Raw genomic sequence first — 576,716 nt, 5'->3', positions numbered from 1 at the left:
GCTGTCGACGACGTTTCGATCCCTACTTAATGCGGGACCATCGTCAGGCCATATCAATACATGCCTTTACTAAATATAAAAAAGTTGCCATACATGATAAATAACACCAAGACATACATTAAATAGAAGCAACACAGTGCAAACAAAATGGACAAAAGAAAAAGAAAAAATTGCACATATTAATACATTTTAGAATTACTATTAATGACAATTCTGAAAAATGGAAAAACAATCACTGTCAACTAAAGACTATTCATCTCAGAGTTTAAGACTAAGCGAGAACTCATCAACAAAAGTGAACTAAGATCTAAGCATCTCAGAATTTAACGGCTGTGCAGGAATCCATAAGCAAAGGGTTTTATTATCAGGGCCATTGCAGTAAGTTTAGGTGATCTAGTATGAATGTGACTAGGCGCAAGGTGTGACAATGCATTACTGTATCTCCATTAGGGATTTAGCACTAGACTGGAGCACAAGAATATTTTAAGGCCACGCCTTATAACGTAAAATAATTTAGGCGAGTCGTACCTCTTATTGTATTTGGTTCTCCTAATGGTATTTTGGCGAGGGAGGCCAATTTATATCTACAAAACATAACGGCAAAGATGTGGGGCCATGAAGGTTAAATAATTATGCGCAACGTACCTCCTATTGTATTAGGCTCTCCTAATGGTATTTTGATAGGCCAGTTTAGATCTACAAAACAGAAAGGCAATAGTTGTCATGCCATCAATGTACAATTGCATAACCATTAAATAATTAGAAATACAGACAACCAAAGTTTGCTTACCAATTGTGGGCTCCGCAAAATAATAATGAGTTGGCCAAGCAATATCATCGATAAAGATTACATGTAATCTTGTGTTGCACTCCTGCAGAATAAATAATGAAGGACGTGCCTTAGATTATACAGCGTCACAGGTAAAAACGGCTAAAACAATTTATAACTTAAAGCCCGTCTTACCAGTTGATTACCATGAGGACTCCAAAATAGGGAGTCTTGTACGATTTTCAAAACAAAAATGAAGCAACCACCCGGGGAATTTGTTCAGATGATTTCGGGTCAAAAACCTACAAACCAGAACAGGCCGAAGGGACGATAAGTATCGACGAAATACCATCTCGTCAAGCACTAGCATACCAGCATACCAGCATACCAGTTACTCTGACAGAGTATCTCTGTTTCTTTAATGATATGGTAAACTATGACTAAGAATTCTTGTAACGTAAAAATACTGTCCTAGATGTATGGGATGGTAAGTTCAGTGACAAACTATCACTATGAATCCTTTATTCATTACCCTTCACCTGGTTTCACAATGTATTTTAATAGTAATCTGCTTTATTTTAATGGGTTTTGTCCTTCTAATAACTGCATTTGCTTTTCTACTGTAAATTTCTTTAAGTAACAACAGAACTGTACTGTGAATGGGCCACTCATGATGGATACTCATGTTGTACTCACCATTACAAAATGGCCGCTGTATTTGGATGTATTATCTCGAATGTGTGTTCTCTACTCTTTACTGCAAAATACGGCTGCTCGCACATTCCATCTGTGCGACAGGGGGTACGGGGTGATCTCCGATTGCTTTATATTGAAGGGGTGTCAGTCTTTATGTGGTATTGCACTTCGGCAAATAATCCCTTTTTCAGTTGATATCGCGATTTTTATTTTCGCGAGTAGCATTATATTGTTAAAATGCAGAGAGATGGCATAAAGTACAATTTCTAGTACTATAAGGCCCCAGTTGCCTTTTATATGAAGTGACCGCACACTGTATTCACCCTAGGTACTGTCTCTTTCAAGATGGCACCTATTCTGGCTAGTGAATTCTTTTCCTTTGCGCCTCACGTGACATTGACCATGTGACATTAGGTGTTTTTAAACAAAACAATCTGCCGCCGTGCACGGATTGAGTATTATCTCGTTCATATACCTCATCTCGGTATTGGATGCGCCAGACCCCCTATTACGGGAGCTCCTCTTTATCCTACCGGTAAGACGACCACTGGGTTTCCACCTTAGTTCACGTAATAACTGGTATGCTAGTGTTTGATGAGATGGTATTTCGTCGATACTTATCGTCCCTTCGGCCTGTTCTGGTTTATAGGTTTATGACCCAAAATCATCTGAACAAATTCCCCGGGTGGTTGCTTCATTTTCGTTTTGAAAAACGTACAAGACTCCCTATTTTGGAGCCCTCATGGTAATCAACTGGTAAGACGGGCTTTAAGTTATAAATTAGTTTAGCCTTTTTTACCTGTGACGCTGTATAATCTAAGGCAAGTCCTTCATTATTTATTCTGCAGGAGTGCAACACAAGATTACATGTAATCTTTATCGATGATATTGCTTGGCCAACTCATTATTATTTTGCGGAGCCCACAATTGGTAAGCAACCTTTGGTTGTCTGTATTTCTAATTATTTAATGGTTATGCAATTGTACATTGATGGCATGACAACTATTGGCTTTCTGTTTTGTAGATCTAAACTGGCCTATCAAAATACCATTAGGAGAGCCTAATACAATAGGAGGTACGTTGCGCCTAATTATTTAACGTTCATGGCCCCACATCTTTGCCGTTATGTTTTGTAGATATAAATTGGCCTCCCTCGCCCAAATACCATTAGGAGAACCAAATACAATAAGAGGTACGGCTCGCCTAAATTATTTTACGTTATAAGGCGTGGCCTTATAATATTCTTGTACTCCAGTCTAGTGCCAAATCCCTAATGGAGATACAGTAATGCATTGTCTCACCTTGCGCCTAGTCACATTCATACTAAGGGCCCGATGTAGGTAAAACGCATTTACCGATTTTAAAATACCGATCCGTACCGAATCGGTATTTCAAAATCGGAAAATGATATGTAGGAAATAATCATCGGAAAAATACCGAATCGGTAGCATTCGGTATCGAGAGTCGATATGTACCGATTCGCCAACTACCGATTCGGTATAGGCCGGGTCGGACAAGTCCGAATCGGGAAAAAAAAAATGCGGAACCAACCGAATCGGTAAACGCCAAATCGGAATTATAAATACGCCCCATGGGCCGAAAGGCCAATAGGAAGGCATCATACATTCCGAATCGGTATTTACCGAACACATTCGGAAAATACCGAATCGGAAAATACCGATTCGGAGAATGCCGTTTTGCCGAGCAGGTTGAGTGACACTGAAGACATCAGCCAATGAGCTGTAAGCACCCTCCCCCACAGGGTGTGGCAACCCAGGCAGGTGCAACTCATCAGAACTTTCTGGAAAGCTGCCTGAGCTGAGCAAACACAGAGAGAGCAGCATTGTGAGCAGGATCCCTGTGAGACATGGACACCAGCACAGAGAGCCAGAAGGCAGCGCGTAAGCGCAATCCAAAATTCAGCACCATGGAGCTGCAAACTTTGGTGGAGGAGGTGGTGAGGGTGCACACCCAGCTATATGGCAGGCAGTCCCTCACTGTTCCGGAGAGCACCAAGAGGAGGCTGTGGATCGACATCGGGGAGAAAGTGAATGCAGTTGGTGTCACCCACAGGAGCCTAGACGACCTCAAGTAGAGGTTTTATGACATCCGTGGCGTGACCAAGCGCAAACTGGCCGACCTGCACAAGCAGGCTGGACTCACTGGAGGAGGAACAAACCGTGCGCCACCCCTCACTCAGCTGGAGGAACTAGTGGCGACCACCATCGAGAGGGCCAGTGTCGTGGGAATTGGGGACCTGGATAGCTCATCCCGAGCTACAGCTACAGGTAAGAAGCATGCGCAACTTGACACACCATACCAGACACCTCCCCTACAGACCCAATGCACAGCCAAACCCCAGGCCAGTACTGCTAGCAACAGACATGAGCAATGCATCTTGCTAAATGTACTCTGCAAAAGTTACCAAAAATGCCACAGCAGAAGCATGAGATAAATAACTGTAATACAGCAGCAACGTGTTTGTAATGAGATGTGCAATGCTTTAATAGTTGTGACTGGAACACATTAGCACCCACTTGACAAATGCTTCTTTGTACCTAGGGGCACCATCAGGCGGGGGAGCAGCATCAGCTCCAGCACCAGCTCCAGCACCAACAGCCAGTGCGGCGGTGGCAAGCACCAGTGCAGCAGCACAGGAGGAGGAGGACAACAGCTGTGCCCTGGCAAATGAGGAGGACACTGGACATTCCCTCACAACTCCACACTCCCCCCGACTGTCTCAGTCTCAGTCGCCCTCATTGGTATTCTCCCCGGAGAACACACCACCACAGAGCCACCCTGCACCTGCCAGTTCCCCGGCCCGGAGGAGAATAGTAGCTCCATTAGTCATCATGGAGGGGGCAGCGGGTCAGGCTCCTGCACAAGACCCCGTGACACCAGCGTCACCAGAGCACACACAGCAGGGCAGCAGAATCCCACGTAGGCCACGTGCTACCAGCAGCCCAATACCAGCACCGGGTGGCAGCGTCTTCGCAGGGCTGGAGACCAGCATGGTCACGATACAGAGGATGCAGGCGAAATCCATCCTGGCCTGCCATCGCCAGTTGCGCCTGCACAACCTGCAGATGGGTGAGATGACACAGGGCTTCAAGACCTTCGTTGACAGCAACAAGGAAATAGCGACATCAATTGGCCGAATGACCACTGCCATCACCCAGCTCTGCAACAGGTTGGATGACCATGAGCTGAGTCGTCGCAGGGATGCACGAGTCACGAACAGGTCACTCAACCGCCTTGCGGCTGCGACTGCCCAGCTATGCCAACGTGGGGCCAACATGGAGGCCAGCCTCACACAGAACATGTCCGAGGTCACTAGGGGCATGGGCCGTATTACAACCGCCATGGAGACACTACTCATCTCCAACACCGTAGTGAATCCCGTCCTGGGCGAGGCTGGGGACAGCAGCAGCCGCAGCAGCCCGGCCAGCGCTGCGTCAGAGCCGCGCCAGAGCAGCAGGCGCTCAGCTGAGGCTGCAGGGCATTCAGAAGGGGGTGAGGCTCATCCCAGTGGGCCTGCTAAGCGCAGCAAAAAATAGGACTGCCACTGCGGGTGCGGCAACCCGGACATTGGACATTCCTACCCCTTGTTGTTTAACTTTTCTTTTGTTGCACATCAGTGCAGTAACGTTGATGCAACATTATTAAATTTAATTTCTGAAAACATACATTGACCTGTTTGTGCATCTGTACTCACTCAGAAATAGTTGTCTGTGATCTCCTGACGCCTGTATCTGCCGTCAGATGGTGCAGAGACTCCAGCAGGTAGTGGTAGTGGCACAGCATTGTCATCGTCAGGGTCCTCGTAGTCGGATAACTCTACCTCAGTGCCTTTCCTGACTGCAAGGTTGTGCAACATTGCACAGACAGCAATAATCTTGCAGCAGGTGATGGGGGTATATTGCCTTGCACCTCCGCTCTTGTGCAGACATCTGAACCTGCTCTTCCAGATGCCAAAGGTCCTTTCCACTACGTTCCTCGTGCTTTTGTGGGCACGGTTGTACCTCCTTTGGCTGGGTGTTGAGGGGTTGAGGTAAGGTGTGAGAATGAACGAGCGTAGGGCATATGCACTGTCGCCTAGAAGGAGAAGGGGTAACATTACTCACATGCATACATGTATTTCACACTGCAATTTTGGTTATGGGGGTCTGACACTGTGTCTTACCTAGGAGGTATCCTTCGCCAAATTCCCCTGCCATCAGCCGTGCATAAATTCCGCTACTCTGGAAGATATAGGAGTCATCGGTACTCCCCGGAAACTTTGCAACCAGGTCAGTGATCACACACTTGGCATTGCATATCACTTGCACATTTATGGTGTGCCGTGACTTCCGATTGCGGTATACGTATTCGGTGTCAGCAGGGGGGCAAATCGGTATGTGTGTGCCATCTATGCAGCCAATGATGTGGGGGAATCTTGCCATCTGATAGAATTCAGCTTTTGTCTGTGCCAGTTCTGCATGGGTGGAAGGGAAGGATATGTAGTGGTCCATCCTCTGGATCATGGCATCAAGGAACTTGTGGAAGAACCTTGACAGGCTGCTCTGGGTCACCCCTCCTGCCACAGCAACTACACTTTGATAGCTGCCAGACGCCAGCAGGTGTAGGCAGCATAGCACATGCACCTGCACAGGGATTGCGTGTGCCCTTGGGGTGGGGTGCTGCAACAGGGGTTGGAGGTCCCTGATGAGGTCTCTGATGGTGTCTGCCTCCAGCCTGTACCTCTGTAGGATCTCTGGATCTGTCAGCATGCACAGGGTCACCCTCTGCCTGTACACCTGCTCCTCTCTCTGCCATTCCCTCTCTCCTTCCTGCTGTAGCCGTAGCCGTCTTGCTATGACATAGAAAGCTGCCATGTTGCAAGTAGAACTGCATTTTGGGTCCTTTTTTATAGGTTGCACCTGGTTACCACCTGATTCCAATCCATGGTAATTTCCGACTCTGAAATACCGAATTTGGAGCAAAATCGGTATTTCAGTGCTTACCTACATCTCAATCTTAGGGTTTTTGCATGGAATCGGATTTTCACCGATTCGGAATATATACCAATTCGGCGATTTTACCGAATCGGAAAGTCACCGAGTCGGTCGGATTCCGAATCGGAAAAAAGTAAGAATCGGAAAAATCTCCGATTAGGTAATCTACCGAATCGGAGAATTTTTCCGATTCCTACTTTTTTCCGAATCGGAATCCGACCGACTCGGTGACTTTCCGAATCGGTGAAATCGCCGATTTCGCAGGATTTCGGCCTCCTACATCCCGTTGTCTCTATTCCGATCGGTAACGGCCGAAAATACCGATTTTCGGCCGTTACCGACCGACCTACATCGGGCCCTAGATCACCTAAACTTACTGCAATGGCCCTGATAATAAAACCCTTTGCTTATGGATTCCTGCACAGCCGTTAAATTCTGAGATGCTTAGACCTTAGTTCACTTTTGTTGATGAGTTCTCGCTTAGTCTTAAACTCTGAGATGAATAGTCTTTAGTTGACAGTGATTGTTTTTCCATTTTTTCAGAATTGTCATTAATAGTAATTCTAAAATGTATTAATATGTGCAATTTTTCTTTTTCTTTTGTCCATTTTGTTTGCACTGTGTTGTTTCTATTTAATGTATGTCTTGGTGTTATTTATCATGTATGGCAACTTTTTTATATTTAGTAAAGGCATGTATTGATATGTCCTCATGATGGTCCCGCATTAAGTAGGGATCGAAACGTCGTCGACAGCATAAACTTGATGATTTGAATACTTCTCTATTGTGAAATCACAGAAAGTGTAATTAACTAATAATTGTCTGTTTTAATTTTTGATCAATTTACAGACTTTTTCTTGCCTTCTAACTGTTAGTTTTTCTATGGTTGTATATATGTGGTAGTTGGACACAGGCTTGTGTCCCACTTGGAAATTGTTAGATATTTTGCCACATCTGATTGTATTGATTATTAAAATATGTCCGGCTGGACATTGAACATAGATTCCAATTTTGGTCTATATGTATCTTTGTTTTTAAATTGAAATTGATGTTTGGGACCATTGTCTCGTGAAATATTACATATTCCCAAGGTCCCAGACCTATTGCTACTTTGGGTTCCCCTTGTTATATATAGCAGTATGTTGAGCAATCGCATGGTTGCAAGGGTTTAGCACCCCTACCACTTTTCTCCGAGTGGTTTCACTTCCTATTCCTCTACCTTCACTGTTTTGTATGTTCCTTTCTCACTTTGATTTATTTTAGGAATGTCTGATTACACACCTCTGTATTCTGAAGACTATATCCAGAAACTTATAGCAGGTCCCTCGCTCCTTTCTGACACTACTGGTACTGTAGCTCCACCGAATAGCACACTAGGCGAACAACTAGAAAAATGCAAAAAGAAACTGGTGAGATTAGAACTAATGATTAAACTGCTGACTGAATATTTGCGGGCAAAAATTATACCACAAGGCTTATTGGTACGTAACATACCTGGGGTCTTCACTGATAACCCCAAGTATACTACTGGGTTCAGTTACATCAGCACTACCTGTTCCAGGCACTGGCTGGCGCTTGTAATAGATATTGCCACCGAGGAACTCAATAAAGTTGTTGCAGAGATTCAAGATTTAGAAAAACAAATAAAAGAACAAGTCCCCCCTACTGACATAAAAAAACTTCTAGAGGAGGTCCAGAAGACTGTTGATGAATTCAACAGAATTGAACAAAATAAAAAAAACATAAAAGTGAAAAAAGATATACAACAATTCTTACTTGAACGAGCTTATCCATACCTGGCTAAAGTTTTCTACTCCAATAGATCCTATACGGGCCCTCAGAACCAGCGTCCTTGGGGACGCTTAAACAAAAAAAGAAACATTGTGGGTTTTTCTGATAGTTCAGCGGAATCCTCTGACAACTCGGATAACAGTGAAGGGCCAAATACCCCACACAGAATTCCTTTTTTAGAACGTGGCCAGACAGAACAGCCCAAAAGGGGAAGAGGCAAACAACCTCAACGTTGGCCAAATCCTCCCGGGGAACGGTTTACCCGCAGGCAGCATTACCAATGGTGAATGAGATCTCCCATTCCAATATGACAAATATCGAAATTGACACTTCTGATACTACCCTGTTACCTATTTTTAATTTGACTCAACATTGTCAAACTCCTTCTGAATTCTCTATCCTTAATAAAGGACTTTCATTTGTCCCCACGGTTCGTCCCAACTTTCTAGAGGTACAGACTGAACTTTTACGGTTCTTTAGAAAGATCAGGTTTCATAGCTTCTCCTTATTGAATCCCCCTACTTCCCCATTTTCCAACACCCCATTCAGGCCACCCTCGATATTTTCGCCCACGGGAAGTATGATACCAGGCGAAATTATCACCTTTGAGAAACTGGTTCTAAAGGACCTGGCCAAAATTGAGAACAGTAAAATATTTGTGCCCTACAACATCTCATTGGCAGAAAAACAGGCATTGGCAGACCTTAAAAATAACAATCTTTTGATTGTTAAGCCAGCCGATAAAGGAGGCGGTATTGTTTTGCAAGATAAAGATAAATACCGTGAGGAGATTCTACGACAACTGGGTAATCAGGCGCATTACTGCAGGCTTCCTAATAACCCTACAAAGGAGATCCAAGAAATGATAACTAAGGTGACGACGGAGGCTCTTGACTGCGGATACCTTACTAACAAAGAATTCCAGTTCTTGAATATTAAATCGCCAAGGACACCGGTAATATATACATTGCCAAAAGTCCATAAAAATACCGAAACCCCCCCGGAAGACCCATAGTCTCCGGCTGTGGTTCGGTTCTCGAGCCCTTAGGTCATTATGTGGACTACTTTATAAAGGAATTCGTTCCAAATACTCAGTGTTACATACGGGACAGTATGGGTATGATCAACTTGATCGAAGATCATCCCTATGATCCCACGTCTGAGGTACTTTGTACCTTAGATGTGGAATCTTTATACACTAATATTCCTCAAAGAGATTCCCTTTTGGTTATAGAGAAAGTTTTGGACTCGAGACCCCGTCCACATGCAGTACCCACGCTGTTTGTTTTGCAATTATTAGAGATATGCCTCACAAAGAACTTTTTTATGTTTGAGACCAATTTTATGGTCAAGTTAGAGGGACATCAATGGGAGCAATTTTTGCCCCTAGCCTAGCGATCCTTTATATGGATCATCTGGAATGCAATCGGATCCTGTCCTCTGTGAATCCCTTCCACAGTGCTATTGCACTTTGGAAGAGATACATAGATGATATCTTCTTGATTTAGAACGAATCTATGGATCTCCTGGCTCCGTTCCTTCACTGGCTAAATAATAACTCTAATGGCTTACAGTTCACCCTATCCACTAACACACAAAAAATATCTTTCTTGGATCTAAATATTTTTCATCATGAAGGAAGACTGATTACAAGTCTCTACAGAAAGCCCACTGAGCGTAACACGCTGCTCAGTTATCAGAGCAATCACCCAAGGGCTCTACGTGACTCTTTACCTTTTTCTCAATTTCTTCGGTTGAGAAGAAATTGTTTCTAGAAAGAGGATTACTTCAGAGAAGCAAACACTCTGTCTACCAAATTGCTAGTGAGAGGTTATCCCAGAAAACTTATCCGACAATCTCTTAAGAGGGCTTGGTATTGCCCACAAGAAACATTGCTTGAGCCAAAGGAGAAGGCTACACAGAGCCGCATTGTATGCGTCACAACCTTTTCACCAATTTCAAATGCTGTGAAAAAAAGTGTGAGTAAACACTGGCACACACTCAATGTGGGGGCCCTAAATTTATAACGCCCATTATTTGCTTTTAAGAAATCAAAAAATATCAAGGAGCATTTAGTGAGGGCAGCTTTGCCAACAGAAAAAACTGGGAACACACTGGAAGACATATGGGGCCTCCCACGACTAACAGGTCATGCTAAGTGTGGTTCATGTATTGTTTGTGAAAGTACAATAGAAGGAAAAGACTTTGTGTTTCAACAGTTAGTTTGCCATAGACAACATTTTACAAATTGTAACAGCTCTAATGTTATCTATGCGTTTTTTTGTCCATGTGATCTAATTTATATAGGACAAACTACACAAAAAGTCCGCCTCCGTATTGGACAACATAAGAGCCGGATTCGGTGCAGAACACCTAATGCACCGCTAGTGGACCATTTTTCTGAGAAAAACCACAGTGAATCCGAATTAAAATGGACAATCATTGATGCAGTAAAAAGCCCCCCAAGAGGAGGTGATAAGGGCTGCCTACTCAATAAGGAGGAATTAAAGTGGATCCTGAGGACCAAAAGTATCCATTCTGGCTTGAATCGTTTGGAGGACTGGACCTCATTGCTCTAATGCCTGATGAACTTTGAACTCCAATATTTGATACAGATCTCTGGTTTAGTGTCCCTTTTTAACTCTGACAGAGTATCTCTGTTTCTTTAATGATATGGTAAACTATGACTAAGAATTCTTGTAACGTAAAAATACTGTCCTAGATGTATGGGATGGTAAGTTCAGTGACAAACTGTCACTATGAATCCTTTATTCATTACCCTTCACCTGGTTTCACACTGTATTTTTATAGTAATCTGCTTTATTTTAATGGGTTTTGTCCTTCTAATAACTGCATTTGCTTTTCTAGTGTAAATTTCTTTAAGTAACAATAGAACTGTACTGTGAATGGGCCACTCATGATGGATACTCATGTTGTACTCACCATTACAAAATGGCCGCTGTATTTGGATGTATTATCTCTAATGTGTGTTCTCTACTCTATATTGCAAAATACGGCTGCTCGCACATTCCATCTGTGCGACAGGGGGTACGCGGTGATCTCCGGTAGCTTTATATTGAAGGGGTGTCAGTCTTTATGCGGTATTGCAATTCGGCAAATAATCCCTTTTTCAGTTGATATCGCGATTTTTATTTTCGCGAGTAGCATTATATTGTTAAAATGCAGAGAGATGGCATAAAGTACAATTTCTAGTACTATAATGCCCCAGTTGCCTTTTATATGAAGTGACCGCACACTGTATTCACCCTAGGTACTGTCTCTTTCAAGATGGCACCTATTCTGGCTAGTGAATTATTTTCCTTTGCGCCTCACGTGACATTGACCATGTGACATTAGGCGTTTTTAAACAAAACAATCTGTTGCCGTGCACGGATTGAGTATTATCTCGTTCATATACCTCATCTCGGTATTGGATGCGCCAGACCCCCTATTACGGGAGCTCCTCTTTATCCTACCGGTAAGACGATCTCTGGGTTTCCACCTTAGTTCACGTAATAACTGGTATGCTAGTGCTTGACGAGATGGTATTTCGTCGATAATTATCGTCCCTTCGGCCTGTTCTGGTTTGTAGGTTTATGACCCGAAATCATCTGAACAAATTCCCCGGGTGGTTGCTTCATTTTCGTTTTGAAAAACCTACAAGACTCCCTACTTTGGAGCCCTCATGGTAATCAACTGGTAAGACGGGCTTTAAGTTATAAATTGTTTTAGCCTTTTCTACCTGTGATGCTGTATAATCTAAGGCACGTCCTTCATTATTTATTCTGCATGAGTGCAACACAAGATTACATGTAATCTTTATCGATGATATTGCTTGGCCAACTCATTATTATTTTGCGGAGCCCACAATTGGTAAGCAACCTTTGGTTGTCTGTATTTCTAATTATTTAATGGTTATGCAATTGTACATTGATGGCATGACAACTATTGCCTTTCTGTTTTGTAGATCTAAACTGGCCTATCAAAATACCATTAGGAGAGCCTAATACAATAGGAGGTACGTTTCGCCTAATTATTTAACGTTCATGGCCCCACATCGTTGCCGTTATGTTTTGTAGATATAAATTGGCCTCCCTCGCCCAAATACCATTAGGAGAACCAAATACAATAAGAGGTACGACTCGCCTAAATTATTTTACGTTATAAGGCGTGGCCTTAAAATATTCTTGTGCTCCAGTCTAGTGCTAAATCCCTAATGGAGATACAGTAATACATTGTCACACCTTGCGCCTAGTCACATTCATACTAGATCACCTAAACTTACTGCACTGGCCCTGATAATAAAATCCTTTGCTTATGGATTCCTGCACAGCCGTTAAATTCTGAGATGCTTAGACCTTAGTTCACTTTTGTTGATGAGTTCTCGCTTAGTCTTAAACTCTGAGATGAATAGTCTTTAGTTGACAGTGATTGTTTTCCCATTTTTTCAGAATTGTCATTAATAGTAATTCTAAAATGTATTAATATGTGCAATTTTTTTTTCTTTTGTCCATTTTGTTTGCACTGTGTTGTTTCTATGTAATGTATGTCTTGGTGTTATTTATCATGTATGGCAACTTTTTTATATTTAGTAAAGGCATGTATTGATATGTCCTGATGATGGTCCCGCATTAAGTAGGGATCGAAACGTCGTCGACAGCATACACTTGATGATTTGAATACTTCTCTATTGTGAAATCACAGAAAGTGTAATTAACTAATAATTGTCTGTTTTAATTTTTGATCAATTTACAGACTTTTTCTTGCCTTCTAACTGTTAGTTTTTCTATGGTTGTATATATGTGGTAGTTGGACACAGGCTTGTGTCCCACTTGGAAATTGTTAGATATTTTGTCACATCTGATTGTATTGATTATTAAAATATGTCCGGCTGGACATTGAACATAGATTCCAATTTTGGTCTATATGTATCTTTGTTTTTAAATTGAAATTGATGTTTGGGACCATTGTCTCGTGAAATAAACAATATTTCCTGAGCACATTTCTATCCACACTGGAGGGGTTCGCCATGGGCAACATAGTGCTACTGGGAGATTTTAATTCAATATGGGACCCGTCACTAGACACAATCCACCCACATAGGGCAACAGGGGGGGTGTTCAGCAAGACACTTAAAGCTATACTAGAGGGTTGCGTCTCCTTGATGTGTGGAGGGAACTTCACCCCTCGACACAAGTCTTTTCCTTTTTCTCTCACTCTCACAGGACCTACTCCAGAATTGACCACTTCATTAGCCAGTCTCTATTTCATACACTCTCAGGATGCCAGTTCCACCCGATTTGCCTCTCAGACCATGCCCCTATGGAGCTGGCCCACGTTCTAAGCATGCTACGTGGTATTTCCCCAACTTTCTCAGTAGGGATCGACTTCTCAGGGACGAATTGAGAAAGGCAATCGCTGAGCTTTTTTACATTAACGATTCCGCACTGACTTCTCTTGCCAATAAGAGGGAAAGTCCATTGAATTAGCCACCATGCTTAAAAACCAACGCAAGGAAGAGAGATTGCTTTTAGAAGGAGAATTACAAAAAGCAGAAAATGCTCACAAGGCCAATCACTCGGTTCAGTCCCTACGTAAAGCCGCACAGCTAAAGGGGAAGTTGCAAGCCATCTACACTAATGGGGCGGAGAAAACGATCCTGTGTCTGCAAGCCCGTAGTTAAAAGGGGGAAAATAAAGTCGGTGCCCTACTGGCACAACAACTCAGAGCTAGGCAGGAAAAAGAATATATTGCACATATAGTAGATAATGCCGGTGTATATCAGCGAAATGAAGAGGGGAAGGCCAGAGCCTTTGGGGAATTCTTCCACTCCCTATATACCGCTGAACCATTTGAAAACTGAGGATCAGGAGAAATACCTAGAGGCACTTGATCTGCCGCAGGTATCAGCCTCCACGAATGAGGACCTCAGCAGATCTATTTCTTGTGAGAAGGTGCAGAGGGCAATAACAACACTTAATTGCAGAAGCTACCTGGCCCAGATGGGCTAAATGCTCACTTACATCGTACAGTCACGCCCGAGCTGGTTCCCCGCTTAGTGACCCTGTTTAATGATATAGCAACCACACAACGGGTGACCCCTTCCATGGGGGAAGCGCTGATCTCAGTCATCTCAGAACCGGGAAAAGACCCTACAAGTTGCGCCTCCTACAGGTCTATTGCGCTCTTGAACCTAGACACCAAATTATACTCTAAAATACTAGCCACTCGCCTGGAGAATGTCATGCCGTCCCTCATTAAGGCAGATCAAGGGTAGGGAAACCCATAATAAAATGAGGAGGTGGGTACACATTATCAAAAAAGTGCAGAAAAAAGACATCCCAGCAGCACTTCTTTCGCTAGTTGCAGAGAAGACCTTTGATTGGGTCCATTGGGCCTTTATGACTAGAACAATGAGGCAGTTTGGGTTCAATAAGACCTTTATAGGTATGGTGCAGACCAACTATTTCACTCCTAGATCCCGAGTACTGGTGAATGGAGTGGCTTCGGAACCCTTCGGACTCTCGAGGGGAACTAGGCAGGGATGCCCGATGTCTCCCCTGCTTTTTGCCTTCAGCATTGAGCCCCTAGTGTAGCAAATCAGGGCCAATCCAGACATAGGAGGGGTGCCTTTCAGGACAGATGAGCACAAGATCTCTTCTTTGCACATGATGTTCTGATCCCAGTCACATAGCCGCTGATCTCTCTTCTGGCCATCCAAACAGAGCTCACCTCTTTTGAAAAAGCCTCTGGGTTTAAGGTAAATATATTGAAGTCCTATCTCCTAAATCTGACACTGCCCAAGGACACTATGAGGATCATAGAAGAGATGTTCCCTTTTCAATGCACTCACAAAGACATCACATATATGGGCACTAAACTTACCCCTTAGTTATCAAATCTTTATGGGGCTAACTATCCTCCCTTGTTGTGGCAGCTTAAAGCAGACTTGGCCAGATGGAGAACCTCCTACACTTCCTGGATAGGGTGTATCAACGCCATCAAAATGAATTTTCTTCCTAGGCTGCTTTATCTCTTTCAAGGGCTACTGATACAGATTGAAAGGGATCTCTTTGCCAACCTGGAAAAGATGATCACTAAGTTCATATGGCAGGGTCAGAGGGCGCGTTTGTCCCACCGTTTGTTAACCAAGGTTCGCATGGAGGGGGGGTTGGCCTTTCCGGACTTCCTGGGGTACTACAAGGAGGCCCAACTCCGGGTGTTCACAGACTAGTCCCTTTGTGAATCTGAAAAACTTTGGCTCCATATGGACCGACAAATAGTGGGCGGGACGATTAGGGATTTCCTATGGAAGCAGAAACAAAACGGGACATTAAATGCTTATATTAGCACCCCCACAGCTACCACCCTGCAGGTATGGGATGACCTTACCAGGTCAGTGCCCCTCCCTACTTTCCCTTTTCCCTATACTCCCATTCACTTTAATCCTGAGTTGCCACCAGCTCACAAAGAGGGGGCTCACAAAGAGGGGCCGTTCGAAGGATGGCGAGAGGGAGGTTGCCTTATGGTCTCTGATCTTTATTAAAAAAGGGAAGTTAATGACATTTGAGGACTGCGCTAAAACATTCAAGCTTCAGCCTACTGAAAAATTCCACTATATACAATTTTAGCACTGGGTACAGCAACGTCAGGTGCGGCTGTCCGCAACTAGAGACTTCCCATTGAGAAGTTTGCACAATTGGGGGCATCCACAAAGGGGACCATCTCCTTCCTTTACTCACTCATACGCGCTCTGAGCCACACTCAACCCCGAGACACCAAGGGATTTGGGATTCCCTTCTTGCTACTCTGCTTGGGGAAAAACAATGGGGCTTCTAATACAAGTTAAACAACAATGGACGAACCAATTATGTGTGTGGTTCAATCACTAGTTGGGCAGTGTTTGGACCCACTGGGTTTATTTAAAAGACCCCTCAAAATGTTAAAAAAATGATTTGTGGTGCAATTAAAAAAGAATTTATTATCTATTAGTTGTCTATGTGATAGGTCTACATGTTTCAGCCCGCAAGGAAATGTTAGAGGGGCTTTCTTCAGGACCGTGAAAGTGGTGAGTGGCAAAGTGTGTAATGTCACGTGGAAAGTTAAATCAACCGGGATGACGGGAGATCGCACCAGGTTTGAAGGCGGGTTACGCTCTGAGATCAAAGTCTGACATAGGAGCGAACCCCTCCCGAGCCCCGATCAACTGCCTAAACTCGACCAAAGTGTCTTTTTTTCAAGTGTCCGTAAGTACGTAGACACTTAGTCCACACACCTTAGCGCGTGTGTAGGTACTTTTTTTCACTTTCCACGTGGCAGTGAGCCTGTGTGAATCTAGCCACACCTAGGGTCTAGCAGGACTACTCAAAAAGCCAGGTCTTCAGCTTCTTGTAGAATTCAAGAAGTGAGTCTTATGTGCAGTATCAGGTTTAGGAGCAATGTTGGAGAAGGCTAGGCTGCTAGATCTGGTATTTTGTATGCGTGGGATGTGTGCAAGGAGGAGTACGGATGAGCAGATGTGTCTGGAAGGTTTGTGGAAGCAGATGTTACTGTTGAGGTATATTGGGTAAGTGTTATGTAGTGCTTTGAATGTGTGAGTGTGGATTAGGAATTATGCTTGTTTGCAAACTGGAAGCAAGCGGAGCCCCTTCAGGTGTGGTGTGATGTGATGTGGCATGGAGAGTTGAACAGTCTGTGGCTTTTAGGTGAGGTTTTTTGTTGCTCTTGGGAAGAGGGTGTTCCCGTAGTCCAGCTTGCTTGTGACCAGGGTGCGCATGATGGTTTTCATGGTGGGGTTTGGGAGCCATTTGAAAATCCTCCTCAGCATCTCCAGGCTATGGAATCATGAGGCAGTGACAGCATTGACTTTGGCAGTCATGTTGAGTTTGCTGTTGATGATGATCCTGATGTTTTGGTGTTGGTGGTAGGGATGGATGCCAGTCCTAGCTCTTTTAGAAACTAGGTGCAGTCCGTCCCACAGTTATGTGTTCTTTCTGAAGATCGTTATTTTGGTCTTGCTGTTGTTCAGCTTTAGACAGTGATGGGTGATTTCAGTCATGCAGGCATTGAAGTTGATCCAGGTACTGGGCATCTTGTCCGTGACAGAGAGAATGAGTTGCGTGTTGTCAGTGTAGGAGATAACATTGATGTCATGAGTGTGGATAATACTGGTTAGAGGGCTCATGTATGTGTTGAAGATGATTGGGCCTAGGGAGGATCCTTGTGGAACTCTGCAGTTGAGGTGCAGGCATCCGCGGTGTTTGGTGCTAGGCTGACAGACCGGGTCCTTCCAGTGAGTAAGAAGCAGATCTATCAGAGTTCGTGTCCTTTGATTCCAATATCATTTAGGCATTGGATGAAGATAAAGTGGGAGACTGTGTTACATGATGTGGAGAGGTCCAGAGGATGAGGGCCGCTGTGCTTCCTCCATCCAGAGTCATGCAGACATTATCTGTGATAGCGATAAGGACAGTTTCCGTGCTGTGATTGGGTCTGAAACCAGACTGAGTGGTGTTGAGGAGTTGGTGGTCGTTGAGGTATTCAGTGAGGTGTCTGTTGATGATTTGCTCTAACACCTTGGCTGAGAATTGTAGCAGGGAAATTGATCTGTAGTAGGCGAGCTTTGGAGGGTCTGCAGTGGGTTTCCTCAGCAAAGGGAGGACAGTTGTGTGTTTGTACTATCTTGACACATTTGCGGGTACTGTTAATCTCTGTTACTCTTCCAATTAATTATTATTTAGGGGGTATTTTATTGAGTGGTTTGAGATAGCTGGTACTTTTGACCTTGAGAGTGGTTGTAAATATAGGCCCTGAATTTAATCGCATTGCTCTTCAAAACTGTTGCATTGTCTCTTTTGTGAACTTACTGAGGCACTGTGCCAGGGGTTGATGTGAGCTCTGTCATTTTCCATCTGACAACAGCTCTTGAAGGAGTAGTGGTGATTGCTTTAAGAAGATGCTGCGATTGGGTGGCAAGATCTTTGATGCTAGCATTGTTTTGAATGCAGATAATGCTATTTTATTGATGTATCAGAAATGAAAGATTTCTTTTCTCTCTCTTCTTGGTAGGACTGAAGCCATGGCACTCCATACTAAAAAGTAAGATTGTGTGTGAGGTCAGATTACTGCCATAGGGGCTTATGTTGCTGATATACGTTTCCTGTTGGGGGGTCAGTACCCAGACAATGGTTTTCAGTGTGTGGCTCTTACACATTAATGGAGTTTAAGGTTATTGCACAGGTCTACAAATTATTTGAAGAAGGAGAATAAAGGCATGATTTAGATCTAGGTGGATGGGTTACTCCATCACAATGGTGACGGATATACGGTCCGCTGAAATGTAAATTCAATGACATCCTATGGGATTTATATTTCACGGACAGGATATCCATCACCATTGTGACCGAGTAACCTGCCCACCAAGATCTTAATCAGGCCCTTAGTCATCTTCTAGGCAGACGCAGAAATTGAAAGTGAAATTGAAGCTAGATTTGAATTTGATAAAATTGTGAAACATAATGAATTCCTGGTGGTTTTCTTATGAGGTTCAAATCATGAAAAAGTAAGCTAACGGTTTTAGAGTTTGCTCTTATGAGGAGGTCCTGCTTGAAGACCACTATAATGAGGTCCAGATCTTCCAGTGTCATACATGTGCCCATGTCAATAGTTATCTTTTGTAGGAAATGTATTTTACTGAAAGAGAAGGTGTTGTGTCTGAGCATAAATCTCATAAAGTCCTTGACCACCTTGATCAGGATTTCCACTCTTGTTTTTGCATTGTAGGAGTCTATGGTAGGCTCCTATCCCATAAGCATATGGTAGATTGGATTCTGCAGCAGGGCAATAGGTGCACCCTACCTACTGCTTAGATGTTCCTGAAGAAGTGTGTATTTTCTGGTACAAACTATTTTGGTTCCTTACCAGAGCACTGACATAGATTAAATGCACTCAGCTCTGCCTTCCATATATTTTGTGACACCAGTGATGAACCATTGGACTTTGTTTTCAGATCTGGGTATCGCTAGAGAACTTGTAGAAAGACTCAGTTGTTGCATTTTCTATGCTATTACTGAGATCCAGGAATAACATGTGGCACAGACTTGTCTATTTGCTTAAGTTATATATTTGTCTGTACTCATGACCCCAAATGTGTCACATTTATCCTGTTTGCATACTTTCCTTATGATTTTTCTAAGTTTAAATTGCTCTTTTGTCTCTTTAACAGTAAAGTTCCTTTAGTTTATCTGTTGTTTTAGAGTAAGTTCATTTTTTCTGTTTTGCGGACTGGAAATGTAGGCTTCAAGTATGCTGTGTGGTCATGAAATTGGGTTTAGATTTTCTTGTCCCTCCATTTCCCCACTAATTTGTATTTTGTCCAGGTCCCAGTCAACATGCCTAGACACCAAGTTCAATTCTGTACAACTGTTCTCTTTCTTAGTGTGTTATGTAGGTCAAATTACAAAGAAAGGAAAACTCATGGTTCATCAAAGTTTCTAGAAGGACCATGTCCGCTACTACTCTGAGTTATTGTGGTTTCTTCAAACCTCTAAAGAAAACAGAAAGAAAATCTGAAATTAAATTCTAATGAGAATCAATAAACTGAACACATTTCCTTTTTCTCCCAGACCCAGACACAGGCTCCTTGCCTATAACCACGGTCTATTTCAGGACAATGGCAAGAGAGGACATATCCCCCTTCTCCACAACACAGCTTCATTGAAGCTTTGTTTTCGCTTTTAATCTTGTTTGTCCTCTGCAACACTGTCTTTGGTCCAGTCTCTGCTTGTCTTTACCAAGCTTCCTGCTCTCCAAACCTCCACCCTAATTTCCACACAACTAAAACTCTCGTCGATCTCCCTACGGATCCAGATCCTATCCTCCTCTTAGCTCTGCGCTTGCTCCTCACAGTACTCCAGAATTTCCTCTGCCTCATGTTGCCTGCTGTCTCCCTCTTTCCTCCTTTTTCACTGTGCCACTTCCACTTTCTATGCTTCTTTTTGTATCACTTTGCCTGGAAACCCTCTCCTTATTACTTACGACACAAAATACCCACTTACCCACTACACAAAATAGCAGGACATTTGCCTCTATATCTTTTCTCTGTTTATCCCCCTCCTGTAGTTCATTGACTTTATCTTGGTACAGATATTAAGGAGCTGCCATCAAGTGAGTGCTTTCCTGGGCCATGTTTCTGTCATTATCCAATTTTGGCATGGTACAGTACATCAGTCCCTTGGACAGTAGAAAGTGTTCAGTAAAAAGTAGTTCATGACCAGAAAGATTGATCACTGAATCATGATCTGCGATGTTCTCCATCAGGAGATACTGTTACGTTATGTTGATTTGTATAGTGCTCTAATCACCCGATAGGGTTTCCAAGCGCTTGGGCAAGGTCTGTAAGTGTGGGGTCCCAAGGGGCTTATAAGAAAAGCAAGGCCTTCAGCTTCTTGCGGTAATCAAGAAGTAAGTGGGAGGCTCTGATGTATTGAAGGAGGTCATTCCATGCCTTGGGTGTGATATAGGAGAATGAACCACCTCCATTTTCGCTTTTGGGGATGCATGGCATGTGTGCGAGTGAAAGTGAGAATGAGTGAGAGTGAGGCAGAGCGTAAATGTCTACTTGGCTGGGGAAAGTGAATGTAGTTTTTCTGGTCCTGTGTTGTGTAGGGCTTTGTGTGTGTGTGTGTGTGTGTGTGTGTGAGAGGAGTTTGAATAGGCTGTGCTTGCGAATGGGGAGACAGTTAAGTCTCCTGAGGTTCAGTGTGATGTGGATGCAGCAGGGGAGGTTGAATACGAGTCTTGCGGCTGCATTCTGGATGGTCTGGAATCTGTGTAGGAGTTCTTTGGAAATTCTGGCATAGAGAACATTGCTGTTTTCCAGCTTGCTGGTGATGAGTGTGTGTGTGTGTGTGTGTGTGTGTGTGTGTGACGGTCCATCTGGTATTCTGAGGCAACCATTTAAAGATCTTTTGCAGCATTCATAGGATGTTGTAGCATGAGGTGCACACTGCATTGACTTGAGCCGTCATGTTAAGCTTGTCATCAAGGATGATCCCTAGATTTCTTGCGTGGTCTGTGGGTGTGGGTGTGTGTGTTGGTCCTAGTCTGATGGCCACCAGGAGGAATCCCATGCGGAGGTCTTGTTGCAGAACAGCAGTGAATTGCAATTTGTCTTCTATATTTCTATGAGCTACTATAAGTCATTCCAAATAAGTAACAGAATTTGTTCTTCCAGAGCTGTCAACTATACAAAGGTTTTAATAGTTCTTTTTTAACCCATTCATCAGTTGTGGTACTAAGCCAGGGATCTGCTTTCTTAAAGTTAATGTGATGGCTACTATTTCCTTCCTTTATGTGGTTCTCTTTGAGTAGAGACAGTGTATGTGATTGATACAGTTTGAATTAGTTTCCACTTTGTGCATGGTGTGAAGACATATGTATAAATAAAAAATATGCACAGTAGAATGACTGAATGGCCTCTGCAAACAAGCAAACATGTGGCTGCAATGGGCAATGCACATGCACACAGCAGTATGTTAGTATATGTTTGACAATATTGATCTGCACCAATATCCCATCTGCTATATCATCCATTACTACATCACAGGATAAGTATATATTTACTATTCCTAACTCCATATTTTCTTACTATAAAGTTTTCATAAAACGTAGTCCTAGTTCCATTACATTACTGTGAGCTAGTTGGAAAGGGTCGTTAATCTATCGTCCCTCAGGACCCCTAGCTGATTTCTCTCTACAATTGGTTGAACTATTAGCCCCTTATGTGAGCGCATGCAATACGTTTTTACTCTTAGGAGATTTCAATATCCATAGTGAATGTCTCTCCAATCCAGATGCACAGACTCTTTTGGCAGACTTGTCCCTTTTAGGCCTATCCCACCTTAATGAAGGCCCGAACCACATAGCCGGTCAAACCCTAGATATTATATTTTCAAACTCTTCCAGGATTCAGTGTGAACCCCCTCCCCCAACAACTCACTTGGTTTGATCATTCAGTTATCTAATCTTTTATTCAGGACCCCACAGATCCTAAAATACCTCAATCAGCTACATTTAATACTCGCAGGCAGCAGCAGAAACTCCCCGCGGAAAACTTTCAAACCTCTTTCTTAAGGCATCACAATTCTGCATCGGACAATATTGAGGAAGCACTGGCCAAATATAACTCGGCCGTCTTAATAGCCATTGATCATATTGCACCTCTGAAATCTTTCCAGAGCCATCCCAAACGCCCACAGGCAGTTTGGTTCTCAACTCAATTGCGAGTTCAAACACAACTTTGCAGGAAATTGGCGAGAATCTGGTGTGCTTCCCATAATGAGAAGGACAGAGATCATTTCCATCCCACTCTGTCCAGCTATCATACAAATATCAAAATAGCACGGAAAACCCATAACATCACAATTAGCCCAGGCCGGCAATTCTTCAAAAACCCTGCATCAAATCCTCCAGTCCTTCATCAGCCCCAAGGCATGTGAAAGCTTAGAGGCCCCTTCCCAATTGCTGTGCAATGATATTGCTCTCTATTTTTTCACGAAAAATAGAGCTCATCTATGAAAAAATCACCTCAGCAGGAAGCCTGCAGCAGATCCCAATGGCCTTAGACCAATTGAATCCAATAGACCCTCAGTTGTTAGAGCACTTTCCCACAATTACATTAGCAGAGGTTGAATTACTGATCCACAAGATACAATCTGGGTCCCCTTCTGACCCTATTCCAGCTAAAGTTATTCTGTCTTTAGTTAAACATCTGTCCCCCTCTATGCAATCTCTTATTAATCTCTCCCTAACAGAAGGCCATGTACTGCTGGAGTGGAAAGTTGCTCAGGTTAGACCAATCCGCAAGAACACTAAAATCTAGTGGACGGCCTTTATCCAACCTCCGTCCTATTTCACTCCTCTCGTTCCTGAGCAAACTAGTGGAGAAACATGTCAATACTCACCTCTCCAACCATGTCAAACTGACAGGATGTTTAGCTCCCTCCCAGTCCAGTTTTAGGCCCAATTGCAGCACAGAATCTGCATTACTAGCGGTCACAGATAACATCAGGATGACCCTAGGTAAGGGCCACCCCATGATTACGGTGCTGTTGGACCTATCTGCGGCGTTCGACACAGTTTCTCGCAGTATTTTGATCAAAAGACTGGAAGCGGTCAGGTGAGGAGCTTTCTACCAGATCGCTCCCAGGTTGTCAACATAGGTCGTTTCGTTCGGCCCCCAAGGAACTGTCCAAGGGAGTACCCCAGGGCTCATGTCTGAGCCCTACATTATTCAACATCTATATTGCTCCCTTGGCCAATTTCCTGAGGACACATGAGTTCATCCCCATATCATATGCCGATGACACTCAGTTACTCTTTCCAGTCAATAAATTCACCTCGTCGGTACAGCAGGCCTTCTCTAATGGGATGAGAGCCATATCCCACTGGATGAAGAATAATTTCCTCCAGTGTGATGTGGGAAAAACAGAGATTATGCTCTTCGGAGAGGCCCCCCGCCTATGATCGCCAGATTGGTGGCTGACCAATCTAGGTACCCATCCCGCCCACAAATTTACAGTCAAAAACCTGGGTATCCATCTAGATCAAGCCCTTATTCTGAAGGAGGATGCCGCTCAGACAGCTGGTTCCTGTTTCCATGTAATAGGCCTGCTCTGTCGAGTCTTCCCTCTGCTTCCTGACTCTACCCGGAAAACTTTAATCCAGGCGCTGGTATTAAGTCATCTGGACTACTTTAACGGCTTGCTGATTTCTGCTAACGATGCCTCACTTAGCAGACTGCAGGTAGTCCAAAACATGGCGACACGCCTGTTCCTTAATGCTCCCTCCAGGACGCCCTCTTCTTATGAAGCTGCACTGGCTCCCCATCCGCCAACGGATCAGATTTAAAATCTGCAGCACTATTCATAAGTCACTGCTTAATTTGGGTCCTTCTATCTCTCTGAGAAATGTTTGCCTTATGTACCATCGAGATCCCTCTATTCGAGTGCAAAACACCTTCTTGTGGTGCCTCGAGTAAGAAAGGCGAGATTAGGAGGAAGTGCTCTTTCCCATCTTGGATCTTGATACTGGAACGAGCTCCCTATGTCCTAGAGACAGTGCTTGGATCACCTACAATTCAGGAAGCTGCTTAAGACCACTTTTCAGGGCCTGATAACCTTGCTGGAGCTGTATCACACCCTCACGGTCCGTCCTAAGCATAAAGATACCCATTTGGGGGTCGATTCTAGCGCTATACAAGAAATAAAATTAAAATAAAATTTGGTGTTCATGTTAATGCATTGGAGACTGGTTAAGAGATCACAATCTCGCATTATGACTCAACAAGCAGGGTCTTCCTCAGGGCATATTAAATTATTGATAAATGCTGCCACCTTTGAGAGACAGTTTGTCTTATTTGTGATTGTTGGCTTGGGGCTTTTGCTGCCTTCAGCCCCCACGTACCGTTTGCTTTCGTTCTTACAGTGATGCCTCATGGGTTCTGGATATAGGTATCAATAAAGTATATTGCCACTAGATGTGAACCCACTATGGGGACAATGCGGCTGGGACTGATAACTGGTCCAACAAGAAGTAGTGTAAAATAAGAAGAACTGTGGCTTATTTGTATTCCAACTGGTGTACTGTACCGAACACTCTGATGACCATTGTTCTTTGTTTGTTGTTTCCTGCTGGTTCTATCTGTCTAAATCCTACAAATGCTGTACAGAGCAGGATAAATGTTGTTGCATTATTTGTACTAAGTAAACGTATTTTAAAAAAGACTGTTGAGATGAAAGTGTCCCTTGCAAAGTGATGGACGTACACCCATGCCCTGAGTGCCCCAACTGTAATGATGTCTGATGCCTGTTGCTTATGTTGGTTGTCATGAGCCAACACTGACCCTGCATGTGCGCCATGATATAGGCATGTGTGAGAGCCAACCCCCAATTGTTTACTGCACCCCAATATTTTGATCACCTCAAATTTTACCTCTGGCGGCCCAGCTCTGGCACCCTTGATTGTGAGATAGCAGTCACCACACTCCTTTACATCAGATCGAACAAAAAAGCAGAGTAGGTAAACATAGAGACTGGGACCACTTGATAACTGAGTTCTAGAACAATAAAAAGTTAAAGGGTTTTGTAAGCAATCCAAGTAATGCAAAATAAATACCATAAAGGCTCAGATACAGAATAAATTGTCAGAAAACAGAATTTTTTATAAGTTCCACAGGGCAGCAAAAATCATAAATGGTACGGACAGTATCCCTAGAGGAAAGAAAAGAAAGGCTCTTAATATAATTGTCAGAATTATTAAGAAAGCAACAGCACCTCGGGTAGAAAAGGAAAAGTCTCTTCAAATGGACAGAGTCCTGGGAGGAAAACATAAAGTTTCATAGCTCACCCCCAAAGCAAAGTTTTTTTTTATACACATTCGACACATATGTAATCAGCAAAACTGCAAATTCAGCATGGCATGACTACCGATAACACCTATTAGACACATTAGAATCATAACACTAACCCATTTCTAAGATAGAGAAAATCTTCCATTAGCTTCCACAGCAATAGCGTTGCCCGGAGATGTACAAGACAATATGAAACATTCTTTAATAAAGACTCATACTACAAAGCCTGTATCGGAACTTCCAGTGAAAGTGCCCTTCAGAAAGTTACTTTAGGAACATGAAGAAAAAGTTTAATTCACAATACATGCTCTTGAAGGAAAATAAACAATTTTTTCACAGTAACCTGTGCTCCGTGAAAGCTGTGAGGAGAGAAGACTCACAGGGGGACACTGTTTGGGAGGAGTGATGAGCAGGAGCAAGATGAACAAAACACCAGAAACAGCAACAATTTTAATAAAATTATGTCTCTATGAAAATGTGACATAACTAAACTATGTTAATAAACACTATTCTAAACTTCAAAATAAAATTATTTTAAGTAGAACATTATTAATTCACCTGTTACAACTATATTCATCAGAAAAATCGTTAGCAATTACACACAAAATTGCCCATTCAGGAAAAGCTTCAACAACTTTCCCACTCTGATTATTTTTAAATAATCAATTTAAACCCAAACTTTATTAATCAGCTGCCACTGATTAGATGCCATCATGTTTGCTTGTGTTTGGGAAATTTCCTCCACCATGTTAACTGGTTGTTGACATGGTCGTTAAAGCTTTTCAATTCCATTTCCATCGATCTTTTTCTCTTCTTCAATCTATTTTCACCTTTAGCTCTATTTCTATATCTATATCTACTACTCATGCACTCTGAGAATTTTTGCAAAAGAACCAGAACAATTGCAAAAATTCCCATGATTATTACGGGAGTTATTATAGCCTGGAAAACACCACCGCCTAATTTACCTAGCCACTCTCCAACCGTACTAAAACTCTTCTCTAACTCTCTAAACCATGACCCTACAATTTCCCAAAAATCGGGTTTTTAATCCCATACAACAGATTAGTCAAATTAGTAATTAAAGGATCAATAACTCTACTATTGTTAAGAATAAGTGTACACCTCTTAGCTTTATTCACCATACAGTCTCAGCCCACTTTCACGAAAAGAATGTCTAAAGTACGTGGTTTTTGCAGTGCCTTGGCCCAAATAGCTGCCATTTCTACATTCACTAACTTAAAAGATCCTGCTGTATCTACAGCAAGCCTGTTTACCACAGTAGACAAACACTTATGCTTCACATCATTCATTACCACTCCCACAGAAGGAATGCACATAATATATCTAAAACTTCTTGTTCAAAGCTAGGTTTCACTCTTTTCAAACTATGTTCATCATCTAATTCATCCATATGATAAACTCTAGGAAACACTACAGCTAAATGGCATGAACCCATCCAATTTCCTGGTAAATTAAAGTAAGCAATTTTCCCATGCATATAATGCATGCATATAATAAATTCCTCTTAAAATGGGTTCTCCACCAAGCAAATATAGTGTCCACTAATTTCATAGGCTCTATCACACACACTCTTTCCTAAATATTCTACCTTTCTTCCCTTTGGGGAGCAACATCTTACCATATACAACACGCCTCACCTCTCTTGTTCTGTTCTCCATCCAGGATGTGCACGTGGCAATCTTATTCCTCCTTTATTTCCTAATGTGCAATTTCCTGTTTTTCCCAATTTCTCACCCCTTTACTCCTCTTTCATTATTCTCTAATGAAATTATGCTCCTCACGACTCAAAAGACACACATGCTAAAGACCAATACAGCTACGTCACAGGTCATGGTGGTGTGGGGACAGTACATTGGAAACTAAGATCTTGTCTTATTAATAAGGATAAGCTACTCCAGGTATCAAACTTTTCTTACCTGGGTGTCCCTTTGACCATAAAGGCTCTTGGCTACATCTTATTGAGGTTAAGAAGAGGAGCTTCGATAAAACACTGGAGGCTCTGTTCAGGTTCACAAGTAAATTGAGCTCCAAACCCATTGATTCAATAGTTAAAATCCATATTCCAAGGCGTTGTGCTGTCATCTTGTATGGGGACGGGGTCTGGGGATTCTGTAACGTTTCTACCTTGCAAGCAACAGATAATATTGTCCTTAAAAGACTAATATCAGTTCCTTCCAGCCTCCTGTGCAACTTATGTTACATGGAACTTGGCCTGGCTTCCTTAACACATCATATTTAAACTGTCCCTATTATGTTATGGTGCTCGATCTGGACAAATATAGAACCAGCCCTTAATCGAGCAATATTACAGGATTTTGGCTCATGCTCACAAAATACCCTGCTTAGTTACATTAAGAGGCATTTGGAACTTATAGGAAGGTGAGATTGCTTTACCAACCCACACCTAATAACTACTGTCACGAAATCTTAGCTAAAGCAGGAATTTTTAACAGAGCGTTGGGAACGTATGGAACTTAGCAAGAAGTGTGTAGCTGATTATCTTCCTCTGTTCAGCACCGGAAGAACAGAGCCATATCTTTTGTTCCCGTTTGGTCACTCTAAAATATATTATCTTATTAGATTTAGAGTTACTATCACCCACTTACTGGTTTCTTACCCCAACAAAGTATATCGCGAATTTCACCTGGGCCCCTGCTCATGTGACTCCAACTTAACCCAGAATATGCTGCACTTCCTTTTTTCTGCCAACTAGACTCTAAACCACAAAGAGAATTTATTATCCCATTATTGAAGGTGCTGAATATTAGTAAATGTAGGCCAGCATTATTTTACCTTCTGCTACTTCAAACAGAATACATATATCAAATGATTTATAAATTCATCTCAGCTGCAGTGCAATTAAGGAGTTTAGTAGGGAAATGATTCATTTTAATACCTAGCATTGCACTTTTAGGTGGTACTTTGCACTTTAAATGTCTTTTATGGATATATATGCCAGTTGATCCGTAAATCACTTGTAGCTGTGTAAGTAAAACTGTAATGTTAATTGTATGATTGTAAATTTTTTAATGATTGCAGTTTTTTAAATAATTGAACAACAAAGCTCACAAATCTGGAAATTTTAACACCTATTTTTAATGCATCCGATTGAGGACTTCGAGTTTTAGATGATTTGACATGGTTAGTGCATAACTTGTGTAATGATTAATTATTCTGTTGATGCATTTTTAGGTACTCTACGTATTTTTTATGTTACTTTTATAGGTTGTGAAACTGAATAAAGTTTGTTGACTGACTGACTCATATCAGGTTTCAATTCTCAATTGTAAATCTCAAAAAAATGATTTCAAAGTCTCTTTATTCACTTCAAGATGGCTCTTCTCTTAACTAAAAAACATTTAATGAAACTGATACACCAATGAATACAATTTCATCATCTTCTGATTCTTCAGAGAATATGGCTACATATGCTGATTCAGACTAGGATTATATTTTCAATTTGGAATTCTCTTTCTTGTTGACTTCTTGGCAACTGGTAATTCACTTCCACTTGTTTCAGAATCTTTTATTCGCCTAGGTTTTTCTTCTGGTTCACTGTACTTTCTTTTGCAAGTAATCTTTACTGGAACATCCTCCTCAACTCTTCCTCGCTGAGAAACAGACTTTGACTTTGTTTCTTTACTCTCCTAGGAACTATGACTTCAGATCAGACTCAAACTCAAGCTTGAACTTGAGCTGTGATCAACTTTGTCTCCGTCTGCTCTATTCACATTGAACTTCTTCTTTTCTTTGGAGGTCTTCAACTTTTTACTGCTTCGATCAGAGACTACTTCTTCTTGCTGCCACTTATGGTTTTGCCGTTTGTACTGCAACAGCTCTTCAGTCTGATCATTATTTTAAAAGTGGACTTCAGGAATGTCAGAGCTGTATCCAAACTCAAACCTCACCCTTTCCTTCTGCTCTTTGTCTTCACAAGTTTCAAAATCAAAATCTTCCCCAATCTTTGGATTCACACTGCGAACTTGGGCTTGGCTTTGAGCTTGACCTTGCACTACAGTCTATGTGCTCTCTTCTGGATAACTCGACTCATCCACTGCTTGAGCTTCTCTCACTCTCTGTGTGTGAGCAGCATGAATCCATTGGGGCACATCTGTACACTTAACGGCACGGCTCCGTGTCAGCCTAAGCTGAGGAGAGAGTCTCTGTCCAAGCCTTGGTTCACGCCTGAGCTTAAGACCTTGAAACATGCGTGTAAAGTGTTGGAGAGAGTCTGGCGTTCCGGGGGCTATGGTCCTATGGATAAACATGCCCTGCGAGCCAAACAAAAACTCTATTATTTGGCCAATGGATTGGCTAAAGGCCAGTTGTTGAGGAAAAGTCCACAAATCCAGGTAAAAATATGTTATTTATTGTAAAGTAGATTTGAAACAGCACAGCACGTCTGACAGTAAGAAGAAGATCCCAATTACTGTCAAACGTGGAATCTGGAACATGACATGCAAAATGCAGGCATCATTACATTCCATGTTCCAGTAAGTACAAACACTAACATGTGACAGAGAAATAAAAACAATTAGGAGAATGCAACACATCTTACCCCTAAACAAATAAAACAATCAATATACATATCTGCCAGGTAGTCTTCTAGGTCTAATGTTATTTTTGACTCTGGAAGCTATAGATTGATCAGACTGGAAAATATTGTCACGAGTATTCTCTGACTTGTGCATATAATTAGGAACATTACATTTTGCAACCCTTCGTACATTCCATATCCTTCCATCTTGAGTGACAACACTGTTTTAAAGACTTTCACAACCTTGATAGGAGGATAACATTTTGAAAGTCCTTTCACTAGAAAACTAGGTTTTTAATCCTGACCCACTCTCCCACCACAAAATCAGGAAACTTAACATTCATTTTGGAATCAAAAAACATTTTCATCTTATCCTGTTTAAGTTCAACCTGTTTAGCAATGGTTTCAACATCAACCGTATCTTTAGTTTTAATCAATTTTTTGATCCACCAAGGACAAATGTCTGAAGAAGGTTCCCTATCTTTGAGGAGCTTAAAATGGCTCACCCCAGTGACTGAATGAGGGGTGATACGGTATGTCCATAACCTTTTCCTCACAACATCCAACCAAAGTTCACCAGATGAGACAGCATATTGAATACTATCTTTAAGAACACGATTAAAACGTTCAACCTGGCCATTTTCTCTAGGTTCATACAGAGATGTGGTGACATGTTTAACATTACAACTTTAAAAAAATTGTTCTATTTCACTGGAAATAAGTTGTACACCATTGTCAGTGACAAAAGTTTCAGGAGGTCCCTCCTGGGCAAAAATCTCCTTTAAAAAAACAATAATCACTTGAGATGAAGCATTACCTACAAACTTAACTTCAGGACACTTGGAATGATAGTCTACCATGACTAGTGCATAACGAGCATTAAGTGGAAGATGTTTAAAAGGGCCTGAAATATCAAAGGCTACCTACTGCCAAGGAAAACTTAGTTTGAGAGGAGCTGAAGACATGTGAAGCATTTTATCTCTGTTTATGCATTGTGGGCATTCTCTCACCATTCTCTCCACCATTTTATCAATGCCAGGCCACCAAACATTTGCCCTAATGAGGCGCTTCATAGAAGACATTCCTAAATGTCCTTGGTGAGACAATGACAACAATTTTTTTTGCAAAGAAAAAGGTGGAATAATCTTACCTCCTTTAAACAGCAAACCACCTGACTCTTCAATTTCAGAATGTACATGACAAAAAGGAGACATGTCCGCAGAAGCGCATCTTTCCTAAGGCCATCCTTCCTTTACATATTCAAAAATCTGCTGGCACAAAACATCATTGCTCAATTCCTCAAACCATTTTTTTTCATCTAAAGTCATAAACTCCTGAGAATCACAATCATTTATAGTAGCAATGACATCATCTACTTGCTCAACAGCTGAAATATTATCTTCTTGGCAAGGTAATCTCGAAAGAAAATCTGCAGTGACATTACTTCTTCCAGGCACATAGACAATTTCAAAATCATATTCTTGGAGCTGAGATGTCAACTGGGCTATACGAGCAGTGGAATTCCATCCACCTCCAGGAGATATAATCCCAACAAGTGGCTTATGATCCGTCCCAAGTGTGAACCTATTTCCCCAAACATAATTACGAAAATGCTCAACTGCCCAGATATAGGCTAATAATTCCCTTTCAATTACTGAATACCTTCTTTCTGTGAATGACAAAGTTCTTGAAGCAAAAGCAAAAGCACCACTCTTCTTTACCGGAACATTGGCTGAGAACACCTCCAAGCCAATGAAGGCTGGCATCCACTGTAATGATGCATTTTTTGTTAATGCAAAATGATTTAAGAGTGGGAGCACTAACAATCTCATTTTTTATCTGCTTAAAGGCAAGTTCTTGTCTCTCATTCCAAACAAATTTGCTGAATTCTTAGTCAATTCTCTAAGGGGTTCCATTTTAGTGGCGAAATTTTGTATAAACTTACTATAATATTCACATAAGCCTGCAAAAGAAAGTAACTTTTCCTTGTCATCAGGAGCAGGAGCATTGATAATAGCGTCAACTAGAGTCTTCTTAGGTACAATGCCCTCACCTGAAAGGGTATGGCCCAAGTACTCCACTGATTTACCAAAAGACTTGCATTTACTACTCTTGAGTGTTAAACCAAATTGTTCTAATCTAGAGCAAACTTCTTTAAGATGAATAAGATGTTCACTGTCACTTTTTGAAAAAACAAGGATGTCATCCTGAAAGCACTTGGCATACATTCCCACATCTTTAAAAATGTGATACATAGCCCTCTGAAATACTGAAGCTGCCGAAGCGAAACCAAAAGGCATCCTCTTGAATTGGAATAAGCCATGGGGAGTAATAAAAGCTGTAAAATGCTTAGAGTCCTCAGTAAGCTCGATCTGATGGTATGCAGACCTAAGATCCAGAGTGGAAAACACACACGCACCATTCAACATACATATCATTTTGTTAATATTGGGAAGTGGGTGACAATCTGTGACTAGATTAGTGTTCAATGCTCTTAAACCCACACATAATCTGATACTTTTATCCTGTTTAAGGGCCAAAACAATGGGAGATACCCATTCTGAAGACTCTACCTCCTCAATTATATCATCCTTAATCATAGTATCTAACATGTCTTTAAGTTCATTTCTAATGCTTATAGGAACTCCACTTAATTTCTGTCTGACTGCAATAGAACTAGGCTTCACTTTAATTCTGTGGCTAAAACCTTTGAGTTTTCCTAACTTGTCAGAAAATACATTTGGAAAACATTGTGGAAGATCAGTGGATGCTGGTAATGCATTGAACTCAACCTTAGACATAGATAACGTAAGAACAGAAACAGGATCTTTCATCCTAGGATTCAAAATAATCCCAAATTTGGCTTGGTCCCGCCAACCCAGCACATTCACACCCTTGCATGCCACATATAACTTGATGATACCTGAACTGCTTTTGAAAGAAATAAGTACTTCTTTAAAATCAATTAAATCAATTTTTGAACCATCAAAATTGTAAGCAACAATATCCGGTTCACACAAAGCATTAATATCCACAAGGACTCCAAATGATTCTGTACAATATTCTTGTGTAATGATAGTCCACGGAGATCCGAGTCTGCCATGAGTTCCAAAACTTTGCCCAAAATACTTATTAAACATTTGGGAGAAGGTATTTTGTCGGTCTGTGATATATCAAATGAATCTTGGACTGATACAACTATGCCAGACTCAATAGTGTTTGAAACACTTTTCACTTCATCAGAAACATAAGATACTTTACCATTGGTCATTTTTGGGAAAGAGAATGATGGCTTCCTAGTATCATGAAAAGATTTGACAGTATTGTTACACATTTTAGAAAAATGTCCAGAACGGCCACATTTGTTGCATTGCTTACCTATAGCAGGACATTGCGGAAAGGAAGCAATATGGTCAGGATTGCCACACCTGTAACAATAGTATTGCTTGCTTTTACCATCATTTTTGTAAACATAAGAATTCTTAGACTCTTGAGACTTAATGGTACTAACCTCACTACAAGAAGGAGAAGCAGTAGAGGTAGTAGCTTTGTCAAGAGACTTAATCCATTTATCAGATTACTCAAGAGCTTTAGCTGTACTAATCGCTGTTTCCAAACTGGGATCACCCAAGATCCACAGTTGTTCTTGAACCTTCTTGCTCCTTACATGTACTATGATCTGATCCCTGATCATTTCATCAGTCATCAAACCAAAGTTACAATGCAAAGACAACACACGGAGAGCAGTTATGAACTCATCAAAGCTTTCCTTTTCACCCTGAACTCTAGTATAGAACTTGAACCTATTAAGCGCAACACTAGTAGTAGGTTTGAATCTACCCTCAATCCTCAAAATAGCTTCATCGTACACATCAGCATCACTACCAGATCTAACAGGTGGTAAAGTTCTGAAAACTAACTGTCCTTCTGATCCAAGACAATGTAAAAATATGTTATTTTTCCTCTCAGCAGACATGCGTTCTCCATCCATTGCTTTGAGGTAAGTAAAAAACTCCTCCTTCCATCTTGTCCAAGGAATGGGTGGTTCACCTTTTGTTGGCAAAAACTTGGATGGAGGGTCAAATTACATTGTAAAATAATAGCAATAGTAATAGTAATAAAAGAAAAGTGAACAAATCCCAAAACAAAAACACAACAAATTACCTAAATTATAACAACCTAACTCCAGTGCATAAACATGCTAGCCAAAAGTAAAATGAGTACAAAATGAGTGCTGTCCATGAAAATAATATGAGTACACCTAAAATCCCTATAATTACTCAAAAAGAAAATGCAGGAATGTTGTTCACAAACAAAAATATGAAGAATAAAAGTTGCTTCCTTACAGAGCTTGTGGAAGATAAATATTGAATAATTCCTGAAGCAACTTGCAGCAAAGTCATTCATCAAAAGTATGTATCATCCAAAGTTTTATCAGAAAAGATGTGTAAACTAAAGCAGTCGGTTCCTGAAAATACTAGTTGAATATAACTGGAAAAAAAAATCCCACAGTCATTTAACCAAAAATATCAGTAGCTGTAAGAAATATAAGTTACCAGATGAAATCAAGTGAAATCCTGAAGTTCGGCTGCTACCTAATCCTTGCCATGATAGTTTCTAGTTGCCAATAAATAATGTATTTAAGCACCGATAAATATTGTATTCCACAAAACATAAAAACGGGGCTCACTGTTAACGATTTAATCACAAAGATTATCGGAGTATACAAAATGTCCGCTTGCGTGATGACATACACACGCTCCGCGTGGCCAATGGAAAGCAGTTTTAGTAGTATAACATGAGCCAATGGCAACCGCTGTACCAACACGTCATAGGAGACACGTGTCACAGCCGGTAGCCAATAAGAGACGAGTGCAATACTTTACCGGGCATCTTAAGGCAAAAGCTGAAGAAACCGAAGAAAATCAATAAAAATGACGTGGAGTATCCTGCAGATTTCTGATTTGCAGCAACACGATGGAAAACAAAAGCGGCAGCTAGAATATGCAGAAATGAACGAAGAAACTTGAGTCTGTGAGTTCGAGAAGATATTTTTTCCGACCTGTGCTGAAAAATAACGTGGCTGGAAAAATCTTCAGTCCCTCGTCGCCATTGTTGAGGAAGAGTCCACAAATCCAGGTACAAATATGTTATTTATTGTAAAGTAGATTTGAAACAGCACAGCACGTCTGACAGTAAGAAGAAGATCCCAATAACTGTCAAACGTGGAATCTGGAACTTGCAGGCATCATTACATCCCATGTTCCAGTAAGTACAGACACTAACATGCGACAGAGGAATAAAAACAATTAGGAGAATACAACACCAGTATTACTCGGCTCGCATTGATTGGGCTAATAACAATGCAAAAGAAATCTTTGCTATTGTACAGAATTTCCTAGCACCTAGCGCCCAGGTGACCGGGGCTCCAACGTCGGAGACTTGGTGTAATACTTTGGCAAAATTCTTTAAGGATAAAATCACTAGTATCCAAGAGAAGTTTTCAACTTCGTCTAGGAAGCCTATAAGTAGGCTGAGGGCCGGACCGCAGCCTAGTTCAGCCCCCATGTTTCCGACATTCAGTGTGGTGGATTTTCCCAGCTCCCTCCGGATCCTGAAGGCACTTAAGTTGGGTTTGCCTAATAACCCGTGTGCTGCTAGGCTTCTATCGGATGTGGCTGATACCATTAATGCAGAAGTGAACTTAATGGTTAACCAGTCGCACCGAGAGATGTATGTTCCAACGTTATGGAAGCAGGCGCTTATTCTGCCTCTCCTTAAAAAGCTGTCTCTCGATCCTTTGCTTCCTGAGAACTACCGCCCTATTTCGCTCTTACCTAGTTTGGCTAAGGTTTGCGAAAAAGTTGTTACCTCCCAACTTACTAACTATGTTGAGACATCTGGCTGGCTCCATCCAGCACAGTCTGGCTTCCGTGCTTTTTACAGCATGGAGTCAGCTCTCCTTGAGGTGACTGAGGTGATCCGAGAGTGTTTGGATGCCGGCGGGAGAGTCGCATTGGTTATGCTGGATCTCTCGGTGGCAATCGACATGGTGCCCCACTCTCTGCTCCTAGATCGCCTGTCAGCGATAGGCATCTCGGGCTCAGCCCTGCGGTGGATTAGGTCCTTCTTGGAAGGCCACACCTAGCGGGTCTGGCTCCCTCCCTGTGCCTCTGAGCCGATGCAGGTAACCACTGGGGTGCCGCAGGGATCATCACTGAGCCCCCTACTTTTTAACATCTTGAAGTACCGAAAATTATATGATCCCCTCCCAACAATAATCATTACATTACCAAATCCCCTTACCATTACCAATAAGCAGTCGGTCGGCAGTGTAGAAGGTTCAAGCGTTTATTTAGACAAACACAAAACTCTGCCAGAGGAGCTCCTTGCGACCTAACCCAAAAGGTCCGCCAAGAAGACTGCTGGCACATTGTCAGCACATCACATATATACAATTGCGTTGGCACCGGCATGGCCTAACATGGAAAAATACAAATTGGTACAAGCTAGTACAGTAATAGGAAAACCCATATAAGGCACACAAAGAGCTCCTGATTTCGCTCAGGCAGCAAGGTCAGACGGGTGACTCCCTTCTGTCTTCTCAGAGACAAACCACCCTGCACCCCTCCCGGAATGTGCTTATCGGCCCTTCCTCGGCTAACTACGACCTTGCCGAGCCTACCGAGCTGAAACAGCAGTTTCTGCAACAGTTGGTTTCTTTCCCATCAGCAGGGCTTTTAGAGCTAAGGGAGAATAAGGCCTGTGCATGTACGATATTAAAGAAGGCCATAGTATGGTATTCATATAGCGTAACGTGGCATGAAGCTAAGTGAAAGTAAATACCGTAAATACTAATTATGCATGTCTACAGTGTGAGTTTAGTGACACCATGCTAAACCTAACATATCGATTATCAATACTACGTGATCAGGAATCGATTCTGGTACCTCAAACCCTCCTTTTAGCGTGGTGGCGCTAAATGACAACAGACATCTACTCCTCGAATATTTCTTCATCGATGACCATCATATCATGTACCTCTTTCTGCAGCATTTGGGCTTTAACAGCGATAGGGGATGGGACACACAGAGTGGTGATACGAGAAGCACAGTAAGAACAGCAGGCTGGACCACAGTGCATCAAGACACAGCACGTAAAAATGATGGCAGCAGCTCCTCCTAAAATTAACATTATCTTCCATCCCCATGTGGCCAGAAGTCCCCAAAACCAACCTGACAATGACCAAGACCCATTGTCAACATGCATTTCGGAGGCAATGCGATGCAGTTTCTGGATGGCTAGATGGACGGAGGGGGCGGAGTCAGGAATATATACACAACAAGAACTGCCGATGACGCGGCATGCCCCACCCCGATCAGCTAAGATAACGTCTAGAACCATTCGATTTTGAAGCGCTACAAGGCGAGTAGCCTGAATTTCCACCGTTAGGTTTGTTAAAATATCAGTAGTGATATTAATGACATTCTCCACTATTCTAGACAGTCTCCTAATTTCCCTACTATTGAAAATAGGCCCCCAAAAGGGTACTAGACCCTTGCTGAAATCCGTAAATTGCTGCAATGAAGTATCTGTCTGATCAACTTCAGTCATATCGAGCTGTCTACGTGCTCTGTGTAAGAGTGTACTACGGGAATGGCTCGAGGTCACCTCGGTGAAGCTTGCTATCGGTGTGCTTGTGATTGGAGCGGCTGTTTTCCCATGATACGACCGCATCGGGTATAACTGATGCGTTTTATGATAGTTGGAGGGAGCCACATAAACAGGGGTAAACAGAAAGGACAGATAACAGCGTCCCCCCCAGTTTCGTGGTAGCCAAGTGTATGCATGTTCCCCACACACGAAGTACACATTGTGGGGAGTAATCAAAGGAGGGCTAATACGTTTTCGCAGTCGATAGGTATAATTGCAGATGCTATTCCCCATTTGTACCTTACCTATCCCTTGCACACAAAATCCTGCAGAAACATTCAAAATAGGGATGGGGACAGTGCGGTCTCTGGTAACATTTCGTTCGATGAAAATCTGAAAGTATTGAGTGGCATTAAAGTCTTTAAAATCATACAGTTCATCTTGTAACCAAGTTTTGTTCATTGCCGCTAAGTACAGCTGTATACAACCTTGTGGGTCAATTATCACCTTATCCCCATGTCCTGTTCTATTATAAGCATAGTGTGTTCGAACATAATCAAGAATAATATTATGCTCATTGACATCTAGATCCCTGAAATGCTCACTCCCATGCCGGTATATCGCCAGAAACAGTTTGTACCATGCTTCACAACTACCTAGATAAGACAGAGGGCGGGAGAGAAATAGATCATGATTGCGTACTACAGTAGGCAGGAGTCCACAAACCCAACAATCCGTGGCATTAGTAACATTGTGCGTCTGATGCAACATTTCTATGAATACATTTTTAGCATATTTTTGGCGATGCCTTTCTTTGTGGGGCGCTAGGGTAAACAGGAAATGTTCGGGAGGTGCGGCAGTAGTGGGCAAAAACTTTTGTAATGGGTATTTATGTTCTAGGTATACAAACAGACTCATGAACACAGCTACTATAACAGTTATAGTTACAACAAAAGCTATTTTGACCTTTGTGGTCCATGTGGAAAACATTGGCTCATAAAAAGGTATGCGTCTAGGCGCGATAGGAAACTCTTCTTCTAAGATTACACGACCAAAAGGGTACATTGCTAGCTAAAAGTCCAGAAATAGGCCTAGCAGTCCGACCTGCCAGAGGGTTTCTTCGTTCCTGCGTCCGTCAGAGTCTCACAGGCAGACTCGTATCCTTATTCCAAGGTAGAAGCCATATCCGTTTGAACAGAATCTTCTTTCTGAACAGAGCACAATGATTGAAAAGTTCCAGCTCTCAACGAGTTCAGTCCAGTGTCTTGCTCAGCGCTCAGACCGGTAGTCTAGCAAACCCTATCTTATGCAATGAAGTCCTTCCCTATCTCCTGACAATGTGGTCTGAGGCGCCGTGTGTCGGCCTTCTGGGCCGAAGATTGTATCGCTCACGACCCAACACTTCAGGGTCAGAAAAGAGCACACCCGGGGCTTTCCGTACTGGTGATGTTTGGTCGTCTGGGGTACTTGAAACAGAATTCAACGCTATTGCACGCTCACTTGCAACTTCAGTGGAGACCAAGTCATCTGATCTCGCCGATCCTTCCTGTAGCCTCCGCTCAATCTCGCAGGCGTCAGAAAAGGGCACAAATGCATCAGCTCTTTCAGTTTCCTGTGTTAGAATTTCCCCTGGACGTGACCGCTCACCAGGGAGTGGAAGTGGTAGCCGTTTCAGATGCGAAACATGTATCCAATGTTTGCGGCCATCCACTTTAACCGCCGTCCGGGTGGCCAACAAAATCTGCCGTGGCTCAGACCATCTAGGAGCCAAGCTGGTGTCCCGCTCGAACTTTTTGACCAGGACCCACTGGCCGGGCTGTAAACGATGACCGGGGCCCTCTGGCAGTGGCTGCAGTACAGAAGCTACCTGCTGATGAACAGAACGAAGGTCTTTAGTCAAAGCATACAGGTAATCAATCAACATAGGATATTCAATATCTGCAAAAGAACGAGGTCGAGGTACCCCCCACACGTTAGCAGGTCTCCCAAACAGTATCTCATATGGAGAGAGACCCGAACGTGAGTGCGGGGTGACACGTAAAGACATAAGGGCTAGAGGTAAAGTGTCAGGCCAGTTCAACCCCGTACTCTCCTTTATTTTTGCCATTTTCAATTTTAGAATGCCATTGTACTTCTCCACGAGCCCTGATGATTGGGGGTGTCGGGCAGCATGGAATTTTTGTTGTATGTGTAAGCCCTCGCAGATATGCCGCACAAGGGCCCCATGGAAATGTTGCCCGTTGTCCGACCAGATCAAGCGAGGCAATCCGAAGCGAGGCACAAACTCTTTCAGGAGAGCTTTTGCAGTTGCCAATGCTGTGTTCTCCTTAGTAGGGTATGCCTCAACCCATTTGCTAAATGCACAGACTACAACCAGTACATATTTGAGATTATTGACGCGGTCCATATGAATATAATCCATTTGGAGCACTTCAAAAGGCAATGCAGGTGGTGCGAAATTCCCGGCCAAAACAGTTTCTCCTTTTCCTGGATTATGCTGCAAGCAGACCATGCAATATTGGACCAAACGGACAGCCATCCGTTGGATATTCGGATTATTCCAAACTGGATCTAAGATCCCACAGATACCTTTTGCTCCTATATGTGCTGGTCCGTGTGCCATTGTTACCACAGCCTGTACTAATGCATTGGGCAGTAGCCATCTTTGCTTTTCAGTCAAGTCGATCCAACAATTATTTTCATCCAATCTCCCTATCTCTTGTTCCCATTTCTCTAGTTCCGCTGAGGTGGCTTCCTTCTGTAGTATTCTCACACTTTCCATAGTATTATCAAATAATCCACAGTCTCCCCCCACCCATCTAGTAGAGGAATGGACGTACATGGGTGACATCAGCGACTGTGCTGTCTGCTTGGCCACCTGGTCTGCAAAAGCATTGCCTTCTCCTACCTCATCCACAATCACTTTGTGAGCACTGCATTTGATAATAGCCACTTTCTTGGGGAGAGTGAGAGCATCCAACAACCTCAAAACCAGCTGCCCATTCTGTATTCTCTGACCGTGTGAAGTAAGGAAGCCCCTTTCTTTCCACAGCCGCCCAAAACTATGGGCTACGCCAAAGGCGTATTGGCTGTCCGTGTAAATGTTGACCTCTAGTCCCTCACTCAGCTCACAGGCTCGTAACAAGGCCATAAGTTCAGCGGCTTGGGCTGATCGGTGGGGTAGTCTAAGTGTTTCAACAACTGTTTTCAGGGTCGTGATCGCATATGCAGCTGTCGTTGTGCCATCTGTTAGTTTGAAACAGGAACCATCCACATATAGCTCTCCCTGGGGTTGATCTAAGGGTGTGTCTGTGAGGTCAATTCTACCCTTGGTCTCTTCCTCTGTGCGATATATGCAATCATGTAAATTAGTGTCCTGTTCACTCGTATGGAGTGGTAACAATGTGGCTGGGTTCAGTGTTGCACATCGAGTAATCGTAATATGTGGTGCAAATAAGGTCAGCTCATACCCAGTAAGGCGTGCACTCGTAAGATGCTGCGTTTTTGTTTTATTTAGCAAGGTGTCTACTGCATGCGGCACCATTACAGTCAAATTGGAATTTAAAACGAGTCCTTCTGATTGTCGGATGGCCACTGCTACTGCAGCCGTAGCCCTCAGACAGCTAGGAAGTGCTCTTGCAACATTATCCAATGTTGCTGATAAATAGGCGCACGGTCTTTGCTTACCTCCAAAGGCCTGCGTTAAAACAGATAATGAACAACCGTCGACCTCGTGTACATATAGTACAAAAGGTTTACGATAATCTGGAGTACCCAGAACAGGGGCAGAGCATAAAGCAGTTTTTAGAGAGTCAAAAGAGAGCTGACATTCATCCGTCCAGGGTAGGGGTTCATGCACATCTTTGGTAGTCAAATGCAACAAAGGTTTAGCCAGAAGTGAAAAATTAGGTATCCATTGGCGACAGTAAGATGTGATGCCAAGAAAAGCGCGGACTTCACGCTGCGTGCAAGGTACAGACATGTTAGAAATGGTAGCAATACGTTCAGGTGTTAGTCGTCTACCCTCCTTCGATAAGAGATGACCTAAGTAGGTCACCTCCTTTCGACAATACTGAAATTTAGATAAGGATACCTTGTTCCCCTTGACAGCCAAATGGTGCAACAATTTAACCGTAGCTTTTTTACATCCATCCTCTGTGTCAGATGCAATGAGTAAGTCATCTACATATTGCAAGAGGACATTGCCATCCGGCAATTCTAAGTCATCCAACAGAGCCTTCAGAGCCTGGCTATATATACTCGGACTTTCAGTGTAGCCTTGAGGAGCGCGACAGAAGCGGAAACTGCGTCCGGATATTGAAAATCCGAAGATCTGTCTGCTATCAGGGTGGATAGGAATGCTGAAGAAAGCATTTTTCAGGTCAATGACCGAAAAGTACTGTGCAGTCGGAGGGATCATGGTGAGAATGGTAGTGATATCGGTCACCACAGGATACTGTGGCACCACAATTTTGTTAACGGCTCGCAAATCAATCACAAAACGATAGGCAGCACCCATCTCCCCTTGGTCATGGTTCCTCTTCAAAATCGGGAGGATCGGGCTATTGCAAATATTGGCGTTTGTTTCTTCTACAACCCCTTTGTCAATCAGTTCCTGGATGATGTGCAATAAAGCCCGTTCCCCCGCCGGTGCTATTTTGTACTGTGGGATGCGTGGTAGTTTAGCGCCTTGCTTCAACGTGATGTGAACTGGGGGTATGTCCAGTTCACCCACATCTGCGTCCCCTATCGCCCAAAGGGAGGTTGGGACGCCATCGAACTCCGGTGGGAGTCGTTCATTTTTCGTAAAACATTGTTTAACAGGTGTTACAGAGGGACGTATAGTTAAATAGACCCCATCCGCAGAACAATGTATAGTAGCATTCAATCTTTTCAGCATATCCAATCCCAACAGATTCTCTCCACAATTCGATGTTAATAAGAAAGGAGTGTCCATAGTGGCTGGACCAATCGTAAAGGGGATAGGTTTAGAGATGGGGCTTACAACGGGGACTCCGGAAAAACCCACCGAAACATTGTTTTGCCCGGACAGAGCTGCCCCTGGAACCAATGATCGAGCAACGGAACTGTTCATTGCTCCTGTGTCAATTAGAAAATTTTCAGATGTCCCCAACACTTCCCTTCTGATGTAGGGTCCCCTCTGATTGACCGGAATTGACACATGGCCCCCCCTCTGTCCCTGGCTATCCTATGCTGGGGCATATTCATCATCATTCCCTTCGGCATAGTCACCATGGTAGTATTGTCTGCGTTGGGGGTTATCAAAATGATTCCTTTCTGACCTGTCTTGTTGAACGTCTCTGTGCTCGTCTCTATGCATATCACCTCGGTCGGGGCCCCCTCGTCCTCTACCTCGTCCGCGAATCGCTGCGTTCTGGGCGGCCAAGTATGGACACTGAGCCTTCCAGTGTCCCTCCTCTTTACAATAGGAACACTGGTTGATACCGATTGACGGGGCTCCTCCTGAACCCCTTCCTGTCCCCGCCCCTCTCGTCATTGGGCCCCGACCACCTCTACCTCCTCCTTGCCCTCGAACCACTTGCTGTAACAGTACTCGAGTCTTCAGATCCTTAACCTTTTTATCCACCTTATCCTTATTTTCATTTTCTCTATGCTCGTAGTACTGGGCCATGCTGAGGATTACAGACGGGGAAGAGGTAGTCCAGGTACTCTCTGCCGCCTCCAGTCGTGCTGAAATTTCCGGAGCCAGGTTCGTAACGAACCTGTTAACGAACAACCTTGTGCCCCCTTCTGTGGCCAAATCTTGCCCACTAAAATCAATAAAAACCTCTTCGAACCTGGTAAAGAAGTCGGACACACTTTCGTCCTTCTTTTGTCTACAGGCGGACAGTTTATCCCAATCGACTTTTCGGGGTGGGATCAGAGTATGCATAAAAGTTATTATTTTCGCTGGAAGAGAAGTTATTTCCACTCTTGGTTTGTCCCCTGGTTTGCGATCCTGGTCCCAGCCCCTTAACTCCTCCCACGTGCCACCAAATTCAGCATGATTAGAATCGTGCACCTGTCGCCATATATCAACCGGTACTAGTAGTCCGAAGAACAATTCAACATCGGCTAAAGTCATTACAGCGGACGCAGCTGCTTCGGTCAATTCTTTGTAGTACGCGGTAGGATTCTTTCGGGGATCTGGCAGCTGAGATTTCAACGCCAGTACTTCACTTCTTTTCCATGGGGTATAAACCCACTGTTCCTGGAACCGAGCCGCCACCCCTTGTCGTATGATCGCCTGATTACCATCTCGTTGTTCGGGGATTTCGGGATGATAGATTGGGTGTACTTCTCGCATAGGGTGTTGCGTAGTCCACTGTGGACTTTTCAAGAATAATCTGTCGCGATATTGTACCAAAGTGTCTACATTCTTAAATACTTCTTCCGGTGTTAGGCTAAATTTATGGGCCCAATCTCTGATAGTATACGGGATCTGGGGGGCTGTCCCGTCCCTAAAGTTTATTTCCCAAGACCCAATGAGCGAATTGGACATCTCGTATAGCACATGTTGTTGCATGACCGGCTCTAAATCCTTCACAGTACTCCATATGTCAATCAGGGTATATACTTCATTCCGTACCCACTTGATAGCCTGGTCTCCTAATGCTTCTTTTTCGCCATATTCTACAGATGCTCTAGTGAACAAACGCTTGCTATCTAGGCCCCCTACAGCTCCCCTCGGGGTCGGGTCAAACCCCCTGGGTGTAATACAAACTCGGGGGGAGGATATCTCCGGCATAGGGAGACTCAAGTGCGTCTGAGGGGATGTGATCAGTTGTGTAGACTCGGGGACAAGCGTAACCAAGGCCCCACCTTGAGGAGAGGAAACACCGTTATCTTGTTCATGGGTAACGGAGCCCCGTTCCTCGGGCGCAGATGCCCGTGGTCTAACTTCTGGCTGGACAGGTATTGCAGGGTATATACGCTCCGGGGCATATGGTGGGGGAGGCCTTGCATTTAACAATTCCTCAATCTCATCTTCCGCCCCTTCTCTGGCTACATAACATTGGTCTACCTGAAGTTTAAACCGCCTGTCTGCAATTTCAATATTTTGTTCTACCTTATTTTTATCATATGCGATAGCCTTCTGGGTAATAGTCTGTCCCTGCTCTATCTTCATTAATTTTTCAGATCGAATGCGTCGTCTCTTTGCTTCTTTCTGCCATTTGTTAAGGGTGTCGAACATCGACTGCCGGCTGCGTTTAATAAAAAGACGTTCTTGTAAATATGCCAGTTTTTGTTCATCGAAAGACCCGGTTTTTGGCCATTGCAATTCTATATTGTCCTTAGTGTATTTATGCCACAAAGAGTTAAAGATGAGGGGGCCAATACCATGCTTACAATACATAAAGTGGCTAGGTGTCCCTTCTGGTGGGTTCGGCTGACTCTCGTCTAACCTCCCCTCGTCGCTACGGACACAACCAAAACACAATTTGCTAAGGCACGGCATATCGTATTATCTCGTTTCTGGCTGAAAAGGAATTTCTCCGTTAGTACAAATTCAACGAACTTAAATATCACGTTATCCTTGTACTTTCATTCTCATGGCCATGACACCCATCATCCTCACATCCGTATTTTCCTTATACATCAGACAAACGTAAAACGTAACATATAAATTCCAGCAATTGCAATCAAAAAGTGGAGCCCGTCGGCTCCCACTTGTGGAGAACTCTTCTGCTAATTTATTCAAAAGGCTGCAAAAACACGTCCAACAACAGTCTCGTCCTCAGACTGCCTAAAGATAGTTACACAGGTTTTAAACCACAGACCGGTCTACAGGCCATCCGACAGCATTCATGGTTCACCTCCCGAACTGTTCTGGCTAAGCCCGCGTTTCAGCGCCGCTCCAGATTTGTCCGGGTGCTACCCAATCTCAACCATCGGCTTTCCCGAGAACAGTCCGGCCGAGCAGGAACCGCAGTTCCCCTAGGCGTATAATCCTTATCTTTAGTGTACCCAGAGCGTCCGCACGTGCAGTTCCACACTGCCCCCGTCGAACCTCCGACCAGATCCTCTCTGTGACAACTAATGCAAAGTCAGAGTTCCTCCGTGACCATGGGCCACCAAATGCTTAAATCCCGCTATTTAAATCTGCATATGCAATTCAACATATAACGAGACACAACACTCACCTGGTGCACGCAGGTTTGCCGGAACGTTCTTCACTGCCGACGTTTGCCCAGTATCAGCGCTGCAGGTTCTCGGGTTGCACCCGAAGGACTCCGGCGTGGGGTTACTAGCAGCTGAAGCCCTCCGGACCGGGAGGGCAGAGCAAAACCCCAATTTCTTATGCGTCTGGTCTGCAACTCTCCCGATCAAGAGGACCCCTTTCGATGTCGCCTGTGGCTACACAGGGACGACCCCAACGCGGAGTCCCGGCGGAGTCACCAACTGAAGTACCGAAAATTATATGATCCCCTCCCAACAATAATCATTACATTACCAAATCCCCTTACCATTACCAATAAGCAGTCGGTCGGCAGTGTAGAAGGTTCAAGCGTTTATTTAGACAAACACAAAACTCTGCCAGAGGAGCTCCTTGCGACCTAACCCAAAAGGTCCGCCAAGAAGACTGCTGGCACATTGTCAGCACATCACATATATACAATTGCGTTGGCACCGGCATGGCCTAACATGGAAAAATACAAATTGGTACAAGCTAGTACAGTAATAGGAAAACCCATATAAGGCACACAAAGAGCTCCTGATTTCGCTCAGGCAGCAAGGTCAGACGGGTGACTCCCTTCTGTCTTCTCAGAGACAAACCACCCTGCACCCCTCCCGGAATGTGCTTATCGGCCCTTCCTCGGCTAACTACGACCTTGCCGAGCCTACCGAGCTGAAACAGCAGTTTCTGCAACAGTTGGTTTCTTTCCCATCAGCAGGGCTTTTAGAGCTAAGGGAGAATAAGGCCTGTGCATGTACGATATTAAAGAAGGCCATAGTATGGTATTAATATAGCGTAACGTGGCATGAAGCTAAGTGAAAGTAAATACCGTAAATACTAATTATGCATGTCTACAGTGTGAGTTTAGTGACACCATGCTAAACCTAACATATCGATTATCAATACTACGTGATCAGGAATCGATTCTGGTACCTCAATCTATGTGACTCCGCTGGTTTATCTTGCAGAGTCACTAGGGGTTAAAGTGATGGCATACGCTGACGACACCCAGCTCTTATTCTCATGGAGCATGGAGCATGACTCGGTAGTGGCGGCCCAACATTGTTTGTCTTCGGTTTTCCAGTGGCTGGCCAATGCTCAGCTGAAATGTAACGAAGGGAAATCAGAAGTGCTCCTTTATGGTTCGGTCACTTTGGATTTTAAAGAAAGTCTTTGGCCTCCAGGCTTTCCCCATCCTATGGCAGACAAAAGTGCCACAAAAAATCTAGGCGTCTGGTTTGATGACAATCTGAATTTCTCAACACAAATAAAGAAGCTGGCGGGCACATGCTTTGGCACCTTGAGAATCTTGAGGAAGTTTCTTCCCTTTTTGACAGGCAGTGCCAGAGAAACTGTGGTCTGGGCTCTCATCTTGTCCTGTTTGGACTATGCTAATGTCCTATTGGTCGGCAGCCCAGGTTTCCTTATTAAGAAACTGCAGATTGTTCAAAGCTCGGCGGCCAGACTGCTCTTTGGACTGACATCAAGGCACAGTGTGCGCCTTCATTTGCGTTCTTTGCACTGCTTCCAGTTGATTCACGTTTGACATTTAAGATGCTGACTATGGCTCATAGCGCCCTTCATGGGCTTGGTCCCATCTATCTGCAGAGGAGGTTTGCTTTTTACACACCAGGAAGACAGCTGCGCTTGTCTGCCCAGCGGCTGTTACAGGCTCCTAGGTTCAACCGCCAAAGACTGGGTGGTAACTCGTTTGTGCGAAAACCCAGCTTGGCTTGGAACATGTTGACCTTGGCTCTTCGGTGTATCCAGGACCCATTGCTCTTTAAGAAAAAACTGAAAACGTTGCTTTTCTAGTCACGGTTTTGTGCTCATTTTGGTCCTTTCCTTTAGTTAGCGTCAGGGCACTTTCAAGTAGCTGCGCGCAGTATAAATTAACATAACATAACTGTTTGTTGTCAGTATCACCTGGTATGACTCCTTCTAGCATTCATCCAAACACCCCTGCAGATGTGTTTTTGGATTACAATCCAAAATCCAGCACTTAATCCATGAAACTGAAGATCCTTGTTATCTTCTGTTGCCACATTCACCTGATAAAAGACAGGTTTCACCATAGAACCTTGCAGTAGTCTAGCACAAGTCATCAGTTATCAAAACTAGTGTAGCTGAAGGTACACTGGAAGCCTGTTAGGAGTACTTCTCATGCTCATCAAAACAAGAGGAAGGGCATCAGGCCGCTTTAAACCAGTCAAAGCACAGCCCTTTGCCAGCTTGTTCTTAAGAGTACTATTTGCTTTCTCCACAGCACCACAAGATTGTGACTGATAACTACAATTAAATCTTTGAATTATATTGAATGCTGCACAGGCTATTTGCAGAACTTAATTTTTAAAATGGGTCTTGCGATCAGTGTCAATAGAACTCCCTGAACAACAATTTGAATACTGTAAGGGTGTCCGCTCTGCTTGTGGGAAATGGTTCCCCCAATTTAGAAAACAAGCAGAAAAAGACTAAGTCCTGCTTCAGACCATTGCAGTTTTGCATTTCAATAAAATCTGCTCGGAGACTTGCAAATGGGCCTTCTGATTTGCCAGTATCATTCATGACAGTAACTGTTCCCTTGCCTTGAATATTTAAAGGACGCACTAAGCATCGGCTACAAACATCTTCAGCCAGATTGTGAAATCCTGTATCTTCCTAATCCTTTTTTAAAATCAAGTCAAGTCAAGTCAAAGTAACTTTATTACGGCCAACATGGCCTAGAAAGTGCATAGTTCAAAATACATCTAAAAAAGAGCTTTAAATATAATCTCATAATATTTACAATAATTAAAAAAAGGTTAAAAAACATTATATCAAATACATAAAATCTTTTTCCCTCCCCTTTTTTTTAGGAGAAGAGGAAAGGAGAGAAAGGGTGGCTTTTAAACACAGCAATTTATCACAAAGCCATCAAGAGAATTACATGTAAAGTGCATAGTGCTGTTATCGTTATTTTCCCTATAAAACCAAATTGATCAGACTAAAACACTGCTATAAAAAGGGAGTAGGAGTGCTTCAATTTGAGGGTATATTACATTGTAAAATTTGGTGTCTTTCATTAGCTAGTTCTTGTCTGCTGACGCATTCGGGGTTTTAAGAAAGACCCTTCCTGTACACCACATGGAGAACAGGAACCATGCCACAGAGTAGACAATTGGGATGTTGAGATCGTATTTCAATATCCTGAATGCTTCAATATAACGTCTACTACCTAGATTTCTACAAATCTGTGCAAGCCATCTTTTTCTTATTTTACTATATCCTGGGCATCTGAAAAAAACATAGAGCTCGGATTCTTCAAGATGGTTACAAGCAGGGCACCTATCCTAATTTTGGGGTTTCCACTTGGAGGTCAGGCAACGCAGGGGCAAGACCCCAAATCTAAATTGCAGCTAGAGTTTTCTAGCAGTTGGAGGTTTAATAAGCTCGAACACCTTCTCAAAAACAGAATTGTCCTTAATTTCCAGAAAGGTTAGGGTTGATTTTCCTATGTTGGAATTAGATTGTAGCAAGACCATTCTATGGTTCTCATATATGATCTTTATTTGTTTTTTTGAGAATTGGGGAAATGCTACCTCCGGGTCAAACCAGCATTCCCTCAGACTCATGCCAATTAGTAAATGTTTGACGTGGGAAAACCAGGGAATCCTAACAGCACCTCTAATCTTTAGAACTTTGGACAATTCCTCTCTGTAAGGAAGAAGTTTGGGTGTCGACCATAAACGTCGCCAGTATAGAAGGGGCCTAAGGCATAGGACTGCCTCCAGTTCCATCAAACCCAGATCTAGGCGGAGGGGAACTAGAGGAGTGCTACGTGGCAATCTAAAAAGATTCCTAATATACTGGTTCTCAATCTGCAATAGGGATTTTAAAATCCTAATCCTGATACTTCTGCATCGCTATAGGAGAGGGTGCATTTGTTCCAGCCATTCTCTGAGGTTCAGCATTTGGCAACTGTATGAACAAATTACACTCTGCCCACAAATCACTGGGAACCATTACGTTGAAAAGGGTATTCAAATCAATCAACAAGTTGGAACTCTCCCTCAATTCAATTTCAGAAACTGATTTATAAATGTAGCAAGATCACCTTGACTCCAAAAACATGCATAAATCCTCGTCCATGTACTTCCCTGAAACAGTAAGTCTTTGCAGTAATTCCATCTGGGGGTGCTGGTGACATTCTTATAATTCGCCCAGCATCTTCCTTTCTTCCTTTTTCTGTCTTTTCCTGACTCATCTGTCTCTTAATTTGTATAGGATACTCCAATTCTGTATGCAACCAACTAATTCTTAACATGTAGCTTCATCCCAGAGGTATTCATGGTCACAATTGCTTCATCATCTAATAAAACTTAAAAGGTCCTCTGCAATGGTGTACTTTAAGAAAGGTCTACGTCATACCTATTTGCCAATTTTGTTAAATGTTCATGCGCATGAGCCACACATCAGGTAATATCTTTGCTAAAAAAAATAAGTCAATTCAATAAGCTTTATTCGGTTAAAACAAAGCAACCATAAAAGCACAATACATGATCAACATACACGAGTAGAAATTGATAAAAGATAAACATCAATAAAAACATCTAATTTCATTTTTTTTTAAATAATTCAATTCTCAGTAAAATAAAATTAGCACCACATAATTTCTCTTAATGTAAACATTAAACACCTAGCAACTTTTCAGTGAAATAAAAATGGCACAACATCAGTTCTCTTACTGTAAACAATAAACTCATAGCAGCATTACGTGGGCAAATGTTTGGCATAGGCGGTTTTTAGGGCAAGATCCAAAACACGTAGGGGCTCATTAGGATTGGGGGCGGACTTTGTCCGCCCGCCACCCTAACGGAGAACGGGACCGCCCGCCATAAGGGCGGGGGTCCCGTAGGAGGAATTAGGATGTGCCCGCAACAGTGGCGGGCACATCCTACATGTTTTGCATTGTGGCGGGCGGTGCTCTCTGCACCACCCGCCACAATGCAAAACATAAGAGAACGCATTTGCATATGCAAAGCGGAAGGCACCGCACGGTGCCTGCTGCTTTGCATATGCAAATGTGGGGGGGTACCATAGGAACCCCCCTGTCCTCCCCCTAAGCTGGCGTCACCTGGGGGCCCTGCAGGGGGCCCCCGCAGCAAACACCGCCTGCCTTTCCGTGGCGGAATTGCCGCCGCGGAAAGGCCCCTTAATGTGGACATTGTAATATGGCTGGCGGTGTCCATAGGACACCGCCACCATATTACAATAGAACAGCGGCGGTCTTTCCATCTGCCGCTGTCCCCACCGCCATCCTAATCTGGCGGGGGGAATGCAGGCATGGATGTCGGGCGGAGGCAATCTGCCCGACATCAATCAATCAAAGCATTTGTATAGCGTGCTACTCACCCAGAGGGTCTCAAGGCGCTTGGGGGAGGAGGGTCCGCTACTGCTCGAAGAGCCAGGTCTTGAGTTGCTTCCTGAAGGAGAGGTGGTCTTGGGTCAGACGGAGGTGGATGGGGATGGAGTTCCAAGTCTTGGCAGCCGCGTAGGAGAAGGATCTTCCTCCCGTGGTGGCTCTTCTGATGCGTGGAAGGGCGTGGCTGGTCGATCGAAGCTGGCGGGTGGGGGTGTAGAAGGTCAGGCGGTTGTTGAGGTATCTGGGGCCCTGGTTGTGGAGAGCTTTGTGTGCGTGGGTGAGGAGTCGGAACGTGATTCTCTTGCTGACGGGGAGCCAGTGCAGGTCTCTCAGGTGACTTGAGATGTGGTTGTGTTGGGGGATGTCCAGGATGAGTCGAGTGGAGGCGTTCTGGATGCGTTGGAGTCTTTTCTGCAGTTTGGCTGTGGTTCCGGCGTAGAGGGTGTTTCCGTAGTCCAGTCGGCTGGTGACGAGTGCCTGGGTGACCGGCTTTCTGGTTTCGGTGGGGATCCATCGGAAGATCTTACGTAGCATGCGTAGGATGTTGAAGCATGACGAGGAGATGGCGTTGACTTGTCTGGTCATCGAGAGGGAGGAGTCCAGGATGAAGCCCAGGTTGCGTGCGTGGTCCGTTGGTTTGGGTGCGCTGCCCAGGGCAGGGGGCCACCAGGAGTCGTCCCAGGCGGAGGGTGATGATCCCAGGATGAGGACTTCCGTCTTGTCTGAGTTCAGTTTCAGGCGGCTGTTCTTCATGCACTCGGCTACTTCTTTCATTCCTTCGTGTAGGTTGGTTCTGGCGGTGGCGGGGTCGCTGGTGAGGGAGAGGATCAGCTGGGTGTCGTCAGCGTAGGAGATGATGTTGAGGTTGTGTTGGCGTGTGATGGCTGCGACGAGGCTCATGTAGACGTTGAAGAGGGTGGGGCTGAGAGATGACCCTTGTGGTACGCCGCAAATGACTTCGGTGGCCTCGGATCTGAACGGGGGGAGGCGGACTCTTTGTGTTCTTCCGGCGAGGAATGAGATGATCCACTCCAGTGCCTTCTCCTGGATTCCGATGTTGTTGAGGCGCTGCACTAGGGTGCTGTGGTTGGCTCGGAACCCGGACTGCGAGTGGTCGAGGGATCCATTTGTCTCGAGGCGAGCTGTCTGTTGACCGTCTTCTCGATGACTTTGGCAGGAAAAGGGAGGAGCAAGATGGGGCGGTAGTTTTTGAGGTCGGTGGGGTCTGCTGATGGTTTCTTCAGTAGGGCGCTGAGTTCGGCGTGCTTCCAGCTCTCCGGGAAGGTGGAGGTGTTGAAGGAGGTGTTGATGATGTCCCGGAGATGGGGTGCGATGACGGAGTCGGCCTTGTTGAAAACGTGGTGGGGGCAGGGGTCGGTTAGTGATCCGGAGTGGATGGTGTTCATCGTGCGGATGGTGTCTTCGGTGCTGACCGGGGTCCAGGCACGGAGGGTGGTGGTGGGGGGCGTTGGTTCGGTGGTAGGGTGCGTGGGCTGTGTGCTGAAACTGTTGTGTATGTTTGCGATCTTGCTGTGAAAGAACGAGGCGAGCGAGTTGCAGAGGTCTTGTGAGGGGGTGATGTCGTTGTTTCCGGCGCTGGGGTTGGAGAGCTCTTTGACGATGTTGAAGAATTCCTTGCTGTTGTGGGCGTTGTTGTCTAGTCGTTCCTTGAATGCGGTTTTCTTGGTGGTGTGGATCAGCTGGTGGTGTTTTTGGGTGGCGTGCTTGAGGGTGGTCATGTTGTCTGTAGTCGGGTCTTTGCGCCAGGCTTTCTCGAGTGTGCGGCAGTTCTTCTTGGAGCTCTTGAGTTTGTCAGTGAACCAGGGGGCTTTCTTGCTCCGGGTCTGCTGGGAGGGGTCTTCAGTGGAGCGAGGTCATCTGCGCAGTTGGAGATCCACTGTGTGAGGTTGTTGGCAGCTTGGCTGGGGTCCGTTAAGCTGGCGGGAGGGTTCTGGCTCAGAGATGTGGTGAGCTGGTTGGTGGTGATCTTGTTCCAGCTCCTGCGGGGAACCTGCTGCGGGTGGTGGTGGGTTGTGGTTCTTTGGAAGCTGAAGTGGACGCAGCTGTGGTCTGTCCAGTGAAGTCCGGTGGCGTGGCTGAAGGAGATGTCCTTGCTGGAGGAGAAGACGGGGTCAAGCGTGTGTCTGGCATAGTGGGTGGGGGTGTTCACCAGTTGCTTGAGTCCGAGGTTGGCGAGGTTGTCCAGCAGGGTGGTGGTCTTGCTGTCGTTGTTGTTCTCCAGGTGGAAGTTGAGGTCCCCTAGGAGGATGTAGTTGGCGGAGGGGAGGGCGTGCGGGCTGATGAAGTCTGCGATGTCTTCGCTGAATTGTGTGCGTGATCCCGGGGGTCTGTAGATGAGGGTGCCTCTGAGGGTGGTCTTGGGGTCGGTGTGTATCTGGAAGTGCAGGTGTTCGGCGGTGGTGAGGGTGTCGTCGGAGTTGGTTGTGATGCGGATGGTGTTCTTGTGGACGATGGCATTGCCTCCTCCGGTCTGGTTGACGCGGTCCCTCCGGGTGATCTTGTATCCGTCCGGGATGGCGATGGCGATGTCGGGCGCTGAGGAGGCGTCTGGCGATGCGGTGTCGAGGAGGTTCCAGAGCTCCACGGCATGTCTGTGGACGGAGCGGGTGTTGAGCAGGATGCATTTCAGGTGGTTGCTGCTGGGGCTCGGTTTGGTGGGTGTAGAGCAGGTCCGGAGGGAGGTGAACTTGCAGGCTAGGCAGGTGAAGGGTCCGTGGGTGCGTCTCGGGGTGGCCCGGTAGCAACCGGGGATCCGGCCGGTGTTGAGTGCGTTGAGGGTGGCGGCATCATAGGTCCGGCGGGTGGGCTGGCAGCTGCGGGGGCCAGGGGTTCTGGCGCTGGGCGCGGTCCAGGTGTGGACGGGCGCAGACGGGCTTGCCTTTGGCGTGCCTTCGGCGCACAATCGGCGCACCCGCTGCGCACGTCCGCTGCGCTCCCGTGCGGCGACCTCCATAAATGGCGAAGTGGGAGGGAGGAGCAGCTGGGAGGCGGGGTGGCCAATGGGCGGGTAACAGAAGAGAAAAGGGGTGGGGCCGCAGGGGAGCAGCGGCAGGGAGGGGGAGAAGCGGCGGGAAAGGACACAAGGACGGCAAAAATACAAGGCACAGGAAGGCACAATAAAATACAAAAACAGGGGCACAAGGACGGCGAAAATACACGGGCACAGGAAGGCACAACAAAATTTAAAGTCAGGGGCACAGGCAAGGAAAAAAAACACAGATGGGCAAAGAGCCGGCAGAACAGCAATCCAGGCACACGGCTGTGCGAGGCAGCTGCGGAGGGTTCAGGGGTCCCGGCACTCACGGAGGGAGCTGCGCGGTGTGTGGAGCGACCGGCCCTGCAGGCAGGGGCAAAGGTTACAGCTCACCACCGCGCGGCAACCTCCACAAATGGCCAAGTGGGAGGGAGGAGCAGCCGGGAGGCGGGAGCGGGGTGGCCAATGGGCGGGTAACAGAAGAGAAAAGGGGCGGGTCGCAGGGAAGCAGCGGCGGGAAACGGGGAGGGAGAGAAGCGACGGAAAGGACACAAGGACGGCGAAAATACAAGGCACAGGAAGGCACAATAAAATACAAAAACAGGGGCACAAGGACGGGGAAAATACACGGGCACAGGAAGGCACAACAAAATTCAAAGTCAGGGGCACAGGCAAGGGACAAAAACACAGATGGGCAAAGAGCCGGCAGAACAGCAATCCAGGCACACGGCTGTGCGAGGCAGCGGCGGAGGGGTCAAGGGTCCCGGCACTCACGGAGGGAGCTGCGCGGTGTGTGGAGCGACCGGCCCTGCAGGCAGGGGCAAAGGTCACAGCTCAACACCGCGCGGCGACCTCCATAAATGGCCAAGTGGGAGGGAGGAGCAGCTGGAAGGCGGGAGCGGGGTGGCCAATGGGCAGATATCAGAAGAGAAAAGGGGCGGGCCGCAGGGGAGCAGCGGCGGGGAGCGGGGAGGGGGAGAAGCGGCGGGAAAGGACACAAGGACGGCGAAAATACAAGGCACAGGAAGGCACAATAAAATACAAAAACAGGGGCACAAGGACGGCGAAAATACAGGGGCACAGGAAGGCACAACAAAATTCAAAGTCAGGGGCAGAGGCCAGGGAAAAAACACAGATGGGCAAAGAGCCGGCAGAAGAGCAATCCAGGCACACGGCTGTGCGAGGCACCGGCGGAGGGGTCAGGGGTCCTGGCACTCACCGAGGGAGCTGCGCGGTGTGTGGAGCGACCGGCCCTGCAGGCTGGGGCAAAGGTCACTAATGGGCACCGTAGACTTTGAAAGTGCAAAGTGCAAAGTGCTCAGTTAGTATAACCATCCCCAGAATTAAGGGGACTGGTTAATTACATTAGAAGATCATACTCTTCCTAGCGTTAATTGAGCTTAAAATAAATGTTGCAGCATAAAGACAAATCTCAGGTTCTCTTAGCGTGAATAGTAGGGTCTTAGCAGCATTAGTGTTTTTAGCATCATATTTTTTAAACAATGGTTTAAGATAAGCAATTCTAAAAGGGAGATACAAATCACATAAAAGTTAAAAGTGCAAGGTGCTCTTCTTAGTATTCCCGTCACAAGGGCATGGGGATACAGGGCGCTGTTTCATTGTAGGGAACGCTACTAAATGGTGCACAAGGCCTAACCTCATTCTAGTTAGGACATAACGATGGGAGGGTCTCGTGACAAGTGATAGATAGGTTTGGAAGCCATCCGTATCTATATGCAGATGGCAAAGCTGATGCGTGGCTTGCTTCCCTACTATTTTCAGCCTGCATTCATTCTTATGACATAGGAAGGTGTTCTTTAACTCCTGTTTGGACAATCCTGATATTTCATTTCGGTTTTCCAGGATTCTTCGATTGAATATGACCCCAAAAGTATTAGCTAAATAATTAAGCCAAGTCAATTCTCCTGATTCTAGTACACATGACTAAGGTCATGACTCCCCCTAATAAGCTCCTCTAACTCTAGCCTCAACCTGTGTTAGAAATGGGGGTCTCTAGTTGGCAATGGTTTGCACCTTTGTCCAAATAGGGACCTTTCCTTCTAGTCAGGCTAAGGGGGATACACTACTGAAAAAAAACCTGCTCACCCCCTTGGTAGCTTGGCACGAGCAGTCAGGCTTATCTCAGAGGCAGTGTGCAAAGCATTTGCACATAGCATACAGTCATACAGTAAAAACACTACAAAAGGACACCACACCTGTTTTAGAAAAATAAACAACACATATCTGTGCAAACAAGACCAACATACAGTGATCCATAATCTGCACTTCGCAAGAATGACTTTAAAATGTAGTTAATTGAGGTCGGAAGCTCCATCAGGAGCTAATGCAGTGCTGAAAACAACTGAATCCAACAGTTGTGGCCAACGCATCAGTGCGGGCTGGCGTTAGTGCCAAGAGACTCGTAAATAGTACCTTTGGTTCCAGCCGACCACGTTTGTGCGGGACGTACCTTGCAACCGTCGCGGTTGCAATGTGAAGCATAGCGGTGTGGCGTGCGATGCCCTCAAGCCGAGGTGCAGGCACCGTCTCGGTGATGGTCATCCAGCGGTGTCGGTGAAACCAGGGCTGCGGAGGGTGCAGAGTGAGGGGATGCTCGTGCCGTGGCTGACGGGTCACGGTGCAACGGTTGTGTCGGTTAATGGGAGCTGGCATTGGTTGGCTCAGACTGTGGTGTTGGATGGGGCAGTGTGTCGTGGGACTTATGAGCTGTGCCCTCAAACCACGATGCAGTTATGGGTGTCAATGTCAGCATGGAGCGACATCGACAGTGAGACCAGGGTGGCAGAGTGAAGCGGGGCGGTGCGGAGTACGTCACCCACGGGTCGAGGTACAAGCAGCGGCTCGGTGGCGGTGGCTTTCGTTGTCGTCGGTAAGACCAGGGTTTCAGTGTGAAATGTGGAGATGCCTTCAGCTGTGCTTTCAGGACACAGAGTCAGCCGTGGTGTCGGTGACAGTGTTGGCTGCTTTCCCCTTCTGTGGCAACTGAAACCCCCGGTCCCAGAGGCGGTACCCAGACGTAGGTGAAACCTTTGCTGTCCTTGAGACTTTGTGAACAGGAGGCAAGCTCTATTTCAAGCGACGAAAATTCAGTCCAGTCACTACCCAAGGCAGAAGCAGCAACTGCAGGCCAACCCAACAAAAGCAACAACACAGCAAAGGGGCAGTACTCCTCCTGGCAGTTCTTCCAGCTCTTCTTCTTTGCGGGTTCCTTGATCCAAGCGAGTTCCAATATTTGTACTCGGTTTCTCTTTGTTCTCTTGGGCAGAGAGAGTCTGTGCTCAGTCCAAACCAGTTTGGTCCTATCTGGCCCAGCTTCCTGGCAGGAGGTGGAGACAGCATTGTCCAAGGAAGACCAGGCCCATTTAGGTGCCTGGAAACCTCCTTACACTACTCGAAATGCAGCCCAGGTCTATTCAGCCTTGCCGTGACTCATCTAGTAAAGGCAGGACACACCTCGACCCTCTCCAGTGGCTGTCTGAAGAGAATGCTCAGTCAATCCACAACCCAGCAGAGGCACGCAGGATGGCTAAGCAACAAAATGCCTACTTTCTAAAAGTGGTATTTTCAAACACAGAACACAGGATGAATAAGCAACAAAATGCCTACTTTCTAAAAGTGGTATTTTTAAACACAGAACATAAAAATCAGCTTTACTAAAAGATGCATTTCTTCATTCTGAGTTTAGGCATACTAAACTCTATTTCTCTATCTTGTCCCAATGGGAAGATATAGACTTGTAAAGTTCCAAATAAACTCCCATTCTATCCAATGGGACAGATAGCCTTTCAATAGTAAAAAACGAAATACACAGTATTTCACTATAAGGACATGTCACACACACCAGGACATACATTGGCTAGAAAGGGTTTTTACGAGAGGGGCGCACTGCTAAGAATTAGCACAAAACAATTGGTTTACTTGCTGTTAGATATGAGGTGCAACACAAAGGGGCTGAGGGGAAGGCCCTAAACCCTCCAAGTAGTGTCAACCTAGGTTGGCACCGTGTACAGAGAAACTGGCATACCCCCGCGCACCTTAAAAATTATACAGTCATATTAGTGCTGACTCTAGAACGTATGAACAAAGCCTATTGGTTGAACAGTAATAATTGAATGTCTTTTCAAATTTCTTGTGAGTACCTTTGTAGGTATTCTGAAATGATACTGCCATTTCCACTGTATATTTCACAGTGCATGATATCTATTTCTCCAGTTTCTTATACTCTTTATGGACCTTCTGTGATGCCCTCAATACATACTTCATTGATAAAATTGTAGACATCAAAGCGAGCATCCCCAGTTCCTCTAGTGTTATCCCCTCTGCTCACCATTTCCCCACCTTCAAGGTTACACTAGACAGGTTTCCTATCATGACTTCTGAACAATTCCTAGCGTTATTGACAAGAGTTAAGTCCGGGGCACCCTCGGATAAATGCCCCCCTTACATTCTCAAACACAGTCTGTCCTCCGTCCCTACGCTGGCCCGTACCTTACTGAACACCTCTCTCACTTCCGGCCTAGTACCCCGTGCATTTAAGGAGGCAACAGTCATCCAACTTCTGAAGAAATCTGGGGCGGACCCTTCTTGCATGGCTAACTACCGGCCAATTTCTTTGCTTCCTTTTTTGGCTAAAGTTTTAGAAGCCCATGTTGCGAAACATCTGTCCAACTTTTTAGAGGGCTCTAATTGTCTAGATTCCCATCAGGCAGGCTTTCGCCCTGCCCACTCAACAGAGGCAGTGGTAGTCGCGGTCCTTGACTCGCTCCGTGACTGCGCTGATAGACACTCTCCTCAGGCCCTGGTGCTCCTCGATCTATCGGCCGCTTTTGACACGTTCGACCATGACATACTGATCGACCGTGTCAACCAGGTTGGCATCAGGGGCCTAGCGGCAGACTGGTTGAAGTCCTTTTTGGAGAATCGTTCCCAGTCGGTCCGCCTTGTTACCCAGATTGGCCCTAAACGGTCCATCACCTGTGGAGTTCCTCAGGGCTCTTCACTGTCACCCCATCTATTTAACATCTACATTCTTCCGCTAATCCAGGCCTTAAGAGACATGCAGGTGTCTGTATTTAACTACTCAGACGACCTGCAACTGCTCTTTACGATCGACAACTCCACAACCTCCATTTCTCACTTCCGGTCCACCTTGCGGTTCATCCAAACTTGGATGAACCAAAATCACTTAAAATTAAACCCTGGAAAAACCGAGTTGGTGCTTACAGGGGACAGTGACAAATTCTGGGGCCTTCACTACTGGACATCCAACATGGGCAAACCCCCTACCCCTACCCCTGCCGCAAAGACACTTGGAGTGACCCTGAACAGTGACCTCTCCTTAAAAACTCAAGTGGGCCAAGTGGTCTCCAAGTGCTTCTTCCAGCTCAGGAAAATCCGGAAGGTTCGACGTTTCTTCACTCCTGCAGCCATGACCCAGGTGGTGATTACCACGGTTTTGTCCCACCTGGATTATGCAAACTCCATATACCTAGGCCTACCCCTCTATCTTTTAAAGCGCCTCCAGATGGTCCAGAATTATGCAGCCAGGTTAATCACTGCACAACCGAGATGGCACTCAGCCTCTCCGCTGCTATGGGACCTCCACTGGCTCCCCCTGGCCCAACGTTGCTCTTTTAAAACTGGTTGCATGATCTCTAAACCGCTCCATTGCAAAAGCCCTAAATTTATAGACAATCTCCTCACCAGGCACACCCCCTCCCGCAATCTGCGCTCTGCGCACCAAGTTCTCCTCCAGACACCTGCCTTCAAACGCAAACGCTCTGGTGGCTGCAGATTTGCGGTTCTTGCATCTCGCCTTTGGAACACCTTCCCCTTTGAGATCAGATCATGCCCAGACCTCTTGTCTTTTAGGAAAGCCTTAAAAACATGGCTTTTTAAGCAAGCGTATCACTGATCGTCTCCCCCCTCCCGCTTTCCTCAGGATCTGTTCTCTGTCTATTCTAGCGCCAGGAAACCAACCGGTGGCAGCGCGCTCAACAAATACCTTTTAACATTAACATTATGGAACTTTGATTACTAACATTTGTTTCCTTTGCTGAATTTATTCAAAATGCTTGGAATCAATTTTTCAACTGTATCATTCTCCTCCACCACATACTTAATTTTGGTGGGTGGTCAAGTTGGAACGTCCATGCTTTGTGAAAAAAACTACATTTTGCTGAGAAATGAGTGCAAGATGGAGGTCTCTCAAGGAAGAGTAAGGGATAAACTGAATACAAAGTAGGGTGTACGTGTTTATTGGCAAGGAAAAACGAACAAATTGTGCAACAGATGGATTTTTGTGCAGCCTGACTATTTTATGCTTTCTGCCTGATGTACCACACTAGCATGGCACAAAGGGTAAATTCCCAAAGATTCACAGATATCTTTTCTTATCAGTATTCATAAGGAAGAATTGTACCTGTGAATTATTTTTACGGACCTAAATGCAACAATGGAGGCCTGCAAGGGACACAGAATCTGGCTGAGCCTTCCCTCTTGCAATGTGCTGGCATTGCAGACCCCGGAAAATTCACTGTCAACAAAAAGCTGAAGACTGCCTATCATAGATATTAAGGATTCACATGCCTGTAATGAGATATGATAACCCCCTCGCAAATAACACAACAAGGAGCCTCCTAGAGCAAATCTACCCCAGAGTTTGTCACGGGCTAGCCTATATCAAAGGCCTGGTTGCTATGGTAATTTCCAAGATTATTTGAAACAAAATATCTGTCTATAGTCATTAACTTAGTCTAATGACAACTCACTCTTAAAGCAGTGACACGAGCGGGCCCCCCTGCAAGATATGCTGAAGTAGCCCCCCACACTCACATCAGTAGGGGCTGAGAGGGCTCCCTTCATTATGGGTAAGCCTGGGGGCCACCCGCACCGCAGGGGCTGCGGGGCTTTTTGTTACCCCCCTGTCTTAAAGGCATATTAGCGTTAACATATGCTTTTCACAAAAAATAAGTCAGGGCTGATGTTTTTGTCATAACGTTCATAATAAACAGATCAGTCTTATGGCACTGAACATAACTTTGCAAAATCAATTTATCAGGCATATAATCTTTATCATTGACTTGACACCATCACTACTTCAGGCTGACTATATCAAGCATACTTTTTCTCACAGTCGCGATCAGGAATCAACCATCAAAAGTACAAATATATGGTAACTAGCAAGGAATATCACAGTGTGTATTTTATATCCCAAGGGATTCTTCAAGGAGGTACCGAGCACCCAAAAAATCACTGCTTACTAATCTATTCAGTTAGACTATATGTAAGCGAGTACCAGTGTACAGCTTTCAACAAAATGAAATTACATTCCACCCTTGAATGCTTATTGCCTTTAATAAACATATTTCTTTATAAGTAAGTTGGGCCTACTCCATTTTTCACTTTTTCATAATAAACAGATCATACTTACGGCATCTTACATCATTTTTCCCCAATAACCAATCCAGCCTTTATCAATGACTTGTTGAAATAAATGACTGAGGTTTCCTGTATTGCACATACACTAACAACCATGAGATACACAGTCAAAAAATTTGAAATGTGTACAATTTACTTCTGCACGACGGCGTACAACCTGTGTAAAAAGGGCCTAACAATGATAACCCTTGTGTAACAGAATACCAGTGTGCCACATTTAGCAAAGTATCATTACAATCCACCTTTAAAGGACTATTGGCTTTAACAAACACTTTTCTCAATACATTGGTCAGGCTTACTGTCTGTTGTAACTTTTCATTATAAACATATCAGACCTATGGCATCTGACCTACATTTTTCTAAAGAATCAATCAAGCCTATAACCATTATTGCTGGTTTGTTGCCACAACCAACTCAGGCTTACTGAATTTTACATAAGTGTTCTTATAAAGTACACATTAATTAAATAAAAAAAACTGTGCATATTTACAGTTGGCAAAATAATATACAAGACTTCCTAAAATGATTCTGAAAGGGTAAATCTTCTACTCCAAGGGTTCATTGGCTGGGGTAACCTACACCAAAGCTATTTCTTATTCTGTGAATCAGAGAGATCCCCTGCAACAAAAAACTGTCTACAAACTTAGAAAAGATATAATGACATTCTGCCATTAAAGGCCTATTGGCTTTAGTATGTGTTAATCACAATAAATAAGTCAGGTCATCAGATTTTGAAGGAGGAGATGCAGCCTAATGGCCAGAGCTGCAGACTTTGAAACTGGGGAACCCGCTTCAAGTCCTGATGTTAACTCAACATACTGTGATTCTGGGTAAATCACTTAATCTCCCTGCCCTTAAAAAAAACAAAATATATCTGACCTTGTGTATTATAATCTGGAGCTCATGTACAGTGCTCCCACACCCTTGGACCGAATTTGAGCTATATAAAACTGCCCTCAAAAAAATAGATTGTACTTTAACCTTGATCATTTTCTTGTCCCCATAATAAATTTAGCATTTCTGTTATGGGCATAAACCTTCCCACAAGGCAAAAAGTGCTGTACAAGCACTATTTTTTAGCGGAAGCACACAACTTCTTCCTAATCATAATTTGTACTCAAGCACCTAAACATTTTGTCAGAGCAAAAGCCACTCTCTTAGTAGTGCTTCTGCTCTTTTTCTACTGTTCACAAAAGGGCTGACGACAGCTACACTGTCAAGCTAGCCAATAAGAAAAATAAACACAATCAGAAATACCATATAAAGTCCAATAGAGCATAGAAAAATCAAATGATGAACAGCTTTCTGCAACAACTCCATAAAAACTGTTTCCATATACACGTATATAATTGATTGTGAACTAGACAAGGGCATTACGTTTATGTGTTTTTGAATTCTGTGGTTGACAGCACTTATGCCTTGAAGTCGTGGTTAATAAAAGACACCAGTTACAAAGCCACAAAGCAGTTATAATACCTGTTTTAATGCGAGCCATAGCCACAACGATATTAAGCTTGGACTTGGGAATATCAATGTGTCTTCCAACATAAATGTGGTCTGTTAAATCAATCTATTCAACGTTTCACAACTATCGTGGTTTACATAAAACAATATTGCGCTGGTTACTAAACAACATTGCTTTCTCGGATATCACCACTCTCATATTTCAGTCATTTACACCTCGTGTACCAATTTTTAAGTTTGGCAGTCGTGATTAACAAGGACCCCCTGGGTAATACTCTATTAGACTCCTAGGGCAGGGTAAACAACCTGTGTGCAGAATTTCCTAGGCAGTCAAGGAATTACAATTAAACTAAACAAGTGGGAAACCAAATCAGGGACAATTGAAAAAGTATATGGGTGATAAAAACTCGCTATGTTTTAATAGAAACACAATTACAGTTCATTGGTCAACACATACAATGTGCAATAAAAATTAAAATTAAACAGCTGAATGCTAAAAAAATCAAAGTGAAAAAGTTACATTAAAAACAATGACCATATCAATTTATAACAAGAACACCAAACAAGGGTGTCCAAATTTCAGTAATACAGTACTGTATTACTGAAATTTGATTTGGTTTCCCACTTGTTTAGTTTAATTGTAATTCCTTGACTGCCTAGGAAATTCTGCACACCAATTTTTAAGTTTAACAGAGAAGAAGCATCAACAGAGCTTTCAGACAATTTTACTATTTTGTGCCTTTGATCACGTTGGAAATAAATTATTAAAAAAACAATATATGATCAAAACAATACATGCAAATTAATCGACAAGGTGCATTTAAAGCATCAAATTAGATGCACAAATAAATAGAACAAAAAGAGTAATGCAAAGCAACATTAAATATTATTCACATATTAATAATGATAAATATAAAATAATACTAAATATTACAATATAACGATGTAAAATGATTTAATAATATTAAATATTTTATGGGCGGGTAAAAGAAATGACGATCTAAGGAGAGAAGAAAAAGAGATGAAGAAACAAGTTGGAAATACCGGGAGAATAAAGAGAGGAAGGAATAAAAAAAGAGTATTAGAATTGTTAAGGATTCAGCTTTAATATAATAATATTTAATAGAGTCCTACATAGGATTTGCACCCTACAAGTAAAAGGGATATATGACTATGGAGGATCGTATAGTGAAGTTTGTATCTCATTGTCATTATTTGGACTATTTTAAAATAGAAATGTAGAGACAAGTACCCAAACAATATTTCTTTTGATCTTACTTTTAACAGACTATTCGGGTTTTAACATGTTTTACCATAACTTAAACCATCAACTTGGCATTTACCAAGTACACATGCACACAGACTCACACATGCACACGCTAACTACAGGCATCCATTTTTTACAATATACAACAGATATTAAAGCCCCCTGACACAGATACAAACATAGCAAATACAGAGAAGGTTGAAATTCACGGGAGCATAGTATAATGTGTAGAAAGGGGGCACGGAGTGATGTCCATTAAGAGGTCATGAGTGATGGGCTGCAGAGGAGCAAAGAGTGGTGTGTAGAAGTGGGCCACTGGAAGATTAGTCTCGGGGGAGTACTCGTTGATGTGACTCACGGGAGCACTGAATGATGCACACTTCAGGGAAACATGGCTTTATGAATTATAGATGTAAGGGAATTTTTGCATCAGGTATCATGGGAGCACATGGTGATGTACAAGAGGCAGGACATGTTGTCTGTTTCATGTCATATGTGAGACTTGCAGACAGTCATTGGTCTCAGGCCGGCTACATTTGTCTCCATTAGATGTTTAAGTCCATGCTATAATGTGAACAACTCTGTGGTCAAACGACCAGAACAGGCTAAAGATATCAGATATGAAATATGTCACTTTGTAGCAATGACTATATATGGATTCAAAATTTAAAAATACCTATTTCTTCTTTAAATCCTGCCCTGCTGAGTCTTTTACACCCCAGTGTTGAGCCCTATTTTGTCTATTTGTGATATGTCATGCTTAGGCCTTCGCTGATTTCTTTCAAATACATATCAAAGCCAAATTTGAGTCCTTTTTCCCACCATCATAGGTATTCCAAGGGTACTCAGGTTTTGTAGATTTCCCTGGAGGGGACTGAGAAAATAGTCAAAATATAGCAAAATTTGCTTTTCGGGGCTAAATGAAAAAAAGTGGTCCGCAATAAAAAGTCTGCTTTTTTCCTAAAATGAAAACTGCACCAGAAAGGTACATTGTGGTAATCACCATCTCCAGAGCTTTCAGAAACATGCAAAGCTGTAGAAAAAGCAACATTTTACTACCGTTTTGGCATTTTTCTAAGCGAAGCTCATTTTCCCTAATGTTTTTGCTTTCAACCTACTTTTACTTTCTGATGGAAACAGATGTGAAACCCATGGGTGATGCTGAAAAAGCTATACATTTTTTATAAGTAGACAAACATTTGAATTTAGCAAGGGGTCATTTGTGGAGATCCTTTAAGATTTTCTCTAAGAACTTGGGGCCAGATGTATGAAGCTCAAATGGGTTCGCAAACGCCGAAATTCGCAAATTTCGGCGTTTGTGAACTCATTTGAGCAAAATGGTATGTATGTAGCACATTTCAGTGCAAAATAAGGAATCGCAAATTTGCGATTCCTTATTTTGCGATTGCATTTAAGGAATCGCAAAATTTGCGATTTCTTAAATGCAATGTATGAAGCAAAAACAAATTGCTTATTGTCCCTAAGGAATCGCAAATTACCACCAACTTCAAGTTGGTGGTAATTTGCGAATTTCTTCAAAAATGGCAATTTTTGCATTTTTCAAAGTGCCATGTGATGCACATACATGCCCTTAGGGCGCACCACATGTGTGCATGGGTGCTCCACATGTGCACCCATGCTTATTTCAGGGGTGCAACAGGGTGTCCTTTGGACACCCCTGCACCCTTGAAATTATTCTCAATTTGTGATTAGCAAATGGCAAATCGCAAATTGAGAATCAATCAATCAATCAATCATAACATTTGTATTGCGCACTACTCACCCGGAAGGGTCTCAAGGCGCTTGGGGGAAGGGGGCCACTACTGCTCGAACAGCCATGTCTTGAGTTGTCTCCTGAAGGCGAGGTGGTCCTGGGTCAGCCGAAGGTGGATGGGGAGGGAGTTCCATGTCTTGGCCGCCAGGTAGGAGAAGGATCTGCCTCCGGCGGTGGCTCTTCGGATGCGTGGTACGGCGGAGAGGGCGAGGCTAGCGGACCGTAGCTGGCGGGTGGGCGTGTGGAAGGTCAGGCGGTCGTTGAGGTACTTGGGGCCCAGGTTGTGGAGAGATTTGTGTGCGTGGGTGAGGAGCCTGAACGTGATCCTCTTGTTGATAGGGAGCCAGTGCAGGTTCCTCAGGTGGCCGGAGATGTGGCTGCGTCGAGGGATGTCCAGGATGAGTCGGGCAGAGGCGTTCTGGATGCGTTGTAGTCTTTTTTGTAGCTTGGCTGTGGTTCCGGCGTAGAGGGTGTTTCCGTAGTCCAGCCGGCTGGTGACGAGGGCCTGGGTGACCGTCTTTCTGGTTTCGATCGGGATCCATCGGAAGATCTTGCGGAGCTTGCGGAGGGTGTGAAGGCATGAAAAGGAGACGGCGTTGACTTGTCTGGTCATCGAGAGGGAGGAGTCCAGGATGAAGCCCAGGTTGCGTGCGTGGTCTGTTGGCTTGGGGGCGGTGCCCAGGGCAGGGGGCCACCAGGAGTCGTCCCATGCGGAGGGTGATGGTCCAAGGATGAGGACTTCCGTCTTGTCCGAGTTCAGTTTCAAGCCGCTGTTCTTCATCCACTCGGCGACGTCTTTCATCCCTTCGTGCAGGCTGGTTCTGGCGGTGTCGGGGTCTCTGGTGAGGGAGAGGATCAGCTGGGTGTCATCGGCGTAGGAGAGGATGTTGAGGTTGTGTTGGCGTGCGATGGCTGCGAGAGGTCTCATGTAGACGTTGAAGAGGGTGGGGCTGAGTGATGATCCTTGCGGGACGCCGCAGATGACTTCGGTGGCCTTGGAGCAAAACGGGGGAGGCGGACTCTCTGTGTTCTTCCAGCGAGGAACGAGATGATCCACTTCAATGCCTTCCCTTGGATGCCAGTGTTGCTGAGGCGTTGGACTAGGGTGCGGTGGCAGACAGTGTCGAACGCGGCGGAGAGGTCCAGGAGGATGAGTGCCGCTGTTTCCCCGTTGTCGAGAAGGGCTCGGATGTCGTTGGTTGCTGCGATGAGGGCGGTCTCGGTGCTGTGGTTGGCTCTGAAGCCGGAGTGCGAGGGGTCGAGGGATCCATTCGTCTTGAGGAAGGCGGCAAGCTGATTGTTGGTGATCTTTTCAATGACTTTGGCAGGAAAAGGGAGGAGCGAGATGGGGCGGAAGTTTTTGAGGTCGGTGGGGTCCGCTGTTGGTTTCTTCAGTAGGGCGCTGAGCTCGGCATGCTTCCAGCTCTCCGGGAAGGTGGCGGTGTCGAAGGAGGTGTTGATGATGTCTCGGAGTTGGGGTGCGATGGTGGAGTCGGCCTTGTTGAAGACGTGGTGGGGGCAGGGGTCCGTCGGAGATCCGGAGTGGATGGTGTTCATCGTGCGGGCTGTGTCTTCGGTGGTCACTGCAGTCCAGGTGCGGAGGGTGGCGGTGGGGTGCTTGGTTCGGCGGTTGGGTGCGAGGAAGGTGCGCCGAAGCTGTTGTGGATGTCGGCAATCTTGCGGTGGAAGAATGAGGCGAGGGAGTCGCAGAGGTCTTGTGACGGAGTGATGTCGTTGTTGCCGGTGCTGGGGTTGGAGAACTCCTTGACGATGCTGAAGAGTTCCTTGCTGTCGTGGGCGTTGGTGTCCAGTCGATCCTTCAGTGATTTCTTCTTGGTTGTGCGGATGAGCTGGTGGTGCTTGCGGGTCGCGTGTTTGAGGGCGGTCATGTTGTCAGTGGTCCGGTCGAGGAGCCAGGCTTTCTCGAGGGTGCGGCAGATCTTCTTGGAGTCCTTGAGTTCGTCGGTGAACCAGGGGGCCTTCTTGCTTCTGGGTTTGCTGGGGGGGGTTCTTCAGTGGTGCGAGGTCGTCGGCGCAGGCGGTCAGCCATTGCATGAAGTAGCGGGCTGCTTTGTTGGGGTCCATTGTGCTGGCAGGTGGGCTCTGGCTGAGGGAGGTGGTGAGCTGGTCGGCGGTGATCTTGCTCCAGCTTCTGTGAGGAACCTGTTGCGGGTAGTGGTGGGTGGTGGTTTTTCTGAAGCTGAAGTGGACGCAGCTGTGGTCGGTCCAGTGAAGTCTGGTGGAGTGGCTGAAGACGATGTGCTTGCTGGCTGAGAAGACGGGGTCAAGCGTGTGGCCGACGTGGTGGGTGGGGGTGTTGACCAGTTGCTTGAGTCCGAGGTTGGCAAGGTTGTCCAGCAGGGTGATGGTGTTGCGGTCCTTGTTGTTCTCCAGGTGGAAGTTGAGGTCCCCTAGGAGGATGTAGTCGGCGGAGGGGAGGGCGTGTGGGCTGATGAAGTCCGTGATGTCTTCGCTGAATTGTGTGCATGGTCCCGGGGGTCTGTAGATGAGGGTGCCTCTGAGGGTCGTCTTTGGGTTGGTGTGAATCTGGAAGTGGAGGTGTTCGGCGGCGGTGAAGGTGTCGTCGGCGTCGGTCGTGATGCGGATGGTGTTCTTGTGGACGATGGCGATGCCTCCCCCAGTCTGGTTGACGCGGTCCCTCCTGATGATCTTGTATCCATCCGGGATGGCGATGTCGGGGGCTGAGGAGGCATTCATCCAAGTTTCCGTGAGGAAGGCGACGTCTGGTGATGTTGTGTCGAGCAGGTTCCAGAGTTCGACGGCGTGTCTGTGGACGGAGCGGGTGTTGAGCAGGATGCACTTGAGGTCGCTGCTGGAGTTTGGCTTGGCGGGCGCGGTGCATGTTCGGAGGCAGGTGAAGTTGCAGGTTGTGCAGGTGAAGGGTCCGTGGAAGCGTTTCGGGGCGGCCCGGCAGCAGGCGGGGTTCCGGACGGAATTGAGTGCGTTGAGGGTGGCGGCGTCGTAGGTCTGTCGAGTCGTCCTGCGTCGGTGGGGGCCAGGGGTCCTGGCGCTGGGCGCGGTCCAGGCACGGACGGGCGCAGACGGGCTAACCTTTGGCGCACCTTCGGCGCACAATCGGCGCGCCCACTGCGCGTCCTATGGTCGCCATTTATGGCGAAGTGGGAGGGAGGGAAGAGCAGCTGGGAGGCGGGGAGGGCACAGAAGGAAAAGGGGGCGTGGCCGCTGGCACGGCGGCGGGAAGCGGGGAGCGGGGCGGGCAGTCACAGGGGGCAGGGAGACAAGAATACAGCACAGGCAAAATCAAAATACAGGCAAAGGCAAAATACAATTATAATGTACACAAGATGCGGGGAGACAAAAGGAATGAAGAAAAACGATCAGTTCACGCAAATACGGCGGGGGGCGGGGTCGGTAAGGCAGGCTCAGCGAGGCTGCGGGCAGCAGCGGGGCGAGTCACGCACACAACAGCTGGTGGCCGTGCGGCGCGGGGGTGTCCTGGGAATTATTTCACATTCATTACTATGGGCCTCCTGGCCCATAGAAATGAATGGGAAATTATTCCTTAATTGCGATTAGCAATTTGCTAATCGCTATTAAGGAATTTTAAGAAATCGCTGAAAAATAGCAAATTTCTACATACATACCATTTTGCAATTCTCAAATAGCGATTCTCAAAAAATCGCTATTTGAGAATCGCAAAAGTGTATCTTGATACATCTGGCCCTTGGTGGCATATTTGCAAGCCCCTTTGAGTCACTCTTGCACCAGACAATGTGTTGCAAGAGCAGCACAAATTAAAAATTAGATTTATGAAGCCACGCAAGGCCACCTTGCATGGCCTAGTGGTTTCATAAGTCTCGAGTAATGCCATGCTGCACAAATTGCAGTGTTTTTAAAAATCTTTTAACTATTTTATATGCCTGTCTGCTCTCTTGCTTTTATGACATAAGCTGTCGAAATAAAGCTGATATAAAGGATAAATCGCTGTGTTGCATTACTCTGAGCCAGGGAGGCATTTCAATGGGTGTTACGTGGGTGTTTCCACGTAATATCCATGGATTTTGACGTATTTCCAGATTTACCTGTAGTGGCAGACCTGGGAATGTGCCCAAAACGTACAAATCCACAGGTGAGGCATAACAAGTAGACATATGCTTATTTCTCCTCATCTTTTCCTCTGTCTATGTGTGCTTGTATATTTTGTTGTCATTCTTGACCACTCCGGAGCAGTTTGATACTTAGGACCCAAACTATGTGCGTACAGGGACACTGATACGGAAACATTGATTGAGTAGAGACATTATAACTGATGCAGGGTCCTACTAGACCTGTATTGCTCCACAAAGGGCTACATAGAGCTTACAAGGCTGACCACATGAAAAATGTGAATAAAGTAAAAATATACGTAATATAACAATATCATTTACTTATATCTTTATTTTTAATGCTCATTTTTTTTAAACTTTTTGTTGTTGCACGTTTCGATTGAATTGTACACTTTGCATGATGTGAACATTATCAATTGTAATACACAATACAGTGCATACGTTTTTCCAGTGTACAATGCTCATGCAGGAAATAATTGTCATCAAATAAAAGACACATGATATATTCTGACAAAGGCCTTTAGACTAGAAAATGAAGAAAGACAAACATTTTGACAGAAAAAGCTTTTAAAAAAACATACCTCACTAATATGCTGATTTCATAACCCAAACACATTTTAGCACTCTCTCCTTTCACACAAAAACATTAATTCACTCACTTATACCATTCATAACCATCCCAACCACTGATAACATACACTGACAATGACAATGGGAAAGTGACTTCTATTTTAGCCGTTGTTATGTTGTGGGTTGAGATCTTGCAAGAACCAGTCTATGTACGTTTCGGTGGAATTCATATTTTAAATCCACCTTCGTCAGGACCACCTATGGTTGCAATTCAATACTGGTGGATCAGAAGTAGGGTATCTCATGAGTCTAGCGAGTGGGACTTTCATTCTTTGTAAGTAAAACACATCCCATATGCCTGGGAATGTCCGGGACATTCAAATTGGCGTTCTGTAGCGATAACTTTCTTTTTGTAACAATTTAATGTATCCAGTATGTTCACGCATTCCTATAAGGGGTACATGATTCTGCTTATATGGTAGTCCAAAGTGCCCTGCATCACACTATCATGGATTACTCATATTACGGTTCTGTGGCTTGCATGCAAACGTGTTTTGTGGGTGGCTCCAAATGAGTGTAACATGTGTGGTCAAGGGTATCAAAAGCAGCTGTGATGTTGAGAAGACCAAGGAGGCATGTGTCAACACCATTAAAAATACAATGGATGTTGTCAAGAATTTTCAGCAAGGACGTTTCTATAGTGTGGCCTGCTCTGAATTCACATTGATGTATTGTGAGCAGTTTAGCTCTGCTAATGTGGTCTTGAAGTTGAAGAGAGACACATAAAGTGATTTTCATAACTAAGGAAGGTTGTACGTAGGTCGATAGTTGGATGGAAGATTAGGGACAAGGCTGTGTTTCTTCAGCAATAAAGAGATTTTACCCAGTTTTAATGTGTTAGGGAAACCCCCTTATCATGACTAGAATTAATATAATTGGACCAGGCTTCAGAGAAGAAATGGCAGCAGTTTTAAAGGATGCTCAACAAATGAGGTTAGTGAAGTGTGGAGTCAGTTTGAGGTTTGACCACTGTTAGATCTTTAGACAGGGCTAGCTTGAACTCATTCCAGATCAATTGTGTTTAACAATGAGCTACTTTGGTGAAACTAGCATAGAGCATGAAGGGGCAGATTAAGAGGACTTTATTATTGAATACTCCACGAAAGTGTCTGGATTGATTGAAGTTAATTCTGGAACAATTCTGGAGCATGCAGCTGTGTAAACATATTGAAATATTGTGCTGGAGGTGTTTTGTGATTGTGACAGCTGGGAGATTAAGTGATTGGACTTTGAGAGTAGAATACTTCATTTGTAGTCTTGCCTCAGAGCCTTTAGTTTGGTATGTAGATTGGAGGATAGTGGGCCTTCCACTGATTTTCTTTCTTGTGTATGGTGCTCCTCTTATCAATATATTTATGAGTGAACTAAGGTTGCGAAGGACGTTGAGTCTGCTGTGACTGTTTTAGGGAAGCCATACTGTTGGTAGTTTGAGCAATAATTTGTCCTAGGACAACATCATTTGGTTGGTCCCATTATGTGCTGAAAGAACATGGGATGTGTATGGTTGAGAGGGTTTATGTCCTGTCTGAGACAAAGTTAATAAAGCACTTCCAGACTTCACAAGGGAGTTTGGCTGGAACTTGTTTAGGATAAGGAAAAGTTAACACAAACGGGGGAGCAGAGTGGTTGGACCAATCCACCTAATGGGGTTGGATACTGTGGGCATGGTGCTAGTTGGCGATTATTACGATATCCAAGATGCTTCCATTTTTATTTGGCGGGGAAAGCATCACAGAGTTGATGGAGATCATGAAGGTCGATGAAAGACATTATGAATTTGAAATGTTTGCACTTTTAACTTTCATGCTGCCTTCTACTTATGTGTTTCCCCAAATCACTAATTAGAACTCAGAAAAAAGGAGGGGGAAGTTTGAGATATTCTGAGCTTCCTCTAACCAGCAAGAGATGTAAGGTGTGCAGATATTAATAGATGCATACTATCCATCACTTTTTTGTACACGTTAGTGTGTCGCCTTAAGTAGGATCGGCATGGCCACACATGGGTCCCCTGCACACTGTGTCACTGGAACCAAGCTATACCTGGGTGATGGGTCTAACTAGGGTGAAACACATCCTGCGTTTGTTGTGCTCTGGTTCAGTGAGGACCTGGCCTGGGAGTTAGGGGTGGCCTGTTCTCATTGGGGCAGGGTCAAGGCTGATTTCCAAATGGCTGGGTCCAAACTGGGGTGGAATAGTTTGCAAAATAACAATAGAGTGGAATGTGGCCTTAAGTAATCACCAGAGGCAGAGATTAATTCAAACATTCTATCCATTACTTTTTTTTATATTTTAGTGTGTGCACTGCAAGGCACAGCTGGGGATGGAGCAGCACATATCAATGGGTTGACAGGAGAGACACAGGCAATTCCAGTGCAAGGGAATGCAGTGAGTGCAGTGAATACAGTGACTGTGGCAAGTGACAGCCTGCTTTGTGCAAGGACAACACAAGAAGCTGACATGAGAACACCTCAGTTTCCACCCAAAGTGGTTTCACTCAATAACCCATTGTTCCAAGACAACATATTTTAGAAATCAGGCTTGCAGCCTACTACCAGCCAAGAGAGCCTAAGACGCACTGACTAGAACGCTGTCCTCCTTCAGATAGCAAGGATGGCAGTGATGACTCCAGTAATATTACTCATGTCCAACATGATGCCCTTCTACCCCTGACATGGTTTCCAGGCCCTGTGGCAGGTGGCAGAATAACTATCCATGTCATGAGCCCCTAGATGACCTGCGTCCTTATTTAGAGTCTAGCAGAAGGCAGATGTCCGGTTCCACATATTGCAAGTGCATTATAGCCTTTAGCACTTGTTATATGCTGGATGGGATATCTTTCATGTTTTGGCAGAGTATCCCATCCACAAAACTCCAAATAGGGCTCCTAGTAAATATCACACATGAACTCCCTATATTGATAGCTCTCAACAGTTCAGTGAAGGTTTATGGACTGCTTTTTAAATTGCTTATTAGAAAGGGATAATTGGCCACACCAGGCACCCTTTGATATAGCTGCTCTTATGGCTGCTAGAGATGCATTATTGTTGCTACTAACGCATGCACTTTGAAAACCAATTGAAACAATGATTAATAATTACAAATAGAGCAAAGGTGCAACACCTGCTGATTATCTTGACGGATTGTTATTCTGGTATTGCTAATGCTACAAAAACTGCTCTAGACGCTGTCGGAGCAGCATTTGTTCAAGATGTATTGTCCAATTTGCAGGAGCAGTTGGTATTTTCATAGAATGGCAAGCTAAAGGTCTTTATGAGTTGGTTTAGTTGCAAAACATGATATTGCTGTACATGAGAGAAAATAAAACTCTACTGAATCTAAGCGTATGTATTTGAAATCACAATCTTTCCACCAAATGGTCAGAGGGAGGGATTGGGGAGGAATGGGAAGACAAAATTACTGTAGTGGGCTCGGTGGAGGGAGGATGGGAAGGAGTCATGGATGGGAAATGGGAGAATCAGACTGGCCTGGTAGGTCCTAATGTCAACTGTGGTCAGTTAGGACATTGTAAATTAGATTGCCCTAATTTAGTCCAGAATGCTTCATTTCCGACCATCAGCATTCAAATTTCTTCTGCCGAATTGATACTCTACCTATATGGACAGCTCAAGGGGATTCAACTGCTCTGTGAAAGCTTTAATACCTGTGGATCAGAAGGGGCCATATGTATGATATGTTATTAATGGAAAGCCTACCCGTGCCTTATTGGTACTGGTGCTATCAGGTCTGCATTGAAAACCTCTGATTGTTCCTGCAGAGAACAAGAACGCCATTCTGGCAGTCCTGCGTGAGAGTATGATCCAGGTCAAACCAATTGTACAGTGACATTTTCACCCCATTCAACCTCTGGTGCTTGATCAGGATCCTTCTGCTTTACAATCCAAACATGCTAATGAGGTAGGTTATGTTTTAACTACCTAACCTGTCAGGAGTAGGCTAAACCCTATGACAATACTGCCCTGTTTCCCACAATACCCTTTACACCCCCTGGCAAAGGTGGGGATTAGTACAGTCACTGTATTTCTACTGAGAAAAAAGGCATTAGTGGCCAAAGTAAGCATTTGGTATACTCTGGTAAAGAAAATGATCATGTATAAAATATCATTGTGTCACAGATGCTGTTTTATTTCCACCTTTTCCTGGTGTACAGAACCCTGTCCTGCTACCATTCTGTCATGTTTCCCAGCAATTGCTGTATGGCTCACGCTTGCCTATTCGTGCCCTGGTTTCTTCTTCTTTCCAATACACTGCGATAGTCAGTATCTTTTTGCTTTCTCATATTCCAGGTCGAGGGAATAGGTGGAAACTCACGTGGTCTTGTCTTTCACATGAGTTTTTAGAGTCACCTTCTAAAGAAAGATCTGGACACCCTGAACCAACCAGAAGGATATACACTGGTTCAATCTGTTGATTACATATAACAGCTTCTGGCTAGTTGGACCAATTCAAGATTTATTACCTGTATCTGCTCATTGAATTGTCTAGAAATGGGCACAATTCTGCTTAGCCTTCTTCAATATTTAGGTCATTAAATCTCAGCAAGGGAGTTACACCAGTCTGCAGGCCACATTAAAGACATCCATAAGCTACCCAAACCCATTTCTATTGCACAGGTGCACACTCTTTTGAGAGATAGTAGGATATTGTCGCCAAAGGATTTTAAGACGTGTTGATATCGTCGTTATTGCAATATCTTGGTAACATACACACAACCCAGGAGTTGAAGTGGGCCAGGTCCACTCAGCACCGACAGTTCTAAAAACCAGTTGGTGAGACGGGTCCCTTTCAGGCTCCATTTTTGCCCTCTCCCTCAGAGTTATATCAAATTATCTTAACTCTGCAGCAGTACCACCCTTCACTGCTATTGACTTCAAAGAGACTGGTTATAGTTCTTTCAGTCTCATCATTTCAGAATTGAAGCATTTTCAATAATATATACAACAAAGCCATAGTTGTTGCTTATTTATCTAATGCAACTAACACCTATTGACAAATATTTTCAAATACTTGGGTTGTATAGAACATGTGATCTGCGTGAAACTTGGGACCTAAACATTGATCCTCTTAATCAGCGTAACCCTGAAAGATTTAGGGTCGTTGGTCCAATTGCCGCTATCTATAATGGGAAGGGAGGCGTTCTGTAAGATGGTTGCCCTCTCCAGAGACATATCTGTGTTTCAAAAATATCTTTTTGTCTTCCCGCCTGCTTTCTTCACTAAAATACAATCCATGCTTACAAGATACTTATCGGCTGGAAAGATCCCTCAGGTTTCATATAAGAAATGCAATTGACCAATGTACCAGGGTGGCCTTGGCTTCCCCGTACTCAGATCATACTACTAGACAGCCCAACTAATTCCAATTGGGGATTGGCTGTTTGCAGATGACCATGACTTGACCATGACTTGGATATCAGACTGGAACTGCATACCCTATGATGACCAAGGACGCTGGCCCTATTATAAGGGGTCGCTTCACCTATGCAGTACACCAGGTAACTCGGATCCCAAGACGGTGTTGGCCAGATGCCATGAAAAATATCCTTTGGCTGAACAAACACACTAATCAAACCCCATTCTACACTGCCTCTTGGTTAAGGCATGTAGCATGACTGACAGGGTTCAATGCTTGGGACCTCATAGACATCTCATGTGCTGTTAATATCTAGGATTCTGATCCTATAAAATCCTTTCAGTAACTAGGCCCTGAATTCTAATTCCACAAGACACAGCTTTGCAGATATCTGCAACTTTTCCATACGCTGGCGATGCATGGTGGGGCATTGGATGACAAACTTGAGAGAGACAACATGCACGCAGAACCGACACCCACCGTTCCCTACACCACTCAGCCGACACTTGACAGCTAGACCACCCTCACCATTGAAGATACCCTGAAGATTATGAAGTCAACCCATTCCGGGGCCCCCACGAACCCCTGCCTCACCACATCTACCACAGAGCCACAGACATCATCGCCCCGAGCTTCAACGCATCATCATGCGTTCCTTTGAGACCTCTTCCTTTCCCGACGACTAGAAACACGCCGAGATCAGCCCTCTTGAAGAAACCCTCGGCGGACCTCATTGACCTCAAGATCTTCAGACCAATCTCCTTACCCCTGTTCCCGTCAAAAGTGGTCGAGAAAGCTGTGAAGAGTCAACTCGCCTCCTTCATAGAAGAAAACAATATCCTCGACTCCTCTCAATCAGGCTTCAGGATGAGCCACAGCACCGAAACCACCCTCCTCACCGCGACAGACGACATCCGCTCCCTCCTCCACCGAGGAGAGACTGTGGCCCTCATCCTCCCGGAACAAAGCCCTCAACTGTATCCACTCATTCATCTCTGGTAGAACGCAGCAGGTCAAACTCCCTCCCTTCCTCTCGGACTCCACAGCGGCTACCTGCGGAGTCCCCCAAGAACCTTGTTCAACATCTACATGGCACCAGTCGCATCCATTGTCAGATCCCATGGACTCAACATCGTATTGTACGCAGATGACACCCAACTCATCCTCTTCCTATCCAACAAACCCATAATCTCCAAACAAAACTTTCAAGAAGGAATGGAAGCAGTCGCCGGGTGGGTGAAGAACAGCTGCCTAAAACTAAACAAGAACAAAACCGAAGTACTCATCGTGGGCTCACACTCGATGCCTGGAACAACACCTCGTGGCCCCCGCCATCGGGAACCCACCCTCCCCCACGGACCACACTCGCAAACTCTGTATCATCCTGGACTCAAAACTCAAAATGGGTTGCCAAATCAACACTGTCGCCTCTTCTTGCTTCCACACCCCCGTCTCCTACGAAAGACCTTCAGCTGGATGCCCATTGAACACAGGAAAACCGTCATACACACCCTCATCAGCAGCAGATTGAACTACGGCAACGCACTCTATGCCAGGATCAACAAGAACCTCACCCGCAAATTCCAGAACGTCCAGAATGCCTCGGCCAGACTAAAACTCAACCTACCATGCCACTGACACATCACCCAGCACCTGCAGACACTACACTGGCTGCCCGTTGCCTACACGAACCGCCGTCTCTCGTTCCACACACCCAAAAGATCCATCCGCTCAGCCCAGCACTCCCTTACGACTGTGCCATGAGTCAAGAAGACCAAAACAGGAGGTTTTTCATTCTCCTACCTCATGGCCCAGGCTTGGGACACCCTCCCTCTCCAACTCCCACAGACAGCTACACTCTCCAACTTCTTGAAGGACCTCAAGACCTGGCTCTTGGAAGAATCACCGTGAGTATCCAGGATCTGCGCCCCTCAGTGACGTGAGACCCTCTTCGGGTGAGTAGCTGCCCTTTACATACCAGCGATTGATTGATTGATTGAATGATTAATTGATTGGATGAGGTCCCAGTCTTTAATCCTCTAGATCAAAGCTAGTTATGGAACCCCTGGAGTGCATGGCAATCTCTGGCATACATCGGCCCTTAATATTGAACATACTAGACCCGCTTAAAGAACTAAGAGCCACTTAATTAGGGATATAGGGGAAATAGATGATGACAAGTGGCAAAGGCAAGATGGTTGCCCGAGTTCTGGGTTCTAGGTCCCCTTCTATACAGTTCAGCAATGTTCACAGGGTTTATTACAGCGCTGGTACCCTGTGGAAGATGGGCACGATCAGAGGACAGTACTTCCAACCACAAGGTCGGGGCTGTCAAATTATTCAGAGGTATTGGCAAAGAATACACAATGCCTTCCCAGAAATCCTGAACACCGTCATGGTGCTGGATCCCAAGTTAGGTTGGTGTGAATAATGGATGGATCAGCCGATTCAAGAGGTCAAAGGCTGCTGGTCGGCATCTGGTTTTTGATTGCCAAAGAGACATAGCCCACTTCTGTCAGGAAGCTTCCCTCCCCAGCGGACTGGACATGTGGCAAGGACTACCACACTGCAGGAGATAAGACAGTGGGAGCTCCTACACTAAGGCAGAGGAGCATGGCCCCCTGAACAAAAGGAAAAATAAAATGATAATAACTATTGTTATTATCATTTTAGTTTTCCTATTGCTGTCGGGTTTAGGGTTTTCTTACCAGTCTGAGGTGTTGGAACATTTCCCGGCTTCGGTTCTTGTAAGTACTGGTTTGGCCGAGATAGGGACGACCCTACCGGTAGCCACTGTGCTGCCGACAATGAAAGCCTAAGCAGCCAGTGCCCTCCAGAAGGAGTCCCAAGAGGAAATCCCTCGGAGGGAAAAAAACTTTGATGATGATGATGAGACTCCAGGAATGAAGGAGAAGACAATGAACCAGTAAACACTGGAAGACCAGGAGCCCAAAAGGAACCATGAGAAAACTGGAAGTCAAGCTGAAGCAGAAGGCGCAAGGGGAAAGGACCGCCAACGGAAGGAAGGAATCACCAAAATAAAAACCAAGGAACCAACAGGAGTGAGGACACACCAGCAGGAACAAGGAGTGTTGCAACGCAAAGAAGAAAAGGTTCTGATCCCTTATATACAGAAAAACAGGAAGTGACATACAGGGACAGGAAGTGACAAAACAGGAAGGAGAGTGGTCGCCATCTTGGATACGGAAAGGAGGTAAGTACAGTATAGGAAGATCGCCATGTTAGAAAGGTTATAAACCTCCCCCATTGTCTTCTGGGAGCAAGGTTGTGAAGAGGAGAGCAACAATATGCCCCCCAAGGAAGGGGGATCACCAGATGCCAACACCAATTAAGTGAAGTGCCCCAAGGTGCTTCATGAAATGGATGACCCACCGCGCAAGTAGGAGGCTTGCCCGACAAAGCAAACTAGCAGGCATCGTTGGTGCTTTCCGTGACGCTACCAAAACGGCAAAGGCGGGCCATCGTGCTGCACTGCGTCGCTCCTGAAGAGGAGGGAGGGGCGCTGTGGGCTGCACTGCGGCCAGCGAGGAGAAAACGGGCAGCACCGAGGGTCATGATTCGGCCCGCGGCATAACAATTGCAGTCAGTGGGTCTCGGGCAGAGTGGATGAGGCGGGGCTGGCCAGAGTAGGGAGAGCAGTTGTTTACACTCCCTAAGTGCGCACAGCTGCTTAGCTGGCCGTCTTGGGGTGGCCAATCAATCATGCGCACTTTGCATCTTCCCCACCAGGCTGCATTACACAGCCTGGTGAGGAAATGCTCAGCTTCCCATTCCTCATCTGAGCACTGAACCACAGTGCTTAGACGAATCACAACCTTGCATTGCAGCGTTGTGATTGACTCAGGGGAGCCTGGGTGCTTCCAGCTGCCGGCCAGGACTGCAAGAAGAAGGAAGATGACGGAGGAGAGGCGGCGGCCAGCCGGTGCAGGTAAGTGGTTTTTACTACTAGGAGAAGTTGGTGTATAAAGTGCTGGGCACCAAAACACTAAAACATGACAGGATGTGCGGGTCATGGCTCCCCAATCAAAATTACTAATGAGGTCCAGATCGGTCCCATGTAGATGGCATTTCTCTTAGTATTTGTATAAAAAGAGTCTGCATTGTTATGCGGGCTCTATATCGACTTCCCTGTTTTGTCTGTATTGCTTTAATGGCTGTATTTGTTTGCAGAAATAATAAAAACAACAATAAAACATATATATTTTTGAATCCTTTAATTTTTCAATGTTAGCTATGATATCGAATTTGACTGCCCTGTGTCAGGCTGTACATAGAAAAGGGACAGAAAGAAGGGATATTCTTAAGCACCTGTAGGCAAAAAGGATATCAAAAAGGGGATGCATCAGAGATGGCAGAGGTATTCAAGATATGGAATTCATAAATGGTGGAAAGGCAAAATGGATGTCTGCCTTCAAAAGAAGGTGTCCAAAATATGACACATAGACATGACCCTTCTGCAGTAAACGCAGCCTACCCCGACTTTGTCAAACTCATTCAAGGTATAAACAATCAACATTTACAGAGAATAATGTGAACTTAAAAGCACACATTCCATAACATGCTGGAATGTGAAACTATAGCAACAAACTACTACTACTGAAAACATGCCCTTGTTAACCTTTCCAAGGGCATACGTGTGTCAAGAGGAAGATGTATTGATCTCACAATATTAATGCACTCAGCACTGTACAGTTCAGTGTCACACATTGCATTTTCTTCTCCAGGACCCAGTGAGTGATATTGAAAATTGATGTGACAAAATATTAAGGCATTTTTCTTTCTTCCTTAATCCGAAGTTCACTGGAAACCAAAAATTAGAAAACCTTTTGGAAGCTAACCTCAACAAGCAATGACAAACCCAAATGTTTTGGCTTTAATAAAGGGGATTTTCTTTTAAAATGTTCTTTTTCAACAGTTGTTTTAAAAGATATGATAATCACCTACTACTCAAGAATAAGGTTTTTAAACAAACAAAGATGTGTTTTACAAATGACCTCCACACGTTGTTAAGAGCTGCGTCCTAGCAGGAGCGGCTCCTATCAGGGAAAAGTGGCAGGGCAGAGGAAGGTCGGGGTGGATGGGGGATGACGGAGACAAATAAGCAATTTTTTTTTAAAGAGCTTACCTGCCGCCCTCAGCATCGCGCTCTTCTGCTCTGATTCTCTCCACTGCAGGCAGGCATAGCCTCCCAGAATGACCTGCGGCCAATCCTGAAGCTGATCTCATGCACAAGATCAGTAATGCAGCTGGGGTTGGAGAGAGCTTCAGTGCACATGACGGTCGTGCGCACTGATAACATTGCCCAACACTCCCTCTCCAGTACTGTCACACCCATGGCCCCGCCCCTAAGACACTGCCACAAGAAAAATAAAAAAATCATAAAACATTTTTTAAACCTGTTTTATTAAAATTTTATTTTCCATGTTTTTGAGGGCGCTGGCAGGGCGGTCAACACTCCTCTGCCATAGCGGAGGAGCCGCCGCTGCATCCAGACAAGAAAGCGCATCTCTCTGGTGGCTCAAGATAAGAGCATCTCTCTGGTGGCTCATGCACAACACCAAAATGCTTTCCACAGAAGGCCATACAAATACAACACTGTAATCGGGTATGCAGCGCTAAAGAAATGCTACTAAACAATAGTATACACTCATTTAAACAAAGTAATGTGAACAAAGTTTTCTCCACAACTTCTGATTCTGCATTTCAAGAAGATCATTACATACTCAACAAAATGCTCCTTATATGTTTGAGGCAGGAGGTTCAATATCGATTACAATCAACAAACACAAGCCTATTGTGAGTACACCTGGGACTATACCAAGAAATAGTCAAGCTACATAAACTCGGGTATGAGGCAGCAAAAGACATACAGCCCCACATAAATAGCTTTAAGATGGATAGAAAATGAAGCAAAAGATATGTCAACATTGACGCCTGCTTATTTTTGCTTACATACTCACTCACTTCAGTCTAAGGGGCCCATTAGGATGGCGGGCGGATCGCCCCCGCCAGGCCGGCGGTTGCCAGCTCCGGCCTGGCGGGGGCGATCTGCCCGCCATCCGTGCCGGAATGACCCCCGCCATATTAGTATGGCTGGGGGGATCCGTGGCGGACGGAAAGACCGTCCGTCACTTTTCCGCCTTGCGACCGGGGCGGAAAAGGGTTTATATGGTGGCGGTGTCTATCAGACATCGCCAGCCATATTAGGATGGGCATTTTGCAATGCCTTTTGCCGCCTCGGAAAGGCATGCGGAGTCTGCTTTGGGGGCCTGTTGCGGGCCCCCAAGGACTCCGGGGGGGTGGGGGATGCACATGGGGGGTGTATGGTACCCCCCAGCAGTTCCATGGACAACGTGCGGTGCCTGCCATGTTGTGCATGGAAGTGCACAGCATGCCTTCCTGCCATTGTGTCGGGTGGTGCGGAGTGCACCGCCCGCCACAGTTGGTAGGAATGCTGGATGCGCCCGCCACTGTGGTGAGCACATCCTAATGCCACCAACGGACCCCCGCCCTTATGGCGGGCGGTCCCTTTTTGCGATGGGATGGCGGGCGGACAAAGTCCGCCCGTCATTCTAATGGGGGCCCAAGTTTGTGAATGCAAATAATAAAATATTTCTGTATAGCAATGATAGAGACATCCTTAATGGTAAAAAAATGTTTAAGCACTTGAGCAAGATCCAGTTTGGTGTAAAAGCAACACTGGAGGTTCTTTTCATCAAAACCAACGTGTTTCAGAACATAAAAAGACCAGTAAAGACAGGAGTTGGAAGAGAATCAAAATAAAAGCAATAAACAATTAAACACACATGTGTGCACAGTTTTAGCTGTCCATCTACATAAGTACAAAATCTACTGTGTACACCTGTGTTTATGTGACTATATGGACAGCATTATCAAAAGTGGTACTTGTTACGCAATCGTGCGTTTGCATCTGTTATAATATTGGTAACTACACAAAATATCGAATTCAAAATATTGAATTACCATAATATCGAAGTAAAAATATAGAATGGACAAAATATCGAATGGACAGAATATAATGGTGAAAAATATCGAATTGAAGGTAAGTAACTTAATATCGATTTTCAAAATATAGAAAGTCAAAATATCGAAGTATATAATATAGGTATTAAAATATATCGAATTTTTATTAATATCGAATTTTTAAAGTGTTTTTTATGTTAGTATATGTGTGAAAAGTGTATATTATTTTAGTAATTTATTTTAAGTAATGAATTTTATGTTATTTAATTTTTGCATAATTTAATTCTGTAGCGGGTTGTGGTTTTATAGGGGAATATGGTGGGAAGTAATTTAATTATATTAAATTAAATATACATTTTTAGAAATTACTAATTATTTTTAAGTTAATTTTGCATTTTAGTTCTGTAGCGGGTTGTGGGTTTATAGGGGAATAGGGTGGGAAGTAATTTAATGGTAATTAATTCAAAATGTTTATTTATTTATTGGTATTTATTTTGAATTTATTGTTAATTAACTTTTAATTGGTAATTAATTTTTATTAATTGATTAATTGATAATTATGTTAATTTTATTAATGTATTATCTGTAGCGGGTTGTGGGTTTATAGGGGAATAGGGTGGGAAGTAATTTAATTGTAAATAATTACATATTAAAAATGCTTTTTGTGTATTGATAATTATTTCACTGTTAATTATTAGTTGGTATTAATTTTTATTAATTAGTTTTTGTTATTGAAAATTAATTAGTTGTTAATTTTGAATAGGTAATTAATTTTTTTAAACTAATATTTATTTGTATGTGTAATTAATTATTACATAAAATTAAATAGGTAATTAATTTTAAGTAATGTTTTATTGGTATTGATATTTAATTTATTTGTATTAATATATTAAATCATTACTGTTAAACTCACTGGAGTTAGAATAGTAATTTTTACCCCTACGCTATCCAACACTTTCCCTACTGTTGCACTCTCTGGAGTGGGAATAGTAATTTTTACCCCTACGCTGTCCAATGCTTTCCCTACTGTTGCACTCTCTGGAGTGGGAAAAGTAATTTTTACCCTCCCGCTATCCAACGCTTTCCCTACTGTTGCACTCTCTGGAGTGGGAATAGTAATTTTTACCCCTACTCTATCCAACGCTTTTCCTACTTTTGCACTCAGTGGAGTGGGATTAGTAATTTTTACCCCTACGCTATCCAACGCTTTCCCTACTGTTGAACTCTCTGGAGTGGGAATAGTAATTTTTACCCCTATGCAGGCATCATCAACTCCCAAATCTTCTCGATGAGAGCCACAATGCTGCTCAACTAGATGGGGAATAGATTGTTTAAGGCGAGTAGCAACACCATTATTTTTATCCAGCATCACAGACGGACCATCAGATGTGAACATGACCATTTTCATGAGGACCAGTTCATTGGCAGTGTAGAATTCCTTCACAGTAGTAGTGATAGCCTCAGCATTACAACTAGTCAGATTCACTATGCCCCCAAACTGTGTTTTGTGCTCTGTTGAGGTTACAGGTCGGTACTTGAAGTACAGAATGAGCATTTTTGTAACAGAAATATATGTGCTCTCATCAATTATCAATGTGTGATACAAAGCGTTACGAAGTTCTGCTATACCTTCACAGTGTATCACGCTATTGATGGCCTCAAGGAACTCAAAGGCATAGTTCTTGCTCCTCCAGCTGTCTGGTATCTTCACATACAAAGCTAGGTGGTGGCCACGGATGTCTTGTACAGATAACATTGAAGTATTCGTCTACACTGCCAGCAACACATTGTTGATGATAATCCGTATATCCTCAGGCAGGGATCTTTGTCGTTCAACTACTTCCATTCTATTTGCTTTGTCAGTGCCAGTTTCTGTCAGCATTGCCCGCACTCCAAAACCAAACCTGGCAGCAGCACTTCTGTTTCTCAATATCACCATGGCAGACTCGTGAATTTTGCTAATTAGATGGCGTTTCAGATAATCCAGTTTCCAGCCATCACTCCATTTCTTCCCTGTGGAAAAGTCCCCAACAATCTTGGCTTCTGCACATGCTTTGCAAATCAGGCCCACGTCTGGACTGTATTGAAATAGATCCCCAAGTTGCACGCGAACCTTGCTTCGTGATTTCTGTGTCTCAGCCTCCACAATTTCTTTCATCCAATCTTCCTTGAATACAAGTCAACATTTCTTTCTTTGTGGTGAAGCATCACACTCTGCAGAAGGTACAGATTTGCGCTTGAACATATTTGCAATAACTGGGTTTAGCCTGCTATGCCACAAAACCTTCAAAATAAAGGAACATGGTTAAAGTTGATGCCTATGCTCATGATTGCAATCTGTCACATAATACTGAGGCATCGCCGGCAAAACGTAGAGTGTAATTACCTGGATTTTTCTGTCCACTGCCCTGTCCTTTCAAACTTAACTGTAGCACTGTCCTTAGAGCCTACAATAGAAGTAAAGATTGTTACAGCACATTGAGAATTTGTAATACAGAAATATGCCATGTGCACCATAAGGGAACTCTACCAAACAATTACCGGTTGTGCCTGTACTCACGTATGCCTGTTCAAATGTGCAGGGTACTCTCTGCGAAACCTACAACAGAAGAAAACATGGGTAAGGTATGTTGTTATACTACAATGAACAAGATGCACCACAGTTTAACTCTACCAAACAATTACCTGCTCTGCTTGTACTCACGTATGCCCGTTCAAATGTGCGGGGTACTGTCTGTGAAACCTACAACAGAAGAAAACGTGGGTAAGGTATGTTGTTATACTACAATGGACAAGATGCACCACAGTTTAACTCTACCAAACAATTACCTGTTCTGTTTGTACTCACTTATGGCCGTTCAAATGAGTGGGGTACTGTCTGTGAAACCTACAACATAAGAAAACGTGGGTAAGGTATGTTGTTACACTACAATGCACAAGATGCACCACAGTTTAACTCTACCTAACAATTACCTGTTTGTTCTGCCTGTACTCATGTCTGCCAGTACAACTGTATTTGTAGCACAGTCTCACAAACCTGTAAAAGAAAAGGGGTGCAGATTGTGAATCTATTTACCCAGCATCCCCCAAATCCAACACGGAACGTAAACAGAATAACCTTGTCTTTGCGGGCACTCACGCCTGACCATTCAAATAAAAAATACCTTACAGACTGCAAACCTGCAATTGAAGACAAGATGGTTAGCAAAGGCTCTAAGAGTTACAAACAATGAATGGGACTGGCCCAGATACTCCACTAGGAAAAACGACCAAATAGTTCCCTGAGATTCCAGTTTAGGCAAATAGTCACGTGCCCCTGTGCTTCATTATTAGTATCCATTAGGCTAAACTTATCTGCACCTCCTCACACAATCCAGCCACTCTCCTGCATTTTCTTTACCTTTTGCCATGTCAATGTTTTAACCGAGACGCGTCCCATTCACACACATTTGCCTGTAATCACATTTACAATAGACCATGGGTACTCGCAAATATTTTCCCAAGGGTCAAAAATATTTGGTTGTGGTGTGACAGATGGCCGCACTGATGCGTGCAGGGTAGTGGTCAGGTACTTGGGAGGTGTTTAGGTGGACTTGGAGAAGTATGTACATTTAGTGGCTGAACGTGGTACCAGAAAACTTGGGCTCAATACTGGCTTCTCCGCTTCACTTTGGCTGGTTAACTCTGAAGATTAATGGACCAGCTGCAGAGAGATCTGATTTTTGTCTAGTGGAAGTTTTGACTCATTATAAAGTAGCGTAGGAGGTCGAAATGCCTAATGCAAAGCAGGTGAACCATGCAGATCACAAATTGCATGCAACGTAAATAGATCACTGCATTACTGCTTCTGTCAGAGAGCCCCTTTTATTACTTGCAGTTTATACGTTTAAATCCTAATATAGAAAATTAAGCTATTAACTATCAAAGAGCTACATGCAAACTGCAAGGTATAGATTAGAGCATTATACATTTCCCCTCCAGTCTTTCATTATCCTAATGCTGCAAAAAGGTTTAACTTGGGAACAAATCAATTCTGATTATTAAAGCCAACCCCCAACCATGGTATTACATTTTAAATTCTCAGTGTGTGCTTGTTCAGGCCAAGAACTTTTAAACTACACTGTCTACCAGTGTGGATGCCTTGTGACTCCTACAGCTTGTAGTCCTCTGTCTGATGTAACATTTCCTATACATTGATTTACACACTAAGATTCAGTGCTTGTGTAATGTGCATGCAATATAAAGTGGGGTCAGGTAGATTGGGGTTGAGTGGGGTAGATTGGGTGCATTGGAGTGTAATATATTGGGGTGGAGTGGGGTAGAGTAGTGTGGGGTAAGTGGAGGGGAGGGGAATGGAGTGTCACAGCATGTTGTGGCGTGGAGTAGCATGTTGTATAGTGGAGTGGTGTAGAATGGAGTGGCGTGTCAGAGTGGAAGGGCATAGAGCGAAGTGGAGTGGTGTATGCATGGTGTGGTAGCGCACCACCATTTCAGACAACACATTTTCCATTGAAATGAGCATTACATTTATACCAAAATGGGGTAAAACTCGACACAAACAATAATGTGTGCATAAGTCATCACCTAGCGTATTGATGTGTTTTGATCATATTCAAATATGTGTTTCCAGCACACGTTAGAATTAAAAAAAAATTGCTTCATTTGTACTGATATTAATCTCTTTTGAAACATCAACACATTTTTGTATGTGCTAGGCATCATGTCAGAATACACGTGTTAGGTTGAGTGTGGATTAATATTCTGCACACTGTTAACAATGCTCAATTCTGATTTATATACATAGGCTTCCCCACTGGAGTTACTGCCTAATTGTGAATTCCAAGGTGTTCAGCAGCAACAGTTGTGGCTAATTCGTTCAACCATAGTCGCAATATCTTTGCAGTATTCCGTAACCATATGAATGTATTGTTTTAGTTGAACCTGAATATAAAACGTGGTACCATTGATCTAATGGTACCTGCAAATGCTGTGATTGGTGGCTAACTCACAGGTGATTTGACTGACACTTGAGGAAGACAAACGTGCATTTTTCACTGCTGTAATATATGTGCACATCTTCCTAAATGTCTAGTTTTGTTACTCTATTAGAACTATATATCAAACATTTGCCTATCACTGATCTGTTGATTTTATAACAGCTTGGACACATACATGCAAATCGAAGTTCTGGATTCCCTGGCAGATTTTACAGTAATTCCAAAATTGGCAGTATGTCATTGAAAGAATACATATCTTGTCATTTGATATAAGAAATGTAAAATCTAACCAAACCCTTCAGTATGCAGTGAATAATACCCATAAAACAAGTCTGTAGCTGTTGTATTTTTGTAATCAAAAGACAATATGAGTCTATTCCCTTTGGGTTCAGGTTGATAATGAAACTCACTCAGAAGCTAAGACCAGAGGAATGCGCTTCTTGAAATTTGCTAAAACTCAAGGGAAGAACCACAGTATGATAAAATCCGTGGCGGCTGGTGAAGTCTGGAAGTAGTGAGGCGCAGAAAATGAAACCATAAATTTACTAGAGTGTGCGATATGACTATCATATAGAGGGTTTGGGAGGGTAAAGGAGGTACTACAAGTGGGGAAACCATAATTACAACTCTAGTCTCGTAATTCAGCAGGTGGTCATATTATATAGCATTGAGGACAAATGGCATGTACTTTGAAATAAAGCTGCTTACTTAATAAATAGCAGGTCGCATCGGTGCTGTGTTCTCGAAGCTGCTGTTTGTTGGAGACTTATAGCACACCATGCCTCTAGGTGCCTCTTGACTACTCATTCATGCCCAGTTGGGCTGGGACACATTTTCTAAATCTACATAATATTGGCAAGTATGGACACTGAAAGGTGGCGAACAATTCGGAAGATAATGTGTTCAGGTCCATAAATGCATACTGAGGGTTCGTGCAGGAGTTGAGACTGTGCCCCTAAATGGAAAGATACTCTCATGCACATAACCTAGTTAACATAGGATGGCATTCTTTGCATTCAGCCAGCAAGCAGTAAGAGGCGGTCATTTAAAAGAGTGTGAAAAAGTATACAGTTTCTATTCTACCAATAAAAATTGGATTTGTTAAAACGGTATCACAATTACCACCATCATTCTCCCCCTAACATTATTCTCTCTGCTCATTACTCACTTCCCCGGTATGCATTTGATGACAACGTTCTAAAATGAGCACTCCATTTTCAATTGTCATTTTTTCTTTTTTTTTCAAAGTATTCAATGATTAGTTTAGGTTTTTTCAAGAGATAGCAAGTAGGTAATTTAGAATGTGCCACTACAGAGCGACCAATCAAATTTCAATAAATTCAAACATTTGTGCCTTTATCATAAAGAATATATGATCCAAAAGAGTTTATGTAAGGGTACTAAGTATGCATAGTCCACCCATTCACTCTCATAAGACATACTAAGCAAGCAAGTCTCCTATGCGCGCATGTTTTCATGTTCATTTTTTAACCCTGTAAATTTCCAAAATTTGTCAGCTTAAACACAAAGCAGAACCAGGATGGACAACGGCATTCCTTAATTTTTAGTCAAGAAATGCAGCTAAAGGAAACTCAGAAGAAGTGGAAAAAAAATTGCATAGCTTCAACTTTACAATGTGTGAATTACATCACTTATGCAGACCCTTAAGAAAAGCATAGAGCTAGTGTCTGTGTTGCACGCGAGTTCACCACGCCATAAAATCTAATGAAAGAGGTGTTTAGTGTGTTGTGTTTATCAATGGCATATTTTGGCAGACAGGAGCAGGAGGAAAGCATAAGGAGTGGAGAAATGTCAATCATAATTACACTGAAATTTTGAACATTTCACACATAGCAATCCGAAACCTTGGCAGCTATGGCTTCCTCTACCGAGACCAGCTGCCTAAACCAATAGTCCTTCACACCCCTCTCCCGAATTCCTGATGGTCGTTCGTTGCCCCGAGGCAGTAGCACCACAAGTAGAGCCCTTCATGAAGCTTCCTCGGTGCTACCCATCCCTCGTACTTCATTTACATGGCTTTCCTCGCTGTATTGTTTAGTTAGTAACGCGAGGCTGCGGAACAGATTGAGTGCATTTATTTAAGTATCCATGTTAATTGCAGCCCCTTCACGAGCTTTGATTAACATGGATACTTAAATAAACGCACACAATCTCCCACGCAGCCTTGCGTTACTAACAAAACAACATAGCAAGTTTAAAAACACGGCATTTGTTTTTTAGGCTAATCTGCCTTGTTTGGAGACTTGTTGTATTGTTCTTTTAGTAAAGCAAGGCTTCAGGGGAGATTGTGTGCGTTTATTTAAGAATCCATGTTAATTGCAGCCCCTTCACAAACTGCGATTAACATGGATATTTAAGCAAAAGCACTCAAACTCCCCTGCAGCCTTGCATTACTAACAAAACAATACAGCAAGTTTAGAAACACTGCAGATTAGCCTAAAAACACACACGCCATGTTTCTAAACTTGCTGTATTGTTTTGTTAGTAATGCGAGGCTGCGGGGGAGATTGAGTGCTTTTGTTTAAATATCCATGTTAATCGCAGTTCGTGAAGGGGCTGCAACTAACATAGATACTTAAATAAAAGCAGAGTCTCCCCCGCAGCCTCGCATTACCAAATGAACAATACAACAAGGAAACAGTGCGTGCAGCCTGAGGGAATTCAAAAGAACAAGCGGCAGAAACAAAAGAAATACAAGTGGGCACATAACCACTTTCTCAGCGCCATCCTCCGCAATCTCGAAATGCCCGGTTTTTGCGCTGGGCGCTTTTTAAAAGCGGCGGCGCGAATACTCTTGCGGGATGTGCGCGCTCCACGAATGGGAATGCGTGCTCAAGGGTTGAGAAGTGTGCGTGCACTTTGTTGGGAACAGTGCTAAGAACACACATTTGCCTTAACAAGAGATAACAAAGATGATCTCGACGTGCTACTATGGGGGTCCCTTAATTAGGACGTAAACCATCACCCACCGAGGTTGCATGTTTCATCATCTGGGATTCTCCTCTTGACAGGGAACACTAGCCCCGTCAAGGGATACTACCCCCTCACTGTGAAGGAGGAGTTCAGGGATATTTTTTATTCCTACACTGTTTAGGATATAATAGATCCTTCAGATGAGAAGACTACTAGGTAGGTTGGGTGGTGAGCGCAGTGCAAAACTAAAGAAGTATTAAAAACAAAGCACCTGCAGTTTAAAATGATAACTGCGTCTGGTGAAAGCAAACAGGTCTACATGTTTCAGTCTCAATGACCCTACAAGGAGTTGAGGCTTTCGTCAGGACCAAATAGATATTATGTGCTACTGCGATAAAAAAAGTGTTGTCAAAAAAAGTTGTGGTAACAAATACAGAACAAAGTGGTACAAAAGGAGGTGGTGATGGACGGAGCATCTGAACCAATCAAACACTCACACCCAGTCAACAGATCTGGGTTTAATCCATCACCGTTCTTTAGCCCACTCTGCCACCCCAGTTCAGACTTGGTCATATGCAAATCAGTCTGACCCTGTGCCTCATGGGAACAGTCCAGCCCGAACTGCCAAGCCATGCCTTCCCGGGACCGGAAACAAGCTTCCGAGGACCAGTTTCTGGCATTTCAGCCGTCTTCAGCCCGGCTAGCTTGAATCCAGTGGCAAAGTGAGCAAGGGACTCACGTCTGAGCGTACCCTGAAAACCTATGGTGAACAAAGTGGTACAAAAGGGGGTGGTGATGGACGAAGCATCTGAACCAATCAAACACTCACACCCAGTCAACAGATCTGGGTTTAATCCATCACCGTTCTTTAGCCCACTCTGCCACCCCAGTTCAGACATGGCCATATGCAAATCAGTCTGACCCTGTGCCTCATGGGAACAGTCCAGCCCGAACTGCCCAAATACAGAACACAAATAATGTGTATACAGAACCAGTAATCCCACTTTTTGTGTATTCGATTTACTGGTCGTACCTGTCAATGACAAAAAGATAACAGAAGAGATCAAACAATGCAAACATCCTTTAAAGCAGATGAATGAATAGGTTAATAATGTCACTATGTGAGATGTAGTTCTCATCCGTGGTCATAACAGTTGTGAAATACAGAAAAAACAGTATAATACTAGCTTACCCATGGAGTTCGGATAAGTCGCCTCACCTCACCCTGGCAACAGCTCAGGGGAGGGGCACCGCTCTGTGAAAAAAGGGATTTATCACTGTGTCAAAGGCATATATTTTAGTGAATTATTTGACACAGCTTCCCATCATTGTACGTAAAAACTGTTCACAAGTCAACCATAAGCACAATGTTCAGCACTAAGCTAGCTGGTGTCACTGAAAGAGAGTAGGGACACAGCCCCACATTGGTTATTCAATGAGATACTCAGGTAAATGAAGCTATGTTATAATCATCAAATTCTATTAAACTAAAATAGATCCATTAGTTATAGAAAGGGGATTGGATCAATAATAGATTAGAAAATGTATACGCACATGCCCCTGCAATTTTAACCCTATAAACTTGATCCGCAGCGGTGTTCACCGGCCTATATGAGTGAGTGTGATTATGGGACCAGATGAGTATATAGTGATAGATGTCCCCTCCCTTCTCCCCCTCCCTCTTCGTCAGCTTCTAACGTCATGTGAGTTACATTCGTGAATAGAACTACAGCTTTTCTTTATTATGTTGCTGTTGTTATTGCCTTCTCATGATGTAAAAACGATGTTTTTACAAAGACATATCAACATGGTTACTTGTTGATATTTCGTGCTTCATATAAACAGCTCTGATACCTTAGAGTCAAGTTTGCACTATATAAGAGTCAAAAATGTAGAGGGGGGAAAAATACACTGCTGCCTGCCCTTCAGGCCGAATGCTCTAGAGTGCGTGCACGTCAGAAGAAATTGTCCACCTATGCGGACTTATACGCGGAAGGTCACTTTATTCTGTGCTTTGCCCCAAACAATACTCAGACCTACCATATTAGATGCCATGCTTTACCATCAGATGCATGCCACATGTAGAACTCTCAATGACACCTTCGCTGAGCTACCACCACAGGTGCACGCCCTTGAGCATCTGCTAACTACACTTTCCCTCGTAAATTTATCACCAGACTATATACCATTATGCATAACAGTCCCCATTTGTATCCAAACTGCTCGTGCATTATTGGAGCGATTCCCCCATCACGGACGAACAATGGAAATTCTGCTGTGCACACACAGCTGCCCTCTCGTCCAACTGTAAACTGCGGCTGATTCACTTTAAGTTTCTTCATCAGTTATATCGTACACCAATACAAATTCAACAAATGGGGATTGCAAACAAAGCATGCTGAAAGATTTGCATGGCTCCTCAAGCCACTTTTATACACCTTGCTTAGATTTGCCCTCTGGTTATAGAAAACTGGCAAAATGTAATTCCAACTCTGGAGCAGATTCTGGGGCAGACATTTCCTCAAACCCCGTTAATATCCCTCATGGGCTACGTGTAGACCTACGGTACAATGCCTGCCGTTTAATGGCTATGTTGCTACTGCTGACAAAAAGCAGTGTTATGCACTGGAGACAGAAACCTGTGCACAAAGTCAAATCCTGACTACAAAATGAGACCTACTGTCAGTAACAACTTGCTAATTACTGGGAACAAATGCCTCCGACATCTCTTTCCAAAGAGATTTGGGAACCGCTACTACTGTATTTACATTTACAGGAATCTATTGCTGAACAGCCAAACACAACAAATTCCTCTTCAGATACACAAGCCTCGAAACCAGGACTGATGGCCTCCCTGTGAACAAGTATACGCTCTCTCGTGTGATGTCCTTCCTTTTTATATACATACGTGAGCTTCTGGTCTGGTCTACAATGGAACAACATGACCCCTCCAATGATAAATGACTGCCGTTCCCAGCTGAATAATTTCGAACATTCACGTAATCATTTAAGCAATTTGGGATGCTGAACTGTATTATCACCCTCTCTCTGTTTTATCCTCCCCCCCCCCCCCCACGATTTTGTCGTGGTTTCTTGCTATATGTAATGGATGATATTATCAATGTTTTACCATTGTATGGATTTTGATTGCGAAAACCTCTGTAGTGTATGTCGAAATAAAGTATTTATGATGATACTATTATCTGTTATGTCTCTATTCTATGTTTTTTTTTGCCTCATTATAAAAGCCAATAAAGAACAAGCACTGGCATAGCCAATAGGCCTCGCCTTTGGGACCTTATAAGTGTTTAGTTATGCAGCACAATATCCTTGGTGCAACAACATCAACTGTTGCATGGCTAAGCACTTATAAGGTCCCAAAGGCGAGACCTATTGGCTATGCCAATGCTTGTTTTCTATGTGACACATTTGGTTTGCTTAATTTATTTTGCAATTCAGTGCTTCCTTTTACAGTGACAAATAAATGGCACAGACTATAAAGTAGTCCATATAACTGCACGTGTGCCAGGGACTGTCGAAACAGATATCTCCCTCCACTCCACTCCATTCTACCCCCTCTCTAGTCCACTCCAATGTAAACAACTCCACTCCAATCTATCCCACTCCACCCCAATCTACCCCATTCCAATCTCTCAATTTAAATCTACTCCACTGCACGCCAATCTTCCCCACTCTACCCCAATTTACACCACTCAACTCCAATAAACCCCACTCTACTACAGTCTACCCGACCCCAATCTACTCCACTCAACACTAGTCTACCCCACTCCAATCCACACCTCTCTAATCTATCCCCCTCCAATCTACCCCAATCCACTCATTCCACTCCACTCCAATCTACCCCGCTCCACCTCAATCAACCCCACTCCACTCCCGTCTACCCCACTCCACCCAATCTACCCAATCTACTACACTCTAATCTAACCGACTCCACTCCAATGTAGCCCACCCCACTCTAATCTACTCCATTACAATCTACCTCAATCCACTCCACTCTACCCTAATATACCCCCAATCCACCTGAATTAACCTCACTCCCATCTACCCTGCTCCAATCTATTCCCACTCAACTTCACTCAACTCCACCCCAATCTACCCCACTCCATGCCATTCTACCTCACTCAACTCCAATCTACATCACTTCACCAACCTCTAATCTACCCCACTCCACTCCAATCTACCCCATTCCCCTCCAATCTACCCTACTCCATCTCTCCTACTATAGCCCAATCTACTCCACTCTATCCCACTCCACTACAATCTCCACAATCAACTCCACTCCAAACGACCCTGCTCTACCCCAATCTACCCTCTCCACCCACTCCACCCCATTTTACCCCATGCCACTCTACCCCATTCCTCTCTACCCGACTCCAATCTATCTCTTTATACCCCACTCCAATCTACCCCACTCCACTCCACTACAATCTGCACAATATGCACCACTTCAATCTACCCCACTCTACCCCAATCTACCCCACCACAATCTATTGACTCCACCCCACTACACTCTACCGCAATCTACCCCACTCCAAAATACCCGTCTACCCCGCTCTACTCCAATATACCCCACTCAACCCCAATCTACAACACCCCAATATGCCCGATCCAATCTACCCTACCCAAATCTACCCGCTCTACCCTACGCCAATCTACTCCACTCTACCCTGCTCGACTGTGCTCCAATCTACCCCACTCCAGACTACTCTAATTTACTCCATCTCTAATCTACCTTAATATACCCCACTCCAATCTACCCCTCTCCACTCCACTACCATCTCCACATTCTACCCTTCCATACCCCACTCCAAACTGCCCCACTCCACCCTACCACACCCCAATTTACCCCGCTCTACCACACTCTACCCCCTCCACTCTACCCCAATCTACCCCACACCAATCTACCATACACAATTCCACCCCACTCTGCCCTACTCTACCCCAATCTACACCACTCCACTCTTCTCCAATCTACCCCACCTCAATCTACCCCACACCAGACTATCCCACTCTATTCAATTCTCCAACCCACTTCAATATAGCCCAATCTGCCCCACTCCTCTCCAATCTTCCCAACTCCACCACAATCTGCATCACTCCACTCTTTCCCACTGCACTTTAATCTACCAAACTCCACTCTACCCCAGTCTATCATACTCCAATCCACCCCACTCTTTTCCAATCTACCCCACTCCACTCTAATCTACCCCACTTCACTCAAATATACACCAATCTACATCCTCCACTAAAATCTACCCCAAGCTTCCACACTCCATTGTATCTCACACAACCACAATATACCCAAAACTACCCCATTTCACTCTAATCTACCCCACTCTAATCTAGCCCATTCCAATCTACTCCACTCAACTCTACCCAAATACACTCCAATCTACCCAATCTACTCCAATCACTCCACTCTATCCCACTCCAATCTACTCCACCTCACTACATTTCACCCCATTCTACCCCACTGTATCCCAATATACCCTACTCAACTCCAAAATACACCACTCCACCCCACTCCAATGTACCCCACTTCACTGCACTCCAATCTACCCGATGTGAGAAGTTAGCTTGGCATATGATGTCCACTAAATCTAGTGGGCACCTTGCACCAGTCTAATCGACCCTTATTGATTGATGGTGGTTGTAAAGTCAACCTTATAGAAAGCTATCCTAGTGGTAGCATGAACAAGCAGGCTTCAGGCTAAGACTTCAGTAGGCGAGTTAAGCAAGTTGTTTTACCATATATAATCCCTTGAATACCAAATGAAAGGACACCACACACGGTATATATCAAATATATATGTATTTAATCTAAACACAACCCCTCTGCACTCTTTATGAGGTCAGAGGTAAAAGTACAATACAAGTCACACAGTTAATATACGATAAGTTGCACAGTATATGTTATGCCCCAATGGCCTCACAAACCATATACTAAGAAAGTGGTATAAGTACCACGTGAGAGTTAGAAAGCATGCCTGGGGCCTGTGGAATCGCTGGGGCTACACTAAACAACCAAAGGTTAGGAAGTAGGAGGCCCACGGGAGACGCGTGCAGTGTCTAAACACAGACGCGGGTTACCATTGACTTTCTATGGGAAACGAAGAAGTTACAAATACACAATTTAAGGACACTTCCGGATGGACTAGGATGGAACCCTTTTAAACTAGGACACTTCGAGAGTCAAGATCCACGGGAGCACCGGAGTACTCGTGTTACCTCACCCAGGGAAGCCGGGTGCATAGGTGTCTTTTCGTCTTGGGTTTCGTTGTCGTTTTCTATGGAGAGTTGCAAAGAAGTGCTGCAGGCGACCAGAGGAAAAGTGTCCGGGTGGATCCAAGGGTGGATCGGAGATGTGAAGAACCTGAAAGCAGAGGGGACAGAGTCTGGGTCACTAGCCAGGCGATGTCAGGTGCTTGAAGATGAAGAAGGTGAGTTTGTCTCTTCAGCCACGAGGTCCAGGAGGCATTGACGATGACCAGCTGCTGGATTCGAGCTGTCCCGTGATGGATCTAGATGACTGCAGTGTCGGTATCCGGATTGGACCCAACAAGCCTTGGCAAGCGCAACCCACGCAGGATGTCGAGATTGGCTCTATTGCAGATCAGCAAGGTCTGTGGCGCTTTGTTCTTTTCAGGGAAGCTGGGGCAAGCCTGGAGCAACCAGGCAAGCAAGTTAAATTCAAAGAAAGGTCTTCAGGGAGCTCACAAGCCAATGGGCAAGGAACTGGGAAGATGTGTCAAGCTCAAATGCAAAGGTGGGGCCCACGGGACACTCGCGGAGTGTGGGGGCCTGGGCTTCGGTGCAAATGGTGGTGCTCGTACCCCAATGCACAACTTACTAAGACTTCAGGAAAGGAGTGCAGGTAGCAAAATGCAGGATGTCCAGTCCCACGCCTCACGTGTCCGCCACGGGTCTCAGCTTTGCTATGGATGTGGGTAGGGGTCAGAGAAGTCTGGAAGTCCAGTTCTTGTGTCGCAGAGTCTTCGGGTTCCGACGGGAGCCTTGAAACTGCAGGCCGGCAAAGTTGCTGTTGGTGCCTGTTTGCACAGGGTGGTCACTCCTTGACCACAAGGGAAATGTATTCCGTCTTCCAGTCAGAATGGAATGTCGAAGGTCCAAGATATGTCTTTCAAATATTCGTCCAGGATAATCTAAAGTCCCAGGGACACAGCTCCTATACTTATATTAAGAAAGGGGGCTTGATTACCTGACTAGGTCCCTCCTATGGGTGGACCTGAGAAGGGGGTGGTTACACCCCTTTCCTTTTGTCCAGTTTCGCGCCAGAGCTGGGGCTGGAGTGCCTCAGCAACTGGTTTGAACTGGGCTATGCGTGGAGCACCTTGTGTGCCCCAGGCAGTGTCTAGATGCATTCACTGAATGCAGCCCTCCCTGCCCCAATACACAAAACCCCTGTCTGGGGAGGTGCTGGCACCTCCCTGGACAGGAAACCTAGAGACACCTTTTACTAAGCACCTGCTTACACCATCCTTGGTGTAATACTTACGAATTTTGTCCTGAATCGTGTGAACTACATTTACCAGAATGCAAAGGGGCGACCCGGCTGAGAGGTCAGGAGTGTGCGCCCTCCCTGTTTCCTGTTTAGGGCTCCCGTGAGCCTCCATAGCTGACGAGCTATAGGCGAAGCACCTCCGCTCCCGAGAGGCAACGAAGCCTGGATTGTTTGGCAAAAACAACAAGTGATGGACTGAATGTGGATCAATGTCACACACTCCCCCAGTCAAAAGATCTGGGCCCAAATCCATCGTTTTTTTGCACTCCACACCACCCTGGGTTAGACAATGGCGATATGCAAATCAGCTCTGACCCTGTTGCCCCATGGGAACAGTCCAGTCCGAACTACAAAAGCCATGTCCTTCCCAGAACGGAACCAAGCATCCGAGGACCGGACCGGTTTCGAGGTAACACCTCTCTTCAGCCCGGCTAGCTTGATTCCAGTGGTGTGGAGTGCCTGGGACCCACGTCTGGGCATCCCCAGCGCACTTAGGGCGGCAATTGCAAAAACAACAAGTGATGGACTGAATGTGGATCAATGTCACACACTCCCCCAGTCAAAAGATCTGGGCCCAAATCCATCGTTTTTTTGCACTCCACACCACCCTGGGTTAGACAATGGCGATATGCAAATCAGCTCTGACCCTGTTGCCCCATGGGAACAGTCCAGTCCGAACTACAAAAGCCATGTCCTTCCCAGAACGGAACCAAGCATCCGAGGACCGGACCGGTTTCGAGGTAACACCTCTCTTCAGCCCGGCTAGCTTGATTCCAGTGGTGTGGAGTGCCTGGGACCCACGTCTGGGCATCCCCAGCGCACTTAGGGCGGCAATTGCAAAAACAACAAGTGATGGACTGAATGTGGATCAATGTCACACACTCCCCCAGTCAAAAGATCTGGGCCCAAATCCATCGTTTTTTTGCACTCCACACCACCCTGGGTTAGACAATGGCGATATGCAAATCAGCTCTGACCCTGTTGCCCCATGGGAACAGTCCAGTCCGAACTACAAAAGCCATGTCCTTCCCAGAACGGAACCAAGCATCCGAGGACCGGACCGGTTTCGAGGTAACACCTCTCTTCAGCCCGGCTAGCTTGATTCCAGTGGTGTGGAGTGCCTGGGACCCACGTCTGGGCATCCCCAGCGCACTTAGGGCGGCAATTGCAAAAACAACAAGTGATGGACTGAATGTGGATCAATGTCACACACTCCCCCAGTCAAAAGATCTGGGCCCAAATCCATCGTTTTTTTGCACTCCACACCACCCTGGGTTAGACAATGGCGATATGCAAATCAGCTCTGACCCTGTTGCCCCATGGGAACAGTCCAGTCCGAACTACAAAAGCCATGTCCTTCCCAGAACGGAACCAAGATTGTTTGGCAGCCTCTTAGCCACCCCAAACTGGTCTCTATTGATGAAGGATACTATCCAGAAACACGACCCATGTGTCGTGTCTAGAGACACCTTTTACTAAGCACCTGCTTACACCAACCTTGGTGTAATACTTACGAACTTTGTCCTGAATCGTGTGAACTGCATTTACCAGAATGCGAAGGGGCGACCCGGCTGAGAGGTCAGGAGTGTGCTCCCTCCCTGTTTCCCAAAGTTAGCATTAACCGCGAGGATTATAATGCAATAAAGAGTATATGGTATGGCTATATCATAGAACAGCTATAAGGAGATGGTTCCGAAAGCTGCAGAGGGGCTCAGCTCATGCTAGGGCACCCTCTCACATAAAACCAAGCACTCTGCCTCCAGGATTGTCGAGGCCTACCATAGGAGTGGCTTATAGTCGTTTATGTGTCTATATGTAAAGGTAGATATAGGTATACTATATCTAAGTAAAGGGTGATTACACCACCTTACACAGGCTGTGTGAACACACCTGCGATGTCAATTTGAAAGGCAAACCAGGGGTGGCACAATACATGCTGCAGCCCCTGATAGGCCTAGGGTGCACCTATGCCCTGGGTACCTATGGTACACTATACAGGGGCTCACAAGGGTGACCCCGTAACCAATCTGGTATGCACCTAAAGTGCATGGTATCAATTTAAAGAGAACAGCGGGGCTGTGGGTCTGAATAGCAGGCCCACAGCCACATTAAAGTTGAAAAAACAGAGAATCACAGCAAAAAGTGGGAGTGACCATAGGAAGCAGACCCTACTCTCCTACATAACCCCCTCCCCCCCCCACAAATGCAGGGACATTAAACCAACCATGACCAGTTGAGTCTTCATGTTCTAAGTGGAAATATCTGGAGATTTCACCTGCATTGGCATGGTCAGTCCCAGGTCTATGTTCCACTGTAAAGTCCATCCCCTGCAGGGAAATGGACCACCTGAGCAGTTTGGGATTTTCACCCTTCATCTGGTTTAGCCACAAGAAGGGCTTATGGTCTGTCTGAATCTTGAAGTGAGTACCAAACAAGTATGGCCTCAGCTTCTTCAGGGCCAAACCACAGCAAAGGCCTCCCTCTCAATAGCTGTCCAACGTTTCTCTCTAGGGGTCAGCCTTCTGATAATAAAAGCTACTGGCTGGTCTTGACCATCTTTATTCAGTTGTGAAAGCACAGAACCTACCCCCAACTCAGAAGCATCTGTTTGAACAATGAATTCTTTGGAGTTGTCTGGACTTTGCAGAATAGGAGCAGTACACGTGGCCTGCTTCAGGTCATCAACTGCCTTTTGACAGCTGACTGTCCACTGAACTTTCTTTGGCATTTCCTTGGACGTTAAGTCATTCAGGGGTGTCACTATGGAACCATACCCCTTGACAAATTTCCTGTAGCACCCAGTCATGCCCAAGAAAGCTCTGACCTGAGTCTGAGTGGTTGGAGCAGTCCGGTCCATTATGGTCTGGATCTTGCTCTGCAATGGTTGAACCTGGCCCCCACCTACAAGGTGGCCCAGGTATACAACCTGACTCTGCCCTATCTGGCACTTGGTAGCCTTGATAGTTAGGCCTACCTTTTGCAGGGCCTCCAAAACATTCTTTAGGTGGATCAGGTGATCTTCCCAAGTGGAGCTAAAGACAGCAATATCATCTAGATAAGCTGCATAGTAATCGTCCAGACCTGAGAGGACTTGGTTCACCAACCTTTGGAATGCGGCAGGTACATTGTTCAGACCAAAGGGCATCACCACAAATTGATAATGCCCACCAGGGGTTGAAAATGCTGTCTTTGGCTTTGCATCATCAGCTAGTCTGATCTGCCAGTAGCTAGCTGTCAGGTCAAATGTACTCAAAAACTTGGCAGAAGCCAATCTGTCGATGAGTTCATCTGCCCTGGGTATTGGATGGGCATCAGTCCCAGTGACAGCATTGAGGCCTCTGTAATCCACGCAAAACTTCCTCTCTCTCTTACCATCTTGGGTGTGAGGTTTAGGCACCAGGACTACTGGACTGGCCCAAGGGCTCTCTGAGGGCTCAATGCCCCCCAAATCCAACATCTTTTGGACCTCTGTCCTGATACAGTCCCTGACATGATCAGGTTGCCTGTAAATCTTACTTTTAAGAGGCAGACTGTCCCCAGTGTCCACTTCATGAGTGCACCAGGTAGTCCGACTTTGAGTCAGAGAAAGCATATGTCTGTAGGACTGTAGAACTTGTCTGCAGTCCTGCTGCTGTTGGTCAGTGAGGCTGCCTGCCGAGGCTACACCACCAACTGAACCATCATCAGTGTTCTGAGAAAGCAGGTCTGGGACAGGGTCACTCTCTTTCTCCTGTCCCTCATCTGCAGCCATGAGCAAGCCCATGTCTGCCCTGTCAACATATGGTTTCAATCTGTTGACATGAAGCACCCTGTGGGGGCTCCTGGGAGTTCCAAGGTCAACCAAATAGGTGACTTCTCCCTTCTGTTCAACAATAGTGTGGGGTCCACTCCACTTGTCTTGGAGAGCTGCTGGGGCCATCGGCTCCAACACCCACACTTTCTGCCCTGGCTGGTAAACAGTCAGCACAGCCTTTTGGTCATGCCAGGCCTTTTGCAATTCCTGACTAGCCTCAAGGTTTTTGGATGCCTTTTTCATGTACTCGGCCATCCTGGAGCAGAGACCAAGTACATAATCCACAATGTATTGTTTGGGAGGTTTGAGAGGTAACTCCCATCCCTCCTTCACTAGACACAGGGGTCCTCTTACAGGATGCCCAAACAGAAGTTCAAAAGGGCTGTAGCCAACCCTCTTCTGTGGGACCTCTCTGTAAGTAAACAAAAGGCAGGGCAGCAGGATGTCCCATCTCCGCCTAAGCTTTTCAGGGAGACCCTTAATCATGCCCTTTAAGGTCTTGTTGAATAAGACCATTGCACTGTGTATGATAGGGTGTGGTGAACTTGTAGTTCACTCCACACTCCTTCCACATTGCAGTCAGATATCCAGACATAAAGTTTGCACCTCTGTCTGAGACAACCTCCTTTGGAAAGCCCACTCTTGAGAAAACTCGCAGGAGGGCTCTTGCCACAGCAGGTGCTGTTGTGGTCCTTAGGGGAATAGCTTTTGGGTATCTGGTGGCATGATCCACTACCACCAGAATAAATCTGTGCCCAGATGCTGTTTGGGGATCCATTGGTCCAACAATGTCAATCCCTACACGTTCAAAGGGAACCCCCACCACAGGTAGTTGTATTAGGGGGGCCTTTGTGGTGCCCCCTGATTTGCACTGGCTTGGCAGGTGACACAGGAGCGACAAAACTCCTTGGTATCCTCTGACATATGAGGCCAGTGAAAGTGAGGGACAAGCCTGTCCCAAGTCTTGTTCTGGCCAAGATGTCCTGCAAGGGGAATATCATGGGCTAGTGTGAGAAGGAAGCTCCTGAATGCCAAAGGTATGACCAACCTCCGGGAAGCTCCAGGTTTGAAGTGAATAGCCTCTGAATACAGGAGCCCATCATCCCAGTAAACTTTGTGGGTCCCACTAGCATTCCCTGAAGCCTCAGCAGCAGCTTGCTGTCTGAGGGGTTCAAGAGAAGCGCAGTCTAACTGCGCCTGCCTCAGATCTGCCCTGGAGGTGAAGAACTGTAATCTTCATTCTCAGGGGTCTCACTAATACAAAAGAACTTGGCACAGAAGCTGAAATATGAACAGACATCTTTATTAAACTTAATTAAGTGAGACTACGTCACACAGGAGCTTTTAGCACCTGAATGAGGCAGTCTAAAGAATACAGAACACAGAGGTCTTTTATATGCTTAGGATTACAAACTCAGCATAAAAGAAAGGGGCAGTCCTAGCTTCTGCAAGCATACAAAATACCTAATATGGACATACAAGATCTGCAAAATATTAGCCAACAGAAAAACATCATGTAACCAGAATGTCCCCCTTACGTCGTGTTTCTGCCCAACCCATAAGTCAATCAATTACAGCACTTATAGGTCAATCAGTAATGGCAGAACATGTCTGTATGCAGTTAGGCCAGCTGGTGTCTGAGATTGATTTCAAAGCAAGGACAGAGGGGGGTTTTCTACACGTTGCAGTCCAAAGGGCAGAAACACTTCATGAATAGAGCAGCCTGTGTAAAGGCAACGCAAATTGATGACAAATGTAAGATGGAGTCAAAATTAAAGAACCTCAGACCCTCCTTTTGCCATTACACAGGCAAATCCTAAAATTATTTTGCAAACATTATGTATTTCAGTAACAATTAACAATGCCAATAAAACAATAAGAATCAGTCTCCAAACACCCATTCTATGCAATCGCACGGGAAATACCCAGAGTCCGTCGAAGCCTCTCTGGCAGGCTTCTATTGTCCATCAAAATCTGTTTCTGTTGTTTTCTTCCGCATGGGCCTCTTCATTCAGGCCTTTCATGAAAATGATGTTTCTCAGTATCCGTTAGAGTGCCTTCCTGGCAAACACTCACAGCTCACTTGAAAGTCTCAATGTCTCAATGCAGTGCACCAATATTTCCTGTGCTGCAAGCACTACAGATAGTGTGCTCTTCATTGATCATGGGCACAGATCATCTCATGCAGACCCAAGTATTATCAATCGGGAAAGAGCAACAGACTGTCACTCTCAGAAACACTTTCAGGCTCCAACACTCTCTATTCAGTGTCAGAGAACGCTCAGGCTGCTCTTTCACTTAATCATAGGTACCACAATGTAGTGCCTTTTGCCAATCCTGGATCCTCCGGTGCACTGCACTTCCGTTGGAGCAAAGAAAAGGGGGTGTGTGGCCAAAACTCAGGCCTAGGGGCTCAAGGGACTGCACACTGTCAGAGGTTACCAGCACATGACAGGTCGCTCTTTTGCACTGAAACTCTGGTTCTGATGTTCAACGCCTTCTGATGAAGCAAGTACAATACTTTGGAGATACCACTGATAACACGCTGGCGATCGCTGTCTGGGTGCTGGGACTTTTCATCTGTTAGCTGTCACTGATGGGATTGTGGGTGAGTTCCGTAGGTTATTATGACTTAATCCCGCAGAACCTAGTGACGTAAGAAATGTGACACAGTTTCCTTCAATTAAGTACAAAAACAGTTCAGTGTTTTAACAAGGGGATTGCAAGCAGGTGGCCTGCAATCTTCAAAGGAGTGGCCATACGTCATGGGACAATTCTGGTCTATAACACACTGTCATTCTCAAAGGCAATACAAAGACAAAGGCAGTAGGCAAAACAGTGCCTCTAGCCTCTTCAATTGGTTTCCATGTGAGAGCATATCCTCTACCATCTAACGGTAGATAGCGACATGGGAATTCTATCTAAATGGATGTCCTCACACATGGTGGCATTGTCTAACGGGGCAGACACATTTTTTTTTCTCAAGGATTACATATAGGTGTTCCCTAATTCCTTATCTATAACACCTTAAAAGAGAAATCGCATAATACATATTATCAAGGACATGTAGATACCTCCCTTTTAATAACTGTGCATCAGGTGCACTATACAATACAAAGGCTAATGATCAAATGTGGAAACAAAAGACAAGAACTAGAGAGTCCTGGTATTTCCATTATTAAAACACATCTAGTCTACCAAAAATTAAAACAGCAGAAAAAAGGAACTAAAAACCAAGTTAGAATAGGCATTGAATTTGTCATATTAAAAAAACGTAAGGTGTCTCCTATTGAAGTGGAAAACTTGTCTTACTATAGTATCAAGTCAGTTAACCAGTCCATCACTACCCTGACAGTCAGACTGGAAAACATCAAAGTAGGCCTAAAGAAAATTCTTTTAAAAAAGTCTGGTTATACAAAAGGGAATTATACATAATATGGGGGTCCACGGTACATTACTGCAATCTGGAAGTGTGAACCTGAATAATACACCAACAATAAAAAAATGGGCTAACTGGTGAAAGGAATATGGAAAAGGGAAATGGAACTAGGACACAGCTAAAATCCCCAATAACTAGGCACAATGTGACATCAATCAGGGGAGAAATGGCAAAAGAAAAATCCATAGGAAGAACAAGAAATTACTCAGGTGATAGTCAAGTTTGTGACACAATACCAAGAGTATGGGTGATACACAAAAAGTCAAAATAGTACATAAATTTAAACTCTACCGCTGGCCGCTACACCATATACGGTAATCTCAGCTAATGTTCCAATTCCTTTTTCAGGAAAAAAATGAAAAGTTTAGGTCACCTTTAGCAAGAGCCACGACTCAAAACAGAATATTCAGGCCTGCTTAATTTGTCAGGCTTAAAATCCTCACCCTCCTTTTGCCAGCAGATCACCAGTTAGTGGAGATTTGGATGTCAAACACAACTAACTGTGTCGCTTCTGACACACAGGACCAGCAGGAACAATTCATAAAAGGATAAAATGCAAAAATATGTAAAACGCTGCACATAACACACAAGATATCAACTGTTACCAACCATCTTTTGAAAACATGCTAAACCACCCCAATTTCGACGTCCCAAAAACTCTTTCACAGACACTCTGCGTGTCCCGTGCGCCAACACCCTTTGAGGCCCTGCTTTTCCAAGCAATCATTTCTCCATCTGTTTACACTTACTCCTATCCTACCTCACTGACCTTAAGGTCAAAATCTGCCTTGCGGGCTCCTCAGCCCTCTATCTCTTCCTCACTCTTAAGGCTGAAAAAGACAAAAAACCTTCCCAACTCTTTCTAACCTGCAATAACCAACCCTATTTAAAAACACATGATATAGATATTACTCCTATTAGGGGCTACAATTTATTTCTATACTTAGATTATAAAACAGTTACTGTGACAAATTCGCAAAACATAATAACACACATACCAGTTTTTAGAACAAATGCTTGTTTGCAATGGTACTCATTTCATCAACCTTAAATGGATGAAGGTCTCAGTTAGGTCCAGCAAAAGTGAAAACCTTCCACCCTGATATTAAACTCAAACCTCTGCACCAGGCACATTGGCTTACTGAGCCATTTAAAAGCAAACCCAAATGGGAACAACCTGCAAATTTGTATTATACCTAAATGTATGCATTTACTGGAGCCTAAAGCACTTTAAAGCTATTGTAAATGGCAAAAATGCCCAAATTGTACCCAAATTCGACTTTGATATTTGGGGCACTTAAAAATAAAGATCCTACAATTGCATTACTTATTACTCATCCTCAGAATGTTCTTTACAAATTGCAGAGATTGGACATTAGACATATCTCATGCAAATCCTGAGAAAAATGAGTTTTTCACGCCTGCGTCAAGTGAAATTCTATATGCTAATGTCCTCATTATGCAGTATACCATAACTTAAATTAAATTATAATGCTAGGAGGTCACAGTATAAGTATTAAGCTTCACGAATAGTAAAAAACGAATTTTGTAGCACTCATTTTTATAACCCAATCATTTTTGATAATTCCACATATTAAGGCTCTGTAATTCCTCGAATCTGACTTCATTTTCTTTTTTTTTTGCTCTGTGCCACGTAGGCCGACGAAGAACAAGGTGGCCTGGCCTCCCCAGTTAATGTACACATTAACCAGTTTTAAACTGTAAGAAACTAACTTCTTCACCCGAAACTGACCTCGCAAAACCAATTTCCCTGATTGATCTTTATCTAAGATTGCCAATCAATGTTCAAGACATCGTTAACTTTTTAGTTTCCTTGCACTTGCCTTATCTTGTTTCAGCATCTGTTACTGTTTCTTTCTTGTTAAATGTTTCTTCATTACATGGGTTAATTATTATTTAGCAACTGAGCCAAGAATATACTTACAGAAATGCTTAAAGAGAGGAAAACCCTTAATTGAAATGTCTTCCTATAATACAAAATAATGAACCTTAGTTTTGGAACCTTTTTAAAACAACATTCTGAAATGCAAAGTTTCACCCATGCAACTGAGGGCAAAGTCCTGGCTGAATAAATATTCCTGTTTATGTAGCTTGTCTCTAAGTGTTTGTAACATGAGCAGCTGGCAGTCTTTTTCAAACTAAAACATATCAATGCGTGTTCTATAATATTTTAAGTTCAGCAGGAATTTACTTCAGCTGATCTGTTTGCCTGTTAATATCTAACACAATGTATGTAAGTAAAAAAATACTATAAGTTTATTTTTCTACAAAGCACACAATTTCGATTTTGAGGCTTTTTTATTCCTAGTGAATGTGAATTTAAATTTTATTTTTTAAACATTTAGACATCTTGCTTAATAGACTGAAAACATCAAAAAGAAACACAAACACACATTTGAGCTCATTTCAGACATAAACAGAAAGGGGTCAAACACTCAGGACACACAATACGGCGCGCTTTAGCCATGCATTTCATAAATAGCGCCAACGCTATTCACTTACAGAAATTGCACTAATGGGAAAACCACATAGACATTTAAACACACATTTAACCCACAAACCAATACTCAGAACAGAATCAAAGGACAGCCCACAGACTGTACTTAAACCAAACCATTTGTAAATACTAGTTGTAAGTCATATTTACAAGAAACGCTTCTCAATTGTGTTCCAAAAGACTGCGAAAACAGCACAACAGACTGATGTATATCCAAGAAGCGAAAATACACTCAATTCACTAGCTTTGACTAGCAGAACACCAAAAATCGCTCTGCATATCTTCATACATAAAATTGCACAGAACAAAGGATCCTTGTATGTATTATGTCCATATTTTAATTCCCTGGGGATACAGAATCGCCAAGGAAGAAATATGTTTGTATACCTACCTATTTAGGTATTCCTTCTAGGAGAGCCGGCTAATTAATTTCACATCACAACATGGTACCTTCCAAATAAAGCAACACATTCTTCTTATGTGAGCTTTGAAGCAGGCATGCCAAAAATATTGCAAAATATACAATATTATAATCAAAGTAGTGCTTAATGTACTTTTCGTACGTGCATCGTTCAACTAAACCAAATAGAGAAAATCTCCTCATTACCTGTTCTACACAAATTGCAATTCGCATATACAAACCTATACAAATCCAAAGTTGGCCAACACAAATTCCAAAGTTCCAAAGCTACAGTAAGCATTACTAAACTACCTTACTCTTACCAATCAAAAAGGTTATCCAAATTCTAACTGTCAAGTTCTAAATGACCTAACGGTCTCTTTGGTTTTTTTTAATACTCACGCCAAACAGGTTCTCAGTCAGGAGTGACATCATGTGGAGGATCAAAATCAGGAAGAGCACAAATATACTGGGCTGCAGAGACGAAGAATCTCCAGAATCCCTGTGCACAGAGTACCTTCTTAGTAGAATCCTGTTCTGTCCTCCTCAGTAGATTTCAGACTTCTGACAAGATCACTCCCACAGAAAGTCACTTCTCTGATGAAGCCCGCGTTGGCCGCGCCATCTGAAGAACTGTACTCTTCATTCTCAGGGATCTCACTAATACAAAAGAACTTGGCACAGAAGCTGAAATATGAACAGACATCTTTATTAAACTTAATTAAGTGAGACTACGTCACACAGGAGCCTTTAGCACCTGAATGAGGCAGTCTAAAGAATACAGAACACAGAGGTCTTTTATATGCTTAGGATTACAAACTCAGCATAAAAGAAAGGGGCAGTCCTAGCTTCTGCAAGCATACAAAATACCTAATATGGACATACAAGATCTGCAAAATATTAGCCAATAGAAAAACATCATGTAACCAGAATGTCCCCCTTACGTCGTGCTTCTGCCCAACCCATATGTCAATCAATTACAGCACTTATAGGTCAATCAGTAATGGCAGAACATGTCTGTATGCAGTTAGGCCAGCTGGTGTCTTAGATTGATTTCAAAGCAAGGACAGAGGGGGGTTTTCTACACGTTGCAGTCCAAAGGGCAGAAACACTTCATGAATAGAGCAGCCTGTGTAAAGGCAACGCAAATTGATGACAAATGTAAGATGGAGTCAAAATTAAAGAACCTCAGAGGGTCCCCCTGTCCCAAGAAACTCAACCTGATCAGGCTCAAGCTCCTCTAGGACAGTTTCCTCCAGGGTCTCACAATCAGCTTCCTGAGAAGGCTGATCCTCTTCCTGAGGCAAGCGGGAAGGCACTGCCTTAACCTTACTGCTTCTCCTCCTGGTAGGCAACTGGTCCATTGTTCCAGAATCCAGTGCCTGTTCAGTGTTTCAATTTCTGACTTGTGACCTAGTCACAGCAAGGACATGTGCTGATATCCCTAACATTTCTGCATGGGTCCTATACTCCACTTCAGCCCAAGCTGAAGTCTCCAGGTCATTTCCAAACAAACATTCTATAGGGAGGTCTGAGCTAACCACAACCTTGTTGAGGGCAGTTACCCCTCCCCAGGAGAAATTAACAATTGGCATACTGTGAGCGGTAGTGAAATTGCTAGCATTGGTCACTAGGTAATTTTCACCTAGTATGATCTGTCCAGGGTCCACAAAGCCAGACGTCACCATTGTGACACTAGCATATGTTTCCTTGTAGGCCTGAGCCACTTTGTCATTAATTAAAGGAGTTTGTCTGTACTTGGCCACGTTATTGGGAGTCACAGTAGAGGACAGAAGTGTGTCCCCATGACAGATCAAAACAGCTTGAGTTGGTATTCTGACTAAGCCAGAATCCATCTCAGTTCCCAGGGTTAACCCTACTACACCCTTCTGTTGAGAACCACTTGGAGCTGAACTAGGGGGAACAGTTGCCTTAGGGGCAATGGTGGCTGGAGCTGTCTCCTTTTTGGCACAACCACTGGTCCAGTGAGTATTACTTTACAAATTTGCACCAAGGTTTCTTTGGGCCTTCTTTCTTCTTAGATTGTTGGGAACCCCCACCATTAGAAGCTTTTTGGGGACCTTGAGAACACTTCTGGTCTTTTGCTTTCTCACCACCCTTTTGGTATTGCTTCTTCTGATCACCACCTTGGTTCTGTACCTTCTGCTTCACCCCGGTTCTGACCCAGTTGCCTGCCTTCTTTCCCAATTCTTGGGGAGAGGTCAGATCAGAGTCAACCAAGTGCTGATGCAATAACTGGTTTTGACAGTTGTTAAGAATTTGTTCTCACATAATCAGATTATACAATCCTGTATAGTCACTTACTTTACTGCCCAGTAACCAGCCTCCCAGAGCCTTAGTTACACAATCTACAAAATCAGTCCAGCCCTGAGTCTGTGTCTTTTGGGTATTCCTGAACAGCAACCTGTATTGCTCAGTGGTTAGGCCAAACCCATCTATCAGCGCACTCTTCAAGACATTGTAGTTGTCAGCATCCTGTTCATTAACTGTCAGGAGCTTATCTATGCCTTTATCTGAAAAGGAAAGCCACAAGATTGCTGCCCACTGACTTTGGGGTATCTGCTGTACTTTGCAAGCCCTCTCCAAAGCAGTTATCCATTTGTGGATGTCATCCCCAATCTGATAGGGAGGGACAATCTTGTTCAGGTTTCTATGGTCATGAGACCTTTCCCTACCTCTAGGAATTATGCTGCCACCAGTGGGCTCTAGCCCACACAATTTCTTTTCTCTTTCAAGAGCTAGGGTCTCTTTTGCAAGGGCAACTTCTTGCCTCTTGATCCTAAGCTTGGCTTCTCCCATCCTAGCTTTATGCTCTCTTCTCTGAGGGGAAGGCATCCTCCTCAGAGCAGAGGCAGTGGACCCTACTGAGAAATCAGAATGATCAGAACCACTGGAAAGTGAACTGTGCCTTCTGTTTCCACTGTTAGGCCTATATGGAAGGTTAGAGGGGGCCTACCATGGCCCTCTCCACCTCCAGATTGCCCTGTGTTGCCCAGGTCAGGTTCATCAACCTCATCCAGGTCAACATCCACCTCCTCATCAGAGACCACTGGATCTTCCCCAGTATTATTCTCTTCTGTGGATGGATGGCCCCCCTCTCTACTACCTTGGTTACCTGGCTCTTATGCATTCTCTGCATCATGAGCCACTAAGATATCTACCAGGTGGTTAAAGGTTGGACTCTGTCCTTGTCTCAGTCTTCTGACTACACGCAAACTTCCCAGTTCTTGAAAAGTGAATGTGTCATATTTAGATGGCAACCTAGGGTTGTCTTCTGGCAGAGGCCCACTAGGCCCTGCTTCCAAGGACATTTCTACTGAGGTGTGGTGTGCGCACCTACCTACACTATTTGGTTTCCTACTACAACCTGACTAGGAGTTGTAGTCAGGGTGTGCTAAGCCCTTACCATCTACAACTACTAAGTTCAGTAGAACCTATGTATATAAGACTTTATTTATATGTACCTACAGGTCCTTGATATGATCTTTCAGATGATATTTCAAAATGATTTGGTAAAAACAAATTGCAAGCACTTATCCCAACCGCTGCACACCAATGTGAGAAGTTAGCCTGGCATATGATGTCCACTAGTTCTAGTGGGTACCTTGCACCAGTCTAATCGACCCTTATTGATGGTTGTTGTAAAGTCAACCTTATAGAAAGCTATACTAGTGGTAGCATGAACCAGTAGTCTTCAGGCTAAGACTTCAGTAGGCGAGTAAAGCGAGTTGTTTTACCATATTGTAACGGAATAGGGAAACATACCACGCATGAGTGGTGGAGCCCTTGCTCTGCTGACTGTGCCTCTCCGCCTTTTTCGCAGACCAATGAGTGGGAAGACGGACTGACTGGACCCGACGACAAGAGTGAAGAGAGTGGTTCCTTTAAATGGGCGTTTGCATCTGAGGAGGAAGGCCCGGCCCCGAAGGACATCAGAGCAGCCGGATTGGTGAAAAGAAAGGAAGTACTGTAGGCGGGGTGTGTGATCACCCCGGAGGAGGAGAAGGCGGAAGGAAGCAGTGCGGAGAAGAGCGGAGGTGGAGAAGAAGACGGAGAGAACCCGAGGGAACAGAGCGGAGGAGGCGGAGGGTCCGAGACCGGAGGAAAGCCAGGAGGCCAACGACCCCGTAAACCGCCATGCCACACTCCCGAGGGAGGAGTGTGGCTGTCACAGGTACGGCGGCGTTGGGCAGCTTGGGTGGGGAGACGGAGTGCTCGAGTATAGCAGTGTACATATCCCGGTTTGTCCCTTCCCTCTGTGGTTTCCCTACCCTTCCATTACCTTGTACCTCCCCTGTTCCTCAATTCAAACCCCCCCCTATCCCACGTTCACAAAGCACTGTATATAGAGCAAGCAAGAGTCACTGGGTTCACCCTCACTTCCCCGGTTCCCCTGGTGCACCTCCCCTGGAGGACTTTGACCTAACGGCCTCCCTCTTTGTTGGTCTCTTCCATGTGACTGAGCCGGCTGTATCCGAAGAGAGGACCATCCTTACCGCGGTGAGAGACGGGAGAATACCAGCGCCACGGACCAAAGTGCCTTTGCCCGAGAAAGACTGACCTTAAGAAACCGAAAGACGTTTATGTCAAAACCCAAAAGAACAATAAAAATAAAACCATCTTTGTACCCCATTCCTGGTGTCAAGGTTGTCCCTGCTCCCACGCCCACACATATATAATCCCTTGAATACCAAATGAAAGGACACCACACAACGTATATATCAAATATATATGTATTCAATCTAAACACAACCCCTCTGCACTCTTTATGAGGTCAGAGGTAAAAGTACAATACAAGTCACACAGTTAATATACGATAAGTTGCACAGTATACGTTATGCCCTAGGGGCCTCACAAACCATATACTAAGAAAGTGGTATAAGTACCACGTGAGAGTTAGAAAGCAGGCCTGGGGCCTGTGGACTTGCTGGGGCTACACTAAACAACCAAAGGTTAGGAAGTAGGAGGCCCACAGGAGACGCGTGCAGTGTCTAAACACAGACACGGGGCGTGGCAAAGATGGCGGTGTGAACGGACGTCTTGCTCTGGAACTCCCGCCGACAGCGAAATACAGCCCGGGCCTCACGGCTACAACAGCAGCGGTCGGTCTCCTCTGCCGGTGGGTTATTCTTCCGAGAGGCCGAGGAGCAGAATTAACCTGGCGAGCGCTGGCCCGGTGACTCCTGGCGCCCCGAGGCGGCTGCAGGAGCGGTGACGGAGGATGGTGGGAGCGGTGAGGCGGAGCTGGCGGCGCGCTGGAGATCTGGGCGCGCGGTCCTGTTCCCGAGCGAGTGCCGACACCGGAGGGCAGCGGGAGCCGTGGGGAGTCGCCGGAGCACTTCAGTAAAAGCGGAGAGCGGTGATGCCTTGCTACCTCAGCTGGGAGAAGGACTTGCCCTGCACTGACGTCGGACTGGACCGCCCGTCATCTTGTGAGGGTGCGGCAGCCGCGGTGGAGGGGGCTGCTGGATAGCGGACCCTTTGGGGTTCTCCCTTGCAACTGGTGACTGGTGTCGCTGGGCGGTGTAGCCCGCCTGAGTGATCTGTTGGCGCTGGTCGACTGATTGGAGCAGTCCCTGGAGCGCGGGAGGTGAGCCGCCATTTTGTGACCGGGCTTCTGGGCCGAGGCTGTGTGGGCCCTGGCGTGCAGCGACCTGCTTGGCTGGTGCAGCGTGCGAGGGCTGCAGGGCGGCTCGAGCCATTCTGGATGAAGGAGCCTTCTCCCCACCATCCCCTGAGTTGTCGCGCGAGACAGCGCTGACCGACTGAGGTGAGGGAAACATCAGGCCTTAAGGAACTGCGGACGGACAGCTATGCAGGGCTGGAGACCCGGTGATAGTGTCTGGCATTGAGCGCGCCTTCCGGCTGGAGCCTGCCTTATTGTCCCAGTGGGGTTGGGTGGCACAGAGGTTGGAGGAAGCGGCTGTGTGTGGATGCAGAGGGTCAGGGCTGACAATAAGGAGCGGAGGCGACGAGAGGCAACGGAGGTCCAGGTTCACTTGGTGAGGCCGAGAGAGCTCCTCGAACCGGAGAGGGAGACTGGGAGACTCCGAGGTGATAGCGGTGGAGCGTGGAGGGCTGTGCTTTCACTCTGAAGGCTGGGCGGCTGGACATGGGCCTCGAGACACTGACCGAGCTAGCGGATGCCGATGTTGCAGCCCTTTAAAGCGTGCTGGCGGCAAGTTTAAAGCGCGCAGTCTGGAATTTTAGGCGCAGCCGTCCACGTCTGCTCGGTGAGTTGCGGAGAGGGTCTCTGGGGCGGAGTGGCTGCTGGCTATCCAGAGGCGGCTGGCTGGGGCTAGTGAGAGGCTCTGGGTCGAGGCCAGGCCTGGTTGACGCGCCACGTACTACTCAAGGGCAGCGATGTCCACGGCGAGGGTCCGGAAGGATAAGACTGTTAAGGATCTCTTTCCCGAGGCTCAGGCGAATCAGCAACCCAAGGATATGGCGGCGAGTGCATCCCATACTGCTGTGGAGCAGGCAGAGGGCGCGGAGCCTATTACCAAAGCTTTTCTGGAATCGCTCTTTACCACTTTACGTTAAGACATTCACACCTTGCAGAACGAGTTCGCCGAGGAGATTAAGGAACTGTGTAGGGATGTGGACGGTGTAGGGGAACGTGTGGCAGATCTGGAGACCAAGAGTGATAGTCGGGACACCGAAATGGAGGCGTTGCGCCAAGAGATAGTGCGGATCCATGACCAACAGTTTGATCTACAGACGCATATGGAAGACCTAGCAAACCGCTCCCGTCACCATAACGTCCGTATCAGGGGCGTTACGCTGTCTGATGACACCAAAGACCTGTTCGGTTTTACTAGCGAATTGTTCAACCACATCTTGGGGCGTTCTGTGGAATCAGGGATCCGAATAGACAGAGTTCAGAGAGTGGGCCCTCCACAGCCGTCATCAGCTCCCCCTCCAGATATTTTGGCCTGTGTGCAGGACTTCCGCACAAAAGAAGAAATCTTGCAGAAGGCACGACAGCAACACCCTCTGTCCTTTAAGGGGCAGTCCCCAGTGCTGTATCAAGATTTGTCCGCACTTACCCTGCAGAAACGCAGGACCTCCAGGCCTGTTACGGCATAACTCCAGCAGCATAACATCTCTTATAGCTGGGCTCACCCCTTTCACCTGATCTTTAAAAAGGACAATAAACTGCACCAGCTCCGGTCTTTAAGGGAAGCATGTCGCTTGTTGGGTCTGGATCCACCGGCTGAGGTTGACGAAGTGGATGAGCCTTCTGTGGAGCCGGAGGATGGCAGAACGCGATGGCGTCAACAGGGCAGGCGACGCCGTGTCCGAAAGCCACCAGGTGGCTGTGATTAGAGATGGCCAGCGTGCTGCAGTGGAGGCTGTCTCTTCTAGTTCGGAGGTGCCTCATCCTAGCTGAACTTCGAGCTGGCTCAGCACATGGCCGTGCTTTTGTGTCTGACATGGCCCACGCTGTCGGCGGGAGGGAGGGCTTCTCGGCACTGACTAGTGTACCCCGTTGCTGTATTCTACCAATCACCTACGGATCATGGACAATATGTACTGTTTGAAAATTGAGGGGTTTCATCTTTCTTTTTCATTGGGGGTTTGCAGGGGTAGGGGTGTTGGGGAGGTGGGTGTTCCAGGTCCATGAGTGCCCTTGGGTGTGTGTTGGCGCAAGGTTCCTATTGGCTAGTGGGAGGCTCAGTTGGCTATATCTCTGGCAGGGAAGTCAGTGCTCCCTGGTTGGGCATGCCAAAGGCACGGCGCATTTCCTGGCTGTTGAGCGAGTAGGGTCTGATGTAAGTTATGCCTGCTACTGAATTGCGAATCCTCACATTGAATGTCCGGGGTCTTAACAATCGCGTAAAACGAAAGGCAGTCCTCTCTTTTCTGGAAAATTCGAGGGCTGATATCTGCCTTCTTCAAGAGACGCATTTATTACAAAAAGATTGTCACAGGTTGAAGTCTTGTTGCTTCCCGTTCCAATTTTTTTCCGCGGCTTCCACTAAAACAGCAGGGGTTGCGATATTGGTGGCCCAACGTTTCAGGGGGAAGGTTTTGCAGTCTGCTCTGTTTATGCTCCCAATGAAGGTCAAGAAAAGTTCTTCCATCTGGCGCTTAGTGAGGCGGCTGCCTCTCCTGACAGACATGTCCTAGTGGGCGGGGACCTTAACTTGGTATTCGATAATCTCCTTGACAGGTCAGGTCAGCGCTCCTCTCAGGCAGGAACTCTCTCTGGCGGGGGTTGGCTAGGTTGGATGAGATGGGAATGGTGGAACTCTGGCGCAGCTTTCATCTGGGTGTTAGGGAATACTCATATTATTCGAATGCACATAAAACCTATGCGCGACTGGACTACTTTTTAGCTTCCGCATCCCTTCAGGCGCTTGCGACAGAGGCAGAGGTAGGTGCCGCGGCACTTTCGGACCATGCGCCGTTGACTGTGGTGTTCTCCTTCCCGCCGGTGACGCGCGCCCCGCGATGCTGGAAATTGCGTGATACGCTGTTATACTGAAAGGACATAGTGGAGAAAATCAAAGGGGCCATTGCACTTTACTTATCACATAATAACACTGCAGACACTTCCTTGGCGACACACTGGGTAGCACTTAAGGCTGTATTGCGCGGCGAATTCATCGTGGTCTCGACGGCGGAAAATATAGAGAGGGCGTGTAAGAGGGAAGAGCCCCCACAGAAGACGAGGGAATTAGAACACATGCATCAAAGGACAGGCGCACCCAGGGTTTGGAAGCAGCTGCGTCTGGTATGGCAGCAGTTGGCTGCGTTGGATCAGGATCGGGCGGAATATGCGGCCTTAAGAGTGAGACATATGTATTATACCGGGGGGGGGACAGGTGCGGGCGTCTATTGGGTCATGCACTCCGAGAAACCCGGCAAAGGCAAATGGTGCAGGAGATTAGCACACAGAGTGGGGGGCGGGTCAATGAGGACACTGAGATAGCGGCCGCATTTAGCGATTTCTATGCCTCCCTATACACCGGGTCAGCGCTCGAACTTGCCGCAGGTGATTCATTCTTGGCGTCTGTTCCCCTCCCAGTCTTGACAAAAGAGCAAGCAGATCTCTTGGACAGTAAAATTTGGTCAGAGGAAGTCATTGCTGCGATTTCACGACTCAAATTAGCGAAAGCACCGGGGCCTGACGGCTTCTCGGCTATTTTTTATAAAACGTTCTACCTTTGCTGACTGCCCTTTTTAATTCATTTGTAGACCCGGGTGCGATCCCAAGGGATCTCCTGGAGGCCACTATATCTGTTATCCCTAAGCCAGGGAGAGACCGCTCGCAGTGCAAGGCCTATCGCCCCATATCCCTCCTTAACGTCGACCTTAAAATTTATACCAGCATCCTGGCGGCTCGGCTTGCACCGCTCATGCAGGGGTTGATTGACTCCGACTAGGTGGGGTTCATCCCGGAGCGCCAAACCGCTGACAACACCAAAAGGGCATTGCACCTGATAGAGAAGGCCATGCGGACGTCTGGTGAATACATGATGATCGCGATCGATGCGGAAAAAGCGTTCGATTGGGTCCATTGGCCATATCTGGAGCAGGTTTTGGTGAAGGCAGGGATGGGAGAGAAATTCCAAACTTGGGTCTTGAATTGTTACTCATGTCCTGCGGCGACGGTTTGAGTTAACGGTTGCTCCTCGCCCCGCTTTCCCATTGAACGGGGTACGAGACAGGGGTGCCCTTTGTCGCCCCTGCTCTTTGCTCTCTATATGGAGCCCTTGGCGCAGGCGATGAGACTCGACCTCAGAGTAAGAGGGATTAAGTTTGGTGCATACGTGCATACAATCAGCCTATATGCAGACGATGTCCTTCTTTCCCTAGCCTCCCCTAGCGAATCGTTACCGGCCTGTGTTGATATCTTAGACGCGTTTGCGCGGGCGGCGGGCTTTAAAGTTAACATGAAGAAATCGGTGGCTTTGGACCTCTCGTTGGAGGGACACACTCGGGCCTATTTGCAGGAGCATTTTCCCTTTCGATGAGCGTCGGAAGCCGTCCCATATCTGGGGATTCAGTTAGCGGCCACATTGCAGGATACGGTTCGTCTCAATTACGCTCGGCTTCGCCAGACACTCTGGCAGGAGCTGGGTAGATGGAGGCACCTTCCGCTATCTTGGTTAGGTAAAGTGGCTGCCATAAAAATGACAATTCTCCCGCATATCCTTTACTTATTTCGCGCCATACCGTTACGCCCCCCCCGATGGCTGTATTCGCCAGACCCAGTCAGAGCTCGCCCAGTTCATTTGGAACGGCAAACGGACGAGAATGAAGCTTAGGCTGGCAACGCTGCCCCCCGAGAGGGGTGGTCTGGGTCTCCCAGACTTGATGTTATATTATCAGGCGGTCCAACTGCGGACTCTTGTGGAGTGGAGCAAGTGGGAGTCCGAAAAACACTGGCTCTTTCAGGACCAGGCGATTGCGGGCCGCCCTCTTCTGGAGGTTTCCTTCCTCCGCAGGCAGCATCGACCACCCAACCTTTACGCTTCGCACATTACCAGGGTCCCGTTGGAGGTGTGGGATCAGACCAATATTAAACATGACTTAACGACCTTTCCGTCTCCTCTCACGCCTTTGTTGGATAACCCTGATTTCGGGCCCGGGCAAGATACTTCGGCTTTCGCAAGGTGGCGCCCGGTGGGATGCAGATTTCTGTTCCACTCATATTCAGGGGAGGGGATAGTTCCTTTTGAGACCTTTAGACGGGAATATGGTCTACCGGAATCAGAACGGCTCAGATACCTTCAGGTGCGTCACTGGGCGCTTAATGGCCAAGTCAGGGAGGGGGCAGCTCGGCGCCTACGACCGTATGAATACTGGTTGATCACACGAACAGCGGACAAACAGCTGATATCGGATTTGTATTGCATGCTCTTAGATCAGTATACACACATCTACAACTCTGGGAGGGTGCGTTGGGAGAGGGAGAAGGAGCTGGGGCGTGTCCTGAGCGGCAAGGATTGAGAGGGCATCTACTATCGAGCGCAGCATTACGCTTATCATATGGGACTGACTGATACCCTGACTAAAATTGTGTCATATTGGTACTACACTCCAGAGAAGCTGCATGAGATGGATCACACGAGGGAGGTGTCCTGTTGGCGCGGGTGTGGGGAGAGGGGCACGTTGGTCCATCTATTGTGGGATTGTGCCCAGCTCCAGGGGTACTGGAAGCTAGTCCTCGATGAGGTAGTTTCACATTTTGATACAGAAACCCTGCGGTTCCCCCGCCTATGTTCTGCTAGGTTTGCCTAACCCTATCACCTATCTATTGCGATCACGCAGGGGTCGATTGATTGCCATTGCCTTGGGTTCTGAAATACAGAATGTTTTATCCTATTGGCGCACTCCTCAGGTCCCTACATTTCAAGGATGGTTGCATCGCCAATGGGCAGTTTTGGGTATGGAAAGGCTGTCTTTGATTAAGGTGGGGGAGGGTGCCAAGTACTCGGAATTGTGGCAGCCGTTTTTGTCCTTACTTGCTACGGAATTTAGGGAAGTGACATGTCCCCAATATCTACTTTTGCTGCGCTTGTCACAGGGAGAGTATTGAGGCACTCCAAGGTGGATGGTCATGTTGTTACAGCGGGGTTTTCGACCTGGAACGTGGGTGGCGGGTGGGTAGTCGGGGGGGGAGGTGTGGGCTTGGGAGTTGGTTATTGTTTTTGCTTTTTTTAGACATTTGTTTGCTCATGCAGAGTATCCCGCTATGGCGTGGGCCTCATAGTCTTGTTTGGCACAGCATATATTACTGTCAAGGTCTTCTTTTGCTGACTTCTGTTGTACTGAAAGTCTGGGGCCTTATGGGAAGATCTTATGTTAGTATGTGCGCTCATTTGTTAATAAACAGATTTAATACTAAACACAGACGCGGGTTACCATTGACTTTCTATGGGAATCAAAGAAGTTAAAAATACACAATTTAAGGACACTTCCCGATGGACTAGGATGGAACCCTTTTAAACTAGGACACTTCGAGAGTCAAGACCCATGGGAGCTCCGGAGTACTCGTGTTACCTCACCCAGGGAAGCCGGGTGCATAGGTGTCTTTTCGTGCCGGGTTTCGTCGTCGTTTTCTATGGAGAGCTGCAAAGAAGTGCTGCAGGCGACCAGAGGAAAAGTGTCTGGGTGGATCCAAGGGTGGATCGGAGATGTGAAGAACCTGAAAGGAGAGGGGACAGAGTCTGGGTCACTAGCCAGTGACCAGGAAGGAACCAGGCGATGCCAGGTGCTTGAAGGTGAAGAAAGTGAGTTTGTCTCTTCAGCCACGAGGTCCAGGACGCATCGGCGATGACTAGGTGCTGGATTCTAGCTGTACCATAATGGATCTAGATGATTGCTGTGTCGGTATCCAGATTGGAACCAACAAGCCTTGGGGACCGCAACCCACGCAGGATGTCGAGATTGGCTCTGTTGCAGACCAGCAAGGTCTGTGGTGCTTCTCCTTTTCAGGGAAGCTGGGGCAAGCCTGGAGCAACCAGGCAAGCAAGTTTAATTCAAAGAAAGGTCTTCAGGGGGCTCACAAGCCAATGAGCAAGGAACTGGGAAGACGCATCAAGCTCAAATGCAAAGGCGGGGCCCACGGGACACTCGCTGAGTGTGGGGGCCTGGGCTTCAGTGCAAATGGTGGTCGGGGCTGGGGCTTCTTGTACCCCAATGCACAACTTACTGAAACTTCAGGAAAGGAGTGCAGGTAGCAAAATGTAGGATGTCCAAGAAGTCCGTTCCCACATCTCTTGTGTGCGCCACGGGTCTCAGCTTTGCTGTGGCTGTGAGTCGGGGTCAGAGAAGTCCGGAAGTCCAGTTCTTGTGTCGCAGAGTCTTCGGGTTCCGACGGGAGCCTTGAAACTGCAGACCGGCAAAGTTGCTATTTGTGCCTGTTTGCACAGGGTGGTCACTCCTTGACCACAAGGGAGATGTTTTCCGTCTTCCAGTCAGAATGGAATGTCAAAGGTCCAAGATATGTCTTTCAAAGATTCTTCCAGGATAATCTAAAGTCCCAGGGACACAGCTCCTATACTTATACTAAGAAAGGGGGCTGATTTACCTGACTAGGTCCCTCCTATGGGTGGACCATAGAAGGGGGTAGTTACACCCCTTTCCCTTTGTCCAGTTTCGCGCCAGAGCTGGGGCTGGAGTGCCCCAACAACTGGTTTGAACCGGGCTATGTGTGGAACACCTTGTGTGTCCCAGGCAGTGTCTAGATGCATTCACTGAATGCAGCCCTTCTTGCCCCAATACACAAAACCCCTGTCTGGGGAGGTGCTGCAAGCTCCCTGGACAGGAAACCTATTTTCCAGGCTTCCCCTGCCAGTTTTCCCCAGCAACAGGAGGTCAGACTCGTGTCTGTGGCAGCAGCATCCATTTTGTGATGCTGAGGCTCTGTTTAACTTTAACCGGATAAAGTAGTAACTACAAGTCTTCTCCCTCTATAAGGGTGGAATGCTACCCGCGCCGCCAGAATTGGCGGGGGCGGGGGGTAGTATTCCAAAGTGTTTGACACCTTACACTACATGTTTTGATAAAGCCAAACCAAAGTTAGCGTTAACCGCGAGGATTATAATGCACTTAAGAGTATATGGTATGGCTATATCATAGAACAGCTATAAGGAGATGGTTCCGAAAGCTGCAGAGGGACTCAGCTCATGCTAGGGCGCCCTCTCACATAAAACCAAGCACTCTGCCTCCAGGATTGTCGAGGCCTACCATAGGAGTGGCTTATAGGTGTATATGTGTCTATAAGTAAAGGTAGATATAGGTATACTATATCTAAGTAAGGGGTGATTACACCACCTTACCCAGGCTGTGTGAACAGACCTGTGGTGTCAGTTTGGAAGGCAAACCAGGGGTGGCACAATACATGCCGCAGCCCCTGGTAGGCCTAGGGTACACCTATGCCCTGGGTACCTGTGGTACACTATACCGGGGCTCACAAGGGTGACCCCGTAACCAATCTGGTATGCACCTAAAGTGCATGGTATCAATTTAAAGAGAACAGAGGGGCTGTGGGTCTGAATAGCAGGCCCACAGCCACATTAAAGTTGAAAAAACAGAGAATCACAGCAAAATGTGGGAGTGACCATAGGAAGCAGACCCTACTCTCCTACATAACCCCCTCCCCCCCCACAAATGCAGGGACATTAAACCAACCATGACCAGTTGAGTCTTCATGTTCTAAGTGGAAATATCTGGAGATTTCACCTGCATTGGCATGGTCAGTCCCAGGTCTATGTTCCACTGCAAAGTCCATCCCCTGCAGGGAAATGGACCACCTGAGCAGTTTGGGATTTTCACCCTTCATCTGGTTTAGCCACAAGAAGGGCTTATGGTCTGTCTGAATCTTGAAGTGAGTACCAAACAAGTATGGCCTCAGCTTCTTCAGGGCCAAACCACAGCAAAGGCCTCCCTCTCAATAGCTGTCCAACGTTTCTCTCTAGGGGTCAGCCTTCTGATAATAAAAGCTACTGGCTGGTCTTGACCATCTTTATTCAGTTGTGAAAGCACAGAACCTACCCCCAACTCAGAAGCATCTGGACACACTTCATTCATTATTTTGACACATTCTTCGACCCATAGTTACTTTGTGTTGTATACATTGATGTGATGAGGGGACTGTAACTGTGTGGTCGCTAAACATTCCCTGGGACCCTCCTTTATTTCTTTGTTTTTTACTACACTATACAGGGGCTCACAAGGGTGACCCAGTAACCAATCTGGCATGCACCTAAAGTGAATGGTATCAATTTAGAGAGAGAACAGCTGGGCTGTGCATCTGATTAGCAGGCCTACAGCCACATTAAAGTTGAAAAAACAGAGAATCACAGCAAAAAGTGGGGGTGACCATAGGAAGCAGACCCTACTCTCCTACACCTGAAACCACCACACTTGATTGCACTCCACTCCAATCTTCCCCACTTCCCTCCAATCTACCCCACCCACGCTACCTCACTCCAGTCTACCACACCCCAATCTACCCACTCTACCCCACTCCAATCTACCTCATTTTTCCCAATCCTCCCCACTCCAATCTATCCCACTGTACTCCATTACAATCTACACAATCTACTGGCCCCAATTAACCCTACTCTACTCCACCGGAATCTGCCACATTCCTCTCTACCCCAATATATTCCACTCCAAACATTCCTGATCTACCCCACTCTAATCTACACCAATCAACAGCACTCAACCTACCCCAGTCTACTCCAGTCCAATTTACTCCAGTCCACTCTACCCCAATCTAGACCACCCCAATCTACCCCAACCAACCCCACTCCAATTTACCCCACTCTAGCCCACTTCACTCTAACTCAACCGACCCCACTCCAATCTACCCAATCTATCCCACTGCCATCTACCCCAATCCAATCCACCCCACTTCACTCTACCCCACTCCAATCTACCTAAATCCATCCCATGGCAAACACCCCAACCGACCCCACTCCACTCCACCAACTTTTAGCCATGTTGATCAGCTGCTGCACTGGTGTACAATATTCTAAAATACATTGCCAAAGCCAACAGCTCTCGCAAGACCTGTTGGTTTTGCCAATGCTAGTTTGTCTTCTAATTTTTAGCTATTTTTTTAAGGTTGTTGAGTCGCAGAACTTTTTCCTTCTACATCCATTTTCCTATAGGTACTGGCTTAATTAATGCAAGCGAGAGAGGGCATAGGGGTTGAGCTTGAGTTGCTGCCTGGTTCTGAAGGCCCATGTTTGGCTCTTTGTGAGATACCTGGTATTTTGCATGTAACACATCCACTTCTTTGTGGTCCTGATAAACCTCAGGAGTGGCGCGGTAGTTGTGCAGGCCAAATGGGACTTCCAGTGTACGTGTGAGTAGAGGTTGTATACTGGATCAAGCAGGAGCAGATAATCCCATTTCCACCAGTAGGTTTAAATACATTCTTATTTCTCACATAGTGAACAGGTACAACATGCATGGAAGCAATGGCAAGATCAATCAATCAATCAGGGGTTGGTACAGCGCAACCACTCACCCGTGAAGGTCTCAAGGCATTGGGGGCTGGCACCGTAGTGTGCTGAGGTCATGTGAAGAGTCAGGTCTTGAGGTCCTTCCTGAACTTGGGAAATGTTGGAGATTGACGGAGGTGGATTGGTATGGTGTTCCAGGCTGTTGCTGCGAGGTAGGTGAAGGACTTTCCTCCCGTTATAGTCTTGTTGTTACGAGATCCCAGCTTATTTGAAATAATCATTATTGTCTGCTACTGATAGCTACATCTTATGTGTACTACACAAGCTTGCAACATTTTTTTAACAATCAGGATAGCCACACTGTTTTACATGTGGTCAACGAGGGCTTCCAGTTTGGGCAGATTGGGCACAGAGAGATAAACTAACTCTCCTGGGAACCCACAATTTGATTGAGGGGGAAGCCGGTCTTACAATGTGGTTAGTACGCTTGGTTTTAAAGTCAGCTATGATTACACTACACCACATTTCCTGGTGTGTGACTCATGCCTGAGACAAACCTCGATTCTGACTTTCAGCTGCAGTTTCATCATTTGTGTTTGCATGACAAAGCGTGCAGCATGCTTCATTGCAGTCTCAGCGAAATAGGAACGTGGCTGATCAAAAGTTATGCATGGCGTCCTAACAAAAATAGCACACGTTGTGGTAAAACACAGTGCAAACTGCGCTGCTACATGAAAGCAGTTGTCTTTCCAGCCCGATCCAATACAATGAGCACTTATAAACTGCATGATGGAGACCAGGGGTAGCCAAAGCGTCTGTAATGTGAGCAAGTGCCAAGAAGCTGGCAATGTAATTGTTTGCAACATAGCTGCGTGCCTGCCAACGTTCCAAAGTTCAAAAGAACTCGTTCTTTTGAAAACGGTTCAGGTACATGCCAGCTCTCTGTGTTATGAAGGTGGCGTTCTCGTTTTTCAGCCAGAAGTATGTTTCCCCTTCCATCACGTGATTGTTTTGGCTACAAGTGTACATAAAACATTCTTTTGATGCAGAGATTGGGTTTCCATTTATTTTGCTATTTGACAAACAGTACCCATTTTCTCTCAAAATGTTACCATTTTGCCTTCGGGGATCTTTAAAACCATGACACCAAGGTAACTAACTCCTGGAAGTTCTGTTTTGCTAAATATGTGAGGCCACAAATCGTCGGAGGAATCAAAAATTTCGAATGGCACTTCCAAATGTGTGCGTTGCCGCTCCGGCTCCAACTTTGCTTTGCTAATGGTGGCCACTGAGTGGGCAACTCTCTTTCTCACCTGTCACCTCTGTCAATTTATTATCTGAAAAACAATCCTCAAACAGCACTTTTTGTGGGTTTAGTTTGTATTTTTGAAGGGCGTGTGCCCTCAATTTACAGGAGACTGGCCACTTTCCCATGGCGTGGGGCTACCAGGGACTAGGGGGCTAACAGCCTTCTAGTCCTTTGTCAAGTAGCCCCATGGACCCCGAGACTGGCATTTAGAGGGATTGGCCCTGTTCAACAGCCACTATAATAGCTAAGTTAGTCAAAACTGCCACTGCATCAATCTGTCGACAATTTTGTCACACGTTTGAAATTCAACTTGGCCTATAATCTTTCTGATGTTGATGAAACGTAGACAGTTAGTTTGGAAGCAGTAGTAAAGCTTGCAAGCCTCGTAGCATACTTTGTACAGTGCTGAGTTTTTTTTTTATATAACGCTTGTTGCTCTGTAGCTTTTGTTATTTTTACATGACTGGTCCAGCTTTTATTTAGGATTTTACTCAGCCACTAATCTTGTTTTTAATTAGATTCCAAGCTGTAAGTGGCACTCATAGGCCTCAGCTTTTAAGCATTTCTTGACTGTCCAAAGTGATACTAGAGTGCTTACAAATTGATACAACTGTACCACTTATCCAGGGACACTGGAAATAAGCATTGTTGGCATAATTATGGATTCACTGGACTTGCAAGATAGCCCACCATCTGTGGCATAACTTTCAGAAATTAAGCGACAAGTTTCTAACTCAAACAGTTCAAACGCTACTAAAAAAACACCATATGTCGTGCTATGAAGTTTGACAGAACACTTTCCAAACGCCAACTGGTCATTTTTTAGATCCTGACTGCTGTCATCAGGTCTTACAGGGGTACTATTAAAGTGAAACTTTTTCCAAGACAGTGAAATAATACTATCAACGGAATGTGCCACATTATATTGTGTAATTTAGATTTCCTCCACGCACCTTTTAATCCAGTATGATATGTACTTAATTTGTGAAAGAAAGAATGCTGATGCCTGAAGCTCTGCTCAGAAGCCCCTTGGTTGGTGAAATTAAAAGTTGGGTAACCAAATACCAAGCATGGCAGTATTAAATCCTCCTCCTGCTTCTTTAATCCACTACCAGACACTCCCTGACCCTTTATCTCACTCTTGCAGGTTCCTGCTTTCTTTGTTTGTGACAGTATTTCTTTCTATCCCCATAAAAAATATGAAAAGTCCACTTGAAATGTCCCTAAATTTTCTCTTAGTCCAAACTATAAACATAAGCAAAATGTTACGTTGGACGCATAAATGCCAGTACCCCTCTCTCTAATTTGTCCCCTTTTTCGGTCGAGGGACCGTTAAGCTGCGAAGCAGCTTCCAGTCCGGAGAATTAATATCCTCTAGTGGGGCTTCAGAACCCGCCTCCCTGCTCTGTCTCTCCACCATTGGCTGGCTTCCTAAAAGGAGGCCAGCCATTGGAGGAGAGAGCCGTCCCTCCAAAGAAGCCCCGTCTTTTTCGGATTTGGGGGCGTCATTTTGCTGTTCTTTAGACAGTGACGTTGTCCGTCACTCAGAACAGCAAAACACGCCCCCAAATCCGAAAAATGCCGTAAGCTTTGTGGGCGCCATTGTTGCCCAGCCAGCGCCGAGTAAGGAGGCCTCCGTTGGAGGCCCTTAAGTCGGCAGTCGTTCCAGCAGCGTATTGGACGCCCACGCATCCTTTTGTCCCATATTTCTACCGGTGACTGCAGGCAGCCCTGGTGCGGTGCTCAGCGAGAGGCGGACTCAGTGTATCGGCAACCGGGAGAGAAGCAAGGACACGCAGCTGCCCTCCGCCACCCTCCTCCAAATGAACGGTCCCTCCCTCGGATGTAAGCAGCAGAGTCCGGGGGACAGAGACACCCAGAGTTGGGAGAGAGCGCACCACGACAGTCCGGAATCAGGGGACTCGGGCATCGCCTTCTACCGGCTACCTTTCTCGCACGCCGGAGCCCCCGGGCGACCCCAGCTCCCACCCGCAGACCCGCTTCGACAGGCCCAGCGCCTGCCCATCAGGGTGCTCAAGATGCTGAGCGCTCATGGGGGTCACCTGCTGCAGCCAGAGTACCTACAGCCGCTGTCCGCCACCCCGATCAGCCCTATAGAGGTAAGAGTCGCAAGAACTGGAAACGATACCACCTCTTAGGCGCACCTATCACGGGCAGCCCCAACCACGTTTGACCCCCAAACAACCGTACCATGTATGTCCTAACCTGCTTCTACCCGACATCTTGCCACCCTACCCCCTTCTGTGGCCCTGATCTACCCTGTTGAGTTGTGGATCATACTTGTTCGACAGCTTACTCTATAGTACCGCCTTGCCGGGCTATGGTAACCCCTCTGCACACTTACCTACCTAATCATGTTCTGAGCTCCTCAACATCAGTGCACCCCGAGAAGTCCCTATGCCATCTGCATGGACAGGACCTGCCACCCAATGTACTTCACACCCTACAGCACTGACGCCTACTGCACTTTCAACTATCACACCCCGTCACCTGTATTCCACTATGACAGAGGTCTTCCTTTTTTGTGCGCCCTACAAATATTCGGCTGAGATCACCCTCCAGCACTCCAAACCGTGGCTGATTTTAGTGAACCGCTGACACAACTCCCACGCGCGTGCCCCGCTCCTAGTCGGAGGTGTAGATGGCAAGAACCCGTGGTTAATGTATCGCCCCCTATACAGCGTCACTGCGCTACCTACATTCCCCCCTGTGGCCGCTTGTGGTTTATCGGAGCAGTCCACAGTGACAGGCAAACCTCTCCCGCGCCCTCTCTGCCTTTGCCTGTGCCTCCAATGGGCCTTGCACGTGTCCCTTGCACATTCTGTGTACAGATACTGAGGCCTCTATGCGCCGTGTGGCTCCGGCCACCTCTAGTTGTGGAGGTGAAGGCAGAATCTGCTTTACCCGGGCCACAGGGTACTTCGGAGGTCCCTTTATTCCTGTGACAGAGGAGGGGGCACGAAGCACACCAGAGTACCTTTATCAGTAGGCAAACCGCAAGAAGCCCCCCCCCTAACCCCCCCCAAACACATGCTTATCTCCACCGTGCCTACCTCGCAGTTATCTTCTTCTCCTAGTCTATTACCGCCCACCCCAAACCCTTCAATCCAAGGGGCATCCTCACACCTTCTTAGGGTGTGGTCCGTTCTCCCCTCTAGCGCCCCGGCCCTGCTGGCTGGAATGCTGCAGCAGCGCACACGCTTTGTATGTAAACGCTTTCTTTAAACTATTTCCACCCTCCTTACAACACATTCCGGAATATGGCAGTATCTCGCATTCTTCCTGTTAGGGCATTTTTGAAACATGGGATTTAGCACCCAGGGCAAGCAGCAAGATAGACAACTTTGGTTTCTGGTGAACATCCACCAATCTATCCTTCGCCAGCGGGGACCAAAAAGAGTCTATCCCCAGACAATTAAAAATATTAACCTACAAAACTCCTTTCGTTATTGCCAACAGTTATATGTATTACCAATCTACCAGGCGGAGGGCTGCTTTATCTGTGCCACGAGGATATTTTTAAGGGTACCTTCTGCGGGGGGTGGGTTTGGGTTAACTCTAAAAGCATGTCTTCCTTTGTGGCTGTGGTGTCTAATGTACGGGGTTATGGTCAAACCCTTTGGACCAGAGGCTGAGTGAGTTACAGCAGCTCTGGGCACACCCAGGAAGGGACGAGTGTACCACTTCACTTCGAACCCTTGAAGGTGCGGGCAGTAACTTGCTGGAGGACACTTGTGGGGTTTATGAGAGCACATCTCCAAAATGCATTAGTGGTTTTGCCCAGGACTCTTTTAGAATCCCTTCTGTAGTGTGTATTAAAACAATGCATGGTATGAAGGTGAAAGTGTGCCGAAGCGCCTTCAGAAGCTTCATAGCTCTTACACTACCTCAATCCTTCTCTATCTCACTACGTCACAACATCACTCATTGTTTCTATCTCACAACCACCAAAAATCACTCTCCATCACTAACTCACTCTTTCACTAGCTCACTCTCTCTGTCTCACTACCTCACTCTATCTACCTCACTCTCTCTCACTACGTCACTCTCTCTTTCTATCTCACTAAGTCACTTTCACTCTCTTTCACTACCTCACTCTCTCTCTATCTCACTACCTCACAAACTCACTCACTGTTTCTATCTCACTACCTCAGAACATCCCTCTACCTCACTCTTTCACTACCTCACTTTCTCTGTCTCTCACTACCTCACTCTCTATCTACCTATCTCTCACTACATAACGCTCTACTCCACTCTATCTCACTACCTCACTATCTCACAACTTCTCTCTCAAAACATCACTACCTCACTCTCTCACTCTCTAGCTCACAACCTCACAACGTCACTCTCTTTCTCTAACTCACTACCTCAATCACTCTCTATCTCGCTACCTCACTCTTTCTATCTCACTAACTCACTTTCACTCTCTTTTACTATCTCTTTCTCTATCTCACTACATCACAACATCACTCTATGCTTATATCTCACTACCTCACAACATCCCTCTTCCTCACTACCTCACTCTTTACTACCTCACTCTCAATCTCACTACCTCACTCTCTATCTACCTCACTTTCTATTTCAATACCTCACTCTCTCTCTATTTCAATACCTCACTCGCTCTCTATTTCAATACCTCACTCGCTCTCTCTATCTCACTACCTCACTCTCTCTCTGCTAATGCAATAGGTATCACATATGCAAAAAACAAAGCTAATGCCAATACAAATGACAATGCCATTTATTTAGGGATACAAAAAAGATAAAAAAAATAATGAGCAATTCCAATAGCTCTACCTATAATATTGCAGAGACCATTGCATTGTAAATGCTTGTTTTAAAAGAAGGAGACGTGCGAATGTTGGCATGAATTTATGCAAACACTACAGTACCTTAGCAATTTCCCAGGTGTAGATGTTGACCTTGACTGCTAAAGCAATGTATATATTAACATAACCAGCCGGGTACAAGTTGTTAGGAAAGTAGTGGGGGGGGGGGATAATAATCAAGTGCAATCCAAAATTATATCACTGGATATGACATCACAAGAACTGATTCAATGCACTTGTGATAATCCTCAATTAAAAAAATCAGCAGACCCAGGGCGTGGACGAAGATTTGGGGTCAGTGGAATGCATATCGTGGAGATATTTGTGCCCCTCCCTTGGTTGACATGCCCGATGTTACCCTATCTCCCTAGGCTGACGTTCCCGAAAATTTTTCATATGGTTTAGGATTTTCCTGCCCTCCCCGCTGCCCCCCCCCCCCGGCCATGCCGAGTTTCATTGCTTTGCTTTTGTCTTCCTGATTAGTTGCTTTCCCCTCCGCCTTCTGGGCTGACTTGATTACTGTGCATTCGCCTTGTTTAGAGTTTGTTGTTTTTATGATTAATATAAAAATTGTTATGTCCTATCCTATGCTTCGAGCAATAATTGGTACATTCTTTGTGCCCGGCCACGGGAATGATCGTTCGCTACTTATGTTGTGCGTTGCTATTAGCGGCCAGCCCGTGTGGTTGTAGGCCCATTTCTGTAACTCTTATTTTATTGCTCAATAAAAGTTTTTAACCAAAAAAAAAATCAAAAAAAAAATCAAAGGCCTATTTTAAAAATATATATATATATTCACAAAGAAATATGAAAAGAACATTTTTTCTTTTTAGAAATCATTTGTATTTTCCACATATCAATCTGCAACTGTGCATGGAAATGGCTGAAAGTGACAATATTTGTAAACAGAAACATGGAACTTGGAAATTACATTTTTAAACTGATTTTAGCTAGTAAACAGAATGTGCTATCAACCCCCCCCCCATGAAAAAACGTCCTCTTCAAACGCGTGCGGATCTCTCAGTAGTTTAAATTTACCAGTGCTTTATTGTGCGTTCAGCAACATCAATGTTTATATATATATATATATATATATATATATTATATATATATATATATAGTGTAGTGTCATTTTAGGGTTTAGAGTGGGTTTCGGATTTTGGGTGGGAAGGGTAAATTTAGGGTTCAGGGTGAGTTTGTGTTTTTAGGTTGGCAGGGTAATTTTAGGGCTTAGGGTGGGTTTGGGTTTTTGAGTGGGAAGGTTAATTTGAGGGTTTAAGGGGGCATGGGGTAAAAAATACATATATATTAAAATATATATATATATATATATATATATATATATAAATAAATGTGTGTGTATATATATATATATATATATGTTTTATACCTCTCTCTCTATATATATATAGATATACACACATTATATATATATATATATATATATATATATATATATATATATATATATATATATGTTTCAGCAAAAGAGCCCTTGAGCTCGAAGAGAGCACATCCCATGCTGCCCACCATCCGGCGACAGAGCCCTGAAACGCGTCGGACATGGTTATTAATTAATGAAGGAAGGTCAGAAAATGCGTGCATTTCAGGGCTGAAAAACCGGATGGTGGGCAGCATGGGATGTGCTCTCTTCGAGCTCAAGGGCTCTTTTGCTGTAACACATTTTTGCACGGCTACCCTTGGCCGTGGAAGAGGAGCACCACTTCTGCCTTCAACTAGAAGCAGTCGGAGCATGAAGGGGTTCTGGAAAACAAACTTTTGCTCTCCTTGGGACACATGCTGCCATTGTGTAATTCTGCGCGCATCAATGACTTTCTGCCTACTCAAGGACATAGAACGCTACAACCATCAGGGGAACTGAGCCCACTCAGGGTTTTGACACTGATACTCACCTTTTCAGGACCGCAATTACCAGCATGCAGCTGAAGTGATTCGAACTGTGCCACGCCCACTGGGGGCGTCATTTCCTTCAATAAAGGTCGGAAATAATGAATTGGTGAGTTTTTCATTTCCTCTGAGTGAAGTCCATGATTAAGGGGCGACAGAGCCCTGAAACGCGTCGGACATGGTTATTAATTAATGAAGGAAGGTCAGAAAATGCGTGCATTTCAGGGCAGAAAAACCGGATGGTGGGCAGCATGGGATGTGCTCTCTTCGAGCTCAAGGGCTCTTTTGCTGAAACATATATATATATATATATATATATATATATATACACACACGTCCTTGTAACAGGGCGAGTTGGTGAATAAACTATACACTGCGGTTCCGGCCGTGAAGGGCTGCACTTCACCACCCCAAGATTACAGTGTGGGGCCGGAGGAGCTGGGAACTTTGCAGTGCCTCATTGGCACAGTGGATTTCGTTATGGAGAACCGGAATGCTGCCCGAGGCCGACTGAGGATTGCATAATTGCATGAACTTTGTCAGATTTTTCGGAGCCCACTGAGGGGAATAAGTAATTTGATTTGGCGCACACTACCAAAACCATGATGCATTATAAACTTACCTACAAAGGAGGTCTACCATAGGCCAATCAGCAAACAAGACATAATTTAAATAGTGCGTCAACAGCTCCGAAAAATCCACAAGCATTGCCTTCGTAAAAGAAGCTTGTGTGCTTCGAAACGTTTCGGCAGAAATGAACACTTGAAATGCATTTGCAGGTTTTAAAAAATAGAGGTTCTGGAAACCATTTGCCTGTGGAGTGCGTCCTTGTATCAGGGCGAGTTGGTGAATAATATAGCTATATATATATATATATATGTATATATATCATTTTTTTTAATTACCTACCATAAACACTTTTACCAAGTGTATGGCTTTACCACACATGCCTTTGAGTTGTGATTGCATGCGTGGTAAAGGCGTATATGTGGTAAAAGTTCACGTTGCAATGGTAGTTCATTGTAATGGCACATGCGTTGGAATGGCACGTGTGGTATTAGTACGCGTTGAAATGTCATAGATTTGTGCTGAATGTATTTCATACACATTACACTTGTTAATGCACATTTGTTTCCTGCTAGAGTTGTTTAGCCAACTTCAGAGCACAAAAGTGCTTTACATTTGCAGTTTGTTAACCAACAGAAGGATTAATGGTGCCAGCCTTCTTCTCCTCTGATAAGAAATTAAAGCATAACCCTTTCCTGCACCAGTCTCTAAAATAACCAGGATGTTGTCAATGGCATGTAGGTTTACAACCATCCTGAGGCCAGGGTCATAGCTGCGAAGTTTCCCAGGACCATGCGTAATGTGCTGCTCCTGTCCAGGATTTTATTCTTTAAATTATGTGATTTGTAGTCATGTGTTCTAATGGAGTAAACAAAATGAAAGTCCCAGAATTCAAAGAAAAACCTGGACTGCAGCATCTTATCTCCCATGGACCTTGGAAACTTCGCAGGGCTGCAGAATCATGCATCTAGTATTTGTAAATCCAAGTAGATGCATTGCTGGGGCACAAGGTAACTCCTCTCAGTCTGTGGCCAAGGGGAACGGAGTCCCTTGGGAGAACTCTGTAGACCCCTGACTTGTGCCCTGATAACCAGACAAGATTACTTATAGAAGGCAAATCATGAACTAATACATGTATAAGCTCTTGAACTAGATGTCCTTTATAAAAGAAACTTGAGAACCATAATACCAACAAGAAGTATCTAAAATAAATGCATATATCGAAAATAAGACCTCCATCCCGTGGTAAATAAAATAAGCTAATATTTACATTAGATTTCGTGGGCAAATATTCCAAAGCGGGACATTCGGGTTACTGTAAGAAAAAAAGAACTTATTACGGAGCAAGGTTTGGACAAAAACGCGTGCTTCATATTCGCGTTACTTAATTGATGCACGTGGTCAATGCCCCCTGCGAGGTTTTGTTGCTCTGGTGAAGACGTCGAGTAAGACGCGCGGCTACAATATTTCTCTCTACGTCCCCACTTTTCATTTTTCGCTCCCTCCTAAAAGCCCAGCCCCTGGGAACCAGCCCCTCCAGGAGCGCTGACTAACAGCCCCCTCCACCAATCCCCGCTCAGGCTTCCCCATCCCTCCCACCCACACATCCTCGCACGCCCCCTCCCAGGCCTCCTCTCTTTGTATCCAACATCCGGGTTTCCTAGCTGGCTCCACTCGACGACTCTCCCCTTGGAAGCCATTTTGGACTCGGTTCAGTTTCTTTTTTTTTTTTGGGGTACACGGTAACTCCGGAGGGGAGACTCACGGACACTCCATGGGCCGATCCCCGCCGCTCTCATCTGGGATCCAAGTCGCGGCGCTGGAACTCTTTTTTGAGTAGTAGTCGCAGCACCACGTTTGTTCCTCCGCGAGTGCCGGCTGCTCTTTGCCTGGGCTGGCAGCGGCTGGGAAAGTTTGCTCCGTTGTTGTTGCAGCCATGAGTCGGGTCTCGGGGTGGGTCTAGAGGCGGCAGCTTGGATATACGCTGGCCTGCTCTGGCCCAGTGAATTCATATACAGCCGGACTAGTACCCGCATGTCCCCGCTCCATCCCTCGGCGAGGCTGACCACCGTGCTGCCAACACCGGGACCTTGTTTGGATCCACCGCCTGCGCTGCTCTCCAGGATAGGCTGTCGCCTGTCTGTGAAGGAATTAATATCACAGGCAGATTGTTTGCAAATCTACTTCTGTTTGTTGTGGTTGAGCAGCTCCATAAGTGAGGAATATAATGGCTCTTTGGCTGACTTTTGCACTTCTGATTGGCACGATTGGTGCAGGTAAGGACCGCCCCAATCCTTTTAAAAATGTCATTCCCCGTTGTATTCATTATTTGTGATCTTTATTAGTCGCATTTTAGGCCGATTCTACAAATGTTATTTTTGTGATTGGCGTGTAGCTTCTTCTCGTAAACTTTGAAATTAAGCTGTAAATGTGCGTCTTGGGAGTGCTGTTTCTGTTATTACATTTCCATTTGTAATGTCGCATTTTCTAATTATAGCGTTCGCATGTGATCACTGCTAAAGTTTAATATATGGACGGCCTTAGCTAACCTCTCCTTGAGAAGAATTGCGCCGCTGGGTGGTCGTTTGATTTATTCCATGCCATGTGTCCTGCGCTGCCTTTACAGTGCTGTGTTTTGTTTGGCTTTGTTGTTATTGCCTTTGTCGCACCCCTCTCCACCCCAAGCTTGCCTGGTTTATTTATAGTTTTACTTTAAATATTTGGTCGCGTTGCTTGTAAATACTATTTTGGTGGATACAGCCATGCCGGCGAAGGGCTGACAGGACTGGCTCCTTCTCTGTTAATCAACAGGCAGCCAAGGAGGTGGTAAATGATGCGTGGAAGCAATCTGGGGCAGCTTCTCTCAGAGAGGAAGCCCCTCCACCCCACCCACATCTCAGCTGTGGCAACTAGAACATCTTTCTCAGAGGATGAGTGTAAGGTGGGGAGGGGTCTTAACACCTGTCTCCACTTGGAGCACATCGCAAGTTGTTTGAGGGTTATCTTTGGGGGAAGAAGCAAGTCTGAAAAAAACGGGAGTCCACCCCTCCGAGCAGAAACGCACAGACATGATGTGCAGTGTATTGTAGAAAGAAACGCGCAGGGACTACCGTAGCCAAGGCGCCAAGTGCGAGGCTCTAGCTCCGGGGACCACGCTGCCGAAATTTCCCATAAAAAGGAAGCGTTTTTCTCCGAACAAAAAGCATCAAACGAATATTAACGCCCTCTGCAACCCTCCCTCCCTTATAACGCTCTTCCGAGGACAGAATCATGTGCAGGGCTGTTTTTCCGAGTGGTATTTGGGAAACTACAATCCATTCGACGTCTAACGTCTCCTTTCTTTATCCTCCTCTCTTTCGACATCATTCCTGTGCAGCTTTATTGCCAGGTAATTATGAAAAATGTAGCGTTTTTCATTTACCAAGATCCTGTGCAGATCCTAGAAACCCCGCCCCCAAACAGTTTAGTTTTGTGGAGGTGGTCGTGGTGTTGGGACGGCACAGTCTGCACTGGGAACGTTCATGAGGTTACCAACCTCTTATCCCCTGACACACTTTATGTGATCGAGAGGAACTTTTCCCATCTAACCATCTCTGTTCTGGGGCTTTGCAGCGGGTGAAATGGTGTAATGTGTAGCTCTTATGAGACGTTTCTTTTTCAACGACTTCTCACTGTGTAGTGCTGGCCTGTTTTTCATAGGTGCAGACATGCAGTTCTGGAGTGTAGGACTCGAATGAGGGGCAGGCAACTTCCTTGACTTATGGGGGGCACGAACAGACAGGGAGTATAACCGAGCATAATCGATCATGTTCTATCATTGATTACCACCTGAAAAGTAGGTTTCTTGACAATAACCCTTGGTAAATTATAAGGCGAACATGATGCTGCAGGGGCCCAGAGAAGTGTCGTCCAGGAAGGAGTGGTGTTTTTCGTTTGCTCGGTAAGGTGTGGGACTACTGCACTCTGCATGCTGAAGTGGGGGTGACTGGAAAGTCATCAGGGGTCACAGAAGTTCCTAAGATGGTGTTTATTTTACATGTACCTACTTGTATGTGTTGTGGAACCTGAAAACATGGAGCACTAACATTTTATTAGGACCTGTGGCACTCTGGCGGTGAAAGGGCTTATGTCACGCATGGGGTTTCCTATGCATGGGGTTTCCTATCGGAAGATAGAAACCCCATTGCAGATTTATAGTACCTAGTGGACATTGGTGCCATGCCTGAGGATGACACCTGAGCATATGCTTAATGTTGTAGCGTCCAGGTCCCATGGGGGAATTCTACTGCGCATCCACCCCTATGGTGAGCTCGCCAAGCCTGGCCACATCTATCAAGATCCGAATCTTGCGTGCTTTGAACTAAATCCTCCTATCTGGAACGGGTTTGGCGTCCACCCGGAAGAGTTTCACTGCCCTGAGGTCTTGCGGACTACCCCTAAAAGGGGATCATGAACGTGACTGGCGTTCTGTAGGTGGTCACGGCGAATAGCCAAACCTTATCTTTCTTGTGAGATCGGTATCTTCTGCTGCGTTCCCGCACAGACTACGGAAATGCAGGGTGACATGTAGCAGCTTACATCCCAAACCTGAAGTGTGAGAAATTATAAACAGAAAAAATGGTCGATTTTGAAGGGACCTGGTTTGACCCTTCGTAAGTTTAGTCCACTATAGAGCAGAGACATGCAACGCTGCCCGTATTATAGGCCACATATTCTCCTCTCATTTCTGTAGACATTCACAAAGCGGTGAACAGCGAACCCCCCCCCCCCCCCCAATACAAATGAATGTACTTTAAGATATCGCACATCACTGAGGGCTAAACCTAGTCTTTGTCCAGTGGTAAATCACGCAACCCATTTCCCAGTAGTAAAACAGAGGTGACGTTACACTGCATGCTTGGGCATAAGATCGTATAAACCAAGCCACATGGGGAGTTACTGTTCTGGTGTCCTGTCTTTTTGTTTTGATCCCAAAAGCTGTTTATAAGGCCACCGTTTTTCACTTGGCGCCTGCCCTTCTGTGCTTATGTTTATACTCGGAATAAGAAGCGCACGCTGCCCTGGACTCAGCAGCTTTGCAACCAGTGCGCGCACCGATGGTGGGGAAGTGCGCTCCCATGTGTGCATTGACTGCCGCGCTCCCGTGGGCTCGTCTATTTTTACGAGATGAGTCATTTGACTCTATTTAGAACCGAGCGAGACGATAAAAAAAGAACTTGTAAAAACCACGTTTCCCCAAACAAACCACCTTGTCTCCTTAAGCGGAAGCGTGCATTGTCATCCCCAGGGGGGTTGTGCGGGCAATTACTGAAATAACCCCCCACGCCTTGAATGCGCATCCTACCAACCGTGATTGGTTGTAAAAAAACATGGGCGCATTTGTATCCATTGAGGCGGAGTAGTCATAGTGCAGGCGCCGAGTTTGGCATTTGCAGTTTATTGTTAAAACGGAGTGGTTTTCCGCCCAGTGTCATCCACGTGGAAGGATGGAGCTGAGAGCAGGGCATGTTTTGTCGCTCCATGGCTGGGGCTTGGATGCTTTTTTCGTAGTATTGGCTCCCAAAGGCCGGTTGCTTTGTTGTGCAGCCACCAGCAATTCCCTACCCCGGCTGCTGCTGGTTGCCTTGTGCATGGGAGGGGCTGCTGAGCCCGTGCACGGGATTGGCAAACAGTAATCGGTTTTGCATCTCGCATGATACGAAACAATAACAATATCTCGTGCTCATTTACATCGCTGACGCAACTTCTTAGAGTAGCACCAGAGGGGGGGTGGGGGATGAAGACATTACCGTAATTCTTGTAATGCACATTGCCTGCATCTGCTTTACTTTGCAACTGGGGAAGATCTGCCTCCCCATTGGCCGTGCCCTCGCGTTTTTTATGAATTGCATATAAATGCTGTGTGTAGTTCCCTCATGCTCGGTATTCTAAGGTCAAACAGACGAGAGAGCAATGCGTCGAGCTTGCAAATAAATGCTCCTAGCTGCCTTATTTTGCCGACAGGCACTTCATTGTACATACTTCTAATTGCGAAGTACACCGAGCTTGGTAGATGCTGGTCGTGTCTGTTTGCATTTCACTGTATTGCTTGTGATGTGCTCTCTCATCCAAGCAGCAGCACACGATGCTCCAGTGCGTGTATACACATTTTAAAGTAAATATCCCCCAAGTGTTCATTTATGAATTCCCAAATATCCAATGCATGCATTTTTTTGATTTTGATCACTGCAATGGGTTTGAGCATAGAGGGCGTGGCTGCCTCCTTTTCGAAGCCCCTCCGCCCTGTCCAACAGGGTAGCGCGTGCAGTGCTGTTTTTTTCCTCCCTTTTTTGGGGGGAATGTTCTGGTAGTGGAAGGCAATGCTCAAATCTGCCGGCGACGCTGCTCTGCTGTTCTTTGTTCGCAGACCTCATTAAACATGCAGTGACACTGTCGGGGTTTTGTACCATTAACAATACCGTTTTTTTGTTTGTTCTTTCAGGGAACCGAAATCCTAGTAGACCTGTATAGTAGCATAAGTCGTTATTGCCAATGAACGCGACGTTCTGATATTTTCTTTGTTTTTGAAAGTGGCGCTGGCGCTTCATTACCCACAGCAAAAAAGGGATGAACAGGGATGTTTTTTTAGCGTGGCTGACGCTAATTTTTTCTGGGGAAAAGTGTAACTGATGGCATCCGTATTCTAAATATCTTAAGCTGCCAATGTGAATAAAACACATCTGCCCCCAAGGCAAACAATATCGACAATTCTGAAGGAAAATTTAGCATTACGCCTGTTTTGCGTGCTTTGGTTTCACGAAGTCCAGTACGATGCCACTCTATGCACATGCATGGTTTTTAAAGGATTTTGAGGGTTATTTTTTCCAGAAAATGTTTAACGTATTCAAATATCAGAAAGCCATTTCTTCCAAATTGAAAGTGCGTAGTGAAATGTATGCACGGTTGCCATGATGCAAGCATTTCTCACACACAGCATTGCGCTTTGCACACCAGTCTAGAGGACTATCGTGTTTATTTTACATATTTACTGTGCCCTGCATTACTTGGAGTATATAAAACAAGAGCTTTTCAAAATCACTAACAGGATTCATGCCGTACATACTACCACAGAAACGGTCACACGACTGAGTTCTTTGTTTAATTAAGGTGGGGGGGGGGGGGGGTGGGATATATTTACCAAGTGTAGTAATGCTTTTTTTTTATCAGCTAGGAGCTGGATCAAACTAGTGGCCATTTAGCTGAGTCATCTTGGCCCTAGGCACCCTTTTTTAGGTTTCGCTGGAGGGCGGAGCTCTTAGCTCCGCCTCCAGAGAAATCTCTTGATTCCAGTAAGGAAAATGGAATACGCCCCCCTGTCCCATTGGCTAGCTCCATAAATGGAGGCTAGCCATTGGAACAGAGATCTGTCCGTCAAGGCCGGACCAGATTCGGGGGCGTTCCCGAGATTTTTTTCCAGGGCGGAGTTACGTTTTTTCCCGTTCCCTCCCCTTTCACTGAAAGTCTGTCCATTCCCGCCCCCTCCGTGTGCCTTTCCGCCCCCCCTCGCTGTCCTGTGCACGTTTCCCGCCGTCCGTGTCCACTCCCGCCCCCTCCCGCCGTCCGTGTCCACTCCCGCCCCCTCCCACCGTCCGTGTCCTCTCCCGCCCCCTCCCGCCGTCCGTGTCCACTCCCGCCCCCTCCCGCCGTCCGTGTCCACTCCCGCCCCCTCCCGCCGTCCGTGTCCTCTCCCGCTTATTGCTAATACCGTTAAAACCAGTAGACAACTGCTGCTCGAGTCTGGACTGTTAGGACAACTTGAGAGCTGCTGAATCCATCACTTGGGAATGCCAGCCCAGACTTGATGCAGCCAGGACAAAATAGACCCTCATTGGTAACAGTAAACAGTTTTACTTTCAGGTTTTATAACGATCTTTGCAGGTTTGAGTGACAAACAGCACTGTGGGTACATGGTTAACAGCAGCAGCTGCTAGTTTCTCAGTGACGTTTGAGTTGCTGGTCCACTCCCGCCCCCTCCCGCCGTCCGTGTCCTCTCCCGCCGTCCGTGTCCTCTCCCGCCCCCTCCCGCCGTCCGTGTCCACTCCCGCCGTCCGTGTCCACTCCCGCCCCCTCCCGCCGTCCGTGTCCTCTCCCGCCCCTTGTGTCCTCGTATAATACATTATTCAGGAGAGTATTAGACATAAATACCAGTAACTCATCTCTTGACAACAGCAACTAGTAAGTATGCAATGAAGTAAGTACCTATCCAGGAAAAGACAGAGTAGGCGCAATACTACTTACCAATCACACTCTAAGCTAGCGACACCAGTCCACTATGTTATGAAAATAAAAAAATGCAACTTAAAAATCCCCATAAACCTTGGGTTTACTGACCTATTAAACCGGATAATGTGTTTATAGCAATAATTTCCGCTTCTTTGAAAATGGCCGGCGATGGCAGGGTCTTCAACACACATTCATGAGATGATAAACACCACACTTCATGAATTCTTGAAATGAACACCGTGGACACGCTTCACTTGCACTCTGGGTTAGCCCGGTGAAGGTCTGCAGGTGCAAAGGATTCCTGCCAGCCTTCAATCTGTTTTCAGAGATGAACGGCAAAATTGTTATTGCTAATACCGTTAAAACCAGTAGACAACTGCTGGTCGAGTCTGGACTGTTAGGACAACTTGAGAGCTGCTGAATCCATCACTTGGGAACGCCAGCCCAGACTTGATGCAGCCAGGACAAAATAGACCCTCATTGGTAACAGTAAACAGTTTTACTTTCAGGTTTTATAACGATCTTTGCAGGTTTGAGTGACAAACAGCACTGTGGGTACATGGTTAACAGCAGCAGCTGCTAGTTTCTCAGTGACGTTTGAGTTGCTGTTCTCCGCTCCATACTTTTACTGCATGTTAGCGAATCGTTTCACTTTACAAATACAAAAAAAAATTTCATTCTGGGTTGTGAGAGCAGTGTCAGGTGTACATGGGAGGCAGCAGAGCAGGCACTTGTGAGAGCAGTGTCAGGTGTACATGGGAGGCAGTAGTCTGGGAGCAGTGTCGGGTGCAGATGGGAGGCAGCAGAGCAGGCATTTGTGGGAGCAGTGTCAGATGCACATGGGAGGCAGCAGTGCAGGCACTTGTGGGAGCAGTGTCAGGTGCAGATGGGAGGCAGCAGAGCAGGCATTTGTGGGAGCAGTGTCAGATGCACATGGGAGGCAGCAGTGCAGGCACTTTTGGGAGCAGTGTCAGATGCACATGGAGGCAGCAGTGCAGGCACTTGTGGGAGCAGTGTCAGGTGCACATGGGAGGCACCAGAGCAGGCACCAGAGCAGGCACTTGTGGGGGCAGTGTAAGGTGCACTTGGAAGGCAGCAGTGCACTGAGAGCACTTCTGGGAGCAGTGTCAGGTGCACATGGGAGGCAGCAGAGCAGGGACTTGTGGGAGCAGTGTCAGGTTCACATGGGAGGCACCAGAGCAGGCACTTGTGGGGGCAGTGTAAGGTGCACTTGGGAGGCAGCAGTGCACTGCAGGCACTTCTGGGAGCAGTGTCAGGTGCACATGGGAGGCAGCAGTGCAGGCACTTTTGGGAGCAGTGTCAGATGCACATGGGAGGCAGCAGTGCAGGCACTTCTGGGAGCAGTGTCAGGTGCACATGGGAGGCAGCAGAGCAGGGACTTGTGGGGACAGTGTCAGGTGCACTTGGGAGGCAGCAGAGCAGGGTTTCGCTGGAGGGCGGAGCTCTTAGCTCCGCCTCCAGAGAAATCTCTTGATTCCAGTAAGGAAAATGGAATACGCCCCCCTGTCCCATTGGCTAGCTCCATAAATGGAGGCTAGCCATTGGAACAGAGATCTGTCCGTCAAGGCCGGACCAGATTCGGGGGCGTTCCCGAGATTTTTTTCCAGGGCGGAGTTACGTTTTTTCCCGTTCCCTCCCCTTTCACTGAAAGTCTGTCCATTCCCGCCCCCTCCGTGTGCCTTTCCGCCCCCCCCTCGCTGTCCTGTGCACGTTTCCCGCCGTCCGTGTCCTCTCCCGCCCCCTCCCGCCGTCCGTGTCCACTCCCGCCCCCTCCCGCCGTCCGTGTCCACTCCCGCCCCCTCCCGCCGTCCGTGTCCTCTCCCGCCCCCTCCCGCCGTCCGTGTCCACTCCCGCCCCCTCCCGCCGTCCGTGTCCTCTCCCGCCCCCTCCCGCCGTCCGTGTCCTCTCCCGCCCCCTCCCGCCATCCGTGTCCTCTCCCGCCCCCTGTGTCCTCGTAGGTGCTTGTTGATAAATTGCACGGTGTGGAAGCTGGTCAGCTGACTTCCTGCACTGCGGCCCAGAGCTCCGGTAACGAAGGGAACAGAGGGCTTTGCGTATAGTTTGAGTCTGTCTTGAAGAGCCGAGCAATCCATTTCGCAGGCAGCTATGAAGTTGCTGGTCGTATTCCCGTTGGTGTTAGCAGCAGGTAAGGGCCCTAGTTTTTCGGATACACCCGAAAAATACAAATGCCCCTAACTCTTAACGCATTGCACAATCCCTCCCGTATTAGGAGGCTCGGTGGTGGTGTTTGGGGATGTTGAGAGGGAGGAATCTTTACTGTATGAGAGATAGATAGCATTGACCTCTCATCCTGGCTATAGAAAGGGAGAATCAATTTGTTTACGGGGCGTTGGGGTATCCTGGTAATGTGGAGTTGGAAAGAGGATGACTAGATCTTGAAACTCAGGATCCACCCGAAAGTAGACTCCTATTTAAAAAAAAAAAAATAGGAATTTAACCGTGCGTAGGTATCTCTTTATTAGTCTTGTATGCTCAAACGTCACTCTAAAATAATCGCCTACTTTTACTTCTACTCCTCCCGTACAATCGGTGTGTGCACGCGCACTACTAATTTTCAAACAAGTTTACCTATGACAGGACCTTATTCCTTTGGTGGGATCATTAACCGAGGATCCACCAGAGCCGTTCCTGTACTGCTTTAAATGGGCTGATGCAGTCTGTTTTAAGAGATGACCTACGTTCCATACTAGAGCCACACCCGTGGAAGTCAAATGCTCCCTCCCTCTTTTAAAATAATAAGATCTGTATTTGAAGTTGCTAAAATCACCGTAGCAAGCTTCTGAAAACCAATACGGCCTCGTGAAATATGGGACATCTGGTCACTCTCATTCATTGCAGTTTTATATAGCGCGGACATTGACCAAAGGTGTCCGAGTGCTTTACAATAGCGCCATAACCTTAACAAGCATTTACAATGCAACGGTTTCGCCTTTGGAAAAGTTTGAGCTATTGGCATTGTAAATGACAACATTTGTATTTGTGTTGGTTTTGAAAACAGATAAATAAATGGCATTGTCCTTTACATTGCCAATCGCTCTAACTTTTCCAAAGGCGAAACCGTTGCATTGTAAATGCTTGTTCCCCATTCCTCTGCCCTGTTAGCTACTCTGGCGTACTCCAGTTACTGGTGAATATTTAGCACTGCCACCTTCACCTATTTGAACTTGCTGTCCTCATTCACCCAGCTTGAATGGGCCATTACCCTCCTTACCCACACAACCCCCCCTCTCAGGTCCGTCCACTTTCCCCAGCCAACTTGAACAAACTCTCTCCCCAATGTGGTCTGGCAACCACCATCCTCACCTGAACCCACTCTTGCGCATGGTGGCCAGTGTGGATCGTCTTTTGATTTTTTTCCAGTCACAACCTCATGTGAGACTGGTGGCCTTCCTTCCAACCAATGGGAATGGAGTGCTTTCATTGCCCAATGACATTGCGTTGTGCTATGATTAGCTAAAGCCATGCCTGAAACAGGTGGCAACGGGTTAAGACCAGTTTAGATAACTGCAGATCTTTTTGTTTTGAAAACATCACGCAATGGCATTTTTAAATGTGCACAGCCAAATCTATCGGCACTTGCAGTAAAATATTTCAAAACGTTTTAGTAACACAATGGATTTGCTGTGCTCCTTGAGTGAGTGCACTCATTAAATGTGGTGTAATTAAGAAACTCTGTGAATTGTGTACTGTGCACTGATGATGATGTTGCATTACATTTTCAAATTATTTCTGGAAGTGCTTAGAATTTAAATCTACCACTTGTGCTAATGCTATAGCGCTGATACAAGTATTGGATATGTAGGATTTCTTTGTACCGCCAACGGATACCTATGGATTTACATTATCATTTTTCTGACTGCAGTAATTATGTGCCTTGAGGGTAATACTATCCTACTGTACTGATAAAGACCCTACTTTTAAATAACAACTGGGTTCGAAACGTGGGCATCATTTGTTGGCTGGATATTTAACGTACAATCTGTGAACTCTAAACACTGTAATCAGTACATCAAAATAAACTGTCTAAACAGTCAATATTCTGTTTGCTTCTTACTGTTCAGCTGTGCACCTTTACTCACAGGTCACATGTCCTTCTCATGCACCGTGAAGAAAATAAAATTAATTACTTCGTACAAATTCATTTATATTTCTAATTTTGATTCATTCAGGAGTGTACAGCATGACTGCTACTTCTATCTCCCCGCCCCTTGGTTGTGTATTAGAGCTTTGCCTAAAACCATCCTCCGACATCTGCGTCAAGGAGGTATCCTCTACTAGCCTAGATATTTTTTGGTGTCTTATGTGTTAATATGGTAAAGGTTTTTGTGTATTGTTTGTCAGGATTTGTTACAGCGTTACATTGCCTTATTGGGCGTCAAAGGCTGATGTGATTGGAACGTTTCAGTAGAGTTCCAAATAACCACTTCAAGTAAGACATACCATCTCTGCCATTGCGTTTGAGGCATGTTGGTGTCCTTATGAAAGTGGCAACCATTTTGATGCTTGTATTCGATTTTCTTTGGGAAGCTGTAACACTGAGCACCTATGAGGCGGATGCTTTTGTTCTTAACCTGACTGCTCTCTTTAATTGCAAAAGAACGGCTGTGCTTAACTACTCCGGATCAACATGGAGGCACTGGTATTGAGCTTTTCCTGGGTCTATTCTTTTGAGAATGACCCTCTGGGGAGTTCTTAGCATAGACCTCCTCCCTCCTTGCTATCTAGTTCCAAACCTTCAATTTCTCCCTATTAATCACCATAAAGCCTGAGCTTCTATGATTTGACCCTCCTTGGGGGAGGGCGGGGGGCTCTTTGCTTTAGCTCTGGGGGCTTGGGGTAGTCTAACTGCATCTGCCTGCAGCCACTGTCATCAAATGGCTGGAGCAACCTGTTATTCAGCAAGTGGGTGGTGAACCCCCCCTCCTTTTTCTTTCTCTCCCTCAATTACTAAGGAACTGGAAGGGAGGTCCCTGGATCACAACTAACATGGTCGCCCTCAGGCAAACAGCCGAGTTGTATCAATCAATCAGAACATTTGTAAAGCGCCCTACTCACCCGTGGGGGTCTCAAGACGCTGGGGAGGGAGGGGGGGGGATGCTGCTACTGCTCGAGTAGCCAGGTCTTGAGTAGTCTTCTGAAGGTTAGCAGGTCCTGGGTCTGCCGCAGGATGCGAGGGTGTTCCAGGTGTTGGCGGCAAGGTGGAAGAATGATCTGCTGCTGGAGGTCGCTCTTCAGATCTGGGGGACAGTGGCGAGGGAGAGGTCAGCGGAGCGGGAGGTTGGTGGTGTAGAAGGTGAGTCCTCTGTTGAGGTATGCTGGTCCGGTGTCGTGGAGTGCCTTGTGTGCGTGGGTGATGAGCTTGAAGGTGATCCCTTGTTGACAGGGAGCCAGTGCAGGTCTCTCAGGTGGAGTGTGATGTGGCTGCGGCGAGGGGTGTCGAGGACCAGGCGTGCAGAGGCATTCTAAATGTGTTGTAGTTGTTTCAGGAGTTTGGCCGAGGCTCCTGCGTAGAGGGTGTTTCCGTAGTCCAACCTGCTGCTGACGAGGGCCTGGGTGACCGTTCTTGTTTTGGTGGGGGTACACCTGTAGATCTTGCGGAGCATGCGGAGGGTGTTGAAGCAGGAGGACTAGACGGCGTTGACCTTCTTTGTCATGGAGAGAGTAGAGTTGAGGATGAACCCCAGGTTGCATGCATGGTCGGTGGGTGTTGGTGCTGTTCCCAGTGCGGTCGGCCACCAGGGCTCTTCCCAGGCTGAGGGGGTGGAGCAGGGGATGAGGACTTGAGTCTTGTCTGAGTTTAGCTTCAGGCAGCTGGTCTTCATCCACTCTGCGACGGCTTTCATTCCTTCTTGGAGGTTGGTTTTGTCCCTGAGGGAGTCCTTGGTGAGGGATGGGATCAGCTGGGTGTCGTCTGCGAAGTAGATGATGTTGAGGTCTATAGTTGGGCGAGTGGTGCCATGTAAATGTTGAACAATGTCGGGCTGAGGGATGAGCCCTGGGGTACGCCGCAGATGATTTCGGTGGCTTCGGAGCGGAAAGGGGGGAGTCGGAAGATCTGGGTTCTGTCGGGAGAGGAAGGAGGTGGTCCAAGTCCAGAGCCAGATGTACTGATCTGATGATGAATTAATGCAAAACCAAGAAGATTCAAAAAGTAGTTTTGAGATGACTTTGTTCTTCAGTAAGATGGTGATGTTGTAGAATTCTTTGAGTTTGAAGAATACATAATCCTAAACCGAAAATCGAATAACGTCTTTGACCACTGACTAATAAACCTATGGTACCTGTTCCCGTATATAGTAAACAAAACTTTAGTTTTATTTATCTTCTACTTTTATAGATCAGGCTGTTAGGGTGCTCTGTTTTTGAAAATTGCCTTTGTATCAGCTGCCATGATCTGTCACTTTAAATAGACATAGTCAGATTAATTTCTGATGAGAACCTTTTTAATAGCGGAAAGTTGTACTCTATAATAGGTGCTTATTTATTATTCTTAAGAAAAGGGTGTTGTACGTTAGAAATAAGTTCAAATTTGTTAGAAACGGAAAATTGAACCATGCTTGGTGATTTTTCTACCCGTGTTCACTTGAGAATTTAATTTGCAGTGGTGTGGCAGAGCCAAGAGAAGTTAATGCTGGAGCAGTACAACACTAGATAGTAGTTTTTAAAAGTAGAATGCGTTTTATCTGGAATGAGAGGATCCTGAACAAGAGGCTGCAGTTCAGGTCTAGTGTGGATGTGAGAATTAGAACAGCATAGCAACATAACGAGCGTACGGGATAAAAAAATCAATATTTCCGTTACCATAACAACCAGTGTGTACTCTCGTTCCAGAAATAGAAAACCATCAGTTTCGGAAGAGTATTTTTAGGTAATTTAATGCGTACAATGGCACAGTTGGCACAAAGCGGAAAGTGTTTATTTACAAGCAAACACTGATGCCCACATTACTGTCCTGGATCCTGGCCACACTCCTCTACCCCAAGGCAAGGGGGCCATGGGTAGCAGTGCAAATAAGGACAGTGTGCTTCCATATCACCCAATAGGTTAGTAAAAGATATCCTTTTTTGGGGTATACTGGACCCCTCGGACTCCTGGGCTCCAGAGCCACTGCAGCTCCTTCACTGATGGCTAAGCCCTCGGCTCTCTTCCGCTCTCCTAATTTGAGGCAACATGAAAGGGCTCTGCAGCTCATGTTACCATGACCCAATCATTGCGCTTGGGTGGCACCACCGTTCGTGGACTTTGTAAGTTTGCTAGTTGAGATAGATATAGATTTTTTTATTTATTTAAAGTAAGTAGTTAGGTTGCATGTATGGAAAACATCCAGTAATTGACCTTCTCTACACCACACCCTAACTGTTTCATTGGCATACAAAGTTGTTTGCTATTAATAGCCAGCTACAATTCTTAATCAAGGGAACCTCCTGGAAGCCACATGAGGGAATTTATGGCATTGGGAACTTGTGTATGGCTAATATGCCATATGCTACCCATGATGGCTTTCTCATTGCCTACTAAGCAGTGGCGGACCATCACTATGGAAATTCCTGTTTGAAGGGGTCAGGCAGGGGTAGAGTTAAAACCCCTGCTGATTGATTACCCAGTAGAAAATGTAATTCACTAAAGAAGTGGAAAAAAAACTGTGCCTCCTGCCTCACCATGCTAAAGGAAGGAACAATATTGATTCCTCCGTCTGATTAAGGCAGGTAATCAAGTTGACCGATAGGGATGCTCTTTTGAACATAAAACATGCATAGCATTAAAAAGGCCATCGCGTAGGACCACTTGGGAATTCTTCACACCAGTGTTCTGTTGTGTGACTGGCTCATGGGGGTGGTATGCTTAGTTACTTCATGTGGCAGGTGTAAGGTTACCGCTCCTATGATTGAAGAAGCACTTAAAATCTTTTCCTTAATGTGTGTAGGTACAGCAGGGGTCTTGCATCTATTCGAAACGAGTATTCTGCTACAAAAGCTGCTTACTTTTTCCCACCAGACGTTGCTAAAGCAAACACGACAAGGTCTGGTGCAGCTCTTGAATGTTTTTTGTGCGAGTATTCTCATTATCCAGTCTTGTAATTGGCTTTCATGACTTGAACATAAATGCCAGAATCGAACTGATTTGAAATCTTGGTAATCCTTATAACCAGTTCTTAGGAAAATACGACGTTCACTGGTACAGTTCATCATTACCTTTGTTGATTTTGGTTGTCCCTGTGGTATGTTATAACATTTAGGAGGGAGGGTGCTATTTCTTGTACAAGAATTATTCAGTACCCTGAATTACTAGGGATATGACGAATCAATCATACGATTGATTTGTCATATCCCTAGTAATTAAGGGTACTGAATAATTTGTGTAGAAGAAATGGTACACTCCCTACAGAACCAATTCTTACATACCACTAAACGTACCAGGTTCTGCGGGATACTGGGTGACGCCATTAGTCTTAACAGTCATGAGTTGTCTCTGGCCGCATTAAATCTACGGCAAGACTTGTTGCTTTCATCTCACTCCATAATACATGGGTTCTTGCCAACAAGTGTTGACTCGCCTGAAGTGTGGGCTTGCTTCACAAAGTTCTCTGTGCGGAAGTTGGCAAAATGTTTAGCCATGTTGGAAGGACTACTGTAATCGAGGGTTGTAGTCCAAAATGATCTGTGTGGGTTGTGGTGGAACTCTTGATGCTTTGCAGTAGTTATTAAATCCCACTGCACATTTTGTTTTCCGTGTTCAAGCAATAGTGTCAATTTCACCCTGGTGGTTTTTATATCCTTTACAAATGGATTGGGTGAAACACTTCTGCGTTCAGCAGGAAACAGAAAAATACATGCCCAAGCCTACTCCACCCTGGGTGGAAATAATTATCCATTAGTTGTCATAAAAGGTTTAGTTTCGTTGTTGATTTATTTCTGAAAAACTATTTTATTGTTTATGGGGCCTCCAAATGATGCTCATTACTCTTTAAGTATTCTTGTGTTGAACATTATTAAAAGCATTTCATGTTAAATCATGTGCAAGTTCCACTTTGTGCTGGGTCCTCTTTCTCCAGAATTATTTCTTCATTAAGTTACATTTGATATTTGTTAATGTTTACCTTTTCAGAGCTGTAGTTATTTAAACAAGTACTCGGAATTCAGAACCATCACAAACATGTAGCTTCACTTTTTAAGATCTAATGCCTAGAAGTTAATATTAATTGGATTTCTAAGGATCCCTAACGCTACCGGTGGCAAAGATAGCTACGTGAAGACAACTTTTATATCAGATTGGGATTAAAACGGGTTTATGAACCCCCAGCTAACTAGGTGTTAATTTTCTTCAATATGTTGAATCTTAAAAGGCCTCTTTGTGCGTGACACTAGCAAATTAGAAACATGATACTTTTAATGCCTAGCCTTTATATGAATTATCACAAAAATACTTTGAAGGTGGCGAAGGTGCTCAGTCTTTTTCTAAATTTGCTGAGGGTTTGTGTGTGTCTGTGTGTGTCTTTACAAGGAATGTTGTCTTGTAAGCTTGTAAGAGTGAATTATTGTGTGTTTAAATGAATTATTTTACTCTGGAGAACAGATAAAAAATATTGGAAAAATAAATTCATGTGGGGTTGCGTTTTGGGAGTTGGGCGGCGCAAGGGGGGTGAGTTTTTAATGCAGTCTGGTCTGGAATTGCACAGTAACCCTTCTCCTTTCTACTGGCCTTATGTGACCGAGACTGAGTTTACCAATTTTATCATTCGAAAGAGGGCACCTATTGTCGTATTTTAATGTTCCATTCATCTGCAAGAAATGGTTTCAAAGTCCGCTTTCTGTTGAAAATTCCTTTCACAGATGGATCAGATGAGAACACAAAACATTGTTCTTGATTTTGCAACTGAATGAAAGGGGTGGGGGAATTCCCTAATTATATCCATGCTAATCTTTCACCTCCGGATCATCCCGTGAAACCCGTCCCAGGGCCACAGACACCAAAAGTCATTATAAACACCAGCTGCCCTACCCCGTGTGAGCATGGATTGTCTGGATCCAATTCAAAGTGGGCAGCTGTCCACATCACTTAAGCCACCATCACAATTGATACACATGACAACCTCTTTGGCCTTGTCCCTAAAGGAGGGTCCTTTGACTGCATCTTGATAGCAGCATTAGCTGCAGGTGTGCACCAAGGGTTTCTTTCAGAGCAATGGTGATGTAGATGGTCTTTTCAAAAAGAGTATGTGACAGCCAGTGACCCAGTGTGACTTTTGTACAAAAAGCAGCTCTGTGACTGTTAGCTGGCACCTCTCACAATCGCCACAAATTGCTGGATTTAGGACAAGCTGCTGTGGTAAACCACAGGTCTCTTACCACACTCGCCACATTTCTTTCAGCTGTTCAGTAAACCAAACCTTGAGTGAAACCACCAGGAGCAAATAACTCCCTTGTGCAACATCTCATGAACCTTAATTCTCTTACTAAAGACGGTTTTGAACAACGTTTTGGAACCTGTTCGTTACTATGCTTTCTACGTAACCGATGTTACTGAAAGCTAATAATGACTGTTTTATAAAGTGGTGGTATACACGGAGCCAGTTGTACCTGGTCAGTTGGTGTGTCCTAGTTGGATTGTCAATATCTTGTTTGCATGTTTGTTTTGTTGCACATCTTAAAATACACTATGTCATACAATAGAGTTGTTTTATGCCCCTCCAACTTTACCTTCAAACCCCCACCCCCTGTATATTTGCTCTGAAGTGCTGCATAGTATTTGTCTTCCCTAACTGACCACCAACCCTTTCACGTTGGGTATGATTTCCCCTAGATAGCACCTACCTCTTGGGAAAAAGTTATCATTGAACTCCTAACATTTTTTTTGTACCGTTGAGACGCAGTCCAAAATGTCTTCCTTTTTGAGGAAGAGAACCATCTAATAGTTTTTAATTTTTTTAAAGCTGCTAGCACACTTTGGTCTTCACTCCTTTTAATGTGCCCTGTTTTACTAATTGGGCAATCCATTGTGCCTGAATCTTATGCGCTTCTCACCAGTGCAATGATTACACAGTACCTGGAGTCTCGTCATCCTCCAGATGCCCATCACCTTCAGACTAAGATTGGCAGAGAACAAATACTCCTATTGGGTGCCTCTGCAGACCTTAGACTTAACTCCCTGAGGCTGTCTCTACACCATGGATACTGGCAAGCATTTTCCCATGGACCAAAACGTATGGTGTGTTGTGACCAACCAGCAGGGTGGGGTTTGGATGCGTAGGGGGTACTAAGCATGTACATGATTTGGACTGTGGCTCTTGGAGTTATTTGGAGGGTGTCACTCTATTCTGGCCTCTAAATTAAATCCCTAGTAGGTAGAAGAGGCATAGATTGGACAATACTGTTTTATTTGGTATCTGAATTGTTAACCCTTTACTTTACCCTGTTGTAAGTCTGCTCTGCTTGCTGTCGCTTCCTTTGGTGAGTCAACTGTACAAAGAAAGTAACTTTTGATTATTGAATTGGAATTAAATAGAATTTTACACCTCACAATCTCATTATACTTTAAATATCTTATCTTTAATTATTATGAGTCCTTAGATAGGTTCAGTTAAGGTAGTGAGTGACATAAAAATCCTTTACAAGGACCCCTCCGAATTGTGCAGATCACTGAGGTGGCATTGTCAAATGTGTACTTACTGCCTCCATACATGGTACATTAGGAAAGGCTTAGTCATGGTGCTTGGAAACTTGGTGTTTAATTCAGGCCTTTCCTTGTGCTCTTGGACAATCACGTTTTGATCATATTTTTTTTTTCTTAAGTAGCGATAGGACAAACTTAATTTGAAGTACCCACGGGTAGTAATTGTATGATAAAACAGGACTGTAACCCAGCAGTCATTTGATTTTACCAGTGTGAGTGAACGCCTAGATTCATAGTACACCCACTTGCATGGTTCAGTGAGATGGTTGCAGACATACAAACAAGGATCCTGCACGGCACGGGGGAGTTGCTGCTGCTACCTCACCAAATTGTTAGATGGTCTGATTATTTCCCACCTATGCCTTTGTCCCCTTAAGGCTGGCTCTGCTTGAGGTTCTCTTGGATCCGCGAGCAAAGCCTTGATGTGGCATCTGTCTGCCACCCATGCCATAACTTCATGTACCATGAATTAAATGCATAGCATTAACTTTTGATGTAAAATAAGAAAGGGAAAGATAGACCCACCTTGCAGCACGTGAACCCAGAGAAATTGGGATACATCTTGTCTTCCTCGCATGAACATATTGTGTGATCCGGGCAATTGTTTTATTTACCATGCCTTGTTTTTTGTTGTATATTACATGTTTCTACAACTCTATGGTTCTGCTTCTCTATGTCTTTTACTTATGTTCCAGATCAACTTACTCCTTTTTTCTTCATAAACACTCATAAGGGCACCTTGAAATAGTTCAGAATGTGTGCTGTACAAACTTCTCTTCTGTTTGATTTAATAAACTATCATGATCCGTATATAATAACCTAGGCACACTACAAATCACTTGTATTCAGTTAAGGAATGACTTCTCATTGGGCCTGGAAAGGTATGAATGTTTCTAAGTTCATGTTTGAAAACAATCACTTTTAATGAAGACTTCTCAATGCAGTGATGCAACCTTATTTACTAAGTCGAAACTATTTTGCATGTTTGAGAAATACACTATTCTGAAGTGGAGTTATCATATTTGTACATGTTTTTTCAGGACGTCTTTAAACATGGTGTTCCTAAAGTTGAGTGGTGCAGGAAACCATGTCTGATTCCTTTCCTTTACTTCAGTTAATGTGTAAATAAATGCTTGCTTGTTTGGTTTAACAGCTTTCCGAATCTTACGGCTCGCTCCAGTAAAGAACAGGCAAGTGCTGCTGTTAACCAGCCTCCCTATCGGGTCATTCAATGAGCATATCCGCTCTACATGCATGAAATAGCATTTGCTCTGAATGCCTTGCTAGGAATGCATAGCTTCCTGCATCCCAGAACCAGTATTTCCTGAAACTGACAATAACTTTCCCTGCTGCTTTCCTTTAATAGCAGTGTAAAGGCTGTGCCTTGCCGTGCCACGTCAGGAGATGAAATTCGAAAATAAAGGTGTCAATGGCCTGTCTCCGAGAAATCCCACCCGACTTCCCAACGGTGAGGCAGAATGGGCGCTTTCAGAAGTAGAACCGGGAAGAGACACCAGGAATGTTCTGTTCTATGACCTGGCTGGTCCTGTGGTATCTGGGTTCTCCAGAAGTCCCCTGGGACGATCAGAAAATCACATTCACGATCATATTCAGTTTCTGTTCATAACTTGAGAACTTGGGAAGCCCATGTTCCCGTACTCATGTTCACCATTATCAACACACAGTAGTAGTATCCAGCCATTTGTGGAAACCAGCCAGTCGTAGGTGTCAGGCGTTCTGTGTTGAATTTACTTCACACACCGGGTTACAGAATAGTATGCTGCCTCAATGATCTAAATGAATGACATTTTCAGGTTGTGAATCTAGCATCTTCTTTGTTTAGCCAGTCTAACATAGTATAATAATCGGGGTGAGAATGAAGAGTTAAAAAAAAAAGTGGATTCCATTAGCAGATTAAACAATTGACGGAACGTGTAGACCTCAACCTGACATCGAAATGCCAAAGAAAATAACCGTTTGAAAACAAGTAAAGATACTACAGCAGCCAAAAGAACAGTAATTTATGAACATGGGACAAGGTAATCTGAATGATATGCAGCAGATATGTGGCATCGTATAAAAAGTGCTATTTGCTATTGGCAATTTTAAGCAGATGTACATTTCCATGGGAAAAAGACATCTGGATGTGGACTGGGAAAAAACCAAGTCATGTAGACCACAGGATCATTCAGTGGCTCTTTGATGAGAATTAATCTTATAGACCCTTTTCACTGATTCTACCACTGATCTTCGCGCAAATGTATTCTTTCTCAAAAGATAGTTCTCTATTGTACATCTCAGTTGTAGTTTGACACTACAAGTTGACCTCCTCCTCGTTATGTCTTTATGTGGTGGTGGGCATGTTTTTGGGGGAGGGGGTTGAATTTTCATCGGACTGTTCAAGTGCTAAAAATAGAAAAGGGAAGGAAGAGAAGGGAAAATAGTCTAAAAGGCGAGAACTGGGGACAAATAAACATGCAAGAGTTAAATAAAGAGACAAGAAATGTAGAGTGGTGGAAGAAAGAAGTGCAAAGTAGAGTCCGAACAAGGCAGCGGCGCCAGCCGCAGGCTGTTAAGCAAAACTTTGGGCCTAGCCATTATTTCTAATTTTGCTACTTGAACACTATTATGTTAAAGAAATTGCCACATCTGAAATGCAAAACCTTTCAGCAGAGGTTATAACACGTGCAGCCCTAGCGTTTTTATCCTAAAAATATTTCTCTAGCTCTTCGAAGAACTACCAATGGGTTTTCACCAGATTGTATTGACATTCAGACTATATCTATTCCTTAAATTTCTATGGCATACTTTCCATCTTAAATGGTCGCACTCCTTTATCTTTGAGCCTTGCTTTAAAACTGCTACATCATTAAAAGTCACATTGCATCTAAGCCCGTTAATTCAGTTTACCCATTCACCCAGTTTTACATGATTCGAAAAGTATGACAATGCAGTATAAAGAAATGTATTCAATAATTCTTGAAGATACATTCCTTTACTATCTATGCTCTGTTACCGGGCAAATCAACAAATCACGCTGCAAATTTAAAATTCATAACTGGGCGAGGGGGCGCAGGCCATGAACCATATATCTATCAACGTGAAAAGAGCTGCTTTAATGAAACAAATGCACATCACCTACGAACACAGCTTGGCAGCTGACTTGCAGACTGTTATACACGCCTTACTATGCATTGCTATACCAACAATCACCTACCCCTGCCCAAAACCCCCCCAAATTTTAACTCTCCAATGTGCTTCCTCAAACCACTTCATAAGGACCACCCACAGCACTGGTCCTTCTGGCCAACAACCCTTGAGCAACTTGTTGCCCTGCCATATCAACTTCACAACTTCCAACCATGAGCTGATCTGTCCGAGTAGTTAAACCAACCATGCAATCTAAAACCTACCAACCTGGTAGCACTTGCTGACCAATGATGACTTGCATAACATCCATTGGTTCCCACAACAGACCTGTTTTTTTGCCAGCCAACCATACATTGCTATAAACGATAAGTATCCTACGCAGTTCTACCCGAACTTCAGAACCCATGCCATTTGTTGACCCCTAGATCATAAAAAAGACCATGAACTAATTATGTATAACTCCATTACACAAATATGTAGGACGGTTGGGCTCATTTTTTTTATCTGTCTTGTTATAATCTACCCCATTAGCTTCTTACACGAAACGGAACCTCCCCTGTGCCACCTTCTATGAATATCCCCTCATAATCCCACCCCATAGACCCACTTACCCCACCCACCGAGATTCCCAGACCACACGCTCAAAGAGCCATGTGGGGATGGAGTTCCTTAATCTTACCCAGTCTCAAGCATTTTAAAACAATAGATTTTATATCCAGACTGTATGCTGTCCACCGGTTCACTTGCGCTACAGAAGAATTGCCCAGTGATGGACAAAAAATTGTCTATCTGCCCTTTAAATCATTGCCCCGCTTCTCACTAAAACGCCATTCAAACAGTAATGTAAAGTTTTATGAGGGAAAATCATAGCCTGTGCTGCATGGGGAAACCTATTTAAGAGGGAGAACATCAGCTCCCTGCATCAGCCCTACTTGTCTACACCTTGAAGCTTTCTCAAACATTGCCGTCTTATGTTGAATTGAAGTAGTATTTATATAGGGCATGGCTACCTGAAGGCATCCCAGCGCTTGTAGAAACCAGGGCAGGTGATCAGCGGGATTTAAGGGAATAGCCACGTCTTGAGAGATCTGCGGAAGGAAAGATGATTGGGTTCGGCCCGAAGAGGGAGTGGAAGGGAGTTCCACAGTTTTGCGGCATTAAGAGAGAACAGTCTGCCTCCACTTATGGCTTTTTTAATTTTAGGAATGCCAGAATTAGGGAATTGGAACGGAGAGTTCTATTAAGCTCATACCGCTGTACAATGTTCTTAAGGATAGGCGGACCTAGTTCATGGAAGGATTTATGGAGCGATGCATAGTGATTTAAAGTTAATGCGCTCCTGGATAGGAAGCCAATGTAGAGCCTTAAGAGCTGGTCTTGGGAAACCGCTCACCACTCAATGTGAAGGAGATTTGGCCTACCATCTTAGGTCCTGCCCCTTCGCCTAAACCCCAGTTTAAGAGCTTGGGTGTCTGGTTGGACCAGGACCTGTCTTTCAAATCCCAAGCTAGGAAGACAACTGCCACGTGTTTTGGCATCCTTCAAACTGCCCGAAAAATTCTCCCTATCCTACTGTGTGAAGCTAGGAAAATCATGGTACAGGCCCTTGTCCTGTCCAGGTTGGACTATGCCAACGCGCTATATCTGGGGTCCCCGCTGGCCACCATTGCCAGACTTCAAACTACCCAGAATCGGGCTGCCCAATTACTGTTGAATGTTCCCAAAATACAATCGGCCAGCCCGATTCTGGCTAGTTTGAAGTCTGGCAGTGGTGGCAAGCGGGGACCCCAGATATAGCGCGTTGGCATAGTCCAACCTGGACAGGACAAGGGGCTGTACCATGATTTTCCTAGCTTCAAACAGTAGGATAGGGAGAATTTTTCGGGCAGTTTGAAGGATGCCAAAACACGTGGCGGCTGTTTTTCTAGCTTGGGATTTAAAAGACCGGTCCTGGTCCAACCAGACATCCAAGCTCTTAAGCTGGGGTTTAGGCGAAGGGGCAGGACCTAAGATGGTAGGCCAAATCTCCTTCACATTGAGTGGTGAGCGGTTTCCCAAGACCATGATTTCACTCTTGTCCCCATTGAGTTTCAAAAAGGAGTCTCTCATCCAAGAGGCTATTTCTTGGAGGCACCTATAGGGATCAGGAAAGTTACTGTTAGGTGTGTTGAGTCCAATAACTAGTTGCGTATCGTCAGCGTACGTGACGATTTGAATTCCAAACGGGTGAACTTCCTCAGCTAGAGTGTAAGCGTTAAAAAGAGTAAGGCTCAATGAAGAGCCCTGAGGAACTCCACAGCAGAGAGGGGTTCTCTTGGAGATAGCTTCGTTATGGAAGACTTGGAACGACTGGAACCATGCCAACGCAGATCCAGAGATACCTAAATCGTGAAGCCTTTGAATTAGGATCTGATGGTTTACAGTGTCAAAAGCTGCACTGAGGTCGAGCAGCAGAATTACCGCAGTGCCACCCGAATCCACTACTTTCCTAGCTTCCTCCACCACCGAGATCAGGGCAGTTTCTGTTCCTTGAAGAGGGCGAAAACCAGTCTGGGTTTGGTGGAGGAGATTAGGAGTCTCTAAAAAGGAGGAAAGTATTGCATTGATGTGTTTTTCAGTGTTTTTGCTGATCCCAGGCAGGAGTGAAATTGGACGATAATTTCCCAGGACCAGTGGGTCAAGGGAGGGTTTCTTGAGCAAGGCCTTCACCATTGCTTCCTTCCATGCCGGAGGGACCACTCCTGATGCAAGTGAGGAGTTAACTAGGTCTAAAATCACCGGGAGAACAACCCCCGCTACTTGCGTGAGCACTCGTAGGGGAACAGGGTCTTTGGGTGATCCGCTCTTGACTTTGGAAAACAGAATTTGTAACTCTGGAAAACAGAATTTGTAACTCTGGCAGTTCTAAGAGTGGAAATGAGTCAAGAAGCGGCTGGCATCTGCCTGGAAAAGAAGGTACCAAACCTTATTTGTGGGTGGGGGGGGGAAGAGGAGAAGATGGTGTCAATTTTGGTGAGGAAGAAATCTGCAAGAGTGTCGCACTGTGCTCCTGAAGTGTCCGGAGCGATGGGATTGGGGGGGGGGAGCTTTGAAAGGGTTTTTACGATATTAAAAATCTCACGCGGGGAGTTAGATGAGGTTAAAAAAAATTCTTCATAGAAAGTGGCTTTAGCGGATCTAATTTCTGCTTTATAGATATTAATACACTTCCTGTATTGTTCCTTTGTTGCTGGGGCATGTTGTTGTTGGCATGTACTAGGAGTGTTGTAGCACAAATGGCACCAAGGTGTTGCTGTTTGCCTTCAACTTCACAGGTAAGTATATCTACCTTGGATCTTGGGAGCTCAGAGGAGATCCTAAAGGAGGGCGTGGTGGTTGAGTGGGTGGGTGGGTGGAATGAGTGATGGCATGAAGGTAAAGTTCCTGTTCTTGAGTTTTCTATTAATTTCATATGATGTGTGTAGTGAAGTGCTGCTAGCACGTGGTCTTCTGGTGGTGCGTCTTCTATAGCTTTAATTGTTAGTTTGTAATAATGTTTTTATGTCTTTAAACCGCGATGTGGGCACATCCATTCACTTTTTCTGTTTGCAAACATAGGCTTTTAACTCTGCCAATTGATGTGTTTAGTTTAGAGGCATTATGAAAGTCCTAACCATGTTACTGGAAAGTAAACCTTCCACGCATGCTGTGCTGCTATTCTTCTTGCAAACACAACTTGCAGTATAAAACTAATAAAAGCTTGAACTTCAACTGTCTAGGAAAATAGCTGCATACAGGATCTAAATGATCTCTGTCAATAGAACAATTTCAGGAAGCATGCACAATGCGCACATAGGTCAAGAGGAAAGATACTGGTGCACCCGTTGCTAAGTGGTGTTCCCATGTTGTCATAAATATGCAAAACCGCGTATTCACTGTACTTATGGGGGTGGTGGGGGCTTTTGCACTGAGAATTGCAGCTCACTCCATCTCTTCCCTTCTCACCCCCCCTTTTCAGGGGGTATCGAGTTGGAGAATGTGAGAAGGAGTGAGAGATTCACATGGAGAAGTCTGTCTTGTCACTTTTAATAATCTTTGTCTAAAGAGGCCATTTGGTTTATATAAGCAGAAAAGGAGGAATTTGCTTCCTAGCCGGAAAACCAGGTTACTCGAAGTAACCGCATTCTATTCTAGTAATGTTATATATGGAAATCTGGGTATTTTCTGTTATTGATTTGGGATTTCAGACATCACTAGTGTTTCCAAATCTAATAATAGTGCTCAAGTTTGAAGACTATACTAGTTCTTCCTGTGTCCTCTGATCAGTGCCCAACTTCTCGAACACTGCTTTTGGCACAGAGCACCCTCGTAATGGATGTATGCTAGTCATTCAACATTTTGATACAATTTCAGCCAACAGTGAATTTAAACATTATCCTGGTTGATTTTGTATTTTATTCATGAGTACATTCAAGGTGATAATCATTCAGTCAGCAGCGACAATGTAATGATTCCACTAATACCCCAAAATAAATCCAAGCAACCTAGGCAACATGTTAAAAAAAACATTTTACGCCCGTGTTAAACCTGTCACCCAATGGGTGGTCTTTTCCAAAACTTTTTGCCGCCTTACCTCCTCTTTTTGCCGTAGCTTTTTGTTGGCTCTAGGACTCTAACCAGTGCTAAAGTGCATGTGCTTCTCCCCTAAACTTGGTGACATTGGTGTATACATGATTGGCATATTTAGTTTACCTGCAAGTCCCTTGTAAAGTGGTATACCATATACCCAGGGCCTGTAATCTAAATGCTATTAGTGGGCACACAGCACTGGTTGTGCCACCCACACAAGTCTCCTTTCAGCCCTGTCTTAGCCCTACCATTGCAATGCCTGTGTGTGCAGTTTACTGCCACTTTGACTTGACATTTAAAATCACTTGCCATTCCTTAAACTCCCACTTTTATTACACAAGTCACCCCTAAGATAGGCCCTGGGTAGCCTTAAGGGCTGGTAGTGATAAACCGCAAAATTATTTTTTCACTATTGTGAAGTCCGCTCTCATAGGCTAGCATTGGGAATTCCTTAAAACACTTTAAAGCTGTAATTCCGGATTAGAAAGGAGTAGCTGCATCATAGTCATATCTTTGGCATGGTCATGAAATATCTGCTTTTCTGGTAAATTTGGATTTAACAATACTATTTTAGAAATGCCACTTTTAGAAAGTGGGCATTACTCTGTTCTTACTGCTCTGTTTGCCTTGCAGCCTGTCTCCAATACACGTCTGGTATGGGTGACAGATACACTTTGCATTCCCTCTAGACAGCCACAAACGAATGAAGGGTAGGTCCGACTGGGAAATCATCTGCGTCCATCTATATTCTGATAGCTCCTCCTGGGCAGGAAGAGGGAGGGGGTACTGACAAGCCTGCATAGGTAATGTCATGTTCCCCACATAAAGGACTGATTTTCCCACACAGATAGCTAGGATAAAAGGGGGTGGACCTGTGCATTTCAAGGGCCGCCTTTTGAAGTCACCCCCACTTCAAAGGTGCATTTGGTTACAAGTACTGTGACTCTGACCCTACCAAGACAGTACACTACTGGACCTGTGAAGAACTCTGCCAGGAGTAAAGACTCCTGTTTTACAAGGTTTGCTGTTTTGCCTGACTGCTGCTGAAGGAACTGCTTTCTGCATTGCTGAGCTGCCCTGATACCTGCTTATCTCTGCCCTGCTGCCTGCTGATCTCTGGCCTGCTGATAACAAGGACTGAACCCATCTCACTTGAACCCAGGGTGACTCCAAGGGCTTGCTGGCTTACCCCCTGTTTCTGAAGTCTCCGAACCATCAAAGACTTCCTTCAACTCTGCTGCTGGACTTTGCCATCTATGAGTTTTACCGTGCCTGAGGTGCCAATCCAATCCTCTGCCTTCAAGTGCGTTTTGCAGCTGTTTTGCTTCATAATCAACGCAGTGACGACTTTACACCGATTGGAACAGACGCAGTGATATTCCAAGGACAACCCACCACAGCTCGGCGCTGCAGTATTCAACTGTGAGATTCAACGTTGCAGCGACTGCTTTATAAGGATTCGCCACTGATGCTGGACCCGACTGCGAGGCTCGACATCGACACATCCACTCGACTGTGTGGATCGGAACCGGTGTATCGAGGCATTGCTGTTTTGCTCCATCCAAGGTACTTTCTCATTGGGACTTGGGTGAGTCGTATAGCTGACCTGTCCCCCATAAGTCAGCCTATATTTTGGATTTGCCCGGTCCAGCGAAACCTCAAGTAACTCCTTAGCACTGTCTACTCCTAAGAACTGTTTTTGATTTATTCTTTAAAAATTCATAACTCTGGTTCTCACTAATGGATTTTGTCAATTTGGTGTACTCTGAGCATTATTCTATTGTTTCTAAACCTGTGGAGTATTAATTTGGTGTATTTCATTGTGTTATTGTTTGTGTTGTACAAATGCTTTAAACATTTCCTCTTTAGATATGCCAGACTGCTCTATGCCAAGCTACCTGAGGGTGAGCACAGGTTATCTTTTAGTGTGTATCTAGCTTACCCTGACAAGGATTGTGGTCCCTACTTGGACATGTTGCATACCTCTGCCACCTAGAGACACGATTTCTAACCGCCAGTATTTCCAAGTAGGCAATAATTCAGCAGTACTAAGAGCAGGTGTCTCTTTCTGGTATTTCCAATCTTTTTTTCAATAATTCTGTTACCGTTTTATGACTGTTGCAATTTTTTTTGTTACTATTTACTGAGACAAGACAACTGAGTCTTTCTATCGATTTGCAACTGATGACTTAAAAAAGGTTACACATTACTTCCAAATCATATTTAAAAATTGTCATCATTTTAACATTGACACAAATTGGTTTGTCTTTGTGTCACTGTTAGTTTAACTGTAAAATGCTTTTATTTTTGTTTATTGAACTTAAGTTTGTGGAAGTTGTTAGAATTCCTTTTGCAGAATCTATGAGTATTGTTTATAGTGCAGAATGGTAAACGTAGTCTCACATGGAGTGAACCGCCTTACCAAAAATCTTAAATTAGCAGTACAGTAAATGGTGCCCAATCACCATCCCATAGTGCTTCTCTCTAATAATGCAGAAAAAAGGCTAAATAACCAGGAATATTTTGAAAGCGACTACATTCTGTTTTTAGTAGATTTATACACTGTGCAATTAGTCTGAGAAGGCCTGAATTTACTATTTTTTTTCTGTGAAAATTTTTTTTTAACAATTGCAGTGATCTTCTAGGACCACTCGAGTAAAAGCATTTGCTTTCAACAGTTAAAGGTAACTTATTTTGCTACATATGAATATGTAAAGTTATGGAAAAGTTAATCTTCTGCCTAAAAGAGAATAGCATTCTATTTTGACACCCCTTTAGAATATTTTTCTGTCTCCCTGTCCCACTGTAAAGCAATCCCACTGGCATATTATTAATCCCACTGGCATAGTATTAATCCCAGGTATGTCACTTTTAAATAAATCATAGTCATGTTTATAAACATAAAGTTTTTTTGTTTAAAGCAGAATTACTATTTTCAGTGCACTACTTTATCTTTACTATATTAATCTGAGGGAAACGCTGCATCCCTAAGAATGGTCTTAACCCCAACCATTTTGTTGTAAACCTCCAGTTTCCCACCACTCCACCCTGCCCCCTTCCCCATTTGCTATACAATAGTATACTACTGTGTGGGGACATCTGCACGCTGAAAAGAAAAGTGGCAGAGAGGTGGTTATACCTATCTGTAGGTTTCTGAATTGCATTTTCTAATAAATAGCACTGGAGTACTGCTTTATATACTACAAATGCAATTTGCGACGAGTCCTGATGTCTGATCTCATCCTATTAATAGGTCTTATTGAATGGCAGTGATGTGATCACTTTTCTTGACCTGCTGTCCTATAGGTACCTAGTCCTAGAGTAACATTTCCCCACACCTTTTGTTATCAATTTCAGTGTTTATGGATGTAGGCTGTGCGCAATTATTTGGAATTGGTTTTAAGCAATCCCTGTCTTTTGCTACGTAAATTGATATTGTATTACACACTTTCTCAGTTTCATTGTGCACCTCGTGATTTTTATTTTACGGCCATGCAAGCAAACTTGATGTGATTATCAACTGTAGGATTGCTAAAGCAAGTGAGAGTATTCATAGTCGCCTTCATTTATACATAGTATACATATTGTTCATGTGTGCACGTATGGTAGTCTAACATCACAGACCGTTGGAACTGGTTTTAACTTTTAACCCATTTAATTCAATATTTGTTTAATTGTTGCTACAGTATCTGTATTGAGCTTGATTAGTATGTAATGACTGCTGCACATTCTCTTGGGATGTGACAGTAGGTCTTTTATACACATTGTTTTATGCATGTTCCTTTCCTAGCTTTTGGCACATACCCTTCTCAGACAATAAGCTAGGTATCTCCGCACTAGTCACAAAAGGGGCCCAAATATGTACATTCTTATCTACACTCTGTTCTGTCCCCATACAAAGCACAGTTTTTTGAGGTTTTGCTAACCTCCTTTTTTCCCAAAAACATGATAAAATTACACACACTTTCGCACATGCTTTTCAGGCGCACTTCATCTGTTTGTCTATTCTATTGAAGTGTGATGTGCCATGCACATTGTGCTTCTCCCTACAGCTTGGGCCAATGTACGAGTGTATCTTCTTTCTTCATTGTGAGTGATGGCATTTTGTTTTTGCACATTTGCACATCACCCTAAAAAGTAGTGCGTATCAGTGCCAGGGATTGTAGGCGAAGTTATGCTTTAAGTTCATGGGTTTAAAAAAAAAATACTATGAATGCAGGTTTGCCAAGGTCCGGTTTCTTTATTTTTTGAATGCTTATTTTTTTTTCTTGTCATCTTTGTTTATGCTCCATAGGTGTGCATAGTAGTAGGTCTGCTTCTGCTGTGTTCCTACAGTAGGCATAAGATTGTTCTAAGGGGCTCAATCCTCTGGCGTGTGACATTATTGGATTGAAGACACGTGTATTTCCACGTATACCTATGCAGAAGTTGCCGATGTCTTAAAAGCTTGCTCATTTGGGAGGAAAATTGCATTTGAAAATGCGTTGGCTTAGGCTGTTGCTTACCCTTCCAGGACACCTCTCTGAAAACAGCTGTAAAATGCATATTGAGCATGAAACGGGGATACAGTGGTTTCACATTGTGTTGGTTTGTTGTTCCACGTGGTACTCACTCTGGGCCTGGAGCGGATTTTTTGTCCATGCCAAAGGTCCTGCCGTGAAAAGGCTCATCGGCCCCCACTTTGAGTAGAGCTCTTTTCGATAGTTATCCAACTGATACAAGCTCTGAGACGCCTGAAGGCAGGGAAGGCGGTGGAAACCTCTGAGGCTTTTTTTTTCTCTCTTAAATTTACATCTGGACAAAATAAAATCCTGTAAGTGGTGCATACGGATATGCTATACCTACTGGTCACACTGAGAGTGGGCTGCCACAAAGAAGAACCGCCAAATCGCCATTTTCATGGACAGCTGGACTTCGTATGGTGAGGCCTTTTGTTTTTTTTTTTCACTTCAGTGTTTTCTGCTCAACGGCTGTTCTCAATAGCTTTGCTGGCAATTGATGGATGGCCTTTGAAAGGAGGACAGCATGTGCAAATAAGCTGTGCAGAGGGCTTTCTGTACTGGTGGGAGTGGGGCTGTGTGACCAGCCGGCTTTGTATACCCTGGCTTTAGTACTTAATTTGTGGTATAGTCAAGACACAGCTTTACATTCTGCCCATTCACATTTGTTTATTTAGGGTTCTTTGTACAGTGCTGCTTAACCCAGAGGTGCACCCCAGAGTGCAAACTTAGTCCGCTTATGTTTTTGGTGGCACTGTATTGCACGGAAATTGATTTACCGGACTCTCCTTTCTGCACTAAATTACCACCGTCCTGGTGGCAATTAGGTGATCACAGCAGCAAGAGAAGATTTATTTTTGATCTTCGCGCAATATAAAATGCCAAACTAATCCTCTTTGATTTGAGGCGACTCCTCGCACTGCATCCCTCCCATGCTGATGCACTGAGTAGCTATTTCACCAGTGAGAGTCAGCTTGTTGTCTTTAGAAGTCCACACCAAGAGATAGCGCTTACATGTATCTTATACAAGAAAGCAACCTGGCACCTAACTTAATGCACAGTGTTAGAAATATGGGTCTCTGGTTCGCAGTGGCTTGCACCCTGCGCAAGTAGGGGCCTTTGTTCTAGTCAGGGTACTGGAGTTACGCACCTAAGAAAACCCATGCTCACTCCCTTGGTAGCTTTGCACGAGCATTCAGACTTCTCTCGGAGGCAATGTGTAAAGCTTTGGTACATAATCACACAGTAACCCAGTGGACACACTACAAACTGGCACTACAAACTGACACTACACCAGCTTAGAAAAATAACCACTCTTAATCTGAATGACCCCAGACCTAAACGACAAAAATCCATCTTGCACAAGCAAAGATATCACTTTTAAAAGGTTCAAAATAGTTGTTAATGGAAAATTATGGATGTGCCACTTTTTAGTGCAAAGTACATAGGATGCGTCAAAAGCGAAAGATGAAAACAGGCGCATGGGAGATAAGGTGCCGGAAACAAAGCGATCCGCCGAGTCCTTACTCTCAGGGGAGGTGATGCGTTGATTCCTTACTACCAGAGAAGGTGATGTGTAGATTCCTTGCTGTCAGGGAAGGTGATGCATCAGTACCCTTCTGCGAGGGAAGGTGATGCGCTGAGGTTCGGACATGCGGCCTCTAGTTCCTTACTGCTGGGCAACATCAAGGAAGACTTGGTGCTCGGGTGCAATACGTTGAAAATCTGGTTGCTCTGGGTAGATGCAGCGCCTAAAGAAGCACTGTGTCAATATCCCATCCGTGAGGCAGGTGATGCATTGAAATTTCAGCCGTACAGCAGGGCCTACATCGGAGTTGGAGTGGGTGCCTCAGATGTTGGAGAGACTGTGCTCAGGTCTCGGGCTGCTGCGATCTTCAGGCCACGCGGCAGGCACTGCATTGATTCTTTTGTCGCCCTGCAGCGATTCGTTGGTTTTTCAACTTCACGGCAAGACTGGCAGGAAAAACAGGCACTGAAGGTCGATGTGTGGATTTTCATTTCTTCTTGCAGCAGATGTCACCTCCAAGGCCCAGAACTGGAATTAGCTGGTCCGAACTCCCAGCAGAGGAGTCCAGGGGCTGCAGTGAAGTCTTAAACCCTGATACTTCTTCACAGGAGTCAAGCACACACAAGCCCTTGGAGAACCTTGGCAAACCGTATGATGAACACAAAGTCCAGTCCTTCCACTCTCCAAGACAGAAACAGCAAGCAGTAGGTGAGCACAACACTGCAACAGAGTGGCAGTTCCCCTCTTATTTCTTCTCTGGCTCTTATTGGCAGAATCTTCACTTAGTCCTGAAGTGTTCTAAAAATGTAGATTCGCAGTTCCAGTACTTAAACCAATTTCTGCTTTGATGTAGGCAAACTTCAGAAGATTGTCCATGTAGTGCACAATATCGTGCCTTTTTCTGACCTGGCTCCAGACACACTAAAGGGGGTGGAGGCAGATTTGTGTGAGGCCAGGCACAGTTATAGTCTGGGGTCAGTGACAACTCCTCCCATCACTCTAGCTCTGCAAGACCCATCAGTCTGGTGATAGGGCATTGGGATATGCATGGCTCACCTTGGTTCCCTTTGTGTTTGTATAGAGTGAATGCACATTCATCCCACTATCAGTCTAAACAAGACGTGGATTCCACAGGCAAGCCGAGGCATGGAATGGTAAAGCAAGAAAATGCCCTCTTACTAAAAATGGCATTTTCAAATACATAATTTAAAAATCAACTTCACCAAATGATGTATTTTTAAATTCTGATTTCAGGGAAACCAAACGCTAAAGCTCTATCTCTTCCCAATTACAGTTACACTTGTAAGATATTACATTGTAGCTCCAATGATAAACTATGGGGAAGATAGTCCTTGCAATAGTGAAAGACGAAATTGGCAGTATTTCACTATCAGGACAGGTAGAACTCACCAGTACATGTCCTACCTTTCACTTACACTGCACCCTGTCCAGGTGGGTTACCATGGGCTTACCCTGGGGGTGCCTTAAATGTAGAAAAAGGGAAGATTTGGCCCTGACAAGTGGGTGCACTTGTCAGGTTGACATGGAAGTTTAAAACTGCACACAGACACTGCAGTGGCAGGCCTGAGGCAGGTTTGCAGGGCTGCTCGTGTGGGTAGCACAATCAGTGCTGCAGGATCCCTGGTGGCATTTGCATTGCAGGCCCTGAGCACACACAGTGCACTTTACTTGGAACTTGCCAGTAAATCAGATATGCCAATCATAGTGGCAAAGTACGCAGGGAGCACTTGCCCTTTAGCACTGATCAGCAGAGGTACAGTGCCTAGAGTTCTAAAACCAGCAAAAACTAAATGCAGCAGAGTCAAAAACAGGAGGTCAGAAGCAAAAATAGACAAAGGGGAAAACGCGCCAAAGATGCCAGGTCAAAAAAACAGCATTGTATTGCAACTGAAATTATGATTAGTGCGCAGACCGAACAGGTGGGCAGGCGTGCACACAAAAGAAAGGCCCATAATGCTCATGTGTGCTCTGCTGTGGTTCCTTAGTTAGTTACTGCTTGCTGCTAACATCTGATGTAGTTTGCAGGCCAGGAATTCAGAGAATGGCTAGGCCAGATTAGTCTTCCTTCTTTCTGAGGTCTGTAAATATTTATGCCAAGGTCATTCTTTTTAACAAACCTCTGTTATGCTCCTTTCGTATTACTTTAGAAATGTTATTGCGCTTTAAACCTGGCTTTTCACTTCGTTATTAATGACCTTTTTGATCCTAACTCGTATCGGCACCAGAATTTTTGGGATAATCTCATAATTTAAGAAGTAAATGAATAAAATCTCTTGTGAGGCCAACATTAACTTTCGACTATTGAGTAAATAACTATGCTGTCTTTATTATCCATTGCTTTTCATAACCGTGACAAGCTCACGGAGGAATCCAATTTTAATTGGTTTCTTGAATTCCCTTCAGGCAGAAACTTGAAAGGGTTACAGCAATGGCCACCAAACAATGGCGAATACTTCAATACTTGTGAGTAAACTAAAGTACGAGTAATTTTCATTGCTCAGTCATATTGTTCTTCATCCCAGCTCTCACATAAATGAGCCTTTAGCCTCCCTGGTGCAGATTTCACAAAAACAATTGTTTTTTAAAGTATACGTATGTCCATCAACTCATGCTTGACACAGAACTTCCTATTGCGTGACCTCTGAGTTAGGAGTCTTGCCATACATGCTTTACACCAAGACCTTTATTAAAATGTAAATTTGAATCCCTCCTCTCCGTGCCCCCCCCCCCCCCCTTCTCCTTTTTGTGTGTGTAGCATTTCTTGTTTTATCACTGTTTTACCAAGGAGGGAAGCTAGGACTGTGGCGAGGAAGACTATGACTTGGAGTAAACAAGATTACTGCTTAGTAATCAAAGCATTACCATCCTCTGCCGTCTTATCGTCCTAGTTCTCACATACTGAGTATATATCTAAGCTTATTTAAAATTGCTGTTAAGAACCACAGTTTAATATGAAATTGCAACACTAAGAGTGGACTTATTATATTCAAAGTGATTAAACCTAAACATATAACTGGACTGCGGATAAACCTGCTGGTCCAAACTCAAACGTAACAATATTACTGACGCTACTTATGTTATGGGTGAAAATAATGTGTTCGGTGGATCCAGAAAAATCAGGAAGTATACGTGGTGGGGCTTCTTTTTATGGGTCTCACAACAGGACGTTCTGTGTCTGCCTTGTTGGGAGGTGCATTAGTTACATGTTGTATTTATATTGGGGAAATCTGTACCAGCGAAGACTGAAGGCTCATGTGAAAATGGGACGAGGAAGATTTGCAAGGAAGGTACTGAGTATTATCATGCACTGCTTTTACCATAATACACAAGAGAAAATCTGCGCTGGTATGTTAGGTGTTGTGCTATTTTACCGCCCTGTGCTTGGCTTCTGACCACGCCCTCTGACAGCAACTTAGCGCTGGGAGTGGTACTTTGAACAGCATTTCCAAACTCCTCCATACAAATGTGATCCTCTGTTGAAAAAGAACAATAATCCAGATGTGTGCAGAAAATACACCGCCATCTGCACCAATATTGACAAACGTTTAACTGCTTGTATGAGTAAACTAAAGTGCTATCACACACTGCATTTACCATACCCCATCTGGGAGAAAATGTCTGGTGGTATCACTGACAATTGTTACCCTCGCCCCTATGCTTGATACGGTGTCCAGTGTGGTTTGTCCACCTTTGTGTATGAGCATAATGGTAACTGGACGAAACAACACTTGAAAGCATTTTTTGGTTTGTTATAATGGTATTGGTTTGTCTGTATTTTGGGTTGTGTGAGCTCTATTCTAATGTGTTTCCTGTGTACGGTTTAATACTACACCTTTGCGTTTCATAGCACTTTGCATACGCATTATTAATGTTGCCCAACACCCTGGTACTCCATTTTTCATACTTCAGTGTTTATAAATTGAGTCCCACTATGGAATGCCAAACGGTCACCTCTCCCACGTTCACTTTAAGACTTCGCAGCCACCTCACCATAGCAAGCTTTAACAAAACTGCTGCCACGAAGGGCGGTCAAAGGGTTTCCGGAAATATGGGGCATTGCCTTTCAAGTCGGTCCCTAAATGCATGTCCGTGCCGAGAAACGGGAATGCAAGAGTGCCTACAGTAGGAAGGCTGTCTTTTGTACACGGTGTTCCTTTTTACCGACCCTTTCTGAGTAATGAAGACAATAAAAATAACCCTTAAACCCTTTCGATGAAAGTGGCGGCCTAAAGACTGTAATTAGAATAATTTTTTTCTGAGCCCTAATTGCAGCTGCTGGAGGCGCGAGGAGCTCCGCCGATCTTGGCTCTGCAGACGGCCTGTCTCGGATTACAGACGGTCCTGCCATTGGGCAGCGCTCAGCTTTAGGGCGGTTTGAACTTTGCCCCTCTCCCCTCCGCCTCCCTCAGTCTCCTGGCTGTAATTATGCCAAGAAGTTGTTTATTCAGTGAGGGGCAGAACCAATGCTCGACCTTCTGTCGGAGACGTGTTCCCATAATGTGCACTCCACTCTTTTCTAGTCATTGATACATCTGTTTGGTGATGATCTGCAATTCGATACTAAACTCGCACGCAAGATGCTGGGAATAAACAGCATTTCTTTTCTTTAAATATTTTTTTCTCCTTCTTGGAGTTAGTTTGCCCAAATGACCATCACCTCTCGAGCAAGTTTTCTTTTTAAATTTTTTTTTTTTTATATAGGGAGTAAAATAGTGTGCCGCTGGTAATGTTTGGGAAATCTAATGCAACTTGCGGGCATAAAAGAGCTTGGTGTTACTCGAAGTTTTACATTTTAAATCGCAGAATTAAATTTAGAGGCGTTTTGTAACTCTGTTTAAGATTGTGTACATTCTCAGTATATTGGATTTCTACTGCCACAAGTTTAGGGGGGGGGGTGAGAAAACTATGCAGAATGCTCTGAAGAATAAACTTCTAATTCGTAGGCATCCCAATAATTTTGCAGGTTACCTTGTATGTTACTGTGGATAAGCGTGGATAAATATGTAAAGATGTTCCTCTTAAAGGGAGAAAGGAGATTTTTCAAAGATGGGACTCTCCTGCTTAATGGTTTATATCAAAGAGTTTCTCTTAAGGGTGAAAAATCTCCATGATAAAAGTAAAAAATGCAAATAAATATTTCATGTGCGGATTTTCCTCCTTGTGTGTGCTTACACGGTGCTTAATTTCTTTTTTTTTGTGCCGGTCCCTTATCGGGAGGCCTTTTGTAACTTGCACATTGCCAGCGCCACCAGTGACTCCACCAACACAACTACTAACCATCACACTCCTACACGTGTGACAATGCAGACTGTTCCAGGACCCTGCAGCTATAAGATTGGCTTGGGAGGAAGATATTAGCAATTTTTGATGTATATCGAATTAGTAAGCAACTATCCCACACAGCCTAGTAAATGTGCCCCCCTCAAAGTATAAACCGTGGAGCAAAATGACCGTCAAACCTTTCTAACATATACAAAATAAAAATCACAAACGATCGTTTGTAATTTAGAACATCAGTGACACCAGCCTAGTAGCAAAATGGAGAAGTATTGCTGCAAAGCCCCTATAGGGTATGCTGCAAAGCCCCTATAGGGTATGTTGTAAGGCAGGCCAGGGGGCAAAACAGTACGCTAATTCCCTCCGTGGTAATGCAACCAACACTTGCAATTCAGTATTTAATATTTCAGGGAAATGACAAGCCATCGAAAAGCTCCCTTTACACAAGTCAACATCGTAGTGCCAATTCTTTGGCTGGATAGTAACATGCTGGAAACTATAGCAGACAAACCATCCGTTCCTCATCTGCCTTCTCTGAAGTTAACTCTTCTAAACCTGAAACCTAAGTTTGAAATCAGTCGGGTCAAGTTAGTCCATAATATTCGAGCTTTCAAGTTGCCAGTTTACTGTTCTCCTCATTTTACATTAAGTAATTCTTCACTGTATTCATCCGGACGTAACAGATCTCGATCTGTTGCCCGTTAAAGCATGAACATAACTCATTCTAAGTGAACCCACTGCTTGCTCAAAGATATTTGACATTTACCATACAAAATGCCCTGCTCTTACAAAAATCCTAGAAGTGACCAGTAAAGTCAGGTGCATTCAGTGCTACATGGGCTATAGACTCGTCAAAAAACTGCACTTTGAAAATCAGCATAGGCCTCTGTATGGTATTGGACAAAACCACCCACAGCTATCTGCCTTACCCTAGGAGCAAAAACAAACCACCTGTACTCCATAAGATTCTAGTAAACCGAATTGTTCAACGAGCATCCCACTTTAATGTGGGACCACAGGGACGCTGGATAAGGGCCAGAATCTAGTTCCTCATTTACATGTAGTGGAAGAATGCGGCTGGGGAGGGCCAAATTGTGTGGCATGGCTGACTAAATTATGTGACCAGGAATGGCAAATTATGTGGCGTAGTGTGACACGTTTCATGATGGCATTACTTCATTATTTTGTCATTTTTACACTTATCTCTGTCTGGGTATTGGTTGCACCTCATTAATACCAATTGAACACTGCAATATAGCACTAAGCAAAAGAATTGTTCCTGTCAACTTTTGCAAAAAGGCTTTCCACTGCGTTGACAAGAAACAAGGGACTGTTTTCAATCACTGCCCAATATATGACATTAGCAGCTGCCACTCATTGATGGGGCAGTCATCCAGACTTTACCCTGCAGTGTTTTGCCAAAATGAAAGCATCAGCAGAGGCGAGGGACGAAAGGACGATTAAACCTTGCACCGTTTCTCGGAGGAATTCACACAGTTATTTTACAAGGGACTGCACGGACTGCCAGCGTGTAAGTGGAAACAAATACTTAAGTTTCTTGTCTATCCAAGACATATTGAAGAAAGTGTTCATTTGAGAACTGATAAAGTTGAAATAAAAAAACAATCAAAGTGCACGCTTAGATGGCAGCTGCTAATTTCATATATTGGGCTGTGATTGAAGACAGTCCCTTGTTGCTGTTGATGGTTGTGTTACCCAATGAAAATGCTCAAAAAGCGCTATTTAAATCAAGGGTAATTGTAGTGCAACTGCAGCTGAGCACTGAAGAAGGCATCCTGCCGAAATGCATTTGCTCATTCAAATTAATAGTGTCCCGTAAGTGCTCTGTGCTTGAGTCTTTATTTATATATATATATATATATATATATTTTTTTTTTGGGGGGGGGGGGGGCCTTCCCATTTGCGAATGGTTTAACACCAACTTTCAATTGAGGTTACATTTCAATGTTTTGGGACTGCATTTTGGTAAAACCCGTACATGCAATTGTATTCCGGTATTAGTAAGGGACGTTCTCAACACGCCCTCTCTAAAAACCAAATCGCAAAACCCGATTTGTGATTTGGTAATACGTAACCAAATTGGGCTTTATGTAGCACAAAAAGCATTTTTGCGGTTTCAAATGGCCTGTTTGCAAAAGCAAAAATGCTTCGTACATCTACCCCATAGACCCCTTCTTTTCCCCCTTTATTCTGTGACACTTTTGTCTTTCAGCTGATAGTTAACATGTGCCAGATTTTCTCTCTTCCGTTTTCAGTATTTGCAAATATTGCACCACTATTTATAGACTCTGTTGATAACAGATTGTTTGTCCATTCCTTTTTATCTGTATTGCTGTATTTTTTGGCTGAGGATTAGGCAGCTGCAATATATTTGAGACCGAAGTTGAAGGTTAAACATTCTTCTACCATTAAATTCTTCTAGTTGAATTTTTAACTCTTCTGCTCCTCCCATGTATAATTGGCTCCAGGACTGTTTGCTGCCCAAGAATCTGACATTTGAGTTTGGTCGTTTTTGACACTCTAAAATTTAAATTTGTTCTTTGCTGCGCAGCTCACAAATTATTCCGTTTATATGTTTACTTTATGCCCTCATGGTCCAGTGTGTCTCCTATTGGAGCATGTAAGTAGCCTTCCTCCAGTTGGCTGAGGCAGGAGGAGAGTGAGGTGCTCTGAAACTAATGGATTGTTTCCGAACTTAAAATTTGGAAAGTTTGGGGAAAAAAGTTTTGGGTGAAAAAGGATGTAGAATTCTTTATGGTAGATGTTTTTTCAGTTGTAAAAGAAATCCGGTTTGCTACCAGTTCGTGTGAAGGTAGTAGTGCTTGCCAGTGAGCAGGTGGAATTTGACGATGCCCAGCAAAGAAAGGCATGTGTCTGCTGTCTGGCCAATAAGGAAATAATGAACAGTAATTAAGACCTCCAGTGGGGAGTGTCAAGCAAATTGAACGTGGCTCTTGGTGGCTTTGAAATGCCCCAGTGGCTGACTCTCGTCTGCTTTGCTATGTGGGTTTGAAGCATGCAGACCCAAGGGAAACTAGCTGTGTTATGAAGGCCTCAGCCAAGAGAGACATTCTCGGTTTGGAGTTCTCCACTCTGCCTCTAGCCATGTAGATCTGGGAAGGTAGATCGGTAAAGAAGGATGTACTATTGTCCCATGCACTATTCCCAAGTAGACAAGGCTATTACAAGAAGGAGTATTCTTTTAAAGCTTTTGTGACCTCAACATGGCAACATCAGAATTTCTGTCTATTGGGGGAGACGAGACTCGCAAGCTAAGGTGGCTGCCCGCCGTTGATTTTCCGATGTGCCCATTTATCAACGAGCTGTTTTGCCGGTATTTTGGGGCAAATTTGGATTGCTTACACTCCTTACCCGTATGTGGTAAAAATCCACCTGGGCTCCAGTTTTTCTGAAGTATCTGCTGTTTGTGGGGTCGCTGAGACGCCTAAACCTTTCTTGAGGGAATTGTCTGCTTTCTCCTAGGAGTTCCTATTAGAGTGAGGTGTCTTCAGGAAAGGACGTAGCTTTGGCCTTGCATCCACCTACAGTTGGTTATAGCTCCTGCACCAGGGATTCTTCACCTATTCTGCACTGGTTTGACTCCTTTCTCTACTTTGACATCGTTCTTTGCTAATCTTGATATATTTATTTGGACATCTGCTAACTGGAGGAATTGCAAGCGGTTAGGTCTAATACTGATAATATTGTTTATGAAATTAAAAACATTCGTAGAGACATGACAGGTCAATCAATATAGTTTGCGGATGACATTAAAATTAAAGATAACAAAGCTCAAATTGATCAACTACTTCTTCCTACCATAAAAATTATTTCAATGAATAAGTTATTGGATTTAGACAATAGAAACGGGCAATACAATTTGCGAATGTTCAGTTTGCCTGAAGACCTAGAAGGCAGCGATTTATAGATGCTATTGTGATAACCTACTGCCCAATATCTTCAAATTTCCAGAAAAACTTGAGATTTATAATAAAGCGCACCGTGTTCTGTCTCATTGTAAGCCTGGCAATACCAAACCATGACAAGCAAAATTTAACCTTCTATGTCACCACCATCTTCTCCTTCTACGAAAGACTGCACAAGAAATTCCCACTCTTTTGGTTAACGGAAATAAAATATTTATACATCAAGACAGTTTAGTTTTTGCTAAAGAGACAGATGATCTCCGCGCATTCTTCGATAACCACTTTACACTCAGAATGGATACTCATGAACCATCAAACAGATTTTGACTAGATATGTTAGTTATATCGGATTTTGATTCATCATTTTCTTCACAAATTTCAGATTCAACCAAAATATCCCTTTGGCTCTCACATATATTGTGATTTTGTTTGTAAATCTCATGTTTTATCTTCGAGTTTCAGACCGCATAATAAATGTTTAGATCTCACGATATCTATAACCATCAAATCCATATTGTCTAATTGGAAATCCCCTGAAGCATTGTCAGTATAAGCTTGGCGGTCCTATGTTATGTATATTAGAGCTGGAGACCAATTATTCTTTAAGGGGAAAAGTAAACCTACAACTTTATTTTATAATCTATGGAGTCCAATTGATGATTATATAGGGGAAACATCCTTTACAACGCAACTTATACCACGCAGTGCCTTTATGACGCAACTTTTACAACGCAAACCATTACAACGCATTTCGCTGGGGGGCGCTCTAGGATAGGGAATACGTTTAATTTACTATCCAACACCTTCCCTAGTGTCCACGGGGACTGGAGTTGGAATAGTGAATTAAACTATTCACTATCCAGCACCCCAAAGCGCTATGCGTTGTAAAGGCATGCGAGGTAAAAGCATGCGTTGTAATGCCCTACATCCTTATATAGCCATATACATGTAAGATATCTATTGTTTATTTGGTTTTTGTAATAGTAGTTGCAGCCTGTCACATTAGAAGTAGCTCTTCAATATTTTTTTTATTAAATTCATGATCTTTATATATTTTAGCTATATTTACAATAAAAAAATATACCATTAATATCGTTTTTTGTTATTTTAACTTTGAAGAACCAATGAAATATTTAGAAAATTAAAAAAAATTGTCTGTGCTAATGTCCTTGTGCACCTAATTCCCGAAATAAGGTATTCTCTAGTTGTGGGTTACTGTAATTGTTGTAAGCGCCAGATACTCTGCGCGATGTATGAATGTGGCTACAGAGCCAGCAGGTGACAGTGGTTTAAAGAGAGGATTATTTATTTACTATTCTCAAAAATGGAAATCCACCCTACTTGGGTTGTCTGAAGTGTTTTTCAAAATGGTTTTAAATTGCCATGTATTAATCAGCTACCATATTATTTTTCCCGATTAAAAGTATAGAGGTCAGTGCTAGTAAGGAACTATCCTGCAAAAGACAGGTAAAAAAAGTGATCAGTTATTAAAGGAACTTGACTTTTTTTCTTTAACCACAATAGTGTTTTCCGTGTGGTAATGCCTAAATCAGGTGCAGCATTCACGCCACTTTGGCTGTCGAAAAACTGTGGCTATCCTATGCTGCATTTTCCTGAAATACCTGTCCACCCTTCACTTTTATCAGGCAGGTGAGTTTGGGAGATCGCAATCTGTATACCTTTCAGCTTCTGTTGTACCCCTGCAGGTTAGTTATTCCATGTAAGTGTTCATGGAGTGCACCCACACTGTCCTGTAGGTCACCTGAAATTCTCCGCATATCTCGTGGTTGTTTAGAAGAAAATTGTAAGAAGGCTGCATTAGGATTCTTTAATGGATAGGTTTCTCCTGCTTCCCAGACTTGGGAAAACTGATCTCCCCCACACCATGAACAATTGCCACTTGAGAGTATACTTAGCCCTCACCTCGCTACATTGTAGGTTGCCTTGTGGTTTCTTGTAGTTCGGGATGGTACTGGCTGGGGCCAGGCCACAGAGGGAGGAAAGAAAAATTACACATTATGCAGTCATATGGGAGAAGCAACTAAGTAATCGATGAGTATGACCTCAAATTCAAATGTTGGCTCAATAAAGTCTCTTCTACTTAAAAGATATTGGGGAATGGAAATCCAAAATAAAGTACCACACAAACTACTGGGTTGGGATGTCTTACTCCTGAAAATTCAGTTGCGCACATAATGGCAATTATGTAAAGAGGGAAGCTTGAAAAGAACCAATATTTTATCCATCACAGATCCAGGCTTGAAACAAATGTCAAGTTGCTTTGTGACTTGGCCAAGTAGACTGTTGGACATAAAGCAGCTGTTCTGGAACAGGCGTTCATTCATCTCTCACTGTTGGATCTCTGGAACCCAGTCAACAGTAGGCAATAAAAACAATATTCAAGTCTTTCTCGTTTGGATACAGTTAAATCGGTTCAGTTATGGTTTTAGGCTGTTTTTCTCAAGTCACGGTTTAAAGGCATTTGCTTAAAGCTTTCGTACTTTTTCCCCCTCAATTCTAAAAGCCTCTTGTCTCTTAATAGTAGTTACATTATAACATGCTGCTGTTTTTGGCATATTGAGTAGAATCGTGAAAGGTTTGCACCAGGTGCTTGCTCTTCGATGGTTTGTTGGCAAAATGCTTGTCAGTGTTGATGCCTTTAGTATGCTGCCTTAATACAGTATTTTAGCCCAGCTTTCCCTTTTTAACGTCTGCTATGTACCTTCAACTTAAAACCAATTCCGTTTAATTTTCTGGGATTTTTTTGTGGTGTGTTGTATTCTTTTGTGAGATGTGTACTGAAAATATTTAAATCTCTTCTCTCCTACTTTTCACATAACTTTTTTTATGTTGCTTTTAGCATGTAGCGACCCATTCACTCCTAAGGAAGGAGGAAACTGCTTGACAAACATTCTTTACTCTCGCCTTATGGACCTACTAGCTTTGTCCAGACCTTTGCTAATGTTGTGCAGGATGGCTATAAAGAGAGGGAAAGGGCACTATGATACAGCTGCATTGGTCATGTCATTTTGTAGGCGTGTGCATGCGTGATGGTGCATATCTAATCATGTATCATTATCCGTAGGTCTCAAAAATTTGAGACTGGCACCTTTTTTTATTTACCAGTCAGTGATGGGTTGTTAATTAAAAAAAGAATTTGAAATGTTGCACAAAATCACTATTTTTTTTTAAATAGCAATTTGCTGGCTAAACCCACCCATCCCAAAAAATAAATAAAAAAATACATTTTGCAAAGGAAAACTGTTGCCAGTGGTAGCGTGCGCAGGCGATGGGAAAGTAGAACAGAGGTGGAGGGAGAAGCACATTAGCGGAAAAGCAATTTGGGGCTCAGGGAGGGAGCTGGAGTGTTTGGGGCGGAGAAGCAACATGAGTTTGGGAGACAGCAATACAGAGCTTAATGGTGAAGGTACATGAGGGGAGAGCACTGTACAGGACATGCACTCTCGTGGCTTGCTTAAGCAAAAAGAAAAAACATAGTTCTTTAACCCCTTCGACGCTCATGACGAGCTCAGCTCGTCATGAGGTACGCCTGTCGTACGCTCATGACTAGCTGAGCTTGTCATGTAACGCTGTAATTCCGAACCTTTAGCGCACACCGGTAAAACGCTTAGCGCGGATGAAGTTAAAAGTGAGCAGTGGAAAGATAGGAACCAGTCAGCTAGAGAAATAGTAAAAGAGAATGTTCCAGGGCAGGAACAAATACAGATGGGCAACTGGGTACAAGGAAAGCCATGACAAAGCAGCAAGCAAATAAACAATCAGCCAGTGGTAAGCAGAGGGTGGGATGTAAGCAGTGGTATGTTCTTGAAAAGCCCACAATGGGTTTATACAACTGAACAGCTTTCACTGTCTGGGAGCTTCAACCTAAAAATGCATGGTTGAATGTTGCAGAACCTATAGAGTCGAGCAGTGCATGCGACAGGCATGTCCAGTGTAGGTCCAGGAATAGCGCAGCACATCCGCATAACTAGTGTATCCACATTGGCTATATTTGCATACAGTGAGTCTATTTGGCTCTTATTTACACAGTTCTCAAGCTGGAAATCTAGCAGAAATTTAACTCCTTTGGACCTACATTTTATATGTGCCACCTGGAGATTGGGTGGATTTGGGGCATTGGGGGAGCTTGGCATAGTGTAGGATATATAACACAAAAAAAGCAACACAAACAAAAAAAGCAACACAAAAAGATGATGGACAGAATGTTGAACATTTTCAAACATTCACCCTTAGTCAAAGATCTGGGTTTGATCCATCGTTATTTTGCTCTCCACGCCATTCCAGTTTGGACCCATCCATATGCAAATCAGCCATGACCCTGTTACCCATGGGAATAGTCTAGCTGGAACTGCCAGGCCAGGTCCTCCTGGGACCGGAAAAACCAGCATCTGGGACTGGTTTCGGGGCATCATCCCTCATCAGCCAGGCTAGCTTGAAACCGATGGCATAGCGGGCACTTGACCCACGTCTGGGCATGCCCTTCCCACTTAGGGCCCGATTCTGATGCGGTTTGGAAAACTTCCAGACCGAATAGTTTTGGGAATGGTTTCTGATCGGGAGAGTCCAACCAACCGAGTATGATGCATCCGGCAGATGCTTCCAGATACAATTTGGTTGGATGCCCATTGACTTCAATGGGAGCCTTTGTTCCGAACAAATGCAGAGGCTCCCATTGAAGAAAGGGTGGCTGGGGAAAATCATGCACCCTGTGGCAGGCACCCCTTGGTGACTGCCACACTGTGCATGGCTGGTAAGGGGGGACTAATGGGTACCCCCATGGGCCTGATTGGGAAGGCTCCGGGTGCAGGGGGGGCCACTAAGGGCCCCTAAAGTCTGATTCGAGTTGGATGGCACAATTCGGAAAGATTGTTCAAATTAAGCATCGTACTCGGTCGTTCGGAAACGCGGCCCTTAAAGGCGTATGATTCTGCTCTGTACGGCTTGTTCATCCCAAATGCCTCCGGGTTCGGATTGGTATATTCCTAACTCTCGTTGTACTCGGTCGGAAACCTTTCAGAGTCAGTCGGAAAGACAAGTTCCCGATCCGATTTGGACGAGGCAAATGCCATTAGGAGGCCTCCCTAACCGCATCAGAATCAGGCCCTTAGGGTAAAAATGCAAAACAAAAAATAAAAGGTCTAGAAGATGGGCAACAGGCAGCAAATGGTAAAAAAAGGTGAGGCACAGTTGCCTATATAGTTACATCTTTCCTCCTGCCCAACAGGATGAGACTCCAGCTGATTTTCCAGTTTTAGAACCTGCAAACCTTATGCTGGCACGGTTATCTCAGTGTGGCAGAAGTGCCTGCTCCACGGTTCATGGCAGTATAGATTTCATCAGGTCGTTCTACATTTTCATGCAGGGCATAGAAACTAAGCGTTGCCAGGGTAATACAGTATTTCTCCAGATAATTATGTCCTTGAACCATGGTGTAAAATGTCATCTTAGTTAGCAAACTACAGGCTTTCTCTGTGAGGCAGAATCTGTGATCAAGGACACATTCTAGGCTCCCTGGTTACAAAACTGAGCTAAGTTAATATTTTGACGTCATTAAATTCCTCATTAAAGGGATAACGGTACTTAATGAGTCTGTGCCTTACTATTTTGTACGTTATTTTTTTTAGTGTTTGTGTTTGTTGCTGAATTATGGATTTTATATCCTTTAATTTACATTCTCTTGGTCGCCAGGTGTAGGTGTTGCTGTTCTGCTGCTTGGTACTCGCTACTGCATGATTAAAGCGCTTTTTTGCTTTTCAGCTCACAAGTCGAAAAAACCTAAAATAAACAATCACTGCGCTATTAAAAAAGCAAAAACATTAAATAAAAAAAAAATTGGGGTTCTGATATATTTGAAAGACTTTTTTTGATGGACACTTCTCTGCGTACATAACTAGTTGCTCTTGGTGTTAAGTGGCCGGCAAGGTGGCTCATTGAGTTAAATACTCGCTACTTCTATCCGATGTGACATGCAGATCAGAAATGTTAGTTCTGCCAATGTCAACTTATCATTCCATTTAAAGGTAGATACATTGAACCTGTTAAATTGGAGGGAATCTGCTATTCATAGCAGTTTAGACACGCCAATAGTGGCGTATGAAGTACAAAAGTAGGAGCATTTATTATTACATGTTGAGAGCTCTGGCAGCTTAAGTCGTAGGGTAGCCTAGTGTTAGTAGAATGGCCAGTAGTGAGCGGTGTTTCTAAACGGCGGATAGCTTTTCTAGAGGCAAACAGGTTGGTTTTGCATGCTTGCAAATGTTCTGCTGTGGTGAATCACTCCCTGCAGGGATATCCATATTCTACACGATGACTACATTTTAGACTAGTTTCTGAGGGAGGCCCCGTTTGTGCCAGGCTGCAAAACACAATGCGCTCTAGGAATCTGCTGCACAGAATTAAACAAATGTGACCCAACTCTGAAGCGCCAGCTTTAAAACAAAAGTCCTGGACTGTTTTTGAGGGTGGCCGCCTATTTTTTCCTTTTTAGATTTAGGAAGTATGTGATGTCATGGAGGTGGATCATGGTGCTGGTGACAGCGAGTAACCTATCTGGTAGCAATTTGCTTCACAACCTTGTACAGACTGCAGGACTGCCTGCCACAGAGGAAACTAGGCATCTGGAAGTGGCAGATTTCTGGTGCACAGTATGCCCCTGGTGGCTGAAGAGCCAGCCAACTCGAGCTGGTAAGACACACCCATGCTGGAGTCCCTTTTACCAGTTGACAGTAAACACAAAGTTGTAGGTGAAGCATTATGTGGGTTATGGACGAGTGCAATAGTGAATGGTTGACGCAACACTGATTCAAGTGCGGCAGACAAAGTATGCCTGCCCCCTTAGCATTTCAGGACCATCCCTCGCCGTTTGACTTCAATAGCCTTAGAAGGTAATGGCATACAATGACACACAATAGTAATGTGAACTGTGTGTTGAGCATAGTCCTTTCTTTTTTTCATACTTTTTTTCTTAATGCCACTCAAATTTCATCAAGGGTAGCAGAACACTACAGAAAACATAGTAGTCAAATAAGATGTTTCAAGATTTCAAGGCTTTTAGAGGGCAAGCAATAGGTACCTGAGAAATTAGTTCACCGATGCTTAATAGAAGACCTTATGAAGGATGTGGGCCATCATTCTGAAATAGCCCCCCCTCCCTCCCTCCCCAGCCAGGCATTGTGCACAGCCAAATTTACTTTTCAATTGGCAGTTGTAGTTTGGTATGCCTATCCTGATTAGACTTACTACCTGATGCTGATGGTTGGTATCCCTGGGTCATAGCAGCCGATATTTATATGGAACACATCTGTATCCATCTGCCTCCTCTGTGCTTGGAAAGATTCTGTATGCCATTGTGGATGACAGCGCGTAGACAACGGAAAGCCTATCGCCCTGCCTCACTTTACAGCTGTTGGTGTAAATCCTGCCAGCACAGTGCTGCTCGGTAAACGCAGGCCAGTGGCCTATGTTACCACCTGTCCTGGTACAGAGGGATTTCTTTCTGCAATACCTCTTTGCCCAGAGGCATTGCACCAGTAGAGACAAATAACGTCCTGTCTGGGAGGGTCATTTTATTTTGTAACATGAGCCATTATCTTGGAAAACGATTAACATAGCCATCTATGTATGATTCCACTGTTGAGGTTTTTCAGTTTGCATGAGTTCTGGCTTCCACATGATAGTCACAGGATAAGTCATTCTGCTGGTCGCATGGCTTATTATCGTTTTTTCTTCATTTTCCTCAGATGCCCTATTGATGCCTGTTTTTCTGCACAAGTGTTTTTTGATTTGTCATTGTTTGGGCGCAGATATTACATGATTGCTATCCTGAAGTCTAAGATGAAATTGGAAATATTTGTTTTTAAAGATCTTTAAGGAATTTAAAGTAGTACCTAGAGATTTGTGAGGAATTTAAACTAATGCCTACATTTAAAAGTGACTGTGAATCTCTTGTCTTCATACTTCAGCCTCCAGTTAAGAGCCCCCAGCTACGAAGATCAGGGGCTGCAGAAGGCAGTAATAACATAAGTGAAAGATAAACTGAGGGGGCCGAGTAGCTAAAGCAGATTATGTGTAGCTGGTCAATTCACGAATGGCATTCCTCTCCATGGCAGATGAGAGGCCAGGAGCAGCATATGAGGTTAAATGATTAATGGAAGCTCTTAATCTCTGGTGACTCTTGGCCCTCCTGCAGCCAGGGTCCATCAAACTGGAGACTAAGTATTTAAAAAAAGAAAAAGCAGCAGGCCTTTTTCACCTATGCACCCAGGCTCTGGAACAACATCCCTGTATTCGTCAAGACCACTCCAACACAGCCCCACTTTAGTAAAGAGATGAAGAACCGCCTCCTTAAAAAACACTACATCACAATACAGTAACAGTACACATCTGCTCCCAGAACCCAACTACCCCTTCTATCACTTGTTGCTCGACTATATGCTTGTCTTTGACCTTGTATCACGCTCTACTCTCTTTTGGCTAGGTTTGCGCTATCCAAATAACACATATCTATGTACAATACGCTTATAGCGGTGCAGTCTCTTACTGGCAGTGGGAAAATCAAAGAAGAACAAACTTGATCAGTTGTCCATATCGGATAAAATTGCCATCATTCAATGGCTGAAGCATTGGTGTCTTATTCGCACCTCTGTTTTGTAGCCTTTATTCAACTGACATTGGGGTGTATTTAAGGAGTGTTCCTTCCCAATAAAGATGGTAGTTTCTACCCCTCCTTTAGTACTCCGACTGTAATCTTAGTGTACGCGTAATCAGCCTTTAGTTGGTATTGAATGACCTAGAGTGGGTAATAGAACTGGTAAGGTCATAGAGCTACCTAGGCCTCATGTTGCACGAGGGAGGAAGCTCTAGATGTCTTGTTTCCAGTTTGAGATCAATGGTCTCTTTCAAATTTGCACTCAACATATGTGAAGTTAAGTCTGAGCACAGTTTCTTTAATTGATGATCAAATCCTTATGTGTTCCATCATTAATTTATGGCCATGAAGCATTGCCATCAAGTTTTCTTCCTTCGTGCTTTGAGCTCTCACAGTGCACACCCTTTGGTCTTGGTTTTCATGCCTTCAATCCTCTTGAAGTTAGTACTGAGTGGGCATCTTTTGTGGTCAGAGCTCAGTTGATTATGAACTGCTTCATGGCAAGGCACTAATGGCAAATCACCAAATGCTTTACTCTGGCATGATATACACGATTGAGGTGATGGGGTTAGGAACAACCCTTGCTCTATATATTTGAAGGAGTCCAGTTTATTTGCTGCAGGGTGTATAGTTTGGTATAGCCCAATCATGTATGTCATGTGTAAGGCATTTGTAAAAATTCCCTATGCTATTTCTCATCAAACAGATCCATAACAGCCCACATTAGATACATTTTCTGTTTGTGTAGTGACGCCAACTAAGATTGACATTCTGACTATTTGCATAACTAAATCCATCACTTAATGAGATTACTCCTGCTGCTCATTGTGTTTCTGACTTTTTGGAACTATTTCAGTAGATCCTCCTACAGCTGACCTGTAATGCAGCAGCTATAAAAAAGATTCGGTTAATATTAAATGTCTGTGCCGAATTCCTTTGGTTGAATGAAAGTTCTGCCTTAAATACTCAGTTATTGTGGCTGGATTTTGCAGACGCCAGGATACTGTTAAAAACTTTGCGGTAAGAATCTTTAATTCGTATCTGGGCTGGTAAAGTTAAATGACTGGGTTTGCCAAACGTTAAATCAATGCCAAGCAACTTCTTAGAGCCCCAGCTTTATGGCATTGGTGCAATAGTAGTAGTATTTCTTTATTTCGACTCATTTGAACCGTAAAAGGTATACAATAAAACAAAACCGATTCAATAAATTCGAACCTCTTCACTGTGAAAAGTCAATGCAAATCACATTGAATTACAGATCCATCAAGTGCTGGAATTAATGTGAACGTAATTAACAAGAAGCATGAACCATTAAAATTGATAAAAATAAATATACAATCCTCGGATGCATAGTGCCCAGAATAATGTGCTAAAAACTAAACTCTGAAAACAGAGTGCATGTTAGACTACTACTCCCATTAACTAATATGACCACTAACTAAAACATCCTGCTTCAAAGCCATCATCATAACACACCATATTGAGGTCAAATAACGTGAAACTGGATACATGATACAATCATTTGTATTTGTTTTAAATAATCTTAGTGCAGTATGACTGTCACTAAGGTCAAGAGATCTACAAAGAGGGGTAATCCAGAATGAGCGTTGCTTTGCATAGGTCTTTCAGAAAAATAAAATATATTCCTCATTCTCAACTGATTGACAATGCATAGGACATTTTTTAGATGTAATTTCTAGTTTGTGCCATGAACAAGTAAGACGCCAAAGTTAAAATCCCATCCGGAATTTTATATAAAGTTCACCTGCATTAGGATTAATTATAGAATTCATGTGTGGCTCAAATTCAAGTACACTTTTGAATGTCAAGAATCTGCAAGGAAACCCAAGGAAACACAAGATAGCTTGGATCCTAGTACAAAGTTCCAATAACTCTATTTCAACTTTTTGCGGGCACCTCTAGTCAAAGCAGTGGGGTGTCACCACAAATTATTTAGGCCCAGCTTAGTTAACCATGATTTTATGTAAAGTAGCCTAGGGATTTTGATGACTGATTGGCCTTTAGCTAGCACCATAATGCAGTCCCTGTAGGGGTTCAAATCCTCATTAGTCTACAGCCTAATCCAATATTGGATAGGTCTTAAAGATGCAATGTTAGAAATAGACCTTAGTCAGATTGTACCTTAGAAGAAAAGTGGGGGCACTAGCAGGAAGTCTCAGAATTTATGAAGGCATTTTCAGCTTTTTCAAGGGCAGCCAGACTGCACAAATTGCACAAATCAGCCCCATAGAGGGATGCTCCATAGACTTGACTCTTATCTATTTCAATAGGGGGGCAACAGCATATGTAGATGCCCTGCTAGCAAATTTTAAATTTACCCAGCCCTTTGCTTTAAGGACAGCATGCTTTTCTAAATCTGGGGCAACCATGGTGGAAATCCCTTCTCGCACCCAAATAGTCCAATTCATTGACCCTACTTGGTGCACACCCTTCAGTGTTGCCTTGCCCTTGATATTCCTGTGGATACTAAATGCCATGTATTTGGTTGTTACTGTTGGCCTCTAGACCATGCTCCTTACAAAAATATGGAATTTACCCAAGTTAATGGAAAGGCTCTTATTGGATTTCCAGAGCAAGTGGGTATAGTCTGCGAAGAGGAAACCAGTATTTTCTGTCCTGCCAATTTAAGGAAAATGTTAAGCTGTCGAAAAGATAGGGAATAGAGCCATTCATGTATAAAAGGAAAAGAGTCTGGCCATTATACCCCTTGGCTAACACCTTGTTGTATGGGGATGTTCTCTGTCAGATCGCCTGCCAGACCCCACCTGACCATTGCAAAATTCTCTCTGTAGAGGGTTTTTATTAGGAGCAATGAGCCTTTGGCGACCCCTGTCTTGTGTAAGACCTCCCAAATCTTGGCCCTCTGGACAAGATCCAATGTGGCTTGGGGGTCCACGAAGGCTAAGCATAATTGTCCTCGGTCGATGTCAACAGTCTTCCACTTAATTGTTAAAAACTGCATGATCTGGTCGATCGTCATAACATTTTGCCTAAAACCTGCTTGTAGGCATAAAACTGACTACAAGAATATCACGTGAAATAAGTAGATGTAACTGATAAGGTGGGGAAGATGTGACTGATAAAGTGGGAGGAACGGCGTAACGGCCAGCGCCACCAACTTTGAACTCGGGGGATCCGGTTCGAGTGTATGCTTCGGCTCAACATCCTATGATTCCTAGCAAATCACTTAATCTCCCCGTACCACAAAAACAAAAAATGTGTCCTTGTGTAATATACTTGGTGCTCATGTAAAGCGCCCCAATACCCTTTTGGGCCGAGTTAGCACTATATAAAAATGCAAAATAAAATCCGTTTTGCTATGCTTCTTCCTCCCCGTTTTTCATCTCACAATTGTTGTAAAGCGCTTTTAAAGAAGTTACATGTCATGTACACTATTGGAATTAACCTATTGCTACTAGTTCTGAAGTGTGGGATCCTTCTGTCTTTTGTTTTGAGGTTTCAAGTTGGTCTTAATCTTAATGTGCCACAGTTGATGCTTTTAAGGTTGTAAGTAATCGGAGTCTTGACATCAACACATTTTTGGCATTTTCGACTTTTTAAACAATACCAAAGTTTGGCCATTACAGAGTAATTGGCCCTGGTCCTTCTGTCAGCACCTTCATTGACTTAAGTTGTTGCTGTGCAAAAAAGCAATGTTCCCAAAGAAATCGTTTAAATAGCTGGCAGTGTAAGCTGGGAAAATTAGAAGTAATGCCATCTGTTTCTACAGATAAGTCAATTTGTGTCTTTCAAAGTTGTAGTACTAAATCTTTCAAGTACACCGTAGCGAAATGTGTTTTTGTGGAGACTCGCAAATCAGTAGCTTTGCATTGTTGGCTTAAAGACACAGCTGCAGGCTTCAATGCTTAAATTAAGTCCTTTGCCTTTTTTCCCCCTGAAATGCCACTATGGCTTACTTCATTCAGGTTTTCAATCCGATTTCAACCCTGACTGCAGCAGGAGAATTGTACAAACGAAAATATTGTCTCTACACAAAAAGCTGTGTTTAAGGGACAGACTACATTAGAAGTTGATTGCTACATCTTTTAAGTTATGAACGAGAAGTTAGGTTGTTGCTGTGCAACATTTTTTTCATCTAGGTCATTGCTGTGCCACATTTTGTTTCATCTACAGGGGCTGTGTACTTACATATTTTTCATCATCAAAGTAAAACATTTGGTTTTCTCAGTTTGAAAAGTGAAGAATGAGTATTCTTTTCCGGGACTTAATCACGAAGTAATATTGAGAAAAGTAATACAAACTATTCAAGCGATTAAAATTGTAATTTTACAAAAATATGTATTAACGGTCATGGGGCTGTAGAAGCATCAATGTATGCTAGAAAAACCTTAGCACTGCTTTACACCCATCTTACAGCAGTGCTTTTCATTTAGTCACCAGGACAAACGAAGAATGCATTTGTTTTCCGTAGAGACTTGGGTAAATTGTAAGTTATTTGTTGGACCCTCGTGCTTAGATGATAATTGGTGCTTTAGGAAGACACAACCTAAACGAACGGTGACCATAGTAAAAGGGCAGAAGAAAATTATTAAAAAGCCATGTTGTCAGCTAAAGTCTAAAGCTGAGTACATTTGCTTCTACCAGCAAACTCGAAGGGTAATTGCACAGTTCTGCGAATGTTGGAATTCTAATTTGTCGGCTAAAAAAGAGGATTATCTGATGTGTAGTGCTTTATGGTCAATTGTTTGAGCCTTAAAAGTTACCTGAGATCAAATGGGTAGCTGGTGTACAGATGACCATACTAGAGACAATGACTATCAACTTGCAGTGTTTCTAAGCACTCGTGCCAAAGCATTCTCAGCAAGTTGCAGTCTGAGTAAGATTTTCTGCGGACATTCAAGGTAGATTGATGTGGTGTAGTCAAAACATGAGTGGCATAGTGTTTATTATTGGCTTATGCAAAGATTGATCAATGAAAAGGAGTCTTTTTGAGAAGGTGAAGGTGGATGAAATATGGAGGCCAGATTCATGGATTGGGCTTCCAGCAACGGGGTTCTGTCTAAGAGAACTCCTCATTCAGAACCACTGTTGAAGGATCTGGGGCTGCCAGTTAGGTCTAGCCACGTGGTTAGTCCCAGTCTCCAAACGATGAAGTTGGGGTAATTAAGATATTGGCTTTATTATAGTTCCTTTTGAGGGAGTTGTTGGCCCTCCATATTCAGGTGGTGGTGAGGGCGTAAATTAAATAACAAATCCTTTGATTGGGCAACTTGTGCACTGTGGATAGGTTAAAGATGAGCGGAGTATCAACAGCATAGTTGTAAAAGTGTATCCCTGCTTTGTGGAGCAATTGGACAAACGGCTGCAATTACACATTGAACAATTAAGTTGCAGCAAGGAACGTGATTGTCCGGCTGGGTCGCCATTTGATAAATTGGACTGGTGACACATATCCTTATGAATGGCATAGGAGATGGTTCCTTAAGATGAGATTTGTTGACCAATTGAGACGTCTTATCACATTAAATCGGTGTGTCTAAATTTCTTGTTTATATAGAGAGAGCTCTCACTAGTCATTAGTTATTCTTCTGTTTTTTAATATAGAGGTGTTTTGGTCTTTCCTCTGTAGGTTGCACACAATGTCTTTGTAGCCCTGAGGAAGATCCCAGATAGACTTAATGAATTTCCGCTACACTGAGAGGGGTCGCAACGTCGACGTACTTTATGGAATGTCTTAATCAATGTCTAAGGAGTGACTGTGTAATTCAATTCTGAAACCTTGGCATATGATTCACACTTATAAATATGACTCCATTTGAATGAATTAGATGTTGTATATTATAATTTATATATGTATATATTATAATGTGTTGTAATGTGTATATTTATGTAATGTCTACACTTATGCATATTTGTAACGTAATGTGAATTTTTTATGTATGGTTTTTTTATATCTTGTGTGCCAATACACTGCAAAAAATATATATAAATGAATAATTCTTTCAGAAAGATTTTGAGAGAACTCTCGTATTTTTTATTAAATCATTGTCAACCCCCTGGTAACCCCTCAAAAAAACATTGCAGGAGAAATTCTGTTGGAGGAGAGGATGTCTGTCTTTTCAAAAAGTAAAATTGCCAGAAACCTCTCCTTTATGGAAGCCTATTCAGAAAACAATCCCATTCATGAAGTGATGAGCTCCTACGCCAGGTCAACTTTCTAAGAAGAAATGCAATGGACCTGTTTGGCAGAAGCTAAACTAAAATTAGTTCAGCATTGATTTAGCATCTTGCCTTTTAAAGATAAAGTCCGGTCTAAAGATCAAGCCCCACCGTGGGTGACTAACGATTTGGACACAAGCTGCAGACTGTGTGGTTATCAGACATAAATAATTCTGCTCAGATGTACATGGTCATATCTCCTCTTGGAATGAAGGACTCTGCTAAAGCCAGTTTGTATATCTATAAACATTCACACTTTTCCTCATGCCTAATTGAATGATTGAACAGGGCTAATTTTAAATCGGCTGTAAATGTATTAATTTCATATCCACAGTTAAGAAATGTAAATTGCAGTTTATTTTTTATAATAGATACCTTTGTCTTTTATAAGGCCTTTGTGATATTGTAGAGATTTCAAGTAACCCAACAAATCATTTTACTTTAATTTAATCTCACCCGTACCCCATTCAATCTTTCATTGTGAAATATTGCCTACATATGTGCCCTTCACTCGCCACCTACACTGCACAGACCCTAAGGCCTAACTAGTCTGCTTTTGTTTGGATTTTTAGGACAATAATACTATTGTTTTAATATAGCACACTTGTTGGTGCAATTCTGCATGAGTGGTGTTTACCTAATTACAGTGTGTTTGTGTTGGTGCAATGATGGTATGTAGTTTTTCAAACACTTGTTATGCAATTTCAGATGTGCACATCGACATTGATAACAAAAAAGAATAACAAAAAGAAAGCAAGGTATTTGTCCTCGATTAGACACGTAGGTGTTAAATAAATTCAACAGGATAAAAATGTCTTGTTACATGTAACAAAAAGTGCTAAGCATACATTAGTGAGAACCTGTCATTAGTAAATATGCATAATACAGGCAAGATCACCATCCTTTATTTCAAAAAAAGGACCCCACATATGATCAAAAAGATGTAAATTGTCATTCGACTTCTAAATCATATTTTCAAAGGGGCCCACATCTAACATATCCTCAAGCCAATATTGACGTGTTGGAATAAGAGTAGTCCTACAAAAAAGTAAAATGTTAACTTTGGCTAGACTTAGAGCAGTAATAAGCCACTTAAAGGCATGAATGGATATAGACGATATTTCAAGTATATCTTGTAAAGGTGATAAACGTTCTGAAAGGGAAAAAATAATAAAAGTGTGTCTGCAAAAAATCTTGAATCTGATGCCAAACAGTGTGAATAATAGGACACTCCCACAGGATATGAACTATATCCCAATCAAGAACTCTTTTTCATGGAGTCTAAAAGTGCCATGCCTCTCTCCCTCCGAGGTCCCCTTTACGAGGCCATCCTGTGGGCTGCATTGAACAGGGAACAGCTATAGAGAGGAGATTAGCCATTCATCTATTTGTGGATTTGCTCTCAGCACACATTTGTTGGCTGCTTGGCCTTTGGCCTTTGGTTATAGCTGTGCTTATTCATTGCCCATCCCCCATCCCATGCGGGTTGTTTGCCTGCCTGCATGAGTTGATAGTGCATGTAAACTGACGACTTGGATCACTCTGGTCATGTGTAAGAAGCATTTTGTTTGGAGAAGTCATGCACCTACCGTAGCTTGGAAACATAAGTCCTGTATTGCATTAAATAGTGTCTACAAATGGGATCTTGTACTTATTTCCTTCAAAGCACAGAATACGTGTGGTAGGTTTTAAAGTGTCATCACTGTGTATATTGTATTTCTAATCTAATTTTACTTTAGAGGAAGACTGCCATTGGAAATGTGGAATAAACTGAGCTTTGTCACTCTTCCTTCAACCTCCCTGCCCCTACACATTTTTTTTATATCCTTCTGTACATCATATATAGGAAACTTGTGTTCACATTTTGGAGTCCAGACGACCTGATCCTTTGTAGGAAATTTCAGTGAACTGACTTTTTTTGGAAGCATAGTTGGCTTTGTGTGTTACTCCCCCCTACTCGCTAACGTCCTTCCCGTACAGGGACATCCCGATGATCTCCCAGTTAAACGGTAGAGACCAGTCTGTCATGACAACGTTTCCTCTATTCCGGGAATACCAATCAGGAAAGGGGAGCACTCATTGTGTCCTCAATATAACAAGTAACTTGTGCTCACTTGTGAACTCTCCGCGTGCATGAAGATGGAAAAACGAAGTTGGAAGAAAGCACTTGGCAGTAGTTACCCTTTTGCTCTAAAAAGCACATTAACAACCGTATATAAGAATTCGTAAAATATTAAAATGTCCTTCCTGCTTAAGTTCTATTTATGTAATATTTATTTGATAATCTCCGTTACCACGTTTCATAGTGTACATTTTTGTGGAAAACCAGAAGAGTTTATCAGAAGGTGCTTACATTTTGTGGTTTTGCCATTTAGACCCAAAATGATACAATTTGAAAGCAAAGTTACCTTGCAGTGATTGAAAGCAAACTTTGAACTGACGCACATACAGTAATTTAGCATGGTTGACTTGCTGTTGATTGTCATATCTGGTGAGATATACCTGTTGAAAAACAAAAATCTGCAAGAGGTGTTGTTGAGTTGGACAATAGTTGCATCTATGGTGCTTTGATAGCTCAAAATAGGTTACATGTTATGTGAAGCATTTCCTCTGAAACTTATATATCTTACTCTCGTAACTGCAAAAATCCAACCATCTAATCTAAATATCAAAGCATGATGGTTAGTTTTTTCAGCAAACAACTTGACCACAGAGTTACGGTCACGTGGTAGAGAAGGCTTGTCTTCCGCTGCTCGCATTTATGGAACTATGTGCCAGATGTATCAAGAATTGCTTTTGCGATTTTTAAATAAAGAATGCCACATGGCACTTAGAAAAATGCAAAATTGTGCATTTTTTCTGAGGATTTGCAAATTCCCACCAACTTGAAAAGGGCATCCAGCATTGCATTTGGAGAATCGCAAATTGCAAAATAGGTGATCACAAAATTTGTGATTCCCTATTTTGCAATTGCCTTTTGGGATGATACAAAATTCTTGTACACCTGGACTTTTTAATTTTAATTGCATAGGATTACAAAAGAAAAACATGCTTTCTAAGACCAGCTCCCTACTGGCTTAGTCAATGCAATTTTAAAATGAAGCCATCCATGGTAAAATTGCAAAATTCAAAATTGCTGCTATGGTTTCTTTTTTTATATGCAAAGTGTCTCTGCTTTGATCCATAGGGAAAAAAGCAAAACACCAGTCTTTTAAAAATGAATTTGCAGAAACTGAATTTAAAACATTGCAGTCATAAAACATCTTTCTATAGGTGCCGTCAAACAATCAGAAGACCAGGTTAGAGAGAGGCAGGCGGCATATATACCAAGGAAGAGACTGCACTAAATAAGACCTTCAAAGGCCATAACATCTTGTATTAATTCACAAGATTACATTTAAAACGAATGTAAAAAAATCATTGTGATAGAAGAACACGGTTCATTTCAGCCTGTCATGCCTTAGTTGAAACTTAAACTACCACCGCCTTTGGTGGCTCAGTATCGCCAGAATGGCCCCATCGAATTGGCTTCTTGTCATGATCACCTGGATCAACCTTGGCTTTATTCGCAACAGCAGATGTTAGCTCTGTTTGGCTTTTATATCCTTGGCCATGCAAGCCAATGTTAGGTGATCCGATGTCCAACAGGCCTTCCATTGGTGTTATATGGGATTAGCTAGTCTATGTAGCACTATTTAAGCACTACTTGAAACTTGTTGGTGCTAGACTTAAAGGAAATCTAATAAATCTGGACCCAAGGATATACGTCTTGGAGATTATATAAACCATCAACCTTGCTATAGCAGAGTGCCATAAGACCAATATAAAGTGATGAGGAAGGGGGTCTACACAGATCAGCCCTTCTGTGGCAAAGCAGGTTCTAGTTCTGTGAAAGCAAAACGAGGGCAGAACTAAAGGTCACTGAGCGTGTCCACCCTTCAACTTATTGTTGCTCAATGCTGTTGCCTTCACCTGTCCTTCCTCAACACCCCCTCTCTGGTATTCTGCTAGAATACCTATTTTCCTATTGACTAGCCAAAATGTTATTGCCAAATATTGACTACCACAATTTTTTGTTGAGGGTGTGTGGGTAAACAGTGGTTTACTATTCTTAACTCTACATACGTGTACCATGACTACATACATCTTCAGCATAGGCAGTTGTGGTAGTCCATATTTTGACCATGATATTTTCGCAGGTCAATGTATGTTCTCGACGTGCTACCCATCCCACTCTGCCTTATGGGGCTGCGTGATCAGCAAATGAATTTCTGTGAAAGAGGGCGGTTTATGGTGGCATGTAGCACTTAAACATGCTCGAAACATCTTTAACGTAGTGTACTGGCATGTAAAGCCAATTCCAGGTAAACGTTTTGCCCAGAAATGAACCTGCGGTGACAACGTTCCTGTGTGCATTCATGATGACGTAGAACCTTCTTTTGCTAATTAGCAATGGAAGTAAGCATTTTACAAATTGCGTGTTTCAAGTAATGCAGGATACCACGTTGGTGAAAAGGGATTTATGCATTTCTGTACTGTAGATGGTAGACCTCAGCCTGCTATTCTTAGCTAACTTGTTCAAAATGCTTCCGAAAAACCAAACGGCTTAGTATTAGTCAGGGAAGTAATTTATAGCGTGTTCATGCGTGCATTTGTCTTCAGACCATTTGCCTAACCTGCACGTTTTACTTCTCACACTCCGGGATACGGTATATATATATATTTTTTTTTTCTTTCGTTTCCGATAGCTATTGGGGAGGGGGTTTACTTAGCACGACTACCTCGTAGAAATATACATTTTTTGAAAGCCTAATAAATTCTTCATCAAATTTTTCACTTTTCTGAAGTAGTTGCTTGCGCTAGTTTTACACCTCCTGTGTTCTCGTGTGGTTAGGATGGTCCAAGAATGCACCCCATCTGCTAAGCGGAGGCATATGGCTGGTGTCTCTAGCTGCATCTTCTTAAAACAAACTAGTCTGCTTTTGAGGCTAACCAATGAATATGCAGATATTTGCCATTTTAAATCGGGAGCATGTAAATGAATCTCATGCTTATGTAAATGAATCTCATGCATATTCAATTTGGATTGTCTAAAAGACTGACCATTTTCTTGCTCTACTGAGCCGGATTTAGTAGCCCAAGAAGTATGGAGAAATAAGGTAAACTGTTAAAATGCTTTAATTTGATTCGTTGGCCCTTGTGTTCTGAAATAACAGACGATTAAATTGCAGTCTCTGCGAAACTGCGTAATTAGGTAATTTATTTAAAACACTCGGCAGTAGTGAGCAAGCCTCAGTCAAAACATTGGGTCATCCTGGGGCAAGTGCCTCTATTTCATCCCTGGACTAATATCTTTGGCTTTCGAAATATACCGCAAATCATTTGCTGAGAACCGGCTACTTAAGTGTGTGTGTGTTTTTAACGTTACATGTTATTGCCCAGTATGTGAGTGTTAAGACAAGCGTCGGAGTCGAGTAGGAAACGGGAGGAGAACTACATAAACCAGGAGCAAACCCGCCCGAACTACAATCCCCAGAAGGCCGTGCGAGACAGTCGCGCTGAGAGGGCGTACCCATTTAAGCAACCCGTACGCCAGCAGTAGGCGTCAGATATTTTGAACATTCACCGCGAGTACGAAGAGGCTGCCAAGCGGATGGTGAGCTCAGTGGTATTCGGCGGCTTTGGGACAGGAGTCGGGAGTTTACGGTGAGAAACAACTATTGTCCGTGTCAGCGGGGCTCTGCTTCACGCTCGGAGGTACTTCTATTGAACTCCGGTCTGCTCCGACCCCTTGTCAGTCCCCGCTCGAGGGTTCTCGAGCATAAAGGACTACGGTCCTTTAGATACTCACGCCAGTCCCCGCTCGAGGGTTCGAGCTCGTGGACTCCGGTCCTTTTAGGACTTACGTCATTCCCCGCTCGAGGGTATCGAGCAGAAGGTCCTTGGACGTGACCTGTGGCCAGTCCCCGCTCGAGGGTATCGAGTGAAGGTTTCTTGTTGTGACCTGTGGCCAGTCCCAGCTCGAGGGTATCGAGCAGAAGGTCCGCTGACGTGACCTGTGGCCAGTCCCCGCTCGAGGGTTATCGAGTGTGGAGGACGTCCTTTTCGTTTGTCCTCCGTTGGACGCGTGTCAGGACTGACACGCATGCGGAGGACGTTTACACGATATCCATAACAAGGATAGACGCATCGAGTGGCATTTTCGGCCATTATTTAGCACGGGGTCCTCTGTTGGAAGGTGCTAGGACTAGCATCATTGCAGAGGACGGTTAGACACTATCCCGAACTTTAGTACTCTATTGCTTTGCTTATGATTTGGCCATTAAACAAGCCTGATTAAAGAGCTTGATACTTCACCTATTGGTCTGGCACCTCATTTGTGAATTAACAGGTGTGGTGTGTGGGTTTCGACTGAGTTACCCGATCCCGAGGGAAGCAGGATTACAGTGAGACAGTGAGCATGTGTGCTCTGATCGGTTCATGACAAAAAAATGTAATCCCATATCTTGCAATTAAATAATGAAATGCTATGTGCTCGCTTGACTTTTCATAATGCAAAAATTACATTGAGTTTAAAACGTGTACACTCCTTTAATTTTACTTCGGAGTGGTAACCATTTTGGTATTAAACTTTCAATAGCAACCTTGATTACAGCAACCACTTTTTCTCACACAGCATATTTTTTCAAATGTGTCTAGTATTTGGTACTTTGCCACTTCAGATGAATGAAGAACTCAGATGAGAATGCACCAGAGAGAAGACTTCAGTTGACAAGCATCTTACCCTGTGCTTCTGTTTGTTTAATGCTGTAATTAGAGTAACTAGGCTCTTAAGCGATTACTCTACTGATTCGACCATGCCTCCTTTTTAGGTATCTTTTATGCAGGACACATCACTGCGAACAGCTTAACTTTAGGGTTGCTACATCTTTTCATATTATCTGGACTCCATGGTTCTAGTTTAGGGTTTTCTGTTATAAAGCATTGTTTCCAGTTCGAGTAGACGCATGTGAGATGAAAACTCAGTTTTTATGTTGTCCAGAAGCGGCCAGGACTGAAAACATGGTTTTCTCAAAACATGCAGTAAGATGCGAACCACGTTCTTTTTAATTATTTGGTATGATTTCAGGCTGCATTGTGCTGGTGAAGTTCTCTTCTGCATTGGGTGTCTGTCTCTGATAAATGCTCTGTTTTTGATCCACCCTAAATAAGTTTCCTTTGGAAACATGTAAATTGCCAGAGAAGATTGAACCAAATTTAGTTTAAATTAAATCCATTATTCTGTACCATTTTGGAGTTCTGAATTGAAGAAAATGCTTTGCAAGTAAAAATGGCTGCTCATTCCAGGCTCCCTTCCACCATACCCACAGCAAGCATCAATCAATTAATTTCTTCAAACTAAATGTTGGTAGAGATGATCATGTAGTCTAACATTCAAAGTAATATATCTGAGCCTGGAGACCGTGACAACCGAACACCTCTATCCCACTCATCTATCAACAGCCCGATTTCCCCCCCATCCTTCCTCCTCCGCTCACCACCCCCACACCTTCGCCCCCCCCATCGTGACAGTTGGTGAAAACAAAAGTGACTCCAGCTGTAATCTGACATTATTCCACGTTTGCAAATAACACTGCATTCCATTTATTTTAGATAGTAGAGAGCATTTGGCCTCTGTTCTGGCCCGCGTGTGACCTTTCTGAAATTTGACATTGTGTCAGGGTTCGGTTACTCACCCCCTTCCACCACCCCAGATCATGTCCCAAGGTGGCGCAGTCCAGAATTTGACATTACATTCATTTTTGTGATTGACCACAAGTAAAACCTTCATCTCAATGCATTTTAGCGTGTAGCAGGTGCTAGGGTGGCCAGCTGCAAAAAAAAATGTATGCCTATTGTTGCAAGGTATGCAAAGTAGCCCTTAATGGCCCACTGCTGGCGGTACACCTATTTCCCCTTTGTCGTCATTCCGGGCTCCAGTTATGCTCAGTACATCCGACCTGCTCAGTTAAACACTCACCTTTCATGAGGGACAGTGTCCTGGAGATATCTTATCAAATTATTCTAGAGTAACCAAGGGTCATTATGCTGCTTCTACCCCCAGTGACATTACGCGGTTGACTCGTACCATTCGCTACTTATCAGACCATTAGTTCTTGCTTAAGGGCTAAACTAGTTCTATAAGGGACAAGCGCTGAAAATCACAGAAAGTAAATGTTGCTCTGGGAGCCTGGTTTACTTATTGTTCCTACTGCTGCATCTCGACACATAAGCGCTGTGGTAGTAATGGCAGCTGCTACCCATAAATGTACTTTGTTACTCGTGCATTTTTTCGCCCTGTTGGTGTTTGGTGTGCATTTGTAGGCGGTAATTGAACACTGCACAGGGAGAGGTGGTTGAAATTGCCCCCACTGACCCCGGGATGTGGACGTCCTGCTATCTCCCTATGGTTAGGAACAGAGAACATCTCTGCAATTGTTTCTGTGGAAGATGCTGAATTATTTGCAGAATTTAAACATTTTGGAAATGTGATGCACATTTTAAGCGTTAAGAACATGTTTTGCTAATTTTCTGTCTGTTAGCACTTGCAGGCACATGCAAAGCAAGAAGGGCATTAGAAAGGGTGATAGGGTTGGGTTCAAGGGTATGGTGCAACAGCTGGCAACATGGGGTAGTCCCTGTTTTGGCACTTACTGCAGGGTTCGATTTATTTTAGATGCGACTGAAGGTGCCGACTGACATCAGGACAGAGCCTGGTGAGATGTGTATGAAATAGTTCTAAGAGGGTTAACAGACCTTAATATATCAACATTCAGTGTGAGGCTGAAGAGAGGTGTACAAAAGGGGACATGCTTTCATTAGCTTCCTTTCTAAACTACGAAATTATATGATGGGTAATACGTGAAATTCTTAGTATAGTATATTAGTTTTTACATTAACGTGGAACCATTTGCAAACATGTTCACTGTCATTGTAGCTGGTTTTATACGTTTCCCATTCCAATTTACCATTTTTCATTCAAAATGTAAAAGATTTTGCATGTGTCACGAAAATTTGACTACTTCTATTCACAACTTGGGGATCTCACGTGGGATTGATGATTTAAGATTGAAGATTATAGTGCTGAATGCAGTTTGTAAGATGTGAGTGGTGGGGACGCTCCACCACATTATTTGAATATACGCCAACCTGTCTTTGACAGCATGCAGTTTTAAGTTTGCTCAAAGCTTGCGAAACCATTTGTAAATAAAAAAAATCTTACAAGGTTTAGAGATGTGGGACCCGCTTACAAAGACATTGACCACCGCCTCTCATTCCACGCACCCACCAGAGACCCCCGTTCCTCCTGGCCACTGTCCCATGTTTCTGCAAGACCACGGCTGGAGGAAGGTCCTTTAACCTCGGAGCAAAGACCTGGAACACCCTGCTTCTCCATCTCAGGCAATCAGTCACTGCCTCAATTCAGGAAGGACCTCAAGACCTGGGTCTTCGACTGAACCACAGTGCCTTCGGCGGATCAGTAGACTTCCCCCCCCCTTCCCCTCCCCCCACACACCAGGGTTTTGAGACCGTTACGGGTGAGCAGTCGTGCTTTTCAAGTCACATGATTGATTGAGAGATGCCCTATGCTTACCTTAATTTACCATTGGTTGGCTCCCACATTACTCCAGTTTTCTTGCTTCCTTTTGGTTTGTGCCTCCTGCTTTCTTCCAGTTACCTCCTTGGTCTTTGTATTCCTAGCATGGACCAAGTACGGCCTTCTGTCTATGGCTAGTGTCCTTCCATTGGCCGTAGGCTCCTGCAGGTACTTGGATGTTACTTTTCTACACTTTTATTGCGTGTGAGAACATGAACTGATAATAAGATGGATGTTGCTGTGTTTGCACATAAATGTTTAGCTCTTTGGTGACAGAGAAATATTAGTAAGGTTAGCATTCTAGTACAAACGCACACATCTGCAGCTGTTAAGAGCGTAATTTACGAACCTCCCTTTTACCACGCCCTGTCATTCAGCGCTGCTATTGTCCTGATGGTCATGATTAACATTGAAAATCATACAAAAGGGTACTTTTTCGTGGTTTCCATATTTAAATGGTTACACTAATAGATGGTTTTCTATACCTTTGACCTGCAACAAACATTGGCAAACCCAATGTTCTCTTCCAGGGGATCCTCATCAATAGTCATAAGCATTAGAATATTCCCGCCCATGTGCAGGACCCCGGAAACACTATATTATATGTGCCCCACATATATATATATACTCATATATAAATAAATATATATATATATATATATATATAACATGCAATAGCAGCCAATGGAAACAGAGCTGAAATATGCTGTGTAGAATTTCCACCATCATGTAATAATAATAAGCATTAGAAATATGAGAAACAACAAAAAAGTTTGTTTAGAAATTGTTTTAATGCTCAGAAAGCAGTAGAAATTCCTATAACTCACTGGAAGCATAGAAAGCTCCCAGGCTGCATTGCAAACACACAGTCTAAAAAGACTGAAAAGCTAACCTGTAGCTGCATAGCAATAAACTGACACCGTGCCTTTAAGGCACTCATGACCCCCAGTATCCCATCATGCCTCAGGGGTGACAGTTAGGTCAGTTGTTCTTTCCGGCTCCTTCAGAGAAGGACCCTGGTTACACAGCTCCACTAATTTTCCTGTTTTTTGACAGAAAAACTCTTCATTTTTGACAAATTTTTTTTTGTTCTTACTCGACATTTAACATCTAGTCAAGTAAGATACTGTCTTTTTCAGTCATTTTGGTGAGCATTTTCTCCTGAAAATGCCTTCACTCTTTGACAAATGCCCTTCTTGTGGCAACAAGAAGGCCAAGTCAGACAATCACGACGTCTGTATCCTGTGTTTGCCTGAGGAACATGATCCAGGCACCTGTCCTCATTGTGAACACCTGTCAGGAAGAACTTTAAAAGACCGGGAGAGAATTCGCATTTATGGCCTAGCTCATAGGTCATCAAGAGGAAGATCTCCGGTGAGGAAGGGCTGCAAGAAGACTCATTCATCTTCCAGAAAGAAGTCTTCACACCCCTCACCCTCAGCGTCGGGCTCGGTGCTGAGAAAAGAACCACCGGTGGATCATTCATCGTCTAAACTACCGTCGACGGCTGGCTCGCCGTCGAAGAGAAGACCAGGTACGTCGACGACGTCGAAGGATCCAGTTCCATCGTCGAAATCCCCTCCGCCGGCGTCAACCGGGCGACGTCCGACGTCGAGGAAGGGAACTCTGCCGCCGCCAACCGGGCGGCGGTCGGCGTCGAGTTCCAAGACCCCTCCGCCGTCGTCAACCTGGCGACGACCGGCGTCGAGGGAGGTCACCCCTCCGCCGTCGTCGTCCAGACGTCGACCGGCGTCGAAGTGTGACGCCGTCGTCGAAGAAGCGACGTTCGGCGTCGAGGACCAAGACCCCTCTGCCGTCGACAGGGAAGAGTCGATCGGCGTCGAAGAGGCAGTCTCCGTCGGTGTCTCGTCAGCTCTCGGCGTCGAGGGTGTCCAATACCCCTCCACCGTCGTCGCACAGACATTCGACAATGAGGCAGAATACTCCGTCGACGGCTGCTCATCACCGTTCGACGTCGAGAGAAAGACCTCCGTCGACGATTGGACATCGTCGTTCGACGTCGAGACTTCCGTCGACGATTGGGCATCGTCGTTCGACGTCGAGAGAGAGGGCTCCGTCGACGGCCGGTACTCGCCGTTCGACGTCGAGACATGGAACTCCGTCGACGGCTGCTCATCGCCGCTCGACGTCGAGAGACCACACATCCTCGCATAGACATTCAAAAACAAGATTGTTTGATCCGCCGACTCCCCGAAAGCACTCGACCAAGAGGGAAGATCGCTCGACGTCGAGATGTGGTGATGGTAATGGAGTCAGCTTCCCGTCATTCCACCTCAAGGTCCTCTGGCTCCTCAACTGCATCTTTGAAGTCCAGAAGTCCGGTACGCAAATTACCTGATCGTCGGACGGACCCTTGGGCGGATAAAGTCAGACTGTCACCTAGATGGTACAGGTCTTTGGAACATTGGAGAGATTCTGGGGCTGCAAAGCGTATGCAGGACTATGCCAGCTCGCAGCACAGGTCTCCTCTTCAGGATCTGGTGGAGGAGATGGACAAGCATAGCCCTCCCAGGCACAAATCTCCTGTGAGAACACCTACCAGATCTCCCAGAAGGCCCCGATCTCCCAGAAAAGATCCAGAGGAGCGGGTCAGGTCTCGCTCTCCTAGACGAGAAGGGCGTTCGAAACGATCAAAAGAGAGGAGGCACAGTGTTCACCGTAGACGTCGACGAACTCCGTCTACTTCATCTACCTTTTCTACCAGGTCTTCCAAGAGGGACTACTCCCCTACTTTGACGGACAGTCCTACGTCCCGCTCCTCCCCAGTGGATGACATTGGCACGTATCTGGATGTCTTGCAAAGAGGAGCTCAGAAGCTGAACATTGAAATGTCTGTCCCTCAGGTTACAACGACAGTCATTTTTGAGACTTTACACAAAAAAGCGATCACCCGTCCTCTTCTACCATTAGTCCCGGGGATTATAGATCCTGTCAAGGAGGTATTCCTAACTCCGGCGGCTATCAGAGCTGTGCCAGCCCGCATCCAAAAGAAATACAAACCGGCCTCTTCTGACCTGGTTTTTGTAAGATCTGACCCTCCAGCAGACTCTGTTATTGTGGCGGCGGCGAGGAAGACACACGCAGTTGCCGGTTCTTCTTCAGTCCCCCCAGACAAGGACAGCAAAACTCAAGACTCCTGGGGTCGCAAAGATTGCAACTCAGCTGCGTCGACTCTTAAGGTTTCTAGTGCGGCTGCACTTCTGGGTCGATACGACAGAGCCTTATGGGACTCTATGGAAAGGTTCAAAGCCAAGCTGCCAAAAGAAGACCAGCAGGATTTTGAAGAGACCGTGACTGAAGGATGTCTGGTGGCGAATCAGATGATAAGCACGGCTGCGGATGGTGCTGTCCTGGCAGCGCACTCCTATTCTCATGGGGTTTGTGCCAGGAGATCGGCATGGTTGCGCCTGACAGGCCTGAAGCCGGATGCTCAACATCACATCCTTAATCTCCCCTTTTCCGGTTTCGCTCTCTTCGGTGAGCATGCTGACGAAGAAATGACCCGAATGAAGACGGAACTGGACACAGTGAAAGCGGTGGGCTTGGAAAAGAAGAAAGAGTTCAAGCGCCGTTTCAAGCCCAACAGGGGGAGAGGGGCTCAACAGAGGGTTCAAACCCCTCAATGGTCCCAAAGTAAAACCCAAGGAAAACCCCAGTTTCGAGGTAAACCTGGCAGAGGTAGAGGAGGTCATCAGCAATCCTCTACCACCACAAGAGGAGGAAAAGCCTGATCAGTGGCTTCCTCTGGCGCCGTTGCCCACTCCAGTGGGAGGAAGTGCTTCACAACACCTGGCAGAGTGGGTCAGCATCACCAAGGATCAGTGGGTGCTGAATATACTGCGCAATGGATACAGGCTACGTTTCCGCGCCCCTCCAAAGAGCATTCCTCCAAAGAGCGCTTACCCTCATCAACTAAGCTTGCTCCGAAGAGAGGTAAAAGTCCTACTACAAAAAAGAGCGATAGAGGAGGTTCCTCTCGCTCAAAGAGGAAAGGGAGTTTACTCCAGGTACTTTCTTGACCCCAAAAAAGATCAGGAGGACAAGTTCAGACCAATACTCGATTTACGACTTCTAAACAAGGTTATCGTCAGAGAAAAGTTTTGCATGTTGGCACTTCACCAAATATGCCCACATCTTCAAGTCGGAGATTGGATGTGTTCGGTGGACCTACAAGATGCGTACTTTCACATCCCTATTGCTCTACAACATCGCAAGTACTTAAGGTTTGTCGTAGGGAACAAACATTATCAGTACACAGTGCTACCCTTCGGTCTCAAGTCCGCACCACGAGTCTTCACCAAATGCATGGCAGTGGTGGCGGCTTTTCTTCACAAGAAGGGACTCTTCATCTACCCGTACCTGGACGACTGGCTCCTGAAAGGTCCATCTCCAGCGCAGGTAAAACACGATCTACATCTGTGTCTACTCCAGTTGCACAGGCTCGGCCTCCATGTGAACCTGGAGAAGTCAGTCCAACGGCCTACTCAATCAATCCACTATCTAGGCTCCGTTCTGGACACAAGTGGGAAAAGCGTTTCCTTCGGAGGAGAGACTTTTTCCCATGAACCAGAAATGTGGAATCCTGCTGAAATCTCGACTTCCAACAGCGCGACAAGTAGCATCCCTGCTGGGTTCCATGGCGCCCTGCATCTTTCTCATCCCAAACGCCAGGCTGAGAATGCGTCCTCTACAGCAGGCTCTGGAGGATCAATGGGACCAGGCGACAGATCTTTGGGAGGATCGCATCAAACTCTCCCAAGCGACAAAAGATGCCATCAAATGGTGGACACGGAGAAAGAATCTGTTGGTGGGGGTTCGGTTTCACCAGCCTCTTCCGACCCAGTCGATGGTGACGGATGCCTCTCTGCGAGGTTGGGGAGCGCATATGGGTCCGCTTCAGATTCAAGGCCTGTGGTCTGCGCAGGAGCAGACATACCACATCAATATGCTGGAACTCAGAGCGGTATTCCTGGCTCTCAAAGCTTTTTTACCAGCGATAGAGTCCAACTCAGTCCTAGTTCAGACGGACAACACGACCACCATGTTCTATCTGAACAAACAAGGAGGCACAAGGTCTCGCCCTCTGTCTCGAGAGGCTCAGGCAATCTGGCATTGGCTCCTCTCTCGAGGCCTCACGATAGTGGCGGTGCACCTTCCAGGCGAGTTGAACGTAAAAGCAGACGCACTCAGCAGGCACTTCGAAGATCAGCCAGACTGGGTGCTAAACGACGAAGTAGTGGAAGAGCTTTTTCGTTGCTGGGGTCGTCCAACCATAGATTTGTTTGCAGACGACAAACTCCAAAAGCCACGCTTTCGCGTCCAGGTTACACCGACCAGGGACTCAGGGGAATGCTCTGCTGATGGATTGGTCAGGGTCATTCGCTTACGCGTTTCCTCCCCTGGCTCTGATTCCGAGAGTAATTTCCAAGCTCTGCAGGTCGAACATGGAAATGATCCTGATAGCTCCGGATTGGCCGCGGCAGTGGTGGTACCCGGACCTTCTACATCTGTCTGTGTGTCCACACAGACGACTCCCTTGCAGGCCGGACCTGTTGAGCAAGATGAACGGGAGGATAATGCACCCCAACCTCCCATCATTGAACCTAACAGCATGGCTCCTGAGGTCCTGCAATATGGACATTTGAACTTGCCTCCTGAGTGCATGAACATTTTAAAGGAGGCTAAGAGACCTTCCACGAGAGCGTCCTATGCGTTTAAGTGGAAGAGGTTTTTCCTTTGGTGTAGGGATCATCAACTTGATCCGACTACAGGACAGGAGGACGTCATCTTGCCATACCTCCTTTCCCTAGCTACTGCTGGTTTAAAATACGCTTCTATTAGGGTGCATTTGTCAGCCATAGTAGCATACAGAAAATCACCAGATCAGGTTTCTTTCTTTCAGGTTCCAGTTGTTAAGGACTTCCTCCAGGGGTTGAAGAAAGTGTATCCCCCTGTGCGAAATCCTTCTCCTCCATGGGAATTAAACCTGGTGCTATCCAGGTTAATGTCACCACCTTTTGAGCCCATCCACAAGGCCTCTTTGCAACACCTCTCTTGGAAGGCGGCCTTTTTGGTGGCGATTACCTCTGCTCGCAGAGTCAGCGAGATTCAAGCTCTCTGTGCGAAAGAACCATACACTATCTTTCATCACAATAGGGTAGTCCTAAGGGCTCATCCAGCTTTCTTACCTAAAGTCATCTCTGATTTTCATATAAATCAGTCCATTTCCCTTCCGTCATTTTTTCCAAATCCTACGACCCCAGCCGAGCGGTCACTTCACTCCTCAGATCTTAAAAGAGTGCTCAAGTTCTATTTGGAAATGACCAAAGGGATTAGGAAAACGGATCAACTGTTTGTGAACTATGGTTCGATGCGAACAGGTTTTCCAGCGGCCAAGAGGTCCATCGCGAGATGGATTGTCTCTTGCATTAAATTGGCTTATCAGCTTGCAGGCAAGCCTTTGTTGCAGTCACCCAAAGCGCATTCCACTAGAGGGAAGGCCGCTACAGTAGCCTTCTTGCACGACATTCCAATGTCGGAGATATGCAAGGCTGCGACTTGGAAATCAGTTCATACCTTTACGAGACATTACTGTCTCGAGTCTGATTCCAGGGCCGATACTCAAGTAGGACAAGCCTCTTTGGGGAATCTATTTGGGTAGCCTACGGCCTGTACAAGCTTAGTGGTTACTAGGCTTAATATGGTTTATTACTGTATTGTTACTCCTTTGCCCGCAAGGAGATGAGGTGAGGCTCACTATTCTATTCTAATGCTTATGACTATTGATGAGGATCCCCTGGAAGAGAAGGATTAGTTACTTACCTGTAATCCTAGTTCTCTTCCAGGGGTATCCTCATCAAAGTCATAAGCAACCCTCCCGCCTCCCCGGGCAAAGGACATTCTTTAATAAGGAGATATTGTTAACCTATTTGTTATTGGGTTTATTTTCAGTCTCCGAAAAGAACTGACCTAACTGTCACCCCTGAGGCATGATGGGATACTGGGGGTCATGAGTGCCTTAAAGGCACGGTGTCAGTTTATTGCTATGCAGCTACAGGTTAGCTTTTCAGTCTTTTTAGACTGTGTGTTTGCAATGCAGCCTGGGAGCTTTCTATGCTTCCAGTGAGTTATAGGAATTTCTACTGCTTTCTGAGCATTAAAACAATTTCTAAACAAACTTTTTTGTTGTTTCTCATGTTTCTAATGCTTATTATTATTACATGATGGTGGAAATTCTACACAGCATATTTCAGCTCTGTTTCCATTGGCTGCTATTGCATGTTATATATATATATATATATATGTATGTATGTATGTATGTATGTATGTATGTATGTATGTATGTATGTATGTATGTATGTATGTATGTATGTATGTATGTATGTATGTATGTATGTATGTATGTATGTATGTATGTATGTATGTATGTATGTATGTATGTATGTATGTATGTATGTATGTATGTATGTATGTATGTATGTATGTATGTATATATATATATATATATATATATATATATATGTATATATTTATGTGGGGCACATATAATATAGTGTTTCCGGGGTCCCGCACATGAGCGGGAATATTCTAATGCTTATGACTTTGATGAGGATACCCCTGGAAGAGAACTAGGATTACAGGTAAGTAACTAATCCTTTCTCACCTATTCGCAAGCTATTGGATTTGCCAATGTCTTTTAGCCATGTTGTACAGCAGTGTGGCTGCTGTACAGCATGGCTGAAATCTAGAAAACATACAGTTTCGAAGCAGCCAGCTCTGGCTGCGTCTTAGCACCATTAATTTCTTGAGCGGACAACAGGAGGGAGATTGGGAGAGGCAACAGAGCAGTCGAAAAAAGGCATTGTGGCCTCTGCTGGCTGCATCATGGCGCTTTTTTTTTTCTTTCTTATGACGAGTGGGGTGGCAGACAACAGACAATGGAAGGTTAGGGGTGTTGGGGGGAATAAGCAACATGGGCTGGGGAGGGTAACGTGGGAGGGAATTAACAATGACAAGTGGACGGGGGTACGAGGGAAGAAGTACGGCTGACAATAAGGAGCAACACGCCCAGAACAAGAAAAGAAGCAGTAAAACGATGGGAATAAGGAAGAAAAATAGTACCTCCATCACAGTGCAACCAGCGGAATGGTACTAAATAAATAGGATGAACCAATCTTACGTTGTCCATACTCCACAGGAAAAAAGAGGAAGTGAGACTGACCAGCGCTGGCCACTTATGAGGCAGCAAGTAAGAGTAACAAGTCAGTCAGTGAATGGTAAGCTGTGGTCAGGCTCAAAGCCCTTTGCAGAAAACATTCCGCACTAGCTCAGGCGAGCCATAAAAATCAATTCAAACAAAAACTGCAGGCCTTAATTGTAGTTTCACTAAGTGACCCAGGGGCTCCATGTTCCTTGCAGTAGAGTGTGATGTCTCAGGTTGTCTGTGAATGCACATAGAGATTACCGAAGTGGCAATGTTGTGCTTACATCAGTGTTTATATTTACAATGCACGTAGATCAGAGTGCCTTCAAATTTCAGGGTGAATTAAACTGAGTGGTTTAATGTCCGCTTTAGGTACCACTTGCTACCCATTTAATGGCGTGCTTTGCTATACCTTAAAGTGGTTGCTCCTAGCACGATGTTGAAGCACAACTGAAGAACAAAAGGCTATGATGGATCCATAGGAAATTTAACACACACATTTTGCATTGGTAAAATGTAATGCTGCGTTACTTGAGATGTGGAAGGGAATGGGAGGCTGGCGTTTTGGCGTTTAACAGCTGTTACCGCACACAAGTAACACAACTTATATTTGATTTCCGCCAGGTTATGGGGTGCACAACGAATTGGCCCCATGATAAAATCCTCTGTAAATATATGTTTCCTGAAGTTACGCATACTTCCATGTATTACATAATGGAAATGTTACACTTTGCACGCTTGTCTCGCCAGATCTGTTTTGTACAAATGAACACAGGAGTGCAACTGGATTAGAACTAGTGGTCAGCATAACTGAAGCCTGAATACAAGGGACCCAACAATGACCTTTTATCTGTATTGATACACCAGCAGAATTGCGAATGTACGTTCTGGAGTTGATAGACAAGTCACAAAAACATACAGTTTTGAAACGTTTATATACATTGAACCTCATATCTTGGGTGTTCGTGCATAATACTGGTCGATGCTACCATTTTGTAAGTGCATGCTTTAGCATGATTATCCTTCAGTATCCATCCTCACACATCCCTGGCGGATGCGACTAAGTGGTGTTTGGTTGAATAAGTCTCTACTTCTGGACATCTGCTCCAATCATGAAAAGCCTATAAATTGTTCCTGCAACACCCTTGCATGGCAGTGCCCACTGTAATATAGCAATAAGCGGGAACGATACTTACTTCATTCACTGGTATTCTTTGTCAGGTGTTTGAATTTGAGGCGTTTGAAAAGTGAGTCTATAAACCGGTAGCCATCGGGGTGGCAGTCGAAATGGCAGAGTATGGAGGGAGGCTAGCTGTTCACCCTAAACTGAAGGCCAAGTGCCTCGTCTGTGCCCTACGATTGAATTAAGCATCGTGTCTGGCAACCTACTTTAATCATTCTCATTCTTGGAATGCCCACGAATTAATACAGTCTGTGAATTTTTTGTCGAACGTCAGCAATACAGTTTATTTGTACTGAGTTTTATGGGTTTAAATTGGCCAACCTGTTTGCTTTTTAATAAAGCCTGTTAGGGGCATTATTGAGGGGAGGGGTGCGGTGGGGGGGGGGGGGGGGGGGGAAGCCCCACTCCATTTACTTCATAGCTAATGAAAAAAATTAAAACCTTCAGGTTTGTTCCCATCAAACACGGGCAGTACTTTCTCTGCGTTTGAAAATGCGTTTCCTCACTTAGAAGATGTTACATATGAGATATTTTATTAGCGCGATAAGTCACGCAGGTGTTAAAGTAATTAGATGATGTATATAAAATATTACAATCTCGCCAGTAGTGGTAGTTTTGGCTTTCATTATGTTTTGCAGTTTTAAGATCTTTGCTTATGGTGACATTTTAGACTTCTTTTTCTGTACTCTATGCTGTTTTTTTGGGTCTCCTAGGGAGTAGTTTTACTTCTTAGGTTTTAAAAACAAAGCCTTCATTCCAAATAACTTTGGAAGCAAGGCGATGTAGGAAAGTGTACCCCAAGCCACCAGATTTCCCATGTAATGTTGGTTTATTATGGGCGCTCTCAGTTTGTAGGTTTCTCTATATGTCTCTTTTCAGCCTGAGGTAACTTTTTTGGCAACTGATTGAACTTTGGGTTCCTGTCCACAGTGAGATAGTTTCAGTGTAGGCTTTGGTGCCAGTGACCTGAGATTCTAGCTTGTTGAGTTTGCCCCCGGGAAGATTGCTGCTACAGGGTATTTTGCTTCTTTTGCTTGTTCCAAGTCGCCAGACAGTTCAATTTGCTTGTAGTTTCCCAATTTGCGTTTGTTGGATTGTAGACCAGTGAGGTGGCAATCAAGTTATTCACTGTAGGAATTACTACCAGGTCTTTTGGTTTTGTGCATGCTTTTAGGTCAGTTTATTTGGTGTGGCAGAGCAGAAGAATTTAAATTTGCACTCCTGAACATTAAGCAGCAGGGGAAAATAACCTAGTTATTATCTGCAGCCATGTTCTGGGCATTTTCCATAGACGCACAGAACCTGTATCGACAAACTTCACTCTTCACTCATGTAATGTAAGATTTTGTAGATGACGCTCCGAAATAGTCGTGGCTTCAAATTGGTGACTGACACACCCTATTTTTAGGGAGTGGAAGGCTCAGAGTTTGTTCGTAAATACATTTCTTTGTCGGTTTCAATCCTACTTATCCTGAATCTTTGGTAAGTATTAGGTGTAGCATTGTCAACCTTGACACCAACTGGAAAATTATGTATATAGTTATTTTTTCCTACTGATGGACAATTAGTTTTGGCATTTTTTGGTTTACTTCCAAATCCCTGGTTTTGTAGTGCTCTCGAGTTGGTTACATTGTGTTAAAGTGATCCTATTTGTACGTGCTAGAGTGGCCACGTCTTTTACATAGAACTTGCATTTTCTATCAGAGCTATTTTGTGATAAGAATCTGCGGCCATCTAGCCATTTTAGCAAATCATTAATATGATTGTTGCTTAAAGTTGAGCTCAGCTGCATTCCTGTCTGTTTATCTGTACCGCTGTGCATGCTGTTAATCTTCACCGTACAGCTGGTTCAAACATACATGAATATTATGCCGATTCTCCCTCCCCCATGTATCTGCTTCGCTTTATATTTATTGCCTGATTAAGTCAATAAAGTAAGAACATACGAACCTCATGTATTTAGTCGCAAAAACTTAGAAACTGAAACAAAATGGAGGTCGTCATTGTTATGCTCTGGCAATGGGAGATTAAATTAAGCGGATGTGCACATGCTTGATTCATCAGGGACAAGTGCAATACGTACATTAGAAAACAAAAATTTGAGCAGCAGATTCCACCCTGCAGAGTAATGCCCAGGTTACGTACCGGCAATCTTCATTACTTCGAGTCCTGCCAGAAAGGAGAAGTATCTCATGTGGAAGGACTGCTTCCAGGAAGACTGACGGATTTCTACTTAATATTATCACGCCTTATGCCTACTTCTTTACTTGTTCAGGCAGTTTAGTGTAAGTGTCTGATGAGGACACACTTTGTGATCTTGAAGGGACAATAATAATAACTTCGAGGCTTGTAAGCACGTCGTGCGACAAAGTGTCAATAAACTTCTCATCCGACTCCACGGTGCCCAATAATAATAGGGGGTCTCCACGTAATGAGCTTTTGGAGGGTCGAATGTATGCTACCCGACGTTTCATTGCATGACTATCGGGAGGATGTCGTAAGGAATCCTCCTCCTTGTACCTCCTTTGGACACCCCTCCGCCGACTGCCATTAAAGGGCTGATTGGATGTGCTGTATTTGAACCATTGACATGCCCCCTAGTCTTTGCAGTCTATATCTTCTTACCAGCTCATCCTTGGGATAGGTGGCACCTTTTGACTGGGATATTAATTCCTGATTCAAAGGGTGGCGAGGTGATTACGCGCCCAAATAGATGCTCCCCTCCCCCTCCTCCTTTGATTTGATGTTATTTCTGTTGCTCTGTGGTTTCCTGACACCCAAGGAGTCGTGTGTTTTGTTTGCGAGGCTGCTCCGGTACAAGGCAGTCGAAACGAAAGCAGAGTCGTGCTTTCTGTTGCTGTTGCTGTGGTTGTGTGGTGAGCGGGGGCTGGTTGCCGGCCAGCGGCTATAAATAGCGCCGTGTACAACAAGCGAGAGTGCTTGAATGAGGGTAAGCGGCAGGGAAGGAAAAGCCCCGCTTGCCATCCAGCTGGCTTGCCGCCAAGGAGCGGATTGCTTCAGCAGATGAGTGTTTCTGAGGTAGCGTGGGAAGGCGCGCCGCGAGTAAGATGTTCTTACTACAACGAGGTGTGTCCTTTTGTTTTCTCTTGTTTTATGAATGGGAGCGAAGCAGTTATGCGAACATCCAAATGTCTGTTTTTGACATAGTCTTGAAGACGCTTGCATGGTTTCTGTAACGTAAGGCGCACATGTTCTAAACATGCAGGAGTGGAGGTGGGGGTTAGAAGGCGGTTGTAGCCGACTGCCACAAATATCGGTGAAGTCGGAAGGGCAGCCGTTATAATTAATGCTTAATAGTTACTCGTACACTTTTGATTTCTGGTGTTAGCCGAGACCTTCTGATTGTGCTCAAATTGTATATATGATATAATTATACGTGCTTTCAGCCGGCACTCTTTATTCATTTGTCTATGGTATCATTCAAAATATTCCGCCTCTTGGAGCTTGGGTCTGCCCACTTCAGCCATCAATAGTTTCACTTGTGGGTTAGTGCTTTATTCCCTTTCACAATAAACATATCCTCGCTCAGTTATTCCTTTCAGTGCCAATGACTGCTAAAGCAATGTGTGGTTTTTGGAGACCAGGATTTTTTGTTTTGGCTTTTAGCAAGTGTTTTTTATCTTAAACTTTTCCTGAAAACATGAAAACAAACAAGTATTTACAAAACGAAAATGCTGGTACCAACGCCAGAGCGATAGACGTTGCCAATGTTAATCGGTTATTATATTGTGTAGTTTTTTGTACAGGGCCCGAACACCAATTTTGTGATTTGGTACCACTATTTCTTGCAGATGGGACAGAGCGTGGACAGACCAGGCCGTATATAGTAAGAACAGCAGTGTTTTGATTGTTTCCAGTGACTGTTCCAATAAAAGGTTGTGTATAGCTTCTTAATATTGTGGCTCATATCTCGTAAGAGAAGGACATTACTGAACCACCCTTTGTTTTCTTACTGTCACGTGGGTTGCTTCTTTTTTATTTTTTCATTTTGTGTGTTTGCAAGCAGTTAATGACGGCGACCACACTCACCATATCTTCAAGGAAAGAGTGAGGGGCACAAACCTGCTGCTTGATGGAGCACACCTTTACTGCTCCAGACTCAGATATCAGTCACTCTTAATAGTGGAAAAAAAGTAGCAGACGTGTGGCTGGATGGGCTTGTAGCTGGGGCGGACTCCGACATGTGCTTTTGAGTCCAGTCAGTTCGGGGATGCATGAGATCCCTGAATGTTGAATTGGAGGCAGGTCAATCTAATACTAACATTAACCAAGCAGAGTTGTTGAATAGTGAAGCACAGTTCCCGCATGCTGCTCTGTGGCAAAGCTATTGAAACAAACATGACTGATATACTGGCGGAAACTTCTTGTCTCAACTAGGGATGGGCTGAAACGGAACGGTAAATCTCCGCGAACACGCAGAAATTCCACGTACTCGCGGAATTGCTTGTTCGCAATGCTTTTTTCCTGTTCGCAATCACTGTTTGCGTGCTCAGAGGGAATAGCTTGCGAACACGCATTTTGAAAACGCAAACAAGCAAAAAATTTTGCGAAGTCGCCAAACGCAGAATTTTGGGCAATTTCGCATTCTCCGCGGAACGCGAAATTACCCAAATTCCACAAGCGGAATGGAATTTACCGCCCAGGCCTAGTCTCAACTCTGAGTATGAGCCCAGATCTGAATTGGGCACTTGAACATCTCGCTTCTGCTGCATGTCAAACCGTAAGATTATCCTATCTAGTAAAAGTAACTGTATGTTCCAGCGAACATGAGTTCTGCGGCCATGCATGGCCGTAATATCTTTCATATGACAGTGAACACCTTATTCAGAACCTTGAAGCATGGTTGTTGGGCGAGTCCACAGATGATGTTGGGGAGCTTGATCCATCCCAGAACAAAAATGGCACTAACATTTTACTGGAATGGTGGCATGAAGGAGTTGTGCTGCATTACTCAGAATTCTTTTTGTTGAAGGGGACTTGGCATTTGAAACTACCCTCCCTTTGATACCCTGAGTGTGCAAAACATTTTAGATAAGATAACATTTGTAACTGCTCTTATTTACTGTCTCCTGGCTTAACTTGTTATTTTTTCAGGAAAATCTTAGTGGGTGGTAAAAAGCTACGACTTAAATGTTTAGGCAAGAACGAAAATCTTACAAAAACTGCCAAAAATGTCACCTTAAAATTAATTGGAGAACCTGGAAGTCGGCGCTTTTCTCGGCCAATAAATCTTTGCCACCATTTTACCAACAACACAAGTCCAAAAGGTCTATTCAGATTCTAGTCTGGCTTAATCCATTTCATCTCCATCCCATCATTTATGGAAGAGTAGTGCTGTGTACCAAAGGCATCCTCACTCCCCTGAGTCTTATTCTGTATATAAATATACAGTCAGTGGCGGATGTTTTCAGGACGTTTAGAGTTGAAGAGTGGATGTATTCTGTGGAATTCTTCTGCAAATGATAAATCCAAATGCTTCAGTTCACGCCGGGTTGGTTTTGCATCTTATTTATTGGCGACATTGAATATTAGATGTATTTATATAAGATGGGTGTTTGCTGGTGTAGGTAGATGCTTGACAGTAGAGAACACATTTTTTATTAATGATAAAAAGTGATTTGTGTGCACCTTTAGCAGCAGTATTGGAGGTGAATGGAACCGGGGTGCTGAACTCCAAAGAAAGACTATGGTGCATGAGAATGTGGTTGCAGTGAGACGTAGAGGGACAATGAAGCACAGTGTTGGAGTTAGCCTAGGGCAAAGACACAAAGTGCTCTTTGTCCTCAGATTATCAGTTTGGAATATTGCAGCCGCTTAAGTTAGCTCAGAGGGGTATGAGACTGGACGCTGTCAGTGGTTAATTCTTGTTGTTGGTTGCAGATGGTGGGCACTGGTACTCATTTTTGGGACCAGAACTTTAGAGTGAGATAAAAGGCCTGGAAATCTAGGCTGATGAAAGAAGAGGCACCAGATGGAGTCGAGACTAGGCAGACTTAATATTTGGGGACTCTGGCCTTTGGCAGAAGGTACCCGGGCAGTGGTTTTGCTAAATGAATGAGCATTTTGTAATTTGAATGAGCTGCACAAACACCTCAATCTTATACAGTGTGATCTGCAGGTTTTAGGTCGAGCCTGGGCAACACATTCGCTGATCTGCGAGGCATACTGTATTCAGGTAGGGACTTGAAGCTCCACCCATTATTTTTCATTGACTTGTCATTCTTTGTGTGCTGGAAACTGTGGCTTTTCATTGGTAAATAGGTTTGGTAGTCCCTCCTGAGTACCACCATGTCTCCTTTTATAACCTCCCATGGCGGCACCCCCTGTTTGTTGCGTGTGTTGTTACTTGGTAGGCTTTTATTTACAGCCTCCAAGCACTATTTTCTCAAATAGCTTTGTGCTGCCTGCTGTTGCAGGCAGGATATGCTTTCTTCTAACGCTTTAAAAAAACAAACTTTGTAGCACGAATGCATTTGCAATGTAATAGGTCTCACATTTGTGAGTTCAAGCTATTGGCATTGTTAAATGACAATGTCCTCTATCTGTTTTAAAAATAACACATAAATAAAAGGCATTGCCATTTATAATGACAATAGCTCAAACTCTCGTAAATGCGAGACCTATTACATTGCATTTACTTTAACATGCATCTGTGGCTACTCTGCAGTGCTTCCTACAACAAGCATAGTGCTACATGTACAGCATGGTTAGACACATATCCTTTTAGGTAATGTAAGAAAGTATTATAGCTAGAAACTGATATCAATAAAAAAAAAATTTGAACATAAGAATACCTCTAGAAATGTCATAAATGATAGTGAGAGATAGACTACCCTAAAGTACATAATCAATTAACACATGGATTTTATTTATCAAAACAATATATTTATTTATTTTATCTTTTATATGCATAAATTATTTGATAGATCATAGTGTCGATTTTTCATCAAAGATACATAATGGCTACATAGAATAACTAACACTAATAAACATTTAATATATACAGATACATGATGGTAGATGCAAAGTTGATGTTGGCAGTGCGGCAGATGTCTACAACGCGCGTTTCGGCATACACGCCTTCATCAGGTAGCCGTCTATTGCACATGTATCTATTCATACACATTCAGAATGATATACTGTTGCATCGAAAAAGTGTCTACTCGTGTTGCTTGATTGAATAAGGTTATATCTTCTGAAAAGACCGTGGAGATTAGTGGGGGACAGCAGACCAGAATAATTTTTTGGTATTAATCCACGGTTGGAAGTTCGCTATATGTTCTTGTGTACAATTGGCATCTGGGCTATGCATTTGCGTGATATATTAATTCCAATATAAGGGCGGTCTCCGATATAAATTTGTCACAGTGCGGTTATGCACGAACAGTGGCGTCAGGACACATGGTCTGGTTCCACGAGCTCATGGATCCAGACCATCCCTTAGCGTCGTGGCGAGAGGATTCTTAGATTGGAATCACACATACGTCAGGAAATCCCCCTCGGCAGACCGTACCCTTTTAAAAAAACATGTGTCCTGACACCACTGTTCGTGCATAACCGCATTGTGACAAATTTATATCGGAGACCGCCCTTATATTGGGCTTCAGTGCTTACTTCAGTACTTCCGTTTCTACTTCTGGAAGCCAGAGGGAGCCAACATATTTTAGAGATCTGGTATTTTCTGTGTCTTGGGGCATGCCTGTGTGTGTAACCATTACCATCCTAGTAGTTATCTTTCTGTGGCTTTGTCAGCAATTTTACTGCAGTACTATTTCCATGACTTTAGTTGAGACTGCTTCAGGGTCTTGGACAAAGCTCGTGTCCACTCGCCAGCTCCTGCATTGTAGCCGTGGATGTTAACTCTCAGCTTAATCCTCCATCATCCAGAGAGGAAGAAAAAATAGTACCAGTCGTTGTCTGTATGAGAGAAAATTGTCCTTTAGGAATATTTAATGAAAGTATGTTCCTTCCTGTTAAAACCGTTGTGGTGGCTTTTAACCCTCCTTCAGTACTCCAATGATGCGTAATCTTAGTATACTCCAAACGACCTGTAAATAGCACTTAATGACCTAGCCTGGTCGTTCAAGAACATGAACTGATTGCCAATAATAAGATGGATGTTGTTTGTTTTCACTTAAATATTTAGCTCTTTGCTGACAGGGTAATAGAACTGGTAAGGTCGTAGAGCTATATAGGCCTTGGGTTAGACGAGGGCGGAAGTTATAGATGTTTTGTTTTCTACATTAAAATCAACTGTTAAGTTTAATTTATGCTCTTAAAGGTGCCAGGATACTGTTAAACTGACTTTGCAGTAAGAATATTTAATTATTAGCTAGAGTGGAAAAGTTCATTGACTGGGTTTGCAAATTATTAAATCAATACCAGACTACTTCTTTGAGCCCCAGTATTATCACATTGGTGGAATGTGAATATGATTGACCATAGGGATACCACTTGAAATGAGCATATGTAACTTATATGTCAGTTTTGACAAGCTTTTGGCTCCCTCTTTTTTAATCACGCTATTGTTGTAAAGATCTTTTGAAGTTGGATTTCATATAGAATATGATGGGCCAGAAGTTGGATGGAATTAACAGATTTCTTTTGGTTTCTGAAGACTCTTCTTCCTCCTCTGTTTTGAGGTTTTAAGTAGGTCGTAATCTTTGTGGAACAATTGATGTCCTAAAGATTGAGTAATCGACTTTATGTGAAAAAAAATTTTGGGCATGTCAACCTTTTTTTTTTTTTTTTTTCGCAGTATCAAAGTTTGGCAATTACACAGTAATTGGCCATAATCCTTTTGTCAGCACCTCAATTGACATGTTGTTGCTATTCCCCCAAGAAACCCCCCAAACAAATTAATCAAATAGCTGGCAATGTAAGCTGTGAACATTAAAAGCAATGCCATCTTGTACTGCAGATAAATCAGTCTGTGTCTTTGAAAGTTGCAGTACTAATTCTTTCAAGTACACCGTAGCTAAATGTTTTTTGTGGAGCCTTTCTGATGAGGCCTTGCTTTGTAGGTTTGTAGGGGCAGCTGCAGGCTTTAATGCTCAAAGGAAAGTGCCTTTTTTCTCCCTGAAATTCCAGTATGTCTGACCTTTTCAGTGTTTTCAATGTATTTCAATCCTGACTAGAAGAATAGTTATACAGTTGAAAATAAAGCCTCCACACAGAAAGCAGTTTTTAATTTAGACTGCATCCCAAGTTGGTTGGTGAGAAGCTAGGCTGACGTTATGTAACATTTGGTTTGATCGAAGTCCTTTCTGTTATAGATTTCGTTTCATCCACCGGGGCGGTGCTCTTTAGCATAGTTTTACATCAAACTGAAACATTTGGTTAGCTCCATTAAAATCCATTTGTTTCCTGGGCTTAGTCATAGAGTAATGGTGAAAAATATTAATATAAACTATTCAAGCGATTAAAATAAAAAAAATATATTGCCAGTGCAGGGAGTTTAATTAGCATGTGGGCTAGAAAAGCACCATAGCGCTCTTTTACACCCACCTTCCAGCAATGCCCTTCATTTATTGACAAAGCCAAACGAAACAATCTTTTTTTCATAGATGCTTTGTTAAATTATGCTTTTTGGAGCTTTAGGAAGACGCAACCTTAAACCGAACAGTGACCGTGGAAAAATGCCAGAAATTATTAAATAAACATGTAAGCTACAGTAGATTAGTTTCTGACCGCAAACTCAAAGGGAGAAAGGGACACAGTTTGGCTGCTGAACTTGATGGAAGGGAAATTTACCTGCCAGAGAGGAGGATGATTCACTCTGTAGTTCTTTATGGACAATTGTTAGGACCTTAAAAGCTACTCAAGATCAAATGGGTACCCAGTCTACAGAAGGTAATACTGGTGTTCTTCTGGCACTTTTTGTAAGCATTCATGCCAAAGCATTCTGAGCAAGTTACAGTCAACATAAGGTTTAGCACCACTGTCCAAGAATCTCGAGGCTGCCAATTTTGTCTGGCAACAAACTTGTCCCACTCTGTCTGAAGAAGCGGAGGCAATTAAGATCTCTAGTTTGGTAGTGTTCATCTTGAGGAAGTTGTTGGCCCGCCATACCCAGGCAATGGGGAGAGTATCCGTTAAGGAACTCTTCTTTTGATTTAACACTTGATGATGGACTGTGTGTGTCCGCTGCATGAATGTGGAGGTGTACTGCTACTTTGTGGAGCAATTGTTCAAGGGACTGCATGTCACATGTTGAACAAAGTGTTAAAGGATTGACCCCTGTGGGATCCCGCAATTGATGTTGTATGTCTTTGAAGCGTATGGGGAAGAGTGGCCACTTTCTTGATTTCTTGTAGAATCCCACCTAATGCCCTGTTAGAGGGCATACTTTTATTTTATTTCACATTTTTAATGGTCTTTTCATAATACTGTGGTTGCTTGATGGCAAACTTCTGATACCAACGTGGTTGATCAAGACTGGTGAAATCCTTGCTCAGTGTATCCGTATACAGTAATACTAAAGAGTGAAAGGCATAGTTTACGTTAAAATCCTCGAGTTTGATCATTGTCCTTTTCTAATTCAGATTTACTTTGATGTCAAAGTGGGGGGTGTTTGATATAGATTTAGCTCCTTATGTAGTCACTTGTACAAAACACCTGAATCGAATGATAGTGTAACGGTCCTGTCTTACTTGACTAACATTGTCGAAAAAGATCCTCATTTCAATGCACCAAACCTGTTTTGGTAGCTTTTCATTCTTTTTTTTTTTTTGCTTGGTGGTTCAGCTTGGCCAATCTTCCTTATTTCTTTTATTTACTTTTTAAATATATTTGTAATTCGAGAAATGTTTGTTTTCAAAAGAGGAAGTATAAACGGGACAGCGAATAGAAAAGAGCCAGTAACATTAATTCTGATTCTAAAGCGTGGGTGTACATACAACTCTGAGTAACCACAAATGTGCAGTTCCTACTGGAAGTGGGTAACTACATGACAAGAGTCTTGCACATGATCTGTCGCAAGAACATGTTTCTAGCAGGGCTTGATGGTTCTATTTTTAAGTAGCGACAGTAGAGAGAAGGTGTTCTTAAGGTTTCGTTTGTTTGAAGTTTTCCAAACATAGGACAAACACTAGAAGGAGGGTGTGCGCACACTGCCTCACATCCCAGCACTCAGTTTGCCCTGATGCATCATAGTAAATGCTGTGCATGATAACACTTCAGTGACTGGATTTAGTTTTTCACCCTTGTTGGTGCAGCCAGTGCTGTGTATCTCTAGATGTGTTCTTCAGTAGAGAGCAATGCATTCTTTTTGGGAGTGCTGGAAATGCTGTCCAACGTCTTATGAGGTCTCTGTACCACTCGCTGGGTGCAGGGTCATCAACCGTCAGCTCATTGGCTCAAGGGAGCCTTTTCAATAGGACAAACAATACTTTACTTTTCATGTACAGCTGTGTATGAACACCTTAAGTTGCTCTCTTGAAACGACATTTGGGCCAAATAATTCATACTTTTTTTTGGTTTGGTTCTTTTATTTGCAGTTTGCTAAAATACCATGCCATTTGTCTTTTAAAACTTTGACAGTGTGTGCCTTCATCAACAACGTTTAGGATAACACAGTCCCCTATCCAACCTTGTTCATTCTGTGGAAACTTTCTGGCTTCTTGCATAACGTTTAGAAGTATTCTCGCAAAGAATAATCTTCATAAAACATTTAGGCACCAAGAAACACCCTCTTACATCAGTCTTCAAGAAATATACGGTTGACATGATATCGAATTTTATAACTTCTTAAAATTCAAATCCTGTCTAAATAAATTATCATCACAGCATGAAGACCCATCGATCCTATAGTACATACTAAATCTATACAAAACAGTACAGGTTCTCCACAATATAGCTCTCAAACCTAATCATTCCAGACCATTACGCCATCTCCAAACCGAATGGCAAGAAGAATATCCTCCACTACGACAATACTCTGGTTGGAAACCTATTTGGCCGGCACCTTTTAAACACAGAATCACCCCTCGACTGGCACAATCCAAATGCATGCTGCTTTACACATCCTTTTGCCCCCATACCGGCCACGCTTATATTAATAGGGTCTTTGAGAGAGTCCCACCTTGTACCATATCTTCACTGCAGATATCCATAACAAAAAGTTTCTCATCCATATTTTTTGGCCCCTTTATCTTAAACGTAGGAAATGAGCTAGACAGATAGCTTTTGGATCTTATATTCACATTGGTATGCAAACTTGTGCCTACTAATTTTTAAAGACTACACTAATGTTTTGTACTCTGAATCGGTAGAATGGTCTCCATCCTTAAGAGAAGCAGACAATACATCACTATCACACTCCATATGGAAAACACCAAGACAATCAATTTGCCAATCCCTAAGCACTTACTGGAGCAAATCAAAACCACTTTGAAATAAGGAAACTCTCAAAGCAAATATGCCTCTCTTTATTGCTTACACTTTAAGGATACTCTTTCGAAAAATTAACCTGTGGTGCATATAGGCAGCCCATTGCATACATTCATTGTCTGTATACATGCCTCCATTCCCTTGCCTTCTTCCTTATGCTTTCGCTTTATATTGAGTATTATTAAAAACGAAATGACACATTTCACCCACCTTGATACTCCTATGACTTGCTTTATATTTTAGTTCTTTGTTGGTATCCTATTTTCAACTTTTTGTATAGAAGACCTCTCCTGTTGTTGTTGCTTTATTGATTAGTTTCTGCTAAACCATGATGGAACAAAAAAAAAAGTCTGTTTGGTCTGGTATAATCTGGGGTCCTATACGAACATTAGTACGTCCTACCTAGTCCCCATTTGGTCTGGGTACTTGTGAAAACTTTACAACTTTCAATTAAGTGTATGGGTGCCCAATTGATGTACTGAAAGCACGTATCAAAGGCAACCCTGAAAATAGTAAAAACAAGCATTTGCAATGCAATAGGTCTCGCATTAGGGAAGTTTGAGCTATGGGGATTGTAAATGACACATTTTTTGTTTATGTGTTGGTTTTGAAAATAGCTAAATTAATAGCTTTGTCATTTACAATGCCAATAGTTATAACTTTCGCAAATGTGACACCTATAGCATTTGTAATGCAATAAGTGTTGTATTTACGTGAATTAGATGTATTGATATTACAAATAACAATGGCTTTTATTTTTTTATAATTAATACTTAAATAAAAGTTATTGTAATTTATAATGGCAATAGCTTAAACTTTTGTAAATAACCTTTGTGAAGATTATGTTCAGTGTATTTTATTGTGACAAAAATCCAAGAACAGAAGTGAAAAATTAACATCTTTTTGTGACATTTGTAATAAAGCTTGAAACATTGAGAGAACATATTTGAACCAGTTGTTGTTGAATGGTTGCACAGATTGATGCTGTGGGGGCGCGGAGTGACGTTGTGGTGGCGACGAGTGATGCTGTGGCGTTCAGCGATGCTGTGGTAGCGCATAGTGATGTTGTGGTGCCCCTGAGTGATGCTGTGGTGGCCCTGAGTGATGCTGTGGTGGTGCTGAGTGATAATGTGGTGGTGCTGAGTGATAATGTGGTGGTGCTGAGTGATAATGTGGTGGTGCTGAGTGGTGCTGTGGTGGTGCTGAGTGATGCTGTGGTAGTGCTGAGTGATACTTTGGTGATGTTGAGTGCTGCTGTGTTGGTGCTGAGTGATAATGTGGTGGTGCTTAGTGATAATGTGGTGGTGCTGAGTGATGCTGAGTGATGCTGGTGTAGCGGTGAATGATGATGTGGTGATGCTGAGTGGTGCTGTGGTGGCGCTGAGTGATGCTGGGGTGGTGCTGAGTGGTGCTGTGGTGGTGCTGAGTGGTGCTGGGGTGGTGCTGAGTGATGCTGTGGTGGTGCTGAGTGATGCTGTGGTGGTGCTGAGTGATGCTGTGGTGGTGCTGAGTGATGCTGTGGTGGTGCTGAGTGATGCTGTGGTGGTGCTGAGTGGTGCTAAGTGATGCTGTGGTGATGCTGAGTGGTGCTGTGGTGGTGCTGAATGATAATATGGTGGTGCTGAGTGATAATGTGGTGGTGCTGAGTGGTGCTGTGGTGGTACTGAGTGGTGCTGTGGTGGTGCTGAGTGATGCTGTGGTGGTGCTGTGTGGTGATGTGGTGGTGCTGAGTGATACTGTGGTGGTGCTGAGTGATAATGTGGTGGTGCGGAGTGATAATGTGGTGGTGCGGAGTGATGCTGGGGTAGCGCTGAGTGATGATGTGGTGATGCTGAGTGGTGGTGTTGTGGTGCTGAGTGATGCTGGGGTGACGCTGAGTGATGCTGTGGTGGTGCTGAGTGGTGCTGTTGTGGTGCAGAGTGGTGCTGTTGTGGTGCAGAGTGGTGCTCTGGTGGTGCTGAGTGATGCTGGGGTGGCGCTGAGTGATGCTGAGTGATGCTGTGGTGGTGCTGAGTGATGCTGTGGTGGTGCTGAGTGGTGCTGTGGTGGTGCGGAGTCGTGCTGTGGTGGTGCCGAGTGATGCTGTGGTGGTGCCGAGTGATGCTGTGGTGGTGCTGAGTGATGCTGTGGTGGTGCTGAGTGATAATGTGGTGGTGCAGAATGATAATATGGTGGTGCTGAGTGGTGCTGTGGTGGTGCTGAGTGGTGCTGTGGTGGTGCTGAGTGGTGCTGTGGTGGTGCTGAGTGATGCTGTGGTGCTGCTGAGTGGTGCTGTGGTGGTGCTGAGTGATAATGTGGTGGTGCTGAGTGGTGCTGTGGTGGTACTGAGTGGTGCTGTGGTGGTGCTGAGTGATGCTGTGGTGGTGCTGTGTGGTGATGTGGTGGTGCTGAGTGATACTGTGGTGATGCTGAGTGATAATGTGGTGGTGCGGAGTGATGCTGGGGTAGCGCTGAGTGATGATGTGGTGATGCTGAGTGGTGGTGTTGTGGTGCTGAGTGATGCTGGGGTGACGCTGAGTGATGCTGTGGTGGTGCTGAGTGGTGCTGTTGTGGTGCAGAGTGGTGCTCTGGTGGTGCTGAGTGATGCTGGGGTGGCGCTGAGTGATGCTGAGTGATGCTGTGGTGGTGCTGAGTGATGCTGTGGTGGTGCTGAGTGGTGTTGTGGTTGTGCTGAGTGGTGCTGTGGTGGTGCCGAGTGATGCTGTGGTGGTGCTGAGTGATGCTGTGGTGGTGCTGAGTGATAATGTGGTGGTGCAGAATGATAATATGGTGGTGCTGAGTGGTGCTGTGGTGGTGCTGAGTGGTGCTGTGGTGGTGCTGAGTGATGCTGTGGTGCTGCTGAGTGGTGCTGTGGTGGTGCTGAGTGATAATGTGGTGGGTAATTAATAAAACCACTTATGCATAGCTGGGAGCTGCTTTATTGTAAGCAACAGACATGCTACATGCGCTGCACAACGAGTGTTTGCTTATGGTTTGAAAGGCATGTGGGGCCCCGTTTTTTAAAGGTTAAATGACACACTTTAAAGGCAACATTAGATCCCAAGTGGCAGGCACGCTGTATGCGCTGCAGAACGAGTGTTTGCATATGGGTTGACAGGTGTGTGGGGCCCCGTTTTTAAAAGCTACATTTGATGCTTTAAAGACAGCATCGGATCCCAAGTGGCAGTCGCGCTGTATGCACTGAACAACGAGTGTCTGCTTACAGGTTTAAAGGAGTGTGGGGCTCTAGATTTTTTTAGATAAATTCCACACGTTTAAAAATCCCTCATAACCTCTGCAATATTTTGTTTAAGCTGTAACAGTATATTTTTTAACTATACAGTTAAACCACAAATAGCTGTATAATACTATATACCAAGCATACACAATTATTAAAAGACATAGGAAAATAAGGCCTACATTTATCGCACAATACATCTTTAACGCAACATTTATAACAAAGTACCAGATGCAGCTAACCTCTGCAACAGGTTTGTAAACAAACGGCGAGAAAAGTGATAAAACCCACGCCCCAGCTCCACTTCTAAAGAGAACACAATTAATTTTATGGTGGACCAAAAGCATAATATAAAACTTATGCTTATCTCCAGGAAGCGCAATAAAGATGTGCGTCTGTGCTCAAGAAAGCATGCCATGCAAGCTACTTTGCATTACGTATCACATGTGCAAAACGCACAGGGCAAAGGAGTACACTATTATATAGCATATACTTGTTTTCTACATTTATGTTTTCTTTTTTATTAATTATCACGCACACGGACTGCTTATTTTAAACTAAATAGTCCTATTGCAGAGCTCTTCGCTAGCAGTACTACGGATTTTACTTGTAAATATAACAAGCATTGAAAATGCAATAGGTCTCGCAATAGAAGAGTTTGACATTTTTCGTTTTGCATATAGATGAGTGGCGTTGCGTGGATGAGTGGCGTTGCGTGGGTGAGTGGCGTTGCGTGGGTGAGCGGCGTTGCGTGGGTGAGCGGCGTTGCGTGGCTGAGCGGCGTTGCGTGGCTGAGCGGCGTTGCGTGGCTGAGCGGCGTTGCGTGGCTGAGCGGCGTTGCGTGGGTGAGCGGCGTTGCGTGGGTGAGCGGCGTTGCGTGGGTGAGCGGCGTTGCGTGGGTGAGCGGCGTTGCGTGGGTGAGCGGCGTTGCGTGGGTGAGTGGCGTTGCGTGGGTGAGTGGCGTTGCGTGGGTGAGTGGCGTTGCGTGGGTGAGTGGCGTTGCGTGGGTGAGTGGCGTTGCGTGGGTGAGTGGCGTTGCGTGGGTGAGTGGCGTTGCGTGGGTGAGTGGCGTTGCGTGGGTGAGTGGCGTTGCGTGGGTGAGTGGCGTTGCGTGGGTGAGTGGCGTTGCGTGGGTGAGTGGCGTTGCGTGGGTGAGTGGCGTTGCGTGGGTGAGTGGCGTTGCGTGGGTGAGTGGCGTTGCGTGGGTGAGTGGCGTTGCATGTGTGAGTGGCGTTGCATGTGTGAGTGGCGTTGCGTGTGTGAGTGGCGTTGCGTGTGTGAGTGGCGTTGCGTGTGTGAGTGGCGTTGCGTGTGTGAGTGGCGTTGCGTGTGTGAGTGGCGTTGCGTGTGTGAGTGGCGTTGCGTGTGTGTGGCGTTGCGTGTGTGTGTGGCGTTGCGTGTGTGTGTGGCGTTGCATGTGTGTGTGGCGTTGCGTGTGTGAGTGGCGTTGCGTGGCTGAGTGGCGTTGCGTGGCTGAGTGGCGTTGCGTGGCTGAGTGGCGTTGCGTGGCTGAGTGGCGTTGCGTGGCTGAGTGGCGTTGCGTGTGTGAGTGGCGTTGCATGTGTGAGTGGCGTTGCATGTGTGAGTGGCGTTGCATGTGTGAGTGGCGTTGCATGTGTGAGTGGCGTTGCATGTGTGAGTGGCGTTGCATGTGTGTGTGGCGTTGCATGTGTGTGTGGCGTTGCGTGTGTGGCGTTGCATGTGTGAGTGGCGTTGCGTGTGTGAGTGGCGTTGCGTGGGTGAGTGGTGTTGCGTGGGTGAGTGGCGTTGCGTGGGTGAGTGGCGTTGCGTGGGTGAGTGGCGTTGCGTGGGTGAGTGGCGTTGCATGGGTGAGTGGCGTTGCGTGGGTGAGTGAATGGTTAGCTGTTGCTTATGCGACGTATAGCACTTAATACTAAAGTAGGCAGACCTTCTTAGCCTTTGTGAGAATAATAGCAAAATAAAAATAAAAACCAGATCAAGTCAAGGACGCAAACGGCACCATGCTATTGTTTATTTACTCAGATGATTTGCATAAAAATGTAACTTGTGAGCACGTTTCTCTAACTCTCCAATAATCCCATTACAACACTTTGTACAAATGAGATTGGGACTCATCCTTCCGAAGTGAGAAAAATGTGCAACGCTGTGTTGAAGTTAATTTTTTTAATTAACAAAATGCAAATAATGTGGAGAGATTTCAAGTGATTCAGGAATGGGCGCCCTTGTAAAGAGAAAGTAAGGCCGGCCTGGGCAGTGATAGGGGAGGAGGGAGGAGAAATGCGAGTCACGGCAGCAGCAGCCTTTGATGTGCCTGCCGGCCGGCCGTGAATAATTAGGGGGTGAGAAATGCGCTCGGAGGGCTGCCTTTGATGTGGTAATGCGAGGCAGGCAGGCAGGCGGCTGGTGGCATTGTGCACGCGCTTTTTAGGGCTTGCGCAAGCGCAATGACCTAAAAAGCACATGCACTTGAAGGAATCGCCAGTGGAATCGCCAGTGGATAAACACTGGATAAGCCCCTATAGAGCTTCGCCAGCTATGCGCTGAAGCGCATCAGCAGGCGAGCCCTAAAAAGCTCTTATGCGTAAAACATCAGTCTCTGCTGTAAAAATAAACAGATCACCGTGGCGTGTTCGCAATGCACAGCCATAGCTCTACTTAAAATGTATGTTATACCACAGGGTGTAGACATATGTTGTCGGGATGCCAAACATTTTTAAACACAATTGCAGGAGGTGAAAATACTATAGTTTAAATAACCAACCGGTGTGCAGCACCAATAGAGCCCGCGTTTCCCAGAGAGCCGAACCGGTTCCTCAGTTGCATGGCAGCGGTTTAAACTACATTTATGCTAAATCAGAAGGGATGTGGCGGCAACGATACCAAATCCAGTTTTAGCTACCTCTGTGCGCGTAGCTTTGTATCTGTGCACATCATACACAGTACAAAAAAGACATCATTCCGTGCTAACAAAACAAATATGTTTTAGGTAATGTAAATAGTGCTGATAAAAAGCACGGTTACAACTACGGGTGAAATTGGCAATAAGTAAACCTGCATAAAGACGCACACCGTTTAACAGTTAAAAACCTTACATTTTAAAGTGCAAATCTGTAATATACCATAGCTAGGAATGTAATAAACGTAAGTGCTGTTTGTTAGTTAGCTCCGTATATTACCTCACACATAAATGTTTAGCGCTGCTTGAATTGTAAAAATAACTCCTGTGCCTGCCCACTAAAATATGCTTGTTCTTAAAAAAAACATGCGATCCCAAGCAGCAGCTGCGCTGAATACGTGACACAACGAGTGTCTGCTTACACATTTAAAAGCGAGTAAGGCACTCGTCTTTTTTTTTTTTACCAAAAAGTCTATAAAACATCGGGATTGCTAACAAAATATCACACGGAGTAGCGCTGCACATTAATAATAATTTCGAGCACTTTGCTATTTAGATTGTAACAGCGCAGCCTCCTCGATCCTTTTCAATTAGCATCAGCTACAATAGTTATATTCAGGGGGTACAACACGTTTAAAAGCATATTGTCCTCAAAAAAACTCCTGATCCCAAGCAGCAAACATGCGAAATACGTCCGACACAGGTTACAAAGCATATAGAGCCCTCCTCTTTCTATAACTAAATTGCTTGTTTTTAAAAAAAACACATGATCCCAAGCAGCAGCCGCGCTGAATACGTGACACAACGAGTGTCTGCTTACAGATTTAAAGGCGAGTAAGACGTGTAAGGCTATAAAACATCGGGACAGCTAACAAAACCTCACGTGCTTAAACAAACAAGAACATCGCCAAAAGAAACAAGACGGAGGGAAGAGAGGGGAGGGGGGAGGAGAAATGCGACACGGCGGGAAGGGGCAGGCAGGATGACTCAGGGGAGGGGGCGGAGCGGGGCAGAGCGGCATGTGGGTGTGAAGAAGCCGGGCCTTTGAAGTGAAGCTAAGCTTCACTTCAAAGGTGTCGGAGGAATGCGGGCGGCTGTGCACGCGCTTTTAAGCTCAATGCACATGCGCATTGAGCTTAAAAGTCACGGGCACTGCAAGGAATCGCCACGATTCCTTGCAAGTTAGATAAAGAGTCGATGAGCCCCTATAGTCTCGCTTGCTCGATGCGCATGCGCATCGACAGGCGAGACCTAAAAATCAATGTGCTGTATCTAATTCTTTCAATTGCCAGGAAAAAAAATGTTAGTAGATACTTGTTAAGTTAAGCTTCATACTGAAGTGCCTCTTGTACATTGTGCAATGTGGTTCCTTTGTGCGAAGTGCTTCTTCTGTAGGGTGGCCAAGTTGAGTGCTGTTTTTTTAAATGCTTCGTGTGCCCAGTTTTCGGCAGGTATTCTGACATTAGTTCTTGGTAACAGACTCAAGATGACCTCTATAATGTTCTGCAGCAACTCGGACATCTGTCTGGTATAATGCGATACATCATAATTGTGTTTGAGACAGACTATTGAATGTTAGAGTTCCACCGCACCTCTTACAAAGTCTAGATTTGGACCCTTGCTCACTGTGGGTAATGAGCCAGAAAGAAAAAGTATGCTGGAAAGGGCAACACAGCACAATGTTATACCATATCTCTGAGCCAGTCCCTCATTGTGGGACGGTTGTCGGATTATGGGCCAGAAGATGTAAAGATTTCATGAGGCAGCCTAAATGTTTATTTGTGTTAATACATCTCTGTCCTGTAAATTTGGATTTCGTTCAGCAAACCTTCAGGTTACTGCCCAACCTTTAGAAGGAGAATCTGTACCTGATCGATGTGGCACTCGTAATCATATCCTTTAAAGAACTTTCAGATAATATTGGTAGGCAATAACCAGCCTCTTGCAGTGGGCTCCTGTATTCAACAGCAGAAGTGAATAATCTTCTTAAGTGTTTACGCCTGGCTGTTTAACTGAGAGCTGGTTCTTTGAATGCAATGTCTACTTTTCTTTATTTTTTGCAGTTTTATTTAGCGCAAACTCGACTCGAAGGTATTGTAGCGCTTTACATGAGCACCAGTTTCAATACACAAGGGCACACTCTTTGGGAATATGTTCTCGGTATTACTGCTTGCTTTCAGTCCGGCTGTAAGTCAGCCCTGCACGTGTAATCAATACCAAGTGTTTACTTGGGCACTACCATCACAAAGACGGTCTGGTCTGTGCGTTTGCTGTACAATAGGTACTTTTGTTCTGTTCCAAGGCACTACGTTGGTCCACGCCATATTTTGTAAGTACAAGTTGCAGTATAGTATTTCATCTTCAGGACTCTGAAGCACTGGAGCAGAGAAAACACAATGTAACAATTGTAGAATTCAGTGCCCTTGCTTGGGGTGACTGTTCATGTTTCCATCAGTCTGAACAGGCAGGTAGAGATGGGTGAAAGGGCAGCTGCTCAAGTGAGTTTCATTTAAATGCTGGTGCGGGAATAGACGCGTTTGCTGTTGCTAATTCATCTTGCCAGCGAGGACCCGTTTCAGTTTTTTCATGGAGGTCAGAGGGCACGCTTAACCGCTGCATGCAGAGAGCAGCACAAGTTAGAATCAGTGGCTGGAACATGTTTGCTACAGGTATTTTATCAGCTGCATCTATTGATGAGGAATTATGTTAATACTAGTATTGACATTTGTAAAGTTGGGAGATTCAGCCAACTAAATCAACCATCACCACTTGAGGCGTAATATTTATTAACCTAATTTTCAGATTTTATTCTGATGTGGTCAGGGTATTTACATTTTAGTTTATTTGGACTCTCCTTCCCAGGTCCCCAATCGTACCCTCCATTAGTCCTAGGCTATCCTGTATCAAACAGTTTTACCCATTCTGTGCCTGTGGGAAAATGTGCTGGTACAGGGATTAAAAAATGCAAATTGAACAAGGCAAATCATTGAATAAGAAGGAAACGAGACAATAAAGCTAATCCGTGGTAAGCAATGAGTGGTCAGTCCATAATAGATATTTTTCAATCATCTTATAGTCCCCACCTAAAATTTGGGTTCCATAAAAAAACACCAAAAAAACAGCATGTCTTCTGATTGTAGTCACTAGTCATGGTGATGAGAAATGTTGGATTTCCATTTTTAAATGAATTATGACACATGGATTCTTGAATGAAAATAAGTTGGCTACAGTTTGCAACTATTTCTGAGATTATGTGCTATTAAAATCTTGCGATTACCAACATAACTTTACTCAGCCGAAGAAGTATGAAAGGAAGATTTGGCTGATGCACATTATAATTTATGATACTTAGAATATTTAAAGATTTGTGAATGAAGCACAATATATTACTTTACTGTGGGAAGGTATTACCTTTAATGTCGGTATGAACTAATGTTTTCTGTATTCATCCTGTTTCCTCTGCCCTGTTCCTGAGAACATAAGAGACAAAGTAGTTTCTGTCCAAAGATTGATCTCTAGCAAACATTGCCGCCTAAACATTGCTGATTACCAGGATGAGGGCTTAAAGAACTTTCTTGTATTGGATGGAAGTGGTTTCGGTATATCAGGTTATGCTCAATTGCAATGAAGCCACAGGGTATGGAGGCACGTCAGCGGAATATCTGCTGCCCCAAGATATATCACTTGGTTTTAGTGAGCAAATGGTTAGGTGAAAACTTACTTTCTGACTCCTCACATGGACAGAGGAGGACAGGGTCTGTTGCATAAAGTAAGGGTCTAAGTTTGAAGTAAGAGGAAATAAGTACTGAATATGTCATTATTTTAATCATAAAGTGCCCCTCAAAAAGTCCAATTATCACCTGCAATATCTATGTTTTTGTTTAATTTTATTTATGTGGGTAGGTATAACAGTGTTGTTTACATCCAAGACACAAAATCGCTTCTCGTTAAAAAAGACTTTACTGGGTTTCTGCTGTATTTCTATTCTTTATAATGCCATCCTTTATGGTCTGCATTGAACTTTTTTTTACAAATGTGGAGATAGTTGATATTTAATCTCCTATATTACAGTTGTGTTGGTCGTTGGCTTTTTGGCAGAGGTTCTCAAGTGGCAATGCATTTTGTTAGCTGCAGTTATTCATGTGGCAAATTATGCAGATTTTGCAATGTCTACAGTATCTCTGCAATTACACAGACATTTAACAGTCCCAGACACTAGAGGTACAACTTAGGTGAACGAGAGGACAGTGTCTAGTACAGGTAGTACAGTCAGTCAGTCAGTCAAACCACTTTATTTGATTATTTAAAATCATAAAAGTATGCTATACAAAATGAAATCATTAAAAAGTATTATGTACAGTTTAAAATTCAGTTAAAAAGGTACATTAAATAGACGCGTTCATTGTTAAAGTACGCTAATCAGTGTACATGACCTATATTATACAAGTTACCATAGCCTGTTCAGCTCCCTGTCTCAATCTCAATCTCCTACTCATAATAGACGCAACAAGGAAGCTAGCAACACTACACATAATATAAGGAGTTTCCAACAGTTGTAAATACAATAATGCAGGTTTACATTGGACAAAATTCATCTTATTCAATACAGGTAAAATAAACCTTTTTCTTGGTTCATGGAAGAAGGGGCAGAATAACATAAAATGCATAGTATCTTGGGGGGAGAAATCATCGCATTTACACGGGGTCACGTCTTCAAGCCTCTTCCATCCTTGTAAATCCCATAGCACCTGGTGGATTTGATTAAAGCGAAATTTCGTCAGAAGCCATCTATGAAATTGGTTAGTAACAACTAACAAATATGATTGCATTTTTAATGACGAAATTACCAGAAAGTGGGTCCTGACTGATGATTTGCAAAGCTCCAGATTTTCCCGCTCTGCCTCGCTTTGCTTAATAAAGTTCTTCTTAACCCACTCTAGGTCTGCTTTACATAGAGATTCAGGGTGGTGGTAAATCTCAGGGTGCCCCATTTTCTCGCTTGAGTTTTTTACATACTCCAGCCAATGGATGTCTTTTTTTATCAAGGTTCATACAATCCCTTATAATCTTATGGTTTAAGGTTAAATTTGAGTTCAACCATATTCTCATCCATAGCAGGATTGGAGCTAGTTTGATTATGTCTGAGATGTAACCCAATCCCAACTCAAGATGTATGGCATGAGTTGCAGTGGATTGTGGGAGGCCAAGAAGGGCTTTTAGAAATTTGTTCTCCTCTATCTGAATGGGGTCAGATTTAGTATACCCCCATATAGCCGCCCCGTATCTAGCCATTGCGACAGTTTTGGCTTGATAAATTTTTAAAATTGCCTCATAAGGTTTCCCCCCCAATCTTTTAGCAAATCCTAAGATTGCTACTGAGGAGCTTCTCACAGCTTTCACCTTTGTAGCTAGCTGGGGTGTCCACGTTCCCTAGTCATCAAAGACAACCCCCAGATAGGTAAATGCTTTAACTCTACTGATTTCCTCCTTGCCGCAATGAAAGGACCTAACGTTGCTTTTTCCTGTGCCTATAGCCATGATATGCGATTTACTACTGTTGACCACTAGGTCCAAAGAATTCATAAAATTTCCAAAAGAATCAAGCAATCTTTGTAGACCCAAAGGTGTCCTTGCCAATAAAACGGCATCATCCGCGTAGAGTAGCACCGGAATTGGGGAGCCACCCATACGCGGGATGTCAAGTGTCGCAGTTAGCAAGTTAGCTTCCAGGGAATTTATATACAGGGTGAACAGCATAGGGGCCAGGATGCAGCCTTTGCGCACCCCTCTACCGGACTTAAAGCTAGCCGTGCATATCCCCTCAGTGGTCATCCGTATTGGGGCACTCAGATCTTTGTGTAATTCGGCTAAGAAATTCACGAGAGACCGGTCAAGGCCCATTTCCAGCAACATGGTCCACAGCCTAGACCTATTAACCAAGTCAAAGGCTGTGGACAGATCCATAAAGCCCAAGAAAATGGAGCCTCTTACCGCCTTTGTATATTTAGATATTATTAAGTGTAAATTAAGGCATTGGTCCTCCCTGCCCCTCCCGATTCTAAAGCCATACTGGGCATCCGATAATATTTCTTTTTCCAGAGCCCAATCCGATATTTTTGTAAGAACGACTTTCCCCAGTATTTTAAAGGAAGAATCGAGAAGTGAGATAGGTCTATAACACCTGGGGTCTCCCCTTTGACCCTTTTTGAACACGGGGATTATAATTGACCGTGACCAAGATTTCGGTGGCCCTACAATGGCCGCGGTGTTAAAGACATTAGTCAGGATCTTACCCCAATACATCATGTTCGCCTTATACATGTCTGCCGGGACCCCATCAGGGCCCGGAGCTTTCTGTCCAGCTGTACCCTCTATTGCTTTAACAACATCGCCTAAATTAAAATTTACCGGCATAAAGGAGTCGTTAGAGCTTTGAACCGCACAAGTTTCCAACTGTAAGTCACTCCCATAGATTTTTTAAAAATGATTTAACCATTCCTCCTCTTCAATATTTAATTCTAATACAGAATTCTGTTTGCCAGAGAACAGGGGAGTATTAATTATTGCCCAGAACTTAGCGCTATCTTTCATGGTGGCCTTATCCATCAAGTCCTCCCACACCTCTATTTTTATTTCTTTTTTCCGTTCCAAGACAGCTCTATGGTAGGCTTTCCTCCGCTCGGCAACCAAACCTTTATTCCTTGGGAGCTCATTTAGGGCTTTTTTTTAAAGTTTATATGCTTTAGAGCATTTATGATCAAACCAGCCTTGAACTGCTCTTGATTTCCCTTTTTTGCTTGTTATCGTTAGCTCCTTGACTACCTGAGAACAGATAGTCTCAAAAGAGGCTATTACTTCCACCCCAAATACAGATGGATTTGTACATATATTTAATTCTGGGGCCACCTTTGTTATAATATTCTGAAAGAAATCTACTGGGATAACCTTGCTCCATTTCAATTTTCTGCCCTGATCTTTAGCTTTTACTTCCACTACAACCCGTGGCGGGTCGTTTTTATTTAAAAAATAGAGTTCATTTGTTAATTCCATCACCACCGGGTTGTGGTCACTAAAAGGGGAGGGTATAGCGTTATTAAAAAAAACAAATTTTAAGAGAACCGAGGAAAGAAATATGTAATCTATTATTGTTTCGCAGCCCCTTGCAACGTACGTGGGGGTACGGGTCATCTCATCGGGGAACCCTGCCTCAAATAGATCGTTACAGGACAATAGTTTCTCCAATGCTTCCCCCTTAGAAGTATGCTCAAAATGCTGCGGGCATGTGAGCTCAGGACCATCGCTATCAACAATTTGACAGTTCATATTACATAGATGTACATTAAAATCGCCCATCACAATAAAGTAACAGAAAGTGGTTTGTGATTCCTTATAAGAAATTAAAAATTCAGACAACAAGTTTAAATGTTCATTTGGGTGATCCTCTTGCTGTGAGTTATAGCAATTCACAAGTATTAGTTTTGTTCCATCCATCAAACTAATTTCTAAAACGAGAGAATTAGCAGAGGGACACTCAACCCTTTTTACTCTCCCCCTTATATACACGGAGACCAAAATCAGTAGGCCCCCTTTGTCTCTCCCTGCAGCTGAGCTCTGTGCTGGCACAAAGTGGGATGTAAATCCATCTACCCAAAAGTTGCAATCCTTATCCCATGTTTCCTGAAGAGCCACAATGTCATATTGTTTTAGGAAGTTCAGCCAATTATTATCCTCCTTTTTAGATCGTAGACCAGCAATGTTCCAACTTAGAAACTTTACCTTATCCACCAGATTATAGCACCTACTCCCAGGCTTGCTATAATTAGGATTCATGTTCAACCACGCTTCTTCTTGCTCTACACACTGCACCCCCGCAGGTTTATCCCCTCCTAAGCCCTCATATCCCTCCTGTCAATCGCATAACTCTAGGCCTGATAATGCATCGAATCTATTATAGGTCACAAGATTGGGCCCGAATGTGAAACAATTGTCTCCCCCAGAGCCCTGCATTGCTCCCGGGGGCTGCGCCTCAGAAGGTGTAAAGGGTGTGGAAGGTCTCATACTAGCACTTAGCGGGATAGTTCTACCTAAGTGTGAATAAAAATACCCCAGGGGGCGGGCACAGATACTATTTTCATCATTCTGCATAGAGGCTGCCTGTAACAGGACTGTAGCGACATGTTGTGGGTGTCTAAAGTTTACTATTATACATTCTCCACTGCATGTTTTCCTCGAAGGCCCGATCCAATTTGCCCTTCTAGTCGTTAGAATATCTGTAGCAAATTTTGTTGGAAAGCCACATCTACTATTTAGCCACGCCACAGTTTTGTGTTTAAGTGAATCATGAGATTCTTCTCTGGGCTGGGCAGAGTGAGGATCAGGGGGAGGGACATTGGTTAGAACCACGACATAGGGGGCACAGTCAGGTGGGAGATTAATAGATTTGCTTTTCATTACCCGCATTCCCGGTGTTCCCTCTGGCCTTATCTGGGAGAGTGGGACTGTGGTAGTTCGGGCAGAGGGATCAGGTATGGTTAAGCCTGGTCTTACTAACCGCTGAGGCGGTCTCTGCTGCTTTTCTGCCTGTACTTTCTTCTCTGTCCCTAGTTGGACATTCCTATTTGATGGTAATTTATTGGTCCCTGCCATCTGCTTTTCTAACATAGCCCCAAGCATCTTTATTTCTGCTGTAAGAGTATCCAGCTTGAGCGCTAATGGTTGAACAGTTTCCACTAATTTGGCCTCGTATTTGACTTCTAATGAATGTATCAGTAGCTCAAACTGTTCTGGGGTTAAAGTAATGTTAGCTGCCGTACTTCCCTCTGGCGTAGTAATAGGAGCAACCGGGTTATGGTTAACTACTTTGGATGTGTGTGTCCTTTTTTTACTACACTTTCCCCCCTTTTTATTTTGTTGTTTCCTACATGTTCTAATAGGTCTGGGGACTGGTGGGGCTTCCTCATTTTCACTAGATGATATGTCTGTGTCCTCGTCCAGCGGCTCTGGATGAACCTGTGCCTCCACTACTGTACTAGCTCCTGCCCCTGTGCCATTTTCGTTGGCTTCCAAATGAATATCCAACATAATAGGGGTGTCTGAGGAATCAATGGAGAAACCCTCTCTACCTAGAGAGGCTCTCCTATCATTATTTATTTTATTGACCATTTTCACCATATAGTTGTCAATAGCACCTGCCCCTGCTACAACCTTCTCGCCTTTGGTTTTAGACATTGTATATCCTCCCTCTGTGGTCTATTGTCTTTACTGCTCTAGTGTGTCTTGTACACCAAAGCCAATCCTAGTCTGATGTCACCACTAGATGCTGTCTTAATAGGGAATACAAATGATATTAATAATAATAATTGCAAATCTCAATCTCACTGTGAGGATGCACCGAAGAGCGGTGTGGCGTAAAGATCCAAGTCTGTGGCCCAGCCCAGCCCGTCCAGTCCCGGACTGTCACAGACTGTCCCGCCCTTGTCCCGGGCTTCTCCTGGGCTTCTCCCGCGTGCGACTCGCGGGGCGAGAGGTGCTCCTCTGCTTTATCGCGCCTCCGGGCGCTCTGGTGTCGTCACGCGAGTGCTGCGACCGCCGGGGCACCTGGAGCTTGTAGTCCTGCCCTCATGGCGGTAGCGGCGAAGGTGCTGGCTCTCGGTGTTTGCCCTCGGTGTTTGCCCCAGTGCTGGAGCGGTAAGCCTGGCGCTGATGTGCCGTTCCCCTCACGGCAAGGTGGGACCTGGAATGCCCCCACTGAGCGCTCGGCGCTCCTCTGCTTTATCGCGCCTCCGGGCGCTCTGGTGTCGTCACGCGAGTGCTACAACCGCCGGGGCACCTGGGGCTTGTAGTCCTGCCCTCACGGCGGTAGCGGCGAAGGTGCTGGCTCTCGGTGTTTGCCCCAGTGCTGGAGCGGTAAGCCTGGCACTGATGTGCCGTTCCCCTCACAGCAAGGTGAGACTATGCCTTTCTCAGGCTCCAACGAGCTCCTGCTCCACTCGGTTCACATAGATCCCAGTTGCACCGAAATCCGTAGGTTCCACAAGTAGCGCTGAGCCCCAGCTGCTTCTTCCCCCTACTCCGTACGAATTTTGCTCCCCTCCTCAGGCTGTCAACTGCAATTCACATACAGCGCTGGGCTCGTGCTGGACACGCGCTGCCGGTTCTCCCCAGCTTAGAATCACCGCACCACTCCACCAACGGCTCCTCTCCGAGGACAATGCCAAATTCAACCTGCCACGACCGTACAGTCTAAAGTTACACAAGTGTTAAAAGCTCAAGCTTAAGAAAGTGTTTATTACAAAATGATGGTGTAGAAAATGATGTTGGTGTAGAGAGCTTCCATGTGAGAAGTAAAGTAAAAACCATGGAAGAAAGATCCTACTAACTTCAAATAAATATTATGACAATTTAGAGATCCCCCAACTCTGCATGAATTGCCACTGTCCTCCTTTTTAGGTATTCTATGGAAATATGGACCCCCCAAACAGTAGCTTAATTTCACTACTAAAACAAGCATTTGCAATGCAAGAGGTCGCACATTAGGAAAGTGTGAGCTATTGGTATTGTAAATGACACATTTTTTAATGTGTTGGCTTTGAAAATATATAAATTAATAGCATTGTTATTCACAAAGCCAACAGCTTACACTTTGCTTATGCAAGTCCTATTGGCTATGGCAAGGCTTGTTGGTAGTAAGCAAGGATAGTGCTGTTGTGGTGCTGAGTGATGATGTGGTTGGGCTGAGTGATGATGTGGTTGGGCTGAGTGATGATGTGGTTGGGCTGAGTGATGATGTGGTTGGGCTGAGGGATGATGTGGTTGGGCTGAGGGATGATGTGGTTGGGCTGAGGGATGATGTGGTTGGGCTGAGGGATGATGTGGTTGGGCTGAGGGATGATGTGGTTGGGCTGAGGGATGATGTGGTTGGGCTGAGGGATGATGTGGTTGGGCTGAGGGATGATGTGGTTGGGCTGAGGGATGATGTGGTTGGGCTGAGTGATGATGTGGTTGGGCTGAGTGATGGGGTGATTGGGCTGAGTGATGGGGTGGTTGGGCTGAGTGATGGGGTGGGTGGGGGGGCGGGGCAGGGGAGCGGCTTCCTTTGAAATGCCAAAGCCTTAGAAAGGCACATCGCTAACAGCGTGATGGTGGAATGGGGACGGTTCCACATAAAAACAAGCACCCAGGAAGTTGTATGAGGCGGATAATGGGGCACAAGCCAGTTTGGCGGGGGAGGAGGCTGCAAGCACGTCTGTGTGGAATGAAAAGTGCAAACATCTGTAGAGCACTACCGAGCTAAAGCAATAAGGGGGTTGAATGGAAACAGGTAGGACAGAGGCTCGTGATGGGGAGAGACGGTGCTGACGGGGTAGGAAAGAGGGGAATTGACGGGAGAAAAGGCAGGCAAAAAGATTGATGATGTGGAGGGCAGGCGAGAAGGGGTGGGTAAAACAAGCTCTAGGCATTGCTGTGGCAGGGGGTTGCGGGGGAGCGGAGGCCTTTTGAAAAGTGCAAACATCTGTAGAGCACTTCCGAGCTGAAGCAATAAGGGGGTTGAATGGAAACCGGCGGGACAGACTCGTGATGGGGAGAGAGGGTGCTAACAGGGACGGGGTAGAAAAGAGGGGAATGGACAGGGGAAAAGGCAGGTAAAAAGATAGATGATGCGGAGGGCAGGCGAGAAGCGGCGGGTGAAACAAGCTCTCTGCATTGCTGTGGCGGGGGATGGGCGGTCGAGCGGCAGTCTTTTGAAAAGTGCAAACATCTGTAGAGCACATCCGAGCTGAAGCAATAAGGGGGTTGAATGGAAACAGGTGGGACAGAGGCTCGTGATGGGGAGAGAAGGTGCTAACTGGGACGCGGTAGGAAAGAGGGGAATGGACGGGGGGCAAAGACAGGTAAAAAGATAGATGATGCGAAGGGCAGGCGAGAAGGGACGGGTGAAACAAGCTCTCGGCATTGCTGTGGCGGGGGGTGGGCGGGGGAGCGGCAGCCTTTGAAGTCTGATGCCGAGGCTCAGACAAATGGTGGTGTGCGAGCGGCTTCCTTTCAAGTCTGATGGGGGGGAGCAAATGGCGAGTGCGCGCCCGGCGCACATGCACTGGCCATAATCCGCATTCCAAAGCCCTCTTGGTAGGATTTTCTGGTGCCCCTCTATATCTCTCGCCAGCAATGCGCAAGCGCATTGGCAGGCGGGACCTAAATACACACTTTTCTCACATCCTTTTTAGATATTTTATGGAAATGCGACCTTTTTTCCCTCAAACACTAGCTTCATTTCTTTCAAAAATATAGACTTTCCTCGCAAAAAGCAAACCGATCATTCTTGGAAAATAAGCAGTAGTTCTCCAAACCGTTGTCTGTTATTAAATCTTTTGTCCCAAATACTAACTTTAGTAGTAAGAATGAGTTGTCTGCATCATAGGCTTGTGATGAACTTCCTTCACTAGCATCTACTGCTGTGGCATGTAACTTGCCATTAAGGGCAGAATCTGCTGTCACCATCTTATGTGATAATACCCACCATGAACTAAGTGTAGGTATGCGATGACCATCAGTAGCTAAGAACGGTCACAATTATGCCAGGCCCATCATTATGCCAAGTTTCACGATTGTCAATGCTGTTACAGTATGTGGACTATGTCCACCTGTGGCAATGTCACCATTTTTTAGGGGCAGTCGCAACTATGCCAGAAGGACAACCACTGTGCTAAGGATACCAGAAGTAGGCCAGGGTGCAATTTATGCAGCTAATCCAAGGATGATCACTGCTACGCTTTAGATTGCAAGCGTAATGCCAAGGGCGACCACAATGTGCTAGGACCACTTTTATGCCAACTGTAATAAAACAAAGGGTGTCCACAGTGTTTCAGGACCGTCCATATCCTCAGAGCAGGCACCATAATGCCATGGTGACCCAAATTGCCAAGGAGTTATGCAAATGTCAGGGCCACCATTTTGTCAGTTGGCAATCATAATGATGGCAGTATACTAGTAATGCTCACAATTTGCCAGAACTGCTATTATGCCAGGAGTGATGACTATAGTGCCAGGAGGGGTACATTATACAATGATGCCAAGAATAATAATGGGAGGACAGCCACACTATGGAAAGTCTGTCGTCATAAGGCCAAAGAGGCATAATATGACTGTAATGATGGTTATGCCAGGAGTGATGACTATAGTGCCAGGAGGGGGTACATTATACAAATGATGCCAAGAATAATAATGGGAGGACAGCCACACTATGGAAAGTCTGTCGTCATAAGGCCAAAGAGGCATAATATATGACTGGGATGCTAATAGCAGCCAGAGCATCATAGCACCAGTAGTCAACCCAAGTATTCCCCCTCTACATACTGGTTAACATCCACACAATTGAATACGCCTCCATTCATGTGTTCATGTTTTTCACACACAAAGACACACCCACATGTAGGCTTCCTCACCCATACAAGCAAATCGACTGGTAAATGCGTATAAAGCACGTTCACATGCATGACTGCCCTCAAAACCAGTGACACTGATCCTGGCTTTGCAGTGTTTCCCTTCACAATAACATGCCATTCTGTGCATAGTCTGTCTTGCAGGGAATGTGGTAAGTAGGAAGTTCACAAACGACAATCCACGTTCAGTTACCTATATCTGGACACTGAATCAAGAGGCAGAGAACTGCAACAGCATCCCTCTCCCTCCTGAGCTAGCAGGGAACAGCAGCAAATGGAAGAATTCCATGGCTGAGGGTCATGAGGTGATCGGTTCAGGCACAGTCAGTAATGGCTGCTCCAACCTCAACCTCATTAGATGAACCTCTTTTGGCCTCAGCCAGTGATGAGCAATAGGAAGTAGGCTATTCTCCTTTAGGAGCTCAGGATGTTTTTTTCTTTCCCAGAGCCCTAGCAGAACTGCATCTTTTTGGGCATGGAGTCTCCCCCGCCCCCCCCCCCCCCCTCCCAAACAAACATGTATGCACTCCTAGAAATACCCACAAAGCACATGCAATTCTTGGACGGAATTCATGGTGCTCCATTCACAATTTCTGCGTTTTTGTTACTCTGCTGCACTTCTCCGGCTAGCCTCCGAATTTAGAGTGCACAAAATATTTGGATGTTTTCCTCCTCTTTCCTGCCTGGGCTGGTAGGCCTTAGTCCAAATAAACACACCCATGTTTACTATACGGCTGCTTTATTTCCATATGGTTGAGTGTTGTAGTCTTCTTTTTTAGGTATCTTCTGTGCTTGTGTTTCGGCATACATTCCCTTCCTGGCCTCTATCTTGAATTTGTAGAAGATAAACTACAGTTCCTCTTATTGTCAGATAGTGTTTTACTGCAGAGCATGTTAGAGTATTGTATAATCTTGGACTCAAGCAACTGGTGTCCACCCCCACCCACCTCGCCTGACACACACTGGACGCAGTCTTCTCCTCCAGCCCAGACATCGACTTCAGCCACGCCACAGAGCTTCAATGGACGGACCACAGCTGCGTCCACTTCACCTTCACGAGAACGACGACCCACCGCCACCAGCAACAGGCCGCCCGCAGAAGCTGGAACAAGATCACAGCAGACCAGCTCGCCACCTCCCTGAGCCAGCACCCTCCTGCCAGCTCAGCGAACCCCAGCCAGGCCGCCGACAACCTCACGAAGTGGATCAGCAACTGCGCGGACGAGCTCGCCCCGCTGAGGACCCCGCCCAGTAGACCCGGCAGCAAGAAAGCCCCGTGGTTCACCGACGAACTCAAGAGCTCCAAGAAGAACTGCCGAGCCCTCGAGAGTCTGGAGAAGGGAACCTACACCGGACAACAGGATCTCCCTCAAGCTTGCCACCCGGAAGCACCACCAGCTGATCCGCGCCGCCAAGAAAACAGCATTCAAGGACCGGTTGGACAACAACGCACACAACTGCAAGGAGCTCTTCAACATCGTGAAAGAGCTCTCCAACCCCAGCGCAGGAAACAACGACATCACCCCATCGCAAGACCTCTGCAACGCCCTCGCTTCATACTTCCACAACAAGATCTCGGACATACACAACAGCTTCAACAACCAACCAACGCACACCATGACCGAACAACCACCCCCCACCACCACCCTCCACGCCTGGACCCCGATCAGCACCGAAGACACCATACGCACAATGAACTCCATCCACTCTGGATCACCGACCGACCCCTGCCCTCACCACGTCTTCAACAAGGCCGACGCTGTCATCGCACCCCACCTGCGGGACATCATCAACACCTCCTTCGACACCGCCACCTTCCCTGAGAGCTGGAAACACGCCGAACTCAGCGCTCTCCTCAAGAAACCAACAGCGGACCCCACTGAACTCAAGAACTACCGCCCCATCTCGCTCCTCCCGTTTCCAGCCAAAGTCATCGAGAAGACCGTCAACAAGCAGATGGCCGCCTTCCTCGAGACGAACGGATCCCTCGACCCCTCACAGTCAGGCTTCCGAGCCAATCACAGCACCGAGACCGCCCTCATCGCCGCCACCGATGACATCCGAGCCCTGATGGACAATGGAGAAACAGCGGCCCTCATCCTCCTAGACCTCTCCGCGGCATTCGACACTGTCTGCCACCGCACCCTAGTACAGCGCCTCAGCAACGTCGGAATCCAGGACAAGGCGCTGGAATGGATCATCTCCTTCCTCGACGGAAGAACACAGAGAGTCCGCCTACCACCGTACAAGTCAGAAGCCTCCGAAGTCATCTGCGGCGTCCCCCAAGGGTCATCTCTGAGCCCCACCCTCTTCAACGTCTACATGAGCCCCCTCGCAGCCATCGTACCAAACACAACCTCAGCATAATCTCCTACGCCGACGACACCCAGCTGATCCTCTCCCTGACCAACGACCCCGCCTCCGCCAGAGCCAACCTGCACGAAGGGATGAAAGAGGTAGCCGAGTGGATGACGACCAGCCGCCTGAAACTGAACTCTGACAAGACGGAGGTCCTCATCCTGGGCTCTTCACCCTCCGCCTGGGACGACTCCTGGTGGCCTCCCGCCCTGGGCACCGCACCCAAACCGACAGACCATGCACGCAACCTGGGCTTCATCCTGGACTCCTCCCTATCCATGACCAGACAAGTCAACAACGTCTCCTCGGCTTGCTTCAACATCCTACGCATGCTACGGAAGATCTTCTGGTGGATCCCCACCGAGACCAGGAAGACCGTCACCCAGGCCCTCGTCACCAGCCGACTGGACTAAGGCAACGCCCTCTACGCCGGTACCACCGCCAAGCTCCAGAAGAGACTCCAGCGGATCCAGAACGCCTCAGCCAGACTCATCCTCGACATCCCACGAACCAGCCACATCACCGGACATCTGAGAGACCTCCACTGGCTCCCCGTCAACAAAAGAATCACCTTCCGCCTCCTCACCCACGCACACAAAGCCCTACACGACCAGGGTCCGAGCTACCTCAACAGCCGAATCAACTTCTACACGCCCAACCGCCACCTCCGATCAGCCAACCACGCCCTCGCCGCCGTCCCCCGCATCCGAAGAGCGACTACGGGAGGAAGGTCCTTCTCCTACCTGGCCGCCAAGACCTGGAACTCCCTCCCTCCCGACCTGCGCCTGACCCAAGACCACCTCGCCTTCAGGAAGAAGCTGAAGACCTGGCTGTTCGAGCAGTAGCGGCACCCCCCCCCCCCCCCCCCCCCCCAGCGCCTTGAGACCCTACGGGTAGGTAGCGCGCTATATAAGTGTCACTGATTGATTGATTGATTGTATCATGGCATCTCTGCTCCGTCACTCTTGGGTATCTTGCTATCAGTAATTCTCAGTGGGTCCCACTGTCATACTCCAGTAATGGTAACTTGATTAAAATACTGAGCATTAAAACCATGTCCTTAAAACTGGAGTTGTTCTAAATTGTAACAGAACTGTTGGAGATTAAAACAGTTGCTATGTCTCCTTAGTTGAGTCTCTTTAACCTACTGTTATTTACTTCTATTGTCATTGTTTTGTATGTGATTGCTGCAGAAAATTCTTTTAGTGCCCCTTGTGTATGAAAATTAGTAAAGTGCATGTTGACTGCTTGCATGCAAACCTATTAACTTCCACTTGACCTCATTTCTCACGGAATTCCTTCGTAGAGTGCGCTCACACTCTGACCTTTAATATTCAGTTGGTTGCCTGGTCTCAAATTGGTTGGGTTTATTATCCAATTTTTTCTATCCATTTTCAGATTATGGATATGCTCTTGCAGATTAAATATTTGAGCTATTGTTCTGATACGTTGTGATGGGAATATTGATTTGGTTTGTTTTTTTATACTTTTTTAACAAGTCTTTTTTTGTACAATATTATGGTGGAAAAGTGTTCTTTTTGTACCCATTTTCTTAATATTGTTTACTATATTGTGAAGTCTGGATTAATCCATGAAAGGGAAATCACGGAGTTTTAAAGGCTTTCAATTACTCATTCTTACATAACACTTTTTTCGTCATGAGAAGTTTAAAAAATGTTTTGATTAGTTTGAAAATCTAAGTGTCATATATATATATATATATATATCTTTATATCTTTATATCTTTATAGTAAAGTCCCATGATTCCATGTGGCGAATGTGATCGGTTAAAACAGTGAATTGCCTCAGGATTTGGGGAATTGAACTTGTGGTTATATCCAGAGTTGTGGAGGAAGTGGGGTAGCGGTTAATGTGATATAGGCCAGATACCTACCGGTGTGTGCCACACTTGACTTGTCGACACGACCTGGTTGGAGTATTGATTTTTTTTTTTAGGTCTCGGCGAGATTTATTGCATAGGAGTATTTTCTGAAAAGGGCTTGAAGCCCCGCCCCTTATTCCTATTGGCTCGCGTCACCGTTTATGTTAAACTGTGGGCAGCCATTGAAAATAAGGTTTCCAGGGTGTCTGCTTTACACTTTTTTAGCCAGCCCACCCGGACTGGCTCGCTTCGTCACGCTGCCTTGCACGTGCCAGTACGGCTCACTGGTGGGCCGGACAAAAAAGGAGACATGGCAACGCGTGTTTTTTGCTTTTCGCTTTCACTTTAAAATGAAAGCGCGATGCAAAAATAAACAGCAGATGCCTGGCGAGCGCTTGTTGTTTTGGTTTGCCGCCCTCGGACAACATGTGTACACTTTATTACAAAGCTGTTTGTGCGTAATGGCGACGTTTTTTTTTTCTTCATTAAACTGAAAGCGCGATAGACACACTCGTGCACTAGGTCGCTCTGGACTGAGCTCCAAAGCTGCGCTGTGTTGCCTGCCCCGCTCAACCCCCCGCTTAAGTTGGCTTCACTTGCGGGACAATGGCTCCCCAACAACGATGGCAATGGCTCCCCGGCAACGGCGGTCAAAGCTGTGCCATTCCTAACATTCCCTCCGTCGGTATTTGCATGCACAAGCCCGGCTCCAAGTGCTGCATTCCGGGACACTGGCATACGGGCAGTGCCGGACATGCCACGCTTCACATGCGCCCTCCGCGCTGGGCTCTGCAGCTGGGACCGCTAAAGCCCTAGGCCCCTACGTGACCCGGGAGGCCCTGCTGGTGCCGCTGCCGCTTTGCCATTCCTCCCATTCCTGGTGCACACTGAATGGGGATGATTGTGTGCCCGGAGCGCCGCTTGCTGCCCTCTGCTCCCCCACGGTGATCATGCGCCCCTACGGGCCCCCGAGGAGGCGCTGTACGGAGGGGCAGGTGTCTCGGAAGGTACGGCTGAGGCATCGGGAAGAGGCACACACATGCCACTTTTTGGGGATGTCTGGGAGGTATGCAGTCTGCAGGCCAGTGGAAACTGCAGCTCCCTAGCCGGCAGCATGTGAGGTGAGGTGCGTTCGGAAATGAGAGATTAACATACTATGCTTTGCAGCATTGAAAATGGGTCGTTTAACTGTCAGCAATTAACAATCTGAAATGAGCTGGGATTCCTGGTTGTGTGTTTGGCCTCTATGACTCCAGCAATGCCCTTCTTGGTGCTAACCAGTGCACTTCCAGTGCCCCTGCCTGGCCTCCACGATGCCCTCCCGTGCCCTTCCCAGTCTCCACAGGCGCAGCCCTGCCGGACCGCCCTCCGTCACGCCTCCCTGGGACCCGGAGTGTGGGCACTGCACCGGAAGGAAGGACCTCTGTGAGCGCTAGACCCGGAGTGTGGGTGCTAGACCCACTGAAAGGATAGTGGGCTCACTACAGCCGCAGTGTGGCGGGGTCCCACAAGAAGTTTCTGGAGGAACAAGCTACTTAAACACTATTCCCATGGTGTGGGCGCTTTATTGCAATGGCAACCCCTGCACCTATACCAGGGATCACCGCTTTGTTGCCGTGGGAAGGGGCTATATGAGCGATACATTCAGCGTGTGGGCGCTATATTGCAGACCTGGGGTTCCACACGCACATACATTGGCTTCATCCCACTGGATCCCCACAGGGGCACTGGTGGGTTCCACGTCGCGATTTGTGTGGCTGCGTCTGGCTTGAAGACGCAGTTTCAGGAGTTTTACAGTTGTTTTAAGCTTTGCTCCGTTTTGTTTGGCCAGCACCGCCGCAGGCTGGTTCGGTCAGTTGAATAAGCTAGAGCCGGCAGTCCCTGGTGGGAAGGAAGGCTGCTGCAGCAGCACCGTGAAGCCCTCCTCTCTCAACCAGTCATCCTGATCAATGGACGCTGGGGTCCCCATATATACTACAGGGAGCCCTTCTCTTCCTCAGACACTGCTGCAGCTGTAGTTCGCGCTATATAAAACACTTTTTAATTTTTTTTTAAAACAAAAAAACTACATCACCCAGAATGCACCAGTGGTTCCCACAGTCTACCACTAAACGGAGATTCCAATGTTCCCTGGTAGGTATGAACAGTCCTTCCAGGATCTTTTATGCTTTGCATTCTGGTACTTGGAGTTTTGTTGGTATTAACGGAGGACCTACGTTTGCTGTGCTGTAAGTACAACGGGGCACTCTCCTAGCGCCTCCCCAGAGCTGGCTGCAACTGCAGCCGCACAAGGGGCTTTCCAGCTTCGGAATCCTTTCAGGAGAACATCACTGAGCTCTGGCTTTCATCTGTGCACCACTTATATGCAGCCCACCACCTACAGGCCAGACGCAGCAGGCGCACCACACAAAGTGCGATGTTAAGTTCAGGGACTGGCAAAGAATGTAGGCATGTCCAGCGCAGTCTGCTTTCGGGAAGGTGCTTGCTTGTTATTCTGCTCCAAAAAACATTACAGTATTGTCGCAGAGGAGCTGCACATATGTGTTAAAGTGCTGTATTAATAAAGCATTCCAGTACAGATTAGGAGTTGAGGTACTGTGCTCTGTACAATATCAGTGAGTAGCTGATATGTGGACACTCGCTCCAGGTAACAGGGTAGCAGAGAATTACAGAGGATGTCCAAAGAAATGACCTCTACACCGTTCTAGCAAATCGAGAGTGAGTCATTATAATGGAGACAAGCAACGCGGCCGGCCCTAATAAATTTAAATAATCTTCATCTAGCTGCGCCCCTATTCCAGGTTCTTCACCTTCAATAGATGTCGAGTGAGCGGAGCGCTGCGGCCATTGAAATCAGCGTGTCCTGCACTGAAAGCAGCGCCTTAAAAAACAAGCATTAAAAAAGCAATAGGTCTCGTCTTTGATTGTTAAAGCCATTTGCTTTGCTATACAATAACATTAGCCAAGCAAATGGCTTTAACTTAATCACATGCGAGACCTATTGCATTTTCAATGCTTGTTTTTCTTTCTTTCTTTTAGTGTTACAGGATTATGGGGAAATATAGCATGGTGTAGCTCCAGATTATGCAAAAACCTTGCGTTCAACTTGATTTTTATGGCTTCTATTATAATTTAATTGCATATTACTGCAATGGCATAGCTGAAGGTTAGAAGGAAAAATAACCGTCTCCTGTAATAATTCCTAGCTACCGTTTAAGTCTTATGATTGTATTGTGATAGTTGAATTGCCAGATGGTGACTGCAGTATGTACACATGATCACAGGAAATGCCACAGTGCTCTGTGCACTGCAGGGAACGCTACGAAGGGTTTCAGCCTGGTCGACAGCCCTGCAGTTGTATTTATTGGGTTATGTTTGAGGTTATTGGTCATTTTTTTTATGGTGCGGAAGGCTTTCTTTTCATAGCATTGTGTAAATCTCTCAATTTTATTGTTTGAGGAAGATGTGTAATTTTATTAACTGTACACTACTGATTATTAAAGGGTGGATCATAATCGCCAATAAACTGTGGTATTTTATGCTGTGAGTTTTATTGAAATTTGTTATACTACTCATCCAGTGAAGCGGCTAGTGGAACACTTCTTGGCAGAGTACTTGAAGATGACCAGGAGTGTCTACCTTTGCTTGCTGCAGCAAGCTGTGCCGAACACCACACATTAATTGAGACTGACAATGGTCCAGAGCAAATGAACAGATATAGGTTCCTTGCATGATATCCGTGTTTTTGCAGCATTTCAACAATCGGGACAAATCATGTGCATGTAGTACCCTATGGGATTTTCAGTGTGAAGTTCGAGCACTGTTATGCAGAGCAGCCTACTCTGACTTGATTGAGTCTGCTCAGCAACTTCTGCAGTGCCTCTGTATTCTGGTGTAAGACTCTGCATGTGCAGCTCTAGTCCGGTGAATTAATCTACATAGGCAGCTCTAATCTGGTGTATGAATCTACATGGGCTGCTCTAATCTGGTGTATGAATATACATGTGCAGCTCTAATCTAGTCTACCCTATCCAGTTCTGACCAGGTCTACAATTCTCCATGTGAAGCTCTAGTCTGGTGTATGAATCTACATGTGCAGCTCTGATCTGGACTAAACTGTGAAGCTTTCCCTAAATCTACAATTTCATTACAAGGCAGGGGGCTTCCATTATGCATCTTCCTTTTATTTGCCACTCCTGCTGCACCTTTAAAGAACAACAATAAAACAATCCAGAACTGGAATCTTAACCATCCATACATGGCACTGTCATAGGATGTTCCTCCTTTTTTAACAGCTGCTACTGTTCAGATAAGTACCTTTGTTACAGTCTTGCTATTTTGGCTGAAGTATGAGTGTGTCTAAATATAAATTAGACAACTTTAGATTTTTAGAAGTAGTGTGGGTGGTGTTAGTATGAATATTATACTTCAGCTTTAGTATGGTTACATTTGGTTATTGGTGAACCAGGGTTGAAACCGACTCAATAAGGTTTTTATTTTTCACATCGGTAACTATTCAGTATTGGTAAAAAATAAAATTATTGAAGACTGTGTTAAAGCAATTGTTTAAGCTGTCTAAATCAGATTTGCACATTCAAATGGCCGTTTGAATGCGCTTGCGATCCTGCTGGTAGATTCTGCCCACACTCCATGAGGATGCGAGGTGTGCTTGAGGAGATTTAGAGGCTTTCTTTAAACGTGTCCCCGCCTTAGGAGCATGACCGCGTGTCAGCAGTAGGAAGGGTGATCGAGGCAGTTTGGTCATTGTAATTAAAGAAGGGAAACATTTGATGGCATTGGTGCACCATGCGCCAATGACTGTATGTACGGCAGCATGTGGACACATCCCTTACAGCTGCGTTCTATTGCTGAGCGCATGCTCTGGAATGAGCTGATGACGTAACAGCGCGCGTTAAGGCATGCAAATATTGCGTGATTTGGCAGCCATATGTTTTTTAGGGTGATTAGGAAGGAAGTGTATGCACTATATGCTAGCATGATTTACGGCTTATTCTGTTGGTTAGCAACTGTCATCGGCTGTATGGGGAACGACCTAGGAAGAGGTTGGTTTATTCAGAAGAGGTTAAAATTATTAAGGAAAGGATAATTTTGTAGGACGGAATAGCTTCAGATGATGTCAGTGTTATCAGGCAGGATGAGGGACAATTATATTAAGAATTAATTCAGAAGGAGGTTAGAGTTTCTGTTAAGAAGTTAGTAGATATTGTGACGGAAAAAAGAAAGAAGGATCCAATTTCCTGAGAGGAGCAGACGAGGAGGCTGAGAAGAGTGAAACTAGGGAAAAGACTGAGGAAAACAAAACATATAGAGAAAAGACCATTGAATAAAAAGATGAAGGATGGATTAAATTCCATGACAATGGGTGCTGTCCGTAGTGGCACGCATACCAAAGGTGTCCTTAGCGGCACACAAGATTTGTCAGATGGCAAATATAAGCGGCGTTCATTTATGTTCACCACAGCATATTGTTAAAGGTAAAATGACGGTTGTGAACATTGCCTGCGCCATCTTGCTTAGTGGGTATTTCTATGTGCACGTAAGCTGCAGCCATTTTACACATCACAGCCATTTTGTACTTTGTTGGTCCCCTTTGTCTCATCCTGTCCTTGCTAGCATCCTTCTGACTCTCTGACCAAACCTGATATGTGTGCTGGGGGCTATAATCCCTATTGTCACGACAAACCTTAGTGCCACTTGCTGCCCCAAACTCGTATTTCCTCTCATCTCTGTTTACAGGCAAACCCATGGACACTCTTACACAAACAGGTTCCAAATACCAAACAGACTCTTGCAAACATGGTTTATTGCACTGCACACAGCAAGACTTGTTATTGCCAACAATGGGACCTGTTTTTATCAACAGAACAGACTCTTAGATCTGGCCGGTCTCACATGTTTTAGACCCTGAAGAAAGGTCCAGCTGCGAGATAACATTGTCTGTTTTGACCTCGGTAGGGGGATAATTACTGTTGGGTTTGCGTGGTAACCTGCCCGGGGCGGGCACTCAAGCTTGTGTAACCATGTAAATAAAACAGATGCATTGTGTGAAACCTGAATAAAAGGAACAGCCAAAAGAGATGCAGTTAGAGTACCTCCCTGAGACATCCCGGTGTCTGAGTTGATGTGTTCTTCTCTGGAGTAATAAACCTTTTTCTTGCCTTCCAGTTGCCAGCGCTTGCCTCGTTATTTTGATAGCGAATCACAAGTGAATTAAAGGTGTCCCTGCGCCGGGCAGCATTGGGGGTCTTAGGAGACTTGCTGCTTTTCACAGTTCGTGAAATGTGATCTGAAAAAGGCTTTTTTTAAAGTACCGATGGAAGAAGAAAGCCACAAGTATTTACATTCAGATGGAGGACTCCGTTGTACCAGTTTGTATGTCTCCCGTTTGGACTGCCTCTTGCACCATGGTGCTTTACAAAGGTGATGAGGACTTTGGTAGCTCATTTGAAAGAAAGAGAATTGCGTTTGATTGTTTATTTGAACGGCATACTGTTGATGTCACAGTATGTGGAGGAGTTAGTAGAACACTTGAAGCTGAGGAGTCTCTTGGAGAGTTTGTGATTTCTGATAAACAAAAAGAAGTCCATTATGTCCCATCTCGGAGGTTGGAATTTCTGGGGTTTCTAATGGATACAGTGAGAGTAATGTTATGGTTACCAGAAAAAAAAAATGCTAAAAAGGGAGGTGATGCATGTACTGAGGGAGGAAAGTTAACGTTGAGGGATTTGGCGAGAACAATAGGATTATTTTTGTTGTCAATCAAGTTGATTTTTCCAGGACCTTTGCACGGCCGTGCTTTAGAGGTTGAAAGCAGAGGCATTAAGGAAAGGCTCATGGTATGGCGAAATGGTTGTGTTGAATCAGGAGGCGAAGGATGAGTTTTATTGGTGGCTACACTATCTAGAGGCATGAAATGGACAAGCAATTTTTGGTTGAATGCTGGATTTTGTGCTTTAGACAGATGCTAGTTTGATTGATTGGGGAGCTGGGCTAGGAGAGAAATTGCACATGGTCAGGTTTGGAGAGAAGTCTGCACATAAACTGTTCGGAATTGACAGTGGAGTTGTTTGCATTAAAGAGTTTCAGGGGGGTGTTACAGGCTCAGACAGTTTTGATGAAAATGGACAATGTGTCTGCTGTGTCGCACATAAATCGCTTTGGGTGGGAGCAGGTCCCAGAGTTTGTCGTTCATTGCGAATAAGTAATGTTTTTTTGTTAGGAGCACAGGATACATTTGCGAGCAGGATATTTTCCAGGGACATGAATTATATTGCAGATTGGAATTCAAGATATTTGATGGACTGCAGCGATTGAAAGCTGAACCGGGCCTATTTCAAGAAAATAGTTTGGATTTGGGGTCCTTTGGAGGTAGGTCTGTTTGCGCGCAGGTTGATGTTTCAGATAGATAGGTACTTCTGTTTTGTTGCCAGACTCTGGTGTAGGAGTGATAGATGCTTTCCAATGGGTCAGAGATGAGAGGCTATGGTTTGATTCAGAGGGTGCTTATGAAGGTGAGGAGAGAGAGATGTCTATTGGTGTTGATAACTCTTTGTTGAGTGTCTCAAGCGCAGTTCCTAGAAGTCTTGGAGTTGGCATGAAAGGTTCCGTTGTTAATTCAGACAGAAGAGGGTTTGCTGAGGAATTGAGAATGGGAAGAACATCCATTGATACGGAGCAAAACTTTGTACCATCTTGTTTGGATGGTGTCAGAAAATCTGGAGCTTTCCCAGGACTTTTGCAAGGGAATGCTGAGTTACTTGAGGAGTCTGGGGCCCCAGGAACTAGGCGGAGGTACAAAGGAATTTGGAATTTTGGAGTTTGTTGGTGCATGGGAAGGAGTTTGGAACCCGTGGTAGGAAGTAATGTGCTGGTGGGTAGCGTAATGAAGGTCATGAGACTTAGGAGACAGCCTATCGATTGGTATGGATTTTGTGGGATGTGAATTAAGTCCTGAAGTTGTTTCAAAATTAGTCAATTGGCAAATACTTACATTTGCAGAATCTTACACATATGTTTAGTGTCTTTTAGAGGAGTTTCAGATGTCTAGAGCTTGGAGCTAAGTAATAGAACAACCAGTCCTGATAGCGTGGATTTTGAGATTTGGAAAAGAACAAAAACAAAGTCTACTTCAATTTTTATCCAAAGTTTGAGGACTGCTGAAAAATGTGTGGTGGAGTGTTTGAAGGAATATGAATGCAGGAGAATAGGAGAGATGGTGAGCATCAGTTGATATCGTATGTAAAGCCTTTTAAGGCCGTTCCGTCACAATTGCCCTGTGGATTAAAGATGTGTTGGGGCAAGCTAGTGTAGATGTGGAAAGGTTTAAAGCCCATTTCTTAAGGGGAGCTATGGTGAGTACAGCCTGCTGGTCTGGTGAAACATTTGAAGGTATTATGAAAGCAGCTGATCGTTCTAATGTAATTAATCACCATTACCTTAGGCTGATTGAACACGTGTCGAAGGTGGTGTTGAAGGGCTTTCAACATGCAAAATGGTAGCCTCCGGTCTTGTAATGAAATGGCGATTCTCAGATTGCCATTAGGGAATCATGATCTCATTAAAGAAACAGAGGCTAGCATTGTCCCGCCCTCCTCTCCCTTGAGTATAAAATAACATTTTAAAAATTATAATAATTGAAGTAGTTATGAAATATTTTTGCACATTTAAGTATTATTTGACATAAAGTTTGTGTTTAAACTGATATGTGATGTTGGGTTCAAAGATGTTTTTCTTGTTCTAGACTCACAATCTTGAGGAGGGAAGTAGGTGGGCGTTTCTTAAACGGATAGAAGTTAGAAGTCTGGATTCTTCTCAGTTTGGCATATAAAAGAGGAGGAACATTCGATCAGTGTTATTTATGAATTGGTTTATTGTTGTAAAAAGATATTTAACCCCTTCACTGCGGCGGCTATTCCGCCGCAGTGCTAAGGGGGCGGGGCGCCGCGCGGCGGCCGCATGCTGGTGACGGAACCGCTCCGTCACCAGCCGCGGTTGAGCTGTGCTCGTGACGGAGCGGTTCCGTCACGGCCCCGCCCGCTCAATAGAACGCGCCGCGAAGGCGCGGAATTCGCACAGCACAGGCTGGCCGAGCGGGCCGTGACGGAACCGCTCCGTCATCAGCACAGCGCGACCGCAGCTGATGACGGAGTGGTTCTGTCACCAGCAGGGGAGGGGTTAAAGGTGCTGCAGGAGTGGCAATTAAAAGGTTGATGCATAATGGTAGCCTTCGTGTCTTTTATGAAATCCTGATTCTCTATTCATGGTAATCTGAGAATCGCCATTCTCCATGTTCAGCTCTAGTCTGGTCTAACCTGTGCAGCTATCATTAGGTCTATAATTCTCCATATGCAGCTCTGGTCTGATCTGTGACGGCTTTCGCTGTTCGTGCCTAGAAATATTAGAATATGCTGCCACCGCACGCACACCTGGTCTAATTATGTCTCGAGTGTTTCCATAGATTACAATAGTCTTTTGAAGCCATGAAGTTGTCATTTATACTATGTTCTAAAACAGATATTTCAACGTTTATATATGCCTGAGGTTTTGTTTTCATATGTTTTAACTTTAATTGAAGATCGCTTTGAGGGAAATCGACTCAGTTTAAAAGAGGCAAGGATCAGCGCTCAGATGCTAGCTCTCCATATGATTGCTTGAACATTAATTACTAAGAGATAGCTGTAGATTTGCTGGTTGATCTCTGGATATCCAATCTCCTGCTTAAAAGGTCACCCAGGACTGTTTTAGTCAATATGGTTCCTGATTTCAGTGTAATATTTGTAAAACCCCAGAGTTCAATTTCAGTGAAACGTCTTAGAAAAAAAATATAAATAAATATATATATTTGTGGGTCTAGTTGACATACCAGGGCTTCTGCAGTTGAAATGAATACCGTGGAACGCCTCGGAAGAAAATGTTAAAAATGCTACTGCACGTCACGTGCCCTGTGTAATGTTTTTTCATGTTCCCGGGATCATATATTTAGCCAAGAAGTGAGTGGCTGACTTTGTGTTACCCAGCATGTTGCCCGCCTTGTACGTCCCCCACCTCCCTCTGTTTTTACTAATGTAAAAATGCATTTATAAGGATCACTCGATCTCCTGGGACATAGTGCCTGGTATCCATGCTGTCTGCCTGGGTCCCAGCCAGACCATTCCACTAAAATGTCTTGTAATTAATTTTATTGTTGTGTTCTTCGTCAACTGTGATCTCTTCCCTCGGAACTGCTATGCATTGCAACATAACTGTACACAGTGAATTATTTTTAGTTGGGATTGTTACGTAAAGATTGCAAGGTAAGGTTTGGCAATTTTAATAGTTTCATAGGCCAACGTGGTGCATAGTCTCTATTCTCTATTTGGGTAACTCATCCTCGTTATTTGAATACAAGCAGTGCTAAAGACCACAGGTCTGGGCTTTCCAAAAGTGCTTTTTTTCTTATTTTTAATTTTGGCAGCATATGGAGTTGAAATTACAATTTCAAACGTGAATTAACAGTAAAAACACAATTGTAGAGGTTGCAGACATGTTTTTTGGTTGGGGGGGGGGGTTTAAAAATGAAACATTGCAATGTGCGGCCATTTTGGAATGGCAAAACAAAGATACTATATTCAAATTCATTTTATTTTGGTTACAAAAATAGCAATATATAAGCATTTAAAATCACGTCACAAACGCGCACAACAATCCATTGTATTAAAATTAGAATAAAAATCAGCATGTACACATCACTGTTAAAAATTAAACCGCAAACAGTGCCAGAGTGCCATAATCATAACTATCGGGGTTTATTCCGTCCTCAATAGGTCTTTCCTCCCTTCCACGTAAGGTAGAAGCCAATAAAGTAAAAGTATCCTTCCTACTTCCATATGAGGTAGCCGCAAATAAAGTGCATATATCAAATGACATAAAATCCCTCAAGGCCCAAAGTGCGTTGCCAATAATTTTTTATATATATATATCTATCTATATATCTCTTTTTTAAAAGAGATAAAAACCACATGTTTGGCCCAATATCTTTTCATAAATTATCAACAGCCACCGCAGGTCCCTAAATGAATTTAATATTACGACCCACACGAAAGGTACCACCCCATTAAAATAATCAATGATTTACTTCTACTGATAGCACATTTTAAAAAGAAGCAAATGTTAATAGTTAGATAGGAAATTAAGTTGCTGCAGGTAAACCAAGGCTAAACCAAAATTTCTGATTCCTCGCTACCTAATAATTGGGTTTAAAAACCTTTTGGTAAGAGATAAAATTAACAAAAAAGGTGAAATGATCCAGACTCTGTGGGGAGTATTCACTGCATGGACATACCAATACTTTAGATGAGTTGAATTGGCTGAGGGGGAAGTCACACTGCCATCTCACGTATCCTAACCTAAATCTAGTTGTTAATAATCTTTTCCAGGAACTATCAAGCCATTCCAAATATAGTTCCAGGATTAGTGAGCTATGCAGCTCCACATACTCACTTAGAGTTGGTTTGATTTCATGTTCCTCCCTGAGGACTCTCATCCTTAACTTAAATGAAGATTTCACCCAAGTCAGGTCGATTTCAATATAGCAGTTGGGTTAGAAATTAGAGTTGTACTTTCAACTTTGTCAATTCAGGCTTCATGTAATTGAACCAGGAGATTTTCAGGCCTCTCACACAAGAGGCGGCTGTTAATGATCTACCTATCTAGCAAGGCATGTGGGTTTGGCCAAAGATAAAACACCACAAGATCAAGAGGGCCATGTTAATAATATCATTGGCATAATTCACCCCAAGCTCCTGATGCATAATAAAAGTAGAGCATGCAGTTGGAACGCCCAGGAGCTGCCTAAGCACCATATTTTGTTTGCCCTGAAGGAGAATGGTATTGGTGTAACCCCAGATTTGTGAACCTTACGTTAGGACTGGGAGGTATTTACGTCCATAAACCTCTGTGGGGTGGTGGTGGTGGGGGTGTTATGTTTTTTTTCCCCCAATGCGGTTGGCTAAACTGAAAGTATACCCCAGGAGCTAACAACTTTCTGGCGCACTTTAGCAATACAGGGTCCCCAATTACTCCTTGTATCTTAACTATGCCCAGATACGAAAAATCCTGGGTATGGACGACAGGGTGAGCTTGTAAAAGTATGCCCGCATCTTACGTTGCCTAGGATTGCAAACCATAATAGTTATTTTTTGATTAGTGAGCAAACCTAGGGTCTTAATAAAAGACAAATTATTGGAATAAAATATTATGGCCTTTAGGGGTCTAGAGAGTAAAACCATTTAATCTCCATATAATAAACCTAGGACTTTATTTCTACCGATTGAGGGGACATCCAGATCTTTGTTAGACAGGTCTGTGACTAGGCCATTAATGTATGAGAAGCAATAGAGGAGCCAGGACACAACCGTGACACACCCTTCTTCCTAGTTTAAAGCCACCATTCCGCTCATCTGACCAGCCAAACCGAACGAAAGCTGACCGGTCATATTGTAATGTTCTCAGGAACTGTACAAAGTTGCCCTCCATCCCTAAATTGTTCAGTATTTCCCACAAATTGCACCTAACCACGCTGATGAAGGCACAGGAAAGGTCCATGAAGACCAGGCAGACAGCCAGCCCTGCCTTCAGACAGTATGCTTGCTGATCAACAGATGCAAGTTTAGCAATTGCTCCATCATGCCACGTCCCCCAGGTCACAAGACGCTCCAGGACAGCAGTCCCTGCCTACTTCACAGCTGAGTCCATCTGGGATATTGGCCAGTAACACCCTGGTAAGTGAGGGTTACACTTCTTAAAAATTGGAACAATAACAGCGATGTGCCATGACTGGAATTCCTGCCTTAAAGAGAGCATTAAAGCAATTGCACAGCTGCGGGGATCACAGTATCAGAAATTGTTTATACAAGTCCATAGGCACACCATCGGCACCTGGACCATTGTTTGAGGGGGTCATATTGATTGCCTCCATAACCTCCCAGAGTACTTTCCAGGGCTAATGAAATTTCCTCTTAAACACAGCCATTAATAACTATGGACCCATGAACTTCTTTAAAGAAGTTAAACCAAGCTTCCATAACTTTTAGTGGTAATAAGTGCTAGATTTAACACTCAGTTTTGGAATTGTTGGCCTCAAGCCTAAAGGCCTTTGTATCTTTCAGCCTACATGCCCCAACCATCTTCCCTCAGGATTCATTTTGTAGGTCTTTGCACCTAACCTGCAGAGCAGCCTTATACTTCACTCTACGTTGTTGGATTCTACACGAGTCCCGGGGTATCTCCTTCAGTGCCTCATGTAGTAACACCGAGGCCTTCCTACAGTGCATCAAACCATTTGTCCTCCTGTCCCCCTGATCTACTTGGTTTCATAAGCACACCACTCACAGCAAATAGATTTACCACAGTCCGGTGGTCATCAGACAGTTTAACACCAAGGGAAGATGATTTAAACAAAGTTTAGACATGAGAAAATGAAAGTCCACATGTCTCCAAGCCAGGCGATGAGTGCCAATGTTATAGGGAAATGACTTGGCTGGCACAGGTCGAAAAAGAATTCTTCTTTCCTCTGAATTTTGACCAGGTTTCTACAGACATAGCCTGGGGCAAGATCTAATTGTTGGCATGTTTATTTCACTCTTGTTTGGAGGGCCAAATAAGTTCTCCTATGATCCTGGGACTTCTAAAGGTAATGATAATGAAGTAACCAAGAAATTATTTATGCATCTTTACAATCCACCCAGCTCTGTACCTCTGGAATCTCTTTTTTTTTTTTTTTTTACCCATCACCTGATGTTCTCGTGAATCCAGTGGGTAGTTTTGTTGTTTAACTACACAGCAACTCATTGGCTTCCGGGCGTAATATCAGAACGTTTGTCAAAACAATAACATATGGTCATGCAGCAGGTGATAAAACACAACAAGAGACACTTTTCAGAGCCAAATCCACCTGAGTGGGAGATAAACGAGGGGTACTCGGGGTATTACGGCCCCCAACAGGTAAACCAGCCATTGCAAGTTTCATCAGGCAGCTGTAATCAGCTGCACAGGGCCAGGAGCTCAGATTGTCGTACTGATGTGCAGTCGCCCCCTCCCCTCACCCTCCTTCTTGGCCGGGCTCCATACCAGAACTTGTAGCCCCATGTTCTGTTATCAACCCACCCCCATTCACCAGGCCTTTAGGCAGCTTCACACCCAACTTGCAAAGTTTCACCACCATGCTCCTCAAGCGATCATACACCCCTTTTAGCTTAGTTAGGGAGGTCGGCAACCTTCCTGCTAAACTGATCCAAGATACCCCGATGACCTCTTTGTGTAAGTGAAAATATGAAGCCTTGAGCACCCAATGGATGCTGGCTTACATGAGTTAAACGTGTTGACTGCTTGTGCTGGCCCACTGTTCCATTTCATGTGGGGTAATAAGGCTTGTGTAGTAGCCGGTGTATTACTGGGGGAAACATCCCCTGGTACCCCAAACGCACAAATTGGGTAGGAGTAGCAATTGAGGGACCGCCCTCACTAGTCAGTTGCAATAAATATTATTGATAGTCTCCTTTCGGCGAGCAATTTTTTTTTTGTCTAAAGCTCCTTTTCAATGTATCCATCCAGTGTGGCAGGTTTTTTTGTGACACTCGCCTCCATGTTTGGACATTGTTCTATTTGTGCAAAGAATGGTTAAGAAAAAGCAAACATAAGACAACTCGGATCAAATAGACACGTTCTGGAGAGGTTAAGTGTAATACAAGCAGTCATTAAGAGTTTATTAATAAAAAGTCATGGTATTTGCTCAAAAGCAGCCTAATCGGCTAAACACTACCTTTGGAAGTGACAAAGTCAAGAAGGGTAGCCAGCCTTCTCACAGAGTAGATGGGCCCACTTTTGGCCCTGTCTGTATTTGGGTGCATCCCCCCCCACTACAGGGGAGAAGTGGGCTTTTCAAGCGCCCAACCGGAGATTTGATACTCCTCTTCAACCCCCTCCCCCTCCCAACCTCCTTGCAGCAGGGATTCTTGGGCCTCTAGTCTGTGTGGTGTCTCTTTGCTAAAGTATCCCTCATAGCGGGGGAGAAGCGGGCAGTGGCGTAACGATAATTGAGGGGGCCCCCCTGCCAGGTACGTGGAGGGGCCCCTTCCGGATTCTATTAGGAGCTCTCAGGTCAAAGTGCAGCGCTGAGGGGGCCCCCTTGAGCTTGAGGGCCCCCCCGCACCGCGGGGGATGCGTAGGCCTGTGTTACGCCCCTGGAAGCGGGCTTTTCAAGCAATCGACCAGCACTGTTTCACTGCCCTCATCTCCTTACAGCAGGGCTTCTGGGGGCTGTAGTCGCTGTCCCATGCGGCGTCTCCTTGCCAAAGTGTCTGAAGGTGATCACCCGCAAAATATATTATTGACCTATCATCTTGGAATTATATTGTGCATACTGAATTTAAAAAAAAATAGTCTTCTGGAGTACAATTGGTATGGTCACCATTTCTTCTTTAACTTTGCTACTGGCTTGAATCCCTCTGACAAATGGGGCATGGACTATGGCTCTCATCAAGTGTATTGTTTCCACCTACTTGTGCTGGATGCAAACCGAAGTTGTTCGTTGCCCTCTTTGTTCTCCTATACCTTTAAATAACTGAAATGTAAAAAGAATTGTAGTCTATGCTGAAACGCTTAAACTTGTCCTTATTTGTTGTGAGAATTTGTAAAAACCAATTCTCTGCTCTTATCCACGATTGACATTGCGGGTGGCCGGGGAGGGGGGCGTTTATTATCAAGGAGTGACCTTTGAACCTCTTAATGCTGCTAAATGACAATGCTATTATTTGACATCAGCTACTCTAAATCTGCCTTATGTTACTGTGTCCAAAAATGACAAGCAAAAGGATTATTGTATATGGGAAGGCCAGAAGTGATAGCAAACTTAGCACAATACAATTGACCTTTTTATAAATAACACTTTGTCCCACCCAACAGCCGTTACCCAGTAATTTTTTTTTTTTTAGGTTCCATCTCTGTTTTAACTATCTCCTCAAATGCAAAGGAGGCTGTCCCTTGAAGTGAGTCTTTGATGACAGCCTTTATTGAGCCATTTGAGAAGTCTCATTTGGTGATTGTGAGGCTAATTGAAAACCATTTAAATGCATAGCTACTCTGATTGGCATTTGGCCAATTGTTTACATTTTCTGCATTCCATGATCACAGCTGATTACTCCTCCTCCACAAAGTCACTCCATAGCATCTGAGCAGTTCTTTATTTCCAGACTTTGCCATCCCTTTGCATCTACTCTTTGCCGTTATTATATCTATTTATCTGGATGTTAAATTATTACTATATTGGAAACTATTTCAGGCACTGCACAATGAGCAATGTGGAATTGAGGTAGATTACATTCAGCTTTAACACAGGTATCTGATAGAGACTTTGAGTTGCAGATTCCTTACCTTAGAATGTTCCCCAGGTGTTAGACTGGATCGGACATTTTTTAGTAATCCTCTTGTGTGGCAGTAGTGAGTTGGCATTGGACAGCTGCACCTGCCGTCATCCGCACTAGAAGTGATTTGCACAGTGGCTATATATATGTATTATCCCAGTACACTGGCCGCGGTTGGAATAGAGGGGGTTTGGAGATCCCAGACTTGGAACTTTATTATTTTGCATCACAATTGCAGCATGCCATAGCCTGGTTGGATGCGGATCCCTCTTGGGAGAGGTCCCTGCTGGCAGTTATGTACGGGGACCGACAGCTAGGGGCCGGGGGGGGGGGGGGCTAAAGGTGCACGGTCCTCCTTTGGTGCGGCTTGGAGCTGCTATTTGGCATCGAGTGGTCCGTAGAATAATCCAGGAACGACCTTTCGCCCCGGAGGCGGACTTCTGGCTGATGCTGCCCTTTGCTCAAATTGACCAGGTGATGTCAATAGAGGCTAGGAAGGCGGGGGACTGCCTGATGTTGTCTGACCGCTACCCGGACGGTAAATTTATCACTTACCAGGAGGCGGTGACCACCTTTGAGTTAGGGGCAGGGCAGTTTTTGCAATATGCAAAAATAGCGGCAACGGCACGGCAAATATGGCCCACATTTCCGGAAGCCCTGGGGCACACCCACACCCTGGTCACTTTGATTGCTATGGCGGAAGGGCAAAAGTGTGTTACTCACCTCTATAGGGCGTTGAGGGACGATAAAAAGTATGGCCCCCTAAAAATTGAAGAAAAATGGCAGCAGGTGTGTCCACAGGAGGTCACGACGCAAGACTGGGAAAAGATACACAGGAGTGTACGGAAGGTGTCGGTGAGCAATCGCTTTAAGCAAATCCAGTACAATATAGTACATATGACGTACGTCTCACCCAGGAGGCTGCACGCCATTGATGGCTTCAGAGATCCACACTGCCCCAGATGTCGCTATGATTAGGCAGATTTTCTGCACATGGTATGGATGTGCCCAACGATCCAGACGTATTGAAGGGAGGTTCTCGGTGATCTGACCTGGATAACGGGCTGAACAATAGCCTTGGATCCACGCGCTTGTCTGCTGGGCTTGATTCCTCGGGATCCAAAACGTAAGATAAGCAGACGGTTCCTGGTCCTGGGTCTAGTTATAGCCAAGAGGCGTATTGCGATCCACTGATTAATACAGCAAGGACCGCTACTGACAAAATGGAGGACGGATCTACGGGAGTGGGCCCTAGCATAGGAGGGGCACATACGGAACACCAGAAGAGATGTCAAACTGCCCGAGGTGCTACTGGCATGGGGAGTGATGATGCAGGAGACAGTAGGACAGGCCTCCCAAGCCACCATAGACCATGTGGATGAGACGTCCTCCGTAGAGGGGGGTTGGGGGGGGGGGGGGCCCAGGACAGGGGAGGGAGACACAGGATGGCCCCACATGAACACTTTGACAGGTGGACCTAGAGTTACATAGACCCGGCAGCGGGGGGAGGGCACTGGGGGGATGATGTTGGGATGGGAGGCGGGGGGGGGGGGAGTTCAACACAGTTGGGTTTGATTATGCATATACCAAGACAAACCACAGATAATGTTGAAGATAGTGGACTCTCCATGGTGCGAACTCCGGCATTATTGTTGACATGTATTCTTATTGTGATGTTCATCACCTCGGCTGAGGTGGACAAACTGTATACTTGTTGATTTGGATGCGAGCTGCTGATTTGGAGAAAACCTAATGAAGATTTTTTTTTTTTAAATCCCAGTGCACTGGCCTCATTTCAGTTTTTTCCGCTCCATCACGGCAGATCTGGACGAGCTCTGTTCAGTCCCTTTTTGACTGGATTATGTTGAAATGTTGTCTAATACTAGTGTGCCCTGTTCCCATTTTTTTCGAGCATGTCCCTGAAGATACCCACTGGGTTCAAGCCTTGTAGAGCCTGTCATGGACACATCTGTGATGGACCCTGACATCTGTCATTGATGGATGTCGATGGCAGACCCCCACTTAGTGGTCTATGGTGCCTGTGGAGGGACCACAGCTCCACGTAGTGCAGTACCAAGAACCCCAAGGCCAACCACAAGCAGGCAACGAAGCTCTTGGCCTCTCGCCATGTGACTCCGTGCCTCTCTAGGTCCCGTTCACGTGGGAAGTCTCGGGACAGCTCCTGGAGTCACTTACGTAGGTCCTCATCGCACTCCTGGACTTCTTCAAGTAAGTCTCATAAGACGTAGTCCAAGAATTCAAAGCACACATCTTCTAGGTGTTGCTCTCATTCTTCAGACAATGCGAGAAAACAACATCGCAAATCCAAACCCTGCTCAAAGGTATTTCTGTGCAGCTGGTGTCTGAAACTGGGCCCATTCTACTCTTAAGTTTCCTGGTGCTAACCCTGCCCAACTCAGAGTTTTATGAGGCATGAGCTCCATCTTTGGGCGGCTGAATCCCTAACGAGTGCTCCCGGGCCCCATGGGTACGAAGGAGCTATAACTGGATCTCCGCTGGCGGGTACCCCCTCTGTGCTAGTCAACACCTCATGATCTGTTGGTGGATCCGGATTGGTCCCGGCCGCAGCTTTGTGACCTCCTCTTGTGACCGTTCAAGTGGCACCAAACCTCCATGATTCTCAAATCCGATAAGGAGCTTTAACAGGGTTGCACAACATCGGATTCGGACATGGTCAGGCCTACTTAACCATCTTGCTAAAGGGGAAATGCATTACATTTTTAAGAGACCTAGGGACATTTTTTTTAAGAGATGGTTTGCTGTATAGTAGTGTACTCCAACATTAACCTGTTTCATGCTGGGTGTTAAGTCTGAGTCCAAGATATCCAAACTCCTGTTAAAAATATCACTGAACGTCAAATACTCTAGGATGAAACCGGAGTATGCAAGATGGTGTAGGGAACCTGGCCTCGGTTATAACGCGCCCACCACACAGTTTGTGTTTGCTCAACTATCAATTGTTTGGCTATTGACCTGTTGAAGTGCTTCTTTATAGATTTGGCAATTAGAGAACTTGTGGAGAAAATATCTAATCGTTGGAAAGTCTGAATAAACCTCTTTCATATCTTTGTCAACTTCAAGCGAAGACCTATGTGTTACCCATATAAGGAGCCAGAGCAAGATCTTGGTCGTGTAAATGAAAATCACAGTTTTAATTTGAGATACCGGAATCACTGTGGAAACTTTTGATGTTCTCATTAGGGAAAGGCCTGAGCTTTCAAAATGAGTTGACTTACTTCATGAATTAAAAATGTATGTTCCCTGGTTAAACGTATGTTCAATACAGTTTGCCAGGACCAATGATTTAAGGCAATCCTTTCCCTGTCATTAATCTGGTTGACAATAATTTGAATGTTTGTATTTATGCCATTCACCTCAGAGGCAATGTTTTATATAGCTTTCATTCGAAATGCATGTGATGTCATCCACCTCTAAGGCGGGACTTCCAGCATTGACATTAATCAAGAATGCTTGGACTGCACCTGCACCTCTCAGCCAATAACCCACTAGAGTGAGCCGTGCTACATGTTACTGTAGTTAAGCTCTAAGGAGGGGAATAATTTCAGTAAACCATGATCCAAACTTAATATTGCATAACATACACCCAAAATGCATTTCTTTCTCATTCTCAGTAAGTTTATCCAGTTCTCTGAAATGCAGAGACTATTTCAACAAGTCCTAGTGTCCTTGCTACACCTTTCATGGAGAATATGTGCAGTTTTGAATCAGAGTTAACTGGGATAGAGTAATGGGGACTGGTTGGATGTCTGGTGAGTTCATGAATACTGGAACCATTTGTAAACTAAACCAAACATGCTGGTTCTCTGCATTAATGGTGTCCCTCCAACTAGGACTTTCTGGCTGTTGTTACTTTTTGATGACTGTGGGTGATATCTAAGATATTGTTTTGAATGTATGTGCCATAGTGTAGGACCACTTCCAAGGAACCATTTACAGAGAATTTTATTGTAGTGGCATTCCAAACATGAGGTTTTGTGCATCAGAATGGTGTGGTGTATGGAGCCAGCTGAGAATGGATTCCTGAAACCAGGATGGAATGTGGAGAGTAGGCTGGGAAAATGTACTGTACACATTACTAGACTGCAAAATATACGGTGTGTTTGCTACATTCCATAATAAAACTTTCAGGTTGTTTGTTCACGTGCTGAAGACCACATTTGAGCCCAGGGCTTTGTGTTCCAAAATCAGGGATTTAGTCACTAAATCCGGTCTACACCCATGGAGATGTGGAATAGTGCAGCTGCTGAGACATGAAGACCCTCTTTGGGCAGGAGTGGAGAATGCTTTAGGTAAGCTGAGGGGGTTCAACAATTTAGGTTTTGTGAGCAAATAGATCATGATGAAGGTGTGGGAAAAGACACCAGAGATTCGGTGGGGAGAACGAATTTGTGAGAACGATCCCTAAGAATGGAGGAGAGGAGCAAAATATGTGATATAAGAGGACGGAGAGTGGGATGTTTGTGCAGGATGGAGGGGCGAATGTGAAAAGGATTTTGTTAGGGACGTAAGTGGAGATGCCGAAGAGAACATGAGATTTGGTTGTGACGCGGACTATGAAATGTGGGCAACCCCACAGGTATGACCGAGAAAGTAGTGGTAAAGGTGTATCCGGTTGGTGGTCAAAGCATCAAAATTAAATTTTAAAAGCCATAAGTGAGAGACAGTTGGAAAGTGTATGCTGCCTGTGATTTATCAAATAGTTTGAAAGCCAAAAGATTGAAAAGAATTGGTGCTGCATCCCACCCACTTGACCCATCACCATCCCTACTCCTAATCCTGGTCCACGGTTTGAACTGGCATCTTTACTCTAAAGCTTACTTCCTATACGTATCAGATACCCTGGGATTTCTCCTGACCCTTTCTCTCCCTTTAACTAAAACTAAACCCTCTAAAGTGGCATGCACTTATTGCTTACATGTGTTTTTGGGCACCTATGTTTATTTTCCCGTCAGCAGCGAAGGAATTAAGAGATTTAGTTGGATCCAGCAGCCGTTATTGAGTTGGATCTGAGCCGGTGTCAGTGAAGTGTTTTTCCTTGGTCTTGATGCCAATGCATTCAAGGAAAATACGATCAGCTCGTCACTTTACATGGGCTTCTAAACTGTGATTTGGAGGCAGGTTTGTGAGTTTGCATAGCTGTCCGCGATATGCATGCACTGTGAGAATGCTAGATATCTACAGAAGTAAATACACTGGTGCTCCTTATGTAGCACTTACTAATAAGTCTTTATTACTACCCAAAGGAACCTCACAATATCAAAAGATTGAGGAAAAAACAGATTCTACACGTTTGCCTTGGTTCATAACTCTCTGATCTATATTACAAGGGTTCTAATTTGTGAGCTGCAGGTAACATATGGATATCTGCTACATAAGCCCACTAAGCTACATATATAAAATATAAGCCTGTAACCTTCTTATTACAGTCTTCTTTTTCCAGAGAGAATATTAACCTTCTAGACTTTTTCATAACGAGTCCAACCTGTGACCTGAGCGCAAAGTCTCCAGCAAGTGCTTACTTCACCAGAGTTTTTACTGTTATTATACCAATGATATTGGTGGGTATTCCAAGATCTCTTCAACAGATGCCTTCACTTGTTATTTGTATATATGCAGTTTATGGCCAATTAAGTAAGCAAGAAACGTTTTACTATCTAGTTGTCCTTGTTGCCTGTTTCTTTGGGGCAGAATTTAAATAAAATGTGCAAGTTGACTGTCCGACTCCTTCAAACTTTAGAAAACATGTTAAGTTGACTGTCCGATGCTGCTTCTCGTGAACCCCCGTGGCTCCATACCCTTTCTGCTGCCACACGAACGCACAGTTTGAGTTCCAGATTAATTGCTTTCTATTTCCAGAACTGTCTGGTAGACCTTTTGTTTTTAAACAGATTGTTTTACTTTAAATCTAGACCTATTTTATCTTTTTAGCTATAATTTTCAAACTTTTGTCTCAAAAAAAAAAGTCTCAAGCAAACGAGTGCCTAGGAGTTGCGAGCAGGTGCGTTGGGTATGAGAGAAAGGGAGGTGGGAAGTATTTCAAGGTACATTTTTTTTAGTTTGTATCCAATTTAAGTACTGTGTTAAATGCTTTGTAAAATAGAGCACAAGGGCAAAAATGGACGTGTGATTGGCAAACATGTTGCTCAATGAAAATAATTTCGCCTCATTCCAGGGTAACTTTGTCTACTCACACTGGGCTCATATTTTCCGAGTATAAACAATATCAAGGTTACACGCGTTTGAAAGGCTTGAGGGCCTTGTAGCTTCGTGAAGTTTGACATGTGGGTGCAGTGGAACATTTCGATCTTTAAAACGGATTCTTAACCAGTGACGCACTGTGCACGTGGACGGGCCTGCGTGTTCCGCGTGTACTTGCTGCGCTCGGCTGAATGGTTACGTCCGCGTGCGTACCAGAACGTTCTAGTGGTCGTGTTGGAAAGATCCCGGGGAGGTTGCCCCTGTCAGCAATAAAACGGATGGCCTATTCTGGAGCTCTTCGGCTCCCAGCGGCTGCCGTTCCTGCTCTGTGCCAACGGTCTGTGGAAGCTTAATTGACCTGTTAATCCCCACTCATTTTCACTGTGTAGCTATTATATATATTTATGTTGTAACAGTTGTAGATTAAATTAAAAACGTCTAAACTGCACAGCGGTTTTCATTAATCCATAAAGTTCAACATGTGGGCTCTGCAGTCGGTGAAAGGCCCTGAGCTATGGTGTGCAAGACTTCGGGCTCGTCGAGGGTTCAACTCGGCGTTTGTTTGCCGGGGGGCCTTGTGTACATTGTCGGCATTGTGCTCCTGCACAATGCGGCTGAATAGCGCTGATCTCTTTTGGGGCCGTGAATGCTGATGTTGCCGGGCAGGGTTGAGTGATTTACATTTGCTGGACAGGCACTCTCCATAGGAGAGGGGGAGGGGGCGCGGGACGCTGTTCTCTTGCAGTTTGTTCAAAATGCTCGTCTTTCAGGCTCCGCTATAACCCAGGCCTTGTGCACAGTGGCGGATTAGTTCGGGAAAACGGGCAACGTGTTAGAGGAGCTAACCAGCGCCCTCCATTTTGTTTGTGTAGATTGTTCAGGAGGAGAGGTGACCATTTTCGCGCTTCTCCCCTGAAACGAGACCACGGATGATTTATTGTCTAGAACACTCCATACTTGAATATCATTCTTTGTCGTTGGCGGGAACAAAGGCGGCGAGAAATATGGCAGCCTGGCACCCGGAGCCTCTTGTTTAAGAGTGATGGTGTGTAATGGGAGAAATAATTGGAATGCTGTAACGCCCCTCATATATTTGTGCTTCTTGTGTTCCTATAATCTAGCTGTAGTAATAGATTAGAGTGTTGTTAGCTTTAGAATGTTTTAGAGAATTCTACCCTTGTATTCCACATGAGTTCTGTGTCTCTTGCCTTCATGAGATATCTGTATAAACTCACTCTTCATCTACTTGTGGATTTCTTCTGGATTTATTTACCCAACTTACTACAACACTAGCCTTCTCTTTATTTTGCTTAGCCGTGTAAAACTGTCAGACCTGGCCAGTGTCCAGAAATGTGCAATTTCCACAACAAAATGTATTTAATTCAAGGCTGTTAACCACGAGATAAACTCAACCTATAGCTATCATGGACATTTTTATTATTATTATTTTTTTTAAGTTTAGGTCGCGCAGTAAGAGGGACTTCTTTGCTTCATTTAATATATTTAGAAAGCCTGGTGACGGAGGCGTCCCAGCGTAGGACAGGAAGATACAGGGGCTGCAGCGCCAGTGTAGACTGAGAAGGCCTGCAAAGAAGCCGGTCCCTTTTCATGGGCACTCAATTATATAGCAGCTTTACCAGTGGGAATTACTCGCGTTTTGCAAAGGATATACATAGCATCCCAGGCACGGCACATAGCATCCCAGGCACGGCACATAGCATCCCAGGCACATGGGTGATTAACATACTAGATAAAAGTCTGTGCTAAAATGATTGGAGCTGCACTGTGGGTGTGAGCAGCAGTGCAGAGGTAGCGCCACAATATAACTAATCAGTTGGCCAAATTGAGTTCCCTCCCAGACCTTTTGATGTGTAACACTGTACGGAAGTGACATGCCTAGGGTGAAGTGTGCAGTGTTGCTTGTTTGTGTAGCCACTTCTCGACACCAAGAGATAATTATACTGTTAAGTAGCCTGTTTTTGCTCTCTACTGGGTAGCATGCATACTCTAGTCAAGACTTGTTTGCGGGTAGCGGAAAAAACCCGGGAATTCAATAAAAATCGTCTCGAGATGGGACAATGTATTTCTTACCCCAGTCTGGCTCCAGCATGGACAGAGGGGCTTAAGAAGAGGGGTAGTGTTGCATAGCTCTTATGTAAGTTGGTCATTCTGTATCACACCCGTGAAAACCTGGTGTGAAAACAAGAATGGAAATGCTTTAAAAAAAAGAGGATTGGCAAAGCCAATAGGTCATGGAAACATTTGCTGATGAATTTAGCATATTCAGAAAGAGACAACCAAGGAGCCAGCAGAAGTGGACAGCGATGGCTATTTCTCCACAGCAGTTTTTCTTGTAGTTCAATGTACACACTAGAGTGAAGGCAGAAGAATGTTCTCGAGCAGCCAATAGAATTGGGCGAGAGATGGATACTCCACTGCTCTGAGAAATGACATCATTAAGTCTCAAGCTATTGAAAAAGGGCTAGTCGAAGAAAAAGCCAGAGTTTTAAAAGGGTTGACTCCGAGCAGCAGGTCTGTGTAACTGCTGTGCTTGGAAAACTGTGATCTAGAAACCATGCATTGGCAAGGCCAGGAGGTTTCGCCTATGAGAACTATAGCCGCTGCCAATATCTTTATGCCATGTTGTACAGTAGTGTGGCTGCTCTCAGCATGACTGAAAGTTAGTGGCGTGGAGTTGAGTGGCCTAGAGGAGAGTGGAGTGGAGGGCGTAACTAACTAAAGCATCAATATAGATGGGGTGAAAGCAAAATAAATAAGAAGTCGTATGTCTGCCTGTGTTAACAGTAAAAAGCAGGTTGCTCGTCCAGGAATCATACCAAAACGATTTTAAAAAGAAAAAAATATATTGCGTTGCAAAAAGATGAGGAATGCCACATGTAATTGGTCCATGCTCCAGAGAGGAGCTAAAACTAGAAAGGAAGGGAAACCTACAGAAGCCAAACAATTGGAAAAAATGCAAATGAGGTTCACAACGGAAAATGTAATGGTATTATGTGGGCAGGTTGGTAGCCTATTGAACTGTAAATAAGTTTCACAGCACATGCGCTGTGTAGTTGATAGCTAATAACTCTCAAACAAGAGTTGGCCATTCACTGTTGCTGTGGACGTGATCACGAAAGTGTTTGGGGTTGGACTTCTTAATGTGCTGCTATAAGTGTGCCCACTCCCTAGGGCCAAAGCTATTTGACAGGCCAAGTATCCAGTTTGTCAGAGGAGATATTGATGCTGAAAAGCTCCATTTAGTATTATGAATGTCAATCATTCACGCCTCCCGGTGTTAAGGGCACATTTTTGCAGGCGGTGTAGTGCCTCACAGCTGTTGAAACATGTTTGATTGTGGCGCTACATTTTAGAAGTGAATGTTGCAAGTTTAAGATACTGTGTGTTTTGTACGATGTTAGAACTCTTGGTGTTGAAAATACCACCATCTCTTTGGCACTCCAGATAAAACTGAATTTGCTGAGATCCATTCCAGTTTTTCTTCATTTCAACATTTCTAGAGGGATTAGGTTGACAAATTTTAATTCTTGGCTAACCACTCCCAGGCAAGGATCTCTTCAGTTGTCTATGGTGCCAGCTGCAGCAGATCTGATACCTCATCTTGTGAAATATTTGTAGATGACTATTGCCTCTTCACTCTTGTCATTTTGAAACACTGTAAATATCAGATATAATTGTGTTCCGATTCCATTGCTTATTTTGGGGAACTTCGGAAGGGTGAAAGGCTGAGCCAGCCGTGTCGAATTTTGAACCTTTGAATGTAAGGTTACACACGCAACACTTAATACACCAATCTACTTCACTAGTGACTGAAAATGATCTGCAGATCAAGGTGGCGCCTACACCACTCAAGCAAGAGGCCCCTTTACATCCAGAATATCCTCCAATTTAAAAGGGGTTTTATTACTAGGATTGCATATTGTATTCTTTAAATGCAGTGCCTTTTTTTATTACCTAAGACTTCCTCTTGCAGTGTTAGTTACTGTGCAGTTTCGGAAACTTTTGTTTGTGCTGTATGTCCTTGCTGTTGGCACAAGGTCAGCACTAATGTCTTTAGGGGCTGTTTAGGAGGGTCTCCTAACCAACACGTTGTAGTGAAGGTATTGGCGAACAGCCCCTCTCACAGTAATTGAAAAGTCAACAAACTGTGAATTAGTCTGCCACACATCACTAACTAGACAGGATTTTTAAAACGTAACTATAAATCCACCTTTGATTAAGAATAGTAACAAGCATTGCCAAAGCCAATAGGGCTTATGCTTAGGGACCTTTTGTCTATGCCATTCTTTTGAACCGGTGCTGTGCCACATGGCTGAAGAATAAAAAAGATGCAGTTGATTTAGTCTTATTCTTAATTGCTGCTTAGAGTTGGATCAGTAAATAAAAAGTTGAAAAAACGTGCAAAAGCTTTTTTTGTTATTTTTTATGTGGGTCAGGAGAAGCAACTCTGGGGGACGAGGGGCAGAAACATGGGCCTGGTTTTTAAAGCGAGTGTGATAAGCAACACATGGACACAGGTTGGTGGAAGCAACACCTGGCACAGCAGTGTGGGCAACATGGGAAGGTGGTGGGGTCAAACAGGCAAAAGACAAATGTGGAGCGATGGAGAGAAAGCACACGAACAAGAAGACAATGCAGTGGCAAAGCACTGTGGCAAGAGAGGCACACGGAGAGGGGTTGAGTGGGATAAAAAAAAGCACGAGACAGACAGCAGGAAAACACATGCACTTTTGTAGAGTTTTATAACAAAAAGAAAAGAGTTGCACCAGAAAAAGCTGACGGTGGAAGAACACAGTAATGAGACCTTAATGTAGGCGTGGGACAAACACAAGGGGAAGGAAGACCCACACAGCTAGCAAATGAGTGATGTTAAATCCCATCAATGGTAATCAATGGGTGGGCTCTAAGCCCTCTGTAGAGATTACAATATGCTTCGCCCATGCGCTGTCTTAGGCAAGACCTAAGCCTATCTTAAAGGAAATTCTTTCTCATTACTGAGCTCGGCAAATAATGGAAAAATCAAGGGTATTACACATAAGCCTCCCACATCAATCTGTGCAAACCATAGGCCTGTGATCGGTATAGAAGACATATGCTGAGATGTAACAATACTGTACTAGCTCATATAGGATTCAAGCTAGGAGGCTGTAGGAATGCTCAGAACCGTTTTCTTTTATTTAACTTTTAGGCGGTGCCGCCGGGAAGTAAATGTATGTCTTTGCGGGTAAAATATATATAGTCAGTATGCAAGAATTTTTTGTATTCTGTATTATTAACCCCTTCGACGCTCATGACGAGCTGGGCTCGTCATGAGGTAGCCCCCTCGCACGCTCATGACGAGCCCAGCTCGTCACGTAACATGCGATACCGCAAATCTCAGCGTACGGGCGGAATTCCGCCCGCACGCATGCGGTTAACAGCAGTTGCCAGGGATGTTTGATGCAAAACATTTTCTAATTGAAAAACTGTTATTTAATAGGCGAGTGGTAATAATGTATAGATGTACTCAGTTATTTATAGGCAGCACCACTAGAGAAACCATTTGAACACCCCTCGTTCTGCATCATTTTAGATTTACTGCATTTGCCACGTTTCCATTCTGCTACATAACTTGTAGATTTCATTAAAGCAAATGTTTTGTGCTCTAACAAAAAACATTATTCCTGATAGTGTGTCAGCCACATTATAACTGTAATCTGGACTCCATACAGTTGTTGATTGCCATAAAATTGTAAGGTAAAACATTTGCTCAGACAACGTTAATGCCTCCATTCGATGGACTGGGCTTGTGCTTATTTTAGCAGTTTGGAAGTCCTGGCATTTCCTGATATAATTCAAAGAGGGCAAGAATGTTTTGTAACTCTATTAGTAGTGGAAATGCAGGTTATACAACAAACACGGTTACAAGTGATTATTTAAAGAGGGCACCTGGAGTGCAGAAAAATCCCCCAAGTACTTTTTATGACACATTTTAAGGCTTGCAGTGCCTCATAACAAAACCCAAACATAATGCTTGTGTAATATGAAGTGCTCTGCTGCCATGATGCATTTCACAGGAAAGGCATTCTTCTCGAGGCCCATGGTGTGGACACAATGAAGAATAGTGACAAAACTCTAACTGGAATATGTAGAATAAAGGATTAATACATATAGTATGCAATTAATAGCTTGTTTTTTCCTGCGATAGAAAGAGCATTGTTAATAAAATGGTTTTCCTGTGGTTCCCGCAAGACAAAATTATGTGTGGGTCGGAGTATGAGTACACTTGTTCTTCTTCTTGAGAAACATTACCATTCTGCATAGCTTTAGGGATCCCTTTTGTATCATTGTGTTAAACTACCACAATAGATACTGCCAAAGAGTGTGGATTATACTCCTGTATAAAATGCCTTTTAATGATGCGTACTTTAATAAACCCTGCTGCATTATTTGATCCTCCACTGATGCACATCTTACGGACTATAGAGTGGTTTGTAGAACTGGGCAGGTAGAAGCTCCGAGTTATTTTGACGTCCTTCATGGGTAGAGCTCACTGTGGGCACATCACACAGTGAGTTTATTTTATAGAAACATTCATCATGTTACCATTATATTGCTATAGGAGTTGGAGCACAGGTCTTAGTTTAAGTTAGTTCTATGATTTCATTGCTTTATTTGTTGTTCTTTTGCCAGAAAGCCCACTTGTTCATTGTATATTTGGACTGATGTGTAAATATTGTGCTTATTGAATATTGGCTTTGGGCTGATATTGCATGCTTTATATAATACCTGTGTATTGAGCCTTCTGTGAGTAAGAAAATCCGACTCAGGTGAGTTGTGCATGCCACTAAGGATAAGAATAAATACACTGATAAATACTGCCTAATAATGCCTGCCCTGCGCATGGAAACTCATCCAGTGGTCCGAGCATATTGTTTTTGTCAGGACAAATCGGTTTCTTTTTTCTTTTTAAATTTTTATTTGGAGTCAGAAATACATCACGGAAAAAGGAAGATTTTTAAAAGTACATATTTTGATCATTCAGGACACAGGCTTAATAATTAATTCTCATAATCTTTAAATACAAAAGACAAATAATCATTCCAAACATACATTAGATAAATAGTTAAGACTTCTAAAATGGGAAAGCTCATGTAAAATCATCAGAATGTAAATAGGAGGGGGAGACAAGGTGTATAATTGTATTTCCAATATCAATAAACATCCAAATATGCTAATTTAACATTTCATGCATTTTTTAAATGAGTCTCCCTCCAATTGGTTACCGGGGCCCAGAACCTTCTTCCGAAGTCCCGTACTTTCCCCCTCTTATACTCATATAGGCAGATCTCAATATTGTGTATACCAAGGAGTCTAGATAGCCACATTTGAAAGGAAGGTGCAACTGTATCCTTCCACCCCGCAGAGATCAAGATCCTAAGAACAGCAACAGAAATAAATACCAGTGCTTCTTCTTCCTTGCCCAAATTCAAATTCGAATCAGTGCCCAAAATCATCAGGGTAGGGGATAGGTCGATCTTGTGACCTAGCAGCCCCTCCCATAGTTTTTCAATCTCTTTTTTCACTGGTGTCAAGAGAGTGCAAGAGAAGAACATATGCAGTAGATCTGCTTGACCACCCCCACATCTTGGGCAATTATCATCCGCTCTAGCCCCCCATATGTGTAATTTCGCCGGGGTATGGTATAGGTTAAATATCGTTTTATAGTGTTGGGCTCTTAGGTTTGTAGCTCTGAATATCGTTTTATTCAATGCTATAGCCTGGTCAACATCTACATTCGGGTTCCCTAATTTGTTAGACCATGCGACCTCTGTTTTCTCAACATCATCCTTGATCTCAGCCCGAAGGATGTTGTATAGAGGCTTGATTTTACTGCATCCTTTGGACAATGCTTCCAAGAGGGGACTATTTTCAGGGGAAGGTGGTTTTGGTTTAATGGACTTCAGGGAGCGGTCAACCTGGGTATAGGTAAACCAGTGATTATCTGCAATACCGTACCTCCTTTGTAATACCTCAAAACTCATAAATCCTTCTACATCAATTATGTCTTGTAGCGTATTGATGCCCAATTCACTCCAAATTTTTAAAACCCTTCCAATCCCAAGCCTTGAAAAGAGGCTGAATCTGTAGATGTGGATATAGGCATTAATTTTGGGAATATTACAGTTTTCTACTGGCCTTCCACACACTCCAAGCACTATCAATTATCTTATATCTTACTTTTTTATAAAATCTTCGATCTACTTCACATAACATGATACCAGTAGCCTTTCTTCCCAATAATAATTCATAAATGGAGGGGGGTTGATAAGCTTCGGGTCTAACATTGTCCGAATTAACATCTAATTGAAATAGTATTTTCATTTGTATTAAAAGACAGGTCCAGTGGTATAGCCTTAAGTTAGGGAGATCCAAGCCCCCCCTTTCCCGCTGGAGAGATAAAAGACTTGTTGACCTTCTTACTTTACCATATTGCCAAATAAATTTGATGAAGACCGACTCCAGTTTTGACATTATTTTTTCCTCAATAAATAGTGGTATGGCTCTAAAGAGATATAAAAGCTTTGGGAACATCGTCATCTTGACTGCATTTATCCTGCCGATCAAGAAGAGATGTAGTCCATCCCATCTTTTTAGGTCCATCTCTATTGATTTTATCAATGGTAAATAATTGCCTTCCACTATTTTCTCTACAGAAGCATAAATTGTGACCCCCAAGTATATTGCTGCATCCACGTACCTAGAGTCTGCCTTTATCACATTTCCTGTACATATTATCTGCGTTTTTGCTTCGTTTAATAGGTAACCTGACTTGGAGCCAAATTGTTTTGTCAGATCGACCAACGTTGACATTGCATGTTGGGGATCCTCAGTAAAAACGGCCAAATCATCAGCATAGGCTAATATTTTATTTTCAAAGCCATTTATTACCACCGGTTTTAACCTAGGGCATCCCAGAATTGCCTGAATAAGTGGGTCAATATATAGGGAGAAAAGGATCGGGGAACATGGGCATCCTTGCCGGGTTCCTCTTTTAATGTTAAAAGTATCAGATTTCTCACCCATGACCGTGACTCTTGCCACAGGACTAAGATACATAGCTTTTAGAGCTCCGATAATTTTTTGCCCAAAACCTCTCCCTATCAAGATTTCCCACATATAGCTCCACACCACACGGTCGAAAGCCTTTTCCGCGTCTAGCAGGATCATGGCGACTTTCCCCCCCGTGACAGCATGGGCGTCGAATATAGCTATTGCTCTGCTTGTATGATCAGTAGTACCTCGTCCAGGAACGAACCCGTGCTGCCACGGAGAGACCAGACCGCCGATGACCCTGCCCATTCTAGAGGCCCATATTTTGGAATAAAGCTTGGTATCGGAATTAATCAAGGATATCGGCCTATATGACCCCGGATCCTCGCTGGGTTTCCCTTTTTTGTGGAAAATAATGATGTTTGTCTCTTTCCAAGATTCCGGGGTTTCTCCCTTGTATACTATCCCATTAAAGAGGTCAGCTAATAAAGTTATGATTACGGATTCCATACATTTGTATACCTCCAAGGGGAGGCCATCCGGGCCTGCAGCCTTCCCTGGAGCCAACTCCTGAAGGGCAGTTTTAACTTCCAGTTCGGTAATATCTCTGTCCAGTTCCTCTTGAAGGGAGGGATCAAGACGGGGACCAGAGACTTCTAAGTTCGTATAGTGCCCCCCGATCATTGTTTCTTCATCATATAATTTTTTATAAAACTCTCTAAAAACACGGAGGATGTCTGTTGTTTCTGTATACTCTCTACCTCTTTCTTCTATTTTTTTAATAGTGTTTTTTGACCGTTCTTGCCTAAGTTGCAGGGCTAACGCTCTGCCGGCGTGTTCTCCAGTTTCATATCGGCTGGATCTTGTAGCCTGATATTCACCCATCGCCTTCTGAGTGGAGACTTTCTGGAGATCTGCCTTGATTGCCATAAGTACTTTATGGGTGTTGCTACCGTCTCCCCCTGATGCAATGACTTTCACATGCTCTTCCTCGATATTCTTGAGTCTATCAAGTAATTTTTCTTCTTCTTTTCTATCATTGTTTCTTACTTTGGTCGAATAGCTAATAGTTTCTCCCCTCAATGCCGCTTTAAAACAATCCCACACTATGTTCCTGGTAGAGCTATATCTATTGGCTGAAAAAAAGTCATCTGCCCAGCTCTTAATATGGGCCGTAAATCTGGCATCCTCCAGTAATCTCCTCTCAAAAGACCATGGTGGTCTATTTGTTCTACGGTAGCTTCTTTGATAGGTTATTACTAGGGGGTTATGGTCAGATAGTATTCTTGGTAGTTTAGTAATGATCACCTTATTTATCTCTGATGTAGAGATAAAAAAATAATCCAGTTTAGAGTGCTTCTGCACAGGATTGGAAAAGTATGTGAAACCAGAGTTATTGGGCTCCTTTACTCCCCAGATGTCCACTAGACCTAATGATTCTTTCAGGGATTTTATTGCCCTGTACACTCGTGGTTTTCGACCACTATATTTCACATTATTCTCCCAGCTAGCAGAAATATTTAGGTCACCACATATTATTACAGGTGCAGCCCAGCCTGCAAGTTCAATCTCTAAAAAGTCAAATATTTCTGGGTCATCGCCATTCGAACCATAAATTACACAAATGGTAAATCCTAACCCCAACTCGGCAATCACCCATCTGCCGTAGCTATCTGCTTTTACCTTCTTAACCCCCCCCCATGGTTTTCTTTATCAGGATAGCCACCCCTCTAACCATTGAGGTTTGTAGTGAGCATGCAACCAGATCAAACCCATTTATTGACATGAGATTTCGTTTTGCCCATGGGAGGTGCGTTTCTTGGAGGCATAACACATCAATTTTATTAAATTTGATAAAATGGTTCATCCTTTGTCTTTTCCTCCAATCATTTAGCCCTCCGATATTCAATGTACATATTTTAATGTCTGACATCTTTATTTCTAGTTTGACCTTTTGTCATCTTCTCCCTCTTAGATTTGGTATTAACTATCGACTGAATCAAGTGATTCCTGTGTCCTACTATGATCTTGGCCATAGTGATGCATCCTGAACTCCATTTTATGACTTTTTCCCCTTTTTTACCCCCCCGTAGCCCACCCACCACACCCAACCCCCTCTTCCTCCCACCACCCCCCACCCTGTTCGCCCAGCACTCCCACCCACACTGTGAGGCGCACAACACTTGTTTGTGCGTGTGATGGTCATGCAGTTGCAAATGAGGATACCAAAATACCATAATTAGTTACAATAAAGTTGCACCCGGGAAAAAAAAAATAAGAACTACCATAATTGTGACATAATTGTGTCACAGATTGTGACAAAACCAGCGTAAACATCTCCTAACCAAGCTGACCACACATGAGTAATCCACACATTACATTCCCTTTTTTTTTTTTTTGCCCCATTCTGACCATTTACTATTATTTGTCTAGGCTATCCAAATACTCTTTTGCCTTAATCTCAGATGAGAAATATAAAGTCTTCCCTTCATTAATAACCTTAAGCTGGGCTGGGTTTATTAGGAAGGCTTGAAGTTTCTTCTCTTGAAAAGGCCTTATTAGCCCTCTTAACCGCCAGCGTCTTTCCACTGTCACGTGGCAAAAGTCAGGGCGGACAAAGAAAGAAACACCATCGCAGATCTTCTTTGCATCTGGTCTTGCCCTGTCCGAGATTGCCTGCCGGAGTACAAAGTTCCCCAGAAAAATAAGCACTGCCCTGGGTTTATCTCCTTCTTTAGTATTTTTCCTTATTTTGAAGGGAATACGGTGGACTCTCTGTATCTCTTTGGTCCAATCCCACCCAGGCAATTCGGGGAAAGCCTGTTGGAAAAGTTTCACGATATATGCTCGGATGTCTGACCCTTCTCTTCCCTCCGGAATTCCTAGGACTCTAAGGTTATTCCTTCGGAGACGATTCTCCATCTCCTCCAGCTTCCATTGCATGTCTATAACTTGGGAGCATTGAGCCTCGACTTTAACCGTAGCAGCTGCCATCTCAGTCTCTGTAGCGACCACCCTCTCCTCTAGATTTGACACTCTATCCCCAGTGGTGGCGCATACATTGGAGAGCTTTCTCACTACCCCCTGCATTTTTCTCATGGCAGCCTGTGATTTTCTACTATCTTGACGTGTCTCCTCGCGGTGCGCCAATATCTCCTGGTGGATTTTCTCAAGTAGTGACATTTGAATTTGTTCCATATGAGGGCTTCCTAGTAGCGGTTGTGTGGAGGAATGATCCCAGGTGAGCTCCTGATGCTCCTGGAAGTCCATCTCCTGACTCAAGTCAGTTTTTTTTTCCCTCAGGGCTGTGGTCGGGATATTATCCTCCAAATCAGTGTCCGTCTCCACACAGGAGCTACGTTCCTCATCCTCATCAGACCATTCTCCTCCGTCGGAAACTGAATAGAATGCCTCACTGGGATCATTTTCTTTATCGCCGCCTCCCCCTCCTATAGCGCCATTTAGTATTGTTTCATCTTTAGTAGTAAGGGGGTTTAGGGGTTCAGATAATGCTCCATCTGCATTGCAGGTGTCTCCCCTAGTGAATTGAGTGCCTGTGTCCAGCTCTTCTGCCTCAGTTATAGCATCACCGTTTTTATTTAATATAGAGGCTGGATTTAAACCCTCTTCCTCCGCTGCATTCTCAGCTTTATTCTCAACTTCATTTATCTCAATGGTCTTAATCTCCACTACTGTTCCTGTTGTTGATAATGAGGTTGGTATTTGGGTCTTGGGGGATCCCGGCTGGTTTAAGTCATTTATAATCTCAAGTGGTTTACTCTCACCAATATCTTTGCCCCCTTCTCCTTACCCGCTTTTACCAGGAGATCCAAGACTGATGTAGCCGCCGACCGGGTCTTGGGGGCCCCCTGCTGACGTTTTTTTTGTTGCGCATCAGGTAAGGTGGTGGTCTCATCGTTGCAAGAGTTATCGGGGGCTGCATTGCCTGCATTACCAGCTTCTTCTTTTGGCGTTTTCTTTCTCTGAGTTGATTTGGACCCCTGGTTAACTTTGGGCGCCATTACAGACAGAATATTCTGCCTACGGCGCCTCGCTGCTTGACTGGCTTGGCTGTAATCGCCGTGCGCTGCTTTGCTTTCTTTTCTCCCTTTGATCCTACTGCTGCTGCAGCAACTAGGTGGCGCTTGATTCTGCTCTGGCTGCTGGTGTAGAGCGGCGCTTCCCCAGCCGCCTCCGTTGTTCAGTGTCGGGTCTCTCCTCAGCGGCTGACTCCGTGCTTGACTCCTCAGCAGACTTCGCAACTGACTCCGCCTCTCAGCAAGGCGGAAGGCGAAGGTAGCAGGTAGAGACCTCAGAGTCAGCCGAACCGCCCGTAGAATCAATTTCGCCACCGCGGCCCGGGTGAGAGTCAGCATCCCACACAGCCCTCCGTATGCCGGTAAATGCTTTCTTTCTTCCGCGAGTAACATTCAACCGCGGTTCTTCATTTCCGTTAGCAGCGCACCTTCAGAGCCTCAGAATGTGGACTCCCCGTGCGTGTAACTTTGTTCCGGGCAAATTTTCCGTCTGTATCCTCACTGCAGTACTGCACCCGGCCGTTCAAGCGGCCGCCATCTTGCCCCCTTTGAAAGGCATCCAACTTCAGAACACCCTCTCTGTAACAGGACAAATCGGTTTCATGTTTATTTTGTCCACGTTTAAAGTAGGCACAAAACACTTTGGATACCAATTTACACCCCTATATCATGGATCTACGAAACAGCTTTGTTTGCCAGTAATGCAATACCTGTGTCCTTAAAAATAAGTTGCTCAAACTTGTGTATATGATTAATTAATGCAAATCCATTAATTATTATTTGGGTAAGCTGCTAAGGGAATGCAGCATGCCGTGAGCTCAGCTTGTTTTACTGCCAGCGGTTCCAGTATAAAAACGTGTATACATTTGCAAACGTTGACAATTTTAAGCTACATGTGATGCTCTTAGAATGTGCATTGGCTATATGCAAATGCATGCAGAAGCCAGAGAGCAAGAACGGTGTTTGTTTAGTCAAATCTACACAAAGCACGTTAATGTGAAAATGTTTTTCTTAACTGTTGTGCAACTTTAAATGGAATATGTGAGGGGCATCATTTAGTTAAACGTTTTTGATGCATCTCAATATTAAAATAAAAAAAATACAAGGAAAAATCATTGTTAAACTGTTATGGGAAATAAATACGGGCAACATGAAATTAAATTAGGGGTCCAATCTTAGCGAAAGGAACGAAAGTGCACCCACATATTTGGCCTTGCAGTAGTGCAGATCTAGAACTTCCAGAAATTCGCAAGAGTTTACATAAGAAGCCTGAAAAAATTAAAGGTAGCAAACCTGTTTTAAAGACCATGTTCACATGACCAAATGCACACACTTACTTATAAAGGTGAAAACTGTATGGGCATAAACAGCGATATGTGCCTGTCCATGAGCAAATGAACAAAGGCAGATAAGTAGCAGTTAGAGCACGCTCAATTCGAACTAAAAAGCTACAGCACGCTATAATGATTTCTCCATCTCCAGCTTTAGAGCATGGGAGAAGTACAACACTTTAGAAAATAACAAAAGTTAAAATAATCCTAACTGCTAATGTCTTAAACAAGTTTTTATATTGACCCCTTCATTGTCCAGTGTATTCTTAAGTCACCTGCTAGAAATATTGAAGACGGTGAGTGGGTATTTGCCTAAAAAAAGTCAATATTTTTGCAATGTGAAGTCCACCTGTGGAATACAGTTTGATAATTTAAGTGCTAAACATGTACTAAATATATAGCTAATACCCACACACAAAAGGTTTTGCTGTTTGAAAAAAGAAGGGCTACTTATGTAAGGTTTCTTGCCACCAGAAACCCAGAGCATATACAATTCTGATTGCTTGGGTATTACTAACCAATTTGTTAGATCCCTTATATACAGTGCTATATAGATAACTAAAGTTACTTTCAAATTGTTCAGTAAATTCAACAAGCTGTACAGATCAAATTATATATTACTTTTTAATGAACTGATGTAATTCAAAAGGGGATCAACCATCTTATTATGAAGCAGACATTTTGGACATATATTGAGTTACTCTAAAAGCGTGCAACTGACATAGCGCATCCAACCTTTCAGCTACTTTCTGTCTACTGCTAACAGGTGTTATTTGTTGCCAAATTCAATGCAACCCATTTTATCAACCCAGCATAATGAAAGGCTGTGATCTCATTTTTTTTCTTGTCCACTGGCGTTTTAACCATTTTGTCTGGTGCATTTATTTCTACTGCATGGTTAATAAAACCATATCTATATTCCCCTAACACGTTTACAATAGCTCACAATCCGAATACTCATTAAACAATGTATTACAAAGATGTAAATTAGTTTATCTGCTATCCAAAAATGGCAGAAGTAAAATATTTTGATAACTATTTAGTAAATCTGTTTTACTATCATTTCCCCATGGTATGTGGTCTAGTCATTGGAAAGCTATCCGAATACCTGCGGATAACGCTTGCAGAAGAAGAAATTATGTGAAAGATGGCATCATTTTTATGTTTACATATGCATAATTCTATAGGTGATTGAATTACTTTGCTTAAAAGGTGGATTCGCGTCTCTGACACTACTGTCTATAGGATTAAATGGTATTGTTGGATTTTTTGCAGTACTTCTCTAAAGCATACATCACTGTCAAGTCCATAATGTAATTCATTTAGAATGTAAATGATAAACCCTGTCTTTAAATTAAGCATGAATGAAGCTTTTAAATTAAGGATAAGTAAAGATTGTGATATAATTTGTTTGGCAGCTATGAAGCTTCTGAATAAATTCCAAAAGTAGTTCTAAATGCATAACCGTGTCTAATTCCATCTTATTTTACTGTTGAAATGATACAATTAAGATGTTTTGATAGTGGATGTGCTCGTTTCTAATGTAATATAGTTTCAAAACCGGTTACACATTTGAATTGCATAATAACATCTGATATGTGTTATAGAATTTTGGTATTTGAATGAAGGTATGATGTGGAGTTTACAGTATTCAGTATTAGCAGATATAAAGCCTTTCATATAGTACTACAGGTAGGGTATCTCTTTTAAGGCAGCCTTGTTTAAGGTCCCCATCCCAGGTCCTCAGATTGGTTGAGGAGGTGGCTAATCCTCTGCAGCATTATTTTGCAGCTCTTAACTAAAGATTCTCTCTGTTTGCAGAATTCGTGATGAGCTGATAATTCTATAACTAAAAAAAGTAAACTGAAAATATCCCATACAAAAGAAATTGCAGGAGTTACAATATACATTTTCCAGTATGTCTTAAGAAATCAAAATATTGCAAGATAATGTATTGAAACTGTAGTGTATGAACAATACTTCTGATTATAACCATATACCCAATGTCACCTGACTTGTGGCTGCTTCGAAGTCCAAGAGTTAACAAGTCACACCTATTTACCCTCAAGATTCCATTGTAATGAGCCTTGGGAGACCTGTTTCATCTAGGGGCATTTCTCTTCTTATACACAATTCTCCTTGATGCCTCGAGTCTTGAGGAAATTGTGACTGGACTATGTGTGAAGGATCTTTATCATGCCGGTCAGGTGCAGAGAGAGTGATACTTTAATCCGATGTTCTTGCCACTATGTCTTTCTCTCCTATTCACTCTCAGGGCGAACTTGGTCTGTCAGTTGAGGTCCTGTACCACAATCTTCAGAACCTCAACCCTGGAGGTTGAGGTTTTGATTAGTTGTGGAGGTGGTGGATAGCCTCTTATTGGTGTTCCGTCCCTCCCCCAAATTCTTTTTTTCTTGGGACATTGGTCCTGTTATATTAGTCACTGCTTTCAGTAGGGGGTGTTCCTCTTTAGATGTGCCTTTTAGAAGTCTTGCACTTTGTGCTGTTAGCCTGGCAAGGTTTGGTAATGGGCAAGTCAAAGACTACCTTTGGGCCCATTTGATCTTTACTTGTTGCCTGACCAGGCTCTGTTGTTAATATCTCCTGTCATTACAATGTTGCTTCAGGTGTTGACTTACATAGCTCCTTTTATGACTTTCATAATGCCTAAGTGGGACCTTAACTTGTTTCCCATCGGGTTTATGGTTCTCTTTTCAAGCCTATGTATAGGTGCCCACTGCAGCTCTTGAATATCGGTAGAGTTTTTCAGGTTGCCATTACCTCAGCTCAGGAATTAATGGGCTGCAGAATTTCTATTAGTCGGTGTGCTTATTTATTTCCAGACGTGCTGGTTTTGAAAACAAAAGCCTAATTTCTTTCATAAGTGGTGACCTCATCCCTCGTAGTCCAGGTTATCACCTTTCCTACATTTTAACCACCTTCCCACCAAGAATGAGAAAAGAAGTCAGTCACTATTTAGGGCCTGACAGGATGATGTGCTTGTTTTGCGTGCAGTATTTGGAAATACATGATCAATCGTCTGTTTATTGGCTACGTTGGTGCCAAGAAGGACCGGGTCAATCAGAAGAGAACTCCGTTCAGATGAGTGGCGTTGTGTATTAAGAACTGCTGTGCCTTTGTCAACAAGGAGCCTCCAGAAGACAAGAAGACAACTGGGTCCATATCCCTGGGATAAAGAAAGCGCTGAAGCGGACTACGATTGTTCCTGCCCTAGTTGGGCAGGGACAATGCGTTTGTTCCAATCTTCTCCACACTATTACTCCCTTGTTTTGGAAGCCTACAAAGCAGGACACTTTGCCAGATGTGTTCTGCAGATCTTCTTGATTTGTCATTTCATCAGGCCCACCACCATGGAGATACTGCTCGGGTATAGATTAAACAGATGAGAAATCTGCCTGTGGCAGTGTCCATCATAAGAGCAATTTACTTAACTTTGGTAGTCTTTCTGGTAGATAGTTGCAGATCCTTTGCTGATCCCCATTATAAGGAATGTTCTCAGATCTGTTAAAGTCCCATTTCAGTTTTGGGGAACTACGTGAATTATTAATCTACTAAGCCCTCTTCCCACCTCTTGTGTGTGTGTGGAAAAATGGACACTACACTGACTTCAATGTGCTACAATGGTGCTTATATGACTCTGGTGGTGTCCTCTGTCCTAGGTGATGGCCATGGTCATACTCTACCTCCTAGAATATGAAAGCCGTTTCAGCTTCTGGGGATCAGTTCTTACTCCTTGGGAATTTGGGATGTTAGAAATTTGCAGGTAGAGTATCCACCGGAAAGATCATTAGCGAATGTGTGTAACATGTTCATTTTCCACTGTTTCCCTTCTGTACCTCTACCTCATTTGCAGACTCCAGGGCACAGAAAGCTATAGTAAACGCCTTAATTTGAATTCGAAGCGAGCACATCCAACGAGCCCTGATATTATCTTTCTTAACTAGCTCTCAGGAAACAGACATGTATCCTATTAACAAGCCAAGCCCTCTTCATCACTCCAAAGTCCAGGACTAACACCTGAACTGGAAACCTGGCAACAACCATTGCAGGGTGTTGGTGCACATTAGAACAAGAATACACATACTCCCAGGGAGCGATAAAGGAAAAATAAATAAGTAGCTCGCTGAATTTGAACAGTGGAAGGATCCAAGTCTTCAAATTAGAAGGATTGTAAAGTAGTGATGCTCTGTGAGGGACAAACATGAATAGTTAAGAAAGTCATTCAATAAGATACAAACAAATGAGATTGAAAAAAAGCCAACTATAAGCAGTGGGTTGAAGCAAAGCCCACTGAGAGCATTGGTATTTCCACTATAACCCTTTGACAACAGACAACTAAATGTTGTGTTGTCTGTAGTCAGAAGTACAAAAACGCCTTGCAGTTCATTGTTCTCAAGTCCCAAGGTCTAGGCTCATGTTCCTTGTTTATGTAACATGGAACCCTATTCATAGATTGATTGAGATCACTTAAACCGGTTGTATGACGTTATAATGCATACTTTTACAACGCACACCTTTACAACGCATTTTTTACAACGCAACATCCATTACAACGCATTCCATTACTACGCATGCCATTACAACAAATTTTTAAAAACTACCTTTACAACGCATTCCATTACAACGCTTAACATTACATTGCATGTATGGTAAGTATTGGATAGTGTAGGGGTAAAAATTACTATTCTAACTCCAGGGGGTGCAACAGTAGGGTAAGTGTTGGATAGTGTAGGGGTAAAAATTACTATTCTAACTCCAGGGGGTGCAACAGTAGGGTAAGTGGATGGTAATGACATGCGTTGTAATGACATGCGTTGTAATGACATGCATTGTAATGGTGTGCGTTGTAATGTCATGCGTTGTAATGGTTGCGTTGTAATGGCATGCTATGTAATGGATGTTGCGTTGTAAAAGTTTTGTTGTAATGGTAGTGCGTTGTAAAAGTTGCGTTGTAAAGGTTGTTTCCCACTTAAACCACGCTCTCCAAGGTCTTAGACATTGTTTGTCTGACCCTTTATACCTGCTTCATTCTCTCCTGTCTAGTGCAGAGTGACATTAAATCGCACTCACTTGAATATCCTGCTATATAGCTACCGGTAATTAACCTTTTGGTTTAAAGTATACAGCCTGACTTTGTCCCTTTTTGCGCCAAGATTAGACTGCAATAACAAAGCCAGGCAATTGTTTTAACTCTGGGTGGAGGATAATTGTGTCAGGATATCTTATTTTGAAGATTAGTCACACAAAGAATGGTATTTAGTGTTTTTGTTGTATGATTGCTGCATCTAAAAATGTTGTAACTTGCTATATGTGCCAACTAAATATTGGTTCCCAGTATTTGAAAAGTTAGAAAGTTACTGCTTTGCCCGTTAGCAGTTTGATGTGCAAGAAGGAAAGTGTTGAAAGGAAGACAGCAAGGAGATTATGAATTTCAGGCCTCAGTTAACACAAAATCAAGGAATAGCGTTGTATAGTGTACCATGAGAGACGTATAGGAATTGGTTCTTGTATGGGGAATGAGAAGTGCAGTGGGTCTTTGCTTGGGTATAGTGAAACGTTAAAATAAGTAACTAACTTATGTTTTGAATGTTCTGCTAACTTCTTTTAAGTTGGCCCTTAATTTGAATCTAATTTTATTAAGTGGACGCACAAACACTTGATGTGTCTAAAGTAATGCAGAGTGTGTGCATTGCGAGGCCTTTTGGCTTTGGCAATGCTCATTAAGACAGTACATATAAGGCGTATGTTTTTTTCTTGAATTGGATATAACCTGGATTGAGAGAAGGACGCAGTTAAGGCAGTCAGTTTGTGATTCCTTTTGTGGTAATCCGGCAGATGTGACTGGAGTTAGTTTAGGTCGTAGACCTAGATTTTCGGCTGCAAATCACTTACTATTCACAATATTTGTTGTTTTGCACTGTGTGGCAGCTGCCCTGCCCTAACCCCACCCCACCCCCCACCCCCACACACCCAAACCACCCTAGAGGCCGATCATTAATTGCTGCTTCCATTTTCTCTGGAGAGGAGCACAGTATTCGCTTGTTGGTTGGCCACCTATTGTCAACATTAACCTTTGCCCCTATGGCCCCCTGGCCTCGCTGGTTTGAAGAAGTGATGGGGATTAGCGTTGGCATCCAGTCTCTATGCTGCCTGATGGAAGGGGGAGTTTACGACTGGCTCCAGTAAGTGACCTGTCTGCACTGCTCGGGTAGAGGACGGTATCCTGTGTCAGAACAGCAGAGGCTCTGAATAGGCGATTTTCACAGAAGGGCCAGAGGAGCCACATTTTCTTTTTAAATAGAACCAAGTGTGTGTTTTTTTTCCTACCCTGTCAGCGTTTTGAAACCTTAAACCGAGGGCAGTGTACAAAAGGTGATGCTTGAAATATGTAAACATGGTTAAAAGCTTTATTGTATGCGGTTCAAGTTCCCCACACCCCTTGGTGTGTTAGGAATGTGTTTTGATGTATATCTCGCTTTGTTTTCAGGGCTTCGAGGTCAGCATGCGAGCATTTGTAATGCTCGGATGTCGGTGATTCTGCAGTGAGTGAGAGGTCTGTGCTTGAATGCCAAGTAAGACCCCCGAGGCTTGCTATGGACTGGAAACAACTGAGTAAGAGCAGCTCACTTGTTATTACATAGCTTCAAAGTTTAAAGCACAAACCTAGCCGGAATCAGTCTTGCTTAAAATGAGCCAACATCACTTTTTGGCAGCTTTTATTTGGAATTCTACTCAAATTAGTGGAATGCCTAAGCAGCAAGGTACTATGCAGGAAGCTGTGTCTGCTTGCATTACCAGTGTACACATCACTAGTCTTGCTCCCAGCTGTGGGCAAAGGACAGCAATTGATTAAAAAAAAACAGACTGGAGACTGAAGGTATAGTGGGCTTCCAAATTGTATTGTTTTGATTACAAGTTGTAGTCCCAAGAAGGGAAACTACTCCAACTCTCATTCAAAACAATAACGTAGTTGGGGGTGTTAGGAAGGGGCCAAGTACTAAATGAAATGAGCTATAAGATGTGGTCATTTTTCAGGGAGAGGATTCCCCTTTAATGATGGGAATATAACAATGCCACCCCTTAGGCAGTAAAGGAGTTCTTGGAGACCCTAACTTTATTTGCGTGTGCCCCCAACGCAGGGAGCAGCCCAGCATTTACGGTTAATTTGAGGTGAGGTGGAGCCTCTGGCACAGCAGAAGACAGAAACTGGGCACCTCCCTGGAGGCTTGAGAAAATGATTGGACCGACTGCATAAAACGATCACTGTTATCCTGCCAGGATTCAAGGTCCTAAGCTTGCTTTGACATCAAACGATGACAGAACAGCAAAGGAGGATCAAATCCACATACATGGTGCTAAACCGTATTATATTGCAGCATTTATACAGCGCTTACCATCACTTTGTGGGGCGCCGAAGCGCTAGCCTACATGGGTACCACTCACACAGTGTAGGGTGTGTGCTTGGAAAATGCTGTCTTTGTTTTTATCATGTGTGGGAATTGAACCGCATGTTTTCTAACTCCATCTTCACTCGCTTGCTTGGGATTGTCTTAAAAAATACTAAAAAAAGAACATTTGCAAAACGTTATTAAAAAAAAAAAAGCATTAGCAATTGGTGGTAATATTATACAATCTTTCAGTGACCCATCGTTCCCTTAATAGAAATGGGTGATTTTTTGGACTTGAAGGGCAGTGTAACTCAGTGGTTGCCTTTGAGCAACCTTGTACCCAAAAAGTCTTGCTGCGTGAAAATTGACATCTGATCCTCCCACGGATGTACAATGTAAAGGCTGAATCATAAATCATTTAATTGCATAGCATTTCAGCCCTTTATACCTCTTGATAATACACTTCAGATTCCTTGTTGAGATCTAAAACTACACTTTCACCTCTGAAACCATTTGCATGTTTAGGTGCTTAACTCGATTGGGGATGTGAAATTTGATCACATTATCTGCTGATGGAAGGTCTTCGCTGGCTACTTCTGAAGAGATGAACTACATTTAAGAGTACTTGTCTGAATTTCAAAGGTCTTAGTCTACAGCAACAAACCTGTCTCTATTGTGTCAAATATGTAGACATAAGGACGTACTAGCATCCTAGCCCAAGAAATTCAAGCTGTTCACTGTGTTGGCCCAATCCTATTCCAAGCCACACCGCTAGAGAGCTCTCTACTTCAAGCGGTATGATGCCAACAGAACAGCTTCCAATTCAGGAATATCTATAAACCTGTCTGCTTGATCATCATATGTCTTCATAATCTTTGTAACTTACCGCCATCTTTTCTATCCATTACTTCCCGCCTCTTTACTAGATATTTTTTATTGTAAATTATACCTTATTTTCAAAATATTGTTATAGATCAAGAAGGTTTGACTTCGGCATTATACAAAAGATACATTAATTGTGATTTTAATTTCCACTATGTTTTAGATAACCGCTTGGAAAAGTGGCCGTAGTTGTTACAGAACTAGCTGTGCACCTATGTCAGCTGAAAGATGTTAGCGTATGCGAATGACTGTGCTAAAGGGCAATACACAAATATTATACACACCATCTACAGCATTTAGGTTCCGATCCTTTTAGTAACTGGGGCTATTGCAACAGAAATCTCTCCCAACAAGATATGTTAAATCTCTCTTCTTGCTTTGTTAAAGATGGCTTCCATATACTAACCCATTCTACTAGCTGTCCTAAATTGGCACTAATTTGTCACTGTAATCGTTGCACTTTTTAATCTATGATAAATGTGTATACTTTCTATTATGGTTCATCACCCACTATATATCCAACACTCCTCTCTATCTACCCACACAAATTTGCTAAGTAGGTCTGGGTGTAAAATTCTGCTCTGCTCGCGGAGTTCGCAGAGCATTTCCCGCTCCTCGTAGAGCACTGAGTTCCACAAAACTCAGTCTTGTGGCGCAGAGTGGAGTTTTTCCTCTTGCGGCTCGCCAACGCTAAGTTGGAGAGGGAGGAAAATTCCAACGCTAGATCACCTCCCGGTGACATTTCTCAATGCTGGTTGGTTGCGGCAGGTAGCTATTGCTCACGTTGAAAAACCTGCTGCTCGCGTTGAGGAAGCTGCTACTAGAGTAGAACATCTACTCAAGCGGTAGAAAGAAGCTGTGCCCTCTTGCGCTGTGCTTGGTGCTGTTCCCTCTGATTTTACAGAGTGGGACAAACTCTGGGCTAAAGATCTGAGCAAGCAGCACAACTTATCTCACTCTGTGGCTTGCAGAATTCCGCGGAGGTCAGCTGAGGTTTTTTGTCACTTCGCATAGCGGAACTCTGCAAACTCCACCAGGCCTAGTCCTGTGTAGTGTGTTTTGTTGTTGTGTACACCATTTCTTGTCGTAATGTGCTGTTGTGTACCAGTAAATAATCTGATCAGTTTGTTTGCAGCGCTTCGTGCTACACACCTGGCTGTGCATGATAGCCTGACCTTTCTAAAGGCGTGAGGCTTGTCAAATGTAGCCCTGATGTAAGGAGTTTACATCAGGGCTACATTTGACAAGCCTCTGTTGCACATAATGATTAACTCTGAAAGGTGTTTGCCAACCTGACTTAATGTAGGGAAGTCCTACATCTGTGTAACGCTATTTCAGTGGTCAGACATTCTTAAGAGTTTACAAAATTTGTTCAATCATTCACCTTTAGCTGTCCTTCACGATTGTAACCAATCTCTTAAATTCACTCCTGTTATAATTAAATTAAGGATAATAAAGGACGCGGAGTCCTTTGTTTTCTGGAGCGATTAAGTGCAGAGAATATATTTTTGAAAGAAGGGAATAAGAGTATAAGATCGCTTCTGGCTTACCAATGTAGCCTTCTCCCCTCCCTTCTATAACATTTTCATTAGGAACACAATTGATGGAGGCTGACACTTGAAAGTATAAATCTTCGGTCCAGATGTATGCATCCATTTCCAATTCCTAATTGATTAAATCTGGAATTGTGGCATTTGGAAATGTCAAGCAGAATCAATGGGAAAGTATTTGAGTCATTTTGCAAGACTGGGCACGTTTCACACTTTTCCGGCGAGCACCAGCTGAATTAACAAGCATTTACAATGCAATGGTCTCTGCATTATTAAAGGTAGAGCTATTGGCATTGCTCATGACTTTTTAGGTTTCGCCCTGGCCGTTGCAACTGCGTAGCAGTTCCGCCCAGGGCGAAATCTTATCTCCTAGATATGGGGTTTTGGTCCCGCCTCTGTCTCCCATTGGCTAGCTCCATAAATGGAGGCTAGCCATTGGGAGACAGGAGGCTGTCAATCATGCTTTCCTGTGGAAACGCGGTTCAAGGGCGTTTCTGTGTCTTTTAAGTCCCGCCCTCTCCTCTTCCCATTGGCTGGAATTTTACCTTCCAGCCAATGGGAAGGGGAGAGCGCGAAAAACACGCCCCTGATCTGCCGGCCGGGACACCCCCGTGACGTCATTTCCCAGGCCGCGCTGTGATTGGCTGCCGGCCCGGGACCTGACTTGTTGAACCTTGTTGCTTTAAACAATATTTGTGTAAATGTACCCAATGCAAGGGTTAATCTGGGTTAATTAGATCGCCGCACTTCATCTCTCACACACAGAGAGCCCCTCACACACAGAGAGCCCCTCACACACAGAGAGCCCCTCACACACAGAGAGCCCCTCACACACAGAGAGCCCCTCACACACAGAGAGCCCCTCACACACAGAGAGCCCCTCACACACAGAGAGCCCCTCACACACAGAGCCCCCCACACACAGAGAGCCCCCCCACACACAGAGAGCCCCCCCCACACACAGAGAGCCCCCCCCACACACAGAGAGCCCCCCCACACACAGAGAGCCCCCCCACACACAGAGAGCCCCCCCACACACAGAGAGCCCCCCCACACACAGAGAGCCCCCCCACACACAGAGAGCCCCCCCACACACAGAGAGCCCCCCCCACACACAGAGAGCCCCCCCACACACAGAGAGCCCCCCCCACACAGCCCCCCCACACAGCCCCCCCACACAGCCCCCCCCACACAGAGCCCCCCTCGCACACACTGAGCCCCCTCGCACACACTGAGCCCCCCTCGCACACACTGAGCCCCCCTCGCACACACTGAGCCCCCCTCGCACACACTGAGCCCCCCTCGCACACACTGAGCCCCCCTCGCACACACTGAGCCCCCCTCGCACACACTGAGCCCCCCTCGCACACACTGAGCCCCCCTCGCACACACTGAGCCCCCCCCACACACACACAGAGCCCCCCCACACACACACACAGAGCCCCCCCCACACACACACAGAGCCCCCCCCACACACACACAGAGCCCCCCCCACACACACACAGAGCCCCCCCACACACACACAGAGCCCCCCTCACACGCACACAGAGCCCCCCCTCACCGCACACAGAGCCCCCCCTCACACGCACACAGAGCCCCCCCTCACACGCACACAGAGCCCCCCCCTCACACGCACACAGAGCCCCCCCCTCACACGCACACACAGAGCCCCACACGCACACGCACACAGAGCCCCCCCACACACAGAGCCCCCCCACGCACACGCAGAGCCCCCCCACGCACACGCAGGGCCCCCCACGCACACGCAGAGCCCCCCCACGCACACGCAGGGCCCCCCACGCACACGCAGAGCCCCCCACGCACACGCAGAGCCCCCCGCGCACACGCAGGGCCCCCCACGCACACACGCAGGGCCCCCCACGCACACACGCAGGGCCCCCCACGCACACACGCAGGGCCCCCCACGCACACGCACGCAGGGCCCCCCACGCACACGCACGCAGGGCCCCCCACGCACACGCACGCAGAGCCCCCCACGCACACGCACGCAGAGCCCCCCACGCACACGCACGCAGGGCCCCCCACGCACACACGCAGAGCCCCAACACGCGCACACACACACACGCAGAGCCCAACACACACACACACACACCACACACGCAGAGCCCAACACACACACACAGAGCCCAACACACACACACAGAGCCCAACACACACACACGCAGAGCCCAACACACACACACACACGCAGAGCCCCACACACACAGAGCCCCACACACACAGAGCCCCCCCACACACACACACACAGAGCCCCCCACACACACACACACAGAGCCCCACACACACACACACACACACACAGAGCCCCACACACACACACACACAGAGCCCCACACGCACACACACACAGAGCCCCACACGCACACACACACAGAGCCCCACACGCACACGCACAGAGCCCCACACGCACAGAGCCCCACACGCGCAGAGCCCCACACGCGCAGAGCCCGCGCGCGCAGAGCCCCACACACACACACACAGAGCCCCACACACACACACACAGAGCCCCACACACACACACACAGAGCCCCACACACACACACACAGAGCCCCACACACACACACACAGAGCCCCACACACACAGAGCCCCACACACACACACAGAGCCCCACACACACACACACACACAGAGCCCCACACACACACACACACAGAGCCCCACACACACACACACCGAGCCCCCCACACACACACCGAGCCCCCCACACACACACACACAGAGCCCCACACACACACACACAGAGCCCAACACACACACACAGCCCCACACGCGCAGAGCCCGCGCGCGCGCAGAGCCCCGCGCGCGCGCAGAGCCCCGCCGCGCGCGCAGAGCCCCGCCGCGCGCGCAGAGCCCCGCCGCGCGCGCAGAGCCCGCCGCGCGCGCAGAGCCCCGCCGCGCAGAGCCCCGCCGCGCAGAGCCCCGCCGCGCAGAGCCCCCCTGCGCAGAGCCCCCCTGCGCAGAGCCCCCCCGCGCAGAGCCCCCCCGCGCAGAGCCCCCCGCGCAGAGCCCCCCCGCGCAGAGCCCCCCCGCGCAGAGCCCCCCCGCGCAGAGCCCCCCCGCGCAGAGCCCCCCCGCGCGCGCAGAGCCCCCCGCGCGCGCAGAGCCCCCGCGCGCAGAGCCCCCCGCGCGCGCAGAGCCCCCCCGCGCGCACACAGAGCCCCCGCGCGCACACAGAGCCCCCCCGCGCGCACACAGAGCCCCCCCGCGCGCACACAGAGCCCCCCCGCGCGCACACAGAGCCCCCCCGCGCGCACACAGAGCCCCCCCGCGCACACACACACACACACACACACACACACACACACAGAGCCCCACGCACACACACACACACAGAGCCCCACGCACACACACACACACAGAGCCCCACGCACACACACACACACAGAGCCCCACGCACACACACACACAGAGCCCCACGCGCGCGCACACACACACACACACACACAGAGCCCCATTCTATGCAGATTAGAGAGACATTGGGGGACTTCTTCTAATCACGTCGACCCCCTACAAAACAATGGAGTCTGTTTGCATGCTGCCTTTATAATCCTATTGGAAACAACAGAAACAAACACAATACAGGGATAGAAGAGATATATTAACAGAGCAGTTGTATTGGAAACAACACTTACAAACAACATACAGGCATATAATGGATATTCATTAACAGGGTCCTATGTGACCGTCTGTTTAGTACAATCCTTGCTTTGCAACATCAATATTTTGCTAATAAAGTCGCCACAGCCCTGGCCCACTACAGGGTCGGACTAACCCATGGGGCAATCATGCAGTGCCAGATGGGGTGTTCTGACAGGTCAGTGTGTGTGTGTGTGTGTGTGTGTGTGTGTGTGTGTGTGTGTGGGTCGGTTGTTTGACTGTGTGTAAGCCTGTTCTGTGTTGTAGTTCGGCGATTTTTTTTTTTTTTTTTTTTTTTTTTTTTTAACTGTAGATTTGCCTGATATTATCGCAAAAGTTGCCTGTAGCAAGCACAAATGCTGACAGTCTACCATACATTGTAAAATACCTACAGAGCGTGACTTGACAGGTACAAACCTACGTGGGTCAATCTTTAGCTATCTGATTCTGTAACGTGGGCCACATTTACTTTGATGTCCGGGCCTATTTACTGTTCCAGTACGACCCTGGCCGCTACACGTGAAGAGCACGGCTCGCTCCCACGTTACCTCACGGAGTAAAGTGTATTACTTTTAGACAGACCAGCCTATGGCCGCATTTTGTGTACTGCTCACTTTAGGGAGTACTGAAGTACATCTCTTATCCATGGAGTTACTCTCTCATCTGCGCTCTTGATCACCCCCAGCTCTCTGCGTATTAGAAATATGGTGTCATAATTTCTTGTTTATAGCCGCTGGTCATGTTACCGTGTGAAGGTAGCGGCATATAGTAAAAGATCTAGACTGCAGCCGCTAGAAGGCGCCCTGAAGCAAGAACCGTGTCAGAACCGTGTCCATTGCCTTAAAAACTAAAATTATAAATGCTTAATGCAGACAAGTTCTCTGTTGAATATACGCATGTGGAATCAACTAGTTATTGCTCTAATCCTCCACATGGTTTAATAGCTATTTATACTTGTTACTATATGCAACTCTAGATCATTACATGCGGGAAATGACAGCTAAAGATGTTCCTTACCTCATTAGAGCGCACTTTGGTGTGGCGCCGGTCAACCCAAGCAGTGTGTGCTTCTTGGCGCTAGTATAAGGACCAGTGAGCAGAGTCCACATTCCCACGTCTTGGAGGCAGCGTTGTCCTCCCCCCCCCCAAGTTCGCACTCCTGGTGTCATGCTGCGGTCATCTTTAAGAGAACATGCAGTGACAGGCAGAGCAGCAGCTAAATATTCGACTTTTTTCCGAAGGCTCAGCTGGGTCCCTGGACCACGGTTTCTTTCCCTCAAGCCATCACGCCCTGCTCACAGCCGTGCCACATAGTAGGGAACTGGAGGGGCCGTTCCTATTTAGGAGGGGACCTCGCAGGGATCCGTACACCCCAGAGGTAGCAGCACTCTGAAAGAACTATGGCAGAACGGAATGTCCCTCGGAAAGCCGCAGGCACGCTCGTCTGTTATCTCCCAGCCTCGGGAGGCTGCTTCGGCTGCCCCTGCCTTCCACTGCCTTCCACTGAGGTGCTAGTGGCTGCTTTCACAACTGCTTCTGCATGCTGTCAGGCAGCTCCTCCTCTCAGCTCTCAGCCCAGCCGATCAGAGCCCAGCCAGAGGATGAGGAGGGAGGAAAGCAGCGCGAGTGCGGCGCCGACAATGGGAGGGGTGGAGCGCGTGCTGCTTCAGGCTTGCGGGCTCTAGCGCTGTTAGCAACGGCCGGGGTAGGCTGCCCGCGGGGTGCTGCGCTGCAGTGGCTCGCCTCGCCCGCGGTCACTGCGCTGGGAAAGCAACGGCTCACCTTCACTACGAGTTTCATTGTGACATGGCACATTGCGGGCAGTGATTTAGTTTTGATTTGATTCAATCTCCATGTATAATTGGAGATACGAACTTATACATGGAGATTAAAAACCAGATCATACTTGAAAGACACCACAGACTTTCTTCTCAAACTATCCACAATCGACCCAGAAGAGGACATGATCATGGCAACGACCGATGTAAAAGCACTTTATACCTCGATACCGCATCAGCACGGATTGGAAGCTATCGAAAGGGCCCTTTTAGATAGCGACTACTCGCAAGAACAGCAAATATTTATATTAGAACTGATGCAATTCACGTTGCTACACAGTTACTTTGAACAGGACAAAAAATGGTACATGCAACAAAGTGGAACGTGCATGGGAAATTGTGCCGCTCCGGCATATGCTAATCTATTCATGGCATCATTCGAGGAAGAACACGTATACCAAGACCCTACTTGGATTGACAACATCGTCATGTATGTACGATTCATAGATGACATCTTCACCATATGGAAAGGCTCAAAAGCCTTATTAGAACAACAACTACAAATTTTGGATACAAAACTAGACCGAATAGGTTTCACATGGAACATCAATGAATTGAGAATTCAATACTTAGATGTTGAGATTACCAAACAGACCAATGTATTCTCCACTAACCTGTTCCGTAAAAATACAGACAAACAATCTGTTACAATTCAAAAGTCATCATCCTCCGGCCCTTAAGAAACACCTGCCATACTCCCAGATGTTACGGGTGAAGAGAGTGGTCTCAGAGGCCTCACAATGCAGAGAGCAATTGAATGAAATGACAAAAAGATTCAAAGATAGGGGATATCCCCCAGATATCACCCAACAAGCACTAACACGAGCTCAACAAAAAACGAGACAAGAACTTCTGTGCCGAAAAGTAACCACATCCAGTAACCGCATCACATGCGTGAGTAAATTCTCCACCGTCAGCACACAATTCAAGCAGATTATCAAAAAACATTGGTCAATGTTAAAAATGGAACCAGATTTCAGAGGCATTTTTTCTCAGGAACCAATCTTTGCACATACACGAGCTAAGAACATAGCAGACTTTCTAAAACCAATTAATGAAGTAACCATCAAGACGCCTTTTCGAGGAACAGTACCTTGTTACAATTGTAGCACATGCAATAACATCATCAAAGGCTCTACCATAACACACCCACAAAAGGGGTATCCCATACCGTTGAAAGTGAATGCAACGTGTGATTCAAGTAACCTAATCTACATGATTAAATGCCCATGCGGAGATGTTTATGTAGGACACACTGAACGAAAATTGAAAATACGAATAAATGAACATAAGAGCACCATAAGACTAAAAACCGCGAAAACCAGTATAGCAGAACATTTTACCCAAATGCAACACAACGTCAGACAACTGAGAGTGTGTGTCTTAGAAACACTACCTAGAATAGAAGGTTCCATGAACAAAACGAGGTTACTTAAGCAGGAGAATTACTGGATTTATAATCTGGGTAGCCTGAAGCCAGGCGGACTGAATGAACGCACAGAATTTTTGTTATCTGTAAATATTATTATTCGTGTTTAGATTCACAGTAGATAGCGTAAACACACTATCCAAATTGACCCAACCAACTTTGCAACAGTATCAAAACATAGTGGCAGCGAGCACTGGGGCAAATCCACTTAACATTGTGATCTCAATAAAGTTAGAGAGGCAATAAAAAATGGCCGTGAAAGCGTTAATAGTGCGCACGCGCGAATTCCGGAACACCGGAAGAGAGCAGAAACAGAGAGTTGAGCAGCGGAGCAGAATGTAAGAAACGCCGAGGTGAGCAGCTAAGCGACCGAAGTAAGGCTCCATAAGCGCGTAACAATAATTTCAAATCCGTTCCTTTTTAGAAGGAACTAAGCTCCACAGAATTGAGTCAGCGCTTCAGGCGAGTTTTACTAATTATGCCACGCCGTCTTTTAAACGGAAGACGCCACAACCAACTACCGCTTTTGATAGCCATGCCGAGCCCCACCTTAGTGTAGAAACCGTTACAATAACGCTATAGGATTATTTCATAAGAATTCATAGCAACGGTTATGTGAATATATTAGAGCAATGTTATGAAGTGTAAGATAACTATGCTAAGAAGTAACACAAGTATATGTGATATGAATTTATAGATATAACGAAGGTTAATGTGATGTATGTTTTCTTTGATTATTTGTAGATTAATTATTTCCCTGATGAAGGCAGCAAGCACTGCCGAAATGCATTGGAGTTCATGAGGAATAAATGAAACATTCATGAGATATAAATGAAATAACGGAGTAATCGATTTATTTTGGAAAAAGCATCATGTTTTAATCACTTGAAGTTGAAATTTGATTGAAACTCAGAGCTGGTACACAGCACAAATCGGTGCCCAGGGGGACAGCTACACCCAATTAGGTATAGCGGCTATAAAAGGTTTATCACGTATCACTCCAGACGGGGAGTGAGCCCTGGAGGCACGAAAAAAAGTATACTTAAAAAGAACAAAAGCGGTGCACGATCCGACACCCATAGAATTTTATCAATTACTCCAGCATGTAGTGTAACTTGCAACTTTACTGCCTAACCAGAGGATGCCTTTTTGTTGTTACCCCTGTAGAGTGCCCTGCTGGGTTTCGGGTCTTGTGTACTGTTGACTAGGACAGAGGCTCACATTCTCACTGTGTCACGAGCCTCATCAGCAGGGTGCAGCTTGAGTCCTAAGTAGACTGAAACTGTTGTGGGTTGCTTGTGGTTATGTACAGAGTAGGCTGGCCTGGTAATTTGGGCTGGGTTGCTCCTATTGGAGGAGGACCAAGGCTTGTATGTATAGGACTGGTTCCTGTGGGAGGTGGCATGGTGGGTAAAAAAATAAATTACGTGGATTCCGGTCAGAGTAATTGGCAGCAGCTGAGATTATTTTCAGGCAATCCACCCTTCACTTTTTTGTTTTCGTCTGCAATGACAATCATATATATTAATTCCACTCCAAATGGCAAAAGAGAGGGACACGAACCACTGATAAGGCTTGTTCTTCCTTTGTTTAATCACGATATATATATATATATATATGTCAGAATATTGTGTGATTTTTCTTATAAACCATTCATGTGTATGTCACATTTCTTAGAATGGTGTTTCAGTCTTTCGTTTCTTACGTGGTGTTTGTTATTGAGCTAAGTTTTATGTCAGTGGCTTACAGACCCCAGCAGCTCAAGGAGTAACTGCCACTGGGTCCTTGGGCTGATTAACTGTGTGCCACTAAACATTAATTAGTTGTTGACAGGCTTCTTATTTCCATAGACAATGCTCATAAATAATATTAGGTACTACCATGGCAGAGGGGTGCGGTAAACGGGCTGGCATGCACAGCAAAAGAATTAGACCAGGAGTAACAATGAAATGATGAACGTAGGGGAAAACTAAGGGGAGCAAATAGAGAGAGGGTGAGAGAAATGTAAGGAAAAGTAAAGATGGGAGAATAAAGGTGTAAATGGAAAGAACAGAAGAAGAACGGAAGCACGACAGGAGCGAAACTCTAAAAGCCAGTAAAAGGTAGAAGACAAGATATAACCATGAAACAGTAAATTGATTATAGAGTGAAAGGATGGGTAGAAGGAGGGGTGAAGGATGGTTAGAAGGTGAGAGCATTGATAGGTTAAAGTGTGACTGACCCAAAGGATGGAGAATGGGCAGATAAGGGAAGAGTAAAAGGAAGGAAAGGTGAGAGGACGGATTGAAAGTTCAATGTTTTGATGGGTGGATGCATTGAAAGGATGAATTTATATATAAAACAATGGATGGGTCAAAGTGTGACTAAGTCGCCTAAGGAAGGTAGGGTGTGCTTGCTTCGTGCTCTGTGTGATTAGAGGGATGGTTTAATTTTTAATTTTCTAGTTCCTCCCTTGAGTGACCTGCTCACCAGTGGTTGTCTGTCTTTCTGTAACTGGGAAAGAGCTGTCGTTTACTTGGCCGTCCCTCTGGTTGTTTACTGGTACTTTCTAGTTGTACCCTCATCTTGTGTTGCACTTAATGAGTATCCCTAGCTCCCTGTCCTATATTCTCAGTTCCAATTAACCGAGGTAAAATCGTGCACACGCCAGTCTGTAGGACACGGGTGACTCCAGTAGACATATTAAGAGAGATCTGGGTTGTAAAAGCGCCACAGTACTCTGCTGAATTTCACGTTTTACTTGGCCATCTCCTTCACTGCTTTAGACATATCAATTAGCTCCTTTTGTCTGTCTCTTGCTCTTTTAACTTTGTTTGATTCCCCCCCCCCCCCCCCCCCCCCCCCCATGGCACACCGCTGCCCTTTTGGAAACTGATGGTCCTGCATTTGTCAGGATGCGATGATGGTCCTGTATTTGTCAGGATGCGATGAAGGGGTCTGTTTGTTTCCATGGGCGTAACCAGGTTTTCAGTAAACTTCATAACCTCCTCTTTTCAGAGCCACACGGCAATATTTTCTTTCCTCAGGCAAAATACGTGAACTTGCATGTAAAATGGCGATACACTTTGATCAGTGGAGTTTAAAATGTTCGTACTTAAAAGGGTTGTTGCTCTAGAAGTAAAAAAAGGTTGTTGATCTGGCAGTCGGAAGAGGACTGGAGTCATGGTTTAGGTAAGGGTGCCTTACACTCGGGTAGGAGTAGGGTCGCCACCCGACCTGTTTTCTACTGAACACTGGTATACTTTAATGTCCTGTCTTTAATAAAAATCAAGCAAACTCACCTAAAGCCAGTATGTTTGCCTGTTATCTGTATATACTTCAAACAGTAAATATTAATAGTAAGCAAATTTAAATGTGTTATAGGGCTGCGTTAGTGGCTTGTAATTAAAGTGAATTAAGGCAATAAAGTAGTTTAACAAATAAACTTACGATTGTGCTTTAAGTCCTATTTAGTATAATGTCCGGGCTTTTGCAGACTCACAAAACAACAAATGGCCGGTATTTTTTTCTGTGATGGTGGCAACCCTAGGTAGGACTCGAAAACAAAATGTATACTTGGGTCTTTGAACTCACTTGATAACCACCCAATTAAGTAAAGAAATCGGATGTGGATGAAGTTTTCAGTTAAACGCCAATGTCGATGGTTTAACAATGATAAACTGTGCTCATGCTCCATCAGGGCGTCCTAAAATGACCTCCACGGCGCGAACAGCTCTCGAAAGTTGTTTCTCTCATGCCGGCTGAGCAGCACTGGAGTCGCTCCCCCACCCCCGTCTGTCATGTGATTGACAGGAGCAGCTGCGTGATCCCTGCCTGTGAAGGAGGACCTTGTGCGGCGTGTGGTGCATTCTACGGATTGTCTGACGGCCCTTGCGTGACGAACCGTGCTGCGTACTCGTAAATTTTACTTCCCCCCCCCCCCCCCTCTTCAGTTGCGCAATTGCATTATTCCGATGCTTTGCTTTACTGGTGAAGTTTCTTTGTTGGCGTATTTGTTACACTACTATGTAAAGCGTGGCCTATACCGTTCAGTTTATGGAAACATGCAAAAATGAGCACCGTTTATAGTTTGGCAGGATTTGCACACATATTTATTAAGGCCCAGCTTTAACATAGCCTGTATTCAAGAGCATTCACCGCTCTGCTGTGGGCTGTCATCTTCGAAAGCTGTAGGGCAGGGGTCTCCAACCTTTTCTGTACTGAGAGCTACTGGAGGCGGAGCACCACGGCAACCTCTTCGACAAACCAGAATGTGTTGCGACCTTCCATTGGCATTTGTAGAACCTTCTTTCCTGGTTCTGTTAAAGAAATAAAAAGATGAATGACCACCCCCCCCCCAAGTCACGTGAGTTGATTTAAATAAAAATAGCTTCTGCATGGTAAAGCCTTTTGAGATTGACAAGGTTAGGAGGCAGGTCATTAGCGTCATAGCATGTTACCATAGTGATGTGCGTCTGCGGTACTTCCTGAGAATATAGCCGCCTTAGTGCAACCCTCATGAGGTTTTCTCATCAGCCTGGTGTTCGTTCACACAAACTTATTGTTCGGGGGTCATTTATGCATGGCCACGTTAAGCAGATTTGAGGTCTCTTCACTTTTTTTGCGTCTTTTTTCTCTTCGAAGTGTTATTGATGTCTGAAAACACGTGACCGGTTCCATGACTTCTGCTCCAAAGTGGAAATATTGAATCGTCGAAATCTGAGGAAAAACAGAAAAAAATAGATTAATTATATATTTTTTCATTTGTTTAAAATCATGAATCTTTAGGCTGCTGTTGAAAGTGCAAGTCATGAATGTGATTGAGCGTAGCTGCGTAGAATAGCATGTAGGAGGCGGACGAGAGATGGGGCTGAATTGTGATGGTTGGATGATACTGAGGTGTTTGCTAGCTTACTCAAGGGTATTAAGGCAGGGAGGGTTCAAGCCCTGGGTCTTTCCAAGGTCAAACAAGTATCTCTTTGGCAGCCTGCCTAAGCTTGGATGTCAGGGCAGAGACAGCCTGGGTACCCTGCGATCCAGAAGACTTGTCTTTTGACCATAGGTGTAATAACTCAGTCAGGAGGCCATGGCATGGGCCACCAAGATAGTGGGAGAAAAAGGGAGGATGAAGGAGTTTGGGTTATTCAGTGCACTGCTTCCATTTCCAATGTAGAATTGGATGCTAAAACCAACTGAAACTTAATTTCCAAGCCCGTAAAACAAAGTGTACATTCGCCGGTCGAAATATATTCCTTTTCCTTCCTACATAGTTAATAGCGATTATTCTGAATTACATATACTAGTGTAAGAGGATAAACTGTGGATCTGCAGCAACACACCCTTTTGTGACTTTTGCATAAAATGGTGACCCTAATGCAATCTTGGTGTATTTTTCCGAAGAATAGAAATATTTGTTTTCTGCCTAACACTCCAGTCAGTAATGGTGAGCGAAGGGCATACATCACTCGAAGGCATTGTATTCATGCCATATCAAGCGGCCCATCTCTTGGCAGCCGCCCAAGAGGTATTGACATTCATGCAAGTGAGGAAATTGAATAAGCTATTCATTATGAATTCAATCGCAGAGTTGATCACTCCAGTGGAATAAAAGCATTTGTAAGCTCCATCAACAAGTGTGACTTTACATCTCTCAAAAGATTAAACAAAATCTCAAAGATGAAGTCTGTTAGAATTTAAGTAAAAAGTGCTTTGTTGTAAAACAATGCACGATTCGAGTTTTCACTTGTGTCAAAGGAGCGGTTGCATTGCCTCTTAGGTTCTGTGCACTGGTACTTGGAAGTTGTCCCTTTACAGAAAGTCCTGTACGCAGCACTAGTTTCAATGCCTCGTCCATGAGTTGTACGCGCTATATAAATGCAATTACAATACTTGTGCACCACTGGTCTCTGTTCTAGGTTCTTCAAGTGGTAGGCAAGTCAGCTTGACTGCATTGAGAATCTCCTGCTTCCAGTTGTACCAATCTTACCAGTTTTCTCATATTTCTTGTGCCTTCTCAAAGTAGTCCTTTTCAATGCTTCCCCTGCAAAGCTTCTGAGAGGCATTTAAACATGCTTTGAGTTCAGGATTAATTTAATATTCCAACTCTAGTGTTTGAATATTCGGGTATGGATATTTTTGGGTGCCCTTAGCATGATGCGGCCTAGGAGTTAAAAGATATGGTGTTTATGTGCATCGCAACTGCATGCTTTGTAGAGCCTGCTGTTGCTGTGTGGTAGCTTTAATGATAGGATGTCAAGGATGGATAGCTTCAACTCACGAAACACGAGCCATGCTCAGATATCTCTTCGATGTTTGGGATATAATGAAAGTGTACTGTTAAATTTACTGCATCCTTAGTGTGTGGGTCAGCTTTAAGTACTGCACCACACAAACCCCTGCCCAGGAAGTTCATTGAGAAAGATGCATTCCTTCAACGGACTCCAGGGTTTCAAAGCGCTGGTTTCTGCTTGCCAAAGTCACGTGTTATAGACCCCCAGCATCTAACTGTTCTGAAAGGTTTTCAGAATCTATTGGCTAGGATGTGGAAAACTCCCGAAACCTAAATTACAAGGAACCCATTGATGGTGGAATTAGACGACGTGACAGGTGTTAAGACTGTGGAGGAACTGCCTCAGCTGAAAGGAATCTTATCCTTTGCAGCTCAGTGGGGAAGAATGCAGTTCAACCTTGAGCTTTACAAATCTTAGTGTGAAATGTGTCTCCATTCCTCAATGCAGTTTTGAGAAAGTACCTCCTAATTTCTTTACACCCTTCTTCAGTACCGATTCTGCTGCGTTTACTGCATGAGTATAGATTTGCGACATGATCCAAAGTCTACCGCATAATTTGCAATTTTCCCCAAAAAGTTGTCTCTAGCAAAAACGGGTCACGAGTTCCTGGACCCCTATAAACCCCGTGAGCAGACCTAGACAAAGGGCCCAAAAAGCCTTAAAACACCCCCCGCAAGATCTGAACACGAAGGAAGTAAACTTCTTGTATACTAGGTCTTATTTCTCTCCCTTATTCTCTATCTTTTTCCTTTTCACCCATTCTTATTCTCTTAGCGGGACAGTGGATAGGGGACAGCCAAGCTTATATACTGTGTAACTGTATCTTCAACAAAAATGGCCAGTTTGGGCTGCCACCCTGTAACGACAAAGCATTGAGGTCTATATGCGTAAAATCAATAAAAATTTGTTGAAATAAAAAAAGGTACTTAAAACAGACACCAGTAGCCGCACTGTGGAAGCTCTTATCAAAAGTTTACAGGTTACATTTCATTTGTTAATTGTTGTATTTAAGTGTTAAACTGTTGCTAATGAGGTGGAACTTTTGCCCAGACAGTGCTATGTAAAAAAAATAATGCAGTAATACTGTCTATAGAATGTTCTGCATTATGCCACATAATTTGTTTTTTCTTGCTGCATTTAGTCAACCATGCCACATAATTTGGTCTTCCCCTGTTGCAAATTTCAGTGGCCATGCCCAAAGTCTAACCCCCAATACAGTATCTGCATCACCTACACGATGTCAAGCAGCAAATAAACCTCTAGTCAGTAGAACTGTTGCAGAGCATTTTTCTCCGTTGCTCTCTTTATCAATGAAGCTGCTTTGCAGTTTCTGCAGACTATCCCCGCCCCAAGAAAACTCAAATTTCTTTATTCACTTATTTGGAATTTGCATTTCATGCTTGACGTTTGCCATGGTTGGGACGTATGGTATGACTAACTTTGCCTTCATAAAGCTTCAAGTATAATTTCTGTCAAGGTTTGTTTCCGTCGGTGTGAGTAGTAGTGAAGTAGTCGTGGTCAGTAGAGTCTGAACGAAACCCGGATAAAGCCCAGTTTCCCAACCTCTTCCAATTCAAAATCTCATCAGTTACTACACTACAGTTGCTACATTGCTTCAATACTCAACGAATGCCTAGGGTTACAGGCGAGGACACCAGCACTCATTTTTGGGAACCTAGATTACGTTTTTTCATTTTCAGAACTTAAACTTCAGCAAAAGAAAAAAGGGCAGAAAAGAATGTACTTTGGAAGTAGGCAACGCTTGGAAAACAGTAACGCAGGAAAAAAGTGTGGCTGAAAAATAAGATGCAAGAGTCAAAGACTGTATGAGGGGTGCTGGAAGAAAGATACATGTGTGGGAATCAAGAGTAGGCAACCTTGGTATTCATCAGCCCCCACAATGCCTCAGCGCCAGGCTTCTAAGAAAAACTTGGGTCTCACACTTATTTGGTTTTTATTTATGTACTAATTAGGTCTTGGATTGCTTTCTTGATGAAAGGGAAATCATATAGCGCTTATTCAGGTGATCTGAACTGCGAAGTAAAAAAAAAAAATGAAAAGCCAAAGTGGTCGGCATGTATCACATGTGCTTGCTCATGTGCACACAGTGACCATTGCGAAATTGTTACAGGTCCAAGTTGTCAGCCATGCGCTCACTTGCAGATGTCGTAACACATGCACACACACACACACACGCGTGTCATGTACCATGCTGTAGCGACATGCATAGAAAATGTTAACAGGTTGGTTTTTGCCTCTAAAGTGAATGTAGACCCTTGCTTAGACACATCTGGAGCCATTAAATAATGGTAGAAATTGTGAATTCGGTTGTCCATTTCCTGTAGACTGTCCTGTGTTTTTGTATACAACACTTAATCAGTGTTTATCCCGTCGGTGCTGCCTGGGTTATAGTTTAAAACTCAAGAGCAAACACAAATTAAAGAAAAGACACCTTACATAAACATTTTAAAAAGCTGGATTATGCTACCAACAACGGCAACAAATAACAGTAAATACATACATTGAAAGTATCTAATGTCTTCACTGGGTTTTGCATACACTTATATGTACATTGTACACTATAACACTTGCTATCGCGGTAAGAGTACATCACATTAACAGATGCCACACATGATTCCATCCACATGTCAGACAGTGTGCGTAGCAACCTAGTAAATGGCAATTTAATTGACCTCACAGCTTTGTCACCAAAGTCCTCTTCACGCAGATCAGTAGTTATGGTATAAACAACCAGGTGAATATAGCAATAGAACACAATCCCATAACTCATCACCGTAAGTTGAATCAGACTCCGGTCTGTGGTGGAGACCCAGCCAGGATGCTGAAAGCCCTATAAGGTCCTACCAGTGGCAGTGTGCGTTGTGTATCCAATACCTAACCTAGCTTCACCCACATTATTCCTGAAATGCGGACACGCTGTTGGTGACTAGGTGGGACATGTAGGCATCTTGTTCAATGACTGGTCAGTCCCCAAACATGTCTGCCTGGGTTTTCTCAGTGATTTTCCGGACTCTGTGCTTGTTTGCGTGAGCAGATGCTTAAGTCTGTCACGGTGGAGGCCCTGGGCAGCTAAACTCGTATAAAGATCTGAAGAGGGCCAGAGCTGAAACCTGATCTGGGGTTCGTTTGAATCAGCCCTCTCTATACTTGCGTTTCTCAGTGCCATGCATTTTAAATCTAGGTTTAACTCCTTTTTATACTCCGATAATTAGGAGCCCCAAAATGCTCTTTTGAAGTCCTTGGAAATCTTCTTTCCACGTGTGTGTATACTTGGGCGCTGTGAAGGTGTGTATAGAAAGCGGGCAGCTATTTGTAGTTCCCTAGTGATGTTCCCTGGATCCTATTTATACTCTTCATTTGATGCTGCCTTGTGTCGCATTTGAATCTCTTTTCATGTCATCCCGTAGGATTGGTAATACCACTCTGCAGAAGTGCTTCTGAAGCCGACGTGGGATTTGCATGATACTCGGCTGCCTATGTCTAACTTGATGCTCTTAAGTAGTTAACATTTCATATCACAGGAGATTCTACGTTGCCTGGTCTTTCACAGTCAAATGTTCAAATTGTCGAGTAACTCTTTATTGTCTGATCAGTTCTTGCTTTAAGCTCTTAGCGGCAGCTTGATGCTCAGCTTCAATCTTTCTTTTTATAATTGCATAAAGGGTGCAGTACTTTGTGGCTAATAGGGGTTCCTTTACAACTACACAGGAACACCTAGTAACAGCCTGTCCTACTGCACCCTTTACTTGCTTCGTGGATTTGCGCCGCCATTGATGAAGATGAAACTCTGTGTGCCGTGCTGCTGAATAAATCTTTTATTATTGTAAAAATAAAATTTGGGGTGAGCCAGGCAAAATAAAAAGTCGCCCGCCGTTATTCAAGATTATGCGTGCTGCAAACTGTAGCACCAAAAAACTGCAAATGAATCCTATCCGATTAGCCACTGTCTAAAGAGGCATCTGTGTCCCAGGTAACCTGCGGTGTCCCTAGCGTTATGTGCAGTGCTGAGTGCCTGCATGCGTTGTGCTTGCTTGCAGGCAGTGCAGCCGGCATTAAAAAAAATTAAACGTGTAGCACTCCGTGCTGCTTTAAAAAAAAATAGACATACCATGCACGCGCCATGGATTTGTGCCTGTAACAACATTAAGGAAATAGTGCTCACCAACTGTAAATAAACCAATTGAGTAACAACACATGTAAGAGGGGTCTGTCCTTAAGGGGAGATTCCAATAGAAGAGAAGGCGTAACTAAATAGGAACAAGGAAGGACTACTAAGTAAATAAACCAATGAAATATAAGCAATTCCAAAAGACACTCAAAGGAGCCAATAAAATACATGTGCGGAGCTTACAGCCCATATCTTTAATACAGCATGTCTCTAAGAGTCAGCGCAAGCACTGCCTAGGTGAAAACCTAAAAAGGGTTCACTAGACTTCCATTTTCCTGGTAAGATATCAGAAGAAGGGGGCAGGGGCGTGCTCACTCACCAGGACCCCAGTGCCAGTTCACCTGCTCACCTGCTGCACTAGTGTTAGTTACGCCCTTGCTTGTTATGTTTTTTTTGATTGTTAGTATAGAGTACTGCAGACACATTAAGCATTTCTGTCTCTGAATGAATACAGTGTAGCCCAGAAAAATTATGGCTTGTATCCAGGATTACCATGTAGTGTTTGCTGTTCAGCTACTGGATTATATTCATGGCCGTTTTGGATAATAAATGTTGCTCCTTATAACTTTTATTGTGTATTATTTATAGCCTGTTACTGCAACTAGTCTGCATTGGTAAGAGGCTATTTTAGATTCCTAACCATACATTTACTCTTGTCTGTTCATGCAGGTACTGGACACGGGGAGGTGGAAATCCGAGAATGCTTATATTACAATGCCAACTGGGAGCTGGAGAAGACCAATCAAAGTGGCATTGAGAGTTGTGAAGTAGAAAAGAATAAGCGGCTGCATTGTTATGCTTCTTGGAGAAATAATTCTGGCTTTATCGAGCTAGTGAAGAAAGGCTGCTGGTTAGACGACTTTAATTGCTATGACCGGTAAGTGTTTCTCCAGGCCCATTAATGCATTTTATTGCAGGAATGCGTACAAATTAGCAAAAGAGTACTTTAAATGCAAATGCTGCTTCTTTCCAGTTTGATGACGTAAGCAACTGATTTGCATAGATCCACTTTATTTCCAGCTGATGGAAGGTATGTGCCAATATGTGGCCAAGCCAAAAATTCCTTACCTACACTAACCCTCTTTTGTTGCCTGTCATAAGATGTTGCCTTATGTGGACTGCCATAGACCCTCTGATGTTGCATACCATGGTTCCCTGATGTACCCTGTAAAGTCCTTCACCGCCCCCCCACCCTTTTCACCTGCCAAGCTGTCACCTGCCGAGGCCCCTAATTGATGTTTTGACACAGTCCTACCTCCTTGACGTTGCCAATCACTCCCCCGATTATGCCTGCCACCACCCCCACGCCCCCCCCCCAGTCACCTACCCTAAATGCCCCCCTCATGTCACTTTATCCAGCCCTCACATTTTCTACCTTGCCTGGCTGGCTAACCTATGGTTTAGTTTGCCCTCTCTCTGCTTTTGCCCAGCTTATCTTCCCTATCAGATTTTCCTTGGCTCCATTGCCCCCTCGATCTGGTTTCGCCAGGATCTATCACCTCCTTCTGATTTTGCCTCTTTTAGCTGACCACATCAGGTTTTTTCCTGGGTCAGCCGCTTACCCCATCTGGCGAGCCGAACACCCCCTCGCATCTGGTGTTGCCTGGCCCACTCCCATCCATCTGGTGGTGTTGCCATGCCCCTCCCTCTGGTGTCACCAGGCCCGGCTGCTCCTCACCGCTCTGGACTCACCTGACTGGGCTGACCCACTCCTGGTGTTACCTGTTTCAGCTGCCCCCAAACACCTTTTTATGCATTTCCTGGCCCAATCTGTCGACTTGCTCTTGGTGTGGCTGGCCTGCTTACCCCCGCTGTTGCCTGGCCTGCCCTTGCTTCGCCTTGCATAACAGAGCACCCACTCTGTAGCTTTGCTCAGCAGCCTGCACTTTGTGTCACCTGGCCTGGCTGACCCTCCCCTCCCCTTTCGGTATCATTTGGCTAGGCCAGCTCCCCTCTGTTGTTGCTTGAACGGGTCTGCTCCCCTGGTCTGCTGTTGCCTGGCTAGAAAGGTCCCCTCTGGTGACAGCTGGCAGAACTGGCCCAGTCTGGTGTCCTCTTACCTAGCCGACAACTCTCTGTTGTTGCCTAGCCTGGGCACCTCACCCCCACTGGGTTGCCTAGCTGACAGACCCTGTCCGGTGTTACCTGAATTGGTTGTCTCTCTCCTTGTGTTGACTGCCTCCTTCCCCATCTGGTGTTGCCACTCCTCTGGCATTGCATGGCCTCACTGCAGCTAGCTACCTTTGGTGTTTCTTAGCCAGTTAGGTCCCCTAATATGTCATTTGGCCAGTTGACTACCCCCTAGTTTGCTGGTATCACCAGGCTCACCCAACACCCAGTGTTGCTGGGCTCACTTGGCCCCACCTCACTGGTGTTGCTGAGTACGGCTGCCCCCCAGCTGGTGTTGCCGGCACCCCCCTACCCACCTTCCCATTTCCTCCACTCAGACTGGTATCTCTGTGCTTGGCTGACCCACCTCCGGTGTTACGGGGCTAGGGTAAACCACCTCCTGTCTTGTGTTGCCTTTCCCCCTCTGGTATCACCTGGTTCGATTGGTCTCCCGCCTGGGGTTGCCTGCATTAACCCTCATTCAGCATAGCATGACCAGTTGACCCCTTTCCTTTGCACCTGACCTTTCCTCTGGTGTGCGTGGCTCGGCCAACTACTCCTCTGACGTTGCATGGCCCGACTCTCATCTCCCGTCTCCTGGTAACGGACTCGCTTTGTCAACCTGGCTCCTTGACCCATACTGCAGCATGATAGTTATGCATGGCCTGGCTCTGTACTTCCACTAGATGCACCAACCCTTTCCATCACCTGCACTGGTCACCATGAGTATCTTGCCACTTGTGGTGTGGCCTGGCTCTACCATTCCCTCCTGTGATGTATTCTTGTCCAGAAGCTCTACCTTCTGGTGTTGCCTGGCCATGTGAACCAACCTGTGTGGCATGGTCAAATGAGGTCCGCTAGTGTCCCCAGGTCTGGCTGATTGTCCCCTCTTTTGGTGTTGCTTGGCCTGGCAGACACCCTACTCTGATGATGGTTGGCGTGGTTAGTCTGGCTCAGCCTGCACCACTGTGACATTGTCTGGAGCTCAGCCAGCCCCACTGTGGTGTTGTCTGGCTTGGCATCTCTTCCTGTGCTGCACGGTATTGTTGCCTGTCCTAGCGTCTACCCCTCTTGATACCACCTGTCCACCAACCACCCCAGTTCATTTGACTGTCCTGCCCGCCTCACCTTTCTCTGGCCCTGTGAAGTCCCCTACTCCACAACACCCCTTCTATAATCGACAGGCGGACATTTTTCAACGTTCGAGGGTGCCTATCAGGATGCTGAATCCCTACATAAAGCACTTTGATACCTATATTTTCTGAACCGCCGCTTGAAGGGAAAGGGGTTTTAGTGTACACCAGCAATACCACTGTTCTTTTACTTTAACTAACAAGACCGCACCCAATTAATATTTTTTCTTAAAGTTGGTGCATTTCCTGATTTAAACGAAATTGAAATGCCAAATTGGAACGTAATCCCCAAGCTCCCAAACACACAGTAATTTCAACAGGATGTCTCCTTAAAGGTGTGTGTTGCTTGTTTCACATCCCATTGTCCACTCTTGGCACTTGATACAACCTCTAATTTTGTAGGTGATCCTGTGAGCGGCTGAGTGTGTGTGTGTATTATTTAGTATGTGCTGATCAAAGCCTCAGTTTCGAACCGTTGAGTGTGGTGTCAGTTGTTACTGGGGATGTGGTGTTCAAATGTGAGAAAATGCTTTCTGCCAGAGTGAAACATTTGTTTTGGTAGTGCATTAGCATGTTTTTTGTATAACTAAGTCAATGCAAACATTGAGTGCTTTACTGCTCTCTACCAGTATACAGAGGGTGCATTACTGCTAACTGTGTAATATGGACCAATATTGCATCTAGAGATCCTGGTAACTGAGAATTAGGGTGTATTATATGGTATGGATGGTTAGCCTTACCATGGAATATACTCGCAGAAACTGTCATGAGTCCAGTGCGCCTTGTTTAGCAACCTTAAGCTCAACCTTGGGTAGCTATAGCTTCGAGCAGGATTGCACAAAGTAACTTCGTGTAAAGCATTTAACAGTACCAAAAACAAAATAAGAAATCCACACAAACCGAGAGAAACACAGCACCAATTTATAAAAATTGATTATATTTTAATGAATGTTTAGAGTCCTTTATGAGCAAAATCCACCGAATGGTTCAAGGAAGATTTTCAAAGGTTTTATCACTTTTTAATTCAACCGCAAAAAATCATTGGTCAATCACGTTTGTAAACTTTTGGAAAGTTTGTAAAAGTTAGTTTGGCTACTCTGACCCGGTTTGAGTGGCAAATCCAACAAGGAGAAATGTCTGGAGGCCAATGAGGTAGATTTGGACAGTTGTCTTGCTACCAGAGCAGTTTCCAGTCCTTTTCCAGCCTTTATGACACAACAGCTATAAACTATAATGGACTGGTCCTGATGGTATAAGATGAAAAAGATGCTCAAGGATGTTACGGTGCGGTTGACGGGGGTGCCTTTGTGGTGATTCCTCGGTCCACATGTGGCAGGTGACTTTGGCCTATGAGGTCGGGGTCCCTCGAAGTCCTCTTAGGGTCTGTAGAAGGTCATCTGTGGCAGGGTTACCAGTCTCCGTAAACCGCAGCCCTTGCAAAATCATTTAGAGGGGGCTAGTGTCCTTTTTAGGTGACCAACCTGGACTTTGATGGCACTCCCAGGTCCACCTGTCTCTAATGTAACTTTTGGCCATCGAGGATCAATCTCTTGGGGCTCCCAGCCGCAACTAGTAGCAAATCTTCTGTGGGGGCTAGCCAGTTGCTGGTGTGGGCTACTTGGGCTGTGGCGACTCCAGTGTGAGTTCCCGTTGGCCACTCCACAGTTACTTTGAGCCACTCCTTTGGTCTGAGGCACACGTTTTCGCCAAGCCAGGAGCCACCGGCACAGTCCTCTCTTCGCTATCTCTAGATACAGCGGGTCTAGTCCAGCAGACCGTGCAGCCTCTCAGTGAAGTCCTTGGGGCAGCAGGGCAGTCATTTGGTCCTTCTTCTCGTTCCGATGTGATGTGTGACGTGGAGTGTGTCAGGGGTGCCATATTTATTCCCAGAAAATGCTGTTCGGGGAATGAAGCGGTAACTAGACCTTGGGCTACCAGGTTACCTCCATCTTGGTAACAACTTTCCGGCTATGTGTGGCATCTATCAATCCCAGAGTGCACTATTCTGTCCCCTCTCAAGATGTCTGGACTCTTCCTCACAAGACTCCCCAGGCGGGCAGAATGCTATCTGTTTGCCAGACCCTGTGTGAGGCCACTGGACAACTGGGTCATAGTGGCAACTTTCTGAAATTTGCATTTCTGTAATAATGGTATTAAATTCGACTTGGTCGTCACCATTAACTTGATACCTTACAGTACCCAGCTAGGTAGCCAATTCACAAGTTTTTTTTTTGTATCATATTTTTATTTGTAATTGGTACAGAATCATGTTAAAAGGAGACAATACATACATTACAATTTATCAATGACCACATCCCGTCTTACATATCAAGTAAGTGGTTGGCGGCAGTCCATGTCTGAAATATTATTGATATAAATCACAACTTGGTAACTAATAGAATAACATACACATATATTAACAGCAGCAGTCCGTGCGGCTTCTCTCTAGGGTCTGGGTCTCACATCACCCTTTCCTTCCATGAGGGGGTGCACTTGGGTGGGGGGGGGGGGGGGGGGGGGGGTGTAAGAATTCTAGAAAAGGGCACATTTTAAATATATACTGGGGAGCAGGGCCCAAGCGCTCTACTATATACAATACCACCACCCCCTGGCTTTAGACTCCATCAAATGTTCTGAGTCACCATTCTATCGGTCCGGTCTGTTCCTAGGGATGTACCGCTCTTCTGAACACAGTAAGCGTTGGTGGGGCTGTATGCTGGCAGGGTCAGGTCAGACTGGTGTGCCAGCATGGTGCCCCATATTTCTAAATTACGGTCCACATTCTCGTCTGTGTGTGCTGCTCATAGCGGTCTTTCTTCTGCCATGCCCCATTCGAGCATGCGAGCATGTTTGACAACCATTTATCTACTCTAGGCGTTATTCTTCAGCAAATGAATGACCACTCGTTTTTTTGCTAGGATCAGCCCCAGAACAGGTGATTCATTTTGACTCTGCGCTTGGGAGTGGAGAATAACTCCAGTAAGCAGTGGTTGACTAATATCACTGCGTGAACCTGTGTCCTAACTAACTGACTCCATAATCCCTGACGTTTACTGCAATTCCACGTCTTATGTGAACATTATGCTGGGGCAGTCCCTCACCTAGGCCACACCTCTGAATGTTCTCCTTTAATTCTATATAACCACTGTGGGGGGGGGAGGTAATATAGGCATGGTGCAAGTAATAAAACTGCTTCAACCTTGCGTTGCTAGCCACCTCCCGAACCTGGGCATGTGCTCTCTTCCAGGCTCTCGCCTGTTTCGACTCTCCGTAATGTTAATTGGGCAATCCCCTTTAACAGCCTTGTAGATGCGAGAGGTCAGACCCCGTAGTCAACCCGGAGTCCAATAGCACCAGCAAAGTCTGCGACTCTTCAGGATATTCAACCCAAATTTCTCTAAATGTTCAAGATATTTTGGCATATTGCAAAAATTGCCTCTGCCAAAGGTCATTGGTAGTCTGTGCCTCCTCTAATGTGAGAAAGATGTCGTTAAGGTAGAGGACTCCCACAGTTATAGCTACCTTCAATCCGTTGATATGACCATCACCGATTGAATGGCACAAATGTGTCCCAACCGTCGGAGCAGCAGAAGTCTGGCATAAGATGCCCATCGTAGCACTCAGACAACTGTCTGATTCCAGGCCACTGTCACCTGTCTGACTACAAAGGGGTGACCACCCTGGACACCTGCTCCCAACATGAGGCAATGTGGGAGATCCGCATCCACCACCCATGTTCCACGAGTTTCTTCTCCATGTTGGGGCCATACTGTATAAGCCCAGTGAGGTAATATAGTTCCATGTATGGTACTCCCAGCCCCCTTAGTTCAGAGTCCATTTTTAAGATATACAGTTTATCTCTGCTCAGTTTACTGACCCACACAAGTGACACCAGGAGGCTGTTGAGTGTAGCAAACGTGGATTTTGGAATATCATACATTGCATGCTGGAGGGCATGCAGACAACAAGGTAATCAAATCATCTTGCTCAATGTGACTCTGCCCATCACAGATTAGGCCAGGCGAACCTAGAAGCGGATCGATTCCTCCAACACCGCGAAGACTCTACCCATGTTTAGGTAATAGTGGGTCTCAGGGGCATGAACTATCTGTATCGCCAAGTACCGGAAATGCAACTCTCCCATCCAGGCTCTGGAGCTTTGTCTAATGCATGGCCACCGTAGCGGCTATAGGGAACAGAACAGTGTTTTGCCTATTGACCTTAAGACCAGATACCCTGCCGAACTCGGACATAATCTGTAGCAGTATTGCAATCGATCTGAGTGTATACGTAGAAGACGCATCAGCAGCCTTTAAGGAGACTACATGGTTGACCTCTCCCACTTCTTTGCTCCACTCAACCATATCACGACGAAGCCAGATCGCCACGGGCTCCATCACCAAAGCAAAAAGCAGTGGCGACACGGGGCATCCCTGCCTAGTGCCCCTCTTAAGGGGGAAGCAATCTGATATCACACGCCTCGTTCCACTGGTGCAGTATTCAACAGTTTGATCCAGGACAGGAACACTGGACCTGGGCCCATACGGCAGAAGACTTCCCAAAGATTTTACCAATTGGAGGGATGCCTTTTCGATGTCTATGGCTATCAACGCTGCCTTTAGTTCCCCTTCAGCAACCATATGATGGGACAGTGTCCTTTGATTGATATGGGTCCCTCTACCCCACATAAAGCTGCATTGATCTTCATGTACCAGTTGGGTAACCTCCACCCGTAACCTGTTTGCAAAGGTCTTTGCCAGCATTTTTGTGTTAACCCAAGTATAGAGACGGGGGTCTATAAAAGCTTGGGTCTGAGTGGTTCTTTCTCGTTTTATGGAGCAAAATGATTTGTGCCTCACGCATAGTTCGCAGAAGTATTCTACATGCATGTGCCTCCTGAAGCGTTTCCCGTAAATGGGCAATGTGTAGCTCAAAGTATGTTTGATAGTGTTCCACTGGGAGTCCATCGGGAGCTGGTGCTTTACATCTAGCCATTTCCCAGACTGTCTTCTTGAATGCCTTGACTAGGATTTCCCTCTCCAGTTACCCAGGCTGCTCCGCTGTAAGTCCAGGAAGAGGTATGTGATCTAATATTATCGGAGGTTTGGCCACCCTCGACCTCCCCATAAACAGTCACCAGGTGGTCTCATAGGAGGAAATGAATTGCGGCTTGTGACCCCACCATAGTGCCATCCCATAGTTTACGAGAAACGATCACTGGTGGCGGACTTTCCCTTTTCCATAGCCATGCTAGAAGGTGCCCAGACCGGTCCCACCCCCGATGAGGTAGTCCCTCCGACCCATAGGACCAGTCTGTCCAACATCTCTCCCACCGTTCTCTAGGCTGTCAATAGCTCCCTTCTCTGGCTTCCCACAATCTGGGCATCTCACTGAATATTTGTGAGGTGTAGTTCTTCCTAGTAACGGTTTCTCTAAACTGCACCTAGTGTCACTAATACGTGACAGGCATTCTCCTTGGGTCACTACTTTGAGTCCCCCTCTGGGCTCCCCTGCTCTCTGCTGAGGACCAGTTGGTGTAAAAATAGTTAACTGTCACTTCTCGAAGCTCCACGTGGAATTGGGTATCACTCAGTACCTCTGGGTGTTAACACCACAACGGCACCCTGGGTCTGTCTCTGAACCCGCCCCACTCCAGGAGCTCCATGACATGATCCGAGAGAAACCTGTTCAATATCTGAACGTCTGTTATTTCTGCGACGATGTAGTCTGTCACTGAGAATCTATCAAGGCAACTTTGTGTTATGGGTTAGGACCGTGGTTCCCAAACTGTGCCCCGCTGTACCCCGGTGCGCTGCTGTGAGGTGCCGGGGCGCTGCGCGCACAATGTGGGAAAGTGCACTTTGTGTCAGTTGTAAAATTACGTGTCCCCCTGCTCCCCCTGCATAAGCTGGGAACATGGTGTGGCTCGAGAGTACTGGCGCGATACGTGCATACGCATACGCGTCTGACGTACGTGCTTCCACAGGGATAGTGTAGTCTCCATTTTATACGCGCTGTTTCAGGTGCATTGTTGCTCTCCGCCGTGCCTCGTGAGAGCCTCTCCTTCACATGATTTAAGGTTAGTAGTTGTTACAGTTACAGTAGTACTAGGGCCTTTGGTGTGGAAATTGCCATGGGAGGGATTCCTGTGTGGTCCATTTTATTTTTTACTATTTTGGCTGCTTTCACTCGCTCGGTGGAGCCCACCTTTTTAGAGTAAAATTATTAATCAAACGCCTGCCGATCTTCGGCCCAACCTCCGTTTTACACTCGTATCACCAGCATTATTTTTACTGTAAATTTTGTAAAACGGAGGTTGGGCCGAAGATCGGCATGGGTTTGATTAATAATTTTACTCTAAAAGGGCAGGCTCCATGGAGTGAGTTAAAGTTTAACTCGTGCTCGCTGGAAATATGGGGACATTTAGTGTTGGGATTTCCATTGCAGGCAGTTGTTGCGTGGAGGATGCCACTGAGGGCTGCACTGGATAGTTGTTTACTACTTCAGTTTTGCGAATCCTGTGTGATGTGCCTTTTAAATGTAGTTCACTGTGGCCACAAGTTGAACTCCCCAACCCAGTCCAAAGCCACATGTGCTTGAATGAAGAACTCACCTGGATTCTTCTTAGGGCACATCCAAAAGTTGCTGGGGAAGTAACCTGGTTTAATAAATCTATGCTGGCATTACGGAAAGTATTTACTTTACCAATTGTCCCTCTTCTTCAAAAGTACAATTTGCACTTTACTCGCTCCGCGGAGCCCGCCTTTTTCACAGTAAAATTATTAATCAAATAACTGCTTTTGCAGAAGAGGGATAATTAGTAAAGTAGTTCACTGTGGCCACAAGTTCACCTCCCCAACCCAGTCCAAACCCTCGTGTACCTGAAATGAAGAACTCAACTGGATTATTCTTAGTGCACATCCACAAGTTGCTGGGGAATGTAACCTCGTTTAATAAATCTATGCTGGTATTACGGAAAGTGTTTACTAATTGTCCCTCTTCTTCAAAAGTACGATTTGCGCTTTACTCGCTCTGTGGAGCCCGCCTTTTTCACAGTAAAATTATTAATCAAATACCTGCTTTTGTAGAAGAGGGACAATTAGTAAAGTAAACACTTTCTGCAAATGTGAGCATAGATTTATCAAACCTGGTAACTTCCCCAGGAACCAGTGGATGTGAACTCCGAATAATCCAGTTCTTCATTCAGGCACACGTGGGTTAAGCATCAGTGATTTCTCAACTGGGGAGAGGTTGTGGCCTCTTACAGCTAAACCGTCAGACCTCGAACCAAGTTTGAGTCTCAGCTGGAATGTTCAACATCCTGTGATTCTAATCTAGGGGCAAATCACTTAATCTCCCCAGCGCTGAACAAAAATGAATGTGTCAATCGCAACTAGTGCTAATCAATGTAAAGCGCTCTGATACCTTCGGGTCCAGTTTGCGCTGAATAAAACTCTGGGGGAAAAAATGCCAAATTCAGGGCTTTATGTGGATCGTGTCCTGCCAGTGCACACTGGCAGTTCTAAAAAGCAGGTGCTGAGACTGGTCACTTTCGGGCTCTCCATTTTTGCCCTCACCATCTGGGTGAAAAAAAATCGTAATTCTGCAGCAGTACCACCCTTCACGGACATTTATGTAAAATCAAAAATGCTCGTTATGTTTCTTTGACAGTCTCATCATGTCACAACTGAAGCACTTTCAATATTATAAAACAACAAAGCCATAGTTGTTGATTATTTATTTTATCTTCTGCAACTAACAAGCAATGATGGAGAAGTTTAATTTAACAATTGTGTGGTTAAAAAAAAGTGCATGGAAACATAGTGCTATTAATCTTGTAGTATCGTTTCTCACTTAATGAGTTCTTATTAAACAACTTATCTTTTTATTTTGTTACAAATATGATTATAATACCTTCATTGCATCCCAATTACTTTAGGAAGCCAACAGTAAGTACTCGCGAGGTTGTGTTTACATCACCCCCTCTCCCGCCCACCGGTAAAAAAATGGTGGGGAGCCACGGCCAACTGCCAAGTAGGTCAAGGGAGCCACGGGTCAAAAAAGTTTGGGAACCACTGGGTTAGGGCATAGCATATATATTCTCTGGCGTCTGAGTGTCGTCCGCCAAACATCCAAGCAGCCCAATGCATGTCATCACACTTTTCAGTGCAGCCACCATGTGCAGATCTGTTCTGTTTTTAGGAGGGGGAGACAATCCTCACAACCGTCTGGCATTCAGTTGAAATCACCTGCCCACAGCAGGGCAGTCCCACTGTAGGCAAGCAGCTCCCTCTTGACGTCAAGGTAGAAGGTCTGTGTTGGGAGTATACACACCGCTCGACCATCCAGCAGTCCACATAGCCATATATATCTACCCTCAATATCTGATTTAAAGCTCTGAACCCTAAAGGAGACCTGTGGGGTGATCCATATGAAAGCCCCTCTGGCGAAATTGAGTATGTGGTGGAGTAGAGTTGTCTCCTTCATTTACTATATAATTTTTGAATTTCGTTGTCTGTCGGATTTGTCTCCTACAACAGAGCGATTTGAATACCCTGTCGCCGGAGGAAGGAGTGTATTGTAGATCGCTTAAGATCGGAGTTAAGCCCGCCAAATTCCATGTCATTACCTTAATACCAGCAGCCATAGAGTCAAACACAATTCAAACATTAACATCCCATCTCTTCCACTGTGTAAACACAATTGGACAACCCTCGTATCCCCAAGTATCCTCATCCTTCTACCCCTTCCCAACAATTACTTACTCCACAGTATGATTAATTCACACATCGCTCCTGCCCACCCCCCGAACTAGCAGTCAGCTAGCAGTCCCCACAACAGAAAATCGATTGGGAGGGTGTCTTCAGGGGTCTGCAGTTACGGTCACCGCCCTCTGGTACTTCCTAGCCCTGCAAACTCACTTTTCCACACCAGTCATCGTACCATTCAGTCACTCATACACTCACACTTGCTGGATACCTCGCTGCCAAATAAGCTCTCTTGTGGAAACTTAAAGCACAACTGTAAAACTGGCAACTAATCAGCTGAGTCAAACACCCACATGGGGCGAGAAATAGCATTCCTGTCACATTTCGTACATGTCACCCATTCGCCTGCTTTTTCACATGTACACTGCAAACAAGCCATCCAGGACTGCAATCTTTTACTAGGGGACCCTCATGGTTTCACAACTTGGCAAAAGGTGTATTCAGACATTCACCATCTGGGGGCATATCAATATGAGCAGTGCACAAGGTCAACTGAAGTATCAGAATAATGCTTAATGTCAAGTTTCACTCTGCTCCTGGACCTCCTCCACCACATCCCCTGTGCTTGTATCCGAGTTGGAGGCTGTCACCACAGTCACCCAGTACCATCGCTGCCTCTCTCTCCGCTCCGATCGCCACTACTCCATCAATCAATCAGCAAATTTGTATAGCGCACTACTCACCCGCTAGGGTCTCAAGGCGCTGGGGGGAGCGGGAGTCGCTACTGCTCGAACAGCCAGGTCTTGAGTTGTTTCCTGAAGGAGAGATGGTCCTGAGTCAGCCGTAGGTGGGTAGGGAGGGAGTTCCATGTCTTGGCTGCCAGGTAGGAGAAGGATCTTCCGGCGGTGGTTCTGCGAATTCGTGGGACGGTGGCAAGGGCGAGCCCGGCGGATCGGAGCTGGCGGGTGGGTGTGTAGAATGCGAGGCGGCTGTTGAGGTACCAAATGTTGCCCTGTGTGCTAATAAGTGTATGTGTGATGGAACTCCTAGAGAAGAAATCTTTTTAGGACAAGAACCCTCACTCACATGAAAGTGACCTGCTTCATATAGGGTTCCCTCCTCACACCCGGACTGCAAAGTCCATGGTGTGGGCTACGACTCCTCAAATAGGGAGGAGCAGAGGTGTTTTTAAGATAAGCGATGAAATAAGGTCAGTGAGGGACACAGTGCAAATGAGGAAAAAGAACATATACGTGTAGTGGTCAGTAAAACTGTCTCCAAGGGGCCAAATTAACTTAATTTTGTTGACCACTGGCACGGTGTTAATAGTTTTAACACCTTCGCTGCAGGGCTAATTCCCCCGCGGCGCTGGGGGGAGGAGGTGCGCGCGCAGTGCCACGGTGCGGGTGACTAGCTTGGCTCGTCACGCTGCACAGTGGCGCTGAGCTCGTCATGACCACGCCCGTTTTTAAGAACGTTCAGCACAGCTGGGGAATTAGACCCACGTGTGAAGCTCGGCTCGTCATGAGCACGCGGCCACCGTGCCTCATGACGAGCTCAGCTCGTCATGAGTACCAATGGGGTTAATGAAATACATCAATTGTATAAATCGGTGGAGTGACCTACGAGCTATAAGACTTCATAGGTGGAAGAAAACAATAGCGGCAGTAGAAATGAAGATTTCTTCAAGATCTGGGATCTAAATTTATGGTTCTTTAGTGACTGTTTTCAGGCGTGTGACTCCCTCTTTTCCATATATTTTATGTGTTACTATCTTGATAATCTGATATTCGGAATAAAACATATGTTTAAAATGTTGGAATCATGTACTTCCTTTGTGCGATGGAACCTGCCAGGCCTCCATTCCAGGCGAGAAAGGGCCAAGGGACCGATGTAGAGTTCGAAGATTAGGAGCATGTACATGGCACAAACCCAAGGTTGTGCAACTTAATGGACTAATCATTTTGATTACCATAAGGTGGGCATCTGTGGAATCTACGCTCTTACAATTATATCAATTTGTGTATAAATAGCGATAATTTAAGATTAGCAAATGTGCTATGAAACATAAAAAGAAAACAAACCTATTTTTTCAATTTTTACACATGCATCTACAACGAACTGAAGATTTCCATTGTCCTTAGTAACCTCTATGCATCTTTCGACCCTTCCTTGACCAAATGAAAAATGTGGCCTTCATTACTATGAGCTCATGCGCATGCATTAATTTATGTTAATGATAGATGGCCCATCTTAAATGCGTTCGTGTCTTGGTGCACAAGGACAGTGTTTGCTATGAGTGATTTTTTTGCTTCATATATTCTTTTTATTACTTTAAATAATTCTCTGGTCCACTCGTGCTCGTTAGAAATCTTGGAAATTCGCTAAGCAGTTACCATCAGCTACTCTAGTTGCATAGTTTTGCTCAGCAACTTATGGTAAATCTTGAAAACTGCAATGACTGCTCCTAGATCGCAGAGTTTTCAAGCATGTGAGTTTTTATAAATAAAAACTAGCTATTTTCAGTTTTGTACTTGTTGAAACCTGGCTGAGTAATTTTGAAGGGTTGCCGGAAAGCACACATTACCTGTATTTCGGTTTTCGTATTCTTTGTAGAACTTCATAAAATATTTCGAACACTAAAACGAGCTATTTGCAGCGGTTTCTGTGACTGCGCAATCATTTTCATCACCATCTAGAATGCTTGCGGAAATACAAGTTTATGCCAGGGTTTAAGCAGTTGAGGCCTACCCAAACTATGGCTAGACTAATCTGGATCTCCTAATAAACGCACTCTTGCTTATTACAACTTTGCACACCACCACTGCTTTAAAAAAAGAGACCGCAGTCAAACTTTGGGGCACCGCTGTAGCGTTGATATTCGTTTACCGCTTAGATTTCTCTAATAAAATGAAATAAATGTTGAATGCAGTAGTATCTGGTAGTTTATAAAAGTCTCATATTGGTCCATCAAATAATGTGGGTGCTGCATGTATTTTGTGTCTACTGATCTGCAGGCAAGATTGTATCGCAAAAGAAGAGAACCCTCAAGTGTTTTTCTGCTGTTGTGAAGGGAACTATTGCAACGAGCGGTTCACTCACCTTCCTGAACCAGGTACTGGTATGTAGTCCACGTACACACCTTTGCTTTACATATGAAAGTCAGTTATGTTGCCAAGTACTTTAGTAAAATACTTTTGTGACTGTATTCAACTGTAAGCAACTATACAAAATAACTTGGTCTACCTTGCATGTAGCTCATGTGGGTGAAATATAGGAAATACTGTTAATACGCACTTGTGTAACACACCTTCGATCATTAGTGTGGCATGGCAGCACTATAAGTGTAGTCTGCGGTATGACTTTCCAAACGTTTCCATTGCAGATCGGTGTCTGGTTTAGTTTTGGGTAGGAGTGTGCTTCATGGGGTTGGAAGTGTAGGTTTTAATTTGTTGTATGTTTTTTTTTGGTGGTATGCGAGTGAAAGGCTGAACCAAATTGCTTCTGTATTTTCATGATCGGTACGGGTGCATTGCCCGGAAAACGTATTTTTGCCGGAGGTAAGCAGATGATATCACCTGCTGTTGAAATTGCTTTTTAATTGGTCCTATTATAAGAATTGTTTGATGTTTGTGTTACTGGCTGCACAAGGATGTTTATCAGGAGCTTTGACTTAAATGTTTATTTAAATTTGTATATTGTGTGTGTATGTAGGTATTTTCGTGGCACTGTGGGACTAAACCATAACCACACACTAGCTATTGCATACTGTTTTAAGGTTTCTCTTTCTTACCTCCTCTCTGTCTCTCCCATCTTTCTTTTCTTCTCCCTCCCCCTCTCCCCCTCTTTATCTATTCCCCCTCTTTATCTATTCCCCCTCTTTCTCGTCTCTTCCTCTCCCTCCACGCTCTCTCCATATAGTGCATCTATGGGTTCTGGTAGTATTATGAACCACAAGGTCAACGTCCGAGTGCCAGTATAGGACTATATATGTCACATGTTACTTGTTAGTAAAGTAAATATGGAGCGTTTGATCGTCATCTATTCGGTATTTATCGTTTGCCTGAGATTAAAGATATCAGTCACTGGTTTGAAAATTTGCTTTTGGTAGGTATGTTATGATATTTAAAAAGGTTTTATGCAACAATGGACATTTTTAGAAGTCAAATTATTAACTTCTGAAATGTGCTTTTCCTTAGAAGTACAGTGACACTACATAATCGGTTTAACAAGACATATATAAAGAATGAAAATAAAGCACAATATGGGACAGTAACTTTTTTTGCTGACAGGGTTCTGTGTTCACAATATTAAATTTTACTCACTGGGAAGGGATCCTTGGTAGATGCTTCCACCAACCATGGGACCTACAAGGGCGAGCTTACCAGGCGTGCTGATAAATGCTCTGATAGCAGCACTGTTGTGAACATTTTTAGGTTTTGCTTGGCAATGCGTACGAAGTACGCATGCGCTAGCAAAATCTTATGTTTTGCTCTGTGGGGTCGGGTATCCGCCCCCTCCTCCCATTGGCTAGCTCCATAAATGGAGGCTAGCCATTGGGAGCCGGATCTGTCCGTCAAGGCCGGACCAGATTCGGGGGCGTTCCCGACATTTTTTCCCTCTCCACCCACTTCGGATCGTCATCGCGGCGGAGGGTGTGTGTTATTTTTTTTTTTTGAGTCGGCTTGTTTTTTGTCTTTTTCAAGTGTCTGTTGTTGGAGTTGGCTGTGAGATTCGAGTTCCCACGAGGCGATCAGGTAAGGAGCATTTTGTTTATAAAAGTGCGTGCGCCGTGATCCTCCCGCCCCCCCCCCTGTCCGTGTCTTTCCCGCCCCCCCTGCCGCTTCCGTGTCTTTCCCGCCCCCCCTCCCGCTTCCGTGTCTTTCCCGCCCCCTTCCCCCCCCACCCCCCGGTTCCGTGTCTTTCCTTGCTCTTATGACCGGTCACTATTGGCTCAGATTCTATGTGCCTTGCACCCAGAAAACAGGATGGTGTCCCAGGACGTGCAGGACGCGTAATCTCCAATACCTATCCTGCAATCCTAAAGGTGTTGCCTGCAGTTTGAGGTGTGCCAGGAACATGTGGGGCCTGCGAGAGGCACAGTGTTGGCAGGCAAGGTGAGCGGCACCGTCTGGTCAGAGGGCCGCTCCCACAGGAGGCCCCTTTTCTTCCTGAGTCCCCCGAGCGGGACTCCATCGTAACGGCAGCAGACGAGCGGCCCTGTGGCAGCGGGCCGCCCGCTCCGCCAACGTGGGGCATTGTTTGTTTTAAGAGCCTAGTGACAGGCTCCGGGGGCATTTTCATTTACAGAGAGCCCAGAGGGGCTCAGCGGGCACCTTGGTGATGTCGAGCCCCCAGAGGGGGGGGGCTCCAACGACGGCCGCATTTTTGTTAAGAGCCTGCTTTGACTTAAACAAAAGCAGTTTCAGCAGAGCGAAGCATTGTATTTGCCCAGATAATGTGCCCTGATTGACTGTGGTGCCTTTGTGATGGAAAAGTTTGCCAGCTGGAGAATGCCTTATTTTTGCTTACTTTGTAAAACGTTGGTTCCTTTCACTGTCCACCCCCCCCCCCCCCCCTCCTGCACATGTGGCATTCGCAGCATGTGGTGGATTTTTTGTTTAGCATAAAAGCGCAAATATTTTCAGTCCTGGGTTTGTCTCTGGCGATGCATCTCATCTAACTAATTCCACCTCTGGCTTCCCCAACCCCCTTTCCCCGAGCCATTAATTTAGCTCTACAGACGCATCAGTGGCAGATGAGATGCAGGCTGCCTGGTCCCAGTCTAGCCTGCTCAGGTCTGTCTGCGCCAGCAGTGCAGTCTGTTTTCCCCGTCCAGCACTGCGTTTGCTTTCAGTGCCACAGACTAGTTCCTTGGGCAATACTGCACACCTTCAGTGCTTGATTGGTTAAAAAAAAGTACAAGGGCTCTTCCGTTTTCCCCATGAGGCAGTAGCAAGCGCTGCAGAATGTCGGAATTTCCAAATATCAATGCTGCATAAACATGATTACACCTCATACCCAGATGGTCTGGGCGATTTTCCCGCCAGGGTGTTTTCCGCATAATTGTGATTTTTCTCACTTGCCCAGTAATCCATCATCTGCGGGGTAAATTACACAAAGTGCTTCTAGCGCATACGGTTTGCAAATTACTATGCTCTGTCTCACGTGTTGCTGCTACAGCGCATGCGAAAAGTTACCTGGCCATCTTTCGGTCACTGATGTCTCTATTATGGTGTTGAACCCATACTAATGAGGAGTGAACGTTCCCAGATAGTGCAAACTTGCAAAACAATTCAACCTATTGAAGTAATGCTGCCACAAATTATGCCACGTACTTCGCCTTTTCATGCCACATAATTTAGTTAAGCCTGCCACATAACCTGGTCCTAATCGTCACTTAATTCTAGGGGCCCCGCTCATAGCTTTGCTTTCCTCCACTTTTACATTTTTGTCTCTTTATCTCAATCTTTCATGACTGTCTTGATGCTTCAGTCCTGGTCTGAGATAAAAAAAAAAAAAAAAAAACGGCAGCCATCAAAAACACAGGCGGTGGTATCCAGCTGCCCCATCGACTGCAATAACCGGGATAAATTGAGCTCTGCTACTAGTTTTGATGACCCAGGTTAGTAAAGTGCTCAGTAATTGTAATGATGGGCCGTTAAGAAAGCAAAAAAAAATGCGCCTCAGGTCTTTCAGTTGTTGGTAAGATTGTCCCAGAATAAGGCGCTGTGAAATTTGCTGTTACTGCACCTATTATCTCCTCAAATAGTTACAGTAATATGTGCTTTGTGGGCTCGCAGTGTGGGGGGGCTCTGTGTGGGTGTGTGGGGGGGCTCGCAGTGTGGGGGCCTCTGTGGGTGTGTGGGGGGGCCTCTGTGTGGGTGTGTGGGGGTCCTCTGTGTGGATGTGTGTGGGGGGGGCTCTGTGTTGGGGGGGCTCTGTGTGGGTGTGTGGGGGGGCTCTGTGTGGTTGTGTGTGTGGGGGGCTCTGTGTGGTTGTGTGTGTGGGGGGCTCTGTGTGGGTGTGTGGGGGGGCTCTGTGTGCGTGTGGGGGGGCTCTCTATGGGTGTGTGTGTGGCATTTCCGAGAGATTAAGCTATTGCCATTGAAAATGACTATGCCATTTATTTATCTGTTTTCAAAACCAACACATAAATAAAAAAGTTGTCATTTACAATGCCAATAGCTCTAACTTTTGCAAAGGCAAAACCGTTGCATTGTAAATGCTTGTTTTTTTTACCATCACCAAAAGAAAGCAGAAATGCTCTGTTAGCCACCCATTTATTTTTTAATTTGTTTAGGGAAGGTAAATATCCTGCAATGCAAATGAATTCAGCACTGTGTAATACTAGAAGTATTTCAGAGAAGGCCTCTTTGCTGTGAAATATTGAATTTTGAAACCAATGTTAATCATTCAATAAAAAAGCTTAAAATGTAATATAAGCCTCAAATTGAATGTTCACCATTGTGTTTTAAAGTTTGGCCTTCGGCCTTGTGGTTTATAAATATCACCATACCATCTCAATGTCAATATAGGCCCATATTACACAGCCACTCATTATGAAATCTCCCTCAATGTACAGATTCATACATAGTATGTATACATAGGTGCAGAGGGTAATATGCTATTTATTAGTATTGGGATTGGCCATGGCTTGAGGTAAAGCCTAGAGTGAGTCATGATGCCTTGCCCTACCGCAGTAGCTGTAAAAGTAGCTGTTCTCTGCACATATGCATATTTGCTTAATGGCATGACCTTTTTCATGTATTTTTATAGCTAACTGTATTAAACTAAAACCAGGATTCATGGGGTTTAATTTGTCTAATAAAGTAAAAAAACATTCAACAGATAAAACTGTTATTTTTCAGAGTGAATCTTTCTGGTTCACTATGCTGTGCATTATTCCGCGGTCTAGTGGTTGGGTCCGGAATCGTAGTCTTTTCTTTCTTTTTTTTTTTTTGGTAGCCCAGGTGGGCGTCGACGTCCCACCTTCTGCTGTGCTTCCTGTGACGTCGGCACGCTTCCTGCGGAAGCTCCCACCTTTGGGCGCCATCTTCAGATTCTTTTTTCCGCCCTTGGGTCTGGATTGTTACCGAGGGGCTCCAGAGTTTTTGGAGGAAAGAAGAGGAAAAAGACTAATTTTACACGGAAAAGATTGGAGAAGATACCGAGGAACAAGATCACCAAGCTGTGACGACGAAGAAGGAGGAGAACTTCGAGATCTTCGACGTCCAACGGAGAATGCGCACACAGGGGGGGCCCTGAGCGCAGGAATGGACGAAACGCCTTTTAAATTCTGCTGAAACTGCCACCACAAATACGTGCAGAAGGACCAGCACCCGGTCTGCAACCTCTGCCTGCCGGTCGACCACGAGAGCAAGGATTGCAACGCCTGCTCCGCCTTCACCCCGAAGATCCTCCGGGTTAGAGAGAGACAAATAAGAGCCAACTACACCATGCAAGGCAAAGGCCAACCTCTGTCGCTTCGGGACCTGGGACTCCAGCGACGAAGAGGACAACATTGCCGAGGGACCAGATGACTACATGGTCGTAGATACCGATAAGAAACCACATAAAAAGAGGTAGGAGAGACATCGACCCCTAACCCCCCGACACTCTCGAAAGCCTGAGTCAGACTCTCGAAAAACAGTCTAAGTGCTCGAAGGGAGCACTGGTGCCTAAAATCTCGACGGCCGCAGCTGCACAAACAGCCCAGCGGACCCTTCGAAAAGGACTCCCAGGCGGCAAAGACCGGCGAAAAGCCAAGGTCGTCGAAGCACGTCCCCGAAAAGGACCGCTCGACTTCGAAGGAGAAGGACCCGAAGGTTGCTTCGACAACTAAGTTGACGAGATCGGCCGAACCGCTCGACGCCGAACATGCCGTCGAGATGGAGAGAAAAAAGAGAAGGCTCGAGGCCGAAATGGAGAACATCCTGCAAAGGAAGACGGAGTTTGACGAGAAAATGAAAAGGTTCACGATTTCGTCGAAACTGCCGACGCAGATCGTCGAAATAGAAGAGGAAGAGAAGTTTGGCGCTGAAGAACCGCCAAAAACTCCTGAACCCCAGGAACACCTAGAGGAGAGGGCCTATACTACGAGGAAGAAGGCGGCGACGACCAGCTAACTAGTTTCGGCTCTACATCCCCGATGGCACAGGACCTGGAGTGGCAGGACCTCGACGCCGAAAACCCGGAAGAGGCCGTGGGGACGTATCCTTAGAGGCCTTCGCCACCAGATGACATTGGGGCCTATGACATGGTCATCAGGAACGTGGCAGTGGCTTATGGAGTCAAACTGGAGGAGGAAAAACCAAAGGCATGCTTCCTCTTAGAGACCCTGCTCCCCACTCAAACAAGGAGTCAATTCCTCCCCATGCTTCAGAGTGTCATGGACCAAGGGAGGGAGGTGTACAAAGACCCAGCGACCTGCAGGTCTGCCACGCTTAGGACAGAGAAGAAATTGGAGCACTCCTCTAAGGACCCTCCCTACATCCAGGGATCCGTCACGGCAGACTACATTATTGCGGCAACAGCCAGGTAAAGGGCAAACGTCCCAACAACATAAGGGCCACCACCAGACAAAGAAAGTAGGAGGATGGACCTAACTGCGAGGAAAATAGAGAGGAATGAAGCGGTACAATGGCGCATGGCGAACTCCAATGCCCTACTAAACAGACACCAGCATTAGGACGAGGTCGGACAGATGCTCAAGCACCTCCCCGAGCAATACTAACAAAGAGCGTCACACCTGGTGGAGGAAGGAAAAAATATAGCAAATTCTTTCCTGAAAACAGCCATGGATGGGGCTGACACATCCAGCAGGCTTATGATAGGAATCACAGAAAGAAGGCATGCCTGGCTCAGGATCTCAGGCTTCAAGCCGGAAGTACAGAACAATATTCTGAGCACCCCTTTCAATGGAGAAACACTGTTCGGGGCACCGGTGGATAAAAAAACCCAGCTAAAGAAAGAAAATAAGACTGCAAGGTCCATGGGGGCCTTACAATTCAGAGGGGTGAGAAGGGTTACCCCGACACAGAGACCAAACGGAAGGGGAGGAAACCAGCCGTGAACATCACACCAGACATTCCAGCAGGCTCACCAGGCCGACAATCAAGTCACAGCAGGGACAGCAAAAACAAACCTGGCAGTACCAGCCTCTGGGCCAGTTCTTTAGCAGGAGGGCGAATGGACGAGGGCAAACAAGAAGAGGGGGCCAGCAACCCACCTCAAAGTGACTCCGTCCCGCAAAGCGTGCCCAACCACACGACCCCTCCAAGGGTGGAGCACATAAAGGTCAACAAGAGAGGGTTACCCGGACCAAACATCAACGAACATATAACACCAGTAGGAGGCAGGCTAAGACATTTCTTCCAGGAGTGGAAGAAGAGAACTGCAGACAAATGGATACTCAACATCATACAGTTTGGATACTGGATAGAACTGGAAAAGAAACCATCAAACAGAAAACCAAAAAGGAAGGCGCATTCAGGAAAAGAACTAGCGCTACTCCTAGAGGAAGCACAAGAACACCTCCATAAGGAGGCCATCAAACCAGTTCCATTCAGAGAAAGGAACAAGGGAGTGTACTCCAACTATTTCCTAGTACCAAAAGTGGATGAAACGCTAAGACCCATCCTGGATCTAAGGCTCCTAAACAAATGCATAAAGACACAAATTCAAAATGACATCCCTACTAGATTCCTCAGATAAGGGACAGAGACTTCATGTCCACCATAGACCTCAAAGATGCCTACCTGCACATTCCCATGAACAGGCAGCACAAACATCTACTAAGATTTACCATCAACAAAGAACAATACCAGTTCACAGCCCTAGCCTTCGGACTAAAATCCGCACCAAGGGTCTTCACCAAATGTCTTGCGGCTGTGGCAGCGTACCTGCGGAGGGAAAGGATTCATGTATACCCTTACCTCGACGACTGGCTAATAAAAGTAAGTTCTCACAGGGCATGCAAGGAACACGCACAGCGAGTCACAGAAACGCTGACAGACCTGGGATTCTCCATACACTGGGGAAAATCCTCAATGGAACCAGAGCAAATGAAGATCTTCCTGGGTGCACAGATCAACACCATACAGAGCAAGGTGTTCCCCAGCGACAAGAGAACACTGGCTCTGCTGAAGGAGACATGCCACTACCAGAACGGGCGAGCTCTGACAGTGAGGACAGCGAGCAAGATCATAGGGATGATGGTGTCCTGCATACACCTGGTCCCCAATATACGGCTCCACATGAGACCATTCCAGGAATGGCCGCAACAACAATGGTCACAAGCTACAGGAAGTTGGAAAGATCTAGTGGTTGTAACGCACGCAGAGCAGGAGTAGATAACCTGGTGGAACAAGGAGAACATAACAAAAGGGAAGCCTTTATTACCATCAACCCCAACGGTGACCATCACCACAGACGCATCCCAGATGGGATGGGGAGCAGACATGAACAAGCTCAAGGTGAGGGGTCTGTGGACTCCAGCAGATGCGGTCAATCACATCAACTACCTGGAACTGAAGACCGTGTTCCTCGCCCTGAAGGCCTTCCCAAAACAACTGTACAACCAGAGAGTGTTGATACAAACCGACAACATAACAACGATGTTCTACATCAACAAGCAGGGAGGAAGACCATGTCGCACTGTCCAACCTAGCACAGGAAATATGGAGATGGACCATCCCACTCAAAATAGATCTGCTAACTATACACCTACCAGGGAAGGACAATGTGGAAGCAGACTGGCTCAGCAGACAGACATCAGCATCCCACGAGTGGGAGCTCAAAGCACAGGAAACGCAAAGGCTATTCAGGAGGTGGGGAGCACTGACGATAGACCTATTTGCAACACACCAGAATGCAAAATGCCGATACTTGGCAACCAGGGGAACGATCCTATGGGAATGCCCTATGGATAAGCTGGCCGAAAACATTTGCCTACGCTTTTCCCCCGATACCACTGATACACAGGGTACTCAACAAGTGCAGAACCAGCAACATGACACTGATCCTGGTGGCATCACAGTGGGCAAGGCAGACCTGGTACTCACAAATAATGGAAATGGCATAGGGACCACCCCACAAGTTCGGGAAAAGAAAAGACCTACTTTCCATGCAAAACGGAGAAGTATGGGTGTAGTACCTCTAGCCAAAGAGCCTCAGCCTAGCTGCATGGCTCCTGAAGACCTAGTTTGCACACCTAAGGCTACCGGAGAGCACCCTGTGGGTGCTACAAGAGGCAAGGAGACCTACCACACGAAGGTGCTATGTGACAAAATGGAAGAGGTTCACAAAATGGTGCAGCAAGAAAAAACTACACAATAAGATGACAAGGCAATCAATGGTGCTAAGATATCTCACACACCTGCTGAAAGCAAAACTAAGTTCATCCTCACTAAGAGTACACCTAGCAGCGATAGTAGCCTACACAAGAGGAGAGACGGGAAAGAGCTTCTTTACATCACAAGTAGTGAAGAGATTCCTGGAAGGGGCAAAAAGGATCGCACCACCTAAGAGGATGCTGCCACCGGCATGGAACCTTAATTTAATCCTAACAGAATTTATGAAAGCGCCCTTTGAACCCATCCATAAGGCCTCACTACAAATGCGAACAATGAAGACCGCCTTTCTGGTGGCAATCACCTCGCTGCGCAGGGTAAGCGAGCTGCAAGCACTAACGCTGCAAGAACCCTACATCCAAATACACAATGACAGGGTGGTAATAAGAATGGACCCACACTTCATGACAAAGGTGGTGTCAAGGTTCCACATGAACCAAACAATACAGATACTGAGCTTCTTTCAGAAACCATCCACAAGCGCAGAGAGGGCACTGCACACTCTGGACGCTAGAAGGGCAGTAATGCATTACATAGAAAGAACAAAGGAGCACAGGAAAACAAAGCAGTTCTTTGTGTCCTTCGCAACCAGTTTGCTAGGTAGACCAGTAACAAAAGACACCATTGCACGATGGATCGCACTAACGATACAATTCTGCCACAAACAGGCAGGGCAAGAACTATCAGAGGGGGCACAAGCCCATTCTACCAGGAAAAAGGGAGCAACAATAGCCTTCCTGGCTAACACACCTATTCAGGCCATATGCCTGGTGGCAACATGGGCTTCAGTGCACACGTTCACTAAGCACTACTGCGTGGATATACAAATGAACAAAGAAGCACAAGTAGGACAGAAAGTGCTTCAACATATATTCAACTACCAACGCTCATCTTCCACCCAGCCGCCACAAACATAACAAACTGCTACAAAGTCTATGCACAGCATAGTGAATCCAGAAAGATTCACGCTGCAAAACTAATAGTTTCTTACCTGTCGGTGTAGTTTTGCAGCTTGAAGATCTTTCTGGATTCACTAGCGAACCCACCCACCTCCGCCAGAAAGATGAGGCAGAAGAAGGTGGAAATACAAAGAATAAAAAACAAAGACACTTTAAGGTACAAAGTGAAAAATCATTTACTTAAGGTAGAACTTGAAAGCATTGCCAAGGGTTCACAGACAGAACACAAAAACAAGAGACAAAAGAATCCGATGATGGCGCCCAAAGGTGGGAGCTTCCGCAGGAAGCGTGCCGACGTCACAGGAAGTACACCAGAAGGTGGGACGTCGACGCCCACCTGGGCTACAAAAAAAAAGAGACTACGATTCCTGACCCAACCACTAGATCACGGAATAATGCACAGCATAGTGAATCCAGAAAGATCTTCAAGCTGCAAAAATACACCGATAGGTAAGAAACTATTTGTTCTCTGTGCAATGTAATTATTTGTAGTCTGATCGACAGTAAAAAAGTTTTTCCTTTACCAGTTTTTCAGCAATAAACATGAAATGTTATCTTTGCACTGTAGTAATAAATGTTTGTTTATTAGTTCAATTGATCTAGATAACATGCCATGGCCTAAATGTATGTGTGTATATGTATATACAAAAACACCCACGTGTGTGGGTGTGTATATATATATATATATATATATATCTGTAGTTTGTGGCACGTGAACTGACGCAGGAGCCCGAATCCCCAAAACAAGCTCCTTGCCACTAGTAAAAAAAAAAAAAAACGTGTTCAAGGGAACCGGGGTTCCCAAAACGTGTGTGTATGTATGTATGTATATATGTATGTATGTATGTATGTATATATATATATATATATATATATATATATATATATGTATATGTATATATATATATATATATATATGTATATGTGTGCAGCATACACTCCTTCCTTGAAAAGATAGCAGAGACCCAGGGGAAACTTTAAGAAGCTTTATTTGCAGGTAATGGCGGATGCATTTCTGGCTGTTGTTGTGCCGTCTTCAGCGCCCGAAGCTTCCACAGAATAATGTCACTCAGCTGTAGGTTCCGCCTCTCTTAAGACCCGAGGTATCAAGTCTGCACCTCCCCCAATTGCGTTAGTATCAGCACACCTGCGCAGCATCCCGCGTGGTGGGAAAGACTACATGTCCCAGAGTCCCTTGTAGGTGGACTGAGAAAATTGGTGCGGTGGGGGTGGAGAAACCGTGGGTTCCCTTGTGCATGAGTGCGGATTAAAGCAAAGTGAGTCCGTGAAACAAAACGAAAATGTGATGCTTTGTTTGGCAGCTTACATGTATATATATATGTATGTCCAAACATCAAGTGCCTGCTAAGGAAGAGCCCACTACTGGAAGGTTAGTATCTGTGAAATCTTTAATGAAGGTACTGCATGCTGTAAGATCGCTGCTCACGCTGTAATCATCCTGCTTCATCCCCGACGCGTTTCGTGCACACCTGCACTTAATCATGGGCTGCGGGCTTTGGTATTGCGGAAGCGGTCATGTATTTTTAAAGCACCTTAGCGATTGAGTCCCCGCCTCAGTGGGCGTGTCCACAACATGTGGAATTCTGGTTCTTGTGGTGCATAGTCAATTCCCCAGTGGGTTACAAGCCGCTTTCACAAGTGTTCAACCATATTGTCCCAAGTGGGTTGCAGAGCCTCATTCTTTCAAGCACCAGCATATTGTCCCTTCAATAAACAGCTTCCAGTACCAACGCCGCGGAGCCGAGTGACACCGCAGCAGGTCTGCAACACAGCAGGGCTCCTTCCGCGATCCAGGCCGAACCGCTTAAACATCCAAACATCAAGTGCCTGCTAAGGAAGAGCCCACTACTGGAAGGTTAGTATCTGTGAAATCTTTAATGAAGGTACTGCATGCTGTAAGATCGCTGCTCACGCTGTAATCATCCTGCTTCATCCCCGACGCGTTTCGTGCACACCTGCACTTAATCATGGGCTGCGGGCTTTGGTATTGCGGAAGCGGTCATGTATTTTTAAAGCACCTTAGCGATTGAGTCCCCGCCTCAGTGGGCGTGTCCACAACATGTGGAATTCTGGTTCTTGTGGTGCATAGTCAATTCCCCAGTGGGTTACAAGCCGCTTTCACAAGTGTTCAACCATATTGTCCCAAGTGGGTTGCAGAGCCTCATTCTTTCAAGCACCAGCATATTGTCCCTTCAATAAACAGCTTCCAGTATGAAGCAGGATGATTACAGCGTGAGCAGCGATCTTACAGCATGCAGTACCTTCATTAAAGATTTCACAGATACTAACCTTCCAGTAGTGGGCTCTTCCTTAGCAGGCACTTGATGTTTGGATGTTTAAGCGGTTCGGCCTGGATCGCGGAAGGAGCCCTGCTGTGTTGCAGACCTGCTGCGGTGTCACTCGGCTCCGCGGCGTTGGTACTGGAAGCTGTTTATTGAAGGGACAATATGCTGGTGCTTGAAAGAATGAGGCTCTGCAACCCACTTGGGACAATATGGTTGAACACTTGTGAAAGCGGCTTGTAACCCACTGGGGAATTGACTATGCACCACAAGAACCAGAATTCCACATGTTGTGGACACGCCCACTGAGGCGGGGACTCAATCGCTAAGGTGCTTTAAAAATACATGACCGCTTCCGCAATACCAAAGCCCGCAGCCCATGATTAAGTGCAGGTGTGCACGAAACGCGTCGGGGATGAAGCAGGATGATTACAGCGTGAGCAGCGATCTTACAGCATGCAGTACCTTCATTAAAGATTTCACAGATACTAACCTTCCAGTAGTGGGCTCTTCCTTAGCAGGCACTTGATGTTTGGATGTTTAAGCGGTTCGGCCTGGATCGCGGAAGGAGCCCTGCTGTGTTGCAGACCTGCTGCGGTGTCACTCGGCTCCGCGGCGTTGGTACTGGAAGCTGTTTATTGAAGGGACAATATGCTGGTGCTTGAAAGAATGAGGCTCTGCAACCCACTTGGGACAATATGGTTGAACACTTGTGAAAGCGGCTTGTAACCCACTGGGGAATTGACTATGCACCACAAGAACCAGAATTCCACATGTTGTGGACACGCCCACTGAGGCGGGGACTCAATCGCTAAGGTGCTTTAAAAATACATGACCGCTTCCGCAATACCAAAGCCCGCAGCCCATGATTAAGTGCAGGTGTGCACGAAACGCGTCGGGGATGAAGCAGGATGATTACAGCGTGAGCAGCGATCTTACAGCATGCAGTACCTTCATTAAAGATTTCACAGATACTAACCTTCCAGTAGTGGGCTCTTCCTTAGCAGGCACTTGATGTTTGGATGTTTAAGCGGTTCGGCCTGGATCGCGGAAGGAGCCCTGCTGTGTTGCAGACCTGCTGCGGTGTCACTCGGCTCCGCGGCGTTGGTACTGGAAGCTGTTTATTGAAGGGACAATATGCTGGTGCTTGAAAGAATGAGGCTCTGCAACCCACTTGGGACAATATGGTTGAACACTTGTGAAAGCGGCTTGTAACCCACTGGGGAATTGACTATGCACCACAAGAACCAGAATTCCACATGTTGTGGACACGCCCACTGAGGCGGGGACTCAATCGCTAAGGTGCTTTAAAAATACATGACCGCTTCCGCAATACCAAAGCCCGCAGCCCATGATTAAGTGCAGGTGTGCACGAAACGCGTCGGGGATGAAGCAGGATGATTACAGCGTGAGCAGCGATCTTACAGCATGCAGTACCTTCATTAAAGATTTCACAGATACTAACCTTCCAGTAGTGGGCTCTTCCTTAGCAGGCACTTGATGTTTGGATGTTTAAGCGGTTCGGCCTGGATCGCGGAAGGAGCCCTGCTGTGTTGCAGACCTGCTGCGGTGTCACTCGGCTCCGCGGCGTTGGTACTGGAAGCTGTTTATTGAAGGGACAATATGCTGGTGCTTGAAAGAATGAGGCTCTGCAACCCACTTGGGACAATATGGTTGAACACTTGTGAAAGCGGCTTGTAACCCACTGGGGAATTGACTATGCACCACAAGAACCAGAATTCCACATGTTGTGGACACGCCCACTGAGGCGGGGACTCAATCGCTAAGGTGCTTTAAAAATACATGACCGCTTCCGCAATACCAAAGCCCGCAGCCCATGATTAAGTGCAGGTGTGCACGAAACGCGTCGGGGATGAAGCAGGATGATTACAGCGTGAGCAGCGATCTTACAGCATGCAGTACCTTCATTAAAGATTTCACAGATACTAACCTTCCAGTAGTGGGCTCTTCCTTAGCAGGCACTTGATGTTTGGATATATATGTATGTATATATATATATATATATGAATTCCAAAACAGGGGTAGGTTGCTGGGATCCGGTTCCCGTAGTCAGGTGGCGTGTATATCTCGGCAACCCCGCCGCCGAGAAATTTCAATGTCTTTAAAGTTTTGCCAGATAAGCACCACACGCACTCGGAAGAAGTCAGCTATGGGCGTTTATTTTCCAAAATAACGCTACGTTTCAGCACAGAAGTGCCTTGCTCACACGTTTAACCTGTGTCAGTGAGGAACAAATTTAAGTACAAACTTCCTGATTGAAAATTAAATTAAACATAAAGAAAGTACAATTGACATCATGTTTTGCGGCGGCCATTAGTAAGTACCAAATGGACCATATTCCTCTATGTAACCAATATGTCATTAATCAAAAAACACACATATTTTCCTATTTACAGACTGGTATATTTGTCAAATTAGCTTAACATTGTCTCTGTTTAAAGCTAAATCAGCAACGAATGGGCCAAATTGTTGTTAGACATTACAGCATTGCCCATGTATCCACCATTTTGGAAAGGGGTAATCGTGATCAATTTCATTTAAAGAATTTAACCTGTATATTCTCCAAAAATAAATGAATAATAAAAAAGGGAATTGTCATATGCAACAATACAATATCTTGGTACATATTGCCCTAAATAAATTTTAAAGGATTCACTCGGTCTAGTGCCCGACACTTAAGGACCCCATTTCCAGTTCTATTAGAGTTTATAATCAGTCTATAATGAAGATCCAGTCTGTACAATAGTGGACTATCAAGGTCTGTCACTAAATGTTCCTTCACAAAAAATCAGAGTGCGGAGTGCAATACAAAGGGATATTTTAGTCCCAATTAATGAATATGACACCGGAGCAAGCAGTAAGGGAAAGTGATGCCAGTAAGCAGTCAAGTCCTGGCATGGTCCCTGATGAGAAAGCCCAAATGCTTTTGAAACGCGTCGGACCAAGAGACTTTATACAGGACGGGGAGTCAAATGTTATTTCAATAAAGTGTGTTACACTTACCTGTGATGGAGTGCGGCTTCAACTCTGGGCACCTTTGTAGAAATACGTATCGCGGCGGTTCCAGGCCGCGTAAGCAACGCACCGCCTGAAAATCATCGGAGGTTCTGCACGACCGGACAATTCTGGTTTTGCGAAGGCATGACAGGATTTTAATTAAACATTTGAAATCTCGCCCTGGAGCCCACTGGAGGGCAAGAATCTGTCTCTAAAACTGATGCCAGACCTCGGACCCATCGAAGGGGGAAAATTAGGCAAATAACTACATGTCCCAGCGGCCTTTGCACAAGGAGGAATTTCAAATTTGGCGCACCTGTAGCCAATTGGACACCGGAGCAAGCAGTAAGGGAAAGTGGTGCCAGTAAGCAGTCGAGTCCTGGCATGGTCCCTGATGAGAAAGCCCAAATGCTTTTGAAACGCGTCGGACCAAGAGACTTTATACAGGACGGGGAGTCAAATGTTATTTCAATAAAGTGTGTTACACTTACCTGTGATGGAGTGCGGCTTCAACACTGGGCACCTTTGTAGAAATATATATATTCTTTTGTAAGCCTTGCCCACCTATTCACTTTAACATGGAGAGCTCCAAAGCAGGGGACCGCTCCAAAAACCTCTTGCTGTCACTGCACTGAGATGCCTATGAGAGCCCTGCAGAAACAGCACGACTAGCCCCAAGGTAAAACTGGGGTCGCGAAGTGGATAGCAGAAACGCCCCTTACTATGGAGTGGACAAACCCCACCAGTCCACTTACTCTTCCCTTCTGAAATGCCCTAATTCATGGCCAAGTGATTGATACAGCTGAGTGGTAAGTGCCTCACAGTGCACGGATTGAGGATGTGGTGATTGTGCGATGCCTAAAGGCCAAGCTCTTGTGGGTGAGGTAGGACCTCCATAATTGCCAAATGTGTGCAAAGTGCCTGCCAGCCGCTACCACCGTCTGCGAGCATCCGGTGATGAAGTAGACCTCCACGAAATCTCTTTAGCCAAGACACACATACTGTTATGATATTGACTCAGCAATCTTAGATAAGGCGATTCCTCTCAGAATCGAAGCTCACGTGCTGCTGTTGGTGAGCGCCAGCCAGTGACTCCAGGCACTCTGTCCCTGCAGCGCTAAGTGCGGCAGGGAAGCGAGACGTGATGAGAGCAACACTTGACAATCTTGCAAGACTGTAGAGACAGGGAGAATCCACCCCCTCATCTGAGATGGCTTCTGCGTCAGTTGGCGTGCTAGCCATCGTATATTAAACTTAGCTGAAACAACAACTTGTGAGGCCGTGTTATTTCCTCAGCTTTTGCAGATGGTAATTGTAAAATGGAAACGTTACGTGGATATCAGTGAAATGTCTTGGGCTTATCCACACTTGACAGATAGCCCAACCAACGGTTCGCTAATGAATAAAGGAAATGGAAAGGCAGCAGAAGGGGCTGACCCAGAGCCCACTCTTAGTGCACTTTTGTGATGTTTTTAGAGATTATATGACTTGAGCTCTGAGTTTCCCGAAGGCAAACCAAAAAAAGAATTGTTGTTGGGAACTGAGCCCTTATGGTCAAAACATCCATTGCCCCTTTGTTATCGACGTCATGTTGTGCTGTTTCACAGCAATTCCACGCCACTGCCATCACTCGCCCTTTTTACCAGAACAGTCTTTTCGGATGAACTCGGTCTGTCAGACCTCGGCTCCGCTGAGTCTTGGGGCCATATCCCACTCCCTGAAAGGCACTGGTGCGTTTTCTGGCTCCCTGAGATCCGCATGTTATGCAGACAGTAGCATAACGCAAAATGATGGGGCCCCACTGCAGAATGTCCGAATCTCCCAGATATTGACCTTAGGTTGAATGGTGGCCCTTCGAAGTTTTGGAGACCCCCCCCCCCCCCCGCTATGCCCCTAGTTAAATTAGAATAGTCCCCAATTTAAGTTGGCAGTGAAGCAGTGTGCCAATGTTCCTTTAAATTGGTTTCCAGTGGCCTAGTTTCCTGTCAAGCACATTATCGCTTTTGGCTTTAAGTATTTAGCTTGTATCGAAGCAGTTGGAATATTCCTATGGTTGGTAGATAAAATGCCACAGTTTGTGTTGGGGCGGGCGGTAATGCCTTCGGATTTGAAATGATTGTTGACCATGGAGTATGTGGAGCAGTGCGTAAAGTTTCGTTTAACAACTTGAATTTTACAGGTTTAAATTTGTTCTGTTTTATCTTGTACTCACCTCGTGTATTTTCTTCAAATGTTTAGAAACGTTTGGACCAAAGCCTCAAGCTGCCCCGTCCATTCTCAACATCCTGGTGTATTCGTTGCTGCCCATCACTGGCCTTTCTATGACGATCCTCCTGGCATTCTGGATGTACCGCCACCGCAAGCCGCCCTATGGGCACGTGGACATCAACGAGGTGGGTCACAATGGCGGCCTCCAGGAAATGGCCACGGGATGTGAAGGCGTCGTGTCTGACCTTGGAGATTTGGTGGCAAATGACTCATGCCCCTGAAAACAACCATCCCGTGGGATAATCCTAGCAAAATATATGAAATCGTTATTTTTCAATTACTTTTAAAGCAGTCTTAGTACAACGGAATAGGAGCAGGGATATTTGCACGCTACATATTCCTTTACAGACGATAATTACCGTTGCCAGTTTTGTTGTACTTTATTGGTTTTATACTGACACCTAGTGGGTGGAAGTAGGAAAGCATATGAAATTATGAATTGATGCAACACAATGAAAATTATCACAAAACAATGGTGCTAAAAATGCAACATCTTTAATTATTCATACACACCAACAAGTATTTGCACAATTTTTTCATTAACGTGTCTGAATTGTAGAGGGCCAGTTAATGAGCCTTTTACATCTTCTGTTGATTTTAACATACCTGAAACAATGTTGGCACACTCTTCACTTAAAGGGCAGGAAAATATAAACAAAATAACCTACTTTCGCTACAATACGTCCCTAAAGTAAAAGCTCAATCTAAAGACTGTTGTAATGGGTAATGCGGGTCCCTGATTGGCAGGTGGAAGGTCAAAATGTTTGAGATTCAGCACTTTAAATCCATGGCTTTTTTTCATGGCGATGTTTAGTAGCTACTGTGCAATTTCCATAACTTCCGTTTTGCCGATCACATTATACTTTAGCCGATAAACATGTGTTGCAAGCTTATTGGTAGCCACACAATTTGACTGAAAGGTGTCCAATGTTGGTCCACGGGAGCTAGATCCATGCCTGATTCTCTGGTGGTGGCCTATGTGAAATGCATTTGCATAAAATGAATCTAAATGGGGATCATTTTGTGTTTTTAGTTGTGGTCATAAATTATGGCATGGGTCAGACTTCTTGTATAAATATTGGTAACATAACTTGATCACTGACCTATTTCCCCAGAAGTTGAGGGGCAGTTTTCAGTTCTGATTCGTGGGAGGTGGTGGGTTTTTTCATCAGGATATGCTTAATTTCTAGGGTGTACTCAGTGTTGATTTTAGTTAAACATTCACATTCCAGTGATTAAAAACAGCGCATTTTGGTTGGTTTCACCACTCACAAGTATGATTTCTTTAAATGAATACGTTAAATCGATTAGTAAAAACAATATATTTTTCCTCTGTTAAAATATTTTTTAATTTCTGTCCGGTTGAAAAGAAATTAATTGCTCCTGTGCTCCTTAAGTTAATTTAAAAAAAAATAATCTTGTGATTTAATTTCTATCAACTTTCGTTTCTTTCTTTTCCCTAGGACCCAGGGCTACCACCACCGTCCCCTATAGTTGGCCTTAAGCCCCTGCAGTTACTTGAGATAAAAGCCAGGGGGCGCTTTGGCTGTGTCTGGAAAGCGCAGCTAATGAATGACTATGTAGCTGTGAAAGTCTTCCCGATACAGGTTAGTGAACTGATGTTTACTTTATCAGCGGGCAGTATTTGTAATATGTTTGCCTTGTTTTTTTTAACTCGATGATAGGGCTAATGAAAGGCCGAGTGTGACGTGGACAGTGTTTAGAAATAGCAAATAGAAGCGAGCAGCAGTGGCACACAAACAATGCATATCACTTCCTCAGGTTAGAGTGATTAAAAGTAATTTGCTGTAGACAGATGCTAAGGATCGTTACTGGTTTTGGTGAATAACCCATATACCCTGCGCTTGACAAGTGTTTTTACTAAGACCCTACTCTGGCTGATCCCTATATTCATATTGAACAACAGAGCTGCACACAACTCATCAGATTCAAGTTTTTTGGGTTTTTTAATTTAAATCGTTGTCAAGGTGGCATTCAATTCTTTGTGGGTTTTTTCTTTTCCCAAAGTCGAGCAATAATTGAAAACTGGAAAACATTTTGTCCTGATTACAAAATAGTTGGGTGGCCTTATCAAGCCCATGGGCAGTTTCATACACACACTTTAGTTTTTTTTTTTCTTCAATGGGTGTGTATTAAACAGATTTAGCTACTATAATGTGTTGATAAAACGGGATTTGGTGTGAATACTTTTCCATAGTGAACCATAGGCTTCCAGTGCGAAGAATAGCATAGATGCTTCCCTAACGATCCAACTACTAGTGTGGGTACAGGAAGTACCTAGTGCACCGTACTGTCACTGGTCTTGGTACACAAATCTAATCTTTATTTGCGCAGTTAATTAAATCCATTGCCATTCTAAAATAGAAGAAAAGAGTGACAATTTACCTCAAGTCAACAGACGGTTGCAACCATAAAACAAATTAAGAAATAGAATTGTGAAGTGCATGACATCAACGGAAACTTTTTTACACAGCTTAAAGGCTAACATACATTCAACAGTGATTTCAGAGTGCTAAGCCGAATTCGGATTGCTTTCATCTGTTAACCTCACTAATTAAAGACAAACATGAAAAAGACATTCCATGCAGGGAGGCATAACGTTAGATCAGAAAACCTCTCACTTGAATTTCAGAAGCTAAAACTATATAAACAAGCATTTACAATGCAATGGTTTCGCCTTTGGAAAAGTTAGAGCTTTTCACAAATATTAAAAAGAGAATCAAACCTTTAGCAGGAAGGATGTTGTTCTGCTTAAATCAAATGAGGGGACTCATTGTCCATAGTATATTCTGTCTGATGCACTTGCAGTGCTCCCACAAATCAATCGGAGGATACCAACTTGATTTGTAGCCCCCAATTGTTTCCCATTTAGAGAACGTTTTAAAATGTTCAATTGTATATTTTGCTTCTTTATTAACATACACTTTATTAATGTGTTATTATAAAGTAATCTTCTAAGTGGTCACGGACCCCTAGTGTAGGCTTTGCAGACCCCCCAGGCGTCTCCGGATCAAAGGTTAAGAACCGCTGGTGTAAACCTCTCACTGAGGAACATTACACACAAAGGCACCCAAAGTAACAGGTGATCTGCACTGCCCCATGCAAGTAACTTGAAATGAAGATGTAACTAGAAGAAGAAAGGGGCTTCCAACTGATAATTCCAGCATCACACACTCAGTCTCTTCAGTTACACAGCAGTAACATGCATTAAGGAGCGAGTGTCCCACAAGGCAACCGGAGGAACATGACAGCCAAGCTGAAAAGAAGTCAATGTGTGTCCTGTATTTTGTAGTGTTTCATGGGCAGTTATTAGAAACGTACATTACTGTAGTCTCGGCAGATTTCTGGGTTTTCCCCACAGATCATATCGTGTAAAAAAGGCCAACACTTCCCCGCAGAACTGAGATGACTCTCCTCACTGCCTGACCGGCTTAAGAGGCACAACCAAGACACTACAAGTAAGTAAGGAGCAGTCAAGGCAGCCGGGGCTTCCCTCGCAGTCAGGCTGCTGGGGCGAGTGACCCGGTTACGGAAACAAATGAGCTGCGCTTGGGAGGGCAGAGCCTGGTGACAGGAAGGGCAGCGGTGCCAGGGCTGATGAGAGCCAGCTGGGAAGCGGCTTCCACGTAAAATAATGAAATGCCAGCGCAGCCCCTGCCTCGCCTCCAGCCGCAGGTCACCTGCTCCCTTCGGAGGTCCGTTGTCACGGCAACAGGAACGTGGAGCACGAGGCAGGAGCCCCCCCACACACACTCACTTTAACTCTCCACGCAGAACACACACCAATATGTAAACATCCAGGAAACTTTACACGGCATGAAGGCGACTTATCAGTGTAGGAACATAACCAACACTAGTGCAAAAAGGGCGACGACACAAATAGTTTAAAACGGCTGAAATGCCACCTATTCAAAAACATCGCAGCAATGTCACCCCCAAAACACAGTCATTTTGAAACTCACAATTTACATCTACCACGAAAATGCCTCACAGCACTTACCGTTCGTACCAACAAGTACTCGTGAAGATGAGTGTGAGTGAGCCCTGACGCATTTTACCCCAAGCTTCCGTCTGCGTGCCCTCCTCCGGCAGTGGAGAAGTTAGGGAGTCAAGCAAGCTGCCCCTCTGCACCCAGCATGAAAGTGGCCCTTGTGGCAAAACGTGCGTGCCCTGCACACGGACTACAACATTAAACGCATCACGTTCACTTGCCGGCGGGCTAATAAGTGGCCTTGTGGCACAGATCAGAGCAGTGCTTCTGCTGGGAAACAGAAGGCTCCGTAGGGTGCGCAGATGGCAGAACACTTGCACCGTTCAGTGGGGCACACGAGCCTGACCGCACTTCCAAAACCCGCTCTGCCTCACTGGTGGAACAGGGAACAACAGTTACAACTCAACGCGCTGGCTAAATGCTTAAAGATTACCCAACATGAATGACAGATGTCCATTACTTATGCTTGAGGAAAAGCAACACGACTTCATACTTTGCATTTGCTTGCAGATATTAAGTGCAATGTTGTACTTCCAATTCACAGAGAAAACAAGCACTCGGCGAAGGCACGGACAACCGGAGGGAGGGCGGGGGATAAAGAAGGCACAACAACTCCTTGTGGGCGTGTTTTTCGCCCTCTCCCCTTCCCATTGGCTGGAAGGTAAAATTCCAGCCAATGGGAAGAGGAGAGGGCGGGACTTAAAAAAACACACGGAAACGCCCCCGAATCGCGTTTTCACGGGGAAAGCGCGATTGACAGCCTCTGTCTCCCAATGGCTAGCCTCCATTTATGGAGCTAGCCAATGATAGAGGCGGGTCATCACCCGACATAGAACTCAAGAGGTTTTGCTAGCGCATGCGTACTTCGTACGCATTGCTAGGCAAAACCTAAAAAATGAAAAGGGGAGACAGTGCTTATCAATACAGAAGATCAAATATCAAATCAACCTCTCTTGCCAGATTAACCGGCAATAACTTGCCGATTTATGCAAATTCGCAAGATTGACTTAAAAAAAGCCAGTCCCGACTAGTGCAGTGAAAACCTTCAATTTGAAAACATCCCACCCATTAGTCACAACAACTAAAAACTATGCAAGAAATGTGGCAGGGAGAGAGTTCTTATCAGCACAGAAGGTTTGGAGGTCTTCTCCTGTCATAGGCCAATCGACAGTGGTTAACCAGTTTGTGCAAATTTGCGTGCAATTCATCCAGTGGTCCTATTCACTCGATTCACTCCTTGAGCTCCCAACTGGGTTAGACAACAGTACTGCTTTATTAGCCAATTTCGATGAAGGGACTGTCCTAATGGTCAGAGTTGCTCAAAATAGGCTTTTAAACTAATTCCACAGGCGGTTAGGTTTCCTCAAGATCTGTGTTCTGGTTTAATGACTAATTGAATGTGGAAAAATTTAGCAAAGCAGGCCAATTATTGTGACGGAGATGCTTTCATAACAGTGGCGGTTGTTGGCTGGTCCTAATGCCATTTGAATTGAAAATCTTTCGAATATACTTTCTACGCCACTGTAATACGACTGGACAGGTGCACAGTATTTGTTAATAGTACATTTAATATCCCCAGCAGTTTGGAAATAAATTGTATAGAACAATCATCAACCTTTACCTTCCACTCACCTTCTATGAAGGTGATGGATTTAACAGTTTTTGGAAAAGGTAACATGAAAGTATGGTGAAAACAAAGTTTTGTTTTTGCAAACACAAGTTAGATGAATGTAGGCTTTTTGCACAACACACACAAGCAAAAACACGTCATTGCATTTAGGAATGTCCAGAAGGTGCGTAGCGTGTATACTGTTAGGTGCATTGACCATCTAGGTAGAGAGTGCTAAAATGCTATTAAAAGAAGAGTACTGAAGCATATTAGGCAATCCAAAATTTTGATCCGAAATACTCCCGGGTAGCTCACTGTATAGAACAACGTCCTTATGAGATGAATTTGAAATCATTTTTACATGTTTTGAAACTGGATCCCACCAACCCCAGAAGGTTCTTAAACTCTTGAAAGCAACATCAGAGGAGATTGGCAGATTAGAGCATTTCCGTGGTATCAACCTGAATCATGAATCTATGTATTCCTTGGGTGAATGTGTAACAAAACAATAGTTACTGAGAGTGTACAGGTTCCATGCTCAAAATGTTACGACAAATACATCTGGCATCTACTCCTAAACAATGGGATTATAAGAACTACAGCAGTTATTTTTATAAGCAGTTATATAATTTAGATTCCGAGACTTTTGAACCACTTCTATTGATGGTTACACTTTGTCTTTCTGTATAACAGTGCTGGTTAGGGGCCACCAATAACTGGCATTCGAGACCCATATATCACTCCTTTATTTTATTTTCAAAATAGAAGCAAATTATTCCCCAAAAAATGCCAAGCCTTCTTATTCAGAGGGTGAGCTATCTGTATATCATGTGCTGGGTATTTGTATCGTTGAAAGCCCGAGCCCTACGAGTATCCATTGTGGACAAGATGTCTTAATGCCCAGTTTGTCCAGCAGGCAGCTAGGCGTTCATTTACGCTTAGAAGGGACAGAGCTCTGGCATACCAGCACTGAGCCAATCAGTGCCGGATTTACAGATCCCTTCACCCTGGAAAATGCATGAAGACCAGCAATTGGAAGACTGGACTATATGCCCAGGCTTGCTGAAAGAATCCTGAGCTCTTCGCTTAGAAAATCATTGCTTCCTATTGAAGGCTGTGGGGGTGGGGTGAGGGGTGATATTTCTTCAGTTGTGGGCACTATGCTTCCGTTGCCAGTGGGACTCCAGGGTGGGTGCAGAAACACCACTCTGCCCCTGCATTTCCCAGAGAGAGGCTGATATACACTTACTGAATGCCATGCGACTGACCTGGATATGCTGCAGTTGAGTAAGGAGGAAAACTAAACTCTGTGCAGCGTGAGGAATGAAGAGGGCCTCCCATTTTCCCATCTGAGTTTTTTGTGTTAGTGCAATGTTGTAGTCCACCCGTATGGGTGAATGTGTGTTCGCAGTGTTTACGCACACATTGTGACGTTGTGTGTACACTATGTGTTTTTGTGCTGGTTGCTAAATGTGCAAATACATTTTAGAAATTTCTCACCGATTTTTGTAAACCTAAATGCATAGAAGTAATTCTTCCCATTTTTCAAGAACTCATGGACAAACTAGCAAACCATTAAACAACCAAAGCAACGACATTGGACTCCTATTTAAAACAAAGGAAAATCCCCAGTGATAGAGCGCAGGTTCACCTGCCCTTTTTTTTACCAAACTCACCTGGGCCCATAAAAAAAACTATATACATATAGGGACAGGTAAACCTACACTCATATCAAATGTTTGTTTAACCATTCAGGACCTATACCATTTGACTTACCAATTCCTAGTCTCCGGTACCTGAAATCCTAAAGGATCAAGGAGTTAGAATAATAGGTAGAAATATATAATTTTCACTCATATAATAACCACAGACTCGGGGAAAGTTTAAACTCTTTATCTATGTAAATTATTACATTTCAGTGTCCATACTGCATTAATTGAAACTTGATCAACAAGAATATGATTAAGGTAAGATGAAATGAGAAACTTTCATTAAGCATTGAAACATAGGGAGGGTAGAAAAGAGAAAAACAGTACAAGGACGAACCCACATTAATTATGTTTACCTAGAATGGTGTTATTATGTTTACCTAGAATGGTGTGAAGACCAATCCTGGCCACGGGTTGGGTCAAAGGACAGAACCCCAAAGTGCAGGTGCCAGCAGGAGAAAATGGGTGCAAACCAGAATCGGGAAAAGTACGGACCAAATTGGATCAGGACAGGACCACCTCAGGCTAAGACCGGCACCCACAGCTAACGTGCTACGCCTGCGTTGCACCTTCTCTGTAGCCAACAGCCAAACCCCGATTGGGTCTTCGAAACTCCCTTCCCAGTAACCCCGATTGGGTTATCGATTCTTCTGACAGAGTGCTCCGCCAGCATCTCTCTCTGCTCTCGATCGCCTATTGAGTGCGTTGGTTCAGTGACAGGTCAGCTATTCGGACACGTCGGACAAATTCACTAAGCCTACTCTAGTTATACTATTTTCCAGGGCCGTGTACCACCCCCCAATGTTGCAAGTGTAAGGATCCCCAATTTTGATTGGACAAAAGGATGAGGAGAGGTCATCACACCATACCAAAATTAAACTTTTCTTGTGAATATTGAAATTAGCATTCCCGCCCATCAAATTTTTTTTTTCCCATGCGTATTTATTCCACCCAACAATTGAATGTTCTTAAAGAAATACAATGTTAACAGTTTGTCTTCCGCTTGGGGTCATCAGGTTAGGTTCCCAGGCGCATCTTCTAGTGTGATTAAAGTTTGGCTTCAGTTCAATGACTTAAGTTCTTTCTTGGAGTTTGACATGCGCAGTGTGGGTTTCAAAATGGAGTGATAGCACCTCCCAGGCCCGAAATGTAATACATGAAAAAATAGAAAAGAAACCGTTTTAGAACACAGAATAAATGAATGCACTGTATACCACTTATCTCGACTCTATTCCCATTGATGTATTTTAACTATTGCGTTTAGTCAAAACAAACAGCTTACCAAAAGCAGCAGTGCAAGCATCATGCATGCTGTAACACAAAGCAGCCATCTTAATTCTAGTGAGCAGAAGCAAAAGTTTCCCTCCAAGCATGTTAGTACGTCATGTCACGTGAGTATGACAGACGCATGCGCAGTAGGAAATCCTGCGTAGCAGCAGCCATTTTAATGCAAGCAAATTATAGTTCGTAAAAGCACATTGGAAAGCTTCCCCTAGATGCTAGATATGTCATGTAATGCAATATTAATGAGACAAAACATGTTAATTAGTACGTCATGAGTTATTTGAGAAGATTGAGTACAAGCAAGTCGCTCTACGTGCGAATCCTTGCTCCATCACCAGCACCAACCCATTTTCGAAAATCCCCTTCAAGAGTAGGCTAGGAGCCTTTGCATTCCTTCAAACAAATATCACAAAGTAAATTTATGGATCTGGTCAAAGCAGGCAGGCGTGCCAGCAGCCCTTCTGACCCATGTCCTCCACGAATCTTCAAGAACATTCTTTTAACTACCTCTGCTGCCACACCAGTTTGAAGAATTATTGAAAATTCCTTAGCTAAGGGAGTCTTTCCAGAAGATCTAAAAAGGGCATACATACGCCCATTATTAGAGAATTAACCTGGTTCTGCTTGACCACAACAACTACAGACCGATTACAAATGGACCTCTTTGGGAAAAACTGATAGTAAGAGCAGCATTCCCCAAATGTCACAATTCATTGGACGATCACTCCATACTTTCCGACTTCCAAACAGAATTATGTCCAGGAAGATGCTCAGAATCTGCCCTCATCACCGTCTGGGAAGACCTTAAAACACAGTTGACTGGAACGGCGTTGCTGCACTACTCCTCTTCAACCTCTCAACTGCCTATGGCAAGTTGACCATAACGCTGTAAAACAAAGAATTTACGAAGCGGGCATAGAGGAGACTGCACTTGACTGAATCACATCGTACCTTTAAAGCAGAACAAATGTCATCCATTCTCCCCCTTTCTCATCCAAACTGTCCTTCCTAAAAAGCAGGGGTTCCTCAAGGCTCTGTCATCTCACCCATGCTTTTCAGTCACTACGATTAATGATCAATTATTTTCAAGTCGCATGCAATAACTATGCAGGGGACACTCAAATACTCCGTAACTTGGAAAGGCCAAAGACATTGGAAACTCAGATTTTTTCAGTTGCCTCAGACCTGTTGATCAGTGGATGACATGGAGCCATCTCAAATGCTTCCAAAATGGAAATACTCACATGTGACGATTGGAATAATTATGACTCACTCGCTACCTAGCCTGATGATCTGTGACCACCTCCTAAAGTATCTAAGGAAGTAAGAAACCTTGGAATTACCTTAGACTTCAAGCTATCAATGATGCCCAAGTGGACAAATTAGCAAGATGAAGCTTCATTTCTTTGAAAACTCTACGAGGCATCTTCCCCCACTTTGGATTGCCACATAAGGTCCAGGCTACTGTCTCTCTTGTACTGTCTAAACTTGATTTAGCCATTGGCCTCTACCACAAATTATCTTTATCAACTATGAAAAGACTACAATGGATTCAGAACTCTGCTGCCAGATTACTCCTACATCTAAAGCCACAAGTCCACATCTCCCCTATTTTGAGGACCCTACATTGGTTACCGGTTGCCAGAAGATCCACATTCAAGCTGCTTTGTGTCCCCCACAAAGCAATACATGGAACAGGACCCATTTTCTTCAGGAATAAAATTACCAAATACACTCAAGAAAGTAACCTCCCCGCCTGATTGGCATCTAGCCTCAAAATCCCACTATGCAGGAATAAAAACACAGGGACCCTACATTCTCTGTTCAAGCAGCCAAATCTTGGAACTCATTACCCCCAAACATAAAATCCATGGATAACTATCTTATCTTCAGGAGACTACTCAAGAGTTGGCTACATAACCACCATATTCAAACACAAATGTACAGAATATCCCTGTGTAAATATAAGCATTTAATTGGATTATATGTATGTATCTAGATGTGTATTTCTTTGTATAAATATGTATAATTGTTTTTAAATATGTTGATAGTCTTTAGGTCTGCTTAACACATTTACATATTACTTCTGGCATATCTCTCTCTCTCTCTATATATATATATATATATATATATATATATATATATATATATATTCATTATGTGCTTAACTTGTATAGGTTACTACATAGCTTCCATATAAGTTATTTGATTAGATACTTGTGGTTTGTTTATTTTTCACAATATGTACATTTTACTATAACTATTCATCTACAATTGCACTATTCAATTACTGAAAACATGTTTAATAAAAAGAGAATAAACAAAATAAAAAAATAAATAAATTAGCTTAAAATACAGCAACACTTGAAAGACTGAGTTTATTAAACACAACTTATATATTACCTTCCTTATACAAGAATACCATCCGTATACCTGTGTGTCTCACTACCATATGTTTCACCCTATACCCCTCTCAATGTATCCTATACCTCCACTGTATGACTTATCTCGAACCTCATTCTACTACTATGACCTCAAAAATACCCATTTCTTGACTCTTCACTTCTCGATCCCTCCTTGCGTCACCCCCAAACTTCACTTCTCTGACCTTCATGACATAATGTAGGTCACAATAGGGGGCATTCTTGGCTTATGACATAAAGAAGGGCAAAGTAGTTGGCATTCTGCGCTTATGGCTCACGTAACAGCAAGTCATGCAGATTTCGCCCACCTGATGGGAAAACATGTAATTAAACACTTACAAACTTGAACACTAGATGGATGAATAACGCACATCATGCAAATCTGGAAGAACTTCAAGCAATAAAACTGTTCTTGGTGAGGTATAACAGATTCCTTATGCCACAACACTTTTCCCACACAGGCGGCCCCAAGCGCACACACACACACTACTCCCTGCATTCCCTGCCACCCTCTAGCCCCCGCACAACACAAAAAAACCTGCACTATAAAATAAGCTATATTTCTTAACTTGATCAATTCTTATTTTTCAGGCAAGGATATGAATATTTTGAAGTATAAGTAACTAGAATTTACGAATTGTGAAGAAGAAAAGCTGGTGACAGTAATTTTTCATGTGACTTTTTGATTCATCCATCCTTGAAATTCCCATTTTGAAGTATAATTGAACCATGATTTGGACTCAGCCAAAATATGGGATGATTTCATGGCCAAAGTAACAGATCCGATGACAAGTCACCTAGAAAGACTTATAATATAATGAGACTATTAAGCTACACTATGGGCTTCGCTTCAACATAATTTTGTGTGCAAACACGTCGCAGTATATTTTTATCAGTATTATGCTGCTAATACCACATGCAAGAGGGTGCACATAAATTGGGCATCTAGCTTGCAAATTAACATGTAACAAGTATTCATTTGACATTAGCAGGAGCACAAAAGTAATATCAAAAGACCTAGCATCTAATAAACTTAATTTTTTTAATCCGATTAATTATCTAGCTTGTACTTTGTCCCCTTTATGTATGTTCGCGCATGCCCATGTACATTCATGCATTCTTGACTTCATATCTATTTTCGTGAAGATATTACATTCATCTTTATCAAAGATATAGAATTAAATTGGTTTCTAATGAAGGAATACGGCGAAACTCAAATGTTTCACCTCTAGCTGGTTTGTACGCCAGACTCTTAATGCAGCACTCTTAATTAGGTAGCATGGAACCTCTCCCTCCCACAAAATAAGTTACTTTTTGTTTAATTAATACTACTATTTAATTACATATAGGTTTTTTAAAATATGCATTCCTGCACAATTGTTTTTGTTAGTTTTTGAGAATTTTGCATACTCAAAAAAATTAACTACCTTTCATAGTAGTTATCCTTATTGGTCATATTCTGTTGTATTGTGAACTGAATTTGCTTTGAATTGATTCTTCCTGGAGTAGTGTAAAGTGTAATATTGTTGTTGTGGCATTTGAAACCCTGTCTTGACATATCAACCATTTGTGCCCTTTTATCCGCATAGGGTGAGGTTTTGCTAGAGCTTTGATTTAATCTGTTGTATGGTTTTGGTAAGATCCTGTGCTCCAGATGTGAGATTGACAAAATTAGCTAGACTACTTAGAGCCACTTGGTACCCTCCCATATATTTTCTATAAAATCTAGGTTTTTTGAAAAAAGGTTAATTATCTACTGTTGTCTATTAAAATGGCACTGAATCCTCCGCCCACCTTCTAGTGTTTCTCATCGTTTTTAAATTTAAAGTAGTCACTGTTCCAAATTTAGTGAGCCTGGTAGCAGTTTTGAGCAACTATTATTCGGACGATTACAACTTGATGAATATTTAAATATGTGAACATTGAATTGCTTCTGTGAATATGCATTTGTATAAGAGAATCCTACACTCCGAGAGAGACCTTAACTTGAAATGTAGGGAAGGAGAGCTGTGGTGTTGGAAGAGACTTGCAGATGTGATGGGGTGGTGGAGAGGTTTGTTGTGAGTGAGCACCGAAGACAATTATTAGAAGAGATATCTGATGCAATGGAAGAAGGGTCAGAGAGAAGGGAGGGCTAAAAGTAGAGGCTTGTGTGTAATACAAGGTGGATGGTTTGTAGCGATGTGTAGATTAGAGACTGAACTTTGGAAGGATTACGAAAGAGGGTTATGGTATCAACAGGACTAATGGTCAAGGCAAATGGCGGCTACAGAATAGATGCAGAAAAGGGAAACTTGGAGTTTAAGGAATCTTGGAGTTGAAGAAATTATTTGGGTGGCATGGGGTCGGCTGGACTTAGTTGAAGGAGAGTCTGTATAAGAAGGTGGGCCGAAGAGGGGAGCACAGGATTAGAGTAGAAAAGTGGTATAAATGGTGTCTTAAGGCAAAGGAGTGTTATGCTGATTGGTGGTTAGCCGAAGGGGTTTGACAGTTGAGGTAGCTAAAAGTGAAGGAACGCCGAGCTAGTGGTTAGAAGTGTGCACAGTTTTAGGATAGAAATACTGAGTGGGTGGAAGTGTTTTAGGAGATAGTGGAATGCATTAAAATAATTTTACTGTGCAGTTAGCAAGCAGCAAAATAGGAATGTATGACACCTCACTGAGTAATCCAGTTTGACTACAAAGTTGAAGTCCTGAGAAGAACTGTCTGTTTCTCAATGAAGGATTAATCTGAGTGGCAATCTTTGCTGACTCTTTAAGCAACTGGGTGTGACGTCACATCTGTGGAATGAGTGGTAGCTTGAGAAATGAAGGCTTAATTTGTGAGATTGTGATGTTGGGCTTACCCATGTGGCTGCAGTGTTTCATGGGAGATGGTCACATTACCAAGAGGTAAGTCAGGTTTCTGCTGGCTGTAATGAATCGGTCCTTAAGGTGGAGTACGGTGCTCACCTCCTCAGTGCTGTGGAAGCAGTCTTTGGCACGCTGCCACTCTGTGCAGCTGCTTAAATTCTGAATGCATTCATTCTTATCCACCCTTTGCCTCTTTCAGGACAAGCAGTCATGGCAGAGTGAGAGAGAGATCTTCGCCACCCCTGGAATGAAGCACGAGAATCTTCTGCATTTCATTGGAGCCGAGAAGCGAGGAACCAACTTGGAGATGGAATTATGGCTCATCACGGCTTTCCATGACAAGGTAGCTCTCTGATACTTGTCGCTTGGAAGTCTTTATTTCTTAGGTCTTGCTAAACAGCGCATGTCCTGCCTCTTCCAGACATGCTGTTTTCTATCAGTGGGCTTGGAAATCATCCACTACTTACCATTCGTTGGCTTCATTACCACTTATTTGTTTCTTATAGTTCAGCTGACATAATCTCACATCTTCTTCATGTGTTTGTGCCTCCCATGGAGCATGCTGCATTACTTGTCCTTCCACTGCTCATTTTTAGGTTTTGCCTAGCCAATGCGTACGAAGAGCGCATACGCTAGCAAAATCTTATGTTTTTCTCTGTGGGGTCGGGTATCCGCCCCCTCCTCCCATTGGCTAGCTCCATAAATGGAGGCTAGCCATTGGGAGAGGGCTCTGTCCGTCAATCCCGGACCAGATTTGGGGGCGTTCCCGAGAATTTTTCGCTTTTGGCTACGTCAGCCGAAAGCCAGTTCCCGGGAACGCCCCCGAATCTGGTCCGGCACCCGCCTTCCTGCTCCGGGCCGGGGAGTTTCGTGAAAAACAATGGCCGACAGGAAGCGAGGGCGGGAGCCTACCCCGCCTCGCAGGACGTCCTGAGTGAGAGGAGAGCCGGGCGGTGGAGGAGTGCAGGCGGGGCTCCGGAGTTGCAGGAGAGCCCCACGCTGCTTGGAGAGACACACCGGCCGTGTGTCCCGCACCTGCCACCAAAGAGAGAGAGGAGCATCCGCCTGAGAGCCCGGTGAGTGTAAGTGCTAATGTTTTGCTTGCACTAGGGACACGGGCCCGTGGTATGCCACTGGATCTTATGCGGGTGCGGTTTCTTAAAGTAAACCTGACTTTGCTCCCTCCCCAACCTATCATTTCAAGCCCTTTCATCCATTCATTATAGCGATCCTGGGAACTGCCCCTTCCTCAGCCAATCACAGAATAACTGGCTCTTTCCCAGGACATGTGGGAGCTGCCTGGCGGGTTGTTTAAAATGCACGCGCCGTATGTTCAAAAAGGCTACTGTACATTTAATGTGTAAGTGCAAGTACGAGATAACGGTCACTGCTGCGAGGTCAAAAACTGAATGGGCATAGTCTGTCGTATTTAATATGAAAGGTGGGTTCAAACAATAACTTTCAGTGTCAAAGGATTGCACTACTGTGCAGGACATCAAATTGTGTTGCTTTCAAGGAAGCCCGCTGCATGTCTTTTCCCATGCCTGATAGATACGAGTCTGACACTACCCCCTCCCGCTGTCCGTTCCCGCCCCCCTCCCGCTGCAGCATTTTGTTACCCACTTGTAAATTCTTGTTTGTTTTTCCAGTGGTTATTTGGGTTAGTCTTGTGCTCTTAAAGAAACCACTTGATGCATCTACTTCTGTTCCTGTCTGGCAGATTACATTTGTAGACGTTAGGTGTGATCTTTAGTGGGGCTGGTTATGCGGAATCATGTACATGTTTGCAGTTATAATAGATGAGTTACAGGGCATTAGGTACTGTCGAATTGCAGGGATGAGATGTTTAAAGGAGAGATTGTGATTTTCATCCTCCATTAAGTTCCAGCCCAGATTCCACGAGCGACGAGTGAAAACAAATGCAGGCATCGGCTAAATACGTATGACGCAACGATTTTTTTTCTTCAAATGAACAACTGCTATGTGTAATTGTCCTATTTCAGCTATATATTTTTTTCTCTGGGGGTAAATATGTATCCCTGTTGGGCAACCTTTTACTGTACACTGCTATAATTTTGTTGCCGTTCGTATTACTTGTTAGATGTCTCAGTGGGAGAGGCCAAGGAGTGTATAATCATGACATCTCCAATCCATGCTTTATGTTTCTGAGTAAGTATGAATGTACCCTGGTAGTTAGTGGAGGAAGATAAGAGAAGTGTTGCCAATTCTAATTTGGGTTGAAATAATTATAACACCAGTGCGTTTAGGTCTAATAGCGATGGTTTTAATGCACATAATCATTACTTTCAGTAAGGGCATACTACCATTTCGCACTGGTCTCTTTATTTCCGGACTGCAGTGCCCATTATTAGCAATGTTCAAAAAGGCTACTGTACATTTATTGTGAAAGTGAAAGTACGAGAGAACGGTCACTGCTGCGAGGTCAAAAACTGAATGGGCATAGTCTGTCGTATTTAATATGAAAGGTGGGTTCAAACACTAACTTTCAGTGTCAAAGGATTGCACTACTGTGCAGGACATCACATTGTGTTGCTTTCAAGGAAGCCCGCTGCATGTCTTTTCCCATGCATGATACATACGAGTCTGACACTACTTAACCTCTCTCTCTCTCTCTCTCTCTCTCTCTCTCTCTCTCTCTCCTCTCTCTCTCTCTCTCTCTCTCTCTCTCTCTCTCTCTCTCTCTCTCTCTTCTCTCTCTCTCTCTCTCTCTCTCTCTCTCTCTCTCTCTCTCTCTCTCTCCTCTCCTCTCTCTCTCTCTCTCTCTCTCTCTCTCTCTCTATCTCTCTCTCTCTCTCTCTTCTCTCTCTCTCTCTCTCTCTCTCTCTCTCTCTCTCCTCTCTCTCTCTCTCTCTCTCTCTCTCTCTCTCTCTCTCACTCACTTGGCAGGTGTGTTTCATTATTCGGGCATTGCTGGCCGTGATGCCTTTACAACACCCTCTGGTCTCATGAAGTAAATAAGGTCCAGAAAATCCGAGATAAAAAGCAGAGCGCAGCAGCAGGCCTGCCACTAACGCAAACAGCCACCCACTACTCTGCACAGCAGCTCTAAAACTGCCTCATTTCTATTAGTATTGGATGTTGTTTGCTGGTAAATGATGGGGCAATATTAAATCTCAGCTTACTATTCAGCAGGCCCCCTCAGTGTCCCTCTTCTCCAAGGTTGATTGCTCCCAACCGCCCTTCAATGCTGCTTGTTGCTTTCGCCAGCCCTTCTCTACCACCCTTCGTTGTCTGTGCTGCTCCCAGTCCCTACTTCCCCACCCATCTTGTGTTGTCCATGTAGCACCCTTTCTCCCTTAGTCTTGCCTACTGATTCGCATTCCTCCCATGATCAACAAAAAAAAGTGCTATGGCACAGCCACAGTGTCAGTGTTTTTTCCCGCTAACTTTTATCTACTTGACTCCTAATATCTCAGCTAGGCGAAGTGCTCTTTGCTACGAAGCGAGAACTGTCTGCGGGTTTAGCATTTGACAAAGCAAATTTAGTAGGTATGTGGTTGACAGTTTCCCAGCCCAACCAACTGTTCGGAGGCTGAAATGTCATAACTGTGATCAAGTTCAAATTATTTTATTTGCAAGAGAAGATTACTGCAGTTACACACAAACTCGGATTTGGAATTTCCACACTGATTTGATGCAAGAAGCAATCTGATTCCTTCTAAGCATACATAAAACAAAATGCACACTAAACAAGCAAACCCCACGTAAATGACAAATGTGTGTCAAACATTCCAGGCCAGGGCAATTTTCACGAGATCAAAAAGACGCTGTGACCGGCAACCTAGTTTACTAGTCTGTTGGTTTGAGTAGGGTTCTTTCTCTGTTGGGGACCGCTAGGACACAGGCTTCAGCTGCACTGCACCAGGAGGCGCTACCTGCAGCACCCGATCTCTCATTCATAAGCGCTGCCTATGTCCTGTAGCAAAGAACCCTTTTTCTATTGGGGGGCTGCTGGGACATGAACTTCAGGTCCCAGCACTCACTCTGCCAGGAGGCGCTGCCTGCAGCACCAAACCTTACGCTCATAAGCACTGCCTCAATCGTGCAGCGTGGAATGCTGTATTCTGTAGTGTTGGGGGGCGCTGGGGTACGGCATTAAGGCTATAACCCGCACTGCACCAGGAGGCGGCGCCTGCAGCACCTGACCTCGCGCTCATAAGTACTGCCTCAATCCTGCAATGTGGGATTTGCCTGGGCACTGCCTGGGCCCGTCAGTGTGCATCCGCAGCCAGACAAGACTGGCTGAGGCACTCCCCTAGTATTGGCCTCCTCGGGTGAGTGACATTCTTTGTTTTTATCCTTCAGTAAGGTGTAGCAGACCTTATTTCTCTTCCGCTGCTCCCTGTCTGCCAACTGAGAATGGGGAAGAGAAAGGGGGATTTGGTGAATACCGCTGATAAAAGGCTCAGAGCAATATTCTGGCTTTTCTAAATGCAGCAGTGGGGACTCTCTCCGGCAACTGTACTCAGTGTGACCCCAGATTCCGAGATGCCACCCTTGAGCGGAGAGGCTCTGGCTCAGGCCAATCTTAGTAGGCCTGTGGAATGGCTGCCTTCACCAGAGTCCAATCCACAGTCTTGCACCTCATCTGGTAATGCCCAGGCCGTTGTCCAGGTTGCGACCGTTGGATCGAAGATTAAAATACCTACCTCCTCTAATCAGCCACTCTTGTCAAGACGAGCATTTGCAATGCAATAGGTCTCACATTTACGAGAGTTTGAGCTATTGGCATTATAATGCCAATAGCTCAAACTCTTGCAAATGCGAGACCTGTTGCATTGCAAATATTTTTTGTTTCAAAGATCCCCTTGCTGCGCGGCACAGGTTCCATTAACGTGAAAGCATAGCATGGGGGGCTTTCTTCAGACGGGGCATTGCAGACATTAAAGTGAAACCGCTGCATGGTTGCTTTGACCCCAACAAAAGCATCCTTTTGTCAAGTTGACATATAAAAGCATTTTTTTTGTAAAAGCTACACCTGCAGCACTTTAACTTAAATAGCGTCGCACATCTTTCTTTAGATGCGGCATGTCTAAAGAAAAGGGCGCGGCCTCCATTAATGTGAAAGTGCCACATGGGCGTTAGCAAACAAAGAAATAAATAAGCGTGGCCGCTATACTTAAGCGAACTGCGCTGCTTAAATAGATAAATTAAGAAAATGCAGTCGCTGTAGTTAAAGCGGCCCTCCATTAGTAATTAAAATAGCGGGCAGCATGCTGCGACGTAGTCGGTGAATTGGGGCAAATCTTTGAATAAAATAGTGTTCACAGCCAAGATAAAGCAGACCATGTAACAAGACAAGTAAAAGGTGCAGTCATTATGGGAGGTTACAAATGCAAACAAGATGATTCTAAGGAGGGACTAAGAAGCCTTTTCTGGAATGAAAAGCAACGATTTTGCAAGGACGGTATCAGGAGCCAATAGAAAAGATGGGCGGGACATGGGTGGTGCTTCAAGTCCATTCCTCAATACAGCATGCCTTGCAGAGCAGCACATGCGCTGCTTAGGCTCGACCTAAAAAATGGGGAAAAAATGTAAGAAGGCTACGGTTCCGGATGCTGCCCCTGGTGGCACATCCACTTCCTTACAGGATATTACCTTAAACTCTGAGGGTTGTTTAGTATCTTGAGGCCTGTTAGATTAGTTTGGAGGATAGGCTTGAGAAAATGGTGGGAGGGCTGGGCAATGTAGTCTGTGCTTTAGAGAATCTGTAGCATTATTGTGCACTTTGAGCTTACCTTCTAGCATTCCCTCTTAAGTTCTACCTTAGGTCATTTCATACCTCAATTTCAAAAACCCCACTTAGACCCAGTTCTTCAAGATAGTTGTCCAGCTGCCCCCTTACAGAGCGCCTGTTCCTCTAAGAATCTGTTAGCAAAAGAGAATAGTTTGCAAAATAACCTGCCCATTGCTCCCCCTGTGGCCTTTAGTGATTCTTTACGGAGCAGGAGAGGCCCTTCGCAGATCTCTTACTGTACACCTGTTCAGGCCCACTCTTCTAATACTAATGGCCCAACTCCCTCGGATGCTGTGATGTAATTGTCTCTGGCTTCAACGCCGTATGTTCTGGTATTGGCTAATGTGCCACCCATAAGAGGGGGAATGGAAGAGAGCTATGCCCAGATTAAAAACAAGGTGATTAACTGGCCCTCAAATCGGTGAGTCTATCAGCTTCCTCTTTGTATAATGAAATTATTATGATGCACATGGAGGGCTGAATGACCCCTCGAAGTCATGTGCAGATTACTGCGTCGTGGTTAATTTTATAAACCCCAGGTTAGTTGAACAGATTTGGTTTACCTCAAAGCCAATCTTAATTTATCGTTTGGGTTTCTTTAACCCCCCTCCAGCGCGCTACGCTTCTTCCATAGGTGTTGTCTGGTTAGCCCTTTGCAGGACGGGTGCCCCATTCTTTTACACACCGTGCCCAGCTCTGAACTTCAGCTAAGTAATAGATTTGCATCTTTAGCACAATTAGATGAGCAAGATTGACATATATCTAGTTTGGAACAGTCTTCGGGGGAGGGGTAAGGTTTATCCACAACCCAGGGGGTCATTTGCACTATTGGGCTGGAATGTTGCTGTGGTTAGTAACATTATGCCCGATGCGCTTGAGATGACTGTACTGCAATTATATGGAATCATCTGCCTACAAGAGACTTGGGACGTAGCTGGAGACTTGAGTGTGGATGGTTATACAACCTTTTCCTTTAATGATGTGCCCTCGCGTCGTCGTGGTAGACCGAAGGGGGGCATTGTGACCTTTGTATACTGGGTCTAATATGCAAATGGAGAATGTTCCTATTGGCTCACTTAACATTATATGTGTGCCTTACATTTTTAGGTTTCGCCTGGCGTCCACTGCGCAGCAGTGTTCGCGCAGGCAAAATCTTATGTTAGACAGTACGGGGCTTTGTCCCGCTTCTCTCTTCCATTGTCTAGCTCCATAAATGGAGGCTAGCCATTGGAAGAGAGATGCGTCAATCTTCACGGGAGCAGATTCGTGGGCGTTCCGTAGATTTTTTTCGCATTCCGCCCCTTTTAGAACATCATGCGGCGGTGGGTGTTGTCTTATTTTTTTTTTCCCAGGATGTTTGCGGCCGCCATTTTTTTCTAGGAGCTGGGGCGGGTGGGTGTGTTCAGTTTGGACTGCGCTGCCTCGGATTCGCCATTTTAGCGAGCCTGCCGGGCCTCACCGTCGTGTGTGCGGGGTATTGCTTGCCAGACAACCGGACCCTCTTGAGAATAATTGCGCGGAGAGAAGTTGCCTTAAAGCCCCAGCCGCCACCGTTCGTGTACAGCAGCGGCGTGAGGAAAGGAGGAGCTCATCAAGGCTTTGCTTGTGCCACACTCTGCTGCCCGGGGCCCCCGCCCCCCTCTTTCCTGGACCCGAGGTGCTTTGCCCGACTGACCCGACCCGCGCCGCAACGCCGACCTTCTGACCCGAGCCGTCGCTCGCATCAGCCAAGGACGACACCGCGACGCGGGACCTCGAGCCGACCCCTGCATTGCCACCTCGAACCTCTCCTAAATCCTTAAGGTACTGTACTGATGCGCGGTACGAGCCGCATTAGAGCGAGGCTCGCACCGCCCTTTGTCCATCAGAAGCCCCCCGTGAGCCCTGCAGCGTGTGAGGACAGCTGCGGTACGAGCCGCATTTACAGCGAGGCTCGCACTGCCCTCTGTCCCTTGGGAGCCCCTGGTACGCTCCGCAGCCTGCGCTTTCTACAGTACGAGTCGCACATCAGCAGTACGACTCGTACCTCCTGATAGACCCGGCCGCGTCTCACGCGAAGCGCGTGAGCTTTGGCAGGCCGGGCTAGCCTAAACGAGCACGAAGCGTACAAAGGCACTAGGAAGCGCACAGGTGGCTGCGAACTGTGCCACATCGATGGGGGACCTCACCTACAACACGTAGGAGCCTGGGGAGGACCGGGTTAACCCTTTCTGAACTGGGATATTGCCTGCAGAACTTTAAAGTCATACTGGAGAGCCTTTAACCCCTTATAAATACTAAAGGGGCACAAACAAGAACTGTGGCCTCCTAACAAGTAATATGTGTTGTGTATTGAATTAATGAACAACTGTTGTGCTCATTTCTGAAGTCCACTGTATGGCAGACTGTCATTAGTTACGATGTTGATAATTAAGTTCCAGAGCCGAGCACCGGAAACCACTGGCTCAAATTAAGCATTGATTGGTTGTGAGGAGCGGGCCCCTGTGAGGGGTTTGGGCCCCCTGCGCCACGCTCCGGGGATGCGGAGAGGGAGGAGGGGCTGCTTGGATGCCAGCTCACATCTCTTCATTCTGAAGGGTCTGATTGATGGAGCTTGTCCGTCTCGCCTCCTATTCAGCCAGCACCGAGGACTACCGTCGACCTTGGGCAGAGACGGGCTGTGCTCTACAGGCCGGAGTGTGCGCGACTCCCTGGTTTCCTCTGAGTAGGGAAAAGACTGCAGGGCTGAGCCACGGACCCGAAAAGGCGCCCTTTATCAAACGAAAAAGCCTTGAGTGATACGGGGTTATTGTGCCTGTCGGCAGGACCTGGGGCGACGGAACAGCCTTTCTATTTATAATATACCAGTGTTATCTTAAAATTCTTTTTGCCCTCCGCCCTACTCATTTTTTACATCAATGTATACATTTTACGAAGTGTTATTAATGAACCCAAAAGTTTGACAGATAAATGCTCAGAAGGAGAAGTTATAATTTTGAACAGCGCCTTAAAGCCCTTCCTCACCCGCTAAGTCCACGTTCCGGCAATGCTATTGGCATTGTAAATGACAATGCCATTTATTTATGTTTTAAAAAAAAAAACATAAATAAAAATAATGTCATGAGCAATGCCAATAGCTCTAACTTTTGCAAAGGCGAAACCGTTGCATTGTAAATGCTTGTTGGCAATGACACCAAGCTGCTAGTTATAAATGTTTACAACCCTGCTTCGTCAACTGACATCCCTGCCATGTATTAAAAAAAAATTCTAGACGCTTATTCAGTTTCTTTGTTTAAAGCAATACCGATTTTAATCCTAGGAGATTTTAATTTGCACCCTTGTATGTTATGTGATCCGATTGAGAATTGAGTGGAGAACGAAGATTCTTGTCCTGTTTCTGACCAGATGCATTTTAGCCACTCCCAGCAGGGGAGCATTTAATTAATGTAATGTCTGAATTTAGCCTACCTTTAAGGGTAAAAGCATTTTGAACGACGATAAATCATATTATCGTCTGCTAGCCTATTTTGCTCCCTTATTGATTTGAATTCAATGTGGAGGGCTTTAAGGGATCATAAACCGTTTTGTGCACAGTTTAGAATGAATGTGCCAGCTGATGCAAAGTCCCTGTCACACAATGAGTTGCTTAAGCTAAAGGAGAAGGGCTATAGATTTAGCTGGGCTAAGGTAATACCAGATTACTTCCTAAAGCAGTGCTTTTCCAAACGGTGTGTTGCGACACGTTAGTGTGTCGGCTGCCGTCTGTAGGTGTCACACAACGTAGTCTAGGCATCATGCAGGATGGTACTGCGCATGCTACTGATGCATTACCCATTCCTGCGAGTGGAGTTGTCTCCTGTGGCTGGGCAGCGAGCCGTGATTGGAGTCGGAGCATCGCTGCTGCTCTCTGCCAGGGGCTCCTGCACTGCAGTGCTCTGTGCCACCCCCTGCACATTCAATCTAGGTCATGGGGAGGCCAGCAGCACGATCCGGCGCTCGCTGCTGCTTCACTCCCACAGACCTGTGGAACCTCCAGCAGTGAGTAAAGACTGTGGCGGCTCTCTACGGCTGCCCCCGCAGACCCCTCGAAGCTTACGCAGGGGGGGCGAAAGCAGCATCACCAGTGACGCAGCTTCACATGCTTGCGGTTCCTGCAGCAGTTGCTGCTGCTGCCCCCCCCCCCACACACACAGACCTATTCAAGCTTACACAGGAGGGAGGTGACCGCAGCATCGCCAGTGACGTGGCTTCTGCAGCTCCACATGCTCGCTATCAACCTCATACATCTCATTAAAATAGTGAGTGTTGCTGGTTATATTAAAATGGTTTTAATTCTTGCACACATTTACATATTGTTACTCCTAAATTACAGCAGTCTTGGAAATGTATGTATGTTAAGATTTTACAAATCATATATTTTGCTAGTAAAACTATTACCGTTTTGCAAAACGATTCATGTCTAAAGTGTCACCAACATGAAAAGTTTTGAAAGCACTGTCCTAAAGAACCTGATAATATATTGCTATAGAAATTTTGAAATTTGCTTACGGGTTACAGAGTTTTGATTTCAACTAGGGCTCCTGTTTTTATCTTTTTTTTTTTTTTTTTACGTTTCCATCCATTCATCCCTATTTATTTTAGATTGTTGTCTGTATTTATCTGCAAAAATCAGTACAAACGGAAAACTGGAAGCCTTAATTATAAAATTGTGGATTCATTGAATCGTATTGACTCAGAAATTCAGATTGCCCTCATTAGGAAGGGACGTGTGTCCATCAACTTAGGACCCAAGTGGTTTGATAAGAAATGTTCTAATTCATATACCGTCCTGCTGGCAGCCCTTCATCAGAAAGTGAAATTGACTGTAGCAGTGAATGAGGCCAGGCATGTGATTCAGCTGCTTGCAAAGACTGCAAAGATTCCCTTAAACGTGAGGCCTGGGAGGCTTCTACAGCTCAGCATTTTGGAGGGTGGTGAGCCGGCCATTTTTCTCATACAGATGCCCAGCGAAAATAGCCCTGGACTATTCCCTCCCAAGCCTGGATGTGTCATTTTGAGTCTATATATAAAGAGGAAAGTGTCCCCCTCCCCTTTTCATCCTAGCAGGACTGAGGTGCTCCTCTTTATTTGGGAGGAAGTTAAAGAAGCTATTCAAGCTTTGCCATCTGCGAAAGCTCCTGGCCCGGATAGAGTTCACGGAGATCTCTAGGCCCCCATTATCCCCCAACATCTGAATGCCATAGCCTGTAGTCCTATTCCCTCTTCATGGCAAAACATTGGTAATTGTTGTGGTATATAAAAAAGTGAATAGAGCCGATCCAGCCTCTTATAGACCAATTTCATTAGTAATTCCGGAAGTTAAAATCATTGGCCGCATCCTGCTGAATCGGCTGACAGTGTGGGCTGAATAGCATAATATACTGACAGACATTCAATATGGTTTCAGACCAAGACGGGGGACGATTCATCAAAATCTGAATCTCCATTTACTAATTAACAAGTACACCAAAGTTAAGAAAGGCTCCATTCACTTGGCCTTAGCACGGCCTTTGACACCGTCAATAGAGCGAAGCTCCAGACCGTGCTGGACTCCTTGATGGTGGAGAATACACTTCTCACTTTTCTGCATGATTTGAAACTGGGCTTGAGACCTTTGTAAGATTCGGCCCCAATGGGGAGTGCACTCCGCACTTTGAGCTTGCTAGGGGAGTGCACCAAGGCTGCATTTGAGCTCAGATGCTTTTTGTCTTCTATATTAACCAGCTTGTGTTTTTCTTAGTGGATCAGTGCAAGTATGCCCCTAATGTAGATGACCGATATGTACCGCCCTGCATATACGGATGATACTGTCCTTATTATCATTTTTTAAGCGCAACGTATCATCCATCCCCGAGGGGATCTTTCGGCGCCACAGTATCTGACAACAATTAGCAAAGCGATGTCAGGTTGGAGATTGAACAGCCAGATTTTAAGAAGTTTTCTGAACTGAATTAAGTTGGTGCAGGGGCGAATGTAAAACAGCAGCTTGTTCCTCATCATCAAAAGCTTTATTCGACAGTAAGTCATAAAAGCACATACAATACACAAAACTATCACAATACACAATAAATAGCACATATAAAGTACACATAATTAAAAAAGTATTAAATTCCAATTTATACTGTCGAATTACAAGCACTATTAAAAATCTCATACATAGTATATGTTTAAAGTTACTTCATAAAAACAAAGCACTAGAATAAAAATGGGGCCTTATAACAAATTAGCAGCAATTGGCGATGAAGTACGTGCCCGAATAATCCAAGCCCACCTTAAAATTTTAGCTAGAGCAATAGCTATGTGGGGAGAGCAATCAGATTCTAGTATCCTTAAAGCTTCTGTACCCCTCTGAGTGCTCAGGGAAGAACAAATAGGTCTCAACCATTTACGTTGTGGGGCTGTATAAAGGGGACATACAAATAATAGATGGGATATGGTCTCCGCCATGTCTATGCAATTATGAAAGTTTTCCTCTGTGGTGGGTGCCCATTTATGTGTAAAAACTTGTATTGGTAGAGTTCCTATCCTAAATTGAAAGTACAGTTTTCGATCGATAGGACTCTCAATTTTGTCCCAGTATACTTCACAGGACGGCCAAGATTTATGGGCTAAGAAACGGCCTGTCAGATTGGTATTCATACCTGCCAAGTAGGAAGTCAAGTCAATAAATTTATATAGCGCGCTACATACCCAGAGGGTCTCAAGGCGCTTGAATAAGGGTGGGGAATTACTTGTCAAATATCCACGTTTTAAGTTGCTTTCTGAATGCTAGGTGGTTCTGAGTAAGGCGAAGGTGAGTGGGAAGTGAGTTCCAGGTTTTAGCTGCCAGGTAGGAGAAGGATCTACCTCCCATGGTGGTTTTGTTGATGCGAGGTACAGAGGCAAGGGCTTGGTTGGAGGATCGTAGCTGGCTGGAGGGGGTGTAGAAGGACAGTCGTGTGTTGAGGCATTCGGGTCCAATTTCGTAGAGTGCTTTGTGTGCGTGGGTTAGGAGGCGGAAAGTAATCCTCTTATTGATGGGGAGCCAGTGGAGGTTTTTCAGGTGACCAGAGATGTGTTCTTTACGCGGGATGTCCGATATGAGCCTGGCTGAAGCGTTCTGGATGCGTTGGAGTTTTTTCTGGAGTTTGGCGGTGGTACCGGCGTAGAGGGTGTTTCCGTAGTCCAGTCGGCTCGTGACCAGAGCGTGGGTGACTGTTTTTCTAGTTTCGGTGGGGATCCAGCGAAATGTTTTTTTGAGCATGCGAAGAATGTTGAAGCAAGATGAAGAAACGGCGTTGACTTGTCTGCTCATCGAGAGTGATGAATCCAGGATGACGCCCAGGTTCCGTGCGTGGTCCGTTGGGATGGGTGCTTTTCCAAGGGCCTCTGGCCACCAAGAGTCATCCCAGGCGGAGGGGGAGGTGCCTAGGATGAGGACTTCTGTTTTGTCTGAGTTCAGTTTCAGACGGCTGTGCTGCATCCATTCGGCTACTTCTTTCATTCCTTCGTGTAAGTTGGTTTTGGCAGTGTTAGGGTCTCTGGTGAGTGATAGGATCAGTTGAGTGTCGTCGGCGTAGGAGATGATGTTGAGGTTGTGTTGGCGTGCGATGACCGCGAGGGGGCTCATGTATACGTTGAAGAGGGTGGGGCTGAGAGAAGATCCTTGTGGTACGCCGCAGATGACTTCAGTGGCCTCTGACTTGAATGGTGGAAGGCGGACTCTCTGGGTTCTTCCGGTGAGGAACGAGGTGATCCATTCCAGTGCTTTTCCCTGGATTCCGACGTTTCTGAGGCGTTGTAAAAGGGTGCTATGACAGACCGTGTCGAAGGCTGCGGAGAGGTCGAGGAGGATGAGGGCGACTGTGTCTCCATTGTCCAGTAGAGTTCTAATGTCGTCTGTTGCTGCGATGAGGGCGGTTTCGGTGCTGTGCTTGGCTCGGAAGCCGGATTGTGAGGAGTCGAGGGATTTGTTGGTTTCGAGGAATGCGGCGAGCTGGTTGTTGACCGCTTTCTCGATGACTTTGGCCGGGAATGGAAGGAGTGAGATAGGGCGGTAGTTTTTGAGTTCGGTGGGGTCAGCTGTGGGTTTCTTCAGGAGGGCGCTGAGTTCGGCATGTTTCCAGCTTTCTGGGAAGGTTGCGGAGTTGAGGGAGCAGTTGATGACGTCTCGGAGGTGCGGTGCTATAATGGAGTCTGCTTTGTTAAAGATGTGGCGAGGGCATGGGTCTGTGGGGGATCCTGAGTGGATAGAGTTCATCAGACGGATGGTGTCCTCCGTGGAGATTGGCTTCCAGTCATTGAGGATGTTCAGGGGGGGTGGGGGTCCTGCAGGGGGTTGGTCTTTGGGACGGTTGTCGAAGCTGTTGTGGATGTCTGCAATTTTGTTGTGGAAGAAAGAGGCTAGGGAGTCGCAGAGGGCTTGAGAGGGGGTGATGTCATTGGAGTTGGCTGAGGGGTTGGTAAATTCCTTGACGATGTTGAATAATTCCTTGCTGTTGTGGGCATTGTTATCTAGTCGGTCCTTGAAAGCGGCTTTCTTGGCCTTCCGGATAAGTTGGTGGTGTATGCGGGTGGCGTTTTTGAAGGCGTCCTTGGTGCTGGTGGTTGGGTCTTTTTTCCAGGCCTTCTCAAGGGAGCGACAGAGTTTCTTGGATTTCTTAAGATCATCGTTGAACCAGGGGGCCTTCTTGCTGCCTAGTTTGATTTGTCGTTTTTTCAATGGTGCTAGGATGTCGGCGCTGTTGGATAACCATTGGGTGAGGTTGGTGGCTGCTTGGTCTGGATTAGAGGAGTGGGCTGGGGGGTTTTGAAGAAGCGATGAGGAGATCTGGTCGATGGTGATTTTGTTCCAGTTTCTTTGCAGAGTGGGTTGGGGGTGGTTGTTGGATGTGGGCTTGTTGAAGGTAAAGTGAACGCAGCTGTGGTCAGTCCAGAGGAGAGCTGTGGTGTGGCTGAAGGAGACATGTTTGCTGGAGGTGAAGATAGGGTCGAGTGTGTGACCTGCGATGTGGGTGGGGGTAGTGACAAGTTGTTTTAGTCCGAGTTTGGCGAGGTTGTCCAAAAGGGTGGTGGTGTTGCGATCGTTGTTCTTTTCAAGGTGAAAGTTGAGGTCTCCCAGAAGGATGTAATCCTCGGAGGGGAGCGCGTGTGGAGTGATGAAGTCCGTGATGTCTTCACTAAATTGTGCGCGGGGTCCTGGTGGCCTGTAAAGGAGGGTGCCTCTGAGTGTGGTCTTGGGGTCGGTGTGGATCTGGAAGTGAAGGTGTTCAGAGTTGGCGAGATTGACGTCTGAGCTGGTTGAGATGCGGATGGATTTCTTATGGACGATAGCGATGCCTCCTCCTGTGTGGCCGGTGCGGTCCTTGCGAATGATCTTATAGCCTTCCGGGATGGCAATGGTGATGTCTGGGGCTGATGTGGCGTTCATCCATGTTTCTGTTAGGAAGGCGACGTCCGGAGAGGTGGTGTCTAGTAGATTCCAGAGGTCAATGGCGTGCCTGTGGACCGAGCGGGTGTTGAGCAGGATGCATTGTAGGTGGTTGGGTATCTGTTGTGTGTTCGTAGATGAGGAGTTGTTCTTGGTGCCGTCGAACTTGCAGGAGTTGCAGGAAAAGGGTCCATGAGTGTGTCCAGGGGCGGCTTGGACGCAGTTGGGGGAACGACCGTGGTTAAGGGCTAGGAGGGTGGAGGCATTATAAGTAATGGGGGAGGGCTGGGCATTGCGAGGGCCAGGGGGTCTGGCGTTGGGCGCGGTCCAGGCGCGGACGGGCGCAGACGGGCTTACCTTTGGCGCACCTTTGGCGCAAATGGGGCGCGGTCGCTGCGCGTGAACGCTGCGCGTAGCTTGTACTGACATACATGGAAAGTGGGGGGGGCGGAGCGAGGGCGGGTCAGCTGGGAGGCGGGAGCGGGGTGGAGCTACGGGCTGGGACGAGGCACAATCAGCAAATGGCGGCAGCAAGGCTAAAGTGAAACCAGGGTGAGTTTCTAAGTAAACAGGCTAAACGTGGGCAGAAGCACCGTCACAATGGGGCAAAAGCTCCTCTCACCACTCACAGCGCACCAGCAGATAAGCGCTACAGACGTGCAAGTGCAGGAGCAAGCAGCAAGTTCCAATCAGGCACCAAATTACACTGCAGGCAAGTAAAGCGCTACGCTGATATTACAAAGCAGCAAGTATGCAAATAAGCAAGGCGTTACGATTCCAGCAGTAAACAAACAAAGAGGCAAGGCGCTACGATACCAGCTGTTGAGGGAGCGACCGTTCCTGCCAGAGTCAGGGTGGTCACAGCGCTGGGGCAGCCGGCTCCTTCCTGTTGTGTCCGTGGGAGGGCGGGTCAGCTGGGAGGCGGGAGCGGGGTGGAGCTACGGGCTGGGACGAGGCACAATCAGCAAATGGCGGCAGCAAGGCTAAAGTGAAACCAGGGTGAGTTTCTAAGTAAACAGGCTAAACGTGGGCAGAAGCACCGTCACAATGGGGCAAAAGCTCCTCTCACCACTCACCGCGCACCAGCAGATAAGCGCTACAGACGTGCAAGTGCAGGAGCAAGCAGCAAGTTCCAATCAGGCACCAAATTACACTGCAGGCAAGTAAAGCGCTACGCTGATATTACAAAGCAGCAAGTATGCAAATAAGCAAGGCGTTACGATTCCAGCAGTAAACAAACAGAGGCAAGGCGCTACGATACCAGCTGTTGAGGGAGCGACCGTTCCTGCCAGAGTCAGGGTGGTCACCCTGGACAGAAGAGGGCAGGACCATTTCCCAATATTTATCTTTCAACTGTTTTTTTGGGGGGGTGGGGGAATTTCAGCTTCTGGTTCCTCCCGTTAATAATCTTAAGTCCAACTTTACCAGGAGAGACTTTAAGTCTTTTTACCACTGGATTTTGTCGAAGCGGTCTACTAGAATCACGTCCTTCAGACCCTGGGCATAATGCACAAGTTCAGGGGTGGTCCAGATTCACCTCCAATACAAGAGTGGGCGTAGCCTTACCATATCCACCACAATAGCAGCTTGTTCCAATGGTGGGGGGCCAAGAAGGAAAAGGAGCGACCGCCCAATCTGGCTTTATGTATCCGTTTGGCGCGCACGGCTAATGGCCTTCCACACAGCCTGGCCCTGAAAACCAACTTCTCCAAATCATAATCAATGGTCCTCGGCCAGCCAAAACCAAATCTTCTGCTGTTCTCAACAGCTTCAGTATACAAACCGCTAGTAATCCTACATGCCTTAATCACAACATCCACTGTATTGTGGCATAACAGCACTGCCCAGTCACTTCCCATAGCTGCACTCAGGCTTCCGGCGTGTCTAACAAACAGTAGGGTCAGAAATATTACAGGATGCAGGTGGAATCTATCACCCTTGGAAGTATTTTTCAATGTAAAAATGTTAATTTCACAATTGCCTACAGCAGCTGTCATTTTACATCAGTGTAGAAAATCCAAGTTACATGATGTGAGCCTGTCATTTCTTGATGTAGTTACATATTTACACCAACTTTGTTCAAGTAAAACAATTTATGAATTCTTTACTTGCAGTGCGATTTTTTTCAGGTTGTGGATTTTACATTGTCCCAGAATGTTTGGTAGATTTTTTTTTATATAAAGATACTTAACTGCTGAATGGCATCAAAAACTACCTCTACTGTATCGCCCTCGGTCACTTCTCGAACGGGCGCCTCTCCATCTGTAAGTGCACCGTTAGTTTTTCTCCCTTAAGCGGATGCAGGTTTGAGGATTTTTAGGTCTGGGTCACAGGTATCTGAAAGCTGGTATAAAAATTGAACTTTTTCTCTGTATGGTATTTTCTCTGTGTCCCCAGAGCACGAGTAACCAACAGGCCACTTTTTATTTTTTAAATTAACCATTTCTTATACTGCAGAAGTATTTACTACTGGCTTAGTCCAGTTTGTTGCATGTGGTTTCCAGCATGTGTGTTTTTAGATTAAGATGCTGCCATCTAGCGTTTAGTTCAGGGCAATGCAACAGTGATATTTCAGAGCTCCTTTACATGAGTTTGTGTGCCCATTCCATTCATTGGAAGCAAGTGTACATCATTAACTTTCACCGAGCACAGTAAAGTTGTCTTTTTACCTGTACACCTTCTGTTCGTACACAAAGTGAGCTGTGAGTTGGTCCCTTGCTAGTACTAAGAGCCACATTCAGAGGAGCCGTGCCATGCGCTAGAATAATGTCACAGGTACCACAGCCTGTTTTAGTGGCGAATGCTAGAAAATTATTCCACATAAAATTAAATCGGCTGAGAAATGGTACATTTCTGTGTATGCAGCTTTTAAGTAAGTCCTATGCTGCTTCACACAGCAACCTCAAAGCACAAACTTTATAAAATAATCCTAACACATGTCCATCATGCAATGAGGGAGATCGAATGGCATTTTTTTATTGGAGCTTGAGTTTCTTGCATCTCTGAATTTCACACGCTCCCTTCTAAGTAACGATAAAGTGACGAGGGATCCTAAAAGACATTCTGCCATTAAACCCTCAACTAGTGGACACATGCGACTGCTGACTAAAAGGTATTTTCAGGTGGAATGCAATTAGCCAACCGGAATACACTTAAAATGGTCCTCTCTTAAAAAGTGGCATCCACAAATTGGAGCGCAGCAGGTCAATTTTTTTTCTCAAAAAATAAAATCATCATAAATCTGTTTCGGCTCATGTAAATATAAGGGATTTGTAGAGCGAATGGCTGCCCGAAGGCTTCCCAGCGCTAGAGGTTCTGTTAGTGCAGTAATGAGCCTAGCGGGGAAACAGTCAGGTCTTTAACTTTTTCCTGAAAGGTTTTGTTTGGTAGGGCTCTGATTTCAAGTGGGAGGGCATTCCACAGCTTGGGTACCAGATGGACAAGTGATCTGCCACCTTAATTTTTCCTTTTAACTGTGGTTGTCTTGATGAGCTGTTGTTGGGAGGTTCTGAGGTGTCTGGTCAGGGTATACCTAGATATCAACTTCCTAAGCTTTGCAGGACCGTTATTATTGATGGCCCTGTGTGCTATGCAGAGAGTTTTGAACGTCTCGCATTGACGGGCAACCAACGCAGCTGTTTTAGTGGTTCTTTAGTGGATACGCGGTTAGGGATTTTTAGTAAGAGTCTAGCTGCTGCGTTCTGTACCACTTTGAAGTCTCTTTGTTACATACTTGGGCGAGCCCAGATACAGCGAGTTGCCGAAGTCCAAGTGAGATTAAAAGGGATTGAATCAGTTTTTTTCAGTGGCTCAGGGATCACTTCTATAATTTACCTTACCATTTGAAGAAGCGAGAAGCACATTCCTGATAGCTTCCTAGATTGACAGTACATAGTAAGTGTATCTACCTGTCAGACTCAAGTTTTTTATAGCTGGTTTGGGTTAGGTGGGTCTCCCATATAGTTGGGCCACTGTGTCAGGGATGCATGGATGGCCAGGTTTCCCAGTAGCATAAGCCATTCAGCTTCAAACAGTTGTTAGACATCCAGTTTCTCACTATCTCAAGACAATGGGACAGCTGTTGATTGCTTGGATTGGAGCAGTTTGTAAGAGATGCTACCAGCTGGGTGTCGTCAACATATGAAACCACTGATATGCCAAATTGCTGTACTACATTGGCAAGCTGTGATACATAGATATTAAATAAAGTAGAGCTAATGGATGAGCCCTGAGGGACACCACATGTGATTAGGAGGTGATATGAAAAGCAGTCCCTTTCCATCACTTGGAAGGTTCTGTTCTCCAAGAAGGAGGCAAGCCAATCCATGGCTTTGCCCATAATTCCAACTTTCCCTACTCTCCCTTTTAGGATAGTGTGGTCTACGGTGTCCAATGCAGCGCTAAGATCCAATAGGAGGATAGCAGCTGATCTATCCTCATCTAGTATCTCCTTTAGCTCCTCTGTGACTGTCAGTAATGTTGACTCTGCTATGCCCGGCTCGAAAGCCCATTTGAGTGGGATGAAGGATATCATTGGTCTCTAAGAAATTGGTCAGTATGTGATTAACATGCTTCTTGAAAAGTTTGCTAAGATACTGTAGAAGGGAGATAGGACGCAAATTATTGTATATGGTGGTGTTGAGTTTGGCTTTTTTTTGGTAATGACCTAATCGCTTGCTTCCAAGATTTAGGGACCAGAGCCATGTTTAAAGAGAAGTTGAGTAGTTCCGTTACAGATGGTAGAAAGATTTCCAGTGCCTCCACTAAAATATGCGGGAGTACTGGATCAATGGGAGAGCCGGATTTGGTTGCTTTAATTAAGTTTCGGACATTCTCTTCCTCCAGTCTAGGAAATTTAGCTAATGTTCTGGATGATCATTATCTTGATTCCTGTAACTGCGTCAGGTTACCTATTTTTCGGGAACTGATCATATATTTGTCACTTTTTTTAAAAAAAAGGCTGCTATATCGTTGCATCTCTCAAAAGCTGTGGGGGAATAGGGGGGTGGCATTGGCACTTTCATGAGGGCTAGTCAGGGTTTTGACTACCTAAAATAGCTCTTTAGGGGAATTTGCTGACAGATTTTATCCGCATAATATTTAGATTGGGCTCTCTTCATTTCGTTATCATAGGTTCTAATTAGCAGCTTGTATTCGTACTTGAGGGCTGGGTCATAATTTTTTCTCCAGAGTGTCTCTAATTTCTTGCATCGTTTTTTCAATGCGGAGAGCTGTTTGTTGTACCATGGGGTTGTTCTGGGGTGAGATTTGCTGTTTATAGTTCTCTTAGGAGCACACGTCAGCCGACTGAGTGAACCAGTTTTCCCATTGCTGGTATTTCTAATTTACAAGAAAAAAATGGTAATATTATCACTCAAGACCATCTGCCAAGTTTTAGGAGCCAGTTTGGTCCAGCTTCCTGGACCAAAGCCTTTAGCTTTTGTCTGTTGCAAAGGTTTTGGTAGGCTAAAAATGACTTGAGTGGTCGGACCAACGTACTGGGATTGGCTTTGAGTCAGTAATCTGCGGATCGTTAGAAAAAATAAGGTCCAATATATGCCCTTTCTCGTGCGTAGGTGATGTTACAAGTTAGGTTAGTTGTATAGCTTCCATATCGCCCGGCAACCGTTTGATATGGGGTGTGTCTTGTGCGTCAAAATGCAAATTAAAGTCTCCAAGAATTGTCAGGCCATTTCTTATTGCAAGACTGGTTATGGAGTCGGTTAGTGTGTGCTACTTGTGCTTGGGGGCCTATAAATAAGTACTCCTGAGAATGTGCGGATAGGGGATAGCGCAATCCGGAACAGGACGCTTTCACATACTAGTTAGAATTTGGGTTATATTACATGTACATTTTTCTTTAAGACGATGGCTATACTGCTCCCAATTCTATCTGGTTGATCTAGCCTATGTATCTGGTAACGCAGGGGGAGGGCGAGTTGGATACATGGCCCTGAACTATTGTTGAGCCATGTTTCTATCACAAACAATAGTCTCATCGTTTACCCCTGGTCAGAAATGTTTTTCAACAGTTGACGCTCTAGTCAACGTGGTTTAGGTGCCATACAATGTCAGTGGGTGTCTGGTAAAGGACACACTATTGGATTTCCGTCGAGTTCTCTACCAAGCAGAATTTCAATATCAATAGAGAGAGTGAGGCCCTTGCCTGTTTCTGGGTAGGAGAAATGTTTAAGGCATTCTTTGGAGTAATCATTTTGATATTTATACAGACCATAAACCCTAGTTTTGCAGCGTGAATCTTTCTGGATTCACTATGCTGTGCATTGTTCTGTGGTCTAGAGGTTGGGTCCGGAATCGTAGTCTTTTCTTTCTTTTTTTTTTTTTTTCCCGTAGCCCAGGTGGGTGTCGACGTCCCACCTTTAGGTGTGCTTCCTGTGACGTCGGCACGCTTCCTGCGGAAGCTCCCACCCTTGGGCGCCATCTTCAGATTATTTTTTCCGCCGTTGGGTCTGGATCGTTCCCGAGAGCCTCCAGAGTTTTGGAGGAAAGAAGACGCAGAAAAGTCAAATTTTGCACGGAAAAGATTGGAGGAGATGACGAAGAACACCACCATTGAGCCGGGACGACGAAGGAGCACTTTGAGAACTTCGACGTCCAACGGAGAATGCGCACACCTGGGGCTCCCTGAGCGCAAGAAATGGACAAGACACCTTTTAAATTCTGCCGTAACTGCCACCACAAATACGCGCAGAAGGACCAGCACCCGGTTTGTAACCTCTGCCTACTGGTCGACCACGAGAGCAGGGACTGCAACGCCTGCTCCTCCTTCACACCGAAGACTCTCCGGGTTAGAGAGAGATAGAGAAGAGCCAACTACAACATGCAAGGCAAGGGACAGCCGCCGTCATTTCGGGACCTTGGGCTCTCGAGCGATGAGGAGGACAACGTCGCCGGAGAAGATGATGACTACACGGTCGTAGAGACCGATAAGAAGACTTCTAAAGAGGTAGGAGAGTCGACGACCCCTAAAGCCCCGACAGACCCTCGAAAGTCTGAGACAGACTTTCGAAAAACAGTATGTCCTCGAAGGGAGCGCTGGCGCGGAAAATCTCGACGGCATCCAAGGACAAACAGCCCAGCGGATCCTTAGAAAAGGACTCCCAGGCGGCGAAGACCGGCGAAAAGCCAAGGTCGTCGAAGCACGTCCCCGAAAAGGAACGATCGACTTCGAAGGACAAGGACCTGAAGGTCACTTCGGCGTCAACAAAGGACCCGAAGGCCATTTTGACATCTACGAATAAGTTGAAGAGATCGGCCGAACCGTTCGACGCCAAACTGGAGAGAAAGAAAAGACAGCTCGAGGCCGAAATGGATAATATCCTGCAGAGAAAGGAGTTTGACGAAAAGATGAAGAGGTTCGCGATTCCGTCTAAGCCAAAGACGGTGATCGTTGAAATAGAATAGGAGGAGGACTTCGACGCCGAAGGGCCGCCGAAAAGTCCCAAGTCCCAGGAACATCAAGAGGAAGAAGCCTTCTACTACGAGGAGGAGGGGGACGATGATCAGCGGACGACCCTCGACTCAGCATCCTCGGGGACACAGGGCACCGAAAGCCCAGAAGAGCCCGTGGACACTTACCCTTCGAGGCTTTCGCCGCCAGATGACATTGGGGTCTACAATATGGTCATCAAGAACGCGGCAACGGCCTTTGGAGCCAAGCTAGATGAGGAAAAACCAAAGGCAGACTTCCTCTTGGAGACCCTGCTCCCCACACAAACGAGGAGCCAGTACCTCCCCATGCTTGATACATGGCCCAAGGGAAAGAGGCGTTCAAGGAACCGGCAATATGCAGTCTGTCACGCCTAGGACGGAGAAGAAATATAAACACTCCTCTAAGGATCCTCCCTACATTCGGGGATCAATTACAGCGGACTCCATTATTTCGGCGACCGCCAGGAAAAGGGCATATGTGCCAACAACGTCAGCCACCACCAGACAAGGAAAGCAAGAGGATGGACCTAACTGGGAGAAAGATAGAAAGAAATACACCGATGCACTGGCGCATGGCAAACTCAAGCGCCCTCTGAATAGGCACCAGTACTAAATTCTGGACGAGATCGGACAGCTGATCAAGCACCTCCCAGACGAGTACCAACAAAGAGCTTCACACCTTGTGGAGGAGGAGGGGAAGAATGTGGCAAATTCATGCCTCAAAACAGCCTTGGGTGGAGCTGATACGTCCAGCAGACTGATAATGTTGGGAATCACAGAGAGAAGGCAGGCCTGGCTCAGGATCTCAGGCTTCAAACCAGAGGTACAGCACAACATTCTAAACACCCCGTTCAATGGGGAGACACTGTTTGGGGCACCGGTGGATGAAAAACTCACCCTGCTCAAGAAAGAAAACAAAACTGCAAAGCCCATGGGGGCCTTACAATTCAGGGGGATGAGAAGGGGTGCCCCGACACGAGACCGAACGGAAGAGGGGGAAACCAGCCAGGAACGTCACACCAAACATTCCAGCAGTCCCACCAGGGCGACAGCCAAACACAACAGGGACAGCAAAAACAAACCTGGCACTACCAGCCAAGGGGCCAGTCCTTTCGCGGGAGGGCGAATGGACGTGGACAAAATAAGAGGGGGCCAACAACCCACTTCAAAGTGACTGTCACGCAATACCTCCCAGGGTGGAGCCCAACTAGACCAACGGAGGGTTACACGGACCAAACATCAACGAACATGTAACACCAGTAGGAGGAAGGCTAAATCATTTCTTCCGGGAGTGGAAGAAGATAACCACAGACAAATGGATACTCCACATCACAGTTCGGATACTGCATAGTACTGGAAAAGACACCACCAAACAAGAAACCAAAAAGGAAGGCGCGGTCAGGAAAGGAGCTAGAGCTACTTCAAAAGGAAGCGAAGGAACTCCTCCAAAAGGAGGCCATCGAACCAGTACCATACAGAGAAAGGTACAAGGGAGTGTACTCAACCTACTTCCTGGTACCAAAGGTGGACGACACACTGAGACCCATCCTGGACCTAAGGTTCCTAAACAAGTACATAAAAACACAAAAGTTAAAGATGACGTCTCCACAAGAGGTCATTCCTCAGATAAGGGTCGGGGACTTCATGGCCACCATAGACCTCAAAGATGCCTACCTGCACATCCCAATGAACAGGCAGCACAAACATCTACAAGATTTACCATCAACAAAGAACACTACCAGTTCACAGCCCTAGCCTTCGGACTAAAATCCACGCCAAGGGTCTTCACCAAGTGCCTCGCAGCAGTGGCAGCGCACCTGAGGGGGGGAAGGGATCCACGTATACCCTTACCTGGACGACTGGCTAATAAAGGCAAGTTCACACAGGACATGCAAAGAACACGCACAACGCGTGACAAGTACACTGATGGACCTGGGATTCTCCATTCACTGGGGGAAATCCTCAATGGAACCAGACCAAGTGAAGATCTTCCTAGGAGCACAGATCAACACCATACAGAGCAGGGTGTTCCCCCATCGACAAGAGAACACTGGCCCTGCTGAAGGAGACGCGCCTCTACCAGAAGGGGCAAGCTCTGACCGTGAGGACAGTGAGCAAGATCATGGGCATGATGGCCCCCTGCATACATATGGTCCCAAATGTACGGCTCCACATGAGACCATTCCAGGAATGGCTGCAAGAACAATGGTCACAAGCTACAGGAAGTTGGGAAGATCTAGTGGTTGTAACACACGCAGTGCAGGAGGAGATAATGTGGTGGAACAAGGAGAACATAACAAAAGGGAAGCCTTTAACACCACCAACCCCAACGGTGACAATCACCACAGACGCATCCCAGATGGGATGGAGAGCACACATGAACAAGCTCAAGGTGAGGGGTCTGTGGACTCCAGCAGATGCGGTCAAACACATCAACTACCTGGAACTGAAGACCGTGTTCCTCGCCCTGAAGGCCTTCCAGAAACAACTGTACAACCAGAGAGTGTTGATCCAGACAACACAACAACGATGTTCTACATCAACAAGCAGGGAGGAACACAAGCAGCCCCGCTATCGAACCTAGCACAGGAGATATGGAGATGGGCCATCCCACTCAAAACAGACCTGCTAGCCATACACCTACCAGGGAAGCACAATGTGGAAGCAGACTGGCTCAGCAGACAGACATCGACATCCCACGAGTGGGAGCTCAATACACAGGAAACGCAAAGGCTATTCAGAAGGTGGGGAACACCGACAATAGACCTCTATTTGCAACACACCAGAATGCAAAATGCCGAAACTTTGCATCCAGGGGAAGGATCCCTGGGGAATGCCCTATGGGTAAGCTGGTCGAAAACATTTGCTTACGCTTTTCCCCCGATACCACTGATACCCAGGGTACTCAACAAGTGCAGAACCAGCAACATGACACTGATACTGGTGGCACCACAGTGGGCCAGGCAGACCTGGTACTCACAAATAATGGAAATGGCACAGGGTGCACCCCACAAGTTCGGAAAAGGAAAGACTTACTCTCCATGCAAAGCAGAGAGGTACTACACCCAGAGCCAGAGCGCCTCAGCCTAGCAGCATGGCTCCTGAAGACATAGTTTGCACCCAATGTTACCTGAGAGCACACTGTGGGTGCTACGAGAAGCAAGGAGACCTAGCACACGAAGGTGCTATGTGGCAAAATGGAAGAGGTTCACTCAATGGTGCATCAAGAAGAAGCTACACAAGAAGATGACCAGGCAAGCAACGGTGCTAAGATATCTCACGCACCTGCTGAAAGCAAAACTAAGTTCATCCTCACTAAGAGTACACCTAGCAGCGATAGTAGCCTACACAAGAGGAGAAACAGGGAAGAGCTTCTTTACATCACAGATAGTAAAGAGATTCCTGGAGGGGCAAAGAGGATCGCACCACCAAAGAGGATGCAGCCACCGGCATGGAACCATAATTTAGTCCTAACAGGACACATGAAAGCGCCCTTTAAAGCCATTCATAAGGCCTCCCTACAAATGCTGACAATGAAAACTGCATTCCTGGTGGTAATCAACTCGCTGCGCAGGGTGATCGTGCTACAGGCGCTAACACTACAAGAACCCTACATCCAAATACACAATGATAGGGAGGTGATGAGAACTGACCCACACTTTATGCCAAAAGTGGTGTCAAGGTTCCACATCAACCAGACAGTACAAATACCAAGCTTCTTTCAGAAACCGACCACAAGCGCAGAGAGGGCACTGCACACACTGGACGCTAGAAGAGCAGTAATGCACTACATAGAAAGAACTAAAGAGCACAGGAAAACAAAGCAGTTCTTTGTGTCCTTCGCAAGCAGTTTCCTGGGTAGACCAGTAGCAAAGGGAACCATCGCACGATGGATCGCGCAAACTATACAGTTCTGCCACAGACAGGCAGGCCAAGAACTAGCAGAAGGGGCAAAAGCCTACTCTCCCAGGAAAAAGGGAGCAACAATAGCCTTCCTGGCTAACACACCCATTCAAGACATACCTGGTGGCAACATGGGCTTCAGTGCACACGTTCACTGAGCACTACTCTGTGGATATACAAATGAACAAGGAAGCACAAGTAGAACAGAAGGTGCTTCAACATATATTCAACAACCAACGCTCATCTTCCACCCAGCCGCCACAAACATAACAAACCGCTACAAAGTCTATGCACAGCATATTGAATCCAGAAAGATTCACGCTGCAAAACGAACACCTGTTGGTGTAGTTTTGCAGCTTGAAGAGCTTTCTGAATTCACTAGCGAACCCCCCACCTCCGCCAGAAAGATGATGCAGTAGAGGAAGGTAGTAATACAAGCTCAATATAGAAACAGACACCTTAAAGGACAAAGCAGGAAAAAAATCACTTACTTGAAAAAGAAATGGAGAACATTGCCAAAGGGTTCACAAACCGAACACAAAAACAAGAAAAAAGAATCTCCGAAGATGGCGCCCAAGGGTGGGAGCTTCCGCAGGAAGCGTGCCGATGTCACAGGAAGCACACCAAAAGGTGGGACGTCGACGCCCACCTGGGCTACGGAAAAGAAAAGAAAAGACTATGATTCCGGACCCAACCACTAGACCGCGGAATAATGCACAGCTTAGTGAATCCAGAAAGATCTTCAAGCTGCAAAACTACACCGACAGGTAAGAAACTATTTTACACCTTCTTAAATGGCAATGGAACTGGGAAAGCTTCAGCCATACTAGAATGCATTTTATCCCGCCTACATGAATATCATTTAGTGATTGAATACATAGTTGGTGGCCGAAATGTTAGGGTGGACTGCCTTTCAAGATTAGCATTGTGCCACACTGCTGGTGATGAAATAGATGATGAGGCTGTATGTGTTGTAGCTAATATTAAGCAACATCTGAATGGGGTGACGTTTCACCCCGAAACCACTGGCACAGCCAAAACTGCCTCTGCATTATCTTTTACCTATTATTTTCCTTTTTACATTTATATCCATAATTCATCCATTCATTAATTCATTTGAATCTGTTCAAATCCACATGCAAGGAAATGCATTTTCCCAAGTTTCGATGGGCCATCCGAACCTCTATACAAGAACACGCGCAAGTTTATCATAGCAGTTTATTAAAACCCAATGCATTTCAGGCCCCTCGGGCCCTTCATCAGGGGTAACTAGAAAGGACAATAAAACAGTTCGAGGCATGTGGGCTGCTGAATTCATATCTTAGCATAGATCGCCGCCTAGTGTTGGGTCCGGATGTTTGCACCTTGTTGTCTTGGAAGAGTCTTCGAAGTATCACGAGATAGGTGACTCCTCCCCTGGACTACAGTGCGCATGGGCATCTTCTCCATCCTCAGACTGTTTTTCCGCCATTGGGTTCGGATGCACTTCGACAACTCCAACTTCGGGACCGAAGTTTTCCATTTTTCCACCTCTAAAACGTTATACTTTCGGCGGTATTGTTTCCGCTCGGTATCCCTCGACTCGACAAAACTTCCTTTTCTCTCCGGTTGTCGACGCGGGCGGTTGGGCCTATTCGACGCCACGTGGACCTTCTGCTGATGGAAAGGACCCCGTTTAAAAAATGCCCAGAGTGTGGAGCCAAATTTCCACACCGCGACAAGCATAGGGTATGCAACAGGTGCCTATCTCCGGAGCACAACGGAGAAAACTGTCCAGCTTGTGCTCTGTTCCGGTCTAAAAAAACTATCCAGAACCGAAGAGCTGCTCGACTAGAAATGCAGAGGCAGGCACCAGAACCGGAAAACATTATCGACGACGAAAATGAACTCCCAGAGGCAGATGGCTCGGAAGATCTCGAAATAGTCACCTTAGAGGACCAGTCGGACTCCGATGACCAGATCACACCGGGGCAAACCGTGAGTACCAAAGCCCCTACCCCGCCTCCACATAAGTTTCCGGTCAAAGCATCGCACAAAAGCCTTAGCCGCGACCGAAACACCGCTTCAGAAGCCCCGCCTTCCGTCTCGGCTCCGAAGACCACATCCAAGCCTTCCGGGACCGGGCAAAGCCACTCTACCCGAAAAGGTCGTCGACCCCAGTAAAGTCGTCGATCCGAAAAAGGCCGTCGATCCGAAAAAGGCCGTCGATCCGAAAAAGGCCGTCGGGCCGAAAAAGGCCGTCGGGCCGAAAAAGGCCGTCGGGCCGAAGAAGGCCGTCGGGCCGAAAAAGGCCGTCGGGCCGAAGAAGGCCGTCGGGCCGAAAAAGCCGTAGAGCAAAAGAAAGCTGTCGAGCCGAAAAGAGGTAATCGAGCCGAAACAGGTCATCGACCCTGAAAAGGCCGTCGAACCGAAAAAAGGCGTCGACCCGAAAAAGGCTTCACATGATAAAAACATCCAGCCTAAAGAGACACTCGACCCAAAAAAAGCCGTATAGTCAAAAAAAGCAAAATCTTCGGCGCCACGGACAGAGGAGGAAGAACTCTTTCACCCAGATACACAACAAAGACTGTATATAGACCCTGAAACAGGACATAGTCTACAATTAAAATAAGAGAAGACTGGACACTGAAGCCCCTTCTCCTGTTCCTCCAAAGAAAAAGGAATTTGGCACATCCCCTTCAAGACCTTACACACCTCCTACTTTCACTCCCAACATGCCTTATATTCCATATTCTCCTTCACTTGTAGATTATGATCAGGAGGAAGACATGGGGGAGGATCCTCAGGATGATATTATACCACCTGACGATCCAGGGAACCAAGATGACACATGGAGTGACCATAATGACCCCGATGACGCATGTTACACACAACCCATACCCGATCCCACTACATACCCCACAAAGCCGTCTCCTACTGACGACACTGTCGCTTTTAACCAACTAGTGGACAGAGCAGCTCAGTATCATGGTGTACACATGCAGACTGACCCTATAGAGGAGGATTTCCTATTTAACACCTTCCCAACATCAGAAGAGTGTACGTGTACTCCCTATGCTAAAAGGGGTACTAAAGCATGCACCAGACATCTTTAAAGACCCAGTCAGGGCGCGTGTCCTCAATCCAAGGATTGAAAAGAAATATAAACCGGCCCCTACAGACCCCTCTTATATCAGGTCTCAACTACCATTAGACTCCCTAGTTGTGTCTAACGCTAGGAAAAGAGCAAACTAACAAACAACGGTGATGCTCCCCCTCCTGACAAGGAGTCAAAAATTCTAGAAGCCTCACGGAAGAGAGTGGCCTCTCAGGCAGCAAATACCTGGAGGATTGCCAATACCTGGAGGATTGCCAATACACAAGCTCTCATAGCACGCTATGACAGAGCACACTATGACGAACTGGAGGGATTACTACAACACCTACCAGAACCCTATAAGGCAAAAGCTAATAACCTAATACAGGAAGGGAAATTAATTACTAACGCATCCATAAAATGCGCCCTTGATGTAGCTGATACAGCCGTTAGGTCTGTCAACACTAGTGTATTGCTACGCAGGCTTGCCTGGCTTCGCATTTCAGGTTTTAAAAATGAAGTGCAGTCTACCATACTCAATCAACCAATTAACCAGGATTTCTTATTTGGACCTGCGGTGGATACCATCTTAGAAAAGATGAAAAAAGACACTGACATCGCTAAGTCCATGGGTGCACTTCAATTTCAACAGTCTAGAAGCTCTTTCCTTCGCTCCTCCTTTCGAGGCTCAGGCAGAGGCAACACATCACAAACATCTTCATCATATAAAAGTAATACACAAGGCACCTTTAATAAAGGCTCCAATAGAGGAAGTTATAGAGGAAACAATAACAAGGGCAGAGGACATGGTAATAACACCCGAGCCTCCACCGCCAACAAACAGTGACTTTCTCACACTCCCTCCAGACCACTTAACACCAGTCAGAGGAAGATTAACACAATTCCTACCAGTCTGGAATACCATTACCCCAGACAGGTGGGTGAGACAAATTATCCAGTATGGTTACTGCCTGAACTCAAATCTACTCCACCCAACATGCCACCCAAACACCGTCCAATGTCCAAAGAACACATCGCGCTGTTACAACAGGTGGTGAAATCCATGCTAGAAAAAGGTTACATAGAGCCAGTCCCATAACAACATCAAGGGACAGGGGTATACTCTCTATACTTCCTCATTCCCAAAAAACACGGCTCCCTCAGACCAATATTGGACCTCAGACCTTTGAACCAATACATCCACTCAGATCATTTCCATCTGATCACTCTACAACAAGTACTTCCACTACTCCAGCAAGGCGACTTCCTAGCAACATTAGACCTCAAGGATGCATACTTTCATATACCCATACATCCAGCTCACAGGAAATACCTCAGGTTCACAATAGAAGGTCAGCACTATCAATTAAAAGTCCTCCCCTTCGGGGTAACCACAGCACCACGGGTGTTTACAAAATGCCTAGCAGTAGTGGCAGCACACCTCAGAAGGCAACACATCCATGTGTTCCCCTACCTCGACAATTGGCTCATAAAAGCCAATTCGTACGTACAGTGTGCCAGCCATACTTCAGACAATCCAGCTACTGCACAATCTAGGATTTTGCAATAAATTACCCAAAATCTCATCTGAAACCCTCCCCCATACAGCAAAATCTGGGAGCAACAATAGACCCCTCCGTAGCAAATGCATATCCAAATCCAGCCAGAATAGCCAACATACAATCTCTCATTCAAAAATTCCAGCCACGACGCTCCCTGCCAGCTCGAGTGTTCATGCAGCTTATAGGCATGATGGCCTCCTGCATATTCATCTTCCCTCATACTCGGCTTCAAATGCGCCCCTTGCAGGAATGCCTAGCACGCCAGTGGAACCAAGCTCAAGGAGAACTAAAAGACCTAGTGTTGGTAGACAGTCGCACTTACCGCTCTCTGCAGTGGTTGAACCCACAAAACCTTTCCAAGGGGCGACTGTTCTAAGAGCCAGTTCCACAGGTAATATTAACAGCGGACGCATCACTGATAGGTTGGGGAGCCCATCTCCTTCAATATACAGTCCAAGGTCTCTGGACAGTCAAACAAAAAACTGTACATATAAACCACTTAGAGTTACTGGCAATATTCCTGGCAATGAGAGCTTTTCAGAAATACCTGTGCAACAAGACTGTGTTGATCCGGACGGACAACATGAAGGCCATGTACTACATCCAGAAACGGGGGGCACCCACTCTTTGCAACTATTTAACCTAGCACAGAGCATATGGAAGTGGGCGATTCCTCAAAACATTTATCTCCTGGCAGAACACCTCCCAGGGACAGACAACCAGATAGCAGACCTACTAAGCCGACAGTCAGCAAATACACGAATGGGAGATTCATCCTCAAGTTCTCCAACCTTTCTTCCAAAAGTGGGGACATCCAGACGTAGATCTGTTTGCCACAAACAAAAACTCAAAATGTCCGTTCTTCGCCACCAGGTTCCCACACCCGTTGTCACAAGGCAATGCGATATGGATGAACTGGTCAGGCTGATTTGCGTACGCTTTTTCACCAACCCCAATGATTCCATTAGTGGCACGCAAGCTAAGGCAACAGTTACTCACAATGATCCTGGTTGCTCCCACATGGGCAAGACAGCCATGGTACACAACACTCCTAGAACTCTGAGTAGTTCCTCACCAAAGAATGTGCCTCTCGCCACAACTGCTAACGCAGAACCATGGAGAAATCAGGCACCCAGATCCCAATCAGATGAACCTAGCGATCTGGCTCCTGAAGTCTTAGAGTTCGGATATCTTAACTTGATCCAGGTTGTATGAACATTATCAAAGAAGCAAGGCGTCCCACTACCAGAGCATGTTACGCAGCTAAATGAAAAAGATTTGTTATTTACTGTAATAATAATCAAATCAATCCATTGGATGCCTCCATCCAAAATGTAATCTGGTACTTGCTACACCTTCAAAGATGTAACCTAGCATACTCATCCATAAGGCTACTCCTCGCTGCTATAGCAGCATATCTTCAAAACCGACAACACGCGTCCCTATTCAGAATCCCACCTATCAAAGCTTTTATGGAAGGACTTAAAAGAATTATCCCTCCAAAGCATCCACCTTCTCCAGTCTGGAACTTAAACATAGTACTTACCGGACTCATGGGGCCTCCCTTCGAACCACTTCATTCATGTGAACTGCAATTCTTAACATGGAAGGTGGCATTTTTAATTGCTATTTCCTTCCTCAGGCGAGTGAGTGAGCTACAGGCACTAACCATTCAGGAACCATTCATGCAAATTCACCACAATAAAGTAGTGCTGCGTACAAACCCAAAATGTATGCCAAAAGTTATATCCACTTTCCACATCAATCAGTCCATAGAATTGCCAGCTTTCTTTCAAAACCCGCAATCCGTAGCTGAAAGAGCCCTATACACACTAGACTTTAGAAGAGCTCTCTTATATTACGTTGACAGAACAAAATCATTCAGGAAGACAAAGCAACTATTTGTCGCTTTTTCACCACAACATAAGGGCAATCCCATTTCCAAAGCAGGAATAGCCAGATGGATAGTTAAATGCATTCAAATATGCTATCAAAAAGCAAAGCGCACTTTAACAGTTCCCCCTAAAGCACACTCAATGCATAAAATGGGGGCATCCATGGCTTTCCTAGGAAATATTCCCTTAGAAGACATATGTGGGGCAGCTACATGGTCTACCATACACACTTTCACAAAACACTACTGTGTTGACGTGCAAGCCAAACAACAAGCTGCTGTAGGCCAGGCTGTCCTTAAAACTCTATTTCAAACCACTGCAGCTGATACAGGCGACAACCACTATTCGAGAAACTGCTATACAGTCTACGCTAAGATATGAATTCAGCAGCCCACATGCCTCGAACGGACAATGCTACTTACCAGTATGCATCTGTTCTTGGCATGTAGGCCTGCTGACATTTATATCGCCCACTCTCCTCCCCGGTGCCTGTCACAGCTGCATGGTTATCTTCTTTACATACATTTACATGGTCATCTCTACCTTTACTATATTCCATCTTTGCCACAATGGCGAAAAACAATCTGAGGATGGAGAAGATGCACATGCGCACTGTAGTCCAGGGGAGGAGTCACCTATCTCATGATACTTCGAAGACTCTTCCAAGACTACAAGGTGCAAACATCCGGACCCAACACTAGGCGGCGATCTATGCTAAGATATGAATGTCAGCAGCCCTACATGCCAAGAACAGATGCATAGTGGTAAGTAGCATTTTCCTTATCGTTACATTCCTCCATCCTTATACAAAAGAAATATTTATAATCTTAATTGCGTTTCTCTTCTCAATCACAGACTGTCATAAATCAATACATTATTTACAACATTTCCATGAACAACCACTTGCTTCCAGGCCGCCCCGAAACGCACCCACGGACCCTTCTCCTGCCGCACCTGCAGCGTCGCCTGCGACAGACAACCTAGGACCGTACCCAACCACCTCCGCTGCTTACTCCTCAACACCTGTTCCGCCCACAAACACGTCGTTGAACTCTGGGATCTGCTCGACACCTCCGCCCCAGACGTCTCCTTCCTGACCGAGACCTGGTGGAACGAAGCCTCGGCTCCCGACATCGCCATTGCCATCCCAAATGGCTACAAGATCGCCCGCAGAGACGGCACCAATGGAGTTGGAGGAGGAATCGCCATCGTCCACAAGTCCACCCTCAAGGTCTCCACCCACTCTGACGACACCCTCAGCACCGCCGAACACCTGCACTTCCGGATACACACTGACACCAACACCACCCTCAGGGGAACACTCGTCTACAGACCCCCCGGACCCCAGCCACAGTTCGACACCATTGCTGACCTCGTCAGCACCCACGCACTCGCTCCACAGAATACATCGTCCTCGGGGACCTGAACTTCCACCTCGAACAACGACGCCGCCAACTCCGCCACCCTGATCAACAACACCACCAAACTTCACTGGACCGACCACCGCTGCATCCACTTCACCTGCAAAAAGGCCACAACGCACCACCGCGCCCAACAGCTGCCCCGTCGCTGCTGGAGCAAAAGTCACCGAGGGCCAGCTGGCCGCCACCCTCCCCCTGAACTCACCCACAGAATCCACCGACCCAGACGCCGCCGCCCGCAACCTCAGACACGGGATCGATGACTGCGCCAACACCCTCGCCCTGCTCAAGAAACCCCAGACAGCCGCACCAGCAAGAAAGCCACCAGGTTCACCGAAGAACTACAGACCTCCAAACGCACCTGCCGGAAACTGGAGAAGAAATGGCTCCATGAACGAACACCGGACAGCCACACAGCCCACAAAGACGCCACTTGCAGACACTACCACCTCATTAGACTCACCAAGAACTCTTCCTTCAAAACCCGCCTGGACAACAACGCACACGACAGCAAAGATCTCTTCAGCATCGTGAAGGAGCTCTCCAGCGCCAATGCCGACGACATCCCACCCTCCCAGGAACTGTGCGACTTGCTGGCCACCTTCTTCCACCGCAAGATCGCCGACATCCACAACAGCCTAAACACAACGACCAGCCCGACAACTCCAGTCCCCACATCATCTGCGACCCCCACCCACCTCAACAGCCTAACCTTCTTGACCAACGTCAACGACGACGAAACCCGCAAGACAATGAGTTCCATCCACTCAGAATCACCGTCTGACCCCTGCCTCCACCACATATTCAACAAAGCCGACGCAGCCACCGCACCCCAACTTCGGAAAGTGATCAACACCTCCTTCGAGACAGCCACATTTCCGGAAAGCTGGAAGCACGCCGAGATCAACGCCCACCTCAGAAAACCCAAGGCGGACTCCAAGGGCCTCCGACCCATCTCCCTGCTCCCGGCGAAGGTCATCGAGAAAATCATCAATACACAACTGACCCAATACCTCCAAGACAACAACACCCTAGACCCAGTCCGGATTCCGAAGAAACGACAGCCTTCATCGCCGCCACAGACTACATAAGGGCCCACCTGGACAACGGCGAAACATCGGCCCTCATCCTCCTGGACCTGTCAGCCGCCTTCGACACGGTCTGCCACCGCACACTAAAGACACGCCTCCAAGAAGCCGGAATCCAAGAGAACGCTCTGGACTGGATCACTTCTTTCCCGCCAGCACGATCTCAACATCATCTCCTATGCCGATGACACCCAGCTGATCCTCTCCCTCACCAGGGACCCACACACCGCCAAAACCAAAGTTCCACGAAGGAATGAAGGCTGTCGCAGATTGGATGAGGAACAACCGACTGAAGCTTAACTCGGACAAGACGGAGGTCCTCATCGGCTCCACCCCCTCAGCATGGGACGACTCCTGGTGGCCGACCACGCTAGGACCAGCACTTACACCCACCGACCACGCACACAACCTGGGTTTCATCCTAGACTCCTCCCTCTCCATTTCAAAGCAGGTCAACGTCGTCCCCTCCTCCTGCTACAACACCCTCCGCAAGCTCAACAGGATCTATAAGGGGATCCCCACCGAAGCAAGAAGAACAGTGACCCAGGCCCTCGTCAGAAGCAGGCTAGACTACGGCAACGCACTCTACGCAGGAATCCAGGCCAAACACCTACGACTACTGCAACGCATTCAAAACGCCTCTGCCCGGCTGGTCCTCAACGTCCCTCGCCGCAGCCACATCACCCCCCCACATGAGACCTACACTGCCTCCCCATCAAAAAGATCACCTTCAAGCTACTCACCCAAGCACACAAAGCCCTCCACAACACCGGACCAGCCTACCTCAACGGCCGACTCCGCTTCTACACCCCCACCCGCCAGCTGTGCTCCGCCAGCCTCTCCCTCGCTGCCGTATCCAACGAACGACCGCCGGCGGAAGATCCTTCTCCTTCCTCGCCGCCAAGACCTGCAACACCCTCCCCATCCGCCTGCGGCAGATCGAAGACCTAACCTTCAGGAGACTTCTCAAGACCTGGCTCTTCGAACAGTAGCAGCGCCCACCCCCCTAGCGCCTTGAGACCCTCACGGGTGAGTAGTGCACTGATTGATTAATTGACTTAGTGTTTCTGGCAGCACTCGGTCCCTTCCCTTTGCTTTGTTTTATACCTAACTTAGTCATTCAATTCCTGACTCCCATGTCATAACGACTTTTACTCCCGCTACCATATTTCTCCTCTCTTCATAAACCCTCCGTTCGAACCCGTCTTTTTCTACAGTGATTAGATCTCACCCTATCCCAATTTCCTGAAGTTACTCCCCATCTCTCCCTTCACCGGACTCAACTCTAAACTTCCTCCCACTTCCCTCCGTCTTTCCACTAGCCATGATTAAGCCACCATCCAACCCGGCATTCAACCAGTTCCTTCCTACCCCTTCCCAAATCCTCACCGCGCTTCCACACGTTCCCCCTATCTCCCCTGCCCCATTCAATACTGCACAATCCGCTACCTTCTATTTCCCCTTGGACATACCTGCTAACAAACAACGGCTTCCTCAATCTTTCACCGAAAAGTTTCCTGTCCCTTTCAACCGCCCAAATTTAAACTCTGCTTTTAACCCTCCTATCCGGTGCCCTCCCAGTTTCTCCCACATGGTCATCACCTGTAACACCTTAATTACCCGAACCTGCCACTAAACTACAATTCCCATAATCCACCCTGTTATTACAAGTAGCATTGCGATTTTAAAAAACTGTCTGTACAATTTGAAAACAATTTCGAGAACATAAACATCATTAAAAACATGTAGAATGTCCAATGTTTACTTCTAATATTTCCGTATTCTTCTGACTCCGATGTAAATAAACATTGCTAGATGAACGAAGATGTTCCGTCTTGCATGAGGATGATGACGAAGTGCAACCCGCATTTATATGATGTTTACTATGAATTTGCCCTACCGGGTTGGCACCCACGCTGAATTGTGCACGCAAACAGGAACCTTCAGGAAATTGCGCCGTCATCCTCGACGAGATGTAGGCTGGACCCTGCTTCATACAGGCCCTGCCGAACACGGACGCACCCACTCGCACAATCCGCTCTTATTTACATCCGTCGACCGAGTCGGAATTATCACTGGTCTTTCGGTTACGCAATTCCTAACGCTGATTCAGTCCTGAAGAGTCACAGGTAACTTCCTGTTGACGAAACACGTGTCGGCTGGTGTTTTGCTTGGATGAATTTTAATACTTGCATAAACATCTCTCAATACATGGAACTACCAGTGTTGATCTCTTTTGATTTTTGTACCAATTTAATAGCAGAATATGTACCCCTACCAAGGAATTAGCTGATAACCGTTTGCCTTCCTCACTCTTTCCTATTTGTAAGCATGTAATTTCATTGACAGTTTCTATGTAAACAGTTCCTCTACGGTGTATTTGGAAATGTGTAGACAACAGAATCTCCACGATTTACTGTGTTTTAAGTTCTCTGTCCCCGAGTTTTGTTTTAGTTGCACTTGCTGTTTTATGCACCTATTGCTTTTTCGTAGGTGGGCACTCATACCCAGGGCCACTGGAATCATGCAGCAGTAAAGACGCAATTAATGTGGCAGGGTTGAGTAAATTATACAGCAAGAAAAGGCAAATCATGTGGCATAATGCAGGACGTTTTGTAATATTACTTCATTAATGTCTTTTTTAAACTTGGTAGCACTGTATGGGTATTGATTGCACCTCAGAATCAGTTTCACAACCAAATATAGCTTTAAGCAACAGAAAGGTGACAAGTCCAGCTTTGCAACGGGCCTCCCACTGTTCGACAATACATGTCGCTACATGTTTATGAACTTTTAAACCGTTAGAGCTATAAACAATGTTTTGTTGTTAATCGATCTGCAGCATAATCTGCATATTTTATGTGGCAAATGCACCAAATCTATACTGCGAGAATCGTTGCGGCATCACAATTCCATTGGCCCTGCTTACACCTGCTTTTGGTGGAGAGAGATTAAAATAAACCTCCTCTTCCACTCCAAACATGTCATCGCATTGCAGAGACTTTAGCAGATAACCTAATACAAATGCGTTGGAAGCCAAACGTGACGAAATCTTAAGGCTTCCAAATGTTTAGTTTGTTTTCAGTTTCACAACAGCAACGCAAAGCGGTATCTTGGTTCAATAAAATATTTAGTTAATATTGTTTTTGAGCAAATATACCATTCACGCATAGATTTGTTATAGTGAAAGAAAAGCTCAGGATGGCTGCTGAACTAGATGCCATGCATCTGAGTCATTATGTTAAACATGACAGCCGTGCTGGGTGAGGGAATAACCCTCTATGAGCCAATAAGAGTGCTATACTTGTAATTTTTCTGCTGTGGCGTGCAGCTTCTACCCAATCCGAATAACCAGCTCATAAACTTAAATAAACTAGGAGTTTGATATTTTAGAACCATTTTAACATTTTTCAACATTTACATGCACAGGGATCTCTAACAGACTATCTAAAGGGGAATGTGGTCAGCTGGAATGAACTTTGCCACATTGCAGAATCAATGTCTCGCGGACTGGCATATTTGCACGAGGATGTTCCCCGGTGTAAAGAAGGACACAAACCTGCTATTGCACACAGGTGAGTCTTTATCAATTCTGATTTGCCATTATTTTGTTAGGCTAAAGATTAATTAAATCATTTACGTTAAGTACGCCCTTCAATACGTTTGGATGTGATTGTTGCTGTCCATTATATATTAGACTTTCTGTGGGCCACTATTGGTTTTCACCTGTTTTCAGATTTTTATCTTGTGATCAGTTTTCTGTTACAGGTCTTAAAACATAGTGCAGAATTACACTAGAACTTTGAAGAATTATTGGTATGTCCTATTTGGAAACCTGTTTATTTTTGAGATATTGCATACTGGTCAGTCTTCAGTGTTTGTGTGCTGCTAATGATACCAGTGATATGAAAGTAGCTAGTTTATTTTCACAAACAAAGCCCCAAAAATGGATGCTCATCATTAATCATTTCAACTGCTTAAACACAAATGCGTCCCCTATTTAGTATTGAGATTAGAGTTATTCTGGTTTATAAAATGTGTGATCAGCAGAAAAGAGGACTTAGTACTACTAAGTAGATCAGAATTACGATCAGAATTAAATCTCATTCTTAATTTTATATATTGTAATAATTAAACATATTTTCCACTCTTTCAAATAACTGCAGTGGTTTGACCTACCATGCATGTCCAAAGGCTACTTACACATGATTTTCTCCTTTGTCTAATTATTTTCCTCACAGTATTCGATTACTAAAGTGACATTACAAATTATCACAGTTGCTTCCTTGAACAACCTGCAGTACCATGCAAGAAAACTAGTGCACACATTGAGGATTGGTCTGTGCAGTTCTGTATTCCATACAGCGAAAGCTGCTGGTTGTGAAAGATCTATTGTGGGCTTACCAAGATCTTACAGTGGGCTTAGTCATCCCTTTACTAACCATTGGCTAGCTTTATTTTCACTCTTTCTTGCTTCTAATTCAGTGTCTTTACTGGTGCCATCTTGTTTGACTTTCCCTTGGAGCATAATCTCTTTACCCTTCGTTTGAATAGCTAACTGAATTCTAGCACTGCTCACTTTTAGTAAACCTTTAAAAAAAAATTTTGGTTAAGAACTCAATCTGCGTGCGTGTGCTTTCCAGCCCTTCCCTAGTAACCTTTGTGTTTCTCCACCCCTGCTCCATATTACTCTCTCCCTCGCTGTTCTCTTATGTAGTTCTGCCCCATCGTTCTGCTCTTGTTACAGTCTCCTTCTGCTACGTTTTCTACCCAGCTTTATTTTTATTTATTGCTCCCTCATGCCTTCGCCATCCTTTTTTGATTTTTTTTCTTCATTTTTTTGGAGTGCGCGTCTGCAAGTAACCACCTTGACTGCTACACATGCAAACATCTTAAATTAGTACATCCACTTTGGACAGATATATATTCATTGAACAAACCAAAGGTTGCAGGGACGTTGTGGTTAGGATCACATTTCAATCCTACTATACCAGTGACATTTACCAGTTATAGTTAGCTGAGCTAACTATAACGTAAGCCCCCTTAATGAACTGCTTATGACCTTACATATTACATTACTTATGACCTTACATATTACATTACTTATGACTTGTCAAATGACATCACTGATGACATCATCCAGTGGGCTTAGTCATCCCTTTACTAACCATTGGCTAGCTTTATTTTCACTCTTTCTTGCTTCTAATTCAGTGTCTTTACTGGTGACTTTCCCTTGGAGCATAATCTCTTTACCCTTCGTTTGAATAGCTAACTGAATTCTAGCACTGCTCACTTTTAGTAAACCTTTAAAAAAAAATTTTGGTTAAGAACTCAATCTGCGTGCGTGTGCTTTCCAGCCCTTCCCTAGTAACCTTTGTGTTTCTCCACCCCTGCTCCATATTACTCTCTCCCTCGCTGTTCTCTTATGTAGTTCTGCCCCATCGTTCTGCTCTTGTTACAGTCTCCTTCTGCTACGTTTTCTACCCAGCTTTATTTTTATTTATTGCTCCCTCATGCCTTCGCCATCCTTTTTTGATTTTTTTTCTTCATTTTTTTGGAGTGCGCGTCTGCAAGTAACCACCTTGACTGCTACACATGCAAACATCTTAAATTAGTACATCCACTTTGGACAGATATATATTCATTGAACAAACCAAAGGTTGCAGGGACGTTGTGGTTAGGATCACATTTCAATCCTACTATACCAGTGACATTTACCAGTTATAGTTAGCTGAGCTAACTATAACGTAAGCCCCCTTAATGAACTGCTTATGACCTTACATATTACATTACTTATGACCTTACATATTACATTACTTATGACTTGTCAAATGACATCACTGATGACATCATCCAGTGAGTGTTTTCTAAAACATTGAGTGTTAAACATATATATCAAGGTTCTACAAAATTAAAAATAGTATACTCTCTCTACCACTTAGTGATACTATTTCTAAAATATATATGTGAGTGGCTGTGACTGTGTGTATCTGTGTGAGAGGGGGTATCTGAGTGCCTGTATGGGTGTGGGTGTGTGTGTGTGTGTCTGTATGGTGTATAAGTAGGCGTGTTAGTAGCTGTGTATGTGGGTGAGTGAATGGGTGGGTCAGTAGCTGTATGAGTGAGTTCCTGTGTGAGCGACTATGGGTGAAGGAGTGGGTATGTAACTGATTGTATGGGTGAGTGAGTAGGTGTCTGGCTGTATAAGTGAGTGACTGGCTGTAGGGGTGAGTGTTTGAGTGGTTGTTTGGTTAAGTTAGTTGGTGTGTGAGTGGCTGTATTGTAGAGCAAGTGTCTGTGTGAATGGATGTATGGGTGAGGTGAGTGTGTGGATGCTTGTATGGATATGTGAATGGGTATGCAGCTAACAACTTCTTAATTTCACTGGTTTTGTGTGAGTGAAATAATGCCCCTGTAACATTTTTTTTTGTGACTTTCTAAATTGTTTTACATTTTATTTCCGAAGTATAACGACCCTGTAACCTTTGGTTTTGTAAGTGAATATGTAGATGTTTATATACATATTCTCCAAGCTAATGCTTTTGCTGCACGCTTCCAGTGAAAAAACAAACCACTCCAGACCAGGCAGAATAAAGGTTAGTTTAATTCACAAAACCAAAGTGATGACACGTTTCAACCACAGCGCAGGTCGTGGTCACATGACTCCAGGTCCCACTCGTGACCTTTTTAGGTCTCGCCTGTCGATGCGCATGCGCATCGAGCAAGGCGAGAGTATTGGCACTTATCCGCTCTTTATCCACACTGCAAGGAATCGTGGCGATTCCTTGCAGTGCACGAGAAATTTAAGCTCAATGCGCATGCGCATTGAGCTTAAATGCGCGTGCACATGCCCCCAGCCTTGCCTACTCTCTCTCACAGCCTCCCCCAGCTCCGCCCCCTCACTACTTGATTGCACGGCCGCTAGGCCGTGCCTCCCCTACTCTCCTCCCCCCTCCTCCTCTCCTCCCCTGCCTGCCTGCCGCTAGGCCGTGCCTCCCCTACTCTCCTCCCCCCTCCTCCTCCTACTCTCCTCCCCTGCCTGCCTGCCTGCCGTGTCGCACCTCTCCCCTCTCCGCCCCCTCCCCTGCCCGCCCCCTCCCCTGCCCGCCGTGTTACGGTGAAAGGCTTGTTTTTTGTTTGTATAATTTAACCCGCTCCGCCCCCTCCCCTTCCCTCCGTGTCGCATTTCTCCTCCCCCCTCCCCTCTCTTCCGTCCGTCCGTCTTGTTTTCTTTCTCTCCTGCCTCTTGTTATCATTTTTCAACCATGCGGCTTAGTGGGCATCACACTGGGGCGCAGTTGTGGCACGACTTGCGGTGCACGCCAGTGCATCAGTTTATTTCGTTACCGCCTCCCGCTTTTTTAGGTTTACATCAATTACTTTGTTTCTAGAGGCGTTTCCATATCATCAATACGTCATCTAACAGGCGTGTTTACTAGGCGTTTTCATTTACTATTTGGTCCTCACTATCGCCTGTTAAAGGGATATCCCCCCTAGGGGCGGCGTTCTAGCTACCTCAGCATTGCTTTAACCATAACGATTGGCCCTTATAGAAAGAGACAGATGGCGGCACATTGGGTCATTTCGTATTGCCAACGGCTGCGGGACGCCATCACTCATCCTTTATGCGGCTCCCGGAGGTTGTCATACATAGAACGGAATATCTTTTTCTCCGGTAAGGAAGCGTTTCTCGCCCGTTAGTAAACCCCATTCTGTTTTAATTAATTATATACCGAATAACAATCTACAACCTATTTGGGTTTGTTTTATTCACCTTTATTTTTAGAAACGCAAACCTGGCGTGGTGATACATCCTCCCACTCCTCCATTACGACGGCAAGCTCCTATGACTCTTTATTGATCTAGACGATAACAGTAACAGTTTTCATATTTGTTTTCGGTAACATTAGATTATCAGCTTTAACGCAACGTGTCGCTTAATTCTGTTCTAGCCGAGTCGTCGGGGGTAGTAAACGCAATACCAATGAAACCATACACAGCAAAACAAGAACGTTTTTGTCTTGTGCTTATCTGTCCTGCGTCTAAAGTATTTTGTTTCCTTAAAGGCAATAGGGATGGAACGTTCGGCGCCTGGAATGCTTGGATTGGCGCTATTTTGGCTCGTCAGTTCCCATGAGAAAATGGCTGAGCCAGAGCTAGACATCGGGCCCGAGCCAGCCGCGAGACCTGCTTTTCTTGCCCACCTTTACTTCCAAGCACGACAAGCCCTGCTAGATAAGTTGCTCTGAAAGTGAACCTGGTGTCGATGGGTACAGAGAGGTGAAGTGCATTCTTATGCAACGATTTCCATTGCATGACCTGTTTTGTAATAGCCGTTCGTCAGAGTGCATGAGTCATTCAAATATTCGTTCTTAGGAATATAGGCCTAATGGCTATCTATTTCCAGTGCCAGGTGTTGTCATGATCATAAAGCCACGGTTTTTTATTTAATACACATGTTTACATGGCCATTCGTGCTACTCCATGACAGCATTGCCACCGCATAATTAACAATACGAAGGACCCTCATTAACGTGGCAGGAGGTAGCTTGGGTACTAATATGATGCTATTTGGCTGCTGGATGGGGGTTGCTTAGTGGGAGTTGAGGGGCATTGTTTTATCCATTTGCAAAACTCGTGCTTTAGGCCATATTTGTGTGCTGCACCCGAGTAACCCTTTCTGAGTTAATGTGCTGAGCATGATGTATAGCTAAGCTGTGCTGTTCTATTTTACGTAGGCCACTACCTTACATTATTGCTCCAATAAAAATATTTTTTTTTAACGTGGCAAGAGGTTTATATTTAGTTAAAGATACAAAGGAAAACATTATAAAATTCCTTCTTTACCGATTTTTCTCTAGAAGCAAAGAAGAAAAGAAGTAACAAATAATCCAATATGGATGTCAAAGGGCAAAATCATACATTAATAGTTTAGAGAACAGCAGATTTAGAGTATTTGGAATACATTATCTTCACTCTGTGTATTTTATAGACTGTAAACATTCCTCAAAGTTAGTGTGAGAAGCTGGCTTGGTATATTGTATTGTATTGTATTGTAATTCTTCACTCACCCTCAACCCCTCACCCTCACTCACCCTCAACGCCTCACCCTCAATCACCCTCAACCCCTCACCCACCTTCACTCACCCTCACTCACCCTCACCCTCCCTCAACCCCTCATCCTCACTCACCCTCAACCCCTCATCCTCACTCACCCTCAACCCCTCACCCTCACTCACCCTCAACCCCTCACCCTCACTCACCCCCACTCACCCTCAACCCCTCACCCTCAACCCCTCACCCTCACTCACCCTCACTCACCCTCAACCCCTCACCCACCCTCAACCCCTCACCCTCACTCACCCTCACTCACCCACACTCACACTCACCCACCCTCACTCACCCTCACTCACCTTCACCCTCAACCCCTCACCCTCAACCCCTCACCCTCAACCCCTCACCCTCAACCCCTCACCCTCAACCCCTCACCCTCCCTCACCCTCACTCACCCTCACTCACCCTCAACCCCTCACCCTCACTCACCCTCAACCCCTCACCCTCACTCACCCTCAACCCCTCACCCTCAATCCCTCACCCACACTCACCCTCACTCACCCTCACTCACCCTCACCCTCACTCACCCTCACTCACCCTCACTCACCCTCACTCACCCTCACCCTCACTCACCCTCACTCACCCTCACCCCCTCACCCTCACTCACCCTCACTCACCCTCACCCTCACTCACCCTCAACCCCTCACCCTCACTCACCCTCAACCCCTCACCCTCACTCACCCTCAACCCCTCACCCACCCTCAACCCCTCACCCTCACTCACCCTCAACCCCTCACCCTCACTCACCCTCAACCCCTCACCCTCAACCCCTCACTCACCCTCACTCACCCTCACTCACCCTCACTCACCCTCAACCCCTCACTCACCCTCACTCACCCTCACTCACCCTCACCCTCAACCCCTCAGCCTCACCCTCACTCACCCTCACCCTCAACCCCTCAGCCTCACCCTCACTCACCCTCAACCCCTCACCCTCCCTCAACCTCATGCTAAAGATTTAAAAAAAAAACCCATAAACAATTCTAAAAGCACTAACTCTAATGCTGCGAGACCTATTGCATTTCTAATGCTTGTTTTACATCATTGCTGATTAACATAAACGGAGTCTGTTGGATGTAAGGATATACAGTCACCCTGATAATTGACTTGTTGAAATGATACATTTGTACAATTTATATGTGGTGCATATTTTATATTTTTACATACGGTAATGTTTTTTAAACCATACAGGATGAAGTGCCCACCGGCATTCAGCACGTTTCCCGTGTTCATTACTGTACGCACTTGTTAATACATATATTTTGCTTTTTTCTCGTTTACATATGGAAACATGGTCCAACTGCCATTAGGATATTTAAATAAATATATATAATGATGTTTTTTAATTAAATGGGCAGCTAATATACTCCCCCCCCCCCCCCCCCACCCTTTAAATCACCGTCCGAACCCCAACCCCCTGACCTTCTGAGCTCCATCCCAATGTATCCTAGTTTACCCAGAAGACATTTCAGAGAATTACAAGCACTGTTTTCTCCAGTATTGCAACATTGACTAAGTCGTCGACAGATGGAGACTCGAAGGCACCGTCGACGAGCCCGTCGGCGGTGATACCGTTTTAACCCGCACCTTTGCAGCCTTCCTCGACGGAGTCTTATGCAGCGTAGTCGACGATTGACTATCCTTTACAGACTTCTCAGATGTCAGAGAAGAAGGCTTTTTAAAAGGTATAGGAGACTTCGCTGCTGCTGAAGGCAGTCCTTCCCTCTCCTTTGCACCATGGTGAGATTATTTGCTAGGACTTCGGCTCTCAGAGTCAAGGGTGGTCTTTTTTTAGGTCTTTGCGTGGCGGTCTGTAGATGGTGAAGGGGAAGCCCTACCCCTCTTCACTGACCTTCTGGACGAAGTGGCAGATGACGATCCTTCGCGGTCACTTGACAGTGTTTCCTTTCTCGACTTCAGCTTGTGGAACCAGGTGAGAAGGCGACCCTCACGGACCTGGAGAGTCTTTGTTGAAAAGGTGCGGCAGATTTTGCAGTCCGCTACCTTGTGGTCCGGTTACAGTCAGTAGTGTAGTCTTGATGCCTGTCCTCCACATAAAACCTTTTCTTGCCACAGGTGGAAAAACCCTTAAAAAGGGCTTTTTTTTCTTTGTCAGACATTCCAAGAAGAAATATCAAACAATCCTGAAGAAAAAACTGCTGAAAAAACAGTAGAACAGAGTTGAAGTGAGCATAGCTCAAAGGAGACTCCCTTTGCACAACGTGCGGTAGAAAATCTGAGGGTCTGAGTTTCTCTCATCAAGGTTCTTGAGGGTGAGGCTGTTCTGATTGGTGGTTCAGAATTGTTTGGGCTCTTTTACATAAAGAGGTGTATAGATTGCAAAAGGAGAATGGGCCTAGGCCTAGTTTCTTCTTTTGTAATGTTTTTTTATTGATATTTTATGTATACCGAGATTCCCATCTCGACGACGGGTAATGGTTCAAGCATGAGAATCTATGAGAGCTTCTAATAATGGAGAACCAAAGTTACAGGTAAGTAACTTGTTTTCTTACTGCCCGAGTCAGGGGCGATTGGAAACAAGGATCAAGCTAATGTGTTTGCCCTAAAGTAAAAACCCTATAAAAAGATTTTATTTTAAAATAAACAACTGCCTCTTATTCAAACTCACGGCAAAGCATTGCCCAAATATAAATGGTTTTATTTAGAGACTGTTGGAAGAAAAATGCGTAAAATCCAATAATTTTATGTTTGATTTTGGTGCTGTAATGCAAGTTTTGTGATAAAGGTGAAAAATGTATTAGCTACATGCAGCTAGGCTTCCATTACCAAGTATAAAACGTTCAGTAGGGTTTTATCAAGTGGAATACAGTGTTGCACTACCCTCTTGTGGAAACTTTAAAGAAGTATACGCAGTGTGCTGCTTTTTAGGTCTTACTTAGATAGTTCATGCGCTCCCTCTCAAGGCATGCTGTATCTACTATATGGGCTCTGTGCACGCCTATCCGTTCTCTTTAGTTCCTTAATGTGCCTTTCGAAACTCCCTTGTTTTCGCTGCTGAATAGTTTACATTTGTCCTGCCTTTTGCTGTTTTAGTCATGCCCTTGAGACTGGCCCTGTTACATGGATCACTTCACTATCAGCCATAAATGGTAGTTACGGCACACTACTCTTTCTATTTCCTTTGCTGTTTGGCTTTCCGAACATGCTCAACTGAGGGCTGCAAATCATGTCCTTATCTTGTTTTCCACTGTTCACAAGAGCTTTTTCAGCTGCAGGCTGTATTTTTTTCATGCTAGAACATTTTTGGCTTCTTTAGCTCAAATTGTTGTACAGCGTTTTAGGATCGAAGCGTAATTTACCGATGCATGCCCTTGTATAGTTATAATTCACATTGCCCTTATATAGGCATAGAAATCATAACCATATTTAGACATAGCCCATGCAGTCCAAAATGCAGGCATGGTTACTTCCACTCGTTCCAAAAAGCCACAACAATTTCTTGGAAAACTTGGCTTCAGCAGTCGGGGACATCCCCTTGCTTGAATATTGATCTGTCCTAGAAATCATGGAGTTTTCAAAGAACTACCATTCCCTTGGGGTTCTTTGGTGACCTTATTATGCCCGACTTTACGTCAAACTAGGCACCTTCAAGGTATAAATATGCCTACACCTAGCAAACATACGGTGGTTCGGAGCTGCTTGACTATCTGCTTGCCCAACGCAGCTTGCTACAGCAAGTGCCGAAGGAAACCGACCCTCCATCTGACGCATTGATCGAGAAGCTGTCATTTCTCTCGCTGAGAATCCAGCTCCAGTGTTTCCAAGCTCCCCTTGCGGGGTGTTGAGAAATCGAGTCCGAGACAGAGATACCAGACGACCTTCTTCTAAAACCAAGTTAGGGAGCTGATTAGACCCAAAGTGAAATCTTGGATAGATTCTTGGCAAAGAAACTACATTTATGCTACACCACACTTACTTCTTCCCTCGTACTAGACCTATGTTAGGTACATTGGGGTAGGCGTATTTTAGAAGCACCAGTTGAGTACTTTTAGCCTTTGTTATATATGTATGTATTTTTATGGCTTAGAAACCATACAATGCTTTTACAGTATTTTTTTTATAATACTCTTCTTACTGTATGCATTATACTTTGCAACCAGTATTACGATTGTAGCAGTTCACTTTACTTGCATGAGAAAGAAGACTGTTAAATAAATCCTTTATTGAAAACGCCGGTCTCTCTATTTCTCTGCACCTCTGATGAAACGAAGCATGCACGACTGACTGAGTAAAATATCTATCTATTGTTTCCACGACTCTGAAGATACGTTTTATCTTGGGGAAACAAAGTTGTCTATGCGATTGCCAGAAACTAATCACTTCTTGTTTATTGGAGAAAGTTTCTAGTGAACTCTGAGCTAGTTGGCACTCACAATTAAGTCTAATATATTCGATAGAAACCTACTCATCCTCAGTCCTACGTCACATATGTAGGATATATTATCCTATGGCACAGAGCCTATGGGGAATATCGGAACTACACTACAAAATGTCCAAACCTTAAATTCTAATCTTAGTCTATGGAAGTGTAGTTTAAGAAGACAACAGACAGTAAGATCAAACTATTTACATTGTGCTTTTAACAGCGTGATCATTTGGATACGATTAAAGAGGTAAACCTGCTGTTATTGCTCCATTTTATGACAATGGAAACAGCTTCAAGTGGCGCACTTTCAACTTCTGATGCTTTTTCTAGATTTAAATTGTTGTTGAAATAAAACCAATATCAAGGGAGGCCTCCTTGTGCTCTCCAAACAAGCAATGTAATGTGAGGTTACTTAACAATATATCCTGCAAGTAGACAGTGCAACACCACTGCAGCACCACCTCAGCTTCAGAGCAGCACCAGTCAGTGTCACTTAGCACCACTCCAGCAACACCACCTGAGCACCACCACAACAATACCTCTACACCAGCGTAGCACCACCCCCTCTACACCAGCGCAGCACCACCCCCTCTACACCAGCGCAGCACCACCCCCTCTACACCAGCGCAGCACCACCCCCTCTACACCAGCGCAGCACCACCCCCTCTACACCAGCGCAGCACCACCCCCTCTACACCAGCGCAGCACCACCCCCTCTACACCAGCGTAGCACCACCCCCTCAACACCAGCGTAGCACCACCCCCTCAACACCAATGCAGCACCACCCCCTCTGCACCAGTGCAATACCACCTCACTATCAGCGCACCACTATCTCAGCATAAGTGCAGCATCTCCGCATTGGTGTAGCACCACCATAGCGTCACTTAGCACCAGTACAGCATCTCCTCAGCATCACTAAACACCACCTCAGCATCATCTCAGCCCCAGCACAGCATCAACAAACCACCACCTCAGCGCAGCACCACCTCCTCACCAGCGCAACAGCAAATCCGCACCACCTCAGTATCGCTGAGCACCACCTAAGGATCGCTCAGCACCACCTGAACATCACCACCAGCGTAGCCCCATCATAGTATCAGCACAGCACTACTTCCTCATCTGTGCACCGCCACCAGTGCAATAACAACTCTGCATCAGCGCAGCTCCACCTCAACAACAGCTTGGCACAAGCGCAGTACTATCCCTGCACCAGCGCAGCACCAAATCATCAAACCACCACCTGAACCACAGCACCACCTTTGCATCCGTGCAACACCACCAGCACAGCACTACCGCCTCAGGATGTCTTTGCACCAGCACAGCCCCTCTGCGCCAAAACAGCATTTCTCGGCACCAGCACACTATCACTCAGCGCCAACACCATCACTCAGTACCACCTCTGCATCACTCAACACCACTACAGCACCACCTAAACGTCAGCACAGCAATACCGCTGCATCAGTGCACCAGTGCAGCGCCACCTCGGCACCAGTGCAGCGCCACCTCGGCAACAGTGCAGTGCCACCTCGGCACAAGTGCAGCGACAGCAGTGCAGTGCCACCTCGGCTGCAGTGCCACCTCGTCAGCAGTGAAGTGCCAACAACTCGTCAGCAGTGCAGCGCCAACAACTCGGCAGCAGTGCAGCGGCAACAACTCGGCAGCAGTGCAGCGGCAACAACTCGGCACCAGCGCAGGGCAACAACTCGGCACCTGCGCAGCGGCAGCAACTCGGCACCTGCGCAGCGGCAGCAACTCGGCACCTGCGCAGCGGCAGCAACTCGGCACCTGCGCAGCGGCAGCAACTCGGCACCTGCGCAGCGGCAGCAACTCGGCACCTGCGCAGCGGCAGCAACTCGGCACCTGCGCAGCGGCAGCAACTCGGCACCTGCGCAGCGGCAGCAACTCGGCACCTGCGCAGCGGCAGCAACTCGGCACCTGCGCAGCGGCAGCAACTCGGCACCTGCGCAGCGGCAGCAACTCGGCACCTGCGCAGCGGCAGCAACTCGGCACCTGCGCAGCGGCAGCAACTCGGCACCAGCGCAGCGGCAGCAACTCTGCACCAGCGCAGCGGCAGCAACTCTGCACCAGCGCAGCGGCAGCAACTCTGCACCAGCGCAGCGGCAGCAACTCTGCACCAGCGCAGCGCAGCGGCAGCAACTCTGCACCAGCGCAGCGGCAGCAACTCTGCACCAGCGCAGCCACTCTGCACCAGCGCAGCCACTCTGCACCAGCGCAGCCACTCTGCACCAGCGCAGCCGCAGCAACTCTGCACCACCTGAGGATCGCTCAGCACCACCTGCACATCACCACCAGCGTAGCCCCATCATAGTATCAGCAGAGCACTACTTCCTCATCTGTGCACCGCCACCAGTGCAATAACAACTCTGCATCAGCGCAGCACCACCTCAACAGCATCTTGGCACAAGCGCAGTACTATCCCTGCACCAGCACAGCACCAAATCAAACCACCACCTGAACAACAGCACAGCACCACCTTCATACAGGCACCCCACTGCTTCCACACCAATGCAGCAGCACTTCAGCACCACCTCAGTGTAGCACCAGCTAAGTACCACCACAGACCACCTCACACTCAGCACAGCACCACCAACGAAGCTTCATCCCAGTACAATCTCAGCATCATTCAGTGCTATCTCAGTCCGTCCTTGCAATCTGGCATCTGTTGATTGTTTTGCCGCTCGTGTACTATTTCCCACCTCCACTCCTGTTGTTTGTCCCCCTCAACGATCCCCCATACCAAAAAAGCTATAAGAAACCGGCATTAGCTGCCAGCACTGCAAAGACAAAAAAACGAGAAGACATTTTTTTATGATAATTCTGTTTTTTAATAGATTTGGTCAGTTGTACATAATGTTGTCTTGTTTTTTTTATTTATATATATATATATATATATATATATATATATATATATATATATATATATATATATATATATATATATATATATATATATATATATTAAGAAAAATGCTTATAACACTTTATTATAACTTTTCAATATGCTGCACAGCAGCCACAATGCTGTACAGCATAGCTTATAGACATTGGCAAAGCCAATAGCTCTAGTTAAACACTTATAAGGTCCCAAAGACGAGACCAGTAGGCTATGCCATTGTTATCTTTTTTTCCTCCAGTAACATCCTAATGTCTGTGGATGTTTTTTTGCTATTAAGTCACTGTAACCCAGTAAAACCCTGTTAAATAATAAAAATATTAAAGTAAGAAACCTGCATTAATACGTGGCTTCTTGCTTACCTATTCATCTAAACATGGGACACCCAATATTCCATGGGACTTGGGTAATACGATTATCAGAGAACAGTGTTTTCTTAGGGCTCATTTCTGTATTAGATAATGTTTCAATAGTGCATTTGGCCTAATAAGAATCTCGTGAATTCAGCACACATGCAATGAGATTCTGGTTTGGGCAATTGTACTATTAAAATAAATGAGTCTTGGTGGGGAAGGGGGGGACGTTGTTGCCTGATATACTTTCTTAATTAGCATATAAACTTTTAAATGTGTCTAAAGTTGTTTTAAGTAGCACTTCTGCCACCAATTGTGACCTGATAATGCTTTATAAAATTGGTGTGATAATTCCATCCTTTTTCATCTACCATGTATGAAAGGCTAAGCCATTCTTCCCGGTATTCGAACATGTGCTCTGCAGGTTGCAAATAGACATGTCACACATGAATTAACCAATTAAACGGTTTCAAGAGATTTTAGCATGTTGCAGCCTTGAACTGAATGAGTGCGTTTCATTTTCTACTTTTGTTCTTTGGAAGCTTGCTCCAGCCACACTATCCCCTCTCATCCCAAGCCTTCTCCCCAACACCCCCTACAATTTAACTCGTAACCGTTGAAGTTAAGATTTTGAGTAATCCAATATTTAGGGTGTGGCAGCTGTTCAACAATGACACTCTCCTGAAGTCTGACCTTTCACGGCCTCCAATTGCCAGTGGGCGGCAAGATTCACCATCAACTCCTCCACTGGCTCAACATCATTTCGGACAGGTGGGTTTTGCAGATAGTCCGAAGGGGCTACTCCCTCCCCTTCGAGACGACCCCTCCATCCATGCCACCTCGATACCATCGCATGTTGAAGGATCACCTGGCCCTTGTCCAACAGGAAGTTATGGCTCTCTTGGCCAAGGGAACCGTTGAGCGAGATCCTGCCCCAGAAGTAGGATGTGTTTGTTATTCCCACTACATTCTGGTGCCCAAGAAGGACATGGGCCTGCGTCCTATCTTGGATCTCAGGAACATCACCCACTTTCTCCGAAGGCGAACTTCAAAATGTTGACACTGGCTCAGGTCCTGTCTGCCCTCGACCCTGGAGACTTTATGGTAACGTTGGATTTGCAGGATGCTTATTTTCACATCCCCGTCCTGCCGGCCCATAGGCGTTACCTACGGCTCACAGTAGGTCACCAGCACTTTCAGTTTACCATGCTCCCCTTTGGCCTTATCAGCGCCCCTCGGATGTTGACGAATTAGATGGTGGTGGTCGCAGCTCATCTGCACAGAGCAGGGGTTCCAGTCTTCCCATATCTCGACGACTGACTGTTGAAGGCGGGTTCGCCCCAAGCTGTCGTCTCCCACCTCCAGACTATGCCAACCTCCTGCATTTGCTGGGGTTCACCATCATCATGCTGTATACACACCTGATTCCCTCGCACAAGCTCCTTTTCATCGGAGTGGTTCTGTACACAACGCAGTTTCTGGCTTATCCTCCCGAGCAGCACGTCTGGGATATTCGGGCTATGATTCCGATCTTTCAGCTCTATCCCGGTTTTGGTCAGAATGACCCTGAGACTACTGGGCCTCATGACCTCCTGCTTCCTGCTGGTGGACTATGCTAGGTGGCATATGCAGGCTCTGTAGTGGGACCTGAAGTTCTAGTGGGCACAGCATCAGGGGAATCTTTATTTTCTGTCCAGATCTCGGAGGGCACTGCACATCAATTAAAGTGGTGGCTCACAAACCAGGATTGGGTCAACTGCAGGTTCTTCTCCCTTCCCCAGCCAGAGTTCACAGTGGTGACAGATACATCACTTCTGGGGTGGGGTGGCCACATGGGAGAGGCGGAGATCAGAGGCCTCTGGTCTCTGTTGGAGTGTGGGCTCCACATCAACCTTCTGGAGCTTCGGGCGATCCATCTTGCACTGAAGACATTCCTTCCTTCTGTCAAAGGGAGAGTAGTACAGGTGTTCACAGACAACACCACCACCATGTGGTACTGCAACAAACAGGGCGGGTGGGGTTGTGGACCCTATGTCAAGAGGCACTTCGTCTCTGGAAGTGGCTGGAACATCAGGGCATTTTTTTTTTGTTGTTGGTTAGACATCAGGGCATGTCCCACCTGGCAGGTTCTCTAAACGCCAGGGAGGACGAACTCAGCCGCTGGTGAATGATGGATCGTGAATGGCGTCTTCACTCGGAGGTGGTGCAAGGTCTCTTTCAGCAGTGGGGAGAGCCTTGGTTAGATCTATTCGCCACTGAAGAGAACGCACAATGTCAGCAGTTCTGCGTGTTGAAATTCCAAGGCGGCACTCGCTCTGGGACGTTTTTCGTCGTGAGTGGAGTTGCGGTCTTCTATACGCCTTTCAGCATATACCACTTCTACCCAGAGTGCTGAAGAAGATCAAGCGCGACCGGGCCCAAGTCATTCTTGTGGCCCCGGACTGGGCTTGAAGAGTATGGTATCCCAAGCCCTTACACTTAGCCATTGATCCTCCGATCAAACTTCCCCCTCTGGAGAATCTTCTGTCGCAGCAGCCGGTATGGTCCTCCACCTGAACCTGTCCAGCCTCCACCTCCTTGCGTGGAGATTGAACGGTGACAGTTGACAGCTTGCGACCTTCCTCTCGAAGTCTGTAATGTTACCTTGGCAGCCAGGCATCCCTCCACCAAAACTGTATACGCCTGTAGATGGAACAAATTTGTCCATGGTGCACCGCAAAGGCTGTGGATCCCCTTTCTGCACCCCTTTCAGAGGTTCTCCTCTTCATTCTTTCTTTGGCCCAGCAGGGCTCTGCTCTGGGCACTTTAAAAGGCTATCTTTCGGCCATTTCGGCCTTTCTTCGGCTTCCTGATCAGCCTTCTCTTTTCAAGTCCCCTATTGTAAATCGCTTCTTTGAGGGCAATACTCACTTGTTTCCTCCAATTCCTTTCATAATACTCCAGTGGGACTTGAACATGGTTCTGACCTACTTTCTGTGCTCTCCTTTTGAGCTGCTGCATAACTTTCCTCTAAGACTTTTGACTCTAAAAACTGCATTTTTGGTTACCATCACCCCTGCTCAGGGGGTGAGTGAGCTTCAAGCTCCTTCTTCCAACCTCCTTTCCTGGCTGTATATCCGGACAAAGTTGTCCTTCACACTAGGCCTTCTTTCCTTTCCAAAGTGGTTCCCTTTTTCCACATAGGACAGGACATCACTTTGCCCACCTTCTTCCCGCCCCCTTCTAAAGCAGTGGAGAGGCTCCACCGTCTGGATCCAAAAGGTGTGCTTTCATTCTATCTGGATCGCACAAAACAATTCCGGGTGGATGCCCAGCTCTTTTTTGGCTATGTGGGCACCAAGAAAGGTTGGGCCATGCAAAAACAAACCATCTCTCGATGGGACGTTCTTTGCATCAAAGCCCATTATTCCTTAGCGAAAAAGGAATATCCAGTGGGGTTGCATGCCCATTCCACCAGGGCGACAGCAGCTACTACATCTTTGGGACGTGGAGTCCCTTTTCAGGACATCTGCCAGGCAGCTACGTGGGCTCGGATGATTACAAATTGTTTTTGTTCCAAGATTTCTTGGAGTTTTTGAAGCTTATAACAACTCCTCCAAATATCCCACTTCTCAAAAACAAACTATCCACACAACATCATATCCTTTTGCAACAACAGATAACAGCTTTGTTGCAAAAAGCAGCTATAGAACTCTGCAACATTTTCACGGGACAGGAGTATATTCACAATACTTTATTATTCCCAAAAAGATTGAACTCTCCAGCCACCCTAGATCTCGGATCACAATCATGATATAATATCAGAAAATGTCCATATGGTCATAATATCAGAAATTGTCCATATGGTCACTCTACAAGAGATCATCCCTCTATCACAAAAAGGGGACTTCATTACAACCTTAGATATAGAAGAATGCTTATTTTCATATACCAATTCATCCTGCACACAGGAAGTACCTAAGATTACAATTACTAGGAAACCATTATCAATTCAAGGTTCGCCCCTTGGCATTATCACTGCACCAAGAATATTCACAAAATGTCTGACAGTGGTAGCAGCACATCTGCGCAAAGTAAATATTCATGTCTTCCCTTATCTAGACGACTAGCTAATCAAAGGAAACACATTCAAGCTTTGCAAACAAAACACTCAAAAGACCCTACATTTATTACATCAACTAGGGTTTACCGTCAACCTACAAAAATCTCATCTACAACAAGCAGCTGCTCCGTCGTATCTAGGGACAATGTCCAACACCACATTCATTAGTATGCCCAAACATAGACCGAATACACAACATAATAACATTAATTCAACCGTTTCAAACAGGAACTCACATTCCTGCCAAAATATTTCTCTGACTTCTAGGCATCATGGCATCTTGTATTCACATACTCCCACGTGCCAGACTAAATATGAGACCACTACAACAAAGTCTCTCTCAACAGTGGACTTAATCACTGGATCAACGTAAGAATCAAGTGTTGGTTAACAGCTGCACATATCGCTTTCAGCAGTTGTGGAATCCACACAGTCTATCCAAAGGGCAGCGCTTTCAGGACCCAGTTTCCCCAAATAGTTCTAACAGATCATTCCCAAATAGGATGAGGAGCACATTTCCACAACCTTACTATTGAGGGAATGTAGGACTCCAAACAGAAACATCTCTATATCAATCACCTAGACTTGCAAGCTGTTCATCTAGCAACAAAGTTGTCCTAATTTAAACGGACAATATCGCAACTATATATTTACAACAACTGGGGGGGGGGGGCACTCTCTCCAATTATCGCACTTAGCACAAAAAATATGGAAGTTAGCAATACACCACAACATTAAACTGCTTGCAGAATGTCTCCCATGGACAAGCAACCAAATTGCGGACTCTCTAAGCCATGGGTACTCACAAACTTTCTCTCGGGGGCCAAATTTACAGTGTGGTGTGTGTCCGAAGGCTGCACCGGTGGGGGCAGGGTCAGTGGGGGAGGGGGCGGGGCTGGAGCAACAACAACATCTGTGACCATGAGGTTGAACACGGGTCCCTGCAGCGGACGCCTCCGTCCACTGAGCTACCATACCCGGCATACACACATCTCTCTCGTTCTCTTTCTGTCTCTCTCTCTCTTTCTGTCTCTCTCTCTTTCTGTCTCTCTCTCTCTTTCTGTCTCTCTCTCTCTCGCTGTCTCCCACAGTCCCTCTGTCTCTGTCTCTCTCTCTCTCCCTCTCTCCCTCTCTCTCTCCCTCTCTCTGTCTCCTCTCTCTGTCTCCTCTCTCTGTCTCCCTCTCTCTGTCTCCCTCTCTCTGTCTCCCTCTCTCTGTCTCCCTCTCTCTGTCTCCCTCTCTCTGTCTCCCTCTCTCTGTCTCCCTCTCTCTGTCTCCCTCTCTGTCTCCCTCTCTGTCTCCCTCTCTGTCTCCCTCTCTGTCTCCCTCTCTGTCTCCCTCTCTGTCTCCCTCTCTGTCTCCCTCTCTGTCTCCCTCTCTGTCTCCCTCTCTGTCTCCCTCTCTGTCTCCCTCTCTGTCTCCCTCTCTGTCTCCCTCTCTGTCTCCCTCTCTGTCTCCCTCTCTGTCTCCCTCTCTGTCTCCCTCTCTGTCTCCCCCTCTCTGTCTCCCCCTCTCTGTCTCCCCCTCTCTGTCTCCCCCTCTCTGTCTCCCTCTCTCTGTCTCCCTCTCTCTGTCTCCCTCTCTCTGTCTCCCTCTCTCTGTCTCCCTCTCTCTGTCTCCCTCTCTCTGTCTCCCTCTCTCTGTCTCCCTCTCTCTGTCTCCCTCTCTCTGTCTCCCTCTCTCTGTCTCCCTCTCTCTGTCTCCCTCTCTCTGTCTCCCTCTCTCTGTCTCCCTCTCTCTGTCTCCCTCTCTCTGTCTCCCTCTCTCTGTCTCCCTCTCTCTGTCTCCCTCTCTCTGTCTCCCTCTCTCTGTCTCCCTCTCTCTGTCTCCCTCTCTCTGTCTCCCTCTCTCTGTCTCCCTCTCTCTGTCTCCCTCTCTCTGTCTCCCTCTCTCTGTCTCCCTCTCTCTGTCTCCCTCTCTCTGTCTCCCTCTCTCTGTCTCCCTCTCTCTGTCTCCCTCTCTCTGTCTCCCTCTCTCTGTCTCCCTCTCTCTGTCTCCCTCTCTCTGTCTCCCTCTCTCTGTCTCCCTCTCTCTGTCTCCCTCTCTCTGTCTCCCTCTCTCTCTGTCTCCCTCTCTCTCTGTCTCCCTCTCTCTCTGTCTCCCTCTCTCTCTGTCTCCCTCTCTCTCTGTCTCCCTCTCTCTCTGTCTCCCTCTCTCTCTGTCTCCCTCTCTCTCTGTCTCCCTCTCTCTCTGTCTCCCTCTCTCTCTGTCTCCCTCTCTCTCTGTCTCCCTCTCTCTGTCTCTCCCTCTCTGTCTCTCCCTCTCTGTCTCTCCCTCTCTGTCTCTCCCTCTCTGTCTCTCCCTCTCTGTCTCTCCCTCTCTGTCTCTCCCTCTCTGTCTCTCCCTCTCTGTCTCCCCCCCTCTCTGTCTCCCCCCCTCTCTGTCTCCCCCTCTCTCTGTCTCTCCCTCTCTCTGTCTCCCCCTCTCTCTGTCTCCCCCTCTCTCTGTCTCCCCCTCTCTCTGTCTCCCCCTCTCTCTGTCTCCCCCTCTCTCTGTCTCCCCCTCTCTCTGTCTCCCCCTCTCTCTGTCTCCCCCTCTCTCTGTCTCCCCCTCTCTCTGTCTCCCCCTCTCTCTGTCTCCCCCTCTCTCTGTCTCCCCCTCTCTCTGTCTCCCCCTCTCTCTGTCTCCCCCTCTCTCTGTCTCCCCCTCTCTCTGTCTCCCCCTCTCTCTGTCTCCCCCTCTCTCTGTCTCCCCCTCTCTCTGTCTCCCCCTCCCTCTGTCTCCCTCTCTCTCCTCACCCTGCCTGTGTGTCAGCCCGGGCTGAGACCGCTTCCCCTGGCGCGCGCACACAGCCGCACCCGAGCACTTCACAGGTCTTTAAAAGACCATTTGCATGTTAATGGAGCTTTGCTGTATTTCACCTCCTCTTAGCGCCCCTGCAGCTCCACTCTGACTATCGCTGAAATTAATTGCCCGGCCCCCACAGAGCAGCAGAGTCTGAGTGTTTGCAGACACTCTTTAAAAATGTTTTTTTAAAACAAGGGTACGATGTCTCAAGGTTCGCAGGCCACCACGGAAGGCTTGCCGGGCTGCTGGTGGCCTGCGGGCCGTACTAGGAGTACCCCTGCTCGAAGCAGAAGGCAACAAGTCCACGAATGGGAGATTCACCCAAGTGTGCTTCAACCATACTTTCACAAGTGGGGTTTCCAGAAATAGACCTGTTTGCAACAAAAGAAAACAGAAATGCCAATTCTTTGCAAGCAGATATATCATCAATCCCAGGGCAATGCTCTATGGATAAATTGGTCAGGGATATTTGCCTATGCTTTTCCAACTCTCCCACTACTATCAGTAGTTAGGAAACTCAGACTGACATCTCTCACCGTGATACTAATTGCTCCAATATTGGCTCGACAACCATGGTTTTCAACACTCATGGAGATGTCTCTAGTCCCACACGAGAAGCTTCACCTCAACCCAGACCTTCTCACACAGAACCATGGGACTCTTAAGACATCCCAATCCCAAAGAAATGAAACTTGCAATTTGGATCCTGAGGACTTAGAATCTGGAAACTTAAATTTACCTCAAATTGTGTGAACATTCTTTTTTATAAAATTTTTATTTTGCAATTATAAGTACAAACAGTAACACAGAAAGGATCATCCAGGTGATACACAGTCAGCCTCGCAATGACACCGAATCAAGAACATTGTCACCACGTATGGCACAGAATTTCCGCGCCACGTGGCGATAGCCATAGCATCAGCAGATCGGTGAGGCCAGCGTCCACAGCGGTCGAGGCGGGCGCCAAGGCGAAGGTTCCCCAATCCTACGCTCTGTACAATACAGCCAAACAGCTATGGAACCTGCAATAAGCAGTAGATACCCAGAATAACCAAAACCTAGAATTAACAAACCCCCTCCCCCCCTCCCCCCCATGGTGGTGACCCCCTCAAGCAGACACATTCATTCCTCTCCAAACTAGACCTGAAAGAGATGTAATGACCTCAAGGATGCCGGACATACAGCGGAGGGCAGACCCTTGGATAGAAAATCAACTAATGGACCCCATTGGAACTGAAAATTCTTGAAGTTACCCAGGAAGATATCCGCCATCCTCTCCATACTTAGAAGCTTCCAGAGTCGTGCGTGCCACAGAGAGATTGCCGGTGCCTCCTTCTTTTTCCAGGCAGCAGCCAGCGTAAGCTTGGCGGCGCCCAGACAAAGCCATAACATTTTTTTGTCGGCCCGAGTCTGGTGTTCAAGACCGGGTTCACGCAATCCCAGCAGAACAAAGGCAATATTATCCTCTACGGGGTAGTGAAGGATGTCCCTGATATGCGAGAGGATCTCCTCCCAGAACGGCCTAATCGCTGGGCAGTCCCACCAGATGTGGCGGAAGTCCCCGAGGAGCCCACATCCCCTCTAGCAGAGATCAGACGTGGCCGGATAGATGCGGTTAAGCCGAGTAGGGCACATATGCCATTGCGTAAGCGTCTTGAAGTGAGCCTCCCGCAGGTGGAGCGAATGATTAAACGCCGCCATGTCCCGCCACAAGGCTGACCATTCCGCATCTGAGATGTCTCTCCCCAACATGGCCTCCCATTGGCCCATGTATCGGTGCCTGGGAGTCACCGCTGATTTAAGCAGAAGTTGGTATAAAAAGGAGATGGCTCCCTTCAGGACAGTCGTCCGTAATATGAAAGCCTCGAACGGCGACGGAGGCCTCGTCGCCGCCTCCAGTATCCCAGGCGAAGTGGCCCAGTGATGCAGTTGGAAGTGACGAAATCGTTCAGCTTCGGAGATCCCGTAGTCCCTCATGCAGTTAGCAAAGGTAAGGGGTACCCGCCCATTAAACAGATGAGTCAACGCCCGGCAGCCTCCCTCCCTCCATGTATCAAAGACCCCCTCCCGGAGCGCCGGAGGGAAGGCTGGGTTGAAGTGTATAGGCGTAAATGGCGATGGGAAGGTAGTCCATCTCTCATCCGCAGCCAGGGAGTCCCAGACCTTCAATGTAGTACCCGTAGGCGTACTGATATAAGCATTCACCGGGCGGTCCTTATTGGGTTTCCACGCCAAGTCCCAGACCGACCGGCCAGCTACACTCCGGTCCATATGCAGCCAGTGTTTTTCTGACGTTTGCTGCGACCACTCCACCAGCACTCTCAATTGCGCCGCTTTATAGTAAAGCTGCAGATCAGGAAGTCCCATTCCGCCCTCGGATCTCGGCTGTCGTAACACCGTAAACGAGAGACGTGCCCTGCCACCTTGCCACACAAATCTCAGTATCTGAGTCCTGAGATGCCGAAAAATCGTGTTGCATCACACCGGCCTCATCACGTACCCATCCAATATATTCGCGTTCCCTCTTATCACGGAGCTGACGCGCCAGATGCCGTCCCACCTTATTCCCACCGGAGTAAGAGTGTCGCCCCAGCCTCAGCATCGTAAGTTCACCCCTGTTATTGTAATGTGCCCGCAGCTTCCCCCGCACCGCAGTTAAGGGTCGGAGGGTTATTCTTGAGGGATTGAGCTTATGAGCCTGTTCGAGGCGGGACACCTCCGCTTCCAGAGCCTCCCGATCTTTACGCCGCTCCTTGTTAAGACGCGCATTGAGGCCCAAGCATGTGCCCCTAATGGAAGCCTTAAAGGCATCCCAAGTGTTATTGACCGATGTATCAGAGGCGGGGTTAAGCTAAAAAAAACTCCCTAATAGCTGTCCTCAGGGCTTTATTGGAGGCATCATCCCGGATCACCGAAGCCGGAAAATACCATTTCCTCTGCCCCCCTCCAGTCGATGACCAACTGAGGGTAAGCACCAGCAAACTGTGGTCCGACACCGAAAGCGGAAGAATGGTGGAGTCCAGGACATCCCCCCTAAGGGCCTGACTAACAAAAATGTGATCCAAGCGGGAGTAGGAGTGATGTACGTGAGAGAAATAAGTGTAATCCCTGGCAGTGGGATGATAAAAGCGCCAGCCATCAACCAGCCCCAACTCCCCCACCGTCTGCTGCGTAGCCTCCGAAAAAACTCCTGCCCCAGCCCTGTGAAGCCCCGAGCTATCCACTGCCTTGTCCCACACCAAGTTGAAGTCCCCCATGACGAACAAGTGACCTTCCGCAAAGTCTCCCACCTTCTGCAATAAATCTTGGAGATACTTATTCTGACCTGCATTAGGGAGGTATACCACTACAAAGGAACAGAGCTGCCCTTGAACAAGCCCTTTCACCATCAGCCATCGGCCATCCCTATCAGTGCGCACCTCTATGGGCTGGAAGTGCAACGCAGCGCGAAAAAGGAGGGCCAACCCTCTGTTTCGTTGAGGCAGAAGACCTATATATAAGGGGATACGATACGCCTTATGCTTGAGCCGTAGCTCGTCCCTACGCGCCAAATGTGTCTCCTGAAGCCCCACAATATCCAGCTGGTGATCCATCACATACTTCCATACTTTCTGTCGCTTCTGAGGCGAGTTGAGACCCTTAACGTTTCAAGTCCCTACACTTACAGGCATACTGAACCAAAACCCCCCAAGCCTTCTGCAGCCAACGTGCCCGGACCCCCGCCCGCACTCAGACCCCCCCAAGTGAGAGGCCCAGCCGAGGGTCCGTCCCGGAGGATCCACTGGAAGGTAACTGACAACCCTGAGCCAACCCGCATCTGGAAACTAAACATTGCACAATGAGGGCAACGGAGCAGAAGCGGCAACCTCAATGACCAAATCAGCAAATTCGACATCCCCCCCCCGCCACCCAGCACTCAACTCCAATGGATCCACGCCAAAATGGCCCATAGCACTCACAGAATCCATGCCCAGAACAAAACCAGCTACCGAGCCCAAAAGGAGGCACCCGCAACAGCAGCCTAAGAGAAACGCCTCAAGAGGAAGTAACTCTTCACACACCCAGCAGACATACACCACCACCATCCCACCACCCCCCCTTCCCCATCCCACAGAAGGGTATAACAGTGAGAAACAATGCCAAAAATATTAACAAAAAGAATGAATCAAAACAGATGGTAATACTCATCAGTCCCAGCAGTTCAAAACTCGCGGAGATCCGTCCACTCCTAGGACAGAATAGGGAGACCAACTCGGTACCTCCCAAGGTCACGATCCGGGGAGTCTTCACCAAAAGTACATCCATACCCCCAGATCAGGGAGGCCGATGCCCCCTCCGACGCCGATCCGCCATCATGCCATTCTCAGTCATGCCGCTCCTGAACTGGCCTGCGATACCGGCAGTGTCGCTGAAGCAACCGAAGCTACTGCGTTCCCCCTCTCCTGCAGGCTAGAATTGCGGTCCGGGCGCCCCCCTGCTGAGGAGGACCCCACCCTGTGCCAAGAAGAGGATCTATGACGCCGCCGTGATGGTGAAGCAGTCGACCCCTGGGACGGAGCAACATCATCCAAACCCAAGAGATCCTTCGCCTCCTGGAGGGAGCGAATCTGCACCAATCGGTTCTGCCACCTAAAGATGATCCTGAAGGGGTGGCCCCAGGAATATGCGATGTTGCGATCCCGCAAAAAGAAAGTCACCGGGCGAAAATCCCTCCTCTTCTGGAGCGTAGAGGCAGCCAAGTCCTGAAACAGCTGTGGATGATGGCCCCTAAACTGCAGCGATGTGAGGGCCCTGGCTTTACGAAGAATGCGCTCCTTCACCTGAAAATCATGGACACAAACAAGGACGTCCGGAGGCGGCCCCCCCCCTCTCCTGGGAAAACCGACACGATGGACTCTATCCATTTGGATATCCTTCACCTCCTCTTCGTCCAGGATTTGCAAAAACAGTTCCTGTACATAGCCTCGCAGGTCACCCGCCTCGCCATCCCAAGGCACCGCCTTAATGCGGATGTTATTCCGACGGGATCGGTTTTCAAGGTCTTCCGTGTGTGCCTGCAAGTCCAAATTTTGTTCCGTGAGGCGGAGGACCTCCTGCTGGAGTACGTGCATGTCGTTGGCCGTGTTCAAATCATGGTCCTCCAGAGTCGCCACTCTCTCGCCAATTCCATCAACATCCCTTCTGACCTCCCGAAGGTCGGACGCCAGCTGCGCCCGCAGCTCGGAGATATCCTCCTTGATGGAAGCAAAGAGTTCGGACATAAAGGCCTTGGTAGCTGGGGCCTCATCATCCGACACTCTCGGCGACCCACTGGGACCGGGGGAAGCCGGCTGCTGTGAGGATTTAGACGCTCCATCTTTCACTACACGCCCCTTGCGGGCCTGGTTAGACATGACGCCGGGCGACCCTCTTCAGGGCGAACTTCCCGCCAGCCACTCGCAAAGCCAATCGATGCCGGGGCCCTAGCTCACAGACGTAGTAATCAACCCAGCAGGGTAGTCCACCTCGGTGCCCGCCTCCTTGCACCAGGCCGGAGGTCCCCAGAGAGCCCTCGATCTCCGAGACCGCAACCACCAGGAGCGCACGTGGCCAAGGAAGAGGGAGCCCCCAGCCACTGATGCCAAGTCCCTGTGAAGACGGTGCAGCGGGGCAACACAAATGCCAGTTATCCAGGCGCTGGAGAAAAGCACTCAAATCGACCAGGGGATTCAAACAAAATGGCGCCGTCTCACTCCTCGTCCAGACCGCTTCCAGACCGCCAGGTGCACACACCCAGCACCTTCTCTAGACCATCCCAGTCCACAGCTCCTGGGTGAGGCTTGCACAGTCGAAGCCTCAGGGAGAGGCGTGAGGCCCCCCCAGGCCCCCCAGATGGTCACGCAGAGCAAGCTGATGTCCAATCGCCCCGGGTCCACACACCACCTTGGCCCGTGCTGGCCGCAGCTCCCTAGGGCTCCACCGCACCGCAATATGCCGAGCCTGCCTCAAGGGCACTCACCCGAATCGGGTCGCCGGCCGCCTCCTACCGCCCCCTTCCAGGCCAGTGTGTAGCTCCACTTACTGCGGCCGAGCTGCACAGCGCGTCTCAGGGGCACTTAAGCTTCCGGAATGCACCCGGAGCCTCCACCACCCCTCTGGGCCGGCACTGCTGGGCCTCAGAGTCCAGGCTCTCACCTCACCCCCGGGGATCCAAACACCACCGATGTCCTCAGTGAGGCCGCGCAGACCTCCGCCGCTCACGCGGCCCGCTCCAAGCAGTTGGCGTTCTTTTTTGGGGGGGACCTCGGGTGGGCGACGGGCGATCCCTCCTCCGCCGCGGTGTTGCCGAACTTCCGGTCGGCCCTCGGAGCACGCGAGCCCGGGGATTCCAAGGCCGCACCACCTCCTTGCTCCGGCAGTCGCCACCAGCGGCTCAGCGCTCTGCTGACCGCACCGGACCTCTCCGCGCCGCTGCACCGACCTCTGCCAACAATCCGGGGCCAATCTGCGCCAATGGCAGCAAGCTATCAGTAGCTTTGTCGGATCGGCGTCGGAGAGGCACGGAGAAGCGTTTTACTCCGACGCCATCTCGGCCACGCCCCCCGTGTGAACATTCTTAAAGAGGCTGGTACTACCACAAAAACGTGTTATGCTGCAAAATGGAAACGCTTTCTTGTCTTTTGCAACAAACAAGACATCAACCCTCTTCATGCAAAGGTACAATTATTCTTTATCTATTGCATTTTCAAACTGCAGGGTTAGCATACAGTTACATAAGATGACATCTTGCCGTTTTTGGGGCATATTTGCTTAATGGACAACAAATGTTAGTATTTAAAATTCCAGTTATCAAAGCTTTTATGGAGGGACTTAAAAGGGTAATTCCTTCTAGAATTCCATCTGCACCTGTGAAAGGCAGCGAGTCTTCTAAGACCCCCAATGCTGCCCAGTGGCAGGGTCCCACCTCTAATTCACCTTGGGTTCATTACCAAAATAATGAGGCAAGCGCTGGAAACTGGAAGACAAGAAAAAGGTTTATTTCTCATCAGGAGGCCATGTCAACTGCACACACCGGGATGCCTGAGGGAGGTGTTCTGCTGGCAACTCCTTTGGCTCTTCCTTTTATACAGGTTTGACACAATGCATTTGTTTCATTATCATGGTTACACAAGCTTGGAGTCTCCGCCCCAGGCAGGTTGTCATACAAGCCCAACAGTAATTCACCTCCCACCCAGGTCAAACAGACAATTTTATCTTGCAACTGGACCTTGCTTCAGGGTCTAAAACATGTGAGACCGGCCAGATCTAAGAGTCTGTTCTGTTGATTTAAACAGGTCCCGTTGTTGGCAAAAACAAGTCTTGCTGTTTGCAGTGCAATAAACCATGTTTGCAAGAGTCTGTTTGGTGTTTGGAACCTGTTTGTGTAACAGTGTCCAAGGTTTTACCTGTAAACATATGAGAGGAAAAATGAGTTTGTGGCAGCAAGTGGTGCTTGAGGTTTGTTGTGGCAAATAGAGATTATAGCCCCCAGCACACATATCCGGTTTGGTCAGAGGGTCAGATAGATGCTAGTAAGGGCAGGGTGAAACAAAGGTGACCAACAGAATACAAAATTGCTGCGGTCGGTCAGAATGACTGCAGCTTATGTGCACGTAGGTACTTCCACCAGACAAGAAGGCGCAGATAATGTTCATGATTGCCGTTTTGCTTTTAACACACCAGCATGGAATTTAAACATTGTCCTAACGAGACTAATGGGCGCTTCATTTGAACCATTACACTCTTGTTAATTACAGTACCGTTCATGGAAACTAGTTTTTTAAATTGCTATTATTTCCCTTAGAAGAGTCAGTGAATTTCAGGTGCTAACTCTTGAAGAGCCTTTCTTTAAAGTACATCGTGATAGAGTAGTGCTCTGAACTAGCCCAAAATTCGTGCCAAAAGTGGTTTCCAATTTTCATAATCAATCCATTGATGTACCTGTTTTTTTCCTGCAACCAGACACAGTTGCAGAAAGGGCACTACACACATTAGATGTTAAAAGGGCACTAATGTATTACATTGACAGGAGGAAATCCTTTAGAAAAACTAAACAATTGTTTGTTGCCTTTGCCCCTCCTCTTATGAGAGGCAATTTCAAAATCAAGCATTTCAAGATGGATAATTAAATGCATCCATACATGCTATATAAAAGCTAAACAACTTCTACCAATTCCCCCAAAAGCTCCCTCTACTAGAAAAGTTGGAGCCTCTGTGGCTTTCGTAAGGAACATATATATTGCCTAAGTTTGTAAAGCAGCAACATGGTCTACTCCACATACTTTCACGAAGCATTATTGTGTGGACGTATTCGCTCAACAAGCAAATGTTGGTCAAGCGGTACTCAAAACTTTTTTTTTTTGTAAGCATCTGCAACCCCCACAAGTTGACCACTACCTTGAGAGAGGGACTGTTTTACAGTCTAAAAAGCATGTGTATCTACAGCACATATGCCTTGAACTGATTGTTACCCTGTAAGCATCTGTTCTTGGCATGTAGTCCTGTAGATTCACATGTGCCAACCCTCCTCCCCAATAAATCTTGAGTAGGTTGCAGTTTATACATTTTATTTCCTATTTAAAACATAGCCATCTCATTACTTAAATATACAGCATTCTTACATTCTCACACACCAGCTTGTTAATTGCCCATTCCATCAGTGACACACTTTTGATATCCTGCGGATCTCTTTTTAAGTTTCATTACATTATCTACTTTTCACCTAAACTTTAATTTACCGTGAACATTTCCACATCAGTAGTTAAAGAGCATAAGATATATGGATGATATTTTTCTCCCCAGTCGCACTCTGAATTGTAGCTAATACTGCCCTTATTTTTCTTCTTCTGCAAGTGTATAATTGTGAATACGATATTAGTTTGATGTAGAAATTGTCTAAGCATGTCGGCTCCCTGGGGTGAAATATTTGAATTGGCCTTGGACACCAGGCCCGGTTTGCCACTTTATCCCTCTCCTATTTAGCCCTTCACCTCTTGGTCATGATTTCTTTGCAGAGGGTTTGTTGGTAAATTACTCTTGCACACGTTAACAGCCAAGTGTATTTATTTCGTTTCTTAAATAATTTCTGGAATTTTATTGCCCTGAAAATTTTGAGACCTTTTCCATCTTAAAAATAATATACTCTCTATGAATTACTGACACCAGTGCTCTTAAGATCAACATCACAGCTTCAGTGCATCATGGTGCATGCTACTAAAACAATTTTCTGAACCAATCCTCATTAGATCCCCTTTCTTGTGTAGGGGGTTTGTTATTCGATCTCTTAAGTCGAAAACGGTTGCAATAGTCTTTGATAATACTACACACCTGAAATGTAAGGTTAAGTTAAATATGCAACTAAAAGAAGATGCTTTCTTCAAAGGTTTTAAGACCATGCTGTTGGCAGACGAATGAAAAAATCAGTGTGTTCACCCTTACTGCACCAAGGTGGATTAATATGCAAATTGTAAACGTACATTTTGTAATTTTATCTTCTATTTAAGCTTTAAGTTCAGGATTAATAATAGTAATTTGCCATGATGATGATCTCACTTTTCCTCTATAGGGATTTTAAGAGTAAAAATGTGCTACTGAGGAATGATTTGACCGCTATCTTAGCAGACTTTGGATTGGCTGTGCGGTTTGAACCTGGAAAGCCAACGGGCGATACTCATGGACAGGTATGGTCATATTTGTAACACTTGAAATGGTTCAGCAATAGGATGTACAAGTAGAGATAATTTGAATCAGTTTGGAAGTACGTTCTCCCAAGTTGATAACCTGGCCAATTTTGATTTATACAATTTTGCTTAAACTTTTTTTATGCAAAAGCAGTTTTTTGGGGAATTTTGACTGCTTAATTCTTCTCTTACAACATCATCATATAAAGTCTGGTTTTGCTAAGGTCCTCGAACACGTGCCACTTATCTTAGTACATCTTTTTATAATAAAAGGTATGAGTTGGCGAGTCCAGTTATTTTGAAGGGTACTTCATTGTGAGGCCCTTAAGCAGCCCTGAGTAACTCATTTAATCCATGAACAATAATTTTCCCCATGATTAGCATTCAGCATTAATTTATATACTTGATGTACTGTCCTCCAGCCTGCCTCATAATCGAAAAGTTAGTGAAATGTTTTGAAACCATGAAATTGTTTTGTATGTACAAAAACATCGTTTTGACTGTTTTGAATCCAAAAAACATTGAGCAAATCAAACTATGACCAAGAGAATGGTGGTAAAATTTTAACTTCACTGTCACTAGCGCCGCATCTTAAAAATTCCCGCTATTTCCGTCCTTGAGACTGTTTTAATTTCATATTGCTGCGCTTTACCTCACTGTGCTGCATTCCCCCCCTGGGACTCTCGCTGTTAGTAGGGAGCCGATTTAGGGCTCGCTTGGCTTACTGGCCTCACCCTCCCAGGCGCAGACTTCGGGCGCCATCTTGCGAGAGGAGCAGGTCAGCGATTTGGGCCCACGCACTATAAAATTAACGTCCTCTCCCGTCCGCACAGCGAGCGGGCGCACCAGAGGCAAGCCCGTCTGTGCCCGTCCGGGCTGGGCCGGGCCTAGGGCCAGTGACCCTGGTTCTTTCTCTCATAGACCGTATTATCTTCTCGCGCCAAAGGCTTCTCCACCTGAAACCTAAGAGAAATCCCCGATGTCGCTTGATGCTCGGGCCTGATGTGCCACAGGCGAAATGCAGCCTATGACCCCATCTGATAGCTGAGAACAATCGGGCCGCACAGCTCCTGAGTCAACTCAATATGGCCCTATTAAACTGTACATCACTACCTAAACATTCCCTGGAAATTAACCTATTGATCCAGGATCACAAACTGGACATTTTGTTTTTAACAGAGACATGGCTGCCTCCGAACTTAGTCAGACATTGTGAGGGCGCTCCCCCAGGGATTCCTCTTTCAGGGACAACATAGGCCTCAAGGGAAAGGTGGCGGCCTGGCCATTGTGCACAGAGACAGGTTTGTTTGTAGGACATCAGAGGGTGGCATCTCCGACTGTGAAAGCTTAAAGTTCAGCCTACAATTCAGCCCGAACAAATCCGCCTCTGGCATCTTGGTATATCGTCCCCCGGGCAGTCCAGGTGAATTTGCGGATTCCCTAATAGAGACTACCATTCCTCTTGCATCAGCAGCCTCTAACTTTATCTTACTAGGGGACTTAAATTTTCACTTTGACGATCTTGGCGATAAGATGGCAAAGGAGATCAGGCTCGACCTCAAATCGCTTGAGCTGACCCAAAAAAATAAACGACGCCACTCACATTAAGGGACACCTTCTAGATCCTATATTCACAAACACTGCACACTTAGAATGTAGCACTCCCCTGCCGCTGCCCTGGTCCGACCACTTTCTGGTCCTGTTTATTTGGCAAACTAATACGGAGTCTCCTTCTATCCCGACATCACGATCACTAGAGAGAGCTTGGTCCAAACTCTCGACAGAGAGCTGGACCCTTAGACTGGAGCAGACAGCCCCCCCCCTGACCCAGACCACATAGAGGAGGACAAAAACTTCTCCAAGTGGTTGACCAACTCCCTGGACGATGTCCTTCCCCGGAAAGAATAGAAAAGAAGAGTAGTGTATTTAAATCACCTTGGTGTACACCAGAACTCAGAGACTTTAGGAAAACCTGCAAAAAATTTGAACGCACGTGGAGGAAAGATTGGGCCTCCCACTCTAAAGCAGACTATCGGGCTGCAATAAGGACCTATAAGGCCTCTCTCAAAATGGCCCAAGTTTCTTTTTATGAGGAGAAAATTAGAACCTCCTCTAACTCGTCCAGAGAAACTTTCCGGATAGTGAAAGACCTCCTTAAAATACCTAATCCCCCGGTCGTGCAGGATGTGGCTGGAGTTAGATGTAACCAATTAGCGGTCTTCTTTGAAAATAAAATCCAAAACATATTAAACACCTTACCACAAAGCGATGTAGCTTCCCACCCCGTGCAATCTAATGCTCATAGCTCTGCCCCCCTCCTTGATGCCTTTTCTTCGGTGTCTAGGGAGGAATTCCCCAAAACTCTTACTTCCTTAAAAAGTGGCTCCCCTTGCGATCCTGCGCCAATGCACATCCTGAAACGAGTTTCAACTGTTATCTCACCATTGGCTACGGACCTACTTAACGCCTCATTTGCTCAGGCAATAGTCTCTCCCCAGCTGGAAGCAAGCCATGGTGAAGGCTCTATTAAAAAACCCAGAGCTGGATCCCTCAGAGCTGGCCAATTTCCGGCCAATCTCCTTGCTACCAGGCATTACCAAGATCGCTGAGAAAATTGCTAACCAGCAGCTCGCCTCTCATCTGGAATCTAATTGGCTCTTACGTAACTCCCAAAAGGGATTTCGCCCAGGTCAGGGCACTGAGTCCGCCCTGATAGCTGTGGTCGAGGAGGCAAGGTGTATCTTGGATTCGGGAGGATCAGCGCTGGTGATCCTTCTTGATCTGAGTGCAGCCTTCGATACGGTAGACCACAGAATCCTAATCCAACGCCTGACCAGTCTGGGAGTCACGGGAACGGCGCTGCTAAGGCTGACCTCCTTCTTGAGTAACCGAACCTTCCAGGTATGGGAAGGCAACGTACGCTCTAAACTAACCCCCCTCCACTGTGGGGTCCCTCAGGGCTCTTCATTGAGCCCTACTTTGTTTAACGTGTATATGGCCCCTCTGGAGGAGGTGGTTACTCCGTTTGGAATTAGAGTTGTCACTTACGCAGACGACCCCCAACTAGTCGTCTCACTATCCCAAGAGAAGCACTGTACGGAAAATCTTTACTTGTGCCTCTCAGAAATTCATTCATGGATGAGAAGATCGCGACTCAAACTGAATGGAGCGAAGACAGAGCTTATGCTCCTAGATCATCATAGAACATCCATACCCAGCGCCATCTGGCCTGCCTGGGGGACCTTCCTACCCCTAAGAACGAACTAAAAAGTCTGGGGGTCTGGCTAGAGCAAGACCTGTCATTTAAGACCCATGCGAAAAAAACAGCAGGCATCTGCTTTGGTCTACTTCGATCTGTCCGGAAGATTCTCCCTCTCTTACCAGCCCACTCAAGAAGGCTGCTTGTCCAAGGGCTTATCTTGTCTAGATTAGATTTTAGCAATGCCCTCTGTCTAGCTGCCCCAGCAACCACCATTAACACTCTCCAACGGGACCAGAATTCAGCGGCCAGGCTGCTTGTTGGCACTTCCCCTAGAACCTCTGCCAAACCCGCTCTCAGAGCTCTCCACTGGCTGCCAATTCGGGAGAGGATTAATTTCAAGTCCTATTGTATCGTTCACAAGGCATTACAGGGGAAGGGTCCCCCCATTCTAGGGAGTCTTGTCTATTCTTACAAGGCCACCAAGACTCTTTGCTCTGCTCATGGAAACCTAGCCAAAGTTCCGAGAGTTAAGAAGGCCCGAACAGGGGGACGCCGCTTCTCTGTCAATGCGGCTACCCTGTGGAACGCTCTTCCTGTTCGACTCCGCACGGAACCTAGCTATCATAGGTTCGAAAGCTTCTCAAGACTTTCCTGTTCCCCCAAGACTCCTAAAGCTCGGTACTCTCCTCAGTTGTTCCCTGTTCTATAGCACTGGGACCCTCTCGGCAGCCATGCGCTTTATAAATCTAATTTCATTTCATTCATGGTGGTAGGCTGTATGCATCATGTTGACTGTGTGTACTGCACAGGCCACATTTCTACTCTCCTGTAATACTGTCTCTTCAGAACCATACACTCACTATTTCTTAATTTAAAGAGAGATTGATTCTTGGTAAACTACTGAGTTGGGAAGATGTTCTGACAGCGCAATCTAGCATGGTGATAAGGCAAGTCATGTTTGCCTAAAACCTAGAGAAAAGATCAGGTTTTGTGTCTGCACTTCCCACATTAGTCCTACAGCCCAAAAAAGCCAATTTGGAGGCTTTTCTTGATACAGAATTTGTGACTAACATCGCAGGTGACTTCCTTCAGAAAGTCTGGTAACCAGCCACCACCCATTTGTCACAACCCTCAACATTCTAAACCTAATCAGCGTGTGATTATGCGCTTGTACACACACAAGTGAAGGAAAGTGAATGAACAAGAACATAACCATCATCAAGAGGTCATATTGCACTAACACATATATATTACATCTTCTCCCTCTCTTAGAGGAATTCAATCCATTACATAGTCCTTGAACTTGACTGGTATTCCAACATTACGTTATGTCCGTCCAACCAATGCAATCTGACGATCAGTGGGAACATTTCTGCAGGTCTGATAACCTTTTGAGATAGTCACAGTGGGCGTTAATGGTCCAGTTACATGCAGATGGCAAGGAGTAAATGCCTTACTAGGCTAATAGTTTCCATTTCCATTATTTTCTGGCATCAACAGGGGAACTGGATAAGACATTACGTTGTGAGACCCATACAGCATGTGAAACATTCCACTAACTTCTATTTGTAAGTTTCAAGGCTGAACCAGAAGTTTAATCCTCAATTGTTAATTTCCAAGGGGTTACCAGACTTGTTACCACTCAATTTACTATTTTCTGACCACATCACTAACATCAATTTTACTCAGTCACAGTTTTGTTCATAGTACTGTATCTTTTTTTGTGTGTAGTATTTCATTATTTGATTTTCATTAATACACAATACAAGTGCAAGAACTCCCCATATCCAGAAGTAAGTAAACCCATTTGAATCAAAACGCACAAATGGAGACCGTGCCGTTGACACACATCTGTCATCATATAATAGTTTACAATGAGTGCCGTAGTCCGGTTCACCCCCTTTTTCATGTCGGTTCTCAGCGCTAAGTTGAAATACAAATGTACAAAGAAGCATGATCCACCATAACCATGTGCATACCTACGATAACAGAGTAGGAGTGTACAGACCACATCCTGGTTGTCTTGTACAAAAAAAATCCACTTTTCCCTTTGGTGCTGTGTAGTGCAGCGACAAATTATGGCAGAAATCTTAGTATATAAGTGTTCGGATATTAGCCTTTCTGATTATGCCAGGGCTCATACTACAGTAGGGTTTGGATACTAGCAATTTCCTTATTTTGCCACCCTTCTGCAAATCTACATACTGGAGCCGGGTATTGCGTTGAGTGTTAATTTCATGGTTGGAGTAGCCTTTTGTGTCTGTGCAAACCTACTAATTTGCACGTTTTAGGGGTTTTCGCCTGCTCTTATTTAATCTTTTCCCATACTGAGAAAGGTTAGAAATTTACTCCTGACAATGGCAGAAGTAAAACTTCTTCTAGGGTTGGCAAAAAAGTGGTTGGAGGGAAAGTGAACTTGTAAACGCTCAACAGATTTTCACAGGAGCAAATCTACACCTGCATATTTGCTCGTGCTAAAAAGCAGTTCACAAATATTTTCCAGGAGTACTGTTTCCTAGCATACTTTTGTGAAATCTTGTGAGTTAATGAAAGCTGCAAGTCTGCAGTAATGCGAGTATATACATCATAGGTACAATTTCGTGTTTTCTTTAATAATTGAACCCCTAATTAGTGTCTGAAGTTAACAAAGACCTTATGTTTGCATTAAAATGTTCTCTCGCTCTCTCTTTTTATCCATTGACTGGCTTCTGCCCTTTCACTAGGAACATATCGGCAAACAAAGTAGTTTTGTTAAGTGCCAGGGACTACTGTGGCAATGCTTTTTGAGACCAAAAAAAATGTATCACTTTTTGCAGATGTTTGATATGAGAGCCTGGCAGCTTGCACAAAGTTTTACAAAAACCACATCAATAAAAGGCATGCATTGACAAAACCAAAAGGCTGAACTCCAATATTAGGTGTAGGCGGAATTAGCAGAGTAATTCCGCAGAATTCCGCAAAGGGGCAGAGTGGGCACTATAATGTGCAGTGCATACCCCTCCGTCCCCTTGCATATCATGTGTAACCCTTGGTACCCTTACATACTTATTTAAGGACACCTAGGGGTATGCATTGCACTCTAGTGCAGTGCATGCCCCTTGGTGCCCTTACATAAATATGTAAGGACACCGAATGGTGTCCACTCCAGTGCATACCTCTTTGTATTTGTGTATCAAAGGATTTTAAATGTTTCCATGCGCACTATGTAGAAAATTGGGGGTGGGAAAGGGCCACTTCCCCCCCCCCCCCCCCCCCCCCCCCCCCGGACTACTAGGTGAAGCCACAAACAAGTCTTGCTGGGTGGCTACATCTGGATATTGAAATCACCCGCCCACCCTTAATTAATATATGGTCATTCCCCTCCCTTAAAGGACAATAACACAAATTGGTAATTCTGATAAGATGTGGCAGATCTTATAACTGGAAGCAAGTTTGAAATCAACATCTGTATGCCACCTTTAGCCTGACCCGCCGGTGACTGTATTGCCGCAGTAAATAGGGAATACAAACCTTCAACGTGCATGCGGACCACCTGCCATGTTTCCTGGATACAAATTATAGAAGTAGTAGAGAAGATGTTAAGCCAACCTGGGCAGTTAACAAGTCCACATAACCCATTGTAGCTAGATTGAACTAATCGGACAGGTGAAACAGACAGAGTAGAGTGCCTTGAAAAATGCCACATTACCAGGAGGGAAGGAAATACATTGACCAGAAGCACTAGTCAGCAGGGGACATGTTTATATGGCAAGGAGATGAATTAATAGGGGCTGAAGGATCATTCGTACAAGAAGGATATTCCATCAGCATGTCGAAAAACTCCTTCCTCAGCTTTCCCACCGGATAACTCCCTCCAACGCAGGGCCCACTGTAAAGGGCAAGTCCAAACCGGGGAGGACGCTTCCAACCAGACCACTTTTCCCCGGCTCCTCTGGTCTGTTTTAGAGCTGGACAGCCAAATGTGAACCCCCTTTTCTGACAAACATACATCCTGCCACCCTATGCCCTCCTTTAACTTAGTACCCAACCGCTCCGAAACTCTGAACGCCCCAAAAAACATCCATATCATGTGTGGAAAACAGACAAGCCTCAAAACTATCCCTACAAACCAACGGTAAAACTTCTACCACCCGGGATAAATTCTGCCATGACAGGGGGCTCTGAACCGACCTCCCCGCTCCCTAGCCCAACCCTCCAACATTCTCCTCCCAACCTCCCCTGCCGAAGGAGAGTAACCCCAAAGGAGTTTCCCCATAAATGAAATGCCTGCCAACTTTCCGGTTATAGTAACCCTAGACAGGCCTTTGTATCACATGTACTGTATCACATCTTAAGACCGCCGCCATCCTGGCTCTCGCTTACAAGCACCTGATGCCAAGAAATCCTTCCAAGCAAGCGCATATGCCGCCCAAGTCGACGCAGACAATGAACCTACCACCAATTGTATGACCCTACGTTGCCTACATACCACAAGTGATCCGGCATGGGGGTCGGTGTCATGTCCGCCTCCTTGGCCAGCCCATGGAATCTCTCCCACTGCGAACGAGACAAAGCATCCGCAATGTCATTGTCCACACCGGGGATGTGTGAAGCCCTGAAAGCGATGTCATATCTGAGGCAACTTAACACAAAAACCCCCAGCAGTTTCAAAATCTGTTCATCTCTGGCCGACTGTCTATTGATGATGTCCACCACAGCCATATTGTCAATCTGAAACCGAACCTTCTTATGTGCCAAATCTTGTCCCCACAATGTCAAAGCTACCAACTCCGGAAAGAGTTCCAAAAAGGCTATGCTTCTCCCACCCTCCTTCCATTGGGCCGGCCACTTCTCTGCACACCACCTTCCCTGCCAGTAAAGACCGAAACCCTCACTGCCCGCTGCATCCGAAAAGATCTGTACATCCCATTGAAAGCCCTCTTTCCTGGCTAAAGGAACTCCATTGAAAGAGTGTAAAAAGACTGACCACATACGCAGATCTTCTTTAACCTCTGCTGACAAACCGACATGGTGGTGAGCAAATGATGTCCTCATAGTGCCTGACCCAGCCGCCTACAAAAAGCCCTCCCCGCCCTGACAACCCTGCAAGCAAACTTAAGATGACCCAGCAGAACTTGTACCTCCTTCACCGTCACTTTCTGTTTTGCTAACATTGTCTCCAAGAGCTTCAACATCTTCACTTTCTTTTCAACTGGCAAGCGAGCCTGAATCAATCTCAATTCCCAGGAAAGACATGGTCGCGCAAGGACCCGCCAACGGCACCCCCAAGTCCTCCATGAGCTCTTGGAACGTGTCCAGGGCTACTCCGTGGAGCCCGGGGAACCAACGAAAAAGAAATTGTCCAAATAGTGTGTTACTAACTCATGACTAGTGCGTTGTGTAAAATACAATTGCAAGAAAGTGCTGAAACATTCAAACAGAGCACAAGACATTAAACAACCCATCGGCAATGCTTTGTCCACGTACCATTTACCAGCAAAATGAATCCCCAGAAGACTCCAATCATCTGTATGGACTGGAAGCAATCTAAATTCAGATTTTATATTGCATTTTGGCATCTCTGCAGTTGCCCACGCGGTCACTACCAGTGACATAGCAACGTCAACTGAGTAATATGAAACGGAGGCCGCCTCCTCATCAATAAAATCGTTGACTGAAGACTCCTCTGGCCATGATAGGTGTTGAATTAATCTGTACTGCCCTGCCTCCTTCTTGGGGACTACCCCAATCGGGGAAATAATCAAGTTCTCCAAAGGCCAATCATCAAATGGCCCTACCATCCTCCCTTCCCGCACCTTTGTTAAATTTTTCTTGCACAACTGCCTTCCGTTCATCAGCCGATTTCAAATTCTTTGACCAGCGCCGCAGCTGTGGCCCATTGTAACCTAACCAAAACCCATCCTGGAATCCCTCCAGTAGCACCCTTCTCGCCCTCATATCCCCATGCCCTTTCAGGCCTTCTGCTAATTGCACTATCTTAACCGGAGTAGGAGCCTTAGGGCCCAGCCCCTTGTCCACCCTTACCCCCTCTGGTACCTTGGAATTGCTGAGAGGGGCCTGGAGTGCTGGTACTTGGCTGTTGCCACTGCTGACTTCCTGTATTCTTAGCCCCCCAACACTTGACCAAGGGATGCTTTTTACCACATTGTGAACACTCATGCCGGAACCTACAGTATTCCCTTGTGCACATGCCCTTGTTAAAGTCCCAGCATGCCCCAGAACCAGTTTGTGTTGTTGTTGCGCTTCCCCTGAAAGGGCCGGTATACTAACAGTAGACCACTAGCTGTGAATATAGTTTTACCCCCAGCCGGTGCCCCCATCATGTGTTGCCACAAATCAGTATCCAACTCTCCCCACTTTGCCTCCGGATCCCAAGCCATACGGGCCCGGAACTCCTCATCGTATTGAACCCACGCAAAACCACTACCAGTGATCTGAGCCTTCCTAATGACGTCCATGTATTTGAAAATGGCAACGCAGCGCTCTGGAAACTTTTCACAGTAAACGCTGGCATAAATTAAAAATGCTGCTGTTCAATTTTCAATTGTGAAAGGCACCTTTGGTCGCTTAGCTAACTCGTACTCCTCCTCTTTGGACCCCTCCTTTGAACGTACTTCCCTGTGCAATAATTTCAGAATTTCAACATACTCCCCTTTCCAAATCCGCTCCTGGGTTGCTAACATCAAATGTGCACCTAAAGGCTTTGTCACGCCCCTATAGGGGAGCTTCTTAATCTTTAACTCCTTGCTATGTAAGTGTTCTTTACCTAGTTCGACCGCCTGAGTGTTCATCCCACTCTCCACCTTAGTGCCCAATGCTCCTTCCCCTTCACTAGTGCCCACACCTTAATCTTTAACATAACAACCTTTGTAAAGCTTCCCCTCCCTCCACCCGCCAACTTCTTCACCCCCAGTCCCCACAGACCTCATTTTTGGGTTGGCCCGTGGTTCACCAATCTCACCTGGCTCTAACAAGGGGGCCCGCTCGGGCGCCGACCGCCATGGCACTTGTTCCACGATGTCCACCATCCAAGGAGCCCTCACCGAGGGGCCGTGCTCTCTTCTGGGTCCAAACACCACTGCCCACCTGGGCTGCACCACCTCTGGTGCCTGCAAAAAACTATGAGAAACATGAGAAGCCCCCCCCCCATCCTCATTATCACGCAGTTCCCCTTCCTCTGGGCTATCCTCATTATAATCTTCGGATGCGGGCCGACATGGGTCAGGCAGCTTTTCTGGTGCTGCTTGACATGTCGGCCGCGTTCGATACGGTCAACCATGCTACTCTGATCAGGAGATTGTCGGAGGCGGGAGTGTCAGGCTTGGCCCTTGAATGGTTGGTGTCTTATCTTGGGCAAAGACATCAGGTAGTTGCACTACCGCCCTACCAATCTAACATCAAGAGGGTGGGACAGGGAGTTCCCCAGGGCTCGGCCATCAGCCCTAGCCTCTTTAACCTGTACCTCCGCCCTCTGATCGCACTGATCAGGTCGTTTGGCATTACAGTTACCAATTACGCTGACGACACCCAGCTTATCTTCTCGTTTGAGGGTAAGGGTGGGGTGTCACAGGAGGTGTTCCATCAATGCATGAGGGCCACGGCAGAATGGCTAGGGAATAATTCCCTTCAATTTAACAGCTCGAAAACCGAGGTATTACACTGCTCCTTGGATCGGATCTCCAGACCCCTTCCTCAGGGTTTTTGGCCTCCTGACTTCCTGGGCTCTAATCTGCCTGCTGACTCAGTTCGGAATCTGGGGGTCATGTTTAGCTCCGATTTACAACTGGACACCGCAGTAAACAAGACAGTGGCTACGTGCATGGCTTTACTCGGATCCCTGAGAAAGATTCTACCTCTGCTCCCGGCACCGGTAAGACCAGAAGTAGTGCGGAGCATAATTCTCAGTCGTCTTGACTATTGCAACGCACTGCTTCTGGGGGCTCCATCTACCGTGCTTGGTAAACTCCAGCGGATTCAGAATTGTGCCGCTAAATTGGCACTTTCGCGACGCCGCTCGGACTCTTCCACTACGGCGCTCAGGGATCTTCACTGGCTCCCAATTCCTCAACGGGTGAATTTTAAGGCTCTGTGTATTGTTTTTAAAGCTCTGCTCAGTCATGGCCCGGTCCCTTTACAGGATCTCTTCTCTTGGTACACTCCCGTAAGAACACTCCGATCAACATCGGCATACTTGGTGGTGGTACCCAAGTTTCGGAGGACTCGGATGGGCGGACGCTCCTTCAGAACTGCTGCGGCACGACTGTGGAACTCCTTACCGCTGAGTCTTAGGAGCCTGGAAGTACTCGCTATTTTCAACAAGCATTTACAATGCAACGGTTTCGCCTTTGCAAAAGTTAGAGCTATTGGCATTGTAAATGACAAAATTTTTATTTATGTGTTGGTTTTGAAAACAGATAAATAAATGGCATTGTCATTTACATTGCCAACAGCTTAATCTCTCGCAAATGTAAGACCTATTGTACTCTACTGGACGAGCTCATCAGACAGCAATTACTACCACACACACACCCAGAGCCACACACACACACCCACCCAGAGCCACACACCCCCCCACACACCCAGAGCCCCACACACCCACACACCCAGAGCCACACACACACCCAGAGCCACACACACACCCACACAGCTTTAAGAGGTCACTCAGAGGTCGCCAGTGAAAATTACCAGGGGCAGCCTATGTTTTTACCTTTGCGATCCCACCTCTGATAACACTGTTAAAGGACACTTGAAGTAAGCCCGTAATGCATTCATTAGTAGAACATACCCAGAAAAGCCGGTGATGTAGCTTGGTGGATTAATGCACCCATCAGGGAGCTCTATGTGTAACCTGGAGTCTGTAGCTTAGGATTCCAGCTGTCTCCAACCATCCATTCATGCTTCATATGTTGGAGATCTAAGCATTATTAACTTGGATCTTATTAAAACACGTTCTTGGAAGCTCGCACTGATTCTCCTTTTAGAATCTGTTGAATAAATGCAGCAGATAGCCTAGTAAAGTGATCACGTTGAACCTAGTCCTTGCCAAGACTTAGGATAAAATGATTAAAGAACTAACACACCTGAAACATTTCTATACACCCTTGCTAAACTTTTCCAACTAACACCGATTCACATTAATAATTGGTGATGTTTCTTCTGTATGGAAAACATATGTTGCAAATGGTAGATTTTAACACACCTCTAACTACTGGCCATGGCGCACCCCTTGTTTGCAGATCAAGAGGCAGAGGCGAAGAGATTTGGAGAAGATCAGACAATGTGGTGTGCTAGTTTGTCAACCATGTAGCCACCGATTACTGCTTAACTCACCTTGTTAGATTACTAAAAGTAGTGGACACCCAGATGTATGCCACGTCTGAGCAATACCAAAATATAATCAGGATATTGACTAATACAATGCTGTGAAGGAACAAGCATGCAAAGATAACCAATCTAAGGACCTAAATTGTTCCAATACGGGCTGCTAGTTATTTAAACCAGAATATCGCTGTGACTGTGTGCATTTTTAACTGAGCAGTCATTTCAGCAGAGGGGCCCTGGCCTCTGTGTTAGCACAGCCTGCCTTTGCGTTTACAGAGCCCCATCACTATTAAAGAACCCTACCTGTCTAGCAAGCAGTACAGCTATTAACAGAAGGCAGAGGGAACCAAAGCTCCAATGTGAGAGGACATTTCCAAATCACCAGCTGCGAGTGTGTCAATGTTCTCCGTTAAATGTTTATTGACACTGGTGCTTGAAACAATACTCTCAGTAGAAAATATAGCTATTGGAGCTTGAGAAGATAAAGGCTGTCCGTGATTGAGACCCTGCTTCCCCTCACTTTTATTTGATACCCTTTCTACCCAACATTTCTGTGGAGGCAGCTGCCAATTAGTAATGGTCCTTAAGCATCATGCTACCAATGTCAGGAAAAACCTGCAAAGGACCCAGGAAACTCTATAAGCCACCTAACACAAATGCGGTAGAGGGGCGGTAATAGTGGGGAAACAGTCACTGCTGCATCCCGGCGGCCGCCCCCCCCCCCCCCCCCCCCCCCCCAAACAAATGGAGAAAGTCAATTATTAAAAATCCGTCCTGAAATCATTCAGACAAAAAAAAAAGTTGTACAAGATTCCGGACCAAGGTATAGAGACAGTGGACATTAGTCTTCAAAAATGCCACTAAAAAGTAACTAAACGATTATCGTGTGTTATAAAAGCTCCGAGTAGTCTTGTATGTGAAGGGGCCTTTAAAAATTAGTGTTGTTGGGGAGGTCCAGGTTTTAGCACTGTACTGTACTTCAACCTAAAAAGGCGCCACTATGTCAGTAAAACCCGCTTTGAGTATCCTGTGGTTTTGCAGTTAGTTATTTTACATACTTTTGAAAACATGCCATGGGATGTCAAAAGAGCAGGCATAACAAGTTAATCACTACTCCTTGACGTGGCCATAACACACTGCCACCTTTTGAAGTAAAGTCTGCTCAAAAATAGATCCAACTATTCCATGTACGACAGCTTATTTTTCAACGATTATTAAATGCGTCTCCAAACTTGATTCCTTATACTGCCACTAATTCCATAAACATAACCTCGGTATTGAAATAAGTCAACACATCTGCACAAAAGAATAACCAAGTAATGTAATAACTTAACTATGCAATCGCCAGGAGTTCACATGAAGGTGGACAGACTAGAGAACAAACAAAACAAGATGTAGGATTGGCCACTGGAATACACATTGTCTATAAAAACGTATGCACCCGCACTCACCGACTGTCTTCTGGCGGGCGGGGCTCTCCTCCTCACACGGGAGCCTTGCTCCCTGCAGCACTCCTCCGGCGGTCGCTTTGGGGCCGCGGGCGGGGTTCCTCTCCTCTCCTAGATGCAGCAGGGCTCCCTCGCATCACGGGAGCCCTGCAAACCGGCCGCCATGCTTCTTCTTTCTTCCCCCCGGGCTGCGGGGGCGGGCACTTCCGGCCGGCCGCGCTGGGATTGGCCGGCCGGCCAACCACTTCCGGGTCGCTGCGGGCAGCGCAGCGGCCCTTCTCCTTAGGTAGGCAGGCGGGGGCTGATTTTTACGGGCAAATGCCGGGTGGGCACCGGCTCTAGATCACCATCAATCGGGGCGGGAGTGGACACGGACGGCGGGAGGGGGCGGGAGTGGACACGGACGGCGGGAGGGGGCGGGAGTGGACACGGACAGCGGGAGGGGGCGGGAGTGGACACGGACGGCGGGAGGGGGCGGGAGAGGACACGGAGGGCGGGAGGGGGCGGGAGAGGACACGGACGGCGGGAAACGTGCACAGGACAGCGAGGGGACAGCGCATCAGTGAAAGGGGAGGGAACGTGAAAAAACGTAACTCCGCCCTGGGAAAAAATCTCGGGAACGCCCCCGAATCTGGTCCGGCCTTGACGGACAGATCTCTGTTCCAATGGCTAGCCTCCATTTATGGAGCTAGCCAATGGGACAGGGGGGCGTATTCCATTCTCCTTACTGGAAATCAAGAGATTTCTCTGGAGGCGGAGCTAAGAGCTCCGCCCTCCAGCGAAACCTAATAAGAGCTCCGCCCTCCAGCGAAACCTAAAAAGGAGCTAAAAACCTACCTGTTCCCCAGTACAATGTAGTAAGATCAGAAGTTGGTAAAATCTTGCTCGGTGTCAGAAATAGTCTTAGCGCCAGGATGCCCGGTGGGTGACAGTGATAGCGCTTTATAAGAACGTCTATACATACATAAATACATACATAATCCAGTACCAACGGCTCCTCCATCTGTGAAGGGCCAGGCACCAACACCGTACCACGGGCCTTACCGGACCCTTCATGACCTGTAACGGCCCTAACGGCCCCTTTCTGTACACCTGGCAGGGGAGCCGACTGTACTCGCCGATACTCCCCCAAACGTTGACCACACCTAGAATCTCCATCCGCTGTCCATTCTGTCCGTCGCGACTGAACTATAGTTGGGGCCCGTGAGGTCGCGCTGGACCTTCGTCTGCTGGCCGCACCGGGGTCCCCCGATGGTACGGAATGTGCCGCGCCAGGCTCCACCCTCCCTTCTCCTCGGTGCCACTGGGCCGCACTTCGCCCTACCAAGTCTGCTGCTCCGTAACATTCTCTGCCCTGTGGAGAAAAAATTCTGACTATTGTGCTGGGTCCCTCACGTCTAACAACCCCCCAGTTCTCCCGCCTACCTGAAGTACCCTCACCTGACCATGTACCCCTACCCTGCACCACATGACCTACACTCCCCATACTTACCCCGTGAGAGTCAGGGGGGGGGATTCCCCCACTTCCTCTTCACTACTCCATTCCATCGTTGCTTGAACCGTCAAAACCGACGGACCAAGAACGTGGCCCCCATGACCCTTGCCACCTGTGCTCGTAAAATCCTTTGCTGCCTTAACCCTACCTACCCTAACCCCCATATGACCTGGCAAAGCATCCGTGCCCGCAAGGCGCCGATGAGGACCATACATCGCCCCACTCCCTCCTACACCAGCATCCCGCACCCCTTCTGCCCAAGATGGAAAAATATCCAAACCCTCCCAGGATCTGCTCTCCCCCTCATGCTCCCTTTCCCCCACCCTTGCTGTATCCACCACCTTCACACTACCTGCGCACCCAGAAAAAGGCCCTCCTGAAACCCAATTAGAGGGGGGGGATGGCAACAACCCCATATCATGCTCAACCTCTTGTGCGGGAGAAATAACCCCCCCGCCCACCTGGGCCCATTCCCCCTCCCCCACAGAGCCACTAGCTACTGATGCCAGATAACCCCAATTACAATACTGCGTAGAAAAAAGAAGGGGGCTTAAGGGAACCATCTCCCCCCCCTGCCTCATACATCACTACATCCTGCATGGCCCTGCTGCTACCTGCTATGCTGTGTGGCCCCATTACAGAAGGGGCCCACACAGGAGTGCTGATCCCAGCCCCCCTCCCGGACCACGCAAACACCTTGGCCTAACCGACTGGAGGGCGGAATGCAATCCCTACACCACTCCTCCTTTGCTGGCACAACATTCTTCTCCTGCTCGCGAGTGGGAGAAGAAGCTCTCAACTCCCCTCCCTCCCTCCTTCCTGTGCTGAGTCCACAACCGGGGCAGCGGCCAACGAGGCAGAGCGCCTCTTGCTTCCCCGCCCCCCTCCGCGCTTCCCTCGAGGCGCGGGAGCTGATACTGCCCTGACACGAACCGCCGGAGCGGGAAGCAGCTCCGGTGGTTCTTCAAACACTGCGCCCTCCTCCAAGGGGCCCCTACCGCCTTCCTGCTCCAACGCGGACACAGCGCCAGCCTCAAACACTACAAGCGGGACGTGCCTTAACCCCTGGGTCTGCCTTTTTAAAGCACGGGCGGCCCCTTTCACTCACCGCCTCAATCCTGAGTCGCTTTGGGAACATGCAAGCAGCCACGACAGCTGCGACTCCGGCGGAGGCCTGTCACGCGGGGCGCAACCGCCCCTGCCGCGTCCCCCATGACTAAGTCCAGTCTTCCCGCCTCACTCAAAAGCCTGATGGCTTCAAGTACTCGGTAATCCTCGGCTGCCATCGAATATAAAGCAAATAACAACACTACCTCTGACAATACACTCCACAAAAATTTAATTGACTAAGAACTCCCAGCCACCAGGTCACCAAACCTAAAATGGTGGCTGGGAGAAGGAACCCAAAGCATTTATGCTTGGGCTCCTTTTGGGCCACACGAAAACAAGCCCAAAATGAAAAAGCCCGCCTTGCCTGCTGCAAACCCCCTCCCCTCCCAAACTGCCCCGGAGGGGGGGGGGACCCCCTCCCTGCAGTCGGCTGCCCCCACGCCCCAAACCCCCTTGCAGCAAAAACAGTATTCCAACACAAAGCTGGACAGTACCTTGATAACGTCTGCAAAGTGGCAGCCAAGGTGGTGGGCCAGTCTAGCCTCCTCTGTGCTCTGATGGGTTTCAGGCGGGCCCACTCTTGGCCCAAGAAAGAGCCTGTGCCGTTCCGCTCTGCGGGAGTTAGAAAGCGCTTTTTTCAGCACTGGGAATGCTGGCATGTTTCCATTCCCCTCCTTCTGGGCTTACAAATGGTTGCTGGGGGACGTTGTCCCACCCAGAAACAGGAGCAAACTCTTTCACCCTGCTCCCCGGGAATTACAAAGCGCTTTTATAGTGCTAGGAATTCTGACGTGTTTGCATGCTTCTCCTCCTGGGCTTCCGATGATGCTGGGGGACATAGTGCACCCATGCAAAAGGAGCAAACGGTGTTGAAATACTCTTCCATTCTTTTTAGGTCGAGCCTAGACAAAAGCAAAAGCAAAGCTTTTGCTTGCTGTCTAGAGCGAGACAACTTATGTTATCACTTTTGGGGGAATGTGGACAGCAGACTGTCACGCGCTTCTCCTGCCGGAGATTGTAGCTCGTGGGCGCGCACGGCACCGTGCCCCTCTTCTGCACTCACACAGTCGCGCATGCGCACATACACAGCCACACGCATACACAGGCAAACACACTGCATACACACACGCACCCCCCCCTCGCCGCCGCACCTACACACACACACACACTAGCGCACCTACACACACACACAGAGACCCCCCCCACACACACACCAGCGCACCTAAACACACGCACGCACACAGAGACCCCCCTCCCCCCGCCGCCGCCACCATCGCACATATACACACACACAAGCGCACCCCCCTCCCCCTACAACTAAGCCCCACTTACCGCCATTCGGAACTTCTGTAGCCGGGGCTCTCCCTCGGGCATGGGAGCCCCTTTCTCAGGCACTCCGTGGGCGCGTGCGAGGGATTCCCGAAGACGGAAGTCCCGCCCAAAGGAAGTAGGCGTTGTTTTTTTGTGCAATGCGTCCTCATGCCAAAAATTGACATTTCACTTGATTTTACCTAATTTAAGTAATGCGAATTTCACACCACCCTAATTACTGTGTGCAAATCAGTTCTCACTCCTAGAAAGTCTCTAAAATGGAGAACTCTGCAACACATTATACAAACGTACAGCAGGAAAAGCAACTGGTGCTATACAGTGCAAATCAGAACCTGGCGGCACACCGCTCTTTTTCGCGATGTACTATTTGAAAACATCTGCAGAGAGATGGGGAGTCCTGCGTGGTTGCTCCTCAGTAAATATAACTTGACATATTCTAAGCTGTGGTGCTTGTCTGATCTCAAATGCTTTAAACAGTTCCCGTCCTGTTTGCTTGTTGCCGCCTCTTTCCTTATGTGAGAGGACGGGGTCACGTGACGTCCAGTTGCTATCCCGACGGTCTTCCATTGGCTAAGGATTCGGCAGAAGTCTGCGGGTTGTTTCCGTCAAGTAGTGTCTTCATTAACTCCCTAACCCTACTACCCGCAGAGGCATCTCCAAAGTGCTTTGAGGCGGAATGTTCGCATTAGGTAGCGCGTTACAAAAATTCTACAAAACGAAGCTTCCCATCGCAATATGTTGTATGGAATTCACGAAAACATTTAATTCTCTTGGCAGTTTGTTTTCCTTTGTGCGTTTTCCTCGACTTTTTCAGTTCACCTTCCCCTTAAAAATCAATTCTTCCCTCTCTTCACACACACAGTATTTTTTTTATCTCCAATAGCAATACTTTCCACCGTCTCTAATGCCAATTACTTTACGTAAAGTGGCTACAAAATGACGACATTTTTCCTGTGACATGCGCCTGCTTTCAAAAATCGCACGTTTCAAATGTTATAACTTTAACAATATAGTATGCTATGGCAAAATGGCTGCTGTCTTTTTTTTATAGCGAAAAGGGAGCACTGCAGACAGTATAAACGTCTTTCTGTAGAAAAAAAAGTATGTCTCACTATAGGTAATATTTTGAACAAAGAAAACATTCAATGTTAAACAATGTTGAGGCGCATAAAAAAAGCATTGCTTCGTCACTAATAAAAGGGAGCACAGCCCTAACTAATCCAGTTCTTTTCTCGTTGTAAAGAAATCTGCCCCCTATTTATTATCATCTGGCGTCCATGTCACACAGCATGTCAAATGTTTTTGACGTCTTATTTACAAGTCAATATTTATGCTATCGTCAGAGGGTGAACCGTTTTTCAGAATTAAAAACATGGACACAGCCACAGACATAGAAATAGGACTATGTTTTGGCCAGGGCTGGATTATGTTCAAATGACTACACTAACAAGCATTTGCAATGCAATAGGTCTCGCATTTGCGAGAGTTTAAGCTACTGGAATTGCAAATAACAATGGCTTTTTTTTGTTTTAAAAAACAAAACGTAAATAAAAGACATTGTAATTTACTATGCGAATAGCTCAAACTTGCGTAAATGCGAGACCTGTTGCATTGCAAATGCTTGTTTTGGTTCGATTTATTTGGCCAATTCCTCTATCCCGTCAAGCTTTTTAATGGCTGTCACATTGTAGAACAGTCATCTTCCTTCTGTTTCTGAACATTTGTATAATTTGCTTTGCGCACTATTCCATCAATTGCCACTAAGTGCATTTAAAAAATTTCTATCCATTGACTCAATTTTCGTCTAGGTAGTCCTGGAGTTTCTAAAAAGGTAGCTGGCCACTGCATTCATTACTCCAGCCATTGCTATATTATTAAGGCAAGACAATTGTATATAAATAATGACGTACTAGTCAGTGGCAAGGTACAGACAGAATGGTTTGTATACAGCGTTGGATCTGTAGGAATATCATGAATTCCGAAACAGTAAATTAAGTAGGTCGGACGTAGTACCCAGAAAACAGTAGGTGGCAGTGGTGTCCACACAAAAAATAAGCCCCACTGATGTTGCTGGAGAGATTTCAAACCTGCATTGGGATTGGGCAAGAGGCAGTCAAATGGATTTGGTGGGGAATTTCAGCTTTTCAAGAAGGGCATGATGGGACACTGGATGTTGAGTGCTAGGCCATGTAATACTGTAAACCGTAAGACCAATGCAGGAAGGCAGTCTTTGAGCATGGCGCTTTGCATCTCCGCCTAGGAGCGTGAGACAAGCGATGTGATTGGGGAAAAACGGTTGCGGACACAGCTGATCGTTTAGAAAAAGGTACAGGAAAGCGCAAAGTGAAGCTCCAGTGGTGAATTGGATGAAGTCCAAGTGGTCTAAATCTGTGCAACACTAAAGGTGGTAGAATCTAGGCAGTACCACCAGGGAGCAATGACAATGCTGAAGATAAGGAGTGAGTGGCCTACTGGCACAATTGACAATGATCTTCATGCACGACATGATCCTCCAGTTGTCGCCAAATTAGGCACATCATGACAGCACAAGCCTTCGGTAAGACCACAACTTTGTGACTAGCTTCTCCTGTGTCTTCACTCAGAATGCCAGTTAACGGTCCGCCATCAAACCGTCAAAACCTTCGACACTCGAAACCAAATCAGCACGTGGCGATCTGCACATACACAAGGCCAGAAGGGTGGAACAAGAATATAACCGTTATCAGGAGGGCGTATGGGAACAATATATATCGATATTACAATGAGGCTCAGGAAATAACGACAGAGGGTTATTTCTGGGTGGGGCAAAAAAGGGCATGGGGTGGCTCACCCAGGCCTCCCGCCTTAGGTGTGAAGTTGCTGGACCTTTGTTGCATGGACTTTGGTGACACAGGCTGGCTAGAACTGTAGAAAAAGCCATATAAAATTCATTGAGCTTTGTGCAACGTATGAAGAAAAAACGTTGGAGATAATGTGGAAAAACAGGGTTTGCAGAAAGAAAGGCCAGTAGATTACCATTCTTGCAAACTTCGAAAGTCAGTTAAGTGAAACATCCATATAATGTTCGCCTGTTCCGATTAAAATTAATAGCGGACGTATTTTTGGGTGAGGAAACCACCAGAGGCAAAACTGGGCTGTAGAATCAAAACGTTTTTACTCTGAGAAGTGGAAAAATCAATACCTTACTTAACTCTGGGAGTGTAATGAAAATCTCCTCCTTTCCTAAACCCACAGTGATGTGTTCCCAAAACTTAGGCTTACTTTTAAAATGTTTTATAAATGATATAGCCCCATTTCCAAACACCTATAAAATATTGTGACCATGTTGTGGTATGTTTGTTATTCAGATGAACCCCTCTATCCAAGATTTTCTTGCACAATTTTACAGCAGTTTACCATACTTGTGTTGATGCACTGAGACCTTGACATTTACAGCTTCTTAGCCCATTGCTTTACGCCTGATGTGGAATCCGTGCTCTAAACTTTGTTTTTGCTTTAGCCGAGTGGAAACCTAAGGCTGTGTGCTGTCCTGTTTCACCAGGTGGGGACAAGGAGGTATATGGCCCCAGAAGTATTGGAGGGCGCGATCAACTTCCAACGCGATGCCTTCTTGAGAATAGACATGTATGCCATGGGCCTCGTGTTGTGGGAGCTAGTCTCTCGGTGCACAGCAGTGGACGGTAAGCATTGGTCACTCAGTACAAGGCGCTAAAATACTTACGACATTTAGCTATTTAATTGCAAGTTGTCCGATTATTTGTTTGATGCGTTATTAGTCTTTCGCGGGCAGTGCTGCCTATGCATTTTAAATATGACAAGGGTTGCAAATCTGTGTCTATTCAGCACTATTGCATGCGTTTTCCTTTTCTGTTCCTTAAATTCCCCTTTTGGTAATGTGTTCTTTACAGCAGAAGAAAAGTGTTACAATCAGTGCACATTAAATAAGTAGTAAATTAAGTACACATTAAAATAGATACATTATTATACCATGCACTGCAAGAGATGAACTGCTTGAGCTCTGGAGTATAAGTCTCAGTTAGACAGACCATCGCAGCATTGTTGTGTGCTGATTTGGCCTTCTTTCTCCGCACTAGTTCTCAGGCAGCGTTATAGAACAATAGACAGACAAGCTAGTATGACTGCCCGTGATCGCCTGGCAATAGGCTGGCATCGTTGTGTAATAGGAGGGCATCAGTGTTTGAATTAGACGTAATGAATGGAGTAGGGCCACGCGTGGCTTCATCCTGTCTAGCTTATCAAGTTTGGCAACTGAAGTAGGCTGAGGTTTCCCGGACTTATAGGTATTTAAGGGTAAGAAAGTATCTGTAGGTACGGCTAACATCTGCTAACTTGTCAGAGTATTTGTTCCTAGTGCACTAAAGTTGCACTGACATTGGCAATGCATCACATCCATTTAACTTCTCTGCACCAATCGAAGATCATAAGGTGAACCTTTAAGTTACTCTTTAGCAAGTGCCCATTGATAACGTATCAGACACCCCTGCTCCAGATTTTTAATATTGAAGGGATTTGTATATTAACGACCAATTGAAGTTTAAAACTCGCATCAAAAGCCTACGCAAAGGTGGCCTGCTTCAGATCAGTAACTTTGTTTTGGATACATCACAGGCCCCATTGATGAATACATGTTGCCGTTTGAAGAGGAGATCGGCCAGCACCCATCCCTGGAGGATCTGCAGGAGGTGGTCGTTCACAAAAAGATGCGCCCTGTTTTCAAGGATCATTGGCTTAAACATGCGGTAGGTCTTCCTTTTGGATCTAGCCGCTAGAACATTTTTTTTTTTTTTTATGATCTGGACCTTTTGATAAGAGGGTGGTTGTTTCTGGACAACTGCATTCCAGCTGCCTTTTTTGTTTCTTTTGTACTTATCTCTCCTTGGATATTATTTAGCATGTGTCTAAAATTATAAATGTCATTTTTTAGAGTGCTGGTCTACAAATAAATGAATTACAGAGAGTATGAAAAGGAGAATACAAGTTGTATGTGCAGCTGTGTGGGCAGTGTCTGAAGTTAAATCTTTATTCATAATTTGCGAATTACCAAAGCACATTTCCTATAAGATTGGAAGAACATCGTGATAAACACCAGCAAATAACGATGTGTTTAGGCCCAGATCCCTGTACTAAGGGCGAATGTTGGACGGATTGCTTAACATTGTCAATCTATTTGTGTTGCTGATTTCATAATCTGACAGGTGTTCAATTTTTAACCACTGGATTCCACCTATGCCAATTGATTTAATTTCAATATGTGATCTGAAAACTTCATCTTGGCGAAGGAGAAATGTTATTTATCAATATTGGCAAAGATATGGCTTTGTGCCTTTGTTTTTAGTTGCCAATTAATTTGGGCTACAGTTCATATGCACGATTGTGCACATTCAGTTTCATATAGTAGAAAGGCTCCAATAACAAATGATACCCTTCCTCTGTCTTCGCTCCCTTCCTGACTGGTTTCACAGTGGGGTTTCTACTTACGACATTTCTTTTAATTTGACCACATTATTTCAATTATTTGGTTTTTCGAGTGCTATGATTGGCCGTAATGTGTCAGCTATTTCTTTTTTTCTGACAGCAAATTTTAATTCCCTTAAATCATATGCCATGTATGTAATTTGTTCACTACATACATTTGTACATTTTATAATTTCACCACAATTCTTTAAATTTGTTACTTACACAAATTAGCCCACTGAACATGTGAGGAAGACCGGTTATTAGCGTTCCTGGTTGAGTTTTTAGCTATGGTGCTTATTTAAAGGTTGCCAGTCTGACCGTCGCTTTTGCTTTTTTTTTTTTTGCACTGTGGCTATTTTGTGATGGTTTTCACTCTGCTCTTTGGATACCAATCTTTCACTTGCCATTGGTTTGTTAGATCGTTTTCCTATGTGCCTGCAAGTCACTCCACAGGCTATTTGGATGTTTTTGTATGCTTGTTAGTGCCCATTGGCTGTAGTAATCTGCGCTCTGACTCTTTGCTAATTACCTGCAGTTGCCTTATTGGGATCTGCCATTGGGATCCACAATGTCATTTAGATAACTTGTGGATATTTAAATGATGACCCTTCTGAAAAGATGCAATCAAGTTTTGTCTGACTTCAGCCTCCTGACAAATTTTGAAAAGTAGCCCAAGTGGGTTGAGGATTACTATTCTAAAAATATACTTTGTCTTACAAATATAAATTATATTTTTAAAGAGAGGTTGTTGGACGTACATCTCCATTCCAACTGCAGCATGAGTATCAATTCAAGGAGTGCAGTCCAGGCAAAATGCAAGATATTTAGTCTAACAAGTAAGTTTTCCCCTCTCCTCAACAAATCCTCATAAATGTTATTTATGAAGTGCAAATATAGGTTTATAGCATGTGCGATTATGTATCGCGTGCTCTTCAAGCTCCTGCTATCTAGTGATGTGTTGCATGTTGATTTTGTTCAAAGAAGCTTTCAGTCACAAGATATCTTGTGACTTTTCCTTGAACTAGGGTTCAATGCACAAGGACAAAGTCTCCACTTCAAAATGTTTTTCTGCTATCAGGTTGAGACATTTCTGATTGCGCTCCGAGACCAAGTAACAACTGTATGCTATTCAATGCCAGGCATCTGCAGCAGTGGAGACGGACATCAGGGCATCTCCGCTGTTGAATTCCAACAGGATCGGTGCGCGCTACTGTGCATCTACTTTTATGAGAATGACTATGGGAAGAGTGTGGGATGGAGAACAAGCCTTTCCAGTTCAGCCAGAAATGTAAACTGAAATTCCCATGGTCGGATAGTCATTGAGTGTGTAACCTCTGCTTGCCTTGAGGCCACGTGAAATCCTCCTGTTCTGCCTGCATGATGTTCAGGAATAAGAAGACCATCAGACACAAGAGATGTTTCACAGTTTCTACAAATTAAGTGGGACTGTGTATCTGGGCAACATAAACGTCATAATATGGGAATTCACATATCAGGAAATTTTGGCACCATTCCTAGCTAGCTCACAGTGCCCCATCTAAACCCCTCAAATTACCAGGGTAGATTATATCAGCAACCTCGAAAATGACCAATCTTTATTCCCCAAGGAAATCGTGGAAACGGGTGTACCCTTTCGTTGTCACTTTTGCCTGACCAAGGTAAATACAAGAAAAATAGAAGTTTCGCTTTTCAAACATATATTGAAACAGTTATATTCTTAAATAGAAATAGTAAGCTGCAATTATTAAGCAGAAGAAACAAAGCATTATAACCAGCATTACAAGAAAGGTGAAAAAGGGGAGCAGTTCAACTGTTCTAACATTACAATGTGATTATGCTCCTATCTAAAACTACTTACACTATCAAGAGCAAAGTGGGAGTTTGTTATGTCAGGAAGCCGACCTTGTGTGGAGCAGGCTATCCTCCTTTGCATGATAAAGGTTCAGAGTCAGCAGGGCTGCATCTCATTCAGATTATATGGCATTCCAGGACAATCGCAGCAGAAGTGCTCCTCTGTCGAATGTAATGCAGAGGCTGTTTATATAATAAAAGCACTGTTTTAATCGCACTGTGTCAAAGGTGCAGAGCTGATGCGATGATTTGTCTGGAGTCTTTGACCTGTCTCCTACTGGGCAACTAAATACAAAAGCATTGCATTTAATGTGGCTAGCCTTTGGACAGTGTGTACGAACACCATTATAATACTTACTAAGAAATGAACTGCTTGCAGAAGAGCTTTTCAGTAGATTCTCGTGTAAAACATGTAAAAAGTCACCATTAGAAAAGATATCAAGCTAAATGTGTAACTAAAAGGGAGACTCCGAGTGGGACCTGTTGCACATCACAACAGTGTGTCACTTTGTGCATTAAAAAATTTAGCAACTACACCCATTGAAGCTGGGCCTACTCTGCAACCCGGAGAGACTCTAGGAACAGAACTCTGAGGAGGAAGACCCTCTGGACGAGCACCAGAACAGGGAACAGTCCGTCCCTGCACAATCTAATCCGAATCTGTCCCTGCCGGTCAGTCCTTGCACCATCTCCTACTCTGACCCAGCCCCACTCCAAAAGATCATGACCGCGATCTTGGCATCATCCTAGACCGCAAACTCTCCATGAAATGGCAGGTCAACGCGGTCTCTTCAGCCTGCTTCCACACGCTGCACAATTTTCAAATAGCACAGGCACCAGAAAAACAGTGGCGCAGGCCCTAGTCCCCATCCGTCTGGACTGCGGCAACAAACTGTATGCAGGCGCCACCGGCGAACTCGTGAAAAGACTCCAGACAATCCAGAATGCAACAGCCAGACTGATCCTCAACTTGCCCAAAAGGACTAACATCGCCCGGCACGAGAGGCGTCTACTGGCTCCCTATCCAGAAGGGATGACATTTCAAGCTTCTGACCCACACCTACAAAGCCCTCCACGGCCAAAGATCTGGCTAAATGAACCACCACTTAAACTTCTTCCAGCCACCCAGAAACCTCGCCCTTGCATCGGAGGACCATCCTTCTCCCACCTCGCTGCCAAATCCTGGAAAACTCTTACTCTCCACCGTCTAACATCACCCTCATTGGCAGACTTTAGGAAGGGACTTTGACCTGGCTCTTCGACTGAGACCCTCAGCCCAGCGCCTGGATAACCACACGGGTGAGATGTGCTATATAAGCACAGTTTAATTAATTGAAGAATCCAGTGCGAAGGATGAAGCACAACCAATGGTTGAAGTCTTCGCCGGGAGCAAAGGCCATCCCAAGCAAACTCGCACCACCTTCTACATTAGGCGACTGACATCCAGGGTTCAGTCTTAAAAGCACCTTTAAATAGAAGTCAAACACTGCCACAAAGGAAGTTTTGGATTGAGTGGTAAGTTACAGCCAAAGAGGCTCCTACACCTGGCTTTGGCTGTCATCCCCAGACTCCTCACCGCCAAGAGCTAGCATCATCTCCAGAGGCCTTCAGCCTAAAAGACATGGCAACGATCTGACAACCTCTGTCCCAAAATCGGCTACGAATAAATTCTAGACTACATACAATGTCAAGCAGGCTTCTTGTAACAGTAGAACTGCTAGATATCTCAGGTTGGAAACAGAGTAGACTGTACATCCTTCCAACTTCCCAAACTATTCTGTCCAGCCCTCTCGTACCACAAGAGCCATACCCCACTCCCCTGAAGTAGGAGGCTGGCCTTAGAGGAGGCAACCTCTGAGGAACTTTAGGATTATCCTATACCTAAAAAAAAAACAGGTGACCAGGGAGTACTTCAAGGGCTGTGCCACCACAGCCAAGGACACCCCCACCACGTTGGTCGTCATCACCACAGGGGGTAGCCCCAGGAACACTTTCACACCACTAATGATAGAATTACATCAACATAAGTAAATGAACGACTTCTTAAAGATTCTGACCAAGTTGTCCATTTCCTGCCAATGCTAAAAAGCATCACTAGGTATGTGGCAGAGAACTTAAAGGTAGCCAGAGAAGACCCTGGTCATCACTGATAGGGTGGAGAGAAAATGCAAAGGAGATCTGTAGTATCCTATATACATCAAGGGCCATTGGGGGCACATGACTGGTTATGCATACAGCTTAAAAGAGAGCCTTTGCACAAAGTGCAGTTGGCACATTGCATCCAGACAAAGAGCCGTAAGGTTGATGCCACTGGGAAATGTGTTACAGTACAAGTGTCAACACGGTGGCATATTACTAACTCAGTTCTCCTCTGAAGTATGAAGTGTCATCAGGAGGAGATGGAGCAACTAATCAATAATCATCCAGAAGCCTAGAGGAAGCATGGTAGAGAACTGGTGCAGGCCAAAACCATCTCAAACGCCAACATCAAGTGTGTCCTAGATCCAGCAGATAATGCCTTCAGAGAGTTAAATGCCTGTGTGGTCCTAGTAGGGCATTCGTAGGGTGTCTGAGTTCCACCCTGAGGTGTAACATTTATGCAGCCCTCTGGCTCGCTTCTTGCTATTTAAAATCTACAAGGCTACTGACACCGCAACGGCAATGGACATGCTCTAGGACCAGCCTGCAAAACCTGGGTTGTGCTTCCAACAGATGAGGAAGCACCTACATCAGTGCAGAGGATTAGTTAACATCCACTCCAGCACTATCAGGAAACTTAGTGGGGAGGATTCAGCGGTTGATATGGGCCATTGGGTTGTTCCTTCCACAACAGGAAATAACCTCAGAAAAATGAGTCCTATCCATGGTGCAAAGGTATACTGCTTGGAAACCCACACAGTATCAGAAAAATTCCCCTTGAACACCAGCAGCTGCTAAGGTGCAAGCATGCAGAGGCGCCATCAGACACACACCCCCACACAAGCAGGAACCAAATGTGTACTCATTGTATTAACTCCTCTTCAAAGAGGACTGTACCGTGGCTCATCCTTGACCTCCACTGTCAATTGGTACATCCTATTTAAACCCGTTCAAATGACAGCCCTGTGGAATGTCATCCCTGTGCTCGGCTCAGTAGGCCATCTGGCGACCCTTAACTTGAGGAACGCCTACTTCTACATAACCCATTTGTTCGAGGCATATGGGCTGCAGATGGTACATTTATGAATAGATCGCCATCTGGTGTTGGGCTCTGATGATTGCACTTGTTTTTCTCTTGGAGAAGTCTTTTGTCGTCACGAGACCGATGACGACTCCTTTGGGTGCTAGTGCGCATGAGCATCGGCTCCATCCTTAGATTGTTTTTTTCCGCCATCGGGTTCGGATGAGGATCGAAGCGCTCCAGATCGACTTCGAGAAAGAAGTTATATTTCGCCGCGTAGTCCCTTTCCAATTCGACGGTATTGTTATCGAGCGCGAGTACATTTCCATTTCGACGCGCTTCGACATCAACAACAAAATTTCCTACTTCTACGTCGACGAGACCGGGAGGCCTATCTCGACGTAGTCCAGCCCGGAGTCCATGGAAAGGACTCCATTCTAAAAATGTCCAACGTGTGGTGCTAAGTTCCCACACAAGGACCTACACGAGGTGTGCAACCTCTGTTTATCACCTGAACACGAATCCAGGGACTGTGAAGCCTGCGCGGCATTCTCCTCCAAGTCGACGATTAGAAATCATCGAGCCCGAAGACACGAGGCGTCGAGAATGCAGTCAGAGGCAATCCCGGAGCTGTTCGAGGCCCAGCACCCCGAAGAGGAAGAAGAAGATGAGGACAAGTCTGGGTCGGAAGCGGACGAGTCTGACGTCGAAGAAATCGACGTTCATCAAACCGTGAGTGACGACGTCCCTTTACCAAAAAACTGACCCCGTTTGGTGTCGACCCCGCCTTCGAGCCCGGTCAGACAACCGAAAAGTTTTCGACGCCCCGCCTTCGGGCCCGGCAACGAAACCGAAACACTCGGCCTCCCACCATGTTGGATCCGAGAAGCGGCCGACCTCGACACCGAAGCTCCATACCAAGGAAAGCTCGAAGTCGAAACATTCCAATGTCGAAACCGAAACATGCTTCGACGTTGAAGACTTCCTCGACACCGAAAATATCGGATTCGAACAAAGTCTCGGTGCCGAAAACACAAACTGACAGTCAGAAGCAAAAGCACCTTTGGGAACCAAAAACTTCGGTACCGACACAGGAGCATCAGACAGATCCAAAACAAAAGACTTTGTTTATTGATCCGCAAACTGGCAAGGTGGTGACAAAACTACCTAAAAAGAGGAAGAATGAACAGTTGGACGACAAAGCTCCTCCTCCTAAAAAGAGACCAATGGGGACAAATACAACTCCTCCCCTCTCTCCACAACCTAAAGACACACCCTCTTCTCCTCTTCCTCACACTACACGGCCATCTACACCTCAAACAGATGTAGAAAGTGACACAGGGGAGGGGGAACTTCCTAGGGATGATGACGACACTGTCCCAGAAGACGCAGACCCATGGGAAGATTATAACGCAGTGTCAGATAATAACGACCCTGAACTGTATCCCTCAAAACCCTCACCACCTGATGATAATACAGGTTTTGCACAGTTAATTAATAGGGCAGCAAAATACCACAAGGTAGACTTACATGCGGAACCTCAAATAGAGGATTTCCTTTTAGAAACACTACCTGCTGCACAAAGAACATCAGGAACACTACCAATGCTTAAGGGTCTCCTCAATCACACATCAGAAATATTCAAAGACCCTGTGAGGGCTAGGGTATTAAACTCAAGAATTGATAAAAAATATAAGGCAGCCCCAAAGGACCCAATAGTTATCAAGGGACAAATACCTCTAGACTCGCTAGTAGTCACAAACGTTCGTAAAAGAGCAAACTCATCAACTACAGGAGAAGCTCCTCCTCATGACAAAGAGTCCAAGTTAATAGATGCCTCTGGCAAAAGAGTAGCATCCCAAGCGGCAAACAGCTGGCGCATAGCTAATACGCAAGCGCTACTTGCACGTTATGATAGAGCTCATTATGATGAGTTAGAAAAACTCATTACACATCTCCCTAAGGAACAGCAAAAAAGGGCAGATCAGCTCATACAAGAAGGGAAGATAATAACGAACACTTCCATTAAGTGCGCCTTAGACGCAGCAGACACTGCAGCAAGATCCATAAACGCCAGTATCATGTTAAGAAGACATGCATGGCTCAGAGTCTCAGGGTTCAAACAAGAAGTACAAACATCCTTATTGAACCAGCCTTTTGATGGGAAAACACTTTTCGGCTCAGGTACAGATGAGGCGTTAGAAAAGATGAAAAAAGATACAGAAACAGCTAAGTCAATGGGAGCATTGCAACAGCCAACTCAAAGGGGTTCCTTTCGTAGGTCCACCTATAGAAGCGGGTCAAAGAATACAGGCACAAGCCAGCAATCAACCTCTTTTACACCAACATCACCCAAAGGTAATTCTAGAGGCAGTTACAGAGGTAACAACAACAAAGGTAGAGGCCGAGGAAATAACAACAACTGCAACTCTCCTATCCCAAAACAGTGACTTCATACAGCCCCCCCAGACCATATAACACCGGTCGGGGGACGCCTATCACAGTTCCTACCTGTCTAGGAAAACATCACATCAGACAAGTGGGTGAGACAAATTATCCAAAATGGTTATTGCCTAGAACTCACAGCTACCCCACCAAACATCCCCCCCTAACAGCGTCCAATGAGTCAAGATCATCTAACATTGTTAAAACAGGAAGAACTATCACTACTACAAAAGCATGCCATAGAGAAGGTTCCACAATATCAACAGGGAACAGGAGTATACTCTCTATACTTCCTAATTCCCAAAAAAGACGGGTCTCTAAGGTCAATACTAGACCTCAGACCTCTCAATGCATACATAAATTCGGAACATTTCCACATGGTCACGCTCCAACAAGTACTTCCTTTACTGAAGAAAGGGGACTTTCTTTCTACACTGGATCTAAAAGACACTTACTTTCATATCCTAATTCACAAAGCCCACAGGAAATACCTCAGGTTTGTTGTAGAAGGACAACATTATCAGTTCAAAGTCCTTCCGTTTGGGGTCACAACAGCACCAAGGGTGTTCACAAAATGCCTAGCAGTGGTTGCAGCTCACCTAAGAAGACAACAAATACATGTCTTCCCTTTCTTGGACGACTGGCTAATAAAGGCCAAGTCACACGAAGAATGTCTTCAAAACAAACAAAAGACAATTCAGTTGCTGCACCAGCTAGGGTTTACGGTGAACTACACAAAATCCCACCTGCAACCAAACAAGGTTCAACAATATCTAGGGGCTACTATAAACACAGAAAAAGCCAAAGTACACCCCAATCCAGTCAGGATTCAAACAATGCTCACATTGATTCAAAGATTTCAACCACAACACTCACTAACAGCGCGAGTGTTCACGCAGCTATTAGGGATGATGTCCTCTTGCATACTGCTAATACCATATGCCAGACTACAAATGCGTCCGCTGCAAGAATGTTTAGCAACACAGTGGAATCGGGCTCAAGGTCAGATTACAGATCTGGTGTTGGTAGACGACCGCACACATCGCTCTCTGAAGTGGTGGAACACAACAAACATTTCCTAGAACCAATTCCACAAGTGATACTAACAGCGGATGCATCGCTCACCGGATGGGGAGCGCATATGGAGAAATATACAGAACAGGGAAGATGGAGTGTACAGCAAAAATGACTGCACATCAATCATCTAGAACTACTAGCAGTGTTTCTAGCATTAAAAGCCTTTCAAATGCAGATTCTCAACAAAGCAGTCCTGATCAGAACAGACAACATGACAGCAATGTATTATATTCAAAAACAGGGGGGGACGCACTCTCTCCAACTATCCAGACTAGCGCAGGACATTTGGAGATGGGTCATTCCTCAAAACATCTATCTGTTAGCCGAACACCTACCAGGAGTTCAAAATCAGATAGCAGACATCTTAAGCAGAGAGTCAGAACAAATACACGAATGGGAACTGCACGACCAAATACTGCAGCCATTCTTCCAAAGATGGGGACAACCAGAGATAGATCTCTTTGCCACTCACCAGAACGCAAAATGCCAAAGCTTCGCATCCAGGTACCCACACCACCTGTCGCAGGGCAATGCATTATGGATAAATTGGTCCAACAAATTTGCATACGCTTTTCCCCCTCTCCCAATAATTCCATTAGTGGTTCGAAAACTGCAACAACATTCAATGACCATGATACTAGTAGCACCCACGTGGGCACGACAGCCGTGGTTCACCACGCTCCTGCAACTCTCACAGGTGCCACATCAAAAATTAATAATCTTACCCATGCACCTTACACAGAACCATGGAGAAATAATGCACCCAGATCCCAAACAACTGAACCTAGCGATCTGGCTCCTGAGGTCTTAGAATTTGGATACTTAAATTTACCTCCAAACTGTATGGAGATCATTAAGCAAGCGAGACGTCCCAACACCAGAGCATGCTATGCAGCAAAATGGAAAAGGTTTGCTGTATACTGTAACAGTAACAACATCAACCCTCGACGCATCAACAAAAAATATTATTTGCTACTTACTACACTTACAGCAATGTAACCTTGCTTACACCTATATTAGAGTACATCTTGCAGCTATAGCAGCGTACCTGCAAAACAGGCATCATCTATCCCTGTTTAGAGTGCCAGCAATTAAAGCCTTCATGGAAGGCCTCAAAAGAGTCATTCCACCAAGATTACCACCTTCCCCGGTCTGGAATCTCAACATAGTACTCACCAGACTAATGGGATAACCTTTCGAACCTATGCATAGGTGTGAAATACAATTCCTTACACGGAAGGTGGCCTTCCTTATAGCCATTACCTCCCTCAGGAGAGTGAGTGAATTACAGGCATTGACAATACAAGAACCATTCCTTCAGTTACACCAAAATAAAGTGGTTCTTAGAACAAACCCAAAATTCTTGCCTAAAGTAATTTCAGCATTCCACATCAATCAACCTACCAGTCTTTTTCCCAAAACCACAGACGGTAGCAGAGAGGGCCCTACATACATTAGATGTCAAAAAGGCAATATTGTATTACATAGAGAGAACACAAACTTTCAGGAAGACAAAACAACTATTTGTAGTGTTTTCCCTAACACAAAAGGGCAATCCTATCTCTAAAGCAGGCATTTTGTCAGGTGGATTGTAAAATGTATACAAATAGGTTACATAAAAGCAAAGCGAACATTAACTGTTCCTCCTAGAGCTCATTCTACACGTAAACTAGGGGCATCTATGGCATTCTTAGGAAACATTCCCCTAGATGACCTATGCAAAGCAGCAACTTGGTCTACACCACATACCTTCACAAAACACTACTGTGTTGATGTGCAGGCAACACAACAAGCTAGAGTGGGCCAAGCTGTACTAAAAACTTTATTTCAGACTGTTGCAACAGACACTGGTGACCACCGCTAGGGAGGTAACTGCTGTATAATCTATTCATAAATGTACCATCTGCAGCCCATATGCCTCGAACGGAATATGCTACTTACCAGTATGCATCTGTTCTTGGCATAGAGGGCTGCAGAGTGGTACATGCCCTCCCTGCCTCCCCGGAAACCTGTGTCTGTTCCAACACTATCTTATTTAGATACACTTACATGGGCATCTCTTTCTGTATTCTATTATACTACTCCATCTAACCCTACTATGGCAAAACAATCTAAGGATGGAGCCGATGCCCATGCGCACTAGCACCCAAAGGAGGAGTCATCGGTCTCGTGACGACAAAAGACTTCTCCAAGAGAAAAACAAGTGCAATCATCCGAGCCCAACACCAGATGGCGATCTATTCATAAATGTACCACTCTGCAGCCCTCTATGCCAAGAACAGATGCATACTAGTAAGTAGCATATTCCATCTGCAACATCAGTGCTAGCTAAGATTTGTTGTAAGTAATAAATACTACCAACTCAGGGCACTGCATTTCAGCATTATGGCACCAAGAGTATTCACATGGTGTCTAGCAGTGGTCTTCCGATGTTTTTCTGTATCTAGACGTTTGCCAGTTGAAGAGGAGCAACCAGCAGCAATGCCTTCCACCCACTCGAGCAGTGCTGCTATTACATTCACACGAGTCAGATGAGGCCGAACTTGAGGCACTTGAGGAGTAAGAAACGTGTTGGGGAGTACATTAAAGCAACCCCCCTCCCAGGAAATTATCAATGAAGGACTCTTCTACCCAATTATTTTTCTACTTACCACAGGGTGGTTAAGAGGGCTGCAGATGCCTTCGGGATACAGATGGAGATAGAAAAAGAGGATACATGTTTTCTTTTGGAATCACTGAATTCTGTCTACAGGAAGATTCAGTTTCTTCCTGTGCTGCGTAGCATCCTACAGCAGGGAAGACAAGTGCTCCATAGACTAGCCTCTGCCAAAGCACCTACCCCTAGAATGGAGAAGAAAAAGGATGTCAACTCAAGATCCAAAATGTATTCAGTCATGTTGAGGCATGTTCCCTTATACTCAATACTGCAAGGAAAATGCAATGTCACCATCATCCTTAGGACCTCCTCCAGACTGGGATAGTAAATGGCTGGAGACAGTAGACAGAATGTATGAAAACTGAGCTGCCATGCATATTGCCAATTCCAACAACCTTCTTAATGGGTACAGATCTCAGCAGTGTTAAAGTATAGAGGACTTAATGTCTCTTTTCCGAAGGATACTACAAGAGAGCTAAGGCAGTCATAGAGGAGAGGAAGAACATAGCAAAATCTTGCTTTAATGTTGCTTTTCTCAGCTGACACTGCAAGCAGGCAGTTAACTCTAAGAACTGGAATGAGGAGGCATACATCATTACACATTTCTGGTATTAAATCGGCGGTAATTGACAAACCCCACAGGTATTTTTGGGCCATAGGTGAACCAAACCCTAGAAGACAGGAAAAAGGTTAGACTGCTTATTGGCTCTTTGCTGACATTAAAGTCATTCCATAGGAGAGGGACCTTCACAGATAGAAATGGGCAGAGAAGTGCTAGTTTAAACTTTGCACACCTTAAATCTCCTAACGGGTCACACTTTGGGCAAACACAAAAGTGGCAAGAACACTGACAGAGTTATGTTACGTTAGAAAGATTTGTACAGCGCATGGCTGCCCCAGCAATGGGGCGTCCCAGCGCTACCCAGGTTACACATTGCAGGATGGAAAAAACAGAGGAGGTGTACATTTAGTTCGGGAATAACCAAGTCTTTATAGTCTTTCTAAAAACCAAGTGGTTCTGGATGCCTCTAATAGACACAGGTAGAGAGTTCCAGAGAACGGACTCCAACACCTTAAGAGCGGCCACCGGCTCTTACTCTTAAAACTCAGGGGGAGATGGGCAAGCTACGTGCTGATCGGCTGAGCACAATGTACAACGCTGTGAATGTGGCGCCAGCAGGTCAGATAGGACTGGAGGCGCTTGTTGGGTCATAATTCTGTGGGCAAAGCATAGTGTCTTGAACTGAATTCTTTTATCAACTGGCAGCCTTTGTAGCTCAGGCATAAGCTTTGATGCTGAGCAGAATTTAGGGAGAGCAAAAAGAGAGCGTGCTGCAGCATTTTGTACCCTCTGTAAGTGCGGAATCCCAGATTTATTTGTGCCTAAATAATGGAGTTGCAATAATCCAGTCTGTACAGGATCGTAGACTGGATAATAATGGTCTGGCGAGTTTGTGAGTCAAAAAACCCTAACAGGCTTGAGTCCACGCAGAAGCCCTAAGCAAACCCCGCGCGATCGCTTTTGTTTGGGCTTCAAAGGACAGCCCACTCTCCAACCATACTCCTAGGTTTTTCACGGCATCCTTGCGCTGGGGCCCGCACCCCTGCCTGTCTGGCCACAATTGGTCTGACCACAAATGACTCTCTCTCCCAAGCAGCAGGATTTCAGATTTACTGGCATTTAGCTACAGACAATTTGCTGTCATCCTGTCTGCAATAGCCAGCATATCTTCCTGGAATGTAAAACGCTTATTTTTGCAATTTTGGGAGAAGGAGACGACTAGTTTGGTGTCATTCGTATAGGATACTAATGACAGTCCTTTGTAGAGTAAGAGCTTTTTTTCATGCCAGGTGCAAGCCCAAAACGCGAAATCTCCTGGGGCAGCCTCTCAATCAACCAAGTTGCCCTCTTCCCTTTTCCAAGCAAACGAACATGCAACGCAACACCAGTAGGGGGTAGGGTTAAGGTCTTCCACTCCCCCTGGAAGTCCATTACCACAAACAAATGGGTGTTAGATTTAATAAAGCATGGGTATAGCACAGAGTTCACATGAACATCTTCCTCAATACCCTAAAACATACAGTAAGGAACAGGAAGATATACTACTAAGTGAAGTTCAAGAACTATTGGAAAAGGAAGCAATAGAAATTGTATCACAAGAAGAAGAAAACACTGGAATATACTCTGTGCTCTTCCTAGAGTAAGACGTAAGCCTGTGTTTGCTAAACCTGTTGACAAATCTCATGTTGATTATCTAGACACAAATTCCCAGATGAACACCTTTCACAAGGTTATTCCACTGCTGGAAGAAAAAGACCATCTGGCAACCATAGACTTAAAAGATGGCGCCTTGTTTTTTCCCAACAAATTTTATTACGTTTTCATGTCACATGGTGGGCAGTGCCCAAAGCATACATTGTAGATACAGTTCGATGTAGAAAGTACCATAACTTTGAGAAATACATCATCAAACTAGCCTGCAAAACAACTGGCCCAACAACTGAAACGTAACACAGATTATCACATAGTTCACTTGAACGCAATATATCTAGATGTATATGTACTGACCACAGAGTTGCTCATCTTAGAAATTTTAGCAATTAGATAGATGTACAGACCGTATTTATGGAGCGTCGGTTTGTAGCGGGGGAGTAAATATATGCCCCGATATGTCGCCCAGCGGGACCAAATCTTCCTGTGCTTCTGCGGGCAGCCCTGTACCTGATAGACTGCGACCTCGGCCCCCATGCCTCTGTCCATGACCATCTTCCACCCACCCACTGTTGGCGGAGAGGTCGCCTTCCACGCTTGGGCGATGTCCCGCTTGGCAAGTGTGAGGCCCAGAAACAGTGTTTGTAGCGGTTCCCGCCAATCCCCTCTGTGCTATGAAGCAAGAACAATCTAGGGTCGAAAGAAAGGCTCCAGGACAAGACACGGCCCAGGCAGGACGAAATCTTATGCCAAAAAGACTTCAGTGCCTCACAGCTCCAGACCGTGTGAAAGAAGGTACCATCCCCGTCCCCACATCTGAGACATGTAGGGGACTTGATGCCACCCATCCTCCAAAGACAAGAACGAGTAAAGTATGCTCAGTGGAGATTTTTTAATTGAATAAGGCTGAGACGGCAGTGCCTCAGGGACGGCACTGCCCAGGACCTTGGCCCAGTCATTGTCTTTCATATCTGGTAGGTTCGCCTCCAATGCCACCTGGTTTTGTATAGTGTGGTTTGAGTGTGCATGGTCAAAGTCTGGTAAATTTGTTGTATCTTGTACACCCCCATGTTACAAATCACTAGGCGACCCTCCAAGGTATGAAATTCTGGTAGGTCATCCAACGGACAGACCAAGGGGGTGAGGGCATGTCTCAGCTGCAGATACTTATAGAACCGCAACTTACGCAGCTGAAATTCTTTTTACAGATGCTGAAATGATTTGAGGGTGAGACCCTGCATAATATCCCCTAGGGTAGAAATCCCAATAAGGTCCCATTAATGAAGGAAGCCAGAGTTCGGTAACGGGGCGCAAATTCATGCCCTGCCACAGCGGGGTAATCTGTGTCAGGCACCCTGACCGCCCATGTTTTTATCGCCAGAGTTGAATAACTGTTTTGCCGGTGGGGAGAAGAAAGTCTAGGTTCATTTGACTGTAGAGGAGTTTCTGGAGTGGAATACCCTCCATTACTAGACGATCTACCTCATAGGCTAGGTCTGTATGCAAACTATACCACCACTCTTTAATGACTAAAAGATGGGAGGCTACATAATCAGCATATACATCAGCCACTGCTGTGCCCTGCAGTATGTCGACTGTGTGCAGGTACGTAGCGCTACTCGAATGGAACCTCCCTGCTATAAGAACCTGTTCAGGATTGCATTGATTTGGGCGAACCATGTTTGAGGGAAATTATAAGGGAAATTTTGCAACCGACAAAGTATGCGAGGCAGGGAGACCAACTTAAAAATTGCTGATCGCCCATACAGGGATAGCAGAACATGGGACCATATCGTGGTCCCTTCACCGTACGGTTGAGAGTAGTGGAGTAATATGTGTCCACAATGTTGTGAGGTGTGGTGAAATAAAAACTCCTTGATATTTGAATCCTTCTGTCGCGTGGGACAACTGCGCAGCCCAGGTTCCGCATCCCGGGTCACCACATACAGGAAAGAGCACAGATTTAGAAGGATTAGCTCCCAGGCCGGAGGTCTCCCCGAACACCTGTGGAATATGAAGAATTCGAGGCCCAGAGTACCAAGGGTCTGTCATAAAAAACAGCACACCGTCTGCATATAGCACGATTCTGGCAGATCGTACCTACGACCACTCAAACCCACGGATCAATGGATCTTGCCGCACCCAGGCGGCCATGGGCTCTATGGCCAGGGCAAATAACAGCGGAGACGGGGAAAACCCTGCCTTGTGCCACTGCATATAGGAAAAGATGCCGAACTTTGCCCAGCCACGCGCACTGAGACCCGAATGGCCTGTATATAGTAACAGGACAAATGCCAGAAAAGATGTTGCCTTTTACTTGCTCACTCACCTCTTGCACAAAAGATTCCTCAGGTTTGTGCTGAAGGGAGAATATATTGTCATGTCAATGTTTAGCACTTTACCATAGGGTCTGCGCCAAGGGTGTTTACCAGAAGCCTGGTGGTTGTTGCATCGCACACCAGTAAACAGTCCAAGTGTGCCCTTATCTAGACAATATGCTGGTAATTGAGAGCCCTTGCACTTTCTAGCAATGCATTAACAGCCTGAAAAGAATTGTCCACCACCTTCACCGTTTGGAGTTTTAAATATACTGGATTAAATAATCCACTTTACCAGAAATGCAAAAAAACTTTTCTGCGGGCAGACAGATACTGTAGAGGTAAAAGCATACCCAAATTTGAGGAGCGTACAAGCATTGCAGGGACAGGCTCGCTTTCACCACACGTCCTGGTCTCCGACGGTAGGAACAGTGATAAAGATGTTTGGTATGATGGCCTTGTGCATCCAACTGATTCCAGACACAATGTTGCATACGAGACATCTTCAAGAATGGCTGAACAGTCATTGGTCACAAGGACAATGGGAGGATCTAGTGGTTGTCGCAGTTTAGCTAGGAATTGAAAAGGTGGGCCACAGAAAACATGGTCAAGTGAAAGCCTTTCAATTTGCCCCTTCCACAAGCCATCCTAATAACAGATGCATCTCAGATGCATGAGTGGCAAACGTGGGACACATAAGGACATGAGGCCTATGACCAGAAACCAGAGGCTACCAGATACTTGGATCTAAAATCAATGTTCATAGCCCTAAAGGCTTCCAGTGTTTGATTCGGGGGAAATCAGACAAGTTCTCACAGATAACACAACTGCTCTACATTACTGGTAGACCTGTTCACAACAGCAGAAAACACAAAGTCCTTTGCATCCAGGAATTACAAGCCACAGTGAATAGGTAATGCACTGTCGATAGGCTGGTGTGGGACTTATGCTTACGTCTTTCCTTAGCTCTCCAATTCTCCTGGTGATACATAAGATCAAAATGTCCAACATTAATCCAGTCCCGATGACCCCAAGGTAGCCACATCAAATACAGTTCTCTTCCCTAATACAGAAAGCTCCTGGAAATGTTGCCAACACCCCAATACACAAGGACATACAACCAGATGATGACAGTGATGGTTAAAATCCTAACACATCTGGTGGACAGCAATCTAGCATATTTCTTGTTAAGGGTACACTTGCTAGCTGTTGTATCATAGTTTAAGGGTTCAACACATGACAAATCTTCAGTATCCCATTAATCAAGAGATTTATAAAAGGGGTCAAAAGGCTATTCCCTCATGTACTCTTCCACCACCTCAGTGAAACCTAAACCTAGCAGTAACCAGACTCATGAGTCCACCCGTTAAGCCCATGCCCAAGGCTTCACTTGCGTTTTTAATTCTAATAAGGGCTTCTTTGTAGCAATCACAACTGTGACTACAGGAGTGTCTGGAAAGGCAATGGTCACAAGTGGATGCTCAATGGAAATATCTAGTGTTGGTAGAGTATGGTGGAATTACAAACATTTGTTACTGGACAGTCTTTTCCTCGTTCCTCAGCTGGAGGGAACCATCACCACAGTTGTCTCACTACAGGCTGGAGCACGCATCTGAAGAACATGACTTATCATGGTATCTAGACTGAAAGGAAAAGGGGCCATCACATCAGCCTCCTCGAACTAACTGCAAAATAATTGTCATTCAGAGGGTTTTACACTCTCATTTGAAGCAGAACTGCCCTGGTAAAGATTGACAGTATGGGTTCTCACTCACCTCTGATATCAGCCCTAGCTCATAAGATTCAGCACTTTGGCTGCTCACAATAAGATACATCTCCTTGACCAGCATCTGGCCGGGGTGGGCAATGATTTTACAGACCTATAAGTATGAAGCATCAGTAAGTACACAAATAGTAGACAAATCCCTAAGTTAAGCAAGTCTTCCATCAATGGGGCACGCCCCGTTGAATTTGTTTGTCACTACAAAAAATGGCAAATGTGGTATGGATCACTTGGTCAGAGTCAGTTACTTAAACCTTCACCCCATAACTTTGACACCATGTGTGGTAAGGAAGCTCACTCAAACACCAGTGACTCATTCAGCTAGCACCAACCTGTGCAAGGCAGCCTTGTCAGTCCATCCTTCTGGAAAAACTACCCATTAGGGCAAATCTTCTGATGCATTGTCATGGGCAGCTTATACAGCCAAACCTCAAGGAGTAAACCTTGTGATTTGGTACAGAGGTCATACAGTTATGGTATCACAAGATAAATGAAGAGAAGCTGCTAATCCTAGTAGAGGCTTGCATGTTATGCAGCAAAGTGGAAGGGCTTTGTCCATTGTTGCTTCATTAACTTCAAAGGATTTGGTCCAATACATTTGCTATCTGCTACTCATTCAGAAGGCAGGACTAGCTTACACATTTATTAGGTTACATTTAGTGGCAGTTGCTGCTTACATTGAAAAGAGGCAATACACTTTCCATGTTCAAAATAGCAGTCATCAAATGGTTCATCAAGTGTCTGTTTTGTTAATGGAGCTTATATAGCGCACTGTTACCCTGGGGTGTCCTGGCGCTGTGCATGCCTGCTGGAAGTCTGTGAAGGGAAAGAACTACTTAGTGAAGAGCCATGTTTTTAGCCCCCTTCTGAATGAGAGAAGATCGGGAGAGCTTCTCAGGTGGAGTGGAAGGTCATTCCAAGTTTTGGCGGCGCATGTGATGAAGCTTCTTCCGCCATTGCTGGCCTTTTTGACCACAGGAGTTACGACTAGTTTAGTTCCTGTGGACCGAAGATTTCTAGTGGGCACGTACTACTTAAATTTCAGCCTCAGATGACTTGGGCCATTTCTGTTGAGGGCTTTGAAGGTCATACAAAGGGCCTTAAATCGTACTCTTAGCCTCACAGGGAGCCAATGAAGTTGGGCCAGCTCTTTCTTTACAGAGACACATTTGGGTGTGCCTGTGATTAATCGTGCTGCTGCATTTTGAGCGATTTGCAGTCTGTTGATGTGCTTTTTTTTAGTATTTAGCAAAAGACTATTGCAGTAGTCGATCCTTGCTATATTGAGGGCAGTAATCACAGTCCTTAGACTGTTCTCGGGGAGAAAGAACTTTATTTTCCTTATTATCCTAAGGATTAGGAAGCAGGTCGAGACCTGCATGCTTACGTGGTCGCCATAAGAGAGCTTGTTGCCCATGACCACCCCCAGGTTTTTTGCTTTCATGGTGGGTGATGGGCATATGCCCAGCTCGGCGGGCCACCACTCTAGCGTCCAGATATTGGGGTTATTTCCAAATATAAGGACCTCTGTTTAATTTTAGTCAGTTGGCCATCATCCATCCGGAGATGGCCCTCATGCAATTATGAAAGCTAGCCCCAGTTTCCTTCTCTTGTCCATGTGAGATCGATAGCACTATTTGAGTGTCGTCTGCATATGAACTTATTTGAAAGCCATATGATTTGATCAGGGCCGCCAAGGAGATCATGTATATATTAAAAAGTGTTGGGCATGATGATCCCTGTGGTACACCACAGGGAAGAGTAAATGGCTTTGATCTATGGTTGTCAATGCCCACCGTTTGGGAGCGTTCTGACAGGAACGATCGCAATAGGTTCCATGCAGCTCCTTGAACCCCTATTTCAGACAGCCGGCCCATCAGGACCTTGTGATGGACCGTGCCAAAGGCTGCTGACAAGTCTAATAAAATCAGAATAGCCTTTCCTCCTCTGTCCAGCGCCTCCCTTACCTCCTCAGTGGATTTAATTAGAGCCAGCTCTGTGCTATGGTCAGCTCTAAAACCATATTGCGAGGGGTCGAGCAGATTGTTTGAGAGATATGAGCTAAGTTGTGTGTTTATAGCCTTTTCAACAATCTTGGCTAGAAGTGGGAGTCTTGAAATTGGTCTGTAATTGTTTGGATTGCTGGGGTCCAAAGTTGTTTTTTTTAATAAGGGAAGAATGGAGGACTTATCCCACTGGATAGGGAATATGCCTGATGTAATTATATGTTCGAGGCATGTGGGCTGCTGAATTTATATCTATGCATAGATCGCCGCCTAGTGTTGGGTCCGGATGATTGCACATTGTTGTCCTGGAAGAGTCTTCGAAGTATCACGAGATAGGTGGCTCCTCCCCTGGACTACAGTGCGCATGGGCATCCCCTCCATGCTCAGATTGTTTTTTTTCCGCCATTGGGTTCGGATGTACTTCTTAACTCAAGTTCGGAATATATACTAATCTTTCTCGAGGCCAAAATGCCTTAGGGGAGTCGGTATTGTCTTTCGTTCGGTGCCTTTTACCTTTCCAGTTCTTTGAACTAGACTTCGGAAGACTTTTTTGCCTTTCGACACCAAAGGCCCTTCGACGATCGACGATGGAACGGAGTCCGTTCAAGCGCTGCCCCGTCTGCAACTCTAAATATCCACACATCGACGTGCACCCGGTGTGCAACAAATGTCTCTCACCGGACCACGACGAAGACAGCTGCATGGCCTGTTCGAAATTCAGGTCAAAGAAAACTCTCCGTCTTCGACGCGCTGCACGACAGTCGGCGCGAGAATCGGCACCGGACCCGGAGAACATCTTCGGTGGTGACGACGAAGAACATGTACAAGAAGAGGATCCGGAGCACTCGGAACCTGCGTCGGAGCCAGACTCCACCTACAACGAGGACGAGGAAGAACTCTACGTCCATGATGAAGACATCGTTGAGGTAGGAGACGACGTACAACCTATCGGAGCCGTCGATGACGACTCAAGCGAGGAGCTAGGCCCAACCGCAGTAGCGGGGCCTCATAAAGACTCTTCCACGGCTCAGGTCGAGGCATCGCCGGGAGGCCTTAGCCAAGATCTTCAACACCGTTCTCTAGTCCAGCTTCAAGGCCCGACTAAGAACATTTCCAAAGAGCCATCGGACGATCGACCACACTCAGTGGAGAAATCGAAACCAAGAGACACCAAATCGAATCCGACACTGGTTAAACCAACCATCGGCTCGACGACTTCGGAACATTCCAAGTCGAAACTTGCGCTCGACCCCTCGGGATCGAAAGGGGGCGTCAAACCAAAGATCGGATCGACTGCGCCTGTGTCTGCAGTAAAACACGTCACGCTCCCGTCGACTTCGACTTCCGGTTCCAAAGATGGCGGCTCTTCCGAAGGGCTCGAGGCCCAGAAGACCATCGATCCGAAAACGAAAAAGCCACTGTTGGTCAAGGCCTTCGACCCAAAGCCGAATGTTGGATCGAAAGACACTACCGCGTCGAAGCCCAAGGGCGTTCCTGCTGCGTAGCAACGGCTCGAATCGACGCACAGCCTCAAACGCACTGAACTGTCTAAGTCGGTCGAATCAAAGACACCAACTCCATCGAAGGTCAGTCCGGCGCCGATGCTTACGGCGCCGATAAAGTTCGAACTACCCCCAACAGCACGGCCTAAACCTATTCAACATACACAGGCTACCGACTCTTCCAAGTCTACGTCGGTTGCCGCAACCACTCAGCCTCGGTCGGAAGACGTTGTGTTCCAGCCACCGTCCCACGACGACCAGTCGAAACTCTACATCGACTCCGGATCGGGTCGACTCACCATTTACAAGCGTAAGATCAGGCCTGAAGCGCCTACGGAACATTATAGGATACCACTGAAGAAAAAGAGAGACTCTACCACCTCTCCTGTTCTTTTTGAGCCCATGCAATCATATGCCCAGGACTATGCCTACTCTCCCACAAATGTCACTGATGATGTGGAGGAAGGGGACAATGAGGACCAGTTTAACTATCCCATTGATACTGATCAAGATGAGTCCCAGCTGTGGGCTGACACTGTGGACCCTGCTGAGCCACACACCACCCCTGATACTCTTTCATATGCTATCAAGCCTTCGCCTACTGAAGATACTGCTGCGTTCAACGCACTGATTGAAAGGGCGGCACATAACCATGACGTAGATATGCACGCTGACCCAGTGGAGGAAGACTTACTTTTTGATACGTTCTCCACATCGGAAAGGTCTATAAAATCTCTGCCTATGCTCCAAGGTGTGCTCAAACATGCAAGTGACATTTTTAAAGAGCCCACTAAAGCAAGGGTGGTGAACCCAAGAATTGAGTGGAAGTACCGGCCTGCGCCCGTGGATCCTACCTACATCAAGGGCCAACTCCCACTGGACTCCTTAGTGGTGGCTAATGCTCGCAAAAGAGCGAACTCTCAGACAACGGGTGATGCTCCTCCTCCGGACAAAGAGTCCAAGATCTTGGAGGCCTCTGGAAAACGTGTGGCAGCTCAAGCTGCTAATATTTGGAGAATCTCCAATACCCAGGTCCTGTTAGCAAGATATGACAGGGCACACTGACACGTTAGAGCAGTTACTGCAACACCTGCCAGATGCTTATAAGGAGGGGGCAGAAATGCTTATACAAGAAGGGAAGTTGATCTCCAACGCGTCCATTAAGTGCGCGTTGGATGCAGCTGACACAGCAGCTAGGGCCATAAACACTAGCGTTTTGCAGCGTGAATCTTTCTGGATTCACTATGATGTGCATTATTCCGCGGTCTTGTGGTTGGGTCCGGATTCGTAGTCTTTTCTTTGTTGTATTTTTTTTTTTTCTTAGCCCAGGTGGGCGTCGGCGTCACACCCCCTTGGGTGTATTTCCGGTGACGTCGGCATGCTTCCTGCGGAAGCTCCCACTCTTGGGCGCCATCTTCAGATTCTTTTTTTCCGCGGTCGGGTCTGGATCGTTCCCGTTTGGGCTCCAGACATTTTTGGAGAAAGAAGAAAGAAAATACAGAAAAGACGAGGAGAAGTCATCTGAAGACTCCAGGGGACTTCATCGACGAAAAGTCAGCAAGGAGAAGGCGTTTTTCATCGAGATCCTCGACGACCGTCGACGAACACGCGACCAGGGAGGCCCTGGACGCTCGATGATGGACAACACGCCGTTCAAGTTCTGCCGTAACTGCCACTACAAGTACGCGCAGAAGGACCAGCACCCGGTATGCAACCTTTGCCTACCGGTGAACCACGAAAGCGGAGACTGCAACGCCTGTTCCGCCTTCGCCCCGAAGACCCTTCGTGTGAGAGAGAGGCAGAGGGTAGCACACGCCACCCTGCAGGGGAAGGCCCCGACTCCGTCCCTCTACGAGCTGGGGACGTCCTCCGAGGAAGAAGACAACGCTGCCGCCGAAGACGACAGCTACACGGTCGTAGAGACCGATTACACAAAGACTTCTGACAAGGTAGGAGACTCTTCGGCCCCCAAGAACCCGAGAGACTGAGTTTAGAAAAATCGAGGGCAAGACCCCGAAAGCGCCAATGCCAAAAAAGGCGGCGTCCGCGACTACTCCCAGGCCCAGCGGATCCTCAGAGAAGGAGTCCCCGGCGCCGAGAGCTGCTGATCAGCAGAAAATGTCGAAAATCGTCCCCGAAAAGGATCGATCGACGCCGAGGGAGAAAGACCCAAAACTGACGACGACGACCAGAGACCCAAAATCCGGTTCGACGTCTAAAACTTAGACACCGAAAGGCACGGCGACGAGCCATCCGCCGAAAAGAACGGCCGACCCATCCGACGCGGAACACGCGGCCGAGATGGAGAAGAAGAGAAGGCGCCTCGAGGCTGAAATGGAGAACATCATGCAGCGGAAGAAAGATTTCGACGCAAAGATGAAAGCCTTCACGATCCCTCACAAGACCAAGCCACCGGTGGTGGAGGCGGTCGAGGAGGAAGATGAGATCGCCGAAGTCGCCGAGGAACAAGACCAGGACGTCGAGGTGATCGACGGAGTACGAGAATCCCTACGATAGTTACAACTATGGGGAGGAAGAGGAAAGCAGGACGGACAGAGTCGGCACCCTCTGACCTACAGGAGGTAGATTACATAGATGTCGACACCGACAGCCCGGAGGAGGTGGTCGACACTTAGCCCTCGAGGCCCTCGCCGCCGGACGACATCGGGGCCTACAACTCGGTGATACAATCTGCCGCAGCAGCTTTCAAGCTCAAGCTCGACGAAGAGAAGCAGAAAGCAGACTTCCTTCTAGAAACATTGCTCCCAACACAAACGAGGAGCCAGTTCCTTCCAATGCTCGAAAGCGTCTTGGCTCAGGGGAAGGAAGCATTCAGGGAGCCCGCAACATGCAAGGCAGTAACTCCCAGAACTGAGAAGAAGTACAAACATTCCACAAAGGACCCGGCCTACATTCAGGGCACGGTCTCCGCAGACTCCATTATCACGGCCACAGCAAGGAGGAGGGCTAACGTACCCACTACCTCAGGCCCGCCACCGGATAAGGAGAGCAAAAGGATGGATCTGGTGGGCAGAAGGATCGAACGGAATGCCGCGACCCACTGGCGCATGGCTAATTCCAACGCCCTGATAAACAGGCACATGTACCAGATCATGGAGGGGCTGGGGCAGTTGGTGAAGGACCTGCCCCAGGATGCCAGGCAGAAGGCCGAAACGCTGCAAATTCTTGCCTTAAGACGGCCCTGGATGGGGCAGACACCGCCAGCAGGCTCATGATGATGGGCGTCACGGAAAGGAGGCACGCCTGGCTCAGGATCTCAGGTTTCAAACCGGAGGTGCAACACAGCATCCTGAACACACCGTTCAACGGCAACACGCTTTTCGGAACAACAGTTGATGAAACGCTCAGTCAACTGAAAAAAGATAACGAAACAGCAAGATCCATGGGAGCATTGCAGTTCAGAGGGAACAAGAGGGGCACCCCGTCACGGAGGCCCGGCGGAAACCTGCCAGGTACATCACACCAGGCTTTCCAGCAAACGCACCAGGCAGACTCGCAGGCAGTACCAACAAAGAGGCCAGTCCTTTCGAGGGAGAAATGGACGGGGACAAAATAGAAGAGGGGGGCAGCAGCCCGCCTCTAAGTGACTTAAAAAAACTCTGTGTGCCCGCCCACAAAAAAGATCCCAGGGGGCAGCACGTACAGATGGGTCAAGACAAACTAGACACCTACGACCACATGACACCAGTGGGAGGAAGATTAAGATTTTACCTCCGAGAGTGGAGAGAAATCACATCAGACAAATGGATCCTCAACATTATCCAATTCGGATACTGCATAGAGTTGAAGGGGAGGCCAACAAGCAGAAAACCAAAAAGAAAAACACTAGCAAGCAAGCAGCTGCAGTGTCTTCAGGAGGAGGCAAAGGAACTCCTGTGGAAGCAGGCCATAGAACGGGTACCCTTCAAGGAAAGAAACACAGGAATATACTCCACGTACTTCCTGGTACCAAAGGTAGACGAGACAATGAGACCCATTCTGGACTTACGGTTCCTGAACAAATTCATAAGAACGCAAAAATTCAAAATGACCTCCCTGCAAGAGGTGCTCCCACAATTGCAGACCGGGGACTTCATGGTCACAATAGACCTCAAAGACGCCTACCTGCACATCCCAATGAACAGAAAGCACAAACACATGCTCAGGTTCACCATTGGAGAAAGCCACTACCAGTTCAGGACACTGGCCTTCTGACTAAAATCAGCACCAAGAGTTTTCACAAAGTGCCTCGCAGCAGTCGCAGCGCACCTACGAAGGCAAGGAATACACATATACCCTTACCTGGACGACTGGCTGGTGAAAGCAAACTCTTACCAGAAATGCAAGCAGCACGCACATACAGTGACGAGCACGCTCATAAGCCTGGGGTTCTCCATCCATTGGAAGAAATCATCAATGGAGCCGGAACAGGTCAAGATCTTCCTGGGAGCACAGATTAACACCTTACAGGACAAGGTGTTCCCCAGCGAGAAGAGGGCGAGGGCGCTGGTGAAGGAAACTCGCCTCTACCGGAAGGGACAAGCTCGGACAGTGAGCACTGCGAGCAAGATCATGGGCATGATGGCATCATGCATCCACCTGGTACCAAATGTGCGACTCCACATGAGACCCATTCAAGAATGGCTACAGGAGCAATGGTCACAAGCTACAGGCGGTTGGGAGGATCTAGTGGTTGTAACGCACGCAGTGCAGAAGGAGATGGCATGGTGGACCATGGAGAACATAACAAGGGGAAAGCCTCTAACACCCCCAACGCCAACAGTGACCATCACCACAGACGCATCCCTGAAGGGATGGGGCGCTCACATGGAGGAGCTCAAGGTGAGGGGACTGTGGACGCCAACAGATGCGGCAAAGCACATCAATTACCTAGAACTGAAGACAATCTTCCTTGCACTGAAAGCCTTTCAAACAAGACTGTACAAACACAAGGTGTTGATACAAACAGACAACACCACTGCGATGTTCTACATCAACAAGCAGGGGGGCACACAGTCAGCTCCGCTTTCAATGCTGGCGCAGGAGATATGGAGATGGGCCATCCCTCTCAAAATAGACCTGCTAGCCATACACCTACCAGGGAAGGACAACATACAAGCCGATTGGCTCAGCAGGCAGACATCGGCATCCCACGAGTGGGAGCTCAATGCTCAGGAGACAAGGTACCTGTTCGACAGATGGGGGACACCATCGGTGGACCTGTTTGCCACACGCCAGAATGCAAAATGCCAAAACTTCGCATCCAGGCAGCCCGAGGAGGGGTCACTGGGGAATGCCCTATAGATAGATTGGTCAAGGACATTTGCTTACGCCTTTCCCCCGATACCACTGATGCACAGAGTGCTGAGCAAGTGCAGAGCGAGCAACATGACACTGATACTGGTCGCACCACAGTGGGCGAGGCAGACATGGTACTCGCAGATCATGGAGATGACAGTGTGCACCCCACAGATTCAGCAGGAGGAAAGACCTACTCTCCATGCAGAACGGAAAGGTACTACATCCAGAGCCAGAGAGCATGAGCCTAGTAGCGTGGCTCCGGAGGACATAGAGTTCGCACATTTGAGACTACCAGAAAGCACCCTGAGGGTACTTCGGGAGGCACGAAGGCCCAGCACTCGGAAGTGCTACGTTGCGAAATGGAAGAGATTCACAATATGGTGCAGACAGGAACGACTCCACAATAAAATGAAGAGGGACTCCACAGTGCTAAGGTACCTGACGCACTTGCTGGAGAGGAACCTTAGCTCATCCTCTTTAAGAGTTCACTTGGCAGCGATAGTCGCCTACACAAGGGGAGAAACGTGCAGGAGCTTCTTCACATCACAGGTGGTGAAGAGATTCCTAGAAGGAGCAAAAAGGATCGCACCACCCAAGCGGGTGCCGCCACCTGCATGGAACTTGAACACAGTCCTAACGGAACTCATGAAAGAGCCCTTTGAACCACTTCACAAGGCCTCCCTAAAGATGCTAACTATGAAAACAGCCTTCCTGGTTGCAATAACGTCCTTACGCAGAGTAAGCGAGCTTCAAGCGCTGACGCTAGAAGAACCCTACATACAAATACACAATGATAGAGTTGTGATGAGGACTGACCCACACTTCATGCCGAAGGTGGTATCCAAATTTCACATGAACCAGTCTATACAGTTACCGAGTTTTTTCCAAAAACCAACAACCAGCGCAGAGCGAGCTCTGCACACCCTGGACGCCAGAAGGGCAGTCATGCACTACATTGAAAGGACAAAGGGACACAGGAAAACAAAACAGTTTTTTGTGTCATTCGCAAACAGCTTCATGGGGAAAGCTGTAACCAAAAAGACCATTGCACGATGTATCGCACAGACAATTCAACTCTGCCACAAGCGTGCAGGACAAGAACTGGCAGAGGGGACACGTGCCCACTCCACCAGGAAGAAGGGCGCTACAATAGCCTTCCTGGCTAACACACCCATAGAGGACATATGCCTGGCGGCAACATGGGCTTCGGTGCACACGTTCACGAAGCACTACTGTGTGGACATACAAATGAACAAGGAAGCTCAAGTTGGACAGAAGGTGCTACAGCACATATTCAACACCCAACGCTCATCTTCCACCCAGCCGCCACAGAGATGAGAAACTGCTACAAAATCTATGCACAGCATAGTGAATCCAGAAAGATTCACGCTGCAAAACGAATAGTTTTCTTACCTGTCGGTGTAGTTTTGCAGTTTGAAGATCTTTCTGGATTCACTAGCGAACCCACCCACCTCCGCCAGAAAGATGAGGCTGGAGAGAGAAGAGGTGGTTAACTAAAGAAAGGACTTTAAAAGTACAAAGCGGTAAAATACCAACTAAATAGAACATTGCCATTACTTCGGAAACGAAAGAAACACAGAAAAAAAGAACCCGAAGATGGCGCCCAAGAGTGGGAGCTTCCGCAGGAAGCATGCCGACGTCACCGGAAATACACCCAAGGGGGTGTGACGCCGACGCCCACCTGGGCTAAGAAAAAAAAACAAAGAAAAGACTACGAATCCGGACCCAACCACAAGACCGCGGAATAATGCACAGCATAGTGAATCCAGAAAGATCTTCAAGCTGCAAAACTACACCGACAGGTAAGAAAACTATTCGTTATGCTCAGAAGGCATGCCTGGCTCCGCATCTCTGGATTTAAGTCGGAGATCCAAACTACCCTGCTCAATCAGCCAGTAAACCCTGACTTCCTGTTCGGTCCGGAGGTGGACACCACTCTTGAAAAGATTAAGAAGGACACTGAAACTGGGAAATCCATGGGAGCTCTGCAGTCTCAGCAGTTCAGGGGCGGTTACTTTCGTCGCTCCGGTAACAGGGGAGCCTCAAGAGGACAAGCGTCGCAACAAGCTCAATACACCAAGGAGGGGCACACAAACCACCTATAACAAGAACAATAGGGGTGGATACCGTGGAAACAGCAGCAAGGGCAGAGGAAGTGGAAATAATAATACCAGATCCTCCACCACTAACAAGCAGTGACGTCTTGTCACTGCCCCCCGACCATATAACACCGGTCGGGGGGAGACTCCAGCAGTTCCTGCCAGTCTAGGAAAGCATTACCACGGACAGGTGGGTGAGACAACTTATACAACACGGTTATTGTCTAGAACTGACCTCCACTCCACCCAACATACCCCCAAGGCACCGTCCTATGTCCGCCGAGCACATGCACTTATTGCAGCAGGAAGTCATATCCATGCTGCAAAAAGGCGCCATAGAACTCGTGCCCTTAGAACAGCAGGGTACAGGGGTGTACTCACTGTACTTCTTAATCCCAAAGAAAGACGGGTCTCTACGGCCCATTCTAGACCTCAGACCTCTAAACCAATACATCCTGTCGGAACACTTTCACATGCTAACGTTACAGCAAGTTCTGCCGTTGCTCAGTCAAGGAGATTTCCTAGCAACATTAGATCTAAAGGATGCCTACTTCCACATTCCCATTCACCCCAGTCACAGGAAATATCTCAGGTTCACCATCAACAACCAGCATTACCAGTTCAAGGTCCTGCCTTTCGGGGTCACTACAGCCCCCAGAGTGTTTACGAAGTGCTTAGCAACAGCCGCGCATCTTCGGCGGCAACACATCCATGTCTATCCGTATCTGGACGACTGGCTTGTACAGGCAAAGTCAGCCCAGCAGTGTGCCGACCACATGTCCCGCACAATTCACCTCCTACACAGTCTGGGATTTTCGCTCAATTACCAAAAGTCCCATCTTCACCCCGCACATGTACAGCAGTACCTAGGCGCGGAAATAAACACGCTCGCTGCCACAGCGCAACCAAACTCAGCGAGAGTCAACAGCATGCGAGTGCTCATTCAAAAATTCAGGCCACAACACTCACTCCCGGCGCAGGTGTTCATGCAACTGATAGGCATGATGGCCTCCTGCATCTTTATAGTCCCCCACGCGAGGCTACACATGCGTCCGCTTCAGGAATGCTTAGCACGCCAGTGGAACCAGGCTCAAGGACAGCTGAAAGACCTAGAGTTGGTGACCAGTCGTGCATACAACTCTCTGCATTGGTGGAACACACAAAACCTTTGCAGGGGACGACCGTTCGAAGAGCCTGTGCCACAGATAGTACTGACGACGGACGCATCTCTCCAGGGCTGGGGAGCGCATGTCCTCCACTATACAGTGCAGGGACTATGGACACCGCAACAGCAGAAAATGCACATCAACCTACTAGAACTGATGGCAATTTTCATGGCAATGAAGGCATTCAAGTTGCATCTCTGCAACAAAGTCGTGTTGATCCGGACGGACAACATGACTGCGATGTATTACATCCAGAAGCAGGGAGGGACACACTCCCCACAATTGTCACACCTAGCACAGTGCATGTGGAAGTGGGCCATTCAGAGGAACATGTTCCTCATGGCGGAACACCTCCCGGGCAAAGACAACCAGATGGCGGATCTGCTCAGCAGACACAGCCATCAAATGCACGAGTGGGAGATACATCCCTCGGTGCTCCAGCCATATTTCCAGCAGTGGGGTCATCCAGAGATAGACCTCTTCGCCACACACAAACGCAAAATGCCGCGCTTTCGCCGCCAGGTTCCCACACCCGCAGTCTCAGGGCAATGCGATATGGATGAACTGGTCGAACAAATTTGCGTACGCCTTTCCTCCAGGACCACTCATACCGCTAGTGGCACGCAAACTGAGGCAACACTCCATGACGCTCATCCTGGTTGCTCCAACGTGGGCAAGACAGGCATAGTACACCACATTCCTAGAACTTTCCGTGGTGCCCCACCAGCGCCTAAGACTCACACCCAGTCTCCTCACTCAGAGCCATGGAGACATTCAGCACCCAGATCCGCAGCAGTTGAGCCGTGCAATATGGCTCCTGAGGTCATAGTTTGGCTACCTACAACTGCCTCCTGACTGTATGGACATCATAAAGGAGGCTAGGAGACCTACCACCAGGGCCTGCTACGCAGCGAAATGGAAGCGTTTTGTTATCTATTGCTCCAATAATAACATAAATCCACTTGATGCTTCCACACAAAACATCATATGTTATTTGCTGCACCTGTACAGGTGTAACCTAGCGTATTGTTCCATCAGGATACATTTAGCAGCAATAGCGGCTTATCTTCAAAATAGACAGCACCTATCCCTTTTCAGAGTGCCAGCCATTAAAGCATTTATGGAGGGACTGAAAAGGGTAATTCCTCCAAGACACCCGCCTTCGCCGGTCTGGAACCTCAACATAGTCCTCACCAGGCTCATGGGCCCACCATTTGAACCTCTCCACTCTTGTGAGATACAATTTCTCACATGGAAAGTGGCTTTTCTGGTCGCAATTACGTCACTACGACGAGTTAGCGAGCTGCAAGCCCTCACTATTCAGGAACCTTTCATTCAAATTCATGCTAATAGGGTTGTGCTACGCACCAACCCCAAGTTTATGCCCAAGGTAGTTTCACAGTTCCACATTAACCAAACTATCGAACTACCTGTATTCTTCCCAAATCCTGATTCAGTGGCAGACAGAGCACTACACACACTTGATGTTAAAAGGGCTCTCCTGTATTACATAGACAGAACTAAAGACTTCAGGAAAACCAAACAACTGTTCGTTGCCTTCTCTCCACAACACAAAGGCAACCCAATTTCTAAATCAGGTATAGCCAGATGGATTGTTAAGTGCATCCAGATCTGTTATCAAAAGGCTAAACGCACGTTAACAGTTCCCCCAAGAGCGCATTCCACACGCAAATTTGAGGCATCCATGGCTTTCCTAGGTAACATTCCTCTAGAGGACATATGTAGAGCAGCTACATGGACCACCATACACACATTCACCAAACACTACTGCGTGGATGTACTCAAAACAGCAAGCTGCTGTAGGTCAGGCTGTTCTCAGAACTCTTTCAGACTGCTGCAGCTGGCACGGGCAACCGCCAATAAGGAGGGTACTACTATTTATTCTATGCATAGATATAAATTCAGCAGCCCACATGCCTCGAACAGAATATGCTACTTACCAGTATGCATCTGTTCTTGGCATGTAGGGCTGCTGACATTTATATCGCCCGCCCTCCTCCCCGGTGCCTGTCGCAGCTGTAGCATTCACACTCATTCTAACGCATGGTCATCACTTACTATATCACACTCCATCTCTGCCACAATGGCGAAAAACTATCTGAGCATGGAGGGGATGCCCATGCGCACTGTAGTCCAGGGGAGGAGCCACCTATCTCGTGATACTTCGAAGACTCTTCCAGGACAACAATGTGCAATCATCCGGACCCAACACTAGGCGGCGATCTATGCATAGATATAAATGTCAGCAGCCCTACATGCCAAGAACAGATGCATACTGGTAAATAGCATATTCCTATTAAACAGTGTAGTGAGGGTTGGCCCTATTATTTCCGGGATTTGTCTCCGTATTGAAGCCGGGCAGGGGTCCAACGGGTAGCTGACTGAATGGAGGACAGACCTTTTATAACCCTATGTGGTTCTAGCATAGTAAAATTAGCTAACACAGGAGTGTTTGATTCCATGCTTTGTGACATTTTTGTTTCCTTTTGTGCGAAGTTAAAAGTGGAGAATATAGTGTTCGAGGCATATGAGCTGCAGATTACACACTGTGCATAGATCGCCACCTAGTGTTGGGCCCGGATGTTTGCAGTTTGTTTTTGTCTTAAAGTCTTTGGAAGTCACGGGATAGGTGACTCCTCCTTTGGATCATATTGCGCATCGGCTCCATCCTCAGATTGTTTTTTTCCGCCACCGGGCTTGGATGTGTTTCCTGCGCTCCGTTTTGGAACCGATTTCCTTCCGCGCGCAATCCTCACCTACTCCGACGGTATTGTTCCGAACAAGTTTCCAATAGACGCTACTCTTCAACTCCGATTTCTTCGATTCCGATCGTCGACGAGGCTTTCAGGCCTACTCAGGCCTCATCTTCAGGCTCATGGAAAAGACACCATTTAAAAAATGACCTCAATGTGGTTCGAAGTTTCCCCACACCGATCTCCATGAGGTGTGCAACCTTTGCCTCTCACCAGAGCACGAGGCCAGAGACTGTTTGGCGTGTGCCTCTTTCTGCTCCAAGAAGACAATTCGGGACCGACTAGCTCGAAGAACAATGGCTCGCTCGTCAGCTTCCATCCCGGACGACATCTTCGAAGAGGGCATGACGTCCCAGAGCAACTGCAAGAACATGGCGTTGACAGCAACTCCGAGGCCGAAGAGTCAGAAGTCGAGGACATCACTGCGGCGCAGAGGGTCGTAAGTAAGATCGTCGACCCCAACCCTTCCTCGACACATTCCGAAAAGTCTACGGTCACACCATCACCTTCGGGTCCGGGTGAGACTGCTTCCCATGCCCCACCTTCGAGCTTGGCAAAGAAGCCTAATAAGCCGCTAGGCGACTCGGGCTCGAATCGGCCTACCCCCGGTGCCGGAGCACACCTACTGGCCCCGAAAAAGAAGCCATCTTCTTCCTCCACGCCAGCTGCTTCCACATCTAAGCACTCGGCGTTGAAGACTAACACCGGCTCCTCGGCACCTAAACCACACTCAGAGCCGAGCAAGAAATTGCCATTCAAAGCACCCGACTCCCACACTTCGGAGCCGGAAAAACCCTCGGAACCAAAAAAGCCCTTGGAACCGAGAAAACCTACGGAACCGAAAAAGACAAATGTTCCATCAACCAAAGACACTGCCAAGGAAGATGTTCCAAAGCCAAGAGATGCTCAAAGCTCGGTGCCCAAAAAACCATCGGCACCGATGGATCTACCCTCTACAGAGGACTTATTCCGTCCAGACCCTATGCAAAAGACTCTATCTAAAGATCCCAAAACTGGTCTACTAACTATTACATCTAAAAAGAGACCACTAGACGCACCGGCTCCTCATCCTAAGAAGGACGACATGCAACATCTCCTCTAAGGATACCTTCTCCTCCTCCTCCTTCTCCTCCATCTAACATTCCTTCACCACATCCTTCCCTATACCATCTCCTACTCCGCTACCAGATGATGATGGGGACACTTCTAATGACACTGGGGATGGCGCACACAGTGAGCCACCAGATAATTCTACTCCTCCTGGCTCACCTGACCCTTGGAATGACTATAGCACCCCAGATGTTCCTAACGTCCCACAAGACGACGTATATCCCTCCAGGCCTTCCTCCCAGAAGACACTATGGGGTTTACCCAACTTGTACATGGGGCTGCCCAATATCATGGGGTTGACCTACATACTGATCCAGTGGAGGAAGACTTCATTATGGATACCTTTGATAATACACAAAGGTCCACCTCAACTTTACCTATGCTTAAAGGGGTTATTAAGCACGCATCAGAAGTCTTCAAAGATCCGGTTAGGGCTCGAATCATCAACCCCCAAATCGAAAAGAAGTATAAAGCTGCCCCTTCTGATCAAGCATACATTAAAGGGCCTGCACCATTAGACTACCTTGTAGTCTCCAACGAATGCAAGAGAGCAAATTCACAAACATCAGGCGAGGCTCCCCCACCAGATAAAGAGTCTAAGCTCCTTGACGCATCAGGTAAAAGAACAGCGTCACAGGCTGCAAACATTTGGCGTATTGCCAATACTCGGGCATTACTTGCAAGATACGATAGGGCACATTATGATGAATTAGAATCCATAATGCAGCACCTTCCAGATAAATATAAAAATAGGGCAAATGAGCTTATACACGAGGGTAAAAACATCACATATACCTCTATTTGCTGTGCCCTAGATGCATCAGATACTGCTTCAAGGGCAATTATTACCGCGTCCGCTTACGTAGACATGCTTGGCTATGCATTTCCGGGTTTAAACCTGAAGTACAAAGTGCCATCCTCAACCAAAGCTTTGATAAGCAACACATATTTGGGCCTAATGTGGACTTATCCCTCGAGAAAATGAAAAAAGATACAGATATAGCAAAATCTATAGGAGCCTTGCAGTGGCATGCTCCCAGATGGTCTTTTTGTCGTTCATCTTACAGAAGCACCAACAGGGGATACTCCTCAGATACTCCCTCTACCAAAGCCTCTACCCAATCCACCTATGGCAGAGGCTACCAAAGAGGAGGTTACAGGGGTAACAACAACAAAGGCAGAGGCAAAACTAAAACTCCTGCTCTGCCTCCACCCCCGCCCAAGGACTTTCCCCACCACATTCCACTCCAGTTGGGGTAAGACTACAACAATTCCTTCCTGCCTGGATAAACATCACATCAGACAGGTGGGCGCAACAAATAATTCAATCAGGTTACTGTCTAGAACTAACATCTACCACCCCCCCAAACATACCACCCAAACAGCGACCAATGCCACAAGAACATCTAGTTCTACTAAGACAAGAGGTAACATCTCTCCTACAAAAAAGCTCAATAGAATTAGTTCCATTGCATCAATAAAACTCCCTGTACTTTATCCCAAAAAAGGACGGCGCTCTCAGGCCGCTAAACCTGTACATACAATCAGACCACTTCCACATGGTCACACTTCAGCAGGTCCTTCCCCTTCTGTTACAAAACGACTGCCTTGCTACCCTAGATCTCAAGGATGCCTATTTCCACATTCCTATTCACACAGCTCACAGAAAGTATCTCAGATTTGTACCAGACTGTCAGCACTATCAATTTAAAGTACTCCCATTCGGAGTCACAACAGCACCAAGAGTGTTTACCAAGTGCCTAGCAGTAGTAGCAGAACACTTGCAAAGACAGCACATTCATGTCTTCCCATATCTAGACGACTGGCTCATAAAAGCTAGCTCACACAGTCAGTGTGTACAACACACTCACACCACCATCCAATTACTCCACGACTTGGGGTTCACAATAAACTACACCAAATCTCACCTACAACCGTCCCACGTACAACAATATCTCGGTGCGACAAACACCGCAACAGCGTCCTGCCAGGATAACAAACATGCAACCGCAACACACTCTTCCAGCTCGAGTGTTCATGCAACTAATAGGGCCTCTTGCATATTCATAGTACCTCATGCAAGGCTACAAATGCGTCCTATTCAAGAGTGCTTAGCACGACAATGGAACCAGGCTCAAGGTCAATTAACAGACCTAGTGTTGGTAGACAGTCGAACTCACTGCTCTCTGCAATGGTAGAACACCAAAAACCTTTCCAAGGGCCGACCGTTCCTAGAGCCAATCCATCAAATAGACCTAACGGACGCATCGCTCCCGGGCTGGGGAGCTCAACTACTGCAGCACACCATGCGGGGCAGGTGGACACCGCAACAAAATTTACTCCACATCAATCACCTGGAGTTCCTAGCCATATTTCTAGCCCTAAAAGCATTTCAAAAGCAAATATCAGGCAAAGCCGTCTTAGTCCGCACAGACAACATGACAGCTATGTATTACATCAACAAACAGGGGGGACATATTCTATGCAACTCTCTGTTAGCGCAACAGGTATAGAGATGGTTTTCAGGCCTCTTTGTCAAAGCGCCGGGACACCCCTTGGGGTAGCCGTGCGCTCTAAAAGAAAAGGCGTAACAGATGGGCCATACCACTAAAGATTTTTCTCTTAGCCCAACATGTTCCAGGAGTACAAAACTCCATAGCGGATCTGTTAAGCCGTCAAACGCAACAGATTCACAAGTGGGAACTTCATCCACAGTTCAACCATTCTTTCAGATGTGGGGACAACCTCAGATAGACCTCTTTGCTACCCACGAAAACGCAAAATGCCCAAGCTTCGCCGCCAGATATCCACACCTGCTGGCCAAAGGCAATGCGATATGGATTAACTGATCTGGCAAATTTGCGTACACTTTCCACCTCTCCCACTACTTCCATTAGTGGTACGCAAACTACAACAGCATTCCCTAACACTCATTCTGGTAGCTCCAACTTGGGCCAGACAACCGTGGTACACCACACTGCTGCAACTTTCTGTGGTACCGCACCAAAAGCTATACCGGTCTCCACGCTTAATAACCCAGAATGATGGAGACATCAGACACCCAGACCCAGCTCAATCTGGCTCCTGAGGTCATAGTTTAGTTGCCTTAACCTTCCCCCTGAATGTATGAACGTTATTAAAGAGGCTAGACGTCCCACCACTAGGGCATGTTATGCAGCCAAGTAGAAACCTTTTTTAATATACTGTCAAAACACACCGATCCTTTAGATGTGTCTATTCAACACTTCATAGGATACTTGCTACACCTGCAAAAATGTAACTTAGCGTACACGTGTATTAGGCTGCACCTTGCTGCCATTGCAGCATACCTACAAACTAGACCACATCTATCACTTTTTAGAGTACTTGCCATAAAGGCTTTTATGGAGGGCCTCAAAAGAATGATTCCACCCAGAACACCACCTTCACCAGTGTGGAATCTGAACAGTGTTCTCACAAGGTTAATGGGACCTCCATTTGAACCTTTACATAAATGTGAATTGCAGTTCTTAACTTGGAAAGTTGTTTTCCTAATAGCTATTACTTCTCTCAGAAGAGTTAGTGAGATACAAGCATTCACCATTCAAGAACCTTTTCTCCAAATGCACCACAATAAAGTTGTTCTAAGAACTAATCCTAAATTCCTTCCAAAAGTCATTTCACCCTTTCACCTCATTCAATCTGTAGAGCTGCCTGTATTCTTCTCGCAGCCACAAATCGTCGCAGAAAGAGCTCTTCATACCTTAGATGTCAAAAGAGCATTACTTTACTATATTTTAAGAACACAACCTTTTCGCAAAACAAAAGTTTTTTGTGTCCTTTTCACCACCACACAAAGGCAACCCTATCTCAAAATCAGGGATAGCTAGGTGGATTGTCAAATGCATAGAGATTTGTTACCATAAAGCTAAATGTACGCTATCTGTTCCTCCTAAAGCCCATTCTACAAGGAAGATAGATTACATATGCAAAGCAGGTACATGGTCTACAACGCACACTTTCACAAAACACTATTGTGTAGATGTGCAAACTAAACAACAAGCTACTGTGGGCCAGGCTGTACTCAAAACACTGTTTCAAACTACTGCAACAGATACGGGTAGTCGCCGCTAAGTGTGGGTACTGCTATATAATCTATGCACAGTGTGTAATCTGCAGCTCATATGCCTCGAACGGAAAATGCTACTTACCAGTATGCATCTGTTCTTGGCATGTAGAGCTGCAGAGTTACACACGCCCACCCGCCTCCCTGGCTGCCTTTAGCTGTTCCAGTATTATCTTAATTATATTCAGCTTACATGGACATCCTTCCTTTTCTTGCAAACTTCCATAATTTCCCTAATGGCAAAAAACAATCTGAGGATGGAGCCGATGCCCCTGCGCAATATGATCCAAAGGAGGAGTCACCTATCCTGTGACTTCCAAAGACTTTTCAAGACCAAAACAAACTGCAAACTTCCGGGCCCACCCACCACTAGGTGGCGATCTATGCACAGTGTGTAACTCTGCACCTCTACATGCCAAGAACAGATGCATACTGGTAAGAATCATTTTCCTTTTACTTTTTGTTGGAAAAAGTTGGCTAATGTTACACACATCTCTGGGCTGCTTTGGTTCTTGAGAGCCTCTGGGGCCATGAATTTGGAGATAGTTTTAAAAAGTACCTAGATGTTAGATTTGGCCTGAGTGATTTGTTCTGTGTAGTACGTCTTTTTGGTTTCCAACAGTTTATCTTTATACTGCCTGAGACTCGGCTTGTAATCGTCCTTATCCATACTAGTAAAGCATTTCCTCCACGCCCTTTCTAGACGTTTGCAGGACTGTTTTAGTGATTTTAATTCTTCTGAGAACCATGGGGCGGACGGATTCTTCCTTTTAGGGATCCATTTTTTGATAGGGGCGAGTTTGTTGAAGGCTTCCTCTAGCCATTCCGTATATGCAGAGGCCGTGTCTTCCACCTTTGAGGGGAGGGGGCGCTTGGTGTTATTTAGCATTTTCCCTAGCTCTTTGCTGTCTACGTTTTTCCAAACTCTTTCCCCCCATGTTCCCTGGAAGATCAGGTTTGATTTTATGACCTCTAGGGTCTGTGACCTCAAAGAAAATAGCGCTGTGATCAGACCATACCAGAGGGAGCACTGAGATGACTGTGAGAGTGCGATGGTTCGAATATATCCCGTCTAAGGTATGCCCCTTGCTGTGGTTTGGTCCATCAATCAGCTGTTTAAGTTCACCTGCCTCCATCAACTGTTAGAGCTACGGTGTCTGGATTGGATAAATCCTCCAGATGGAAGTTGAAATCCCCTAGTACAGAGAAGGCGTCTGTGCATAACCCTTCTTTGTGCAGTGATCCCAGCTGTTCCAGGAAACCACCTCTTGGACGCGGAGGACGATAAAGGAGTATCGCCTTAAGGGTACTCTGGTGTGAGGTGAGAATGCTAAATGAGATAGCCCCACAAGAGGCATTTGAGGCCTTGTGGTATAGGGTTCTATTGAGTGGTGATAGATAGCTGCTAGACCTCCCCCTCTTCCGTGAGGTCTGTCCAAGGTATGACAGTGAAATCCAGGTGGGGTGGCGTTAGCTAGGTCAGTCCCGGAGGCCTGATCCGACCATGACTCAGTAACGAAAGCCAGATCAATGTCATGTTCTACATTGAGCCGAGCGCATTCCGTGCTATGCTTGATTAATGATCTAGCATTCAACAACATGCCTCTAAGAGGTGGTGGGTCGACCTTAATGTCCCTTTCCCTATTCTGTCGGTAGGGCCCGAGACAGGGAGGTCAAGACTGAGCGGCAGATGGGTTTTATAGGGGGGGCAGATAGTTCTGGGACGTTTGGATGCTCTTTCTAGAGGTATGCAAGGACACCTGTCATCACCCCCTTTTGAGTCAAGTTTATTGAGGTCCTTTCTGGTGTAAGTCAGCCTTATTGGATTGAAATGGCCATGGGGACTGGCCCTGAGCCCGGCCCGAGCACGGATGAGCGCAGACGGGCTTGCCTTAGGCGCGTCCGCTGCACGTACATAACAGAGTGCCTTTTAATCCCCGCAGCGTAATGAGAGCTGTCCTTTACGTCTTCACACCTTAAAGACTGCTTTCCTGGTTGCTCTCACCTCGCCAGAAGAGTGAGCGAGCTCCAGGCCCTGTCTTCTAAACCACCTTTCCTGTCTGTTCATCCGTACAAGGTGGTTTTAAGGACCCGTCCTTCTTTCTTGCCAAAGGTTGTTAAAACCTTCCACTTCGGGCATACCATCACTTTGCCCACTTCTTTCCCCTCTGCATCCTTCTAAAGCGGAGGAAGAGGCTCCACCGTCTGGACCCAAAGGGTGCGCTCTCATTCTATCTGATGCGCACACAGCAGTTCCGGATGGGTGACCAGTTCTTTGTTGGCTACGTGGGTGCCAAAAAAGGTGGGGCCGTGCACAAACGGACCATCTCTTGGTGGGTCGTTCTCTGCATTAAAGCCTGTTACTCGTTGGCTAAGAAGGAGCCTCCTGTGGGGCTGGGTGCCCATTCCAGCAGGGCAACAGCAGCCACTACTGCCTTGGGACGCGGCGTTCCCTTGCAGGACATTTGTCAGGCAGCTACTTGGGTCTCGTGGCACAAATTTACAAAGCATTACTGCCTTGACAGTCAAGTCCGGAGAGACGGCTTATTTGGCCGTTCTGTTCTCCGTGACTTTCTGGTGTAATTTTGTTCGCAGACCCACCACCGGGGTTGGTATTGCTGGGGTATCTATTCTAAGGTAAGGAATCTATCACTAACGTGCCTCTTTCAGATGCATAAGTTACTACTTGTGTAACTATATATCTGTAAGAGACATTAGTTAGTGATAGATTCCTTACCGCCCCACCCATCCTCCCCGTTCTGCGAACAGATTACTAGGGTTAAGGTCATCCCCTTTTAGGGCCCTAGTTTTATGCACCAGTGGTCAGTATCATGCATGGCTCTCCGTTCCTGGCGTGGAAAGGCGTGTACAGAACTGACGTTCGTGCATGGGTGTCCCTGGTGGGGTACAGACGTAATAGTACAAATCATTAAATACTGAACAAAATTTCTGAGAAAGTACATTTTTAGTATTACACTTTCTCAATACTTTTGACTACATCAAGCATTGATTGTGCTGTCCACAATACAGAAAGACCTGTACAGTACAATACAACGTAAATTGTGATGGACTAATACAGGTGTACAAAACACAAATACATAAAGGATGCAATTATTTAAGGTTATCAACTGTCAACACAATAGTCATTAGGCAAAATGATTTCTTTTGTTCCTATCCGACTTTGTACAGTTAGATCTATAGCATGGTACGTCGACGTTTCGATCCTAGTGGTGATACGCTGACTACGTGCATCTGGGCTGGGTCTTCATCAGGCCTGGGAAAAGGTTGGACAGCCAATGGATAAGAATGACGGAGTGTCAGGGCTTTCCATGGGTCAGTGAGAAATCTGAATTAGTGTGTGGGGCACCATGTGGTGTGCTCACCTTGATTCTATTTCTTCTGTTATGTTTCTTCCGGGGCCTGTCAGCCGACTAGGCACACTGGATTTGGTTGGCTCACTGCTCCTAGAAGTGATGTATAGTAAACCTTATTATCTACGTGATAAGCGATAATGAGGTAGTGCTGTCTAGATTGACATTGTAAACATACCTTAACTGTATGTAATAGGTTCTTCAACACCAGCCGGTGGGAGAATAACTAGTCACGGATGCCTTGACTGCTGCCTAAAATAATAATTGGGTTTCAGGCTCAGCATAATTAAAGATGTTAACTTGATGGTGCAAGGTGTAGTACGACGCTCTAATCAAGATGTGGGAAAATCCCGTGTGAAATTCTAGTGGCATGTGGAAATTCGTCAAATTATACACTGTTAAAAAAACCCAGGGTTTATAGCGTGGTATACCAAACCTGAGTGTGTGTCTACACCAGTGACAGTGCCTTCTCGTACTAAAATAAATGCAGTAACGATAGGGACAACGGATATTTAAAAATCGGCTAAATGCTTCGAATGCTTCTGCAAAGGAGTGACCGTGCTGTGTTATTTAAGAAACATTGTATTCCAAACCCGAATGTATGTCTACACCAGTGACTGTGCCTTCTCGTACTAAAATCAATACAGTAGCGATAGGGACAATAGTTATTTAAAATTCGGCTAAATGATTCTGGTGGTTATACAGTAGAGTGACGGTGCCGTGTAAACAATTATCTTAACGCGGGCGGCGTAGGTTATTTGAAACAGACGAGAGAGAAAAGTGAACTTATCAACCCTCAATACTATTTAAATGTGGTGAGTGCACCGAGTGTTTTATCAAAGAAAGAATTCACGGCGATCTCTTAATAAAGTTTAAAAAAAGTGAATGCGCTGCACCTAAGTCTCTAAGCTGTCAGGGAAACACTTACTCGAGCGTATGGAAGGAGTGACCGTCTCCTTGGATACTTCACCGTAACTGCCAACATGAGTGCCTGTAATTGTTCTATTTGACATGCGCTAGTTGTCTGTGCGCACGTGTGCAACGTGACAGACGTATACAGTGAATGATTGGATGGCTTTCCCGAGTTGGAAACATTTTGATAGTTACGTTGGAACCACATGTGTTCATACCAAAGACATTGTTACAAATCTAAGAATGCATGCGATATACCTGCACAATCGAAAGGTTAATCTAAGGCTGTGTTTCTAAATTATGCTTGTAAATCGATCCTTGATCCTTATTTACATTGACACAATAGATAGTGAAAGGGATCAACTTATTACATCCATTTGTACGTGGTGCTTCCCTATCACACAATCTGATTATTTTGAATGCATTGGCAAGCTAATTACTAACAACACAGGTGACCGCCTGGATTCCATCCTAAACGGTCGCTCCCCCACGCTCCCTTGCTCATTTGATTTGCAGCACCTACACCGCAGCTGAAGCCCCTTGCACCCGCGACCTACAGACTGCGCCTGGTATTGTAGCGCCAAACAGATAAACCGCGCTTTGAAGATATTGCTCGTGCAGCGTTTTGGATACTTTTGTATCATTCATTTATATCGCGCTTTGTGCTTGTAGCACTTTGAATACAACAGCGGGTATTGTAGCTCGTTTTCATTAAGTGTGCTTAGTAGCTGATCATCGTGTAGCGCTTTGAAAACTTAGGGGTGCTCATTTGCTTAGCGCTCTGTTTGGTCCGCTCTAACATCATTTCTGTGTTACGCTTTGAAGGCTGACTGCTTGGTGAATAGCGCTTTTAGTGGAGAATTAGTCTGCTGTACCTAGGAGCCTTAGTCTGCTTGCTGGCGTGCATTGTGCTGTGCCCTCGCTGTTTTCACTTTCATTTCTGCCCTCCATTTTGTTGTTGTGATATCCCCTGACCCGCCTCCACGATCCCGCCTCCCAGCTGACCCTCCCACACACGTAGAATACACCGTCCTCAGACCGATCCTAGCTGTGACCGCCTGGATTCCATCCTAAACGGTCGCTCCCCCACGCTCCCTTGCTCATTTGATTTGCAGCACCTACACCGCAGCTGAAGCCCCTTGCACCCGCGACCTACAAACTGCGCCTGGTATTGTAGCGCCAAACAGATAAACCGCGCTTTGAAGATATTGCTCGTGCAGCGTTTTGGATACTTTTGTATCATTCATTTATATCGCGCTTTGTGCTTGTAGCGCTTTGAATACAACAGCGGGTATTGTAGCTCGTTTTCATTAAGTGTGCTTAGTAGCTGATCATCGTGTAGCGCTTTGAAAACTTAGGGGTGCTCATTTGCTTAGCGCTCTGTTTGGTCCGCTCTAACATCATTTCTGTGTTACGCTTTGAAGGCTGACTGCTTGGTGAATAGCGCTTTTAGTGGAGATTTAGTCTGCTGTACCTAGGAGCCTTAGTCTGCTTGCTGGCGTGCATTGTGCTGTGCCCTCGCTGTTTTCACTTTCATTTCTGCCCTCCATTTTGTTGTTGTGACATCCCCTGACCCGCCTCCACGATCCCGCCTCCCAGCTGACCCTCCCACGCTCCGCCCCCCCCACTATCCATTTATGGACAGATGTACCCACGCGCAGCGTCCACGCGCTACGGCCGCGCCGAAGGTGCGCCAAAGGTAAGCCCGTCTACGCCCGTCCGCGCCTGGACCGCGCCCAGCGCCAGACCCCCTGCCCCTCGCGCTTCCCAGCCCTCCCGCATCACCTACGATGCCACCACCCTCCTAGCCCTTAACCCCGGCCGCGCCCCCAACTGCGTCCAAGCCGCTCCTGGACACACCCATGGACCTTTCTCATGCTACTCCTGCAAATTCAGCGGAACCGACAACATCTCCGCTACGACCACAACACATACTCCTGACCCCAACCACCTACAGTGCATCCTTCTCAACACTCGATCGGTCCACAGACACGCCATTGACCTATGGAACCTACTAGACACCATCTCTCCGGACGTCGCCTTCCTAACAGAAACATGGATGAATGCCTCCTCAGCCCCAGACATCACCATTGCCATCCCTGAAGATTATAAGATCATTCGTAAGGACCGCACCAACCACACAGGAGGAGGAATCGCTATCGTCCATAAGAAGTCAATCCGCATCTCAACCAGCTCTGACACCAATCTCACCAACTCCGAACACCTTCACTTCCAGATCCACATCGACCCCAAAACCACACTCAGAGGCACCCTCCTCTACAGACCACCAGGACCCCGCGCTAAATTCAGTGAAGACATCACGGACTTCATCACTCCTCACGCGCTCCCCTCCAAAGACTACATCCTACTGGGAGACCTCAACTTTCACCTTGAAAAGATCAACGACCGCAACACCACCACCCTCTTGGACAATCTCGCCAACCTCGAACTTAAACAACTGGTCACGTCCCCCACCCACATCGCAGGTCACACACTCGACCCCATCTTCACCTCCAGCAATCATGTCTCCTTCAGCCACACTACGGATCTCCTCTGGACTGACCACAGCTGCGTTCACTTCACCTACAACAAACCAAAACCCACCAACCACCTCCAACCAACTCTGCAAAGAAACTGGAACAAAATCACCACGGACCAGATCTCCGCATCGCTCCTTCTAAACACCCCAGCCCACTCTTCTAACGCAAACGAAGCCGCCGCCAACCTCACCCTATGGTTATCCAACACCGCCGACACCTTAGCACCACTGAAGAAACGTCAAAACAAACCTGCCAGCAAAAAGGCCTCATGGTTCAACGATGATCTTAAGAAGTCCAAGAAACTCTGCCGCTCCCTCGAAAAGGCCTGGAAAAAAGACCCAACCACTAGCACCAAGGACGCCTTCAAAAACGCCACCCGCACTCACCATCAACTAATCCGAAAGGCCAAGAAAACAGCATTCAAGGACCGACTTGACAACAACGCCCACAACAGCAAGGAACTCTTCAACATCGTCAAGGAATTTTCCAATCCCTCGGCCAACTCCAACGACATCACCCCTTCTCAAGCCCTCTGCGACTCCCTGGCTTTATTCTTCCACAACAAAATTGCAGACATCCACAACAGCTTCGACAACCAACCCGGAAACCAACCCACCCTACCATTTGCTCAACATTCTCCCCCCGTGAACACCCTTAACGACTGGAACCCAATCTCCACTGAGGACACAATCCGCCTGATGAATTCCATCCACTCAGGATCCCCCACAGACCCATGTCCCCACCACATCTTCAACAAAGCAGACTCCGTCATAGCACCGCACCTCCGAGACGTCATTAACAGCTCCCTCAACTCCGCCACCTTCCCGGAAGACTGGAAGCACGCTGAACTCACCGCCCTACTGAAGAAACCCACAGCGGACCCCACCGAACTCAAAAATTACCGCCCCATCTCGCTCCTTCCATTCCCGGCCAAAGTCATCGAGAAAGCTGTCAACAACCAGCTCGCCGCCTTCCTCGAAGCCAACAAATCCCTCGACTCCTCACAATCTGGCTTCCGAGCCAAACACAGCACTGAGACCGCCCTCATCGCAGCAACAGACGACATTCGAACTCTACTGGACAATGGAGACACAGTCGCCCTCATCCTCCTCGACCTCTCTGCAGCATTTGACACAGTCTGCCACAGCACCCTTCTACAACGCCTCAATAACATCGGAATCCAAGGAAAAGCACTCGAATGGATCACCTCGTTCCTCACCGGAAGAACTCAGAAAGTCCGCCTCCCACCATTCAAGTCCGAGGCCACTGAAGTCATCTGTGGCGTACCACAAGGATCCTCACTCAGCCCCACCCTCTTCAACGTTTACATGAGCCCCCTCGCGGCCATCGCCCGCCAACACAACCTCAACATCATCTCCTACGCGGATGACACTCAACTAATCCTTTCTCTCACCAATGACCCCAGCACCGCCAAAACTAACCTACACGAAGGAATGAAAGAAGTTGCCGAATGGATGAAACAAAGCCGTCTGAAACTGAACTCAGACAAAACAGAAGTCCTCATCTTAGGTACATCCCCCTCTGCATGGGACGACTCCTGGTGGCCGGAAGCCCTCGGAAAAGCACCCATCCCGACAGACCACGCACGGAACTTAGGCGTCATCCTGGATTCTTCACTCTCAATGAATAGACAAGTCAGCGCCGTATCCTCTTCATGCTTCAACATTCTTCGCATGCTTAGAAAAACATTTCGCTGGATCCCCACCGAAACAAGGAAAACAGTCACCCATGCTCTGGTCACGAGCCGACTGGACTACGGAAACACCCTCTACGCAGGCACTACCGCTAAACTCCAGAAGAAACTTCAACGAATCCAAAACGCCTCAGCCAGGATCATATTAGACATCCCACGCAACGAACACATCTCTGGTCACCTTAAAGACCTCCACTGGCTACCCGTCAATAAGAGGATCACTTTCCGACTGCTAACCCACGCACACAAATCACTCTACGACATCGGACCAGAATGCCTCAACTCACGACTGTCCTTCTACACCCCCTCCCGCCAACTACGTTCTTCCAGCCAAGCCCTCGCCACCGTACCTCGCATCAACAAGACCACCATGGGAGGCAGATCCTTCTCATACCTAGCTGCTAAAACATGGAACTCACTCCCCGCCTACCTTCGCCTTACCCAGAACCACCTAGCATTCAGAAAGCAACTTAAAACGTGGATATTTGACAAGTACTCCTCCTCCCCTTTCTAAGCGCCTTGGGACCCTCTGGGTATGTAGTGCGCTATATAAATTCTCTGACTTGACTTGACTAGAAGAGATTTCATTACAGTTTGAACATATTGATTGCATTTGTGCATTGGTAACATAGGTTATATTTGTTTCAATTACAATTGGTATTCTCCCTACCTCATCACGATTCATGTGAATGAGAGAGTACCTCACTGGAGTCGATTGACCCTGATACTAACTTGAGCGCGGAATACTACATGGAACCACATGTTTGCATCACAATTGTAAACGTTAAAATTACTGACGTGCACATAATATACCGCATGATTACCGGGTCAATTTATGCTAATGGTATACTCCTTATTTACAATTACTCACGAAAAAGAAAAATCCATTGATGTTTAAATTTACTATCACACACAATCCTTGTTACAATTAGACATTGCATGCACGTTGTATTCTCTCATACGTTAACCGTTGGTCTACATCTGTCCTTATGGGGTATGCCTATAAATCAAACTTAATTTATACATGGTAATGGAAATGCTTATGCATTGTGGGAATTCTAGGTGTTTCAATATTCAGGAACTTGAATTCTGAATCTGAGAGGAATCGTTCTTCCAATCCTTGTCAAAGGGGGTGTAGTGGTCATCCAGAATAAAGAAGATTGTCTCAGAAATCACTTGGATGTGAAGACCGCTATATCCGCACACCAGGAGACCCGACAAAGGAAATTGCCAAACTCATAAAAGACCTGACTAGACAAGGATTGGAAGAAGGATTCCTCTCAGAGTCGGAATTCAAGTTCCTGAATTATGAAACGCCTAGAATTCCCACAATATATACAATCCCAAAGGTACATAAGAACCTGTAACGACCACCTGGGAGACCCATAGTCTCGGGTTGTGGTTCTGTCCTAGAACCAGTCAACCAATTCCTGGATAACTTCCTACAACCGTTTGTTTGGGAAACTGAATCATTTCTACGGGACACGATGCACACAATTAACATCCTAGAAAACCAACCATTTGATCAATCCAACCAATTCTTTGTGACGCTGGATGTGTGCTCATTATACACAAGCATACCTCAGGAAGAGGCCATCACAGTGATAAAAGAAGTCTTGGACACACGCCCAACACCACAGTGGATCCCATCTGAATTCTTAATTCAATTACTCTGGATAGCCATGACAAAAAAAGTCTTCATATTTCAGAATGTCTTTTACTACCAATGCAAGGGAGTAGCCATGGGCGCGGGCTTTGCTGCAAGTCTGGCAAATTTGTACATAAATAACTTTGAACACCTACACATGTACCCTGATCATAATCCGTACAAAGAGAATGTCACATCTTGGAATCGTTATAATGATGACATCATAATGATATGGACAGGAACGGATGAAAAACTTCAACAATTTCTAACATGGTTGAATACTCGCTCCACAGACATTCAGTTTACCATGACAAACATCAATGAGTCCCTCCCTTTCCTAGATCTCGCCTTGGAAACAGAAGATGGAAAAATGATAATGAATCTTTTCAAAAAACCAACGGATCACAGTACATTATTAAAATACAACTCGCATCACCCTATGAACCTGAAAGACAATCTGCCATACGGACAATTTCTGCGAGTCCGAAGAAATTGTTCAAGAAGAAAAGACTATTTTAATGAAAGTGACCAACTGATCGTCAAGTTAAGAGACAGGGGATATCCCAAAGGACTCCTTAACCGGGCCAGAAAAAGAGCATGGTATAGACCACGAGAAACACTACTGGAAATACAACCGAGACAACAAAACAGACAGGTTGATATGTGTTACCACATTCAATACCAAAAGCCACGAAATCAACAGCATCATTAATAAATACTGGGGTCTGGTAGGCCCGGAGATTGGTAGAACAGAGGTACCCATGTTTGCTTTTCAAAGGGCTAAAAACGTCAAGGATCACGTTGTCGCATCATTTTTAGACTCATTGCCTGCTCCAGACACACGGTCACAACTGGGTCTCCCACCGATCACAAGACATCAACAATGTGGCAATTGTAAAGCCTGTAAATATGCAATAACGGGAAACAAAATCAACCACCGAGGAAAAACCTACACTTTGAATCATTTCACAAATTGTAACAGCCAAAACGTCATTTATGCAATAAGATGCGCATGCCGATTCATTTATATAGGCCAGACCACTCAAAGTTAAGAGCAGAATTCTACAGCATCAAAGCAGAATCTGGTGCAAGGTGCGCCATTAGTGGAACATTACACCTCACTAGGGCACACACCAGATGAAATTGAATGGACAGTGCTAGAAAAGGTCATCCTGCACAAAAGAGGAGGCAGCATCGTTAACCAACTTAATTTCAAAGAATGCCGGTGGATACACACTACGGAAGCCACCACTCATGGTCTCAATGAGCAGGAAGAGACATGTGTTCAGATGAGCATACTATAACACAGACAGTATCACGATTTGACCATAGTTCTAGACCAGGTGTCATATTCCAAGTACCAAGATATCAGAGGCTGTGCATGCTACGGATCACACAGCTAACAACATTAGTGAATCTTGACCCCCCAAAAGTTCTAGACATGGGGTCATATTCTTAGTACCAAGATATCAGATCACACAGTTACCAGTTTACAACACTAGTGTGCTTTAACCCCACAATAGACGCAGGTTGTATACAGGAATTTTAAGTTTAACGACACACGAGTTAACTTTGATTTGCCTAACATATCTTTGACCCTAGATAGTTTCCGAGTAATGACTAATTGTTACACTCATATGGCCTTAAAATATGCTGAAGCATTTCCATTACCATGTATAAATTAAGTTTGATTTACAGGCATACCCTAAAAGGACAGATGTAGATCAACGGTTAACGTATGAGAGAATACCACGTGCATGCAATGTCTAATTGTAACAAGGATTGTGTGTGATAGTGAATTGAAACATCAATGGATTTTTCTTTTTCGTGAGTAATTGTAAATAAGGAGTATACCATTAGCATAAGTTGACCCGGTAATCATGCGGTGTATTATGTGCACGTCAGTAATTTTAACGTTGACAATTATGATGCAAACATGTGGTTCCATGTAGTATTCCACGCTCACGTTAGTATCAGGGTCAATCGACTCCAGTGAGGTACTCTCTCATTCACGTGAATCGTGATGAGGTAGGGAGAATACCAATTGTAATTGAAACAAATATAACCTATGTTACCAATGCACAAATGCAATCAATATGTTCAAACTGTAATGAAATCTCTTCCAGAAACCTGTGTTAGTAATTAGCTTGCCAATGCATTAAAAATAATCCGATTGTGTGATAGGGAAGCATCACGTACAAATAGATGTAATAAGTTGATCCCTTTCACTATCTATTGTGTCAGTCATTGTAAATAAGGATCGATTTACAAGCATAATCTAGAAACACAGCCATAGATTAACCTTTCAATTGTGCAGATATATCGCATGCATTCTTAGATTTGTAACCATGTCATTGGTATGAACACGTGTGGTTCCAACGTAACTATCAAAATGTTTCCAACTCGGGAAAGCCATCCAATCATTCACTGCATACGTCCGTCACGTTGCACTCATGCGCACAGACAACCAGCGCATGTCAAGTAGAACAATTACAGGCACTCATGTTGGCAGTTATGCGAAGAATCCAAGAAGACGGTCGCTCCTTCCATACGATCGAGTAAGTGTTTCTCTGACAGCTTAGAGACTTAGGTGCGGCGCATTCACTGTTTTTAACTGTATTAAGAGATCGGCGTGAATTCTTTCTTTGATAAAACACTTGGCGCACTCACTACATTTAAATACTATTGAGGGTTGATAAGTTCACTTTTCTCTCGTCTGTTTCAAATAACCTACGCCGCCCGCGTTAAGATAATTGTTTACACGGCACTGTCACTCCGCTGTATAACCACCAGATTCATTTAGCCGAATTTTAAATATCCATTGTCCCTATTGTTACTGTATTGATTTTAGTACGAGAAGGCGCAGTCACTGGTGTAGACATACACTCTGGTTTGGAATACCACAGAATAAACCCTGAGTTTTTACAATGTTTCTTAAATAACACAGCACGGTCACTCCTTTGCAGAACCATTCGAAGCACTTAGCCGATTTTATATTTTTTTTTTTTTGAAAAGCAAAACTTTATTGATGAATCCAACAGAAATACATCCAAGCGCCTACATCCCGGAGGCCGGCTGAAAAAGCGTCATATGTACGATATGTAAACAATTACGTCTATCCCCCCTGGATGTGGCCTTTCTACGAATCATTACACATGGTGTTCCTCTAAAACGTGTGGTATACTGACAGTAAAGCTGCTTGCATTTTGTATTTTCTGTAAACAATAAAGAGAAGAACTAAAAACATGACTCAATATCAACAGCCTCAATTACATTCTTGCGTTCCCATACCTGTTCCTATCCATTGTGCTGCACCTCTGTAGGCTTCACTCGAACCCACCACCCCTTGTTTCCAACCCCTTCCCGTTGCATTCCCTGTTGCACATACTGTACAAGGCTCTCATGCACGCTATGTCATCTCCCCTTACGATTAAACATTGTCTATCTCATCGTCAGAACTATCGCTATCGTCTTCTGGCAATGGTTCGCATATGTCCCCTCTGTAGGAGTTCCAATGTAGCCAGATCCCATTCCACTTGCGTGGGTTGTCTCTCATCTTATAAACTACCCTCTCCGTTACCATGAGCGTGTCCATGTTTCTGCTCCATTGCGTCAGTGTGGGGAGCTCTGCCGTCCCCCATTTTTGCGCAATGTCTCGTTTGGCCACCATGCAGCCTATCGTGACCCAGAGCTTACCATAGTGTGTCAAATCCGTAGGCCCCCAGATATTTAACAGGCACATATGTGGGGCCAAGGCCACAGTGGTGTTTAGTGTCTGTGCGATGGTACGGAGCACCCGCTGCCAATACCCCACGAGGCGCGCGCAGCTCCAAAGTGTATGTACGAAGGTGCCCTCTTCACCGCACCCCCTAAGACAATAAGGATGATCCGCCCTCTGCAATTTATGTAGAGCCACTCTCGTGTAGTAAATCCTGTGCAGGATTTTCAGTTGTACCAGCGGAACCTAGCTGATATGCCAGCTTCACGTGGGGATGCAATAGCCGCGTTCCATTCAGATTCATCAAAATCCCCGAGGTCCTCCTCCCATTTATCCTTTAGCTTTCCCAGTGGATCAGGTAGATTATTGAGTAGTTTACGGTATGTTAGGGAAGTCGCACCCTCCTGCATACAGTCTGTAAGTAGACGGTCTTCCAGCGGAGAGGACTCCGGGGGTGTGGCGCCCGGTGGGAGCACTGCCAGAAGGGCATGTCTAATTTGTATGTACCTATACTGTTCTGTGTTCCTCAATTCGTACTGTTGCTGAAGGGAGGCGAATGAAACCACTCCCTCCCTGGACCACATGTCACCCACAGTTGATATCCCTATGGTGTCCCACTGGTTGAAGCCCTTAGTACGCCTGAGGTGACCAAGAGCCTTAGTGTCCCATAGTGGAGTGAGTTTTGTAATGGTTCCGTCCCAATGTAGTTTTGATTGTGCCTTATACCACAACTGTACTGTGTGTTTGGTGGGTCCTATTAGTTTCGCCGCAACACCCTTGTGGTACAGAGGCGCTAGCATGCTGCTGGTGCCCAGTTGGGCCCTGTCAGCCTTAAACGCTGGGTCGTCCTGCGGGGCGTGGATCCACTTGTTAAGAATCTTGAGCTGTGTCGCCCAGTAGTACAACTGCATATTGGGTAATGCAATACCACCGTCGTACCAGCTCCTGTTGAGTTTCACGTGAGCAATTCTCGCCGGCCGATTCCCCCACAGTAGACCCGACATCAGTGCAGTCACCTTCTGAAAGTAACTGGGCGGTACTAGTGTTGGTGTATTTTCGAGAACGTACAGGAAACGCGGCAGCGCCATCATTTTGAACAGCGCTGCTCTGCCCAGCAGCGTCAGTGGAAGTCTCTGCCAGTGCTGTACGTCATTACGCAATCTAATGAGGGGGGGTTGTAGATTACGACTAGAGAATTCCGTCGCATCTCGGGTGACATATATCCCCAAGTATTTAAAGGATGTGGTGGCCACTTCCAGTGCACATGAGTCCGGCAGGGTCGGGAGTGGGCCCTTGAGCTCATATATGGTCGATTTCGACCAATTAATGGTGTATCCTGACACCCGCCCATGTGAGTTACAGATGGATAGAAGGTTTGGGACACTGTTGTCCAGATCCGTGAGGTAAATCAGCATATCATCAGCGTACAAGGACACTCTGTCCTCCCAGCCGGGTTCCCATCTAATTCCCTTCAGTAGTGGTGTGTTCCGAATGGTGATCGCAAGAGGTTCTAAAACCAATGCGAAAAGGATAGGCGAGAGCGGGCATCCCTGCCTGGTTCCCTGTGCCAAATGTATGTCTCGCGACATGTGACCGTTTGCCACCACTCGTGCTATCGGGTCTTTGTACAGTAACCGGATCCAAGCGAGAAATCTGGGTCCGAACCCCATGGAGGTGAGGACTGCAAAAAGGTAGCTCCACTCCACCATGTCGAATGCCATTTTGGCATCCAACGACAGTATCGCCGCCGGTTCCGTCAACAGTGGGGTTCTCGCTAAGACTCCCTGCACTCTACGGAGGTTCAGGGCCGTACTCCTATGCGGCATAAAGCCAGACTGAGACTGATCTGGGTGGATCAACTGAGTCAAGTGTGGCACGAGCCTGTTGGCTAATAGCTTCGCCAGGATTTTTGCTTCAGGGTTCAGCAACGAGATAGGTCTATAGGACGTACACTTATTGGGTGGTTTGCCCGGTTTCGGAATGGCCACTATAGTCGCCATCCGTTGGTCTGGGGGCAGTGTGCCATTCTCCCTACTTTCCACATACATCTGTAGAAGGGGTGCACTCAGGGACTCCGACATTGTTTTAAACCATTCGATGGGCACCCCATTTGGGCCCAGAGCCTTGCCTGGGTGGAGTGCAGCAATGGCCAGTTGAATTTCGTCAATTGTTAAGTCGGAATCGAGATCCCGTGTCGCCTCTTCCGTCAGCGTTGGCAATGCCACATGACCCAGGACGGCCTGAGCCTCCTCCTCCGTCACGGTCACTGCCGGGGTGTAAACTTCACTAAAATGTTCAGCCAGTACATTCACTATGTCTTCCGGCCGCGTGTGTATCGTCCCCTGTGTGTCTGTGATTTGTAGTATGTTCCTATTTCCCGCTTGCTTCCTGTCTAGCCAAGCCAGGAGTTTACTGGCCTTGTCCCCAATGTCATACACTCTGTGCTTGGTGGCCGCAATGTCCGCCACGGTCAGTCGTCTCATATGGTCAGCAAGAAGGCGTTGACTCGTCTGAAGGGAATGCAAAGTAGCGTCGGACGGATCTGCCATATGGGCGGTGTTAGCTACGTCGAGTTTCAGTTCCAACCCTGCGGCTTCCTTCCCCTGTGTTTTCTTGTGGTGTGCAATCGCTGCTATAGCTTGTCCCCTGAATACAGCTTTATACGCTTCCCAAAGCACTGACGGCGATCCCACCGACGCGCGATTTTCCTCGAAATAGTGTTGGGTGGCTTTCTGCAGGTCCTTACGAATGGATGGGACTTTGAGATACCCCGGATAGATCGGGTAGATTCTCCTACGGGACACTTCACGACTTGACAGTGTTAAGGTGATTGGCGAATGGTCTGATATACCCCTTGGCTTTATGTGTGCTTCATCTATAGTGAGGCGACTGTTCCCTAATGTGAGGAAATAATCAATCCTGGACAGGCTATTATGTGTAGCTGAGAAATAGGTGTATTGTAGTTGCTCTGGGTGCAGTAGGCGCCACACATCCACCAGACTCTGTGCTTCCAGGAATCCACTGAATTTGTTAGGGCCATCGACATGTGCTCGCACTGGAAATCTGTCACGAGCGTTGTGTAGTACAGCATTAAAATCCCCCCCAATGATTAAGTCGCCATCTGGGAGTTCTAAGAGGAATTTGCCGAGGTCCGGCAGTGCCACGGCATGTAGCGCCGGTGGGATGTACACCGAGACCACAGATAACGACCTGCCCTCCCACTGGCCATGAACCGCTGCGAAGCGGCCCTGATCATCTATCTTTGTGGATTCGATGATGTAATGGGAAGAGTTTCGCATTAGTATGCCTGTGCCGCGCGACCCCGATGTGAACTCCGCATGCGCAACCATGTGGTAGCCTCGCCTATCCATCGCCCGTGTAGCAGTGCCCATCAGATGTGTTTCCTGTAACAGGACCAGGGCGGGACCCACCCTCTTAATTCCCTGAAAAACTAAACCTCGTTTAATCTGATCGCCCAGCCCTCTGACGTTCCATGACATTATTTGTAGCGGAGCCATCGGGGTGATTTGGTCTATTCCGGCCATGGCAGTGGCATCTCTCGGGGGCGGGCCCATCGCCACCAATGCGGGGCAGTGCTGCCAGCCAACTGCGGAACATATGGAACGACAAGAAATGTACCATCGCATGAATTGTATTGTGACCTCCAACGCTGCGCAGTGTTCCTGACATGTTGCAATGTGTTGTGTTGAGTCAAACCACTAACTGTTAGGACCAAGTGATCCAAAAAAATGAACATCCCCTTACCCACAACTGCCCCCCTCCCTGCTCCCCTGCTACACGGACTTGAAACTGCCCGCCTCCCCAACTCAGCAGAGTGCTCTTCCCAGTCCCCAACCATAGTACTTGCGCGCCGGGGCGAAGGAGTCTCCGTGGTCAGCGGCCCCTCATTCTTCTCCCCAGAGGCCCGTCGCCCAGTGTCCAGTGGCGAGCCTTAGGCGTGCAGCACAGTAAGTTCAACAGAATGTAAATCTGGTAGTCATTGCTCTTCGTTGTCCTCATCGCCCGCGTCGATTCTCGATGCTAAGCCCCCGTTTATTCCCTCGCCTCCTGATGCTTGGGATGCCGGATGATGTCCAGCTGCATGATCCTTCTGTTGTCGGTGAGGCCGCCGAGGGCGGGCGTTTGTTCTCCATCCCTCCAGCCAGTCGTCTGCAGACTCTGGGTTATCAAAGAACCATGTTTTATTTTCGGCAACTACCCTCAGCCTGGCCGGGAAGAGCATGGAATATGGGATCTCTCTCGCTCTGAGTTCTTTCTTCACCTCAAAAAATGTCCGTCGCCTGCGTGCCACCTCAGCCGTGTAGTCAGGGAAGAATGCCACTGTAGAGTTTTGGATTTTAACAGTAGGAGATGTCCGGGCAGCCTGTAGAGTGACATCCCTATCTCTGAAATTGAATAGTCGAGCGACAATGGGTCGTGGGGCTGCTCCTGGCTTCGGTTGGCCTCCCGGCACGCGGTGCGCCCTCTCCACCGAAAAGAACGTGGACAGTCCCTTCGGCCGCAGTTCGTTTGTGATCAAGTTCTCCACGTATAAGTCCATGGCTCTCACACCTTCCGACTCCGGCACCCCAATTATGCGGATGTTATTCCGTCTGGAGCGCCCTTCCTGGTCGTCGAGCTTCGCACGTAGTACCCTATTTGTCCGTTGCCAACTTCTCCACTGTCACTTGAAGTTCAGACACATCTTCCACTAGTGATTTTGTTACCACTTCCATGGCGTTGACTTTTTCCGTCATTTTGCGGAAATCAGCTCTGATCAGTGTAATGTCGGTCGAAATCGATCCCACCGTTGTCTGCAGATGAGCCAGGGCCTGCATCACATCATCCAGGGTCGCTTTTTTGCTCCCCGGCACTTCCACGGCTTTACTGGCCACCTCCCGTCCGGCCGTCGGGGACACCGCGGGCCTGTCGCAGGCATATCGGTCTATCCGAGTCTGTGTAGTTTCACTCTTTAGGCTCTTCCCCGCCATGTCTGCTGTTCCCGCGGTCTCTGGGCACTCCCGCGACGGAGGACCGCGTCTCCCTCTTTTGCGGTTAATTTTGTTCGCCGACGTTGCTCCCTGAGTCTGTGGCCCGGCAGTAGGCGTCGGACTCGTCTGGAATCACCTGTGGCGAGAAAATCACGTAGTTGCCCCATTATGCCTGATGGGGACCGCAGGAGGAGTATTGCTGAATGCGCCCCGGTCTTTGTGTCTACGGGGTATGCCACCAGTCCTTTTAGCCCGGGGACCGAGTGTCCTCGAATGCCGTATCCCAGCTCTATGAAGTGGTATTAGGCTTTCTCCCTTATTTGTGTCGATCAGGTAGTGTCCCGGATACTTCCGGTCTGGCTCACTGGCGGGGCGCCGCTGTTGTACCTACGGCCTTGCTTCTCCTCGTCCCTCGTTGCTACAGAGGCAGCCGCCCTTCGTTATTTAGGAGGTGATGTACACCCCACCAGGCCACCAGAGAGTGCCCAGTTGCTCCCCGAGTGCCACTCGCCCCGTGATGTCAGTGCTGCGGGGGGGGAAGGGGGTTACAATGCGATGTGGACGAAGGTTACTGTCCCTCGATGTTTTCCCCCAGTCAATCAGGCTTGGCGTGGTTTTCTTTCTCTCTGGGTGCACACCGCCGGTAAATCGGCGCCGTCAGCCCCCACTGCCACGTCCGCTGCCACTCAGAAGCCCGGGCGCGGTGCCGATGGTCTGTGTGCAGGCTGGGCCCCGGTAATAATGTCCCTTGCTCCCCTCAAAATGGCGGCTCACCTCAACATCGCCAGTCTGTAAAAACGTCTTTCATGCGCGATCTGCACCTTGAGGAGCAGGGGAGCAACAGCCGGCCTTGGTGTCCGCACTCCCGATCGCGGGCTGGTTCTGGTCCCGCCGGCACACCCACCGAGTCCCTACGCACCACCAGCCGGACGGGTGATCGGCGGGAACTTCCGGCGCGGGTCCCCCGGGGTCACTTCACTTCCCGTTGGGCTGGACTATTAGGGCAGTCCCCGGCTTGCTTGCGCCTTGCGGGCCGCTCCGTTGCTTTACCAGAAGTCGACTTCCAGGCGTCGGATTGTCACGCCGTCTCCAGCCGCTTGTATCGCCCGGTCCTGGGCTTCGGGTCCTTCCTGTGGGGATGAAAAATGTTTGCGGATTATTCGTCGGATCTTAGGAGAGGCCGCCTCAGCCGCGGAGCCTTTCCTTTATGCTGCCGCCATCGTCGGCTCCATTTAGCCGATTTTTAAATATCTGTTGTCTCTATCGTTACTGCATTTATTTTAGTACAAGAAGGCACTGTCACTGGTGTAGACACACACTCGGGTTTGGAATACCACGCTATAAACCCGGAGTTTTTCAACAGTGTATAATTTGACGAAATTCCCCATGACACTAGAATTTCACACAGGATTTTCCCACATCTTGATTAGAGCTTCGTTCTACACCTTGCACCATCAAGTTAACATCCTTAAATATGGTGAGCCTGAAACCCAACCCATTATTATTTTAGACAGCAGCCAAGGCATCCATGACTAGTTATTCTCCCACCGGCTGGTGTTGAAGAACCTATTACATACAGTATGTTTACAATATCAATCTAGACAGCACTACCGCATTATCGCTTATCACGTAGATACTAAGGTTCACTGTACATCATTTCTAGGAGCAGTGAGCCAACCAAATCCAGTGTGCCTAGTCAGCTGACAGGCACCGTAAGAAACATAACAGAAGAAATAGAATCAAGGTGAGCACACCACATGGTGCCCCACACACTAATTCAGATTCCTCACTGACCCATTTAAAGCCCTGGCACTCTGTCATTCTTATCCATAGGCTGTCCAACCCTTTCCCAGTCCTGTTGAAGACCCACCCCAGATGCACGTAGTCAGCGCATCACCACTAGGGTCGAAACGTTGACGTACCATGCTATAGATGTAACTGTACAAAGTCGGATAGGAACAAAAGAAATCATTTTGACTAATGACTATTGTGTTGACAGTTGATAACCTTAAATAATTGCATCCTTTATGTATTTGTGTTTTGTACACCTGTATTAGTCCATCACAATTTACGTTGTATTGCACTGTATAGGTCTTTATGTATTGTGGACAGCATAATCAATGCTTGTTGTAGTCCAAAGTATTGAGAAAGTGTAATACTAAAGATTTACTTTCTCAGCCATTTTGGTCAGTGTTCAATGATTTTTACTATTACGTCTGTACCCCACCGGGGACACACGAGTTAGATCACAGGTTGAAATACCTTTTTTAAGTGTATTTTTCCTCCCAACAGAACCATTATTGTTTATATAATTACCCGCCCAGGTGTTCAGGGTTACAGGGTCACCCCATTATTCTTCATGGTCAGTGCATGAGTGGCGCCTAAGTAGTCTCCGCTACGTCATCTCGGCACCTAGGACGCCAGTGACAGACGCGGAGCCGCAGGGCGCCATCTAGTGGCGCGCAGGGGTACTGCTAAGTAAAACTTTCCGGATCCAGTCTGACGCCTGGGATATTCTAAGGTAAGGAATCTATCACTAACTAATGTCTCTTACAGATATATCGTTACACAAGTAGGAACTTGTGCTTCACACCCATTCCCAAAGGAGAAGTATTTCCTTGGGGACCCCTTTCCCATTTGCGAATGAGTTACCACCTAATTGAAGTAGGTGGTAATGCTAATGTTTTGTGACCGCATTTCGCTCGCATAACATTCTTGCAAACCGCTGCGATTCAGTATTCGGAAGGGACGCCCTAAACATTTCCCTTTCCAATACCAAGTTGGTATGTATTCGCAAATCCAAATTGCGATTCAGTAACATGTTACCAAATCGCAAATTGGAATTCATACATACAAAAATGCATTTTACCGGTCGCAAACTTTCTTACGTTTGCGACCGGTAAATAGCATGATATATGCGACCCCTAAGTTACTAGAATGCTCAAAGAAAGGCACTGTGTATTTTAGAAATTCTCCTGTGTTTCCAAATTTGTCAGACTGTCCATTTGAAGGTTAACATAATTGGCCGCTAATCCGCTCGTGGGGCCTCCATACATTATAGTCATTGAACTGAAATCCATCTATAAGGATTCGAAATGACTTCGGTCAGTATGGTTCTTAATCCCATTTATCTCAGATTTTTACTTTGCATTCCTATTTGAATGTTGTCAAAAGATGGCGTGCGCTCTAGTAGTGTCAGGTTACTGATATTTACTTTGTCCAATACACGGATACTGCCCTACTGGCCTAGGGATATCAGCCAGTCCTGTAAAACATACATTTGAGGTTTGTATTTTGTTAGAAGTGTTTTGGAAATCAGCTGCTACAGTTCAGTGGCCAGCACGGATTATTGTAGGTACCATTTTTTATCAATGCTAGAACACTATTTACTTATATTTTATAAAAGGTTATTTTGACTTGCTGTATGTTTCCTAAAATGAAGTATGTGAAGGTGTATTAAATTGCTATATTGGTCATAAAATATGGTGTTGCCTGTCTGAGTGCTTAAACTCTTTAATTCATTTTTCATCTACAGGGCTTGGCGCAACTCTGCATAACAGTTGAAGAATGTTGGGACCATGATGCAGAGGCTCGACTCTCAGCAGGCTGTGTCGAAGAGCGTATTTCTCAAATTCGCAAATCAGTTAATGGCACTACCTCGGACTGCCTTGTTTCTATTGTGACATCCGTCACTAACGTAGACTTACCACCCAAAGAGTCTAGTATCTGAGACCCTGTTCACTTCTGTCTTTCCAGACTCAGTGGATTTGAAAAAAATACACAAAAGAAAAAAAAACAAATGACTGCAGCTGCTATTTTATCTTGACTTTTTTATTATTATTTTTGGATTGGATCAATTTTACCAGCACATTGCTCTACTGTATTAAAGTAAACGGACATCTCAGCAAGCATTCAGGTGCCGACTTATGAATGCAGGAAAGGTGCAGGTACCTCAGAACCTCAAAAAACATTTCAGTTTTTACTGCATTTTCTAGGTTTCTTTATTGGTCTGTCTTCTATAGAGAACATCTGTGACCTATGAAAAACCACATACCATTTAAGAAAATGAAATGCTGCAAACATTGGAGGAAACCTTCAGACTGTTACATGAGATACACCTTCCTCAAAAGGATTATTTTCACTTTTACCCTTTCTTTTAGACAGTGTGCTACAAAAAACAGCAGACGTGTCTTTTACGGATCTAACGGGTGTCATTGTAACAGATTATAAAAAGGAATGGGAAAGAGAATGATACATCTATTAGGATAGTAAACCGGGAGGTTGGGAGGGAGAGAGTTGCGTTGGACTTTGCAGCATTTGGACAGACATTGTTTGCTATTGAGCTACTTCTCAGGAAATCTGTTAATAAGAGGGAAGGATATTTTTGAGGCAGAGCATTTTAACAGCATCTACAGGGCATGGAGAAAGTGGGTCAAACCCTATTTTGGGGCCATCGGACATGAACATCAGTTCTTCCTAACTATCTCAGGTTTGGGTGATAAAATAAAAATGATCTACTATTTGCAAAGGTGTCAACCAATACGGTTGGTTGTGGAAGATAGCGTAGAGAAAGAACTCATTTTCTTCTCAATAAGTGAATGCCAAATTTGTAAATTTGGAAAAGTATTTCCTCTCTTTGTGGCAGTTCAGGGATTAAAGCCACACAGTTGAGTGACTATGCACAGCCCAAACTTCCAGTGACACAAAACATCCACACAATATTTGTTTTAATTTTTTAGTAGAGGTATGATTATCTGGTTAAGTGTTCAACCTTGCTTCAGTACTTAAAGTACAGCTGAGGTGAAGTTCTACATGGGTTATACATTTTCAGAAGTGATATAGAACTGAGTTCTGACGTTTCTTTCTCCTTATCCTGGATTTAGAGCTCTTTGTCTTAAAGTGGTGCATATTCTAACTAAAATTATTCAATGATGCCATAATCTTGCTCTAGTCAGTGAATGTTCCTAATGCTGCTGATTCAACACTTAAATATTTTTTTAATTTGCAAAACATGCAATGGTTCAAAATAATAAAAAACAAAAAAAAATTACATACACAAGTTAAGTGGCTTCCGAGGTCTGAACTGAAAACAAAAATCAAACACGTCATGGCCACAGACCACCTCAAACCAGAAATACCTCAGAATTTTCTACTTGTATGAGTTTTATTATATATTTTATTAGTTGTGTTGTCTTGTAGCAAGTATATTTTAATGTAAGTTCGCTTTTATGACGAGGGAGTTTTAAGAAATGAAAAATAAGTTCCAAAATCTCTTAGGAAGTGCTACCATGTTTTGTTTTATAAAATGCACCATTGTAAATAACTGTGTACAGTTGTAGAATAACTGCCTATATAAGGTACATGGGCATTATTCAATCTTTGTGATGGCTGTCTTCACTCTGTTACTACTTGTTGTCTTGTTCTGAACAGTATGTCGTTTTTGTGTTCTCAAATGATAATGGGATCTTTGCTCAGAGAATAACAGTCAAAGTTCTAACCATTTCAGATGTCTTCAGCAAATGGGCCTATGACATTCATTCAGTTGAGAGAAAAGATTTCACCCAATTACCTTTTTATCTGTTATTACAGGATTCTCCTAAATGTAACACATTTGTTAAAGGCATTGGCATCAGAGTGTTGCCTATTTCTATAGCACTAATTTTCCATTGTAATTTTGTTGTATCCAGATTACATTTCTAGCTAATGTAAATGGTGACACAATATTTTCTTAATCTTCTAGGTCAATAATCCTGCTATTTAAATTGCTGTTCAGTAAACTTACATAGCTAATGGTACTTTTACTGCAATATTTTAGCTTTAAAAGCTAAAATCTCTGACCTGCATTTTTACAAAAGGAAACCCACTAATGGCTGAAGGACCTGTAGCAGTTGTTTTGATGCCTCCACCGTGATCACTGATTTCTATTGTGTAGCACAGTTGTGGTCTAGCTCACGAGAGGTTGATTGAAGTTTCCTTGTGACCTCGGCCATGAGCACGTTAGCAAAAACTGAATTTACATTAATTTTATAATGTGGTTGAAAACTAGCATGCTGATACTGTGCTGCTTTCTGCCTTTCTTCTCCGTGAGTAAGTGTGGGCACCAATATTTTTAAAAGGAATACGTTGTTTTTGGGTAGAAGAATTCTCTTTTGCTGGTCTCTTCTTTTATGATGCTCTTGGAATTTAATGACTGAAGAAAAAGATGCACTGTCACTTTGCTATGATCTTTGTGCATAATGGATTTTTTTCTTCAGCATTATCTACACTGGCTAAAAATGGTTTACAGCAGTTGCTTTCAAATACCGAATTTCCTTAAGAAGCTTTAAAGTATTTATTGAAAGTGCCATACATTATTTTATAGCTTTTTGTAGAGCGTTTGTCTTTTTAGACATTACCTTACTTAGAAGTATAAACACTGATATGTAAAGCTTAAGTTTGACAAGCTATCAGGTATTCAGGTATACATTTATGTGAACATCTTGCCTTTGTTTTGAAAGATTGTTTTCTGGTGACATCTTACCTCGTTCATTTAATTAATTATTTCAAATGCAATTCTGTGTGGTATTCTTGAGGAGGAAACAAACATATGCACCCACCCAGTAAGTCTTGAATTATCACGAAAGAGATCAGACTGGTGAATTGATCGCTTGTCGAGGCCTTTTGGTTATACAATGTCGTGTGCTAAGCACACAGTTGCAATAGCAGAAATAAATTAGTCACTGGCAACAAATCTGGTTTCTCAATATTATCTATAGAAAGACCCAGTGAACTTGCTGGTCCAAAAACTGGTAGTAAAGATCTCAACATTATGTGAGCCGTGCAATCTAAAGGACCAGGCTGTATGAATCATGAACCTCAAAATGTAGCCTGTATATTGAAAGACCCCTAAAATCCTGTTGTCTAAATAAGACCGCAAGATAGCTTTAATATCCTCATAAAAAGTAATTTATCTTTGGACAAGGTATTTAACTGATCTATTTCCTAACTAATATGATGGAAAACAAATTGCAAAATTATTTTTCTTGCAAGGTAAATAAAATTTGCTTGCATGTATTTTCGACATAATAATGGGGTTTTTGCTTTTTATGCTAAAGAAAGCACACAAGAAGAGAATCATTTTGTTTTTGAGGCAAGGCTTTTAGGTTCTGTTCTTCTGGTCTTACGGTATCTTATTGAAATATGTTTGCTAGTCTGATATCTGTAAATATATTTTTAAAAATAATTAAGGCCAGGAAACTTAATTGTTATATATATATATATATATATCGGGGATCCCTAGGGTAGACTAGGAATAGCGCACGCAGCATAAATTAAACATTGGTACCAGCATCATTTGAAGCCCATACTCTAGTAAAACAGCCCACACAGTAAATTGAATTATTTTATAAACTTAGTTGACTGTTGTGAAACAAATGCAGAACTGAAAAGAAACTTTTCCAGTTAAAAATGGTTTAAGGAAAATTAAATGGGTATAATTTTTAGATCCAGCCGCATAATTAATCTTTTAATGTCCTTTATGACTTGGATATTAAATTGTCTAAATGGACATACCAATTTCATTAAAAAAAATATATATATATATAATACAATACAACTGTAGGATTCATAAATTTAAGTTTTGCAAGCAGATTTTAAATAGGAAAGGTTGGGATAGGGATTTAACCGGTGTATATTTTCCTTATATTATCCTAGGACGTCTATGCTTTGTTCTTTTTAGTCCTTGTTGCATGTCCCCTTGATATCCCATTATGTTAACATAAAGTACCATTGCTACCTATGTTAACAAAGTCGGTCAACATTTTTTTCGAGTTTAACCATTCACTTTACTTGTGTTTTTGTTAGCTCTTTTTGTACTTTTGAAAGAATAAATGTTTGCACAACATAAAGAAGCTGTTTTTTGTCATTCACCCTACAATCTAGATGAAAAATTATATTGTTATGCCATTAAAAAGAAATCTTTTACAGCGGATTAATATATCCATTATGTAAAGATAAGTCTGGAATTTTATTTAAATGGAGATTTTTACATGATATGGTAGGCTTCACACACGTCCCTTTTGACCAGAAGCAACCGCTTTAAAGTGGAAAACAGAGGAAGAATGAAAATATCTGTAGGCAAAAGCAATTTAGTACTGCAGCCTTAAAATGTATGTTTACAAATAGATGGTGTATGGTACATAATTTTAAGTCATTTTATTTTTCATTTTTTGGCAGTAAACAAACAATGATTTGTACATGTAAAAGGCACTGAACAGTTAAACAGTGTCTAATCTAGAGCACCTTTGAAACTTTTAAAATATAGATCTTTTTTTAAGCGTAGACTTGAGACGACTTTAAGAAAAGGTAGGCCGTTTTAATGTAGTACCAGATTTGAGTGCACCTAATTTGCAAAGCAGTATTCAAATTTGAAGACCCAAATACATACATTATTTTGGCTAAATGTTATTTTTCATCAAAACAATGCATAGTGTTTATGCATTGTTTTGTTTGCATTAGTAAGATGTTGGTCACCTGGGTCTCAGTCATAAGGACACTAGAACTGTTCCTTTCTACTTATGATGTCTGTCGATGCGCCACTCTTCAGGGAAATATTTCTCTCTTGAATAACTTGATAAATAATTGTCAGATACCTTTATCAAGTATGTGGCAACATCAGAGACTTGCCAAATAAGAAATGGAACGTTGATATTTAATGGGATCCTAAAATCAACGTGGCTCATGAAATATAGAGTGAAATTCATTATTGAACACTAAGAGAAGTTTCAGTGGTACATCTGTGCAATTGGAAGAAATTATGAAATGATTACAAAAAAGGTTACACTTTAAACTGCAGTCTATTCTCCGATCAGTGTAATAGCTGCTGCACACACTTTCCACTAAAATATGATATCTGACAGTCCCTCAAACACAAATTTGTATGCAGAAAAATAAATAGAACTCTAAACCAACACCACTTCGGATATAGAAAGTAAATTTCATGTCCAGTTATTTATATGACAGTTTGCATTTGGATACTATTTGTTTGGCTTCTTTCAGCGTGGATCCGTAGAAAATGTTTTGACATTATTTCAGCTTCATAGAAATGGGTCCAGCTAAAACTATGAGTTAATTGTCAAGCTCTTACTAAAAAAAAGTTAGAAATATGGATTGTGTGCATTTTCTCTCCCTTTTCAATGTAAACCGAGACTAGGGCTATCATTTATTCTATAAGAATGTTTCTTTTCTTTCTTTTTTTGTGTGACCCTACACTCATCAGTAATATATTTTGCTTCTTTTGATTAGTACTGTAACCCTACACACCTAATTGCAGTCCAAGTCATTTAAAAAACAAATTCAAATTTAAATGTCCCACTTAATCTGCAATGCTCTCAAATAGAGCAATGATCAAGGAATAGTGTAGAATCCAAGTAATCCAAGGGAGTAGAATAATTATGTGAAATGTACAACTTTGTTAAATTAGGCGAGAGAAGAGTGCTTGTTTTTGCAAGAGAGACTATTTGTCACTTGTTGCAGACCATAATATTTTTGGGAGTCAATGTTTTTAATTTGTGTACCTAAATAGATGTAAAATATAATTTTTAAAGTTAGCAAAATCAATTTGCAAATCTGAAAGCCGGTTGTCCCAAAAAAAAGCAGTATCTTTGTTCGCAATGGTTGCCAAAAATCCCCAAGTGTAGCAAACCGAGGTAATACGCTAGAAAAACATTACGCCCTATTTGGGTAATTAATAACGTCGCTTCTTTTGTATGTTCTTGCTCTCAGTAATGATTTATGTTGGCCAGAAAGGTTAATGTGAGTTCAGCAGAATATATATACTTCTAATTGTGCATATAAAAGGTGCATTGTTAATAAGACAAATACAAATCATGCACTGTAGACATTTTAACCTTTGACAAAAATGTATATATCATATATATTTGTAGTTATATATGTAAGCAGAAATAGTCCAGGGATTATTTTATACTGTAGCAGGATTTATTTTTTATAAACATAGTGGTTTTGTGAATAAGACCGATTTTTCTATTCTAAACTAGAAATCTTCAGATTATACATACCATTTCTGTGCAAAAAACAAATTACGTTTGTTTTACATTTTGTATAATGGTTTTGTTTTAGCATTTATTTTGAAGGTGTTTATAAAGTTTCCATGTTCACTTAAAAAGGTTCTAGAACTGATGGAACGTAGTTGGATTGCACCATAAGCTTATGAATTACATTTGCTTTGTTAGCATCCATACTTTCAGTGCAAAAAGGACTTTGATTAAATCTTGTTTTTGTGAAAGTCTGTTCAGTTTATGCAGTTTGATCAGATTCTATTTAGTTTGTGCAGAAAACTAATTGACTCTATTAGGCTGAACAGACCCAGTTTTGTCTGAGGCAACAGCAAAACTGTTTATGTAGAGGAGTTTTTGAGTTGCTTTGCATTGTCATTCGTGTTTGGGACTTTGATTGTACTCTTCCTTATTGTTTATAGGTAGGCAGTTTATATTTGACAGCACCTTTTGTCGAACAGCTGTTGAGTGCAGTACACATGCAGGGAACAAAGACACATAGGCATGCAAATGTAGTACTTTCTGCAGATATTTTTCCATGCACTTCACAATAATTCACGTATCTAGACCGTGGTCCCATTCATTGCACAGATCACACATCCATTGTTTTACTCCCCAAAATAGTAGTAAGGTCGTTTCCAGCTTTTAAAAACAGGGCTTGGTTTCACTGCTTATTGTCCATATATTCTGAATGAAATATCAGGCAGTAGATACCTTTGATAAATGATCTGTAAATGAGTTGTTGCAACCATAATTCTGGTATGTTGCGTGAGGGTGGGAGGCATAGAGCAACCTTATAGAATTGGAGTCTAGCCAAATGCTCTGTTGGGAAATCGAATCAGTGATTCATGTGATTTCAAGAACCACTTATGTAATCATTGATTTCTACTCATTGGGCATGCACAGCATTGCATTAATGACCATCATTAGAATATTTTTATATAGATTTTCAGTGGTCTATGCATAATGTAGTTTGTGTAATATTAGATCTAAACTGTTTCCTCTGGGGCAGTTGTGTACGTTTGGGTACATAAATATATGTTTTTGCAAATGGTGTTTGGAGGGTGCCTTCTTATGTTTCAATGATGGCAACCTATAAAGTGTTACATATTAGTTCCTGTCTACATATCGCCTTTAAAAAGTAATGATTTTTTTCTAAAAGGAAGCACTAATCTTCTTGTGCCTTTAATTTTGTAAGTGAAAAGCAACTGCTGTAAGCCTTTTTAGCATATACATAACTGACTGAATAAAATTGTCCTCTTTATTTGCCCAGCTGTAATTTCTAGATGCAATCTGTGATCCAAGTATTTCAAGAACTTGTTACCTCAATCATTGTATGTAAAGTTATTGCCACATACCAACAGGAAAAGCTCACATGCAACTATTCAAACCAGTAGGTCAGAACAACATGTTAAACACTGAATCTGAAAACAGCATTTGAAAGTTTAGAGATGATGTCCTGTATCTCAATGGTACATCATCTTAATTGCTAAGCTCTTGAGTCAGACTTCTTTCCCATCAGATGCTGCACGAGTCTGGTATTTAGCCGGATACCTCAGGGAAGAGCAAGAGTGTACGGCTACAAGATATCTTGAAAAGCAGCTTATCTAAAACCGACCCCCTGTTCATATTGTTAACACATTAAGCTTAACTGAGACTAAAGTAATGTATCACCTTCATTAACTATACTGTGTGTGCACTTAAGGGGAGGGTCTCTTGCTCTCATCCTCGATATATATAAAAAAAACACACTAGAGTTGCAGCCATATATGCTTTTCTTTTCTTCATGTAAAAATAACTTGCTGCGGCAAAGATTCAGAGTACAGTCTTAGAAATATGTCTCCAGTCATTTGTTTAATCTTAAACTGCACCGGGGGGGGGGGATTTGTGGGTGAGAGTTTACCCTGTAAGCAGTGTAAAAGTGCAGGAAGACGTCCTGGAGCATCTTCTACTTTGTGTTCCAGAATGTAAAGTTGCCCCTTAAAGTCCGTATAGAGAGAGGCCAAATGAGAAACCTCACACAAGAAAACCTAGTTTTCTATGTTTTGGAGTGTTACTGGATTCAGCCCAGTTTGAAGACCTATTCAAATGGCAATGTATTAGATGGTTATACATGCCTTCAGTAGTAAAAGGAATGCAGTTTTATCGAAAATCAGTTGTGTGATGCTGGCGCATTGCAAAATTCCCTTTGTTCATTATGACAACAAAATACAGACTATCTCCTTGTCTATTCTGCCAAAATTATCATGGATTCAAGTGGATGATGAAATTTCTCTACTGGGGTACTTTGAGTTTTCTTCCTGTACTAAATGCTGTTGATTATAGTGCACTAATTCTTGGAAAATCTGATAGTTTTCTGGAAATACATTAGTATTTTGAGGTTGCTGTTGGTATTCCTTTAGGAAGCAACATTTCATGTGAGGCATTTATGAAAGGACCACATTTGAATGAATGCCCTTGAAGGCACAGTGAATCGGTGGTGCTGATTTAGGATTCATTTTGGCTTGTCCTCTGCCAAAACTGTAAGCCTCCCCACCCCCCCCCCACCTAACCACCCTCTTAAGCCGCCACCCAACCTCCCCCCTCACAACCCCCCATGTTTAAAGTTAATCTTTGTATTCTGCTATTGCAATTTCAATTACATTGCTAGTTGTATGCCATCCATATGTATTTTTGATAGTCTGACAACTTCTGATTGAACTGCAAACCTGTGTCCCTTTTCCCATCTGTTTTCAGCTAATAATTCATTACTCACATGTTGCTTCAAATGACAGATATTTATTTTTAAAAAATTTCAGTATTTGGAAAACTTTTTACATTTGTTGAGGAAAGATGCTAGAGTTCTTGACAGCACAGTTGTCAAAAGTATTAAGTTCCTTTTGTGAGAGAACCTATTGGATTGCTAATGGCCTTTTGGAGTTCAATGCCAAAACACAATGAATATGAAATATGGTAGATGCTGTGAATTTTCTATGTCACTCTTACATTCAGAGCTTTACCATACTGTAAGTCTTTCAAATGCCTTTGTAAAAACAGACTAAAATGTCTGTTTATGATTGTGCATGTATTTTTCCAGATGGCAGTCAACAATTATTTCTCCTGTTGCCATTTTGTTGTCCCTATTTTTGGTTTATATGATATAATGTAGATCAGTCAGTTCTTGTGGAAAGATCTCTGCATGTAGCATTTAGACATACATGGTAAACGATACAGCATAGTACAAAGTAGGTAAGAAAAGGAATTGGCACCAACAGAAACAACAACTTATTGTTTATTTTCCTTTATACTCTGATGTTATGCCGCTGAATTCGGACAGGTACTTCTAAATTTGTGCTTTATTTAAAACAATTAAAACTATCTATCGTATAATGTGTGTCTCAGTTTTAGAATGTTAGCTAAATCTTATTACGCTGTGTTACTAAACTTGTGAATATATAGAATATACTTAAGAGTTTGCAGTAACCTGTTCGGGATTCAGATTTAAATAATTGTTTAACTCTGACGAGATTAACAAACATATTTTAGTAGTTTGCAATTCTGAGCAAATCAGAAAGAGCTATCAGATGGTGAAGTAATTAAGTATTTTCGTCCTTGGTTCTAATTCAGAAAGTACTGTTTGTATACCAAGATATGTGAAATGCAAATGTTGTTGATTATAATTCACTATTGTAGCTTTAAACATGTGTAGAACAGAGATAGATTGTACTACTGATTTTGCAAACATCTTTCTTAAGTATCCAGTTTAAAGTACATATATATATATCTATAGAGAGGCAGAGATAGTTTAGTTTACAGCCACAACCCTGTCTGGATTAAGGCATATGTCTAGCTAATCTCTGTCCAAATCCTACAGTGTAGCCAAAAAAGATGTCTGTCAGTTAACATGAACTTTGCCCAGTAAGGCATTGTCACACATGTCCCGAAGCCAAGTGACTATTGGAAATGCTAAGTACTTACTGATAATTGGGCAAATGAAATCGACAAAAACCCAAGCTGGAAGCAGAACTGAAAGCTGTTCAAGGTGATCATAAAAGTCAAAAATATAGTCACACTTTGCTCCATTGAATTTGTCTTGCCTGAATTATGCATATGCCGGTACATATATGTCCTGAAGAAGACCTCTATTGTATTGTAGTTTCAAAGTGAAGGTGTTTTGAAAGAGAGCATTGTATCATAGTTCAGACATTTGCAGTGGATCTTTGTTCAGTTTTACTGTGGTAACTTTAGCAATGAGTATCAAAATTAAATTGAGATCTGTCAAGTTTGAGGTGTTGCTGCTTCAGCTCTCTACTCTGGGTGCCAGAATAAACCAAGATGAATGTAGTATTTGCCCATTGTGAAGCAGCCACACCTCAATAGATAAGAGGAAAAATCTACAAAGGACTATTTCAAGTTTATCTTTTTGTATATGAAAATAAACAATACATTACAGAAACAAGGCTGGTATTATATTTATTGTAGTGTCCGCATAGTCATTTGTGATTTAAATTCTGATTATGCAGCCAGTACCATTTTTTTAATTTCCGAACGCACATTGTTCTGTTACCACTGCTCAATGTTCCTTGCACATGCCACATTATTATTGCAGACCTATACATTTGCACACATGTTGTATTAGTTTTTACAAGATACCAGTATGTTGCATGCTTAGTGGTGTTTGCATTCAATTCAAGACTTCATAATTTAACTAATTCATAATAGTTATTGTTTCTAAACGTTTTAGTCTAGTTTAAAGTCAGTGCAACCCATCCCAGCTCTCTCATGGAACAGGCATTGCATTTAACTGAACTCTAGGCTGTCAGTCCATCCATATGAGCTATATTACCTGAGTTCTTCGAGTCTTAATTAGGGCTGTGTTAACTGCAAGGGAATGTTTGATCTGACGGCTTTTGGTGTGGTATTTTGGAAACCTTTTGCATCCTCCCCTCTTGTTTGTTGTAATTCATTTTTGTTGTCTGTAGAACTCTCTGCACTTTGCCACTCCTAACCACTCCACTCGTGATTGTGCTCATTCCTTTAAACATGGTAAAACGAATTTGCACCCAATTGTCACATTTGTTTTGCTTGAACGTTCTTAGTAAAGTGGTACGCCATCTACCCAGGGCTTGTTAATTAAATGCTACTAGTGGGCCTGCAATAATGATAATCACGCTAGACGTGTGGGACTTTTTTTTCTAGTGATACCTATCCAAAATCAATTGGAGGTAATTTGACTGAAGCAATCTAATTAGTCATAGTAATCAATACAACATACAGGCCACCATACTTTAAAACATTGTTTATATCATGTAGGCAAAAACCTACATGATTAGGTAAATATAAAGTGCATAAGAATCAGTGAAAGTGAGGTGCACATGATAATATACAATTAAAAACAAAAGCATCAAACAAAAAGATTGCTGCTCGGATTTATATATCAGTATAGTTCTGTTTACAATTACAGTTCATTTATACACCATTCTTCTCAAATTTGACCAGAGGACCTAATGTTGGTTTCAACCTTTAGGCTATTTTAATGCTCTAATCCGAACCAGTCGTTTAAGGAACATGTAGCCTAAGGAAGAAAATATGAGGCCCAATCAGAATGAATTGTGTACTGTGTGGTAGACCTGTATGGGAATCCACAATGAACTTGCCACGTGAACTGCCCTTAGACGGGACCAACCAATTGAGTAACTCTCGAGCCAGACTGTTCAAATCTACAGAGAAATATATAGTAGGAACAATCACTGCTTAGCATATGAGGTTGGGGGTGAGCCAACTCCCATGGCGTGCATAGGTCACACTTTGACTTTGTATTGTGTCACCATAATTAGGCCTCCAAACAGTGCTTAAGTAGTGTAATTCTCTGGCTGTGAGGTTCGACTAACCAACAAAGGGTTATCTCTAACTCCTCAACAGAAGTTAGCAGAACGAGTCAAAATCTAGTGGTCAAGCCCTTCCTTTACTAGCTCAGATAATAGCCACTATAAACCAGTGCTCTACAATCAAGTCTAAATGCAAATCTAAAGACGTGGTCCTGCATCTGCCACCGATTTGCCAAGTCATGTAATGAGTCCATTATCAAAGTCTACATTGCCTGAGGAGTAACCAGTGGGGGTGTAACATGTTTGAAGCAACTATCTAACGCCGGTGGTGCAAGAATCACTCTTACCAAAAAGAACGCGATCACGTTAGTTGCGAGACTTGTGATCTGAAATTAGTTAAGCTAATATTTACAAGGCTGCTGATTTAATGTATCAAACATCGGACTTCAGTTTTCATCACTCCTCACAATGCCGGGACGCATCTCGATTCTCTGCTACTTGTGTCAAATCATGGGCGAGTGAGAAGCTCCACTACTAATAACACTATTGTCTGTGGAGGACTATACAGCTACTTCTAGAATGGGCTCTATGTTCGGAAGAGGATTGTGTGTATTAGTAGTATCACTAAATGGTGGAGATGATGCCCATGAGAACCACCTCTTGAATAGGAAGTGCTGCCTATTTTTATTTTGTGGCAAAACATGTAAAAGAAATTTGTCCGACCAGCCAAATAGATTTGAAAACATCTCTTCTATAAATTGGCATGCACCGTGTAAATCATTCATATATACAAAAGCCTATGATATACCCCAACAGCAATGTGTTACACATCAAATGCTTACTATCTTATTATTTAGACAGGCTGTCCCACGAGTAAAGTCAATCTTATATATGATGTATCCAGCGTACAGTGTCCTCAACAGCAATGTGTTTTATGTTAGTGCAGTATTATCGATTTCGATGTCTGCAGACAAACCTGCGGGACATATGGAAGCAAGGCTAAACCTACTCAGTTGGATATCTACAAGCAATGGAAATATCCTTGGTATAGATTTGTTGCTGTATTTGAATCACTTGTATTTGTATAAGTATATGATGTCCAACAGTAACAATGTGTTGCTTACTAAATGTGAGAACACTTATTATAGAGATGGGATTTACCCTATGTGGAATCAATCTCATGCTAAGAAAGAACCTCTATTCTGACCTACTTTATTTTAACATTGGCTGAAAGCTCATACAAGAGACATATCCCCAAAGCAGCTTCTTACACATTTGTTAATTTATAAAAATGTTTTATTTATCTAAAAATATATATTTTTCTATTTTTTGATATATATTCACTGAAAAAACCATAGGTTTTACAAATGTTATAGTTAGGAATTAGCATTTAAAAAAACCTTAGAAATTCACTGGAAAAACCATAGGTTTCAGGGGCGTTATAGTTAGTTGGATATTTTGACTCATCTAAAACCAGAGAAATTTGCCTGTTATAGTTAGTTGAGCTAACTATAAGTCACGCACCTGCAATGCACTGTTGATGACGTCACATAATACATCACTCATGACATCACTCATGACATCTCAAATGACATCACTGATTACATCGCTGATGACATCCAGTGAATGTGTTTCTGTAAAGTTTAAATAAATTTCATATATATATATATATGTATATATATATATATACACACACACACACCAAGGTCTGTTCAAGAATAAGTCTATGTAAAAGTGCCTGAATACGTTATTTAGTAGATGCATGACTGACTCTAAGTCACTGATTGAATATATGTTAGTGAATGCATGGATTAGTGACTAGACTGTGTGAATGTCTTAGTCTCTCACTTGGCGTGTAAGCAGGTAAATGGGTTGGTGAGTAGCTACATCAGTGTGTGTGTTTTTCATTGATTGTATGAGCATCTCTATGGGGGTCTGAGTGTCTATGTGGGTGGTGTCGGACTCTGTGCAGACATGTCTGAATGGCCGATTCACTGGTTCTATAGATTCAAAAGTGAATCTCAGAAGGGCTGTATAGGTAGCTGACTGTGTGAACAGGTGTGTTGATTAGTGAATTGATGTCTCAGTTGTATATATGTGAGTAACTATATGTTTTTACACACTATGTGTGAGTGTTGGGGTGTATAATTGACTACATGAAGACAGTGATTGCAAGAGTGTACATACACAAATGTGTACATGTATTAGTGATTGTATAAGAGAGTAAGTGTGTGATAGTATCTATATAAATAAGGAAAGTTATAAGGCAGGTTTTGTGTATATATCTGCATAGGTGAGTACATAGGTGTATGATTGATTTTTGGCATGATTGAATAGATGTGTATAACAATGGATCAGTAGCACTGTGTAAATGTGTATATATATAAGTCTATGAGTGGATATGCTTGTGTAATGATGAGTAACACCATGTATGAGTGGCTGTATCAGTGTATATCTGGCTCACAATTTATAAATCGGAATCGGTGGATGGGTATCTTTTATTGGTGTCTATGCTTTTCAAAACGGTAATCTGTATTTTAGAGTGTGTGTATCAATGGTTACATTACAGTATGAAGAGCTGTGTCAGACTATCACGTTGATGATGTCACTGACCATGTCATTAGTGATGTAATATGTGATGTCCTCAGCAGTGCATTGCGAGCGAGTTATAGTTAGCTCAACTAACTATAACAGGGAATTTCTCTGGTTTTATGAGTCAAATGTCCAACTAACTAAAACGTCCCTGAAACCTATGGATTTTTCAGTGGATTTCTAAGGTTTTTTAAAATGCAAATTCCGAACTATGTCTGTAAAACCTATTATTTTTTCAGTGATTTTCGAAGTTTTTTAAATGTTAATTTCATATTTTAATATTTATACCTATATTTTTTCAAATTGTTTTGTAATATTTTGCAAGTCTATCATCCTTTTTTTAAACTTTACAAATTATGTAATCTTTTATATCTTCCCCACAAAACATGTATATATATTTTTGGGGGAGAAAATTACAGTCCCGTACCGGTAGTCTACCAAGCTCCATCAACACGCAAATCCTATCCACCACATTTAAATTATGCGCATTTCGTATCCGACGGGTTTGTGGCACCGCGTCCCACTTAACGTACATATGAGGTCACGCCATCTGCTACTTTGGTATGCGACGGGTACGCACTACCAAGACACGCATTACGCCATGTACGTATAGGGTCACGGGTGTTACATATGTGACGAGTGCACGCTGCCACGCCCTGTGTTACATCATAGACATACGATGTCGCGCCACATACGCCATTCCCTCATTTTTGTTTGTTTCAAAATTATATCTAAATAACTTTAAAGTGTGTATGAGAGCAAGCGATAATAAAAAATATTTTTAACAGTTATATATTTCTAACTAATAAACTTATATTATAGTAAATATATTTTCTCAAAATCACAACGGGTGCGGTCTCATTGCGCACTGGCTGCGCGATTGCCATGCAACCATAAAAAAAGCATTTTTATTAGTTCATAACATTTCACATTGTAACAGTTCGAAAATGCCACCCATTTTAGTCAATATCTGTACTGCATTTCATGACACACCTCTTCTGCTTAGAGTTTTGTTCAAAACTTTTTGCAATATACACATATCCTACTCTACACACAACATGCAACCATCATTTTCATCAATATTTATGCTCTGTAAAGTAGCCTTCCACCTATGATACGCACACACCTAAAAGTTATATTACCGAAATTTTCTCCAATACCCCAGGTAACATGGTTGCATACGCTGTCCACAACACAATGTAATATAGTACGGCCCAGAGACAGTATCATGCATAGATAATGAACACAAGGACACAGATAGATAGTGGAATTTGATACAGGCATGTACGCTCGACTCCTTTTTATTACCATGGTGACATATCCAGTGACGTCTGTGCTGGATGTGTGTGCGGTAAGTGTAAACCAGCCTTCAGGGAATGCTTGCTGCTAGCATAAACTACAACAGTAATCATTTGATCACACACAGATTTAATATTAAAAGAATCAATAATTTATGCTGCAATAAGGTTGGGACAGTAGATGTGAAATAATACAGAAATAATTCCATCGTAAAAGAACAACTTGTGGTATACTGACCCACAATCAATAGATCTGAAATAATACACTAAAAGATTATATCATAAACGCTCCATCAGTTCTAGTTCACTCACATAACCACATCAAAAGCATTCAGCATGTGCACAGCCACTGATAATGCCTGCTGTAGACAGGCTGTACTAGGAGCAATATCTGTTGCCATCAACACTGCATCATCTGCAATACCGACTCAATCTGAATTATGAACACTGCTGTCTGCAGTGTAGGCCATACAGAGCTGTCACAAAGGACCCCACAGATACGTAAAGTGACTTCACCTACCCAGTTTGTCAGCGAAGCAACAAAAAAGAGTGCAAAGCCTGCAATGATACATATGCATGGTGCAGACAGAACACACTGGAGCAATGTCTTTTCCTACAGGACTACCTCATCTACAATAGCGACTCAATTTCATTTGTGAACACTGCTGTCTGCAGTTTAAGTCAGAGTGAGCGGTCACAAGGACCCACAGCCACATGGCATTCACTTGAGCTCTACAGTTTGCAATACACAAACTAAAAAAAAAAACGTGTGCAGAGCCTGCATTGATGCATATGAGTGGTGCAGACAGAGCGCACTGGAGCAATGTCTTTTCCTACAGGACTGCATCATCTACAATACCGACTCAATATCAAATGTGGACACAGAAGTCTGCAGTATGGGCCGGAAAAGAGCGTTCAGCAAAGGCCCACAGCCACGTGGCATTGACTTTAGCTCTACAGTTTACAATACACGAAGCGAAAAAAAAGTGTACAGAGCCTACAATGATGTGTGTGAGTGGTGCAGACCGAGCACACTGGAGCAATGCCTTTTCCTACAGAACTACCTAATCTACAATAGCGACTCCATCTGAATTGTGAACACTGCTGTCTGCAGTGTAGGCCAGAGAGAGCACTCCGCAAGAGCCCACAGCCACCTGGCATTCACTCGAGCGCTACAGTTTACGATACACACAGAAAAAAAACGTGTGCCGATCCTGCAATGATGCGTATGAGTGGTGCAGACAGAGCACACTGGAGCAATGTCTTTTCCTACAGACTGCATCATCTACAATACAGACTCAATGTCAAATGTGAACACTGAAGTCTGCAGTATAGGCTGCACTACTGTCTGCATTGTTAATTAAAAGCAGTACTCGCACACAACCATCAATACTTTTTCTCACTCAGTCTTTACAAAATTAAACAACATAAATTAGAGAACTCTACAATGAATAAATCACAACAATTCAAATTGGGATTTCAGCTCTCCACAGTATACACTATTCACTGTTCCTTTGGACTTGCAAGATGAATTTGGTAATTTCACTAAAACTATACCTGATATACAAAAAAGTTCTTGAAGCAAGTGTACAAAAACGATATTGTGTATGTTTCAATAGACGTTCGAATTACTTAGCTACTGGATTCTGTAATTAAAAAATCACCACGCAATCTAAATTGTGAACCCTGCGAACCGCAGTCTACATAAAAATCCAATGGTCATTCACAACTCACAGCCACATACCGTTGGATTCGGAAGCACAGAGTTGGTTGCATCTGATCATAGGGGGTACACAGAAATCATCACAGACTTTAACTTATGACATCCTCAATCATAGAATCAAGACCCCATTTCACTGTTTGCTGTACCACAGTATACTCCACCGACTACTGTCAACCAAGCCCAATAATCGTGCAGCAGTTAGCTATGGAAGTACAGACTGTGATGCACCTCAACACACGAACTTCTGATTAAAGCAAGTAGCAGGTAATATCGGACATCATCCATTGTGGGATCAAGACACCGTTTCACAGTTGAGACCTAGAGTTAGATTAACCTGATCGAAGAGAGTACCTTCATCTCCACTCTCAAATGCAGTTCTAACATCCATTGTGGAGTCAACACACCATTCTACTTTTGGAACATAGAGTTGGTTGCAGCTGGTAGAAGGGAATACCTCCATCTCCACTTTCAGATACAGTTCTAACATCAGCCATTGTGGGATCAACATACCATCCCATTTTTGGGACCTAGAGTTGCTTGCACCTCATCGGAGGGGGTACACAGAAATAATCACAAACTGTAACTTCTAACATCCTCAATCATATAATTAAGACCCCATTTCACTGTTTGGATCTGCTGTACAGCGGTGTATTCCAGCGATAGCCGTCAACTAAGCCCAATAACCATGTGCAGCACTTAACTACAGAAGCACAGAATCTGATGCACCTCAACAGACTGAGTTTTGTGAAAAACCAGCAACAGGTAATATCGGACATCGTCCATTGTGTGCTCAAGACACCATTCCACTGTTGGGACCTAGAGTTTCTTTCCCCTACTCGAAGAGAGTACCCTCATCTCCACTTCTAACATCGTCCTTTGTGGGATCAACACACCATTCCACTATTGGGACCTAGAGTTGCTTGCACCTCATCGGAGGGGGTACACAGAAATAATCACAAACTTTATCTTCTGACATCCTCAATCATAGAATCAAGACCTCGTGTCACTGTTCGGACCTGCTGTACCGCAGTGTACTCCACCGACTGGTGTCAACCAAAACAAAAATCATGTGCAACAGTTAGCTACGCAAGCACAGAGTCTGATGCACCTCAACATAGGGAGTTCTCTGAAAACAAAGTAGAATGTAATATCGGACATCTTGCATTGTGGAATCAAGACACCGTTCCACTGTTGGAACCTAGAGTTGGTTCCACTTGGTCAAACGGAGTACCTTCATCTCCACTCAGATGCAGTTCTAACATCATCCATTATGGGATCAAGACACCGTTCCACTGCTGGGACCCAGAGTTGGTTGCAGCTGGTCAAAGGGAGTACCTTCATCTCCACTCTCAGATGCAGTTCTAACATCGTCCATTGTGGTATCAAGACACCGTTCCACTGCTCGGACCTAGAGTTCGTTGCACCTGATCGGAGGGGGTACACCGACATCATCACAGACTTTAACTTCTGACATCCTCAATCATAGAATCAAGACCCCGTTTCATTGTTCGGACCTGCTGTTACCGCGCTATAGTCCAGCAACTACAGTCAACAAAGCCCAATAATCCTGTACAGCAATTAGCTACGGAAGCACAGACTGTGATGCACCTCAACGGAGGGAGTTCTGTGAAAAGCAAGCAGCAGGTATTATTGGACATCATCCATTTTGGGATCAAGACACCGTTCCACTGTTGGGACCCAGAGTTGGTTTCAGCTGTTTGAAGGGAGTACCTTCATCTCCACTGTCAGATGCAGTTCTAACATCGTCCATTGTGGGATCAAGGCACCGTTCCACGGTTGGGACCCAGAGTTGTTTGCACCTGGTCGAAAGGAGTACCTTCATCTCCACTCTCAGATACTGTGCTAGCATCGCCCAGTATGGTATCAAAAACACCTTTCTACTGTCTGTACCTGTCGGACTACTGTGTTACTATTATACAGAGCACTCCACGTTCCTGGGCCTCAGGCTGGGCTGTGTGTGCCTGTGTCGCGGTAGCCAGCGTTAATCTTAGGAGCCTTCCGAGCTCGCAGACCTTGGCCCAGGACCTTCCGCCGGCACGTGGTGGGCCCTCTTTCACATACAGCGCTGTTGAAAGGTGAACTGTGGGGCATATATGCATCACAGCGGCCATGACTGTTTCGGAGTACCAGCAGGCTGAGAGCATCATTCACGCACCCACCTTCGCTCACAGCGTCAGCTTCGTGGCGATGTAAGCTGCGCAGACCTGGCAGACTTGTTCGCCAATCCGAAAGAGAACCACACTCAAAGGAATGTGCCTTTTATTCATACCCCTACGCTAGCCTTGCGTACGCCGAACCAGCCCACTTCCCTAAACCTTTGCGGGGGGAGGAGGCACATACGTGTTACCATTCCGTAATCTTCCCTACAGACTGTACTATCATGGTTGTGTCTACTGTCCACTTCACTCAATAGGCCATCAGTGTATATTGACATGTACATGTCTGTGCTCTGCATATTCAAGTCTGTCCGGCACATCCCCTCAAGACTGCATTGTATACTTTTATAATTGAGAATTACTTGCCACCTTCGCACATACTTGCTCTCCTCTCTCCCCGCATTCTGTATAGTGAGGCAGAGGTGCCATGCCATGTTTAGTTTGTATACATGGCTAGCCACGGTTCCCACAGTATATAGTGTCATTGTGTCTGCTACGTGCACTTGTTGTTTGTCATGTTGACTCATTATATAAGGTAGCACATTTATTCACGAGCAGTGGTTTATTCCATTTACATATTTTACAAACGTTTTTCTCACAGGTGAATAGTGTAACCACAATGGCAGTCATTCATTACTATCCAAGAATGTCTAACGACACAACGCTTCTAAGTTTACAGCTTCCAACCTTGCGTCCTTTCTTAAAAGCATGCCAACTCCCACAATCCGACTAACATTCACACAGCTTTCTAACTATAGTTATCTGCTTCTCAATAACATACACTCCTACAGAGCGTGAGCTGGCATACCGCATGTCCTTACTGTTTCAAACACAGTAACTTCCTGTGGCAATATCTATTCCCAAGTAAACAACAAAGAAGGTCAAGGGGAAATATTTTATGACCATCCACTGATATTATCCCCTAGAACAATGAAAGAACAAAAAATATCAGGAGGTCAATCAATACAAAGTGCATAAACTGTCCAAAATACAAAGTGTTACATTGGGGAGCAATCACAAAGTCCATATGGAAATGATACAACGTGACCATCAATTGATTCCCATCAGATACCCATCCTGTGCCGCCCTACATCATTTGGGATCCTTCAACCAAGGTTTGTGAGATGTAACCACAAACGAACTGAGTGATGTGCCACCCAATTGAACAAACAGGATCTACAAGTAGGGAATTATTGTGAATGCATCAGGAGGGTAAATGACTAGCAGTGCAACAAAAAATAATAAGCAAAATAGTAGTGCTTGAAAACGTGAGTGATATAAAATGGGTTATGAAAGTGGAAAAATATGATTTAATGGTATCCTATCCATACCCAATGTTAAAAAACAGTGCAAGGTAGTTTTATACAAATAGCTACCCAGATGGATTCACAATAATTCCCTACTTGTAGATCCTGTTTGTTCAATTGGGTGGCACATCACTCAGTTCGTTTGTGGTTACATCTCACAAACCTTGGTTGAAGGATCCCAAATGATGTAGGGCGGCACAGGATGGGTATCTGATGGGAATCAATTGATGGTCACGTTGTATCATTTCCATATGGACTTTGTGATTGCTCCCCAATGTAACACTTTGTATTTTGGACAGTTTATGCACTTTGTATTGATTGACCTCCTGATATTTTTTGTTCTTTCAATATCTATTCCCACCCACACAAACTAACTCCCAAACTTCAACTTGGCCTTCAATTCCTAGTTTGAAAACACATTTCAAGAAACAAAACAAACTAAAAGCACCGTTGTTCAGAACAGAAGCCTCCCTCACTTCTGCAAAAGAAATTTAGCGACTGCAGATACCACGAACTTCAAATAAAATACACTCCCTTTTAAATACGAACCGCCAATTACACTTTGTGAATTGTTACACAATTTAACACGTCACACTCGGTTTGGCCACTTTTTTAACACGGTCTCCTACAGCCTTCTAACAGGCTTTCAAACTGTTCTTCTTTTAATACCAGACTACATTCAGACATTCTTTCAGTCATCTCTGGAATAACAGGAACAGTGCCCATAATTCTCGCCCTCTTTGCTGCCATCCTACTACTAATTCTACTTCTTGAAATAGCTACGCTCTCTATGGTAACAACTATGTCAGACAAAATATGCCTCTACACCAAGCTACATCAATACTGTAAAAAAACCAAAAACTTTTCGGCTACCTGCCTCTATTATTGGAGCTAGCTACAACATAACCTTTATCTACACTTATGCAATATGCATACAACCATCGTTTGATTACAGAACTTGCCAATTCGACTGGCAAATTGATGTGTGCCTTGCCAACATCTCAATAATCGCTCCAGATATCCAGCAGGTAATGGAGTATCTTGAAAACCATAACCGTGATTGTTCTCGCAGCGGAGCAATGGCAAATGCAACGCAAAAAGGAATTGCAGCCAAATGGGATTTCTGCACAGCCGCAAAAGATCTCCTGCAGCGTGCGACCTTTCACAACATCGCAGATTGCCTGCCCATTCAAATTACAGCACCAACATTCGAGGAACATTACTGTCCCTTCGAGGATATGAATTGGATCGCTTCCTTTTCTCACACAATGGCAACACTAGCCTCTTGGAACATTATGCATCTCAAGCCGCTGAAGAACTTCTGGACTGGAATCTCCAAGACTTGTAAGACACTCGCATTATTCTTGAATGGATTTTTTTCCCATCTTTTTTTTACTTTCCTTTAAATTTTTTATAATACACTTCAATCCTACTACTTAGATATAATAACTTTATAAGTATACTCAGACATTTGAACTCTATCCTCATTATTCCCCCGTACGTCTCCAGTCTAACCAGGAATCGGTGATGTATGGCCTATGCAAATATGCTATTTACTTCCTAAATTAGCCTAAATCCGACACCCATTTAGAAACCACGTCTATTCTTTGTGCACACACCTCTCTGCCTGTTATTCACAAAGCCCTTTCACACAATTTTACTCAGTCAGCCTCTGCTCATAACATCATGATAAAAATGTAAAAAGACGACTTTGTTTAGGAACTGGTTGGCACAGTGGTAATCGTAAACTACCTTGATTTTCATTATACAATGTATTTATTCATGTTTAATAGCTATTCTGTGGTCACATAGAACTGTAACATATGTGCAATTCACTGATGGAGGAGCATCGATTTGACTACAGTAGAAGCGATTGGAGTTTGTCTAAGCTCGATGCCTTAGCTCTCTACACAAGAATATTTTTTTGAAACAGCTGAAGACAATGTACAATTTGACTACAAAGGTACTGAATATGCTTCTCAGAAGCGAAATGTTTGTATTCATCTTCAAAGTTTCAATGTGGGTAGAACTAGTACCAATTCTGACACGCACTACATTGAATCTACTGTACAACAGATTGCTAACTATTCTACTGTTGATAATTTTCTGTTACAAAAAAGCACTGCTAAGGTACATTAAAAGTTTGACTACATTTTCTTTCTTTCTTTAAACGATACATGTGGTAATCGTAACCTACCTTTATTTTCTTTATAGAATGTAGTCATTCAAGTGTAATAGCTATTGTTTATTTCACATGCAACTGTAACATGTAATATACAATTCTCCAATGCCGGAGCTTACGTTTGAATACAGCAGAAGTGGTTCAACTTAGGAGCTGATCTCAACAAAGAGTTAGTTTTGAAAATTTCGCGAAGATTCGTCCAAAGTTATTGAGAATGCAATGTTGCTATTTTCCTATGGTAACTAGGTCCTAACTATAAGTACCTACTGGTGACCGCCATTAGGTAATACATTCTCATTTACATGTGTGTATACTTAGTCATCATATAAAAACACATATATTTACAAATTCATTTGAGATAAATCATGATGCAAATTTGAGACGCAAATCACAAAGTCATGAGTAACCCCACAAGCAACCATCATACCTTTACTCTCACCTACCAAACCTGTTCAGCCACACTGTCATTCATACAACACAAAGGTGACAAAGAAATTCAAATGGTGTGAGGGAATATATATGGTTTCTGCAGAGAGACTTGGGAGTTTAATTCTTCATCCCATCAAATTCTTCTCTTGTATGCGCCTCTGGTAGGATTCCCATTATCTGAAAAGAGTCTATGCACGTTTCGGTGGAAATTTATTCAAAGCACCTTAATCAGGACCAACTACAAATTCAAGTTAACAACAAGGAAAAAGTGGACAGGGTTATCTGTAAAAACAATAATATCGCACATTAACTTGGGGAATGTCATTGCATACATTAAATCCGAATAATTATTTAAATTTAGTTGTGCCCTTGATGCCTGAAACATACCGGAATAATAATGATGTCGCTTCAAATCCCACTTGATAGTGGCAGCACATATATAACAGCAATAAAGTGCACAAAATTATTAGTGTGAAAGCAAGACCTATCCCAGTGTCTTAGAATTTAGAAAGACCAGGGTATGAGCACATTTAGAGAGTCTTAAGAAAAAAATAGAAGAAGACGGGAAAGAGACCTTCAACGGGATTCAACAACAGAAGTGTGTTGTGAAAGCCATAGAAACCAAGATTATCGATCCAGGAGTCCAAAAGTGTTCATAAAAGATCTTTATAGAATTGAAATAAAGTTAAAGATGAGATCTGAACCTGAATAGTTCTGTTTAGCTCTCAGCAGATATATATGTGGCTGAGACTTCTCTAAATCACAAACCAGATGAAACCCTGCATATGCGTGTTCCGAAACTTGCAGGCTGGTTCTGTCTAGAAATGAGAAATATAATTTGATATACAGTGAGTACTCCCTAAATGCTTGTTAAAACAAGGATATTTCTCTCAAGAGATAGTGGTCTCTCATCCGAATTGAATAACAGCTAGTTGCTGAACTACATCCGTATATTTTCTCACTCACACTCACATTTTTTTAATTGGTATTTTTTATATTTATAGACCGGTTCCATCTAAAGGTGTTGTATGGTGTTTTAGATTCTGAATGAATTTTCCCGATTCATGCCCTTATATAGGTACAATTCGCGTTGCCCTTATATAGGCATAGAAATCCAGTCCTTATTTAGACATGGCCCATGCTACCCAAATACAGGCATGGCTACTTCCATCCGTTCATCTACGTCACAACGATTTCTTGGAAACCAGACTCTTAAGCAGAAGGGACTTCCCCCTAGCCTTGATATTTATTTCTCCAAGAAACTCATTATTATGCATGAACAACAGCTTTCCAAACTTTTCATGTTGGTGACGCACCTTTTTTTTGACAATCTTTCTTTAGCGACATGGTAACGCGCGAGCCCAAACCACCTAAAGGGGGGCTCGGGAATTTTTTTCAAAAATAGCGGGCAAATGGTGCATTTCCAAGCAAATTTGAGAAAGCAGGAAGGTTAATAAAGTAATGTGAATCTATTCTAACAAAGAAAGTGACTGGCAAAACTGAGTGTAAGCAAGGTTAGGTTTGTGCCTGAAACAAGAATATAATCATGCACACATTGACACATGCCCCAGTGATTTACGGCAGTGGAAGAGTGCAGGGGCAACAGTTGGTAAACCAGCCTTTCAAAAGTGTGATATATACAACAAATGTAACCCCTCTGTGCTGGAAGTATTTTTACTAATAACATGACAATATAACTGAGAAGAGACTGGTCCTCAGAAAGGAAATACATGATGATGAATGGCAGCAGATTGAATGCAATTACAAGAGTAAGAACCTGCACCACACCCTTGCCAGGCGCAGCTGGGCAGCTGAATGACAATATCTGAATGAACATTCCAATGATGATGAATAGAACTGAAGCATGTCATTAGTGAGAGTAGCAAAAATGCTGATATTGTACATGCCAGCCTCAAAGATACGCCCCTTCCAGAACCATCCCAAGTAATGTGCTGAGTAGTGGCATGTCTCTTTTTCCATTAAAGCACTGCGTACGGTTCAGGGCTCACAGCTGCAATGGTAACTAATGTGGCCATACAAAGGAGGATAAAGGCATAGGAAGAAGGCTAACGAGCGAGTGGAGTTTAAGAACAGGGCATTCTTCAACACAACCCAAGAGACAAGAGGAGAAAAGGCTTTCATGAGGTGCGCCATCATCGGAAGGGAGCCGGAGAATGTCACCAGTCCTGTTCAACAACACATGAACTGTCATTCAATGGAGGGAATGAGCAACACGGTTACAAGTCCACACCCAGTACATCTGATCACACCAGTTAAGCCACAATAAATCCTGTTCAGGAGCAGACATGCCACACCCACCACACAGTTTAAGGTGGCACAGACCTTTTCAAATCGTAATCTTATCTGTCTAAAAAAGAAAATATGCTTTAAGCCTGCCTGGCTGTGACCTAAATGAGTGCCTCGCACTCTCAGCTTTCCAATGCATCCATGCTTACTGCTCATGTAGCCGGGGGCAATCGAGGGAGTCTGCGAGGCACTCAGCTGATTATAATTATAAAAGTCTTCCAGACTGCTTTATCTATTTTCAGCAATTTTGGCTGGTCAAATAAATGAAAGCCAACTAACAATTATTCTTAAACTTTGCAGAAGTTAACTTAGAGTTTGTCCTTGTTCAAAGGGGTGTAATTTCTGATATTTGTGTAACCCTCATCTTCATTGCTTGGTTTTTGCTTACTAGAAAGTGTCACTCAGTCACTGAAATGACACTCAAAATTATACTGAAATTATCAGAATATCACACATGGCAATCTAAAACCTTGGCAGCTATGCACTTTTCACTCTTCACAAGCTCTAGGGCCCCTCTTGCACTGTGCACTGGCGGCGGGCCACTGGCCTGGGAATTCCAGATTGGCTCGGTGGGTGGAGGAGTCAAGGAGGCCCCTCCATTTAATTTGCAGGTTCTGGGGCTAACGGTGATGCACTATTTCTTCCCCACCTAAATGAATCCAATCGTCCAGGTCACTGGCTCCCTGGTGAGGCAGAGTTGCATTGGAAGCAGCCCATCAGTTTTGCCCCCTGGACCTGGACTCGCTGTTCCTCTCCACACCTGGCGGCCTCGAGAAGGACAATAAGCTGTGCACATTTTAGGATAGGGCAGACAGCGCACTGACCAGACTAACTCCAGTACAGCTCTGCTCCACAGCCTTTGTGTCCTAATCTGTGTTTGTCCGACGGACTGGGCAAACACAGATTAAGACACAAAGGCAGTGGAGCAGAGCTGCACTGGAATTAGTCTGGTCAGTACGCTGCCTGCCCCAGCCTGGACCGTGCACAGCTTATTGTGCTTCTCAAGGCCACCAGGTGTGGAGAGGAACTGCGAGTCCTGGTCCAAGGGGGCAAAACTGCTGTGCAGGCGCGCAGTTGGTCGACTCAGCCCCATAAATAGGAGCATACTGTTGTGCCAGTCGAGCGACTCAGCCTCATAAGTAGGAGCGTAACGTTGTGCCAGTCGAGCTATCAGGCCAGACCTACGTGTTGGGAGTGTGGCTGTTCCAGGGCCAGCAGCGGGGCTAAAATTAAGCTGGACTCCGTCTCCCACCTCCGACTGGACTATCGGCATGTATAGCAGTGACTGTGACCACCTCACAGTTTGAGGTGGCACAGACATTTTCAAATAGTAATCTCATTTTACGGCAATCTGAAAATCTTGGCAGCTATGAAGGAGTGCGAGAAAATAAACACCGCAGTGCTACTGAGAATTGCAAACCTTTTCTCTCACAATGCAAAGACGAGCTTTGTCCCTCAAACCGCAGAGCAGAAAACAACAAACTGTTTATGGCAATTATGCAAAGAGAGAGAGCTGGATCACCAGTGCGGCGTGCTTTGCGAACAGAGCACCCAACGGAAATCACAAAGGCAACAAGGCCGCGGGCTCAGCTTACCCTCACCTAATGCTTCTCCTTCCTCCGCACTGCGTCACTGAACGCAACGTCCAAGAGAGCATTCGCCCTAATCTGCCCGCAGACGTCATCGTTGTGCAACACACCCAAACATGGGAGGCGACACAACACCGTGTCGTGACACACAGTTTGGAAAGCTGTGCTGTAGGAGTTCATCCATGACATTCATATGCCCGACTTGACGTCAAAGCTGGCATTCCTAAACATCTTCAAGGTACAAATATACCTTCACTTATTATAGCAAAGCACGGTGTGGTTCGGTGCAGTTCGACTACCTACTTGCCCGACGCAGCTTGCTACAACAAGTGCCGTAGGAAGCCTACTCTCCAGCTGACGCACTGACAAAGAAGCTGTCATCCTCCTGCCGAGAATCCAGCTCCAGTGTTTCTGACTCCCCTTGCGGGGTGTTGGGAAATCGAGTCCTGAGACCGAGATACCAACCTCTTTCATTCTAAAGGTATGGAGCTGATTCGAACCTAGAGAAACCTTTGGCAATTCTTGGCAGAACTAAAACTTATGCTAATCAGCACTTTCTACTTCCCTGGTACTAGACCTAGGTTAGGTACATTGGGGTAGGCGTATTTTAGAAGCACCAGTTAAGTATTTTAGCCTGTTATTTATGTATGTATTTTTATATATGTCATAGCAGCAGACAATGCTATTACAGTATTATTTTATATTACTGTTCTCGCTGTACACGTTATACTTTGCATTCTGTCTAATGATTGTAGCAGTTCACCTCTCTTGCATGAGAAAGAAGACTGTTCAAAGAATCCTTTTATTGAAGACGCCCATCTCACTATTTCTCTGCAACTCTGTAGAAACTAAGTATGCACGATTGACTGAGTAAAATAGTTATCTATTGTTTCCACGACTCTGAAGATATTTGTTACCGTCCTAGGGAAACAAAGTTGTCATGTTTATGTGGTTGTCAGAAACTAATCCCTTCTTGTTTATTCAAGAAAGTTTCTAGTGACCTGAGTTAGTCGGCAGACACAATTAAGTTTATTATACTCGATAGAGACGTACTGACCTCAGTTCTATGTCAAATCTATAGTATATATTATTCCAATGCACAGAGCCTATTGGGAATATAGGAACTACACTACAAAGGGAAAAATTGACAGAGATAACAGAGTTTGGAAGATATCCCTGTATGTAAGCGTGCTCTAAATTGCTTCAAAAATGCAAATTGATTCTCACCTGAAGAGGAAGGACAATTATAGCTTGTGTCTCGTCATAATTTAGCCATGGTGCAAGAAACCATGTGTTCCTATGGCCCAAGTTGCTCCTAAAAATTATTCTAGAATACAAACAACCTGGCATCTCATCAATGTATAGATGAATCGAAAATGTATGTAAACGCAGCAAAAAGCTATATGTTAGATCAGGGGTACTCATAGTACGGCCCGCGGGCCAGTGGCGGCCCGGCAAGCCTTCCTGGGCGGCCCGCGGACATTGCAGACACATGTGTTTAAAAATAAATAAATTGAATTGTGTTGCAAATACAGTCGCAGCAGCGCTAGGGAGCCGGGGGATTCCAGTGATTGTCAGAGGGGAGCGGCAGGGGCCTAAGAGGCGAATTTTAACAAAGCCTCATTAACATGTAAATGGTCTTTTAAAGACCCATGAAGTACTTGATGGGGCTGTGTGCGCGCGGCCCAGGAAGCTGTCTCAGCCCGGGCTAAGGGCTGACACACACACACACACAGGTGAGAGGACAGAGAGGGAGGGAGAAGGGAGACACAGAGAGAGGGCAGGAGGGAGAGAAACAGAGAGTGGGAGACAGGGAGGGAGACACAGAGGGAGGGATGGAGACACGGAGTATTAACTCGAGCAGGTTAAATAAACAGTATTTCCAACCGAGTTACCAGAGACACGCTTTTTTGGTCTCGAACCCGCTTTTGAATTGATTCCCATAGTAGTAGCAGTAATACATTCTGTTCGGCGGTAAATACCGCACAGATGCTAATTCGATCTGCTGTTGGTACTCAGTTTACTGGCTTCGGAATGATGGACATTTAAATCTTCCTTTTGGAAGTCGAATTCCTGCTCTCCCAAAGATTGCATTTTGTCAGTGACGAGTGATCAGCCCACGCTCTCCAAGCAATGAGAGGCTCATTACCAAACTTTTCAAATCACCTTATGCCCGAAAGGGAGCTTTAAAGTGGCGAAAATTAAAATGAAACTGGATGGCCCGACCCTAGCTGCTCATCACTAGGATTGTGCAAATTAACTATTCTGCTTCCGAAGGCAGCAAACACCACACAGATGTAAAGTTTCTCACTTTAACCATCTTGTGGGATTTTTACATATACTATTTTTCGGGGTTTTTTCTTATAAAAATGCCAAATCCGTGGCTTTTGGAAAGTTCTTTTTTTTTTTAAGAATGCACAACATTGATATTTCAGCTTCGTACAACCCTCCTCACATGCACAAACCCAATATCCAGATTTGTTTATCCCTCTGTTTCACGCAAAACTATCATAACAAATATAGCTTTCAAGGTAAAGCTCTTTTAAGCCTGAAGTTGCTGAAGACCATTTTGAATACTATTTCACAATACTGCACGCGACGTAAATAATATCAGGATAGGTTTGAACGATGTATGTGTAGCAAACATTTCTGAAGTGGCAGCAAGGATATGAATGTGGCTTTCTGGAAATAAATTCAAATAAATAGATCTAAAAATATGCCAAATCAAATTCATTTCCCACACAACGAAACACAAAGATTAAACTATCTACCTACTAACTAAAAGTTGGAAGAATATACATTTCCAGTTGGAAATTCCTGCACATTTTTTTAAGGCAGAGATCAATTTACATGCAGGACATGAATTGATCGAATTGGCTCCAGGTCAGGTCTTTGGTGGCAGTGCAGCTGAAACCGTTTACATTCTAGCTTGGTTTTTGTGACAGATTGGAAGCCTCTTGCCTTGCATATTTGATCATTCACTTTTGTTGTGTCTGTTTATGAGGGAAATGGGTTTAATTGCAAATTGATCAGGAAACTCATCCTCCGATGACGATTCTCTGGGATTGAGAGAGCACCTTGGGTAGCACAAACCTAGCTGGGAGTCAATCAAGTACTGAACAGTGAGAGACAGCCCAAAGTCAGAGTAAAAACACACATATGTGTGTGTGTCTGCAGTTTCGGCTGCTACCTGGAAGCAGCAGTGGGGCAGGGGGCGGGGTGAGAGATTGTTTAAAAAAATCACTTATCTCCCGGCCGGCCGCCACCTCTCCTGCGTTTTCTTCATAGGGACGACAGGAAGCACCAGGGCTCTTAGGATCCCTGCAGCCAATCAAAACGTTGTAGTGCAGTATTATGATTGGTCTAAGCGCCGTGAGACTGTGCTCAACAAGGAGCTGCAGGGGCCTAAGAGGTGAAATTCAACAAAGCCTCATTAACATGTAAATGGTCTTTTAAAGACCCATGAAGTACTTGGTGGGCTGTGTGCGGCGACTGGGGAAGCTGTTTCAGCCCGGGCTGAGGGCTGACACACACACACACACAGGTGAGAGGAGAGGACAGAGAGGAAGGGAGACACAGAGGGAGGGAGGGAGAAGGGAGACACAGAGAGAGGGCAGGAGGGAGACACAGAGGGAGGGGGTAAACAGAGAGTGGGAGACAGAGAGGGAGACACAGAGGGAGAGTGGGAGACACAGACAGAGACGTTTTAAGGCAAGGGCAAAGTGGGCTTTGGCCCAGGGCCCCAGCCTTTAAGGGGGCCCACAGTTAGCGCCAGCTCTGTTCTGCAAAGTGCTGCCCTGCTGACCTTGAATAATTCTTAAACAGACTGTTTTAAATACCATTTTCTTTCATTTTAATGTGGGTGAAGGGTTAACGTCTATTATACACATTTTACAGAGAAATATTGTGTTTATGTTTAATGCAACATCCATAAAAAAAAGTTTCATTTTATCATAACAGGGCTCGGAATATGGGAAATGAGAAGTTGTCACAAATATACTTTGCAGTAATATTAATGGGCTGCTGTGTTACAATATTGAAAACTGTATTCCTAAATATTAGAAGTAAAGACATTTCTGTAGATGGCGCTTGTCTACTACCTCTGCTCTATCCACTACTGTCTATTAGCATTTGTTAACTGGAATGTTTTTAATGTTTTATCGTTTTAAATTCCTTATCATTGGTCTACTGCGTGTTGCAGGGAGCAATAGCTTTTAAATTTTTAATCTGCGGTTGTTACTGTTTTTATTCACTTTCACCTTGCTGCTGTTTGGCTCTGCTTTTTGACCCTTTCTACTTAGTCGGTAGTGCACCTTTGCGTGTTGCAGGGTGCTGAAGCTAAACTTTGCTTCTCCCCACTTACCTTGGCATCGCTGGGCAGTGAATTTTGTTCTGCCCCTGCTCCCCGTTCGCTGGTAAATTTGCTGTCCTCGCATTGTGTTGCAGCCATTTTTTAGTTCCCTGGGCTGGAAATTTGCAGGCGTCATCTTAGGTCGGCGGTCTAGTTGTTTCCGCTCGACCTCTAGATCGTCTATTTAATGGTTCCCGTTTGGCAGGTGCGTGCAGCGGGCATGCCACCGGCGCGCCGATGGCGCGCCTAAGGCAAGCCCATCTACGCCTGTCCGTGCCCAGACTGCGGCCAGCACCAACCATGCTGCACCTTTCGTCCCAGCAGCCAGATTAGCCTGGTCCAGGGAGCAGCTTTTAAGTATGAATAAAATAAGGTGTCTTTGGTCTCTTTGCATTGACCTAGATACCAACGTGGACTGCCAGGGTAAGTCAGGTCAAAAGCTTTGCTGTAATAGCTGTACCTTTTCTTTGAGCTACAAAGAGGGGTTGAAAAACAGTTGTACCCCCCCAAAGTTACCCTCAGTCTATCAAGTGGCCACAAGCATTGGACTTAAGGCCTGCCTGATAAATTGTAGATCTCTATGTAAACATGCTGATGAAGTCTGGCTTGCATTGAAGTCCAACACTTGGAACCTTATGTTTTTAACTAAAACGTGGTTAAAAGATAGTGCCAATCCTGATATTTTCCTGGCGATACCAGGAGGTTTACGGGTTGTCACTTCTAATCGAGTGGGCAACAAAGTGGGGGGTGGGCTTGCTGTAATTTTGAGAGACGACTGGGAAATCTTGAGCAAGAGAATAGATGGCTTTGGGATGATTGAGTCCCTGTCTTCCTGAATTAAAACTTCCGCGCATTATACATAGCAGGTTTGCTGCTCTATAGACACCCGGATTCTCCCACCAGCCACTTGCTTGAGCTGTGTGGCACTATTGCAGACCTGGCTCCGAGGCGTCCCAATTTTATTGTCCTCAGACTTCAATGTCCATATGGACAATAGCAACTGTCCTTTGGCCTCTCAGTTGGCAGTCACTCTTGAGGGCATGAATTTTGCTCAGAAGGTGTGTGCCACACCCATAAAACCGGACACATGTTGGATCTTATTTTTACGAATAATCCCACTTTGAAAGTGGAGGCTCCGCTTCCTCTTACTTGGTCTGACCATTGGTTAGTTCCTTTTAGCTGGACCAGCACTACATGGTAAAATAAAGCTAGATCATTTGAATGAAGAAAAGAGATTGGAGAAAGATCTCCGCTGGGACTACAGTTCCTGTTTTACAGTCAGACCCTCTTGAGCTGTCGGGTGACCCCTTGCAGGGATGCATGTTCCTTCAACTCCTGGATCACATCTGCCTTGGACAGAGTAGCACCAATTAAGACTTTTAAAGTGCCCAGGAGGAAACCGTCTGCCCCCTAGTTTACTTATGATCTTCGGGTAGAGAAAAGCTCATGTAAAAAGCTGGAGGGTGCATGACGTAAAGCCTAAAACCCTGAGGCAAAGTCTGCCTACAGAACAGTTGCAAAACAAAATTCACAAGCTAAAACATAACGCCATCAGAGACTTCATGGCCGGCCAAATGAAGTCCTCCAACAACTCACTTAAAGACGTTTTTAAGATAGTCCAAGGCTTTATCACACCTACGGCTTTGGACAGCACTATCGTTCCCTCAGTTCCCCTTTGTGAGTACCTATCTCTTTTGTTTCAGGAGAAAGTGCAATCCATCTACTCCGCTTTATCCTTAAGTGGGTCTCAAATCATTCCAAAACCCACTCTTGACCTACCTCGGTTGTGGTCCGAGTTCAGCCCATTTAGCCCTGCTTCATCCCAGGCAGAATTGAACAAGTGCAGATCAGGTTCACCCGGCGATCCTTGCCCAGCCAAGTTCTTTAAATTGCTGGCTGATGGGTTCAATTGGCAACTGAACTCTATTTGGAACTGTTCCATGATGACAGGCATCTACACTTCCATTTAGAAAGTGGCCTACGACTTGCCCATCCTGAAAAAAGCAGATGCTGATCCTATGGAGCTAAAGAACTTTAGGCCTATCTCCCTCCTGCCTGTCCCAGCCACAATAGTTCAAGTTCCAAAATTTGTATAGCGCACTACTCACCCAGAGGGTCTCAAGGCGCTTGAGGGAGGGAAGTGCTTTACTTATCGAATATCCAGGTTTTTAGTTGTTTTCTGAAGGAGAGGTGGTTCTGTGTGAGGCGGAGGTGGGTGGGGAGGGAATTCCAGGTTTTGGCTGCTAAGTAGGAGAAGGATCTTCCCCCCCATGGTGGATCTGTGGATGCGTGGAATTGCGGCGAGGGCTTGGTTGGACGATCGTAGTTGGCGGGAGGGGGTGTAGAAGGAAAGTCGCGTGTTGAGGCATTCGGGTCCTAGGTCGTAGAGGGCTTTGTGTGCGTGGGTGAGGAGACGGAACGTTATTCTCTTGTTGACAGGGAGCCAGTGGAGGTCTCAGGTGGCCGGAAATGTGAGCTTGCCGAGGGATGTCCAAAATGAGTCTGGCTGAGGCGTTTTGGATGCGTTGGAGTTTTTTCTGTAGTTTGGTTGTGGTTCCGGCGTAAAGGGTGTTTCCGTAATCCAGTCGGCTTGTGACCAGTGCGTGGGTGACCGTCTTTCTTGTTTCGGTGGGGATCCAACGGAAGATTTTTTGGAGCATGCGTAGGATGTTGAAGCATGATGATGAGACGGCGTTGACTTGTCTGGTCATCGAGAGGGAGGAGTCCAGGATGAAGCCCAGGTTACGTGCGTGGTCCGTAGGTATGGGTGCGTTTCCCAGGGCCGGTGGCCACCATGAGTCGTCCCAGGCAGAGGGGGATGACCCTAAGATGAGGACTTCCGTTTTGTCCGAGTTAAGTTTAAGACGGCTGTTCTTCATCCACTCGGTTACTTCTTTCATTCCTTCGTGTAAATTGGTTTTGGCGGTGTTTGGGTCTTTGGTGAGGGAGAGGATCAGCTGGGTGTCGTCTGCGTAAGAGATGATGTTGATGTTGTGTTGGCTTGTGATGGATGCGAGGGGACTCATGTATACGTTGAAGAGGGTGGGACTGAGTGATGATCCTTGTGGTATGCCGCAGATGACTTCGGTGGCCTCTGATTTAAAAGGGGGGAGGCGGACTCTCTGGGTTCTTCCGGCGAGGAACGAGATTACCCAGTCCAATGCTTTTCCTTGTATTCCGACGTTGCTGAGGCGTTGTATGAGGGTGTTATGACAGACTGTGTCGAAGGCTGCGGATAGGTCAAGTAGGATGATGGCAACTGTTTCTCCGTTGTCTAGTAGTGTTCGGATGTCGTCTGTTGCTGCGATTAGGGCGGTTTCGGTGCTGTGTTTGGCTCGGAAGCCGGACTGTGAAGGGTCGAGGGATTTGTTGGATTCGAGGAAGGCGGCGAGCTGACTATTGACAGCTTTCTCAATGACTTTGGCGGGGAATGGGAGGAGCGAGATGGGGCGTTAGTTCTTGAGTTCGGTGGGGTCTGCTGTGGGTTTCTTCAGAAGGGCGCTGAGTTCGGCATGTTTCCAGTTTTCCGGGAAGGAAGCGGAGTTGAAGGAGCAGTTGATGACATCGCGGAGGTGGGGTGCGATGATGGAGTCTGCTTTGTTGAAAATGTGGTGGGGACATGGGTCGGTAGGCGATCCTGAATGGATGGAGTTCAACAGGCGGATGGTGTCTTCGGTGGTGATTGGGTTCCAGGCGCAGAGGTTGCTAGAGTGCGGTTTTGGTTCGGGGGTAGGTGGAGTGGACTGGTCTTCGGTCTGGTTTTCAAAGCTGTTATGTATTTTGGCTATTTTGTTGTGGAAGAATGAGGATAGGGAGTCGCAGAGGTCTTGGGAGGGAGTGATGTCGTTGGTGCCGGCGGTGGGGTTAGTAAATTCTTTGACGATGTTGAATAGTTCTTTGCTGTTTTGGGCATTGTTGTCAAGTCGATCCTTGAATGCGGATTTCTTGGTGAATCTGATCAGTTGGTGGTGTTTGCGGGTGGCGTTCTTGAAGGTGGCTAGGTTGTCAGTGGTTGGGTTTTTTCTCCAGGTTTTCTCGAGAGTACGACAGAGCTTCTTGGATTTCTTAAGGTCATCGTTGAACCAGGGGGCTTTTTTGCTACCTTGCTTGATTAGATGGTTTTTCAGGGGTGCTAGTTAGTCTGCGCTGCAGGTGATCCATTGTGTGAGGTTAGTGGCTGCTTGGTTTGGGTCCAATGATTTGGCAGGGGGGTTTTGGTGAAGTGATGTGAAGAGCTGGTCGGTGGTGATTTTGTTCCAATTTCTTCGAGGAATAGGTTGTGGGTCGTGGTCTTTTTGTAGTTGAAGTGAACGCAGCTGTGGTCCGTCCAATGGAGAGCTGTGGTGTGATCGAAGGAGATGTGCTTGCTGGAGGTGAAGATAGGGTCAAGCGTGTGTCCGGCAAGGTGGGTGGGGGTGTCAACAAGTTGTTTGAGTCCGAGATCAGCCATGTTGTCTAGGAGGGTTGTGGTGTTGCTGTCGTTTTTCTTTTCCAGGTGGAAGTTGAGGTCTCCCAGTAGAATGTAGTTCTCGGAGGGGAGAGCATGTGGGCTGATGAAGTCAGTGATGTATTCGCTGAATTGTGTGCGGGGTCCTGAGAAGGAATCCTTGAGAAGGAAGTGCAGAAGCAACTATTTAACTTCCTTGAGTCTAATAACTGTTTGCATGACTCCAAATCAGGTTTCAGATCGGGATAGAGTAGAGAGACTGCCCTCCTGGAAGTGACAGAAACTGTATGAGAAGCCCTAGACCAGGGTAGCTCAGCCACGCTGGTGCTGTTGGATCTTTATGCAGCATTTGACACAGTGTCTCACCAAATCATACTGGAGAGACTTGAGCACCTGGGGGTGTTGGGTACTGTGGTGGTGTGATTCCACTCATTCTTGCAGGGCCAGTCGCAGCAAGTGGGTTTTTTTGCCCCCATATTTCCGCACCTAAATCTCGTGTGTGGGGTCCTCAAGGACTCTGCCCTGAGCCCCACTCTGTTCAAGGTTTATCTGGCTCCTCTGGCTTCTCGCGTCGAGCAATGGGGAGTGAAAGCTGTGTCCTATGCTGCTGACACTCAGCTGATGTTTACATCCAAAGAGCAGTCAGAGGCAGCATTCGACAATTTTAAGAACTGTCTGGTCAATATCTCGAATTGGATGACAGATTGCTGCCTTAAATTAAATACCTATAAAACTGAGGTGTTGTTTTTTTAATCAACCTTCTCCTCTGTCTCCTATTTACTGGTGGCCTTTGGAGATGAACCCTCCACCTAATCCAGTCAATGCGGCTAGGAATCTCGGTTTCAAATTGGATACGCTCCTCTCTTGTAAAGCCCAGATCTACCAAGTCTCTTCGGCTTGTTTCTGGAAATTAAACTCCTTCCGGAAATTTTTGCATTTTCCTCCAATGGATTGTCGGAATACTGTAGTCCACGTCATGGTTACATCGAGGTTGGACTATGCTAATAGCTTGTACCTGGCTCTTCTTGCCTATCTGATTCAAAGATTCAGAGCCTTCATTGGCTGCCTGTCCAAAAGAGGAAAGAGTTCAAGGCACTCACCATTGCATATAGAGCATCCAGGGAAAGAGGCCCGGAATACCTGAGACAGAGACTCCGGAAATACCACCAAGCAAGACCTTGAGATTCAATCTTCAGCAACTTCTCAGGACTCCCGCTTCTCTAAAACCAGGATTGGTGGTAGAGCTTTCTCAGGGAGAACTGTATCTTTTTGGAATTCCATGCCTGACAATCTTTGTAAGGCAGACACTGAGCAAGCATTTCGGAAGGCTCTGAAGACCTGGCTATTCGCCCATCCCTAGTCTGTAGTCCTTTTTCCCTCCTCCTAATCTGCAGGATTTGCCTCAGCGTGGGGACACCTCCGTTGGAGTTAGCTGTGTGCTTTACAAGTGCTATTTGATTTGATTTCATTTAGTATTTGGACCAGTGTACCAGTGCACTGTTAGTAACCGTGCCTAAGAGGGCATGAAAGAGTTGAAAATGGATCATAAATTCAAAGCTGTTGCGGACAGGGGCCCCCAAAATACGTTTGGCCCAGGGCCCCCAAAATCCTTAAGATGTCCCTGGACACAGAGGGGGGGGGAGGGAAACAGAGAGTGGGAGACAGGGAGGGAGACACAGAGGGAGAGTGGGAGACACAGAGGGGGGGAGGGAAACAGAGAGTGGGAGACAGGGAGGGAGACACAGAGGGAGAGTGGGAGACACAGAGGGAGGGAGGGAAATAGAGAGTGGGAGACAGGGAGGGAGACACAGAGGGAGAGTGGGAGACACAGAGGGAGGGAGGGAAATAGAGAGTGGGAGACAGGGAGGGAGACACAGAGGGAGAGTGGGAGACAGAGGGAGGGAGGGAAACAGAGTGGGAGACAGGGAGGGAGACACAGAGGGAGAGTGGGAGACACAGAGGGAGGGAGGGAAACAGAGTGGGAGACAGGGAGGGAGACACAGAGGGAGAGTGGGAGACACAGAGGGAGGGAGGGAAACAGAGTGGGAGACAGGGAGGGAGACACAGAGGTAGAGTGGGAGACACAGAGGGAGGGAGGGAAACAGAGAGTGGGAGACAGGGAGGGAGACACAGTGGGAGGGAGGGAGACACAAAGGGAGGGAGGGAAACACAGAGCGAGGGAGAGAAACAGAGTGGGAGACAGGGAGGGAGACACTGAGGGAGGGAGACACTGAGGGAGGGAGACACAGAGGGAGGAAGGGAGGGAGATACAGTGGGAGGGAGGAAGACACAAAGGGAGGGAGGGAAACACAGAGCGAGGGAGAGAAACACAGAGCGAGGGAGAGAAACAGAGTGGGAGGGAGGGAGACACTGAGGGAGGGAGACACAGAGGGAGGGAGGGAGGGAGGGAGATACAGAGGGAGGGAGGGAGACACTGAGGGAGGGAGACACTGAGGGAGGGAGCGAGACACAGAGGGAGGGAGATAAGGAGGGAGACACAGAGGGAGAGTGGGAGACTCGAAGGGAGACACAGAGAGAGAGTGGGAGACTGGGGGGGAGACACAGAGGGAGAGTGGGAGGGAGACACAGAGGGAGAGTGGGAGACACAGAGGGAGAGTGTGAGACTGGGAGGGAGAGACAGAGGGAGAGTGGGAGACTGGGAGGGAGACAAAGAGGGAGAGTGGGAGACTGGAAGGGAGACACAGAGGGAGAGTGGGAGTCAGGGAGGGAGACAGAGGGAGAGTGGGAGACTGGGAGGGAGACACAGAGGGAGAGTGGGAGACTGGAAGGGAGACACAGAGGGAGAGTGGGAGACACTGAGGGAGGGAGACACTGAGGGAGGGAGACACAGAGGGAGGGAGACACAGAGGGAGGGAGACACAGAGGGAGGGAGACACAGAGGGAGGGAGAGAGGCACAGAGGGAGGGAGGGAGACTGGAAGGGAGACACAGAGGGAGAGTGGGAGACTGGGAGGGAGACACAGAGGGAGAGTGGGAGACTGGGAGGGAGACACAGAGGGAGAGTGGGAGACTGGGAGGGAGACTGGGAGGGAGAGTGGGAGACTGGGAGGGAGGCACAGAGGGAGAGTGGGAGACTGGAAGGGAGACACAGAGGGAGAGTGGGAGACACTGAGGGAGGGAGACAGAGGGAGGGAGACACAGAGGGAGGGAGACACAGAGGGAGGGAGAGAGACACAGAGGGAGGGAGGGAGACTGGAAGGGAGACACAGAGGGAGAGTGGGAGACTGGGAGGGAGACACAGAGGGAGAGTGGGAGACTGGGAGGGAGACACAGAGGGAGAGTGGGAGACACAGAGGGAGGGAGACACAGAGGGAGGGAGACACAGAGGGAGGGAGAGAGACACAGAGGGAGAGTGTGAGACTGGGAGGGAGACACAGAGTGAGAGTGTGAGACTGGGAGGGAGACACAGAGGGAGAGTGGGAGACTGGAAGGGAGACACAGAGGGAGAGTGGGAGACTGGATGGGAGACACAGAGGGAGAGTGGGAAACACTGAGGGAGGAAGACACAGAGGGAGGGAGACACAGAGGGAGGGAGACACAGAGGGAGGGAGACACAGAGGGAGGGAGAGAGACACAGGGAGGGAGAGAGACACAGGGAGGGAAGGAGACTGGAAGGGAGACACAGAGGGAGAGTGGGAGACTGGGAGGGAGACACAGAGGGAGAGTGGGAGACTGGGAGGGAGGCACAGAGGGAGAGTGTGAGACTGGGAGGGAGACACAGAGGGAGAGTGGGAGACACAGAGGGAGGGAGACACAGAGGGAGGGAGACACAGAGGGAGGGAGAGAGACACAGGGAGAGTAGGAGACTGGAAGGGAGACACAGAGGGAGAGTGGGAGACTGGGAGGGAGACACAGAGGGAGAGTGGGAGACTGGGAGGGAGACAAAGAGGGAGAGTGGGAGACTGGAAGGGAGACACAGAGGGAGTGTGTGAGACTGGGAGGGAGACACAGAGGGAGAGTGGGAGTCTGGGAGGGAGACACAGAGGGAGAGTGGGAGTCAGGGAGGGAGACACAGAGGGAGAGTGGGAGACAGGGAGGGAGACACAGAGGGAGGGAGGGAGGGAGACACAGAGGGAGCGGGAGAAAGACACAGAGGGAGAGGGAGGGATGGGGAGAGAGAGAGAGAGGGAGAGAGAGAGAAAGATGTGTGTATGCTGGGTCTGGTGGCTCAGTGCACGAAGGTGTCTGCTGCAGGGACCTGTTTTTAACCTCATGGTCACAATTTTTGTTTGCTTTAGCCCCGCCCCCTCCCCCTCTGACCCCGCCCCCACCGGTGCGGCCCTCAGGCACAAACCACACTGTATATTTGGCCCCCGAGAGAAAGTTTGTGAGTACCCATGTGTTAGATGATTAAAACGAAGGTTTATCAACACATATCGCTCCACTAACAATGAGAAATTATCCCTAATCAGAAAATGTGCACAAATCTTCGGTGTGCACCAAAACACTTAGAGGATAAGCCACAGACCTATTAGCTCTACATGTCACCGCTGACAGTATAGGTATTTAGGACACGGTACATTATCGGGTTATCTATAGTGAACCACAAATCAATGATGATTGGTTACATCATGAGTGGCACTATAGAATTATCTAATCGTATTTGTAAAAAAAAAAATGGTACTATCTTTCTAGTGCCTAGGATATATATGGTAAATCAGAAAGACATTTGAGTGCCAAATAGGCAACAAAGGCATCTGATGGAAAAATTACCACTGGTGTGTGCATGCATTGCACAATAGTCCAAACCCCACATATAGGCTGGAAAACTAACCCTTCTAGGGCAATCACAATGTGAGACCTGGACCAGTTTGCCTTAAGAGCCATGAAATCACTAGCGCTTAAAGAGTTCTACTTAGCTGTCTAAATATCAAAGGGTGGTTCTTAACATTTGGTGGATTCTGACCGCAAACAAGTTCCATCAGAGTGTTCCCATGATTCCTTGTGTGTGCTATACACTTCCCTATTTATGGCGCATGCGTTGCCCGTATGGTAATATCTCGCAATAAACCGTTGTACTGAGGCTTCGTCTCTCGCATATTTACTAAAAGGCGCCATATTGGAATGGGTATAGTTTCGCCCGTAAATGAGCGTGTGTATATTATAGAGGGCATGTTAGACAGCAGAAGGCCTCCTGTTGAGAAACAACCTGATTTTATTGACCCTCGTAGATTCCTGTGCTGAAAAATACTTAGATGGAGTATTATTTATTCTGTAAAAACTAAATACAATCTCATATTATTAAATCGTGGGATACAGCTGACTAAATATTAACGGAGAGGCATGAAAATAGATAACGGACTGCAACATTCTTATTAGCTGGTTAGAGCAATTTCTATTGTATATAACCTGATTATAACTGCCCAACAGATAGTATAGGTGCCTTTTGGAGTATAGTAGGCACCAGGAACCACCTGTTATTCTGCCTCCTGTATCTCTCATTGGATGGCATTAAAGGATATCACTGAGGATATCACTGATATAGGGTTCTATTATATCTTGTGACAATATTTCAATTTTAGTCACTAGATATAAATCGATCAAAAGACATCTTGATGCAACTCCCTAATTAATGGTGAAGCCAGACATGAACTGCTGCATTTTAGGTAGTTAGTCAGAAAGTAATAAGTATAAAAAGGATCAATCGTGATGGAAGGTAGAGCAAATTACTGATAATGGTATGAGCAACCTACCCTAAGTATCCAGGTTCTGAGATACAAGTTATTCACAAACTGCTAAATTGCCACAAATCTGCCATGGAGTGCTAGCATAGAACAGACTTCCAAATATATATTATACGACGCAGCTAGTGGTCTATAAAATATAGCAAATATTAAATCTGACCACAGTCAAGTAATTACGGTGTTGTGTGTCGATCTCATAAAGTTGGGCCTTCTATTATTATAACGGGGCAAAACTGTACATCTGAATTTCAGACAAGTAATAACAATGCTGCATGTCTATCTTACAGTAATGGACCTTCAGTTTTTCATAGAAGAGCAAGGATGTAAATCTATGATCTCATGATAGGGTAGATGGCTAAGCTAAGAAGTGACGATGATTCTCGTTCGTCAAGTTACTACCCAGATGATTTCTTCATTAAAGTCCCTTGCGGACCGTAGCAAGTGAGAAAATCCAGTATGTTTTTCGTTGTTTTCTCATTGTTTCTACATCTTCACCTGGTGTGTCTCTCCCTGTTCCAAAATCAACCATTTCAGATCGATTTCAGTATTTTTTAAATCAAGGCAGTGTTTAACCAGAGGTGCCTGCAACTTTTGTGTCCTTATGGCCAATTTATGTCCCGAGAACCTAACACGAAATTGCTTGGAGGTTTCATCTATATAGCCTAGCCCACAGGGGCACAGGATCAGGTAAATTATGTTCGAACTTCTGCAATTCGTAATATTTCTAAGCTTACCTGGTTTACCTCCATAAGTCCATGATTGAGTAGAAATAGCTGATTCCCAGGCGTGACAGTTGCCACACCTATGACTACCTGTTACCGGTGGCAATCCATCAATTGTTGTTTGCCTAGTGCAATTTGTAGACTTGGATCTACTATGTACCAATTTATCTTTCAAATTGGGATTCCTCCTGTATGCCACAATCGGTTTCTGCAAATGCGGTTCTTTTTCATTGGCAGTGAGTATCCTCCAATTTTTGTTTAGTATATGTTTGATCTTATGATTGATATTTGAATGGTTGAATACACATACCAATTTGCCCAAAGGTTCTTTGGGGTTACCCATAATAAGGGCATCTCTATTGTAGTATTTTGCCCGTTTCAGTGATTGGCGTACCAGCCTTTTAGGGTAGTCTCTAAGTAGGAGGCGCTCCTGCAGTTGTTCAGCATGTTGAATAAATTCTCTCATGTTGGTGCAATTTCTCCTAATTCTTAGGAACTCCCCAAAGGGGGTGGAATCTTTTTGACATGAGGGGTTGAAGCTGCTATGTTCCAGGATAGTATTTTTAGATGTTGGTTTTCTAAACAGACTAACTGTCCCTGTCTTCCCATGATCCATATATCTAAAAATTCAACTTTGTCCGCTGAGTATTTGCAAGTGAATTTTAGATTGTCACTCAGATTAAGCCAAGCAATACAAACAAAACAAATCTAATTCTTCTCTAGACCAGATTTAAAAGATGTTGTCTATAAACCTGTGCCAGTGAGCTATATTTTCATAAAAGCGAGCTACCTCTTTGACGATGTGTTTAAGCTCAAATTCTCCCATGAAAATATTCGCTACACTTGGAGCAGAGGAAGCCCCCATGCTGGTCCCCTTGATGTGCTGGTACAGGGTATCCTTAAACTCAAAGTAATTCTGTTGTAGCACAATTTTAAGACACTCCAGGATGAAACAATCTGGTCTATCCCCAGGAACTTTGGCCAATAGAGCTGCCACAGACTCCGTGGCCAGGTCCTGGGGGATGTTGGTGTACTAGGACTCTATATCAAGGGTGACCAGCAACTGTGTTTCATGATTAAATTACATGTGTTCCAATGTAGCTATCATGTGCCCTGTGTCTTTGATGTATGACCCATACTGGGTGGTTAGAGGGCACAAAAAAGCATCCACATATTGGGACAATGGTTCCATACAGGAGTTAATAGATGATGTGATCAGTCTGACTGGTGGAATCAATGTTTTTGGCACTCCATATATAGCAGGCGTAATTGTGTTGCTATTGTTGAGAAAATCAAGTTCTTCTGGCAGATATATCATCTATAAAAGCTGTTGATGTAATAGAGCCTATTTGTGTCTTTAACTGTTTTAAAGCATTTGTGTTAATTTGTTGATAGTGTTCTGGTATTTGTAACATGGATTCTATCTTACTGGTGTATTTGACTGTGTCCATCACCACTATCCCCCCAGCTTTGTCACACAGTTTGATGGTAATATGGGGATTACTTTACAAAGACTTTAAGGCTTCTCTCTCTTTGAAAGTCAGATTGGGAGTTACTTTAGGGACAAATTTGGTAGTTTTCTGTAGTTCTTTTATAACTGCTTTTTCAAAAATGTCGACTTCCGGGCCTACCATATCTAAAGTGGGTGTGAATGTTGAGGGTGGTTACCAGCCCTAGTAGTTAACATCTTGTTCCTCTGCTGCATTTGGAGACATGTATTTATTAAGTCTGACCTTCCGGAAAAAGAAAAACGTCCTTATTAATATGAAAAAGATTTAATTGTGTGCTAGGAACAAAGGAGTCCCTTGCTAAGTAGACTTATTTCTTCTGAAGATAGTTTATACCTAGAGAGATTGAAAATAGGTATTAGATCTGTCATACCACTACTACTTTCTATGTTTTCCAAAACTGCAGGTTTCTTGTCCGCATATAATGCTGCGGATGTGGGGGTTACTCATGACTTTGTGTCTCAAATTTGCATCATGATTTATCTGATATGAATTTGTAAATATATGTATGTTTTATATGATGATTAAGTGTACACACATGTAAATAAGAATATATATATATAAAAAAATGGAAAAAAATATATTTTTTGATAAATAATAAAATATATTTTTATGAATTAACAAATGTGGTAAGAAGCTGCTTTGGGGATGTGTCTCTTATATGAGCTTTTGGCCAATGTTAAAAAAAAGTAGATCAGTATAGAGGTTCTTTCATAGCTTTTGTCATTTCCCCCTCCTCTTGGACCTAAAAATATGTAGGGGGTACCTTCTTTCATGAGAATCAATCTCATGTACATATATATATCTAGCATACTGTAGCCTTAACAAAAATGTACCTGGTCTATTGCAGTATTATCAGGGTCCCCAAATCACCGGAGGGACATACAAAACCAGGGTGAAGCATACTCTGATATTAACATGCTAAGATAATCCTAAGTATCATTCAGTCCCAACTCACTGCTTTTCAATGTATCAATCCATGTACATTCTCATTGGTTTAGGTTTGTCTCCAGATCACCTCCCAAAGTCTGATAACTTCCATTATCTAACATCGTATGTCATCCACATTGTGGTTCATATCCATGAATTGCTTCTGTGCTGGCAGATCCTTTGTTTTACTATCTGTGGTGTTTGACCCACATGTATTCGCTAACAAGGAATGACATAGATCATATTCGTAGTGTTACAATTGGAAAATGACCTTAATTTGTATGCTTTACATCCTGTGCTCAGGACGTTTGTGTATGTTGTATATGGGCATGCCTGACAATTATTACATTGATAGCATCTTGCAAGTTCATAAATGCACCACAATGCCCTGATAGAGCTATGAGACTGTGGTTCTCTTTGTGCCTTAACCACATAGCCTTTTATGGTTTTAGAACGTTTTAATGCAAATAGAGGAGGTTGGTTGCTAGCTTCCTCCAGTAGGTGCTGTGCCTCTTCACAAATTTCTTGATCTGGTTTCTCATAGGATTTAAGGTGCTAACAATCACAATCCATTTGTTTACTTTGGGGACAAGTGTTAGAGATTCCCTTGGCCAGTACCATGCTAGTTTGAGGGCCCTGCTAACCACTCATTTTTGGGCCTTTCAAGCCCTCTGCTTCTATGAAATATTTTTACTTATAGGAACATCATCTACATATCCTTAGAAACTGCCTGTAAGGGAGATTTTCCCCTACTGCTCGGTGGTGGTGCCTGTCATATCTGATTAAGAATTGGTATCAGTCGAGTCCAAGTAGTTTAGGTCAGGACTCTGAGTTTTGAGCCAACCCACAAAATCCTGGAGTTCTCCCTGTCATGCCAGATGACAAAAATGTCATCAACGTATCTTTTCCACAATGCTAAGCTCTCCCCAAACTAACTTTTTTGCTTAAGACTTTACAAATTCCACTACAAAGAGGTTTGCTATGTCCAGTGCAAAACATGCTCGCTTTGTGACCCCCTTCCTTTATATGTAAATCTCCTTTTCAAACAAGTAGTTCTTCTCAAACAGCAGTACCAAAAATTCAATTAGTACCCTATATTTATTAGCCCTGGTAAGGATTCATTTAATCAAATAGATTGCCAAACTCTGAGGGATATTTCTGTATAAGGATTCTACATCCAATGTCACCAGGATTTCATTCAAATGGTTTTCCTTCAGTCATTTATAAATTGCATGGTGTCTTTCACATATTTAATTTTGGGGACCTCAACCTTTATAAAGTGATCTATGAATCTACCAGTTCTAGGTCTGATCCACATCCTGATGCAATAAGGTCTTGCTGGGGTTTTATCCTTTCTTTATGTATATTTGGTAGTGTGTAGGTAACAGGGTTTTCAGATGTGTTTTTTTAAGGTACCTGTATTCTTTTTCACTGGTCCAACCCATATAGAGTCTAACTTCAGTGGTTTCATCTTTTATGCTCTTTAGGTGGGGTCCCCTATACTTTTGTTGTTGTGGTCTTTCACACTAAGGGGCGTATTAGCAAGGAAGTGGCGGGGCGAGGCGTTAGCCTTCTTGTCTCTCTCCCCCACTTTGGAAATGGAAGACTGCACCATATTATAAAGGATCTGGTGCAGCCTCACGTTTCCCTCTTGGCGCTAAGTTTTACAACTTGGTGCCAACGCAGGCACCCTTGCACCAGAGTGCAAGGGTGTCTGCAAGCAGGGAGGTTTGTTTGTGTACAGGAAGGCGTCCCTTCCTGCACATAAATAAACCTAAAATGCCAATGTGTAACTTACGTGTGTGCTGCTTCATGCAGCACACATGTAAGTTACAAAATGGTATTTTTAAAAAAGGTTTGTTTATGTACAGGAAGGGACACCTTCCTATACATAAACAAACCATGGCATTTTGCTTTTTCCATGTGTGCTGCACAAGGCAGCACACATGGAAAAAGCAAAAAAGAGGAGAAATAAAGCATTTCTCCTCTTTTCACCCGTCTTAAAACAAGGATTTTTCAGGTCTTAAGTTCGGCGCTGCCACCCTTGATAATAGGTGGTGGCAGCATCTAATTCAATGGGTGTTGTGGTGGAACGCCCACTGCAACACCCACTGCACGTCTCTTTCACGCTACATTTTGCATGAAAGGGGCACTATTATCAAGGCAGCGTTAAGCCACTTAAGGTGGCTTTAATAGGGAGCTGACCCTATCACCACCACAACGTCATAAAAACTGACTATGTGGAGGCGATAGGGGCTTTATAATATTTCCCTAATATGTCTATATATCTTAGCCTCATACACCTCTAGAGTTTTGTATTACTATTGCGCCCCCTCTGTCAGCAGACTTAATCATTATATTGGAGTTATCTTTTAGTGATAGTAAGGGCAATCACTCCGTTTTAGTTATATTAAAAGGAGTGAACTGTCTTTATTTTTCTAAGGAATTTATCTGGCTCAGTACAATGTTCTCAAAAATGACAATTTCAGGGGCATCAAATTTGTAGGAAGATAGAAGGTGGGTGGGGGTGGTCACATCAGTAATTTTTCTTGGTCTTTGAAAACATTTCTGTGGCCAATTTTATTTTAATTGTATTAGTTCAGATTTAACTTTGAAGAGGTCAGTCCTTTCTGTTATGACAAATCCTAATCCTCTCCTTAGTATTTTTTTCTTCATTATGGTTAAGGAGATAGTTGGAAATGTTGAGTATGGGAGAGGAATGTGTTGTAGTTACCAGCGGTAATATTGGTTCCTGATCTGTCTCTAGTCTGACCTCACAGCTAGAGAATTACACCATTGAAGCATTGTTTGGAGAATGAAACGGTGGCATGATACAAATAGACATAGTGTGACCTATGCACACCATGGAAATTGGCTGACCCAAACCTCATATATGCCGATTAGTGATTGTTCCTATTCTATTTTCCTCTGTAGATTTAAACACAGCCAGGCTTGAGATTTACTCAATAGCTCCTGTCTGAAGGCAGTTCATTGTTTCACTTACGGGGCTATGCACAGTATATACTTCATTCTGATTGGACCTCATATTTTCTTCTGTAGGCTATACGTTCCCCTTCAAATAACCTCGGTGTTGAAATGTCGACATAAGGTTGCCTGGTCATAAATTGATGAGATTAGTGTATAAATGAACTGTGATTAGAAACCGAACTATACTCGTATAATAGGATGACCAGGGATCTATTTGTTTGATGCTGTTTTTAACTGTATATAATCGTGTGCACCTACATTTCACTGCGTTGTCTGCACTTTGAGATTGCGCTTATCATGTAAGTTTTTGCCTACGTGAAGTAAAATAAATATATATATATATATATATATATATATATTACGATTATATTATGGAGGCCTGTATGTTGTATTGATTACTATGATTAATTAAATTGCTTCATTCGAGGTACCCCTAATTAATTTTGTGGGGTTACCACTAGACAATTGTGATTATCATTATAGCTATACCCTAGTCCCGGTGGACATATAGGGTTGATCTTTGTGATTACATTAGTACTGGTGGGCCTGCAGCACTTATTGTGCCACTCATGTAGCCCTTTAAAACATGTCTTTGATTTGCCATTGCAGACTGTGTGTGCTTTACAACTGCCAGTTCAACCTGGCAAAATCAACCTTTTTACCATGCCTAAACCTCCCTTATCTGATGGAGACTACTAGCCGCAGATTCCTTCACGTAGAATTATCCCCAGGCGTGAGACTGGATCCGGAAAACTTTTTGCCACAGCATCCCTGCACGCCGGGGGGGACAGCATGACGCGACTCCGCCCAGGCGTTGTCGCGTACATGATGTCAGCGAGGTCACATAAGTCCTGCGCCGGCGCATCGACTCAAGTTTTTTCCTTTTCCGCGTGCAACGCGGGTCCGTTTCGTGCTCCGGGCCTGTATAGGCCTTTCTCGTTCACTACTGCGTTGTGGGAACAGTGTGCGAATGCCTTCGGGCTTTAAGATGTGCTCGTCTTGTGGATGCCTGATGTCGGTGACGGACCCTCACCTCATTTGCATGTGTTGCTTGGGGGAACAATACGACTCCACTGATTGCGAGGCGTGCCAGCAGTTGAAGCCGAAGTCACGGCGGGAGCGCCAGATGAAACTTCTCTCGACTCGCATGTCCAGATCGGCTTACTCACCTCGATCAGCTTTTGCGGAAGGTTTTCAAAGCGGTCGTTCTTGTCTCTCTCCTACGACGAAAGACCGTCGCTCGCCTGTCGATAAGTGTCGCAGTTTGTCCCTGAGGGCTGGTTTTCGGCCTGTTGGGGGCATGGGATCTCCGCGGGTGAGGCGGCCCCGCCTATCGTCCCCCTATCCACCGTTTGCCGGCGAGGAGCCGTCAAGAGCCCAGATGGAGACATGTGGCAGCTTTGCAGGCCTCACTGGCTTCTCTTCCTTCCCCCTCCTGGGATGTCGGCGGATCCCATGCATTGTGCGAGGCCCTCCGCAGCGTCGCCGGTGGCTCCGGCCCATGCGCCGACTGGCTCGGCTCCAGGCTTGGAGGATGTGGTGCCCTTGGGGTGCGGCCCTTCGGGGTCCCTCCTTTGGACCACGGCACCCCTGTTTTGCCTGCAAACTCCTGCGGGAGTCCCTGTGGTGTAGCGGGAGGTCGCCGGGGCTCGGTTCGCATCCCCGAGCCCCTCTCGGCCCTATGGACAGGCGGCGATCTTGGCTGAGGCGCCAGCAGCTGCTGGCCCTGGCGGCGCCACAGGGGTCGGCGGACCCCCCTTGTCCCATCATGGGTCAAGGCTGGCGGGGGACCCCTCATCCCTCCCCGGACCCCTCTTGTCTCTCCACGCAACCGGCTGCCTCGTCAGAGATCGAGTCGGCACCATCTCTTAGCCGCCTCGGCTACGGCCCAGCCCTGTCTCCTGCGCCGTGTGGCGAGGCGGACGCCTGTCCGGCATCTCCTTTGGCGCTGGACAACGACGATGTCCTGCCTCAGGTTGCGGACTCTAGGGCACAGGACAGGCACTGGGTCGTGGACTCTTCTTCGGACGCCTCCTCTTCCCCAGAGGTTGGGCGCCTGCTGGTGTCATCCTCGTCTGAGACGGGCTGCTGCCTCATGGCTTTTTCCCTACATCTTCAAAGGATGGCACCTCGCCGTTGCCACGGCCGCGGTTTTCGCCGGAGGAGCCACAGGTCCCCCACTCCTCAGCCCCCCTTCCTCCTTTTCAGATCTGGCCCTTCCCCACTCCGGTTGGCTTAGGGGATGGCCGCCTTAGCTTGCAGCTGTCGCCTACGGAGGAGCAGCTTTCCCCACCGTGGGGCCCTACAGAGGCGGGTGCGGCTTTCACTCACACTGTTTCCACGGCTGTGGGGATTTTGCACATGGGTTATCCGGCTGCCCATTTCCCCGCAGATCATCTTCTGGAAGTTCTCCACCCGGGCTCTAGTGGGAGTTTGCTGCTGCTTCCTTTTGAGGGTTTGCTCCATTCTTCTCTGATGGGGGCTTGGGGGCACCTTCCAGCACCGCGTGACCCGGTGTGTCTTTCCCACTACCCCTCTGCCAGAAGCCCTCTTTTGCAGACTGCCTTTCTCTTCCTGCCACCGCTGTTGTCTCCGCCATCTCGGGTGGGGGTGCAGTATGTTTGCTTCAACCAGTGCGGCTCTGTGGGCCCTTAACACTTTGTGTATTGGCTAGGGCCACTTCTTGATTGTGGGACTCAGCGCAGTGCCTTGGCTCTGCAGCTTCTCAGGAGGGTGCTGGGGTTGATTTGCGGCATCATGCGTTAGCTGGCCGGGAGCAGGCGGTGTTTATTCTTCGCTCCGCTCTGGACATCACGGATGTGCTTTGTCGGCCATGGCTTCTTCGGCTGCCCTTCGCTGCCATGCTTGACTTCGCGACATTGTGTTCCCGGAAAATGTTCGGGAACGGCTGGTAGATCTTCCCTTCGATGGCATTCTTTTGTTCCATGCCCCAGCAGAGTCGGCCATCCAGAGGTTCTTGGCGGGGCTTCGGCCTCCTCCTCCTTCTCCCCGTCAGTGATCTGCGACTCGATCTGGTTCTTGGAGGTGTTCTTTCGTTGGGGCAGGTTGCCCCAGTTGTGTGTTTGTGCTTCACGGCCACTATAGTCCTCCTTGTTGGGAGTGTGGTTCTGTTGGCCGCTGGCCAGCCCTTCTTGACTGTTTATCTGTTTTCTACACCATGCTGGCCCTGAGACTAGGCCTGCTGTTTTTTCTCTCTGGCTGCTTAACAAGCCTTCTGCAGGTTTTTCTGCAGGTATTAGCCTCCTTTTTCGCCTTGCCTTGTTTCCTCTGCTGAGCGAGGGCGGCCTGCTTCTTCTTTTCTCCTTTTCCGCATCCCCTTCGAGGTTGGTGGTCTTCTGCATGTGGGGGTTCCCCTTGCCTGAAGGACGGGGCTTCTTGTTCTGTCTTTGGGACTCGGCCCATGTAAGACCCTCTGTTATGACCAGGCTGGTGGGGTCCTCTCGCAGATCCTCCTTCCCCTTGGGTATGGCTTGGGTATCTATTCTACATGAAGGAATCTGCGGCTAGTAGTCTCTATCAGATGTATGAGTTACTTACCTTCGGTAACGATGCATCTGGTAGAGACGATTCTAGCCGCAGATTCTTTCACGGCCTGCCCTTCCTCCCTTTTCTGCGAGGATCCTTTGGCTTGGTCTTCTGCATTCGCCTCCCGGTGGGTTGCTATGCCTTCAGTGCGTACATTCTGTCGCTGTTGTCTGGCAGGATGTACGTCCTGTTTATTTGTTCTTTCCTCCCCTTTTGGTGCTTTGAAGGGTCGGTTTGTAGGTACTTCCGTGCCTCTGTGTTCTGGTTGCCCCAGGTTGGGGCCTACCCCCCTTCTCTTGCCCCTTTCATTGCTAGGGGTCCTGGCCCCTCTGCTATCTTCTAGATTGGGGTCTTTTGGTTGGGCCTCTGCCATTGTTCCTTACAGGGGTTGTCACATTCGTGTTGGGGCTTTCTGGGAGTCTTGTCGTGCCTTGTTTGTCCCAAACTGGTTCCCCTTCATTGTAATTGGTTGGGGTTGTGGACCTGTTATATGTTTTCATGACACTTTTCATGTGTTCTGACTCCAGGGGGGGGGCTTATCTTGGAGCTGGCAGGGTTGCTGTTCAGGGCTATGCGCTGTTCCTTATTCTTGTTCCCTGCTTGCGGTACTGCGGTGTTTGGCACTGCTCCTTCTGGTGTTGTTCCCCACCTTTGCTTTTTTTCTCTTTCGCACACTGTTCCTATATTCTCACAGTTTTGCCTGATGGCTCCGTGTTATGTTGCGGAAAAGTTCTCCAAAGAAAACTGACATAGGCGCGCCGGGCGGGTCTTATGTGTCCTTGCTGACGTCACGTACGCGGACAATGCCTGGGCGGAGTCGCGTGATGCCGTCCCCCCGGCGCCCAGGGATGCTGTGGCAAAAAGATTTCCGGATCCAGTCTCATGCCTGGGTATAATTCTACGTGACAGAATCTGCGCCTAGAATTGTCTCTACCAGATACATTGTTACCGAAGATAAGTAACTTGTCATTTAATACATATGTCGGCCCTAAGGTAGGTGCCAAAACAGACCATAGCGCAGGGTGTAATATATTTAAATAGTTGGATATGTACCTTTAAGTTTAACATGTCCTGGCAGGGAAAAAGTCTAGCTTTCTTTTTAGGTATTGCGCCTAGTGTTGCAGTGCGCAGCACTGCTCGCGAGCGAGAGACTTCATGTAGGGGGTTTCAAAACTAACCTAGGAATCGAACACGCTCATGCGGGTGCTTTTTGTTTTGGCCCGTGCTATTGGCCTTTGCGTGCGTCTTTTTAACAAAGACAGAACACAGTTGGCCAAAGGCGGGCACATTGCTCCGCTCATGGCCTATTGGTGTCGGTTAACCGCACGGCTGCCATGTGGTTTCAATTATCGTACCCAGACACCGGCGCGATAATTGAAACTACATGACCCGGTGTGGCGCGCGCACACCACTCGCAGGCCTGTTCTTTTTTGGATACATTTCACAGGGAAGCAACTAAATGAAAGAAGGAAGGAGAGGTTGCGAACCGTTTCTTCAACTCACGGTTTTCAGTAATTCCTGCATGTTGCTTTTTTATTATCTTCATGAAAAGTTTGCCTAAATCCCAGCTTTAGACTGATCCTCCCATCTATCCGACAAGAAGACCTCTGAGTGTTTTCATACTCACTGCTTCAGCTCTTGGTTTAACTCACATTAATGTCACTTGGCTTTGTATGAAATGTGGTAAAACTCCCACACTTCGAGATCAAGGCATTGGCATAACAGGGGACTGATTCATACCACACGCAGACTGAGCGCTGGGGTGATGAATGCTCGTGTGGCACACCATCAGGTATGATGATTTATGTCACAGATGTACTGTTAGTTGTTTCCCAATTCTGCATGTGATGGAGATGCGAAGGTGTGTGTGTGTATTTCTCAAATGCTGGGGCTTTCCCTAATTTTTAGCGGTCGTCTCATTACAAGAGACTCTCAAGAATATGTAAATGAGTCCGACCAGGCCCCTAAAGGAATATCAAAAATATGAAAATTAGTCATACTAGACCCCTACAGGAAAGCATCAACTATATGCAAATGAGTTTGACATGGGCCCTGCAAGAAAGAAACATTATGCAAACAAGTCCAACACGGTCTCTATTAGGACAGATCAACTACATGCAAATTAACACAACATAGCACCTACAAAAAAGCATTTGCAATGCAATAGGTCTCGCATTTGCAAGAGTTTAAGCTATTGCCATTGTAAACGGCAATGCCTTTTATTTATGTTTTAAAACCAACACGTAAATAAAAGGCATTGTCGTTTACAATGCCAACAGCTCAAACTCTCGCAAATGCGAAAACTATTGCATTGCAAATGCTTGTTTTTTTTCTATTAGGCCTACCACTCCCATGTGATAACATTAAGTTACCTTCTTACATTTAACTTTTGATTGAGAGCAGATATGCACTTTCAGTCTCAAGAGATTTGTTATTCAAAGTCCTCTTTAATCGTTAAGTCAGATTTGAAGTCACAGTTGTGAAAATGCCACCTTTAGAAAGTTTGAATCTGTTTTATTCCAATAGCCGTCTTTTAATTCATGCTTGAACAAACTATTTGTTTTCGTTTGAACTGGTACTTTATTTATACCTTTTCACTGAGCTGATAAGAAGCATACTGCTGTTAAGGTACAAACATTAATTCCTTGTATTAAAGAGAAAGATAATATACAAGAAGGGAGCCAAAATTACCAGATTTTTTTTCCAGAAAACCAATAGTGCTGCCAAACTCAAGAGCCCTGATGAGAGTCCCCATATTGAATATCTGAGACTCAAAACGAGTTGGCTTATGATGATACATGATAGAAACACTGAGGAATTATGAATTGATTTTCGTCTGTATATTGAGGAAAAGTCCCATGTATTAGACATTAAATTGTCCCCTGTGTTTCTCCATTCTTCCTTTATTAAAACCCTGATGTATAAAACATCTTGAGAATGTCTAGAATTAATATTTAGACTTTGTCACTAAAGGTAGCATACGATCATCAGTATATTGGATGTTTATTTATGACTTTTTTCCATTTATGTTTTTTCACACTGTGTATTTAAATTATATTCTTGTTGTTCAATAGTTTGTGAATCAATAATGCACATGAACTTTTTGTATATAGACTTTACTGTCGCCTTTCGTGTTATACACTAAAAAAAAAACAAAGAAAAGGTATAAATAAAGTACTGGTTTAAAACGAAAACAGAATGTTTGTTCAAGCGTGAATTAAAAGACGCCTATTGAAATAAAACAGGTTCTGGCCTCCCCCCTTGTGGCCCTGCCAGAACCTGGCCTATTGGGCCTAACTCCATTTGCTATCAAACCTTTAGAAAGTTGTCATTTTCTTGTCTTAACCATTTGTTGCCTTTGTCCTGGGTCACTTGATTGTGAATAGTTTGCCTTTGTGTATGCCCCCAGACAGTGAGACAAAGGGGGGGTTAGGTGTTGGCAGGATGGACCATCATGCCAGGATTGTGGCGCAGAGCTGCTCCCTGCCCCAAATATATTTCAAAGGGCTGCTTCGAGCATACTAACAAAGAACTTGACACCAGCTCTTTGTCACCTCAGACCTCTTGGAGTCTGGGCTGGGGAAGGAAGGACATTTCTAGAACCAGATGTGAGGAGAGCCTAGACTCTTCTCCCACTTCAAAGGCTAGCACCAGGATCAATATTAGACCCGCAGACCAACTTTCAACTCACTCATGGACCTGTGGAAGACCCCCCAGAAAGATTTGCTGTTACTTCAGAGGACTGCCCAGCTGCTACCTGAGGATTGCCTTGTTGCTTGAAGCCTGCCTTGACCCTCAGAGGACTGCCGGGCTGCTTGGGGCCTGCCTTGCTGCTTGATCCCAGCCTTGCTGCTTGATCCCAAGACTACCAGATTTGCTAGTTGGCTGGCCTCCTGTTTGAGCTGCATAGAAACAGAGCTCCAACACCCTTGAACCTGCACATGGAACCTGTCTGAAGTTAGTCCTGCCCTCCAAGGTGTGCCCTACCAATCCTGAACGCTTGGAAGTGGAAATAAATGTGACCAAGCAACCATAAACTGGAACCTGGGACTTAAAAATGTTTCAACCAAAATGTGGCCTGAGAACTGACACAAGACCGGGACCTACCTACTCGTTGATCTGCCAGAGTTTAATAGTCAGTTGGCCTGACTAGGCTTTAGAAGTGACAAAATCCAAATGTAAATATCTTCACCGTAACTTCATCTAACGGCACCCCAACGGCGATGCCACCTCCTCAGACACTGTTGGCTGCCTTGCCGCGCTGAACTTCATCTTTCCAGAGACTTTCATCAAAAATTCTTTTAAGTCAGAAGGTAATCCGAGACCGGCCCTATCTACCTTTTGTATCTCAACCGTGCTCCATCGGGGTCAGCCATAACTTTCAACTTGGCCCCAGTCTCGCATGACTAGAGGACTGTCGTTGGTGCTTTGATCTTTCAGGCGCTAGGTACTACTGATTAGATTTAATTTGTTTTGGGGTCCAATTATTAATTATTTCTTTCTCTATTTTTCTAAATTGGTGTTGAGTGTTTCTTGTGTGGGGTTTTCACTTTATTCCTATTTGTGTGCTGCATGAATATTTAACGTATTGCCTCCAAGAAAAGCATGACTGCTTTTGTGCCAAGCTTCCAGAGGGGTAAGCACAAGTTAATTTAGAGACTCTTGTGGTTCATCCTGACAGGAATTGTGGTTGTTGCTTGAAGGATCTTCACCCCACTAAATCAAAATTCCAGTATCCTACGTGGAACAATTATTGACATTTTGGTAAATATCTGTTTGATTAATGTTCTTCTCACTGTTATTGCGTTCAGTCCACCGGTTATCTGGGTAGCAAGGTTATCCATAGCAGATCCATAATTGCCCCTGAATACTGTATCATGATTCTTATGTTCCATGATTCCTATGTATTGCACAGAGGATGTGCAATTTTTATTAGACTATACAATTCTGCTGTCCTTTTAGTGGGCAGTATCAATAGAAGCCCAAAAAGTACTGATAACTAAGATGCAATTGATCGGATAGTTTGCCTTGAGCCCCAAGATGCCCTTTTGAGTCTACCAATACTTGCTGCTAACTGACTTTACCTTCTTCACTGGTGGATCCCAGATAACCAATTTCCAGTACTACTTATTAGACCCCCAAACCTCTATGCACATCTTCATCAAAGTATTGGTTACAGTGGTGAATTTGAAAAAAGAAAAAGTGCCTTGGCTCTCGTCAGGAGACAGCTTGCACCAGCCCATTTCTCCGGGTAGCGCCACATAAAACCGAACCATGAAAGTGGGTAGAGGATGTGGTATAATGCCCAGAGCTGCCTACTTCAGAAATCTGGAACATGCTTTGAGTCTCTGCGTCGGCTCAACATCCTGAGATTCTGGGCAAATCACTTAAACTCCATAAGACTATCATAAATGAATGTGTCCTTAGGTAGTGCTCTTGAAATGCGCCAGTGTTGATGATTAAGTACTGGAAACACTGGCTCAAAATAAGCACTGATTAGGTTTGGTAGTTTCTCTTAGGAGGACATCACTCCACGTTGCTATACTTTGATAGCAAGCTGCTCAAATCAGCCCTTCCCAAGCTGGTCACAGAACATCTGTAGCCCACCATATTCTTCTTTAACACCTAGGTGTCAATCTTCAGTCACACCTAGTCTCTGGTCAGAGGTCAAGCTTTACCAGTGTGAGGCTGGGTATAACATGTATGTGAAAGAGACTATTAGTTATAGATTCCTTACCTTATAATTACCCTCAGGTGTCAGACTGAATCCGGAGAATTTTTTTGTAGCAGTACCCCTGTGCATCGGTAGGTGGCGTCAGTCGACTATCTTCGGCGTCGTGGTCACCAGGTTGAAGTGGCGGTGTCTACTTAGACGCCGCCCCAGCGCGCTGACGTCAGTTCATTCTTTTTCCGCATCAGCCAGCACAGATCCGCAGCGAGCTTGCCCCTCAGTTGCTTTTTGACTAACTTTTTTTGACTTTTTGTCCACGTCTTTTGAGTGGTCAACTCCTGGTGCACGAGGGATGTCCAGCAGTCGGCCCGGTTTCAAGCCCTGTGACTCCTGTCACAAGTTGATGTTAGTTACTGATCCGCACCTCGTGTGCCTTTGATGCCTGTTGCGCGACCATGACCCAAACTCATGCTCCCACTGCTGGGCCCTGAACCCGAAGTCTTTGCGAGAGCGGTCCCGAAAGCTTTTGGAGGCTCTGCAGTCTGCTCCGCACCACTCGAGGTCCGGGTCGAGGAGAAGGTTGAGGGACCGGTTGCGGAGCCATCACCACTCGTCATCGAAGTAAGTCGAAGCACAAGAAGAAGTTGAAGAAGCTTAGTCGCTCTTCACCTTTTCCCCATCTGTCGGCCGACGGGCCCTAGAGTGTCGTCACTCTCCGGCTCTTTCCTCGGAGCTTGCTGGGATGGCTCCGTGCTTCCCTCCCTTTCCCGAAGCCGGAGCGTCCCCTGCACAGCTTTGTCAATTTTACGAAGCGCTGCACAGCATCTTTGGGCAGCCCGACTCCCCAGGCGCATCTTGGGGCCCCGCGGACTAGGCTGGGGGCCCTGGCCCTTCTATGCCGGCGGCTTTGGTGCCGCAGGGTCCCCAAGGATCCAGGCCTGGATCCGGATCAGTGCCGGTCTACCTCACAGTACCTTCCCCAGTGCTAATTCCAGTGGCAACACCCCCCAACGCCTGCCAGCACCGGAGGGTACTTTTGTACTGCTCTTTATCCCTCATGTTCCCTACCACCCTGAGTGGCAGCCAGAGATGGGTGAGGAGGACTGGGAGAGAGGTCTATTAACTCTCTAAGCAGACCAACTTGAGGAGCCGGACTTGCGAGAGGAGTTGGGTGATGCCAGTGGTCTGGATACCTCCCCAGAACTTGGTATGCTTTCTCCCCCTACCCTGGCTATGGAGGAGGGAGCCTCCTACGCTGTGGTGTTGCATAAGGTGGCTGAGGCCTTGGGCCTCGAGCTTCCTACGGTGGCTGTCGGGACTAACCTCCTGACTGAGGTGCTTCAGCCGGCAGCAGCCTCTTCGGAATCTCTGCTGCCTTTGAATGAGGCCCTTACTGACATCCTTCTGGGCACTTCGTCCAAGCCCAGCGCAAGGGCTCCTGTGGACAGGAAGATTGCTCAACGCCACTGCCCGGCCCCCGGTGACCCACTTTCCCTCTCCCAACACCCTACCCCTGAGAACTTGGTGGTCCAAGCATCACCCTCAAAGGGCGCATTCCCTACTGCTCCCCCAGATAGGGAATCCAAGAATCTGACCATCTTGGGAAGATGTTATTTTCTTATGCCAGCTTAGGACTGCGGTTGGTGAAAACCGCATGTCTCTTGGGCATATACACACGGTGTGGGATACGGTTGTGCAAGTGCTGCTGCACTGCCCGGAGGAGGCCCAGGCCGGGCTCACCCGCACTGTTGCGGAAGGTTGAGACGCAGCAAAGTTCATCATCCATTGTGAACTGGATACTGCTGACTCGCTGGGTAGAATGGTTTCCACATCGGTAGCCCTGAGGCACTACACCTTGCTGAGTCTGTCTTCTCTGGGGATGTCCGATCTACCCTTTTGGACATGCCCTTTGATGGCCGTCACCTGTTTGGTGACAAGGCGGACAACACGCTTGAGCATTTCAAGGACTCTAGGGCTACGGCCAGATCCTTGGGCGTTGCAGCAACTTCTGGCCTCATGCAGTCTGCCTTTCGTGGATAAGAAAGGGGTGCCCCACCACGTTCAACCCAGAGCCACAGGGCTGCGCAAGCTTCCCATCTCTGCGTGGTCAGGACGTGGGACCCAGCGTCGTGGGTCTGGGGACCAGCGGATGGGGCAGTCCACCAAAGCCCCCCCGCAGCAGCCTCCAAACATTCCTAGTCTGACATTTCAGGGTCACCTGTTGCTAGTGGGCAGCAGGATCTTCCATCACCACAGGCAAAATGTCATGTCAGACAGGTGGATTTTGCAGATAGTCTGAAGGGGCTACTCCCTCCCCTTGGAGACTACCCCTCCCTCCATGCCACTAACACTCCATCACATGTCGGAGAATCATTTGGCCCTTCTCCGCCAGGAAGTTACGCTTTCTTGGTCAAGTGAGCTATCGAACACGTCCCTGTGCCAGAAGTAGGTCGTGGTTGCTACTCCCACTACGTTTTGGTACCCAAGAAGGACAAAGGCATGCATCCTATCTTAGACCTCAGGGACGTCAACTGCCTCCTCCGGAAGGAGAAGTTCAAAATGTTAACCTTAGTTCAGGTCTTCTCTGCCCTCAACCCTGGAGACTGGATGGTAGTGTTGGACTTGCAGGATGCTTACTTTCACATCCCCATCTTGCCTGCTCACCCGCGTTTCACGGTAGGCCATGAGCATTTTCAGTTTACCCTGCTCCCCTTTGTCCTTACCAGCGCCCCTCGGGTGTTCACAAAAGCGATGGCGGTGGTCGCAGCTCATCTGCACAGATCAGGGGTTCCAGTCTTCCCCCTATCTCGACGACTGTCTGTTGAAGGCTGGCGCGCCCCAGGCTGTTGTCTTCCCCCTCCAGACTTCAGCACACCTCCTGCATTTACTGGGGTTCACAGTCAACATGCCGAAGTCGCACCGGAATCCCTCGCAGAAGCTCCTTTTCATTGGAGCGGTACTGGACACAGCACAGTTTCAGATCTATCCTCGGCCGAGATATTCGGGCTATGATACCGATGTTTCAGCCTCTATCCCGGTTTTCGGTGAGAATGACCCTGAGGCTGCAGGGCCTCCTGCATCCTGCTGGTGGATCATGCCGGATGGCATATGTGGGCTTTGCAGTGGGACCTGAAGTTCCAGTGGGCGCAGCACATGGGGAATCTTTCCGATGTCATCCAGATCTCAGAGGGGACAGCAAGTCCGCTGCAGTGGTAGCTCACAAATCAGGATTGGATCAACGGCAGATCCCTCTCCCTTCCCTAACCAGAGTTCACAGTAGTGACGGATGCGTCACTCCTGGGATGGGCGGCCATATGGGAGAGGCGAAGATCAGAGGCCTCTGGTCTCCAGCGGAGTCCGTGCGCCACATCAACCTTCTGGAGCTCTGGGCGATTCTTCTTGCACTGAAGACATTCCTTCCTTCTATCAAAGGAAGAGTAGTGCAGGTGTTTACGGACAACACCACCGCCTTGCGATACTGTAACAAACAGGGTGGGGTGGGGTTATGGACCCTATGTCAAGAGGCTCTTCGCCTCTGGACATGGCTGGAACATCAGGGCATATCCCTGGTTGTTCGACACCTGGCACGTTCCCTGAATGCCAGGGTGGACGAACTCAGCTGCCAGTGCATGATGGATCTCGAATGGCTTCTGCACTCGGAGGCGGGGCAAGGTCTCTTTCAGCAGTGAGGAGAGCCTTGGTTAGATCTATTCGCCACCAAAAAGAATGTGCAATATCAGCAGTTCTGCTGATTTAGAGAACTCCGAGCACGCGCGCGCTTCTACCAGAAACAGAGTATGCTTCAGTCTCTGTCTGCCCTTCTGTCTCCCAGACTCGCCTCTGAGGACTCGAGGGACACCCTAGTGTGCTGATTAAAAAGGTTCTGCATAAGAGCTGTAGGAAGGTAGATCCCTGACTATGGTTGCCCCCAACTTTTTGCCTGGTGTTTTGCTGGTTTTCTGACTTAGTTGACCTGGGGCCCTGCTATTCAGGACCCCAGGCCCACTGCTCTCTCTGTAAAATGGATTCCATGTACCTTAGGTACATATCTAATTGGATACTGAGTCACCTTATCAGTCCCTGTACAGTGTACCTTAGGTACCCAGGGCATAGGTGTACCCAGGGCCTGGGCTGCAGCATGTATTATGCCACCCCTGGCTGGCCATCCAAATCTGACACAACTGGCTGCACGACAGCTGGGGCAAGGTGGTGTAATCACCCTTTGCTTTAGATATAGTATACCTATATGTAACCCTAAAATGGACACATGTATTCCTATCAGTCACTCCTATGGCAGGCCTTAACAATCCTGAAGGCAGAGTGCTTGGAATCATGTGAGATGGTGCTCTGGCATGAGCTGAGCCCGTTTGCAGCTTGCGGAACTAAGTCCTAATAGCTGTTCCATGATAACGCATACCATATACTCTTAAGTGCATTATAATCCTCGCGGTTATATGCCAACTCTGGTATCGCTTTATCAAAACATGTCGAGTAAGGTGTCATACGAATTGGAATACTAACCCCTCGCCAATTCTGGCGACGGGGTTAGCATTCCACCCTTCTAGAGGGACACGACATGTATGTAACCTGTAACCCCGGTTAAAGTCAGACAGAGCCTTAGCTCCACAAAATGGATGCTGCCACCGAGACACAAGTCTGCCCTCCTGCTGCTGGGAGTCCTCCCAGCCCAGGAGGCAAGGACAAAGGGTTTCCTGCCAGGGGCGGTGCCAGCAACGTCCCAGACAGGATTTTGTGTATCCTAGGTAGGCAGGGCTTTAGAGGAAGGTGACTGCAAGTGGCACCCCGGTGCTCACTGTGCATAGGCCGGCTGGAACCAGTTCCAGGGGCACTCCAGCCCCTGATCTGGGGAAAGCCCGCCAAAGGAGAGGGGTGTAACCACCCCCCTCCTAGTCCCACCCATAGGGCAGGACTTAGTCGCGTGCCAGCCCCTTTTTGCAGGATAAAGGTAGGACCTGGCCCCCTTCCAAATTAGATCAATCTTTGAATCCTGAACCGACCTTCTACACGAAGAACTCAAGACTCTTCTCAAGATTTCTCCCTTGTGACTAAGGAGTAGTCACCCTGCAGCAGCAGGCACCAACCAAGTATCTCGGTTTGTTGCCAGTCTCTCCTCCGGATCAAGACTGCTCCAGCACGACGAGAACCGGCTTCCCTGGCACCTCTGACCTCAACCTACATCATCAGCCCAGCTGTGATCCGTGGGTGCGACGAGACCTCGAGGGACCGGCCATCTTCAGAACTGCACGACGCTTGTCCAGCACGACCACCGAGTGACCCTCGACTGAGTGCTTTGGGGTAAGAGAAGCCCCGACCCTGAGCAGCTCCAGCACCGAAGTTCAGCCCCCCTGCATCCACGAGATCTGCGTGAGGCCCTTCTGCTCTTTGCTGCTCACCGCGTTGTCCAGGTCACTTGCCCGTTGGCTAGTGGCCCCCTCACGACGCTCCACGACGACAAACACCGCTGGTCTGGTTGCTCCAGACTGGCCCTTGCTTCCCTCCATCAGAGAAGTACCCTGGATCCTCCTGGTCCACTCAAGACGCCATTTTAGGTCCACCGCGTGGGCCTTGCATTTGCCAAGACTTGTTGCCCCAATCCTGGGTCCAGCGACGTCAGAAGCAGATACCTTCGTGGGACAGCTCGCACCTCCATCCTGGTCGCCGACAACGCCTCCTGGTCCGAGAGACTGCAGAGCCCAGCAGCGCCCACTCACCTGGCTGAGGTGACTTCGTCCGGTGCCATCCTGGTGCCCACCTAAATCACTGGCTAGTGATTCAGAACTTGGTCCCCTCTGCTTATAGGTTTTCTCCTTCCCTGATCCAGGCTTGGATCACCACGAACTTCTTCACTGGCCGCCTGCCAGCAACTTCTTTCTTCAGGCTCCTGGATCTTCAACGAGGGTTTCCGACGCAACTTGAACCCTATGCAGCCGCAGCCCCTGGGCTAGGTAAACTGAGTACTCCGGTGCTCCAGCATAGTCCAACACCCTAAGTGTTCGGATCCACCCTTGTTTTCGACCCACCTAGTCTGGTTCGCCCGAGAACAGTAACTTTGCAATTTACTAGTATCCATACACTTGTTCCCGCATTACGCGTGAGAGTTCCCACTCTGCACACGGCGTCCCTAGGCCTCCTGCTTCTAATCCAAGGGTTCAGCATTGTAGGCCTAGCGTTTCTACAGTCTAGAAAAGTATTACTTACCTGCTAGTAACTTCGCATTCCACTTCTTGTGTATATGGTTTTTCGTGCCCCTCGGACATTTGTGTAAATTGTGCGACTTTCAGTAATTCTTTAAGAGTTTTGTTGTGTGCTTAGCTCCCTGTCTCATAAAGAGCCAGGGTAGTCCTGTTATAAATAAATACACTTTATTTTTGATAACTTGTGTGGTGTCGTTTCACTTGGTGTTCAAGGGGTAATGTGATGGTAAAACAGCTGGCTTAACACGCCCTCTAGAGTCTTAGCCTTAGACTGCTCGTATCCATGCTACTAGGATAGCTGGTCTATAAGGTTGACTTACAACCAATCATCAATAAGGGTTGTTTGGACTGATACATAGTGATCACTAGAATAGTGAGCACTGCATATCAGGCCAACTTCTCACATTGGTGAGCAGAGGTTGGGATTTGAGCTTGCTGTTGTTTTACCACACATATCCTAAGAATATCATTTGAAAGATCACATAAGTACTAAGGTACATATAACTTAGCTTAGAATACTCTGAGTTCTACTGAACCAGCTGTTGTAGCTCCTAGGGCCTAGCACACCCTAAACTACAACTCTAGCAAGGGATCAGTAGGTAAACATATAGTGTAGGTAAGTGCACCACTTACACCTCACTAGAAAAGCATGTCTACCCATGGAGAGTCTTCAGAGACTCCCCTTGTGGTTATTGACCCTCCACAGGTCAACTCAAGATATGCAGCTCTCAGTTTCCAGGAGATGAGACAAGTGTGTACCTCCAGGAAACTGAAACAGGGGTCTAACCCCACCATTCCCTTTCTGATAGGTCTCTTAGAGACATATGATGCGAGAAAAATTTCTCAGTTAGATGGGAATATGCCAGCCCTAGAGGGTACCATTGGAGATCCAGACCTCCTTGACACTGAAGACAGAGTTGAGGAGGAGGGTCTAGAGGAACTCTCTGAGGGTGAGGCAAACAAGGGTCCTGAGTTAGTCAGCAGACTCACTAGGGCCAACTTAGACCTACTTGGGCAAGGATCTGGGGGACCCCCAGTACTGACCCTAATGAGGCCTAACCTTGGAGTTAGAAGAGGTAGATCTCCTTCTAGGGACTCCAGTGTATCTCTGCACTCTAATGCCTCTTCTCAGAGGAGAAGGATTTCTCCCCAGAGGAGATTGACTTCCCCTCAGAGAAGAGAGCATGAAGCAAGGATGAAGCAGGCTAATCTGAGGATTGAAAGGGAAGAACTTGCCCTGGCCAAAGAAAAGCTTGCCTTTGCTAGAGAACAGCAGATGAGTGGGACAGTTCCCACTGGTGGCAGCAATCTCCCAAGAGATAAGGAAAGGGGTTTAGATACTAAACACCTGACAAAGATAGTGCCCCCCTTTAAACAAGGGGATGACATCCAGAAATGGATGGCTGCTTTGGAGAGGGCCTGCACTGTCCAGTGCATCCCCCAAAGTCAGTGGGCAGCTATACTGTGGCTCTCCTTTGATGGCAAAGGTAGAGATAAGCTCCTCACTACTAGAGTTGAGGATGCTAATAATTACCAAGTCCTGAAAAATACACTGGTTGATGGGTTTGGCTTAACCACTGAGCAGTACAAGTTGCTGTTCAGGGATACCCAAAAAACTCAGTCTCAGGATTGGGCTGACTTTGTTGATTGTGCCACTAAGGCTTTGGAAGGCTGGCTACTGGGTAGCAAGGTTACTGACTTCACAGGATTGTATAATCGTATTATGAGAGAGCAAGTCTTAAATAATTGTCAGAACCAGTTATTACACCAGCACCTGGTAGACTCTGATCTGACCTCTCCACAAGAATTGGGTAAGAGGGCAGACAAATGGGTCAGAACCAGGATTAGGCCTAAGAACCAAGGTGGTGACCAGAAAAAGGAATCAACCAAGCCTCAAGAGAAGGGTGGGAATAAATCTTCAGATCAAACCACATCAGGGCCCCAAAAATCCTCTGAGGGGGTGGGTCCCAGAATCCTTCCAATGCCCAGAAGAAACCTTATTGTTATCCCTGTAAACAGGTGGGTCATTTGAAAACTGACAGCAGTTGCCCAAAGAACAACAATAAGGAGAACATACCCCCAAGTAACATTCCCAAACCTCCTGTTACTACTAGTAGTAATCCCCCAGGTGGTGGGAGTGCCCCCAAGAATTTGGGTGCATTTACTTTGGGAGTTCCTGGGGACCCTGGCCTAACCAGGTCCCCAGACTTAGATATTCTTGTCTGTGAGACTGGCATGGGGTTTGCCAACTTCACAACTTGTCCCAACACTTTGGGCAAGTACAGACAGGAGCCCCTCATCAATGGTTCAAAAGTTGAGGCCTATAGAGACACAGGGGCTAGCATCACCATGGTGACTGAGAGTCTAGTCCCCTCTAGGCAACTTTTACCTGGTGCCACATACCAGGTGACCAATATTGATGGAGTACAGAGAAATCATCCCATGGCAGTGGTAAATATCAGCTGGGGAGGTGTCACTGG

General features: G+C 45.4%; 1 protein-coding gene across 4 annotated transcripts; it reads left to right on the top strand.

The window, feature by feature from the left end:
• Window positions 1–135,380: 135,380 nt before the first annotated feature.
• Window positions 135,381–511,738, top strand: ACVR2B (activin A receptor type 2B). Of its 4 annotated transcripts, none has more exons than XM_078663209.1 (11): window positions 135,381–136,016; window positions 311,817–312,024; window positions 326,115–326,218; window positions 343,969–344,123; window positions 345,462–345,605; window positions 358,087–358,230; window positions 396,899–397,044; window positions 426,711–426,825; window positions 448,275–448,413; window positions 449,363–449,493; window positions 510,227–511,738. In XM_078663209.1, the coding sequence occupies exons 1-11, from the start codon at window positions 135,968–135,970 to the stop codon at window positions 510,419–510,421; spliced, it is 1,530 nt and encodes a 509-aa protein (XP_078519335.1). In that variant the 5' UTR covers window positions 135,381–135,967; the 3' UTR covers window positions 510,422–511,738. The 4 variants fall into 4 exon arrangements, with proteins under 4 accessions (XP_078519335.1, XP_078519336.1, XP_078519334.1 ...); XM_078663210.1 differs by having other exon boundaries at window positions 135,407–136,016; window positions 326,115–326,212; window positions 510,227–510,572; XM_078663208.1 differs by having other exon boundaries at window positions 135,407–136,016; window positions 326,115–326,212; window positions 448,233–448,413; window positions 510,227–510,572.
• Window positions 511,739–576,716: the final 64,978 nt, after the last annotated feature.

Source organism: Lissotriton helveticus, chromosome 10 (assembly GCF_964261635.1).
Source record: "Lissotriton helveticus chromosome 10, aLisHel1.1, whole genome shotgun sequence".
Taxonomy (NCBI): Eukaryota; Metazoa; Chordata; class Amphibia; order Caudata; family Salamandridae; genus Lissotriton; species Lissotriton helveticus.
The sequence above is the reverse complement of the archived record's forward strand: the minus strand, read 5'-3'. Positions and strand labels throughout refer to the sequence as shown.

What these genes read in the sequence shown, in the direction of transcription:
- ACVR2B (XM_078663207.1), top strand. Translation starts at nt 135,968, where the DNA reads ATGGCTCTTTGGCTGACTTTTGCACTTCTGATTGGCACGATTGGTGCA. An exon ending in TCGGTGCACAGCAGTGGACG is followed by an intron (nt 448,414 to 449,362) that starts GTAAGCATTGGT and finishes GATACATCACAG; the next exon opens with GCCCCATTGATGAATACATG. An exon ending in ATCATTGGCTTAAACATGCG is followed by an intron (nt 449,494 to 510,226) that starts GTAGGTCTTCCT and finishes TTTCATCTACAG; the next exon opens with GGCTTGGCGCAACTCTGCAT.